We start from the raw sequence: 557,227 nt of genomic DNA, 5'->3' as shown, positions 1-557,227 counted from the left end.
CCTTATGTAACCAGAACATATATAGGTAATCCTTGACTAACAACCCTTTGTTTAATGACTATTCAAAGCAGAGGTGGTATTGTGGAAAGGGAACTTCATGAGGATAGTGGTGACACCCAAGCAGGAAAAGCCCAAAGGGAACATCAGGCCAGCCATAAAACAAACTTGCATAGGAAAAGAGATTTAATAAAAGGTATTGAAAGAAGCCCCCTAGACAAAAGCCAAGTAATTAAGAAAGCTAGGGAAACAAGAAAAAGAAATCCCTTACAAACAACAGGTCATGCCAAATCAGCGAAACAAATAGACACAAAATATATTGCAAAGGAGACAGACAGGAGATTTCCACAAAACAAATGTAAGAAAACATTAGGACGAAACTGATAATCCAATCAAACCACCCCGCGGAGTTTACCCTCCTCCAGAAATGAAGACAACCCCTGACAGGATTTAAAACATTAAGAAATACAAACACAAATACAAACACAAAGGGAGAAAAAAAGTATAAAAATCAGGGGTTTATTATACAAAGCTAGCTAGCCCCAGGAATGCAGACTTTGCAGTGATTTACTGAAGAACTGCGGCAAGAAAACATGTCAAATGAATGTTGGACGTGTAAAAATAAAGAAGGGATTTTTTAAATTGTTTATGGTGGACACGTGATCAAACAAAAACAAATGGGAGTATGATTCGTATTTTATGACAGAAAATTCTGAAAACAGAGATAAAAATGAAACCAGAATTTTTCCTTTGGGGTCTTGTGGGAAAAGAACTGGAGAACAAATTTGGAACTTTGTTACTATATATATTGACAGCAGCAAGACTACTGTATGTGCAAAAATGGAAGGACACTTCGATTCCTAACATGGAAGAATGGTTGCGGAAGTTGATGGAGTTGGCGGAAAAGGCAAAAATGACTACTTTGACTAAAGAAAAGAATGTAAATACTTTCATTTCCACATGAAAACCGCTTCTGAACTTCATGCTTGATGTGGAAAAGAATGTAACTCTTGACTTTGGGTTTTACAGATTAGATTGATATCTTTATAGAAATGACTTGTTTATACTATTGTGGAAAAGCAAAGAGCTGTGATTTGATGTTAATGCCTTATTTTACTGTAACAGAGAGAGTCGTAAGTCAATGCTTCTTTTTCTTTTCTTTTTTCCCTATCTTTCCTCACTTCATTTCCCCCTTTTCCCTCACCTCTTCTACCATTCTTCTATTTACTTTTGTATTTTGTATTTTATAATACTCTATAACTTAATAAAAAAAATTGAGAAAAAGAACTGTGGCAAGAAAGGTCATAAAATGCAGCAAAAGTCACTTAACCGCTGTCTTGCTTAGCAACTGAAAATTTGGGCTCGATTGTTGTTTGTAAGTGGAGGACTACCAATATCATGTTACTAACTGAGAAAGTGTAATGTATCAAAAAGCCTTCCTGCTGTTATGGTTTATTAGTAAAGGAGGATACAACAATGATAACAAACTCTAAAAGATCACTCACTAACTAGTGAATGTTAGGTTCTGTGATGCAATAAAGAGTATGAATCTGAACATCAAAGCTTCAAAGACCGAACTGTTGGCTTTGACAGGAAAAATGCAGCGAAAGATTTCAAGTTATGCATAAATAAGGGGGAAATAGAGTATGGAAATGAATTTGATACTAAAAATGGGGAAATGGAAACCAAACTGTTAAGTTGCACAAAGCCTGGAAGGATGTGGTATCATGTGCCTGTACGTGGAAGAACTCTTTGTCAAAAGAAGTTAAAAAGCTATACATAAGAATGTGTTTCTCAAAAATTTGTTTTATGAAAATGAAAACTAGGTATGCCAGAACAAAAACAAAAATCAGCTGAATTATGTAAAACCTACAAACAGCCTGTGATGAAGATCTAATTAAAGTCTTAGATGCACTAAAGAAAATACTTGCTGCCCAATGTGCTCTGCACAGGATCTAATGATGATGAAGGTGCACTCAAGAACAGAAATTGATCCTCTGGTACCATAACCATGTTGAAGTAAAACAGAATAGACTACAAATTATCATGATCATTATCATGATCATCATTATCACGAATATCAATGAACTACTAATAAGGGAAACTGAAAATAGTGCAGAAAATTAAATGGATCATGTAGATAGAAAACCTTTCCTCTAAGCATCCCCCCAAATCTTTACCCAGTCCTTTCAGACTTCTGTTGCTTTGGTTTTGTTTTTGCATTTTTTAAGAAAGCATCCAGTTTAAATATAATTCACTGTTAAATCTGGGAGAATGGTTCAAGAACGGAGGTAAGACTCAGATAGTAACTAAAGCTCTTTATTTGTGACTTCAGATCTGAGCAACTAACCCCAGCCGCAGCAGCCCCTTATATAGGGCTGGCTGCGGCTAGGCAGCCAATGAAGGCGATATGAGTTTGCCGCTCTTGGCAGGGCCAATCGCTGCAGCCCGTTTACTGGCCAATCGCATCAGTCTATGGCGACCAATCACGATCGGCTTTCAGCGGGCCAATCAGATTTGCAGGCTACGAGCCTGCTAGTCTGGAACACCCCTCCCCTCTCGGTTCCGTTTAAGGGGTGGAGTAATATAGTCTCGCAGGTAGGCAGGTCTTCGCACCTGTCTGCCTGACTTACGCAGTTCCGCTTGACCCTGTTCAAACCTGGGTTCAGATGGACTGCTTGCTGGATCAAACAGGAACGGTGAACCGGTGTCATGGTTAGGGCTCTCCTCTGGTGCTCCCGGGGTGATGGAGTCCTCAGCCTCGCTGTTACTGCCATGGCTCCCAGGGCTCGCTGAACCTGCCTGATTGCTGCTTCTTGGCAAAGCGTTTGACTGTCCAGTCTCAGTTGCAGCTGGTGAGTGTTGCCAACCATGATGCGGTGATCTTGGTGTTAGCTTGGAATAAACAGGTGTTGGTTCTAATTCTGAGTTCACTGCTTCCCCTCCCCCCCTAGTGTCAAAGTTAGGGTCAGGGTTGGAAGATGTGGTTAGTCTGGAGCGCAGTTGGTCAATATGGCATTTCCATGGTCTGCCATCAGTGGTGAGTAGACGGTAGGAGCGGGGACCCGTAACTTGCGTTACCTGGGCAGGAATCCAAAGGGGATCCCCAGAAAATTTTTTTGCGAAAACAAGGTCTCCTACCTTGAAAACACGGTGCTTGCTGCTGGAACCCAGGGGCTTTTCCGGGGTGTAGGCAGGGTGCAAGCGATCTAGAGGCGATCTGAGTTTCCTGGCCATCAGGAGTTCAGCTGGGCTCTTGTTGGTTGTGCTGTTTGGTGTGATGTGTTGCAGGAGCAGCATTCTAGTGACTTTGTCGTGGATGTTGCCTTGATCCATTTTCTGCAGGGTTTTCTTTGTAAACTGAACTATTCGTTCAGTCCGGCCATTCACCGCAGGATGAGCCAGCGATGTGAGTGTGTGTCGGATGCCCCGTTCCGCTAAATACTGTTCAAAGGCTAAGGCAGTAAATTGGGGCCCATTGTCAGAGACCAGGACATCTGGTAACCCGTGTGTGGTGAAGAGTCTGTTCAGTTTTTTAATGACTGCCTCAGTAGTAGTTGCTTTCATTTTATTGACCTCAAGCCAGTTTGAGTAGGCATCAACAGTTATTAAGAAGGTGTGGCCTCTCGTAGGTCCCGCAAAGTCAATATGAATGCGAGACCAAGGAACCCTGGGTGTTTCCCATTCTGTTGGTGGGGCTTTAGGTGGCGCTGAGTGGTTCTCCTGGCATTTGTTACAAGAGGCAACCCAGGTTTCAATTTGTTTATCTATACCAGGCCACCAGGCGTAACTTCTTGCCAGCGCTTTCATATGCACGATGCCCGGGTGTCCATCGTGTAGCATTTGCAAGACCCTTTTTTGTAACTTAGTTGGTACAACAACTCGGTCTCCCCACAAAACGCACACTTTTTGTGAAAAAAGTTCCGTTTGTCTGTTTTTAAACGGCTTAAACATTTCCTTAGTGTCGTAATCTGGCCATCCCCTCTCCACCCAGCCAAGAACTCGTGCCAAACAAGAGTCTCTTCTGGTTTCAAAAGCGATGTCTTGAGCCGTTAGTGGAGGCGATGGCATTGTCTCTATTTGCAGTACCGGGAGTGTGGGAGCTGGGTCTTCCTGTGGCTCGGGTAGTGGTGAGCGGCTCAAGGCATCTGCGTGAGGAATAGATTTCCCGGGGCGGTATTTTAATTGATAGTCGTAGGCGGCGAGAAATTCTGACCATCGCATCATTCTGGGAGAGAGAATGTGTGGAGTAGGTTTGTCGCCCGCCAGGATCCCAAGTAGTGGCTTATGGTCCGTTATAATAGAAAACGGTCTCCCATAAACATATTCATGAAATCGTTTTATTGCAGAGACAATAGCAAGGGCTTCCTTATCTAATTGGCTATAGTTTCTTTCTGTTTTTGATAGAGTTCGTGAAAAAAATGCAATTGGTGCTTCTGAGCCGTTTGGTAGGATGTGGCTCAGGATGGCCCCTACCCCAAATGGTGAGGCATCACATATGACAGTCAAAGGTAGCGTCTCGTTATACTGAATTAGTACTGCCTTTGAGGTAAGGGGGTCTTTTACTTGCTGGAAGGCGTGTTCCTCCCGACGTCCCCAAATCCAGGATGCCCTTTTATCAAGTAGTCTATGGAGGGGCTCAGCAAACAGTCGCCTTCTGGGTTAGGAAGATGTTATAAAAGTTAATAAGTCCCAGGAAGGCTTGGAGGTCGGTTTTGTTTTTGGGTCTTGGGGCGTTTTTGATAGCTGCCAATTTTTTTTTCTGTGGGCTGGATTCCTTGCTTGTCAAGGAGGTAGCCAAGAAACTCCACCCTTTCTGTGCAAAGCTGGCACTTTTCCTTCTTAACCTTGAGGCCAGCATTTTTGAACCTCTGTAGGACTGTTCTGAGACGTTTTTCTAATTGGTTTTTTGTGGGTGCTGCTATTAATACATCATCAAAATAGGGCACGACCCCTTTTATCCCTTGTAATAGTCTCTCCATCAGGCTTTGAAAGATGCCTGGGGCTACGCTTACACCAAACTGGAGCCTGTTGCATTTGAATGCACCACGATGTGTGACTATAGTTTGAGCTTCTGCAGTCTCGGGATCAACTGGTAGCTGTTGATATGCTTGGGCCAGATCTAATTTTGTGAATATTTTGCCACCCCCAAGTGAATGCAGGAGATGTTGAACAACTGGCACTGGGTAGGCGCTCTGCTGTAGTGCGTGATTGAGGGTGGCCTTGTAGTCACCGCAGATTCTTATGGACCCGTCAGGTTTTATGGGGGTGACAATTGGTGTCTCCCATTGGGCGTGGTCAATAGGTTCTAACACGCCTTGCGCAATTAATTTGTCCAGCTGCTCGTCAATTTTGGATTTAAGAGCAAAGGGAACTCGGCATGGCTTTAGATGAATGGGTGCTATGTCGGGGCGAAGATTAAATGAAATAGGGGACCCCTTGTACTTGCCTAGGCTTTCGTTGAACACTTCTCAGAAGTCGTGGACGAGAGCCGCCTCCCAGTCGTTGTCTTCAATATGATGAATGCCAGCTATTCCGATTCCTAATGGCGCGAACCACTGAAGACCCAATAGACTTGGCCGGTCTCGGTCTACGACGGTGAGTTGTAGAATTGCCTTATGTCCCTTGAACGAAACCTGCACATGGCGGGTACCTGCGTCTGGAATCCGGTTGTCTTGATAGTCTTTTAGTATGAGTCTCTGACTGCTGAGGTCTTGGCATCGGATGTTGGGGATTAGCTGCTTGAGTGTTCTCCAGGATACCATGGATAGAGATGACCCAGAGTCGACTTCCATGTTGCACGGTTTGTTTTCAATCGTGACCTCTACTCGGATCTTTTTAGCGTCAAGTGATGGCCAATGGTGATGGTTTGGTGAGCCTCCTCTCGTCTGGGGGTGTCGTTAAACCTTCGGGGTCTGCTGTACCGGTTCCACTGATTGCTAGGGCGGTCCCTCTGCATGGTGGCATTGCCATCGTTTCTCTTTGGGCTGCTCCCTCTACGTCTGGGGCTGGAATTTCTCTTGTTTCTGCATACCTTCGTGATGTGTCCCCGTTTCTCGCAAAAACGGCATATGGCATCTAAGAATCTGCATTCGGATTGGGGGTGGTTTTCCCCACATCCGGCGCATTGGTAGTTGGACTTGCGACCCCGCTGGTCCCGTTGCTCACATTCTGACTGGAGCCTGTGGACTTCTTCTTCCTCGCTGTCTGAGGATGACTCGATGTCTTCGTGATGGGTGGTTGATGTGTACTTGTCTGAAGGTTTCCCAGCATCGTTGGTGGGTTGGCGGTTGGTCCCGCTGGTTCGACGCATTCGTGCTGCCGATTTACGAGTGGCTTCGGCTGCTGTGGCGTCTGCTATGGCATCTGCAAGCGAGATGTCCCCCTTGGCCATGATCTTGCTCTGGACGGTGGGGTCTCTGAGACCAAGGATGATGCGATCTCTCATGGCTTCTTCGAGGTTGGCGAAGCCACACAAACCACCCAGGTTCCTCAGGTCTGCCACAAAATCCCCAACGCTCTCACCTTCACGTTGGTCCCTCTGGTAGAACTCATGCCTGCGAATGAGAGTTGGCACGGCTGGGGCGTAATGGTTGCGCAGGATGGGAGCAAGGGTGTCCCAATCCATGGTTTTAACTTCAGCTGGCTTGGCTAAGGCTTTAGCCATCTTAAAAACGGCTGGTCCACAATGGGTTAGAAAAACGGCTCGTTTCTTGCTGGGCATGGCATCTTTGAGGTTGTTGGACTCCAGGAACATTTGAAATCTGTCCATGTATGAGTCCCAATCTTCGCTAGCTGGATCGAATGGTGCGGGTGGTATAGCGCTGCTGGCCATGTCACCGTCATTGCACTCTGTCAGCCACGTGCTCCTTCGGCTAGCTCAATTTCAATAGCTTTCGTTGCCTCTGCATCCCATCCTCGTCGCCAGTGTTAAATCTGGGAGAACGGTTCAAGAACGGAGGCAAGACTCAGATAGTAACTAAAGCTCTTTATTTGTGACTTCAGATCTGAGCAACTAACCCCAGCCACAGCAGCCCCTTATATAGGGCTGGCTGCGGCTAGGCAGCCAATGAAGGCGATTTGAGTTTGCCGCTCTTGGCAGGGCCAATCGCATCAGTCTATGGCGACCAATCACGATCGGCTTTCAGCGGGCCAATCAGATTTGCAGGCTACGAGCCTGCTAGTCCGGAACATTCACCACCACAATAAAGACTAGATTCATCGTGGAAAAGCAAAAATAGAAGCCAGTTCAGTTATGCAGAACCAAATTACTTTTTTAAAATCATGTCATCTTAAAATCCTTTTCATTATCAGCCCTAACATGAGTCCAGAAACAATGCTAACATATTTTTGATGCAGCTATAAAGAAATTCAATTAATCAACTTGCCTTTCCCAAATAACATTACTGATTCCTTTAATTCTTCTTAGATTTGCTGTAATCCTTGGCTACTCTATGTCATTTTGAAAGTCAAGGGCTTATCTTCTTGGAGAAGCAAAACTAGAAAGTAGTAAAGAGTGAATATGAAATCTATTTAATTATATGTCTATTCTGTCCAATCTGAAAGTAGAATCATAAAAGTAGAAAGGACAAACAGTTTTCATTTAATTTAACATGGTTTTCCCCTTCTTCTCTAGCAGACTTTAATATCAGAGGCCAACATGTAGAACCATATTTCCAAACAGTAATCAAACCTGGAATTTGAAAAAAAAAAAGAGACTAAGAGAAATTACTAAAAAAGGAAAGAGGAAGTGTGGATTCCCATATTGTATATACTGAAAATGTAAACAAAAATAAAATTGGATGCCTTAAGTACACCAGCTCAGTATTCAAAACAGAGAAAGTTATCTACCTAGTTATCTACCTAGACAACTTTGTTAAGCTACATGCAGCTGTATAAGATACTACATTTCTAATATTTGTATTCTTAATTCAAATTGAAATCACTTATTCTGCCGTCAAGTACTGCCCTCTACAGTTCAACTGTTTATTCTGTATTATTTTCAATTTCCTGCAAAAGTACACCTTTATTAAGGATAGTTGTGTGCTGCAAATCTTTATAAATCCTCCTCCTCCTCCTCCTCCTCCTCCTCATGCATTTCTAGCTGCTTTCTGCTTTCTATCCTACCCCTGGGAGTCATTGGGAGAAAGGCTGGTAGTAATTAAGGTAACAGTGGGATAAGAATCATACATACCAATGGGATTTTTAGGGAACAAATTAATCCACAACTAATAGTAAATGGGGCATCAATTACCATTTTAGTCTGGCAGGACACCTTCCAGGAAGAATCACAGCAGGAGCTGGATGACATGGCAATGAATGTCAAGAGGTTTTAGCATCAGGAAAGCTCAGGAAGAAGGTGGTGAATAGATCATATTTGCATCAGGATGCCAAAGAAAGCTCACAGTAGGCCAACAGGCAGGCAGATGGCTAGCCATATTAGTATGTGTCACAATAGCTTCTTCCCAGGTTGGGATTCTGTAGAGTGATGGAGAAAGTTTCAGAGAAATTGGCATTGTCTGTTTTTATTGCAAGAATTGTGAATTCAAAGCCATTCATGGACACAACAGGAAGGGTTTTATCCTAATTACTTTGAAATTAATAGGAATACTGTTTTTAATCTCAGTAGGGATAGATTTGCACTCCAGCATGAAAACCTCCTTCCTTCCTGTTTGGATTCTATGAGTCCTTGATCTAAACCTTAAAACAATCAGATTGAAAATTAAACCTTGATTTACAGTATGTAAACAATTTCAAAAAATCTTCTTATGCAATGAGATTTCTGTAAATTTATCAGAAATATCATATCTCTGTGTGAAAGCACACACACACACACGCACGCACACACACACACTCATATATACACAGAGATAATTTTGCATTACAATTATTATGTAATATTTAATATTTGATTACAATAAAAAATCCAGAGTAACTATAAATCCACATAGGCACTAATTTTTTTACTTTTTAGTATTTTCTCATGAGCCACATGTAAGTAAATCATTGACCAGTATAGTGTGATAGCACCTTTAATTATACAGAATGTTGGTAACTGTGTATATTACACTATAGTCTGAATTATATGACTCTACCTGAAGCAGAGGATAATCTGCTAAAGAGAATATGACTGATTCATTGCTAGTTTTCTGAGATTATGTGATTTCATAAATATCTTATTCTATAGAACTTGTTCCTCTTTGTAACATCATTTACACACATTTTAGAATTATTTTTTCAGTTAGGATTGTTCTTTAAGTTTATGCCATCTATACAAACTGATTTAGTGAAAAAAGGAAAAACCAACTTTGAACACTATTCCCCCTATGATTTTGCTCATCATCCAATTTTGTTAGGAATTTCTTGTTTCTTTTTTTCTTTAATTTTTTAAGCTTTACACTTATGATTTTAAAGCCAGGACCATTTTTTTTTCTCTTAAATATTTTCACCCTATTTGCTGTGAATCAACAAATCACAATAAATAATTTTAATTACATCAGCTCCTATTGTCATATAGCAACAATTCTGCAAAAGTATATTTAACACTTGTGCAGGTATGCTGGTACACAGAGTGCACCCTTTCTGCTTTTCTAGATACAACTTTAATAAGTTGATATTCACACAATTCACTCACTCAGAACCTTCCTGTCAGATCTTTGTCTTGCTTCTGAAATAGTAAAAGTTTCTGAAAATTCAAGTTTCCTGAGAAACAAGGAAAGATTATCAGAATTTCAGAGAACTGCCAATGAGGACCTGGCAAACTAGATATTCTGAAGAAGCAGAGACTGTATTATAACTGAAATTGGAGGACAGAGGATGGATTTTGCTGACAAAATCTCTGTGGAGAAAGAAAAAAATTGTATGATCATACACATATACTCCAGATAGCTACTCCTCAAAAATAGAGTGTAAGAACCCATGTTTTTTGGTCAACTGTTGAGAGAAGTGGCTGGGAAGAGAGGGATTCCAACTAGGCCCACGATCATAATGTAGACTATATGTAATCATTTCTTAATCATCTTTAGAGTTACCTATTTACTACTTTTCAAATACTAAGAACCTTTGGGGTGGCAAACCTGATGGCATTCATTCGGTGATTTTCCTTTAGTCCTCAGTGAAAGAAGTCTTCAAAGAAATTTAAGGACTTGGCAATTTTAATAAGTGGCAAAAGGGAATAAATGGTCAAAGGGTGATTAGAGTATTGTTTTTGGAAAGTTTTGAAAAGTTGTAAACAGACCAACAGTCAAAATGAAGCTCAATTAATTGAAATAATCCCTCTTTGGGAAATGATCGGTGCTGGTGTTTTAATTCCAAGAAAAAACATGATGAATGCGTTTTTGAAGGCTGGACACTTAGGGAGGGAAGGAATTATAAAGATTATAATTAAAGGATAAGAGCACCTATTTGACCTGTTAACTCAGGATACAGAAAATACCTACACATTGAATGTATTGAAGAATATTTGTGAATAATGGATTCCATAATTAATATTAAGAATGTCTGTCATTACAGATTGACTTTTACAAACAGGAACAGATTTTACCATATAAGATGAAAATACATTTGAACATGAATTTTAAAATGACTGGCTACAAGAATGATCTGTAAAATATGAAATATTGGCTATACCTGATGTTGTTTTAATAATTAAAGGGGACATACAAATAATAAACCAGGAGAATGATCTGGATGGCTTTCCTATATTAGATTTACATTGAAAGATACCTGCTAAAGTTTTGAAAGACTTGGTGAGAAGGACAAAGAAAAAGGAAAGAAGTGAAATTCTAAGACAATGTTTGAAGGGATTAAAGTTCAATCTTGTTAAAAATAAAGGGAAGAAATGTAAAGTTGATTTATTTGATCAAGTTTAAAATAGATGTGTTTGTTATCACTGGTAATCCTTAATGTTCTTTTGCCGACTAGGACTCAACAATATAGTTTTAAGGATTTGTCAATAGATAAGATAATCAATAGATAAGATAATGTGATATGATAAGAAGACAGCATTTGTACTATTTTGAGAGAAAGAATGTGGTACAGAGTTGCAAGAAGGAGAGGGTCTTTCCCAAAGAGATAAGAAGCACATATATATATAGTCTGAAATCCTTGATATGCAAGTAAAAAATCTGGCCTGATGGAGGCCATTTTGAGACCAGTGCTGCTGACACAGAGTGGATTTCTCCCCCACCTCCATGCCCCACTCTTCACAGGATACATCTAATAGTTAAGCAGAGTTGTGTTTTAGTCTGGCAAGATTCCTGTCTACAGGCAAGCAACAATTTAAAAAATCTACTTTGAGTAACTCTTCGTGCCATTTTTGGTTCCCTGCACCTGACAGAAAGTGACAAGTTGTTAAAATTGTTTATAATTGTGGTGACAAAGAGGGAAGTTACTTCTTTATATTTTCTTGTCTTTCTTTGTTATATTCTTTTACCTTCATATTGTTTCTTTCTTTTCTATTCTTCCTTTTGTATTCTTTATTCTGCACTTGCAATCTTTTATTTATATTTATAGTTTGTGTTAGTTTTCATCCCTATAATTATTAAAAAATAATAAAATTATTTTTAAAGAAAGATCAGATTTTATATTCGTATTGTATATTTTGGAAGTTTTTTCAATCTCAGCATCCTCATAGATCTGGTGCCTAGGCCAGGTACCAATTCTGCCAAATGTAGAATGAGAGGAGAGGCAGGCAAGCTAGCATATGGAACCTAGCAGAGCCCTAAACTCTGACCCATCCCATTCCTACTGCCATGCTCTGACTGACTGTCTTTCCTGCTGTCTGGAAGCCATCTAAAAGGAGATGACAGCAGACCCAAGAGGGAAAACCAACTAATTTGCCTGTAATGAATGGCACCCTCATAAATCAGGACAGTCCAACTTGGCAGTGACTCAGAACAGATAGAATTGAAGTACTAGGAATTGTTAATGAAGAGCAAATGTTGTGACAGGATTGTTTGTACCAACTCAAGAATTGGGGAAAATCCCAAATAACTTCTGTAGAACTTTTAATGTTGTGAAGGTTTTGCCCTAGTTTAACCTATTAGTTTGTCTATCTTTTGCAATGACTGAAAGCTAAAGAACGCAAAACAAGTCAAAAAAAATCTTTGCAACAAATCACACAAGGCAAGACTGCCCCTTCCTCATATAAACTCCAAAGATTTATAATAGCTTGAAAAAGGCCAAAATCTTTACCTAGGGACGGCTTGAAACAAATGCTTTCACATTATGCCTTTTCTGCTCATTTGCCAATTTTACACTCATACAAATAGTTTTGTAGTCAAATGTCTTTTCCTTCTAAGTCCCTAACATTTGCTTTATTTCTTTGCCAATTTAAACACAGACATTTCCTTAACAGCCCAAACTAAAACATTTATTTGAAGTCAATAAAACCGTCCATGATTTTAATGTCTTGGACAACATATTTTCCAGCATTTTATAGGGGAAATTTTGCTCAGCTTATTAAACAAAAAGTTACAATTGATTTTCTTGTGGTATGTTATGAATGTATTTGCCAATATCCAGATATATTTTCCTAATATCACAAGACCTAGGCATAATATATTTATTTAATTTGCTGTACAAATTAATCACAGAGCTGATTGTCATGAAGTTCAAGTTAGCATTTGGTTTGATTTGTGGATGGGTGGATCTTGTTATTGCAGTTGGTGTTGCAGCCGTCTCAGATAATAAATTGGCAGAAGAATTGGGCTTCTCTTTGCTTTAACCTTTTCTGCACAAATGTTCAAGAGGGCATGAACATTAATGTTGTATGGTATACAACATATTAACAGATTTTGTTGTGATTGTTACTGGTTGAAATTGACTTTTAATTTTTTAGTTTTATACACTATGGAAGTTGCTGGATGTTATTTGATTGCAGCAGAGCAGAAATTTGATTAATAAATAAACAAACATTCCATCTTTCAATAAATGCATCCTTATTCCTTAATTTTTGCAATTAATTTTATTAAAAAAGACTATAAGAGAAACACCGAAACCATAAAGCAGCCAGATGCAGCAAAGAAAGAAAAATTTGGTACAGCTATGTAGCGATAACTTTTCTGAAAGTTTTCTTTAAGTGTCATTTCTCATCTTATTGCAGTCTGCTTGTTCTGTATTCTGTACAGTGGTATATTTTCTCTTCTGTACAGATGCAGATAGATAAACTCAACAAAACATTCATACAAAGTCTTTATTATTGGTTCATCAGGTATCTTCATAACTCACATTTGTGATGAAGTTCTTCTTAATGTCCAATCCTTTGCATATCTGTCTTGTAGATAAAAAGATGGTTATCTCCTTATCCCTTTCCTCCAATCTCAAAGCGGTAGTTACCACAAGTCCATGAGTTCAGGCAAGAGTGAAGAAAACCTCTCCCAACCCTACAAGAATCATTGAGCATTCCACTGCTAGAAGTCATGAATGAAGCTATGTTAAAGAAGATGATACCTGAAACATGGTCAGAAGCTTATATTACACTTATTCCAAAAGAAGAGGCTGATCCATTGCAAATTAAGAATTATAGACCTATTTCTTTACTAAATGCAGACTATAAAATCTTTGCTTCAATTTTGGCAGAAAGACTTAAAAAATACTTAAATAACTTTATTCATCCAGATCAAAATGGATTTCTGCCAAAGAGACAAATCAAAGACAATATGAGAGTAATCCTGGACACTTTGGAATATTATGAGGCACATCCCGAAAAGCAAATGGCTTTGATATTCTTAGATGCTCAAAAGGCATTTGATAATGTGAACTGGAGATTTATGTTACTATTATTGGAACAGATGGGTTTTGCCAGAAAATTTATCCAAGCAATAGAAACCATATACCATAAGCAAATGGCAAAGGTAATGATAGAGGGAAAATTCACCGATTCTATTAATATAAGAAAAGGTACAAGACAAGGATGCCCTCTATCACCTTTGCTATTTGTATTGACTTTGGAAGTGTTGAATAGAAATATTAGAGATGATAAAAGCATAAAAGGAATGAAAATTAAAAAGGAAGAATTTAAATTGCAAGCCTTTACGGATGATCTGGCCTTTATTTTGGAAGACCCTTTAGAAACAGCTCCAAAATTATTGGAAAAGATAGAGACATATGGTGAGGTGGCTGGTTTGAAAATAATAAAGATAAAACAAAGATTTTGACAAAGAATATGTTACTAAGACAAAGAGAAGAACTGGCAGACCTATTGAAAATTCAAGTCACGAACAAGGTCAAGTATTTGGGGATATATTTGACACCAAGATGTAGTACATTAAAAGAGAACAATTATATTAAACTTAAACAACAGATAGCATTAGACTTGAAGAAATGGGAAAATCTACAACTATCACTAATAGGAAGAATCTCAACAATCAAGATGAATATCCTACCCAGAATCTTATACTTGTTTCAAACAATACCAATCAGGCTTGAAAAAGACTATTTTGAAGAGTTAAATAAAATTGTGTTGAAGTATTATATGGCAAGGTAAGAAAGTGAGAATAAAGTTAAAACTTTTACAACATGCCAGAATTAGAGGAGGTTTTGGTTTGCCTGATTGGGAGTTGTATTATCAAGCTGCAAATTTGATGTGGGCCAAGGAATGGATAACACTAAGAAAGACTAGATTGTTGACATTAGAAGGTCATGATTTGTTGTTGGGCTGGCATGCCTTTTTATGGTATAAGGGAACTAAAACGCAGGGCTATTTTAGAAGACATTATATACGGGAGTCTTTGTGGTTAAATTGGGAGAAGATCAAAAGACAACGTTATTTGAAAATTCCAGTTTGGTTATCGACCACTGAAGCATTTTCCTATCCTATAATTTATAAGAAGGAGCAAACAGTTAGATATGGGGAAATACTGGATGAAAAGGGTGAACTTAAATCGATGCAAAACTTAGAGGAACAAGGTATAAAGATGAATTGGTTTTCATATGCGCAAATACATTCAAGGTATGATGAAGATTTTAAAACAGAAGCATTCTATGATAAATTGACTGATTTAGATAAGATTTTGACAGGTACTGATGAAAAGGCGATTAAAAAATTATATGGTTATTTATTAGAAATTAAATTAGAGGAAGAACAAGTCAAAGAAACTATGATTGCTTGGGGGAAGAATTTTGGATATGGGATTGATTTAGAGAAATGGCAAAAATTGTGGTCTCAAAATTATAAAATGACTATGTCAACAGCTTATAAAGAAAATTTGTATAAGATGTTTTACAGGTAGCACTTTCCCCTGACAAGAATAGCAAGACTGTTCAAGAATAAATCTGAAAAATACTGGAAATGTCATATTATCATATGTGGTGGACTTGCGAGGACGCTAGAAAATACTGGACTAAAATTCACATGTGGTTGGAAAAAATGACAAAGAAATACATAGACTTGAAACCAGAGATCTTTTTATTGGGAATCTTACCTGATACATATAATAAAGATTTGAAATACCTGATTGTAAATGTATTAACAGCGGCTAGGATTGTATTTGCTAAAAACTGGAAAAATGAGAAAATACCATTGCAGGAAGAAATTATTAAGAAAATATTGGAATGTGCTGAAATGAGTAGATTGACATTTGAAATTAGAGAACAAGAGGATAAATAATTCTATAAAATTTGGGACCTTTTCTATCAATGGTTGGATGATAAAATACAATAATAGAATATTTAGAATTTTAGATAATAATGAATATATAAAGAGATTTTTTTTCTTTTTTATTTGATATCACATCTATAAAATATCTTCAGGATAGATTTGGTATGATTATATGATTTGTTATAAAATAAATTAAGTAAATTATAGTTATCTCGCAAAGTATGAATGAACAAAATCATAGTCAAATGATTGTTTAATAGTGATACTAGGGTATATAATTTCTGATTGATAATATGAGTTATTATGTAATGTAACTGTAACTGAGACTACGAAATGAATGCACAAAAACTGGTAAACCAACCGACACGCTGTTTGTATATTTATGAAAGAAAGCTGGATGTTTTTATGTTTTGTTTGTTTTGTTTGTCTTAAAAACTAATAAAATTGTTTTTTTTTAAAAAAAAAAACCTCTCCCAACCCATCGAGGGTCAATTTAGTGACCAATCAAGATTACAAATGTGGTCACGTGACATGGACTACATTTCCCAGGATACATTAACTACATTTACCATGATGCATTCCCTTAAGGGGACAGCTCACAATTGCTAACTAACTATCCAATTCCCATACACTGGCTGGACAGCACACTGCTTTTGGACATGCATATTTTATTTATTTTATTTATTTTTATTTATTTATTTGATTTGTCAATTATTTACAAGATAATAAATATAAGTGTATGCATAGTTATGAATACATGAAATGGGTACATATAAGAAAAATAAAAGAAACAATAGGACAGGGACGGTAGGCACGTTGGTGCATTTATGCACTCCCCCTACAGACCTCTTAGGAAAGGGGTGAAGTCAATAGTAGACAGTCTAACGTTAAAGTTTTTGGGGTTTGGGGAAGAAACTACAGAGTCGGGTAGAGTATTCCAGACATTGATCATTCTGTTGCTGAAGTCGTATTTCTTGCAATCAAGTTTGGTGCGGTTAACCTTGAGTTTGTATCTATTGTGTGCTCTTGTGTTGTTATGGTTAAAGCTGAAGTATTCATTGACAGGTAGGACATTGCAATGTATGATTTTATATACCATGCTTAAATCAGACCGAAGACGGCGTAATTCAAGGTTTTCTAGTTCTAGAATTTCAAGTCTGGTGGCATAAGGTATTCTACAACGAGTAGAGGAGTGGAGAACTCTTCTTGTGAAATATTTTTGGACTTTCTCAATTGTCCTAATATCAGATACGCAATGTGGGTTCCAGACTGATGAGCTGTATTCAAGTATTGGTCTAGCAAATGTTTTGTAGGCTCTGGTTAGTAGTGTGATATTACCAGAAAAAAAGCTACGTAGGATTAGGTTAACAACTCTTAGTGCCTTTTTGGCTATGTAGTTGCAGTGGGCTCTAGCACTTAGATCATTAGAGGTGAGTATTCCAAGGTCCTTTACAGAGCTTGGATCATCAACAAGATCTTGACTATTCAGCTTGTATTTTATTTTCTGAGTTTTTTTGCCAATATGTAAGACAGAACATTTATTTGTTGAGATTTGAAGTTGCCATTTGTTTGACGATTCTGATACATAGTCAAGATCTTTTTGAAGGGTAGCGGTATTGTCTGTGGTATTGAACAGCTTTAAATCATTAGCAAAAAGAACGCAGTTGCTCTTAATATGATCACAGAGGTCATTTATGTAGAGTATGAAGAGAGTTGGTCCTAGAACACTGCCTTGGGGGACACCACTATTGACAGGTACAGAATTTGATAGGACGCTGCCAATTTTGACCATTTGTTGTCTGTTTGACAGGAATGCTTCTATCCAGTTATGCAGTTGTCCAGAGATACCATAGGATTTTATTTTTAGGAGTAGTTTGTCGTGTACTACTGAATCAAAGGCTTTACAGAAGTCTATGTAGATTGCGTCTATTGCTTTGCCCTGATCGAGTTGTGTCGTCCATATGTTTTTGCAGTGTAAGGGTTGTAGATTACAGGATAATTTTTTTCTGAAACCAAATTGTTTATTGGAGAGTAGGTTGTTTGACTCTAAGTGGAGAATGATGGATTGGTTAATAATTGATTCCATGACTTTACAGGTAACGCAGCATAAGGAGATTGGTCTGTAATTTTCAACTAGGCTGGGGTCTCCCTTTTTGAAGATGGGGATGACAGTGGCTTGTGACCATAGGTTAGGCAAGGAACTGGTCCTGAAAGATTTTTCAAAGATTATGCTTAGAGGTTTGGCTATGGCAGTGGGTAGCTTTTTTAAGAAGTAGGCACATATTCCATCCGGTCCAATAGATAGAGATGGTTTTAGATTGCGAAGTGCTTTTTCAACATTGTCTTCTGTAAAATCGATATGTATTAGATCATTGTAGTTATCTGTGGTTCGGCTAGGAAATACTGGGCGTGATCCATTGCTGTTTACAAATACTGAGCCGAAAAATGTGTTAAAGATGTTGGCTTTAATGGTGTCGTTGTTGCAGTCTTTACCATTAGGTCCTATCAGGGGTGGGATGGACCTTGAGTCTTTTAGTTTGTTGTTTACAAAATTGTAAAAAGCACGGGTGGAACTGGTGCTTAGAAGGTTTTCCTCTTGTTTAATGTGATAATTGGTGCATTCGGTCTTTATTTGGTGGCATAAATTTTTGTATTGGCTTTTGAAATTGGCAACGTGACCAGATTTGTTTTTCCGCCAGAGTGATCTCTTTTTGGATTGAAGTTTCCTTATTGTTATGGGTAATCTGTTTTTTTGTTTTGTTTTGGGAGTTGTTGTTGGTACATATAGTTTGATGACTCTTTTGATTTCAAATAAAAATATGTTGTAATGGTCTTCAACAGTATTGCATCCAGTAAATAGAGATTGCCAATCAAGGGATGAGAGATTGTTGTCTATAAGATCATAGTTGCCTTTTTTGAAGTTATAATTGGGGATTACGTCATTGTGGTGGTTTTTGTGTGGACGTATGTTGAGACATATTGTGGTCACTGCTGGAGAAGGGTTCTTTAGTTTGTATTCCGTAAATTAAATTCAAACTATTGCAGAAGATGAGATCGAGGCAGTTGTTTAGTCTAGTGTTGTTGGTTACTAGTTGTTCCAGTCCCAGATTTGTAACAGCATTGTAGAAGGTTGCGTGTATGGTTTCAGTTGTACATTCATTTAGGGTCCAGTCAATATGAGGTAGATTGAAATCACCAAGAAAGATAAAAGGGTATGGGCAGGATGCTGCCCATGTTAGTAGTGTATTTAGCTTGTTTACATGTTCGATGTCATAATCAGATGCTCTGTAACATAGTAAGAATCGAATTGTGATATTTAAGGATAGTTCACAGATAATGGTCTCAGGAAGAGCAAGCTCCTGGGTAACTTGGATATTTTTTAGATGTAAGGACTTTTTATAGAAGATAGCAACACCACCTCCTCTACGAATTTCATGATCTGATCGGTAAACATGATAGTCTCTTACTGTGGTAATGGAGTCAGGGAGAGATGCGTTGAGCCATGTTTCACAGACAAATATAATGTCGAATTTAGCCATATTTAGTAAAAGGAGAAATTCAGGTATTTTATTTACAAGGCTTCTTGCATTGAGTAGCTTGGATTTAAGGCCAGCAGTAGTTGGAATTGAGGTAGTTAGGGGCATGCGTGCCTAGTCTTGGGTGATGGTGGATTGGTTGAGGTATGTTTTTATGTTTTTAGTGAAGAGTTCCCTGCTGATTCAGGTCATGGACCCATATTATGTTGTCTCACTAAAGATACTCAGAGGCAGGAGGACTCAGTCTCAGAGGCAAATAGGACAATCATTCTGTTCCACAGCAGGTCCCTAGCATCTTATAAATTTGACTGTGCTTGCTTTAGTTTGATCTGTGGGTGTCTTTAGTTCTGAAAGTGAAATATAACGCCTCCTTTAATTCAAACTCTGTTTCTGGTATCTTCATGGTTATGTCCATGTAACTGGCCGCGGTGGTTTTCCAAGAGGTTTCTTGATTTTGTGGTACTCAACCTGTGGTCCATGGACCTCTGGGGGAATTGTACAATGTTGTTACAGGGGGTCCATGAAGGCTTGAAGAAAAGTAATTAATTAAATCTTGAGTTAAATCATTGGGCCCATGGCCATGGTCCTTAGGCACAAAAGGTATTTAAAGAGGGTCCATGGTGAAGAAAAGGTTCAGAACCACTGGTCCAAAACCAAATCAGTTTTGACTCTAATTAGCTTGTAGAATACAGCTGGCAGGCTGAATAGCAGTCAATAGCTCCCTCAATGGGGAGGGTCTAACTTCTTTTAAAACAATCTAAATCTGTGGCTATCACTGCCTCTGAAGGAGAAAGCCCATTGTTTATGTACTGAGTAGACTGATTATTCATACATACATATCATACTTTAATAGATCAACCTCTCAGTGTTCACCACTAAATCTCCATATCCTCTTTTAGTGGTTGTTGTCTATCCTTAAAAGTATGGTATCTTCTCATTGGGTGCTTTTGCACATTAACAATTTTGGTGGTCTTTTTTAGAAAGGTGAAAAGCTTGCTTCCTTTTGTAGGATGAATTCATACCAAAGGGTTTACAGAATTGTAGCTAAAACCTATCCCAATGGACTGAGAAATAAATCTAATTGATATGAGCAGAACTTGTTCCTCAGCAAAATGCATAGGAGATTCATGGTGTAATAGTACCTATGCGGTATTCTTAAATCCTGAGGAACTTATTCCTTAGTATGTATTTTTACTACATGCATAGGAGCTGTTTGTAAGCCGTTCTAACCATACGGGACTTAAACTTTCAGTAAAACATGCAAAGGATTATACTATCATTACGTTTCTAATATTCTGTATTTCCCATAGCAAAACCACATATATCTAGGAGGAAACAGTTATTTCTGCTGGTTTGTTTTTCATGACATATATCTGAACTAAGGAGGGATTCAAAAATATTTTATTTACATCTGAGTTTTGTATATAATGTTGCCTTCTGTGAAGGTGTCATTTTACAAACTTGCAGTCAAATTTTGTCAAACTAAGTCTTGTAGACTTAGAACCTAAATGTAGTTTTCCTTATTCTTGAGTTCCTTAAGATCTTCTAGATTTCTGCTTTTAACATTCCACTTCAAAATGTTTACAAAAGTTTAACTAATATGTTTGATTTATTTTCAATTTCATGTTATCTATGAAACAATGTTGAATACATATGGATCACATTATTAGCGCTTAGAAAATAGGAGTGATCCTAAGGGTAAAACTAAAGTAAGTGTGTCGTGCAAATCCAGAGATTGGTGGGTCTTTGTGGGAACCATAAAATCTTCATCATACTACCTGATCCTCCATAGTGAATCTCTACGGACAATAATTCACTTATCTACTATACTAGCAAAAGGAAAGAAGGCTAATTATTCATTTCACATAATGCAAGTTCTGGGATTCCTGAAGTCAGAGCCCCAAATAAATGCTGGCCATGAGTTTGTTAAGTCAAGAGCAAGCTTATTACAAGGGGGTATGCAAAGTTTTCCTATCCTTATTTATAGGAATATTAGTCTCAAGGAATTGTTTGGTTAATTGCAATCTCCTCCAGTCTGGAGTATTCAGTCAGGTCCAGTCAGTGCTGCATTCAGAAACTTTTAGTTACAGTCTTCAGAAGCTGATTGTGGACCAGTCGTTCACTCTTTGTGCTTTCTGTGTCACAAGTTTGTTAGAAAATACAAATACAAAATGGGAGAGCCACAGATACTTGGAAGAAATGATAGATAGAGATAGAGCGCTCTTATCTATCTATGGTAGAGACCTACAATATTTACTATTAAAACTCTCATATCTGTAATCTTTAATGGGGTGAAACAGTGTACCATAGGGCAAAACCTTTTCAACCAAGGTATCTCAGATGGGCTTAGAGAATGCCAGGATGCATTACTCCCACAGAAGCAAAACTTTGGCAAGTCCTTGCTGTTGCACTGCTGCTGTTTAATGCTGCCATGCTACTATGTTGCCATGTCACATGATCTCCACTGATAACGTTTCCTGACATCTTCCCACAAGTCAGTGGAGAAGCCTAGGTAGCTTGCAGGCAGGAAATCAATGGGGATCATAAGACCATAAGACCTGAGGGCGAAGCACGGTAGCAGATTTGGTCTTCACATTCTCTATTTAGCTAAGGAAATATATCTGAAAGGATGAGCCAATGAGTCACACATTGCCTAGTAGAGTGATATCGAACAATGTAAAGAGATGGCTATAGATATAGATATTTTTTTTTACCCGCTTGGGATTGGAATGAAGACCTCTAAATAACACCAATCAATGTTGAACTATTAAATCATGAATTTATGAGAGATTCACAAAAAACTTCAGTCAGGTATGTTCCAATTTGGAGGTCTATTTATTTAATTGAGGGGGGAGAGGAGAGAGGGAGAGGAGAGAGAAAGGGAGAGAGAAGAGAGATGGGGGAGAGAGAAGAGGGAGGGAGGAGAGAGAGAGAGGAGAGAGAGAGGGTCAATAACCTAAATTTTCAGGAATATTCCCATAAATAATAGACACTGGAAAGAATCACCTAGAGAAATGGTGATGGAGAAGACATAGGGCAGCTGCAAGGAGCATCTATGCTGCAAGTGTTGGTTCCTTCCTCTCTTGCCATGTGGTTTGCAACTGGACTGGATTGGATTTCAAGCCAGATCAGGGATTGTTCCTTAAATCTGCTGACCCCGAGGTCCTCTGCCTTTGCACTTACAGTTCTGCATTCCCTAAACTGAGGGGCTCAGCCATCAAAATCTTGGCCTCGACCTCACCAGCATTTTCCTTTCACGGGGGAAATAGATCAGAGGCAACACACGGCACCATATATCTCAGGAGATCTTTCCCGGACCGGACTGCTCATCGTGTTTGTGCAGCATCACTGGATAGCCGGCTGTGTGCAGAGGTCAACCCATACCTGCAGCAGGTAACTGAAACAGGAAGGCCATTGCCAAGAGCTCTGTCTAAACAGCTCTGAAGTTACCTGCTGCTGTATTTGTCCTTCTTCTCCTCTCTAAGTAGCCTCGCTAGCTAGTGGAGGTTCCGACAGAAGCTTGTTTTAGCTCCTTAACAACACAACACCATCCTTCCGATGATGTCCCAAAGGTGCTTCTTTCAAGAGGCAACTGGACTTTCTGGTTTTTCTTTGAAGAGGTTTCGCTTCTCATCCAGAAGCTGCTTCAAGCTCTGGCTGGACGTTGGGGAGTGGAAGGATTTATGCTCAAGGAAAAATCAGAGAGTACAAAGCCCACCACAGAGCCGAAGAAGCTTCTCGGATGAGAAGCGCAAGGTCTTCAAAGAAAAACCAGAAAGTACAGTTGCCTCTTGAAAGAAGCACCTTCGGGGGACAACCATCACCTGGATGACTGAGAATCTCCATAGACACCCTTCCGATGGCAGTAACTCGTGGGGAAAGGAGTAAGGAGTCTGGCCTCAGGATGAAGAGGATTTAGGTCTAAGGAAGCTGCTGGCTGCCCTTACACACACACACACACACACACACACACACACACACACAAAACCGCCCCCCTTAATGCACTCTAGTAAGCTTTCCCCAATCCAGGGTCCTCTAAAGCTGAGATCTCCAAACTTGGCAACTTGAAGACTTGTGGACTTCAACAGAATTCTCCAGCCGGCTATTCTCGACAAGTCGTCAAGTTGCCAAGTTTTGGGGGCCCTGCTCTAAAGGCATCCCGGAGTTGTAGCCCCAGCAAAAGTTGGGGAAGGCCCTCCCCTGAGATATCCCAGGCTCATTAAGAGGAAGAACTCGGGCAGAAAGATACCCTACTCAGATTTTAAACAGCAGAAATAACGTATGCCGCTTCCTAGCAATGTGCGGGACTGCGGGAGGTCCTGTTCAGGCCGGATTCTGTCTATGCGCGCCTCACCTCTCTTGGCTGAAGATTGCTATTTTTAAAAAAAAAAAGTGTGCCGGGTCACCGGATTCCTTTGTATGTGTCCTAACCGCTGTGCCAGGCGATGCTCCGGGATTTATAAAGGGCACCAGAAGCAAGTATTTTGATACCTGCAAAGAGGGAGGAGAGATCACATGCTCCTGGTCTGATCAGATTCTGTTCTCCACCTGAAATGGAGGACAGAGAGAGACCTGTTGTAATTTAGTTTCTCATGGTCGAGAAAAATAGACGCAGCTTCGGAGAAGGCGTGTGTGTGTGTGTGTCAAACAAATCAGGAGAAGGAAAGGATTCTGCCACTGGAGTCAAAGTTCTGCCCTTGCTTCTGTGCTCCTTCCTCCTCCTACTTCTCCTTCCTACTACGTGTTGCCAGGCCCTAGATAAAGTCTCACGATTTTCTAAACACACTAGAAAACCTTTTCGTTTGTACTCAGACAAGTTGCCCATCTGTGACAAGGGAACAATTAATCATATTTACCAAATAGACAGGATGAGTAGTTCTCCAAGCTCGGAGAACGAACCACCAACCTCTTCCTACACCCGACCCACTATTGCATGAATCAAACTGTTATGCCTTCTTTCTGCTTAAAAACCTTGCAAAACTATAGCATAGAACAGGAAATCTGGTGGTTGTTGCACAATATAAACTCCCCCACCCCGACATCTGGCTGGGGATAATATTAGTTGCATGGGGTGGGGGGAATAGGACACTTAAAAGTGGCACGATAAATCCTAATGTATCAGATTTAAATATACCTCACTGCCGGTCCAGATCCCAACCACACCTGTAAGCTTCCTGGCCAAGAGTGAATGAACCCCTCCCCTAAGCTGCCTTTTAGGGTTATCAGAATAAAGTTTATTCAATAAACAAAGGGATCCTTAGAGGAAAATATAGGTAACTAGACCAATAACTTCAAGATGTGTAGACTTCAACTTCCAGAATTCCTCAGCCAGCATGCTGGCTTGGGAATTCTGGGAGTTGAAGTCCACATATCTTAAGTGTTAGTCAAGGTTGAGAAACCCTCATTTGGGCATCATTCACATTGTCTCACAGCGCTAGTAAATCCTAACCAAGCGAATCATTGAGAACAGGTCCACAGCATTTGAGCAGATTTTCGGCCATACCTTCTGACCAATAGGAATTTAAAAATAGCGAATGTAGTCTATCACTTGTTACTATTTCGTCAGTGAACATGCCTGCGATTCATAATTTGACAGCGAAGACAGCTAATAAAAAAATTGAAGGAAAGCAACTTTCGTTAAAAGCAGCTTTTCCTCAATAAGTGACACTTCCCTGGGACTGCATCCCAATTTTATCCGTTCTCAGCAATATTGATTTAAGCTGCTATCCTGAAGCTATCCTGGGCACCGGAGGTCTTAAAAGTATGTTGGAGCTTGAAGCCCACCGGACTGGACTTGCCTCGTTGCAAACTCGTTAGGTGAGGCTGTGCATTTGCAAAACACATGAACCGTATCAACTATCAACGTGGAATTGCTTCCAAAATCTCAGAAGGCCTTCAAAATTCACCTGAAGAAACCTGGAGAAGTCTAATGGAAAGATCAAGCCGTTTTATTGTCTTGGTCCTGAAAGGTAAACGGAACTCAAAAATGAGCAGCAATTTTCATCTTCTGTCACCTGACCCTTAGACCACACGTCATTTCTTGTGTGTATTGGGTGTATATAGCGCATAAGAATATTGTTGGGAAATCTGTTCCATCTATACTTTATTATGTTTATTGTGAACAATTCTTCTCAACTGAATGAATGACTCCATACTGTAGCGCTCTTTTTTAAACACGCACACACACACACACACACACACACACACACACACACACGACAAAATGGAGCAATAGCTCCAGCTCCAGCTATGAAAAGAGGTGGGATTTTGATTGGGTTGCAATTGGGATTTAATGTGGGGGAGGAGAATAAACCAAGTCCAGAATGGAAGGAAAATAATGTTGGAGCCTCAAAATCAAAAAAATGATAAACAGTTGCCAGTGGCAATAAACTGGGACAGATAACTGGGACAATGTGGGGGAGACCAGAAATGCTTTGTTAAAATAGAAAGGGTGATAAGACCCGAATTAAACCACACTAGACTCTTGAAATTTGCCTTTTCAGATAATTGAACTGGTATTTGGTTACATCTGAATATGCTTGCAGGTGAATGTGTGCTAATTAAGGAAACGGCTACTGGAAGTGATGAGCTGGGCGGAGATTTTACTGAGACCAACTGACAGTTTCCGAATAAGAGCGCAGAAATTACTCAAGAGCAGTTCATCCCCAGCCCTCTTTCTCAGCCAAGTAAACCTCCAAACCGCAATTTAATTAGCCCGGGGCATAGCGATTCTGTCCTTACATTGCCTATAATCTCAATGTTGGCAAAACCTCTGGTCCTGTCCAGATTCCCTTTCTCCAAATAAAAATGCAGAGGGCGGGAAGGTTCACCTCATGAGTTTCAAGAGTTGCCTTTCTCTCTGAGTCAAGGAATATTTGGAGAGAACTGGGACAAACCGACCCTTCTAGGCATCTACTGTTATCTGCGCCATTTGATTGCCCTTTTAGGCAACTAAGAAGGACAGAAGCAAGGCTGCCCGTTGTGGGACTCGTCTGTTTCACAAGGCACAGACGCAAAATCTCAGAACTCCATTGGCAAGGTTAACTACACTCCTCTCCTACCATATACCTACCTACCAACACCTATAGGTGTAGCTACCGCTGCACTCCTAACCATCCCCTTCTCCCAAAAGGCAGAGAAAGGGCTGAACCCCTCCTGTTTTTCGGAAGAGTAGAGCTACCCTCCCACCCATTCATCTGGAACCGCTGGATTTGAATACACCTGGGCACCAGGATAGCGTGAAGGCAGCTTTACAATGTTCAAAACCAAGTCCAGGGCAAACTGAAATATTTGGAATGTAAATTATCTCCTTCCTTCCTTCCTTCCTTCCCTTCCGTGTGTCTCTCCAATCTAAAAATAACACTGGAAATCTAGCAGATCATTCACATTCTCTCGTGCTTTTCCTTTGACGAGACTTCCACTAGGTTTAGTAGGGGTTCTCCTTCTTTTCGAATACATTTGCTGTGCCAAAGGTCCGGCTTTCCACTCGTCGTTCAAGTAAAAGGGTTGATGGGACGGCGCGTTTAGCAAAGTCCCGTGTCCTCCTCAGTCCCGTGTTCTCTCAGCCGCCGCTTCCCAACATTACAGAGCAACTAAAAAGAGGGGGCTGAATTGGGCTCTTAAGAGCCCCGGAGGCAAGAGGGGGCGCTTTTCTGGCAAGAGAGAGAAAAGAGATCCCAAGGGGTGGATCAAGTTCAAGACTTGTCCCAGAAGCAGCGCTTCAGTCGCGCAAAAACCGAAGGCGCAGGATTCCCGGAACACCCCGCGGACACCTCCAGGTGGTTTTTCTTGGCTGCAACCCTGCCCTTGTTTGCCTCCCCCGCCTTTTTCAAGGGGACTTTTTCGACTTCTCGCTCAAACCTACAGTCCTGGGCTGCCCTGGATCGCCTAGCCAAGCCTTAAGCAAGCCAGCTCCGCTTAGCTCTTTTGAGGTAAGTAGTGCTTGGCTGGGAGACTGCCGGTGAGATCCCTCTGACAATGTTCAGGTCGGGTTTCCCCCCCGTCCGCCCCCACCAGCTGACCGAGTCAAGCAACCAGTCCTGCGCCGGGTACTTTTATAGCAGTGAGGAAGTTTTTAAGTTCTGGATCCCGGCGAAGACGGCTGAGTGGTGCTGCTTGGCCCAAGACAGTGCGGTTGCATGCATTTCTGGCCTCTGGAGAGCTAAATCGGCTTCTTCCAGCCAGGCCCGCATCACTTGAGCGAGGCAACCTTGTCTTGTGTTTTATTCATTTGCTTCGGCTCCAAAGCATGCTTTTCCTTCGCATTTGCTGTCGAGGGGCTCTTCCTGCCTTCCCTTTTCCTTAAAAAAAAAAAAAACCAACAACCTCCGGATTCTCCTGGAGTTCTCTCTGGCACACAGCCCTCCCCGCCACGGTCCCATCCGCAACTGTTAAATTATCCTCTGCAGGAAAGGGTAGGTAAAAGGAGGAGCCTCTCCCCCGAGAGCTGTGGATGGAGGTGGGGAGACAGCGCCGGCTCTCGAGAGCCCCCGGCACCACCCCACAGGAGCACGCCCACTCTTCGGGAAGCGCTGAGCCTGCCTTTTCCTGCTCTGCCACACGCACACACCCCCAGCACTAGCAAGCCCGCTTCTGGCTGGTCGTCTTTCTTCGCGGGCTCGTTTAAAAAGTGTGACGAGGGGCATCAGAGGCCCGCCAATCGGTCCCCCCGTGGCCAGAAGCTCGGAAGGAATGCCTCCTCCCTCATCCAGGTGGGAACACCACATCCGAGAGCTGCATCCTTTCCCTGGCCCAAGGAAATCAATGACCAAAGGGCCACTTGGCCAGGCTGGGCCGTTCTTCAGAGCCAGCCGTCGGAAAGGCGAAAAAGGCACCGTCTCTCGCTCGCCCCGTTGCCCTTGCGTGCGCGCTTGGCGCCACAGCCGAACAACAGGAGGCGCTGCGCATTTGCAGAAGCAGAGCGGCTGCCCGCCGGCCTTGTCTCCTTTCTTTTCTTCCACCGGCTCCCCCGGGGGGCTGAGGTTCCTCTCCCCCGGCTCAGAATTCCCCCCACCCCCCACTTCCCAAATGGCGAGGACCGCGGTGCCCTGGAGATGCCAAGCTTAACGCGGAAGGTTAAAATCTTTAGGAAAAGGCAGGTGCATTAACCAGAGTTGTCTTGTTTCATTGCTCAAATTGTCAGCCCATTTCTTGCCGCCTGGTGTTTTTAGTTTGCTGCGATTTCTTACCCTTTGGCCCAATATCAAAAACCTTCATGATCCCAATAGCTTTTTACTCTTATTCACGACCATCGTCCTCATCGTCATCCCTGATTATACTTTGAGCGGATGACACGGTTTTGCTGAATTAATGGGGAGAGGGAAACCAAGGCATAATCTCTTCTGTATCTGTAGTTCACACTATACACCTTCGTTCCCATCCCCACCCGGCAGGTCCCTCGTTAAATTAAGGCCCTAGGAATTCTGCAAGTGTCTTAGGAATATCCAAGTTTAGATTAGATACCAAGTCCTAATATTGGCTGATATCCAAAGGATTGCAAAGCATTCAAATTTAAATTCATGGGATTGCTCTGGATCACATTCGACTGAGATTTTTAAAATGCTGCTGGTTTCTATCACATTTGTTACCATAATGTGAGTGTTAACATTCCAATGGACTTCATTAGGCATACAAATCTTAATTACTGTAGCCTTACAGTATTTGTAATAATGCCTATTAATTTAAACATATGTTATGCCAGAGGAGGCATTTAGGATCACAAAGTTCTCTCGGTATATTATAAATGATAGTTATTGGCTGTGGTATAAAAGTTCTTCCATGGCAAAATTGTTTCCGAAGCATTTTATTCCAAAGTGTAAAAAACAAGGTACCTATGGAAGAATGTGTTTAGCTTTTTTTTTTAATAGCATTCTTTTCTTTCTTATTCTTTCCTGCTGATTTGAGACTTTCGCTTGAATCAAGGATTTAACTTCATTCTATTGCCAGATTTAAGAAGGAGGTTGGTAGCAGGGAACAAAAGAAGCTTTTTGTTAGCACGTTAAAACATATTTTTAAAATATGGATGTCACTGTCTGAAAAAACGTTTGCTTTGGTTTCGTGGATGTTTATTAATAGAACTACATTTCAGTGTGAACCAATAAGGACAAATCTTAGCTGGATGGAGAATTAGAGGAAATCTCAGGAATGCAAAAGAAACAAACAGCTAGGTTTGCCATCCCAAGTAAACCGGAAATAGTGTTCTGGAATCAAATTCTTTAACACCGCCAGGGAACATTCTCCTAAGGGGTGATCCCGTTTCCAATTGTTGCGCCTGCATTCGAACTGACCCGGAAAGCATCTTCCACACAAGGAGAATGTATTTTCCTAGTGCCGTGGTCGTGCTGCCTGTCTGCCCCATGTCGGAGGGATCCTGCTCCATACTGCTCCCATGGCATCTTTTCCTTGGCCTCCCTTGGAAAAAATGCTCAAATTAGGGAATGCCCAGAACTCTCACCTCTTTCGTAAGCACAAACACACAGTATGGATTCTGGTGAAAAGGACGCAGGTTGGAAAAATAGCATCCACTCAACCCTGGCAGCATTAAATGTTTGTCTTCCAGCCAATTTTATGCCTCTGGAAATTAACTGGCAACTTCACCCACATCCCTTGCGCCAATGGGCTCTACTGGGACCAATCCATACCTGGAGTTCTGTCCAGTGAACCTTATTTTCTCCAAGTGGCTTACGCTGTAGCATGTTGATTAGGACTGCCATTAGGTGGGGCGTTTAAAGGTATAAAGGACAAGGAGTGGGTTGACTTGGTAAGCCATCATCTTCTGTGCAGCATGTAATGCACACTTACGCCTTAATTCTGAGGAAACTGGTTTGTCAATGAGATAGATGGGCAGTTCAGAAATGAAAATAAAAGTTGATATTCCGAGGACTTGTCCACTTCATAGTACTCTACTGTGAATAGTCTGGCTTTGGATCCCGGTTAAATTATTTTATTCTACTGAAGTCAATGAGAGGTAGGGCAATTATTAAGGAGAATATACTTAAGCTTGAATTCAACCCACAAAAAAAATCAAGATCTTTAAAGACCCCCTTTTAAATCATGGGACATTGGGAAAAAAGTTCTCCTGAGTTGCTTGGTTTAATTTCTTCCCATGAAATTATTCCCCAACTTACTTACTTGCCACCAACCCTTAGGAAGAGCAAGTAAGACTGCACATTTTCGTAATTCTTTGATATTGGGAGGCCTCCATAGAGGACTCTGTGGGATGCCATGGATCACCTGATTCCAGGAGATCATAGAGATGCCCTTGCAGAACAATGTTAGACAGGTGGAGTAAATGTGCAAGAGAAAATCGCCACCCAGTCTAAAGCAATGGCAGGAGGACAGCCGAAGATTTGTGCCCCACAGCCATTTCTGGCTCAGTCACCAAATCTCCCGTGGCAATCACCTGTTATTGACTCGCCCAGGCGGTTCCTAAGGTGACGATTTCCAGGCAAGGAAGGCGCGGGGCTGGAGCGGGAGGTTGAGCTCAGGGGAAGAAAGCCATGAAAATGGTCGGAATGACTCACCTGGGCCTTTTGCCAAGCGGAGCTTTCAGGCCAAGGGATCCACCGTTCAGACCTCAATGCGCCGGGCCTGGACTGGCTGAACGTCACAGCAGTAACTCATGTATTCACCCGGTGCTTCTGCCCGAAAGGGAGAATATAATGCGGGGGGGGGGGGGGGTGCTGAAACTTTCCTCCAAGGCAGATTTTCCCTGTCACATGGAACAAACCCTATTTTATTATATTTCTGCGGGTACGGCGGGGAGAAAGAGGGGAGAGGGAGGAGAGCTATTAGGTAGGACCACGGTCCATGAAAGGTTGCATTTTCGTGTCTGGATTCTCCCCGTTGCAAGGAGGGACGCTTTATTTTACTGACTTCGACTTGGGCTGCTTTTATTCCATCATTGGGACGAGGGTGTGGGGTGCCGGGAATCAATGCTTGGCACCCAGCTTGCTACTGTTGCTGCTGTCCCTACCGCCGCCGCCGCCGCCAAAGTTCAAGCGCGACCGAGAAAGATTAACCGCTTTTGCTTAAAAGGACGGCAGCCTAACAGCACAGCCATCTGCGCCTCTAAAACTCTAAACAAGAAATCGTTCAGGGCTCTTGGCTTGGTTTTAATTGCAGCCACCCGCCCTGCTCCCCTTCTGGAAAGAAGTGTCCGAGCCGACAGGACAGCTCCTATGGCTGGGTCGTGCGCCTGCCCTCCTCGGTCTGCTCTTTGAACACAGACAGGAGTGCCGCCTTTCCCTGGAATTGCCCCCGCCCTCATCAGCGGCAGCGGGCGGAGGGCGAGGGGAGAGTTAAATCCAAAGGCTTGCCCTCCTCCTTTCCTTCCTGCCTCCCCTCCTTTTTCTGGGTTTCTCCCCCCACACACACACCGCTCTCTCCCGCCCCGATTCTTTTTTTTTTTTACCTCCAAGGCGATCGCTGTCTTTCTCTTCCACCTCCCCCCGCCGTCCCGCATAAACCAATTACACCGCTTTGCAAATAAAGAGACGCCCCAGGGGAGTTGCAAGCCGAGTGGAACTGCCTGCTTTGCAGGTGCATCTGCGGCTTGGTAGGTGCGAACGTCTTTGTGCGACGGACAAATGGGGAGAGGAGGAGGAGGAGGAGGAAGAGGAGGAGGAGAAGGAGGTGGGCGCTGCTTTGGCGGCAGCAGCGGCGGCGGCGGCGGCGGCGGCGGCTGGTGCAACGTAAGATCCACCTCAGCTCAACTCCGCTCACATCCCAGCCGGCACTTCCTCACTTTCTCGAGTGGCTCGCCGCCACCCAACGTCCCTGCTTGACTGAGCCCTCCCCGGGGGCCGGCTTCCTGCTAGACTCGGGGGGGCTCCGTTTTCCGACCTCCCTTTCGCTCGCCAAGAGGGGACTGAATGGTTACACCGCGCACGTTGACTCCAGGATGTTAGGGACTGTGAAAATGGAAGGGCACGACGCAAGCGAGTGGAACAGTTACTACGCCGAGACTCAGGAGGTGAGCGAATCCGGGGTGGCTGGGTGGGCGGTCGAGGGTGGGGTGGGGTGGGGAATCCGAGAACTGGTCCGGAGGGCTTCAGCCAAGAAGAGGTTCTTTCCACCCCCGGGAATCGCCAGTTCCTGACGGCGCCTAAACCAGCTTTCTCCAGTGTTACAGCTGGCTGCAAAGCCCGGGAAGGAATCAACATAAATTTCCGATCGTCCCACGGGGCAATGGAGGGGGCGGCGGAAATGCGGGGTTGGTGGCGGTGGTGGGGAGATCAGTGGCAATCGAGCCGATGGGGGTGGGGGTGGAAGACCTTATTGATCACCTCCTCGGATTAGGCGTCGAAACACGGCAGAGTTCTCAAATCCAGGTCCTCCCAACCGCGCCAGAGTCCCTCCATGAAGGGCCTCGATTTGTCTACGTGCCGGGAGGGAACAATCATCACGAGCTCCCCCCCCTCCCCCTTGGGCAGCAGTTTCACGTTTTGTTGGTCCCCTTCCCACGCCTCACCTGTGCCAATATTGTTCTGCAACTAGGCAAAAGAGGCATTGGTGTGTGTACTTTGCCGCACGCTTCTTTCACGGAGTTGGGGGTTGGGAGGGGAACGGGGGGTGGTAAAGATTAAAAATAAATCAGAAATTAATTCTCCCGGAGCCCGGCGGGTGGCGCTGCCGAGAATGCGATCCGACTCCGTAACCAGGAGCCTAACTTTTCATTGTCCATTCATGCCCACGCTCCTTATTTTACAATATGCTCCAAAAGGACTGAAAGAAAGGATCAAAAGCGGGCGAAGGAAGAAGAAGGGTGCAGAAATCTATGGACCCCTAACTGGGAGTGCGGGGGGGGGGGGAATAAATGGAGCCTTTTCGTAAATAAAGGCTTGGACGTAAAATTAAAAAGCGGCAACCCAGGAAACGTAGTTATATAAAGTGAAAAAGAAAGCGACGAGATGAGACCCGCAGCGCGTTGCAGGAACGAGATTGCTTTGCGCGCCTTTACCAGAATTGTGATTCGGGTTTGCTGCGCGGCAAACACGGCCAGTGGTTTAAAAAAAACAACTGGGGGCCCCTGGCTGCATTTGGTATCGCCCCTTTTGTAGAGGAGCTTCTAATTTAATGCCAGAGGTCAAAGGGGGCTCAAAAAGAGATTGAGAATCGTTGGCTGCGTCTTCCCGCCTCGCCGGTGGGGTGGGAGAGAAAATAAAACGACCATCCTAGGCGAATGTGGGGTCTTGGATCGGCGAACGAGAATTTGCCAGCTCTCCGTAAACTTAAATTCTACTTTATACGGAAGTATTTTTGAGACTGAAAGGAATTTGGCACATTCCTATTACTTCCGTATTTAGTTCAAAACGCGCGTAAGAAACTATGCATATGCTTATATGAAGAGATTCGCCCCCCTCCTCCAATTGTAGGCAGTAGACAGTACTGATTTTCTAGGCTGGATTGGGTTCCTAGAATTTGAAAATAGCAGGCATCTTCCCCTACCCACACTGGCAAGGACTATTATGGGCATAGCCTATCATTCAAATATCACCATTCCTTGACATATTTCCGCTAATACAAAACTATAATCCTAACAGTGTGGGGGCAATATCGTCCACAGAATATAGTTCAAATATAGGCAATATAGAGGAGTTTATAAGGCGTAACCTTTCCCGTATAGTTTTCAATGAGTTGATAAAGTAAATCAATGGTTTAGGCATTCGATTTTTTAGGGAAAAGCTTCAGCCTTTGCAAGGATTATTCCTTAGCCTGCTTAAAGCGCCTTACGGCAGGATCTTTGATTAAAACCGCGAAAAGCGGTGGCATTTCGACTGCCTTTTATCACTTAGTCAAAACTTCTAGGCTGCAAGGCAAAGAGAGGAACATTTCAGGATCATTTGTTTGATTTTGGACATCCCCGGTCCCCTGCCCCGAATTTACCAGTCTTCCTCCCAAGGAAAGTTTCCCGGTTTAGCAGGAACCAGCCAAGGCCCTGGGAGAAAAGCGGCTCCCAACACTGTCACCCAGGTTGTTTCCCACGCCCCCCGCCGAAGCAGAAGCTAGAGCCAGCAAAGCGAAGTCGGGAGAGGGGACGCGGGGCTGAGAAAAAGCGGGGACTTCGCTTTCTTGGTTTCGGGGGCCCGGGTCGCGCGGGTATGAAGGCCTCGGCTTCTCTTGGGCGCCCTAGGGGACGGCGAGGAGCTGGGAAGATCGGGCTTTTGTGGTTTATAGGGCGCTTGCCCTCCACCGTTTCCCTTTCCCAGGGTCTGTGGAGTGAGTGGGGGCTGGCAGAGTGGGCCGCCTCGGTGTGAAGTGGATCTGCCTAGCTCTTCTTCCAAGGCAGTTCTGAGCTGCTCAGGGGAAGCCTTGGTTTGCATTCACTGCCTTAGATTTTGTAAAAAGAACCACCACTACAAACTGGGTGGGCCTTCCATGAAGCCAAACATAGGTGGGAAACAGGTTTGGAGGTTGTGTCCCCCCCCCCCCCGCCCCCATTTGGAAACTAGATTCTGGGAGAGCTGCTGTTTGCCCAAAAAGGCAGGTGAAGATTTGGGCCTTGCAGGTTTCTTGTTTCCAGTCTGCTCCCGCCTTGAGGTTTTGGTCTGATGTTCTCCAGATCTTTAACCCTGCGCTTAATCAGAACCCCTCTTTAAAATCACAGCCGCGATTTGTGCAAGGGCCAAGCAAACAAGCTCTCCAAATTTGGCCCTGGACAAAACTTCCCTTCCTTTCTGAAAAAGGCAACCGGGGCTTGTGGATGCCTGTGAAGCCACCCACTGGTGCTGCATAAATACATGTTTATATATTTGCTCCCAAATCAACGCAGCCAATGCAGCCGAACTGTTTATATCATTATTATTATTATTATTATTATTATTATTATTATTATTATTATTATTATTATTATTATTATTATTATTATTATTATTATTATTATTATTATTATATTGGCATGTATATTTCGGATGCAAGCGGTTTGGTATGGTGAATAACACGCGTGTATGTTTTCTGCCACTATTCCCGATTTCTTTAGCATCTGACATAGTGCGGGGACAAGTCTCCGTTTGGAAAGCTTGGGGCCGAAACTGGACTCAAGGATTCCCTTTCTGCGGAATCTGGGGCTTCAGAAGGCTGCATCCGCTCCCCTCTTCTCCTTGCAATGCAAGGATGAGCCGGAAAGGCCGGCTGCAGGGGAAATGCATTCTGCAGGGGGAAATTCTGGGGCCAAGTAGGGGAACGTCACCAGGTGGGAACGCGGGGCCGTCTGGCGCGGCCGGGCGGGAGGGTCGGAAGAGCCGGTTTTAACCTGTGTGCGCTCCCTCCGCAGGGCTATTCGACGGTGCCAGTGAGCAACATGAATTCCGGCCTGGGCTCCATGAATTCCATGAACAGCTACATGAGCATGAACGCCATGACCACCAGCGGCAACATGACCTCGGGCTCCTTCAACATGTCCTATGCCAACCCGAGCCTGGGGCCCGGCTTGAGCCCCGGTGGAACCGGAGCCAGCATGAACGGTATGTCAGCCATGGGGTCGGCGCTGAGTCCCGGCGGCATGAACGCCATGGGCGGCCCGCAGGCTTCGCTGAACGGACTGGGCGCCTACGGGGCCATGGGACCCTGCATGAGCCCCATGGGGTACGCCTCCTCCAACCTGAGCCGCGGCCGCGACGCCAAGAGCTTCAAGCGCAGCTACCCGCACGCCAAGCCGCCCTACTCGTACATCTCGCTCATCACCATGGCCATCCAGCAGGCGCCCAGCAAGATGCTGACGCTGAGCGAGATCTACCAGTGGATCATGGACCTCTTTCCTTACTACCGCCAGAACCAGCAGCGCTGGCAGAACTCCATCCGGCACTCGCTCTCCTTCAACGACTGCTTCGTCAAGGTGGCCCGCTCGCCGGACAAGCCGGGCAAAGGCTCTTACTGGACGCTGCACCCGGACTCGGGCAACATGTTCGAGAACGGCTGCTACCTCCGGCGCCAGAAGCGCTTCAAGTGCGACAAGCAACCCGGGCCCAAGGGCGGATCGGGCGGAGGCGAGGGAAGGAAAGACCCCGGCGGAGCCAGCTCTCCCTTGCACCGAGGCCAAGCCAAAGGAGGGCAGCTGGAGGCCGCCCCGTCCAGCCACGGCGCCGGCAGCCCGCAAGCCCTGGACCAGAACGGGAACGGAGCCGAGCTGAAGCCCTCCGTGGTCGCGGCGGCTGCAGTGGCAGCCTCGGTCCCCTTGGCCTCCTTGAGTCACCCGGGCCACGCGCTGGGACCCCACGAGCCGCAGCTGCACCTCAAGGGCGACCCCCACTATTCTTTCAACCACCCCTTCTCCATCAACAACCTCATGTCCTCCTCTGAACAGCAGCACAAGCTGGACTTCAAAGCCTACGAGCAAGCGCTGCAATATTCCTCCTACGCGGGCGGCCTGCCTGGCGGGTTGCCCCTCAGCAGCGCTTCCATGGGCGGGAGGGGAGCCATTGAGCCCTCGGCCTTGGAGCCCTCCTACTACCAAGGTGTGTATTCCAGACCGGTGCTGAACACCTCTTAGCCGGCCGGGGGGGTCTGGAGGGTCAAGCGAGCGGAATCCTCCCTCCCTCCCTCCCTCGTCTGGGTCTCTCTCCTCAGATCTCTGCTCAAACTGACCATCCGCTTCCCTCCGCCCGCCCCCCACCTCCAGCCAGCCCGCGATCCGTGCGAGGGAAAACGGAAAGGCAAACGACCCACACGACATAAAGCGAAAGGACTGTTCCTTTATTCTCGGGGCGGCTCGGATAATTGCTCGGCCGCCAGGGCGTCCCATTTCTCTGGCTTCGGCTTGACCGGTCCAGCCCTCCTTAGAAAAGCCCTGTATAGACACTATCACCCTTGGCCATAGAAAGAAGCAAGCGAGGCTTCCATTTTGAAACTCATCATTGGTTGCCTTTCCCCGCCTTTTCCTCTTCGAAGCAATCTCGCCAAAATTGGGTGGGGGGAGATGGGTGGGGTGATTTTCAAAAGAAAAAAAAAAGGCGAAGCTCGACCCAAGGCAGCCCGCGCCGCTTTCCACCCACCGCGCCTGGGTGGCTCCTGGAATGCCTCTTGCGTTGAGGGTGGGGAGGGGTTTCCCAGATGGATTCAGTAGGTCGAAGTTGAGCCCGGACTTACTGGCCTGCGTGTGACTCTCCCCGGTAAACAGGTAAACAGACGGGGGCGGAGAGTTGACATTAGATTAGGAGCCCGACCCCTTTGAAGGATGCGGCGCAGAGAGAGGCAGAACTTGCCTCCGTTTTGAGACTTAGGGGAAAGGGCATTTGTTTCACGCCCTGCTGAACTCGCCCCTCCCCTCCCCTCCCCCGCAGGCCCATTGACCCCAGGGACCCAACCACGGGTGACAGATCCCGAACATCCCCCCACCCACCCCCGCCTTGTATAAAGGGACAGAGCACAGATGGCAAGTGGAAGAGGGAAAGGATCTCTCCTGCATTTCCAATGGGATCCGGATCGGAGACAGAACTGTACAGGTCACGCAGCCTTTTAAGGCATGTTACAATTATTTCAATTGCCCCCCGCCCCCGCCCCTTCCTTCTCACAAGCTGTTACTAAGGAGTCTCCTTCAGCATCAGGAAATCTCTTGACTACACGGATGACTTGGTTTATTTAATCTCAGAGTTCTCCCCCCCCCGCCATCCCATCCCCCCTCCGTGGGTTCCGGAACTCTAGGACTATTATTGTCGTTCGAGCCCCGCGTGTCGAGGACTATTCTGAAGTGGGAGATGCTCCCGAGGCTGCTTTCATCAGAACAGTCGCCACCTTCCTGAATTTGAGGTTTCGAGGTCGCTTAATTCTACCTTACCTTGGTTAGCACGTTCATCCAGTGTTAATGCACTTTCTTCAGTTTTTACATGGTGTTTCAGCATAGCCAGGCGGGTTACTCCCCTTCCTCTTTTCGGTTCCCTTCCTTCTCCCCCACCCTCCCCGTTTGCCTTTACAATATTCTTAATTTATTTGCACGGTTTATACTTTCTTCTTGACAGCTTGAAAGTGCTTTAAAATAAACGGTTTTAAAATGACACACCATTTTAAAGAAAATAAAAAAAAATCTTAATTTTATAATAAATGTGATTGTAATTGAAAAAAAAATGTTTTGATTCTTTTGGGTTTTTTTATGAAAATACAAGCCATGGAGCATGTTTCCCCCCCCCCCCACACCCTCCTTTTAACTTTTTTTTATCATTTCCAGTTAAGGACTTTAAATAAATCAAATATTATCAATGAGTGGATTTTGGTTATTTTCTTTTACTTTATTTCATTATTGAAAGAATATTTACTTCTAGGCCAGTTAAAAATGAACCTAGGGTTCAAAGAGGAAGACAAGGGTAAACAAAAGGAATTGTTGGCAGTTTTTTCCCCTCTCCAGGCAAGGCAATATATTAGGAGAACAATGACAGAACTGTGAATTCTGTCACCTTATTCCAAAGAGTCACCTTATTAGATGTATATTAAATATTTATTAAACTTATTGAATATCAGACCAGTTCTACTAAATATGTCACAAACTAAAATATTTGCTTTAATTAAAAAAAAAAACTGAAGAATGAGGGATTTCCGTCCTTTCTAACTTTCTTCAAGCACACCAAAGTTTATTTCAGTTTGAAGGCAAAGACTTATAGAATAAGCCAATCTTTAGCAACCTCAGGTTTAAGAGGGAAGTCTCCTTCCTAACAGATTCCTTTTTGTTATTTAGGAATGAAATTCTAGAATGAAAACTTGGCATGAAAAATACCTGCAATGATTGCCTCAATGGGAATATTTTTATTGATTTTAGTGGGAAATTAAATGTGTCGATTGAGTTCTAGAATCATAGTAACCATCTAGCATTTTTTAAAAAAAGGGGGTTGCTTTGACTTTCTCCTTCTATGGACTGAGGCTTTTTCAGCCCAGAAGTAAATTCTACAATGGGGTTCTTGGTTATTTTTACACCCCCCAATCCCCAAGAATAGAATGTTGTTTATTCTGAACCTAATCTAGTCGTATAGTCCTGAAGGCTAACACCTTAGTGGAAAATGGCTATTAACCTTACAAACAATTCTGCACAAATACAATATGTTGGATGTGACGCAAAAGATTAGGAGTACATTTCTTAGGAGGTTTACTACTAATGGAATTTAACTCGCCATGTTAGTGGGCCAACAGGAAAACACAAACAGTTTACCTCCTTTGGAATGAAGTTATAATCACCATATATTTGGGAAATTAACTCTTATGGGAGGGGGGATATTCATGTGTTTCCCAACACATGCAAGTACTTTTATTGGATCAGCTGGTTAGTATGTGGCCATGCTTTTTGTACATTTGTGGCTCAGGACTGCACATGTTTATATTCAGATTATAATGCTGAACTAAACCCTTGGACTAAAAAAAAATAAGCATTGGTGTATTTATCCTACCATGAGTGTTGATAGTCCTCTGCAGAAAGCAGGCCTCTGTTTGGTGGAGCTTAATACAAAATATGTTCAAGCTATGCTGCAATCCCATTTATTTCCATTGAAAAAAATGTATTTGCCCTTAGTAATGGGAACTCAGCACTAGGACATCTTCCTTGGCAAAAAAAAATCTGTGATTTCCATGTATCCCATGCATGCACGGGTCTACATCCTTAACTTTTAAATAATTTTTCCTTAAAACTAAAGAAAGATCAGGTCAGGTGTATCGGGACAAAGAACTGTATTTTGCCAGGTATTATGTGCACACTTGCTCATGCACATACACACATTTGTGTCTCTTGCATGCACACAATACTGCAATCCTATTCACTTTCCAGAGAAACAGTCCCATTAAGTCTGGCACAACAGTGGAGCCCATATGTCTGTTTACTTACACATAAGCCCTATTGTACACAGTAAAGTTTACGCTGCTAACCGTTATTGGGCCCAACGAGTTTTTCTCCTCTTTCTAAATCAATGGAAAACCGGATAAACCTATATTGTATTACAACTGTTGTTGCTGCAGTCCTTATCGTCGGGGTAAGCCTCCTTAGCCTACCATGCAGCCACCTCAGAGGTTCTTATTTTGTGGGGCTTGGATCCAACCGCTCTTCTCCGGTTGTCCTCAGGTTTAGGGGGGAAATTGGGGGGAAAGGAAGAATGGCGAGGGTCCACAAAGCCATCTATTTTACATTAGATCTCCCCAATTCGACAGCACAATCCCTCATCTGCATTTACTCAAACGTAAGCCCTGTTAACGTTCAGCAAAAGTTTGACCCCAAGAGAAATTCACGCAGGACACGCAAGCAAGAGGGAAAGAAATAAAGGCAGAAAACCAAAGGAGAAAGAGCGCCGGTTTTCTCCCTCTCCTCGCTCCCCCACCTTTCTTTTTCTGCCTATTTTTACTTTGACTGGCTTGGCAACCGTAGCGACAATGGGCTCTCCAATACGTGCTCCCTTTCTCCCGACCTCTCCCATCTTTGCCGGGCTGCGTGTGATCCTGCACGATCGAGGAACAGGAGATCTCAGCTGGAGATCGCGCCTCGTTTTGATCGGCCCCACTCCCGTCAAGACGCGGGCTTTCGTTCAACAACGCCTTGTTGCTCTCCCACCGACCGACCCTCCCTCCCTCCCTCCCCCAATCAGTTAGGAAAAGACCCGGAAGCTCTTCGATCCGACGCGACACGAGGGATGGGGCTGAGCCTCGGAGCAAAGAGACTTCAGGATCGGGAATGGATTTGGAAGAGACGTCTCATCTGCATCAAGACTCTTCTCTCACTCCAGCGGCGATCGACTTCCAGTGGAAAGAAGGGAACCAGTATTCAACTTATTTTTAGGGGGAAGGGGGGGGGGTGTTTCTCGGGACGCTGTCGAACCCCCTTCCGAGGCAACGGGGAATGGGCCGCAACCTGCTTTCTTTCGAGAAATACTTAGAACAGCCGCATCTCTGAGACTAACTTTGTGGGAGGCTTTCTCAAAAGTTAATTGCAAGATTCAGAAATTGTAACGGACCGATTTGGCTTCCTTTTGAGCAAAGGGTTATTTAATCAGGCCTTTTAGGCTGGATGTGGTCTTAGATCGCATCCTATAATACATTTAGAGTGAATATGTTTAAATTCAAGGCCCCTGGGTTCTCAAGGACAGTACCAACCTGGCTGGGACCTTGAAAAATAAATGGCATGGTTTTATTTCTTATAGATTTTTTAAAAATCTGCTTTGCAAAATATTGGCAAGTTAGATGCTGCAAAAGCGTCACCCACTTCAGTTCTTCTCCATCAAATGTCCTCTAGACTCCCAATAACCCCAATCTCCAGCCAGCTAAGAAAAACGAGACTTGATGATCCAGCACGTTTGAAGGGTAGCAAGTGAAAAAGAGGATTGCTCTTTAAAGATAGCCCACTCTGTGCTGATGATGAAACTCAAGTCTTTCAAAATGCCCAACCTCTCTAGATGGAGCGACCAAGAAAAACAGGCCAGGCAGCCTGATGACTTGATTCTGACCATTCACACTTTCCCCCATTCACCTTAGCTTTTTACCTTCCCTCTTTTGACAAAAATTAAGGAACTAAAAAGGTGAGTCCTGGGGTTAAGCCTTCACTCTGATGCAGCTTAGTTGGAAGACATACTCAGAGTAATAATAATAATAATAATAATAATAATAATAATAATAATAATAATAATAGTAGTAGTAGTAGTAGTAGTAGTAGTAGTAGTAACAATAGGCGGTACAACTTCATTTCTCCCTTAATATTGCAAAGCATACGAAGAAGAGCCCAAACTTATATTGGCTAATGCCTAGCCTTTCTAGAGGAGGGGAAAAAAAATCAATCCATTTATGACCTTTACTCTTAATCAAAGGAGTGGGAGAATAAATAGATGCATGCGCCTATAAGTATCTTTACAGCCACGCGCACCTGCATATTTTATGGACTACGGTTTTATTTGCTTTTTTCTAATTGCCAGGGAATGTGGTTTCTTGATTTTTAGTGGATCAATTTCCCCAGATCAGTTAAGGAGACCGATTGCCATGGGGATATATTTAAGGTAGTTTGTAAAAGATGACAAATTGTTAGAAAGCCTAAAATATAAACATTTCCGCCCTGCCCCTCAATTTAGCACAGAAATAGTGAACATGAAAAGATAAAAAAATATATCTAGATCAAAACATGGGTGTATGTTAGATCAGAGTTAATTCATTGCTGGGAATGAATTAATTCAGAGGTTTGTTTTTGTTTTTAGCGTTCACTCCTAAAGCCATTCTTGCATATATTTTTATGTCAGCTTCAAGCCAACAGAAGGAAAACAAAACTTTTTTATCTGGACAAACTCTCCTGTTGTCACTGTATCTGTCCCTCTAAAAAGAAAAAGGTGTTCTTGCATGTCCATTCCCTAAAAATTTCATTTGATCAATTTAAAGTGGGGGTCTACTTTTCCCAGCAATGTCAATCAGTTCTCCTAAGGCCAATTCCATTTTTTTGAGGGGGGATGTTGATCTACAGGGTTCCACAGGACTCCAAAAAGCTAGGTAGGTTCCAGCTTCAGGGGAGAATCTCTTCGACTTTCTTCCTGCGGATCCAGGAAATGTCTTTCCTTTTCAAATGCAATTACCTTCTTTAATAAGCCACGTGCTAGACAGCTAAAACTGTTGCCATCATTCAGGCTCATTTAACTCCATTAAACTCAAGCAGGGAGTAATTCAGCATATTACTGAAGCCTTTAAGAGAGCTAACTGGATTTTGGCTGGTGTAAAGAACCCAAACAATCAGAGGGGGTGGGGGGTGGGGGGGGCAGACCGGCGAAGGGAACGTTTATGTTCAGACCAGAAGAGAGACGTTTTGGAAGCCGTTTCCCCAGGTAATTAGTAACTTTGGAATTCTAAAATTAATCATGTGGACCAGAAAATGTCCCACTTTTTAAAATCCTTTCCAGATGTACTCATCAGGCATGTTTACAGTTTTTTCTTTAAAAAAATAAACAAGATAATTGAGTCAAACCCCAAACCTGGTTACACAGAAACATCTTTTAAAATTACAAATAAATGTATACACGAATGAATTAAATAAATGAAATATTCTTCCTTGGATGTAATAGATAATGTAATTCGTTCTGCAAGCTGTAATATTCAGATTTAATTTAAGGTGATTTGAGAAAAGAGCTGAATAATCACAAATTGCATTGGCTCACCAAATTAATATTGATGTATTTTTTAGAAATGCATCCAATGGTTTCAGGAAAGCTGCTAAAACAAGTGCATTTACAATTTTTACAAATTCTTACATTCTACCTTATTTTCTAAATCAACTGAATTTAAAGAAAAATATGGGGGGGGGGGAGGATATTTCAGGGTTTGAGGTACTGAGTTACAAGGTGATGTTTGATGTTAATTTATTAAGCACGTCCTCCAAGAATATGATCCAAAGCCACCGATTTGGAAGGAGCATAATTTAAATCAGTAGGACAAAATCTTTAATTTGGATGCCAGTATATTATGATATCTAAGCATATAAAGGCATATAACAATGTATTTTTAATATAAAAATGAGCTTGAGAATAGTTTTGAACTGAAGATTCTGAACTGAAGATTGTGACCAGTTCATCGACACCAGTTTAACTATATTTAACTATACGTGAACCTTTTTAGAGATTGCTGGGAAATCCTTTTTGCCTTCTCCCCTTCCTATATATTTTATGTAGACAGCACAACCTGCTTTTAAACATCACTCTAGCACGAGTTGTTAAAGTTGGTCTATGTGGGTTCCATCCACACCCTACAGAAGTCAGGAAAAGAACCTTTCCCAGATTTGAATTGAGTTTGCATCGCACTGAGGGAATGTGTATGCCTTTACGTTGAATAGGACTGAATTGGTTGCAGTTGAAAACAAGATCCTGTGCCAAAACGAGGACTCCTTAATACACATACAATAATGAATTGATTTTTTTTCCCCAGCCTTAACACAAAATGTAAAGTGTACAATGCGATTCCCTCAGAGCTGTGATGTTAAATCAAAGCTGAATATTGTGCAGCTTGGCTCCAGGATCTTGCCGGTGTAGCCCACGCTTTTTTTCCCCTCTCTCTCAGAAGAAAACACCGCTGATTTCGGTGGAATAGCCCTCTCGGGCAGGAGAGAGTTGAGGAAGCTTTCCTCAACTAAAGCAATGCAACCTTTGGAACTAGGTTGCCTATCAAACAGCTGCATTTAGGGCAGGGAGGCGAGGAGCTACGTTCTTCCTAGAAGATCTCGGTTTCATTGCGGTGCCCCTCTTCTTGGAAGAAAGCTGTCTTCCATTCGGTGGGACTTATTTCTAAGCAGCTATTATTTTAAGGACTGGATTTCCTTGGAGGGCAGTATCCCTTCCTCCGACCTTACGGTTGGTTTTTTTTGTTGGTTTTTTTAATTTGCTGGGTTTCCTACTGCATCACAAGCTGCTCAAGAAACCACTCGGAAGGGTAGAAAGGGCGCAACTCCTCCACTCTGGCGAGGCTACAGATCGACCACCGCTTTTTTTCCGGCAGGCCAGCAGTGGAAAGCCAAGCGAAGAAGGGTGACGAAATGGAAAGCCGCCTTTGTTCTCTCTGAAGTTTTCCCTCCGCCCTCCCTCGCCCCCTCAACATTATTCTGCAGCCAGTGATAGTTAAGGTCAGATTAGCCGGAATCAGCGCTTCTATTTCCCGGATAGTAGTGCCATTTTGGTCCCAAGCCTGCGACACGCTCGCCTCCCTTGACGCATGTGTGCGCGCTTGAGAGACCATCTGGGCGCGAATTCCAAGTGTTGAACTTTGGACAGAGCAAACTACCCAACCCTCTTGTGTTGCACATTTCAGTCGGAATAGCAAACGTCAGGTAAAGAATTTCCCCTTCCTGCTTCCTGTCACTTCCCAAGCGCGTTGGTGCGGCTGAGTTGCTCGGGTTTGCATCCCAGATTCCAGTCCCTCAGGCCCGTCGCAGATATATTCCCCAGGAGGCTGAATTTCTTCTGCATCAACTCTTTAGGGAAACGGGTTGCCCTGGGATAAAAGGGGCCAAGTACCCCCATCTCCCTCCAAATACCCCCCCCCTCTCTCTGTTCCTATCAAAGCCTGCTGCAACCTTAACCGGAAAGGAACTCCAGACTGACAAGGGACCTGAGATCCAGTGCAGGTTTTGTGTTGCGTTCAAATGTCCTTCAAAGCTCTCAGTGTTGCTCTGTCCGGGGGGAAAAACAGATCGCAGTTCCTTCCCTTTCCGCCCCATGTCTTGTTGAGTCCAGAAACACTAACTAAACACTAACCCAATTCAAGACAGGCTATCCAATGCATATCTACTCAAAAATCAAGCCATTTAAGATCACCGTTGATTATTCCTAGATAACTTTATTTAATATTAAGTTCAAGTATTTCGGCTGAACTAGTTTGGGGATGGGATTGATGGGCTGCGATTTTGAAGGTAGAAACAGTCCATTCCACTTAATAGACCAGCTGTTTCTATCCGGATTTTAAATAGGCGGAGTAGTGAGTCGAAGCGACCGGGGAGATCTCTTTTTAATTTCAGGATAAAAGACCCATTTAAGGCAAGCTCATGTCTCACATACTAGACCTAAACCGAATAATTCGGGTAGCAGTCTATTTGTTTCACGAGGATCTGCATTATCAGATACAGGAGAATGGCTCTGACAGCTATGATAGCTTTTTTTTAAAGTTCAGTTTAAAGTTCAGAACTCTAGGAATGTTGTATTATTTTCAAGTCAAAGTTCATATTCTTTGCACTGATTTGATAGAAACATCTGTTTAAAACAGGAGGCAGCAAAAATAATTACATAGTTGATTTTAGATTTTCTCATTGCGCTATTTATCTCAAGATGAAGATGTTGGCAAAAGTCCTTTCTGATCAAATTACAAACTTAAAAAAATTCTGCTCAGCCTCTCTCTTCCCTTTAGAACCAACTAGGACTGCATTTTTACTGTTAGAATAGAGGGGGAAAACTACCAAGTACAATATATTAGAACACCTTACAGTTCAAGGGTAGGAGCAAAATGCAAATAGGCAAACGCTGCATTGACTTGGAAAGAAGCCCCTCACCCCTTTTGATTAATTACCGAAGTATATTAGCAATGAAATCCTATGCATGTCTAGTCAGAAACAAAAACCCATTGAATTAAATCAAACTCACTCCCAAGGGTGTGTGTATAGGTTTGCAACCCAAAGTAAAGATCTCATTTACTGAGGCTCACTTACAGCGCATCCCAATGTAGGGTACTTTGATTTCGTTTTCATTCCCCATGGAAAGCGGTGGGGGGAGGGAGGTAGAAAAAAGAATGGCAAAGAATATATTCCAATAGCCACACGGAATGCTTTGCAACCTCTTTGGCGTTTCTACTGGAAACCAAGCAGAAGACAAACGGTGCAACAGCTGGAGACCAAGCAAAGTGCATTGCAAGTAGGGTGGGACTGAAAGCTGAGATCATAGCAATTAAGATTGTAATCTTGTGTACATTTATGTGAGAGTAAGACCTACAAATTATAGATATAGATATCTAGCAAAGGAAACTCATTTCAGGTATTGGTTGCTCCTATTGGAAAGCAAGAATGATTTCAATGTTACGCAGCCCAATTAAATGCCATTTTAAATTGTCCCTGGCATTTTAAGCTGCTTTACTTTTAAACATTACTAGGCAGGAAAGACCCACTGCCACATTCATTTTTAAGGTGGGGAGAAGGAGGGAAAGGATTTGGAAGCATTAAGCAGTCTTGATATACTATTATCCAGAAGGAAGACAGTGCACTTGTCCAATGATCAAGAACCAACTCTGGATTCTGGATTGTTTCTCACTAGTAATTTACAACATCATCCAACCATGGTTGTGCTGAGATTACAATAATGAAGATGGGCTCTATAACACCTTCATTTCTATGCTGGGTCACAGTAAGTTTGCAGTAATCCTCAAAATACTTGTTAAAAATTAAGAAATCTCAAGAAAACTTCTTAGAATTCCTTGTACGTGACATTCATCTCATCCTGTTGACTGAAATGTGCTTATTATTTGGAAGTAAATAGTGTGCCACTAAAATTGACAGATTTCTATGTAAGGGCACAGCGTTGGCCTGTTAACTTTCAAAGACCATTCAAAACCAGTTCATTACAGATGCAACATGTTCCTTAATAGGCAAATCTTTTCTTCTGCACACAATGTGACTGAGTGACCAATTATAGGTAGGTGGGGTTTACTACTTAATTTATGCTTCTGTACTTAGTGCCTGAGCACTATTCTAGGATCATTAGGGAAGATTAGGAACATGACATGCATTTCTACTTGATTTTTCCACTACAAATTTATACAACAAATCCAACTCTCTTAACTCTAAATCTGATGCTGGAATCAATTTATAGCAGGATTCTATGAAGTTACTTGGAAGTAAGTCCCACTGAACAGATTCTCCAGAAAGTGTGTACAGATCTGCTAACTTTGTAGTTAAATGAAATGAATTCAGCTGTCACCTCTTTAAGAAACTCGGCTAAGGCCAAGTATTTGAATGTCAACAAATCCACACATTCCAGCCTAAACACATCATGTGCTGCAGCTCCAATTGAAGTCTGAGGAGGGTGAAAGCACACAGCTAGGGGAAATGAACCTAACACACTCAGAGTTAACCCCATCTCAAAATCCTTTTTAGCAATGTTCTGTTTTCAGAAAAAGGTAGTGTGTCTTATATAAATTATGTAAATAGCAGCTATCCCAAATGTTATCAGCTGAATTACCCTGCCTCAGTATTTACTGCTTGATTCTTTCATATCAATGGGAATCTCTCTGTAGCATCTCTCATGACCTATAATAGCAAATGCTTATTACAATTTAATACTGGATGGGTGAATTTATGACCTTCGAGTTATTGTTGGACTACAATTCCCATCTCCCCTAACAACTGGCTGGCTGGGATTAATAGATGCTGGAGTCCAATAATATGTGGACCACAGATCTCCAACTTTAGAATATAAAATTCAAAGGACAATCAACATAATAAACACTATGCAATTGTCTTATGCCAAATTAAGATGAAAATGAACCTTGGCAACAGAAAAGGAACCATTTAAAAACGATTCAATTTTGGTTCATGTTTGTGTAGATCTGGAATTGAATAAGTGATAGGCTTGGAAAAAAGTTATATCTTTATTGTTAAAGACTACTGTGAGCAGCAAGTGAGTCTTCTAGCATAATCTGACTTGATATATGAGTAAAGCTTTTTCACATTATGAGAACAGCCTTGTACGGTGTTTTCCCAAAACAATGGGCTACCACTACCAAAACTGCCAGATGGTAGGGGCAGCTGAACAGAATAGAAAAATCTAATCATAATTGAATATTTTGATGTTCTCAGGATGACAAAAAGCCTTAAAAAATCTCCTAATACTTACCAGTAGAATTGGTCTAGTTCTTATGTATATTTAATTAAAGTTCTAAACACAAGTAAACCATTCTGCCTTGGTATTTATTCTTCCCCAATCCACAACTGACATGATTAAGTAAAAAATAAGATAATAAAACTATTCCTATTGTGTGTGCATTTAATATGGATCAATTATAGTTGTAAAAACAATGGCATTTTTAAAATTTTGTTAGCTTCCTTGAGTCAATCCAGTCAAAAGAGAACATCAGTAAAATACCCAAGGTGAATGAAAGTTACTCTGCATGGTAAGAAACAGGTGCATCATGGCCACATATGCTGAACCATGTTCAGGACTTCTGACTACAGATAGGAGAAACTAAGGGAGCTGCAGTGTGGAAGCAAGGCAGAATCTTGGTCTCTCTGAACAGCTTTTCCCTGGCTAAGATGAAGCTGTCTCATCCACTCTTCGTAAGCACAGCAAGGAATTTATGTACTGTATGTATGAAATACTTTCTTTCCTTCAACTCAGTCTTAAAAGGCAATTCAATCACTGACAGCTCCAAGTAGCAGACACTCCATATGAGTAGCAAAGGTAAAACGGTAAATAAGAAAGCAATACGTGTGCTTTCTCCTTCACATTAAAAAACACAAAGCTTCACCCGGGTTCTCTGGCAGAAAAGCAAGCTTGCCATCTGGCAGGTGGCCCCTGGACCTGTGGTCCTCCCACCTAAGTGCCAAAGACTCGCCTACACTCTGTGGCCTACTAGGCTCCTATTGACAAGTCTGGTTCTCTCTTCCAGCTCTTTGGAGTACCAGAAACATGTTCACTGGCTTGAGCCAAGATACTTTGGCTCTCTGGAATCCAAACTCAAGGATCTTGCACCTTGAAGCTGGAGTGGAATAGCATCCAAGGCTTAAGCTGACTTTCCCAGCCTCTGTTCATTGACCAGTCAGGGCTTCAAGGCGGAGGAAGATTTCCTCCTGCAGATGGAAATGTCAACAGATTGGTAACTAGGGCAGGAGGAGGGGTGGGGGGAGCTTTCATGCCTCTCTCTTCATACAGATCTTAGCATGAAAATAGGAGCCTGAGAGGTGAGAGCCTTGAGCCTGGGGAAGGGACAGATTGCTGGGGTAGGGAGAGAGGATGGGGGTGTCTAGTGAAGGTCAGGGACTGTCTTTGGGTGCTCACTCCATTTGGCTCCCTCCCACCCCCCTAGACACAATGATTCTTATTGCAAGTTAATCCATTAGAGTCTGGGGTGCAAAAACAAAAAAAAAACCATGTGCATGTTAGGGAGGAAAAAGTTGATATGGACAGCCAGGATGTCTCAAAAACCTAGTGAGCTTAAATATCAGAGGATGCCTTCATTTAATTTTCAAATGAGCAGTCCCTGTTCTTGTTTTCACCCAAACAGTGGCACCTTAAGCACCTTGGAGACCGCACTTCTATAAGACTCAGAGAGGGAGGGGGGACCTCTCTTTAGGGAGACCTCTATTGTGCCTGGTTCTGCTGAACTCCAATAAGACAAGATAATTAAGATTTTAAAGCTTTCAATGGTTGTTCTGGCAACAGAATGAACTGCACCCTAACCAGCCATCTCAGCCAAGTTATCGGTTAGCTAAGGGTTTGATGTAGCATTTAGAACTCACGCAGGGGGGAATTAGCATCTACCAATTTCAAATTTGGACTCGACTTGGAGATTCTTAAAGTGATACAGGAATTGTGTCCAGAAAAGAGTAGTAACCCCTCCGCCCCCGCCCCTTTCCCAATAGCTTGAATAGGTGCCATAAACTTGCTGAAAATATGCTAATGGAAGCAAGTGAAAGGGTCAGGGTGATCTTCCTTTGGTAAAGATAGTAGCAACTTTTAGTAATAAACTGCATGCCAATAGGAGCTTTCTATGTGGAAAGATTAAGAAAAAAAAAACATGTGTGAATTTACTCAATGGTCCTTAAATTATGAGTTTTTCCACCAAAGAGGTACCGCTGTGGCTGTCTCTCGGTATCCCACGCTGATTTCCTCTAAACACTTTGGCTTTGAAATTAGCTTATTTATGTCCAGCGTTGTTTTTAGTTTAAAGCTGTCACAACATTCCGGCTTGTTCTCTTACAACTCTGCCAACCAATTCACTTGTGCAGGTCATCGCCTGAGTTTGTCATCATTAAGAAGTAAGCCTGCCAGTGTAGCTGGCTTTAATTAACTGCGGCCCCAGATTGCTCCAGTGAAAAGAAACTACTTTAAGCGCATGTGGGAAGCGATGCTTGAACATCTCGCGCGCGTTCACAGTATCAGTGGTCCTTTGGCTTTATAGTCCTGCGGGGAAAATCTCAATCTAAGCCAGCGGCAACTCAGCCAAAAGCCGCTGATTTAACTCGTGTCACTTCCGAGGTAGTTCTCGGCTTCGCATCAAAAGCGGCTCGTCTTTCTTCAGCCAAAAAAACGTAAACTGCAACCATCGGCCCCCTTAATTTCAAAAGCCACTATCAGAGAAACTCTCCGACGAATTTCCCTGCCTGCCTTTTATTCCCCGCTTGAAGAGAGAGGGGGGGGGAGAGCCCTTACAACACGGCCAGGGCGCTGCTAATACGCTTTGATGGGGATTGAATTCATTATCTCCAATAACACAATTGTGCTTGGCCAACGAAAAGAGCAAAGTAATACTCATCTAGAATTAGAGCGAGGGGCTCAGAAGAAAAGGGACGAAGGGGCCATTTCAAAGGGGGCAGGAGCGAAAAATGAGAAAACACCTAACCGGACAAGGCGAGGCGAAGGGGGTCCCCCAGTTTAATGCCCAGAAGTGTATGAAGTGGGCCGTTGCAAGGATCAAGACACGTTGGTGGTCCCTGACTGCGCATTCCTGCCTTTGCCGGCCAAGTCGAGGTGAACAAGGCCGAGGTCTTGACATTTCCTTTTCCCGGGGCCAAGGACTTATGCCTCGCCCCCAGCTCTCTTCTATAATCACATTTACTTGGAAGAAGGGGGGGAAGAACAGAAGGGGGCCAGAAGGCTGGGCAGGGAAGACACCTGCCTGGCACAAACAAAAAGGAAATGCCTGAACCAGATCCTCTTTTCCTCTCCGAGTATTAAAGGCATGGGGGATCCCTTCTGACCCTGGAAAATTAATGTGGATGAAGGGGGTCGTTTTGAGGCTGGGTAGGCATAACACCCTGTGGTGGAAATGGGGTTTGGATGTTTTATAAGTCAGAGTATTTTAGCATCCAGTCCAAGTCTTTGTCTAAGTTTATCCATCAACCTAAGCCAGTTTGTTTTCACTATAGTTTGCTGAAAAAGCCCTGGGCTTGCATATGGTGCTAAATCATAATAGGCTTTATTTCCTTTTGTCTTAGCAAGATGTGTAAATTCAACCAACTCTCCCTAATAGGAAAAAAACACACACACATACACACACCAAGGAATGAAAGGCTTTTACTGGGTTTGGTAAACTTTCTGGATTATTCTTTAAAAGGCCGGGCACCCAAATGCTAGAAGTAGAGAAAGAGCATGGGTTTGCAAATTCTTACTTAGCCCTGATGTTTATTGACAGTGATATTTGTGGGGGTCAAAAAAGTCAAACTGGTGACCACAACTGCATGATCAAGGCTTTGTCCTTGATCACAGGGTTGTGGCCACCAGTTGCCTTTTTTTGACCCTACAGAAGTCCTAGCTGGTCTCTGACTGTAAATTCTCAGCCTAATGTCCATCATGGGATTACTGTGAAGGAACAAGCTACATCAGCCAGAGATGATATATCTAAGGAGGAGGCACAAAACATAATTCAGCAAACAAGTGAACAGTTTGATTTTCTACTAGGAACTCCTAAGGCAGTTTGAGTGTGTAGCACTATTTTGGGCTCCCAGGCCCTGTAAGGGGAAGGCTGGTATCATCTTTTGTACTGGACTAACATGTTGTGTTCTGGCATTCCAGAGTCTTGTTTATAGTTCAAGGCATCCTGCAACCTAGTTTGCTTCATGATGTAAACCATGGTCCAGTTTCTCATAGGTATGCATGTACTACAAATAATATTCTAGGTTTGCCTGAAACTGTGTTTTGTAAGCCCGGTCACAGTGGTGTGTATATTATGACAGATGCAAAGTCAACTAGTGATAGGTTATTTAATAAACCCATGTCATACAACTTGGTATGGCTCAAACTGTGTGCCAACCATGCTTCCATAAAAGCCAGCTGGAGAGAGGCTGGCTTGGAGGAAGCTGAAATTTGGTCTCTGAAGTGATTTAAGCAGCTTCAGTCTGCACTTGAGCTTATCCTAAACTTTGTGGAACAACCATCACTGCCTTGTTCTACGAGAAATTAATCATATCTAGTGAGACTCAAAAATGGAAGGACATTTTGATTCCCACACCATGGACGAATGGCTACAGAAGCTGATGGAGATGGCTGAATCGATCATTTTGATCAAAAGAAAAGAATACCGGTATAAGTACTTTTGTTGCTACGTGGAGACCAAACACTTCTGGTGCTTGAAGTGGAAAAAAAATGAAACTTTGATTTTGGGTTTTAATGACTAGATTGATTTGTTATAGAAATGGCTAGTTTATATTATTATGGAAAAATAAAAAGGTTGAGGTTCCACATTAATGCTTTATTCTACTGCAACAGAGGGAGTCTGAAGTCAATGCTTTTTAACTCCTCCTCTCTTTTCTTTCCTCTTCTCCCCCCTTATTTTCCTATTTGCTTTTGTATTTTATTCTGTAATCTAATAAAATATTTTTATAGAAACCATATCTAGTAAGGCTCTTTCCAGATATGCTGGACGGCAACTCCCATCCTCTTCCCTTAACATCTTTCCTGGCTGACCTATGGAGGAGTGGGATTACAATTCCCTTAGCTAGAATGTGGTGTAGGCACACGGAGAACTCAGGCCAAGGAGGTACTCTTCCAAATCAACTTTTAAATTACCTTATGTAGCAATGAATATATCCAGTCGGGCTTTAGCCTCGAGTTATGGCGAGGAGGAGCTGGAAGGTCGTTCTGGGGAGCGGGGGAGCAGCTGCTATCCTCGGCGTGTCCTCCACACCCAGGCCCTGCCGCCCCACTGGGTAGAAAGCGGGGAGGGGCAGCTGCCCTCTCGGATCTTGCTGCGGAGAAGGCCGACTTAGGCCTCCCCGGAAAGCCTTGGAAAAGGCGCGCTCCTCTAGCGATCACGGAGCGTTTCCAGGCGGTCCAGGAAATGGGATTGTGGGTCTGAGGGGAATCTCCAGCCTGACCTCCAACTATAAAGGGGCGTTTAAGAAGCTTTTCGCCCCCAGGAGGCGGCCAGCAACCTTGCTTAAAATTTCGGGAGTGGTCGCGTTGGGGTGCGAGCTGGGCTTAAGAGGCGGTTGTGGGAAAGGCGTCCCCATCGGCGGCGTCTTTTAGAGCCCTCGTTTGGGCTTGAAGCCTTGGGCCTGTTGGCGTGGCCTACCACGAAAATGGGGGTTTGTTTCCCCACCAGTTTTAAGGGCTCTGACAAACCCGACTGCCGTGTGGTTAGGTTTCCCCCCCTTCGGTTTTCACGAGGATAAACGTCGATGGTCAAAAGCAGTTTTGCAGTGGACTTCAGTCCTGATGGTCTTCTGGGTTTTTTGTTGCTGTGGAAAACAAGTGATTATTTAAAGTAAACATGTCTGATTTTCGAAAAGGCTTCTAGACAATTATTCAAGTGTTAGTTGCTTGTCCTCAGTCAGTTTAATAAATCAAGAGAAAATACCAACTCCTGCTCTGCTTGCAGTCTCTAAAAAGGTTTGAAGGAAAAACAAACAAAAAAGACCCCTAGAAAATATATTAGAAGAATCCTGAAGTTTTTCAGCCACCCAAATTGTGCAGACATAAAAGGCAGCCAAAGTATTTAGCAGAGAACAATTTACAATTTTTCTAACACATATTGGATTACCACACTGTCACTGTAGCCAAAGCCAGCAAGTCCATTCTGGCTGGAGAACTGTCTGAACTGCAGTTTAAAAAGTATGGTTGTAGGCCACATTGATTTCTTTTCAAAATCATTTATGACAGTTTGGAATTTTTATTTGAGTGAATGGGTGCAAATCTGCAGACAGATTATGTTTATTTGGTACATGCTTCCAAGCTAAATGCAGTGCCTGACCTGCATTTGTAGCATGGGAAAGACAAAGCAAACTATTTTGCAATAAATGACAGCTCCTTCACACACAGGCAGACGTGCAATTTTAAACAAGTGACAAATGTTTAGTAGTTAAAATTCCATATAATACTTACTTTTAAATGGAGGTGTTAGCAATGGAAGTTTTTCCTATTCTTTGATGCCTCTACTGGAAGTTTCAGGGATTTCATGTGAAGAGGAAAGACAAAAAAAATTTCAGAGAATAACCTTGAGGTGAGAAGCTTGAATGAGTGTGGAAATTGAAAGATAAGAGTAGAGTAAAGTGAAATCTAAGTGACATTTTAAGAACATTACTGTCTAGCACTGCTTTTTCACAAAATTTAGCCTTTTTTGATTTGGCATTCTCCAAAGATCTTGAACTACAATTCCCATCTCCCCTAACTGGGCATAATAGGAGTGGTACTTACTCACATCTGAGGGCACCATATAAGATAGGTTGATTTGTACCTTTTGATATTAGATAGACAGTCCCAATTCTGCTTTTTAGTTGTCCAGGCAGTGTCTGAGATTGTACCAATGCAGATCAAGTTAGCGCGACTGAAGGCAACGGAGGTGAAAGAACCACAAATGGATTTGTGGACTGGATTTTCCAAAGCTCAATATGAATGCCAAAAATATATATCACATGGTATACGCTAAATATGTGCAGAATATATTTGTTGTTGTCATCAACAAAGAACTATTGCTGTCTTCATAGCTATAACAGGATTGTGATATAAAATTCCTAAATCAAATGTGTGATCTGAGAGATGGCACTTTGCTCTTTCGGACTGTGCATTTCATGCAGTTTCTAGCATCTGTCAAGCTTTTACTGTCTTGCATGCAGTTATGATGTGCACCTCATAAAGCTAGGCTTTATCTGGAATCTTTGCACAATCCACTTCCAGGGTCTGAGACAGGAAAAATGTTTTGTTGTTGGAAATGAGATTACTCTAAGGTCAGCCAAGATTCTAAAGGCTGCTCCAAGTTGTTGAGCTCTCATGGGGGAAGGACAACTATCTGGCTCAAATGCTTCAAATGCAATGAGATTAAGATATACAAAAAGTTGTATCTGTTGAGTAGAGGAGCTACAGAAATGATAAATCTCTTAAATCTTCCCAGATTACATTTTGGGTATGCAGAAGAACCTTAGTCTGGCTCTATGCTAGGCCCTTAGTATCTTAAAAGTTAATAATTGTGCCCAATACTCTTACCTTTTGAAAATTTACATTGAAAGGAAACTCTGAAAAGGAGCTGAACACACCTAACAAATACTTTCAGAAGAACTACTTTGTTAATCTTGAGCTGGTTTGCTTGTGTGTCGGACACAGGGTTTCAAATATTTTCATTTTTATTTCAGTTAGCAGGAAACCTTAAGATAATTCATCTGAGCATAGCAGATATTAAAGTATATTTATTAGAATAAACTAATGTCCTAAAATATTGAGCAAGCTTTCTCCATTTCTAGGGGGTATCTTACAATTTAGGAAAGAATAAGAAGGAGGTGTGTGGAAGAGAAAGCTGCAGTCAGTGAACCCAGCCAGAAAAAACAATAGTGATTGTATTGGCTCATTTGAAAAAGAAAAAAACCCTATAGTAAGACAAAAGTTTTTTAGAACCAACTAAAACATTACAACTTTGGGAACAAGTATTTGACTTCTTCAGAACTTTTCCTCAGGCAGGCTGTTAAAACAAAATCAGCTGGAAGGGAGGAACTAAAATAAGGTCTCTCTCTCTCTCTCTCTCTCTCTCTCTCTCTCTCTCTCTCTCTCTCTCTGTCTCCCCAGATAATGCATGCTCCAGATAAAGTTTTTGGACTGTCAATTCTAATATCTGACCATATTTCACAAGAGACTTTTTAGCCCATCTTCCTATTGGGCAGCCAGGAGCCTGATGGGGCAGCACTTCCATCACTGCTGGGAAAAATAGGTAAATTTCCCCCTGAAATGATTACCCTTTAAATGGAAGTGTTATGTTATATTAATAAGGGTTGGTAAAATGTAACTCAAAGTAGATCTGTTTTATATTTTAAAAAGTCCAATTTCTTGGATTCTTCTGATGGAAGTTGATTGACTGTTGAAAACTTGCTCTTCCTCTGCTCTTAACTTTTCTTCCTATAAAGCAAACATTATATTGGGCTAAAGAAATTCAACAGAATACTCTTTTGTAGGTCGACTTAGAAGTAATCCTAAATTCAATATAGATTATTTCAAAATGGGTAAGGAGGTAAAATATTGCAACCTAAATCATGTCTACTGATATTCTGGTTTGGAACTTAAGTGAAATCTTTGAATTGTAGAAGTTGGCATATCACCTTCCCCAACTTGGTGCCCTTGTAGGGCCAAATAATTGGAATGCAGCAGCATGAGGAAGGCATGATCTATATCATCATTACAGTGTCTCCGATAAGCAAATACAGCACCATGTTTTTCTGATGCTGAGTAGTAGCAGTTGTTTATCAGTACCGATAACCTCAGGACATAACAATTAACAACTCCAAAACAGAAGTTGTTAATGGGCCTGATTCCTGACAGGAAACAGTTGCTGTCTTCTTTATGGGTTTTTGTGAATCCAATCAAAGATGACAGATTCCAAATGTAATTTCTAGGGTGTGCAGTCACTAGTGGTGATTTTCAGGTCATACTGCTGCTAATGTGGCAGACTCTCATTTCCTTTCAAGCAATCTCTATGGCCAGCATTGTCAAATTACATTTGTGAATGTCTCTGCAGGATGTGACACATAACTGCTACATTTTTAGCTTCAACAATTAAGCTACAGTCTTCCATATACATTCTGACATGGGTGAATCCTATTTAACTCAGTAGGATATACTTGTGAATAAATAGATATTGGACTTGACTGTTAATAAATGTGAAAATTAATTGGTTACTTTCCTTGATATATTTCTTAATAGAATAGAATAGAATTCTTTATTGGCCAAGTGTGACTAGACACACAAGGAATTTGTATAAGCTCTCAGTATATATACTTACAGGCACCGAGTAACAAATCATGATCATCATAATAAAATACAGTCATCATAAATCATATGATACAACACATGCTGACAATGCCAGTTGTTTTAGACACTGTTCATTAGTAATACAGCAGAAAGAATCAAGAGAAATAACTTCTCAATCTAAATGAAATAAAGTAAAGGTGGAGCAAAACCATTAGGCTATTATTTTAAAGTGTAGTGCAAAATCATCTATAATTATTACTGATTTCTTTTTTGTTTAACAAAACTGGTGATAAAATAAGGAGTTAAAAAGCAACTTATTTTTTCATTCTTTATTAACTCTAATCTTTAAGACAAGTCTGAAAAGAATTTAATGTAACAAGATTTAGCTAAGGCCACTTATTAGGGAGTAAACCTTTACAAACACAGATTTTCAGGGATATATACATAGATTTGCATGCACTGATTGGGTTAGAAGTAAGAATGCTATTCTTTTTTGGCAGTTTATCGTGAATGGTTAGTTCTTCCCAGATTATTCTTTTGTTTGATAATAATAAAGTGAGCAGGGGAATGGAACAGCTTTTCTTGAAAGAATATTTACTCTTTGTAATATAATTGATCACACTGGCTTTTGCTAGCATTACACAACACCCTTATGCAATATCCTGAATTGAATCAATAATTCATATACATTAATCATATTGTCTGGCATTATTATAATCCAACTACTATAATCATGAAATTTGATGGGTAGCATTACCCCAAGATGTTGTAAGGCACAAAAAGGGGTACTCAAGAGAAATCAAGAATAGGAACCTTGCCATATTGTACACATGTGATTTTAGTAGGCTAAAGAAGATGATTAGGTGAGTTGAATGTTAGCTCCGGCTTTTATCATAACCATTGCCTATCATAATCTGGCTGGCTGTCATAATCATTGCCATTCACCCCATGTTTCCTTTGAAAACTCAAGGTGGTTTACAAGGAGATCTCTTAATTTTAGTCCCGTACTATTTGCAATGTGTTTGGCTAAAAGAAAGTTATCAATTCAAATAACAATGTTCAGTCCTGAGGGTGACACTGACATTCACCTCACTTCTGTTTCCCCACCTATAATCTCAGTGGGATAAGGAGCTGTTCTTATTCCAAGAAAGCTGTTTGTATTCCAGAAATATCATGTACATTGTGAGTTAAATTAGTCATCTTATATATACAAGGATAAAATGTATGCAAAAAGGCATGGCACAGGCCACAAAAGATCAGTTAATGACTCACACCGAGCAAAAGACAAATGTACTCCATTAAAAAAAAATGGAGCGGGTCACTGAAAATTTTCTCATATGGGCATCACCTGATTTAATACCTTTCCTTGTCTCCAATTGTATCTCCAGAACAGTGATTCATGCAGTGAAGAATGAGATGAGCTTCAATGAATACAAATTACTATACAGTAGTTGTGTATGCTTTAGAAACACACAAAATATGCTATTTCAATTAAAAACAAATGTGTCAGCTATTTCATAGTGAGTAGACACTCCTAGACACTCTTAGATCATAGCTTCAGAGATCTATCTTTTATCTAAACAGAGAAAAAGAATGAGCACAGGTGGGCAAAAAAGCAGTGGAAGCAGGAGCAACTTCCAATTTCTTGCAGGTTTCCCCACTGAGTTTCTTTGCAGAAATTTAGTAGGAAATTCCTTCCTTCCTTCCTTCCTTCCTTCCTCCCTCCCTCCCTCCCTCCTTTCCTTCCCAGAAAGGTATTTATTTAGCAGAAAGGACAAGTCTACATTCAATTTCAAAGTAGGGAGTAATTGATGGGTGAATGACCAAGGACTGAAGTATGATAGCTAATGTCTTCGACTTACAACGGTTTGTTTAATGACTGCTTGAAGTTTAGTGAGCGATTGAAGTTACAACAATGCTGAAAAAAATGACCTGACAGTTTTTCACACTTAAAACTTTTGAAGCATCCCTATGGTCACAAGATCAAAATTCAGAGGCTTGGCAACGGTCTCATATTAATGACGATTGCAGCGTTTTGGAGTTAGGAGATCACCTTTTGCAACCTTCTGACAAGCAAAGCCAATGGGGAAGCTAGATTCACTTAACTACCTTCTGACTAACTTAACAACTACAATGATTCAATTAACAACTGTGGCAAAATGGAGCAAAACCCACTTAACAATTATCTTACTTAGCAATAGAAATGCTGGGCTCAGTTGTGCTTGTAGATTGAAGACTATCTGTATTTGAATGATACCAGAGAGATCCAGTTTCTACTCCATTTGCAGCCACAGCAGCTCACTTGGTAACTTTCAGCCCAACCTACCTCATAGGATTATTGTAAAGAAATATAGGAAGATGAAGTACTTTGTATATGCCCTGAACAAAGATGGGATATAGATACATGTGCATGTTTGTATGCCAGAGAAGGGGCATGTAAACCAATGACAACATGCAGGCCTTTCTTCATTTACCTTAAAATTTCTGCTTTTTAAAGGGACACTTGACAATTCATTGCTCTTGGGTGGGGGAAGGGATGGAGGATTGCGAGAGTGGCAGGGAAACCATCATAGAATGTTTAAAATGATCATCCCATGACTGCATCAGCAACCTAGCCACAGAGCAGCCTGAAGTAGTCAAAATCTGCCCAAATTTCATTTCTTGTGAGTCATGGTTCCTGGATTTCAGATGCATTGTGTACAGGTAGTCTCAACTTACAACAGTTCTTTTAGTGATTGTTCGAAGTTCCAACAACGCTGAAAAAAGTGACCTATGACAATTGTCACACTTAAGACCATTGCAGCATCCCCATGATCAAAATTCAGCTGCTTGGCAACTGGCTCATATTGAAGATGGTTGCAGTGTCTTGGGGTCATGGGCAGGGGTGGGATTCTACCAGTTCGCACCTATTTGCTAGAACTGTTTGTTAATATTTTAAGCAGTTCGGAGAATCGGTTGTTAGAAGAAATTACTGGCCTAATCCTGTAAGGAAGGCAGGAAGGAAACATTCTGGTGTTGCTTACAGAAACTGCCTCTCTGTTAACCCTTATTACATTCTTGGCAGGACTAGACTTCCTGTCTCAGGAACATCTCTGTAGTTTTTTTCCCCTCCTTTGCTGGTACTTTGCTTGTGTGGAGGTGACCATTCAAAGTTACAATGGCACTGAAAAAAGTGACTTATGACCATTTTTCACACTTATGACTGTTGCAGCATCCCCACAGTCATGAGAGGCCAGGCAAGGAGATGCATGCCTTGATGTGAGTGATATTGAGTTGGCCACGCCCACCAACTAAGCCATGCCCACAGAACCAGTTGTTAAAAAAATTGAATCCCACCCCTGGTCATGGGATCACCTTTTGTGACTTCCTAACAAGCAAAATCAACAGGGAAACCAGATCCACTTAACAACCATGTTATCAACTTAACAACTGCAGTGATTCACTTAACAATTGTAAGAAGGGAAGTAAAATGGGGCAAAACTCACTTTAACAACTGTCTTACTTAGTAACAAAAATTTTGGGCTCCATTGTGATCGTAAGTCGTAGATTGCCTGTATGTTAATCCATTTGAGGTACTTTTGTTCAAAAATGATTGCCCTATGATGTACTGTTTCACCTAGTTAACTGTAATGACAATGAGAATTATAGTAGTATACGGATGATGGTGGGGAGCCTCTAGTAGCACAGAGAAGTTAACTTTTAATTGTTCTGAGAAGAATGAAGTCCAAAAATAAGTCTGAATCATGGACAGGTCCTATATGGTGAACTTCCTCTCCTCTGGAATGGCCTCTTATCTGAGGACATTCAACAGCATTCAAGATGACGTCTGACAGTACAAGATAGTTAAACATCATAATTTTTATTCATCTGTGAATTAGGGACAAACTGATTGAAGGTTGACTGATAGATATAATGGCTGAGATAGGTCGGCCAGAGTGTGCTGAAAGAAAGCAAGGACTGAAATATTTTGGGCTAGTTATAGCAATTAAATCTATCCTTGTGTCCCTGTTATACTTTAGCACCTTTTCAACTAAGGTTGCAAGAACATAATTTTAATCAAACATGTAATAAGTTATTTTGCAATGGCTTTTCATCTCCGAGTGGTTTCAGAATGATTAATTAGTCATTATATTTTGATGTTTGGGGAACCAATGGACTAAAATGGCTTCCAAGAGAATTATTTCTCAGTCAGGATGCCCACAATGGAGAGACCACACAAGACAGACATTTATCATTTACATATTAAAACCACATAGCATCTACAATTTGTGATGCATGCTTTTCTATAGATTTGTAACTGGCTGACCAACCTCACTCAACATGCAGTCCTCAATGGAACTGCATCTACATGGAGGGAAGTATGCAGTGGGGCACCCCAAGGCTCTGGCTTAGGCCCAGTATTTTTCAATATCTTCATCAATGATTTAGATGAGGCAATAAATGGGGAACTCATCAAATTTTCAGATGACACCAAGTTGGCAGGAATAGCCACACTCCAGAAGGCTTAAGATACAGAAGGATCTTGAACATTGGGCCCTATCTAACAAAATAAAATTCAATGGTGAAAAAAGTAAGATTCTACATTTAGGCAAGAAAAACCAAATGCACAGGTATAATATAGGTGGTACCTTGTTCAATAGTAGTCATTGTGAGAGGGATCTTGGAGTGCTAGTGGACAATCACTTAAATATGAGCCAATAGTGTGCTGCAGCTGCCAAAAAAGCCAACACAATTCTAGGCTGCATAAACTGAGGGATAGAATCAAAACCATGTGAAGTGTTAATATTACTTTATAATGTCTTGGTAAGGCCACACTTGGAATACTGCATCCAGTTTTGGTCGCCATGATGTAAAAAAGATGTTGAGACTCTAGAAAGAGTTCAGAGAAGAGCAACAAAGATGATTAGGGAACCAGAGGATAAAACATATAAAGAACATTGCCGGAACTGGGTATGTGTAGTCTGATGAAAAGAAGGCCTGCGGTGACATGATAGCAGTGTTCCAATATGTCAGGCGCTGCCCCCAAGAAGATGGAATCAATCTACTGTATTCTCTAAAGTATCTGAAGGCAGGACAAGAAGCAATGGATGGAAACTAATCAAGGAGAAAAGCAACCTTGAACTAAGGAAAAATTTCTTGACAGAATAATTAATCAGTGGAACAACCTGCCTCCATAAGTTGTGGCTGCTCCATTACTGGAGGTTTTAAAGAAGAGATTGGACAACCATTTGTCTGAAATAGAGCAGAGTTTTCTGCCCGAGCAGGAGGTTGGACTAGAAGACCTCCAAGGTCCCTTCTAACCAGGGGTGGGATTCAAAATTTTTAACCGGTTCTGTGGGCATGGCTTAGGTGGTAGGCATGGTTTGGTGGTCATGTGACTGGGTGGAAGTGCCTTGGTGGTCATATTATTGGCTGGGTGTGGCCAACTCAATATCACATCTCCTTGCCTGGCCTCTCATGACTGTGGGGATGCTGCAACAGTCATAAGTGTGAAAAATGGTCATAAGTCATTTTTTTCAGTGCCTTTTTAACTTTAAATGGTCACTCCACACAAGCAAAGTACCAGCAAAGGAGGGGGAAAAAACTCCAGAGAAGTTCCTGAGACAGGAAGTCTAGTCCTGCCAAGAATGTAATAAGGGTTAACGGAGAGGCAGTTTCTGTAAGCAACACCAGAATGTTTCCTTCCTGCCTTCCTTACAGGATTAGGCCAGTAATTTATTCTAACAACCGGTTCTCCAAACTGCTTAAAATATTAACAACTGGTTCTAGCAAATAGGTGCGAACTGGTAGAATCCCACCCCTGCTTCTAACTCTGTTATTCTATTATTCTATTTAAAAGTATTATTTTCCCCTCTACATTTGTTCATGAAAATGGATGAGATGGTATTCATAAAATTTTCTTTAGATAATTTCCACAGATCTAATCAGCTTGCATATTCCTACTTTTGTGAAGCCACTGACTACTTGAAACCGATTTGAACAATGTTTTCCAGGTGGAATTAATTTTGAGATTTCTCTGTCTCTACATTTCTGTGTCATTCTAAAAACATAGGTCTTCCACACTAATACCAACAGCCCAGCTAAAAAGTTTTTGTTTGTTCCTGGTTTGGGCAGATACTCTTTCACATACATACCCACACACAAACATTATCAGGTGATCATTTTGGAAGGGCTTATGCAGATTATTGCAACTAGAATTTGCAATGTGATTTTTAGAAATAATTGTAGTTGAATTGAACAATATTTTTCAATACAATGAATTATACTATTGTTCTCTAGAAAGAGCTTGATCATTTGTTTCCAGAACTAAGAAACTAAATCTATTATCCACAGAAGGCAGGGCTAGTGTATAAGAGTTTAAGTTTTACTCTGTCAAAGTTAGAAGGCTACAGGCAGTAATGACTCCTGTTAGATAAGAGTTTGAATGGGTGGAGCAAGTGAACAATACACTGAAGTGCCTTTCTTTCAGCAACCATGGTTCAAAAAAAGGTTAAATTCCAAGAAGAGGTAAGCACCTAGCACACAAAAGAATATATTTAAAGGACTATTTTTTTTTAATTTTGAAGATCACTTAAGAAGGTGCAGGAAATCTGAATATTCTGTTAGTTTGATGCCCAGCTTCTTAAGACTTTGTATTAATGATGCACAACTTCTGCAAAGTATTAATCTGATGCTTCCTTCAGATCAACATTACAGGAACTGACCTGGTAAATATTGCTTGGATTTGTACAATGTTAGATTAGATTAAATTGGGCTTGTTGTAGTTTGTGGTTAATATAGCTGTGGGAACACAACCATTATCTTATCATATTCTGTGCACCAAGCCAACACACTAATCCATAATTAGCTTTATTTATTTGGATGGTTTATTTTATTCAATGAAGCATAAGAACTGTATTCAGTTAATCCAGGTTTAAGGTTTAGAATGACATGAACCTGGCTCCTGGGTACTTACCCCTTTGAAGAAGCAAGTCTGGCTTCAGAAGCATGGCAGATATGAAAAGATCTGATTAAGCTTGAGGCTTTGGATTGATTAAATGGATACTTGGAACCTCCAACCAAGAAATGTAGGTGGCCTCTGCAAGCTAGAATTACCCTGACACCAAGTTCTATTCTCCACCACTTTTGCAATCAGTAAAACTGGGCCAAGTATATTTGCCAAAGCAATATGTATATTTTTCTTTTCAATTCCAAGAACCATGATCCTCCTCTTCGTATCTGTCATACAAAAGAACAAGAAAGACCTAATTTGAATTTCCTCCTATCTCTCACCGGGTGACTTCAGTGGTACAGAAATGAATCAGCCATTGTAGAAATGAAATACTGGGTCTGCTTTTGAAGAAGTTTGGTTCTCCTTCCTGATATAATATTTTGGCAAAATATGTTTTTAAAGAGTATCTGGCAGAAATATGGGAGGATAAAGGAAAAAAGAAAAGAAAAGGCATTTTTTTGTGTGTGGCTGCTTTTCTGTTGCCAAATTCTTAATGTGAGTACATGCTCTCTTCCCTCAAGCAGCACTGAAAACAGCACCAAAGGCAGTCCTGGACTTGTGGTCACAATTGGGATCAGAATTCCTGTTGCTTAGCAAGGCTGTTGAGTCACAAGTGTGACTTAAGTGAATCATGTTAAGCTGATCTGGCTTCCCCATCAGAAGCCGGCTGAGAAGATTGGAAATGGTGATCACCCAACCCTGGGATGCTGCAGGAGTCACAAATACAGCTCAATTTCTAAGTGTCCACATTTTGATCACCCGGGGGGATGCTGTAACGGTCATCTGTGCAAGAACTGGTTATAAGTTACTTTTTTTCCAGTGCTGTTGTAACTTTGAACAGTTCCTAAACAAATGGTTGTAAATCAAAGATTATCTGCATGTGCCCATTTGTTCTGATGTCTTGTGCTGCTTGGTCATAAAACGGAAAGATTGTACAATAGCCTAGCTATCAATATTCTCCACAGCTTCCCTCACTTTATACCCAGAAAGCTAACTCTTGTCTTCTCTCTCATCATGCAGATTTTGATGTTCTTCTTATAGTCCAGGAACAGTTTTCCTCCCATTTGTTCTAAGGTGGCAAGCAACATCCTCCTCCCTCTGCCCCCCCCCATCAGATTTCTGCTAAGAACTCAGCTGTTCACAACTAGCATTCCACCATGAACCACCCAGCCATTGCTCTTATGGCACTTGGTAATCCTTTGATTTAGCTCATGTTACAGTATAATTAAAACCATCAGAATACAGAACTAACAAGATTAACTACTTTCCTTTTTACACAGCAGGCCTTTCAGCTTCCCTGCTTGTTCTTACACTATAAGTTCTTTGGGACAGGTAGCTAGACAGCTAGTTCTGGTAGCTTTTTAATTCCCCTTAGCATCCCACAGCCCCAAAGAAGCTCTAAGATTTGTCACCAGTGCCACCATTAGTTCAATATGAATATAGAAATAGTATGTTTATTTTATTCTCACAACAATACTCAAAAGCAGTGTTTCTCAATTGCAGCACCTTTAGGATGTATGGATTTTGGCTCCCGGAATTCCCCAGGAACCACGCCAGAATTCTGAGAGTAGAAGTCCATGCAACCGGAAGTTGTTGAATTGACAAACATTGATCTAACATACAACTCTAACCACTCCTAGAATTCATTAGAACATACCTGTGGTTGTAAGACTCAAAAGGACATTCCAGCTAGCTCAGAAACCCAACTATTTGCTGCTCGAGTACAAGAGAAAAATAAATGTATCACGTTTCCCCAAAACATTGCTTTATCGTGTGAGAGATTCATATTTTAATATCCATATGGGCACAAAGTTCATTAGCTACTTATTACAAACTGAAGCTTCCCAACAGCCTCTTTTTCTACGCGTCCTTAGAAAAAGAAAATAATTCTGCTGGGTTGACACCAGCCTGCCTCAGTGTCTTGAAACCCCAGTCTATCTAACTGGGGAGCTTTTCAGTCCATTTATATGAAATGAAAAAGCTTCCGTATGATTGTCTTTTGTGATCTTAGGAAGATATCTGGCACATATCAGTTGAATTCTGCTCTCATGGTTATAGTGTCTAGGCTTAGGGCTCATCTGCATGGCCTGCTTGTGCCAATACAAATGATAATATTTACAAAATTTCCATCTGTCAATTGCAAAAGGCTACCCTGCTTGGATCTGTTCATATACTATGCAGATATATTACAGCATCCTTTAGTCCTTTGGAAGAACTTGATGCATATGAAAGCCAACACCAGCTAAAGAACTGGCAACTGATTTCACATTGTTGTGAACAGATAAATAACAGCACCAGTAATAATTTATTAAAATTGTATGACTTTTAATGATTCTAGGCAGCTCATAACAATCAAACAAATTCCAATAAAATCAGTAAAAAAATAAATAAGGATAAAAAGCCTGGGTGAAGAGTCAGGTACTCACTGCTCTTCTAAGCAAGAGCAGAGTGAGAGATATCCAGATCTCAAGAAGAACCTTGTTCCAGAGGGCAGCCATTAATGCAGAGAAGATGCACTTCTAGTGTCCTGGGATATGACTTCAATTGCTTAATTAAAGGAACTGCCAACCCTGCAGGATGAGATTGACCAGGCAAACGTTATGGGAGACAGGTGATCCCTCAAGTAACTAGACCCTATGCCACGTAGAATTTGTAGATGCCATGCTGTTTGTTCAGGAGGTGAATGCATAACCCCTTTGGTCCACTGCAATGACAGCATTGTTCTACCTTTTCTTGATACAAAATAAAAGTGGTGGGTGGAGTTCTTGGCACTGTCTGAGCTTGCTTGTTAACTTGCAGATGCTTTGTTTTCAGAATAAGTAGCATCTTTAGTGCTAGAAGGGAATGAGGTTTGCTCTTTGTTTATGTACAGTACCTTGCCCTATCTGTATTGGTGGGGTGGGCATTGTTTTCTTCCTTGATTAGGTTGTGCAATTGTTCACCTGGTTGGTAGTTTCTCTAATTCCTCAGAAGAGAGTTCCTCAGGTAGGAACAGGTAGTTCTTTAGGAAGTACCCAAGGAACAGGAAGTACCTGAGGAACAAGTAGTTCCTCAGAAAAGTCATGTTTTCTGATTTCTGCCAGCACAAGGAAGCTACAGTATGCAATCTGTCTGTGGCATTCAGTTCATTGTAGGCAATGCTTCTACTGAAACTAGGTAAGAATCCGTAGTCTGGTAGCAACTTTTCCCACCAACATTTTTACTAAGAGACATATATTTTTGTGAGCTGCACAGAGGTGGTATTCAGCAGGTTCTGACCAGTTCTGGAGAACCAGTAGCGGAAATTTAGAGTAGTTCGGAGAACCGGCAAATACCACCTCTGGCTTCAGATTTTACAGCAAGGGTCTTCAAACTTTGCAAGTTTAAGACTTGTGGACTTCAGCTCCCAAAATTCCTGAACTAACATGACTGGAGGAGGAATTCTGGGAGTTGAAGTCCACAAGTCTTAAAGCTGTCAAGTTTGAAGACCCCTGTTTTACAGTATCCTTCCCCTGCCACAACCACCAAGCCATGCCCACAGAACTGGTAGTAAAATTTTTTGAATCCCACCACTGGAGCTGCAGCTTCCACCTTTTAATATGTGTTTGTTGACAGAGTGTTACCAGATGCCTGATTTTTTGCCACCACACACTAAGACAACTTTTTTTCTACAGTATAATGCCTTAAAATATCCAGTGTATGCAATTGTTAGCATGTTCCTCCCCTCTGATCACTGGAGCTGGTGTCCATTTCACTGTAGATCATCTTCAGAAGGCACCTTTCCATGTAAACCCTGGGCATATTTTGTTTGGGTAGGCATATCTTGGACTTCATAAGTCTCCTACAACAGCAGAAATCATTGATATTCACCAGTTTGATGTATTGCAATTCACACCAATTCACGGATGAGCAAGGCCCGTGGTACTCAGAGGTGGTATTCAGCAGGTTCTGACCAGTTCTGGAGAACCGGTAGCGGAAATTTTGAGTAGTTCACAGAGCCAGCAAATACCACCTCTGACTGGCACCGCCCCCATCTATTCTCTGCCTCCCGAGTCTCAGCTGATTGGTTGGGCCTTCTTTTGTTGTCCTGCACAGGAGAATAGGGCTGGAAAGCAGGTTGGTGGGGTGGCGTGTGAATGGAGATTTTACAGTGTCCTTTCCCTGTCATGCCCACCAAGCCACGTCCACCAAGCCACGTCCACCAAGCCATGCCCACAGAACCGGTAGTAAAAAATTTTTGAATCTCACCACTGGTGGTACTGCTCAACAGCTCAAGAATTTCAGCAACAGTGCATGGATGATGTGTCTGCTGCTTTTATCTCTGCTCCCTCTTTGTTAATGCAGCAAGGCTATACCATTTTTCCATTTTGGTGCCTCCTGGGATATTCCTGGATACTGTTTTGCACTTGCTGCCAGCATTCCTTTGCAACACTGGGGACTATAGCCTGAGCTGATGGGTGAGGGCATTTCGCAAAAGAGGACAGGTAATGATTAGCTCTTTGCCTGTTTATATTGAATCCTGCAATTTTAATTTCTTATCTTTACCACCCGGTGTCCTTCAGAATTAGAGCACATTAGACATTTTGTTAAATAAGTATCAGGGTTCTCCCAATTTCCCTTTCATTGCTTAAGTGAAAGAAAGAGCGATACATCTCTTTGTTTTCAGTATGAGTAAACATCTGTCCAAAAAGTCAATGAAGATTATCCAGGTAGAGTTGTCTAGTTTGGGTTCCGAGTTCCCCCAGAGCCTGTCAGCTCCGAATATGCCTCGCAGCATGTCAGCCGGCCATGTCACCTTATCTATGCTGCTGCCAGATCTGTATTTCTCTTGTGTGCTGGCCAATGGCTTTAGAATGACTCAGCAGAGATGAGGATGGATTCTGCAACAACTACGGGGATGGAGGATAGATTCTGAAACAACTATAGGGCTGTTGGAACTGGCTCTTTATTGATGTCATTATTGTTTTTTTTTTATAAAGATTTTTTATTGTTTTTTAACACACAAACAAACAGACAAAACATAAAAACATCAGCTCTCCCGTATTTATATACAAACAGTGAGTCGGTTGGTTCATCAGTTTTGTGCATTCATTTCGTAGTCACAATTACAATTACCTTATATAATAACTCTTATTGTCAATGCAAACTTATATATCATCATATCATTATTAAAGAAAAAGAGATTTGACTATACTTTTATTCAATCATGCCTTATGAGATAACTATATTTTAAATAATTTATTCTATAACAAATCATATAGTCGTACCAGTTCTATCCTAAATAAAAGAAAAAAAGAAAAGAAAAGCCATTATATAAATATAATATCAAATACCGAAAAAAAAGAAAAAAGAAAAGTGAAATCAGTATTATTCCTTATTGTCTAACATTCTAAATATTCTATTTTTGTATTTCATCATTCAGCCATTGATAGAAAAGATCCCAAATTATATAAAATTGTTTATCTTCTTGCTCTCTCATTTCAAAAGTCAATCTACTCATCTCAGCACATTCCAATATTTTCTTTATAACTTCTTCCTGCAATGGAATTTTCTCATTTTTCCAATTTTTTGCAAATACAATCATAGCCGCAGTTAATACATTTACAATCAAATATTTCAACTCTTTACTATAAACATCTGGTAAGATTCCCAATAAGAAAAGCTCCAGTTTCAAGTCTATATGCTTCTTTGTCATTTTTTCCAACCACATGCGGATTTTAGTCCAATATTTTCTAGCATCCTCACAAGTTCACCACATATGGTAGTATGAACCAGGTTTCTGATGACATTTCCAACATTTTTCAGATTTGTTCTTGAACATTCTTGCTATCCTTGTCGGGGAAAATGCCACCTGTAAAACATCTTATACAAGTTTTCTTTATAGGCTGTAGACATTGTCATTTTATAGTTTTGCAACCATAATTTCTGCCATTTCTCTAAGTCAATCCCATATCCAAAATTCCTCCCCAGGCAATCATAGTTTCTTTAACTTGTTCTTCCTCTAGCTTAATTTCCAATAAGTAACCATATAATTTTTTAATCACCTTTTCATCAGTACCCATCAAAATCTTATCTAAATCAGTCTGTTTATCATAAAATCCCTCTGTTTTGGAATCCTCATCATACCTTGAGTGTATTTGCAAATATGAAAACCAATTCTTCTGTATACCTTGTTCCTCTAATTTTTGTATCGATTTAAGTTCACCCTTTTCATCTAGTAATTCCCCATAGCTAACTGTTTGTTCCTTTTTAAAAGTTATAGGGTAAGAAAACGCTTCTATCGTCGATAACCAAACTGGAATTTTCAAATAACATTGTTTTTTTGTCTTCTCCCAATTTAACCACAAAGACTCCCGTATATAATGTCTTCTAAAATAACCCTGTGTTTTGGTTCCCTTATACCATAAAAAAGCATGCCAACCCAACAACAAATCATGACCTTCTAATGTCAACAATCTAGTCTTCCTTAATGTTATCCAATCTTTAACCCACATCAAATTTGCAGCTTGATAGTACAACTCCCAATTAGGCAGGCCAAACCCTCCTCTAGTTCTGGCATCCTGTAAAAGCTTTAGCTTTATCCTTGCTTTCTTGCCTTGCCATATATACTTCAAAACAATTTTATTTAAGTCCTCAAAATAGTCTTTTCCAAGCCTAATTGGTATTGTTTGAAACAAAAATAAAATTCTGGGTAGAATATTCATCTTAATTGTTGAAATCCTCCCTATTAATGACAATTGTAGGTTTTCCCATTTCTTCAGGTCTTGGGCTATCTGTTGTTTAAGTTTGTCATTATTGTAAAAGGGGGTTGGGGCACATATAGGTGGTAATTAGGACTTTGGTTAAAACATGGTGAAGGTGGCACCAGGTGGGGATCAGTTAGTGAGGGTCAGAATAGGGTAGGGATGTAGACATGTTATAGGGTTAATAGTATTTAGGGATAAGGGGTTAGGCGTGGCCAGAATTAGAACTGTGTATAGGCCTGGGTGTGATGGGGTGTGTCTCATGATAATGGTAATAAAAGGAAAGGGAGCAAACTCAAACCCAACTCTAACCTTGCCTGGCTTTTAGCCATTCTTGCCTGATTACAGTATTTGTTGTTTGATGCTATATTGAATAAACCATCATTGTCTTAAAGAGGAGCTGGAGTTTGAATTCATTGAAAGACAAATCTTCAATATTCAAGGACTGGCTGAGATCTAGAAGTTGAATCATGACAATTGGACTGTTTTTCTTTTTCTTTTGGGCTTTCTGCTTATCTGTCCAAAAATAGCCTAGCTGAGAGGTTAATAATGGAATCGAGGTGTTTATACCTCATGACTTATCTGCCCCACTGCCCTGTCCACTGGACTGTTTTTAAACAGGGAGGATTACCACTCCTACCGAAGAAGAATAGACAAGTTATCGAGCTTGCCTGGCTGGTAAGATGATGTATAGAACTGTATTCAGAAACAGACCATGTGTACCAGTTTGGAACACTTTTGCCTCTCAATTGGGCAGTTTGAAAGGTGGATAAAGCCCCCATCCTGGGATCCTGCCATTCATTCAAGCCCCTCCAAAAACCATTGGTAATGGATTTTCCTAACCCTACCTGCAGCTGATCCTGATGGAATGCGAAACAAAGCTAGAGAACCTTACTGTGGGTAGCCAGAGCAAGAAGGGGACTGGAGACTAAATGAAAAATGAAGAGAAGGACCAGGGGAGACATGAAAGCAGTGTTCCAATATTTGAGGGGCTGCTACAGAGAGGAAGGGTTCAAGCTATTTTCTAAAGCGCCTGTAGGCCAGACAAGGAATAATGGATGGAAAGTGAACAAGGAGAGATTTAACCTGGAAATAAGGAGAAACTTTCTGACAGTGAGAACAATCAACCAATGGAACAGCTTGCCCTCGGAAGTTGTGGGAGCACCATCACTTGAGACCTTCAAGAAGAGATTGGACTGCCATTTATCAGAAATGGTAGGGTCTCCCGCTTGGGGGGGTGGACTAGATGACCTATAAGGCCCCTTCCAACTCTGTTAATCTGTAATCTGAAAGAAAAGAAAGTGGACCCCAAAAGAATCATTCCTTGCTCTGCCTCTCATCTTCTCTACTTTTTGATGGACAGAATTATGAATTCTGCTTCCCTGTCAAAGTAGAAGAGGATTTGAAAGTGTGAATGGCTTTTCCTCCAGCCATCTAACTTTAAGCTGACTCACACACTCACACAAAAGACTTTCTATGTGTCAGCCCGTGCTTCCTGTTTCTAAATTACTTTTGATAGTTTGTTTTAACTGTCTTTTTAATTTGACATTTCTGTGAAAGCACATTTTAACAGTTTAGCCAGCAAAATATGAAATTATGTGGGACTAAACCCACCTTCCTAACAACCTTTGATAGATTTATAAAGTATAGAACTGTATAGTTTCCTCCAACACTCCTCCTTCATAGGATGCTGGCTTTGTATGGAAGTCCCCCCCCCCCACAGTGTCCCCCCTGTTGTATGAACTCGAATAAGAATTGCTTGAGCAATTCTATGGACAATTTCAATTTGAGAACAACAACAAATAAGTGATGGGCTGTGAGAAATTCAATCAAGGTTGTTAATGGGATCCCTCCCCCCACTCAAAAGGCAGCATAGTCTCCTCAGATCCAAGTTTGATATTGGGGAAAAATATTTGTTTTGAAGTCCTCTCCTACAAATATTTTTCCCATGAAAAAACAATCTATCTTTTTTGAAATGATATAAAATGGTGTATGTCAGAAAAATTGTATACAAACTATAAAGGGCCTTCACATTGGTAGACATGTAAAAAATAAAACCCGGAGAAAATCTTGGATTCAAATACAAACACTAATTCAGAGGATTTTAAAGCTAAACATACAATAGAGATCAGAGGATTGTCATGAGATTAATGGACAAACAGTTGAAAAAAGTTATGGGGCTTTTGTTTTGTAAATGATAATTGCAACAAGATTAGGGAATGTACAAAGGTAAAAAGATTTTGCATTAACTACAATGGGGGAATGATGAAACTTGCTAAGAAGGCTAAATTGACTTATTTGATCTGAGAAAAGACAATATCTACATTTATTATTTGCCTGAAGACCCCTTATGGACTATTTGCATAAAAGAAAAAAGTGAATTTGTGGTTTATGATTTGATAATCAGACAGAATACACTATAGAAAGAATAGAGCCATGTAACCATAGACAAAGACATAAATTTGTAATTGTAATGACTGCTGTAAAGATAGGAAGCCTATTCTTTATATTTTTCTTTCCTTTGTTTCCTTTCTTGCACTATCTGCTTTCTGATATCTGATATCTTTTTCTTTTTTTTTATTCTTATTTTACATTAGATTTAGTTTGTGCTTTTTTAAAAAAATTGAAATTTTTTCAAAACTTTAAAATATTCTTAATTTAAAAAAAAAACATTTTAAAAATCATGTAATAAAATTACATTAAAAAGTAAGTAAAACAGTAGGAAAAAACTAACCTACCTGCAGGAAGACTGAATGGAAAGGTTATATATCTGAAATGATATAGCCTTAAGGTGTGATAAGTCTGAGATGATTTCTAAATATGTACTTTGGCTTGAAGACATGGAAAATGGTGGCCTTTTCTAAACCTTGAAATGAACTTTACCAAAATTTACTTAAGAAAAGGATATAACTGAGTTAAGTAACAGGAAAATCTACCTGACCAATTTTTGGCCTGAAATATGTCACTCAGGGAGGATTTAGATAATATCTGTACAAAAACTAAAATGGCTGTGAAGAGATTTGACACTCATTAGAGAAAGGAGGGGGAGGAAAAAGAGGTTAGCTTGATGTCATACCTTATGACATTTAAAAGGAAATGAGGCTTCTATGTGTGAAGCTTTAAATGAGAAATATTCTGATGAGAACAGTTCTTTTGACAGACAGTTAATGACTGGAGCAGTGCAGACATAACATGATTATTGAAAAAGAGGAGGACCAGTCACATTGCTTGCCATTGGCTGCGTGGAGTAGGCTCAAAGCCAGCCTGTGCTTGTTCATGAAAATAAGCTCTGTAAAAGGAATAATTTAATTAGATAAGGGCTAAACTAGGCTTATGACAGGAAAGTTATGCTTTAGACCAACAACTCTCAAACTTTTCCTTTTTCATACAGATCACCTAAAAAGGCTGGTGGTCCTCGGTGCCCTCATCTCAAATGTTGATTTATTTTGTGGGACTAAGCACCAAGAAAATTTACACTGTCATATTCATACTTTTCTCTTTTGGTGTAATGGATGTGTCTGTTTTTGTAGACAAATTGTGTGAACTTGAAGACGACATCTATCATCCCACTTGTGGCATTTGTGTTTTACAACAGATAGTATACTACTAACAGCAGTTTTATTGTGTATGTTTATTTGTCAGTGCTAGATATGTTACCTCTTTTTCTAGCTAACATTTCCACTAAATATCAGGGCTGACACTTGTGAGCCAAGAACCAAGGCTGGTTTAAGGAATCTGCCAGACCGGTTTGGATTTCCCCCTGCCATACACACAGCACTAGACTAATGCTACAGGTAGTTCTCAACTTACGACTACAATACAGCTCAAAATTGTTATTGCAAAGCAAGACAGTTGTTAAGTGAGTTTTGCCCCATTTTATTTTAATTATTTTATTCTATTTATTTCATTTATTTGTCAATCGCTTACAAGATAATCGGTATAAGTATAAACATGAGTAAGAACACAGGAAATAGGTATGATTAAATGGGGACAATAGGACAGGGACAGGAGGCACAATGGTGCACTTATGCACGCCCCTTACAGACCTCTTAAGAATGGGGTGAGGTCAATAGTGGATAGTTTGAGGTTAAAGGAGTGGGGGTTAAAGGATGTAACAACAGAGTCAGGAAGTGCATTCCAGGCATTGACCACTCTGTTGCTGAAGTCGTACTTTCTGCAATCGAGTCTGAAGCGGTAAACGTTGAGTTTGTATCTGTTGTGTGCTCTTATATTGTTGTGGTTGAAGCTGAAGTAGTCATTGACTGGTAGGACATTGTAGCAGATACACTGTAGCATTTTACAACCTTTCTTGCCACAGTTGTTAAATGAAACTTTGCTGTTAAGTTAGTAACTTGGTTGTTAAGTGAATCTGGCCTCCTCATTGACTTTGCTTGTCAGAAGGTCGCTAAAGATTATCATATGACCCTGAGGCACTGCAGCCATCATAAGTATGAGTCAGTTGCCAAGTGCCTCAATTTTGATTACATGATCAAGGCGATGCTGCAACAGTTGTAAGTGTGAAAAACGGTTATAAGTCATTTTTATCACTTGTAACTTCAAATGGTCACTTAATAAACTGTTGTAAGTCAAGGACTACCCATACAACTGAGGATGTGAAAATTGTGAATTCAAAATTGAATAGCCATAAACCAAAGCACTTACTTCAGTACCCCACTCCCCTCTCTCTCATGTTATTTTTTAGAAATAATTTGTAATATCGAGCCAAGCATTATCTCCAATAATTCTTATGTGCATTTATTTGAACTTCCAGACTTAAAGGCACTTAGTGCGACCAGTTAGAAAAGACAGTGCAGCTATTTTTTCTTATTTCTCTTTACAGATATATCTGGTTTTAAAAAAAGGAGAAACTGATAGGAAAAAAAAAAGAGGGTTTGTTAACAAAAAGAAAAGCACTGATTCCTGAACTCTTAGTAAAATGGTATCAACGAAGCAGGGCAATTGCATAAAATCATAAAAGCCTAATTTTGTAGTATTTCTGGTCCTTTTGGTTCAAGATGATTTATTTTCTAATGCATAGGGTAATTACAATGCATTACTAAAAATCTTCAAAAAAATTTTAAAAAATCAACTACAGTGAACTTATTCCCACATAAACAGGCTATATTAATCTAGCCGCTGTGATTTGTCAGCCAAAGTTTATGACTCCACATGTGAGAATCTATTCAACAGAAGTACATTTACTGATTAAATCATGACTTAGCATCATATGTAAACCGTGATACTTTTTCAACTGCAAGAATTTTAAAAATTACAGTTCCTTGTTCAATTACAACTTACTTGCAAGGAAGATTTTTACTAGTGATTTACTGGGATAGAATATGAGAACTTCAAATCTCTAAAAGCAGATTGACTGGGCAATCCTAGAGTAACTGTGATCCGCTGAGTTTTCCCAGGCTGGAGAGGCCAGTTGATCCCCATTTTATTGCATTACTCTGCATTATTCATCATAGATTCACCACCTGAATGATTTCTCAGAACGCGCATGAGAACAGATAATCAAATAAACAAACCTAGGATTGATACAACCTTTCAACTTTTGGCTATGAAATTATTTGTGTGGTGTTTGAAGTTATACACAAGCAAGGCAGGCAGCTTATTTGCTAAGTGATGCCGAGCAAACTGCTCTTGCCAAGTAACCTGAATGACCCTGTTAAGAATTGCTAATTTTATTTGCAGGAGGGGGAAAAATGTGTGTGTGGGATTCTTCTAACCTATTGAAACGTCTCAAAATCCTGCTTGCTCATGGCCTCATATTTCAGAGGGTGATTTTTATAAATAGTGGAGTGAGAACACGCCCACCATGCTACAGAAAGAGCTTGAGAAACAATAAAGCAACATCTGTGAAAGTCAAATACTGGAGAACAAAGCTCTAGACCTCCAGACATACATGTTTCAGCAGTTCCCAGACAGTTTTGTATCATGTATCTTAATTTTTGGAATTCTCTTTCAGTTGTTTTGTTTTGGAAAATGTTGGTCAACACATCTCTTTTCCAACCAAATGCTCTAGAAATATGCTTTCCACTATCTGAGTTCTGTGGGTCAAAGGTTTTATTTTGTCCCGAATCCAGGAATGTGTATTTGTACATCTGTATTTTTTGATAGATGTCATTGCAAAAACAAAATGAAGCAAAAAAACCCTCAATGGAGCCGAATCAGGAATTCATCGCATTCATAATTTGCCAAACATTTATCTGATGGTATTAGTAAACGAACAAAGCACTGATGTAACTCCAGTGGCTGAAAAATGAAGAGATGAAAAAGCTGTAAATTTGAGTAACAATTTAGGAATTTTTCTAAGGACCAAAAAAGATGTATTGCACTCTTGCTGTACAGTTAGCACCAGGACCTATACCTCTGAGGGAAGATGACATATATATGCACAAAGTAAAATACAGATGCATGCATACACTACTAAAACACTCGCTGTATTTATCTTTTTGTATACTCTAATCAGCTGAAATGGTGCATTATACTGGAATAATTTTTGAATCAATATACCTCAAATCTGATAACTTAAAGAATGCATAAATTTTTTTAGGAGCCATTGTTCCTGTGGAATTCAAATTTTCATGATAATCAGACTACTGTTAGTTTGGTTGTTGTAGAATTCCTGTGGTCATGAGATCATGATATCTCACATTCCCTGCCAGTGTCCCACAAGCAAAGTAAGAGGCAAAGCTAGCAGGGATTCAGAAGTTGTTCCTGCTCAAAGCAATAGCAATACCATCCAGAAAATGTAATGTTCATTCTGGTCACATCAAAGTGCATTACCCTTCTCTCAAAGGGTGATCCAACAAGTCATAGGTTATTGAGTATTAAATGAGCAAAGTCAAGTCCATGCATAGATTTCCATATCTGCAAATAGTCCATGCAACATAGCCTCAGTAAGTAATGTTAGGGATATCTGTTTATGGCAGTATTGCCAAAGTATTGCAACGTCAGGGCTCTTTTTTTTTTGCCTCTAATAACCTAGATTTAACTTTTGATGAAAGTGAAACTTTCACTGAAGAGTAGGGACCAATACTTGGAGCCATGTTGTGTCTACCTATTTATCTACTTACCTACAAGGTTAGTTCAGCACTCAGCAACCACATAAGTAGACTTTCTCAGGATGATCTGTCCCCAACCTCTGATCCTTCAGTTCTTCCAACCCTTCACCACTGTGTCAGTTCATTTATTTTGCTGCAGATGTTCCTCCACTCTCTCTTTTTCTGCTTTTCTTGGCATTATAGACTTCTCAAAAGACATCCATCTTCATATAACATGTCCTAAATATGGTAATTTGAACCTGGTCCTTTGTGTCTTGAAGGAGGATTCTGGATTGATTTGTCCTATAATTCATCTGTTGGTGTTCTTAGCTACTCACGGTATTCAAAAGAGCATCCATGCTCTTTTGATCCTGTCTCTTCAAAGTTCAACTACACTTTCATAGAGTGTCATAGGAAAACTATTGCTTGCACTATGTTGATCTTTTTAGGTGCAGATATTATCATGGCATCTGAATATCTTTTCAAGTCCTGATGGCTGGTTTCCTTAGAATATGTTCCTAAACTACACTCTTATTGTTCATTTTAAAACGGACTGCTGTCCCTGTTGACATCAGTTTGCCTTTCTTTATTTTTAATCATTGGACTCATTTTTTTATTGTTCTGCTTCGTTACTGAAGCTTGCAGATCATTTGCATTTTCGGGTAGCAGAATCACTATGTCATTGGGATAGAACAGATTGATGTTTTTTTCTTCCAATTTAAAAAAAACACACCATCTCCTTCTAGTTGAGCCTGCAATATGTATATTCAGGATATAGGCTGAATAAATAAGGGAATAAATAAGGGAAGACTATATTGTTTTGCCTCACTTTTTCTAACCCAAAGCTATATCACTACTGTTCAACCACCTTACCAACTTTAATAGAAGGCAGCATTTTAAAAAGTCTGAGAAAATTCTTAGCATATAGGTAGGGTTACATTGGTGAAATGCCTAAAGATTTAAAGGCAACTGAAAGTGTACTAATATACATTGGATATATTATATACTCTACAGAAGGGGTCCCCAAACTTGGCAACTTTAAGACTTGTGGACTTCAACTCCCAGAATTCTGAGAGTTGAAGTCCACAAGTCTTAAAGTTGCCAAGTTTGAAGACCTCTGCTCTAGAGAAACCAAAATGTGAGGAAGTTACGATGTGTTCATGATGTAATGGTATGTTCTGTGCAATATCTTCAGTTTTCAGATCAGAACTGAGTCAAAGCTGATCTTAATAAATGTAATTCACCCTTTGTGTCATTACTGCCTCCTAAATGAATAACAGATGGTATCAGAAGTGAAGCTGAATTCCTGTGCAGAATGAAGGGATATTAAAGATCCACATTTGGCAACTAACCTCTGCTATATGTTAAAAGAAGAAAATGTGTTACTGCACTGTTAGATCATGGAAAGTCAGCACTAGGCTAGAAGGACAATTGCACCATTACTGAGCAGTTATGAGATAATTAATTGATTAATTATTTTTTAATCTATCAGTTGGAAGACTCTTGACAATCTCAATAATAAAACATCAGATTTCAAAAGGGAAGGAGTAGTATTAAGGAAAAAAAAGAAATGTTCAGATCAAACCAACACCATCTATTGGGGCACACATATAAACTTTTACTTTGCTATGATATAACAACAGATTAAACAAAAAAACTGTATGATAAAGTGGATGAAAATTGTTAAAGAAATAGTTACAACACAGCAATGGGAAGAATTACAGATTAAATCTGTAAAAATTACACCAAATTACAATATAAAGGAAAATTGGTAGAAAATATTCTACACGACTTCCATCAATAACATCCATGAAGGATAAATCATACAGTAATAAAGATTGAAAATGCCATGAAATAGAAGGAACATTTTGTCACATGTGTTGCGCATGTAAAACCCCCAAAAGTATTAGAAAGAGATACAGAAAATTTAAATCCAAAACGAAGCCACAACTTTTCTTACTAGGTTTTATCTTACACAACTCAATGAGAAACAACTTATTGAGATATATGCTTATAGCAATGAGAATAAATTTTATTCAACACTGGAAGGGAGATACAATTCTGTTAATGTCTGATTGGAAACTTCAGCTTGGAGAATGACATAAGGGCAGAGCTATATCATATATACACAATAGAAAACAACCAAATTTAAGCAAGAATGGTTCCCATGCATACAATGCATCATGGCATAGCAAATATAATATCTTACACAGTCTGGCTACAAATATTATAAATAAACAAGTGTATGAAAAGGGAAAGATTAGAACTAATAGTTCTTTTTGCTATTTTTGGTATTTTAATTCTTTTTTAAATTGCTTTAGTTATTTTTTCAATGTGTGTGCATGCATACATGCATAGAGTAATAGTACAATGAACAACTTAACAGTAAGCTTAAGTCTGAAACCTTTATCATACAACAAAGATTGGATGTATAATCTGAGTATTTGGTTTTTTTAAATGTTATACACAATTTTAGATGAAAAAGTCAAATATTTTATGCCTCTAATATTTATATTCTAAATTGTTATTAATATTGATATAAACTGTGATTCTTAAATTCTATTGTTGGCATTGAGTGGAGCCATTCAATGAAGCATCACAGATGACCACAAACTGCAGAGCCACCAAAGCAGATAAAGTTCTTAAGGAAGATTGTGAATTAGTTCAAGAAAATGTACAGAGCAGATGATACTTAGAACCTTTTAGTTTGTCTTGCCCGAGCTTTCAGAATAAAACATTATGTTTCTCAAGGTTAGGCCATTGTCATATCTCATTCAATACAACCCCAATTTAACTCATCTACATGAAGGTAATGCAAGAATTGAGAAGTCCAAAAAAAAAAACAACCCATGCCAGAGACATTCTCTACTGGCTTGCCATGAACTCTGACACTGAAGTGTGGATTGTTCATTGTAAGATTTGTCAGATATATCACTCCCACTTATCAGCAGAATTCTTCTAAGATAAGGATTTTCTTTTAGCCCTATGGGAAAAGGTAGGCATTGAATGGTTCGCCCAACAGGATAACAACTATGTTGAGATAACGGGTTGCTTTTCAAATTATCCAGAAGTAGCTGATTATTAAACACATCATTACTACAGTTTGTTAGACATGGCATACCATGAGTTGTAAATATATCATAATTTGCAAGTATTAACTTTTTTAAAAATTGCCCACAGCATACGGATTGAAACATATGACCTAGAATCCCAAACATCCAGAATCATGGATTTTTGGAAACTGTGAGGATTGTCAAGATTCTATTCAGAAATGTCACCAATTTGGAAAATACATGATAAGGATATCTTCTTTGTAATATGGAACAGTCCCCACTCGGGGGATTTTTCTTCTGGGAAAAAGTACTGATGTTGCTTTTCATTATAGTCCATAGAAGTCCAAAAGGTATTGAGCAAAATATGGTATTGAGCAAAATATTCCAAGTCACACAAACACAGAGAGACACAATAAGGGAGCTGTGTCTCTTTGTCTCTGTGCCAGAGTAGACAGTCTAAAATAATAGGGACTTTAAGTGATATTACAGGGCTTCCTGCGTTGCTATTGGTTTCAAACAGAATCAGAACAAATTCTTTGAGATAATCAAAGACATCTTCAATTTCTGTCCAGAAATGGAGTCAGAAGTATTATTAGCAGAAAGCTTAGAACAAGTATCAACTAAAAGTATCAAAATAGACACAGATTCTACTTTGTATGTTAGGTATGGATGATGAATAAGAAGCTGAACAGAGTTTTAAATACTGTATAAATTATTTATTTAGAAAGAGGGGGATATGAGAAAAAAAAGATATACTCAACAGTTTGAAGGGTGATCCAGATAAAAATAAAGAACCATAAGAAAGAAAACTTGATTTAATACCTGACTAACTGGTCATAATTTTGACCGCTGTACTGTAGAATATTTTATCTCTATTTCTATTATAGTAGTTATATTTTAGCCAACATGTATTCTTTTGTCTTCCTTGGGGGAGTATATTTCTTCTCTTTTGCTGATGTGTAAATGGTTCTAATATTTGCAGGAAGAAAGAATAGACCAGTACATTCTTAGAGAAAAAGAAATCTAGACCAGCAATATAGGATTTAAATTCCCTCATTTCTAATGTATATAGTTAATGCTGATTCTCCTTTATGCGGTGACAATCCTTTACATTGAATTGTTGTTTTAAAGCCACCTTTTCAAAGACTATTTTAATAAAAGGATTACAATCTACAAAAGGGTAAGAGACAGGTAACCCGAGATTCAATTTTGGAACGAATACTCCTGGTTCAAATGTGCAGGCTTGAACTTAACAAATGTTTAAAATATTTGAGTTTTTTAAATCCTGCCAAAATAAACCACATCTTTTCTAAAGACTACATATTTAGCTAGGCACTGGTAATGTAAATCATTCAACCATTCCAACTATTTGTTTAAAAGCCTCATAGAACACGTGCAGCTTCAAAAAAACTAAAGAATGAAAAGTCTAGACTGTTCAAAACTACAAACTGGTTTCCAAAGTAAGACAAGTCAGAAGTTTTTGAGTATTCATTAGAACATTACAAATAAAGTGTGAGTATATTTACCCATACAAATACATTTACACTGAATAGCCCTATCTTATAAATCTTTAGATCAGAAAAGTGATGTACACATATTTGTGTGTGTGTGTGTGTGTGTGTGTGTGTATGTGTGTATATGTATATATGTATGTATGTATGTATGTATGTATGTATGTATGTATATATATGTATATATTTTTCTTAAGTTTTCGCAGGTATCTATATGTATGGTATTCAGCTTTGTTCGGGTATTTTCCCACGTCATTATAGTTGTGCTTTTAAAGTTGTAGCAATGTTTCGGCAGAATCTCATCTGCTATCATCAGACTTCTGTATAGTGTTCGTCTTGAGTCAGACTTTCACAGCCGTTTCTGTTTTAAATTTGGTGCTAGCCTACGCTGTGCCAGAATGGTTTTTTCTTCATCCTGATTGGTTGGGAGTCTTGGTCTGTGTTTATTGGTCTTGGAGTTTGCTGTGCTCTGCTTGATTGGTGTTTCTAATATCTTCTGTCTGTTTTGTAGCATTTTTTGATTGGCTGGCGACATTGTGTTCCTGTATTGGAGGCTTTTAGTGTGGCTTGGCTTCGGGTAAATGGACGGCTATCATTTATTAGGAAGCTAGGTTTTATCTGGGTGCCTGGTTGGGGTATATTTGAGCTGGAGGTATCAGGGGGATCTGTTTGTGCCCAGGTGTTTGCTTGGCTTGTGGTATGGAGATTTGTTTGTTTGTGAGTGCAGGCTTCCAGATAATTGACAGTCTGGTGGAGTCATCTCTTCTATTCATGCTTTCAGGTCTTTTTTCAATCTCTATGGCTTCTCTGATAATTCTGTGGCTGGGGTTTTCTATAGCGGCTAGGGTTTTGGTGCCATTGAAGTTGATGCTATGACCTGTGGCTTTCATGTGTTGGACTAGGGAGGAAGTATGTTCCAGCTTTTTTACTGCATTTTTGTGTTCATCCAGGTGGGTACTTATTCTTCTATTGGTCTGTCTGATGTATGTGGCAGGGCATGATGCACAAGGGACTTCATATATGCCTTAGTTTTCCAGGTCAATCTTATTTTGGGGGTTTCTTAGGATGGCTGCTATTTTTCTGTCTATTTTGAAGGCAGTCTTGATGTGATGACTGTGTAGTATCTTACTGATTTTGTCTGTGGTACCTCTTATGTAGGGCAGGACAGCTGTTCCATAGTCTGTTCATCTTTTAGGTCTCCATTATGTCTCAGTGTGTTTTTGTGGATCAGGCCTGTGATTTTGCTTTTGTGGAAGCCATTGGCTGTCAGTACTTTAGTCAGGGTGCATAGTTCAGTCTTTATATGTGTCTTGTCTGCCACGCATTTGGTTCTGGCAATTAATGTTTTGGCCATGGAGTTTATTTGTGCTGGGTGGTGGTGGGATTGGGCATTGAGGTAGCGGTTGGTGTGTGTTTTCTTCTGGTATATGGTGTGTCCTAGTGTGCCATCTGTTTTTTTTTTATAGATTAATACATCTAGGAATGGTAGTTGTTTGTTTGTTTCTGTTTCCATGGTGAATTTGATTTTGGGGTGTGTGCTGTTTAGGTGTGTTAGGAAATTGTTTAGGTTTTCTTTTCCATGGGGCCAAATAACAAATGTGTCATCAATGTATCTCAGCCATAGTTTGGGTTTGTGGGTGGCATTGGCTAGGGCTCTGGATTCGAATTCTTCCATGAACAGGTTTGCAATGATGGGTGACAGTGGTGATCCCATAGGGGCTCCTTCAATTTGCTTGTATCTTTGTCCTTTGTATATGAAATATGTGTTGGTTAAGCAGTGTTCTGCCAGTTCCATGAGGTGTTTGGGTGGTTGGTATTTATTTTTGATGATTTCTAGGGTTTCTTTTATCAGGACTTGAGTGAATAGTGAAACCACATCGAAACTTACAAGCAGATCTTTTTGTTCCACGTAAAGATCTTTGATCATTTCCAAGAGGTGGTATGAGTTTTGTACATGTGAAGCTGCTGCTTCAGCATGGGGCTATAGCTGCTTTGCTAGGTATTTGGCTAGGTTTTGTAGTGATGCTCCTCTGGAGCTGACTATGTCTCTGAGAGGTATGCCTTCTTTGTGTATTTTGGGGAGACCGTATAGTTTGGGGTATCTAGAAGATTTTTCTCTTGAGATGATTGTCCGTTGGATCTCTTTGCTCATGTTGCTGGTTATGATTTTCTTCTTGGTTATTTTTTCCAGATATGTGGTTGGGTCTGTGTTTATGGGTTTGTATGTGGAGTCTTGGAGTAGGTCTGTCAATTTTGTTTCATAGTCTTTTCTGTCCATTACTACTGTGGCATTACCTTTATCTGCTGGAAGTATGATTATGCTGCTGTCGTTCCTTAGGGCTTGCAGGGCTTTTAGTTCCTCTTTGTGTAAGTTGCTTTTGGGTGATTTGCTTGTGCATAGGATGTTAGTGACTTGGTGTCTTATTCTATCAGCTTCATCTGTATTTAATTTAGTTAGGCTGGATTCCACTCCACATATGATGGATTCTGTGGGGATTTTTTGGGGTGCTATAGCATAACTGAATCCTTTGGTTAGGACATCTGTTTCTGTTTTTGTGAATTCTCTGTTGGAAAGATTGTATACTAATTGTTTCAGGTTTTGTTGTGAGTTGTTGGGGGCTTTCTTGTCATGTTCTAATTTCTTTAGTTTCTTCAGGAAATTATATATGGACTAGGTGCTAGTCTCCTAGTTTATTTTGGATCTGAACTCAAGATGTGGAGCGGATAACCGAGGAGAATTCTCTATTTGCAGATTATTGATTATTTCCCCCCCATCTCTTGGGATGATATACTTTCTTCAGTTACGTTACAAAATATTATTTTATTGGGAGTATATACTGAACTGTGGACTTCCACAATGAAGCAGATTTTGTTGTCAATTTGCCTAAAAAAAAAAACTTGGTGGCTGATCAGCCCCAATAATATAAGCATTAAGCTGATTCAGAGCCACAGTCCATATGGCTCAACTTGCATAAAATGGTGGTCTGTTCTTTCTGAGTCAATACTGAGTCAATCTTGAGCCAGGCAGAATTGAAGTACTGGCAGTTGGCAGAGTTAGAGCCTGCAATACTGCATTCCAACCACTGCGCCACCACGGCTCTAGGTGGTCATTCTCTGAGTTGAGGTTCAAAAGATCTAGGAAATAAGGAAAAAGTTGATCTAAAGGACATTCCAGATTGGGTACAGGCGTATAGTTGGTTTCATCAGAAGATAAAAGCATTTAGAATTATTAGAATGTGCCAACTTCGGAGAGAAATCCAAGACCCTGTAAATCTAGGTTGAATAAGCCATTTAATATGCTGTAGAACCAGAGCTCTCCTTGAAGATGTAAGAGGACAACAGAATCGAGAGATAGGATTTTTATTGTACAAATTATCATGGTCACATGATGATTTTGGGCTGCATAGGAAACATTGTTGGATGGGTAAAGGTCCTCAGTTGTTCTCTGTTTAAGTTAACTTGTTGCAATACAGTTAATTAGTAAGGGCTTAGGGAAGGCTTATCATGAATCTAATTACAGTGCTGAAAAGCTTTAATAATATTCTTACTCTGAAACGTGATGCTATTTACATATTTTACCATGACATGACCATGGATGGCTCACAGCCCACTGTGGAATCCCACAGAAAAATACACAATATCTCTATGTAGCACTGAAGTAATAGTAACACTACTCACAGTGGTAGTTAAATTTGTTATCTTTGCCAGTGGGATGGTGATGATAGAAAAAGTATCTGCCTTTGAACTTTGAGAAAGGGAAACTGTTTTTCAGTGCAAAATTAGAAATAGCCTCACAAACTCTGTTCAAAGCAGCCAACATAACTCACAGTTTGGGCTCACTGTCATTATGCTATAGCTATAAGAAGTAGTGAGAGAGAATGGGAAGCTAAATCAGAGTTATACATCAGAGCTGAGGAACCAGCATCACACCTATTAGAGAGTGAAGTGGTTTCCTCATGGTAGAAGTTGTAGGCAGTTGTTTGCAAGAGACCAGAAGCATGGTTTAGCTAGGATTGGAGCTTGTGACTGAAATTTTGACTGAAAATTCTTACAATAGTCACCCAGAAAATGGAATGGAACAGTAATGAATGTACCCTTCAGTTGGCCACTGGAACCTCCTGGATTTTTGCTCTGAAGTCCAACCATATCTATAATATTGCTTCCAACTTCTTTCAGTTCTTCTTTTCCTCTTAAAATAAACCAAAATGTTTAAAAATGCTATTCATTTTATATTATGGTTCATTGCAGTGTCAGCCAGATGTTTAGACTAGATTTGGCATTTTTATCCACCTATCGAGTCCTTCCCAAGGACCTGAGAGATGTAGATGTTGTTTGATGGTGTTATTACCACAGGATGTATGTTGTTCCAAATAAAGCTGCCTTTTGCAATTGACTGATAGTGATTTTGTCAATGCTGATGGTGTTTAGGTGATGCTCCAGATGCTCTATAATTGCACTTATTACTATTGGTATTATCTTTGCTTTCATTTGCCACATCATTCCACTTCTATTTGTAGGCTTTATATTTTGTGATTTTCTCTTGTTCTTTCTCTTCTTTTCTGCTGTCTCAGGTACAAACATCTCCATTATCCAGACTCTTTGCCTTTCTTATTGATAAGCTTTAAGTCTGGGGTGTTATGTGGCAGGTTCTTATCTATTTGAATTGTAAAGTTCCAAAGCACTTTTGCTTCTTCATTTCTATTAGCTATTTTATGGTTCCATTACTTTTTCTTGTAATAGTAATGGTATTTCTTACAGATATTTCAATGCTCCATTGTTGCTATTTTGTTGTGCCATCATTTGTAGTCAGACTGCACAATCTTGCAGCAGCTAACTAGGTGCTTCACTGGTGGTTTACTCAGTTTATTTGCAGAGGAGGCCGTTGCTGTCTGTGCTGTCTTCCCAATTCTGAATTTGTATGCATTTGATTTTGATCTTGTGCAGCCAGAATTAGCCTCTCTTTCTTCAATTTTCCTGCTCTTAGACATTGCCAGATCTTGTTATTATATGCCTTGCTTGCTATTTTTTAAAAAATGTACTGCCCATATAATACTTTATTTTATAATCTTCATTATTTTTATTTATTTATATTTCACATTTCGGAACCATCCATTTTCCTCATTATTTTGTCCTTTAAAACAGTATGGATTTCCAACTTAACATGTTAACTAATCAGGGAAACAAACTCCATTTTATTCCTATAATTATGTCATGATGCCACAGGAATTTAAAATATGCAGTCACACAGGCAAATTATATACAAAATGCTGAATGGGATTGGGGAAAACCATATTTTGCATAATCATGTAAGTGGTTGAGCAGGTGAGTGCATGAAGCTTCGTTTGCGCATGCGCAGGAACTAGGTTGCGTACACAAAATAATCCCCTCCCTCCCTCTTGCCACTCTGCTGCCACCAGTCCACGGAGCAAGAAAGTTTGGGGACTGCTAAAGGCAGAATCAAGGAAAAAAAGTTAGCTGGTTTTACCTCTGCTAAAATATTGAGTTCTATGCTGTAGGCAATATGGCTTACCTTCTCGAACCACCCTGTTGTAGAACCCTAATACATTGTCACTAAAGTGAAAAGAGGGGATATTATTTTGTCCCTCTGCCTCCTTTAGCAGAAATGATAGGTACATAAAAGCCAGGAAGTCCTGCTCGGGCAAGTTTTTACCCCAAGAATTGTTAGAATTCTTTCAGTTCAGGTGAGTTCAGTGCGGGGAGCAGAATTGTTTAACTCTTATAGCAAAAAGGCATCGGACTAAAGATCCCTGCTGCTATTAACTTTACCTGGGCACCAGGGCAAGGATATATTTATGAAAGTAAACAGTAAAAAAAATGTTTTTATGCAAGCAATAAGAAGCCTATATCCTTTGATTATTAGAGGGTATTTCCAAAGGCATTAGGCTCCAATAGAGCGAGAGTCTCCTTTTGGTTTTTTTCTTGCATACTTGGCCATCATATTATATTTTATATTTTGTATAAGTGGTAGTTTTGTTTCTTTTTTAATTTTTAATGTTTTTATGCTTTACACTGCCCAGAGTCACACTGTTTGAGTTGGTTAGGCTTATACATCTTAAAATATTAATAAATGTGCAGAAGATTCCATAAAGTACACTTTACAATAAAAGTGAGAGTTGAAAATGAAAACACTGGAATTTTTAACAGAGTTTTTTTCTATTTCTCCTTCAATAGTAACCATGCTAGAGTCTCTACAATGCATAGAACAGTCATGAATATCTGCTGTTTTACAACATCATGTGTTCCACATCATTTGGGGGAATAAATGTTTTATTGTACTTTTTAGAACAATTTGCATTTCTTAAGATTCATGATAGTGTCTGAAATAGTGTAGGGTACACATATATGTGTCATTGATTTTCATCCATCAGCTTTAAGTATAATTAAGTATTGGTTTAACCATTTTATTTTATTTATTTAGGCAAACAACAATCATATAAACTATTCAACATGAACACACAACCCAGCATATATGCTCCTGTCTGACAGATGAATATTCTCATTCACCAATAGGGTACTCATAAAATATCGGCACACCTTGGGAGGTAAGGTTTGACAGCATATTAGCAATGGATAATTTTCCTCTAGGTTTCCCTTTTTTCATTAGAAGCACCTTACATTTCAGCATCTTTTGCCAATCTTAAACATTTCTATTCAGTTCAGAGAATGTAAGAGTTTAGAAACACTCTATGGTATTTTGTACATTAAATTAGAAATAAAAAGCAAGAACTCCATAAAGAACAATTGACCATTAAACAGAGACTCCCACAGACAACCACACGCTTTACTAAATGTACCAAAATAGATCTGCTACAAAAGTAAATTTGACCAAATACCTTTGGATAAATCTCAGATCTCAGCAGCCAAGTGGTTAAACATTTATGATTTGATTTTATCTCAGCTTGGAATGTCGTTGGAGTGTCCCACTTCTGACAACTGTTTGCTAAGTTAAAGCTTTAATGTTTACATAGCACTGAATGAAGCAGCCTGGTCTCCAGATGTGAATGCTTCCTTAGACCGGTGCTTTCTATCAGATCACCATCCTAATGGACCCTGCTCCAATCTTCTTCCTTAGGACGTCCACCAGTCTTTGCAATCTGGAATGGAGGAAGGGGTGGGGGGAGGAAGAAAAGGAAACTAATATTAGGAATGTCCTGACTGAAAAGAGACAGTGTTTGCTCTGGACCAATACAACCCAGGGGTGGTCATAGAAGAAACAAAGCATTACTGTAACCGAGACAGGCTCCCAAGGCAGAATGCAGACAATTTGTAAGAAACTTTTAACCTACAGCCTTGTCACAGTCAGAAGAGGGTGTTAATTCATCTTCCACTCTGTGACAAACACAATATCTCAGGCTCTCATGTCTCTAGGTTTACACAGCATTTTGACAGTTTGTATGTGAAGCTTCTTGTAGAGATGCCATTACACAAGCAACAACTTCCAAATTCATGGTACATGTACGTGGAGGGAAATATACACTGCTGCCCTGGTGGTGATTCTTAAACATGGAACGTCTAATTAATAAAGCATTACGCCTTCATTTCTGCCTCAACTGCATATGAGCTTTAATTGGATGCTCCCTGAAATGTACATTTTCCTACATGTGATTATGTAAAGTTGAACCTGAAAATGTGATTATTAATTATACTTTTACACTGTTCAGTAAGAAGAATTTGGTGGAGAGTGTTGAATACTAGCACAAAAACTCTACAGGTGATGTAGTAGTTGAAGTGCAGTATTGCAGGAAAACTCTGGAATTCGATCCTGACAGGGCTCAAGGTTGATTCACTCTTCCATCCTTCTATAATACTGCTACACTGTAAATCATCCAGAGAGTGCTGTAAAATGCTATTGGGCGGTATATATAAGCCTAAACATGATTGCTATTGTTATAGGGTTACAATTTCTATCTCCTACCGTTAGTTAGCCTTCTCTAGCTTGATACTCTTTGGATGTGGCAGTATTTACCAGGCATGATGGAAGCTGAAATCCAATATCTCTGGAAGGCAACATGAGATGAATTATTATTCTACTACCATGTTTCTCAATCTTGGCCACTTTTAAGAGGTGTGGATTTTTTCTCCCAGAATTCCCCATGCTAATTGGGGAATTCTGGGAGTTGAAGTCCCCACCTCTTAAAATGGCCAAGGTTGAGAAACATTGTTCTACTGTAAGCACTGGTACTGATATATCTTGTTGCCCATTCTTACCATAGGTTTTTAATCCAATTTCCAATACTATAGGGAAAAGAGCAATTACATTTTTCTTTCAGCTTTCCTCCCAATTCTTGAGTATTTATTTATTTAGGTGCCTTTAAGTCTTCTGATAACTGACAGATCCATGCAGAAGTGGTTTGACACTGCTTTCTTCCTAGGGCTGAGAGAAAGTGATTGGTCCAAAGTTACCATCTTAGGTTGGGGATATATGACACAAAACTAGTTTCCCATCATTTGATGAAGTTATGACACATATTTCAGCATTTTTTTTCCTTGCAGATTGCCATATTCCCAAATTGCAGATTCCCATATTTCCAAATGTAGTAAAAACCAATTATTTTTAAGAACATACATGGTTTTAATTTGACTATTCAGTTCTATAGTATGTCACTGTTGCTGTCGCAGTTCCTTCACGAATCTTTTCATAATCTCTCTTGCCTGCATTATGATGTACATGAGTATTTTTGCAGTGATGAAGAATATGTAAATGATACAAGCACATGAGTCTACTAGTCCATGAAATTCTCAGTCATTCAGGGCATGGTTGTCCCAAAGGTGCTTTTTTCAAAAGATAATTGGACTTCGTTTTTCCTTGCAGATGCTTCGCTTCTCATCCAAGAAGCTTCTTCAGTTCAGAACAGAAGCTTTATTCAAGAAGCTTTTTGAATAAAAAGTGAAATGTCTTAAAGGAAAAACAAATCCAATTGCCTTTTGAAAAAAAAATCACCTTTGGGACATGAGTCAACCCTTTAGCATTTATCTACTTTCTGATGCGTCAGCAGACAATGGCCCTTCATGATCTCTGCTAAAAGGATTTTCCAACTATTTCATCTGAAATGACTGGTAACTACTTGACGTCTTTAGCAGGCATAGCAAACTATGGACAAAATAGTGATAAGAATGTTTTGCAACTCTAGATTTTTCTGCTTTATATACTGAGTATGGGGTGAAGGAAAGAGCAAAGCTGAAGCAATATACTGTCAGTTCATGCTGATATTTGCACATGTTATCCATTTTTCTATTAGTTTATGGGAAAAAAAACTGGAATGTGTTCTAATATGGATTTAAAGTGTTTTTCCCCTCTCAAAATATATAGTTTAAATGGGCACTTTGAAATATTGGATTATGGAGAACTCTGTTGTTATATTTGGAAAAAAACACAATACCAACTGGTATCTGGTTGCTGATATGTCTGAGATGAAGATTAACTAATTTTGTATATAATCCTTCTAGAAAAACCTATCAGAGCATGATTAAGAAAAGTGAAAACAATAGAGCAACATTTTAGTCCTATTTCAAATAATATATCTGATCTTTGTTAAGCTTGTTATTTCATTCTGAACAGCAATAAATTGATGGTTGATGTCAGGTTTTTATACTTTGATACTATGATAATTCGAAATGTTTGTAGGAACAAATGATGTTGGAAAACTGATCTACATCTATGAATTGAACATATTTTGGTTGATATTTTAATAATTATGAACTCCTTTATCTGTGCTGTACAACTTTTTCTGAAGATTAATTTTTATGTGGCATAAAAATACCCATGAACAAAAATGAGCATGAATCTATCGTTAGTATAGGAAATTAAATATACAACACTTTTTGTGATTTGTACAACTTCCTGGCAGTTAAGCAGAAACATTAATATAATATGAAAAGGAATTCCACTCTCATTGCACAAACAGAGAACTTTTAAGGACTAATAGATGAGAAATAGAGATCTACAACAATTATTCCTTAAAAATATACTATAGTTCTTACTACTTTTCATGATGCAAACTGAAACAGCAGAGGTATACAATATATGTGGAAACTGTAACTTTTTTTCAGGAGATACTAGCTTGCCTACAACTTTTGTAGCATTATTCAGAAAACCTCTAGCTTTTCTTACAGTTGGGTATAAATATACTAATCCAAAAAATAATTATAGAGGAAAGGCAGCGGAAAATGTAAGAGAGTTTTTCAGTAACAGAATATGATGCCAGATATGTATTTAATTATATTTTTCATATTCTCTATATTGCTGAAGATCACTGACTGGACTCAAAGAATTACAGGGGTAGAAGAAGGTCACAAAGTTGAGACTGTGCTTATAGTTATTTAATTTTGAGCATTCCTGGTGAAAGCATAGATGAGCAATATTATGCTTGTCAATGGCCACATCTATTCCTTCTACCCTCTTTTGAGGAAACAGCTAGGGTGACAGGAGCACATCACATATTTGTCTGGGTCTTTTTCCTCCCCAGGTTATTTGTTTAATTGTTCATTTTTAAAGTAATCTATTCTAAAAATAAGTTTGGTAAAAATTGTTGATATGCTATTGAAATTGGCTTCCATCACCTTGGAGCTTCCCCAAAATATTCTATGGGCCTCAGTAAGGTGAAAAACTAAACCTAAAAATGGAAATTGTGCCCCTCTCCCTATCGTTCAGATATTTCAAGGGTAAAACCTCTCTTTGCCTAATCCTATCACATGCAAACTGACTCTCCATGTCCCTGACAAAACCCCTCCTGCAACCCTACCTAAACCAAAGAATAGAAGCCCTTATCAGCTCACAGAACAGCCCAATGATAAAAAAAAAGAAATTGTAACCTAGAGAAACTCCAACCTTGCATCTTCTATCAGCTGATGAGTCCAATATTCCGTCTCCTTAACAGCTTTGGTGCCCTCTTGAAAGGCTCACTTTTGTAACTGCAGAACTCACCCTGTGCACACTGCCAAGGATCTACCTAGCTTGCCCAAACTGGTCAGCCAATCAGATGACTATGATTTCCTGCCTTATAGTCCTCAACTTCTATAAAATTTGTTGCTTTCCAGTAGTTTAGGGTGTCTCTTTCTTGTAAATCAGTCACCTAACGATCATTAGTACTTTTCCTCAGTGCTGTGATCTTACTTTGGCAAAATCTATAACACGCTAGTGCATACCAAAATTAAAGGCATCAGGTAACAATTAACAGACATCTAAGATCTGGAGGATTATCATCCAAGTCATTAATATTAGACTAAATATGTAACTATTTTGGGATTTATGTCTCACTTAATCCCTATCTTCTCATGAAGTTGGCACTCTTTATGTCCCTTGTTGTTTTTATCATTAACATATATGTACAAAACTATCTTCATTCCATCAGAAGGAAGGCCATTGATTCTACATGAAGCCCAAAAGGAACCTTTGGTAATATTTGCCAATGAATTTCAATACTATTTGAATTACACATCTATTAGAATATAAGGAATACAATAACTTAACCCAAGAACCTAGAACATAAATGGAAAGACTTGAGACAAGGCAGAATAGAGTTGTCTGTGTTTGAAAATAAATACCCACTGGATGAAAGTTGCTGTCTTCTGTTTAACTTTGAAACTGTCAGGCCTCATTGAAAATAATGAGGCTTAACAATCATGGCTCTTGCTCTTTAAATGAATGATGATGGCTATAATCAGAATAGGGTAGGCCACACCACATATAAGGAATGCAAAGCCACTTTGCTTTTTGTTTTATTTGGGAACAGGCATGTATATTTTTGAGGGCTAACTTTTTTAAAAAGTGAACCCAAATTAGAAGCAGATTATCAAAATAAGCCAAATCTCAAATACCATATACTCTCTACTACATGTAAATTCCATTTAAAGAGAAGGTAGGGATTTAAAATTCGTAGCACTGACCTATCCTGACACTATTCCTATTTCTCCCTTCCCCATTATCTGGCTCAAGGTGTCACTATAACTTTCTCCGGGGATCCCAGGCTACTCATTCTTCCATTCTTCTTTTGTTCCATAGTCTAATTCATGGTGTATTTTGCCTGTGCGAGGAAAGAGTTACAAGAGAGTATATTCCATAGCATGGCCACGGCATAGGAGAAGATTTTTGGTATATGCTTAACAAGTTATTCCCAAAGCAAATTGTAACTGTAGGAAGAAGGCATTCTTCTTCCTATCCAATTTTATACCAAACTATGGTGCTATCACAATTGTTTCTTGACTTGCATGAGGTTCATACAAAAGGAAAAAAAAACAAATATATGTAGTCACAGATGTGTGCTGCAATGATGTGCAAGGAGAATATGATTCTTCAAACATACCAAATGGTTTAACATTTGCATATTGCTCATAATACCATATTCTATCTAGACTCTACATATTCTGATCAAATATTCTATTTCATCTTAAATGAATGTTGTGTTCTTCTGTTTTGCCTCTACAATGTATGCAGTCCTTATACCAAGTATTGAGGATTTTACAAACTTCTCAAAAGAATTTAGTTGAATTAAGTCTTAGGTGCTTTTTCCACTCATTATTTTAGCAGGTATTTTTTTCTAATAAACAAACCTGTAGCTTACTAAAGAATTATAAATATTTGGAAATCAAAGTTTCATGATTATTTCTCAGTTCACCCAAAGGATGAATCTTCCATTGTTGTCACTGTAACATTGAATATATTTAAAATGACTAAAATGGATATCATAAATTTGATTTATAAAAATAAAACATAAGCACAAAAGTAATTTTATTATTGGGTCAGAATTGCCACAGATAATTTGACTACAACTAGATTTTATAGGTTGTAAAATATTAAATTATTTTCATACAGAAATTATTTTTTTGAAACAGTCATATAAATATTCCTATCCAATGGTTCAGACTAGACAGTTGGCAGAACTTCATAATTAATTCAAACACATTTTTTAAAACTTGTCATGATTTTTATCTTACTATCATATTCAAAGTGGCCTTTTTGTGTATTTTTTCAAACATTTTAACAGTTCTATTTCATTTTTAAGCCAAGTTTTCGTATTGCTATGGAATTATTTCTAAAAGGAATGAAAAATATAAAAATATTAAAATGACATGGATTTGTTATATCTGGGGAAAAAGAATTTAAGTAAACATTAATTGGCAGGAACATCTATCTCTTTTATAATGTAAAAGTTAACTCATTATACGTTGATTTCTGTAGCCATTATTCAAGTAGTTAAAACTGCTTAAGAAAAGATTATTTAATCGTGTACTATTTAACATATTATGAATTTTTAAAACAAGGCTATTATGCTTCTTAGCACTGAACAAATTATATGGCTCTAAGCTAAACTTCACATCACCATGTCTTATTTCAATTCTCCTGGATTAGTAGTTTATATCATTTAACTTTGTGATGCCAATACTTGGGACTGCTTTAAAATCTTTCACAATGAAGTATGAATTAATAAAATTATAGTTAAATGATTTCTTAGTAATGATACTAGGTTATACAATTGTTGATTGATAATATGAGTTATTATGTAATATAATTATATTAGCGTTTAGGAAATGGATGCACAAAAAAAAGGGGTAAACCAACTGATACACTGTAAATTTATGAAGAAGGATGATGTTTTTATGTTTTATGTTGTATGTTTTATGTTGTTTTGTCTGTTGTTAAAATAAAAAACTTTAAAAAAAATCTTTCACAATGGTGCAACAACAAATCTGTTTGTTTATTTTTAGTATGTTAACGATGTATAAACGTGTGTGTGTATGTGTGTAACTATATCCAGGGGTGGGATTCAAATTTTTTAACAACCGGTTCTGTGGGCATGGCTTAGGTGGTGGGCGTGGCTTAGTGGTCATGTGATTGGGTGGACATGGCTTGGTGGTCATATTATTGGCTGGGTGTGGGCAACTCAATATCACTCACATCGAGGCATGCATCTCCTTACCTGGCTTCTCATGACTGTGGGATGCTGCAACAGTCATAAGTGTGAAAAATGGTCATGTCACTTTTTTCAGTGTCATTGTAACTTTAAATGGTCACTCCACACAAGCAAAGTACCAGCAAAGGAGGGGAAAAAAACTCCAGAGAAGTTCCTGAGACAGGAAGTCTAGTCCTGCCAAGAATGTAATAAGGGTTAATGGAGAGGCAGTTTCTGTAAGCAACACCAGAATGTTTCCTTCCTGCCTTCCTTACAGGATTAGGCCAGTAATTTCTTCTAACAACTGGTTCTCCGAACTGCTTAGAATGTTAACAACTGGTTCTAGCAAATAGGTGCAAGCTGGTAGAATCCCATCCCTGTCTATATCTATGTATGTATATATCTACCCATCCATCTTCATTATAAATGAAATGAATAATAAGTACAATTTCTGTGTTATGTGGAATCTGAAAGCTACTCAGGTTTATGAGGTACACTCATTACAAACATGTCCACTATGTTATTAAAAGTTGTTTAGAACAAGAAACAAGCTTCAGTATAAAGGTTTTGTCTTCTGAATATAACTATTTAGGGATATCATATCAGTGAGGATAGAGAAATAGCATCAAGTAAAAGGATTATGCGGGACATTGAGTCAATAAAACTTTTTATTTCTACCATCCTTAGAAAATTCCAGAATGGCCTTCTACATTATTCAAAGAGGAAATAAACCATTAATCATTGGCTTAAAAGTTTGCAAATTATTTCTGTAATTCAGAACTTTCTGTTTTGAATTAGATTGCTTTCAGAAAACTCATTATAACATATTACACACATAACATTTACTAAAATAAAGTGATTAGATATTAGATAATTAATGTCAAGTTGTCATTAATAATGTTGGATTTGCTTAATTTCTTATTTTTTTGTTTCTTTCCCCTTCTGTGTATTTTCCTTCAGATACAGTGTGAAAATTCATGATAACCATAGGCCCTGATTTGATATTTTTAGCCAGTAATGTGATTAATCACTACATTTGGAAGGATCATTCTTTTTTGACCTCTTCAAGTACTTAACAGCAACTGAAAAATATTATTTAAAGAAATATGAGAGGATGCCTGCTTTGTCTTTTCATTGTTCACATAAACTGGAATACTCACCCAGATAGTTTTTAAAAAGTAATATTTTCATTACGTTGTTCATTTCTTGACATACAATGAATCTGTTTAAAACGTGAAATATTTGTGTCTGTGTGCTTTGAAAAACAAATTAAGATGAAGTTTTATAGCTTTGTTAGTAACACTTCTAGATTGTTTGATCTCTCAAAATAGGAAAGAGATAAAATAAATGGAAATCACACATACTATCTAATACATAACTAATAAAATATGAAGAATTATTGGTGCCTGGGCCTCCAATGGCTCTAGTCCAGCTCAAATAAATATTATGAAATGATTCTATCTCATGCCTAAATTTGGGGTTAACTGCTGAAGGGACAAAGCATCATAGTGTACCATTAAGAATATTTCTCTGTATGTCCATACTATTTAAACCTGATTAAATTGTTAGGTAAGGCATTGATATTTGTTGTAATATTATTCCTCATTCACAAGAGGAATGGCTTGCTCCACACACAGAACACAACTCTGTTTCAACCCCTTTCACGTGTTGGGATTCAGAGTAAGATAGTAGGTGAAGTACCTCCCTTGGATGGTATGTGGTAGCAACAGGAATTAATAAGTTGCTACCCTGAGAAAAGAAGAGAAGCAATGATATTCTATAGATTCAGAGAGCTTCTGAAAGAAGTTTGAACCTCCAGTGTTTTTCAAGCTTGGCATCTTTAAGAGATAGACTTCAACTCATAGAACTTGACCTCTTAAAGTTGTAAAGTTTGAAAATAATTGTTCTAAACTTTCATCTATAGGCTCAAGTATGCTGCTACAGGTATGTATTAGTACTTAACTTAGTAAACATTTATTACTTGCTAAATGTGTAAATATATTAGTGTGCCCTAAGCAACCAAAAGTCCTGCAGATTAAAATGAATAGTTTGAATTCTGCATGGAAAGATACTCTGGCTCTGAAAAAAAAGCAGGCTTTGGTCATACATGCCACATGAGCATTCAATAAATGACTAAGACTTATTCAGAGTATTAGTGACTCTAGAGATGGTTAATTTGTGAAGAAGAAAGCAGAAAGCTATAGAATCTCTACAAGCCCTAGTTAGGTGAAAAGAGGTATTAGAGGTTTTTGGCAAAACATTTAATCAAGTATTAGTTATGAGCAGAGGTGGTATTCAGCAGGTTCTGACCAGTTCTGGAGAACTAGTAGCGGAAATTTTGAGTAGTTTGGAGAATTAGCAAATACCACCTTTGACTGGAGATTTTACAGTATCCTCCCCCTGCCACGCCCACCAAGCCATGCCCACAGAATTGGTAGTAAAAAAAATTGAATCCCACCACTGGTTATGAGGGTATGTATCTACCTGTTAGACATTCCCCACCCCCAATAAATAGGGATAAAATAATCTCAGAAGGTTGAAATGAAGCTCTCAACATTTTTTCCCCTTCTTGTCAGTTATAACAACAAGAAAAACTAGCCAATAGTATTGAAACTGCACAACTGATAGGAGAGGAAACATAAGCAAATCAGAAAAATCCATCCTTGCACAATTTACAACTTTATCCTAAGGAATGAACACGGTGACAAAATCAACCACAGTATCTTTATATAATACAGTATATAACAGCATACAGAATAATATCTGACAATAATGAATAGGTTTGGATTTTTTTGGCACCAATCTCCTTGTGAAAAAATAAGTAGGAAATACTCAGTGGGAGATGAAAGAATGCCAGGGAACTCATGTAAAGGCGGCAATATTGCCTGGTTTTGCTGCTGTGGCCCAATAAAGTCAGAATAAGGTGACCACACAATTTATGTCGACATTTACTTTTCTACTGCTACAAGGATAATGCAGTAATCTGGCTATTTTCTCAACTATCATTCAACTTTGATTACTCCAAGCATCAGAGTCTTCTCCAATGGATCTTTCCTTTACTTTGTGTCTCTGAAATATCTAAGCTTTAAGTTTCAAATTAGTGGTCCCAGTGAGCAATATTATTTGACTTCATGTCATATCAAATGTTTTGTTCTTATTCATCCACATATTCTTAACAACTTTCTTGAGCACTACAATTCAAATGAATAATTTTTTCTTCACTTAGTCCTAATGGCGATACAATTTGGAGAAGCATTCCTGTCAAACAGACAACAAATGGTCAAAATTGGGAGTGTCCTATCAAATTCTGTACCTGTCAATAGTGGTGTCCCCCAAGGCAGTGTTCTAGGACCAACTCTCTTCATACTCTACATAAATGACCTCTGTGATCATATTAAGAGCAACTGCGTTCTTTTCGCTGATGATGTAAAGCTGTTCAATACCACAGACAATACTGCTACCCTTCAAGAAGATCTTGACTGTGTATCAGAATGGTCAAACAAATGGCAACTTCAAATCTCAACAAATAAATGCTCTGTCTTACATATTGGCAAAAAAATCCGAAAATAAAATACAAGCTGAATAGTCAAGATCTTGTTGATGATCCAAGCTCTGTAAAGGACCTTGGAATACTCACCTCTAATGATCTAAGTGCTAGTGCCCACTGCAACTACATAGCCAAAAAGGCATTAAGAGTTGTTAACCTAATCTTACGTAGCTTTTTCTCTGGTAATATCACACTACTAACTAGAGCATACAAAACATTTGCTAGACCAATACTCGAATACAGCTCATCAGTCTGGAACCCACATTACGTATCTGATATTAGCACAATTGAGAAAGTCCAGAAATATTTCACAAGAAGAGTTCTCCACTCCTCTACTCGTTGTAGAATACCTTATGCCACCAGACTTGAAATTCTAGAACTAGAAAACCTTGAATTACGCCGTCTTCGGTCTGATTTAAGCATGGTATATAAAATCATACATTGCAATGTCCTACCTGTCAATGAATACTTCAGCTTCAACCATAACAACACAAGAACACACAACAGATACAAACTCAAGGTTAACCGCACCAAGCTTGACTGCAGGAAATACGACTTTAGCAACAGAGTGGTCAATGTCTGGAATACTCTACCCGACTCTATAGTTTCTTCCCAAACCCCAAAAACTTTAACCTTAGACTGTCTACTATTGACCTCACCCCTTTCCTAAAGAGGTCTGTAGGGGGCGTGCATAAGCGCACCAACGTGCCTACCGTCCCTGTCCTATTGTTTCTTTTATTTTTCTTTTATTTTTCTTATATGTACTCATTTCATGTATTCATAATTATGTATACACTTTTACTTATCTCGTAAACAATTGACAAATAAATAAAATAAATAAAAATAAAACTACAGCCCAGCAACCGTTGTCTTCATGTTGTCTCTGTATTTCAATATTTTGCTAGATTTTTCATGGTCTTTTTTTCTCCATAATCGATGATCCTTAATTTCATGACCATATCACCATCCTGTGAATTTTTGAGCCTGAAGTTTAGGTTTTTCCTCCCAAAAATACTAATCACCAATTGGCTTTTCCACTATCTTATCTTCAACAAGAGATTACTTTGCTTGTTCACATTTATGCTGTCAAAAAGTTATCATCAGGATATCTAAGGTTATTGATTTCCCAGAAAATTCAATCCCAATTTCTATTTCTTCTGACTAAGCATTTTTATAATCCATTTCTGCATGTAAGCTAAATAAATATTGTAACAATAAATGATTTTGGTACAATTCTTTCCCAAATTTAATCTGTTGTTTCCTTGTTAATAAATTCTTCAATTGGTGGATGAGGTAGCCCAGTACATCATTGTTTTTTAGAGTTAATTTTTGTAGAAGTCTCAGAAAAGCAAGTAGCAGGAAAACATATCTCAGGGTTGTTGTTTTTTTTTGATCAGTAGAAAAGATACAACATAAATGATAATGTTGGAATTATTAAAAATGCTTCGTCTTATCCCTGCATGAGGTGAAAGAGCAACAAAACAGAAAAGAATAACACTGAACTGCATTCAATAAAGACGGAGGGAAAGAAAACACCACAAGATAGGTAGCTTTGTTAAGAAGATTAATTTCTTGAGAAGGATCAAAAATGGCTCAATGTTTATATATACAGGTGCTTGAACACTTTTAAAGGCAAATGAGATGATTTCTGGAAAAAAGTTCTTATTTTCCTCAGTGTTATTGATGGTAAAACACAGTTTATTAAAGCAGCTTAAGTGTTCCACAAAACCCCACATAATTCAGCTTTGCAAAACAAATATAACGCAGAAACATTTGACACCAAAACCATTATTGACTGCAGAATATTTCTATTTTTGAGGGAGAGTCTATGTAGTTTATATAGCTGAATTTAAAACATGTCTGAACATTGAAAACTTGGCAAAGGGTTACTGGTGCACTGGTGTGTGGAATTTTGAAATACATTTAAAAAGTCTCTTAACAGCAGAAAGTAATTGAAATCATTGTATCTAAGGTAACTGCTGTCAGAGATATTAAATAGATGCAGTAGGAGTAAAATCAAATATAAAGAAGCTTATAATAGCCTTTGGACAGATGGTACCAGTAAAAATGAACTGTGCTATCATTGTGGCAGAGTTTCATACTAACTCAACTGACAGATTTGATTTTATAATAGATTTTAATCTGTTTTTTATTATTTTATTCCAGAATTTTTAATAGTATATTTATTGAGTATTTTTATTTGTTCTAGTCTCTGATCTATGACTGTAATAAATAAAATCTGATTCTAACTCAATGGAGATTCAAAAGAGAACCATACAAATGTCTTTACTTAGTTTACTTACTTTTCAATCAAATATCACATGAAATATTAGAAATATTATTTTTGTACATCAAAGTAATAAAATCATCCTAGTAAAGCACTGTATTTAGTACTGATGGTGATTTGGGGGTTCACTAACACTTGAAGGTCCATAGACACTATGTTTTGCCTTTAAACTATTGGATTTTCTTTTTAAAATGTTTCTTTGCATATAGCCTTAGTTATTCCTGAATGGTAATTGGTTTAGTATGTGGATGATTCTCTTTCAAACCTTTAACTATACCATACATGTCAGCTGCTTCCCTGCAAATGAATGTTTCAAATAAAATAATAACTGGAAGGGTTTAAAACAACTGTGATGTCTGCAATCAATTTTAAATACCTAAACAAACTTTGTAAGTTCTCAGCTGAATCACACACAACCTCCTTTATACATTGGTATTAGTCTGAATTCTACACACACCTTAATCCTTAAAGCAGACCTAGTTTGCATACCCACTGTCATAAAATCTAGTGACTTTCCTTTATTCACTTATTCCATAATTCATATGTCAATTAAAGGGACTCTCATCATAATGTGTATTGGGAACCTGCTTTCTTCATTTTCAGACTTTCTTCTGTTCTGGTTCTAGGAAGGTTTGCACGACTTATACAATTCTTCAGATATTCTTTATACGTTTGGGAATAGAATGATGGAGGTAGATGCTATAGCGATTTTCTTAGGAAGAACTCCTTAGATGTATAAGAACCAGCAAGTGGGAACATTTGTAATCTATAAGTTATAAATAAGATTTAAAACAACAGTCACTGATAACTGCTTCTTTCCAGTCAATAATTTTGAAAAGCATTGTCTCAAATAATTGTATGCAACAATTTATTTGCATTTAAAGACAAGAATGTTAAATAAACTAATATATAGGGGAAACCCTTAATGTGCAGATCCAATGAGGGCAAACTTAAGTGTTTAGTTTATTTTGCCAATTTTCTCATTCAATAAAAAGAGGAAGCATGAAAAGAATGGAGTTGTTACAATGGAGTCTAACATGCTTTTTTAAAAATGCAGATAACTACTGTATCATTTATAGCTTTGGAAGCCCATCATAAAAGCTAGACGTGTCAAACCAGTGCTAAAGTGTGGCATGGGAGCCATGGGAAATGTGACCTTCAATAGCATCTGGGAGATCCCACAATAAAATACTAATGAAAATATTAAAAAATCAGTCCAAATCTTGCAAGATTGCAATTATATTGTGCAATGTCAGTGTTCTTACATGATATTGTATCAGACTTTGGACGAGAACCCTAATTTCTTTGTAATAACTCTGAGAAGACCAATCAGACTACTTTTATTTCTTAAATATTTTATTCAGCAAGACCACTGACATATAGCAGGGCTGTCAAACTCCTGGCCTGCAGGCTGGATGCGTTATGCGCTGGCCACACCCATGCTGAGTTTAGTGAATGGGAAAAAAAGTCCAGATATGTCATGTGATGCCACTAGGACAACATGAGTTTGACACCCCTGACATATAGGCTCTTGGTTTCTCAGATAAAGTGGGAAGACAATGCCTGGTTATTTATAGTGCTAAGTTAGTTAAATTTCTAATAAAATATGTTTTAAATATTTTTTCTCTTACTGGTAACTTGAGGGCCATTGTTTGCAGAACAAAAAAGGTGTAGAGTTTCTGCTACAATTTTGTACAGGTGCTTCAAGGTATATGCATAAATACAGCACCAGCCTACAACTCTTAAAGCAACTATGTCATTTCCTGGATGAAGCAGCAGTTGCAAAAAGCAATTACATCAGTGATTCTGGGAAAGAAACAGCTATTTTAAGGAGCTGCAGATAGATGCTATATTTGTGCCTTCATATTCTTTCAGATTCAAATACAAATGCTGCAGAGCCCTAGTACAGAAATGAACAAAATCACAAGTGATACACTCTGTTATATTGCATGTTCTCAGGGATTCTAAAGGAGATGAAACTTTCACCAACATACTGCTTGCAGCTTACTGAAATTATAGGAGAAGAGAATGAAAAAAACCCCATCTGGCTAACCGGGGCAAGAAAACAAAACCCCTTTCAGTTAGCTTTAATCTTTTCTCTTTGTCTGTGTTCCTTCAAGTCAAGCTTGACTCCTGGGGATTGCCTGGATAAGTCCCTGTAGTTTTATTGGCAGGATTTTCAGAAGTGGTTTGTCACTCCTTTTTAGGATTGAGAGTGAGTGACCAGTCCAAAGTCACCCAGATGACTTCATGCCTAAATCAGAACTAGAATTCATGTCTTCTGGTTTCTAGCCCAATGTCTTTAACTGCTACAACAAACTGGCTGATAATCATCCATTGGTTTCAAAGTGAAATAAGTTGAAAACTTCTTTAAAATAGTCCTCATTTGACAATTGTTCTTGGCATAGTTGTTAAGTAAATCACTGCAGTTGTTAAGTTAATAACATGGTTGTTAAGTGAATCCGGCTTCCCTATTGACTTTGCTTGTCAGAAAGGGATCACATGACCCCAGGACACTCCAACTGTTATAAATTTGAGGCAGTTTTCAAGCATCTGGATTTTGATCATGTAACCATGGTGATGCTGCAATGGTCGTGTGAAAAATGATCATGTGATTTTTTTCTTCAGTTCTGTTGTAATTTGAAACAGTCACTAAATGTTGTAAGTCGAGGACTACCTGCGCAACATAATACATGTTCTGTTTTATGATATAGTTAATTTTTGTCTTTTCAACATCATAGTTAATTGGTTAAGAATTTGAGGCTTTTAAAATCCTGAAAAACCACTGTCAGAGTAAATGGAGGGATGAATTTGGAAATGTGATCTTTTTGTTAAAGATCATAATTTTGCAAAACAAAAATCTATTACTATCTTAAGATGATATCAAAATGTTTCTAGGTAGAACCTCAATATGAAAAACAAAACTTCAGTGATGCATCCAGAATATTCTTTTAACTAGTTAATGAAAAACTAGGTTTAAAAACTAAATTTAAGTAAGAAAATCCCAAGAGATTCTTAATAAAATAATGTATTAAAACAAATGTTAATTGAAACTATTAAATGAGCAGAATATAATATAATTTTAAATTTTAAAAAGGAAAAAAAGTCATCAAATGCTTGGATAAAGGAAATACTCTCACCTCAAAACAAACATTACTGTATTGTTCCTACTTACCATTTTATTAACCAAGCCCATTCTGAATTTGGAAAAAAATACAGAGAGGACAAACTAAATTTACAATTTCTAAGCATTCAGATTTTCAGGAAGGATCCTTCTAAGCTCCAATTAGACCAAAAGAAGAAATGAAAGCGTATAAATATTAGCAAGTCCAGCTTTGAAGCAGTCCCCAATTTAACAGACTGTTGTGTGCTATAGACACCAATCTGTACTTTAAATGTTATGCTTGCAGTTAAAAACCTCAGACTATAGACCTAACATATAAAAGATAGTCATACAGTTCTTTTCTGAGACACTGACCTGGATCCTCATTTAAAAATGAACAAACCATCTTTATGTAATTAAATCTTTGTTTTGATCTATTAGTATTCAGCAAAGTGCTGTTTTATAAACCCTCACCCTGAATAGGCAGTGCTGGAGGTAACCATCTGCAGCTTTAGACTCCAAGCTTGAATTGATGAAAAGAGCTTTGTGTTTCCATTGCCAAGGTTGATTCTTCTAGTCATCCAGGCATTCCCTTCAGACAGAATCCGTGGAGCTGACACTTTTACACCCATGTGCTAAATTCTCCTCTCCTCATGGTTTCCTTTGCTTACTGTCCTCTGGAAAGACCCCCGAGTCTTAACCACATTCTTTTCATAGTCATGTTAGGAAAAAATGGACCTCACAATATCTTTCCCTGACCCATGGGGTAAGTGATTAGTCCCCCCATCTCACATTGTGGTGCAATTATTCAGAGAGTCATTTTTGTTCTTCTCCAGTGTGCATTGGAGAATGTCCTGGATATTGGTGTGAAATGTGTGAAATGTGAAATTGTGTGAAATGCACACAATTCCTGGGTGCAGATAGCAAAGTAACTTTTTTTTTCAGACACAAAGATTCTTACACTGAGCAATCTGTCCAGATATGATATTTTTCCCAAGAGCCATGACATAGAATTATGTTTCTTAATAGATGCGTTTAGTTCCTAACAATTCTCACCAAGAGAAATGCAACAAAGGAAACAAGGTTTTCTTAAACATAACTTGTGTAAGAACAGCATTGATCTACCATAGATGCAAAGCACACACTACCATTGAAAAAGCCCATACATATAATTTATGTTTCATTAAAAGCTATATTCTTGCTATGGTCTCAGGGATGGTTACAGGAAGTGGAACATATAAACCATTAGAAAACCAAGTGACAGGCAAAGGTTACTCCCTTTCTTTGAACAATTATGGAGGGTTGCAATGAAACTCTAAGCAAAACCAGCCTGCTGGGAAACTTTCAATACAAGGATCAGTTAATTGCTTCCAAAAAATGAACATAATTTCTCTTCCCGTCATTCCCTCTCTTAATGAAGACTATCGAACATACTTTTTCCTAAATGGCAAAATACTTGACTGTATGATGTGGCAATTCTTGTGAATTCCTGTGAATTCTTAATTTGGTTATGCTGCTGATGAGTAGGACTGTCTGCGTGGCTCTCCCAGAGGTGTCATTGAATCCTTAGCTCAAAGTAAACATACTTCCCACAAACTCAGCTGCTTAATCTGTTTGCAGGTTGAATTATAAGATAGAATGGGTGACTGTGGATGTTGGGAAGTAGCAGTGAGCATTTCCATGTTTTGTATTTTTTAACAGAAAGGGCATGCTGTTGTTGTCAAAAGATTTTGCTCAGCTGTTTAATTTTGCTACAGGCCTGGGAAGCTGATTGTAGCATTAAATGACCTGGTAGACATTTTCCCAAGTAGTTAAGCATGTCAAATTGAATTAATTTTTCTAAGAAAAGCCCAAGCTAAAGTTAGTATAATAGTTTAGATGATATCCCAAAGTCTATTAGAGCACTTTTTCTCTTTTCCAAGGAAAAGGCAATGGGAGTGTAAAAGAAATTAAAGGAGAGCTAGATAACATCTTTTGAGATAATGTATGACTACATTATGACATCAGTATATTTAATTCATTTATGTTATTTATTAAAATGTTTATGCCCATATTTTCCTTTTCAGAAAGCCTTTAGAATAATACATAATTTCAAAATATTCTCATACAAAAAGAATAAAGCCAACAACTTAAAACAGAAGGGGAAAAAGCCAGAAGACAAATTAATCCAGATTTAAAACCCAACCAGAACCCAAAAGAATAAAATAGTTTATGCCCTGCCTAATTAAAAAAATGCTTTTGAATGGATGCAGCTAGAAAGCAAGAGGCTTTTCCACAATTAATAATCCCATTTCTTCTGTTAAGACCTAGACTAACTACTTATAGTGACTGCATTCATAGCATCCTAGGGGCTAAGTCAGGAAGAGCTTGATGTATACTAAAACATGAAGTTTTAACAACAGCAGTTATTTGGATATTCAAAAGGCTTTTGATAATGTCCTTAATGAAAGGCTCTCAAGCTCCTTGCTCATGGATATGAAGAAAAAAAGGGTCCTCTTTGGATTGAAACTGGTTAAAGAAAACATAAGAAAATAAGGAATAGCAATATCTACATATTATTAGCAAAGGGAACTCTGTAAATGGGCTATCCAATAAAAGTATTTTTGTTCACAGACATACAGAGGTTAGGAATAAGCAGCTCAAACTAGTGAATGCTACCCATTTATTTAAGGTGATTAAAAAAAGAAGGGACAGGGGTCTAAAAAGCTCTCTTTAAACAGAGGAAAAGAATATAAACATGGTAAATGCCATACCACCTAAGTAGTGATGCAAACCATCGAGACAGGAATGGCTAAATTCATGTATAAACAACTAAAATGATGGCAACCGAATAGGAATGGAAGGAGTTCGCAGAGTTCAACAGAGCAGTGAACATGATTGCTGTGAAGATGGGAAATTCAGGGCCAGAAATATAAAGAAAGGAATTTAAAATAAAACAGTCAATACCATAATGTCAAAGCTTTGATCAAAATCTATGACATAACTCATTGTAATAGTTATTTATTTATTTATTTATTTATTTATTTATTTATTTATTTATTTATTTATTTGTCAATTGCTTACAAGATATAGGTACAAGTAAAAACATAGTTATGAATACATGGATACATATAAGAAAAATGAAAAATAAAAGAAACAATAGGACAGGGATGGTAGGCATGTTGGTGCGCTTATGCATGCCCCCTAAGAGGTCTCTTAGGAAAGGGGTGAGGTCAATAGTAGACAGTCTAAGGTTAAAGTTTTTGGGATTTGGGAAAGAAACCACAGAGTCAGATAGAGCATTCCAGACATTGACCACTCTGTTGCTGAAGTTGTATTTCCTGCAATCAAGTTTGGTGCGATTAACCTTGAGTTTGTATCTATTGTTTGCTCTTGTGTTGTTATGGTTGAAGCTGAAGTATTCATTGACAGGTAGGAGATTGCAATGTATGATTTTATATACTATACTTAGATCGAACCAAAGGCGGCATAGTTCTAGGTTTTCTAGGTCTAGAATTTCAAGTCTGGTGGCATAAGGTATTCTACAACGAGTAGAGGAGAACTCTCCTTGTGAAATATTTCTGGACTTTCTCAACTGTGTTAATAATAGATACGTAATGTGGGTTCCAGACTGATGAGCTGTATTCGAGTATTGATCTAGCAAATGTTTTGTATGCTCTAGTTAGTAGTATAATATTACCAGAGAAAAAGCTACGTAAGATTAGGTTAACAACTCTTAACGCCTTTTTGGCTATGTAGTTACAGTGGGCTCTAGCACTTAGATCATTAGAAATGAGTACTCCGAGATCCTTGACAGAGTTTGGATCATCAACAAAGTCTTGACTATTCAGCCTGTATTTTATTTTCTGTTGTTGTTGTTTTTTTTGCCAATATGTAGGACATAGCATTTATTTGTTGAGATTTGAAGTTGCCATTTGTTTGACCATTCTGATACATAGTCAAGGTCTTTTTGAAGGGTAGCAGTATTGTCTGTGGTGTTGAATAGCTTTACATCATCAGCAAAGAGAACGCAGTTGCTGTTAATATGATCACAGAGGTCATTTATGTAGAGTATGAAAAGAGTTGGTCCTAGGACACTGCCTTGGGGAACACTACGTTTACATAATTATCACAAAGTATTACAAATGCACTAAAATATTTTTGTAAAATGGAAAAGATTCAGCAAAGGGCATTAAGAACAATCAATTTTTGGATGAACTGTCCAAGGTAAGGGCAGTTGTGAGGTAAGGCTAAAAACATTTAAGCCTTTTTGATTTTTGATTTAGGGAAAAAGCAAGCAAGAGGATAAGAAGGCATGAGAGATGTGTAGAAAATTATGGATATGACACATCGATAAGCATTAAAGAACCTGGATAGGAAGAACAATTTCTTCCTCTTCCATAATACCAGAATCCATGATACTCCTGTTAAGAAGACTGATTTGCAGACGGAAAAGAAACTCAGCATTGTCAAACTACAGAATTCACTATTACAAGACTGACAATGATCATTAATATGATGATCTTGAAAGGGAATTACAATTTTTATTAGAGGAATAAAGAGATTGATGAACTAATACTCGTCCATTGGTCTTCTGAAAATCCAAAGCCATTTTCATTTAGCTAAAGGGAATCTGGGGGATCTGCGATGCTTTATCCTTTTTTTGAAGCATGAATTATGGAAATATACTCACAAGTACATAACATACAACTTGAGAATAGCTAAATAAACATGATGAGAACATACAAGATAATATATATTTCAACTGGAATATATGCTGAGCAAATATTCATGAAAACTTTAAAGACACTATTATATTATAAGATTAGTAAAAATGAAGAACTTAGCAATTATAAGAAAATAAAGTATTTGTACTAATTCTTCTTTCCCTGAAGTCATTTTCCTCTCATTTTTAAATTTCTGGTCTATATTCATTTTTCTGACCCAATCAAGTCCTGATTCACTCTTGACATTAGCAAATAATGGCCTGCCTTATTTGTGCTAATGCTATAGGTAACAACTCTGTTCAACTCAGTTCTTGGATCAAATCTTCCTCCTAAATTCTGCAGATTAGGGGCATATTTTGTCTCTCAACAATGAATGAATGGATGCCAGGATAGTATTTGGCCAAGCTTCTACTGATTCTGAGAACAGAATATTGCAAGCATACAATGTGACTTTTTCTACACCAGCTTATTTTTCTATGCCCTTGTCTATCTCTTGGGCACTGTATGACATTGTACCAGGCTGTTATTGCTGCCTTTGATAATTGACATGGAAAATTGCCATTAAGCTGTAGCCCTGACCTAACAAAGTCCTGGCCAGATGAAATGAACTTGCCACTGTGCCTGGCATTGTCTAGCAACTTACTAAGGATGGTAATGGGGGTGGAGGGTGGGGAAGCCCCTTGCAGGAGGAGCCAAACTTACTGACCAAGTCCACCAACCTTCCTGGCATCCTAACAAAATCCGGTAATCAGAAACAGCAAATGCCCATTACTCCTTAAGGAACAAGTTAATGGCCATTCTTTTCAGCTCTGCTCAGAAAAAGCCAAGCCTCGCTAACATGCTCTGGCCAGCTGGATAGCTCTCAAAACTAGTGATAAGAAGGCTGTTTACAGGAATGACCAAGCTTGCCAATCAGTTCTGCCAATCTTCTGGCATCCTAAAAAAACCCAGTGATCAGAGGTAGTAGAGCTCATAAGAACAAGTCAATGGGCATTCTTCAGTGTAATGCCAAGTCTGGTACCCGACAAAAACAAACAAAAGGAATGTACTTTTTAGAGTTTTGGAAAGCTTAATTTTTAAGTTGAATAAGATATTTTCTGCACTAGTTCAATTACTGCAACTTAAACTGTTTTCTGATCCCTGCCATCTCTTTTTTAAAAAAGACAGAGGTAAATTTCTAAAACATATTATGATAAAACTCTCGAAGGCATTTGGCTAAAAAGTCTACTGTTATCATCTAATCATGTCAAAACCTGAAATAGGGTATTTTTCTGATGATGTCCCAAAGAAATGTGGAGGGTAGTTCGTCCCTCTGGCACAGCTTGTTAAGTATGTGTCTTTACCTTGATGTTTCAGAAGGTGATGGAAACAATCCTCTAAGGGAGTATTTGGGATTGTTGGATGACAGCTATATGTCTATTTATAATTTGAATAATTTATTATAATTGATATTTATTTTGTGGGTGTTTCTATCTGTGTGACTCATATGTTGTAAAGATGCTTGGAATTGGGAAAAGTAGGCAACAAATACATTTAAATAAACAAACAACTGAACAGTTAATGACTATTCCCCCCCAAATTCAAATCTCAAATTGATTCAGATCAAATTGGCTATGCTAGCCACTCCAATGAAATATTCATTGACTCACTCAATTCATTCATTTAAATTGGCTTGTCCCCAGTTTCAATGTGCAAACTTGAATCAAATAACGCCTTCTTAAAATTTTCAGTTTCAAGTGGATCAGTATTGATTCATGTCAAATATGAACATGTAAGAATATTCACAAACTTGTATTGAAACTGTTGCAGTCCCTAGCCACAACAACTAATCCAATCTCTAATATGTAAAGCTATATTCAATAAAATCTTGAATATAAACTCTCTGAATTTGTGTGGTGTCTATGTGTTTCCTTTCCTTGCAAATTTTGTAACTATTCTATATTGGTTGAAAATAAACCTTTGAAGCAGATTATAAAGTGCCCAAAGCTTTAAAATAAATTGCTATTATGTCTATTAAATTGCTTAATGCATTATAAGAACGTTTAAGTATTTTTATCTTTTTATTGTCCTTTTTATGCTATGGAAAAAAAGGCACAAGAGGCCGTTTAGTTAACAAATTGCATTTTTCAAAAAGACAGGCTATATACTTACTTTTGAAGTTTTTCAGTGGTCTCTTGAAAAGCATCTGAAGCTTGCTGAAATTTTAATTCTATGCTTGTTTTCTCTGCTGCCATTTGCTGGAGCTGAGTCACCAGCTCCTCATTTTGAAGAAAGAGCATGGAGACAATATCATCTTTATTTTTCAAAGCTTTTTCATATGTTGTAAGTGTGGAGTTGAACTGATCCTTAAGATTTGCTTCTTGGGATAGAGCTTGATGCAAACTGATGAAACAAAAAACATGTACATCAGTGGTGATCAATACAATGTAATTTTAAATATATCAATCAAAAGGACATAAATATGTGCATACACATTCATTCGTTTATTAAGCATATAAAGTGACATAAGAAAACCTGCTATGTCTTTTATAATAGTTTTACAATACATTTAAATTAACATAGAACTGACGCAGCAGTTAATTCTTTAGAGCATTCTGATTATTTTTCTTTCTTTTCTTCTAAGTAGAAGCAAATATTATTCAGGAGTTTCTCTGTATTTACAGGTTCAAGTTGCTTCTGATTTGTACAATAATTCCCATATCTCTTGCTTTTGTCAACACAACAATTCTTTCTCAGGGAGAAACTTCAGCAAAATGAAACTGATTATCTTTAAGATGATAGATAGATAGATAGATAGATAGATAGATAGATAGATAGATAGATAGATAGATAGACAGACAGATAGACAGACAGATAGACGATAGGTAATTGCAGAAATTTATTTTGGAGGTTCAACCTCATAGGCTATATCTGAATGAAAAAATAAAGGCAACAACATCAGAATGAGCTGGTCATACTATAATCAGGTTCCTTGTATATGCCTACATTCTAATTTCATATTCTTACTACGTACAAAATAATCTTTACTGAGCAGAACAGTGTAGATCTAAATTTAGGGATTTCCGTTTGAAAGAGCAAGATGTGAAACTGATGCTGTATTCTATTATTTCTACCTGTCTTATTCCCAGGGGCTGTGCCAACTCAGCCCCTAAGTAGCTTTTGGTAAGCTCCTGGAGAGCATAGTTGTGTAGAAAACCTGGTAATCAATGCCTGGACAGATGACTGGAAGCCAGGAGAGACATCAGGGCAATTTGAAGGAAGATTACTGGGAGGAGCCAGGAGGCTATTTGGCTATTCCATGACTAGGTGCTCAAGCTTTCTAGGTTCCTGAGCCTTTTCCCTTTTGTCCAGGAAATCTGTTCAGCTGCTGGTATCAGATATATGACTGTGACTACACACGAGTGTCTTTCTATGTGCACACTTCAATGTGTGAAAGTTTGAGTTCAGTTTTGATCTTGATTTGTTACTATAAAAAACAAGAAATGTTTAAAACAGCTGCTGAGCATAATAAAATATGTTATATATCTCTCTATATGGAGATTCTCAGACATCCAACTCATGGTTGTTGCAGAAGTGCTTTTTCTAGTGGCAACTGGACTTTCTTTATTTTTCCTTGAAGACATTTTGCTTCTCATCCAAGAAGCTTCTTCAGTTCTGAACTTTTCAGGTTGCCTCTTGAAAAAGCACCTTATTTTATATATACTTTATTTCACCCTTCCTAAAATTTTCCCAGGGAAGTCTAGTTGGAGTTATTTCTCAGATTTTCTTTCTTGGAATATTTTTATGAAGTAGGAAACAGTGGTTTACGGATTACTTCCATTTTAATGACTGAACAGGAATCCTGTATTAACAGTACAGAAATTTTATATCTATTTTTGAAATTGTTTTTAAATTAGCCAAAATAAAAGTAAATTCATAAACAAATGTTTTCTTCAAAATGAGTGCTTTATTTTTTACCCTACACTGTTTTGTTAGAAGCTTGGGTTTTTGTTTTTTTTACAAACATTGGGTATATAGACTGAACATATCTAAATTACTGTGTAGGTATAAAATGAAATAGAAACTATATTTTTCTACTGAAAAGCAAGAAGAACAAACAAATCCTGCATTAAGTTTATTGGCAATGTCCTTTTGCTTCTGAACAAAAAAAGAAGCACAACCAGATAGCTATTTCCTATAGAAATTAAAACTCACCAGGAATGCATAAGTAAAATACAGCTGATTTAATGGGAATCTAAAAGTTAAAGGTCAAGGAATTGGCATGTCATTACACCTACTACCTGAGGTTGTTTGAAAATGATGTGAAGTATCTATTCAATTAAATAAGGACATTTTTAAATTATAAATAATGTATAAAGAAATAAAAAGTCAGTAGAAGAATAACAGATAAAATATATTAAACATGACTTTACCATAAATGAAAAAGAAGAAGCATTTCAAAGTAGTATCCTGAGCTATAAGCTGAAGAAATCAGTATACTATTTTCAAATATTAAAAAAAGAAGAATCTTGTTGGATTAGACCAAAGCCTATTTTAGTCTAGCATTCTGTGACTGAGTTCTCATAGCATATTTGTTGATAAACCATAACTGATTGGGTGAGCACAATATTTAAGGCATATAATATTTTATCAATGTAACAACACAACATGTGAATCTAATTTCCAGTCATCCAGATGTCTATGAAGTTTCTTAGTCATCCAGGTCATAGTTGTCTCATAGGTGGTTTTTTTTGGAAAAGGCAACTGGACTGACTTTTTTTTTTAGATAGTCATTTTATCTTCCATGAATTTATCATATTACATCAAAGTGGCATCACACGGAAGTCTAGAATTTAGTTTTTTATTTTTTAATGCTACATGTGGAGATTTGAATTTACAAAAGGATCCATAGGATCAAGCTATATATCCAACTATAAAAAGGCAAAGGTTTCCCCTGCCAGTTGTGTCCACCTTTAGGGAAGTGGTGCTCATCTCTGATTTATAGCTGAAAAGCTAATATTGTCCAAAGATGCTTCCGTAGTCATGTGGCCGGCATGTTAAATAGGTAGCTGCATGATGTTCACAACTAAGAAAGCTAAACATGATCATTCACATTTGATACAAAGCGTAAAAAAGTAAAATCTAAACCCTGCAAGAAACATTCAGACAACTTATCATTTGAGTCCATCCTTTAAAATATATATAAATTAGTAGCTTTTTACAGTATATGAAGAAGAACCTGGTGAAGGGCTCATTCAGTTAAATGTTATAACAGCAATATCTTAGTAAAGTCTCCAAATCTTGGAGATGTAATGGAACCATCGGCACCATTTCCATGGCACTATAATTCACTTCAAGCAGTTGAAAGGCCTCTAAAAAGGAGCTCAATTAGTTGCCATTTACCTTCATTATTATCTCCATGGAATAGGCTTACTCTGCTTTAAAATTTATACGACTCATTTTGCAAGCTGATGTTTTGAAAATAAAAAACAGTTTGAAGGAAATCATGATTCACTAGTGAGACAAAGCGGAAATCAATTCCAATTTGATATTGATAGCTTCCATGTGATGTAAAGTGTGGGTTCTTTTTAATTAAATGTAAACATGTTTAGTTCTAAAGTCCAGTAAGGATGACAAGAGCCACTAGAATGGATTGCTTAAGCATCGATCAACTGATTTTCCAAAGTCTTTTGTTTATTTCCTAGGATTCTTGAGCAATCTGTGGCAGGGTTAGTGTCAGTTCCAACTGACTTTAATTTAGGTCATTTTCAGGTAAGAGAAGAGAAAAAAAAGAGCAGTCTTGACAACAATGTTGAGTGCTCAAGTGATACCCAAAGTGATTCATTAACCATGTCCTTCTGATAGCTAATCAATACCAATGCATGGAGCCAAGCACACTGCTCTAAACTGCCCTTCTCCTGAAAGCTAAGTCTTGGTAAATATTTAATGGCAGTAAAGGTGTTTTGGTTGTTATCAAACTGATACCTTAAAGAACTCTTAAAAGAACTTTTATCTTCCTTCTCTTTTCGGAATTTGTCCAGTCATTAAATGGCCCTGATGCAAAATGCTTATTTATTTCAGTTGACTGAATAAAGGATATTCAACTGCCCTCTGTACTATATGTATTAGTGAAAAATCTCTAGATTTTTGTAAAAAAAAAAAAAAACTTCCCAAACCCGAGGTTTGTTTTGAAAACATGAGGGTATATAATGAGCCAGATTGAAGCTCAGAGTGTAGCATTTAATTGTTTTTAACTGAATTAGGGGATCAGGTGTAGGAAATTTTGTGCCACTAGGAATTTTGGACTATAACTGCAGTCTTCCTCAGATAGCTATCTGAGAAAAAGAGAGATCAGGTTGCCTATCCCTCTACTTGTTCAATCAAACAGTCCAATTACATGCTGAAAGCAGGCTGAGTTTACAAAAATAGCCCTCAGAGGCAATAGGAAACCACTTCCATATTCCTGCCAAGGAAATGGCATGAACTGAGTTCAAATCAGAGATTTCTTAGTCCACAAAACGCTTTAACTGAAGTTTTATTTGTTAACTGTCTTTTTTCTTCTCATGTATTAAAATGGTTTAATTTATTTCTTGGGTTTAATTTATTTCTTCCTGTACATGGTCATTGGATTGGACTTTTTCATCAAAATATATAAAACTTTGGAGCCAATCTACTTTGTGCAGTATACACATACCTACTGCTGCTTTTCCTCAAGCAAAGATCTTGAAATAAGGAAGTTAAAGGTGTAATTGACAAGGAAGAAACTTTGGAAGCTATATTTTTTATTGGTAATCCAGACATATAGTTAGAATAACCACACTCTTGATCAATCCTTATATTATTTGTCAAATTTATATAGCTGCCCATCTCACAAAAAAGTATTGCTTAGAAATGTGACCCATAGAAGATAATTATACTCATGCATCCACCCTATTGTAGTTTGGGCAGAATGGAAATGATCTCATTGGCATTCCAGCTCATATTGCTCAATCAGGTGTTATTGCAGGATTTTCAGTTGTATATGGAGTCTACACAAATTTAGGAGTTTTACCACTGAAGAAGGATAATTTCAAAATGCAGCAGAAATATGTGATTGGAAATGAGATGGAAACATCTGGGCCACTTACTATTCTCCCCTCTCTCTCCCATTTTATGTGTTGAAGTTACTTTATCTGCAGTTATGCTTATCTTGTAAGAACACTTTGTATTTATGTGGAATCCGACACTTTTTGTTTGAAATAAATATGTTAAAGGCTAGTTCTTTGTTTTGCAGAATGCTAGACTTTTTAAAAAAATGTTTCGAACTTTTTTAAAAAATATAATGGATTTGAAGACTGTGTCTGCCCAAGAATTCTATTTTTAATCCTAACTTTAGACAGTTTGCCATGCAACATGCATAGTTCAATTATATATTCCGTATAAATGTAGGGGTTTTAATTTATGGACAGAATTTGCCCATGTAGAATGTGATATAAACTGTTTGTGTTTTTATGCACCTCCATAATACGCTGGGTTTTTTTTTCATAATGTTTATTGTAAAGAAGCCATCCTGTTTAAATCATTTTTTTAGTAAAACAATTCTCTTAATCTTTAGTTGCCTCTTCTGCTTTTATATTAAAGAAATCTGATTACTCAATATGTGTGAATCTCTATGAGATCAAGTAATCTTTTTCTCCATTTAATCATATCCAATTCTTGGAGATTGTCTGGACAAGTCAATGCAATTTCCTTGGCAAGGTTTTTCAGAAGTGGTTTGCCATTAATTAGCCTAATAAAATTTACCCTATGAAAATAACACAGGAGACATTGTTCAGAACCCACTATTTCCAATGTAGCTTCTTTATTTCATTCCACTGTATAAAAGGATAAAAATCTTTTATTCTAGAGAAGAATAATGTTACTATTGTTCCATTTAGTATTCTGGTTTGAAAAGATTCCTGACATAATTTCTAAAGTTAAAGTGGGCTTGTGGTTCACCTTTTCCAAAATATGGATTTAAGAATGTTCATACTACTAATCGTTTTTACTGTTAACCTCATTAATTCTACTTACTAAATAATTTCAAACTTACCGAATGCGCTTAATAAAAAGATAATAAATGCAAATTGCATTAAATTTAGGGTAACCTGTGTTGCTAAGTATGTTTCACGAATTATTCCTCTGTTTAGTCAAGTGTTAAAATATTCACAGCAATTCCTTATTTTCATAATATTTCTTTTGACAAAGATAACAGCCATTAAAGAAAACCTAGTTCCCACCTGGCTAAACCTGACTTACAGGTTTTGTTGAGGAAAAAAAATGCATGACTTAATTATTGAAATAGATCTATTAGAACTGTCCCCCAATCCACCTTGCCTGCCCCACCTACAGATGAACTCTGAATGACCTGTTTTATGCAAAAAGAATTGTAATAACTTGCACTAAAATCTGTTGTAACGCTAAGTCTGTTTGGAAGACAAAAGCTTGATTCAGAAATGTGTATGATGTCCCAGAAAAACTCTACTTTTGCCAGTTAATTGTACAATGAATAAATAGCTAAGCTAATATGATGTACAATTTAACTTATTTTCTCAGAGTTAACAGAATAACAGCTAAGCAAAAGCTAATTAGGTTAGCTTTTGTTTGCCACCAACAGACAAGTGTAATCTATTGTCTACATTGATTTCATTGAAACAAAAAACAAACAATGGTGTCAACATAATTCACTCCTTTCACCAGATATTATTTTACTAAGAACAGCAATTTTATCTGTATCTCCATTTCTTTAGATGTTCTACAGTTTCATTTTTCTGAATAATGCTATGAATGAAAATGGCAATGTTCATATTTTTATATTTTACAATACAACAGTGAAAATCATGTTACAGGAAAAGTTACAAAGCTATGTAGCTAGCTATATATTTTCAGAAGTTAACTCTAATAACATACAGGTAGTTCTTGACTTATGACTACAATTGAGCCCAAAATTTGTATTGCCAAGTAAGATATTTGTTAAATGAGTTTTGTTCCATTTTATGGTCTTTCTTACCACAGTTGTTAAGTGAAATTTGTTACATTATTAAGACAGCTGGCTTCTCCATTTACTTTGCTTGTCAAAAGGTCACAAAAAGTGATCACATGACTCTGAGACACTGCAACCATCATAAACACCAATCCGTTGCCAAGCACCTGAATTTTGATCACACAACCATGAAGATGATGCAATGGTCATAGATATAAAAAACTTATGTCATTTTTTTTCAGTGCTGTTGTAACTTCAAACAGTTACTAAATAAACTGTTGTAAGTCAAGGACTACCTGTAATTTGGTTAACGCTTGGTTGGTTTTCTAGATAAGCACCCGCTTATATTGATGGGTTCTGTTCTTATTTTTAATAATCCAGAATCTATATACTTATCTATTTGTTAATGCTATAGCTATACATCTAGGTCAGTGATGGCGAACCTTTGTTGTGGTGTAACAAAAGCGCGTGTGCGTGCCAGCACCCACAATGCAATGCGCACACCTGTGCATGCATGTGCAATACCCCCACCCTGCCCCCTTACCTGTACTGTGAATGTGTGGCCTCCCAGTTGATTTTCGGCTCATTTGAGGCCGTTTTCGCCCTCCTGGAGGCTCGAGAGAAGCTTCTGGAGCCTCTGGAGGCTGAATACAGGCCCATTTCAGCACTTCCAGTACTTCCCAAAGGCCTGTCTTTTGGCCTCCCAAGGCTTCCCTCGAGCCTCAGGGCGGCTGAAAAGGCCTCAAACGGGCCGAAAATCAGCTGGGAGGAGTGCGCCTGCGCAGTGCAGGTAAGTTTGGCTGGAGCTCATGTGCCCACACAAATGGCTCTGCATGCCACCTGTGGCACCCATGCCATAGGTTTGCCATCATGAGTCTAGGTACTCAGTAAAGTTATTTTTTTTAGTTTCTATGGCTTTCTTCATTTAAAGAAGTACCTAATTAAAGAGGCTTATCCTCATATGCAAATTCACTTACATGAGTTTTGGAAAGCATCAGGGACAAAGATTCCCTTGCATTTCAGGCATGTTTTGAAGAGTGCTTTAATTTCCACTTTTTGGGCATGGCAAAATGTATTCCAAAGTTTGGGTCTATCTCTTGCATAAAACATGTCATCAAAGGGCCCCTTTCCTCATTTATAAAAGAGACAATTAAATATCTAGGTGCTCCCAGTGACAGCATATGAGTAACTGAACAGGGCATTGGTGCATATAAACACTAGTAGACACTGATGATTACAATGTGATAAGGAATGGAGCACAAGCCTAAGATGAATATTTTATAGGTCATTTGGTGAAGGAATTGCTCCTGCCTCTTACTTTTATCATTCAAATAAATTCTGCAATATATTAATGCTAATGTTAATATCTTGCAAAAAGGTGAAAATTAGCAGCCAGAGTTTGCTTAATTATAAGCGTATTTCCTTATAGCATATCTACCAATATACCAATGTAAACATACACTTTCCTAAGAAATCAGAGATACTTATTAAGTCTAGTACCTATTTTAAATTATTTGAAAAAACAGGTGTTTCCTAAGTCTAATTCAATATTTTTCCAGCAGTCACAATAACAATAGATTTACAGTAAATGTTATCAGATAATCAGTTTGATGTGGTGGTTAAGGCATCAGGCTAGAAAGTGGGAGACTGTGAGTTCTAATCCCACCTTAGGTGCAAAGACATCTGGGTAACCTTGGGTTAGTCATTGTTTCTCAGCAGTATGAAAGAGCCAATGGCAAAGCACTTACGAAATTTTGCCAAGAGAATGGCAGGAAGTTGTCCAACACAGTTATCACCAGTTGAGACTGAATTGAAGATTCTAACTAAGGCTGAGTGAGAGAGAGTATGAGTGTGTAGGTATGTATTTATTCCAATCAATGCAAATGCTAATGTAGAATGCAGTGTATTGTCTTCACAATTAGACTATAAACAAGTGTTTCAGAAAGAACCAAGACTGAGTCATGATCTTTTTACATAAGCTCTTTTGCCTATAAAATACCTACATGCTTCTGAGAATGAATCATTCTAACAAAGTTGTTCTGAAAGAAAGTTATCAAAAGTGAAGAGGCAATAAAAGCTGTCAACTATCTTTTCGGAATGAAAGGTGTTCTTTGTCCAAGCAATACAATTCACAAGAGACTTAAATATGCTGCAATCTTCTGGAACATGGAAAAGTACATTCAAAAATTAAAGCATATCACATAATTCTGTCTTAAAATGAAACCATTCTTCCTCAAATTTTGATCTGGGGCACTTTAAAGATGATCTCAGGAGCACCCAAGGAGAAAAGTTTGAACTTCTAAGAGTGAACAACTATCCAGTGGAGAAGAATTGCAGCAGCCTGCCTCATCAAGTACTGACAAATGGAATGTGAGAACTGTTCCTTAGATGAAAAGAGACAGACAGAACAATTCAACTAATGGGATCACATTGAGCTAATGGGATCACTCTGAGTTGCCTAGCTTCTGTAGGCATATGTCAAAATGCTAATGTTATTTTAAGGTCGTTTCTTTTATTTGTATATTCACTCTCAGTCGGCCATGACTGGCTTGGAGAATTTTGCCGCAGTTAAAACACATCCACATACTTTTAAAGATGTAAGGCATAAAGCAAACTCTCTTAAACACATGTTGCTGAAAATAATAGCACTGACATGCATACTGGAGCCAAGGTCCTTTATAACATTCTAAGCTAACTTTTCTAGCATGAGTTTCTTTGATGATTATTTAAGTGTAAAGTTCAATACATGTACCATGAAGATGCTACCAAAAAACCCTTTAAACCTTTTCTCAGCACACATAAACAACACTAGTACTGTTGCAGCATGTTTTGAAGAGAAATGGTTTGTAAATATAACACAGTATTGTGGAACTGTGAGTTCAGTGCAGGTTAAAAAGAAAAGGCCCATGGAATTGCAACCCTTCAGGGATTAGGGAAGCCCTGACCCTGTTAGCATTCATTAAGGCATTAAAGACCCAGTTGTTCTCCCAGGTGTTTGCTCAGTTTGATTAGGCAAATTCGGCTGGTAATGTTGGTGGATGTTGTTCCTTATGGTTTGGACTGTTTGTGGCCTTGGACATTAGGGTTTTGTTACTCAACCGTGGCAACTTTAAGATGCATGGGCTTCAAATCCCAGGATTTCCCAGCTAGCAGGGTGGTTAGGGAATTCTGGGAGTTGAAGTCTATACATCTCAAAGGTTGAGAAGTATTGCATTAAACTGTTCTTTTTTTTTAATCTTTTGCATGCTGCCCAGAGTAGTTTTTGGAATTTATAAATTGTATAAAAAACACCTTTTCCAGAATGCTGTATCTATTGATTCCCACCCATTTAAGGTGTTATTTGGGATTACTGTATATAAAGCAAGAAAGCATATATACAGAAGTACGATGCCAATGGGTTGTGGAAAAACTGTTAGAATTTTCCATTTATATTATCATTTTGATTTTCAGAAAACACAACCTACCAAACACCTTGCATGCCTGCTGTTCTAACTACCAATTGAAGATCAACAGATTCATAATTTAATGTTTCATAATCCATTTCTGCCTGTATTCATTAACACTAATATGCTGTATTTTTTTGTAGTTCTCAGGTGAAACATATCCAACTGATTTCAGGGGAAATAAAATCGTACCTTTAATTTGTTTGGAAGTTATCAGTTTTGCTGAAACAAAACTTCCAATGAAGGGAAAGTCAGACTGGGACTGAAGCACCAATGATTCCTATATGAAATAAAATGCCAGAACTGATCTTGCTCGTGATATGTGCAGGAAGGGATTGCAGGTTTGTTTCTCCACAATATTTTGGAATTAGAGGCCTCAATAATGCCATTTTCCCTCAGATCGCTTTTCTTTAGACATGAAAATTTTAAAAACAATCTGTTGGAATTAAGAATACATCGCATTGGATTGCTGTCCAATGATATCCAGCACTGGAAGAAACCAATAGGCCTCTTTTCCTGATTAGATAGCAATTTAAAAAACAACAACAAAATATGTTTTATATTTTAGTTATGATTCACAATGTGACGTAATTTTAATCCTTTTGCTTCACTAAGGAACTGAACTTCTAAAATAAGTATACATTCAGAGCTTAGTTCAGAAACAAACTAGACCACATGTGATAAAAAACTTACTGGATAAGCTAACTTAGCTGGATGTAATGCATGTACTGGTAAATCTTTAAAAATATTTCTGCTAGTTCTTCAACTGTACCATCACCGCATTTCTTCCTATTATTAAAATATAGAAACCAAATACTTTCTTCTCTTAAAAAATTATACATCTGGCTAAAGTTGTTAAAGTTGCATGTTTTTGTATGTGGGGTGGTGGAGGGAAAACTTTAGAGAAGTTATTCAGTAATAACTTAGGGTCAGAGAACTGCACCCTGGAAACCTGAAGATCTGATGACTTTTATTATCTATAACATCATTAGTTTTAATACCAGTATAGATTAGCTTTTGTGATACTATTGTTACCCTCTGTCTTGTAACAGTGGGCATACTATTGTGATTCCACACTGGTTTTCTTCTAAACCCTGCTTTTCTTTTTTACGATTATCCTCTCAAAGAATTTGCTGAATAATTTAAAGCAGCTTTTTCTGAGGCAACATAAAACCAATATGAACAAATCTGAGTTTCTTTCAATTTCACAATCTGTTAGCAAAATATTCCTCATTTACAGCAATGTAGAAACTAACATAGCTAATAATCTTTGAGAGGCAAGAGAATTCACAGAATGATCATAAGGCTTGTAACAAGATATAAGAAACAATACAAATTTAACATCAGTTAAAGATCTCAAATAAAAGTGCTGTGGTTGTCATTCAATAGTCATAGTTGATAAAAGCATCTTCAACTGAGTGTTGAATTTTTTCATATTGAATGGCCCTTGTTGGAATGAAGGGCTGTACAAACCACCCATGAGAATATCCTATGTTGCTTATATTCCTGCCTCCATTTTCATACATTCATTTGCACAAACATGGCCTTTGTGAAGTCATGCAAATCCTTTAGAGATGCTATGTATTGGCCCTTGTACATCTTCTCTCAGCTCTGACCAGAAGAAAACAATGATGCCTGGGCAATTGAGGAAAAAAGCTTGGATGGCAAGATGAAAGGATTCTCCATGATTGATAAAAGAAAAATGAAATGCAATCCTCTCCAAGTGTGCCTAAGGACTTTCAATAGTTACAATCACATTAGTTGGTGCACATTTCATAGCAGGTGGGCAATCTTCTTTTGGCCTGTGAATGGTCTTGAACTTTGAACATAAGGTTGGGGCCCAAGAATAGAATAGAATAGAATAGAATAGAATAGAATAGAATAGAATAGAATAGAATTCTTTATTGGTGTGATTGGACACACAAAGAATTTGTATTGGTGCAAATGTTCTCAGTATACATAAAAGAAAAGATACATTCATCAAGAATCATAAGGTATAACACTTAATGGTAGTTATAGGCTACAATAAGCAATCAAATCATACTAGGAAACAGTCAATAGAATATATGACCATGGGTGGGTAAAAAAAATCAATGGGAGCAGAAGCAAGTTCCTTCCTTATGTTAGCCTCTCTATTGAGTTTTGTTGTCGGAACCTGGCAATGAATATTGAAAATCTCTCCTCTCCTTCTCTGTGGCAGGCAGGTAAGTGGCTACTGCTGAGTAGGGGATGGAGTGAGGGAATGCATGAGGAACCTTGGTGGCTTAGTGGCTAAAATGCAGGCAAACTCTGCCCTCCGCTTGGAGTTCGATCCTGAGATGCTGAAGATTGACTCAGCCTTCCATCTTTCAGTAATCGGTAAAATGAGGTCCCAGATTTTTGGGGGGCAATAAACTGGCATTGTAAACCTTCCAGAGTATGCTGCAAAGCACTAGGAGGCAGTACATAAATCTAAGTGCTATTGCTATTCCGATAAATGGCTGGTGCCATGCAAACATAGAGGGACTGGATTTCTTATTGACTTTTTCCCTGCAAGCTTCTCTGAAGGAAACACTTGGGAAGGTGGCAAGGAATGTTGGCAGTCATGTCCCATCAACTTGCTGGAAGCTGTCTGGGAATGTTGGATCACATGCTGACAATAGCAGTGTAGTAGTGGTGGAAATGATAAAACTCAGTGTTCAGAGATGATAAAATGGCAAAAAGTAAAATAAAATAAATAAATCCCCAAATTTCATTTCCTCAGGAGGCCCCTGAATTCTGTAAGATAGTTCATTTGAGATATCTTTGCTGACAAAATTTTGCTCTATGATTTGCCATGATGCCCAATTGAAGATTACAAGATAGTATATGAGAGCTTTAGTAGAAGGAAAATATTTCTTAGATATTTAGTATTTTCTCCCTTTTTTAAAGTTAAGTAATCACTTTGGGAGATGTTCTGGGAGTCACACACAAGGTTTTGACAAGTTCTGGGTGTTCTGAGACCTCAGATGATCCTGGGAGAGGCATGAATCTTCTCTGATCAATATCACTGGGGTACTCTAATGTACAAGAAAATATAGGCGATGATCAGACCTTTTAAGATTTGATACTTCTTTTAGGAAGAATCAAGTCACTAGAATGGTTAGTGGCCATGAAAATATGATAAAAATCAAATTAAATGAATAAAAAAGAACGAGTCTGGGATATAACTGAAAACAAACTAACTTGATGAAGCTGAGCAGTGTTCAGATAGGTTATAAGCTTTGCGGATGCTGCTTTGAATTCCTTAATGGAGGATACAGAAGTGTACTAGATAAATAGGGATGGAGTTGGAATGTCAAGAACTGGTAGGTTTCTATGAAGACACTAAGAAAAAGTTACTTAAAGGTGGGTAAGATTTTACAATTGTACAATGAAATAGTCAAAACTGAGGAATTTCAAAGTCAATTACACCTCCTACCTTGGTAATAAGCGCTCCTGTTGAAATGCTGATAGCAAACCTCTGAGGAATTTAGGGTTTTTTTTTAAAAAGTCCCACACATTATACAATTATACATAGAATAAAATATTCCATCTCCATTTCTCTCTCTCTCTCTTTCTCTCTCTCCCTCTCTCTGTGTGTGTGAGAGAGAGAGCTAGGCATCTAACTAGTGATATCTCTATCAAGACATTATATTTCAATGATGTATAGTACTACAAGTGATCACTAATTTGGAGAAATGTGTAATACAACTAACAATTCATTCTTATCCAACATGCAAGATTTTATTCATCTCTTGAAAAGCTAAACTGAAAACATACTTTATTGATGTACAGGGGCAGACATGTGGGGAGGTCAAAAAAGTCAAGATAGTGGCTACATGAGCTCATTTTTGTGTGCTTGGCATTTAATGCATGTAAAAAAAATGGCAGAGTTTCAACTGTGTAGACATAGGTTCCAACCTAACTTTTTTGACACTGTGTCAAATACATCGGGTCACAGCCCCATGACTTGGTCATGTTGGGCAGAGTTGAAAGAAACTGACAGATCAAGTTGTCTCTTAACATTATCTTATTCATACCTACTCAGACATAAGACTCATTGAATTCATCATGAACTACTTCTAGGAAAGTGCAATTACTATTGTTACTTTTTTCTGCTTAAATACTATAATACAGTTAACAAATTAATAATTAAGAATAGTGGAAAACTGCCAGAAGAACTGCTTAATAAAGCCAATAACAAATTCACAGGCATAACATAGTCATGCAAAGATATTGGAAATTTGGGAACTTGTTGGAGAAGAAAGATGGAAAGAGGAGCTTTATAATACCTCCATGACTATTTGTTCTCTACTGAATATGCCTTCCTCCCATCTAGCATAATTCAGGAAGGCTAAACTCTGAGATTTTGGAGTCCAGCTGTTGAGGAGGAATAAAAAAAGCTATTAAAACTGTTGGGAGGCATTTGGAAGAGAAAAATCTACGGACATGGGAAGGGTTGTTCCTCTTCCTGCTGATTCTCCTCGGCAAGTCACCTCCAATCTCTGCAGTAACAATTACAAGGGAAACACAGGCTTGGGGACCCCATGTTCTTTTTGGAATTTCTATGTCTAACCTAACCAGTACAAAAACAAACACCGAAAAGCCTGTTGTAATAAAAACACTTGTCTGCAGAGGTCAGGAGGAAAGTAAGCCTTCAGTTTTTCTGTCCCTTTTTGTAGCCATACAATAGCTAGTGTCTTAGTTTAATGTGCATTTTGTGTGCCATATACCTAATCTAGAATTTAGTGCACGCAATGTTAGTAAATGAATAGAATAACTGACTGTTGAGATCTCCCCAGTCTTTTGTCAAACATGACCAGAAACTTCCTAAGATTAAAATACATAAAAAGGGCATTGTCAACACTCATTTTAAAAATTATATCGCATTAAGATATAATTTAACACCTAGCACTACCTTATTTTTTCTATGCAGCATTTCAATTGTGCTGTATCAATTTGCGCTTGGTTAAGTTCTTTCATATCAACAGAATAAATGGAGACTTATCACATTGTGTCCCACAGCAGAGAGTAGTTAAACAAAGACCTCCTTTTAATGGCAAAGGAGAAAAAGATTATTCCTTCCCAGAATTTAGCCTCCCATCTTGTATAAGTGGGAAGGGTCTTTTGTGGAGCATTCTAAAGCATAAAATGAGACTGTCAAGTCCAAATACCTTTTCTATTGTATATAATACCTTTTTTAAAATCGATGTATGTTTTTGCAGTAAATAATTTTCATCCTTATTCTATGATATACAGACATACAGATAGAGTAAAGAGAACAATACTAAATAACCACATTGACACATTAATTTCAGCGTGAGTGAATTTTCAAGTTCTGTATGTCTCCCCTCTCCACCAAGTTGGATGGCAATAGCACTTAGATTTATATATGGCTCCACAGTGCTTCTGTAAACTCTCCAAGCAGTTTGTAAACTCTCCCAACAATCTGAGTCTTCCTTGAACTGAAGGATGGAAGGCTGAGTAAGCTGGTCAGGATTGAACCTCTGGCTGGAAGAAGAGTTAGCCTGTAGTACTGCCTTCTAACGACTGTAGCACCATGGCTCCTATAGACAAAGATGGGGATATTCCTCTATCGGAGATCTGTTCTTCAAGATTTTGGCTACTTTAGCAGCTATTGTTTCCAGGCAAGGGGCTACAATAATCCTGTATGAGAGTTTGTGCTATTACACGCTTGACTCCACAAATGACTGGTATAAATTGGGCTGTGGAGACAAATTAGGGAAACTGTTGATTAATCTTGCTGCCCAGAAATATACCTTTCTGAGTTCTTGGATCTTGTAACCAGGTTAGTGTGGGATTCTCTCTGGGGAACTTCAATTTTCATGCTCTTTAGATAGTATCTGAAAAGACTCAGGAATTAATAGCTTTTTTTTAGTAACCATAGGCATGTGCCAGTAGTAGCAAATACTCATATAGGTGACTACAAGTTGATGTGGTCATTTCCTCTCAGTAAAGGGCATGTGATTTGGATATCGAAGACATTATCATCAGCTCCTTGCTATAGTTAGATCAGTTCAATAGCTCAAAGGCATATTTGGCTTCTGCTAGAATGTTCAATTTCCAAGACTATAAGCTATCCAGAGTACTGTGAACGGGGTGGATATAAACTTTGTAGTAAAAATAGATTTAGTCTGGCAAGATTCTGTCTATAGAGTGCGAACAAATAAGCGACTGAATTTTGGCTAGATTTTTCTACGTTGTTCTTGGCCTGCAAACTTATTGAATTTCAATTTGTTGTTTGCTGCTTTTAATACTTGCATGAATGTAAGCTTATTTATTTTTTCCCCAGGAGCTAGTAGCAAGGCATGACATTTTTCTTAAGCTATCACTTTGAAAATTAAGTAGTCAAGAAGTCTGTGAACAGGTATTTTCTGAGACTGCATCAATAAGTTGTAAAGAAAAGGGGCATGGCACAGAAGACTGGATAGATCCAGAGAACTGGTTGGTAAATTAAATGAGCAACTTGCTGAGACTTGTGTATGTGGTCATTTCAATTTCATTACATTATTTTTAAAGTCTAGACTGTTGAGATAATGTTCTAAAATAGCTCAAACAGACACCTCCCTAATTCACTGGACTAGGAAGCAGGGGAAAGTATAGCCAAATCAGATTCTGTTCTTACAGCCAATCTTAAAAGTAGTTTTAGCCTTCCTATGAAATTAACTACATGGCTGGACTACTTAGTGGGCCTGACATTAACAGACACAAGAATGCAAAGTCTTTGAAAAAAGAAGGACACACATAAAGCACCTATTTTCAACTTGTTAAGGCACTGGTATATTAAAACAATGAATTATTAAATCATTGTTAAAGCAAAGATGTCCTGATTTCTCACATGCACACAGAACAGCTTCCAAAGCAACTGCATGAGCCTTGTAAAAGACATGGCTGCTTTAATAATCCAAAAAGAGATGCTTCTTACGTTCTCCTGTGCATTGCAAAATACCTCTTTCAAAGGCTTTGTATAGCTGAGATAAAAATAGTAATAATTCCTATATTCTTTGGGATTAATCATTCTTTTTAAAAAGTCTACAATATATATTATTTTTGCCATATTTTTATGATTTTTTCTTCCATTTTTTGTGTTCCCTTTGACAGGAAGAAGGATTACAATTTACCTGCCTATCCAGTTTTTATTATTAGCATTAATCATTGCCAAGAAAATACAGCAGTTAGAAAATTAGAATATTTTAACTGGCAATATATAGTTTATGACAGTTATGCAAATTATTGTTTTAAGAATAGTCCTCGTAGATCAGGTTAATAAAAACTTTTCATGACTAATAATAAACAGAATACATTTCACTAAGACTCAATTTTTCACAGAATTGGGACAGCCCCATTTTTGTACTTTTCCATCCTACTTCTTTCCTTCTTAAACAAAATAGATTGTTTTAGGTTTTTTTAGAAATCTTATTTTTTAAATAATAATTGAATTTAAATTTAGAATAACATATTCTTGAGTTTTCCGTCATAAATTGTCAAAATGTTCTTCATGGTAGCAAGTTTCATTGGGTCAGTGGACAGACAGAGAAGAATATATCTATACTTTACCTTCTTCTTGTTTTCTATTGGCAATTTTGAAGTTGTTTGACAAGGGCTGGATTACAGAACAAGCAAATACTGCCTGTCTTAATTTGTGTTTTCCATAATATAATATTTGCATAATTTACTGCATTTTCCCTAAAACTGTAATCTAGCCCCATGAATCTTCATTAAATAAAATAATGAAGATAATGATAATGAAGAAAATGATATTAAAAATATACATTTGAAAAGTATTAAAAGATGATTTGTATATTTTAAGCTTTGATGTATATACTATGCTTTAACGTTTGGCAAAGTCTATCACAAAAATTTAAGTGATTAATACAATAATGATTCGAATTATTATTCTAACAGAAACAGCATTTTGTTAAGAGTTGAATGGTGTAGTACTGCCATTCTGAAATGATGAAGGGACTTCAAAGGACAGTTCACAGACCACAGCTGTATGAATATCATACACTCTTTTTGAAAAAAATCATGTTTAAAAAAATAGAGTTCCTAAGGAAGGTAGTAATGGCATTCTGTCTCTGGCAGCTGCCCCAGAATAATTCCCGCTGATGCCAAATTGGGCTGAAAAACCTGTCCCATACACCTGCATATTATGTGCAAATAGGGCTCAAAGATGTAGCTTAAGGATGTCACATACAGAAAGGCCAGGTCCTGTTATTTATTGTCCCAAAGTGTAGCACACGGAATTATAAGCTTATATTACAGGGAGGCAAATTCCAGTTGAGTCATGGAAAAGTTCATTACAACAAATAAGAACAGCTCAACATTAGAATCACTTGGAAGAGACTGAACAGCTGTCTGTCACAAGACTATAGTTTGTATTCCAGTTGAACAGAGAGTTGGACCAAATGGCTTAAGTGGGCCATTTCAAATCGATGATTTTTTTTGGATTCTTTAAACATGCCAAACATTTTAAAAAGCACTTTCTGAAATATATGAATAGATTTAAGCTAGAATAAAGAATGGTTTATGGTTATAGTTTATGTCTGTGTCCATTGCCTGTAAACCAACATATTAATTGCAAACTATTTGTAATCAAAGCAAGATGCCATCTATTTGGAAGCCTTTCTTTAATTGTAAGATACCAATGATGGTGAATTAAAATCTTAGCTGTTATTACTACACTGCTCAAAAAAATAAAGGGAACACAAAAATAAGATATCCTAGATCTGAATGAATGAAATATTCTTATTAAATACTTTGTTCATTACATAGTTGAATGTGCTGACAACAAAATCACACAAAAATTATCAATGGAAATCAAATTTAGCAACCCATGGAGGTCTGGATTTGGAGTTACACTCAAAATTAAAGTGGAAAAAAAACTACAGGCTGATCCAACTTTGATGTAATGTCCTTAAAACAAGTCAAAATGAGACTCAGTAGTGTGTGTGGCCTCCACGTGCCTTTATGACCTCCCTACAATGCCTGGGCATGCTCAACTCCTGGACAGTCTGTGCAACGTGGCATTGGTGAGATAGAGCAAGACATGATGTCCCAGATGTGCTCAATTGGATTCAGGTCTGGGGAATGGGTGGGCCAGTCCATAGCATCAATGCCTTCGTCTTGCAGGACTGCTAACACACTCCAGCCACATGAGGTCTAGCTTTCTCTTGCATTAGGAGGAACCCAGGACCAACCGCACCAGCATATGATCTCACAAGGGGTCTGAGGATCTCATCTCGGTACCTAATGGCAGTCAGGCTACCTCTGGTGAGCACATGGAGGGCTGTACGGCCCCCTAAAGAAATGCCACCCCACACCATTACTGACCCACTGCCAAACCGGTCATGCTGGAGGATGTTGCAGGCAGCAGAACATTCTCCACGGCGTCTCCAGACCCTGTCATGTCTGTCATATTTGCTCAGTGTGAACCTGCTTTCATCTGTAAAGACCACAGGGTTCCAGTGGCGAATGTGTCAATCTTGGTGTTCTCTGGAAAATGCCAAACATCCTGCACGGTGTTGGGCTGTAAGCCCAACCCCCACCTGTGGATGTCGGGCCCTCCTACCACCCTCATGGAATCTGTTTCTGACCATTTGAGCAGCCACATGCATATTTGTGGCCCACTGGAAGTCATTTTGCAGGGCTCTGGCAGTGCTTCTCATGTCCCTCCTTGCACAAAGGCGGAGGTAGCGGTCCTGATGCTGTGTTGTTGCCCTCCTATGGCCTCCTCCACATCTCCTGATGTACTGGCCTGTCTCCTGGTAGCACCTCCATGCTCTGGACACTACGTTGACAGACACAGCAAACCTTCTTGCCACAGCTTGCATTGATGTGCCATCCTGGATGAGCTGCACTACCTGAGCCACTTGTGTAGGTTGTAGACTCTGTCTCATGCTACCACTAGAGTAAAAGCGCCGCCAGCATTCAAAAGTGACCACACCATCAACCAGAAAGCATAGGAACTGAGAAGTGGTCTGTGGTCACCACCTGCAGAACCACTCCTTTATTGGGGATGTCTTGCTAACTGTCTATGCTTTCTACCTGTTGTCTATTCCATTTGCACAACAGCATGTGAAATTGATTGTCAATCAGTGTTGCCACCTAAGTGGACAGTTTGATTTCACAGAAGTGTGATTGACTTGGAGTTACATTGTGTTGTTTAAGTGTTCCCTTTATTTTTTTGAGCAGTGTATATTGCATATTACTTAGAAACATTTAAGTCAACTAGAGTCTCAGCCAATATCCCAGCAAAATAGACCAAGGTTTGAACTAGAATGGATAACAAGCCAGGCGTGTGTGTGTATGTGTGTGTGTGTGTGTGTGTGTGTGTGTGTAATAGTGAGCCTAAACAAGTTCAGCACAACTTATTAGGCTAGAAGCTAACATTCAAGAAACCCATTATTGATTTAATTAACTATATTTCAGAGGCAAGCTATATATCCCAATGTAACTGTGGGGTAAAACGTTGTAGGTTCTTTATGACTTTGCAAAAAGTTTTCTGGGTAAGAAAATGAAAATGTATTTTCTTTCTTGTTTTTCTTATGATCCTAACCTTAAGCAGTAGACATAAGCAGAGATAATTTGAATACTAAAAAGAAGAAGATATTTGAATCTGCTATATTGGTATGTAAGTAACAGCCCTGATGCCACTGACATTGGCAATCTTCAACCTAAGATCTGCAAACCAGTGGTGCCCTGAAACTAACCTCCAGTCCAAGAAATTATGTTGTATCAGAAATGCTTCCTGCTCTTTGACACTTTTTCACCGGTATTTGGAATATAATAGCAATAGAAATACCAATAGCACGTAGACTTACGCTTTACAGCCCTCTCTAAGTGGTTTACAGAGTCAGCAAATTTCCCCCAACAATCATTTTGCCGATCTCAGAAGGATGGAAGGCTGAGTCAACCTTGAGCCTGGTGAGATTTGAACTGCCAAATTGCAGGCAGGCAGCAGGCAACAGAAGTAGCCTGCCGTACTGCATTCTAACCACTGCGCCACCACGGCTCAATAGGCTGGAAACAAGCCATCCATATAGATTTCAAGCCAAAGAACAATGCATGGGACTAAATAGTGGGTACAGCTTTATCAGGCTGAAATGACATTAAAAGGAAAAATGGGTGTAGACTGGAATTCTGGAATATTAATTCATTTTTGCTTTGCATATTTGTAATTTTTAGGAATAATGTTATTCCTAAATGTGAAAATAATAATTATTTTCCCACATTTACAATTGTACTTAATTGTACTGTAAACTGCCCAGAGTCGTTTTGGATAGCAAGATGGATAGCATATACATTTAATTTTTTTTTAAAAAAATAGAAATGGCATTACCTGTAATAAATACGAAGAGTCTGCAGTTCTTCTTCTAGACTTTTATATTGATGAATAGCAGCTTCTCTCTCTTGTTGCATAGCAAGCAATTTTTCCTATGAAACAGCAGAAACAGAAAAAAGGTGTTTCATTTTAAACAATGGAAAAAAGTACCATTTTACAACAGATGGCACTATGTTTCATTTCAGCAGCACAGAGAATAGAAAAAGTTACGGAGGTTTTCTGAGAGATAAATGTAACTGTAGTAAAATGGAATCATAGGTAACAGTGCCTTGGAGTCAAATCTAAGAAGGTATGTAATACTTCAGTGTCCCGAATTCAGTAGTAAACAACCATGTACCTCTAAGGAACCTGTGAATAGGACGTGACATAACAGATCTTTCTCACTGGTTCTGTTCAACAATGTAGAGCAGGGGTGTCAAACTCAATTTCATTGAAGGCCACATCAGCATTGTGTTTGACCTTGGGGGGCCAGGGTGGGTGTGGCCAAGGTGGGTGTGACCAATTCAACATCACTTGTGTTGGGGTGCTTGTGGTGGCCTGAGCACTCTTCCAGCAAAAATGGGTTCCCGAGCTCCATTTCTGGCTGCGACGGTCTCCTACAACCCTCTGCCAGCAAAAATGGAGCTCATGCAGCCCTCCCGAGCTCTGTTTTCACTGGCAGAGGCACCATGAGCCGGTCCTTCTCTGTTTCCAGAGTGGCCTTCCAGGCCATCCTGGGGGCCAGATTAAGTCCCCGGGCCTTGAGTTTGACACCCCTGATCTAGAGGCTGTACATAGTCAAAGTCTTTCACATACATTGCTACTAGCCATTCAGAAACTCTAGCTATTCCAGAATAATTTGTTTCAATTATTCTTTTTAATATAACTTAAAAAATGAGATCTCAGAAGAATTTGAAAAACATAATCAGTCACAAGAAGTGAGTGCAGTATACTAATTAAGGTATTGGACCAGGACAAATTAAAGGAGATCCCCTCACCCCCAATATGCTGCCTTGATCTCTTGGAGCAACACCTGAGGTAAATCTAGTAAATAAACAAACAAAAGTGCATAATATTCTATAACAGGACATATAATTCTAGTGTTTTAGTAATTCTGGGCTTGTATATGTTCTTGTTTTAGAAAGTTAGAAAAGCAACACACATTGACCAGAAATCCATGTATTGTAGATCCAAATTTTTGTAGACTTCTCTAACCTGACTAAGATGGTGAGGAAGATGGCCAAGGCAGGAGTTCCATAAGAACTTGGTGTATTCTCAGGAATAACTTGGTGTTATTTCTGAGAAGATCGTATGCAACCGTCCACTATCTTTAAAATAAATTGGGCAAATCATCAGGTCCTCTGAGAAAAAGCTAAATTTACAGTTAAACACAAATGTGAAAAAGCAAACCTTCAAGTATTTGGCACTGAAATTACATAGCCTTTAAAGGCCATCTGCAGGAAATTCAGACACCAATGAACAGTCAAGGTTTAAAATTAATATAAGACCTCTGAGGAACTAATCAACTCCATCAATATCAAGGGAGCTCCGTTTTGTGTTGCTTGAAGTTTTCAATTTTTCAAAAGCAGCTGTACGTACAGTATAACTTTTTCTAGTAAGCTGCTCTGGCTGGGAACAGTATAATATTATGAATTACTAGAAAAAAAACTGATTAGAGCCAGAGCATTTTGATTCTTCCTCCCTTTAGCAGTATAATCTTTGTATTTTGTCCTGGCCCTCAATATTTATTTATAATACAGAATATATTTAGATACAGATGATTAGATACAGCTATGAAGTAGGCTTGGGAATCAGTGTATGTATGTGTAAGAAAATGTTCACTCTAAATCAGACTTGGGCATTTTATGGACTCCGGGCAGGGGTGGGGGACCAGTTCTGTCCACCTCTGTAGAACTGGTAGTTCTGAAGAGCAGCAGACAGAGAACATACATAGAACCGGTTCTATGTCTGCTGCTGTTTTGGCCCACCCGTCTGCCTGGGCTCTTACCTGACCTTTATTTCACAAAACTGGTAAAATCACCGAACCGGTCGTTATACCGGTCAGATCCCACCCCTGACTCTGGGTCACATCCATCCATCCCTTTGGCTGCTCCTGTCCAACCCATGTGAGGTCAATCAGAAATTAGAAGTCAAATATAAATAAATGTATGACATGCATGCAATACAACTGCATTGCTTTTATTTTGGAGGCAACTGCTATTTAAAAAAAAAATTACATATGTGCATGAATGTGGGCCTATGCACCTTCACAGCCCTATTGGTTTGGTCCCAGTTTTCTCATGTGACCCTTTAGGAAAATTAATTGACCACCCTAGCTCTAAATATAGTGGCTTCCTATCACAAGTTCCTTTATTGATGAGTTTCAGTGATACAATTCTTCCAGAGTTCTAACAGGCAAATCTTGATTCCTGACATTCAGCAGTTAAAATTCTGCTCATATGCTAAGCCATTTAAAGTTTGAACCTGAAGGTGCTTTTAGACTTGTAAACCAAACATACACAACATAAAAATGTTAACTAACCCAAACTATTTTCTGTAATTATACTGTACCGTTGCTAAATAACCTTCTTAAATATTGGGAAAAGCTTGCCTGAATCAAAGTGGGTGGGTTGTTCCATGAGGCCAATAATTAACTGTGCCTGATAATTTTCAGTGTACTGTGAAGTACCATTGAAAGGTAGACTGGGAGGAAATGTTTGTAGCAGACACTCCCACTCAACAAGAGATTACCAGCAAGATTCTTTAGAGAGGTATCACACCTGATACCCTTTTAGGATAAAGGTCAGGAGACATAAGTTCTGACCCTCTTTTAGTTTACAGTATACACTTACTGACCTGGCAATGCTTCAGAAGAATAGTTCCCAGATTAGAGCAACAGAAGAGAGAAAAGAATTGGGGTAAATGGATTGAGGCATAACAATAAAGAAGGGAGGGGGGAATCCTAAGCTTGCCATAATCTTCTCAACATAGAGCAAAGGAGTGAAGCATTGAGTGAAACAGAAACAGCAAGAAACTTTCCAATCTAGGAGATAGGCACATGCTATTAGTAAGAGAAGTCTAGATTATATTAAAGAGGTCAAGCTGTTCCCTTGCTTCTACCACTGCAGAATAAATATACCGAACCTAGGGAATATACAGATAATTAGATATTAGAAAACCAGACAAACTAGAACACTTCTCTTTTACATTTTTCAAGAAGAATTTTAATTCATTTTTGTGACAGCATTACTTTCAGTTTGAATTGGTAGAACTTAATACACAAATTCTTCTTAGTTTTGTCTGAGCAGCTAAGAGCGATTCAAGGACAAAATATAGTGGAACGTATCGGACAATAATTTCTGAATAATCTATATGTGAAAATATAGGAATCTGAAAAGATCATTTCAGCACCATTTTGACTTTTAGAATTTGAAGTTTTAGACTTTTAGTATTTGAAGTTTTAGACTTTTAGAATTTGAACTTTTAGAAGTTTTAGAATTTGGAATTACAGCTTTCTATGGCCTGACAAAAATGCTACACATACAGCTATTTTCTTATGTATAAATAGAAATATATTACCAGTGTAGGATCCTTATTTTAGTTTAAAAGTTAGATAAAATAAATAGTCTGGGTGAGGATCTTTACAAGGTCTCAGTTCAGACACACAAGCAATAACCACTACAAAGAATTTTTCCATCTTCCACAAAGCTAAGACATAAACATGTCACCCACTGTTTTTAAGGGAAGAACGACATTACGTTTACATTTCTTTCAAACTTACAGTATACAAAAGATATACATGTTTTTTCAGTATTCAAAAGAAGCAATAATCTTCACCCTGCATAATAAATATGTAATATATACCTTAATTATCTAATAGCAATAACCGTGAAAGTAATAACTTTCAACCAACATAAGACTGGGAAAAGGAAATGATGCTATAAAAAGACAAAAACATTAGATTAGATACTATAAATGAAATATCAAGTAATGTTATATTTATTGCTATATAATAAAAATAGGCAGAAACAGAGCAAATATATGATAAACTACACTGAGTAAATTAGGGAAAGATTTATTTACGGATAACAGATTCTGTAAAAGTATCAATGAGAAATCATTTTATTCTTCAGGATAAATTTACCTATGTCCATGATTCCTGTATCCATATCTGTATAAGCATGTGGCAGTTTTTCATCATTACAGAGGAGTTATGTATCATCTTCATAGCTTCCATAACCCTGTCAGTGTATCATCTTAAAAATAGGTCAGGGTGCCTTTGTATATTTTTTACTTTAGTCAAATACACGATCAAGTTAACCTAATTAGCAACATTAAAAATATTGCCTGATTCAGGGCCAGCTTTAGGCATTGGTATAGGGCTTCAAAACTGAGTGGGTGTCAACTCTACCTCTCCTTCTGAATCATTCTAAAAATACAAATCTTTATATCAGTGAGAAGTAGCAGCATTAATCAACATTGCCTAGAGTGCCATATGCTTCTCAAATGGCACTGCCCTTGATAGCCAAAGTGCAACACAGGCAAAAACTGCAAATCATTTCAAGTATGCAACATTCTTGCCCAAACTCAAAAGAGAACCAACAAAGCTTGCACTTAAAAAAGCAGAAGGAAGCAAAGTATATCATGCAAGCATATACAGTGGAACTTTGGGTTGCGAACGCTGCTGTTCGTGACCAAATCGGGTCATGATTCAAACATTGGGTGGCGAACAAAATTGAAAGATTCCCTTTCTGCACTGATTTCCCCTACGGCGCCATTTTTTTAACGGTTGTGCTTCCGGACACAACCAAATCGGGTTGTGACTGGAGCCCGGGAACAGAGTCGCGACCCAAGGCTCCACCGTATAGCTTTTTGCCTTGCCACAGGACCATGTATTTAAACACATTATCTTTTGCCTCTTCTCTGTGAAGTTATTCCTCTCCAATGGCCTGACCCAGTTATACATCCTTATAGGCCTTCTAGAGTATTCTCTGATTTCCCCAATCTGACCCTTCTTAGCTTTCCCTTTCTGTTCCCTTCTACCACTTCCCCTTCTCTCTCCTAAGCCTTTTTAAAAATCATTTAAAATCATTGTAGATTTTTTTTAAATGTTAAAAATGCTACAAATTTAAGGTAACTTAATTCATACAATAGTCAAATATAAGCAATAAGATAATAGTAAAAAGTACAAAAGGAATTCTGGCCCACCCATTTGGATGGCTGTGCAGACATCAACGTAATCCTCATACTGACTACAAAGTGACCGTTATACATTTCTGTCCTAGTGCTGAATGAATTAGAATGGAGACAATGAAAGGGATACAGTATTCTATCAATCTAAATGCTGTAAAAAAAAGACCTGTAAATTGTGCTTTTCTATACACCTAAGAGGTCACAGTGTAGGACAAAGAAGAAAGTTCAATAGAAACTGACATCTTTATAGAGATTGTATAGATTAAAATACCAAGTTCCAAAATAATTTGTTACTTGGGACATACCCTGACCAAAATATTTTAATCTTACATAAGAAAAAAAATCAGGAAGGCCTGCTAGGGATTTTAAAAAAAATATTTCCAATGAGAAAATTTCTATAAATCAAAGAGTTAAAAAGTAAAAATTAAGCTGGAAAGTTCAGAGAACTAAATTTTAAAAATATACTCAACAATGAATCAAAACCACCACAATTGAAAATCAACAAGAATGCATACTATGATCATGAAAGTTAACATCAAATCTATGGTTACTTGCATGATTAATGTTCCTTTTCAAAAATACTGTTACAGAATGGAACGCTCCCTTCAGGAAATGGGAATGTTTTCCAAAGAAGAAAACCCAAAGAATAATGTAAATTTTCATCCATCTGGCATGCAAAAAGAAATTTTGAGATTTGAGCTTTTGTTCAATGACACGAAAAACCAAAATGAAAAACAGTTGTTTAAAAATGATACATGCTGGGAGCTGAGTAAGGAGGTATAAGCCATTAGATAACAATAGCCCTTAGACTTATATACAGCTTCACAGTCCTCACAAAGCGGTTTACAGAGTCAGCCCCCAATAACTGGGTTCTCATTTTATTTCCATTCTTCCGAATGGAAGGCTGACTAAACCTTGAGCCATTCAGAATCAAACTGGAGTAAGTAGTGAGTTAGCCTGCAGTACTGTATTCTAACCACTGTGCCACCACAGCTCTGATGATGATGATGATGATAAGGTTAAAGGACATAAAAAAATTTCAGATGAGTCTAAATTTTCAGTTGCAGGGCCATATCAGATTCATTATACCCTTCAGAGTTCAAAATGAATTTTGGAGGGGGGGAATAGGATAGGATGCATGCTAATGTACATTCATGTGCTTTGGGCTTCCATAGGCATCAGTTTAGCCAATGTGCAACCAAATGCAAACACAGACATTATTTAGTTTGATATAGCATAGCTTATTTTGCCATGTTAAAAGCAACATGTCAGAACATTATGGAATTAAAATGATCCAAGATTACCTATATTTTAATCTAGGTTACTTTCTACTTACTAATGAGCTAATCATGAATCAGATCTTGCTTGTATCTGATCATACCAAATAGACCTGTAGTCTATTAATTAATGTCAAACAAATTAATATCAAACAAATGGCAACCTCAAATCTTGAAGTTTCTTCAAATAAATGCTTTGTCTTACATATTGGCAAAAAAAATATCAGAAAATAAAATGCAAGCTTAATAGTCAAGACCTTATTGATGACCCAAAGTCAAGGACCTTGGAGTACTCATCTCAAATGGTCTAAGTGCTAGAGCCCACTGTAACTACATAGCCAAAAAGTTTTTAAAAGTTGTAAACCTAATCCTGCGTAGCTTTTTCTCTGGTAATATCACTCTACTAACTAGAGCATACAAGACATTTGCTAGACCAATACTTGAAAACAGCTCATCAGTCTGGAACCTGCATTACATATCTGATATTAATACAATTGAGAAAGTCCAGAAATATTTCACAAGAAGAGTTCTCCACTCCTCTACCTGTAGCAGAATACCTTATGCCACCAGACTTGAAATTTTAGACCTAGACAACCTAGAACTACACTGCCTTCAGTTCGATCTAAGTATAGTACATAAAATTATATATTGCACTGTCCTACCTGTCAATGAATACTTCAGCTTCAACCACAAAAATACAACATCACACAACAGATACAAACTCAAGGTAAACCGCACCAAACTTGATTGCAGGAAATACAACTTCAGCAACAGAGTGGTCAATGTCTGGAATACTCTACCTGATTCTGTGGTTTCTTCTCCCAACCCCAAAACTTTAACCTTAGACTGTCTACTATTGACCTCACCCCTTTCCTAAGAGGTCTGTAGGGAGCATGCATAAACACACCAACGTGCCTACCGTCCCTGTCCTATTTTCTTTTTTTCCCCTTATTTGTATACCATTTCATGTATTCATAACCATGTTTATACTTATACCTGTCATCTAATAATTGTTGACAAAATAAAATAAATAAAAATAAAATAAATAGTAGATCCCAAGGTATCAATGTGCTATTTTCATACAAATATTGAATTTGAGTTGGAAAGCAAAGCCTATATTGTGGCCTGCAAGATTAGAAGTACTGTATGCATTACTCACACAATGAAAGAGTATTTGTATGGGATACACATTATATTGTTTAAACAGTAATTTTGAAGTGAGATGATGCCTGTGATAACTGAAAGAATTTTATAGTGTTAACTATATTAAGGAACAATTTAGTGAGAGATGTTTTACTGAATATGGCATTTTAGGAAAGCTAAAGGGCAGTATTGTTTACCTAGAATTGCAGTGCTGGAAAGAATCTTAAGGATTATCCAGTACAGCTCTCCTGCACTAAAACAGAAATCATTATACCTCAAAAATCCCCAACAATTGCTTATCTGTGGCCTTCTTTAAAATATCCATTGACAAGTTTCTATGACTTAATCTTTCTGTTAGAAACCTTTGTTTAATGTTTCATTTAAATTACTTACTCAAAACTCTGCTGTCTTACACTCCACTCTCGCTGCAATAAATAACTATTGCTTTCCATCTTCTTTATAGCAGTGTTTGAAAACTGCTTTGTTCACATAATCTCTTTTCTTCTAGACATCGAGAATGAAGCCTGATTTCCAGACTGAAAACAGAGACATAGGTGGATAGATGTAGTTTCTCTTTGATTCTGGGCTTATTTGGAAGAAAGAGGTGTCTACTGTGCAATTTTTCCAGCTTGATTCCACCTGTTGCTTTTATAGCCACCATTATAATGGTAATGTTATAGCCAGAAACAGGGTGGTGGTACAGCACTAGAGAACTGAGATAGGGGCTTCTGATATAAACTAAACAGGATTTTTGATTAAAGTGATATTTGAACCAGAAATAACTTTTAATTTTCCTTAGCTACGATGTCATGTTAGTTTCAGGAAGAAAATAAACAAATTTAAGTTTTAAAGAAAATTAGTGCCCCTTTTAACATTACAGTTTTTAGTGATGAAATCCGTTAGGCATTTGTAGTGGAAATTAACAATAATAACCTCATATATATTATAGTTGCCTTGAAAATGATATCCTATCTTAGACTTTTTATATATTACGCAGGGGTTCCCAATCTTTTCTACACCCCACATTCCTAGAATGCTCCTGATATATTCTCGCATCCCTTAAAAATAATTATATACATATAATTATACATATACACTATAATTTTGAAACTTCTAAACCCATGTTTTCACATCCCCTGGAATATTGTCTCACACCCCCAGTTGGTTATGTGCCTTCTAACGAGAGTTGTGTCAAAAAATAACCTTAATAATTAAAGTTATCTTTTGACACAAATCTCATTAGAAGGCACTTATCCCAGTTTTGTACATTTGGGAGCCAAAAATGACAAGGAATTCTATCCAAGTGAGTGAGTGAGAAAGTTGTGTTGCTGCTGCTGCTGCTGCTGTTGCAACAGCTTACTTGTTTTTTGGTCTTAGCCATGAAGAAAGGGAAGTGTGAATTTCCCATGCTGATCTCAGAAAAGAAGGCTTTCATATATCTTAGTCAGAAAGCCACAAAAGTAGAAAAGCTCGTTTTTGTTGGACATTTATGCATTCACATAGATATTTGTTTTTTCTGGCGAATATGATGTACAAGCAAGTTATACCAATAGCTTTTACAATCTAGTTCCAGCTTCTTGCAACAGAAGCTGTCTTGAGTTTTTTGAACGGCAAAGATGGCATTTTATATTGATGTTATTCTAACATAGAAGTTGACATGGAATTTATAAAAAACACATAAAAGCAAGCATTAAGATGAAAAAGAAAACTTCAAGGTTGAGATATAGGCAAACTCATAGTCCTGGAGACAAATTTTGCCACTTTATAGATAATGCCTGGAATATGCAGATGATGCAGTATTGGGTGCTGGAAACTTGAATGATTTGCACCTAATTTTCTGTTGATGTATGATGGCATAAGGAGTATGAATTTGAAAATGAATGTACCAAAGACCAAAGTTGTTGGATTGCCCACTGAGCAATCAGATTGCAAATGAAAAACAAATGCAAATAGAGGAATTTACATAGCTAAGGAAAATGAGTAGAGAAATGATAAAATGTACAAATGTTTCTAAAATTTAGTAGGTAGCCTGTGGTCTACAATAAAGAATGTTATTAAAATAAATAAAAATGGCTTCATAAGGTACCACTTTTCTTCCTACTTTGCTGTATGGGATTATCAAGAGAAATACAACTGTTAGATGCAGTGGGAACAGCATACTTAATTATGTCCAGTTGAGGAAGAGATGGGTCCAAAATGTATTTTTGCTGGATGAATACAAAAATTAGTAACTTCTATTAAAGAAGTAGGGTTGGTTTGGTTTTCATAAAGATAAGGAATCAGCACGGCATGGCAAGGGGTTAAAAATTATTAAGGGTTAAACAGTGTAAGTCTGTGGTTGAAGTTGATTAGATCCTAAAGAACAAAAGGCAATGTATGATATGTGGATGTGATGGACACGAGAATGGTGTACAAACATAGGAACAGAGGTGGTATTCAGCAGGTTCTGAGCAGTTCTAGAGAACCGGTAGCGGAAATTTTGAGTTTGGAGAACCGGCAAATACCACCTCTGACTGGAGATTTTACAGTAGCCTTCCCCAGCCACACCCACCAAGAAGTCACGCTCACAGAACTGATAGTAAAAAAACTTGAATCCCACCACTGCATAGGAAGATATAGAAAGATATATGTCTAGGGAGATTTTCAGTCAGCCAGGTCATGGTTATCCCAAAGCTGCTTTTTCAAAAGGCAACATTGAAGGAAGCTTCTTGGATGAGAATCAAAATGTCCTCAAGGCAAAACAAAGAAAGTCTAGTTGCCTTTTGAAAAGGCAGCTTTGGGGTAGAAAGGTATAGTGAATGCTGTTGATGTAAATCAGATATATTTAGATTTATTTTTCCCCTTCTCCCTCCCCTGCTTTTTTGTCTGCTACTCCTCACTCTTTTTCTGCATTTTGTATAATTTATCCCAAAAGGGAATAGCATGATGTATAGTACACATAATAGTACACATGTTTATAGGTTATCAAAAGGCAGTTATACTTGTTCTCAAGGATTGTGTTTATTTAGTATAACTATTTTATGCTGTATTGATTTTTCTAGCTTCTTAGAACTGGTAGTAGAAGGGTAAAATATCTGATAAATACATCAGATGAAAAATATTATTCTCTATTCTCTGCTTTAAATCATAAAATTCTATCCCATTAAAACCAACATGCATTTTCCTATAGAATTAAGAAGATATATAGTAATAGACTTTGAGAGCATTTGTTGCTAAAGGTTCTACGCGGTATATTTATATCCTTTTATAGTTTTTGTTGTCATCTTGAAAAAGATACCAATGAGCTAATTTCATTAAAAACTGTGGTGGTGCAGTGGTTAGAATGCAGTATTGCAGGCTAAATCAGCTGACTGCCAAGGGTTCGATCCTGACCGCCTCAAAGTTGATTCACCCTTCTATTCTTCCGAGATTAGTAAAATAAGGACCCAGATTGTTGGGGGCAATATGCTGACTCTGTAAACCGCTTAGAGGGGGCTGTAAAGCACTATGAAGTGGAATATAAATCTAAGTGTTATTGCTATTAACCACAGGTCAAATTACCATTTGACAGGTAGTCCTCAACTTAAAACAGTTCATTTAATGGCCATTCAAAGTTACAATGGCAGTGAAAAAAGTGAGTTATGACTTTTTCACACTTACAACCATTGCAGCATCTCTGTGATTATGTGTTGTGGTTAGCCGGCAGCAGGTGCGGACGGCTGAGGAGAGCGAGGACTCAGATGAGGGGCCAGGACCATTAGAGAGTGAACTGCTGCCTTCAGAGATTGTGGGGGTTGGCAGCAGTGATGAGGAGGTTCCTGAGGAGCCTGTGCTAAATGCGCATGCATGCAGGATTGCTCATAGGAAAGAGCAGCTACAACAGCATGGGAGACTCAGGAGTAAGGCTGCAAAGTAATGGCCCCTCCTTCAAGAAGATAAAAGCCAGCTGTGAAATGAACGTACTTTGCTGAAGGCAAAGACATTTTGAAACTTCAGCCTCATGGACATTCCAGTATCCTGAATTTGTATTTGAAGATTCTTGTATGCAAACTATTTCTTATCTTTTATCTTTTGGCAAGTCTTGTACAGTTTGGCAAGGCTTGTGCTTATCACAGCTAATTATTTTGCAAAAGCATTACAAGGTTTTTGTTCCCTTTGGATTGTGTTCGATTTGTTGGAAAATGGCGTGGGTCAGAACATTATGTGACCAAGATTCAAATGCATGGCAACTAACTGATATTTAAGATGTTGCAATGTCCCAGGATCAATATCCTTTTGAGACCTTCTGATAAGCAACCTCAATGGGAAAATGAGATTTACTTAACAACCATGTTACTAACTTAATTGCAATGGTTCATTTAATAGCAGTAAGAAAGGTAGTAAAATGGGACAAAATTCACTTAACAACAGTCTCACTTAGCAACAGAAATTTTGAGGTCAACTGTGGTCATAAGTCAAAGACTACCGATACCACATTTGTTACAGAAACATCTAACTACAGTTAGACATTTCTATAGCTCTTTGCTGCCATCTAGTTGTCACCTGGATTTTTGCAGTGCAGATGTGATAATCTCAGTATAAACCTGCCTTTTAAAACTGAACTGCAAACTTTTGTCTACTTGCCAATTCTGTTCTGTTGTTGGAGGCTTTGCCAATAATATTGCTTTTGTTTGTTCAAAGTATTTCATCTGCTGTCACTGTGACTACCTTACAGTTTAGCACCTGAACACCTGCTGAAGCGAACCTGTCATGCTAGAAACGTTTTTAAAGTTAGGCAATCACCATTCACTGAATGGCAAGCACTTGGGTACTATTTCCTCCATAGCTTTCAACATAATCAACTTTGGGAACTGACTGTACAGTAGCATTTGCCAACTGACATGTTATTGAAGAAAGTTTAATCAAATAATTTTGAATACCACAGAATGACACTATTTTTGGTAAAAGAGAACAGAAGGAAATAAGAGAAAGAAAAGAAACAATAAATACAATTTATTAGATTCAACTGCAATATTAGTAAATAGTATTATAGTATGCTGATGAAAAAAAAAACCTAACAAAATATATTATTAATTAACTTTCATTATATTCTATTAGCTGCTACAGTTGCTGAAGGAAATGATTGATAATTTGAACAAAATCAAAATATCTATTACTAAAGGTTTAAAGACATATGCTTATTTTCCTTTTAATTTTTGATAAAACCTTATAAGCATCTAAGTGAGTTACTAAATAAGAAAAATGATTAAAATACAATACCTAGAAATAAAATCATAAAGAACAATAGAACATGCAAATTAGCAATTGTGGTTAAGATTTATATCCATATCCTGTTTAAAATAATTAAAAATTAATGCAGAATACGCACACTATGTCAGCCTTCCAAGTAACTTGTCTCCTGAATAAAAATCCAAGGTATGTATCTTTCTTTTAAAAGTCTGTTTATTAGGAACATATCAAATTGGCAAGGACTTGGTATAATTCTGACTCTGGCTAGATTCCAGAATTATACCCAATCAAAAACTAAAGTTTGAAACTCCCCCCCAGAGTCATAATCTCCAATCAATTCTCAGTCCATCAGTCTGGTGAGTCCAATCTCCACCTTTCTCCAGCTGCAGGTATCTTTTCTGTTCTCACAGGAAAGAATGCCACCTAGACATAACAATCCCCCTTTAATCTCTATAACATCCTTCTCACCAGCTAAAGAGGGGCGAACATGAAATAGGATTAAATTCTTTTGCAGAAAGCCTAAAGAAGCTAAGGGGAAAAATAGACAAAAGTTGGAATAAAATATGGCTACATATAGGTCATCTTCAGGGTCGACACACTAGAGAGCTATAAGTCTGTAGAGATTCTCAGTCATCCAGGTCATGGCTGTCCCAAAGGTGCTTTTTTCACTTTCATCATGTACTTTCATTGTGTGAGTCATGTGCTGGCCATGCCCACGCCTGGTTTAGGGAAGTAGGGGGAAAGTCCTGAAATGTCACATGACGCTGGCGTGACGATGTGAGTTTGATATCCCTGTTTTAGAGGGTCTTCAACGTGCATTCCCCCTTCGCTAAACTGGGTGTGGGCGTGGCCAGCATGTAATGCATCCGGCCTGTAGGGCGGGAGTTTGATAGACCTGCTCTAAAAGGATGCAGATTACCAGCTGTCTTCAAGGAATATAAATCCTTCCATTCCCCACTATCATATCAGAGCTGAAGAAGCTTCTTGGATGAAAAGTCTTCAAAAGAAAAAACAAGAAAGTTCAATTTCCTCCTGAAAAAGCACCTTTGGGACTAGAGATACAACAAAAAAGATGTTCAAGTAAATAAAAATATCCATCACAAATTATTCAAATAATTGTTCCAGTTCACTTTTATCCAAGCTAAAATTTAGAGTAGCTGACAAAATACTCCAATAATGCAGTCTCTCATCTTGGCATTGAGCTGACCCATATATTTCTTACTAGATCTATTCCCATTGTAGAGAGATCTGGGCAAGTATAAGCTCCATAGCCTTTGTAGCCAAATTAGCTAACAGAGTTTCAGACTGGTCTGCAAAGCTCCAAGTGGAAACTAATATTCATTTTGAAGAACATTACTAAAAGAAAAGATGGCAACACACGGTTAGTTTTCTTTCTTCCATTGCATTTCCCACCCCAAATTTCTAAAGTTTATGTAAGATTTGGCTTCCCAATTCCAGTACAATGTAAGCTAAACTTGACAACCAAAAAGTCTGGCTAAAGTGCTGTCAATTCACCTTCATATGGAGTGATTTAATTTATATGAGGAATTTTTTTATTGAAACAATTAAATAGGTGCCGTGAATTGCTTGGGACAGCCAGTGAAATTATTCACATGATTATTGTTAAGGATTTTTAATTTTATTTGGGAAAAAGATACAAATATATATAAGTCACATAAGTGGCCAGCAATTTCCACTCATCATCTGACATGGGTCACAAGTGCTGCTGATTCTGGCTATTGCACAAAACTCCACAAAATATTTTAATTTACTTGCTCTTGCAATTTAGCAAAGAAATGTTGCAATAAGAAACACCAACAAAGATCTGGAAATCCTAAGCTCTGGATTACCATATTGTGTTCTCCTGCCATTCAATGCATCAGACAAAGGCTGTGGTGTTCAAAGTAAAAGGAAGAAAGAAAAGAAGGAAACGAAAAAGGAAAGTACAGAATACAAAGTCAATAATATTCCCCCTTTACTCTTTTCACAGATTGGATGTTAAAAGAGTTGTGGCAATTAAGCTTTTGTTAATTACCAGCTGTTGAAACAGATGTGTTGACTGTCCTTATTATCCCACAGCTGGGGCAGGAGAACAATTGATGCTCACTAAAATCAACAGCCAGCTGTTTTGCAGTAATTATCTCCTATTAATAATACAGGTGATAAATGTCATAATGCTTCTATCTTTGAGTTTCAGTAACTAAAATACAATTACTTTATAGGTTTTCAGTTTAAAAGACTCTCTATTTCATTCTCTCCCCCCACTTAAATATTTGTGCCAGCAGACTTTAAGAGGTTATAGCAGCAATCCAACCTCAACATTATTTGTGGTTCAGTTCAGCTAAATAGGATAAGCATGGGTTCTGTGAACCAAGGCTGTTTTAGATATTATTGTGCTAAATTTTAAAAAAAGTCTTAAATAGAAAATCAAGCTTTTTTCATGAAATAATACTGTAACAGGATTTAAATAAATCCGTTATGAAAATGTGAATGATAAATTACACATTTTTGTCACATGTCCTGAACAAAAACAAGTGATGTATGCTTGAAAGTTGAGAGGCAAAGAGTATAATTCTAGAACATTTATTTTGGAAAAGAAACAGAAAAGATTGAAAAATATTTTTTCTTTTTTTATAAGCAGTCCAATAAAGAACTACTCTAAAAGACCTCAAATTGTTCAACTAAAAAGTCCATACTGAAATACATTGTCTTATTGCAAACAAAGATTAAGCATTTATTTTCATGTTCTTTTTTAATGTCTCAGAGAATTACTATAAAAAAACCTGTTCAGACAACTTTTAAGCTTGACAATAATCACATACTTGTTAATTAAAAAAACGCAATTAGGGGAATAAGAGGAAGAGTAAAAATGAGAAATCAGACAAACACAGAGTTTAAATGCAGCATTTAATTGCTGTTTCAACATATGAATTTTGAGGTCTTTTTAAAGATGTAATATCCTAAAGCTATTTCTCTACAGTCATTGTTTTAAGAAAGTTATGCTAACATGTGTATTTAGCAATAAAATGTAACTTTACTGAATTTATCAATAAAGGCTTTATATAATTTATACAAAATAATTCTAGTTTATAAGAATAGATCCATTCAAATGGTTCTATAAGAGGTCAAAACATGTTGCTCTGCTCTAAAATAGGCTAAATTCAATTTTAAAAAATTCACACTTCTGAGCAACGTATCTTTTCAACGTAATATCATAATTATTGCAGGGTGCTGAATCAGAGAAACTTAGAAGTTGTGTTGCAAACAATTGGATCAATTAATTTACAGTTACTCTCCGTTTGAACTCTCTGTTTGCACATGAAACATAGATCATTTATTTATTTATTAAATTTACTGGCTGCTCATCTTACCACAGGACAACTCTGGAGCTGGAATATCAGTAGTTTGAGCAATAAGGATAATTTGGACCATTAATTTATAAGTAAATATAAGTAAATTTATAAGTGAACATTAGTTACTGCCTGAATAAGAGTGGAAGGTTAAATATTTTAAATACCTGGACTTCTGGCTATTAAAATAAAAACTCCAAAAGATGCAAGAACGCAAACTATACCACTCAGGCCTTTGAGATAGAGTGTATAAGGATGAAGATTACTGAGACTTATTCTTGAAATATACACTATTTTGCACTGATTGTAACTACAGTATATATAACCTAATATTTGCACTGCAGAAGTCCAGTGGGAGACTTCAAATAGTTTAAAAGGGTATGAATCTCATTAATACTGACTATCTCTCTACCTTCCTCCCTCATCTTTCCCTCTTCTCTAAAGTATACCTATTTTAAGATATATAATTCAAAATGGTACTAGGACATTTATACATATGGTATAAGAGGTTTGTAGGACATTTGAAGACTGATTTTAATAAAATCTTAGAAGTGCTGGCAACTATCCATAAGTTTGCTCTTGACAGAGCTAATGAAATACTGGCTTGTGTGTGTGTGTGTGTGTGTGTGTGTGTGTGTGTGTGCATCTGTGCACTACAATCAAGCTCACAACAAAATTCTCCTGGCAACAGTTGCATTGAAACAAAGTTACTGCAGCAACAAGCAACGTCAGAGTGTTAATAATTGACATGAAAAGAATGAAATAGTGAGCTAGGTATTAAGAGGACAAAGAACAATTTTTCTATAAACCTATCCCAGCAAATAATCAATCACAGTGATGATGAAAGGGATTTGATTAAGTGTCACGCTAATTTTTAATTTACATTTTAAATATTCCTATTGCCTACTGATCATATAGCAAAGATAACATCGGTGCTCTAATTTTGAACTTCAGGTCTAGAATATAAAAACAAAGAACTCAATAAATTTGTGTGTTACATTTCTCAAGTGATGTGAACAATACCTGCAGAATAGCATTAACTGTTAACCATGTCTAAAGAAATAAAGTAGTAACTCAGTCATAGCATACAAAAGCTTAATTCGAATATACAGTATAAGCTATAACAGTAAAATTGGATCAAATGGATACAGGTATTCTACTGCATTGTTTGTAAAACTCACAGCTTGAATGTTCAATATATTAAAACACAGAGCAAACCAAAACCAGCATTAAACTTTTCGATAAAATATGCTTTCTAAAATTGCAGTGCTTTTGTTTATAAAGCTGGATTATTTTACTCTGCATTAAAATTTTTATCATGAACATTTTGAGCCTTCATTCCACCTTTCCCAAAGGAATCTATTTTTCTCTTTGATAAAATAACTAAATGTTTAACTGATTCTGGTATCATGTTCATACTACTTAATATTAAGTTGAAGAGTAGTAACTAACACAGTACAAAGAATGCATTTTGATTTTATTCATATGATTTTTCCTTTTCCTTTTTAAATAGGTAGAATCAGAGCTCAAACTAAGTTACTCACAATATTTACTTCATTATTAAAAAAGCCCATTAAGCACCTATCTCTGATTTGAGCTGGGATTTACCAAAACTTGATATTAACAGAAAAAATGAATGGAAAAAACTTATAGGAGATAAAATAGAATTAATTGTTTAATTTAAATTTCTGATGAATATAGCATTAATATTACAAACCTATCTTCTTATAAGGTAATTTCAACCTCCTTCTGAAAAGACATTTCAAAATAAATTCTGAAGTAAAGCTAAAGGTAATTATTTATGTTTCTTTCTCAACTGCATTCAATAACATGCTATAATGAACTCTCTTTTGAATAAGTGATCAAGCCATTTCCCTTTATTTAATACCTTACATTTTTGCAAAGGATATACTGTGGAATATTTCTACAGAATTAATCTTAATGGTCAAAATCTGCTTTAATACAAATGTATTAAAGAACATCTCAGTTTCATAAATAAATGTACATCTTGCACTTTAAAGTAACATTTGTTCATTTTAATTCAATATGGAGCTTATTATTAAAACATTTCATATATTTTTATTATAATTACCAGAAGTCATAAATCTAGTAAATGGGTCCCTGCGGATTTTACTCCGCTAGTCATTGCTGACTCTAGGGGGCGGTGCTCATCTCTGTTTTAAGGCCATTGAGCCAAGGGTGTCTGAAGACATTTCCATGGTCCTGTGGCCAATGTAATGTCACAGAGTGACACTGAAGTGGTACCTATTTATCTACTCGCATTTGCATGCTTTCAAACTGCTAAGTAGACAAGAGCTGGGGCAGAGATCTAGTATAGTCTGAATATTAAAACAGTGTACAGAAAACTGTCCTTTTAAAAAAAATGCATGTGATTGAGCTGCTATTAAGAATTGCCAATAATTATTATGAGATTTTGAATTTTGCATGAATTTATTTGGGAATATATTTTAGAGCAATTGTGCTAAGGTCACAAGTGAGTTTTGCAATATTATCCTCAGCATGGTTATTCAAGACCTTTTTTCTTCAGAGTGGCTATTTGTGATTTGTAACGAAATCTATGTAGATGAGATATGAAGGTTTAAAAACCTGTTGCTGCAGGCACTGAAACCATAAGTCAGGATGAATCATAAGCTTCAGTAAGGATAGGAAAAAGAGGTTAAGGGTATGATTTCAATACCTGTAAACATTAAAAAAGGAATGAAAACTTGTATTTCATTGATTTCATGGGTTACAACTGGCAACTAAAATGGGATTTAAAGGGTTTGGGAAGTGTTTTTTTTCCCTTTACTACAGGATTATTTTTAAACCAATTGATTAAAATATATAAAATTAAAAATGGATCAGCTAAAATTTATTTGAAGTCATTTCAGAGCTTTATGAAAAGTTATTCCTTTGAAATCTTCACACAGAAACACTTCTTTAATGATGAATGCAAAACTGTAAAACTACCAAGTATTGGGGTTTGTTTGTTTTTTATTATAAAAAATCAGTGTAAAATGTTTTCCAATTCTTTTTCTGAATGTTATGTTCTTACTTCTGGTCTTTTTCTTTGTCTCCAAGGGAACTTTCAACACAACAGATGTTTCACAAAATGGATATCTTATTTAATGATTAAGATTTTATGATCAAGATAGAAATATTTGTTTGCCACACTTTTCTACATTTGCTACAGTTGATTTCTAAGTCCAATGACTGTTTAACAATCAACAGTTTCAAGATATAGCCTATTTTACATATCTATATCTCGAGCCCTTCAATTTGCTCAAGTGAGCAGCTGCTCCTTATCTCCTTATTAGAGTAATAACCCTACCACATTATTGGAGTAAAACTGTTTCCTGCCAGACAGTAAAGAAACAGGTACAGAAGTCTGCTTTTAATTCACGGCATGTAGAAAATGAAGAACATCTACCAAGTGGGAACTTAACCTGTGTGTGCTCTGGGGCCTTGCTGATTAATATATATGGAAGATATTTTTTTTATCAAGTTTCTGGTTCTCACATTAATGCAAAAATGAACAGTCAGATTGTCTTTACTGATTGGCAGGGTGTTAACAAAAACCATCTTCCCTTTGACAGAAAAGGGGATTATGCATGGCTGGAAAATAAGCAAAGCAAATGTAGCAAATGAAGGAGGGCAAAAGACAATACATACTTGTGCCATCATCCAAATAATATGACTTACTAATTAGGATCAAGTTCAGAAAATTCTACCTTAATCTTTGGAGGTTGTAGGGACTTGGATGGGGTACAATGGGCTTTGGCTTAACCAAGAAAGATATGGCTTTGTGTGCTTGGGCCTTCCAGTACCAAGGTTTTTCCATGGGGTGATGCTGCCTTAGATGAATCTGGCGCGCAATCTAGAACGGTCTTCTCCTGCTAGAATAGCGCGTAGTAGATGTGGCTAAGAGTACACCTTTGGACTGGGCACCAGTTACACCCGTTCTTGAATCAAGAAACTTTGTTCAATGTCATTCATGACTTCCCATCTGGGCTACTGTAACATGCTCTACATGGAGCTGTCCTTGAAAAGTATTCAGAAATGCCACCTGGTACAGAATGCAGCTACACAGGTTGTAAATGTTGTTAGCTATTCAGCCCATGGAACACCACTTTTCTGGGGGCTGCATTGAATTCAGTTAGTATTTGTTAGATCAGAATTGGATTGAATGTAATGCTGAATCTTTTTCAGTTCTTTGTAGGTGATTAGGAAGTACTCAACAATGTGGCAAAATGTGGAGAAAATACGAAAAGGATGATGAACTTAGTTGTAGCAGTCAAAACTAGCTCATGGACTTAGAACTCTTTAATTCTAAAGATATGTCTTTTGCAAAAGGCCCTAGTTTGTGGATCTCTGAATATTTCTAGATTTCCCTAGGATTTCCAGATAATTTGAAATCTATCATTCTTTCTGATCCTAATTATTTGTCCTATTAAAATGTTAGTTTTTGCCTCAGTGAACCAAAAAACTTGACCAATACTTCCTGATATCACCTTAATTTTGGTTTTGAGAGTACATATTCTTTCATTTTCATGTATCCCTGTAGATAATGTTTTTGTAAAACTACCTTTAATGAAATCTTCTAACTTGATCATTTTCTTCCTTGGATAAAAATATTGTCTTGCTTTCTTAGATGAATTAAACAGGTACAATGGCATATGATGATGTTTTAATAATTACTTGATTGTGACTCCTAGGTAATCTCTAAATCTGGCAACATATAGGACAATAACAAAGTGTATATTCAACAGCAGAGTTCAAACGTACATGCATAGTCATCCATCCTTTTTCTGACGAAATTAAAAAGATTGCCATTTTCTAGTATTTAGTCAGTTTAATCTTTAAATGCATACCAAGATTTGATATTCCTGGATTGCCTCGACATCAATATATTGAAACTTCTTATAAGATCCCAATATGTAGGTTTCTAATGTGTTTAAAAAACATCAGAAGGTAACATGTGTAAGAATAAAGGCACATTATGTAATTCTACTCATGCCTACTCAAAAATAAGCTCTACATCGGTATGACTTAAATTAAACTAAAACCTTGATTTTAACATAATTTGGTAATGTGAGGTTAAAAGAAAAAAAGGATCTGATCAGCTTTGCAAAGCAAAAGTAAGGAATTCTATATACACTTTTTCAAATAAATAACAGTATTTATGATAAAGCCAAGAAGTAAAACATTTAGAATCTGTCAACCCTGACACTATTACGGATTTTAGACTAAAAATAAAATCTGTGAGAAACTCCTACATAATGGTTACAGTATTTCAGTTTTGAAAGCAAACTCAACTGGAAGATTTTACACACACACGCACACCTTGTTTAAAGGCATAAAAGAGATACATTAGAAGTGCTGACCTGTATATTTTAAAAAGATGATTAAAATATTTCAACTCTAATTTTCCTTTTCAGGAATGATTCTATAGGTACTTTACCCTTGAGGGTAGCATATAATATAAAGACATGCTGTAAAGGCTCACAGTTTTTGAACTAGGGTCAAAAGGATTATTAATGATTAGCTACATTAAAGGCCTGCTATCTGTCTCTCGCTTGCTCTTTCTTTTGGATGGCAACTTCAGCCATGGTGCAGGTTTGTCTATGTCATTCTTTGGCCACTTCCAGCAGATTGAGAAAAGCTGGAAAGTAAACACAGGTGTTTTAAAACTGGAGCCGCTGTCATGGACAAGCACAAACACCCTTCCTCGACTGTAGCTATGCCTCTTTCCCGCCCTCTCTTTTTAAAAGGAGAGCTTAACAAGAAAATGTCAAATGTTTCACCTTTCAACACTTCAAAATAACTCTGAGCTTAAAGTATTGTCTAGGAAATCTCTTGCAAATAGTTCCTTTTCTAACTTTCTTTTCAGATGTAGCCAAGTTAAAATTAGTCATGATTTTTTTTTTTACTAATTACTTTATTTGGCAGATAAATTTCTTGGAAAGCACTAATGTGGTAAACAGAGAGGCCACAATCCGGGAAACTAGCTAACTAATTCCTTGTCCCCAATGGGGTCACTTCTTTTTTTTTTTTTTTCATGAACTCTGATCTCCTAGTCATTTATAACTTGGGTCAACCTGGACCGTTGATGCTCAGAATGAAACATTTATTAACATTAAAAAATGTGAACAGAATGAAGTGCTTATTTAAGCATTTTATTTATCTATCATATTTCTCCACCACCCATCTCACCTAAATGACTCTAGGTGGCCTTATGAAAATATATTCATGATAAAAAGAAAAGAGACAATATCCAGTGACATCCAGGGAAAGGGATTATGGAGCAGAAAGATAAAAGCAGGGGGCCACTGATGCAGTCCTCATTCTTTTTCTTTGTGTGTTGTGACATTGCTGTCATGTACAAACACGTTAGAGCTTACAGTGTGATGGAGCAATGCTGCTCAGTTATTTTGATGAAAGCAAAAAGATCCTACAGACAGCAACAGCTATAATAATAATATACTTGAATATAATCAACACTAACAAAAACCAGCAGTCAATTGCAAAAGGCAGTTTTATTCAGAACAGCTTACATCCTGTGATGATACCCATTACACCATCAAACATCAACATCTATCTATCCCAGATCCTTGAAAAGGATTCGATAAATGGATAAAAATGTCAAATCCAGTTTAAACATCTGGCTGACTGTGCTAGCAATCATAATAATTTATTGAACTTGTATGCTGCCCAATTTCCAACAGCTCTGGGTGGCTCCCAACAAACAAAGAAATTACAATAAAACCAATATAAGGTGAAAGATGGCAAGTGTAAAAGATCAGATGGAAGGAAGTCAGTGATCTCATTCTCTCTCACTAAAGGCCTGGGTGAAGAGGTAGATCAAGGGTCTTCAAACTTGGCAAGTTTAAGACTTGTGGACTTCAACTCCCAGAATTCCTGACCTAACATGACTGGAGGAGGAATTCTGGGATTTGAAGTCCATAAGTCTTAAAGCTGTCAAGTTTGAAGACTCCTGAGTTAGTTCTTCATATCTACTTTAAACCACAGAAGTTTCACAGTGGGGTCCATTCAAAAGACAAATCTCATTCCAGAGGGCAAAAATTGCTACAGAAAGGGGGCACGTTTAGAGTCCCAATAAATGAGATTGTTTAATCAGATCAACCTAAAGCATGCCAACTCTGCAAGATTGATTCACCTGAGCAGAAAGTATGGATAAGTGATGCTTAAAGAAGATAGCAAAAGGGTTTATTTATTTATTTAGCATATGACAAATACATGGACTTATAGTGGTTCAAATGTTAAGGTCCAGTCCACCCAGCCATTCAAGGACATGGTGATCTATGTTGAAAAAAATCAGACATTGGACTAGTATAAGCTGTTGATGGACATTAGGACACAATGTGATGGATATTTTGTCCAGGAGCACCACAGTCACACTAAGGGGTACAGACAAGACCTCATTTAAACAATGAGTCCTGGCAGACACCATGTTAGGTACAGATCCTATTCAGAGTTGACCAAAGCTGGCGAGGAAGGTCAAAACTGACACCTTTTGTGTAGGGTCATCTACGTAACTGCCTGTAACTGGGCATTCTGCAGTCCATTTGGCTTTCATTGTGTGTTGATGTCAAAGATGTTAGACAGCTGTTGAGTGAGTGCCAGAGAAGGCTTCCTAGATTTAAGTCTGCCAATTGATAGATGACAAAGATGAGTGTGCAGAGAAAGAAATGGTTTCTCATAATTTTGTTGTACTCAAACAGATAAGTAAGAAAAAAGGCAGAGCTGTTCAACTTATATTCTGGTGGTGAAAGAAAGGTCTAGGTTCTACCAGGCAGTGTGTGAAAAGTATCGAAGAAGCAGACTTCTGGCCTGAGCTTGACAGAAACAAACTAAGGAAATACCTACTGACTTTGAACAATATTGCCAGACGTTTTTCATTTTTTGATTCAGTAATTTCCTTATAAGTTTGTGAAAATTCTATGGATATGGTACCTTTTATCTTTTAACAAAGTATAGAATAGAATAGAATAGAATAGAATAGAATAGAATAGAATAGAATAGAATAGAATAGAATAGAATAGAATAGAATAGAATTCTTTATTGGCCAAGTGTGATTGGACACACAAGAAATTTGTCTTGGTGCAAATGCTCTCAGTATACAAAAAAGAAAAGATACATTTGGCAAGAGTCAAGAATCATAAGGTACAACATTTAATGATAGTCATAGGGTACAATAAGCAATCAAAAGAGTATCTCAGAGTATCTCAATAATACTCTGTGGCATTCTGATTAGGATATAAACTACTTAAATATGGGATAAATTGGTCAAAAATGCAAAAATCATACTCAAAGAATGCTCATCAATGGCTCCTCATCGAACTGGAAGGAAATAGCTAGTGGGATGCCATAGAAGCCATGGTGGCACAATGGTTAAAATGCAGTATTGCAAGCTAATTCTGTTTCCTGCTAGGAGTTCAATTCCTTTGATCCTAATCTATTCAAGGTTGACTCAGCCTTCCATCCTTCATAGGTTGATAGAACGAGGACCCAGGTTGTTGGGGGCAATATGCTGATTCTGTAAACCACTTTGAGAGGGCTGTAAAGCACTGTGAAGCAGTATATAAGTCTAAGTGCTATTACTATGCCATAGGATTTGATCCTAGGACCATTGATTTTCAATATTTTCATTAATGATTTGGTTAAAGAGATTGCACAACAAATCTGCAGACTCAAAATTGAATAGCATCATTTAAACCAGAGGTGTCAAACCTGGGTGCTTAAACCTGGCCGTCCTGGAAACAGTGAAGGACTGGCACGCGGTGCCTCTGCCAGCGAAAACAGAGCTTGGGAGGGCTGTGCGTGCCCCCGACCTCCATTTTAGCTGGCAGAGGGTTATAGGAGGCCGTCACAGCCACAAACAGAACCTGGGCAGGTCACATGTGCCCCTCCTGAGCTCTGTTTTTGCTGGCAGAGTGCTAGCAAAACAAACTACAAGCAAAAGTACATTTGATCACAAGGCAAGGAAGCATCGAGAAATTCCTCTGCTGGAGGCAATGGATCCCCACAGTCCTGCCCGGGCCACCACAGGTGCCCACAACACATGTGACTTCGAGCTGGCCATATCCATCCTGGCCATGCCCCCCCAGACCCCTGAGGTCAAACACAACCCTGAGGCGGCCCTCAATGGAGTCGATTTAAACGATAGAATACAAAAAAGAAAATTCAAAATTATCTTTACATATCACAGAAGTAAGATGAAAATAACTTTCCTGCTTCTCTCTTTGGGCTATCTGGAATTGAAAGCAACCTGTCAATAAACTAATTGAGATAGAATCCAAACTTCAATACAAAGAGGAAATTACAGATATATTTGAACTTATTCATGCACCTTTTGGCTAAGCATGAAGAGTGCTGCTCTAAAATGGTTAAGAGATGTGCCAAAACCATCACTAGTTGCTCTTACTTTATAACAAGATTTGAATATAAATATTAAAAGACACAATAGATAAGTCAACAATGCAATTAAATTTGCAAAGTTAGGTAGGAAAAACCTTAGCCCAATTCATTAAAAAGTTTATTTAAAGCTCTACTTATATTCTGTCTCTTGCCAAAATTCCTCAAATGTCATCAACTTCCCTGGAGGCGGTTGTGTTCATGCAGGACCCTGGCTACAGAAGCCTATGAACACACAGTTGTACGGGCTGGATTCTTTCCTCTTGTAAACATCACAAGATGTTGTGGTGGGTAAAATATCTGGGATGTTCAAATACCAAAACAGTGTTCATTTTGCTATAAAATTATGTGGAACCCTAATAGATCTATAAGAGCAAGTATGTAAAGGAGAACTAAAATGTTTGCATTGACACCACAAAAGTAAGATCAGTGAGATTCCCTAATTTATTTCCAATTCCAATAGATGCTAATTAGTTCCTTTCATATTAAAGAAAGTCTATCTGTGATCATGGATTTTAGCTTATTTGCATAAAAAGTTTAGAATTAAGTTTTTATTTTCTCATTATTGTATTATTTTAATGGGCTGAAAGCGCCAGAAACTAATTTAAAATATGTAATATAAGTAAAGCAGAAGCTTTCCAGATGTGCATCTCCTTTCTTAATTTTAATGGTACTTCTCTGGATGGTTAAGGATAATTATTCCAGGAACAATCTGACTTATCAAAGAGAAACAAAGTGTGGAGAAAATATTTCTCCAAACTAAAATTGTCTAATTCACAGGTGTCAAACTTGTGACATCAAGTTGCCATCACATGACATATAGCAATGTTTCCTCCTTCAAGGAGCTGGGGTGGATGTGGCCTACACATGATGCCTCTGGCTCATGGGCCACCAGTTTCACACCACTGGATTTGCCTTGCTTAGTTTGGGATGATTGCCTTTTTCTTACAGTCCCAGTGACAGTCTGTGCAGCTCAAGAGAGTTTCCTGACTTTCTGAAAAGCCTGTTCACAGCCACAAATGTGTAGGAATACTGGTGGCCTGATCTATAAGTAGCCGTACATGAAAAGAAACTTACATATCTGCTTCAACAGAATAAACTCAGTTCAGAATAAACTTCTCGACCCAGCTCATATTCTATCAAAATGGCTTAATATTGGCTTGGAGTAACAACAAAAGGTTAATCTGAATAGTCCTGAAGTTCTGAGATTCTGTGCTGTAATAATCCAATTGTACTTATTATATTTTTTCTAGAATTTTTAATTTTAGACCTTTGATTTTCTTCATTTATTAGTTAACAACTGGACTTGTACTCTCTGAGCCTTCCATCTCTTTTTTTAATATCTATTTTTAGCATGTTTTTCTGGATGTCCGTTTATAGATCTACCAATCTACATTTCATAGCCCTACGCTACTTTGTGAAAAAAAAAATCTTGGAATTACATCTGCTAAACTAGGGCCAAGATACCATTTTGTATTTTATATCTATGTATATAGGAAGTTGGAACAGTGTGATCTAAGCTGCTTCTGCTATTATTACCATGTAAATTCTACTGGGCAAGTTTTTTCAAAACATGAAAGCTGATGTCATTTTCCTTTGAATATAAACAAAACTCAGCAAGAGTGTGATCTATTTTTCTGAAGAAAAACTGAAAAAACAAAACTTTGAGAGAGCTAGACATTCCTCTACAAGGTCATAGTTAATAAAACATTTGGAAAACAACATGACACAATTTAGGTTTAAAGGTTCACTTAACTTTGTTTTAGTGTTTTGAATCTGACAAGCTCACATGTCAAAAGATGTTTAAATTGTTTTGTGTTTTGACAATTGATCTGCCAGAATAATTTTTAAGGAGCTTTCTTTTTTCCTTTTTTGTTTCAGTTAAAATTAAAATCCATGCTGACTAATCCTTGGAGTCAATCTGTAATTAAGGGGATTTCAAGAGAGACCACGCACCGTATTAATTATAAAATTCAATATCTGTTTAATACTGTAACAAAAGAATAAAATCCAGGCAACACACCAAAATATGATCACTTTTATATTTGGGTGACAATGTATTTCACTCCCATTTCTAGAAAAAACAGCCACTTGATCAGTGGTGGGATTCAATTTTTTTACTGCCCGTTCTGTGGGCATGGCTTGGTAGGCGTGGCAGGGTAAGGTTACTGTAAAATCTCCAGTCAGAGGTGATATTTGCCGGTTCTCTGAACTACTCAAAATTTCCGCTACCAATTCTCCAGAACTGGTCAGAACCTGCTGAATACCACCTCTGCACTTGATGCTTACAGTCATTGGTTTTCATATTCTGATATTTGAGCAGCCTAAGCTGGTAATCATATCGAAATCATATTTAAATTCTAAGGGACTTTAGTTCAGGGTTGTAAACTTGTGGCCCTCAAGATCGGGGTCACCAACCTTTTGGACCTCAGGGACCACCAAACTCATAATTTTAAATCCCAGGTACCACTAACCGGTTCTGTGGGTGTGGCCTAATTTGTGGGTATGGCTTGGTGGTCATGTGACTGGCTGGGCATGGCTTGTATGTAAATATTATAAATATTTATATAAATATTGAATTTTTTTATAAAACTTTTTTATAAAAAAGAGCAACTTTTACCCAAAATCAAAGCAGGCAGGCAGATTGAGTTACTCACAGAATCACAGATTCATTCAGAAATTATCTGCTATTGGCTACTTCAGTCTGTCACATAAAATTTGCTTGCAAGCAAACTCACAAAATTAACTCACAACACACCATGTATGTAAATATTGATTTTTTTATTTAAAAAAGAGTAACTTTTACCCAAAACCAGGCAAAGCAGGCAGGCAGATTGAGTTGCTCACAGAATCATCCAGTGATCTATCTATCTGCCATCAGCTAGCTCAGTCTCTCAAATTTGCTTGCCGTGAGTCTGCACTGAATAATAGAACCTTCAATTCTAAGGGAGGTTCAGCTGTGCTTAAAAGCAGAGCCGAAGGTCTAAAGACTAGCTAGAAAGCAAGAAATCCAACCATTTCCTGCTTCCTAGCTAATCTAAATCTCCCGGCACAGCAGAACAGATGATGGTCAGAAAAAGGAAAAATAGCAATTTAGCAGGCAAGTTTGCCAGGTAAGGAGTGAGTGGGCGGGGAGGGTTCCTGCAGGCCATGTGGGCTGCACAGCCTTGTGTTTCTGCGCAGCCTGGATTAATTCCTTTGGGGGGGTGCTCTGGGGGTGAGATTTCTCTGCGGCCCACCAAAATTTTCTCATGGTCCACCAGTGGGCCGCAGCCCACCGGTTGGCAACCGCTGCTCTAGATAGTACTGAACTACTACTTTAAATATAACTCACCACTGATTTTGGTGGCTGGGCGGGTAGAAGGAATTGTAGTTTAGTAACATTTGGAAGGCCTAAATTCACTGGATTGAAATTTGGATTCCTGCATACAAAGTATGCCCTGGGCTTCTAATCTCTATTTCTCAGTCATAAAAGGAAGACAATATATGTTGTATAAAAGGGGTTTGGGAAATTGTAATTTTCTTAATAAGGAAGTACAATATACACTTTTTACCAAAGAACACATCTTACCATTTGTGTATATATATTTGTGTTATGCATAAACTAGTTTTGTTTTTCTCTCTCCCAATTTTGCTTTGTGAATTGGTTCTGGCTATGCACACATACGTGCAGACACACATCTGTGCACATATATTCATATTTGTATCTATATATATGAACTGGTACGAGTATACACAGATGTGCCTATATTTCATTTTAAAGGTCAAAACTTTTTAAAATGTTATATTCAATTTACAGTTGATTTGCAAAGATTCTTCAATTTCTATTTTTTTTTATTACCAGTGGAATAAGGCTTCAATAATACATGTCCATGTATTTCATAGATGGAAATAAATCCCACTGGGACCCATGGAGCTTTATTTTTGAGCAGACATGGACCTACTTGTGCTATCAATCTACTTAGAAATCTAAACGTAGGTGCTTTGTGAATTGGAATTTTCTTAATTGTCGTTTTGGTTTTGCATGGCTAACTGACTAGGATCAAATGAAAGTGTCTTGATGGACAACAGCTTTTAGAAAAGTGGTGTTTGTTCAGTTAATTCTACTCCTAAACTGAGCTATATTAGTTTACCTTTCAGGTGAATGTTCTACGTGCTTTTTTCATTTGCATTTTTTTGCCTAATGAAGGGTAAAAGTTGAAAATGCAACTATTAGGAGAATATTCAAAGCACTGAAATTGAACTCTTTCCTCTTATAAGGATAAGAGGAAAGAACGTCTCTGAGCTTATTGCCTATTGAATAATTCATTTCTGTATAAGTACAATAAAATCAAGCACACTCAAGGACTGAACGATCAGGTTCTGCAAGGATGACACATCCTAATATAGTCTCTGCTGAGATTTCCAAGTATTTGCTCTGTTTTAATATCTCCCACACAATGGGTCTGCATTCTACTTGTCTTGCCTGGAAGTAGTCATATTTGGTATTGTGCTTAATCCCTGTGAAAAAAATCTGCAATCTGAAGAGATCTATAGTTTATACTAGGTGCCCAGTGGCCTTTCTGTTCCTTCCCTATTGTCTCTGAAATCATTGAAATCACCTGCAGTAATGGAGCACAAACCCTAAGAGATTTTATGTCTTAAGACTCTCACTTAAACAATTAAGAATAAGGGAGAAACAGGCTACTTTGATATTCATATAGCTGAAGGCAACAAAAACCTATCTCACTTATGGATTATGAAGAATATGAAGGTATATCAAGGGAACAGGATCACTGTTAGGCATGTTAATGCAATGGCTAGGTGGGGAAATGATTCTGGAAATGCCTAGAAATAGCTTCAAATACCAAGAATTATATTGAAGCAAATAATTCTGGAATGGACTCTCACTTGGCTGCCAACACTTAGCAGTCCAACAGAGCAATTATGTTGATACAAATAGCAATTGCCAGCAGTATTTATTTGTTAATAGTTTCAACACAGTTCAAAGCTACTGACAATAAAACCCAACTGATTTTGTCACTGTCTGGTATTTTTTGTCATATGGACATAGAATGATTTTGGATGTAATGGAAAAACTCATCAGATATGGACAATACACTCCTAGATGTGGCCTCCGATGGAGATCTACATGAACAGGTTAAAGTGACCAGTTGTTTTAACAAATTGTGCCAGACTGGAAATCAAGCCAACAGGGCCTTATTGCTTTAGCTGGTTCTGTCTTATTACACTGTGATGATATTCCCAAAAATTAGTTTAGGAAAGTATTTTGGCTAGAATAAAATAAATGTGTGACAGAAAATAACATTCTTTGTTTTTAAAATTTCAAAAAATGGCTACTTTAGCTTTTTCCAACTGTACATCCTTCAGATGTAACTGATGACAACACCCATACAAACCAAATCACATTTGTGCAAATATTTACTTCATCTATGCCATAACATGCTATATAAAGTCTACAATTAAAACTATTACAAATGCTCTTTGGTTAGTGGTAGTAATTGGGATCAGAATTTCTGTTGCTAAGTGACGCTATAGTAAAGTACAATTGTCATCGATTAGTGATGGCAATCCCAGCACTTGCCATTGCTAAGCATGGAGGTCATTAAGCAAGTCACAGTCAGGGAAGATGTGGTACAAGGTGTGTTGTAAACATGGTGGGTCTGGGGGTGGCTGCTGCCAGGGCAGGGGTTGCATGAGCGGCTGTTGCCGGGCAGGGGAGGGTGCATGTGGTTTACCAGAGCATCCAGTGGACTTCTCCTTTATTTATGCAAGACACTGCAGTTGTTTTGACAACCAGTTGCCAAGCACCCAGACTGTGACCAAGTGACCACAGGGATGATGGGATGGCTAGAACTTCAAGTACCATTCACTCACCACCACCGTAACTTGTGGGAAGAATGGTCATTAAATTAAGACTACCTTTACCCCTTCCTGCTATACATCCGTGTTCAAATTTGAATTTGTCAGATTCAGCCCTGCCACTTAGGCAAATGAAGAATAAATGAAAGAAAATTCCCTGGACTTTCACTCTTGCAGCAAGATGTTTGAGATTGCTCAGCATAAAGAGGTGGAGAAGGGAAAAAATATTTTGGGCCAATATTTCCGTTATTCAACAATTTAAAATCCCCAACTGCAGCGCTGTGATTGGAAAGCTGTGGTTGATGAACTTCTACTTACCACCAATTTTTAACATCACAGGAGCCCTTATAAACTGCATCCTAATTTGAATTACAGCACTCTTACTAGAACGTTAACATCTTAGAAAATACTTGCAGTGTATATTTGAACTATACCTGAAGTTTCTACATTTACAGGCAACACAGGACTTGCCTTCTTTCATTACTCATCCTCTTGTTACTTCTGCATCCATGGATAGTCATGGGGGAAGGCAAAAGACAAATTGGGAACGTGATACCACAAAGCAAAGCTCACCTCTTTTGTATGTGCATCTTGGCATTGCATGCCTTCTCGATAAGGAAAGTGACTTGCACTGTAATATCACAACAATATGTTTATCATTTTGACAAAACCTACACACACACACACACACACACACACACACTTCGAAAAAGCTGTTATAATTTGAGGGACTTTGATTAAAAGTCAGTTGTTCTAGGACTATTTGTGGTGATATCCATGATTTAGTAACGTCTGACACTTACGTTTCTTTATTTCATATTTTTTCTCTAGTATGCTAGATGATGAGCCAAAAGCATTAAAATTAACTGTTTTATCTATAATGTCTGAATTTGGAGAATTATGGTTTGTTCGGCTGTGACCTGAATCTTACTATTAAGCTAGAATGGATAGTTCCATGCCTTATGGTAATTCAAAAGCAAACAAACCACATTACTGCTTAGGTTTAGTACAATTCCAGCCCATTGATTAGTGAGAATTTCTTAAAACTTAAAACAATATTGTGATCATTTTTCCCTTTTAATCATAGTTTAATAAACCACAGATTCATGAGTTTAGTAGCAAAAATATGGTAGCTAATTTCAAAGTAAAAACATTGGCTGGACCTTGTCACATATAGAAAAAAAATAGCTTCCCATTATTCATAAACAGGACCATAAGTCAACAAGCAGGAAAGTCATTTAAATTAATCTGCCGTAACAAAGAACACACTACATGGTGAGGTCAAGCAACTTGATACCACCTGTTTAAGGTTTTAAAAGTCAAATTATATCTAAGCATAAACATCTATGAGCATTATGAATATCATTTCTGTTAAAATCCATAAAGGTTTTAATTTACAAAACCAACTTTATTTTGTAGCAAGTTATTTACTTTATACAGCTCACTCTTGTTCCATTTGTACTCTAATAGTTTTTCCAGCTTCCCAGTGGAAAACAGTTGCAAATTCTGATAAAAAACCTTAAATTATATAATTATGATAGCGTATAAGTGAAACCTATTCATGGAGAGCCACAGGGTAGGGTTTGCCTAACTAATTTTGCTTTCAGAATTTGGCGGATGAATTAGGGTTGCACGAATTAGAAGTTGGTTTGGTGATATGCAATGAAAGGAGATCTGGTAAATTTCAAATATGTGATATCTGCTGTGTCAAGGACAGTTTGAAGTCTTGGGAATACATTAAGGCCTCCCCTTTTACTGTCCCACCCTGCCTAGAAAAAAAATTCCCTCATTCATGACATTTACAAATTTCAAAGCATACAACACACAAGAGCTGAACTTTATCAGGTAGAGGGGCTCAGGTGCCATTTTTTTTAAAAAAAGACATACCTTAGAAATATTTATATAAAACTTGCCCCACCTATGTCTCCTCGGTGTCTACTGGAGACTGAAAGTAGATTCTATTAACTTGGAATGGTATTTCAGATAAGAAGGTCAGAGATCGGTCAGAAAAAGACCTTTGTTATTTAGAGCTTCCTATGTCTTACCTTTGGGGCAAAGAGTTTCGGAAATCACTTAACATCATTTTTGTACAGGACAAGCAACAATGTATTATTATGCGCTTGAGGTAAATAAAAAAATTAAATTAATTGCTATTTTATTTCAGTCATTTCTCAGTATTTCCTAACTATTATCCAACAGGAATTTTTTTTTAGTTCTGTAGCACATGAAGGGCAGTGTTTTCACTGTATTTTCCACTAAAACCAAGAAAATTTCTCTAGGGTTATCCTACACCAGGCATGTAAAACTGGCAGCCCACAGGCCGGATGTGTCACATGCAGACCAGGCCCACCCAGTTCCGCAAAGGGGAAAAATGTCACGATACATCAAGTAACGGCAACGTGACATGGCGAGTTTGACACCTGTGTCTTAAACCATTTATACTTCACCAGTATCTGCCTGAAATGAGCAGATTTCCCCTCCTTTTTCCCCTTGCATATTTAGCAATATCTTTGAATCCTCTCTATTATTCTGTTACCCCAGTCCCTGTAATTACAATAAATCCTCGGTTGCATAGGGACTACAAGCCCCAGAATTCCCTATCAGTGCTGACATATTTGTACCCTCCAGATGTATGGTATTGTAATGCCCAGCTAATATTGTCAATTACTAAGCTAGCTATGAATCATAAGTTGTAATTATAACATGTAGTTGCTTTGTGAGATGGGTAGCTATGTAATTAGAGATAGTTAAATAAGAATCAGAAAGGAATCTGACCAAATAAGGCTATGATAGGTAACATACTGATCTTATAAAGCAACTAGACTTTCCAAATTTTGCTAGTTACAGCCTCAGCTTATCTTCACTTAACTGACATACTATCTTTTGGTCATCATGAGCCCCTCCAAAAGGAAAAAATATTATTTTGGAATAAATGATAAAAAATGGGATACCAATATATATTTCGAGTTCTGTTGCTCTGATTGTCTATAGATTTAAATTAGATACATGTTTTTTTAAACATACAACCAAAGGTAATTAGGAACAATACTAGAACCTTTCTATGATACATAATTTTCTTGTCTTTATGGATAAAGAAATTAATGCTTTGTATTGTATTTCCTCTCTTCAGGCGTAATGATTTGCTAAGATTAATGCCACTCTTTTATACAATCTGTTTTGGTTTCAGAAATACATTTTTCTTGATAAAATCCTTTCCTTGACCACAAGGTCCATTCAGTAAGAAGCTAAACAGTAACTACTGTACTTTCAATCTTAAGTGAAACAGACATTTAGACATACAGTTAGAATTAATAATTCAAATGAATAAATAGTACTATTCATCAAAAGAAAGCACCACGCAAGTATCAGCTGAGTCATAATCCTACTGTGGATGGCTGCATAGGTTTTCTCCTCTTGAAAGTGAAAAAAAGACCACTTGGTTTAATAGTCTAGTCTATTGGGTAAAATGTGTGCCAGAAACACATGGTTTTCAGAAGAAAAAATAGTTTGAGCAATCAATGTAAGCAAAATCTGTTTGTTCCTATTGTAAATAATGTTCAACTTATTTATATTATGTTAAAAATTACAGTGAGAATTTTAAAATCCTAACCCAGTCTGTACTGTAATAATTATAAACATACTTATTAGACTTGCATATACCTACCATTGCTGGAAAAATGAACATGATGTCTTTCAAAGAACTATAAATCTTGTACATGGAAGAAATACTACAGAGATCAACAGTATGATGTTAATTATTTTAGTTTAGCCAGACTGCAAGTTGCCACATTTATTACAAAATGTTTTAGCACTAATGAAATACATTATTTTTCAAGTTGTAGCTTCAAATATTTTATCTTTTAAGTTGTAGAAAAAACATTTGCCCACATTGTTAAATGACTATAAATTCAAACATATTAATATATAGAGTTAAATTAAAGTTTTAAATGAAAAAACCCCAGAATTGGATAAGTTTTATTGATACCCATGCCACCATAGGTTTAAAATATCTAAATGTAGCAACATGGAAAAAGGCTAGATCAATGTAACAAATACAGTTTTATAACGTTAAAAAAGTGAGCTGTGATTTTGATAATGAAAGAATTAATGCTACAAACACATGAAACAGTTGGTGATAAGCTACAGTACATTTTATTTGACAGCTGCCTAAATTTTCCTTTCATCTAAGAGGTTTTTGAACACTCCCATGACAACCAAGCAGACAGCAGATTTATCTCTGTTGCCTCATAAAAGTTGCCTGGGCTCAACTCTTAAGAGTAAGTCAGAAGAATAAGCTCAGCTTTATGAGTTGGTACAATCCGTTTATTAATAGAGACACCTATTTCATATTTCAAAAATAAAACAGAGGTAACATTATATTTACTTCTAAAACCTAAGTCAAGTATGCTAGTCTATTGAAAACAAAGTTAAACAGTAGATATAGATAGGAACTGAGTAAAAATTATAGGCCTATTGAGAATGATTTCTCTCTTCTTGTTTTGTTTTCTTTAAACTTGTTAAGATGAATTAAGAATTCCCTCTTTCGGTCTTTTAAAAACAAAATGTAAAATATTGGCACTGAAAAAGTTCTGAAAATCTTTAGGTCCTGCTTTTCCTCCTAAGGATTTCCAAGGTTAACTACAAACTAGCAAAAAAAAAAAAAGCACACACCAACTTCCTCTACAATGTAAATTAAAAACTGGGAATAAGAATATTTTAAAATTCCAAACTGAAAGCTCTATTTAGAAACTCCATCCTAAAATTGAAGGTTTTTACCAACTTCCTTGAGAGTATTAATGAGGAAGTAAGATACATCTCTTACTCCCTTTTATCTTTTACAATAAGAGTTGTTTTTAATCTGGGACTCGGAAGAGGAAATCATTAACTGCCTGTTTGCAAACATCAGTATCAACAATGTGGTTATTAATACAATAGGTAAATAATTTTCTTAATACATCATATAATATTTGGGGCGTGGAAAGCAGATAAGACACTTTTTAAGAACACAGTCACTACCAGACAGACAAAGAGGGGTTTCTCTCCAAATATAGCAGATCTGCAATTCTGCTTGCTATAAAGAATTTGTATCAATTTAATGTTCGGTAGGACAAGATAGCTGGTCAAAATTTGAAAAAAATATTGCTTTGTCTTCTTGCGTTCACACTTGCGTTCACATTGAGAGAGAGGGAGAGAGGGACAGAGAGAGAGAAAGAGAGAGAGAGAGAACAAAATAATACCATAACAGAAGGGTGCTGTATCTGTGTTTAAAGAAGAGGTTGTTGGCAAACAGCACAGCTCACTTCTGCTGAAATGTACACAACTGATCTATGCAGCAGAGAAAGCTGGCACCCAGGGCTTACAACCTTAATTTGCCTGCTAGAAGGAATGGAGATTTACCTTCAGAGCACGTTCTTGATTGTTTTTAGCAGTCAGATGTCTAGGGTTGTTTGCAGAAGTCTGGTTCTGCTCTTTCATATGATGAAGCTCCTGCTCCAGCCGTTTGCACTGCAACGAGGAAAGAATCCCATTAAGTAAAGGAAACGGCGTGTATATGTGTGTGTACATACTCATACAGATATACACTCATTCATTCTAAAGAATATTGCACTGAAATCAGATTTCAAATGATTATTGGTCATTCTCTTGCTGGACAGTTTTGTAATCAAGGAAGGATTTATTGTATTGTAATTGTAGCGTAATGTTTACCATAGTGCAAAATGTTTAAAAAAATGACATGTAAATTAATGAGGTAATTTTTTATCTATGATAGAAGGGAGACATACTTTACAATATCAGTATATGCATTGAAAATATATCTATTGTAAAATGTAAAAAATGAGAAGACATACTATTATGCGCAGCATATTGAAATACTGAACAGATTCTAGGCATTATACAAACTGTCTCATGCCATTTAAGGTGGAACTATAATGAGTTTGCACCAAGAAATTAAACAGTCAAGAAGAAGGCTAAGAAATTGGATATATTCAGCCATCTAAATGAAATCAAATTTCTGGGTAACCTACTGAATGAAAATAATGATAGGATCTTTCAGAAAGAACTGGTGAATAGCCTGAGGACTCTCAACTCCTGCTAGAACAGCAGGTGATAACTGTGGCCCAAGTGCATCTTTTTGGCTGATGCACCAGTTGTTACAGTTTCCAAAGTAGAAGAAATACTCTACATTGGACTATCTGGAAGGTCCCCAAGAAATTATAACAACAGTAGTACAAAATTCAGCAGCCCAGAATTGTTGCAGAACACCAATAATGTGGGAACTGCATTGGTTGCCTGTTTGCTTCTAATTCAAACTGCATAATCAGATTGCTATGTAATCATCAATGATTGGATTGTGAATGAAGGAGCTGGCTTGACATGTATAAGTAAGTAAGTAAGTAAGTAAGTAAGTAAGTAAGTAAGGAAGGAAGGAAGGAAGGAAGGAAGGAAGGAAGGAAGGAAGGAGATGCACCCAATTACAAATTTAGCAATATCAGCTACAAAGTCAGGATATAGGGTGGGGTTAAAATTGTCATCTGGGAGCCCCTGATGACTGTCTGATCCTCTGCTCTGCAGATCTGGTGGTGGTATAAACAGCTACTAAGACAGAAAAGCAGAATGCTAGCAGAATACATCCATGAATACCAAGAAGACACAATGAAGACAGTTAGAAGACACAATGAAACTTCTCAATTTCACAACACGTGGTCTGACTCAACCATATTTTTAGCTGGGAAACTGTGACCAAGCTAAAACCAAAAACTACTAAAGATTTTCTGGAAGTTTGGCATTCAGACAATCAGCATCACTAGATATATAGAGATAAACTACATTTACACCATTCAAAAGAGAGAATAAAAACCTAAGAAGGAAACAAAAAGATCAGAACACATTCTCTCCAGCAACTAACCCCTAGATAAGCAGAGATTAACACCAGACAAACAATCAAGAAGTAAACAATACCCTAATCAAGGAATTACCAAGGAGAGAACCATACTCCCACAATACTGACAAGGCAGGCTATTGTACTGAATATAAACAGGGAGTGACCCACACCCATCCATTCACTAGCACTAATGCTGTTACCTACCTAGGTAATTAAACTTCTGCAAGCAAGTTTAGAGAGCACCAAAAACTTCATTGTTCAACCCTGAACAACTGCACTCACCGTTGTAAACTGCACCCAGTTTTATGTACATGTGTGCAACTTCATTCCACTCTCTTCCTAATGAATATTCTCTTTGAAAGGTTTTATATAACTCTACAAATAGCTGCTATACATGTCACTCTAAGCATTGTCCGGGATGTAATTCACTAAAAAGTTATCATAGGTTGCCCAAGAAACAGAACATAGATTATTTAGACAGTCCCTGCCTCCCCGTTATAATGCAAACAGAATTGGTAGCTTCTTCTTTTTACTGTGGTCTATTTATAGTAAACATTTCACCCAAGATGAACAGTACTTAGAATTACTGTATATATGTAGTTGGTTATTTTTGGGGGGTAGTTATAACCAGAATCAATCACATGTCCTGTATTTAGACCACATACTATGGGTAATTGGTTTAGCAGATGCACTAGTCAGGGGCGGGATAGTAAAGGTAAAACTGTGTGCCCACTAGCAAAGCTTTGTTGTTACATTCTTATGCCAACACAACCTTGTTCTGACTACTTTGCTTAAAATTATAAAACTACAGCGAGATACCACTGGGAAAGATAACAAAATACAAACTAGACCATGCTATCCTTAGATGTGTACAGAGCTGGTTGAAAAATTTTACTCAGTGAATATTTTAATTATTATTAACCACCCAGATTGTGAATAAAATAAAATAAAACAAATATATGTCAATAGTTATAGGAATCAAGAGGCATACTGGATTCCATTCTGTGTACTGTGTTCTTCAACATATTTATGAATGTCTAGAAGAAAGACTTAGAAAAGATTATTTTCAAATTTGTTGATGATACAGAGATAGTACTATTATTATAGGATGATACCAAGATTTAGGAGGATCTCAACATGCTGGGATACTGAGCCGAAATTAGCAGAATGAATTTGAAATACGCGCTACATTTGGGTTGAAAAAATCAAAGATATGAAGTAAAGAATGTGGAGATCATATAAGGCAGCAATACATAAAAAAAATTGTTTTATTTGTTATTGGTATTTCCATGCCTTCCAAGCATTTCTAAAGGGCAAGTATTTTGGTAGATCGCAAGCTGAATGCAAACCAACTATGGGAGGTAACTATACACACACACACCCAAAAAATCAACCCCTACCCGCACAAAACAAAACAAAAATAAGCAAAAAAACAAAGCAAATGCAATCCTAGGTTGCATTACCAGAAACAAATACTGTCATGATCAAGGTGTCATTATTCTTCTGTATTCTGCATTGCTCATGCTGCATTGAAAATATGGTATAAGGGAGAGAATCAAGGGAATTCTCCAAAAGAGAGAATCAAGTTAATAAGAATACTGGGAGGAAAAACAGGAAAGGAATAGTTGGATATATTGGGTTTAATGTGTTGGGAAGACTAAAGGGACAGTTCATGTAGAAGATGGAATAGAACTCCTGAGAATTCTTCCAGAAAACAGGACAGGAAACAATTATTTTAAATTACAAGAAAATAAATTTCAATTAGGCATTGCGAAAATTAAATATTAAAATCCAAAATATATGCAATTTAAGCACCTTAATATTGATATTGATCAAACTGGGAAAAAAATCCCAGAATTTCAAATAATTAAGATGCGATACTTATAGTTCTATATGCATATGGGTCAATCACTCCCTTCTTTCTTCATCTTGTAGGTCCTGTGTTTTGTGCATAGAATTTTCTATGCTGCTCACACCATTTTGCCATTGGCAGCCCTTCTGGATATGCAGCCTTTCGTGGGAAAGGGCTGTATAACCTGCTTCTAACAGTTATTTTAACGGGATCGCATGAACTATCTTTTCAACATGGCAGTAAATCCCACTGAAACCAGAGTGGTTTGGAAAGGAACCCATGCCATTAGCAAGAGAAATTAATGAAGCTAATTAACAATGATGCGGGAGTAATGCTGTGGAGATGTATTGAATGCATTGAATACTGTATCTCAAGCAGACCGTGGTTCTTAAATGGTGTTGATTTATTTTTAAAATGTCTTTCCATCCAAACTGAGAGTCAACAGACATGACAGACTACAATTCTGTGCCCAACAAAAGAGAGTCTAACAGATTTAAACTACTTTTTATTATTCTCTTCTGCTACTCTTTATTTTCTTTTGGAAGATCTGCACATTAAGATAATTCATACCTCAAAGATTCCTAAAGGAAAGCAAGTATTTTTCACTGTGATTTTTTTTTTTAAAAAAACAGTCGTCTTCTTGTCCCAAATCCACCATGATTGCCTAAAGGGCAAATATCTCACCACTTGGATGCTACACAACTCTTTCCTTTGCAGACAAAAATAATATCAAACGCTTCCAGTCAAAACACAAACCAACCTTTGGTGTCAATGTGAGTTATGTACTTTGAATAGCAGATGTTTGGAAGCACTTATATTTATCTAAATTGATTTTATTATTTTTCATGTAGAAGAAATGGATCTCCCCCCCCCCCTCTATTAAATGATGGGTCTAGATAGATTTATTTAATTAGGTCATAATTCTGAATTAAAGTTTTTTTTAAAAAAATGTAACAACTTTATAGTTCTGGCAAGCAGTCAACAAGAATGTTTAACTGATTATTTTTTCAGTGCTCAGATGTATTGAATCTCCTGGATTTCCATGAAAAAAAGAAGAAATGAAAAAGAGCTTTGGTAAAGGTCAGGCCCCAGGAACATCTGCTTTTTTAGAAATTTATATTTGATTAGGAAGACAAACATTTTGATTTAGTTTAAAAAAAAAGGATGCATTTGTAATATTTTGCCAATCAGAAGCCAGAACTAATGAAATCCTTCTTTTCATTACTCCTATCCAGTCAGAAATTGAAGCTGTCAAAAAGACCAAGAAATGTAATATATATGGTTCCTTTCTAATAAATATAAAATTATGTGAAAAGTCATATAAAAGCACATTCAAGAAAGTTAGGAATTTCTCAGGAGCAAAATTTCACAGATAATTTTATTTGCAAGAAAATGAGCAGATCTTCTCTCTCAATAAGAAATAGAGGAAAGCAATTATCACCAGTGGTATGAATGGATCATATTTGTCTTAGATACTACAAAAATTCTCAGTTCTCTTCAGATTCAGCCAATTCAGAACAGATCCAAACCCACAAGATGTGAGGTTCTGAGCTTCTCCATTGATTATCAGGGACAAACAACAAAAGGAAATAATGTTTGCATATATGATTTGAGCAATTTTGATGAAAGAAGACTCTACCTGTTTGAAATCTGTGATGGGAAGCTATGGCCAGAGGTCCCATCACTCCACTAGCTCCATAAGGGATGGGACACATGACAGATCTTTTCAATGCCTCCCCTCCCTTTGGAACACCTTATATCCAGGAATGAGGTTATCTCCTACCCTCCTGCCGTTGAAGACGCAAGTTAAATTGCATTACTTGCTGAAATTGGGTCCCTAGTTTGTCTGGTGTGCTTTGCATATTTAATATTTGTTTGTACTTTGAATTATAACTTTGGAGAGGATAGATAAAAAAAACAGATAGATAAAAATAATGTACAAGTAGTTCTCATTTACCAACCACTTGTTCAGCGAGTATTTAAAGTTGCAACGGCACTGAATAAGGAGAATTTTGACCCAGTCTTCGAAGTTGTGGCTGTCACAGCATCCTTGCAGTCAGATGATTGTGATTCAGGCACTTGGCAACTGGCATACATTCTGATGGCTACAGCATACTTTAGTCATGTGATTGTCATTTATAAACTTCATTGATTGTCATTTACAAACTTCACAGCTGGCTTCTGACAACCAAGGTCAATGAAGAAACTGGCAGGAAGTTGCAAGTTGTGGATATGTGGCATGATACAAAAAAGATGATACAAAAAAGATGCTGAGACTCTAGAAAGAGTACAGAGAAGAGCAACAAAGATGATTTAAGGGACTGGAGGCAAAAACATACGATAAATGGTTGCAGGAACGGAGTATGTCTAGTTCAGGGGTGGGCAACTATGGCCCTTTTATGAATTATGGACTTCAACTCCCAGAATTCCTGAGCAAGCCATGCTAGCTCAGGAATTTTGGGAGTTGAAGTCCACAAGTCATAAAGGGGCCATAGTTGCCCACCTCTGGTCTAGTTTGACATACCGGGAACTTCCGGTTGCAAGGCTTCGGCGGTGGCAGGAATCCGCGGCTCTGCGGGTCCCTGCTGCGCTCACCGCTGGAGTACCCCCGATCCAATTGGATTTGGGGGTTGTCGTTACCTCGGAGAGGTAACGGAAGATAGAGGAGATCCGGGCAGGGGTCTGGGGACATCGCAACCCCTCTCACCAGTTGTTCAATATTTGAGGAGCAGTCACAGAGAGGAGTGGGTCAACCTATTTTACAAAGCACCTGAGTGCAGGACAAGAAGTAACAGATTGAAACCTAAAAAAGTTAAAATCATGCCAACTGGACCAAAGTTTGTTAATTTTAGACATTTTATTACTCATTCAAGTAACTTCTTGAGTCAAAATAAAAAAGAAATAGTTAGGCAGAGAGTGCCTTATCAAGGAGAGATTCAACCCTAGAAATAAGGAGAAATTTCTTGACAGCAAGAACAATTAATCAGTGGAACAGCTAAGTTGTGTGTGCTCTATCAATGGAGGTTTTCAAGAAGAGATTGGACAGCTATTTATCTGGAATGGTATAGTCCCCAACCCCCAGGCTGCAGCCCTATTCTGGGCAGTGGCTCATTCAGAATCAGGCCACACAAGTGGCAGGTGTGCTCACTGCTTGCACAGATGAAATTGTGTGCTCTGCTGCTCATACAGAACCCTCCCCTCCTCCCTTGCTGGTCCCTCAAGACAGAAAGGTTGGGGACTGCTGGTACAGGTCTCCTACTTGAGCAAGGATTGGACTAGAATATCTCCAAAGGTCCCTTCCAACTCTGTTATTCTGTGATTCTTCCATTTGCAAGCTGTACAACGGCATAACATTCAACTAAAACACATTTCCTAAACCAGGGGTCCCCCAACTTGGCAACTTTAAAACTTGTGGACTTCAACTCTCAGAATTCTCCAGCCAACATAGCTTAGTACCATAGTACGGTGGGCTTGCGGTAGCATCCTAGAAATTAGGAACATTCCCAATAATTCCCATTACAATGCACAACAAAAGAAATCCATACAGAGTAATGGTTTGGTTATAAGGATTACTGGTGACAAAAGCCATATTCTGTTACCAATCTTTTGACATGGATGTTAGCATGTAGACTATTTTGCACATGTTATGTTTTGGTCCACTGTTTTCCCTGCCAACTTATCCAGATGCTGCCCAATTCACCCTGTAGCTGGGAACCCTTATAGTTATGAAGCTTTTCAATGACAGGCTATGTAGGGTAATGTGTGTGAATTAACACAGTCAGATATAAATTTATGCGACAAACTCACTGGACGACATTTTCTGAGCCTCACTTATCCCAACTAAAATTGATCTGATTAGACCTGTCTCTTCCCCAAACCTTTGGAAACTTACCTAGACAACAGACAGTAGACAAAGAAAGGTCTCACAGATTAAATGGCAATATATTCACCAGCAATTATGATGAGCTGGATTTTTTTTTAATATTGAGCTTTAACTCTGGAAGGCTGAAGTAATGAACAGAAAGTCACAAAAGCATATGCAAAGTGTCTTTCCCTGAAATAAGAATCGTGATATCCAGCATTAGATAAAAGAGCTTTTTGGGGGCATGTGTGTGTATGAAAGAGAGCGAGTTCAACTGAGCCCAGAAAAGGTATCCTGCTCCTTTCTAAACAATAATTTCAGTGCAAACATTTGGCTAAATCTGTTGCTTGTTCTGTGATTCCTTAGCAATGAAATAGAAGAATCCTTGATTAATGCAGGGGGAACTGATGTGAACATAAGCAGCTTTTCCATATAACTGCAATTGTTGCTCAGTTGAACACCACCAAGGTAAAATGATGGACAGGAAAATAAAGTTCTGTAAACAATCTGTCATTCTAATGAGCTGGTTTTCAAATAAGCTTCAGTGGATTTTCTTGCAATCCAGATGCAAACAAAGATATTGCCTAAATATTAAGTTGACCGTTAAACATAAGAGGACAAGAACAGTTCTCGTCCTTTGCAAAACAATTCCACGTTACTTTAGGAAATATATACCATGGCTTACTTCCTCATAGCCACCAAACCATTTACTGTTTTCTTGATAATATGCTTTTTATATATTTGCAGGTGCTCCGTAGGGTGATGAATCTTCCTCCTGCGGGTTCCTCATTAGCAGTGGGAAGCAAATCTGCCAGGATTTTTTCCCCTTACAAGCAAGGAAAAGTGGATAAGACTCTCTGGCTTGATGGGTGACACTTTTATAACCAGGTCTGCTTGCCTAGAGATGATGAATCCCTGGGCACTAAGTTGGAAATCTGTTACTTCCAATTACATATAAGCTTCCATAAAAAAAAAAAAATCTTTGAGATGTGCCAAATCTGAACAACTAACACACTAATCAATTTTGGCAGTCTGAATAGAATAAATGTATTTTAAATGGTGATACGAAGAACTGTATTTGGGGCTAATGACATGTCAAGACATGTCTTTCCACTTAAGAGTCCTTCCTGGGGTGGGGGAACCCCATAGTAGGAATTGAGACTGCAAGGGATGGAGGCATTCACTTGAAGACTCAAGTGTGGGTGTGGCTAGAAAAAAAACATGGGTAGAAGTGGGCCATTCAGCCTTATTCTCTCTCTCATCACTGCCTTACAGGCTCCTTTCTCTGTAAACAGCATTCCAGCAATTCTTTCTCTGTTTATTTGGCTACAAGGTAACTTTATAAAGCTTTTCTGTGCATTTCACTTTCGCTTTGGTGTTTTAAGTAAGCACTGTTATCCCTCAGATGTTATAAAATAAAAATAAAAAAGAGCACAGATCTGTAAATGCTATTAATTCTGAGGAATACGCCAGAAGACTAAAATACATATAATAAATGCAGTTTTTTATTTGATGCGCAAGTTAAACTGGAACTTCTATTACCTGCTGGCAGAATCTGTCCCTAAAGCTTTTGCATTTATGCCAGTAGGAATTTTCTCAAAAGCAAAGACTAGCATCAAACGAGTACTGTACTGTAATAGGTAAAAGCCAAGTCTCTTTTGAATCAAATTTGATTCCTGGTAATTATGTAATTTTCTTGGCAGCCACATAGAAGTTGTTTGCCACTGGGTTCTTCCAGGGTTTAACCTCTCTGTCTATATTACAGTCTTGGAATTTATTGGTTCTTCTATCCATGTAAAGTCAGGACTGGCTCTATTTAATTTTTCCAGATTATCTAAAGTCAGTTAAAGAGACATCATCTATCTGGATGAGGACTAGGTACATGCATACATTTTAATAGTCTTTCTAGGTAATTATACATTCAGGGAAATGATGAACTAGAAATAAATGTAACAGAGACTACAGAACTGAGGGGGACGTATAGTTGCTCTTTACCCCTGATCAGGAAGTTGTGGCTCTCTGTCAGACTGAAAATCAAATTTTCAGTGCTTAGAAAATGTTAGTGCATTACATGGGCTACATAAAAAATTAAGTCATTCTGGTTTTTGTTCTACCTCATTTACTTTTTATTTCACCATGCACTTTGCATTGCATTTATCCATAATAGGAATAGACAACTACACTTTGTAGACTTCCTGCAGCCCCCAAGGCATGCTGATATGCCTCAGTTTCCAACTACATGTTTTTGGATGTGAAAATATCAAAATGAGAGTGAAAGGTTTCCATCAAATGTCACACTCATTTCTGCTTCATAAGCACGCCAATCTCCTGGACAACGGGCCAACAGTGGGCCACCAAAATTTTAATGGAAAAGTCACTGATTCTGGGACAATGCTTTGATGTCAAAATTCCAAAATAAAATTAGAAATAATATCAGTGCAAAGCAAACATACATACATTGCCCAGTGTCCACTCTTAAAACTGTGGAAATCCCACAAAGTAGGCAAAAAGTTTCCTCACTCTAAGAACATTGGAGTCCACTAGAAATTTTACTGTAGCTGCCCAAAGGTCCCAGAGGATTTCTTTGAGGCTGAGAGGAGTTACATTAAGAATATGTTTCTTTTTGATACCCATAATAATTTTACGTTCTTGAACCATATAACTGCTCCAGACTTTTAAAGTGACCTCTCTTAATATTCTAGACCTGGGCTATCAAACTTAAGGTCCGCAGTCCAGATCCAGCCCACAGGGTGCTTAGATCTGGCCCATGGGGCTGCCCTGGAAACAGCAAAAGACTGGCCTGAAGTGCCTCTGCCAGCGAAGAGAGAGCTCGGGAGGGCCACACACAGCCCTCCCGAGCTCTGTTTTCACTGGCAGAAGGTTGCAGGTTGTCATCATAATGGAAAATACAATTAGCTCAGGAGCCGGTTTTCACTGGCAGAGCGCTCAAACTGCCACAGGCGCCTCCAACACGAGTGATGTTGAGCTGGCCATGCCCACCGTGGCTCTCCAAGGTCAACACAACCCTGATGCAGCCCTCAATGAAATTGAGTTTGACACCCCTGTTCTAGGCTACAATGTTAGTTATGTATTATCAAAAGAAAGCCTTCTCATTTCAATGGAACTTATCACTATATTAATGGGTACAAAAGACTTGAATACCACATCTGTACATACAAGAAATCCTTGTATGTGAACTTTTAGACCTCCAGCTTTTCCATTTCCTCCATGTTTCTCAGCCCAGCTCTTTTAGAGCAGTTTGGGATATGCCAGAGCGATTTTTCCTCAAGGGACATAGGAATTAAAAGCAAATATGTAAGCATGATATAACTTTATGGATACAAGCTTTTGTTCCTGTTTCGTTCTATCTTAAAGCTTAAAAGAGGAATAAACTCCTAGTATTAACAAATCACAGAGATACTTCTCATGTGTATCAGTTATTTTCATGTAATGCTCAAATCGCTAGACAAATATGAGGCTAATGTAATGAGGAATGTTTGGCCAGATTAGGGCACAGCCCAACTGAAGTCATTGAAGGCTCATTAGATATTGTTAGACCATTGACTGACTCTCATTCTGAGCCACCTTAAGGATCTGCTGTGAAGATTTAATAGATATAATTCACCAAGCCAAACTGAACTTTCTATATGGGAAAAGGATCTTTCAATTGACTCATAAGTGAAACTACATGAAAAATCCGTAGTGTGGGAGAGTCCCCACACCCTTTTTTGTCTTTCCTCATTCTCAGATTTGCACCATTCAGATATCCTTATACATTTCCTTATTGCTGAGGCTCACTGATCAAGCACTTCAATGACTGCTTTGTTTTATTACTTCAGTTTTGCTGTTTTCTACATTCTCTATAACTGAGTGACATCAGAAGAGGAAATGTATAAATGCAATTCGTAATGAGAAAATGAAGGGAAAAGATTTTATTTTTTTTACTTCCTCAAGTTCAAATAACTAAAAAGGAATTTAAGGAACCATTAAATTTTCAGTATTCAAAATAAAATATTTTTTCTTACACTGATTGAATTTTGAATCAATTTAGTGCATTTATGTCTCAATTTCCTTTCCAGAGTCTAAATCAAAGCACACAAGAATATAGCACACGGTATCCTTCAGTTTTAAAAGCAATACAGCATATAATCTTCATGCTTCTTGTGTTCAACAGAACAGATATCTCCATGTAATCTTAGGCTGGCCTCTTCCACTTCAACCAAAGGCGAGACAAGTGAGAGAACACTTATTTGTCTGTATGTACACATAGTTAGAAATCAGTACTGTAATATAAATAGAAAAGCAATGCATTTCCCCATGGTGCAGAAAGCTGCCAAATTGATCCACCGTATATGACTATTCTTTGGGTATCAACTGCTAATGACTCTTCAAAGCCCTGCTTTCCTTCTTCTGCTCTTTATCTTTGAATTATCTAAGGTAAAGGTTCCCCTCGCATATACGTGCTGGTCATTCCCAACTCTAGAGGGCAGTGCTCATCTCGGTTTCTAAGCTGAAGAGCCAGCACTGTCCGAAGATGTCTCCGTGGTCATGTGGCCAGCATGACTAAACACCAGAATGCTGTTACCTTCCTACCAAAGATGGTCCCTATTTTTCTACTTGCATTTTTTACTTGCTTTCGAACTGCTAGGTTGCCAGAAGCTGGGACAAATAATGGGAGCTCACTCAGTTACACAGCGCTAGGGATTTGAACCGCTGAACTGCCGACTTTTAGATCAATAAGCTCAGCGTCTTAGCCACTGATCCACCAGTCCTTCAAATATAACCTTGTTCTATGGTAGCCTCCCCATTTTTTTGTAAAATAGGACTTAGCTAAGGAGTCAAGTCACCACCTTGGCAAAGGATTGGTTCATATAAATAGGGTGCAATTTCTGCATATGCAAATAGTTCTATCAAAACTGAACCTCAGACTGAGCCAATCCCCTCTTCAAATGAGACCCTAAGCATGGACAAAGTTCATAGCTCATTAGTCAGGTTCCTGAAATCAGGAGCTTCTGACTTGCTCCTTTGGCATCACTCAGAGAAGGAATCCAAGAATAAAAGGATCTGTCTAGTTTACTCTTTTAAAAAAATAAAATATATTTATTTTGAGCTGTGTAATATTACTGTACTCTATTTGCAAATACATAAGAGTTCTTTCTAAAAAAAATGGCTTATATAAACTACAAGTAATACAAAATTATTTCCTGTTTCTTCCCAAGGTTCCAACATTAAATATTTGAATTATTTCCAAACTGTGGTTAGGGAGTTTGCTCTGGTGAACTTACTGCTTAACACTACTATAGAAGAGTCAAACAGCAATTAATCCAACAAGCTTTTCATGCAAATTTAGGGATATTTTCTAGAATCTTTTTTTAAAAGTTCTTAGGAATTAGAGATAAAACAAATAACTAGCATTCCAAGGCAGAATTTTGATAACATTGTGAATATAAATGGAAAAATTCAATAAAATAAGCTAATAACTTTTAAAAACTCATAATTGCATATTTAAATAGTTGGTGACACTATGTTAAAAGCTTACACAGTGTAGGCAGAGAAAAGAGAAATATTATGAGATTCCACACTGTATGTATATGTGCAAATATGTGTATATGTATATACATGTACAGACAGACACATACACACAATATCAGAATAGTGTAAGCAATATGTAATGCTGTGATGGTGCAGTGGTTAGAATGCAGTATTGCAGGTTAACTCTGCCCACAGCCAGGAGATTGATCCTGACTGGCTCAAGGTTGATTCAGCCTTCCAACCTTCTGAAGTTAGTAAAATGAGGACCCAGATTGCTGGGAGCAATATGCTTAAACTGTAAAGTGCTTAGAGAGGGTTGTAAAACACTATGGAGCGATATACACATCAAAGTGCTATTGTTCTTGCTATAGAAAGTAGAAGACACTTCTAAAGTTGTTGGAGGACAACCTTTACAAAGCACAATTTATTATTTATATTTACTGTCTCAATTATAATAACATTGAAACATCTATCACAAGCATATTTTGTATATTCCAGCTAACTTATTATTCCCATAGATGGTCTTGCTTGAAGATAAAAGACTTAATATATTCCACTTAAGATATTAATCTGATTTTCTTTCTGCCCAAATTGATCCAATTCTCTTGGTGGGACACCAGCCTTTCCATCGGCTCCCTGATAGGTGTTAATTAACTTTATTCCCTCCTCATAGTAATTTTGTCTCTAAGACTAATCCAATTTATGAGATAACTACTTATCTATCTGTTCTAGAAAGACACTTCTTGCTGAGCAGCCACAAAGAAAAAGCGCAATGTATTGTATTTATGATGGGATTTGTAAAAGATGCTCTTTGACAAGCTAAGACCACAAGGTGCATAGGATGGTGAAGCTGAATGTAATTTGTTCCCAAGCCATATAAGGCTTTGCATGTCATTTGTTGTAAATCCCATTTGTAAAATCTTACATTCAGTCCTTAGGGTTTTTAAAGGCGCCCTAGATATTAATGCTGTGAAAGGCCTTTTCTTTAGTTTTCCCTGATGGGAACTTGACCAGAAATGATCCTAATGCATGCACATAACTCTCATATATTTTCTCACATACAGCAATAAGGGAATCTACCTTGCAGTAACTCTAATGCTTGTTCTATTTCATTCTAGACTACCATGGGGTCTTGACCAGGTTTTCAGATTTTTTTTCCCACACCTACCTGGGAATGTTAGCAATTGATGCTATTCTACTTTATTAAAGTTCAGAATACTATACACATACCAGTACTGAAGTTCATAAAAAGTTCCACAAAGTCAAATTCAAAAATTATCTAATGAACCATGTTTATATATTACAGTCATTGGTTAAGATCATGCACCGCATTAAAGTAAACCACAAAGCTGTAAGTTTTGTTTTGATTTAAACACTAAAAAAACTAGGAAAACTAAAGTGGGAAACAAGAATAAATGTATTAACTGTTCAAAGAAATGGTGAAGCACTAATAGGAAATGAAGAAGAAGCTTCTCAACTGTTTTGGACCGACTCTCTAACAAGTGATTTTACCTGGAAATTGTGAAGAGCAAGATAAAGGCCAAGACCCAAACTTGAAATTGTTTACAATTTTAGATGGATTTGGACTGCAGTAAAGAAGAAAATGAGAGTGAAAACAGGCTAGCCTAGAACCTGACATTTTATGAAACGAAAATGAATACACGTATTTTTTTGCCTTGAGAAACTAGACATGGTATGATGGAACCCTTCAAATACCTTAAAGATCAAGGTATATTCTCAATCATTCCAGGGTGCAGAATAATGTCTGGAAGGCAGATTCCAACTGAATGGGAGCAATTTCCCAGGAAGTCGGCAGGCTCCCTGTCATCAGATGTTTTTAGCAAAGGATTGAACCACCATTCATCACAGATTCGTGCACTGAGCAGGGGGTTATACTTGATGGCCCAATATGGCTTCTTCCAAATCTGCGATTTCAAGTCCCTTTTTACATTTCTTTATATTTGTCAACACTTTTATTAGGAATACTTTCAACATTAAATCCTAACAAATAACCCTTTAATGTTACTGTGCATTTTCTCTTTTCACATTAGTTTACTTTACTTGCTGGAATGATTCGTGAAGTATCTGACAAAATGGGGGAAGCACCTGTGAGCTATTCGTGGCTCCCCCCACTCCCTTGAAAAAAACCCCGTGAGATTTTACTGAAGCTTTAAACCTGAAACAAACAAACTAGTTACAGAGGTCAAACTCATATTTGCTGGAGATCAGCTTTGAACTCAAATCTCTTCCACAACTCATATAATTCAAGGCACTTTCTTTTCTTTTTTAAAACCACATCTAGTTTTTCAAACCGCCTTTTTAAATGGGACAATTCCAGCCTATATCTGCTGAAGGTATTTTTTTATTAAATGTATATACTGCCAATAGGAGTTTAGAGCAATTATAAAAAAAGAAATTTGAGAGCAAATAAACTGTAATAAACCAAATCAAAATGAATAAATGCATTAAAAATAACAAAAGCTAATTAAATAAAGACAATTACAAAGAAACAATGTCCATGAAGTTTCTAAGCCTGGCATTTTCCGGATTGTAACTATGATGTGTATTCAATAATGCCTTGGCAAATGTACTCTAGAAGCTTGTAAGGCATTTTAAGGATAGATTTGCAGGTTGTAAAGCAAGGAGAAAAGGAAGTCTGGATTCGTGTCAAAGTTCCACAAAAGCATCACTTTTGATAGGAAAGAATATGGTACACTTCAAAAGGGACATTATCCTGATCTATTTGCATATTTGAAAGATGAGAGACATTCTGGGTTGTGAACTTATGTGGCTTAAATTCCTAGTTCAGACTACTTATGAAGGTTTGTTTAGAATTTCCGATTAAGGATCTGGGTACCAGCATTATAATATCTTTGTTAAGGCTTAATGCTATTTCTTAAAATTGAAGATCTAATGTGTGTAATGGTAATGAGCCTCTATACTGTTATATTCACAGATCCCTCTATATTTTAACCAGATATTTACCTCACAAATAAATGATATAATTTGTAATTTCATAATTGAATCTCCAAAGCCCCTCCGGTTCTTTACACAATTTTCTGGGGAATTTCATTTTGATGAATTTTGTATTGTTTATTATCTGCAAACAACACATAAAAAATGCTATTGATGCAACTTGATCTAGGACAGTAATGGTTAACCTTTTTGTCGTCGTGTGCCAAAAGGGTGTGGGTACTTGCCTGCACCCATAATGCAATGCATGTGTGACTCCCCACCCCCTGCGCATGCATTTGGGACTTCCACATCATACGCCTCTGCACGTGCATGCAAGACCCCCCCATGCTGTGCGCCTCTGTGCATGCACGCAAGACCCTCTGCACTGCGCCTTCCTGGCATGTACGCGCATCTCCTGTACATGCATCTTCCCCCATGAATGCACAGCAGATACCTGACAATCAGCTGGCTGGCCGGCGGTGGGGGACGACATGTGCATTAGGTCTGTTCTAGGCAACCTCTTGTGTGCCGGCAGAAATGGCTCTGCATGCCACTTCCAGCACGCCTGCCATAGATTCACCATCACGGGTCTAGGATATAGTGTACCAGTCTTGAACAACCCAAAGAAGTTGAGAGATACTTACTTGCTAAAGATCACTATTATGCAAGTTGAAAACTCAAGACACACTATATTATCGATTTCCTTGAGGATGCACGCTCTCCTTATGCACACTTTATTCCAAATCTTCCCTCAGCTGGAAAAAGAGAAGTCCAACTGGTTTAAATCCAGGAGACAGCACTTGGAAAGAAGGCTGTTGACTGAAGCTTTGAATTGTTGTCTCCTCATGAGACGACAATTAAAGGAGAATCCTCAGAAATTTGGAGAAAGTCCCAGTAAACGGAGCAGAAGAATATTGTTTTTTCAGTAAAATTAGGTGCCAGTCTAATCAGGAATGTGCATTAGGTTTTTTCCCCTTTCTTTTTTCTGTGTGGTGCTAAGTCAAGTCCAATGTTCTTATTTCTCTGGGAAATAGAGCTGGCAGAAGCACCTCAGTCTTCTACTAATTTTTCAGGTTGGGTATGTTTATTTATAATATTCTTGTAGTCTGTGACATTAAATTGCTGTATCTCCCAAATGATCCATTTGTAACAGACTAGAGGCATATATGGTCGACTAGGAGCACTGCATTTTGGGGGGGGTAAATATTCTCTTAGGTAGGCGAGTATATCACGTAATTTAAACAGCCCTATCACTTATCTTACTCACATTTATTATTTTAAAAGGAAAATGTATTTACTTTTATCTCCTTGTCTTTTTCAAATCAAACATGTTTTTTCATCTTGTGAGATTGGTCTCTTTCCAAAATTTGAGAAGGAAAAGCTGAACCATTTACTTGTGTTTTCACATTACATGATCAAGGACTTGCACTAATGGAATTAATCCACCTGTTGTATTTTTTCATCTTTTAATTGGTATAAAAGTAGCAAAAAGTATGAGAGTCCTACTTCTCTTCCATATCAGGGTCAGGATGTAAAAACCAGGTGTCTCTTAAAAATTAAAGCAGGAGGCGAGACTATGGTATGAACACACAAAAGTTCTTCTGGAAAAGATGGTTTGAAACATCTAGCCTTTACTCTCTCTCAGTTAACTGCTACAGTCAACCAATATATCCTGAACTTTCTGAATGACAGTTGGAATCTGGATATGCCCAGTCCTAATCTAACATTCTAATGCCTGGTCTGTGCTTATTCCCAGGAAAGTTCTTCTCAATATATCTTAAAATAACCTACATAATAGCATTACAGTAAACACTTGCCCTTTTCAAAGTAAAATGCAGAAATTTCTAAATCTAGATGAAAGTCCCTTTTTTAAATTCCTATTCTATTTCTTTCTTTATGATTTACCAACTTTATTTGCCACCCATCTTATGGTTCAAGGTTGATTCTGAGCGTCTTAAGGCAAGTTCTAAAAGTTTTTAATGTAGTGAGGGAATCCCTTACTGTACCTCATAGGTACAAATCTTTTATGAGAAATGCTCAATTGCCTGTAGCGAGAATGCTTGAATGCTTTGGAAGTATAAAAGAAAAAAAAAATACGGTTATGGTTTCCTTTGATAAGCTGACCCTTAGAAAAGGTTGCTTTAAAGCTAACCCACAAAGTTCTATTGATACTTATTGTTTTTTTATCAGCTGCTATCTGGGACTGATAAAGGTGGGCAGTCAGCTATGCTACTTTAAACCTTTGCTCTCAGGAGCTGCAGGCCCCTTAACAAGCATGCCAGAAGTAGAGAAAGGGACTTGAGTTCTTTTCAGATGAACTGGTTAAGTGCCAATTTTGCTCATGAACAGTCATGAGCATGTTCCTGCAAAGCAGGATGTGATCAAACTATTCAGAGCTGGAAAACCAGGTTTGCTTGCCAATTACGTTATTGCTTCAGTGCTGAGTATCAAATAGTGCCACACCAGCTATGAAAAAAACTGTTTTTCTTTTAACCACCACCACAACAAAATAAATTCAATATCTTTGGCCTTTTGGCTAGTTTGTAACACAATCACAGGTTCTGAGTATAGGAAAAAAAATCCCCAGCTGAGAATGTTGAACTGCCTGTTTTCAAAGGAAAAATAACCATTTCCCTGCCCCCAAACAAGTAAGAGAAAACTAGCAGTAGCCCTTCCTCTGTTACCAGGTTTCAGCTCCGCTGCCAAGTCGCTCATGTTAAACATTCCTGTTCAGAAGGTGTAAATGGCAGAAGGCCAGAAGCTGTTCTGAGTTATTTCATCACACTGCCCACTACTGGCAAATGTGTTTTTCAAACCAAAGCCATTGAGAGGAAGAGCTAATTAGAAATCCCCCGCTATCCCCACTACCAATATAATTGCTTTGATCATTCTGAAATGGAAAAAAAAGAAACAAGATCTATAATATTGCAGGACTGAACTGTTCACAGGTCTACCATGCCTTCCTCCAGAACAATGCAATCTATTCTCTAGAGTCCTCTTAGCTATCTAGCAATTTATCCATTTGGACTATGTAATCATGATCAGCAGAAATATAAATGCTTGGGAGGAAGGACTAGCATATATAATACATGTCAATGATATATAAATATCTCAGTCTTCTCATTTCCTTTGCAAAGAGCAAAGCCATGATAGAAATTCCACAGTATCACACAGTACTTCTTCACTAATACATACAACTTGGCAACTGAATGTCAACAGTTTTCCTCTTCTAAAAAAAACAAAGTGAATAACCAAGAGTGCTGTCAATGTTTAGTTTTGTTGTTTGCTTATAGTCACTTGAAAATATATATGAACGTGATATCAAATATTTGAATTTATGTCATTTTATTTGTTTTTGCACATAGTAAAAGTAATTTGTATGTTTGTATAGTAATCTAGTGAACTATTACTGATTATATATGCATGTATCATTAAATCCTGTGAAGAAATTATACCCTGTTATGATAATTATAGCACACATACATTTTTAAATAAGTATCTGGCCACACTCAAAACATTCAATTTCACTTTTAATTTAAGACTTCTAAGGACATATTTGCACCTTCATTATCAGTTAATTACAACTTAATTGGCATCATATAAGACAGGAATGCCAATACCCACAAGACTAGTTCTGATATCACCCAGGGCATAATTGCATGGTTACAAACAACTACGGTAGCTACTAAAGAATATTAAATTGTGTCAGCTGAACCCAAACTATAATGAAAGTGTATGATTACTGCAATGTCTTTTGTCTGATACCAAATAGCTAGAACTGAAGGCAAAGGCCCAATATTAGTCACCACAACATAATCTTTCTTAAATATCCCTCCAATCCTCAATTTACTCATCAATGGTCTTCAAGAGCCACTAGGGTTATAGCTATTACCAATATTAACAGATACCCATTCAGAAGCAATGCTGAATAGCCTACTTGCATGAATGTCAGCATGTAAGGTTCAAGTACTGCTCCTCTCTAAAGATGTTCAGTGACGACTTATTCCAGATGAGCAGTAAGATCTGGCAGTCACATTATCTATGATACATCTAGAATAGATCTAGGGCAAGTTCAGCCAGGGATACTCAAACTGGGATCATCCACACAGTGGCGGATTAAGGCTCACTGGTGCCCTAAGCACTGACAAATCTTGGTGCCCCCCTTCCTTTATACAAACTATACAAACAAAGCCATATTAAAATAGAATAGAATTCTTTATTGGCCAAGTGTGGTTGGACACACAAGGAATTTGTCTTGGTGCAAATATTCTCAGTATACATAAAAGAAAAGATACATTCATCAAGAATCATAAGGTACAACAATTAATGATAGTCATAGGGTACAATATTGTCAACTTTGTGGTGCCTCCTTTGGTCCTGGTGCCCTAAGCACCTGCTTAGTCTACTTAATAGTTAATACACCACTGCGTCCACATAGTGGGCATTACAAATTCCCACATTTCTGATGACTGTCCAGCATTTATGGAAGTTCTCATCCAAAACACCTGGAAGATATCAATTGCCAACCTCTGCATTTAGTCTTTTATATCCTGGTAGCAATATAATTTAATATCAACTGTAAAATAAATGTTATCTTGCCAATTTGATATTTGGGTTAAAACATGGAGGTGAGGGTGCATAGAGGAATCTTTTTTTGCCATTAAAGACAATAACTCACAAATTGTCCAGCTAGTTCATACTAATTTGTCTCAAGATCAGCAACACAATAAAGAATCATAGACAACTTAATCCCTTTCTTCATCAAGATAAAAATCCTTCCGTCGTTTATTTGGCAAATTAGGTGTGGGACAAAGAACAGTAGGCAACATAAATATTATACTGTGCTGTATGTCAAATTCTCTTCAGAGAAAAAATAAGGATTAAACAGAAACTAAAGGTAGTTTAAAAATGCACTTAAGAGAAAGGGACTGGCTCCGTTGGCTGTGGAGGAAACTGGGGAAGGGCAAAATTAGGCTGGGCAGAGCAGGGGAGAGGTAGAACAGGGGAGAAGGGGTTCAGAGGAAGAACGGAGAAGAGAGCAACGTGGGTTGCCTGGCTTACGAGGGAGGAAAGGACCCTGATTCCCTTCACAAGGCACACCTGGGGATGAAGTTTAAAGGAGAGGCATATGGGAGGGAACAAATGTTGAGTTTATCCTGTGTTGGCTGCGGTTATCTGAGTTCCTGGCATCCTTCCAACTGGTTTGATTTACTGCCTTGTTACTTCATTTCTGGAACTCCATATCTTGGTCTGCCAGTTCGTGGGAGAGTTTTTCTCTAGACCAGAGGGTAACCAGGTCATTGTGGGCAAAGTTGGAGCTAATAAAGGAACTCATTCTTATTCTCTGGCTGTGTTGCCTTTGTGCCATGCCCCGGGTCATCACATTGTGGTTTCCCCCGAGGTAATTCTTTGATTGAGATATAATTTTCTGCCTGGTTGCTTGGTTGCTGGTCTGGTTTTAAACCCTGTTTATCTGGGTGTTGATTGCTGGAGAGAATGTATTCTGTTCTTTTTGTTTTCTTTTCAGTTTTTTATTGTCTTTTATGAACATTATGTAAATTTGGCTTATCTCTATGTGATGACTGATGGCTGATTTTGGAATTTGGAAATGCCAAATTTCCATGAATTCCTTTAGCTATTTAATTTGATTTACGATACTCATGGTTTTCCAGTTAAAAGAGTCTATCCATAGGTTTTGAAATTACAGAGTTATCATTCTGCCTTCTGAATGATTGATCCAGTATTCAAGTGATACCTTCATCATAATAAAAAAAGGAACAAGTACAGAAGACACAGGGACGTGGTGGCTCAGTGGCTAAGATGCTGAGCTTATTGATCAGAAGGTTGGCAGTTCAGCGATTTGAATCCTTAGTGTCACATAATGGAGTGAGCTCCTATTACTTGTCCCAGCTTCTGCCAACCTAATAGTTCTAAAGCAAGTAAAAAATACAAGTAGAAAAATAGGGACCACTTTGGTGGGAAGGTAACAGTGCTCTGTATGTCTTTGGCATTTAGTCATAACGGCCACATGACCACGGAAATATCTTCAGACAACGCTGACTCTTCGGCTTAGAAATGGAGATGAGCACCACCCCTGGGGCCAGAAATGACTAGCATGCATATGTGGGGGAACCTTTACCTTTATCTAGAGAAGACACATGAATGACTAACATTTTCAAAGGAATAAAATTCATAAGGGAAAACCACATACTATTTTTCCTGGATATCTTCATCAGCAGAGAAAATGATTGCAAATTAGGAATTAACACCAGCAGACAAAAATAATATAATAACATAGCAGATAAAAATAATATAATAGCGTAGCAATAGCACTTAGACTTGTGTATCGCTTTATAGTGCTTTACAGCTCTCTCTAAGCAGTTTACAAAGTCAGCATATTGCCTCCAACAACAATCTGGCTCCTCATTTTACCGACTTTGGAAGAATGAAAGGCTGAGTCAACCTTAAGCCAATGAAAACTGAACTACCAAACTGCTGGCAGCAGTCAGTCAGCAGAAGTAGCCTGCAGTACTGCATTTTAAGTACTGCACCACCCCGGTTCATAACACCCTAATCAAAGAATTATCAAGAAAAAAACATTCCTAACAACACTGGCAGGGCAAGCTACTGTATGTAAACAGGGAGCAAACTCCACACTCATGTGCAAGATGATATTAGCTAGGTGGGTTATGAAATATCTGCAAGCAAATAACCAACTTCAAAGAACACCAAGGACTTTACTTCAACCCTGAGCTACGTATACTCTCTTCTATTGGAAGAAACTAAAAGTTAAAATTTGAAAGTTCCGATGTAATAAAATTGTTAATTGCCTGGCACTACACAACTGGGGAGTCCATAAAATACATTTAACTCTTAAATATATCAAGCAGAACAGTACTGCTCAGAATCAAATATTTAGAGTGCAGTACACTTAAGATAAAAGTGGCATTTATGGCCTGCACTATCTCCTTGAAACTCCCATATACTAGTGACAGACGTACATATCTCAAGGTGCCAAGAGCTCAGAGCCAAGAAAATGCTCAAAGAAAGGCCTTTTATAAAGACAAGCTTGGACCCGACTTTCTGATGAAGATATGCACCATTTCAAATTATAATTCTGAGTAACTTTCTAAAGGCATGTTGGAAAGTGTATTGCAAAAGAGATATTGAATACATCAAATGTGGAATTGATTGTTATAAACCTTCCTTTTTCTGCTATCTTCTCTTTTACTTTTTGTATTCTATATTTTAAAAAAATAATAGACAAACAAAATTTCCTGCTTTAGAAAAAAAAAATTCTGCTATAGAAATTTCTATAGAGGCTCCAGTTTGCAGCCCATTTCTTCAGGAAAGTAAACTTCTGGGAAGAAGGGTCAACATAAATATTCCAATTTAGACAGCTTTAATCACTTTTATTCACTATTTGTATATACAAACACATTTTAAAGATAAATATGTAGTTTCTGTTTCTTTTATTCCTGTTTTTGTTAAATGTATTTTTTTCCCTTTCTACATGTTCCCACTTTTGGTTTCCAAGGACATTTGGAATTTAGATTCAGTCTTCAGTTTAAAATTCCTGAATTTTCCACTTCTTATATAATGTAAAATTAATTCAAAAAATGACTTTGAAAAATTCAGTATTGAATTTGTGTATGTCTCTCTGTGGGTACAACTTATTTTATCGTAAAAAATTTTGTAGGGTAATCAAGAAATTTTCTAAAATCTAAAACTGCAACTCCTCCATATTTTTAGCAATGATAATGAAGTGGTATATCTGTGAATGGATGCAAATAAACCAACATAGACTTACTTGAGCCAGTGCAGCATCTCGCTCTTCTATCAATGCATTAATTTCTTCTGCTGTTATTTTCTTTTTCTGTTTCTGGGTCCTATATATGCGATCGACAATTATAGCTCCTGTCCTCCATATCGCCATACCGGTGTCTGCATTGTTTATTCTGTTCAGTAATTCCTGTAATGTCTACCAACAGCATTCTATGTTCGTCAAACAAGAAGTTTTAATATACTTTATTTAATATAGGGTTTTAATTAATAGGCACATGTGAATTGTAAATTGACTGAGAGAAGTTATTGAATTTTCATACTGGAGCAAAGATGTACATTATTAGTGTGTCAATTCTTCTTTTTCCCACATCTTAGTTTCTGAAACCCACTCAATTGAACTTAAGCCTCTAAGATATAAGACTGACATCAAGAAATCTCCTCAGAGAATGGCTTACCATGTCATTTTCTTCAGGGTTAATATTTTCTAGCCTAGAAAAAAGGACACAGAAAGCCTGATCAGTAGCATTTCCTTAGTGCAGCAAAATGAATTCGCTTTTTAAATCTTTAGAACCCTCAAGTAATTTCATTCTACTGGTCTTTAGAGTCAACCATGACACTGAACATATTAAAGTGCCACCTGCTCGATTCCATCTTTCAATAATGCTCCATATCTTCAGCACTGACTTCAGAATGTTAAGTTATTAATGTTTACTGCTATATATGACTACAAGGATCAATTGTTCATATGTGCTTAGATGAAGAAAGTTCCCCAGCGGCAGGAGCACCGAGGCACCTTTTATTTATTTAATTCTGCACCCACAGAAATACATAAATAAACCTCCAGCAGAAATTATATATTTTAATTTTATCACATCCCTCATGACAAAAAAACAAAGCAAAATAAAAATCTCTAGCTCTCCAATCCTAACACCTATGTCCGAGGCTTACTGTTTTTAATGAAATTTATCTGCAAAACGTTTGCATGGAATTGCTATCATAAGTCTGTGGAACAAAGTCTAATGATTTTTACTTCGTCACCGTAATTTAGGAATTAAACCTTCTCTAACACCCCAAACAATTATACTGAAACAATAGGATAAGAACAAAGATTTGAGCCCCATTTTTTCAGTTGACACATTTTACAGTTGTTACTAGCTCGGTCAAAATCTTTCTGCAGAACTGCACGTTATTAGCTCAAAACATTTATACTACCTCATTTCCAAACCAATTGTAACGAAGAAAGAGATGTAACATTATAAAAGGTTGTATGAAAAGCTTGTAAATATATTTTAACATTTCTGTAAAATTAAATTATACCAATCAGTAAAGCAAGTAATCAAGTTACGATATCATGCAAATCAGGGATTAGGGGGCATCTATGAAGCTGGAGTCTGCATGCGGTAGAAATACTGCATAGCATTCCTCAATTACCTATTAATATTGCAGCAAGGGATGGTGGAGTCATTCCATTTGTGCTTTTATGCAAGCTTATCTAATTTTGCATTTCAAATGAAAACTCAGTACACCTTAAAATCACAGATTTTTCAAACTTTGTCATGCCCTCATGCAAAAAAAATGAGTACAGAAATATATCTGTAACTATTGTGAACAAAATATAATAATATAAAGTACACATTAAAGAAAACTGAAAAATGTCTATATTTTGCAAAAATAGCATAAACCAAAAAAATAGAAAAAAAATAGAAAAATGCATTATTAACAGCTTAACGGATCATTTTGCAACATCTTTAAAAACTGTTTCCAGATGAAGTGAACTTAACAGAAAAAAAAATATTCTATTTCAAATTAACCAAATACTTTATTTTGTTTCACTTTATTTCTGATGGAAAAGTGGCTTCAAAAGATTTGATCGTCTTCCTATAAAGTAAGATGTCTAATTCACAATGTTGTAGTCCAAGCTCTGAACCCCTGTATGAAATGTGACATTTCCTTTAATTATCCATGCATAAATCAATACTGGTTTCCCTCTCTTACATACTCAGTCAATCATCACCTTGTCTATGTCAGGATCAAGACCGAGATCACACATGAATTAATCTAAACTGTAGCAAATAAAATCAGTGTACTGCTTAGGACCTTTTACTCATAAATGTAGCTTTTTCTAATCATTCTAATCATTCCAAGGAGGAGAACAAGAATTTAAGAGAATGTGCACACAAATTATGTTCACAAACTGGAACTTAGAAACATGTTGTATAATTGCTTAAAAAATCCACCAAGTACTTCCTACTTTTTCCCATATAGCAAACTAGCAGCTAGAAAATATATGTGTGTGTGCACGCATAGAGTTAGGCATATACAGCATACATACATGCATAATGGGCCATATGAAGAAAGTATGATAGGTACAGCCAAGCTTTCTCGCAAGACAGTGGACATTAAGCAGGCAGAATAAAGATGTGTACATACGTCTCGAGAGGTTGTTCCAGTAGCCTTACTTGTTTACACACATCACCTTTTTCCTCACTGGCCAACTTCAGTCTAGCCATGATGGCTTCATCATGGTCATGTTGTGTGGAATGAATTTCTTCTATTAGAACTGCAATATAGTAAATTAGATGTATTGTATGAGTATGATCCACAAAGGAAATTTATCTATTTTATAGTTGTTTTTAACTTTTCTAATTAATGGATATTTATTTATCCATGGGAACTAATTATAACATCTTCCATCTTAATCATTTCCAGATAGACACCCATATTAGTCAGGACCCAATTAAAATTTTCTAAATTAAATGAATGAATTGCTGAACCTAATGCAGATATGTTATTCAGATATATATTTTTGATGGTATTCCCCCCTCCCCTGGGTTTAAAATAAATAAGTAACAATGTTTTTAAAAAATGTCTGAAATGTCATGACAGCTTACATGCAAATCTCTAATTCTTGTGAGATTTTTGACACTCATAAAATTTTTGCATTTTTCTATGTTTACCTATGAAACTTTTGAGACAAAATTGCCTCAAAATTTTTAGTGAGAAGACAAGTAATATTGCAAAATTTTCACTGTTCCGTATAAAGTATAATGAGAAATGAAGAATGAAAGCGCAATAAATTCAATTAAAAAGTAAAAAAAAAACCCAATCAAAATATAGTAGGTTGTAGATAAAGACACTGTTGAGAAATTTGTTTCAGTTTTGGAGAAAATTGTATTATTAGACACACAAGCTGTGTTTTGAACAACTAACATTAGCTGAAGCTGCCTCTGCAAAAGGTATTTAAAAGGCCTTAAATAGTTAGCCTTTTGAACAATTTATATCCTGATTTTCTCATCTACAACTCATAGTGGCATACATGTTTTCCTCAAAACAAACTCCACAAAATGTTTAGGGCTGAAAAAGAGTGACAATCACAAGAACTAAAAGTTACTGGTTTCTCATGCAGTACATTAATTGCTGCACCAAACTGTCCATTTCAAACCGTTTTTAGGAAAATGTTAGTCATGTAAGTCAGTGGATACTACTCTATTTTAAATTGGACCAGTGAATAAACTACTGTGTGGAAGGAGGGGGAAGAATAATCATGCAGATAAAAGAAAAAAAGCTGGGTAATCCATTTGACTTTAGCGGAACAATGGGCAAAGATTTTCAGGTCTATTGCATCAAAGTCACCTTTGCTATTTCCTGGAACACCTAGGTTTATCTTGGCAAACTATTTCAGCCAAGCCAAGTTCGTTTAAGTATTTTTTTTAAATGACATTTTAGTTGAAATATGAAGCTTCTTGAAATAAATGTGCATATTCAATGTCATGTGGAGGGAATAAACTATCAGTCACATTGCCAAAGCAGAAGTCTATTATTTTAGATGAAAGTTGGCATAAAAGTAGACCCAACAAATCAATTGTGTATCGTATTTTAAGATGACTGGAAAAAAACGTATTTTTATTAGTAAAGTAAATTTAGCTTATCTTGCTGCAGTAGCATGCCATCAACATTTGAGTATCATACCAAGCCAAACATCTGCATTACAAAATGGCTTGCTTCCTGAAAGAATTGTATTAGATCCATCACGACTAACGCACTTGTACTTTTAAGATAGATAATAACTGTAAACAGTTAAGGTACATAGCTATTTCAAAGTTCACTTAGAAAATCAACATAGCATTTTAGTTGGAATTTGCTCATTAAATACCCATAACAGTAATGCAAATTATACGAGAATGAATAAGGCAAATACATATATTTCTTTGTTTTATTAAATGTAAAATCTGCTGTTAATCACATAGGCTGTGTTGTATAAACTTTTCTCTTTTAACTATTAAAAGAAGTCTTTACAAAAGTCATTAGAGATCCTCATTCTTTGACTTGTATAAATTTCAATATTTGTTCAGTAAAGGTTCACAGCAGTTAAATTACATTAACAAATATTATTAGCTACTATGTAAGCCAACTAAGTAAAATACTTATATTGCAGGTAAAACAAATCATTGGATGTTTACGATAATATTTGGACATGTCCACTTTTAAACAAGCTTATCAAATATTCTGTAATTCTAAGTCAAATTACAGAAACTTAGAGTAGATCTCCCCCCCTCCCCAATGCTCAAATTTGTTTAGTAAGCTAATTGTTTTCTAATATGGGATAAAGCAAATATGAAGAAGCTGAATCATTTCCAGTATAAGTTTACTGAGTCAAAGCAGTGTACATATTTTCTCAGCTAAACCCAGTTCTCTTGGCAAACCTTTTGGCCACACTTTCAGGCTACCTTTAAAATACAGTAGTAGCAAGAGAGGGTGTTAGAAATCATTCTAGTATAAACATTGGTTCATGATTCTCCAAACAACAGAAACTTGAAGGGGTGGTGGATGAGGCAAAGAGAAGAGGGCATCTATGTCTGTTTGCTGATTTCTCAGAGGTCATCTGTGTAAATATAGAAACTGAATAGTAAATGCTGGAAAAAAGGAATAGTTAGGAGTTTAGATAGTCTACTGCAAAACTCACATGATATGAAGGGAAAAAATATAACTGTAACCTTTTAGACAACAGATAAGATTTCTAAGTAAACCAGGATAATTAAGATATAGATCTACATTCTGAATTGTCCTATAACGTGCAATTCTAAATTTTGTTGTAGTTGTATACTTTGTCAAAATGCTGAAGCACTATTTTGCATTTTTTGGGAATAAAAAGACAGCATAACTGCATCTCCCTTCATGGAGTGTTTTAAAAATGCACATTGTAATGTACCAATATGTTCAGAAATTTTCCATTCTTCCCAATAATCATTCTTTATTTTGCATATTTCATGAGATTCTAGCTGCAATAGTTTCTTGTGGGTATTTTTGGTAGGTGAAAAATAAATGTACTGCCATAGCATGCAGATTGTCATAAGAGTTTTGTGATTTTGGAGTTAGTATTTAAGATTAGGGACTGTTGAACTCTGTGTGACCCAGGATTTCTCCTCACTGACTTTTAATGGCTTCACACAGATATCTTTCTTCCACAAGAGTCAATATGAAGGACTACGGAGCTACTTTTCATTTTCAGGCTATCCCTAGTAAAGATAAAACATTCCTAATCTGAAAAATATTTTCAAGGGCAACCTATACAGAGTTAATATGTAAACGAACTGAAACTGAACAAATAACATGTGCATTTTTTTTTCTCCGTTTCAAATAAACAGGGAAGAATGCAATATAAAGTTTATTTGAAATTAAATTATATGAATCACAGATTCCTATAATTGAAAAAAATTGATGGGGAAATGGGTACAGGTTTAATCAAATGTCTCCAATTCAAAAGAATGCATGCGCCTCTATGAAAGGGTTGCTAGAATATACTGCAGTATTTATCTGCTTATCAATTTACATATGTCATCATTAGCAAAATGCTGACAAACCTGGAAAATCATCTAGGTTCCAGATTGGGATCTTATGAAATAACCAAACGTCAGTAGTTTCCAGACACTATTTGATAAAACACTATATTGACATAAATTAAATCACTAAAATATGGAAGTGTTACAGAAAAAAATAAATGAAACAGAACAGTTTTAAGAGGACAAAACCAGATATTACAAACAGCTAATCATTTACATTTTAAAGTGACTCAGCAGATAAAGCAATGTGCACTGACAATGATAGAAATACCAACACCTTTATTTCCTTGTACATATTTAGTCTGAGGCATTCAATTGATCCTACATTTCTGGTGCTATAAATGCATTAATTATACCCAAACTGTTTAGCAATACCTGTAAAAACAAGTGAAAAGACTTTGCACTCTGGTGTTTTCCTGTTTACTTAGATCCTTAAGAGGGAAAACGAAAGAGAAGGCATGAAAATAGGAATGTATACATTTCCCTCCACTGTATTTACATTTCTGAGTTCTTTACTAAAACCAGTTGCCCTGCAACACTAAACTTACTGCATCTTTTAAAATGCACATTTTAGTAGACATGACGTGAAAGCCTATGTGCTATCACTTATCAACAGTAGTTAAAAATAAAAGTCATCTATGTACACATCCATAAAAATATCCACAACTAAACTCAATATATTCTATGTGAATTGTATATAAATGGATAACTCTTAAAATGATTGTTTCTCAGAGGACACCTGGATCTGTTTTTCTTTTTTACTGATAGGAAAGGTTGACACACAACATTTACTACAGTACTAAAATACTAGTCTCAATTATTCCTACAGTTAAAAAAAACAATAACAATAACCAATATAGTACATTCAATGTCTATGGAGAGACAAGTCCCTGTTTGTGGAGGTGGGAGTGGAAGAAGAAACTATAGGGCTATATTAGCAATCACTCCTTACAATCAAACTGCACTATTCAATTGGTGTGAATGTCTGTTATTCCACAAAGACATTCACATTTTCAGGATAACCTTATTTTCAAGATAAGCTTTCAGTAGAAAGAACTTTTCTCGTCCCTTATACTAGTCTTTGAAAAGTGCATTTCTGTCCTATGTACTGGTGCATTAAGTTTTGCAACTTTAGAGAACAAATTTCTTCTCCCTAAAGTCCATTAGTTAAACTCCAACTGATTTTAGTGAAATGAAACAGGACCTATAGCTTATTAAAGGTCTTGGAACTTGTCAAGACACATATAATGAAAGGTTTAGGAAATGTATTTGCATAATACAACAATCCTACAACAAAACCAGGTCTGGGTGTATTCTGCATGTAGAAAAATAAATTTAGGATAGAATTATGTGGAAAAAAACTATATATTACATACTTCAAAAATAGAATGTCATCGATATTTAGATTTACAAATACCAAGGTTGGGAACTATTGTGATCTTTTGGCTAAAGCCCAATATTGGCCTTATTTCAGTTTAATTGGAAGAAGATCTTAAATTCATCTTCTCCATGAGGTATCAGGAACCTGGATTTCTCTTTGTAGCAAAGGTTAATAAGAAATGTGTCTGCAAAAGTCAAACAGCATTAAATATCAAAAACTGATTATTATTCTGCAGCAGTTGTTCTGTCATTCATAATCTCTCCATGCTTCACCCTTCCACAGCTAATCTTTAATGGATGACATGCAAGAAGGAAAAATAAATGGCATCTAAAAAGAAATACCAAAGTGAGCTAAAAATATAGTTTTCTCTTCAGTGAAAGCAAAAGGTAAAAAGAAATATCTGTGCTAAAAGAACTTTAGCACTATTTGTTTCTTGTTTCTGCCTGGACTGAGCACAAACTTATTATTTTCTGCAATAAAATTGTTTCAATTTGATTGAGAAATATTTTGAAAACCAAACCATTTGTCCTGTTTCATAGTTTTAATGCTTTAGCTGAAGGACTGAAAAGAAGACTGGCATTGTGATGCTATAAATTTTGAACAGGACAGTAAGGAAGCATATTGAAGAGCAGATGTGAATCTTCATCACTGCCAAAATAAACCTGAAAATTCTCTCTGTATTTAGACCAATACTACCTTACAGGAAGTATCTAAGACCCCAGATAGTGAGGCCACAGTGGCCCAGTTTTCTAAATAACAATGTAAGATATTTAGGCAAATGCATAGGTATGTTTATTTAAATAAATGAAACATAAGCACTGTACAGTTTTAAAATAATAAACCACTTCCATATTGCAGCCTTTGTACAGTTTTAAAAGTTTCTCAGAATTTCATCTCATGTAAAGTAGTGGTATTATTAATAAACACATATTTAGCCTAGAATCTATTTTTCTATATTTTGAATTTGAGATAGCTTTGTTCCAGTTCTAAGATGCATGCAGCAAATTCTTTCTTCAAGTATATAAGGCACATTTATATTTGGTTCAAAGTGTCTTCTATTTCTTATCATTTAAAATTATAGACTGATATTGTGTTGCATATGCTTATAATGCTAATGATAACAATGGAAGGGTCTTAGCGAGATAAGACATTATTCCCACATATAGTGGTGGTGGCGATGGGGCGGAGTTTTGAAAGATCGTTGTTTATTATTCTCCAAATAGTAATTTCTGTTTCAAACAGTAGCAATTGTCAGACCCTTAAATCAGCCAATATCTTTTCTTAGTACAGCATGGCGAAATGCCAAGGACTTTAATGAAACAACAAATATTAACTAACTGACTTGCAGTGTTTATCTGGAACACCCTGTCTTGTTATTGCAAGTGTGGAACAAGTTAAAAAAAAGTTTTAAGGTAGTTTATAAGATTTACTGAAATGATGTACAGTTATCTTCTTGAGGAAGCTTGTAAAAATTAACTCTTGGCAAATCCTGGCCATTCGGAGCCCATGGGGCTTTCCAGATGTACACAGTTTATGTCTACTTTTCCTATGTTACATCCAGCAAGAGCTGTCCAAAGGCCATAGAAGAAAATGGGATAACCTCTGTGTCATTGGGCCCTGCACAACTCTGATTTTTCTAGATCCGGAGCTTGGGTGGAATTGGTGTCAAATTTTTGAGCCTTTTTAAAAAAACACAGGCAGAAAGAAAGTCTTACTGTCTGGCCAATGCAAATGTCTACAGCGTGCACATTGCTGAAAGAATGAAAGCCTGCATGTTACCCCCACTGCTAGCAAAGAGCAGAGATGTCAGAAGCAGGTGAGTGAGGAACAATGGAAGTGGAGCTAATGGAAAGCAAGCAGGAACAGAGTGATGGAGCTGCTGAGAGACAAGTGGCTAGAGAAACAGGGAGAACAGAGAACAATGGCATCGAGAAAAAAGAAGCTCCTAGGCCGACTAGGAGAGAAGAGCAGCCAGGTTTCATGGGGCCAGTACCAGCATAAAAACAAAGGCCACACGAGAGAGCTCAAAATGAGAAACTATGCAAAAGAAGGGAGGCAACATTATCTCCAAATACTGTCCTTCAGATAAGACTCTCCTAGCTCACTTTTGTTCCAGGGATAATTCTGAGCATGCTAGGCTCTCTCTGAGTTGGAGCGACCTTTCTAGCTGGGTGTCTGCAGGTGATGTTTGGCTACAACCATGATTATTACCGACCATTCCTGAGGTGGCCTTACAAATACAAGGGACCATAAAAAAAAAATGGGAGGCATCAATAATGCAATCAAATTAAAAGATAAATCTTGGGTGAGGTCTGCAAACCACCACACTGCAATAGCAAGCCTGCATTTTTACCCATGGTTATTCCCCAAATTGAGTTTAAATTAAGGAAAGATATGATATACTGTACAAGAGGTTTGTTTAGAGGCAATGAAGGTTTAGCCTTTAACTCAGTCATTTAAAGTCTGTAAGGAAAGGGAAGAAAAGCTTATCACAATAATTATTATGATTACCTTTATTGTCAGAGTACAACATGTGTACAATCAGATTGGCTGAGCCTCCCTTTGTGCAACTTCCCCCCCAACACAACTCACAGTGAAGACAGAAGTCCCTAACCCAGTCCCAATCTTATTATACTATGTGACCTTGTTGCACAACGCGCCGGCCCTGCAAATCTATTGTACTATAATCCAAGCATAGCAATGGCCGCTTAGACTTTCTGATTCCAAAATACATATACTAGTAATGAGTCTGCTTCACCCGTTCATCTGTTTTCAATTGTCTGTTTTAGAAAATAACTATACAGTATCAGTGCTGTTTCGGTCCCCTCTTTTTGCACCACTGCAGAAATATCTGAAAGGTTTTTTTTTTTCTTCATACGCCTTTCAGATTTTTTTCTGCTTGATTTTCCCATGTTTGTAATTTTCTAGCTTGAATTCTCTTCTTTCATCCCAAGTAATAGTAAGTTCACTTCTCACCTTAGATATATTGCTTTTTCTTCAACCACAGTTAAGCTGGGAAAGACTATGAATAGTTACCTCTAAAAATCCCACACTAAGAAGGAACAGCATCCTCTAGTGGCCAGAAAATGGAGACTGTTAAGAGAACTGACTTGTCAACCAAGTCAGAGCAATTCTAAAAAGGCAGAAAGCAGACAAAGATGCCCAAACCAAAAGTCTAACTTCACATAAAAGCATGAAAAGTATACTAATATAATAATTTTCAGCCAGCTTTTTAAATTCTTCACTTATTCTGCTTTTAAGTCATTCTTGTCATTATTTCCTTGCAGATACAAAAAACACTGAGGCCTACTTAAAACTGCCGGATTACCGGCTGCTTGGATAATGTGTGAACACCATTCCTGTGCCCAAGTATCTCATCCTGTTCACTGCATTTCCTCTGAGCTTCGGATCTATGCCTATTTACTCTGTATGATAACTACAGATGGGCATCCATATTAGTGGGATGTTTTCCTATTGCTTTGCTGTTTTTATTTCTCCATCTGCTCACTCATACTCTTTCCTCCTCCTAACCTCTTCTCAAACATCAGCATCCATCTAACAAAAGATATAAGCATATGCTCTGCAGAGCTGAGTACAAGCTGGAAATATTAACTTTCTATTGCAGGCAAGCCGTTTCTTAATTTCAGATGCAACCTCCTTCATCAGTGATGTTAGGTAAAAATCTAATTTCATTTCTTCATATCTCAGACAGCTTCTACAATAGTTTGCTTTCTTTCTCCTGTCAATTTTATATTACCAATGTCTTTCCAGCATGAAAACTTTGTGCCTTTTATTATAACGTCATCTTGTGGTGTTGTCAGAGTCTTAAATGCAGTGTATCCTAACTTCTGTGCATATATCATCTAGCTGAAACTTGGTCTCTGAAAACAACAGTGCAATGCAAATACAACACAAACATCTAATATTTTAATTACAAACATCTAATTTTTTTTGCCATGTGTAAAGAACAATAATTAACAGAAAGTAAGAGAAAATCTCAATAACATTTGCTAGATTTTTTTAAAAAAGAAAAATCAATCACTTTTGCGATGTTTTGTGACAGAGAATGACTATAAAATTTCAGCAAAACAACAAAACACATATGAAAAAGCAATTCCCATTGGGCTCAGCAGTGGTCTAGATTTGATTTTGAAAACATGATTTCTTTTTTTTGAACTAGCACCTTTGATTAATATTTGTATGTTGCTATGAATGCGGGATACTTAGAGCAGCCACATCTTTCCCAGACACTATACAGTTGCTTTAAAGTCTGCAAACTGATATTATGGGTCTATTCTCATGAGCTCCAAAGTACTTTTATGAGACTGCCTCTTTGAAATCTTGCACTAATAAGTCCTAATAACCAGGACAAACTATACAGAATTCCAATTCTGTGAATGAACTCAGCCTCTTGACACAAAACATGTGGATTTCCTATCCAGTTTGCTTCCATGGATTCACTGACAAAGAAAGAATACAAAATAAAACATTTCACCATTCTAGACACAGAGGCAAAATTCTGTGCTAATACCCTAAAAAACCAAAGTTGTTTGTGGCATTTAATTCAAACAGTTCATGTACTGTTTAGTTGATTGATAATCTAGACATAACTATTATTCAGGTGTTTTAGGATGAGAGCTTTTAAAAACAAACAAAGCAAATCCATATATTTATGCTAAATATTTTTTCTAAGGTGTACACAGTGACTAACCTATCTTTATTGATGTCATTGAAACTGAACATTGATTTTTTTTCAACTGATTAATCTTTTTTCTATCTACCTCCACTTTTCCACCATCCTTAAACAGCTGGGTTTTCATTAATCAAAAATCATATTTCTCCATCTACCAAAATAAGGGTCAGGTCTCCCATTGAGGGGATTATAAGAGTATCTCCAACAAGATGTGTGGGGGCAGCATCATTCTGAATGAGCTAAAACAATAAATGAGTTTTTGAACTGCTGGCTGGAAAGGTAGTGACCGTGGTAATCATTATTTCCCTTGTTTGCACAGGACCTTCCAACAAAACAAATAATGTTTTTGTGATTGGATTGACATGATGTTAACAATGCATTTAATGCCAAAATCAGTATGAATACAGGTAAAGCTTCCATTAATACCGGTACCAGGATGTTAAAGCCACCTATTTTCTAAGCAACTTTAAACAGCCTCAATTTAAAAAAAAGCTAGCCCTCCTTTAGTAAATATATCAAATGGGGCCCATGCCATATAGCAACCAGGTGAAATGCAAGAACCATATTGCCATCTGTTCAATGCTTGCCTACAGTACCTGCAGCCTTTTCTGCAATCTTGGCTTCTGCTACACTCTCTTGTAGCTCTAAGTCCAGCTTCAATGTCTTCAATTCCTTGTCTTTTTCAGACAGCTGATCCTGAAGCTGGATTGAACAAATATATTGTAAAATGTAAATACAAATGTAAAATGTAAAAGTACGTGGGCACATCTTAATTTACAATATACACATGTACAAATATACCAGCAGCTATATGAGAAAAGAAATTAAAGCTTCTTTCTTATGGGAAACAAGAAAAAAAGTCTGTTTTCCAAGAAAATCAATAATTACATTTTTTTGGCTCAACATTGCTCATTTTGAAAGAGTGTTTTGTGGTAGTACTATATATTGTGACCCAGATACATATGATGTCATGCTTCCTAGACATGTCTGCTGAAAAACTAGTTCTTCCAAGTTGAATGGGATGATGTCTAAGACTGCAGCCATAAACAACCAAGTAGGATTTATGAAATTGGGGTAAGGCTCATTTCACAACTGAATGAATTTTCTATTGTGGAGTAGTACGTTCAGAAAAAGCATTTCTGGGGCTGCAGAGATGGAAGCTGACAAGAACCACATAGATAACTGGGCTTTTTCACCCATCCCTTCCCAAATACAATGTTGGTGTCATAATATAAGTTGCTTCAAAAATTCAGACTTCTGAGAAGCACAGCCAAAGGTCTATGTCTCGTGTCCTTTTTGCACAATAATATTGCTGAATTACTACTATTTAAATTAATAAGCTTAATTTAGCATGGATTTCAATGGATTTCTACTCCACCAGAGGTGCTGGGACTGCAACTCTCAGCATTTATGCTCAGTATCCCTAAGGACTGTGTTGGTTTTGAATCCTGAGGTTTATAGTCCCATGGTCACTGAAGACTATTAGATAGAGAAGTCTGGTCTAAAATAAGAAAGAACTATAAACAAAACCAATTAAATGATTTCATAATAAATAATTAATTTGTGTAATATTTGTGTAATAACATAATTCAATCTGATTTTTCAACATTAAAGCCACAATGATGATTGTCACCCAATTTTTCCAATATTTTTGCTCTGCTATTCAGGAAACATTCAAGATTTCTCCAATTTGAGGAGATTCAATTGTATTTTACAACGAGATTTTGATAAGTAGGTTCTGCTAATGTATTTGAAAAATAATATGTTTCAAATCTTAATGTTATGAAGAAAATAGATTGCTATTAGTATATCAATTTTCATTTACAGCAGTGGTTCTTAACCTTTTCTTCACCATGGACCCTCTTTAAATACTTTTTGTTGCCAAAGAGCATGGCCACAGACCCCCAAGACTTAATTCAAGATTTAAATCATAACATTTCTTCAAGCCTTCATGGACTCCCTGTGACAACATCACGCCCCTCCCCCCAGGGTACATGAGACACAGCTTAAGAACCACAGATTTGGAGGATGGTTTAAGTCATGAATTCAGTTCTAAGAGTTTGTACAGACTGACTGCAATGCAGTTGAAATGTAAAATTCAGCAATGTACAATGGATCTCCTACCCATCAATGTAGATTAAACAGATAAATGTGTGTAATTATCTGTCTTGATCTACAATTAAAATTATTCTGAATGTTTAATTATATCACAGCACATCCTGAACAATTTATTTATTCTCAAATTTCTTTAAGTCGGAAACACTTGGCAAAAAGATCAAGTTCACAGTCATAAGCCCTGCACTAGAGCTGATTCCCTTACAGAAAATTAACATATCAAGGAAACAAAAGTAATATCCTAAAATCAACAAATCATGAATTGTATCATTAATAATCATTTTTCAACAACAAATCCTGAACCTTGTCAATTAGAATAAAGAATATGAATATCTGTGACTAGATGAATAGGTTGTACCTTCTTATTGTTTGCCCTTAGAACATCCAATTCATTTAAAAGGAATGCAATATTCTTTTCTTTATCTAGGTTAGCAGTCACAGAGTTGACTTTTCCTTCTTGTTTTTCAGTCGTAATACTGTGCAAAAAAATGAAAGGGAAAATGATAAATTCAAAAGTATCCTCCAATCACTCACAAATGAGTGATTCAGGGTAGGGTCATCACTGAGTACAAAACACATGGTTTATAATCTAGTCTAGAGTGAGTCCAGGTTCATTTTCTGACATCTGTCATGACATGACAGACATCTGTCCTGGACTTTGAAACAATATATGTCAGATATTGCCACAACTTCACATGGCTTTCACTGCATTTTAAGAGATGTGTTACCTTTAAAACATGTAAATGTTTTAAAATCCAGATTGACCTACTTTAACTTTACTTCTTAGAAATCTCAGTAACAAAGTTCATTAAAAAAAAACCCACATCACTTGCTACTGCTATTGAGGACATAACAAAAATAAAAAAGGGATGAAACTGAAAGGCCTAAAGTTAGAATATGCAATATATGGAATGAAAATAAAAACCAGAGAACTGTTCACACTAAAGGCCATGCTATGGAACCAGGAAGTAGACAAATGGACATTGTGGATTTTCCCAAGCCATTCACAAACAACATATATATATATATATATATATATATATGACAACTTACAATGCGGTTGCTAACTGATGTAACAACTTACAAGGAACAGAGCGTGCTTGCTTCTAAATGAAAGGACTGGAATACCACCTAATGTTATTTGAGTGGACTTTTCTTGGAACAGTATTTCATTTTTCTCTTCTTCCTCTGAGCTCCCTCTAAATGTACTAAAGATGGGTTAGATATAACCCTTGATTCTGATTCAAGATAGTAACATCAGTGGCATGCCTATTTTTTTAAAAAATGTTACTACATTGTGCTGCCATAATGGCATAGCTTCGATTTCAGTGTTCAACTGTAGGTAGTGACTGTAGCCCTTAAAATCCAGGTAGAAATTTTTTAAGGTGCTATCTAAGTCCCTGTTTTTCTTTTCTTGATTGTTGGCAGCTTAGACCATATTCAGTAACAGGGCCACCCAAGCCTGCAATTCACTTAAAGGAAAGCTAGAAATCGATAAAGTAAGTTGCCTCAGTTGGCAAAGCACCTAAGCATGGCTGATAGAGGTACCCAGTAACAGGATCAAAGACTAAATTGGAAAATAAAACACATTTCCTTAATGGTATCAAGAAAAATCCATGGATGCTGTCAAGCTCAATTCAATGATGTCTTTATGTTTACCTTTTGGTAAAAAGCTTTTGCTGAAACAGATCAACTGTGCCAATTTATCCACTGGTTAATGTGCCTAATCCAAACTCATCTTGCCAGCCATTTTGTGCGAAGACAAGGGAACACTAGGCTGCCATTTCAAAGATGCTCTTCAACCTCCCCAAAAGATTGACTCTTTATTAACATAAAAGATTGACTCTTTATTAACATAAAATATGAACATGATTGAAAAAGTATAAGTATCAGGGTATATATTTTCAAGCTATAATCAATTGAGAAAAAGCTAATCACTGTTTCAAGTTTACTGGCATCCTACTTTTATTACATCAATTTGATTCTACCTATTTGATTAACAATATGTTAATGCTTTATACACCTAATTAATATTACAAAACAATACATACTATGCAAAGTTTCACATTGAAAAAAGGGAAGGCTGGGTGTTAAATTTTGAGGAATTATGAAGCATTTTGGATGCTACTTCTCAAAAAGAAACTGGTATGTCCACAACTGTGAAACTGTTCTTTCTCTACCTCCTTAAGCATTTTTTTTAATATTGAGAGAAAAGATAAAAAAGTAATGTAAAAACATAGAAGATATTGTGTTCAATCTAGAATGAAAGCTTACCTTATCCTTTCATCATTGTCAGGCACAGTAATATTCTTTAAATGCAAAGTCTTAGCATATTCTGTTTGTATAACATTTAAGTTGGTTATGGGTTGATCTGAAGAGTTGACTAGTTCTTTGTTTGTCCAAATGGCTGAGTGTCTTCTAGGCTGCAACCTTGCTGAAGAACTTGTAAAATTCAGGCAACTAGAAAAAGAGGCATCCTTCTTTTGTTCAGAATTCTGTTCCATATTAAAGGTTCCTATTTGGAAGATAGCAACACATTATTTTTAATTAAAAATAATATAAAAACAATTAAGTACAAAATACAATCTGTACAATGCCTCTGAAAAATAAAAAGTATAACCAAGGACATTTTAATGCTGCTTTAATAAAATATCCAGTAATTCTGACTCAGAAGAAAAATCCTGCATCTATGCAACCAAACTGCAGAGACAAGGAGCTTTAGAAGAGTCTTCCCCAAACAATTTCCATAATCCACTAATAAGTTTGGCCATCCTGGTGGTGATTGTGTGAAATGTAGTTTGAACAGGATCTGGTTGTGAATGGCCATTTTAGCAGCCATGGGCCATAGCTAATTGAGGTTCAGCTTATGATCAACTTGCACTCTTTTATTCTTTTCACACATCTTATTACCAAATCAGGTATCCACACATACTCAGACTTTTTACCTGCCTGGTTTTATTTCCATTCCCTAAGTGAAGAACTTTGCATGTATCTCTTAAATTTTATTCAGTTATTTTCATCCCATGTCTCTGACCTATAAGGTGGTTCTTTGGCAGTACTGCTCCCCTCTTCTAAGTTATTAGATACCTAGCCCCTTTTTATTATGTGCAGATTTAAATGTGGGAAATATTTAAATTCCCTTGTTTTTCTCCCAGGGTTTAGAATAACTGAACAATTCTGGCCTATCTTTTACACGAAGGCCATTCTGATGTACGAAAATAATGAAAATTTCTTGCAATCTTTTCTTCTGGTTAAATATACCAATACATCCAACCATTTCTCATGTACTGTTCTTCTGGGTCTCTTTTCATTTTGATTGCTCTCCATTGAACATGCCGCAGTTTATCAACGCCTTTCCTAAAACATGGAACTAGACACAATAGTCTTATCCTGACTTATGCAGAATAGAAAATAATGTACTTTTCTTAACCTTGGTTCTTTATTTTTCTAATTAAAAAAACTAGGATGCTTTTGGCAGATGCCTTACCCTATTGGCTCTTGTTCACCATATGCTCTGCCAAAATATTCAGATTCCAATCGTGTGGTCTATTGTTCAGTGTGTTCCCCTTTAGCCTATATTCATGCCTTTGATTTTTCCTACTGAAATGTAAATCTGCACATGTGCGTCTCTGTAGAAATTCATCTTGCTGAGATTTGCCTCATACCCCATCTTTTCAAGAAATTTTTGAATCTTGACAGGGTCCTCAAAGTACTGGCAATTAATTTGTGACCCTATTTGGCACAGTGCCAGGATACATCAAGCAATACCTTGCCGGAAAAAAAAGGAAGAATCTGCTGAGGATCTGCTTTGCTTTTGCCACCTGTTATGCCTGGTGGTTTAATTACTTTAATTCCATTGCATTGTATTTGCAGCCTAAAATATATATGGAAAATAAATACCAATAAATAATTTGATATCCTTTATATCTTTAACACACCTGCACATTTGACACTTATATTTTTAACCTAGTTATATATGTTATGACAACTGTGTTCCAATATCTATGGGGCTGCCATAAAGGAGAGGGGTCAACCTATTTTTCAAAGCACCTGAAGGCAGAACAAGAAGCAACAGTTGGAAACTAATAAAGGAAAGAAGCAACCTAGAATTAAGGACAAATTTCCTGACAGATTCCAATTAATCAGTGGAACTGCTGGCCTCCGGAAGTTGTGGGTGTTTCAACACTGCAATAGATTGGACAACCATTTGTCTGAAATGGTATAGAGTTTCCTGCTTGAGCCAGGAATTGGTCTAGAGGACCCCCCCACAAGGCCCCTTCCAACTCTGTTATTCTGTTATTATTATAACTCTCCACTCCAATTACTAACAAATATGGGTGAAAAGGGCAGACCTAAAACATGCATCTGCAGTACTTGGATGTGGAACCAATCAAATTGGACAATTGTTCAAGCAATTCTGCAACCATACAGCCCAGACCAATTTCAATATTCTCTCTACTTGTCAGAATGTTTTCTTGAAATCAGGGTATATTATTATGCATTGCAGCATCATAAGCATCCTATATTCTGTTAGAAAAGGAAAGTGGGTTAGTTTAGCAAGATTTGCTCTTGGTCAATCTATGGCTGTTTCTGCCAAGAGATGCATTAGTTTCTAAATGCTTAATAACTATTTCCAAATTTTGCTTTATATTGACATTAAGTAATAAGTCTGCAAGTACGGAGCACACCTGCAAGCTCTTTCAAGACAATTGTATGTAACTGATGTGCTCTTGGAATCTTAAATTTCTCAAACATTTCTTATTTTAGGCTGGGTTGCCACAGCTTCCTTTTGTTAATTGTTCTGCTTTAGATCCTTCCGAGCTCAGTTTAGACTACTGGTATAGCCAGTAATATAGATAAAAAAAACAAAAATAAAAAATGTGATTTTACATTTTCCCTTATCTGCTTTAGCTTTTCTAACTTTCTTTCTGCAGACACTACCCTACTTTCTAAAATACCTCTTTCGTGATTACACCCATTTTCCCTCATTAATTTTTATTGAAGAATTTCTTGGCAAAAACAATACACCTTTTTAAAATAGATATCAGTGATAATGATATTTGCATGATAAGTAAATATGAAAGAAAAAAGAAAAAGATAAAATCCCTCTATCTTAGTGGTGGCTAACCTTTTTGGGCTCCTGTGCCAAAAATTGTGTGCGTGCTGGTACGCACGCGTTCACGTGCCAGCAACCAGAAGGCAATGCGCACCCCCGTGCCCCCTGCACATGAGTGTACAATCCCCTGCCTCCCCCCCCGCCGCTGCCTCTCTCCTGCCCCCTTACCTGAACTGCGCCTCACAGCTGATTTTTGGCCAGTTTGATGCCTTTTTTGGCCTCCCAGAGGTTTGGAAAAAGCCTCTGCAGGCTTTGCAGGCTGAATAGTAGGACCATTTCATCACTTTTGGTATTACCGGAAGAGATTGGACAACCATTTGTCTGACAAACATTTTTCAAACCTCTGGGAGGCCAAAAAAGGCCTCAAACCAGCTGAAAATCAGCTGTGAGGCACGCATGCACATGCGCAGTAAGGTAAATTTGCCTGCAGCTCGTGTGCTGGCACAAATGGCTCTGCATGCCACCTGTGGCACACGTGCCATAGGTTCGCCATCATGGCTCTATCTGGTCCATTTAATTTTTTTATCAATCAAATACTCATATTTCTGCACAATGATTTCCTAAGCTGCTTTCCATTTTTGCCTTATTGAAATGATGTGTAATAATACTATAGTCCCAATATCTTATTCCTTAGAAATTTTCAATTTTGGATATTTTCTGACCTTGGAATGTTATCTACAGCAGGGGTTTCCAATTCCCAGTCTGTGGACCGACAATGGGCCATAGCATGCTAGAAACTGGGCCACGCAAACAACCAAAGCCCCATCCACAGGATCAGGCAACATGTGGAGCCACCTCCAGTCTGCAAAAAAACTTTTTTCACAGAACCAGTCCCTGGTCCCCAAAAGGTTGAGGGCTACTGAACTAATCTATATGATAGTACTTCAAAAACTAACTTTACAGGCAATTGACAATCTTTGCAGCATTCTTGAGTCATTGAAAATTACTGTCAATATAGTACATTTCCTGTGTCTGACTTCTGTTCTTTTTCCCCCCTGCACTTGCTTTATAGATAAAGGGATTGCAAGAGAGTATGTTGCTTGCTCTTCTACACATTGAGATCAATGTGATTGAGAGTGCTGAAAGGCTTAGGCAAAGGAAAAAATTGCCGACAGAAATTGCTTGCCTTTTTTCTCTCCATTTCCCAGCATGGGGAGACTGGAGAAAAAGGGATTTCAAGAGAATAAGCGATTTGTGTGGTATGCCTGTGGTTACCAGTCCTGAATTATGGGGCAACTGCTTTGCTTTTAATGTGTACAAGACAGTAAGCAGGTATCTGAGCACTCCAAAGGGTGGAGGAGTGTTTACAAGGCAAACAAAAACCAAAGGTGTGAATTTGAGTAGAGTGGTCTTGTGTCTTTCCAGCTGGAAACCACAGATATAGTTTATGATTTCCTACTTAGCAACTGCTTTGCTTAGCAGTGGAGTTGCCAATCCAAATTGGGGTCATTAAGCAAGGACTCCCTATATATTCCAATTTCCCTTTCTACAGTATCGTGAACCCTAATATGATGTCTTTAACTAGATTCTCCCAATTAACATACTCTGAAGGAGGACCAATCTCTTTGTGTCTCATCTTCAGCCTTCAGGAATATGAAACAGTAAGCAAGCTTCATGAATAATTTTTGATCTTGTGGCTTTGGCTGAGTTGATTTTCCAAGAATTATCTATACAGTTAAAGCATGTCCAATCAGTAGCCTGAGGGCCCATGTGCACTTGTAATATGGTAGTTTGTTATTTATATATATCAACTATATATTTTATATATGGCCCAAGACAATTCCTCCTCACTCAATGCAGATGAGGCAAGCCAAAAGGTTGGACAAGCCTGTGTTAAAGTCTCTAATGATATGCTATATATTTCTCTTTTCTGAAAGTCCTGTAATCTGGCTAGGAAACCATTATCAACCTTTTTTTTCCAGATCTTATGAAACGAAACCCATGCTGTGACATAATCCATCAACCATACAACTAAGACCACGGCTACAGAAACCAAATCTCTCCTGCTGATCCTGTTTGTGTAGCCAGTTATTCATTTGCAATAATCTTCTTTCACTTTCCAGTCTTCTTTACCAATGGGAAGGATGGATGGGAGCAAAGCTGAGTCTCATATTTTTCAGTTTCAGTCTTCTTCCCAGAGTTTTAAAGTCCACAGATAGAGTTGCTGAAACTGCTCTTTGTCCTATCATTTGGCCCCATGTGGATTAACAAGAAAAGATAATTGTCACTGGACTTGATAAGTCTTGGAAGTTGTTCTTCTACATTCTTAATCCCTGATCTTGTCAGACAGCACACTTCAGAAGCCAATGTGTCCATTCACACATACTTATTTCAATGTCTTACAATAGTGAGTCACCTTCTACCACGAGTCTTCTCTCTCTCTCCTTCCTTCCTTTCTTTCTTTCTTTCTTTCTTTCTTTCTTTCTTTTTCTTTCTTTCTTTCTTTCTTTCTTTCTTTCTTTCTTTCTCTTTCTTTCTTTCTTTCTTTCTTTCTTTCTTTCTTTGCAGGAATATCTACTACCTCAATCAAGCATCCTCTCTTTTTATTGTGCTTTTGTTATACCGAATGCTCAGAATCTGTTTCTTTCAGATGAAATCATGTACAGTGCTTTCCCCATTGCTTTCTTCTTGTTATCACTTTTATCTACTAGGCTTACTCTTTGTTTGATTCTTTTCTTTTGGGAGAATTGGTTCCTCTGCCAACAATTCCATTTCATCTCGTAGTTCTTTTATCATCTGTTCAGGGTAGATAGTCATCACTCCAACTTTAATTTTATTCTTTTTTCTTAAAGCACCACAACAAATGTTCATTTTCTGCACATATATGTATCCAGCTAGGAATGCAAGCACGCCATTAAATGCAGAATTTTATCCATTCATAAGTCACTTCTGTTTCTTATCAGTATAAGGCTTTTATTTCTTCTTGTTTCTCAGGTTAGGCAAGTTAGACTATCCACTTAGAAAAATTGTTAAAGACTTCTTTTTAACTCTATTGGCAAATTCTTGTTTACTTTCTCTGTCCACTGGCTCAATAAGCTTGTTCCTGGAATGTGGCTTCCACATATTCCTCCCTACAGCCTCTGCTTAATCAGTAGTCACTCAATCTACAAAAAGCAATCGCCCACCTCCAGGACATACCCCTGAGCCAGCATAATTGGGTACATGGTTCTTCACTACCCAGGCTTGTTATTTGTTCTCCCCATTTTCTTCTTTGGAAAGATGCATTCTATATTTGTGAAAACTTCCATTTTACCTAACAATTCTAGAGAAACCACATAAGAAGCAAATTCCATCTTTGTAAATTATAACTCAAAGTGTGGTACACTACAGTCATCTTTAATATTCCTTAGTCTTTTTTGCTGTATCGTGAGCTCATAATTAAAACATATTTTTTATTTTATGACTAGAACTATAATTTGTAGGAGTACCAAATTTGGGGCGATCATAAATATACTAATGAGAACAAGATGGTTGGGATATAAAAAAAAATCCTCACCTAATATTGTTCCAGAATTATGTAGCTTATATGTGATATACTCTGTAAGTATAAAAGAAGTCTTTGTGGACTTCGTTAGATGTAGCCAATTATAGGGTCTCTGTTTCAAGGCCACTGAGCCAGTGCTGTCTGAAGATGTTTCCACAGTTATATGGCCAACATGACATTGCAGAGTACTGTTATCTTCCACCAAAGTGGTATCTATTTATCTATTTGCATTTGCATGCTTTCAAACTGCTAGGTTGGTAGAAAGCTGGAGTGAGAATGGGAGCTCACCTCATCGCACAATGCTTGGGTTTTGATGATTTTCCAATTGACAAGCATCTTAACTGCTGAACTACCGCACTGCCCCTATAGTATATATACAAATCCTTCCAATTATTAAAAGTACAATAAGCCAATATTTGTAATGTATGTTTACATCACAGTCCTTTTTACTCTAAAAAGAAAAAAAGATGAAGCCACTTCTACACATAATTCTGTGCTAACATTTCTCAAGGACAGAAATAAAGAATCAGTCATGCAACTTTGCTTTGCACTGGGATTTCATTGGCTCCTACCCTCCTTATTATATCCTCTTTCCTATTTGAAAAACTTTAGAGTTAGTACAGGATATGGTGCATAGCAGAGGTGGTATTCAGCAGATTGTGACCAGTTGGGGAGAACCGGTAGTGGAAATTTTGAGTAGTTTGGAGAACCAGTAGCGGAAATTTTGTGTAGTTCGGAGAACCGGTAGTGGAAATTTTGAGTAGTTTGGAATACCACCTCTGACTGACCCCGTCCCCATCTATTCTCTGCCTCCTGAGTCCCAGCTGATTAGCTGGGTCTTCTTTTGTTGCCCTGCACAGGAGAACGGAGCTGGAAAGCAAGATAGTGGGATGGGGAGAGAATGGGAATTTTACAGTATCCTTTCCCTGGAGTGGGGTGGGAATGAAGATTTTATAGTATCCTTCCCCTGCCACGCCCACTGCACCACACCCACCAGTAGAACTGGTAGTAAAAAATTTTGAATCCCACCACTGGTGCATAGGAAGAGCGGTACTGATATAAGCAAAAGACTTGCATGAATGGAGTGATGGTGGGATTCTTTGAATCTTGACCATAGGATTGTATCACAACATGGTTTCTTTAAGTACTCTGGAAACGACTACGGAGATTCTCAGTCACCCAGGTCATGGTTGTCCCAAAGATTCTTTTCCAAAGAAGCTTCTTGGATGAAAAGCGAAACGACTTCAAACAAAAACCAGAAAGTCCAGTTGCTTCTTGAAAAAGGACCTTTGGGATGCTCTGGAAATATATTTAGAGAAATACATTCAGAACAATTCTAACAAAAAATTCAGCAAGCAGCAAGCAAAATATTCAAGAATATATCTGTGTTATAAAGCTGAGTAGATTTTCTGGAACTGACAACACTTGGAGGTAGGAAAAATACTCTAAATCTGTACAACTGAAGATTGCTTTCATTTTAGTGAATCTCATCATTTTAAGTGTAATTTACTCTCACATAAGTATGCACAGACTTGCTGCTTAAGCTTAGTTAATTTTATCTTAGTTTAGATAATACAGTACTGCACAACCATTTTTTGAAGCTAAACCTAATTTTAGTACTTAATGTCAAGAGTGATCATTAAGCAGTTACTGTGTAAATATCACTGGCTTTTTCCTGTTATTTGCTATTTTTTTCCCTTTCGCAATTCATTTCCACAGTATTATTTTCCAGGATTAGATTTCTGGAAAAAATTCAATTCTCCACAGATCTTTTTGCTGTGCTTTGAAAGCATTTCTGAGATTCCACTGACACATACAATCAAAATAGCTGTATTTCTGGACAGATAATAGGACGGGAAGAGTAAATTCAATGAAACGCAATGTTAGTTCTAATGGACAGATGATTGTGTTTGGTCTTTTGAAACTTTGAAGTATAGGTAAATCTTGATCACACAAATTAATAAATCCTAAAGCTGGAGTTAACAATAACCATTACACCCAAATTCTGCAGCTTAGCCCAGGCAATTTTTCAAAAGGTCAGGTTGTGAACTGGAGAAGATCAGGGAGGTCCACCGCATAGCTTTGTTGCCAGGCATCTCCCGTCTGGATTGTTGCAGGCATTTATTAGTATTCGTCAGCAGACTCAACAAAGCAAACAAGAAATTCAAGCACGAATAATAACATGAAAATGCTGCTATATAACCCATTGTTCCTAAACCTGGGTTACTACTTTAATTTTTCTGCACAGTGCTGAGTGTGTGAGTCTGCATGTGTGTAAAATGCAAAGCTCCCTTAACAACTGCAGGACTGCCATTTAATCTGTTGGTAGATGGACCATTTCCTGTGGGAACCCCAGCTATGACTTCCAGATCCAAATAAATCTCAGATTAAGAATCCAAATGAAACCTGCCTTTAGCTGATAAAAAAAAAATGTCAAGAAGGATATAAACAGTAAAATTATCAATTATCTAGGTGTTGCACAATGACTCATATGCATGGGGCTTTATTTGTGTGTTGTTTACATTTTTCTTGCAGCACCACAACTACACAAGATATTAATCAAATGTCACACTTTCATAATATTGGAAGCATCATTAGAACTGTTTGGCTAAGGACCTTGAAGTGTTTAAGCAGTAGCTCAAAAGTATATTTGTGCAAAGTAGAAGAATAAATTTACATATCAGCAGCAGCTCATAAGGGATAAGTAAATATTCTGTTTATCTCTCTATGTAATGCAGGTTAGTTTAAACACAGAAGTTCAGGATCCCATAACAATCAATATGGATTTATTACATAATATCCAAACATAGTAGCTGCGGGATTTATTTAGGAAACCTACTATTTATGTTGTTTAAAAAACATAAAGGTGAGAAAATATTGGTGAACATATGTATCATTTACACAACACACACAATAAATATGCACACATATTTTATAAATACTTACTGAGATACTTGACAGATCACGTTCTTATTATATATGCTTTCATCAATTCACCAAATCTCAATTATCTAAATTTTTAAATGAAGCAGGGTTACATCCCTGGATACCCTTTAATTAAACAGAAATCCTTCCTTATACCCAGTATTAATGCTAATATGATAGATTTAATGTTTAAAATTAGGTAAGCATGCATTGACCCAAGAACACAAAAGGACACACTACAGAAAATTGTACTTTAAGACTTCTTAAAGATAAGGCCACTTTTGACAATAATGAGCCAATTAACTTTATTTGCAAGGAAAAAAGGCTATTGAACATGCATGCAAAATCTCTGGTACTCATCTCATCTCTGATGTATCCCTCAGGGGACATAAACTGTTTTTTAATGAAAAATTTGTTCTGCTCTTTCTCATCCTACCTGTAGTAATGCTGGAGCAATCTAAAATTAAACTTTAAAAATTAAACTGGGTAAAATGCTACCAAGCTACTGAACAGTGAGATGTTTATGTTACATAAAATAATTTTCTGAAATTTTAACTGGAGAAGTATACTGAATACAGGACAACTCCAGAAATGTACAGTGCCAATTGCTTTTGGGTTTGATCCAAGATAGCCTAACTTGGATGCACTGGCTGAGGGGTGTAAAAATGAGGTATGAATCACTTCCCTTGGCCAAGATCCCCTTCTGGCAGCTGAAAACATTTTCTGCCAGTTGACCCTGAGGTTTGCTGGCAAAAAGATCTTCCAGCAAACTGTTCTGCTTGTGAAGAATTGCTTGGACAAGAGCCAAAAGAGATGGAGAATGAGATAGGCAAAAGAGAAGACACTGTTTTGTGACACCCAACTCTCCAAACACAACACTGGCATAATGATAAGCCAGCTGAGGATAGGATTAACTTCAAACAATGGACTCTAAAGGAAGCTCAATATTCCTCAGGATTTCCAATTTCATACATCCACTCCCTATTCCCAAGCAGTGACTATCTTGAAATGACTGCAGTTTAACTACAGAATTACTTTTTAGTTTAACTATAGAATTACCAGTTGAATTCAATAGAACCAATCCTTGGCTATTTGGACTGTTTAAAATTTTGGAATAAATCCACTGAAATCAGTACAACATGCGGAGTCATGACTAACTTGATTTCAGTGGACCTCGGCCCAATCTAGGCCTGATTAGCAATGCCTAGTTCCAACAGTGTATATTAAATATAGAAATGCAGATTTAAGAAAAGCAAATCTGTCTTGACAACAAGCAATTGTATTTAATATGCATGGAATGTACGGATTATATGTAACAAACTGTATCTTAAAAGGTAGGTTGTGTGTGTGTTGCTTTACATGGGTTGAATGCTATCAGGAATAATATTTATTTATATTTATTCCTTTATATAAACAATGAACATATCTAATATTTATTCCTACTTCAATTTTCCAAGAGCAGCATTGTCCTCACAACACCTTGGCTCCAAAGTATTCAATGAATTAAACAGGACAATGAATAAAGTAAATGAATGAAAAAAAGACAAAAAATTGAATTCTTAACCAAAATCTTTTTAAAAAATTAATTAAATGTATTACAACTTGCATTTTTCCTTGTTTATTAATCTCCCCTAGGTTTTGAACAGTTCAGCATACATATATTGAATGTTCTGAGTACAAGCGAAGGGGTTACCCCCACAACACCACAATCTTAACCATGTTTGCTTAGAAGTTTTACTGAGTGCAGTGGATTGAATAGAAACAGAAGTCTATTCATGCAAAGGTATTTTCTTAACCCTTCCTTCTCCCACACACCCCCACCACAGACCCTTGCATTCCCACTTTAGGGGGGGGGGAGGAATACACAAAAGAGCTCAGACATGCTGTGAAAAATTGGTCCCAAATGGACAGAAACAGTCTCTCGTGTCTTTAGGATTCCCAAAACTTCAAGCAATCCTTTACAGAGGGAAAGAGAAAAAGGGCAGAAAAGTCCTTTAAGCTGGGCAGCCCACAAAGCACTGCAAATACTCCAGTGAGTCTTACTCTCTAATAAACCTGTTAAATATTCAGCCACCATTCTTTAAAATCTGTAAAATACTGTATCAAATAAAAGCCAGTTTGTTGTTTCCTGAACTCTGTTATTATCTTCCTTAAGCACTTTTCCCAACTCCACGTCTTCTCCTTTTTGGTAATTTCCATGTTTCCTCTTCGTTATTATATAATACTGAGAACTTAGTTTGTTCCATTTTTTAAAATTTTCCTTTACACCTCTTTGCAGTCTTTCTTGTCTTTCATTTATTTTCAATTTCTAAAAACAAATACAGGTTTCACCTAATTATAAACCCCTACAATGAAAAAACACTTTCCACAGTCATGCTTTGTAAGTGGAGCAAGGTAGGGCTCCCCATTTTCTTTTCGGTAGAAATTGGATGCAATTAAAGGAGATGTCTGATTCTAAGAGAAGATAGGTCTTTCCTTCAGGGAAAGAGGACCATTGTTATTGTGATAAGGGTTCAACAGATTTCTATTAACAGACAAATGCATCCAGGAAAGATTAATTTTGCTATTAAATTACTTATATTCTATGAAGACTTCTATAAGACATGCAGTGTAGTAGGAAAAAATAGGATGTATTAAAATGCTAAGGTTAGTTTGCATCAATAATCTGGACAAGATACTGTAAGTCTTCCCAAACTTGGGTTTGCCTTGGTATTTTCATTACAAATTTTACAAGCCGTGGGATGATGGGAATTAATCCTAAACTTCAAAAGAAAACCAAGCGGGGGGGGGAGGGGGGGAAAGCACATTGTTATAAAAAATGTTAATGGTAAAGAGAGCCAAATATTAAAATGAAAGATAGAAATTCTTATTAATATAAAGCTTAACTCAGTTCAACTAGCTGTTTGAATGAGTGTCATTATGGTAAATAAGAATGGTTTCAGAATATCTTTTTTCTCAAATTCTACCAAATAGGTATGTTATTTTTAATGAATTAAAAAAAGATAGAACAAGAATAGGCAATCCTGTATGGAGATTTTAGTATACAATTCTCATTAGCCACAACCAGTAGGGACAATTATAAAAGATTGTAAGAACAATAGGATACAATATCCAGAATGCATCAGAAAACATCCTTTTAGGTGTAACTATCTTAATTCATTCTCTGAACAAGTATCAAGATAAATTTATGCCAGGTTTTCATAACAAGTCAGCTATGCAATCCAATTTGGTTGTCGACAGAGGACAAAGTAAATTCAATGCACAGGATTATAAAACTAGGAATATTTTCTGTTTATTTTATTTTACTTATTTGATTCCTGCCTTTATTATTTTTACAAGTCCCTCAAGACAGCGAACACATCCAGTGTGCCTTCTTCCTCTTATTTTCCTCACAACAGCAACCCTATGAATTGGGACTGGTACAAAGTTACCCAAATGGCTTTGATGACTTAAGGCAGGAATTGAAGTCATGGTCTTCCACTTGCTAGCCTGGTACCTTCACTCTTAGACCAAACTGGCTCTCAAACTTTGAGACCTGATCATCATTTCAACCACTACAACCAAGAAATGCTAGTCCTCACAGTAATTAAACAGAATTTGAGAATATCTTAGAAAAGAAATAATTACATCAAATTCATTATACCATGATTCCCTTAAGATTCCTCTCACAGCTATGTTATTCAGTTATGAATAAAATCTTGTGAGGAGAATTTTTAAGGAAGTCACAGTATAAAAACGCACAGAATGTTAGCTCTTACACATATTTTTCCAACTGACCTGACTGATAAAACTTCACAAAGATTAAATTTCGGACATTAAGTATCCTATATTGTTCCTATCTTACTATGATGAAAATTTGCTGTTATCAAGTTAATTTCAAGTCTGTATTACATGACTGATTACACTCCCATATGTTTTTAACAGCAACTGATAAATTTAGGAAATTCACATTGATCAACTGATTATATGGCTCGTTACGTTCAAGTCAAAACATAATAGTGTCCTGGCAGGTATTAATTAAGGTATAAACATACAGGCGCCCAATGACCTCTTGGAAACAGTTAACCTTTTTAACCTTTCTTAGGGAATAGTGACCCCTAAAGGTACTGGAGCTGAACTGGTTGCCGAGGTTCTGAAATGTGATATAATGGATAAGTATTTATAGATGGCTAGATAAAAGAAGGAACTGAATAATATCTCTGTATTTTCTTGAACCACAGACTTCTCAAAGCAGGTTTAATGGGAGAAATTACCCTGCTATTTGTTTCTGACAAAATAATGTACTATAACACAAATACGCTTAAGTGTCCATTTATGTACTGTATCATCAGATTCCACAGCTGATCCCATGAGCTTCTGAAATAAAAATAGCTACTACATTGATCAGGCAGTAGAGAAGTAGTATATAGACAAGAGGTCTGTGTATATATTTCACATTAATAAGATTACCAAAGCATTCTCTATTATGACCAGTTTTTGAATCACTTGGGTCTCATAATTTCTAACCCATTCATTTTAATAATGTCCAATTCATAAATTATCTGCCTTAACAATAAGTTCTTGAAAAGAATTCATAATATTGAAATGAAATATTAATTATATTTAATTATGCAACACAATGTTAATGATATGCACGCATAACTATTTACTTTATTAAATATAATTAATAAAAGTGTCTCTTTCTGATTTGATAGCTGGAAATTACAGGCACTGAAATAGCTCCAGCTTCCTTGTACTTATTTTCATTTTGCTCTGCTCCATATAAATTGCTCTTCCCCACTGATACCTTCAATGTGTGCTAGACAGCTTCCAAAAGTCTCTGCTAGTGTGAAGAATGGAAAGTTTTGTTTAGAAGATACAAGTCTAAGTTCCCCAGAAGTACCAAGGTCAATAAAGCTGGATGGCAGGAGTTTTTTTTTTTAAAGAGAACACTTTACCCAATACAAAAATAAACTACTGGAAGTTATAATAACAGCCATTGAACTCAATGGATTAAAAAGGGATTATACAAATTAACAGAGGATAAACCTAATCATTTATCATGTTCACTATATATTATTTCCTTACCTCTGTCCAAACTAATTTTTCCATTGATTGAGCAGAAGGGTACCACTTCACTCCTGTCCTACATCTGACTTTCCATTGACGTCTAGGTGACCACTATAAGAATAGAACATTGGACGAGATAAACCTGGGATATGCCTAATCTAGCACAAATCTTATGTTCTGAGATTAATTAAGAAAATTTAAGCATTATTATTGTAAATGGTATTGACAAGAACAAATGTATTCAAAGCAATGCTGAACATTAGCATTATCCCTGAGGCAATGTATCAATATCTCACAAGTCATTTACCATTTTGCCGGTCCTTCACTTGTACTATATTGCTAAGCTTGTTTGATCTGGCAAAGACTCTGCGTATTGCTCCAAGACTTCAGAGCTAAACTAAAGCCAAGTTTAGGTAAATAAACTTAAAACAATATAGCGGAGCACACCTATACCTTGCCCTTATTTGTCAGAGAATTACAAGACAAATGACTAAAAAATGTTTATAGTAGGACAATAAAACTTGTTTATTTTAGCAGGTGACATTAAATTGACTTTCACAGTAAAATATTTTTTTTGTTCACACATTCAGTTAGATTGTGATTTATTCTGCTTTCCATTGCATCCAATGGTAGCATTGAGAACTAATTCTCAAAACAAAATCGTGACAACAGTTACTATAAAACAGAATGAACAGTTCCAGTGAAGCAAAGAGAGTTACTTTCCTGTTGCTTTATAACATTGGTAGTAAATAACATTTGCATTATTTGATCACATCTGATTTCTCTATGTGCTTCTGATATACGCATGACACGAAATTTTTCCCAATGGCTTCCTACCTACAGCCATACTAAGTTGTATAAACCATGCCAGTAACATACAAAGAAAACAATACTATTTTATAAGAAATAGCAGTTGTAAAACTAAACAAAAATTTCATCACTTAGATATCTGACATGATAGGAAAATGAAGTAAAATTATATCAGCATGTAGAAAGTGAGTGCATACTAAATGTTTATGAAATTTAAAAGAATTATTTTTTTCCAAACATGAAACTGTGGACTTCAGTGTTCTGGGCTTGTTTCCACCTTCAGAATACTTCAAGGAAGGCATATTATGGAGGGTCTTTTTGTCTTCTGATAGCAGAGGGGAAAAGTCCCTCATTTAGAGCACCTGAGCTCCTGAGAAAAGGCCTCAAAGGAAGCAATAACTTTGCCTTTTTCAATTTTGTACCATTGTGTTGATTTGGGATTGGCATTTTTTTTAAATTCCTCATTTATTCTTGGATTAGCTCAAAATATGAAAAGATGTTATTAATATCAAAGAAATGTGTTGAATTCAATGAAGCCATTTCTCTGCTTATTGCACAAAAAGGTCCATAATAATTACAGCATTTTAATAAAGTATTCTTACCGTAAGGGATGAAGAAACTACTGCCTTTAATAATCTCTGGAGTATTTTAAAATACATCTTAAGGCCTTAATATGCCTAGTAATATACTATTTAAAATCACCGCTTTATCCCTTCACAATATACAATCATACTTCATTACCATTTACCCAGCTAATGAATGCCAGCAATTAGTAAAATGTAATCCCACTGCACAATCAGTTTAATGCTTTTAGCACTCAGAAAAGTAAACACCAAATTAATACTGCTCAAGCCGTATCAGATCCTACTTGGAAGCAAGCAATTATAGTTCAGCTCCTCAGGTGTAATTAAATGATTGGAATGATTTAGTTCCATAAATGCAAGTTAATTCATAAGCAAGCAACAAATATACTGGGAGTAATTACAAGAAACACTGGCAGTCTAAGCAGGGCATGCTCTTTTATACACCTGGTACAGGAAAATACTGCCCTCTCCTGGATACACACTGTGAATATCCATTCAAACAGCCAGACTTAGCTAAAGAAAGGCAAAAGTAAGATGAGAGAACATGGTGGCACCTTGGAGGTTGAAAGTCATTTACTGCATGCATAAATACACTTGCCAGGTATGGTTGCTATAATCAATTGCTGGTAAGAATTACCCAGCTTACAAATAATCGATGATCACATGATTTCAAAGCAGATTTGGGGAATGGTTTTAACCCCAACGTTCTTATTTTACTGTTATATGCATTTTATCTATGCACATACACAGGTTTTGTAAATATAGCTTATATATGGTTAGAGAGGGTACAAGATTTACTTTGGCATGTCTCTGGAGATTCTCAGTCATACAGGTCAGTGGTGGGATTCAATTTTTTTTACTACCGGTTCTGTGGGCATGGCTTGGTGGGTGTGGCAGGGGAAGGACACTGTAAAATCTCCAGTCGGACGTGGTATTTGCTGGTTCTCCAAACTACTCAAAATTTCCACTACCGGTTCTCCAGAACTGGTCAAAATCTGCTGAATACCACCTCTGATCCAAGTCATAGTTGTCTCAAAGGTGCTTTTTCAGAAGGCTACTGGACTGATTTTTCCTTGAGGAAGAAGAAAATATTTTGCTTCTCATCCAAGATGCGCCATCAGTTCTGATTGGGAGGATGGAGGGAATGGAAGGATAGGTTTTAAACCCCCAAGTGTCCTCAACAACTCTCAGAAAGAGTACAATCAGATGACTGCAAAGAAATATAATCCTTCCATCCCCCCATCATCAGAACTAATGAAGCTTCTTGGATGAGAAGCAAAATGTTTCATTTTCTTCTTCTTCCTCAAGGAAAAAACAGTCTAGCCTTTTGAAAAAGCGCCTTTAAGATTTCTTTGGCATCTATAAAGATTGTGCTGCAAAATATATACCGATTCTGCTTCTACATAAAAACAACAACAACCTCTTCTAATCAAACAGGTAACATTAAATATGTTAATGTAGTTTGTCTTTAACCTATATTTTATTAACAAATATTTCATTTCTTTAAAATATATTCTATTATTTTATTTCTTTAAACAGGTATCAAAGTAATATTTGAAACAGAGTACATTGATAAAAAACATGGTGGTTTTAACAGTTTTTGACAGGTAAAACAGTCTTCTAAGTCTTAATTTTCATTAGTGTATCTATATCAATATTTTATTCATTGAAGTAATTGATAAATACTTAAAAATTTATATTGCAGGAAGTTGTTCAAATTTGAACCAGTGAAATAGGCCCAGCCATGACATGAATTAATTTTAGCTACCTATTTAAATTCATATTAAGTTTTATTCACAGATTCAGCCAATCCAATTCTAGTTGTACTTGCTATATTCATTGAACTCAACATACACATATCATTACTTATGAAAAACATTCCATCTTATTCAAGTCCACTACCTTAATTCAGTGGGATGCTCCCAGGTATAGTATTTCACTCTGCATGAATTTAGAAGTGGCTAAATAATACCTAATTTACTTTTGAGTAGCTTTTCTAAAGAATATGCTTTAATGTGGCTTCAGTGTGACTTCAGAGTGACTCATTTTGAGTTGAACCAGGTTTAAAAGTTGTCATTGTCAAATTTGTAGTTCCAAATGGATAATAATCTTCAGCACTAACTTTCTTTAGCAAAATAAAGATCAACATGTTGTTCTCAAACAACATGTATCATTTTGTGTTGGTGGCCTTATAGATTTTAAGTAAAACAAGGATATAAAGATGATAAAACATATACTCGCCAAATGCAAAGAGTTAATCAAATAATAATAATAATCATCATCATCATCATAACCGCAAAAGGCCACCTTACTGGGATCTACTCTCATAATCCGCTGATACAGCACGCAGTCCTAAACACTTGGGAAGTGTTCAACTAGTGATTTGTGATACGAAACCCAGCATGGTTATCTCGTCTGCTGTGTATACTGTCATTTTTGTGTACAATAATAATAATATCCAGTTTGAGGCACAATTCTGAATACTCTTCAGGGATATGCTTCTGGCAACAACATAAGGGCATGTAGTTAATCATTATGTGCCCTAACATAAACAAACAGATAGGATAAAAATCTATATCTGGACCACTTCCATTGAAGAGATGAATAAAATTATTTTATTAGAAGACATATTAGTAATTTTAAAATGTAGAGCACATTTGCTTTGCCCTTTAATGTCATAGTCTTATTTTCTTATTCAAATCTTGTACACTGTAAGTTAATTGCTTTTGGAAACTACTTATTATTCATATAAAAATTAATGTGCCAATGTCTTTAAATCCTTTTAAATGACCATTCATGCATCTTCCTCCTTTAAGTACTGATGAAAATCTCTCAAAAATATCAGTGCAAGTTGGTATTAAAAGAAAGTTTCTTTTAAAATATTCTTTTCCTGCTAACATAAGATTTTCATATTCACCAACTTTACTTGAATTCCATTAATTTTTTAAGCTGCTTTTAATAAATTCACGGAGTAATTTTTTAGGCTCCATAGTCTGTCATTTGTGTTCCAGCTGACTCTATGAATATTAATAGCGGTGTTATCCTGATTAAATAGGCTTCATAGGAAATCCCTATGAATCCTATAGCTCAGACATCTAATTTTTCTAACTCTTTATGAATTTGGATTCAGACATTATATTGGAAGGTTTTTTTAAATCTAGTGGTATATTAGTGTATTCTTAAGCAAAATGACTTCTCATAAATCAAACAATTAAAAGATACACACACCTATGTTTTATGGTTTCAGGATTTCTGTAAATGACAATATAATTTATTCGAATAGAGCTTCAGCACTTCCAGAACAAAGGATGGGGTAGCTATTATAAAATACTGCCGATGTTTGCCCTTAGACTCACCTTAGATCATTGAGTCTCAAATCAAAGGGAATTTTTTTAAGCAATTAAAAACATGTCTATAAGTAGACAGGGTATGCTTAAATACAAATATCCCCACTTTATAATTACAGGAATCCTTGACTTATGACCATAACTGAGCTCAAAATTTCCGTGCTAAGCGATATAGTTGTTAAGTGAATTCTGCCCTATTTTATTACCTCTCTTACCACATTTGTTAAGTGAATCACTGCAGTTGTTAAATTAACTTGGTTGTTAAGTGAATCTGTCTTCCACATTGACTTTGTTTGCCAGAAGGTCACAAAAGGTGATCATGTGATCCAGGGACACTGCAACTGTCATAAATATGAGTCAGTTGCCAAGAGTCTGGATTTTGATTCCATGACCATGGGGATGCTGCAATGGTTATATAAATGTGAAAAACGGTCTTGAGTCCCTTTTTTTTCCAGTGATGTTGTAACTTCTAAGGATCAGTAAATGAACTGTTGTAAATAGAGGACTACCTGTATATCAGTTATCAAATTATTCTACTGTATCAAATTATCAAACTATTATTTTAAAAGCATGAGCTTAAATAGACAGAGTATGCTTAAACATAACACAAGTATCTCCACTTTACAATTATATCAGTTATCAAATTATTTCACAGTCGTGCCATTTAACAAATTAGAGACAGTTGCCAGTGTATGGCATTTATCAGACTATAAGCCTTGTTCAGCAATCCTTCTGAACAAAAGCAAGGCTTATTGCTATTATTTCTGTAACATTTGGAGCCCATAAGCTTGAGGAAAACTGTACCTTTGAAGGTATTCCGGCATCTAAGCTCTATGATATGCCCTATCAAGTCTTAAATCTCCTTTTGAAAGGCAAACTAGTCATTGCAATGGAGATGGTTCTCCTAGACATATTTATTTTTATTTATTTATTAAATTTAGTTGCCTCCCACCCAGTGATGAAACATATGAAATAATGGAAACGCATATTGACATTTTGTAAATAAGTGTACCACCAGGGCTCTATGATTCACAGAGAACAGGTCTGGGTCTTGAGAGGACTGCTTTTCAATGACCTAATCTTCCTACTGATCTATTTCCACAAGATGGTGCTCATCACATAAAAAGGTAGCTCTGTGCTCTTCCTAAGGGCTCTCTCTTATCCTCTGGTTAATTAATATTTATGCAAACTGCAAGGCAGGGTGGGAGAATCACATAAAGGTGATAGTATGATTAAAGGTCTGAAGATGATATTAGAATGTTGACTTTATTATTTATTAAATAGATTTATATGGCTGCCCAATTCACATATGGTCATTGAAAAATCAATAATCTAAATACTCCAGAAACCTCCACCCCTCCACCTCCCAATTGATTATACCAAGCTCCACTTGTTTTGGCATCTAACTCCAAGAAAGCAATTGAGAACTTGATTGTGCTAGGGATAAGTTAGGCAGCTGAGCTAGCGCTCTAGAGGTGATTCAGGCTTGATTTGGAGATAGCAACTGGGATGAGTTTGATTCTGTTAGCCTTGAGGGTGGTTGGTTCTGTGGGTATAGCAATCTGTGTTTTAGATCCATGCACCTCCTAGTTGGTTGAGCTCTCTAGGTAGAGGGTTGTGAACGCATCCATGCCATAGCATGTGCATCCCTGTGAGAAGGGGCAGTTCCATCAGCTCTGATAGAGGGGGCAGAACTTTCTGCCTCTTCAACAAACCCTCCCTGACTTACAGCTTCAAGAGTCCTGGGCTTATTTAGACAGCTTCTAGTCAGGTTTTAGGCTGAATACAGTACTGAAGACATTAGCCACTTTGTGAATGACCTGTGGCATCCATCCCTGCTCTCCTTGACCTGACATACCTACCGGTTCATACCTTCAACCATGGTATGAACTAATTTACTAGGTTGTGGGGGGGCGGGTGCTGTTTTTTAGTGATTCTCCCTCTTCCTCCAAGGCTGGTTTCAGATGGTATTGAGGTGCCACACAGGTTTGTTTGTTTGTTTAGTGAATTTATACTGCTGTATATTTGCCCATGGTGACTCAAGGCGGCTTACAGAATATAAAACCACATTTAAAACAATAAAAACTAACACAAAGAATCAAATAAATTAATATAGTACAATATAACAAAATCAAAATCACTCCCTCAAGTCCCACACCCCACCCCGATGACAGCAGATCACGCAAGCCATTTAATGGGCTCCATCCCATTCTGGGTTACCCAGGTCCACTGGCAGAACCAGGTCTTCAGTGCCTTCCAGAAGAGTATTAGAGTGGGGGCCATTCTAATCTCTGGAGGAATGATGTTTCAGATAGAAGGATCCACCACGGAAAAGGCCCTTCTTCTTCTTCCAGGTATATCTCCTTCAGGGATGGGACCCGCAACATTCTCTAACCTTCCACTCTGATGGGTCAGGTAGATGTGACTGGCAAGAGACGGTCCCTCAGATAATTTTTACCAACTTTCTTCTTCTTTTTTAACGTAGGCATGAAGGGATCAACCATCAGCATAGCGTGCAGTAGCTTGACTATACTGATGGTACCTAATTGTACATCTGTCAAGTTTTAGACTCACTGTCTGGAGACTAGAGAGGCTGGTTGGGAGGACCATGCTTAGGATCAACACTTGCAAGACTGAGTGGCTGTGGGTTTGGGGCCTGAAGGATCTAGGAATTGGAGAATGTCCATCTTTGTCTCTGAGTGGAGCAGCACAGATCAATTTGGATTTAGTGTGCAACTTAGGAGTCTTCATGGATTCATAGCTCCTGCTGGAAGAACATGTAACATTTCTGCTTTGCATAACTTCATCGGCTGTACCAACAGCACCTGTTCCTAGGCAGGAATGGGGTGACTCATGGTCACTTATGCTTTAATTACCTCCCAATGCCATGGATTACTGCAACATCAACAGCATGAGACTGTCCTTGAACACTATACAAAAGCTTCAATTAGAGATGCAGATAGTTATGGGCATTCCTCATTATCCTTGTGAACCTCTACTTTACAGCTGCAGTGATCCCTCACAGGCTGATTAGCATGCAATTCAATGTGATAATAATAAGAATTTCAGCTGGCGGGATCCAAGAGAAGGGCCTTTTCTGCTGTGGCACCCGCCCTTTGGAAAATCCTGCCTGAGGTGAGATCCGCATCTACTCTTCTGACTTTTGAAAGGGCTTGAAGACCTAGCTCTGCCAGCTGGCCTGGGACCCCAATGGGGGGAATGGCATCTTGGAGGTGGTAATTGGATTAATCAGAGCCCCATCTCCTCCCCATGCACACTTTGTTCCTTTCTGTTCCACTGCAGTTAATCAATTTTTATCTGAACTTGTCACTGTATGGTTTTTATTATTTTAACATTTTAATGTTTCATATGGCATTTTAATTATGTGATTATGTCATCTACTTGCTTTAGCAAAATGGGTGGCATAGAAATTTAATAATAAATAAATATGGCATGGAACTGGGTTTTTTGCAGAACTATCTGCTCCCTAGGATATCTGCCTATCCCCCCAATATGGGTACTCCAGGTCTACTCATTGAAAAAAAGTGTCACTGTATAGGACCTCATTCATGCCTTCTCAGTGGCCCTCTTTTGGGAATAATGATGCTGTTTCTGCATCAGCATCATTTCTTTCAACAAAAGCCACAGTTAGATCTTATCACATCAGAAATGAATAGGACGTGCATGATCATTCTCCCTATTATATTTTCAGTGATTTGTATAAACCAACAATTTGTTGAAATTCAAGACAAAACAATTCTAGAATAGCGAAAATTAGCTGTCAAAATTAAGCATCACCATGAGAGACAGAAAAGTGTGTGTGTGTGTGTGTGTGTGTGTGTATGCATGTATACATATACATGCATACACACACACACACACACACACAATCACACAATCAAGATTTGGGTCTCCTCTATAGATTATGTATATATGAATAGTGTTTTATTTTAAATGTGCAAGGTACAATGGAAATAGCTAAGGCAACGGATAAGAAAGGCAAAACGGCAAAATCCACCCCGTATTTTCCTAAGGTTATGTCAGAAACCAGGATCTTTGAAATTATCCTGAAACGTTCTGCCTAAGGCCAAACTAAACTAAATCACTTAATCTACCAGGCAACTGCATATAAAAGTATAGCTACCTTATAGAATAGTTTCTCTAGGGAACAATTTGTTTTCTTAACACCCATATTTGTGCCAAGTTTTGATGTCATGACAAAATCCTTCACAAAAGGATTTGCATTTCCCCAGAATTTTTTTTTAAAATGCTGGCAGAATCAAAAGGTCAATCATGAAATCAACAAAAGTTCAACAAATCTATAAAAGACAGCATGATAAATTCCTATTACATTAAGAATAAAAATAAAAGGTAAGTAATTTATCACTCCTTTAAAACAAATATTTCATATTTCAACGACATTAATATCATCTCTACCTCTAACTTATACCGTGTTTCTCATATAATAAGGCCGGGTCTTTTTTTTTTTTAAGCCCCGAAAAAATGGCTAGGCCATCTTTTCGGGGGTGACTTAATTCCTCCCCTTGCATCTTCGGGCGGGTGGCGATGGCTTGGATGTTGACCTCGGCGTTGGTGGGGCACTTCGTATCAGGGTCAACGTAGGCAGCACCATATCCGGGTGTGCAACAAAAGTACTTCCTAACGGCAAGCCCCCCCACCATTCCCCCCATTTCGCATGTTTTAATATAGGCTTTAATTTGGGGGGAGGGGCTTAATTTCATTTCATGCGTATAAAACATGCTGGGACTTCCTCTTGGGGGAGGCCATATCGTTGGGGAAACAGGGTATTATTACCTTTATTGTCAGAGGATAACATGTGTACAATGAGATTGGTTGAGCCTCCCTTTGTGCACCCCCACCCCAACACAACTCACAGTGAGGACAGAAGTCCCTAACCCAGTCCCAATCTTATTACACTAGGTGACGTTGTTGCACAATGTGTCAGCCCCACCAGTCTATCATACAATGTTGACATTAAGTTATTTTCTGTTCAGAAGTCTGACAGCCCACGGGTAGAAACTGTTCTTCAGCCTGTTGGTGTGGCTGGCTATGCTTCTATATCTCCTACCCAATGGTAGGAGAGTGAAGAAGTGCTGACTGGGATGTGGGTCATCCCATTATAACAGGCTTAGGCACAGGATCCCATTAAAAAAATGATAATTGTTAGATTTTTTCCCTTCATATTCCTCTCAATTCTAAATGCTTACCTCAAATGCCAACAAAAAAATTCAACTTTCTTTTGTTATTGTTGTTGTTAATTGCATTTCCATTCTTGGTTTCTCCTTGTCCAAAACTCATATTACAGAATGACTTGTCTTTATTTGCATAGTATTGGCTTGCATACCAACAGTTTCTTTTCATGGAGGCAGGTAATATGATCATTATCACAAATTCCTTTTTCCCCTCACAGATTGCACAGGCTGCTACTGAGAAGTATTCAAAACCTTAAAGCACTGTAAAGTATTATAGTTGGCTATCAGCTTTGGCATGTCCCAGAGATAATGTTAAATTTTCATTAGCAGGTAGGTAGCTTCATTCAAAGGGCTTGCAATTTCCTTTGAATATCCTGGTTCTATACTTCTAGTCTAGGCTCTAAATACTATCATTTCACACATAATTCTATTTAACTGCATAGAATTTTTATTCATAATCTGCTTCCGAAATCAGAAGTAGATGGTGGGGATGTATTGTCCCTTCTTTTGCAAATCTGTATAGGTAGTCCTTCACTTACAATAGTTTATTTAGTGACTGTTCAAAGTTACAATGGTACTTGAAAAAGTGACTTATGAGTTAACACCATTGGTTATCCCTATGGTCACATGGTCAAAATTAGTATAATCATAATATATGTGCTACCGTGCAGATTTACAGCTGGAGGCAATCAGAATTTATTTTGTGAAAATATTTAAATGTAAGAATACATTAAAATAGAATAAAGAATAGTTTAAATAGTTTTTAATAGTTTGTCAATTTTTTAAATTACATTAATTGTACACTTTTAAAAATGAATTAAAGCTTACTTATATTAGCTATTTTAATAGGGCCATACAACTTTTAAAAGCTTAAATTAAAAGGCAATTTGATTTTATATTTTAAACGAAGTTGGTTTTCCAAACCAAATCAGTAAGTCAAATTAAGTCATCTGATTAAATTGGATTGAACAGAATTGTTTTGGGCTATTTACATACTTCACACATAGACATTAATACTTTTTTAATCAATGAATTTATACAACTATATTAAAATGGATCAAAATAGGGGTGTGAACAGAATTAGAAGATAAATTTCTTCATATTGACTTAATAATGTGTATAGCAGTGGCCCCCAACCTTTTGGGTATCAGAGACCAGTTCCGGGGAGAGGTGTTTCTGTAGGGGGCACCTGTATCCCGTGGATGGTGCATCACTTGTTTGTGTGGCTGGTTTCTGGCATGCTGCACACGGGGACCCCTGGTGTATAGGATCTTGCCAGATTTTTCCATCCTTTTTATTTTGTACATTACATTGATGAAAGCCTATCTGGTCATGCAGTTAAAGTACCAGCTTAGAAACCAGGAGACTGTGAGTTTTAGTCCTACCATAGGGATGAAAATTGCCTGGTTGACTTGGTCAATCATTTTTTTCTCTCCAGCCCACTATATCAGGCTTAGATGACAAACTGATCATTCAGCTCCTGTTGCAACCAAAAGACTAGCAAGAAAAAAAAAATCAATTATGAGCTCACAGTGTTTTTTTTTTTTTGAATTTTAAAAAGCACAAATATTTAGAAAGACCTTAAGAGGGCTGGGATTATAGATAGCCTTTAACTTACTATAGGCAGTCAAACGTACTATAGTGCTATAGGTAGTTAAAAAGTTAGATTAGAAATATCTTTCTAGCATGGTTTCACTGAAAACTATAGAGAGCATAAACACAGAGAAAATCTATATCAAAAATCTCAACCAACTGCAGGATGAGCAGATATTGATGTAAAAAGTAAGGCACCTCACAAATGTGCTTGCATCTTTCAACTCTCCATTTGAAGTTTAGGAAAAGGGGTTTAGTTCAGTAATGGTGAAAGTGTGTTGAATCACAGGTGTTTCCAGTTTTAGCTTTTAGACAAATCCAAATACACCTTTTCTAAATGCAGGGTAGAACCACCTTCCTCCATGAGAATGGTCAGTGCAGGCTGGATCAAAAATCTAAAAAGACCAGCTATAAACTGCAGGTTTGAGAAACTTCTTTCTGCATAAATTTGCTTTCAGTATTCAAAGGACAATGGGTTAAATAACAGCTCATCCCCACTACTCAGAAGAATCCTCCAAAAAGAGGCTAAAGACACATGAAACACAGGCACACCATAGATGACATAATTTCTGTTTCTGATACATGAAAGAATTCCAGTTGGGTGGCAAGATTGGGATATTGGGGTTAATCAACAGACTGCTTTGCAGCCCTTGACATTTAGAGACATATGAGAAGGAAAGGCAAACACACAAAAGGTGTATTCATACCTGCTGAAAGACAAATGAAAATGGCTGAAAGACTAGATGAGCCATCTTTTCATTATTATCTTGAATAGGAGACCTTAAGATTCCAGTAGTAATTGAAAGGACAAGCAAACCCTAAACCGTTAAAATGTAGTATTACTAAGGAAAAAATAGCAAAAAAAAAGATCAAGTATCAAGGAGAATTATGATGGCTTTCTCACAATAGAAATATTAACGATTCTTGAAGTGCCTTTCTCTAACATCACTGCTCGCCCAAGGTCTATTACCTGTTATAAAATTTCGCACAAGAAAATAGAATACTTGTCACTGTATGCAAAATATCCTTTTCAGCATATGAAACAGATAAATGGGGCAGGAGAGAGGAGAATAGAGTCATAATTCTACTATTTAGTAACCTTCAGAGATGATAGTATCACTTCAAATCCCTAAAAACAGGCTAGAGACAAATATTAGCCTTATCAGAACAGCAAAGGAATGGATCAAATTACATTTCAAGGAGAAAACTGTATTTTAATTAGTACTCTGTGGTGCCTTTACACAGCAGTCACCTTCAATGCAGCTAGGGAGTATCAGACATTTCCACAATCATTTTTACTTTTTAACCACACTATCTAGAAAAGAAAATCTTTCCTGATGGGACCAAGTGTTATAAGGCTCACAGACATTGGTTGTCTTGACCTCACCTCAGAACTCACTGAATATACTTGAAGTGACTATAACTGACCTTGGAAAAACTTCCAAAAAAATAGCAATATTCAAATCTTGATGTTTAAGAAAATGTGAAAGATACTAGATTGCCAAATCAAAGGAATCATAAATTGGAACCTTTGAATCACCCAAATTTCCTGAGCAACTAGGCTGGAAGGAAGGAGTTTTTGCCATAGCTTGTAAACTTTTAGGCATTATACAAAGAGCAGAATGGACCAATAAATTAAGGACAGGATAAATAGATTAAAAATAGAATTATTATTTTTTTGCAATCAAGTGATGTGAACAATGAAAGTTTCCAAGAATATGAATAGAAAACTGTGTTTTGTTTAGCCTATCCATAAATAAACTGAATTTTATATTCTTATTGTTTCCCCCCAGGTAGAAAGCTTTCATGGATCATTGTCCCTCTGCAAAATAAGACAATGGTTCTTCCCCATCATATATTTTTAGAGGAGGGACCCCAAACCTCTGGGAAGTACTGGGCTGTGGCTTGTTAGGAACTGGCCTGTGCCCAAGCTGGACGAGCAAGTGAAGTTTCATCTGTGAATGCACGGGGTCCAGGTTGTGTGTGAAATGATTCCCCGCCCCACCCAGGTCCGTGGAAAAATTGTATTCCACAAAACCGGTCCCAGGTGCTAGAAAGGTTGGGGACTGTTGTTTAACGAGAATCTAAAACAAATTTTTCAACATGCATTACAGAAGTTGTATTACACAAGATGCAATTTAGGGCAACATTCGGGCTTGGGGACCACAGAAGAATATCATCGAAAGGATGCAACAATGAAAAAATACGTTGGCCAATTTTAATGGCAGAAATAGGTGTGGGGAGCAAATTGTTCCCTTCTTCTAACCCTGGCAGCCTGAAATGTCACCATGATCAAATTGATTCAGGGGTTCTGAAAAACAACAGATGAAGCAAGGTGGGGGTTCCCCCATTATACAGAGTTTAGGTATTTTATTTACTCTGGACAGAATTTCTGCTTCTTTCCTCTTTTCACACTCAACATGATTCAAACAAAGCAAATCAATAGCTTCAATGTCAGCATTTATATTACCAGGGCTTATTATATAGTCTAGAATAAAGCTCCCCTCTATCAAATATGGGAATACATTCAATAGATTTACTACATACATCTCTTGGCTAATGTTTATGAAATATATATATATAGGACACCCAATACCATATATATAAATAGGACACCCACTCAATAAATATAACCCACACATTCAGACCTTGGCATCCATGCATAAATCATGGTTTTCTGATTTATATGGAGAGCACCACGTTCTTATTTATTCAATACATAAAGCAATTACATTATAATATAATGTCTTCTCTCTGTAATCAGTCTTGTTGTATGCTTTAAATTTAAAACAAATTCAAAATTAATATAATTTATTATTTATTTTTTGAGTTTTGAATCTAAGGATTCAATATCACATTGCTAATTTTTAGCAAAGCACAAGGCTCCTTCTTGGAATTTCTATTAAAGGGGTAGCCTTGTTAACAAATGCATTTTCCAAGTTTCCCATTTTTTTCAAACAAGATATTTAAAAATATATTTATTGCAATGTGAAGAAAGATTAAAGTTTGATTTGGAGTTGTTCCCTATTGTGCATAGGTTACGTTGTATACCTATGCTATGAAGGAGTTGATTTGTAAACATAGGTTGCAGATGGCTGCAGATGGGCCAATGTGCACACCTTCCAAATCCCAATGGTGTACTGTGCAGAGGTGTGTATGTTGTGAGTGCCCCCGAAACAGAACAATACATTTGCAGGAACATAAATGCAACACTTATGCAACTATCCCTGGATGACAGACGCATACGTTTCCTGATGTGCAGTGAAGGAACAGTGTAATTCAGGCTTTAGGAGCAATTCATTATGGGGCATGCCAGTGATCCAATATTTCCAATGCTTTGGAAATAAGGCATCACAACACAATATTTTGTTGATGCTCTGCATTTTTTTTTAAAAAATAGCAAACTTATATTTTATATTGATATGATATGATTACTCTTGTACATAACCTAATATTTTTTTGAATCATACAATATAAAAAGGTTGGAAATTAATATAGATTCTTGGCATAGGTTATAATAATAAAAAGTATCTCTAGTCAAATGTACACAAACTGAATGTTTTATTTTCATAATTATGCTTAAAAAGTGAAAAAGTTTCCAGCTGGTATATCATTTTTCAGGAAATTTTTCAAGGCAGTCTTCCAAATATAGTAAATTACACCTCTTATATTTATGTATTACTTTACTAATACCACTCAATTTAACAATGACTCTTTGCTTACAAAAATCAAAAACAAAAGTACAGCACAACAAATACAAACAGACAAGGAAAGATGAAAAAACTATAAACCCCTCATGTAGGGAGTCTATACCCTATCTGAGCCCACAAGCTGTTAAAAAAATGGTGTTCAAGGTGCATTTATAGAAAAATGCTATTGGGGATATTTGAAACTCTAGGGGAATTCTGTTCCATAACATACCTTCTACATCCCATTCAGATGACACTACTTAATGGATGGGGCCCAGAGTTTATGCCAGAGATACATAAGGAGAGAAATAGTCCCTCAAACATCCAAGCCTTGTGCTATGTAGGTCTTTCTAGGAGACAACCAATATCTTGAACTGCGCCCATCAACCTGCTGGTAATCTGGGAAGCTCACATAGCAAAGAAAGGAAGCACACCATTACATGCCCATAACTACTGATGCTGCCTTTATTTTTGCAGCCTAACTACTTTCTGTACATGATGGTTGGAAGAAAATGACAGCTTGTAGTTTAATGCTTCTGAAAGGCCCAAGTTAGTTAAGGCTGCCAATATAACAACTGTACCGTATCAATGACCCATAACTGATTTCATGCTCTGGGAATTTTTTTTTTTTTTTTGAGGTATAGTCACTGACATCTATTCACATCACGTTTAACTGAAGGAACTCTACACATGTCTTTAACTGAAGAAATTCTAAAAATGAATAGGCAGATAAACAGGTGGTGTAATTCTACCCTCGATGGCAACATTATGAAGTTCTTGGTGGTTTGACAAGGCAAAGCGCAAGTTTGAATGAAACTGTTAGGCTTGAAGAAATAAAATGAAGATGATGATAGATAGGTTACTGAACATGACGGGATGCCATTGGTTTCAAACAGGATCTCTGCAAGGATGCACTAAAAGCAACTTTTCTATTATCCTCAATCCATTAAAGCTTTCATCAGTAAAATTTTAACAGAGCTAGTTTAACAAGGCTAGTTTCAATTGTTGCCATTTAAATATACTAAAAAGAGGCACCATAATCTCTCAATAGGGGCAAAATATCAGATCCATTGGTGAGAAAATACTGCAATCCCCAAAATAGAATAGAATACTTTATTGGCCAAGTGTGATTGGATACACAAGGAATTTGTCTTGGTGTAAATATCTCAGTATACATAAAAGAAAAGATATATTCGTTAAGAATCAAGAATCATAACGTACAACACTTAATGAAAGTCATAGGGTACAATTAGCAATCATATCATACTAGGAAACAGTCAAGATAAGGATACAAGCGACAAAGTTACAGTCCTACAATCATTAGTGGGAGGGGATGGGTGATAAGGAGTGATGAGAAGATTAACAGTAATAGTAGTGCAGACTTTGTAATAGTTGAACAGTGTTGACAGAATTATTTGTTTAGCAAAGTGATGGCATTTGGGAAAAAATGTTCTTGTGTTTAGTTGTTCTGGTGTGCAGTGCTCTATAGCATCGTTGTGAGGGAAGGAGTTGAAACAGTTTATGTCCGGGATGTGAGGGGTCTGTAAATATTTTCACAGCCCTCTTTTTGACTTGTGCAATATAAAGGTCCTCAATAGAAGGCAAGTGGGTAGTAATTGTTTTTTCTGCAGTCCTAATTATCCTCTGAAGTCTGTGTCTGTCCTGTTGGGTTGCAGAACCAAACCAGGGAGTTATAGAGGTGCAGATGACAGACTCAATAATTCCTCTGTAGAACTGTATCAGCAGCTCCTTGGGCAGTTGGAGCTTTCTGAGTTGGCACAGAAAGAACATTCTTTGTTGTGCTTTTTTGATGTTAGGTGTCCATTTTAGGTCATGTGATATAGTAGAACCTAGAAATTTGAAGGTCTCTACTGTTGATACTGTGTTGTCTAGTATCGTAAGAGGTAGTAGTATGGGAGGGTTTCTTCTAAAGTCTACCACCATTTCCACGGTTGTGAGTATGTTTAGTTCCAGATTGTTCCATTACACCAAGAGGCAAGTTATATAACGTCCTGTCTGTATGCAGATTCGTCACTGTCTTGAATGAGACCAATCACTATTGTGTCATCAACAAACTTCAATAGTTTAACAGATGGATCATTTGAGATGCAGTCATTGGTATATAGGGAGAAAAGAGTGAAGAAAGCACGCGGCCTTGCGGGGCCCTGTGCTGATTGTACAGGTATCAGATGTGATTCTTCCTAGCTTCACCTGCTGCTTCCTGTCTGTTAGGAAAGGGGCGTTGGTTCTTACCTGATACGCTTCTTTTCGTAGAGCTGTTGAGAGTGTCCAGGTTGGGAGGAGCTCCAGTCTCGGCTCTCACAGGCTGAGCTTGAGATTGAGGCACGCCTCTCACCATCACATGGTCCTCCGGGCGCGCCCAGTTTTGCGAAGACGAGAAGGAAGGTCCTGTTCTCATCTTACTCAGGAAAAAAAAATATTAGTTTGCTCGGTCGAACAGCAGGGTTTCCCACCAGACGGCCTACGGGTGGGGCTGGACACTCTCAACAGCTCTACGAAAGAAGCGTATCAGGTAAGAACCAACGCCCTTTTCCATAGAGCTGTCTCGAGTGTCCAGGTTGGGACATACCAAAGCTATGGCTAGTCCTGCGGGCGGGCTCCCGTCTGGAATGGGACCTCTCCTGGAACCCTGATGACCCGCTGGAGGGCACGCCCAACAGGAGAACCCTCGGAGGTTGGAATGCCTCAACGAGAGGGCCTGATGAAGGAGACGGGGCTGTCTAAAGGTAGCCCTGCCGGGATGCCACGGATGCTTACTGAGACCGTGGGGCAAGGAGACTAGGTAGAGCGGCCAAAACCTTGTTAGGGACCCGGCACGAGGAGCCGGGCAGAGCGAGGATGGAGTTCCCTGAAAAGACCTAGCCAGAGTGAGAGGAGGCGCCTCAATAACCGGAGGGTCACCGTTGCGAGGTGGCAATGGGACGCCCTAGGTGTTATGGGATAGACCCTGTTGGGAACCCCCTGAGAGAACTCCAGGTCAGAGTGATGGAGGGGAGGCGTAGGGAGTTCCCAAACTGTGACCTGTGCTAGTGGGGACCAAGTTTGGTTCCGCCCAGAAGCGAGGCGGTCGGCCCTGCTCAAGAGCCAACTGACCGAGGACCGCCCAGAGGGAACTAAGGATAGTAGTGAGGACCAGGGCAAGGGGTCCGTGTATCTGGATTATGAGGCTGTGGGCAGGGGGCCCAGAGAAGGAACCCCAGCTAACATGGGGTGGGGATAAATGTGTTGCCGGCCAGATGCCCTGGGGCAAGGTGAGGAGGACAAGGGTGCTCCAGACTATGAGCCTGCGTCCGGGAGCCGTATGGTCTACCGGGAGTCTTGGTATGGAGAGGTAAGGCAGATATGAGGATTAGGCTTCCCAACAGTTTGGGCAAGGCTGAAGAGAAAGAGATTTTGCAGGAGTTAAGAGTGTCAGAGTGGAGCCAGACTAGGCGAGAAGCCTGAAGAGGATTGGCTTTCTCGCTCTCCTTCTCCTCGTCTTTATACTTGTTTCTTTCTTTCTTTCTTTTTTTATTTTGGGGAGGGGCAGCCACCTGGGGGCGACTGCATTATCGGGACAACGGAGCGAACCTCTCCCGGATCCCCGGGAGGGCTTCCTGGGCGAGGTGCCTCCGGACCTGTCTGTTTCCGATCGGTCGGGAGGCCTGTAGGGAGGTGATTGGTAGTACCTGGGGAAGGAGGAAGAGCGGGAAGAACCTTGGCGAGAAGAGGGAGAGGAACCTCTGAAATCAGACCTCCTAGCAAGAGAAGGGAGATATTTGCGCTTGTTGCGGGTCTCGGCCAGGAATGGGTCGAGAACCGGTCCAAATAGCTTCCCCCAGAGATGGGGGCTGATGCTAGCTTAGCCTTGTTTTTCGTCCGCCTGCCAGTGGCGGAGCCAGAGAAGGCGACGGGCAGTGACCTGGGACGAGATGGCCTGGTGGAGAATTTTGCAGCCTGGAAGGTGGCGTCTGCAGAGAACTTCCGGCTGCGGCCAGGATCTTGGCAATATCCTGGTGCGCTCTGAGATTAGCTGCGGGACGTGCTGCTTGAGCTGCTGGAGCCACTTGATGGAGGTTCTGGTGAAAAAGCGCGGCCGTGGAGGCCCTGACCGCCCAGGCATCAGAGAGATGAGCGCGGCGCAGGGCCAGTTCAGCTCGTTTGTCCTCGGGCTGGAGAGCTTCGAGGACTCGCTGGGAGTTGAGCGGGAGACCAGACCTACTACGGGCCTCGTCCACGGGGGGATCGAGCAAGGTAGAGAACTGCGGTTCAAGATTGAAAAACCGCTTGTCCTGGGCGTTGGGAGGGGAGGAGGCCCCGAGGAGGCTAGCTGCCTTGATACCATGTCAGAGAATATGGGTGGGACAGGAATCACTTCGGTTTCCACCACAGGCTGGGAGAAAATGGAGTGGGAGGAACCCCGATGCCGCTGGGTTGGGTGGGGGAGGGTTCAGGCCCGAGGTATTCCTGGCCTTGAACAGGAGGGACCTAAATAGATGTGGTTTAAACAGCCCCAGAAACGCGGGCTGGCCTGGAGAGAGGCCCTCGTCCTCCGACATGTCCCCTTCTGGGGGCCTGCTCCCGAGAGGAGTTCACTGTCTACTGACAGACCCCAATTCGAGATCCTCCTCGTCCCCAAAGAGGGTAGGGTCCCCGAGTTCCTGGGCCTCCACTCTCCTAGGGCAGGGTCAAGTTCCCGTGGAGAGCTACCTGACCATGCGGGTTGCTGATCCTCGAGCCTCGGGGGTCTCAGGCCTAGGGGCCAGACCGGTCAGCTGCTGAAACTGTTGTGCTATCCCGTGCCGGATGGCCAGCTCCATCGCCCGTTTGAGATTTTCGGGGATTTCCACCGTGGGGTGGGTGAGGCTCCTCCGGGGCGCAGACCTGCAGCAGCGGGGGAAGGTGGCCTCAGGGGCCTGTCCAGGCTGCGATGAAGAGGCAGAAGCAGGGGAGGAGGGAGGATGGGTGGAGGTAGAGGAGTGGGATTGGAAGGGTCCAGAGGCACAGAGCTTGACTCCTTAGAGCGTCTGTCAATCTCCTTTTCAAGGGCCCTGTGTCACCTAAGGGCATCCCTTTGAGAGGCTTTGGATGTTTCCTGTGCTTGTTTGTGCAGGTGGTGAGACTTAGCCTTGGCCTTCAGGGAAGTGCCACGAGATGCATTGTCGTCTGCCATCTGGAGAGGAGAAAGGAGGAAAAGTTCTTGATTAACGTGGAGGTGATTAACAAGGCTGGACACAGCCTAAGCAGGGGCCGGGAAACCCAGTACTGCGTTTCGCACCCCCTAGGTCAAGGGCAACAGAGGTGCTTTGCACGTTGTTGAGAAGTAGGGCCTAGCCCAGAAGCCAATTGCCAAAGATGGACGTAAAAACCGTCCCTGCCGGGCGGACCGGGAAGGGGATGGCGGAGCTGCTACCTCCCTTGCTGGGGAGAGACTGTGTAGCCAGTAGACTCCTATATCTAGAGGAGTACCAAGGCAGGATTGCAAGGTACCAGCAGGGATTTGGACATTCCAAGGATCTGCCCAGGAATCAAACACAATGCGGCCTGCAGGTAGGCCTCGAGCAGTGGCAGGCGTCCCTGGGGCTACCAACCAAAAATTTTAAAGTAAAGTGCCATCACGGGTCCTCGGACAGTTGCACGTTTGGATGCGGCCTACGTAGAGGCCGGGATCCTAGCGCACGTTCACACCCCCTTTTGATCAAAAAAATTTTTTTTTTTTTTTTTTTGTATTTAAAATAGGAGGCTGTTGCACAGCAGGGCCTAGCCCAGAAGCCAATTAGCCAAAGTTGAACGCCAGGCAGCTACCCCTACCGGACGGACCGGGAAGGGGATGGCAGAGCTGCTAACTCGCCTGCTGGGGAAGGGCTACAGAGCCAACTAACCCTGGTTAGCCTGATAGAAACTAAGCGCAAAACAGGCAAGGATATAGGCAGTCCGGAGTCTGCCTATAAAACATTAAAAAGAACCCTGTTATAGGCCTCTGAAAAATGGCGCCCGGCCATGCGGCCACACACAAGATGGCGGCGACTCCTGCCATTCCCAAGATGGCTGACGCCACAGGGAGCCCAAAATGGAGGGCGTAATGACGAGGCAATCCCAGCGGCGGCTATCACCCAGGAGAAGTTAAAAGGCCCGGAGGCCACAAAGAAGTACCTGGGAGAGGCAGGAAGCATCTCCCTGGGTTAGAGGGCGTTCGTGGGGGAAACGGCCAAAGAACAAAACCAGGCAGGAAAAACGATGCAGCTTCGCACGGAGCGAAAAGGCAGCAATCGGAGGGGGGCAGCGCTCAAGCGCTGGATTCTCCTTAAAAGGATAGTGAAACAATTCCCCTTAGAAGAAAAAGGCTCCCTAGGGAGCTCAAACCTCAGTTTCCTGCGCTGTCTGAGAGTCCAAGTTGATCAAAAAAAAAAAAAAAAAAGAAAACACGAGGTGCTAGAACGACCAGGAGCAAAAGGAAAACCAGCCTGACTGCCACGAGGCTGAGCAAAAAACTGGGGCGCGCCCGGAGGACCATGTGATGGTGAGAGGCGTGCCTCAATCTCAAGCTCAGCCTGTGAGAGCCGAGACTGGAGCTCCTCCCAACCTGGACACTCGAGACAGCTCTATGGAAAACTTATGATCCACTTACAAGTGTGTTCAAGTACCACTAGTTGGTTTAATTTACTTAGAAGAATGTCTGGAATGATGATATTTTGAATGTTGAACTGAAGTCTACAAAGAGGACCCTTGCGTAGGTATTTGGAAATTCAAGGTGTTGTAGGATGTAATGCAGAGCCATGTTAACAGCATCATCTGTGGATCTATTTGCTCAGTATGCAAACTGCATGGGATCTAACAGCGGATCCGTGATGGTTTTCAGGTGGGACAACACAAGCCTTTCAAAGATTTTCATAACTACAGAAGTTAGAGCAACTGGTCTGTAGTCATTCAGTTCCTTGATGGAGGGCTTCTTTGACGCAGGAAGGAACATAGCACATCTCTAGTGATCTATTGAAGATTCAGGTGAAGATGGGAGCCAATTGGTCAGCACAGACTTTTAAGCAAGAAGGAATTATCTTGTCTGGCCCTGGTGCTTTTCCTGGCTTTTGTCTGTGTAATAGATCTTGCACTTCATTTTCTGTGATCACCAGAGGTTGTGTACCCAATGGATTGGGGCCAGTTGTAGGAGGCTTGGCTGTTGTTGGTGTGTTTGAGATGTGGGTTGTGAAGAAGGAAATCTCTAAATTAAAATGATCCTCCCACTCCAAAAATAAATATTGACATAAACAAGAAATGCACTTGAAAATCTGATGCAATGCACACTTGATATTTGGCCCAATGCCCAAAAGATAAGAAAAGTGGGCAAAGATAAGAAAAGTGGACATTGCATCATATTTTTGAGTACATTTTTTTAAAATTCTCAATCAATTTCCAGTTAAAAACATCCTGGAGTTTCCACACACACACCCAATAAAAATGTCTTTTATTACACTTAATTGCATATATGTATTTCCCAAAAGCCACACGGAGGCCAGTTTCTTGAAAAATAAATGTACCCAGTTTATTAAATTAAATGGTCTTTATCTTAATTGTTTCTAACCATTGCTTCTAAATACAGACGTTGACAAGATGGAGTAAGAAAAAAGCTGTGTTCTGAAGGGAAGAAAACACTAAGCTAGAGAGAACAAAACTGGTGAAGAAGGAAATGAATGCAGGAAGACTATTTAGGACAAATGTGTGCAACCCAAGGCCCATGAGCTGCATGTGGCCCTAGACACCCAGTAAGACAGCCCCACAAGATTATAAACTTTTAACATTATTATGTGATTTATATACACTGTTATATATTTTATATGCAGACTAAAACAATTCCTGCTCACTCAATGTGGCCCAGGCAAGCTAAACCTTTCCATGATTTAGGAATTCTATTAAAGGTTAAGTAAACCAGGTAAACATCCTTTCTCAAATTACTAAACTTCAAGCTGAGCCTTGAGGAAATCCAGATTTTTCTATGGTAACATTCAGCAACATGCATGCAAAAAGTTTTCATTGTAATGCTGTGAGGAACAGCTTGCCTCTTTTGACCCTGCATGTGGATACCACCATAAATAATCTTAGCATTGTTTTTCTATTATGATTTCGCCAAAAGGAAGACCTAAAGCTCAAACTTTAGTTATAGTGTAACTAAGCAGCACAACATTGCTACATATGTTGACTTAGTTCTTAGTTCCACAGAATTCAACAGGACTTAGGTATATAAACAAAGCAAAACCATATTTCAAAAGAATATCTTTTGGGAGAGACACATCAACTCTTAAAGACTCTCAAGGAAAATTGATAATATTTATGATCCTTAAACTAAATATCCTATGCTGAGAAAAGTGTTAATTGATATGCCTCTCAGAAACTGGCATGGCTCATATTTCCAGTGGTTCCAGTCTGAAATATCCATTTAAAGAGCCTCCTAAACAAGGTCTGGTTGGCATGAGTGGTACAGGCTTTGGACATAACATGTGATCAACCACTCAATCTTCCGATTCAGATTAGTGGTGCTATTTTAATTTCCAAATGATACAAATGGTTTCCAAATGGTCTATAGAGCAACACATTCAGTGCAGGATGGACATGATAGACAGCCCTGCTAATTACCGTGTTTCTCATACAATAAGGCCGGGACTTTTTTTTTTTTTTTTGAGCCCCGAAAAAATGGCTAGGCCGTCTTTTCGGGGGTGACTTAATTCCCCTCCCCTTGCATATTTGGGCAGGCAGGCGGCGACGGCTTGGATGGTGATCTCGGCGTTGGTGGGGCACTTTGTATCAGGGTCAATGCAGGCAGCACCATATCCAGGTGTGCAACAAAAGTACTTCCTAACAGCAAGCCCCGCCTCCATTTCCCCCCCCCCATTTCGCATGTTTTAATATAGGCCTTAATTTGGGGGGGGGGGCTTAATTTCATTTCATGCCTATAAAACATGCTGGGACTTCCTATTGGGGGAGGCCGTATTGTTGGAGAAACAGGGTAGCATTAATTCTTGACATCTTGTGAAATGAGTATTATTTTAGAAGTATAAAGAAACACATCTCTGTTTAATTTATAATAGTAAATATATGAATCAACTTCTCAACCATATACCATCCAGATTAGAAATTATATATCGCAAATTCCAAAAGGTTAACTGGAAAAAGCTGATCTGAAATACAGTACTTTCATAATCATCACACACATTGGGATGAACTTAATATTAAGAAATGTATTATGGCTAGAGTTAAGGAAGTTGCAAACCACTGAAATTCAAAAAAAAAAAAAACCCAGATGTTACAAATATTAAATAATATCTTTCCTGTTCAAACATGTTCAAAAACACAACTGAAAAAGCAAAGAAACCAAGAATTAAAAAAAATAGAAAAGAGAGTTGCAAGCTATATAAACTGAATATGAATTTTCAAAATAATGTTAGATTAGTACTGCATATAAAAATGGTCCTATATGGATTGAGCACTTTAAAATCTTTACAATGCCAAATTCTGGGCATCAAACAATTTTGGAAAACAGTAGACAATAAAGCTAACAGCCTTCGCACTCTGAAGTCTCTGATTTTATGTCTTGCTACATCTCATGCCATTCCAACCAACAGAAAGGGGTGATTCTACGTCCAGTAAGGGCAGTGGTCCCCAAACGTGGCAACTTTAAGACTTGTGGACGTCAACTCCCAGAATTCTCCAGCCAGCTGAGTCTTAAAGTTGCCAAGTTTGGGGACCCCTGAGTAAAGAGAGATGCAGATAAATTCTATTCTGAAAATGAAATTGCCATCACATAATGATTTCTACTTAATAATATTTGGCAGCATGTCATCAAATACATCAAGTTCAGCTGTTTACTTTCTGAGGAAAGTTTACACTGAAGAAAAAATAGCTTCCGCTACAATGTTTTTTTTTATAAAAATTTTTATTTTTTAAAACAAACATATACAGACAAAAAATAGCTTATGCTACAATGTTGAACTCATTATAACTTTGTCATGAATGAAAAAGAAGTAGCATGTCAGGGTAACTTCATTTAATTAGTAAACTAGCTTTACTAATTTCTCCCTGTAGATTGGAAACAGAGGTAGTAGAGGAAATAGAAGCAGGAATTTACAACCTCTTATAAGCTTATAACAAGGGTCTTCAAACTTGGCAAGTTTAAGATGTGTGGACTTCAACTCCCAGAATTCCTGAGCTAACATGACTGGAGGAGGAATTCTGGGAGTTGAAGTCCACAAGTCTTAAAGCTGTCAAGTTTGAAGACCCCTAGCTTATAGAAACAAAAACATCAAACATCCATCCACTGAGATTGACAACTCATTTGTTGTGAGAGTAAAGTTTTAATACTTTTCTTTCATGGGGTGGGAGAGAAACAGGAGGAGCCCTATTCTCTAAGGACAGCAGCCCCAGGAGGTGAAGGTGCTCATTTTTCCTCTTCAAGCTGTGGTACAGTTGGAACCCCTTTTGCATTTTTTAAAAATTCAGTTCTAAAAACCTGCCTTTAAAACTGTTGTGCAATACCACAAAGTTCAAATGTGAAAGAAAATCCATATGGCTAATCTTTGCAAGCGAGTAATATCCAACTAAGAAGCTCAAATTTATTTTATCCATCAAAGACAAACAAAACAAGGAAAAGGTACAATTTCAATAGACTTCTGAGTTGTTTTGTTCAATCACTTTGACAAATGTCAAAACATTACCTTTGCCTGCCTTATGCTTAACATTGTTCCTTAAAGCTTGAATGTGTTCGTTTATACTTGCATAAATATCAGCGAAAGAGTTCTGTAGATTCCTGTTCTGTATGCCGCACAATGACATCACTCAACCAAATCCATAACCTTTGCAAATAAACTTTACACATTTCTTTTGGGATATCAGGTATAGCCCAGGAGGATAATTACATTACAATGCTGCTAGTCAAATCCAGGTCACCTATTTTTTGTGTGACATGCAAATTACTTAAGTGTCAGGGCAAAGATATTTTCTTTGGAATGATTTAGAAGTTTCTTTACTAGCCTCTCTTAAAAAACAGTCACTAAAGTTGTATTACATTTGGGCCATTTCGTGATGCTTAATGTAATAGGTTTATCATATGCAGAAACAAATATTCAGGCAGAAATCCAAGGGTAACTTTTTCTGAGAATTACTCTACCTGCCTTTCAGGAAATGCTTCTGGCCCTATTCATTCCAAGAAATGTTGAAATCCACTGAAGCAGACTTTAAGAAAAGGCGGCGGAGGGGGGGGGGACGGACCTCAATCTCGGTAACTTTTCTGGAGGTTGAAGTCCACACATCTTAAAACTTTCTGAGATTGAGAAACACTGTAACAAAGTGTTTTATTGTATTCCACCAATGTTCAGTGTATCTACCAAATGAAAATAAAAATTCCTGAAAACAGCACTAATTGTATATGTCCAAAAAAATACATTGATTGTATGTTTTCAAGTGAAAGTGCAAGATGTGAAAGTGTAAGAAACACAATCCTCTACTTAATTCGTGTGTCAGATACACTGTCAAATTATGCATGTTCCTCCACACTATTTGGGACTGCATGTACTGAACTATTTTGCAAAGTAGGACTTTTCTTGTTGATGCTGTAGCTTTTCTTGTTTCCCTGCATCTTTGTTGTATCTTTGTTTACAGTAACTTTTCAACCAATAATACACATGAATATTCTCAAATAAATAATTTTTGTAATATATTTACACTCTGATCCATGATTTCCCCCCCCAAAAGTCCCCCCCCCCTGTTATGTGATTCGAAAGCAGGACTAGTACAGTACATACATACAAACTGTTATATCCACTGCCAAACCTCTAAGCATAATCTTTGAAAAATCTTTCAGGACCAACTCCTTGCCAAAACTATGGTCACAAGCCACAGTCATCCCCATTTTCAAAAAGACCCCAGCCTAGTTGAAAATTAGAGACCAATCTCCTTATGCTGCATCACCTGTAAAGTCATGGAATCAATTATTAACCAATCGATTATCCTCCACTTAGAGACAAACAACCTACTCTCTAATAAACAATTTGGTTTCAGAAAAAAACTATCCTGTAATCTGCAATTCTTACACTGCAAAAACACATGGACTACACAACTTGGTCAGGGCAAAACAATAGACGCAATCTACAAAGACTTCTGTAAAGCCTTTGATTCAGTGGTACACGACAAACTACTCCTAAAACTAAAATCTTATGGTATCTCTGGACATCTAAATAACTGGATAGAAGCATTCCTGTCAAACAGACAACAAATGGTCAAAATTGGGAGCGTCCTATCAAATTCTGTACCTGTTAACAGTGGTGTCCCCCAAGGCAGTGTTCTAGGACCAACTCTTTTCATACTCTACATAAATAACCTCTGTGATCATATGAAGAGCAACTGCATTCCCTTCACTGATGATGTAAAGCTATTCAACACCACAGACAATACTGCTACCCTTCAAAAAGACCTCGACTATGTATCAGAATGGTCAAGCAAATGGCAACTTCAAATCTCAACAAATAAATGCTCTGTCCTACATATTGGCAAAAGAAAATCAGAAAATAAAATACAGTAAAATAAAATAAAATAAAATATAGTCAAGACCTTGATGATCCAAACTCTGTCAAGGATCTTGGAGTACTCATCTCTAATGATCTAAGTGCTAGAGCCCACTGTAACTACATAGCCAAAAAGGCGTTAAAAGTTGTTAACCTAATCTTACGTAGCTTTTTCTCTGGTAATATTACACTAATAACTAGAGCATACAAAACATTTGCTAGACCAATACTTGAATACAGTTCATCAGTCTGGAACCCATAACATGTATCTGATATTAACATATTTCACAAGAAGAGTTCTCCGCTCCTCTACTCATTGCAGAATACCTTATGCCACTAGACTTGAAACTCTAGACCTAGAAAACCTAGAACTATGCTGCCTCCGGTCTGATCTAAATATAATATATAAAATCATACATTGCAATGTCCTACCTGCAAATGAATACTTCAGCTTTAATCATAATAATACAAGAGCACACAATAGATACAAACTCAAGGTTAACCGCACCAAACTTGACTGCAGAAAATACAACTTCAGCAATAGAGTGGTCAATGTTTGGAATACTCTACCTGACTCTGTGGTTTCTTCCTCAAACCCCCAAAACTTTAACCTTAGACTGTCTACTATTGACCTCACCCCCTTCCTAAGAGGCCTGTAGGGGGCGTGCATAAGCGCACCAATCGTGCCCTGTCCTATTGTTTTTTATTTTTCTTATAAGTATCTATCTCATGTATTCAAAACTATATTTATTCTTATACCTGTATCTTGTAAGCAATTGACAAATCAAATAAATACTAAAAGTACTAGATCAGAAAGTAGGACTAGTACAGTACATACATACAAACTGTTAGCAGATCGCTCCCTCTAGTGGTATGTAATATTAATTTGGAGACAAACTGCCTTGTTTTTATCTCTTCCTTTTCTTACTAGTTATAAACCTCCACTCAGTATTATTTAAAGAAAACTCAAAGATTAATAGATAATTAATGTAATTTGTTTTGTTCATATCAATCGTATTTTCAGAACAAGAGACAAATCATATTCACATCACAGTGTTTGTTTAATAAGATATTATTGTTCATTGATTGTTTCTTTAGTTCACCTTTGGATAGAAAGATACTACCATACTTATACTTTTTTCTTGCTAATTCTGCAGGTGTAAGCATCAAAGGATTTCTTAGTAGTCTGTTCTAATAAACATTGCTCTTTTCAGCATCATTTCTGACATAAGATTTTTTTTTTGTTTAACAGAAAAACAGTAACAACAATAACACAAAAGGGATAGGGAGAAAGTAATTTGTAAGGAGAAAAAATTTACAAAACAATACTAAAACAAGCTGCTGCTATACTACTTTTAAAATTCTAATTTACTGTAATCACAATACGTCTACCCAAATATTTGAATAAGCCCCTGTTCAGACTTTTGCCTCAAACATGTGCAAAGAGTCTTTGGAGAATATTTCAGTTCTTATTGAGCTATAGATGGATGTAAAGTAATGTTGGTATAGAGTCATTTAAAAAAAAAAATAAACTAGAGGTAGAACCAGGAATTATGCATTCACATTTATTAATATTTATTGTATGCACCCTATTTTTTGGGTTGGACACAGTACACTGCTCAAAAAAATAAAGGGAACACTTAAACAACACAATGTAACTCCAAGTCAATCACACTTCTGTGAAATCAAATTGTCTACTTAGGTAGCAACACTGATTGACAGTCAATTTCACATGCTGTTGTGCAAATGGAATAGACAACAGGTGGAAAGCATAGGCAGTTAGCAAGACATCCCCAGTAAAGGAGTGGTTCTGCAGGTGGTGACCACAGACCACTTCTCAGTTCCTATGCTTTCTGGCTGATGGTGTGGTCACTTTTGAATGCTGGTGGTGCTTTCACTCTAGTGGTAGCATGAGACGGAGTCTACAACCCACACAAGTGGCTCAGGTAGTGCAGCTCATCCAGGATGGCACATCAATGCGAGCTGTGGCAAGAGGGTTTGCTGTATCTGTCAGTGTAGTGTCCACAGCATGGAGGCGCTATCAGGAGACAGGCCAGTACATCAGGAGACGTGGAAGAGGCTGTAGGAGGGCAACAACCCAGCATCAGGACCACTACCTCTGCCTTTGTGCAAGGAGGGACAGGAGGAGCACTGCCAGAGTCCTGCCAAATGAGCTCCAGCGAGCCACAAATGTGCATGTGGCTGCTCAAATGATCAGAAACAGACTCTATGAGGGTGATACAAGGGTGCGACGTCCACAGATGGGGGTTGTGCTTACAGCCCAACACCGTGCAGGACGTTTGGCATTTGCCAGAGAACACCAAGATTGGCACATTTGCCACTGGCGCCCTGTGATCTTCACAGATGAAAGCAGGTTCACACTGAGCACATGTGACAGAAGTGACAGGGTCTGGAGACGTTGTGGAGAACATTGTGCTGCCTGCAACATCCTCCAGCATGACCAGTTTGGCAGTGGGTCAGTAATGGTGTGGGGTGGCATTTCTTTAGGGGGCCGCACAGCCCTCCATGTGCTCGCCAGAGGTAGCCTGACTGCCATTAGGTACTGAGATGAGATCCTCAGACACCTTGTGAGACCATATGCTGGTGCGGCTGGCCCTGGGTTCCTCCTAATGCAAGACAATGCTAGACCTCATGTGGCTAGAGTGTGTCAGCACTCCTGCAAGATGAAGGCATTGATGCTATGGACTGGCCCGCCCGTTCCCCAGATCTGAATCCAATTGAGCACATCTGGGACATTATGTCTTGCTCCATCTCACCAACGCCACGTTGCACCACAGACTGTCCAGGAGTTGGGGGATGCTTTAGTCCAGGTGTGGGAGGAGATCCCTTAGGAGACCATCCACCACCTCATCAGGAGCATGCCCAGGAGTTGTAGGGAGGTCATACAGGCCCATGGAGGCCACACACACTACTGAGCCTCATTTTGACTTGTTTTAAGGACATTACATCAAAGTTGGATCAGCCTGTAGTGTTTTTTTCCACTTTAATTTTGAATGTAACTCATATCCCAGGAATATTCCCAAGTCCGCTTTACAAAGGTGCATCAATGGATGGATGCTAGTGAATACAATCCAATGAGTATCTGCTTTATAACCAGCGGAGTCAATTGACACAATCTGATTCCCAAAAAATAAAAAAATACAAGCGGAGAGCAGGTAATAATGAATAAAAGGCACTTTATTTTAGTGTGAAAATTTATATAGCCACCCAACTCATTCATAGTGACTCGAGGCAACTTACAAAGTTAAAACCCTAGAACAAAAACACACACACAACCACAACAACAACCAGCAATTATTCATTGCCAGAAAAAAAAACAGGACAGCAGCAGCATATTGCAGATAATCTCCCTTCTTCTGGTAATTGGTTGGGCTCGTTAGGCTGGTTTTGTTTTGTTTTGTTGCCAGTAAGCAATGAACAAAATATATCTTCCAACATCTGAGTATATCAGTGATATCACTAACCAAACCTGACTGCACAGCATCACAATATAAGCATCCAAAAGAAGAGCCTGCACAACCTTGATGGCCTCTCATCCACTGAACATCAGAATTTCTATTTATAGAAACAACATTGGTGCACCCATAACATTTTAGATTCATGACAATATAAATCTATTCATGACAATATGTGGAGCAGGGGTGTCAAACTTACATCATCATCAAGTGATGTGGGGACTTTATTCCCCTTTGCTAAAATGGGGATGGGTGTGGCCAGTGCATGATGCATCCGGCCCACGGACCAGGAGTTTGACAGCCCTGCTGTAGGGCGATGCTGTTAGGAATCCAACCTTGCTGTTCCCCCCAATAATTTATTCTTCCCTCCCAGGTTTCTTCCTACCAAAAATAGGGGCTTGCTATTTCCTTAGGAATCTACCGTGTTTCTCATATAATAAGGCCGGGTCTTATTTTTTTTTTGAGTTCCGAAAAAACGGCTAGGCTGTCTTTTCGGGGGTGACTTAATTCCCCCCCCCCCTGCATCTTAGGGCAGGCGGCAAAGCTTGGATGTTGACCTCAGCATTGGTGGGGCACTTTGTATCAGGGTCAACGCAGGCAGCACCATATCCAGGTGTGCAACAAAAGTACTTCCTAACAGCAAGCCCCCCCCCGCCATTCCCCCCCCATTTCACATGCTTTAATATAGGCCTTACTTTGGGGGGGAGGGGCTTAATTTCATTTCATGCCTATAAAACATGCTGGGACTTCCTATTGGGGGAGGCCATATTGTTGGAGAAACAGGGTATCTGGCTATCTGAATCATTGTCAGATTATTACTTACAATTTAAATATTAATAATTTATTTATCCTTTTACAATGAACAGAAGGTTATCTGATATTATTGAAGGAGTCCTATTAAGTTTTTTTTAATTGAAAGATTATATTTGTCTGCCTTCCACAATTCTGGCCCTAATATCTATTATAGAGACTATAGGCAAATATACAAGGTAAATGTTTCTCATACAGCCATTTTATATACTTCTTCTCAGGTAAAGAGGTAGCATCAGTCATCGATGTATTGATATATTGCCCACTGTACCACCCATAGGGCCTGGCACTTACACGTCCAATTATCAAAAAGTTTAGTTTTTTCTTTTTTACAGAAGCCAGGTGAAAATATCTTCCCACTGTTACTTGTCTCAAGAGGTTTTCGTTATTGTTGTTCTGGATTTTAAATTTTATATTTATCATGTTTTTGAATTTTAATTTCTGCATATGTGTGTTTTGTTGATTCCTTCTATTATTTAGATAAAGATTTCTGAAGGTCAAATAAGAGGAAAGGAGCAATGAAAATAAAATCTCAGAAGAGAGACATTTGCACTTGTAATGTACTAAGTACAAGTATAGAGCACTAAGGTATAAAATGATAAATTTTCAGCTCTTATTCTTTATTTAATAACTTGGAAGTTTTAATAACTGGAACATTTTCATCATATTAGTAAAAATAACTTAAAATGCAAATTCTGTTTGCTAGCAGCTAAATGAGTTTGTTAGTTTTCCTGATATTCATCTTAGAAAACAGAAGCAAAACTCTGGATTACTCTGACTGGAGAGATGTAAAAAATGAAACATCGAATCTTGAAAACAAGCCATTTTAAAGAAGGTAATGGGAGATGCCAGAGAAACTGGCATCTAATTTAAAAAAAATTACCCTGAAGCAGAAAATAAAAGAAAGCATGCTAAACCACCACAAGACTAGTGGCTGTGCCATCCAACAACTATTTGTATAATGTGATTCTAGAGGCAAACCCTTCCCCTTTCTCTCCTCACCAAAGAGACCAACATATTTGACCTTAGCACAAATTATCTGAGAATACTGACCATTGTTACAGCAGGTGGCAGTCAGCTGGTTGATAAAATATTTAATCAGACCTGGTTGTTACTTGGATGGGAGACAATGAGGAATTCTTAGGACTTGGGATAGGAGAATTGAAAGATCTTATAGGAATACTGCCAAGAAAGCCACACAGCATATCCATGAATTCATTGGAAGGAAATTTCATTTGTGGCTTTAAAATTTCATACCCATGGGAAGGAAAACAAACCATTATTCCATCATACATAATTAAACTGACACCAAAAGTATTATACATCAGCTCCCATTAATTCCCTACTAAGATGATTAGAGTTTGTGCAAGCTGAAGTTCAACACCAGGTTGGGAAAGACTATATTAAATAATTGTTCCACAGTAATTCCTGTAATTAGAATAGAAGAATAGAATAAAACTTTATTGTCAATTTAAATGTACACTAATTAGCATACATTAACATGAAATTTCATTGCATTCAGCTCTCAAAAGATAACCATTATGCATATACCTACACGCACACATATGACACAGAGAAATATCACAGTCTAGTTCGAATGTATACATATACAGGGGAAAAAAGAATACTGCAAATTTACAAGGCAGATGGCACAAGTGTTGAGGTAATTCCCCATTAGGAGAATGAGCACATACGTATTTGAGAGTAGTGTTTGAATAATACACACACAGCACACAGATACACTGTACAGTAAATGTAGCTTTTTACTTCCAGAAAGGTTTAAGCAAAATTCAAAACAAGCAGTCCAAAGTCATTCACAGGTAAAATCGGTCAGTTTTTCAATCCAGGGATAATCCAATAACAAAGTCCAGGGCCAAAAACAGTTCAGTATCAGACTTACATCAAATCCAGGAATATCAGTCAATTATGAGGAACAGCAAAACTCTCCAACAGAAGGAAACAGAGACTCACTCAGACACACTCTCTTCTGAGACTAAGACTAAACCACCCAGGTTTCTCGCTCCATCTTATGGCTGTTTGAGAAACCACACCCAATTACCATTTTTTTTTCATTTTCTTAAAGATACAGTATTAAAATGTCTATCCTGGTTTATATATTTCCAACCCAAATAGCTGTTAGGTGACTTACATTCCTAACAACAAGGAACAAAGCTGTTACAGAATCTAATAGTTCTGCTATGGAAACCTCCTCCCAAAGGGGAGCAACAGAAACAGACCATGAAGTGAGTGTTTGAGGGTCTCTGACAATACTTCAAGCTTTAAGCACAGTGTGCTTATCAGCAGTAACCTGAATAATAGGAAACGAGCATCCTATAATCTTCTCAGCTGTCCTTACCACTCTTTGTATGGACCTTCTATCTGAGGCAACGATGCAGTTTGTTAAAACACTCTCAATCAAGCCTCTGTAAAAATTGGCCAGGACAGAAGGAGGAAGATGTGCTATCCACATCTCCTCCTGAATCCTGAATGATTAAGGGATGGATAGATGATCCTAACAAGTTCTGTATAAACTAAATTAATGGAAACACAAACTTTATTCTGGCAATACATGTTCTCTCAAAGGCTTCAGGGAACCTATGATTTCAATCTCTTTTTGTGATACGTTAACAATAAAAAAATTTTTTTTTTAAAAAAGGGCTTTGTCTTCTGTTTATTCTTCCCTTCTACTGAAATACAGTTACTCTGAGTTAATCAAACACAAAACATGTACAACTAGAGAAATGTGTAGAAGATTGTAGTCTTAGAGGCTAATTGGATCAAAATAACTTCTACCATCTGGAAGAGGGCTAGGGTATATTTACAGACGCAAATATTTTTTTTAAAAAATGATTAAAATTACAGATCCTGGTAATTTCAGGAAACATGATATCTTATTACATGCTAATTGCCACCCTCTGTAAGGTCATTTTACATAGTGATTTGTTGCCAAATGTCAAAATATCTACATTTAGATTCTTCAGCCTCCAGGATAACAAATGTATCAGTGAAGAAGAATATATAGACCAGTTTTTTTACACTTGGCCACTTTAAGATGCGTGGTGTTCAACTCCCAGAATTCTCCAGCCAGCATGGGAATTGAAGCCCACACATCTTAAAAGTTGTCAGGTTTAAAAAAACAGTAATCTGGACAAATGTAACTTATAAGGTTATTTTTCCAACATAAAAATTACGTGTAACATGACTTCTTCTCCTGGCTGCTACTGAGAACTGTTGAGATGATATAGAGGTTTTTGAATTTGTAACATCCTCAAATGGCTCTCTTTTGCAACAGATATAAAACAATGAAAACAGCAAACAGAATAAATGTTGCCAAATCACAATTGTCAAAGTGGAATTCATCATTTTCAGACCACAACATGTTCTATAGCAAGCGATCCCCAACCTTTCTGTCTCCATGGACTGGTGGCAGCAGCAGTGGCAATGGTGAGGGGGAAGGGATAGTTTAATGCACACAACCTAGTTTCTGTGCATGAGCAAATGAAGCTTTGCCCACTTGCCTGCTGCTTGCCTGGCCTGGTTCCAGGGGTGGGATTCTATCGGTTTGAAGCGTGCAATCACCGAACAGGTTGTTATACCGGTGGAATTCCACCCCTGCCTGGTTCCCAATGGGCTGCAAATCAGTACCCACCCATGACCCGGGATTTGGAGACCCTTGCTGTAGACCTAGCCCAATAGTACTGGACAAAAACCAAATAAATACTATTTGCATAGGCAAAGTTGCCTAAGGAAATCACATATTGTTGATATGTGAAGCTGGGAAAAGAGCAATTTTCATTGTAAGACAATGAGGGAACAGGGATACAGATAGTCCTTAACTTACAACCATGTAGTTAGGGGCCAAAATTACAGTGGCACTGAAAAAGTGACATATGGCTGCTTTTCACACTACTGTTGCAGCATCCCCTGGTTACCTGATCAAAATTCAGGTGCTGGGCCACTGGCATTTATTTATGAAAGTTGCAGTGTCCAGAGGTCATATTATCACAATTTTGTAAAACTTGCCAGCCGGCTTCCGACAAGCAAAGTCAACTGGGAAGCCAGATTTACTTAACAACTGCGTAATTCACTTAGCAACTGCAATGATTCACTTATCAGCCGGGCCCCCAAAATCATAAAATGGGGCAAAATACATTTAACTGCTTTGGCTTGGCAACGGAAATACATTTTGGGCTCAAAATGTATGTGCTTATGCAATTCTTTAACCATGCTGATTATGCAGTTAAGCTCCTATCACAGAGGTCTCCAAACTTGGCAACTTTAAGACTTGTGGACTTCAACTCCCAGGATTCTCCAGCCTTCTGGGAGTTGAAGTCCACAAGTCTTAAAGTTGCCAAGTTTGGGGACTCCTGTTCTATCACAACCGCTGAAACAAGAACGGTCTTCTTCCACTGGAGCTCCTGAAGGGAGAAGGGAATACATTTTAGCAATACATCATGTTTGAGCGCCGCACTGCAATTCCCGTCATTCCTCCCTGCGCCAGCAGGGAATGCTGGGATGGAATGACCAAAAAGTTGAGGGGGCGTGCGCTAAAGTAACTTAAGTTGCCGCCCCCCAACCCCCCACTTAATGTTGTCTCAGAAGACAGGCCTCAAGGGAGATTAAAAGGAGATATGCGGAATGGACGAGAAGCACCTATTGCAAACCCGCCTTTATTAGCCAGGTGCTTGTTGCGCTCCTCCTCCTCCTCCTCCAACGTACCCGCCCCGTTATGCTCTGCAAAGGGCTCACATCCCCCCCGAAGAAGCACGAGACGTTGCCCCGGCAGCCAAAAGACCGGCGACGTTCGAAACCGGGCGCGTGACGCAGCCGCGTCCAAAGGAGCTCGCTTTACCTGTTGGGTTTTCGCCCGGAACTGGCCCAAGCGCGCAAAGCAAAAAACAAAAAAACAAAAACAACAAAGAGGAGGAGGAAGGAGAGGGTTCCCTTCTCTGCCGGCTCAGTGCAGCCGACTCATAATCGATAGATTCACTCAAACCATCGACTTCCGGAATCGTTGAGCTTTAAATTTCTTTCCACCCAACTTAGGGCGGAAATGAGCTCTTGCCGGGAAGGAAAAGCCGCTGGAGAAATAAAGCGTTGCGCTCCTCTCTTTTACTCACGCTCGGGGCTCGCCTTCTTTCCCTTCTCCCGCCCTGCTCTTTTTTTTGTGCTTGCTAAGCGGCTTGTTCCGCGTGGGAAACTTTGATAAATTCTGAAGACTTTCCTCACGTGCTTTTTAAAAAATATACCGCAACATCCTAGCAACCCAATATTGAAACCCCTGGAAACACAGTCTTAGCACTCCTGAGACTGAAACAGTCTCGGTGCTTCTCAGCGTGTTAACTTTATTCCCTGTGGAACTTAATGCTAATATTGTATACCAAACTAGCTGTGTTCAGTCGCTGATGCATTTCCAGGGTTAAGGTGAGGGGCGGAAAAAACATGCCATTGTCTAACCAGCAACCAATTAACATCTTAAAGCGTTGTCCCACAATCTATAATAGAAAGTTCGCTAGCCTTTTTGAGCCTGTGCTTTTTCTTTGGTTTGTCAATTGCTTACAAGATAATAGGTATAAGTAAAAACATAGTTGTAAATACATGGATACATATAAGAAAAATAAAAGAAACAATAGGACAGGGACGGTAGGCACGTTGGTGCGCTTATGCACGCCCCCTACAGACCTCTGAGGAAAGAGGTGAGGTCAATAGTAGACAGTCTTAAGGTTAAAGTTTGGGGAGTTTGGGGAAGAAACTACAGAGTCGGGTAGAGTATTCCAAACATTGACCGCTTGTTGCTGAAGTCGTATTTCCTGCAATCAAGTTTGGTGCGATTAACCTTGAGTTTGTATCTATTGTTTGCTCTTGTGTTGTTATGGTTGAAGCTGAAGTATCCATTGACAGGTAGGACATTGCAATGTATGAGTTTATATACTATACTTAGATTGAACTGAAGGCAGCATAATTCAAGGTTTTCTAGGTCTAGAATTTCGAGTCTGGTGGCATAAAGGTATTCTGCAACAAGTAGAGGAGTGGAGAACTCTTCTTGTGAAATATTTCTGGACTTTCTCAACTGTGTTAATAATAGATACATAATGTGGGTTCTAGACTGATGAGCTGTATTTGAGTATTGGTCTAGCAAATGTTTTGTATGCTCTAGTTATAGTGTGATATTACCAGAGAAAAAGCTACATAAGATTAGATTAACAACTCTTAATGCCTTTTTGGCTGTGTAGTTACAGTGGGCTCTAGCACTTAGATCATTTGAGATGAGTACTCCAAGATCCTTGAAAGAGTTTGGATCATCAACAAGGTCTTCACTACTCAGCCTGTATTTTATTTTCTGATTTTTTTTTGCCAATATGTAAGACAGAGCATTTATTTGTTGAGATTTGAAGTTGCCATTTGTTTGACCATTCTGATACAGTCAAGCTCTTTTTGAAGGGTAGCAGTATTGTCTGTGGTGTTGAATAGCTTTACATCATCAGCGAAGAGAATGCAGTTGCTCTTAATATGATCACAGAGGTCATTTATGTAGAGTATGAAGAGAGTTGGTCCTAGAACACTGCCTTGGGGGACACCACTGTTGACAGGTACAGAATTTGATAGGACGCTCTCAATTTTGACCATTTGTTGTCTGTTGGACCAGACTCTTGTTAGCCAGAATCTGGCTGTTTTGCACATTGCAGAGTATGGCAACCTCGCCTTCCTAAGGCATGGCCAACTGTGTGAGCATCACAATAGTTTGGCAGCTTATTTAAGGTATACTTTTTTCTTCATAAAAAAATATTTCCTGAGTTAAGAGTTATCAGCTTCCATCTGTCCTGTGCTCTTAATTAAAATTTGAGTTTTCTCTGTCATAATCACTGGTCAGTTCTCATTTATTTTTGTAGGGAAAAGGAAAAAAAATAAGTTTTCAACTCCAAATAGAATTACAGAATAAGAATTGGAAGGGATTTTGTAGATCTAGTCAGGGGTGTCAAACTCATGTCATCACAGAGGCATCACGTGACATAACTGGACTTTCCCCCCCTTTGCTAAACTGGGCATGGCCAGCCTATGATGCCTCTGGCCCACGGGATGGGAGTTTGATAGCCCTGATCTAGTCCAACCCCCCTGATCAAGTAGAAGACCCTAATCCATTTCTGGCAAGTGACTGTCTAGTTTCTTCTTAAAAGCCACTAGCGATGAAGCACTCACAACTTCTGAAGGCAAGCCGTTCCATTGGTTGATTGTTCTTGCTGTCTCATTTCTAGGTTGACTCTCTCCTTGAACACTTTCAATCCATCCATTGTTCCTTGTCTTGCCTTCAGGTGCTTTGGAAAATAGGTTGCTTTAGAAAATAGATTGCTCATTTTCTGCCTGTGCTTAGGCTGGTACATTTAGGTCCAAAGGAGATATATCAGCCAAGAATCAGTCTTGAAAAGAAAAGCACAGGACTTCTGCAGAGTGATTGGTTCTAATGGTATGGATGAATTAGGATGAAAGTTTAACATGGAAGGAGGAATTTCTGTTCTATCAGTCCTAAAAGATGATTGGCCTGTAGAAGTTCTACTGCTGCAAATCTACTTAGCATCTGATTAAAGAACACCCATTAATACATAATTCCTGGAAAGCATAGCTATAAAAGGGAATGTAGTCACAGAAAGCAGTTAATTTGAGGCGTTTTCCACCACACAATTTTGTAATTGGAGTTTTATTGCATGGAAGCATCTGCGGTGGTTAGAAACAGCATTCAAAGGCATCTTCCTATTGATGTTCCAAATGACTTGCTTCTTGGAGCAACTATTTTTGTATAGCTGTTCATGAAAGAAGTAATCAAAATACAACCATTTGCAGTTATTAATGACAGAACTGAGATCTTATGGCTCTACTCAAAGAGTAAAGTATCCCTCCTGTAGATATGTCAGTTTTCTTTTTCTGCAGGTGATGGAATTAGTCATATTCCTAAGAAAAAGTTCAATAAACTTAACTATTATGATAGTTTGTAGTAATAGCTATAACTATCACTATTGCAAGCATATTACTTTTTCTGCAGGAGCAAGAGGCAAATGACATAAGAGTCAGCTTTATTTCAATTCCCGTTGCAATAATGCTGTCAAGTAAATTGCAGAGTGTGTGTCACTGAGTCAGTTACTCGGGGTGTTTCTAAGGTGAGAATAGATTGAAACAAGACTTTGCCAGGCTTTATCCAATATTCTTAATGACTGCATAAACTAGTAGTGAACCTTTGGCACAGAGTAAGCCAAGTTATATTGTGATATTTAACCCCTGCTTCATTAGCTGTTAAGAGTGAGGTGAAGCAATCAGACAGGGTACTTGTGAAACATGCCTGTATGAGCAAAGCATTTGTCTCTGAAAGTTAAAGCAGCTGCTATGTTACGTGAAAATCTCAACAAAACTGCTTGGAAAAGTAGTAACATATTTTACTGCTGCTAAAGAGTGTTGGGAAAGAAGGCCGCAAAGTCTTAGTACAGGTAGTCCTTGATTTGGCCTAAGATTTATGTTGCTAAGTTGTTAAGTGAATTTTGTCCCATTTTACGACCTTTCTCGCCAAGTTGTTAAATGAATCACTGCAGTTGTTAAGTTAGTAACATAGTTAAGTGAATCTGACTTTCCCATTGATTTTGCTTGTCAGAAGGCTGCAAAAGGTGATCACATGATCCCAGAACATTGCAACTGTCATAAATATGTGTTAATTGCCAAATGTCTAAATTTTGATCACATGACATGGGGGAATGCTACAATGGTACTAAGTGTGAAAAATGTTCATAAGTTATGTTTTTAGTGTTTGTGTGTCACAGTTTTTGCTGGATATTGCAAGACAAAAAATGATTCATACTCTGGGCCAAAATGGCTATAAGGCAGATCCTGCCTTGCAGCCCCTAATTACAGGCTAAAATCTCTGCACAAAAACGGCTGTGTAGGTGAAACAGTATCTTCCACCTTGGAAAAATCTGATAGTGATAGTGCCAGATGCGTCTTGAAAAGTTTTATTCCATGGAAAAAGTAATCTACCTATGAAAAGGCAATTGAAGGCAACTAAGGTATGAATTATTGTAATTCTCAGTGATACAAGTTTCTCTCATTTTGGTACTATTGTAAGATCTGGCAGCATGGTTAAGCCAAAAATAAACCAAAACAAAGACTTAAACAGAGGCTTACAAAATCAAAGAAAGCAGACTTTTGTTCTTTGATCAAAGATCTGGAAAGAAGTTCCTAGCACATCATGAGACACAGGAGGAAAATTCTACAAAATACAGAAAGATGCCCTGTCCTTCTTATACTAGTAACTGCATTGTAAAAACTCTTAGATTTACATCTTTCCTGCAAAAGACAAATCTCTCTCCAGCAATGTTTACCTTTCACTATCTCTTCTCCTATTGTCCATCTAATTGATCACAACTGACCACTTAAGGAGGCTATTAACAGCATACTTCAAAGGTGTGGATTCCAGGAGGTATGTTTCATTCCCGGGGGGTGATGCTGGAATGAAATGTATCAATCCAGGACAACAGATGGATTCAGATTTATTTAGATGGGGCAATCTTGTGTCGTAACAGGAGAGGGATGTAACTGATTGCAGGCATGTGTTTATAATTGTTTTACAACAAGTGAAAGGTTAAGGAAATCTTTTTTAACAACAGCAAGATAAATGCCTATAGAGTAACTCTCTACTTAATGCTATAATATATTTTACTACATTTCTTTATTATTACTATTCCCTTCATTATCTTTTAATTGCAAGTCACCCAGTAGCAAACTGCTATTGGGATCAATATGGTTTACAATGTTTCTAAGTTAGTGGGCACAACTGGAATTTTGAAAATGTGCTTTTGCTCTTTCTACTAAGTTTGATTCTTTCTTGGCAGCTGGTCAGATTTCTGAACCGCTATTTTAATCTAACAGAGGGGTCAATGGAAGCTCAGAAACATTGCAAACACTGTAAAGATGTTTTTGAAGGCAGGCGTTATGTATGTCATCAGCACCTATTTTTTTAAAAATAAATCTTAAAAAACAAACAGGTACCTGGAATAGAGAATTTGCTAAGCAGCAAGGTGTGTGTACACAGGCACATTCAGTGGGGTAAGAAAGTACTTGGTTACCTGTAGAAGTTAGTTATTTAGAGCTGCTAGTGTCCCAAGCAGTTTCATAAGATGTGAGGACTTTCATCACCAATTTAGTGGAAGCCACCTTAACCTGCCACCTTAACCCTCATTTTTAAACCACGATTTCCAAAATTCTCATCCAACAATTATGATGGCTGAAGTAGTGGGAACTGAATTTTGGCACAAATCGATGTGGGTGCTGGATTAGTTTAAAAAGAAAGAAAATTATAGTGACATGGTTCACTTATCTAATCTCCCCCTACCAAAACAGAAAGCAGCCTTGTCCAGAAGCATTGCTCCAAATCAGCCCTGGTAAGTGTTACTTCGAGATTTGTCGGAGGAAGGATAAAAAAGGAAAAGCAATATAACGGGTCGGGACGGAAATGAGGCATTTAATCGGGCAGCAGCCTGGTACTCTTGATCCGGGATGTGGGAAAGAGCTTCATCCGTCTCTCCGTCGTTTCCCAGGGCAGAAGTTCAGCCACCGGGCTCGTGGTGGTGGCACAATGCCCAGCAGTTCAGTATAAAGGTTATAGGCCGTTGCGGGGGCTTTGGAATAAGGGAAGCCGCGGTCGCATCTTGCCGAGAGTGCAGGAGGGCACTTGGCTCTGCTAAGGCTGCTGTTCCCCTCCCCGTTGCTCCCAGTTACTATTTCCGTGCTTGGGGGACGCCTCGCTCGCGCGTTAAAGGAGGCGCTCCTGGCTCGCCAGCTTTCGAGTCACAGCCCCGCTAACTGCTCCTCCTCCAACCCCAGCGGCGCGGACGCTTTCACGCGGCTTTGCCTCCTTTCCTTCCACACGACCATGACGGCGAAACCCAGGAAATTCTGGCACGAGGCGTCACAGCAAATCGTCGCTGGCGGCTCCGCAGGTAAGCAGCCTCCTTAGCTCGACCCACGCGCGCCCTCCGCGCCTCCCACGCTGTAGCCTGAAGTGCCGCGGCTTCTCCCGGGGCCGCGAGGTCTCCCTCCCTGCGGCGCGGCGCTCAGCTAGGCCCGCCTCCTCAAAGCAACGAGTGCCCTTCCGGAGCTTTTCCGGCCCGCCCTTCCCTTTTGAGCGCGTCTACTACTGCGCGGTAGCTGGGCTTGGATGAGCGTAGCGGTCGGTCCTGTTGCTCCGTTCGGAGGAGCTGATCCGTGTTACCCCACGCTAAACTCCGTGGAGGTAGATGGAGCTTTTCCCTAAACGTGGCTTGTCGAGAAAACTTTAAAAACTTTTTTTTTTTAAAAAAGGTGGGGGGACTTGTAGCGTGATGCATTGCTGACGACTACTGCACCCAAAGGAATTAGTTGCTTCTTGTAGGTAGTTGAAAGCGAATCGATATTAACGATTACCTTAAGTCATCGGGGCTGGGATTTACATACTGTATTTCATTTTGTGATGGCTGAAGGCGCCAGATGTGGACTGTGGAAAGTCAGCCTGTCAGTTGTATAGTAATTCTGCGATCTAGTAATTGCCCTGAGTTTTGGAACTCGGATCCTTTAAACCTGCTATATCTAATTTATGTACCTATGTTATAAATTAGTAGAATGCCTGTTGCTCCGCGCTATAATGGTATGTATTATGCTTTGGAAGATTTTGCTGTGGAAGGTGGGCCACAAATGCTGTAAGTCGGAAGAGCAGAGGAGGAGGAAGCGGGTGGTGCACTGGGATTAGCAGGTAGGAAGAAGTTAGGCACCCTTGACAAACAGTTTTAGAACTGTCAGATAGATTAAAGGGGGGATTGAATAGAAGGAAAGGTCAAACAGCCCATAATTGGTGAAGGTCGTGGCATGGGTCTTCTGTGTACCACACAGGGGCTCTCTTAGCCCTACTTGTATGTGAGAGGTTTCTTATGTACAAAGTGTGTGCACTTTATTAATAAATGCTATATTTATTAATACAGCATTATGTCTGTTCTGGTTCCTTTATGTGATTTAGAATGCAAGCCTTGCTCTATATTGTCTGATATTTGGGGTTAGGATTTGGCAAAGAGGATTGAAGGAAGTGGTCTATCTCTAGGGCATAAAACTGCTATTTTCCTAATTTGGGCCTTATAGCTAGGTCAGCTGCAAGGTTAAGTGAAGTGGGGGCTGATAACTATCTAAGGTGGATTCATAAACATATGTATCACCTGCCCTTTTCAGCGAGAGCCAGCTGGGCCTGATATTATAGGAGATCCACCACTGTGATGTTCCCTAAACCTGCTTTTATAAAGTATCTTACTTTATATTATATTTAAAAAGTGGTAGACAGCAATGTGGCTCCATGAAAATTTGAAAATAATTTTCAGTAGTCCATAGGTTAGGAGTATATAACTTCTGTCAAGTTAAGAGTAGCATTAGGCTTTGTATGACAGAAGACTTGCCCTCCACAAAGTAGATGAGGGCAGAGCCTATCTGGGGAGGACATCTTAAAATAGGGAATAGATGCCCTAAATATCCGTCCTTTAAGCCATCTCCATATTTCATTTCATTCCATTCATCAAATTTATATAACTTTTTATTTCACACAAAGTTACTCTAGGCATTGCATAATAAAATTTATTTATTTATATTTCACACTTCTGAATTGCCCATCTCCCTCAAAGAGGCCACTATTATAAAACCATTTAAAACATAATTAAATAAGGACAAGATCATGAGGGCTAAAATCAAAGGGTTTAAATCACCATGTTATAAGCTGCCAAGGGATCTCCATGTCTGATGGAAAAAATGGTTAAATGCACAAAAAAGGACCCACCTGTATTTTTGGTCTAACTCTCAGTGAGCTCTTGGTTTGGGTTATTCACAAAACAGATGGTAACTAACTCATTACAGTTAGACCATTATGTACAGACCATGTGATAGGAAGTTAACTTAATAAATTATTGTTTATTTCTAGGTCCCATCTGTAACTGAATAGACATTGACAATATTGGAACTTCTTAAATAGATTAAAATATTTGTAGTTGCTGGGTGACATTGTTCCCCAACTCTGTAGAAGAATGAGAACCAAGTCAGAATTATGTTCTTCCAAACCCCGTTCTTGTTTGGAAAATATATTTCTTTGATGTTTTAAATTTTTCCATAGTTACATTGCCATTCTTTGGGTGAAAGTATCCATATATTATGATTGGTGGTTGATAGAGAAATAATGCTGATACAGTGAGACCTGAGAATTGAGACTGAAGGATAGTTTTTCATAAATCAGGTTTGCACAACTTGTAGAGGGAAAAGACAACATTGATAAATTAAAATAATTGCAGGTCACAAAAGAATACTTTTATGTGCCAGTCAGTAGTTTGGTGGTTAGGAGAGCAGCAGCTGCATTGGAGATAACAGTGGCAGTTGTTATCTCCAATGCAGCCTGGAGGTGCTTGGCTACATGTCTTTTGGAATGGTGGCAATTAATTTATCAACTTTTTAAAAAGTTTGCAAGAAGCCACACAAGGCTACATGTTGGTTTTGTGTTGGTAGGCCTGATATAGATAAATGCAACATCTCTAGGTTGCAGGCAAGGGCTGGAGCTATTTAAGATGGAAAGATAATGGCTTATAATAACTGTCTTGTCCTTTTCCATCTAAACCAACTTCCACATGCCCGCAGCAACATTATAGCCAGACACACACACACACAAAATTATTACTTAGGTTTACTAAGTAGCCAAGAAGATCTCTTTTGGACATTCTTTCATGATATCCCATTAGACACAAGGAGATGAAGAATGCTGTGTTTGTGGGCAACTACTTGTTGATTGTCCCCACTGTATGGCCTGAACATACTAAAAAGGGAACATTTGAATTAAGGGTATTGCTGTATGTAGATTGGTTTCTAGCTTGGACATTCTCCTTTTAATGCATGGCTGGCAACAGAGCCAGGACACCGCAAAGGGAATAGTTGAGTCAAGGTGTTTGGCCTGCTGCCCCTCAGAAATATTTGGAGACCTGTGATGGATAATGACTACATGCAACTAAATATGTTCCAATCTTTATTTTTCAACAGTATATTAATATTGCAATAAATATTTAGAATCAGATTCTTGATTCTTTTGAACATGGGTTTGAAAAAATACATTTGAATATTTTTAGTTACACTGTTCTGTAGACATTAAAGCTTTGAAAATTATCTTTTTTATATTGGTGCCCAATTAAAATGTGTTGTGCTAGTTCAATACAATCATAATTCAGTTGCTTTGTTAATTTTGTTTTTAATAAATACTTATCTCAGTATCGTACTTTTTGATTTCTATAGCCTGTAAATAGATTTCTATTGTCTGGTTGAAGTTTTTAAATAAGCAGTATATTTTGCGATTGCAAATTGTCAAGCAAGAAACTAGAAAGGAGGTTGCAGATATGTCAAAATTGAGAAACAATTGGCGCATTGTGATAAGATAGCCCATATAAGGTGAACGTGTAAACACATTCAGGATTCATTCAGGAAAATTATAATTTAAGCATATCAGAATAAACATTTTTGTACTTCCAGTTGCGCTGCTTTCATTTTGCCACATGTCAGACTGGCAAAACTCTTTAATAAATTTTCCATCTGATTTAATTTATAGCAAAATTGGTAATATAATAAAGATGGAGTGGTGTTGGTGTTGTTTGGGCAAGGACCAAAAGAATACCCAGGTCAACTCTATCCACTTTGCATTTCATGAAAGAAAAACAAGCAGAAAATGATAAAAAGTAATTTCCATCTACAGTATTGGATGGATTGCCAACATGATTGCCAACATCTGATGATGGGTATGGCACAAGAAGAAGATCTACTGTGTTAAGTATGAATTAATTTTTTGCAAGGACATTATAAGCATTTTTTTCCAGCTTCTTAAGTCTTTTCTAATGTAAGTGTGATTGTTCATCATATCTCTGTACCTATGCGGGATTTTTTTAATAGAGTAAATTGATTAAATAATCATATCTATGACCACTAGGAAAGGTCATCTACTGCTTTGTGTCTTCTTAACTATGGTCCTCTTTGTCTCATGTTTTCCTCTTTTCAAAATGTAGTTTATTTATTTATTGAATTTATATTGCTGCCTATTCACCCATGGCAACTCAAGGCAGCTTACAAAATATAAAACCACATTTAAAACAATAAAACTAATACAAAGAATAACAAAATTAATATAATATAATAAAATCAGATTAAATAGAAGGAGTCTGATATATTTCTTAACAAGCTTAGTTTTAATTCAAATAAGATGAATATTTGTTACTACTCATTGATAGATGGGTTAAGCCTACCTAATCTAAAACAACCAAATATATTATTTTTAAATAGGATCTGGTGCTATCTAATTACTAGATATTCTTTTAAAGTTCCAAATGCTCAGAAACACTTTTTGGATGAATTCAAGTCTCGAACATTTGTGTTAAACTGGAGCCATGAAGTCCCAGTTTAAATTAATCATAGTAGGTCATGATCTGGGACTAGTCATCAGAACCAAATGCCTGGCAGACAAGGCACACATAAAGACTGAACTATGCACCCTGACTATGCATATGTGTTAAAGCTGTTATTTGACAGCATTCTTTGCTGCCAGTCCAATTGGGGTGAAATGCTTAAAAAACCAGTGCAAGCTTAGACCATCCCTTGAAACCAGATGCAATGTGCTGATTTGGAGCAGGACTGCAAGGTCTTTCCACTAATCTCTCCAAGAAGGAGAAAAAGGAGGACAATCACCATCCGCTGATTATCGGCATTTCCCCATTGTTCTTATGAACTGACTTCGGTGTAAAGGCTAGAGATGGAAATAATCTTTTTGTTTATTATTCTTCTGCCTGTACAAGGTTACTCTCTCATTATCATGATTTCTAATGTGTATCTAAAGAGTCCCAAGAGAAAAAGATTTCACCACTTCCTTTTCAGGCGCTTTTACAGCCCATAGATTTTACTGCCAGGAAGCTGTTGTTGAGATTTAACTTGCTCCCTCAGCTTCAAGTTGTCCTTTTATCATTTTCCTGCTGTTGAGTGGATTGTTATCCCAAAAAAACCCTGAATGCTGGTTGTCAGACATAAAGATTTTTTCTAATTTGGAAGTGAGGAAAGAATGATTAACAATAATTTTATTGAACTTCTGAAATGATGGGATAACCGTATTGCTGATATTAAATTAAAACAAGGATGAGTGTATAATGTTGGATTTGTTGGGTTCATTGCTCTCATTTCATGAGGGAATGACTTGTGTTTTTTGAGATAAAAGAAATTCTTGAAATCATCAAAAATAAATACCAACCAGCTAAACACCTCATGGAACTAGCAGAACACTGCTTAACCAACACATATTTCATATACAAAGGACAAAGATACAAGCAAATTGAAGGAGTCCCTATGGGATCACCACTGTCACCCATCATTGCAAACCTGTTCATGGAAGAATTCAAATCCAGAGCCCTAGCTAATGCCACCCACAAACCCAAACTATGGTTAAGATACATCGATGACACATTTGTGATTTGGCCCCATGGAAAAGAAAACTCAAACAATTTCCTAACACACCGAAACAGCACACACCCCAAAATCAAGTTCACCATGGAAACGGAAACAAACAACTACCATTCCTAGATGTACTAATCTACAAAAAAAAAAAAAAAGAAACAGATGGCACACTAGGACATACCATATACCAGAAGAAAACACACACCAACCGCTATCTCAACGCCCAATCCCACCACCACCCAGCACAGATAAACTCCATGGCCAAAACACTAATCGCCAGAACCAAATGCCTGGCAGACAAGACACACATAAAGACTGAACTATGCACCCTGACTAAAGTACTGACAGCTAACGGCTTCCACAAAAGCAAAATAACTGGCTTGATCCACAAAAACACACTGAGACATAATGGAGACCTAGAAGATGAACAGACCTATGGAACAGCTGTCCTGCCCTACATAAGAGGTACTACAGACAAAATCAGCAAGATACTACACAGGCATCACATCAAGACTGCCTTCAAAACAGACAGAAAAATAGCAGCCATCCTAAGAAACCCCAAAGATAAAACTGACCTGGAAAACCAAGGCATATATGAAGTCCCCTGCGCATCATGCCCTGCCGCATACATTGGACAGACCAATAGAAGAATAAGTACCCACCTGGATGAACACAAAAATGCAGTCAAAAAGCTGGAACGCACTTCCTCACTAGTCCAACACATGAAAGCCACAGGTCATAGCATTGACTTCAATGGCACCAAAACCCTAGCCACTATAGAAAACTCCAGCTACAGAATTATCAGAGAAGCCATAGAGATTGAAAAAAGACCTGAAAGCATGAATAGATGACGCCACCAGACTGTCAATTATCTGGAAGACTGCACTCACAAACAAAAAAATCTCCACACCACAAGCCAAGCAAACATCTCGGCACAAACAGACACCCCCCCCCCGATACCTCCAGCTCAAACACACCCCAACCAGGCACCCAGATGAAACCTAGCTTCCTAATAAATGATAGCCATCCATTTACCAGAAGCCAAGCTGCACTAAAAGCCTGCAATACAGGAAACACAATGTTGCCAGCCAATCAAGACCAAAAAAACACTACAAAACAGACATAACATATTAGACACACCAATCAAGCAGTACACAGCAAACTCCAAGACCAATAAACACAGACCAAGACTCCCAACCAATCAGGATTAAGAAAAAACCGTTCTGGCACAGCAGTAGGCTAGCCCCAAATTTAAAACTGAAACAGCTATGAAAGTCTGACTCACAGACGAACACAATACAGAAGCCTGATGATGGTAGATGAGATTCTGCCGAAACGTTGCTGCAACTTTAAAAGCACAACTATAATGATGTGAGAAAATACCTGAACAAAGCTGAATACCATATATATAGATATAGATGTCCAGAACTCCTGAAACAAAGACAGACTATCAATCTAACCTAAACATTTAAGTCATCTGAAATAGAACAGAATAGAAATATTATTAAATAATAACAATTAAAATGACATGTGTGGTGGGCGGGGGGAGTGTACACATGTGCGGGGGGGTCATACACACAGGCACGGGGCGGGAGTCAGGCATGCATTGTGCAAATGCGCACTTTTGGCACATGACAAAAAGGTTAGCCATCACTGCCCTATACCATTTCAGACAAATAGTTGTTCCACATTAATAACCCCTATATCTGGCCAGATATCAAAATCCTATCCTTACTCAGCCAACCTTAATCAGCCATTGCAGGTTTACTTCTTTACTTGTCTTGCTGAGAATTGAGCCAACAATTGAGTTAACAACACCATATATTCTTCATCGTAACATTATTTTAAATGTCTTTATTTCATTCTAAGATTTCATAGAGCTCTTGGAATTTGATTTTTCTACAGCATTGTATTTATTTACCTATATCATAACATGATGTGTGAATTTTGTGTGGTATTTTTCTTTATAATTCAGTGGATATATTGTTCAATATATCCACTGAATTGTAAAGAAAATACCACACAGAATATGATTTTGATTTATTCAGAAATGTGTAGTTAAACAAAGCCTCGCTTAACAGAGAAACATATCTACTATATTTTCTGCAAATATACCTTTGCCTTTTTCAATATTAATTCGTCGAGGAAGTTTAATAAAGTGTTTATATAAAGCTAGACTTTCTCATATCGATCTCGTACCTTAGAAAACAACTAACCGCCTTTTCCCATGTTTGATCTCTTCCTCTGCTGTACAGTGCCCACCGTTTAGTAGCCTCTTGCATTGCCTTTCCACAAATGCATTCATTAGTGACAACCAGATATATCTTCCTCCTCAAAAGTCATGTTCTCACATTAATTTAGGAACAGAACAGAGAGCAATCAGGACAACACTACTTTTAGAACTGTTGGAGACTTCGTTTGTTGTTGTGTTTTTAACAGGCCCAGCTGAAGCATAGAAGGAGTAGTGTTGGAGGATAGAAGGGCTGAAGTTCTCAACCTCTATATGGTATTGCTGCCCTTGGGCCACTTTAAACTAGATAGCAAAGCACTTAGGCTTATATACCACTACACAGTGCTTTACAACACCCCGTGAGTGGGTTACAATGTCAGCATATTGCTACTAACAATGTGGGTCCTCATTTTACTAACAGCGGAAGCATCTTGAACAGGTCAGGATCAAATTCCTGGCAGTGGGTGGCATGCGATACTGCATTCTAACCACTGTGCCACCACGGTTCCTAAAGAGTACCAGCAGTACATCAATATTGAACACAACTTGTGGTTTGAGTAAATAATCATTTATTATGAACAGCATTGTACCTTTTCATTCTAACAACATTACTGTGTATCATTTGTGCAAATGGCTAATGTTATCAACAGCGACACTGGATTTTGTTTGCTTATCTAAAATAATATGCTAGGGAAAGACTTCCTTAATATGTATTTAATTAGCTTGAATCACATGTATCTGAGGCATTTCTTTGGCTTTAAATGTTATTTTCATTATATAAAACTGTATTTTGCTGTTGCTTCACTCAAAGTAGAGGATTTTGTTTATTACAGTTATATTCATAAGCCACAACTGAACACCCAATACTTAGTGCTTACCTGAGAATGAGTCATATTCACTTGCTTCTGAATAGACTTGCATATAATTGTTAGTTGCTATGTATTCCAGCAGAGATCTACTCATTAAAATGGTTTTGTACTCATCCACTAAACTGGCCACTAGATGGCAGTATAATGCTATTTTAATACTTTTAGTAAACTCAGAAATTGAAAATAATATTCATTTTCTTCTGTGATGGCAGGTGAATAGGAAATATCATTTTTATTTAATTTGATGTAAAAGTAGACTACTGGAAAATTAGATATTAAAATTGCATTTTTATGAGAACTGGGTATTAATGGAAACATTAAAAAAGCCATTAGCAATAAATTTTGAGTAAAATTATTAGGGATTTGATGGATAAAAGAGGAGAGCTTATATAGTTACCTAAAAAGTTATATTTGGGACAGTTATGCTGGACTTGCTCTGAAAAATGAATTAGCTGAAGAACTGCAGACATTAGACTAACAGATTATACCGTGAAGAGAATAGACTGAGAGTTAAAGAAGAATAAGGATAAATGGCCCCTTTTAAAGCCACAGAATAAACCTACCTCTCTCCGTTCCTTCCTCCAACACATTCTATTAGAAGAGTGAGACACCAGCAGTAGAACATTTATTCCTTATTTGATCGGATTAATAGGATTTGGGAAGTGATAAAACTCACTGGCTGGCTACTTGTGTCAGTATCAGAATTCCCATTGTCAATCAGTTTGTTCATTACTGAAAGTCTGAGACACTCTAAGGCCATAAAGTAATCAAATACTTCAGTTGTCTTCAAATCTCTTCTTAATGATTCAAAGGAACATGATTTGATTCAGTGCTTTAAACTGCCTCATAATTGATTTGAAGGAGTGATTCAATGAAGTCTTTAGATTGCCTGCTACATTACCAATCAATTATTTACAGAGCATTACAGAGGTTAGCTTCATTTTCTTCTAGCAGCAAATGGTCAAACATCACTTGCCAACTCCAGTTTGAGAAGTGTAAAATAAAGGTGTCTTCAATTAAAACAACGTTAATATCTTGATATGAGCCTGCAGCCCTAAGTGCTTCAAAACTGTAATACAGGACCTTTTAACATCTCTTTATAATTCTTTACATCTCTTTATAACAAGCCCATAAAATAATTTAGAATAGAATCTTGTAGATGTACAAGAATATGCAGAATTTACTATGTTCAAATCTATTCAGAAGAAGGTAGATGTGTTCAATATATTTTATTAAGCCATTTCTGTGGCTTCCCAGTTCAGATAAGGTGATTCAGCATAGCTTACAAAAAAAAGAGAAACCTTAATCAATTAATACAAAAGAGCATGTCTCATTTAAAGTTACTCCAACAATAGGATGAAATAGTGATCAAAATTGAAATCTTTAACTGATTAATCAAATAAGACTCAGTTCATCACTGCCTTTCCAAGGGCCTACAGAGTTGGGGCTAACTGTAAGCTGGTGGAAAGATTATTCCAAAGGGCAGGAGTCACCACTGAGAAATTGGAGAGTGGGGCTTAAAATACACAGCATTTCATGCAACAGAGTCTTGTGTGGTAGTTGTCGGTTTTTGGACAGAAGTTATTTAATATATTAAATTCAATTTGGAAATTTATTAGTGAATTTATTAGATGCCTGTATTATTTTGAAGACAATGATTATAGATATTCTCCACTTGCAATAAGATCTCAGTGCAAAATAGGAAGGATACCCATTCCCCATCAGTTACACTACAGTCAGAAGAATTCACCTCTATTTCTATATTCCAGTACAGTTTTCCTGTCAGGACTTTTTTAAAAAATTGGATTGTGTATATTAATTTATATATTTAATTTCCCATTTGTTTCTTATTGTTAAGTAAATTGATTTAAATGAATAATAGAAGAAGACATAGTTAGCCGTTTTAGCACATGTGAGAGTATGCTTTTATCCTTTTATTCTCTTTTCTCCTTTTTATTGTTTTCTTTTTTCAACAAAGAAACGAGTAAAAAAGAAACAATATAATGAAAATATAAACCAGCGTAAAATAAACAGATTTTGAAACAGGAGGCAATATAACTCAGGAGCAGCAATAATCATGGCAGGCATAATAAGCAATAAGCAGGCATAATTCATAATGATGAAATAAGAATAAAATTCTGAAGTTCTAAAATGCAAAATGTTGCTTAAAATCCTGAGAGCCTAAGATTTTCCTAAGTACTAAAAAAGATCATAATGTAAGTTGTGTGGAAATCTTTGTGAAGAGTGTTTCACAACTCTGGACTTACCACCAAAAGAATGTTTTTTATGTCAAGTATGTTAAATAGCTTTGTGGTCCACCAAGAGAACTGAAGTTATTAGTGAACTAAAATTTAATAAGTATATGTCTCTAAGGCCACACAATTTAGCAAAGATGAAGGTGCCTGCTCACTTCCTGATGGTCTGCACTATTTTAGTTATGTAAGGACTGTGGCTTCTTAAGAGTCTGTCTTTTCCCATCTTTTACATTAGATTAGTAATGAATTCCTATAAATAGAACAGAAAAGGTCTGACTAAATTCTATATGGGATCAATAATTTGACATGGAACTTCACTGCCACTCAAATATCACTTTTCTTTCTTTTATTGTACATGCCACTAATTTGGTAGGAGAGTTAAATAAAATTGCAGTTCATTGTGGAATTAGGAAGTGCATAGAGGATAACGCTGCATGTTATACTAAAGTGAGGATGAGAGAGAAGTCATAAAAGAGATACGAGAGATCCATTCAGAGCTATAGTGAACTTCTAGCTTACAGGTGGCCACAGCTAGGGATAAGAAAAAGCCATTTTGAAGCTGTTTTTTGATTTCTGAATCAGTATTTCTAATTTTTTCTTAAACTTTTAGCTTACATTGAAATGAGTGAAAAATAAAATATTAAGGCACTAACCTTAATTGCTGGCTTGTTTGTGGCATTATGAAGATCATAGGAGCATTGAATCCAGGGGTTTTGCAATAGATGAAATTGTGGTGTTGGAAGTGGAGCTGCTATTCTACCTTTGGTCTGCATGGGTCAAAAGGCATTTCTGCCTGATCTTGTCTCTTTGCCAGAGGGATGACCATCTTTCCAAATTAGGTGCCCTTTGGATAACCAGAGCAGAGTTGTCCAACGTTGTAACTTTAAGACTTGTGGACTTCAGCCCCCAGAATTCCCAGTCATGTGGAATTCTAGGAATTGAAGTCCACAAGTATTAATGTTGCCACAGTTGGACATCCCCTGTATAAGACCACCCTTTCTGCCTGGGAATTGCAAAAATTGCAATCCAGATTGCACACATATAAAAAAAATCTGAGATTTAAAGCTATTCTTACATTTGCTTTGCAAAGATAAATATTTTGGTGATCACCCAGTTCTTCTTTTATAATATTAGCAGAGTCCTAAGGTACTAAAATTGTCAAAGCACAGGCCTGTTTCTCAAGTATTGAATCGTGGATATTATTCAGGATTAGAGTAAATATAAATCAATGTCATATTCTTGGAAAGAAACTATTTTACTTTAATGTCAATAAACTTTAAATTCAGACTTTTCTTATTAGAATAAATGTTTCCTCTTAAAATGCATGATAATCATAATCAAGAGAAAATTTGTTCTGTTATTTATTTTCTAAATGATTGTACATGTTTAGCAGACTTTTGATTTAAATCCCTATGGATATATTGGAGACAGATGTTTAGATGACCTCATGTTTAAAGTAATGTTATATTTGGACACTAGATTAAATTTTCCTTAAAATCTTTCCTTATAAGTGAGACTGTTTGAATGCAGAAACTAATCAATGTTTTATCTTCAAAGCACACCACTTTATTAAATAGTATTTTTAACATTTTGATTTTTTTTCCATCAGTCTGTATTTTAGAAAAGTTCTGATTATGCAACAGTTGTTTACATATGAAAATAAAGTTTCTGACTGGAAAATTTAAATGAGAAACAGATTTTTGAAGTCACTTGAATTTGAATGCAAGTTTGCCATGTCATATATATTTCTTCCCTTCCCAAAATGGTATAAGTTTGCAGTGAGCATTTTATAATACTGACAGTAGAAGGCCCTCTAATCTGAATGTTAAATATTTTATAATTTAATTCCATGAATAAACAGAAGACTTCTAACTATGTTTACATAGAAGCAGGTCCAACTGATTTTAATAAAACTTTTAAACAAAGTGTTTAGAATTTCTGTAATTTACTGTTTAAAGTCAAAAAGTAGCAGATATGTACTGTATGTTGGATTTTAAAAAATTTAAATATAGAACAATTGCAATAATTATCCCATGAAATATATCTTTTAATTTGAAACTTTCAGAAGTGTGCAAGATTGAAATGTCTTATTTTCATAAATACAGCAGACTTTTTGGAGGAAAAATTAATAAATACAGTATGTTAAATGTTTTTGTGCATACAGTTCATTTAAATACACAGAAACCCTTTCTGCTATGGGGGTACATAAGGATTTAGAAGAAAACAGTAAATGAGCAAAATAAAATATAAAAATTATAAGCTTGCCATGTTCTGTTTAATCATGGTTTATTGAAGTGATAACGGCTGATTTGCACATCATGCTAAGCCAGGTACAAGCAGGCACAGAACTTCATAATCACAATCTTGAGTGTGGTAGTTTATAATATAGTTGGTCAATTATATTGTCTTTAAGAGCTGAAACTGCTGCCAGACACATATATAATATTTGACCTTTAAAAAATAAAACACAACAATAAACAATGGTTAATTTATTTCTAGACAAGTATATATATTTATCATTAAATTACTAGCATTCATTAGACCTACTTTATTTATTTATTATTTTAGAAAACATTTATTTGACATACATTTAAAACAGACAAATCAATACACACACACACACACACACACACACATAAACATTTTACAGAATATATTGAGCAATGGTTAATTTTTTTTCCTTTATCTTTATCATTGACGTGATCTGCCTTGTTACAATAACTCCTTCGTTCTTTTAATCTTTTAATTTCTCTATATAGTTTATAATTAAATGCACGTCTTCTGTCATTTCCATAACTTATCCAAATATCAAATATTACCTTTTCTTTAGCCAATCATACCAAATGTTCCATATTTCATAATAGTTACTGTCTTCTTTATTTTTTAACAATTTGGTTAGGCTATCCATCTCAGCACATTCATGTATTTTTTTAATTACCATATCCTCTGAAGGAATGAAAGAAAGTTTCCAGTTTTGTGCGTAGGTTATTCTGGCTGCAGTTATGATGTGCAAAATTAAATATTGATATTTTTTCTCCATGTTTAAATCTATCATACTTAGGGGAAAGGTTTCGGGTTCAAGTTTTAAATTTTGTTTTGTTATATTTAAAATCCAATTTCTAATATTTCTCCAAAACTTCAGAGCACATGGGCAAGTCCACCACATGTGAAAATATGTTCCTTGTGCGTAGTTACATTTCCAACAGTTGGGTGGTAGGTTGGGGAACATCTTAGCCAGCCTCGCAGGAGGTAGGTGCCAGCGATGAACCATTTTGTGGTTAATTTGTAATTTGTTTGCCAGATGTGTTCCCACTTATCTAATTCAATACTATGACCCACGTTTTTAGCCCAAATTATCATAGATTCTGTGACTATTTCTTCTTTTAATTTGTAATCCAAAAGATATTTATGTTTTACTAATCGTTTTCTTTTCCTTTCCTAGCCATATTTTATCTAATTCTTGTGGGGTTGTATTAAAACCAAATTGTTCTCTATTTTTTTTATAATGGGTTTGTATTTGTGCAAAGTGCCACCATGCTATCTCCTTTCCTTGAATTTGTATTTGGTTCCTATTTTTAAGCTCTCCAGTATCGTATAGTAAATCTTTATACCTGACAATAATCCAATAGATTTGGATATGTGACTGCTTCCAATGTAGATAGCTACAGTGGAACCTTTGGGTAGTGTTTTTTTTAATCAGATATTGAACAACACATTTCTTACATGGTGCCTTTGGAAATATGAATGTTGTTTAGATTTTCCATCCCACATGAAGGCGTGCCAGCCAAGTTGGAGATCAAAACCTTCTAATACTAATAACCTTCTATTTTCTAATTTAACCCAATCCTTAAGCCAGTTTACTATAGCAGCATCATAATATAATTCAAAATCTGGAAGGCCAAATCCTCCTTTTTTCTTGGGATCCTGAAATAATTTATATTTCACTCTGGGTTTTTTCCTCTGCCATATAAATTTAGATATACATTTGTTTAATTCTACAAAAAAATTCTTTTCCGACTTGACTGGCACTGTCTGAAACAGGAACAACAGTTTTGGCAAAATATTCATTTTTACCATCGAAATATGTCCCAATAGCGATAACTGCAATTTGGCCCAATTATCTAAATCTTTAACTATTTGAGTTATTAACATATCATAGTTATCTTTTTTAATCGACAAACATCTAGCAGTCAACCAGATCCCTAAGTATTTTACTTTATTTACCACCTGCATACCTAATTTATTTGCTAGTTCTTCCTTCTGCTCCTTTGTACAGTTTTTTGTTAACACTTTTGTTTTTTCTTTGTTAATTTTTAACCCTGCCACCTTTCCATGTTCTTCTATTTCTGTTAGTAGTATAGAGCTCGTTTCTAAGGGTTCTTCTAATATAAATGCCATATCATCGGCGAATGCCTGGAGTTTATATTCCTCTTTTTAAATTTTTAGTCCTCTCATCTCTTGATTTTTCCTAATTTGTACTAAGAGAGTCTCTTCTGCCAATATATACAGTAGAGGAGCTAGGGGGCAGCCTTGCCTTACTCCCTTATTTATCTTTATGGTATCTGTATTTTCCCCATTTATTAATATTTTTGCGGTTTGCATGTTATAAATTGTCTTAATAAATCCTATAAAATTTTCACCAAATTCCATGCCTATCAGTTGTTTAATAAGGAAGTTCCAATTCAGGTTGTCAAAAGCCTTCTGGGTGTCTAAAATATCAATGCCATTGTCTTGGTTGAGTATACTTCATAATATTCTAATATATCCATAATGGTCCTTGTATTTGTTTTTATTTGCCTATGGGGGAGGAAGCCATTCTGATCAGTGTGGATAATTCTACTTAATACTCTCTTTAATCTTTCCGCCAATATTAGACCTACTTTATTCAACTTCATTTCATTCTCTTTTTTTTGCCCTCCATTTATTTACATGCACCAATTGAGTACATTCACTAATTTCATCTGTCTTGTCTTCTTTTCCCCAGCCAAAATAATGGATTAAAGTTATATAGGTTGATGGTTGACGGTTACAGAACCACTGCAAATTTATGTTCCCACTCCATAATCATAAGGAGGATATGGTACAGGTGATTATGTCCACGATGGGTAAAACTTTTTAGATGTGAGATTTTAACACTAATGGTGGGTGAAAGAGAAAAGGAGACTTCATTTTAAATAGTGCCAAGTATTAGCCTGTCGTCTGAAAATTAAAGCAGATCACATTTTAATAAAAGTGTTTGCATTTCCATTGAGCTGGTGTCTTTTATCATATATATCGTTACTGCATTGTGAAACTGGCTAGGGAATCTGCCTCCCTGACTATCTTCCAGCATTTATATTTGCTTTGTAGCCAGTTGCCTGAGAAATTAAGCAGATTTTCTGCTCAACTGCCTGGAAAGTGTGATGAGATACAAAGTCAGAGAGAATAATGTTTTGCAGCTAGAAGAGATTACTTTCTGTTCTTTTTCTGCTAGATGTGGCAGCAATCGCATAAGAAAGAATTCAAATTGCTATGGTAGCTAGTATCTAATGATTCCCTTCTTGTCCCACTTCTTCCTGTTCCTCAGTTTGAGTTGAGGCAGATCAAATAAAGTGAGCATACACTGGTAACTCTTCTCCAAAGAGTCACCGTAGAGATATGCCTGAAGTGGTGTATCAGGCAGTACAAATTCAAATAGGTAAGGCTGTATGATCAGACTTAACTGGAAGGAGATCAGTTCATGTCTTAATAGGCTCCTTTTTCTGCAAGGTGAAAATGGTAGTTCATATGGTTGATTGTGTTAGGGGGGGAAATCAGTTTGCTTATATTGCATTGGAATGAGAAGAAATTGGCACTTTTAGAACAGATATCCTTTCAAGCATAGAATTGTGGAACTTGATTCATTTATTAAATTTGTATGCCACCCATCTCACTTTCAAGAGAATCTGAGTAGTTTGCAACGTCTAAAAGCAGACTTGAAATCATTGAACCACTTAATCTTTGTGGATTTTAATATTTAATAAGTTAAAAACCAGAATACAATATTGTGGCGATGGTATTTTCCTAATACACTAACCACCTCCCTTCCTTACACACAACTTCTTTCCGGCATTCCCAGTTGAAAAAATAAACCTGAAGTTTCTCGTATCTTCCCTCCTGAGACGAAGTCCCTGAAACTATTAGAGAAGCCAGGAAGTAATACATTCTTCTGTTTTTCTTCCTTTTGTTGCCGCTCTAATTGTACCAAATATTTCCTTTTTGCATCAAAGGCACTTTTATTTATTGGTTTCCACCACTTAATTTCTTTTGTGCGTTGAGTTTGCTGAATGTGAGGTGAGGGTTAATACAGACCATGTGGCATGGGACTATTACTTAATTTTTTAACAAGCAAAACATTTCTAAGCCGTTCTAAAGGAAAATGTTTTGTAGCATTTTGAATATGTTATTATGCAACTGTTATTTAGGTGAACTGAATTGCATGTGCCTTTTTCTCTCTTCCGTTTGCATTTCAGCTGTCTGAAGCTGACACTTCTAAAACCTCCTCTTGGGCTTGTCCCAACTTCATCATTTAGATAGAAAGAGCCTTCAGCTTCATTTGTAGTGAAAGGAATAGTTTTACTAAAGCCAGATGGTTTCACGGTAGAAAAAGGCAGATCTAAGTTTTGAGTGCAAAAGCTGCCTATTTATTTTCCCCTTACTAAGCTCCTCCCTCCAACTATCTCCCTTGTGTCCAATTGAATTCTAAAAAAATGTTTTGGTAACAGTTCTGAGGTTTGGGGGGCTCGGTCATGGTCCCTTCCACTCCCATGGTTGTGACCTTGGGGTTGGTTGGCTGATATTTCTGGCAGGCACTCAAAGTGGTTTTGGTTTCTTTGACTTCCCTCCCTACTTGCTAACTCCCCCCCCCCCCCAAGGATTCATGGCAGTCTGGCATCAGCAAAGCAGTGATGGGGCAAAGGGGGATGGCAGCACTGACACCTTCAGTGATTGGTATTTATCACCCATTTTTATTTTTATTTTATTTTGCATCATTTTATCCCTGCCTTTATTATGTTTATAAATAACTCAAACTGGCAAACAAAACTAATTCTCCTTCCTCCTACAATTTCCCCCCATAATAACAATCCTGTGAGGTGATTCAAATACTTTGTTTTCCCTTAATCCAAATCATACTGTCCTGTCCTTTTCTTTCTCATACTTTACATAGTATTATGATGTCAGTTTGCAGGAACAATTCTGATTATAGGGATTTGATCAAAATGTAATGTTTCGATTCAGATAAAATGTTGCATTATATTTTATTAAAAAAAAATACTGCGTTAATTCTAATTTCCAGGGGTGAGGAAGAATTGGACCCATTTGGATAATTCACTATTTTATTATTCAATATTATTATTCCAATAACGAGTGCCTAAGATTTTGCTCTCAAGTGTACAGAATTATTGCTCAGTGATAAGACCAGGGCCAGCTCTAGGCTAAGGATGAGTAGACACTAGCCTAGGGTTATCAAAGTTTAGGGCCTGGCAGTGCTGCCCTTCCTTCTGACATTCTAAAAATGCAAAACTTCAAAGGGAGGTGACACCACCAGGCAGCATGGCTTAAGTGTGCCATATACCCTTAAATTGGCACTAGATAAGACACATGTTTTTTATGCAGAAGGTGCTTTGGTTCAGCTATTGGCCTTTCTGGCTAAAAGAGTCAGGATGATTTTCGTGATTGAAGAATAACTAGGACTGTGGAAGCCATGGTTAAGTCCACCACAGAAGATCACTGGTGACTTTGACCCAATAATTCTTAGCCCAACTTACCTATCCCAGAGGTCTGGTGGGATAAAATGAAAAGTGATTTTCATGTAAGCTTTCTTGAATTTTTGGAGGAAAGACAGGATAAAAGTGAAGTAGATGAATCAAATAAATCAGAACTAAACAGCAGATAGGAGAAAACTGCTCAGCATTCTGAGTGTGCTCCCAGTCATGGTGTACGTAAGAATATAATCTTGCTTAATATAATGCAACTTCCTAGTTCCTACACACAATATGTACATTTGCACATTTCATGGTGTGGTAGAGCATTATTAAAATAAATGCTGGTTTTTATACATACATTTTGAGTAAAATATACTGAGCTGTCCCCGCCAGAATGGCAGTGAGAGAGATTGCCCTATAGCAACATTCTGCTAACAGTTTGCAAGCGATTCAAGCATTTGAGAACCACATTGAGTTATTTAGTACGGAAAAGCCCAAGGATTATGGTAACAACTTTCATGCAAGTCTTAACTTTTATGTTTAGAGTTATAAGTGATCGAAAGGCTGCAAACCAAACATATAGTACATTTTCAAAATATAGATTTTGATGGAGATTTGGGAATGTGCCTTTTTACAATTTTCTGTTTGTTTGTTTGCTTCCTTGGTAAATAGTAATGAATTTCAATCTAGCTGAAATTCAAGATGATCTCCAGATATTCTTTCTGGCTGTTGTCAATGCCGTTCAGTTCATTATTTTATTTCAGATTAAAAGTTGGTGCTTTGATTTGGTTAGTCTGCATTGTAAAAGTTACTTCCTAACCGAACTATAATCAAATTTGTCTATTCTAAATAGTTGCAAATGTAAGCATTGTTGGTTTGTACAGTGCTAAAGATATGTTTACAAAGGAAGTATATTTTGCTGAAATGTGCTTTATTTCCCCATAATCACATTGATGATCATCTTAAATGGGATTTGCATATCCAGCAACCTCCTCTTGGTTTTGCCTTCTTCACCCCCTCCCCTTCTGCTCAGCTTTCTTCATTCTGAAAACACTTATTGATTAAACATCGAGTAAATTCAATCCTCATTATGGTACTTTTTGGAATACCTTCCTCCACACTTAATCTCCCCACCCCTTTAATCATTTATGAAAATCTTAGGATTTTCCCAAGGCTTTGGAAATGTTCTCTTTTGTTCTTGGGTGGTGCCATTTTGGCTACAAAAGTCTAAACATAAAAATCAAGGAGACGATGTATTCAGAATAGCTACCAGTACTATCCATTATAGGGTGGATACAAATAAATAAATAAAATAAAAATATGCTTTTAAAAGAAGAAATTTGGCTTTTAAAGACATGATACTTTTTAAAAACTTAAAGCTAGGTCTGTACTGCCACTAAAAGTAATGCCTCATAGTTTTGAATACATATTAAATAAATTCATTGCTGAAAAAAAAATCATGTGAATATTTTGCATGCTAAAACCCAGCCAGGTTTGGAAGTGATGAATACATGTTTTATAAATACATAACCCTCATAGAAAAAAATATATTTTACATTGAAATTGGTTTTGTTCCATCTTCTGCTGGCTGAACTCTCTGCCTCCCTAACCAAATGGAGCAAAATAAAGAGTGGCATCTCATAAAAATAGCTACATATTTGCCTAGTGTCTGCAGGTATTTCCCTTCAATTCTGTTTACTATACACCGATTTTAGTAGAATAAGCAGAAATAATAAGTATATTTCAGACTGCTGATTGATTATATACTTTATCAAAATTTCCTCGGAAAAGAAAAGAAGAAAAAGATGCTCTGAATTTTGTTGAAGCTGAGTAATACGTAATATGAGTATTTAAACTGGAAGATGATTCATATCTAGTTTAAATGTAGGCTTTGTAATTCAGAACCATAATTCAATCTGAATTAGTTTTTTGTCAGTAATTTTGCAACATGATTTAAAATAATAACCAGTTCTTCTAACACTCTGAAACACAGTGAGTTGCCACATTAAGTGAAGGAATAGAGAACAATATAATTGAATATCATTATTTTCTCTTCAGCCATATAAAGGACACAGATTGGCACAACTGAGAAAGGAGATTCTCACCTTGAATGGTACAGGTTGGTGGTACCTGTCACTGAAGCTGTGGCAAAGAAAGGCTCACCTTTCCTTCAAGAGCTCACAGCAGTGTGCTTTTGTATTATAAGGTATGGTGGATCAGTGACTTGAAGATGCTGGATTTGTCGGCCAGAGAAAGTCGACTCTGCACTCTAACAGTTCCAGCCCTAGCATCGCATGATGGACTGAGTTCCCACCACCTGATAATCTACCAGTTCGAAAGCATGCAAATGCAAGTAGATAAATAGGTACCACTCTGGTGGGATTAATGATGGAAATAAAAAAACCTACCAGTGCCAAATTGGCCCTAATGCATGATGAAAACCAATGGAGAAAAAGCCCTGGATCACACTCACACTCTCGCAGAATACCATTAGCTGCTCTGCATGCAGTTATTTCGCCTCCTGGGGTGCACCCCTGGATAGCATGCGAGTGTGAATTGAATGAACTAGCAATCTTAGGCAGCCATACTACTACTCTGTAGTAACACTGTAGACTCCTGGCTTTTGTGTACCAATGCTGTATGCCAAATAAATAAATACTAATCCCCACAATGACAACCCTGTGTGATAGATTGGGCTGAGAAAGAGTAGCTCTGAATCACCTAGTGAACCTCCATGGCTGAGATAGACTTCAGCCTGCCTCTTCCCACTGACTGCCCACAGTGAGAGCAGATGTCCATTTGCACAGAACATTGGATTTTCCTGTTACTTCTTTCATTTCCTTTGCCAAGTTTTGCATTGAAACAGTACATTCACACACTGGAAAGCTGTTGGCTTATTTAGAATTTCTCAGTTTATACTTATTACAGAAGTTGCTTTTTGACTACTGCTGAGCTGGTGCTATTTCCATTTAGAAATGCAAACATATTCAAGTGTTGATTCAACTAAAAGTTATGTATATTTTGTATCTTTTCATTCAAGTCTAGCCAAGGATAGTTACATCTAGTGTGGTTGATCTTTTGGTGAATCATGTCTGACAAACTTTGATTTTGCATTGTTCTGGAATAAATTTAATGTGTTTTTTTTAAAGAAAATTATTCATAGCTATAAAGAAAATTATTCGTAGCTATAAAGAAAATTATTCGTAGCTATAACTTCTAGTTGGACATATTAATTCTTAACTTTGAAAATGGGAACATGCTTTTTTTTAAATTGGAAGGATATGTTCTTACAACTTTGAAATATATAAATTGAAAGTTTGCAGTAATGAGAGCATAATGAGAGCATGACTGAAAGCCATGTCAGATCATGAATAAGATTACTTATAGGCTGACTATTTTAGAAACATCTTATGATGCCAGCAGTGTGCACTGCATGACATACATTTTAGAGTAAGGCAGTTTTTGGAATCTTCCAGTGGTGTCCAAAGGAGTTATGAGATCAGACAACTATTATGTGAGGAGTTTATGTTATTGCACCATTTTGCTTATTTTTTCTTGAAATGATATCTTTGACACTTTCAGCATTTTGAAATATATATAACCATAAAATAACATGCTAGGATATGTTTTTGCACATTTTATACTATCTATTTGTTTCTTTGGCAGCCAAGCCTGTATTTATGACTTCAGGTGCTTCTTTGAATAACATTAAATTGCAACTTAACAGGTGATTCTTTCTCTTCTGCTGTTTCCTTCATCTCATAGTTCTTTTTCTTTGAAGCTGCAATGGCCTGACCTATCGTGTTAATATGCAAGGAAAAACTGGCCACAATAATCAATCTGAAACAATGTTTTCATAATTTTTGATTCAGTTTAGCTTTACCTTGTGTTAATAAGACAGGTGAAGCTGCTTTTGGATTTCTTTTTCACTTTTTTAACCTTGTGCACATAGAGAAGTTCTGAAATATGCCAGGTACTGCATGTATATTTTTGTAACTTATGTATAGTTGGCCACATGTGTGAGGCAGATGTCTTTCAAGTATTTGAAAAGTTAATCTACCAAATGAACACCTTCAATTGTCAGCACTCATATGTTTATGGAAATTTTCCAACTTGTGTCCTTAGCTTGAAAACAACCTCCTGCATACTTTGTTTCCGTTTTTTCCTATGAAAGAGTTCCTGAGCTACATATATTATCATTCATTCATTCATTCATTCATTTTCTCTCTCTCTCCCTCCCTCCCACTCCCCTCCTCTCTCTCACACACACATTCTCACACACACACTCTCTCACACATACACACATGTTCAATGGATATATCAAGTACGGTTTCTGAATCATTAAGTTTAAAGATTGTGTCATAAGAATTTTTATTTTGATCTCAATTTACGATGTCTTGATTATGATATAACTTTTCTTGAATATTTTCCTTGTAAAATAATTTCTCCTCTGAAAAATTCTACCAGACTAATTAACAAACATTACTAAACATTAACATCTTTTTAAAAAATGATAATATAAATAAGTGACAAAAGCCACTAAAAGCAGGATCAGGTCAACAAGAAAAGCTACATGAATGATATACTTTTATACTGAATGACTAACTTCCTAATGAATTGGAGCTACAAAGCCTGGTTGTAAAAGTCCACCCAACCACTAGATAGAAACAATGATACACTAGATAGCAGCTGTCATTTGGCAGGTGTCTGGAATTTGCAACTAAACATGCCAAGAACCAAACTTCCACAAGAAGTAACACCCATTTAAGTACTGCAAGGGCGTAGTTTTACATCCCATGTCATCTGTGTCATACAGAGTAGGAAATACATTCTTATCAATGATTTCAACATGTGGAAAGTTGCAGGGCAGGAAGATACAGTTTTAAAGGTATTTTAAACATATGTGAATCTATGACACTGAAATAAAATTTAAAAAAAAACCAGAACAAAAAACACAAAAGGACATTTTGAATTGGACCTAGGGGCAATATAGATTAGGAATGATGGTTCAATTAAACTTACATTAGACCTCAGGGAAGGGTAGTCCCATTTCTGTTGAACTAAGCTTGATTTCTTTGTGGATTATCTTGATATAGTATGTAAATTAGGCCTCAACTTAATGGATACTTTATAAGGACACTTTCAGTTCTAATTGATTACCTTTTTTCAATTATTTTATTGAACAACTGATAGTATAACAAATTAATACATGTCTTATGTGTCTCTGTGTGTATGTATGTGTATAAATCTTCAACTTTCCATATTAATTAGCAAAAGTACAGTAAGGATTGTTAGAAATAAATACAGATGGTTCTCAACTTACAACAGTTCGAATGGCCGTTCAAAGTTACATCACTGAAAAAAGTGACTTATGACCATTTTCCACACTTACGGCTGCTGCAGCATCCCCAGTAACGTAATCAAAATTCAGATGCTTGGCAACTGGTTCATATTTATGATGGTTGCAGTGTCCCAGGGGGTCACATGATCAGCTTTTGCCACCTTCTTGAAAGCAAAGTCAATGGGGAAGCCAGATTCACTTAACAACCATGTTGCTAACTTAATTGCAATGATTCACTTAACAACTGGGGCCAGAAAGGTTGTAAAATGGGGCAAAACTCACTGAACAAATGTCTCACTTAACAACATAATTTTGGAGTAAGTCAAGGACTACCTGTATTTATATCTCCAAATAAATTCCCCCTAAACCCTCTCTTCCACTAATCGAAGTCCAATCTCATTTTTTAAAAAAAGGAAACAATTAAATGTTACTAAAAATAGCCATCATTGTCAATTCTAACTGATTATTGTAGAATATTCTATTAACTGTAGGAGATTCCATTTATTCAGATTCATGTCTTTATGTTTAACCAATATTTCTTAGCACTGAATGTTGACTGTGATAAGAAAAGAGCAGCGACTATGATTGTGTGTCTGTGCTTGAAGTCCTGAAAACAAGGGTCTTATTGTTACATTATAGTTCGCCTTGGAATGAACCTTGGCAATGACACGGTCTGTCAGAATCATTGCATAGAACTAGGTAAGTGCAAATATTTGATTCAGCTTGAAAGCACTGAATCAGGTTTCCCAGTCAAAACAACATTTAATCTGACAACTCCACATCAATTTGGCTTGACAATCTGAATCAATTATTCAGATTGGAATCAAATCTGATTTGCATAATCCTTACAGAAATTCTACAGATGAATTGGGAATGCTCTCTGATCCATTCACAAACATGAGATGAAATAAAAGTGCATGGAAAACTTAACTGTTAGCTGCATCTGGTGACCATCAACCCAGATCCTTGTAGCACAAATCTGACCAACCTTTATTGATTCTCTCTAAAGAATATTTGTAGCTTTGCTAAGCTCTGAGACCAGAATACCCATCTAAAACAGGTTGAACACGTTTTCTCAGATCTGTTTCTCAGCTTTTCATCTTGTCTGGATTAAGTATCTATTTCTTAGCTCATAGTTTAACTATTTATCAGTCTTAGGAATTGATTTACAATAACCATGCAGTCAAATGGAAAGAGGGAAAAGAATAGTAGATGTTATACCAAACCATGAAGTAGTGTGCTTGGTTTTGGCCCTTCCAGTCACCATTGCTAAGCGAATCCCAGGCCATTTTTAAGTATGATATTGTGTAGTTGCCATTTGTGACTTTCTACTAATCACTGCATTGACTTTACCAACAAAGAAGGCTGTGACAGCTGGAACTTCAAGGACCAGTTATAAATACCACTCATTGTAAGTTTGAAAGAGGGGTCATTAAATGAAGACCTCCTGTATTAAAATGCAATAGTATCAAAATATATAAAATGTAAAACAACATTAGAAACCCAGGGTGATATAGTAAGCTATTGGAATGGAGAGACACAGCTTCTAGTTCATTCCCATCCACCTATGGGTATATTTATATTTATATTTGTATTTGTGGTTGGATGTAGGAGGGTTGGATGATTTATGAGAGTCCAGTGTGCTTTTTAAACCTTGAAGGTACCAACTTTACTCCATAGAAATTCTCTTACATAGACGCCTCAAAAGTAGATTGATTTTTCTCATTGGAAGGACTTTTAACAATTTTAAAAATCTTCCAAATCTCCTAGAATGTAAAGCTCTAGACTCAAAATTGACCTGTTCTAGTAAAGTGATAAAATCACCACTAACCCTCTACAATTCCCATATATATAGCTGGATATAGGATGTGTGTGTGAGAACATGTATATTCACATATTTTCAGGCTGTAAATTCTTTCATCAGCAGGAATTCTCATTGCCTTTGGGATAGTAGTACCCATGTTAATTTGGGGAATTTGTGTTTTTCTTCCTCTGTTCTCCTGTGAATAAGAAATTCTAAGGTCGGTATTTCTTGAGAGAAGATACTATCTAGGAGAGCACACAACTTTTCTCTCAAATTACAAGTCCTTCTTCAGCCTTTACAAGCTTGGTCTCTCTAGAGAAGGTCTGGATCAGCAGCTCATTATTCAGAATGCTGATTGTTCTGCTTGAACAACTACGTCCAACTGTCTCCAGCAAATTTCACAAGATTTGGACCTCAGATGCATAGCTACCAGGAAATGTTTCTATAAATATCCTTAAACATGATCTAATATTTAGTTTCAATTTTTGCCCTCTCATGGAAATGAAGTTGCCGCCTCTGCTAACATCTCTGGGACCTGATTATCCAAAGTAAATTGTTTTTTGTTTTTGTTTTTGCTTTTTCTCTTTTTTATTTTTATTTCTCAAATGGAAAGTTTGATTTAGTTGCACTCCCTCCACTCTCAGATTCAAAATGCTTAATGTGGTTTGAACATGTTTTCCCATCGTATCCCTGAAGATCTTTTTGCATTAAGGTTTTTGATTACATTTGTCTTTTAAAAGAAAATGATAAATACCAATATAATCAGAAGCATACAATCCCTGGGAACATTTGTCATCACAGTGTTATTATAGTTTATTTCATTATTGTGTAGCAAGAAAAGCAAACAATGGGATTTTTTTTCAAGGGTATGAGAACTGTACTGTTAAGACATGAATAAAATTCTTATTGCATTACATATATCAACAATATTTGGATTTTTCTTTAACACATTGTTGCCTGCATTGTATATTGTGAAACACTAAAGCTACATTCACATGTATAGATACATAGCATCAACTCATAGTTTGTATGTTGAAGGACATAGAAGGAGACTGAGGCTGAAATTCACTTAGTTATAAAGTAACCTTGGACCCATTATTGCCTCTTCAATGCCCTATAGCAGGGGTGTCAAACTTGCGGCCCATGGGCCGGATGCATCACGTGCTGGCCCCACCCCCACCTGGTTTAACTAAGGGGGGAAAAGTCCTGACATGTCACATGATGATGCCATGATAACACGAGTTTAACACCCCTGCCCTATAGTGTCAGAGTTGAAAAGTCTAGGAATCACACTGAGGAAGTAGCTTAAGTCTGAGCTTAATCTTGTTCACAGAGTTGTTGTGAGGATAAAATGTCCAATCATTGTGTTGGAAAGGGTCCTGCTTAGGTGTGACATACTTTAAAATACTTGGATTGTTATCAAACCGCGGGGGGGCACACCTAAATCTTCTGAAGATTAAACATTCTCAGTTCTCCATAGGATACAGCAAATTTAAATGATTTTTCCCACCTTTTATAGACTGGGTGAAATAGCAGTGATAGCAGTAACTGTGAGAGGCTAAATATGAGCCAGCAGTGTGCAGCAGCAGCTAAAAAAGCTAATGCAATACTAAATTGCATTAACAGAGGGATACAACAGAGATCAAGTGAGGCAATAATACCACTCTATAAAGCCTTAGTAAGACCACACCTACAGTACTGCATTCAGTTTTGGTTACCACATTATAAAAAAGATGTTGAGACTCCAGAAAAAGTACAGAGAAGAGCAACCAAGATGATTAGGGGACTGGAGACTAAAACATATGAAGATTGGTTAAAGGAACTGGGCATGGCTGGTCTAATTAAGAGAAGGACCAGGAGAGACATGATAGCAGTCTCCCAATATTTGAGTGGCTGCCACAGAGCGGAAAGGGTCAAGCTATTTTCTAAAGCACCCAAAAACCAGGCAAGGAATAATAGATGGAAACTGAACAAGGAGACATTTAACCTGGAAATAAGGAGAAACTTTCTGACAGTGAGAACAATCAACCAATGGAACAGCTTGCCTTTGGAAGTTGTGGGAGCGCCATCACTTGAGACTTTCAAGAAGAGATTGGACTCCCATCTGTCAGAAATGGTGTAGGGTCTCCCGCTTGGGTGGGGCGGGGGTTGAACTAGATGACCTACAAGGTCCCTTCCAACACTGATTATCTGTTATCTGTTATCTTTTCATCCAAATCTTTAATAAAAATGGCTTGAATGAGAAGAGTAGGATTCAGTATTGAACCTTGTCAAACCTCAGTAAGTTCCTCCATTTAGCTGAAAAATCTGAAATGGGCACACTTTTCAGTATTTTTTTTTACCCATCTCTTATCCAATTGTAATGCTATGCAGCCAACATGTTATTAGCTCATAACCAGAATACCATGGACTATGTTTTTCAGATGCTTTATTGAGATTAGGGCATATATTCACCAACACCGCTGTCTCTAAAGAATATACCAAAACGTGGTGTCAAACAGTGATTGCTTTCTAGTAATCCCTAAATTGCTCTTTCAAATTGCTCTGAAAAATAATCTGCTTTAGAATCTTACCTGATATTCATGTACAATGTCAGCCCGCCTAGGTAAATTGACTAGATGACCTAATTCTACTTTATTGGAGGGTTCCTTAATAGAGACTTGCAAGTTTGAAGGAATGTGGTGGAATACAGCTATGCCAGAGTTGCAGGAGGGTGGGGCTTCTTTCCAGGGAGAAAGAGGCAAAGTATTTTGGAATTTTTGGTATGCAGAAAAAGGGCAAAGGCAACACACACACACACACAAGCACACACAGAGCAGTACATAGGACATATGTAGTAGTTATGCAGATTTGTGTTTTAGTCTGGCAAGATAGGTGAGCAAAATAAATAAAACACTTTGTAGTAACTCTTGTTCTTGATTCCTTGGACTTCACAAAGTACAAACTTCCAGCCACCACTTTTAACAATTAGAGTGGATCCTTCCTAAGTTTCTTTCTTTGATTGTTAAGGCACTGGAAACTCCTGTCTCTCTTATCTTGCTTCCTAGGCATCATTTCTTCCCCTTGGTCCCTAAGTTCACCCATACAGGTTGAGCAGGGGTGGGCTGCTGAGGGTTCGCAGGGGTCCCCATGCGGTCCATTTTGGATGCAGGTAAGTACAAAGTGCACGGGGAGGCTCAGGGAAGGGTGAAAAACGGGCCTCCCTGCCATGGTGCAGGAGGTCAACTAGGCCACGCCCACCATGGCCACACCCAGCCAGCAACTTTGCTAACCTTTTCCTGAAGTTTTTCACCTTTTTCTCTTATCTTTGTCTCTTTCTTTTTATCCATTTGTCTGGTAATTCTCCATTTTCCAGTACTTTTGAAAAATAATAAATTTTGGGCAGATCATCTGCAATCTCTTCAACACCCAGGATGCAGTACATTTGATCGTGGAGCTTTAAATTAGTTCAGAGTAAAACTGTTTTTCCTGACCATGTTTTTATTAGTCTTAAGCTTCAATTCTGCTCTGTCGTCTTGCTCTTCACAACTGGCTGGCAGAACATACAATATATTTCCCTTCTCAAAGAAGAATGAGGCAACATAAGAGTTGCTTGAGCCATTTCACATGTTCCTTGTTACAGCTAAACATTGGATGTTTTGATGTATACTATCCTGCTTTTTTTTTTAAATCAAGAGAGGAAAAAAATCCTGCAAGCTTAAATAAAAGCTCAGATTTCCAGTTAAAACTGGGGGTATCTCAAAATGTTTCAAGTTCTTTTATTCTTTTCTGTGATTATATCATTTGGCCCAAAATGAAGAAATAAATGTAATGTGTAGGCATGACAGAACTAAGGTGTACTGTGTAACCACCTGACAATTAGGATGATTAAGCAGTCAGTCAAATTTCAGGTACTCTTAATAATTGATTACCACAATCTTTCTCACAGGAGGAAAAAAGGGGGTGTAGTTCCTTAGCCATTTACTTTGCCTGTTGCACATTTCAATTTATTTTTACCTCTAAAACAATATTTCTGCTTTCACTATAGCAAACTTGGCTTTAAAAGTTTAAATGAACAAATAAATCCTATGGCTTTCTCAGTGTATGAAAAACAAAAATTATTGTTTACTTTTTTAGGTCAGATACTTCACATCCAAAGAGTCTGTTTTAGTCCTCACTTGCACCCAGGGATACTACTCATTCATTTACTTATCTCAGCTTTAAGGAGCATTAGCAGTAAATATCAAAGTCTAATTGATGGCCAAACAAAGGAATAACTACTGTGACATTGGATTTCGCCCATCACGATGTAATCTTCCATGGACATGATCCAAAGTACTACATTGTACTTCTGCACACATACACGTTCCTCAGTTCTCCTTGTATATGTGGCATGGTAGTACTCTTCCCTGTGCAGAGGGGACAGGAATTTCAAGCAAATGTAAGTTGAGCAACCCATTTTAAAAGTAAGTCATTCGTGGGAAAACCTAGTCATCCCATCAGATGCATTCAGTAGCTAACACCAAACCACAAAACTCTTGTGAGATCTTGTATTCTGATATTAGAAAAAACGTGCAGGAAGTACAGCTGACGTGGTGATATTGGCACTAGGTCTTAATGCAGAAGGCCGATTCCACAGGAAACTCTCCTCTACTATTTGACTTGTATCTTACAGCTACATCTATTAACCCCTTTCCCACTAAGCCTATGACTGGGCTAGTGCAATATATCAACTTCAGTTACTAGGCACCTGGGAACTCTCCTATTTCCCTCCATTGTATCAATAAAGAAGATGATTTGTAGCTCACAGTTGAAATGAGGCTTCCATGGTGCTCCCAGAGCTCAGCTGTTTCTTGCAGATGTTTCATTACCAAACATCATCAGTGTTGGAAGGAGTGGGGTTTACTCTTAGATTATATTTCTAGTGGCTTGCCCTGATAGTATTGGTGGGGGTGGTCTTAACTAAAAAAAAGAGCTATGTAATATAGCAAAGGACCAGTGTAGTCTATTAGACAAATTACAGCCATACCTCTCTTGGCTAAAAGTTTCATAAGAAAGACCATGGATAACCTAACGACCTTTCAGTATTTTGTTTGAATTAAATGGAATGAAGAGAGGAAAAACTACTTAAAGCAACTTCTTGAAAGAAATGAAGCATAGCAGTGAAATATTTTTTATTTGTCAATTGCTTACAAGATAATAGGTATAAGTATAAACATAAGTAAGAATACAGGAAATAGTACAAATAAATGGGGACAATAGGACAGGGATGGGAGGCACGATGGTGCACTTATGCACTCCCCTTACAGACCTCTTAGGAATGGGGTGAGGTCAATAATGGATAGTTTGAGGTTAAAGGAGTGGGGTTAGAGGATGTAACAACAGAGTTGGGTGGTGCATTCCAGCCATTGACCACTCTGTTGCTGAAGTTGTACTTTCTGGAATCAAGTTTGAAGCGGTTTACATTGAGTTTGTATCTGTTGTGTGCTCTTGTATTGTTGTGGTTGAAGCTGAAGTATTCATTGACTGGTGGGACATTGTAGCAGATAATTTTGTGTGCTACGTTTAAGTCTAACCGTAGGCGGCATAGTTCAAGGTTGCCCAAGCCCCAAATCTCAAGCCTGGTGATATAGGGTATTCTGTTGCGAGCAGAGGGGTGTAGTACTCTTCTAGTGAAATACTTCTGGACTCACTCAATTGTATTAATGTCTGATATACAGTGTGGATTCCAGACTGAAGAGCAATTCTATATTGTGCTAGATACTTTCTGATGTGTAATGATGAGTATCAAAACATATATAGAAATCACTACATTGCACATTTACTATATTTGCTTCATATTTCATCTTCTTCTGCACGATTCATATTCATTACTATTTCATATTATCAGAGGGCTAAATTAATAAAGATCCTCTCCTTTCCTTTACCACTTCTAATTCAAATAAGGGCACCCTTTATCCAAATCAGTTGTGTGGATTAGGGTGCATGAAGACGTGGGACTTAGCTGATTCTGAATATGAACTAAAGATGCATAAGTTGTGTGTATGCAAATTCTTTCAAGAGATCACAATTTTTTTTCCTGTAAGAATCCTCTATTGAGTATATACAGGGGAATTGTAGTACATATTGTACATATCAGGTCCAGAATCCCACACAGATGTGAAGAGACAAGGGCCAGCAGGCACTAGTGCTTTCCCTCCACCAGACACTCATATCCTGACATATGTTGCATGATTATAAATTGGTATGTGTAATGCAAATGGACCTTCTGGCTATACAAATGTTATATTCTTATTACACAGAACCCACTGAGGCAAGAACTACTTTAATCTTTATGCTTGACAATGCATATGTGTTAAAGCTGTTATTTGACAGCATTCTTTGCTGCCAGTCCAATTGGGGTAAAATGCTTTAAAAACCAGTGCAAGCTTAGACCATCCCTTGAAACCAGATGCAATGTGCTGAGTTGGAGCAGGACTGCAAGGTCTTTCCACTAATCTCTCCAAGAAGGAGAAAAAGGAGGACAATCACCATCCGCTGATTATCGGCATTTCCCCATTGTTCTTATGAACTGACTTCAGTGTAAAGGCTAGAGATGGAAATAATCTTTTTGTTTATTATTCTTCTGCCTGTACAAGGTTACTCTCTCATTATCATGATTTCTAATGTGTATCTAAAGAGTCCCAAGAGAAAAAGATTTCACCACTTCCTTTTCAGATGCTTTTACAGCCCATAGATTTTACTGCCAGGAAGCTGTTGTTGAGATTTAACTTGCTCCCTCAGCTTCAAGTTGTCCTTTTATCATTTTCCTGCTGTTGAGTGGATTGTTATCCCAAAAAAACCCTGAATGCTGGTTGTCAGACATAAAGATTTTTTCTAATTTGGAAGTGAGGAAAGAATGATTAACAATAATTTTATTGAACTTCTGAAATGATGGGATAACGGTATTGCTGATATTAAATTAAAACAAGGATGAGTGTATAATGTTGGGTTTGTTGGGTTCATTGCTCTCATTTCATGAGGGAATGACTTGTGTTTTTTGAGATAAAAGAAATTCTTGAAATCATCAAAAATAAATACCAACCAGCTAAACACCTCATGGAACTAGCAGAACACTGCTTAACCAACACATATTTCATATACAAAGATACAAGCAAATTGAAAGAGCTCCTATGGGATCACCACTGTCACCCATCATTGCAAACCTGACCCCAAAGATAAAACTGACCTGGAAAACCAAGGCATATATGAAGTCCCCTGCGCATCATGCCCTGCCACATACATTGGACAGACCAATAGAAGAATAAGTATCCACCTGGATGAACACAAAAATGCAGTAAAAAAGCTGGAACACACTTCCTCACCAGTCCAACACATGAAAGTCACAGGTCATAGCATTGACTTCAATGGCATCAAAACCCTAGCCACTATAGAAAACCCCAGCCACAGAATTATCAGAGAAGCCATAGAGATTGAAAAAAAGACCTGAAAGCATGAATAGAAGAGATGATTCCACCAGACTGTCAATTATTTGGAAGCCTGCAGTCATAAACAAAAAACTCTCCACACCACAAGCCAGGCAAACACCTGGGCACAAACAGATCCCCCCCCCCCCGATACCTCCAGCTCATACACACCCCAACCAGACACCCAGATAAAACCTAGCTTCCTAATAAAAGATAGCCATCCATTTACCCGAAGCCAAGCTGCACTAAAAGCCTCCAATACAGGTAACACAATGTTGCCAGCCAATCAAGACAAAAAAAGCCACAAAACAGACAGAAGATATTAGAAACACCAATCAAGCAGAGCACAGCAAACTCCAAGACCAATAAACACAGACCAAGACTCCCAACCAATCAGGATTAAGAAAAAACTGTTCTGGCACAGCAGTAGGCTAGCCACAAATTTAAAACAGAAATGGCTGTGAAAGCCTGACTCACAGACGAACCCAATACAGAAGCCTGATGATGGCAGATGAGATTCTGCCGAAATGTTGCTACAACTTTAAAAGCACAACTATAAGGACGTGGGAAAATACCCGAAGAAAGCTGAATACCATACATGTAAGTACCCACGAAAACTTAATATATATATATATATATATATATATATATATATATATATGTGGATCTTTGGTTGTTCGGGTTTTCTCCCGCGTAAGATTCGAAGTATCTAGGCAAGCGTTTCGATGAAGTCTCATTCATCATCTTCAGGCTTCTGTCTCCGCTCTGTGCTTCTCAGAGTAATGTGAGATTGCAGCTGCTTCCTCCTTTTAACTGCCAGTGGGGTGGGACTTGATTGGGTGGGGGCTTGGCTGTGTTCTGATTGGGTGGGGTGTGTTCTCATTGGTAGGGGTTTGGCTGTGTTCTGATTGGTTGGGGGTTAGCCGTGTTCTGATTGGTTGGAGCGTGTTCTGTTCAGGTGGGGGCTTGGTTGTGCTCAGGTTAGTCTTAGTTGCTGGGGGATTTGAGCTGGTGAGCTGTGATCTTGCTGTTTGGCTTCTAGAACGTGGCCCTGCTGCATCTTCATAGTGGGTGTCGGTTTGCTTCATGTATGGCTCAGAGGGGTTTGAAGTGGATAGTGATGCAGCTGCAGTGCAGCTTCTGGTCCATGGTCGTGTCTCATTTTCTGAATGGGTGGGAGTCTGTTTTCTATATGGAAGTGTGGTGGTGGCATCTTGTGTGGCTCTCATGGGTGTGGGTCTGGTGTCCTTCTTCATGTTAGGTACTCGTCTGTTCATGAGGGCGGGTTTCCAAATGGCTGGAAGGCGGGAGGTGTCATCTCGTTTGTTCATGCTGTGTGGGCGTTTTTCTATCTCTATGGCTTCTCTGATTATTCTGCTGTTGAAGTGTTCGGTTTTGGCGATAGTTCTGGTATTTTTAAAATCAATTTCATGTCCTGTGGCTTTGAGGTGTTGGACCAGGAAGAGGTCGTTTCTTCTTTTTGATTGAGTTCTTATGTTCTTCAATGCGTGCACTTATTCTTCTGTTAGTTTGTCCAATGTATGTGGTAGGGCAGGCAGTGCAGGGATTTTAGTATACTCCTTGGTTTTCTAATTCGATTTTGTCTTTGGGGTTTCTTAGGATGGTGGATATTTTTCTGTTTGTGCAGAATGCTGTTTTGATGTTGTGTTTTTGGAGGATCTTGCTAATTTTGTCTGTAGTGCCTTTTATATATGGGAGGAGGGCTTTGCCGTTTTCTTGTTCTCTGTCTTGGATTTTGGTTGGGGTTTCTTTTTGGATTAGGTGGGTAATCTTCTTTCTTTGGAATCCATTGGCTGTAAGTACGTTGGTGAGAGTGTGTAGTTCGGTTTTTGGTGTTGTTCATCGGCTAAGCATTTTGTTCTGGAGATGAGTGTCTTGGCTACGGAATTGATCTGTGCTGGGTGGTGGTGTGAGAGTGCATGTAGATAGCGGTTAGTATGTGTTTTCTTCTGGTAGATGGTGTGTCCTAGGGAGCCATTGGATCTTTTGTATACCAAGACATCTAGGAAGGGAAGTTGATTGTTGGCTTCTGTTTCCATGGTGAATTGTATTTTGGGGTGTAGGCTGTTGAGGTATGTGAGGAAGTTGTTCAGTTTTTCTTTCCCGTGTGGCCAGATTATGAAGGTGTCATCTACGTATCTGAGCCAGAGTTTGGGTTTGTGGTCGTATTTTTCTAGAGCTTGTGTTTCAAAGTGTTCCATGTAGAGGTTTGCGATGACAGGTGAGAGGGTGATCCCATGGGTGCTCCTTCTATTTGTTTGTATTTTTGTCCATTGTAGGTGAAGTATGTATTGGATAGGCAGTGGTTGGTTAGATCTAGGATGTGCTTGGGGGGTTGTATTTGTTTTGGATGGCTGTCAAGGCTTCTTTTATTGGCACTTGGGTGAAGAGGATATGACATCGAAGCTTACTAGTAGGTCGCTAGGTTGTAAGTTTTGTTTCTTTATGATCTCTATGAACTGGAATGAGTTTCTTACGTGTGAGTTGATGGATTCTGCATAGGGTTGTAGTTGTTTGGCGAGGAATTTGGCCAGGTTTTGTAGAGGTGAGCCTATGGAGCTGACTATTGGTCTGAGTGGGGTTCCTTCTTTGTGTATTTTGGGGAGACCATAAAGCTTGGGGCATCTGGATGATTTTTCTCTGGGTATGATTCCTTGCTGGATTTCTTCACTGATGGGGAGGCTTTTATTTTGGATTTGGTAGTTTTTTCTAGGTAGGTGGTGGGGTCTGTCTTTAGGGGTTTGTATGTGGGGTCTTGGAGTAGGTTGGTTAGCTTGGTTTGGTAGTCAGATGTGTTCATAACCACTGTCGCGTTGCCCTTGTCTGCTGGTAGGATTATTATGCTGGTGTCTTCTTTCAGGTTAAGTAGTGCAGTTTGTTCTTCTTTGGATAAGTTGCTTTTGGGTGGTTTGCTAGTGCAGAGGATGTTGGTGATTTCGAGTCTGATTTTGTTAGCATCATCAGGGTTGGTTTTGGTCAGGCTGGTTTCAACTCCGCATATGATGGTTTCTGTGGGGATGTGTTTGGGAGCGACAGCAAAGTTGAATCCTTTTGAAAGGACCTTGGTTTCAGCTTCAGTGAGGATCTTGTCTGAGATGTTGTGCAATGTTTGTTTCATGTGTGGCTGTGGGGAGGGGAGTTGGTTTCTGGCATTGTTGTAGTTTCCTGAGTTTGTTGGTGTGTGTGTCTGTCTTGAGGGTGGTCTGTGTTTCGGCTCTCCAGACAGCGAGTTGTTTGATTTGTCCCAAAGTAGAGGGTGAATCTTGTTGCTGAGTCTGAGGTGGAGTGTGAGGAGATCTTTGTTGATTTGGTCTAGGAGAAACCTTTTCGTGTGAAGTTCATTTCTAATTAGGGCCAGTTCTGTTCTTTTAAGGATGCGTTTGGTGGCTGCTGTGTTGGTGTGGAATTTCAATTGGAAGCTTGTGGGAATTAAATTTTGATCTCGGCAGTTGCATAGGAATGCAAGGTCACATAAAATGGAGGCTCTTTGGACTTCAAGTTTTCATAAGTCCTGGTCAGATGGTGGGTTTCCTCCCGTAGAGGTGCAATATTTGTTTTCTGAGGTTCTGGGTATTTGTATGTGGATCTTTGGTTGTTGGGTTTTCTCCGCGTAAGATTCGAAGTATCTAGGCAACGTTTCGATGAAGTCTCATTCATCATCTTCAGGCTTCTGTCTCCGGCTCTGTGCTTCTCAGAGTAATGTGAGATTGCAGCTGCTTCCTCCTTTTAACTGCCAGTGGGGTGGGACTCAAATCCCCAGCAACTAAGACTAACCTGAGCACAACCAAGCCCCCACCTGAACAGAACACGCCTCCAACCAATCAGAACACGGCTAACCCCCAACCAATCAGAACACAGCCAAACCCCTACCAATGAGAACACACCCCACCCAATCAGAACACAGCCAAGCCCCCACCCAATCAAGTCCCACCCCCACTGGCAGTTAAAAGGAGGAAGCAGCTGCAATCTCACATTACTCTGAGAAGCACAGAGCCGGAGACAGAAGCCTGAAGATGATGAATGAGACTTCATCGAAACGTTGCCTAGATACTTGAATCTTACGCGGGAGAAAACCCGAACAACCAAAGATCCACATACAAATACCATGAGAACCTCAGAAAACATATATATATATATATATATATATATATATATATATATATATATATATATATATGTAGATCTTTGGTTGTTGGGTTTCTCCGCGTAAGATTTGAAGTGTCTAGGCAACGTTTCGATGAAGTCTCATTCATCATCTTCAGGCTTGTGTCTTTGGCTCTGTGCTTCTCACTCTGAGCCTGAAGATGATGAATGAGACTTCATCGAAACGTTGCCTAGATACTTCCAATCTTACGCGGGAGAAAACCCGAATAACCAAAGATCTACATATAAATACCCGCGAGAACGGGTATTCATCATCTTCAGGCTCAGAGTGAGAAGCACAGAGCCAAAGACACAAGCCTGAAGATGATGAATGAGACTTCATCGAAACGTTGCCTAGATACTTCAAATCTTACGCGGGAGAAAACCCGAACAACCAAAGATCTACATATAAATACCCGCGAGAACCTCAGAAAACAAATATATATATATATATATATATATATATATACACATACATACATATACATATACATATACATATACATATACATATATATATATATATATATATATATACACACACACATACATACACACACACACACACACACACACACACACACATGAGATATAGCATAAATAAAATTATTCTTCATGCAATGTAACATTCTACAGAATAGGTAGTTTAGGTTATATCAGAAGGCCTCTTTCTCTCCTAGATCCATGGTTCTCAACCTTTTCTTCACCACAGAACCACATTTCCCTATAACTTGTTAGATACACTATAATTTACTGAAATAATAGAACACACCACATTGTAACTGCTATGGTTTAGGCTTAATGTGCAGCGTGAATGCAACTTGAACCTATTTTAGGTGGGTGGGCAGGCTATCAAAGCTGCTATTATTAAATTAGACTTTGCTAGATACTAAATGTAAAGATTAAAATTCAAATGTGGGAGAAAAATCATACACAGGATTACAGTACATGATTGTGTATGATTTTGGTCCGTTTCCAGCTTTTACTTTTGCAGGTTCTTTAGAAAAGAGATTTGGTCAATTCAGGAACTTAGCATTTAACTAATTAGGTTTTTAAAGGATAGATATGCAGATGTTAAGATTATTAGTGTATTTCAGGTCTCTGCCATTTTAGTCAGGTGCAATATGGCTTTCCTTACATAAGACAAATCTATTTGAAGATGCCTCCTAACTGTACCTATCTGAGGTAACGAGCCATAAGGAAAAATTCTCCCCAATTATTAGTTCCTATTTCTTGTATTTAAACTTATGTTTATTCTTTTTTCTGTTATATTGTAAGCTTTTGACAAATAAATAAAAATAAAATAGAATAAAAGCTTTAATCAAAAATGAACTGATATACAGGTTGCATGTTCACAGTCTTTCCCATTGTGATGTGTTATATTTCTGTTCAAGTTATTTAATTATGATTCAATTCTATACATATACCATTGCTATGTAAATCTATGTTCTTTTGTGAGTATGACCTTTTGGAGATAAATACATCACCCAGTTGCTGATTTTGAATCTCTGTAGCATACAACTGTCCTTTATATACTGGATGAATATTCTTTTTGCCTAAGCAACTTTAAAATTTTAATTCTTTCTTCCATGAAATGCATAGCATCTTCATCAAATGATGAAGATTTTATCAGTGCACAAGTAGTCAGGCAATCATCTTGCTATGGAAGAAGGGTACAAAAAAATAAGACGGTGTTCATATGTGTGAAATGTGGCAAAAATGAGACATTTAATATGAGCATTAATATCACAGAAAATCAAAATGCAATATTATCTTTACGTTATCCAAAGTCCAAATAAATTTTGAAGAAAAAAAATATGGTTAAGGATAAAATACTACAATTCCCCTTTCAGAAGTTATAATGAATAAGAATAACTATGTCAACCAGGAAAAAAAAACCTCAAATGAAATGATGAAAAACTGTGTTCTTAATACAGGTAGTCTTCAACTTACAACCATAATTGATCCCCAAATTTGTGTTGCTAAGTGAAATTTTTTTAAAGTGGGTTTTTGCCCCATTTTACAACTTATCTGGCCACAATTGTTAAGTGAATAACTGCAGTTGTTAAATTAGTAATAAGCTTGTTAAATAAATCTGGTTTTCCCCTTGATGTTGCTTGTTAGAAAGTTGCAAAAGGGGATCCCATGACTTTGGGACACTGCAACCATCATAAATATGAGTCAGTTGCCAAGTGACTGAATTTTGATCACATGACCATGGGGATGCTACCGTGGTCATAAGTGAAAAATGATCATAAGTCACTATTTTCAGTGCCATTGTAACTTTAAATGGTCACTAAATGAACTATTGTAAGTCAAAGGCTTCCTGTAATATAATCAGATATTGCACAATTCTGTTTCATTTGCATTTTAACAGCAGAAAATAGCTAAATTCCTGAAAGATCTTCCTTCCTTCCTTCCTTCCTTCCTTCCTTCCTTCCTTCCTTCCTTCCTTCCTTCCTTCCTGATTTAGCCATCCAGTAGATTCTGGGAAGCTTACAAATATATACATAGTTAAAATATGCAACAACACACCCAGCCAGAATTAAAACAACCATAACAATAAGAACCACACCAATTCCCCCACAAACACATTAATCTCAGGGCTGAGATCACACCCACATCTCATACCTACCTTCAGTACTGTCAAAAACATATTCAGTAGTATTGCAAAACCAGAAAAAATTGGTTGAAAATTATCCAAACCAGTAACATTTTTATGCATGAATATAGAAAAGTACTCATGCTGCCAATTCGATAGATAGATAGATAGATAGATAGATAGATAGATAGATAGATAGATAATGAATTATGTTGTAAAAGGAATATATACCACATGATCTAGTAGTTCACTTTAAACACAAAATGGATCATTCAAGTGTTGGGAGTTAAAATTCACCTCCCTTTTTAAATTTTCCTTCCTACCTGTACAGTAACTGTTTTTTCAATTACCACCCCAAAAGTCAATATGCAGCCATGCAAGTATTATCAGAATTTCTACCACTCTTTTATGTCTGCCACACATAGAAAACTGATGGGAGCCACAATTTTGGCTGCCAACTTAATTTTTTTGACCATATTTTGTGGATGGGAGCAAAAAATAGTCTGCCTGTCTTTGAATGCTTGAAATATCCACCCAAAATGTATAGCCAAGAGAGTATGCACATATTTCATAAACACAGAAGCATCTCATGTGGCCTTAGAAAATTCACTATCTTGCTGGCAGGTTTGCCAAAATACTAATTCTGGGAATTTGAGATTATGTCTGCTAAAGTAAACAAGACAGGAATGGGAAAAAAGGTATCAGTCAATCAATAAGTGAACATTGTACCTTTTATTTTGTGGCTCTAAGTAAAACAAATAAAGTCAGGGCCTGGAAATTCTCCAGGGCAAACTCCATAGAGATTTTGCTCTTCTTTGTTTCCCTTCATTTTAGAAGAAAACACGCAACAGATTGTGCTCACAGGTCCCAGGTTCACTTGAAGCTTGAGTTTGCAAACAAGCTTAACGGGTAGAAATCATTCACTCATTCATTCATATGCCCATTTCAAGAAAATAGGTGGTTGAGTGGTTCACAATAATTTACATAATTTACATAAATGACCTTTGCAATCATATTATAAGCAACTGGGTCCTCTTCGCTGATGACGTAAAACTATTTAACACCACTGACGATACTGCTACCCTACAAAGCAACCTTGACTATGTGTCGGAATGGTCAAACAATTGGCAACTTCAAATTTCAACCAACAAATGCTCTGTCTTACACATTGACAGCAAAAATCAGAACTCTAAATACAAACTAGGCAGATACAACTTTGTAGAGATCATCACTCTGTAAAGGACTTAGGAGTACTCAGTTCAAAAAAAAAATCTAAGCCCCAGAGTTCACTATAACAGCATTGCCAAAAAAGCATTAAGAATGGTTAACCTAATTTTGCGAAGCTTCTTCTCTGGTAACACTGTACTGCAAACCAGGGCATACAAAACCTTCCCCAGACCAATTCTCAAATACAGCTCATCTGCCTGGAATCCACCCTGTATAACGGACATTAATACAATTGAGCGAGTCCAGAGGTATTTCACGAGAAGAGTACTCCACTCCTCTGCTCACAATAGAATATCTTAGGCTACCAGGCTTGAAATTTTGGACCTGGACAACCTAGAACTATGCTGCCTATGGTCTGATCTAAACTTAGTACACAAAATTGCCTGCTACAGTGTCCTACCTGTCAATGACTACTTCAGCTTCAGCCGCAATAATGCACGGACAAACAATAGATACAAACTCAAAGTAAACTGCTCCAAACTTAATTGCAGAAAATATGACTTCAGCAACAGAGTGGTCAATGCCTGGAACTCACTACCTGACTCTGTTGTTTCATCCTCAAGCCCCCAAAACATTAAACTTAAACTGTCTACTGTGGACCTCACTCCATTCCTAAGAGATATGTAAGGGGGCATGTATAAGCGCACCAGTGTGCCTACCGTCCCTGTCCTACTGTTCCCATTTATCCATTTATTTGAATTCATTTATTATGTTTATACACTGCTCAAAAAAAATAAAGGGAACACTTAAACAACACAATGTAACTCCAAGTCAATCACACTTCTGTGAAATCAAACTGTCCACTTAGGTAGCAACACTGATTGACAATCAATTTCACATGCTGTTGTGGAAATGGAATAGACAACAGGTGGAAAGCATAGGCAGTTAGCAAGACATCCCCAATAAAGGAGTGGTTCTGCAGGTGATGACCACAGACCACTTCTCAGTTCCTATGCTTTCTGGCTGATGGTGTGGTCACTTTTGAATGCTGGCGGCACTTTCACTCTAGTGGTAGCATGAGACAGAGTTTACAACCCATACAAGTGGCACAGGTAGTGCAGCTCATCCAGGATGGCACATCAATGCAAGCTGTGGCAAGAAGGTTTGCTGTGTCTGTCAGCGTAGTGTCCAGAGCATGGAGGTGCTACCAGGAGACAGGCCAGTACATCAGGAGACATGGAGGAGGCCGTAGGAGGGCAACAACCCAGCATCAGGACCACTACCTCTGCCTTTGTGCAAAGAGGGACAGGAGGAGCACTGCCAGAGCCCTGCAAAATTACCTCCAGCGGGCTACAAATGTGCATGTGGCTGCTCAAACGGTCAGAAACAGACTCCATGAGGGTGATATGAGGGCCCGACATTCACAGGTGGGGGTTGTGCTTACAGCCCAACACTGTGCAGGACGTTTGGCATTTGCCAGAGAACACCAAGATTTGCACATTCGCCACTGGTGCCCTGTGCTCTTCACAGATGAAAGCAGGTTCACACTGAGCACATGTGACAGACATGACAGGGTCTGGAGATGCTGTGGAGAACGTTGTGCTGCCTGCAACATCCTCCAGCATGACCGGTTTGGCAGTGGGTCAGTAATGGTGTGGGGTGGCATTTCTTTAGGGGGCCGCACAGCCCTCCATGTGCTCGCCAGAGGTAGCCTGACTGCCATTAGATACTGAGATGAGATCTTCAGACCCCTTGTGAGATCAAATGCTGGTAGGGTTGGCCCTGGGTTCCTCCTAATGCACGATAATGCTAGACCTCATGTGGCTGGAGTGTGTGAGCACTCCTGCAAGACGAAGGCATTGATGCTATGGACTGGCCCACCCGTTCCCCAGACCTGAATCCAATTGAGCACATCTGGGACATTATGTCTCGCTCCATCCACCAATGTCACGTTGCACCACAGACTGTCCAGGAGTTGGGGGATGCTTTAGTCCAGGTGTGGGAGGAGATCCCTCAGGAGACCATCCACCACCTCATTAGGAGCATGCCCAGGCGTTGTAGGGAGGTCATACAGCCCATGGAGGCCACACACACTACTGAGCCTCATTTTGACTTGCTTTAAGGACATTACATCAAAGTTGGATCAGCCTGTAGTGTTTTTTTCCACTTTAATTTTGAGTGTAACTCCAAATCCAGACCTCCATGGGTTGCTAAATTTCCATCGATAATTTTTGTGTGGCTTTGTTGTCAACACATTCAACTATGTAATGAACTAAGCATTTAATAAGAATCTTTCATTCTTTCAGATCTAGGATGTCTTATTTTTGTGTTCCCTTTATTTTTTTGAGCAGTGTATTTATACCTGTTATATGTTATATGTTTATATGTTATGTTCATACTTATACTTGTTTTCTCATACATGCGTGACAAAATAAATAAATAAAAACAAAATAAAAATAAACAATACATAAAAACATGCCAACAATATACACAAAAATAAAAAACAACTATAACCCTCCAAAACAATAGTTAAATACACATAGCATGCTTATCTTGTTAGATCTGGCAGGATAAGCAAATAGAATATTGGTAGTATACCAACCTACCTGAACAAACCATGGATCAACATGGCAAGATCATGGGCATTGCTTTCTTTTGTTGGGGTTGGATAAAATCTTTCTCTGCTTTGGTTCTTGACATATTCTGGTCATTTCTCAAATGCAGGTTGAAAAATTATTTGCATGTAACAGCAAATGAAAGAAACCATTTATAAATCTGAAACATGATAAATGAGAACTTGAAATTCAGTGTGATAATTAACCTTGTTTAATACAGTACTAAAAAAACAGGCCTCATTTAGCTCTATTGTTTCATCATTTTGTTTTAAGTGTGTAACATCCTGCCTGCAATTGGTACGCTGACGGAAAACTGTCACAACAGTGATCATTACAATCTAGAAGTTAAGTTTGACTGAAACATATGTCTTCAATTTTAATAGCTCAGCTTCCCAGATGCCCTAGAGGAGAATATTGCCTGAGAAGGAGCTTTTCATGTAAGAATAATTTGTGTTAAGTAGCTCAGTGATCTGTTTGTTAGGTTAGAGCTGACAGTTTGTTTATATTTCTAAAGGGCTATGATGAATGGGGGAGAAGTTGATGCTAATTAGCCTAAATTGTTCCTAAGAATGCAGAACACTTTGCCAGTTCCATTGTTTCTGTTTCTTTGCACTTTTTCAATAATTGAATGGAGCTCAGATCATTCATCATAATCTCAGGCAAGCTGGAAATAAGTGAATATAGCACGGGCCTGCCCATGCAATGGAAGATGTCACAGTAGAGGTCAATTAGGTAAGACAACCTGGGACTCTTGTGTAGATGCAGGAGAGTTGAATGTTGTCTTCAAAGAAATTAATGCTGTCATTAAACACTTGGCTACAGTTCTGGCTACTTAAAAGGCTGCTCAGCCCAGTAAACATACTTATTTTTTTGTCCTTAGATCTTAACCCCAAGATCTAGGTTGGTGACATCCGATACTTAAAAACATATTACCTCTCCAGCGCTGTATAAATTGTGATGGCCGCAGAAAACCTGAAGGGAGCTTGAGGTCTCTTGGTGGCAGAGGGAAGGTATGCTATTCAGAGGTATTATGGATGTTAAGGAATGGAAATAATCAGCTGTACAAGAAAATGAGCCCAGAGCCACTGGGTGTAATGAATAAAACTATAGGACAGAACCAGCCTTTATCTATTTGATGTGTATCAAATAATGTGGGATAATAATTCTCAGAATTGCAAGTTGACATGATGAAAGAAATTCAGGGTGTTGTGGACAACACATATGAAGAGCACCAAAACTTGATTAGACAGAATAGCTTGCACGACATATCTAGGAAAATCCTTTAATTGTCAAAACCAAGTGAGGATTTAAATCCAAATCTTCCTAGTCTTGCACTCTATCAGATACATATATATGATGTGATATATTTTACTATTTTAATTATGCTTTATTTTTCTAGGTAGTGTTATAACTTGCAGGGAGTGCTTTCTAAATAGCCCCCCCCCTCTCTCTCACACACACACTTTATACAGAAATTTATAAAATCCATGTTTAGTGCAAGAAAAAAACTCTACACATGTCAAATTCAAGCCTTAGCATTCTTTTTTAATTTATGCACATATAGTATCACAGGAAGAGATGGAATAAATTTGTGGACTGTGGCAAATGAGAGAACATTTTTGAATCAGGATCTTTAAAAGGGGTGAAATTTGAGTATGATTAAGTTAAGAAAAAGACTCATATACAGCGGAAGTCAGAGACACTGTATACATTATAGGCATGTCATCCCCTCCCCAATTCCCTTTTATAGCTTGTTTAGGCTTTTATACAAATTGTGAAGGAATTTGCAGTTCTGAGAATAAAATTCTCTGTTTCTCTAAACTTTATAGAAGTGCAAAGCACAACAAAATACAAAGACAAATAGCAATTAGTACTTAGTATTCCGATCAGGAGCAACCCTTGCTGTAGGGCAGACTGGTAGTTTATACTGCCTGGGAGTTTTGTTCAGCACTAATTTTCTCGGAAGGAAATGATCCCATGGCTTATGCTATCCACGTTTTGTGCATATTTGCCCTATAATTGGCATTTATTAAAGAGACTCTTGGTTTGATGGATGACTGTCAGGATACGAGCCGCCAGCTTTCATTCAAATTACTTCTCTTTTACATTAACTCATTAGAATTCTGCTCTGTTTAAACATAATCTTATTTATTGTATAATTATAATTTTTTAAAAAACTTAAATGTTGAGCAGAATTAGTAAAGTTTTATTAAAGTGTTTATATTTGTAATGTTGAGAAAGAAAAATGAGAAAGTTGGGCATTTTGAGATTGGAAACAGCTTAAAACCTTGTAGTATATTGATTAGTTTAATTACTTCCTAGCTTCACAAGATGATCCTGCACTAATAAGCCATGTTCTGAGGGGGGGGGGGCATGGATAAGTGGGGGAAGACTGCTACCAAGTTACATTTCTCATATCTGAGCCATCTTAAATATATAAATAAGCAATATTCTAATTGAAATGTTCTGTAAAATATTCTACTGACCTAATTAGACTTACTCTAGGGAAATACCTATTATAAATGATTTCATTATATAAACTGATCTAGATGGACAATGTTTAAAGTTTGGTATTTATTAGAAATTCATCACCCATACCTTGGTTGGTTGTATAGTTGTTTTTTTATAGGAAACTTCAATTACTAATTTTCAGGATAGCACTAAATATTGTCAAACATTCCAATAACTAGTTTTAGCATATAAAGCTAAATATGTTTAAGATCTAGTCTAACATACTATAAAGCCATTATAGGATCCCTATATTTGTTTACTGCAAGGGCCCCCCAGCCTCTTCCAACTCATCAACTCTTCATGAAGTTTGAGACTCTTTTTTTTTGTAAATTTTATTTGAGTTTTCACAAAGAGAAAGAAAATGCAAATAAAACATCTCTTTTGAAAGTAGCGTAATCCCAGGTTACATTTCTTCGTACAGACACAAATTCAGGTTCATGCTCATTTTTATATTCTATTCCATATCTTATTACTATTTTACATTTTCTGCATAGCTTCTCCCCTCTTTTAATTTTCTCAATTTTATTTTAATTATCTCATCTCAATTCAAATCATTGTATTTATATTTTTTGTCTGTCCTGTTTCAATTATCTATTATCTTTTCTCATTAAACAAAATTTCTCCTGTAGTTACTGATTGGAGTATGACGCCTTTATATCTTTTCCCTAAAGTTATAACATTCAATATAATACATAACTTCCATTCAGATTCTGCTTGGTACATTCTTAAAATACACACTGTATTCTTAAAAAAAGAAAACAAATTATAAATTTATATAATTAAAACAACATTCCATTCCAATTCAATTCAATTCTATCATTAATATTAATATTCATTAAAGTCTTAACATCTTTAACATTACTTTTCAATTAAATATCATACTTCTATTATAAGCTTTCCATAGTTTATTCCCCCCCCACTTATATTTTATAAAACATTAACTAATTAAAATGTTCTCATTCCTTCGTAATTCAATTTTCTCATTTATTTTATTTCACTTATTTTATTCACAAACATTTTACTAAATTACACTAACTATTTTATCCCTCATTTTAATCATACGTTGTTTCCAATTTTCTAGAAAGTTATTTCTATTACTAATATAACAATACAATCTTATGTACCTTTACAGAATCCCCTTTTCAGTTAGATTTTCACCCATTATCTCTAAATAGGTCCTGTTTCTCTATATCTTGCTCCAGTCCTTTGTCACTTCTTTTCCTTTCCTTCTTCCCTCTCTTCTTCTCTCTCCCCTTTTTGCCCCCTTGTCTCTCTACCTCTCTTTCTCTCTTCTGTATTCCGCTTTTCTGTTGCTTTCCAATATTATACTTATTTTTCGAATTGTTTTTCTTTTCTTTGGTTGTTTTTTTAAGTCTTAAATTCTCCATTCTCTTCCCCCACTTTCCTTTTTCTTCCCCACATAAAATTGCTTCTTCATTAAAGATGGCTTCTTTTTTGTCCCAGTCTTCTTGTTTTGCAGTCTTTTCTTGTTGTTTCTCATAGTTCCAAATCTCCATTTCTAAGAATTGAAAAACGAAGCCAAAAGAGCCCTTCCCTTCTTGTGCATCTTCTTTGTACTTTTTAAGTTCCATTTTCAATTCATCCAGAAGGGGTGCCATTGTATATATTTTTAAACAACCACCCGATTGATTTTAGTCATTCAAATATAATAACCAAGAATCCAAAGATCACCAAATAATCCAAATACACGTAAGCTGTTTCTTTTTTGCTCTTTTTTTTCACTTTCTCCTCTTGGGGTTACTATTTAGTTGCAAAGTTTCAGTTAAAATGTATCTTTTAGAAGTCTTGTTGAAGTTTTACTGTAGATTCTTTTTAATTCCAGGCAGTCTCCTCCCTCCAGATCCTGCCCTTATTCTTTTTCTCTCCCTTCCTGCTTATGAAAAAGAAAATTTTTAATGTCCAGAAATCTTTATTATCCCTTTGGCATTTTGTTTTATTTTCAGCTTAATTGCCTATTGATGTCAAAGCGGATTTTTCCAATTTCTTATTTAAGTCTCTTAGTTGTCAGTATAGGGAAGGAGAGAGAAGGTAAAAAAAAGCCAAACCTTTCCCTTTTCACTTTCCTTCGCTGCTTCCGACTCTTTTTTGGGAGCGATGTTATTTTTTGTAAGTTTAAATTCCAGGGTACCTTGGTTGTTGCTTTTACAATTTAACCTGGTCAGCCAAAACTTTCACTTCTTATCTTCCTCCTGCACATTCTTTTCCGGTCGAGTTCTTCTTTGTGGTGGCCATTTCTGACCACCGCTGCAACCGCCTTCGGGAAAGGGAGTAATGGCCAGCTGAGGAGGAGAGATGCGGCTCTCCTTGACCCTTCTGGCGATCTCCCCCCTCTTCACCACCTCTACGGGGTGGCTTAGCCCCGAAACCAGCCGGCTTGGGGCACTCCAGTGGCGAGCCCAGACAGAAACCACGCAGGATCGCGGATTTCTGTCTGTCACCGAAGCCCTTCAAACTGGAAGTCCATGAAGTTTGAGACTTCATCAACCCCCAAACATTTATTATAACTGAGAATAATTTAATGAATACTAGTATTACAATAGTACTACAAATAACAACAACGGATATAGTCCTTGACTCTTAAGGGTTGATATTGACTACTTTGGTGAACACTGGTTTACTTAGTAATAAACTCAAAATTGTCAATGGAGCTAAGTCCCAATGAAATGTTTCTATCATTACATATTAAGATTTACAGGCATTTGATACAATCCTTATTAACTCTATTTGACTGTGAACTTTTAATCAGGAGTCCAAAAGAACCACACCTCCCCCCCCCCCGCTCCCAATAGTGAACAAAATAGTAAATAGTTCAATCAAATATTTTGGAAGGAGTATCTTCCCATTGTTATAAAATAAGCTAAAAGCTTATCATATGTGGCAGGAGAATTTATAATAAATTGCAATGATGCCAAAATGATAACACATGTGCCACAATGACACCACTATGCATGTATTGTCATTGGCTCCCTTATAATTCCGTTAAGGATCCGTGTGTTGTAAGACATCTGGGGCAATTATAATTTGTTAGTTTTCTTCCACACCTGACTTACTGCATCTAAAGCTGAACGTGAACTGCTAAATGCAATTTAGTTCACTTCAGTAGAAGTATTGCTTTCAGATAATAGACTGTAATACTTCAACTCCATTCTGCAACATTAGACTCCATCTTAAATACTAGTATTTAAGTTTAGGACATCACATTTTAGAAAGGATTGAGTCAATCTATATGGGTTCAGAAAAGAATAACAAAAATGATTACAAGACTAGAAACTAAATCCTGAAAAGACAGACTGGATGGGTTACCATATGTTGAAACTTCAGAGGAGAAGCTGAGGTAGAAAGAACATGATAACACCATTGAAGTACCTGGAGGTTATTGCCCCTCAAAAGGCCATAATTTGTTTACTGTTGTTCCTAATGTTCAGAATAGTTTGACAATGAAACCAAATGCCTAGAAATGTGGTGAGCCCTGGATGTATTCAAGTGAAGTTGGGGCAGCTGCTTGTCAAAATTATTTCAAATTGAATTCTTACACTGAGCAGGAGGTTGGACAAGCCTAAAATCGCCCATTTTGACTCAGATTCTGTGATTACTCCAGTAATTAAGCCTGCAGTTATCCATGTAATTCTAACATGGGTTCTACTCAGATATCAGAGTGTTGGTGAAATATTATCATAAAAACTGGCTTTCTGTAGAAAGGGCCATCTTAGCATATAAACTTGTCTTCAAGTGTATATGAACCTTTGGCTTCATTACATATTTCCATTTGTATGATTTCACACTTCTTTTGGAACTTAAATATTTCCTGATGGAAAAGAAGTGCTCTTCAAAACTCCAGGAAGGTGAATAAACCTTCTACAAGGCCTAACTCAAATATTATATACATACATACATACATACATACATACATGTATATGTATATATATGTGTGTGTGTGTGTGTGTGTGTGTGTGTGTGTGTATATATATATATATATATATATATATATATATATATATATATATATATCTTGTCAAAGTCTGCCAGAGCAACCCCCTTATTATGTTTATATTATTTAAATTAAGCAATGTAATGTTGATTGGGTTGAGGAAAAATGTAATTGGAGTGGCTAGATGGTATGCTTAGATAGACTTTCACCCCTGGGAACATTAATTTAAATTCCACATTGAGCCTGAAAAGAGGGTATATTTGGTGGTCTCGTCTTCAGTCACTGTTGAGGCCCATTATGAACCCACCAAATAATTTAGCATGACTGCCAGCCTCTCATCAAGTGAATCAAGGAAAACTGAAACCCTGTAACTGTTTTTGCATGGAAGAGGCAATTCTGTGGGTTAGTCCCATGTCTAAAGCAAAAGATAATGTCTAATGATCATCCAACATGTATCTTTCCCTCTTCAATATAAGAGATTGTTACAACTGGTGTAGTATTTAAATGCTTTATATAATGAACCAGCTTTAAGGAGAAAATCCTTTCAGTATAGCGTTCTATAATCACTACAATGTGAATATTGTAAAAGTCCAAAAAGACAAATATGAAATCTGCAGATCTGTATGAAACAGCCAGCTTGATATATATAACCAATTAGACTTACAACTAATATTATTTTTATTCAACATTTCAATTAAGTAAGCCAAAATAACAGGACTAATTTTTAGTAAATAAAATTGATACTGTTACACATTATTTGAACTAAAAATACTAATGTGTTTTCAACATTGCCTGTCATGTTTTAATTATCTGCTTATATTTATATTTAAGTGAAAAAACATATGTAATTATGTATTAGAAAAATGATGGGAAGTACAATGATGTGGTGTAAAGTTGCTCCATGGTTTTTCCTGCCTTAAAATGATTTTTACTTTATGTTTCTCATAAAAAGGGAGTGCTTGAAAACTAATAATCATTATCTTAAAGGGAACAACTACTTTATTCTGCTAATGGCAAGATGCCTATTAATGGAGGTTATCAGAGCCAACTGCTCAAAGGGATTGATGAGAAGGGTATGCTAATACAGATTAAGCAAGAATTAACATAGCTGAAAAGGGTTCTATATAATTCTATGCTATATAATTTTATATAGCATAATTCTATGCTATATAATTTTCATATTAAAGTTGCACTGATGTTGTAGGAAAAAATAAAATAATTAAGAAACATTGCCATTAGTAGTAATTCCAATTACATTTTAAGATTTTATTGCTTGTAGTAATGAGGGGAAAAGTAGTGTATTGTCCAGTTTTTGCAAATGGGCTGGAAAGATTTTTTTAAATTTCAGAAGTGTCATTGGCAATCAATGCAACTTCATCAAAAAAAGTGCCTGATAACTCAACCCAGTGCAGCATAAACAATCCAAGTTGTGAAAAGGATAACATTGCTATACATCAAAAACTTCTCAAAAACCACCAACAGACTATTGCATCCACATGGCACAACCATAGCACACAAACCAACTAAAGCCCTTAAAAACAACCTAAGTAAACCAGGAGTCCCAGAAGAAAAATAAGAAATTGTCTACAACATATAATTTAAGGACTGCAACAACCACTACATAGGACAACCGGCAGAAGACTAACAAAACGCAACTGTGCATACCAACTAGCAGTTAGAAGATATGATGAGAATCTTTAATTTCATATCACATGTACAGACTTGCTCATGTTTCCCTGTTGAAACGGTGGTTATCTTAGACCAAGCCAAGTCCAAAAATGCTAGAATGCCAAAAGTCTGGCATTCAGACAGATTGGCCATCAACAGGCACATAGAGAAATGTAGATTCATAAAGTAGCCCAAATGGAAACAAAAAGACCAAAACAGTCCTCATCCGCAATCAACACCCATATGAGCAGAGATTAACACCAAGAATAACATGAGGCCAACCATAAAGAAGCAAACAATACCCAATCAATTATTGCCAAATAAGCTCACAGTAAACAACAGTCCAATCAAGAAACCCCCAAGACCACTCCCCTCAACACTGACAGTGCAAGCTACTAGTATATAAAATGAGAGAAAACCCTACTTCATAATAATACTGATGATGTTTCCTAGTTTGGTAATGAAATGTCTACAAGAAAACAACCAAATACTGACCCGAAAATTTCGTTGCCATGTACTCCTTGTCTTGTTTTTAACAAAACATTTCTTGAATATTTTGTTTTCCCCGAAATATCAAAGATGCAGCACCATAGAAGGATATGTGAAAGAATATTGGCTTGTTAATCATGGTTTTCTAACAGAGAGTGGCTCTATCATGCAAAATGCAGCCTTTTATTTCTCAACACATTTGGGCTGTCTCAACTCCAGTGGCATTTATTTCACAGTTGAAGCCAAACTTTTATTACTATCCCTCATGATCCAGCTCCACCACTGAATCTGTTTTTACTGTATACAAACCTAATTTAAAAAGGCCAAAAAATGGATTATATTTTATGTTTACTTAAAATGTAAGCTATAGTTGAGATGGAAAGGAACAGAAATTAAAATAAAAACAAAATAAATATTAATTAACTGCAGGAATAAAAGGCCCTAGATCTATTATTTATTACTTATTTGTTAGCAAAGGCAATGCTTGTAAAAATGATGAATACTCAAAAATAAGAACATAGTAAGTATAATCTTGTCTATTTCTACCCACCCATCTTATTGTGACAGGGACTACTGGACTCTACCAGGTTTGTATTGGCCTTGCTGTTCAATCCAAGGGCTTTTGGTTTCCTTTTGTGCGCTGTTCTTGACGGTCGCTTTTTTGCAGCACCACAGTGCCAACTAATAGAGCATCCCAAGAGGGAAAAATCTTCCATCTTTTCTTGTGGACCTTTAGGAGTCTTTGAGTGATCACTTGATATTTGGCTAGTTGGATAATTGCTTTAATGATTCAGTAACTATACTTGTTTTAGAAGTCTCTTTTCCCACCTATTTTAAGGAATAATAGATATTAATAAAGATATATCACCAGTCTCCCTTATTGTCCACCTTCCTGGAAAAAACCCCAAAAGTTTCATCATTGGTTGAAAAGTGGAATATCTAACTATATGAATGCATAAGTCAAGTATATTTGCAAGGAATAAATTCATGACATACCTGTAAATGAGTTCAGAAAGTGAAATAAAACATAGCTGTCTTAAGACTTCTTTTTAAAGTAAATAGTTTCCATTGTGCTTAATAAATACACTCTGCTAAAATGCCATTTCTATTTAATAATTTGCAACATCCTATTTAAAACTTTAAAAAGAATGTTTTTCATTCACGAGTGGAAAATTGGAATATGTCTGTGTACAATTTAACATGAAGATAGATTAACAAGGTATGAGAGAGAGGGAAAGAAAGAAAGAGTGAATGAAAGAAAGAATGAAAGAAAGAATGAAAGAACCCACATCCAGTTGAAATCCAGAGACCTTTACAATGCTACAAGTAAGTAAAAGCAGATGTTGTAAAGTTTAGAAAATCAAGACATTATTTTCCTGTTTCCATTGAATTTTTCTAAACACATTATAAATAAGCTTTGAAGTAATACAAAATACCCTGTTTGTTTTGCTGATACCATCTTTTTGTAAAAAACTTTATCGATGCTTGTTTAAGTTATAGACCAAATGATACCTTCATCCTCGGTTAAACAATTAACTTTATCCCTTACAAATACAATGCAAAAAGGCTGGCGAGGTCTAAGATGCTAACTTGCAAAAGCCTATCAGAATTGTTTCAAATTTGAACTTTGAGCAGCAAGAATATATTCCCTGCTTTAAATGTAAAAAAAAAAAAAAGCCTCAAAATAGCTTTGTGCCTATTTATGCTTCTCCCCCACCTCAATATTTATGGTTTTGAATGACTAGCAGTGGATGAAGGTGGGGAGAATGGGTGCTTAATTTGCTCCCCTCTGGCTATTTTCTGTTTTCAAATTTGCTCCATTAAACTGGATTTTCCTTTCAAGAGAAAAGGGGTAGGTTCCTATATATTTTCCATACGGTGGAAAAAGAGTTTTGATTGGGGCAATGTGGAGTGAAAAGGCTGCTATAAAGAAAGGTGATGCGCTCGTTCCAGTGACTCTTTTTTTGTTTAAGAAACCGATTGGGACCCTCAACTCCCTTATTCTAGTTACAATGGTTGTTTATTAATCCAATAGACCCTTATGATTAATCTATTAATCTAATCAAAGTTGTCCCTTTTTAATTAATCTATTACCTTTAGACTGATTAACATACCGATTTCAATACATTCAAAACGAGTATTTCATTTGTCATGGAACAGTCTCTTTTGTAAAAAGGATCTTTTATTGCCGCTCTAACCTCGAGATCCACCCTGATTCAATGACAAGAACCGGGGGGACACCTTCTGCTGCCACTGTGGAAAAGTTTCCCATCAGCAGAAGTGAAGCATGACTAGTGAAATGCATTGATCTCTTCCTATAAGTATCAGTGTTGTCTAGACATTTTATGATATGCTTTTCATTAGTAAAATCTGGGCCTCATCGAACAATAAACAAAATTAACAAAAAACATACAGAAACTTGCCCGCTCTGTCCTTTAACTATAAAGCAATGAGAAATATATGTCTCTAAATAAATCTTTTCATTTCCACAATTAGTAATTACTCACGGGAACAGAATAATTTGCAGCTTTGAATCAAGACTGTTTTAAATCTTACAGCACTATTCCAAAAACATTTTAATACAGGGAGATTTTCAACATACGAAAATGTTTCTTTTTCTATGCTAGATATTATAATTGACCTTGGGTGTGGTATATAGGCACAGACTGGAAAGAAACCTCCCGTGGCAGATTTATTGTACAATTAATGGTAGCGTATTTGATCTGCATTTTAAAATTATTTTTTTAAAATACATTTTGTGCAAAAAAATAGAATATAGGCCAGTGGATTACTTCAAAATATTGGCAGTCTTGTTTATTGCTGTCAGCCTCCTGAAGAGAATAAGCCATGATTATGTCATCTGAACTAAAGCAGCACTATTTTAAGAAAAGTATGAATATCCTGAATAACTTTTGAGAAGGCTTCCATGTGTGTGTGTGTGAAAGCAAGTGGTTAACTGCAGTGGAGATGGGAAAAAACCCAAATTTGGTTGTTATTTCACTTATCAAACAAAACATTCTGGTATTTTATTTATTTTAAACATTTATTTAATCACCCACCTTATATCGAACTATGAGTGACTTTCATAGCTTTTAATCATTTTTTAAATTTTTCCTGCAAATATTTCATGTGAGTGCACAAAACAAAACAAATAATATATTATTTTGCATATTGACAATTCTATAGTAGTAATTTGGATTTCATGGTGTTATATTCCAGTAAGGGAAAGGGGGTTTGGCATTTTAGTGATCTTACAGAAGTGATAGCATTGTTTATCACTTTTGTTTAGATTTTTCTTAATTGGCTTGTTCTGGTTCAGTTTGGAGGCACAATAAACTTTTCTAAAATTGACTCACAGAATGTACCTCTGGTCAGTGGTGGGATTCAAATTTTTTTACTACCGGTTCTGGGGCGTGGCTTGGTGGGCATGGCAGGGGAAGGATACTGTAAAATCTCCAGTCAAAGGTGGTATTTTCCGGTTCTCCAAACTATCCAAAATGTCCGCTACCAGTTCTCCAGAACTGGTCAGAACTTGCTGAATACCATCTCTGCCTCTGGTTTTGGAGAAGACGATTATTAAATAGTTCTACTAAGATCTATGAAATTTATGGCAAATATCTCAATTATTAAAAAGAAGTTTGTAAAATTGATGATGGGTGGCTGTGGTGGGATTCAACTGGTGTTACTACCGGTTCAATGATTACGTTTTGCTATGTGCGCATGTAAGAAAACCTTCGGCTATGCCACTGGGACAGCTAAAAAGTGTGCAGCATTTGGAAAGCCACTTTTTCCCTGCTTTTTCAGCCTCAGCTGTGCCACGCAAAGCAGCTGAGGTTGAAAAAGCAGGAAATAAAGCTCAGGTACGAGCCCGGGCGGGTGAGTGGGCGAAACAGCAGCAGACACAGAACCGGTTTGGTGTCTGCTGCTCTTCAGAGCTACCGATTCTACAGAGTCAGGAAGAAATGGCAGCATCCCACCCCTGGCTGTAAGTACATCTTTCACTGGATATGGATATTTAAATTTATATATTTTAGAAATTATAACATCTTAACATGTAGCTTGGGTAAAGGTTCCATGGATGGAAATGCTTATTTCATTAAAAAAGAAAAAAGAAACCTTGCAGCCTCTAGTATAGATTCTCCATTGATGGAAGGTCAAGGTGATTTTTATCAATCAAGCCTCTAGAGAGAAAATTATTAAAGATTAACTTCCCCGTAAATGCCTTTCCTCCTCCTGCTCTTCCTCCTTCACTGCCATTACTTCCACCAGTGTTACTTCTTTTTGGCAGAATGAAAATTATGCCACACAAGAAAATATTTCTTCCAATGAAAAGGTTTTGAGTGGAGTTTCATTCAGGTTATTGCCAGTAAAGGCAAATCCTTAAATTAAATCACTATTTTTTAAAAATAATACATATTTCTAATTGAGGAAGAGAAGACAACCTTGAGTTAGACAGGTACTTGCATCTATTTTTATATTTAAAATATATATATATATTTGGGGATTATCTAAGGATCAGAGAAGCAGAACAAAGCTGGTCCTGTGTTGATGGTTAGTATTGGGAGAAATCAGAAGTTATTTGGGGGTGGAAATTGGAACTTGAAAAAGGCTTGTGCGCATGTTTTCCCTTCCTCCTCTTCCCTGTTGAAAAACAGGAAATGCCTGTTTGTTGGTACTTGTTACTAAATATTTGTATGGTACAATTTCTTTAGGTTCTTCAGGACAGTGTTCTGCTAGGTCACATATGGTTTACAAGATAGCTCCTGTGGTAGCAAACCAATGCTAGACCTTTGTTTGTCTCAAAAGAGAAAACAATATTTTTACAGTATAAACACAAACATTACAAAATTGTAGCAGATGGCGACACCCTAACAGAAATATCCTATTCAATCAATATTCTGGTATCATATTTTGCAATCTTTTTGACCACATTTTCTAATCTAAAGCCCTTGTTACGCTTCCCTCCAGATCGCTGGAGAATTGGAGGAGCATGAAACAAGTGACTCTAGGGAGCAGAAAGTGCAGCTGTACTTGAAAAATAAGTTTTATGGCTTGTTTGCATACTGCTACTGAGGGGACCTGCTGAATGCATTATTTTGATTATGAAAAAAATGAAAGTGGCAGTAAACATTGCAACGCTTTGGGAAGGAAGCCTGACATCTGCTCTGTGAAGAGCTGGCTGGGGAATATTCTGCAATAATATGAGCTTTACAGGCTGCGGTACTTTTGGCACAACACACCTTATTTGACAGTGCAAATTAAGTATGTCATATACTTAATCCATAGCTGACATTACTTCTCAGATCTAGTTGTGAGCCAAAAATACTTCATGGTAACTAATAAATTAATAATAAATTTATTATAACTAATAAATACTAATAAATTATTCTAATAATGTATAGGAGGGTAGATGGATATGAACTCTTAAAGAGTAATTAGCACTACACTTCAGATTTTTACATGGTCACACCCAAAATGTTTAAGCTTCCCCTCCTACATGGCCTCCAGCTGTTATGTAAGTTCCTTCCCAGATGTGTACATTCCCTCTGATGTCACTGGAGATACTTGGATCAGAAAGTAGTAAACATAAGTGAATCCAAATTTAACTTCAGAAGCACATGGAAACATATGGCAAGCTGGCTAAATTGTTGTGATTGCAATGACAGATGGTATGCAAAGTATGATTTATTAAAAAATAAAAAAGTTAGCACTAAAGTGTTTCCTGAATTCGCGCAGCTGAAAATGTTTTCTTTCTCTGCTTTTCTCAATAAATAGTGAACATATGAAGATGACTTACTTGTTCAGTATTGTCTATTCTGATCAGCAGCAGCTCCAAAACCTTTCTGTTTTTAACTTAACTTCCTGAAATCTACAGTATATAAAACTGTTGGCATGGAAACTAAGCCCTCTGCATGTAAAATATTATTGCACTGCAGAGTTATAATTAGGCCCTAAGGAAAGGGGTGAAATGGATGGATATGGTCACAAACCAAATTTGTTGTCATGTGCTGTAAAATATTTGCTCAAATTTATGCAGACTATGTAATATCCATAATGCATTCATATCATTAATATACCAAGAAAGAAAGTGACAATGAAATAAGAAATTCAATGCCCCAAAGGTGCTTTTTCAAGAGATAACTGGACTTTCTGGGTTTTGGGGTTTGTTTGGTTTTTTTAAGATGTTTCACATCTCATCCAGTTGCATCTTGAAAAAGCACCTTTGGGACATTGATCTTGATGACTAAGAATCTCCAAAAAAATTCAAAGATATAGAACAGGTAACATTTAGAGAATTATCTTTAAAATCCAGAAATTGATGTAGAATCCTTGCTTATCCTAATTACATTAAAAGGATAAAGTAATTTGGTCTATATTAAAGATATAGAACATTAACATTTAGAAAATTGTCTTCAAAATCCAGAATTGTTGTAGAATTCTTGCTTATCATAATTACATTAAAAAAGATAAAGTCACTTGGTCTCAGTTAAAGAGAATATCCAAACTCTAGGACAGATTGAGCCACAGATCTATGGCATAGGCATTAGGCAGGTGTAAGTTAGATTCATTTTTGCAATTAATACTAGTTTTATTAGGATCAATGTTATCTTTGGCACAATGAGGCAATGTCACAGGTAGCAGATAGTAAAAGATGGTTGTACAGTTTTGGGAGAGAAAATTGTATGCCATATAACTGAGCTAGCCTACTATCTTCAGACTTTTGCCTCATCATCAATATGGCAAAATGGCAGCTTTGAGTGATGATGAAAAAGTGGCAAAATAATTGTACTATTGGGGTTTATTTGGTCTAGAACCTTCACTATGTATTGCATATCTGTTCTTAATTCATAATGAGGCATTCCTCAGCTGCTCAGCTAAAACCTATGAGGACAGTACTTTCAGAAATTAGAGCCCTGTATTTTCAGTTGTAGTTGCACTGGATAATGAGTTGTTAGAATTATAATTTAGAAAACCTTCCGGATAATGGATGTTCTCAGATTAGGACTGACCTTGTTGATCCATGTTGGACAAAAAATCCATAAGAGGCTTCCTGTTTGAGATCTAGTCAAAGCAACAAATCTATCGTGGCTGTAATCTTTGGCTTTGCTTCATAGATTGTTCTGTTGACTCTTATCCTCTTGGGCAAGTTCTGGCTAACCTCTGACAGCTGCCTATGGTTTAACCGTAACATGTCAACATAGTTGGCTCTTATTCAAAACTTGATCTCATTAAGTCCTTCCTTGCTTTCTTAGACCCAGGAAGCTGAATTTTTGGCATATGTATAGTTCAAAGCATTTATGATTTCTGGAAAAGTCCAAATCATAGAAATTTCTATCTCTCCCAAAAGGGGAAAGGAGAATGAAATGTATCCCTCAAACCGTAAGGTACTTTTAAGTAGTTTATCAGAGTGAATTTTAGTGGTTACATGGCCTGGGAGATTCTGATTACTAGGCAAACTGACAGTGGAGGGAGGGAGGGAGGGGGAGAGAGAAAAAAAAAAGAGAGAGAGAGAGATCTGGAACCGAACAGGAGACTGTTAGAAATTGGCTGTCTTTTCATATTGCTGAGCAAGATTTACACTGAGGGAAGCAGGAACTTCCAGCAGTGACTAAAATGACATTGCTGAATGCAGTGTTCAATGCAAGCTTCATTAACTTCTGTGTGTTGTATCTTTGCTTGCAGTGAATTTCAAAATATGATCTCTGAAAATTTGATCTTTAATGAGTCCCTCATGATTTTAGTACTCTTACCCATCATTTTTATATTAGCAAAACTGCTAATCTCACAATAGAACACTATAGAATATTTTAGTAGCATAAAATGTTCCCTTCAACTTTACATAAAACAGAAACCATTCTCAGGGAGCAGGGAGTTGAAAAGATAATGTAAAATAGTTTTAAGTTAAATTCCAGTACTATTAGTCACTTGGATTTTATCAACTAAGAAATTATTTCTACAACCAAAAATCTATTGTAAATAAGAAAAGGCTGACAATGGCTAATTTTGTTACTATTTTTTTTTTCAACCATACTTGCTAAGGAAAAATGGTTGATTGCAACACATAGAAAATAAATCCATAGTCATGTACTGTACAGAACTTTCTTTTTGTTTTTCACCACCAATAGTTGGACAATGTCCTGATGACAAGGTCAGGAGTGAAATACACCTGCCCCTTTTTATCTTTTGCCAGGAACTTAAAACCCATTGTTCTAAATAACTTTGCTTTGCATTGCCTGATTCTGTTTCTTAAGCGCTCTTCTTCTCTTCACTAGTAATTGTTTTATTTTGGTTTATATGAAATATAATTACCTCAACCATTATAAATAGAAAAAATGCCTTTACTTCTCAGTTCTAAAAAAGCCTCTACAATGCAACATATGTCTTAAAATATAAAACTAAAATACATTAAAATTCAAGAACATAACATGACTACAATAATTTGTGAACATGTCTAATTTGCAATTCCAAAACCAATAGATGAGCTAAAGTATGGCTGTATTTGTAAGTCTGCACTTTTCAAATAAAACATACAGTAATTTTTCAGATTTCTAAAAGACACCTAGGTATGAATGGGAAAAGACTATATATAAAATCCAGATAAGATTAAATGAATATGAACTGTTCATATTCATGCAGATTATTTACAAATATTTACTGATGTGAACATGGACTAGAAAAATAGAGAAAGTTAGTAATACTGAAATTGTTAGATAGACCATCCCTACTTTCAGATCCTTGGATAAAAAATAACAAATTTAAAATCTAATTCATATTTATGATTGGGAAGAAGGTATCTAGAATACAGTTGGAGAAAGTGTTGCTAATTCATGTTGGATTTATATTTGCCTATTGAATTGTTTGGTTTTTGTATAAATGTTAAAGTCAACTTTGCAGGAATAGCTTACTCTGCACTGCTTGCTTTGTATGGATAAAAAATGATGAGACACTTTTAAAAAACAAAGTTCTTAGAAATAATCAAAATCAATGGACATCAGGCTAATCCACAAGCAAGTTTCTTATCTGTGTTTTTCATTTGCCTTGTGTCAGGATAGACATTTTACATTCTGCTTTCTGCTTACTTGTTTCAAAACTCACCGGCATGTACCAGGTATCAAATTTACATGTCTGTTTTTCCAGGGCACATCAGGGTTACCCAGAGAGTATTATGAAAGGAAAAGCAAGCAGGAAGAACACTGTTTTGAAAAGCAGTTCCTTAGTACCAACGCTGCTGTGAATATTTTTTTAAACACATTGCTTACTGCTGTGGGTTATGTGGACGCAGGCTTAGTAATCTTGGTGAAGTACTTCAGAGTTAATTTAACTTCATTATACTTCATCGGCTGCCTCTTTCTCTTAAGCCTTTTTCAGCCTAGATTAGTTAAACGTAGTATATAGTAGTCCATCATCATCATGCAAGACATCGATATGTCCCTTGGTGAAGACAGGGGCATCTATTCTATTTTACTAAATCTTTTTTTTGAACCTCCTTACTAAATATGTGCAAATAGGTTGCTCAGAATACAGCAAGATATGCTACTTTTGGGCTACAATCAAAATTAAGTCCATTATACCACAACAGCAAGTTTATTTAAGACATTTATATGTAGGGGGCATCCATAAGCGCACCAATGTGCCTACCGTCCCTGTCATATTGTTTCTTTTATTTTTCTTATATGTACCCATTTCATGTATTCATAGTTATGTATATACTTATACCTATTATCTTGTAAGCGATTGACAAATCAAAATAAATAAATAAATAAATAAAATTTATATATTGGTTCTCATGAAAATTCTCAGAGTTTAAAATGATGGAAAAATAAATCAAATCTATGTGGATTTTCCCAATAACTATTTTTTCACCACAATTTGTAAAATGGAGTTGTTGACAACTCTTATCTCAAAGGAGCTTTTTTTTCAATTGCTTCAGAACTGAAGAAGCTTCTTGGATGATAAGCGAAATGTTTTTAAGGAAAAAAACCCAAGAAAGTCCAGCTGCCTTTTGAAAAAGACAACTATGATGTGGACATCTGAGAATCTCCGTAGATATGACAATTCCTACTAAAAAAAAAATACAATGATCATATCATTTATGATATAAAAAGGTTATAAAATAAGGGGTGATTAACAGAATTAAAACAATTTTGCCTGTCTGGAATTACCATTTATAAATATTGAATCTGAATCTTTATTAAATATTAAATGACATTACTTTGTCCCATGTTTGAATCATTATTTGGTGAATTTGCGAGAACTGATATTTGATAGCTTTGATATTACTAAGTGCATTTTCTAGTGTTTGAGAGCATATTGGCATTTAAGAGTAGTTGGCATTTGACACCGATAGAAAGCAAGCTAGCCAGTCAGCCAGTCCAACAGGAGAAAAATCTTTCATTCAACTAACATAGTTTCTGTCTAACTTTGCATTTGCTACACTACAAATCTTAATTCCAATCCAGAAAAAGCATGGTTGTGCTAAGAATACAATTGTATATGTGTTTACTTATACAATGAAAATAAGTAAACACATAAGTACACAGTACAGTAAGTCCTACTGATTTCATTAAAACTTGCTGACCAGAACATTTGTTGACTCAGAGTAGGAACACTGTAGTTCTTCATATGATACTCATTTCACAATGTCCTTTGATTTTAGGCAGCCCACCACTTCATCTGGGATTTTTTTTAAGGAACTGTAGATTTAATTTTATTCCTCCTGAGAGTCAGATAAAGGGACTGAAGAAGATAATTAAGAAAGCTGGAACAGAGAACAATAGATTGAAACAAGCAATCTATATGCTGCTGGAAATTTGTCTCTGGACAGATTTGTCTCTGGACCTCCTCCCCCCCCCACCCAAAAAAAAATATCTTGGTTTAACAATCTATAGTTGCCTCCCTATAGTTTTTCTAAGTCAATGACTCTTCATGGGTAGAAAAGGAGAGATCCCACATCTCTCTACACAGTATTGCATTGATTCAAATCAAACTTTGGGGAATCTTTTTCTAGACTTTGGGTATTATGTGTACTTTTGTTATGCAGTTAATTAGTATACACTTAAAGATAATCTAAAGTTTGCAGGTAAACAGCTAATATGGCAGGAGGAATCAGGAAAGACTTGCTTATAAATTGTTTCCCTTTACTGGAAAAAAATGTTGCATACTATTTTATCATATTATGATAAATGATGTTGCCCACCGAGCAATATAAGTTGATAGACATATAATCCATGTTCCTTGAAGGCCTGTCAGGAGGTGATATGTGAATGAACAGATTAGTGGTGAATTCAGGCTGGACTACTCTAATGAAAGTTAGTCTGCTCCCTTCTTAAGAAGTCAATGCTGGACCAAGTGATTTTGACAATTTCTGACCTTGTCTCGAAGATGAAAGATTGTTGAAACTGGTTGCAGTTTAAGAAATCTTTGTAGGAAATGGATTATCTGGATTCTTTTCAATTAGATTTCAGGCCTAGGTATTAAAACATCATTGATCCTGCTCTGGATATGCAGCTCCTGCTTGAAGAGGTAGCGGCCATGTCTTGGATCTTTAAACAAATCCATATTTTGTCCCACTTGTACCTATTCCCCAGTTGGGAATGCCTACTGACATTCATGCCTTGGTCACTTATATGGATTACAACAACATGCTATATATGAGACTGTCCTTGGTCCAAAACTGACAACTGGTCCAAAATGCAGCAGCACAAATAATTAGGAGTTTGCCTTGGTGGGCAATTATGTAACATTGGTGGGGGAAAAGGTTATTCTTCTCGTTTCCTAATTCCATCAGGCTTAAATTAACCCAGCCTTCAGATAAAGCCACCTGCAATGCCATCTGAAACCAAAAATTAGAAGATTCGCTCACCCACATACAGAACAATTTGGGCAGCCCTAACTAGGGAAGAAGCCTCAACATTCCGTCCTCATTCAGGGACACTCCCTGGATTACCCCAACATTCCATCTTCTTAATGGGAGATGGGTTTCCCCAGCTCTGCTACTGCTCTGGAAAGGGCTACTTTGCCCAACAGTTCAAATAACCCCAAATACACAGACAAGGACCTGTGTAGCACCCCCAAAATTTGCCATGTGAAAACCTCAAAATTTCCCATCTTGTAACCCTGAACTTCTATAAAAAAATTTGCTCTCTCATTATTTGAGGTTCCTCTTTCTTATAAAGTTGGGGCATAGTGATGTGGTTGGTTATTTCTCCTCAGTGTTATGCTACATTCTTGTAAATTTTCAGAAGCACCACTGTTTCATATGTTGAGAATGCTCCAGGTTCTAAATCCAGAGGACATAACCTTCTTTGTTGCTTTGCCCGTGAAAGGCTACAAAACCTTGATTTTTTTCCCCCTCTGAACTCTGGGGTCACCAGTCCTGAATTTTTATTTTTGGGGGGTAAGGTTTACAGTCGCCTTTGGTGCAATAGGTTTTATTATACTCAAGTGCCTTTTGATTATTTGTCTTTAACTCTGTATACTGGCTGAATTGCACATCTATTGGGCAAGTATATCAATGGACAAAATAAATAAATGACAAATGGTAGAATTATCAAGTGGGAGGTACAAAGAGCAAGATTAAAAATTCAACTGAAATTTTTGTGATAGTGAATGTTATATTGGGAACATTCTTTAAGACAGACCTTCAGTATATCCGTTTACTGTTGTTTAAAATTTCTCAGTATTAGTAGTACATGTGATACATTGACACTTTTATAATAGGTGAAGTGGAATAAAATTTAAACTTTTGTGCTCTATTTTCTTAAATTTTGGAGAGGAAGATAGTAATTATCTTGCTGTGTCATTAATGGTATCTACCTAGGTTGTTTGGGGTACAGAAGTAAAAAAAAAAGTCCATTTATGATTTTCTAACATTTAAAATGTAGATTTCATCATCTTCAGAATATTTTATGCAATCTTTTTTTTAACATTATTGAAACAATATAGCAATTGATAAGACAAAGTACTTTGAGAAAATACACTGCTGCAAATGTTACTGGTGAGATGATTGCACAATTTATAAAGTTCTCACTTTACTTTTAAAAAATTTGGCTGAGAGGTTTGAGGGCAGAAGAGCTAGAGTTTTTAAACCTCTCCCAACATCTGGGTATTGCAATGTATTTTTATTCCAAGCACAATAAAACAATCCTACTTGCTGGTGGTATATGACATAATGACCCAAATATGTTTTTAAAAAATCATTTATTGCTGTACATAAACAGCTAAGTTAGCACTAGGGATGATAAAATAACAGTGGTAATTCTTTCTTAAGCTGAGAACCATTGGTGGCCCATTAGGATTCCAGATGTGGCCATGTGTTCTTTTCCATTTGTTTTCCAAAGACTAGTGCCTGGACCTTTGGTATCTTGGTTGTGGTTGTCAGGCATGTTGGCTTTTCAGCTTGAGGTCTTCCTGGAGAAACATATTGACTTAACTAATAGCTATAATGCAGCTTATTGTCTTGGCCCTAGTTTGTTAGGAAAAGCCAGAGTAAGGGCAGACTTTTGTCAAAGGTCAAACACCAGCTTGACCATGTTTTCTGCCTAGTTTAAAGAAAAAGGCTTCTGTAAGACGAAGATAGTATTTGAGCAGAGTCAGAATGAAAGCTGAACATTGAAAAGCCTTTAAAATGATAAATTCCAAGTTCTCTAACAGTGTTTACTTGAAATTAAGTGTGTAGGGATGACTCCCTTGTAAATCTGTTTATGGCTGCAACTAAACTTCCATAAGCATTATTCCCTATTCTATGACAGTGGTTTTTTTGCTAAGAAATTATTGAATTTTAATATAAATCAGAAGAGGAAGAGAAATAGCTAGTATAGGAATACACTGCCTCATTTGCCATTCTGAAAAGAAAATCAAACTGTTCTGATCTTGTTTGTTTTTGGAAAACTGATAAAAATTGCAGATGTTTATTCCTACATAATGTTAAAAAAAAATGAGCATACACGAACAGTTCATGAAACAAATATGACAAATGGAATTTCTGAAATTCACCATTTCTAATACTTTGGGGAGCCATTTCTCATTTAAATATTCCCGGGGATGCCACTGGGCCCACCCACTCAGGATGAACACATCCACATGCAATGCAGTTTGGTGGAGCATATTTTAGTGCTGCCACTCAGAATGAATAATGATCTCAGGAAACTAGCATGGCACAAGAAACCGAAACAATTATTCAATCATGTTTTCCTTTGTGAGTTGGACATAACCAAATGAGTGTTTTAACAAGTCTGAAGCATGATAATGTTGAATTTCTATTTTGAAGTTTATGAATATTTTTTTTTCCAATCAAATGACTCCCTCCAGAGATACCACCTGGGTTGTCATCTCTGCCCCTCCCCCCACTTTTTGTGGAAGGGGTATTGATGTGTTTTAATGCCACGGGGACCCTCTTTTGCATCACTAGGCTTCCTGTTCACTTTATTTGATTTTAATTTTTTAAAGATTACATTCAAAACCGGCATAGAGGAGTTTTGCATGCATCTGTTCTGTGAACAGCTTACCTCAGTGCTGTGTATCCGTGAACTCACTCCATACTCACCTTTAGAAACCTTCAACCTATGCAGTAAAGGAACAGGAACAGAAACAAGATGAATAAAATATTCTTCTGAGTGGTTGGAGCAGGTTTTCCACTCCCTGGCCAAAGGTTTTCCAAAAGCCTTCATCAGTCTTTGGACTCTGAAAATTAGCTGGGTGGGTAATACAATTGCTGATAACTGTAAATTAAGCCAGATGACTACTCTGCACAGTTCAAGTCAGTGAACAGCGGAGATAGTAATTGGAATGAAAATCTGCACCCCGGCAAGATCTGATATTAAAGCACAAAGTATACAAGTGTTCCTTATTTAGCAATCATAATTGGAACCAGCAACTCAGCCATTAAACGAAATAGTCACTAAGACACCACACCTTTCTTACAATCGTATTTCACTTTTCATTTTCTTCACAGACTAAATAAGGTTATAAATGCAAGGATTGATCACAAACTTATCTCAACACTTTCTAACTGTGAACAGTCACTAAATGAGGCAGTTGCTAAATGAGGATGACCTATAGTCCTAATGACTGAGAGTAAATTATTCCTTGCTTTCTTTATCATGCTAAGTGGAACTGTTTGGATTTATCAAATGTTTATTACATCACAGACTGGTGACATTGAGACACCCAGCAACAAAGTATCTACAGGCAAGTAAGGCAGTTGTTGCAGATTAAAACAGCACCTACAACCTGGATGCTAAACCTAAATAAAAAGAAAAGCTGATTAAAATCTTACAGATCTTGTACCTGGTTGCAAATCTATGCAACTTCTTATGAGATTTTGGGGTGCAGTTAGTGTATTGTGAGACAGTACCTGGGTCCATAATAAACTTGTAGATTTTCTAATTGCACCATTCAATTTAAAGGCAGTTACTGTGAACTTTTATTAAAGACGCTCCCCTTAGAATTAGATATGTTCGTGTAGGTAATTTCCAGCCAATATATAACTCAGGTCCAAATGCTTAAATACTTTGGTTGAGGTAATTATTGCTGCGGTTTCAAGTTGATAGGTGGGAGTTTGATAGTGTCACTTTTGGATATTTGAGATGATGATAGTGATATCCTTCTGTAGTTCCTGGTGAAGATGCACTTCAGAGGTACTATTATATGATAGCTAATTTTCTCTCAGGGTTACTTTCTCTGAGAGATATGGCAGGAATTTTATTCAGTCACCTGAGTACCAATGAATGACATTCTTCATTATTGTTTCCTACAGCTTTTTATATCTATGTGTAACTCTAGATGTGAAAATATCAATGACATAAGCTTTTTTCTCCATTTTAATCCACTATGCAGAAGCAGTTGAATGTCATTATGAATCAGTGCCCATTAATAATGGGCTGCATGAAGTAATGGAGATGTGATACTGTCAAAACTACAATTATTGATTGGAAGATTACCAGTATCAATAGATACAGTTTTTCATTTTTTAGGTAAGTGGATATATAGACAGAAGTGTCTTGGTTCAGTTTTGATGAGATCAGATCTGACCACAATGACATTTACCTTAGGCACATTTAAATTGGATTAATGAATTGAGCTCTCCACGGATTATCTTTGGAAATTATAGTCTGTCTGTCTTTCTCTGTGTCTCTTTCTCACTCTATTAAACTTGTATGCCACCCATCTCACCAAAGGCAACTCTAAGCGGCTTATAGATATTGAGTAAAAATGTCTGTAAGCCGCTTAGAGTTGCCTTTGGTGAGAATAAAATACAGAATAAAACATTAAAACAATAAATAAAAATCTTAAATTTAAAAATTAAATTGAACAAATAAACTAAGCAGGATGGAGAGAGAGAGAGAGAGCAAAATGCACACATAGAGGAGGTGGGGTGTCCTCTATTCTAGTAGCCCCCTGCAATACGTCACACCCCAACAAAGGCTTGAGTGAATTTAACCTGTACTAAGAATGTGATGGATGCTATTTGTTAGGTCTTCTGAAGCTGCCTTATATTGGTTACCAAACTGTTCCTAGGCACAAGTATTAGTGATGATTTTGAAAACTCTAAATAGTTTAGAATTAAGATGACTTTAACCTCCTGTACTAAATTTTCTGTACCCTGTGTTCTGATAGAGGGCCATTTTTTATAATGACATAAACCTTTGGAAGTTTATTTGGCATTTTCCAATATGACTTCTCACTTTATGTCAATTTTTTTTTCTTTTTTAGGCAGAACTTCGCTTTTCAGATAAAAAACAGATGCGTAGTCTCAGTCTTACATGCTGCATTGCTTTTTATTATTATTTTATTTTCAATTATAATAGCTTTCCTCCATTATACTAAGACACCAGAAGGACAGGATATGCAATGTTTATAATTTTTTATGATTTTTTATTTATGATTTTTATTTTGTATATATTTCAAATATTTATAAAGAGGGATTTAAAAAAAAATATTTGTCATGTTTATTACTTTTCAGCTGTGTTGCAGATCTGGTATCGATGAAGATCTAGATTTAAAAAATCAGAATTAATTTAAAAAATAGGTAATATCTTATAATGTTCTTACGATCATTCTTTGTCTGCCTGAAAGATGTGTGGTTTTGTCCAATTATATCTCTTAGAAGTTCTAAATAGTCCTCATTTTCTCTTGTAGGAAAAAAAAAACTTGTGTCATCATATGTAATTGAGCGAGTGAAAGATCTGAATTAAATATTTTGAGCTTCAAGCACCAACAGGTGTTATGTACTAGAATTTGATGCTCCCAAGTTATCTGATGTCAGTCAAGCATATCAGCTATGAATTGTTTATGGAGATTTAAGAGCTGAATATACTAGATCAAAGCAAAAAAACTGTGCACTCCAGGATGGTTTTCATTAGTAGAGTTATTTCTTTAAAATACTATTAAACTATTTTATATGTATTATTAATAAACTAAGCCAAAATATCTTTTCCAGCAGAAAACTGTTGGTTTCCAAGAAGAAAGGTAAAATCTTTAAGCCAAGTTTAATGATTCTTTAGAAAAATAGCAGGATAGTATTGTATAAAAAATATTTGAAAGCATCCTTGACAGCATTTTTTTTCAGTATAACATTAATCATACAGTCTCTAAATTATACTTGTATCTGATTTACACTTTGGGGATGAACAGTAATTAAATTTATAACAGGGTGTACTCTTTCAGTGTCTGGATGAATTACAGTTTGAGAAGTATATATGCTTGCCATTTTTGTTCTATTTTTATTCAGCCTGTACAGAATTTAGAAATTAATTTTAATTGAGCTTCAGCAAGTTTCACAGCGAAGAGAGGTACTCTGCTGCTTGTGATACTGAGCAGGGTTGAGAGGAAGAATGATTTGACCACATTGATTGAAGTGTGCTTTCTGAGTTCAATTTGGCCATAATGATGAACAGCAAAACCTCTATGGATATACTATAGAATCTGTCCTTGATAAACATAAAATTCAACCAAAAATAGGTGAAGATAATTCATTCATTCCTTTAATTCTTCCCTTTTGTGACTCTGTTTTGGTCCTGTTCTTACTTGAAACACGTTTCCAAGGATGGTGGAAGAGAGCGAAACAGTTCTTTATTCGTACATGACAGTTCCACATGTTGGTAAACTTCACCCATTGTCAGAGATCTTACTATGGCTTACTTTCCATGACCACGTAGAGGCATATACTGTCAGTGTAATCTGTTTTACTGAGTGCTTGAAGGGCAGGAGAACGAGCCAGTGATCTTCTCTTTCCTCTAGCCATTCAGGTGCATGCATTGAAACGGTGAGAAACGAGTAAGAGTCCTGTGGCATCAACCAAGATGCTATTGCTGTGACTGATACAAATGCACCAGGCTTGGCATGAGAAGGGACTGTAAACATTTTTCAAAAATGTTAAAGGAAAATGTGATTTGAATAGAGCCTTACGCAAGGGCTACCTGTACTGCCTTACCCTATTCTTCCTTTCCCTTTTATCCAATGAATGCCAAGATCAAGAAGCGTTAGGGTGCTGCGCTTGACACAATGAAGCTTGACTCCATACGGGGATGTAGTTCTGAATGCTAGAAGGGGCCCTCTAAATGCTGTTTCCCTTCCTCAGCTGCACAAGAGTTTCTGGGATGTTTGGCTGAGAGCTTTAATCCATGACAATTGATAGTGAGAGCATCATTTTTGCCCTTTCCCCTTGATGTTTTTAAATAGCATGGATCTGGGAATCATTCCCACATTGAGATTCATGCAGAGAGGGGTTCAGATTAAGTTTCCATTTCAAAACAGTAGAATGTAGCCCTGTATATATTTAACAGTACGATTATGATTCATTTCAAGAGAATTTGAGTACGAGTTAATGTCTGATCCTTTTAATAACCTACAGCGCACTGGAATCTTTTTCTTTCTTTCCATGAAACACTTAATTGCATTATAGGAATCTAAAACATACATGCTAATTCACCACACAGTTAGAAGGCACATTTCTAAAGGATTATGTTGAAGGAAAAAATCAGCCCTTTTTCCTGGTGTTTTGTCTGAGTAGGGATTATTTGAATTTATCAGAGAAAGGGAGAATGCACAACACTAGAAAGGAAAAAAAATGTGTTTTGGAGCAGCATTCTCCTGGACCATTTAATCTTTAATTTATTCTATAGTTTGAAATGGGTTTGTAGTTTCCTGATTATCTTAGTGTATTTTAGCAGCTAATCATTCAAATTATGAATAAGGCATGGCTTTAGGGAAGTTACTGACCTGGTTCAGTAATGGTGTTAAGCCATTATTTACTTTATCAGGGTTAAAAGGGCTGTCACATTTCAAAAAGAATTTTTAAAAAGTGTTTTGGACCTCACACAAGCACGTACTTTTCTGCTAGTCATTAAAGCAGCCCAACTTTTTTCCAGGATTCTACTTAAGCCTGAAAGAAATAAACAAGATGTTGCTACTTTTAAGAGTCTCATAATCTTTTATTACTGGATTTCTTAAAATAGCAGGAAATCTTTTTAAGGCTCTCATGGAAGCTGGAAAAAAAGTTAGGCTACTTGGATGAATCACAGAAAAATACTGCACTCATAAGAAAAGCAATGTTTCTAAATCATTTTGGAAGAGTACACATTCAGAACTGATTTGGTTTATACATTTACTCACACTAGTATCTGTGGTTGATAGATCACTGAGACACACATACACACACACACAGTGACTTAGTGTAGCATAGACTCAGCTGCACTGCCTATCCCATTAGAGAAAGTGGATATATTGGTATTGATGCACTTGACAGAGTTTCTGTAAAATAAGACATAGCAAGAATACAGAACATTTTCCATACTTTTTTTGATGAAGACTCACCCCATTTTTAAAATAAATTCTCTGAGTACTTAAATCTAACTCTCAGTGTAAAGTTTCATTATTTAGATTATAGTCTCTGATGCTTTAAAGAACTTCATATATCACTTCAGGGTGACCCAAGGAAATGCTATGCCTAAACTGGATTTCTTTTAATTTATTAGAAATTTAAAAATGTAATAGTGACTGGAATACCATGAAACTGTTTTATGCAAAAGCTCAGTTTCTCTATGTTGAATACTTTTATAGCCTCAAATGTCAGTTCATCTTTGCATGTTAAACTTTAAAACATTTTTTTTTACTCTAGAGGCCAATGTTGTTTTTAATGCAGAATTAATATTGAAAGTAAATATTTAACCATTAGTTTTCAAACTCCAGTTAATGTATTTTTTTAAAAAAAGAATTGCCCATATGTAAGGCATAATATCTACATGTAATATAAAAGACAGCTCCCTCTCTGAACAACTGGAATGGCTTAGCGTTTTAAACTTAAATTATCATTTCCTTAGAACAGATATTCTACCTTAGTATGACATAAGTAAGTGTTGTGTAATTGTGTCTTGAAAGGCAAAATAAATTGGCATTGTATTTCTAGATATTTTTATATGTGTACAGTGGAATTTCTGATGCTACAGTAAATTAAGGAGTTGGATGCTTTTCATATGCTATCCTATTTCAGTAACACAGAACAACCTTGAACCACACCAGAGCAATAATTACCTAACCTAAATCAGAGACAAGCTCAGCCAAACAGCTGTTTTCATTTTGTTAGGAGATCCATTTGATTTACTCTCTTGGTCAGCTTTCATTACTGTATAAGACAAAACTTCAGTTTAGTTTTTAACCCTGAATTCCCAGGCTTGTTTGCAGGCTGCTATAAAATTGCATGCTTGAACTATCAGAGCCACTCAGCGTGCTCGAGAGCTACTGTTGTGTTTTGTATGTGTTCTACTTTCTAGGACAGAGGCCAATTGTACAGGCTAAACAATTGACCCACCTGTTGTCATCAAAAGCAAACTCCAGTAAAGTAAGCTTTAGACATTCTTATTTATTTATATGCTGATTGGTATACAAGATTGGCTTGTCTTTAACAGTCCACTGTACAAGGAAATTTACATGTACAGTCACCAAAGAATGGATAAATAATAAATGGTTTTGTAATTACATCCCCTTTTCCTCTCTTTCTCTACTAATCAAAGGAAGGCTTTTATCAAAAAGCTACACAAAGCTTCATAAAATGTGCCTCTTAGATTTACTTCTGTTCAATAATTCATACTTCAAACTTAAGTTCCAAGGAGAACATCAAAAGTTATGAGTGGTGTGTACTTGTTACTAGGGCACCATCAGGATAGGTCCTTAGTGGCTTTTATCAACTATCTCCAGAAATCTTTCATTTCATTTATTTATTGATCACATATTTGAACCACCCATATTTCTCACAGAGGGAATAAAACGCATTATGTGGCTAAGCCTCGTTTGCATAGAAATGAAGTTGTGAGGTAGCATGCTGTGCTCATTTATATTAGACCTTTGAAAAAATACTTTTAAAATATAAAAAAAGTGTTCTGTTAATACGTTCTCTCCTTGAAATGATGAGTGAAAATTATGTGTAATACTTGTTTCCACTAATGACAATGGTGCTAAAGTTATTAATTAGGAACCTTAAGCAAATTCTAGGAATCTTATGATGAAAATCTGTTCTTAATCTGCTAGTGCAGCAATGCATGGAAGTATGCCTTTTTTATTACTACATGGGCTAGATTCTACTTCATCAGATTCATAATGAAATGGACCAGTAAATGAGCCAAATTTGACCCGAGAATTCGACCTAAATAAGATAGCTGTTGTTCATTTACATTTCTTATCTAGATGATACTTGCAGTATTTAGATTCTAACAAAAGTTTCTTCATGATATTACTATGAGCTACATTCGGAATAATGTTATAGAATTTCCTTTTCTTGTCTCCACTCCATGCCCCCCAACCTATTCCAGATGGTTCCTCCAACTTTCTGAAGCAGATTGTCTGTCTGTCTGTCTGCCTATCTATTCTTCTTGGCAAAGAGGTTGATAGATGTTTTTCAGAAACATATATTTTGTAGCATATATACAGAATGAATATCAGATATAGTTCCTTATGCATGCCTTTTACTAGATGTTATGCTGGAACCATGGGGAAACTTAGATTTACAGAATTTATTTTCTTTATTGATCTGTAGATTCATATCTTATAATTGTTCAAGGAGCTCAATATATTTTATGTAAAATCTCCTTCATTTCATCTCCAAACTGTCCCTATGGGATAGGTTGGGCTGAGAAAAACTTAGTAGTCAAAAATCATCCAGTGAACTTTCATGGTTGAGGATAGACTTGAATCTGGGCACATTCATTCTAATATTCTAATCATGTTGTTTCTATAAAATTTACATGCTCCTTTGCATGGAGAGAGAGAATTTTAACATCAACAAAGAATTGGTTTAAAATATAGTAGAGTTAAATATTTCAGTGAACACTACTGTTTTTGCAATGTGTACTTAACATTTGATAATTCTCTGTAGTTCTTCATTAAAAACATTAGAATAACAATATAGATCATGTTATTTAATTAATACAAAAGCTACAATGCAAAGTTCAGTAAAATCACATAGGTTTTGTACAGAGAGATTTGATAGCTCAGCAACATATCTGTAATGCCAGGTACACTTTTACATTTGACACTCTGTCTGAAATTAAAAGCACAATGAACATTACAGCCATATTTCAATCCATGAATTTTTGAGTTGGCAGTCATGAAAAACAACAATAACTTTACTTACCACGTAGGGTATATTCAGAGTTTTGCAGTGTTAATTCAGTGCCAGAAAAATAAACACAGATGGCTGATGCATCATTTAACATCTTTATAAACATAATAAGTAAATTTTACAAACCAGTTGTATATTTGTCCAACATGGAGCAAATTCAGACAGAAACATGTTGCAAGTAATTTCAGTAGCACACAAAAACAGACATCAGTTTCACTTTAGTTCAGCAGGCAAGCCAAGGAGAGAAGCAGTTTCATTTTCAACAGACAGACACAGAGCTTAACCTAGCTTCAGAGTTGCAGAGCTTAACACAGCTGCCACACTAAGCTACTTCAGTTTCCAGCCTAGGCTAATTCTAGTTTCAGTTTCCAAAACAGTTTCCTCATTGGCTGACTTAGTTGCTATGCCTATTCATTGGCTGACCTTGTTACCAAGCTCTATTCCAGTTCATGAATATACTCTGGACAGGGTTTTTCCCCCCTTTTATTCAAACAAGTTGTCAGTCTTTTTGTCTAATTTAACCAATTCTTCTTCATCTCTGCCTTATTCCTCCTTTATTCAGCTATTTAGTGGAAGCAAAAGTTTCACTGATTAATGCATTCAAATCTCCCTAGTTTGGCAGATTTAAAACAAACAAACTTTAGCCAAAGGCCTAAAACAACATACATAACTTTAGCTATTTTGACCTCAGAAGTGTTCAAGCTCAGGATGTTTTGTCCAACCCCAAGTTTCAAGACACCTGGATTGATTATCCCTACCTGTTATCTCAACCAAATCCTTTCCTCTGTTGCAGTTGAAGCCAATTCAAAGAGTGCTCCTACAAAGGAATGTTCTTTATGTCTGTTCTTATGCAATAATAATAACCAACATAAAAATGTGATCTTAAAAAATAAATTTGGTTTTACAAATGAATATCCTTAAATTGAAAATCCAATTATTTGCCTTCAGTTTGTACTTAGGGGTTTAGTACCAGACCATGTTAAATAATCATATTACATTGTATCCCCCCCCACCTTAACTAACAGAGTTATACTAAGTCAATCTGTTTTATATCCTCAATCAACAGATGATTGTATTTGGTAATAATTTATCAAGAATAAAATCTGTTTTTGAAACTAATCACCTCATGTTAGGTCTGCCCTTTTTCAAATCCACCATCTGATATTCATTTTGTCTGTAAGACAAACATACTGATGAAAATGCAAATGCCACAGGATGTGGACTGTGGAAAGAAGCTGTTCTGTTACTCTCTTTAAAACTTGTATTGGCTTAGGAAATTCTGTGTTTTTCCCAAGAAAGGCCATATTTTCATATCAAAGTAGAATTTATAAAATTAGAACCATCTAATTCTAATGAGTTTTTAATGATTAAATCATTTAATTCAGCTGAATTCAAGAAGGCAGAAATTAAAAAATGCCTTGACTGCCTTAGTGGCTTCAGGTACAGATACACTTTTTTAAAGGAAAAATAGAAGAAAATATAGGGTTACTTGTTTGTCATAAACTTTGCTATCATGATGGATCACTGACTGAATTTTTCTTTCTTTAAAAAAAATCTTTATACATTCTCTTTTGGATTCCATAGCAGTATAACCTGTATACATTCCACATGCATTTCTCATTTCCCTTCAGTATTTTCTGTGAACTATCAGACTGACCTTTGAATACTCCTGAATTGAGAAGACATGTGAATTTCCAAAAGGAGAAATGCTGACACTGCATGTGGAAAAAAAAAAGTGTAGCAATCTATGAGCTCTTGAGTTTTCCTCATTGGAATCCAGTGCCATGCTTTTCCTTGCAGATGGGTCATCTGTATTGTAAATTCATCTCTTAAAAGACCAAGATGGATGCCTAAAATTCTGTCCCCTTCAGCATTATCACTGCTGCTGAAACTATTCCTGAGATGCTGCTGCCAACAGCGCTGCCATTAACATGATTGCCCCAGACTTATTGGTAGCCATTCTGACAGCAATTTCGAAAAGATTTATCAGGCATACAGGTTAACTGTTGTTGTTACATTTGTGAATGGAACAGCTGTGCAAGAGAGTTATTACATTTTAAAAGAGAGTTATTACATTACATTCTGAAAGAATTTGGTTCCAGGACAGAAAAACGTGGCACATGAACCATTGGTTGACCTAACAAAGATATTTTTGCCTCCACTTCACTTAAAACATGGACTGATGAACAAGGAAGGTGAAGGTTTTCATTATTTGACACAGTTGTTTCTGAGTAAAACTGAGGCCAAGATTAAGGAAGGCAGTTTTGTTGTTCCACAGATAAGATACGTCATCAGTGACAAGAAGTTCAAATATCTGTTAGTGGGGTCAGAAAAAATCACCTGGAAAATATTCAAGGATGTCGTTGAGTGTTTTCTTGGCAACTATAGTGCACCAAACTGCATTCAGCTGGTTGACAAACTTCTTAGCATAAAAATTCATAAAGTGCAACATGTCACTGAAGAATCATTTTCTGCATTCATATTTGGATTTCTTTCCTGAAAATCTAGGTACAGTCATGGCAAACATTTTCATCAAAACATTGTTACAATGGAAAAAGCATATCAGGGCAACTGGAATCCTGATCAATGCTGGATGTTTATTATTGGACACCGCATCATGATGCATTCATACAAGTGAAAAACAGAGCTAAACACTTTTGGCACTGTTGAATTCATGCAGCATGTCAGAAACATTATGCAATTAAATACATTATACTCATTAAAAGTTAATTTCATATTTCTCAAGATTTTTACATGCTTCAGTCACTCTGAAATTATATTTGTATTCAGTTTGAAGAGATCTATCATAATCACCAAATGCTTTTCAGGAAGCAACATTTCTGGAGGGGGGAACTTATCCAGTCTTATAAGGAGTCTCCACTTAACTACCAACTGTGAGACTGGACTCTTCATCTTTGAGCAAAGCAATCATTAAGTGAGATGTCCTCATGACCACTTTGTTCGGGGACTGCAATCCCAATCCTCATTAAGCAATTTCACAAGTTGTTAAGTGAACAATTTAAGAGGATTTCCCTGTGCCTGTGGAGCTGCAGAGAGGGAGGAATTTTTAGCTGCATAATGGTAACAGGCATGGATCTTAAAATCCTTTTCTCCCTGCCTCTATAGGGCTCCCCCTGGAGGTGGGGAGGAATGGATTTGGGGATCCATGCATGCTTGGATTTCAGCTGCCGAGGATCAAATAGGCCCCAAACTTGGGGTTTTCTTCTTGCCTCTGCAGAGAATTCCATAAGGACCCCAAGCTCCAGGCATACCTATATGGAATCAGTTCATTCCTGATCATATTTTGGTAGGGAGAGAAGGACTGCAAGATTCGGCTGCCAAAATCCAGGCAGGCACAGAGCTTAAAGTCCTCTCGTTAACCCTGTGGAACAGTTTCTGCAGAGGCAGTGAGAGAGGGATTTTGAGCTCTATTCCTGCTGAATTTTGACAGCTGAGTTTCAGGCATGCATGGAGCGTTGAAACCTTCTTTTCCCTCCTCTGTAGAGACCTCTGTGGAGGCAGGGAGAGAAGGATTTTAAGCTCCATGCCTGCTTGGATTTTGACTGCAGTGAATTCTTTCAGTCATCCCTCAGAGATGAGACTGAGTCCTCTTGGCAGGCAGCAGCAGCTTACAACCTTCCCTGCTAGATTCCCCCATTGATTTCTCTCCAGGAGAGAAGAGTAGAAATGATGATTACATGATTGTGGGGCTTTTGGCAACACATCGTAAGTGCTGCAGGGGTGTGTGTGTGTGACATTTTGTGAGAGTCAGAAGTGCTTTGCAGGCTGTAAAGCCCCCTTTCTGAAGCCATCTTAATTTCAAACAATGGTTAAATGACTGGTCATTAAGCGAGGACTTTCTATAACTTAGAGGCAGGGGAACAAGAATTAGTCTAATATTGCAGATTAGTGTTTTTCAAACTTGCCAATTTTAAGATGAATTCAGGGAGTTGAAGGCCACATATCTTAAAGTTGCCTACTTGAAAAACACTGCTGTAAACAATACTCAACTTCCCAAAACCAACGAGAGGAGGAAAGATATAGCTCAAAAGGAAAGCCCCTTTCCTGCAAATTGGCATGATGGGCAAGGAAGTGCTTTGACTAATCAGTACGAACAATGCTAATTTAAGGAGAATCAGTGATTGAACTTAGGATAAGAACAGCTTAGAAAAGTTTGTGAAGAAAGTTGTGAAGTAACTAGTGAGGTCTTCTAAGAAATAATTATTTTAATCTTCCAGTTACAGCCTTCAGGCTATGCATGGCCTTACCCAGCTTTAAATGTTTAGAAACCGGAAATTCTTTGGGGAGCAATGAATTCCTGTGAAACATAAAATGATCTCTCAACTTGAATATTTAGGGAAGGAAATTCTTAAGTGTTAATTTGAAGCAATTGTCTAGGCAGCAGCATGATATTCAATAGTGATATGATGATGTAGTAATATTTATTTTTGAAAATCTTAGAGGAGTCTAGAAAGCTCAACTGTTTCATGCCACTAGTATCTTCAGTGGAAGTATGGAAGTGAAAAATTTCCCACCTCAAAGCTTTGTTAACAATAGAGACAAAGCAGGCCATCTGGAACTGATTAGTGTGCCTTAAGCAGGTGATTGGCATTTCCAGCACAGACAGTGACAAACAGATATGCATATGCAGAACTGTACTTCCATGCATATTTTTCTTAAAAACTGTCATGGTATTTAGTGGAGGTTTGTGAGATAAATCACTGGTAGAACTTTTGACCACCTGATGATAGCATGTACTGATGTTGGAAGTTGGATTGTGCAAGAAGCACCGGGTACCATTCAATGGCTACAGATACTAACCAGGGAATCTAAGCCACTAGCAAGCCATATTTTTGAGTAGTGATTAAACTACAGTTTTCTACTGGTCTCAAATAAGTATGAAAATCCTGCCCAGTCACTCCAAGAATTTTGCAGAGATGAGAGGGATGGAGAGATTCACAGTATGTACATATTATATGAATCTTCTCTCTATATATATATGGGCACATTTGCACACATACACAAACAATACATCTACATACTTTTTACTAATTTTGCTAATGTACTAGCTACCTGGCCCTAAAGCATTTTTTGGGCAGAAAGAATCCTGAAAAACTGTTTTGGAAAACAAAATCATGGGGAAAAAATGAAATACAGCTGCTTTCAGAAAGACAAAATAGCACAAAGCTTAAACTCCTTTCTACTGATTGGCTGGATTATATGCAGTGTGGGTCACTGCTTTATAATAATTGCCAGTTATTTTCCCCCATTAAAATAAGCACCAACTAAATATTAGAAACAGTCTTAAACTGAATTGGAAATGTGGATATGCCTAGAGCTTTTATTTTTATTGCCTGAATAATATGAGGACCTAAGAAGACAACACTTCATATGCTATAGTATATTCGATGTAGTAAAATCTAACTTAATTTTCCAGCATAGCAAAACCTAGAATCAAAAATAAGAAATCCTAAAATTCAATATTCTCAGGAAAGATTGCTACGAAGGTACAGTAGATGCCGATGTTTCCAATGTCTCCTTATGTATAACAATGGCTCTACTAAATTTAATGTTATAATACAATTAAAATCCAATTATAAAATGGAAAATCAATAACATAACAAATTAACCAGTATCCAAATATAAAATTTCCAGAAATTTAAGACAGAAAGTTACAATAAAATTCATGAGGCAGCTTCAAATTTTCCTTTAATCTCTATGAAGAATAATGAGTATAGATGTTTATCCCCCCAAAATAGTGCCAAATCTCAAAAAGCTTAAGGATGGGGACACTTTGGAAGATTTAGAGATCTGGATATATTCAGCATACACACACCTGAAGAGGGATAAGATATGAGCCTGTAAATATGAAATGGCTATGATATACAACAGGGACAAATCTTTCTCTATCGAAAGCAAGGATAATGCAATTATCAATAGACAGAAATAAAAAAGGGATTCTGGCTGATTATTAGGAGGAATTTCCTGAAGTTATGAGTTGTTAATCAGTGAATGATTTGTGATAGATTTTCCCCAGCTACAGGTTTCAAACCTAGTTCTCTGTCTACCTATATAGGATGGTTTAATGGATTCTGGACTGTGTAACTGACTAGAATAGAAGACCTATTAGAACTCTTTCAACTCATTCAATTGATCATTCTATAATTCTGATAAATAGAGTGATTAAGAAGCCCAGAACATGATGATAACCTGATCAATAATAGCTAATGAAGGACCCTATACTATTTACCAAAAAAAAATAAAAAACCCAGAAGGCCTGCATACTCTAGCTTCTAGTCTAAAACTAAAGGACAGAAGAAAGGCAAAGAAAGCATTACCATAATCAAGAACTTACTTTTATCCACATACAACATCAAATTGTGTGAATATCATAATTAGATGCCTGCAAGTCATTACAAAATAGAGGTCCAATTCAGAAATTTTGAGGATACAGAATACTATAAAATAAAAATTATATCAAACCATTACATAATACAGGCACCAATGACTCTTATGGTCAGTTCTCAAAGGCTTCCTGACAAAGCCATGATTTTATCACCTCTAGGAGACATGAGAGGAAGAGTCATCCTTTCCTTGGAAAGCAGGCTATTCCATAGTGGGGTGAATCTAGAATGAATGTGTGCCATTGGTCCCTCTCCAGGTGAATGGGGGTGGGGAGGGATTTGTAGTATCCATATGTAATAGGATACAGGATGAGATATTAAATACATTAAACCACTTCTGCCTGTGTATTGTAGGAAAGAGAATGGCAGAGATAAGGGGACAAGTTAAATGAGTAATCATTGTAGAGTCTGCACACAGTCACAAGAGGACAAGGTCAATCCCACCCTTGAATGCCATTAAACCTAATCTAGTGTTACCCAGATACAAACTTAATTGAAAAGCTTCTTGTGTGTAGGCTTGAGCAAAAAACCAATAAATTTCAACCCTTCGTGTTTGGACCTGGTTCTGTATACCTGACAGGTACAGACTGTATAGACTTGATGAACTGCAGGTGCATTTGGGTGGAAAAAAGAGATGCCACTACCCTCTTTAGCTCCATTCTCCCTTTCCACCCACTCATCAGAAGCTTTGGATGTCCAATCCATAGTGCACAATCTGGTAAAAAAAGAAACACACACATGCAGCCACATGTGTTAATTAACTGGATCCAAGGCAGCTGAAGTTCCTCATGAATATTAGTTCCTTTCTGTTCCTTTCTGTGGTATTCAGCAGGTTCTGACCAGTTCTGGAGAACCGGTAGCAGAAATTTTAAATAGTTCAGAGAACTGGTAGCGGAAATTTTGAGTAGTTTGGAATACCACCTCTGACTGGTCCCGCCTCCATCTATTCTCTGCCTCCCAAGTCCCAGCTGATTGGCTGGGTCTTCTTTTGTTGCCCTGCACAGGAGAACGGAGCTGGAAAGCAGGTTAGTGGGGTGGGGAGGGAATGGAGATTTTATAGTATCCTTCCCCTGCCACGCCCACCAAGTCACACCACGCCCACCAAGCCACGCCCACCAGGCCATGCCCACAGAACCGGTAGTAAAAAATTTTGAATCCCACCACTGCATCACATAGTTAATAGACTTCTCTTGTAGCAACCAGAACTACCCAAATTTAATCCAGAGAATAAACCTCTGATTAGCAATACATATGAGAAAATTTACAACACAAGAGTTCCAGTGATACAGTGATTGTTTTCAAATAAGAAACCCTCACGCATGCAATTTAAGATGGTAATATTTTGGTAAGTTTTCTCTTTATATTTTTGCTGTACAAGAAAGGAGACTTGTGAAGGAAAGGTACATTGTAGCTGTTGATTGCTTGGGAAATGACTAGTCTTCTTATTAATGTGACAATCTGCTCTCATATTGGCCGGCCAATACTATTGCCAGCCCCGGTGGATCCTGATGCTAGGTAATTTACTACACTGTAACTGTGTGCCTAAAGGAGAACCTGCTATCCGTTCCAATTTTCATCTCTCTGTCTCTGTCTCTGTCTCTATCTCTATCTCTATCTCTCTGTCTCTCTCTCCCTCCCTCCCCCTCTCTAACTATATATGAGAAACGTGTGTGTGTGTGTGTGTGTGTGTGTGTGTGTATTTATATATCTATATTTATATACATATATGTGTATGTATGTATGTATGTATGTATGTATGTATATTGAACTTCAGTTGAATCTATAATTGGAATCACATAATGCTGTAGTTTGCATGGATATTGAACTGCCTTTAACACTTATGAACAGTTTAAATATATAGTGAGCAATTTTGGCCTGCCTTGAACTACTGTCTTCAAATGACTTATGAATTATATTTTTCCAGAATATGTTGGCAAGCATTTTGATAGTTTAATAGGCTGAATCAAGAGGCCATTCAAAAGTGGCACCATCTCCTCAAAAGAATTTTACTGTCAGCCAAATTCTTAACTGTTCACAGTAAACAATTACAATATTCTGTAATTGTTGCGGACCTCTCACAAACTCACAGCCATATCCAATGGCACAATTGCTTTTCACTTTCACGTTTGTATCTCTTACATTCCTACTCAGGAAACAAGCAACTTGATTTTCTCTCACAGAAGCCTGATTATTTCATTTCCAATTAATCTCCCCTCTTTCTTCCTGTGGCCTGAAAACTTTGCCTAGCCAGGCATCAGTCTACTCTATGAGGACCTGGGGCCAGAAGGGAGATGCCTGATCTACTGATCAAATTTGCACCTACAAGAAATGGAACCCATATATGGATATAGGTTTATTATATGATTACCTTCAGGAATAAACTTCCATTTTGCCCTCCCCCTTTTCTTGGGGATAGGGAGAACTGAACCAAAATGATCAAGTTTATGTACAGAATCCCCCTTTTTTGAGGGAGAGAATGTTGCAATTCTGCTGAAACAGTCGGCCAATTGGACATTTTGGTGTAAGTAAAACTATCTGTCTCTTGCGTTCTGACTTTTAGTGGTCTCAAGTTAGAGTAGATGTCAAAGCTTGTATTTCTTCCTGACACATCAGTGTCCATGCCAAACCTTTTACCACCAAGACAGCCAAATTGCTCATACTTCATACTTACTGGCAGAAATCTTACAACACAATTTTCTTGGGCATTATTACTGATCTACCATATTCAGACCTGAATTTATTTATTGTTTCATCAGATTTATTATGGCCACTCATTCTAGTAGCCTCTGGATGAACTTGAATACCATCTTTAATTTTGTTGACCATTTTTCCTTTCATCTTCTGTCATGGCCTTTTCTATGTTTCCAAAGTGGCCTGTCAATTTGTTCTCTATGTTTTTCAGCCCCAAGTTATACCAAATTTATTTAATTAATTAATAGACTTAATTCATAGTCTATTCCTGGAAATCCCTTCCTCCCCCCCCTCTCTCTTTCCCCTGTACACCAGAGGACCATTGCCACCCAGTTTCCCAGTTCTCTCCCATGTCAGTGATCTCCTGCTTTCTCTAGGAATTTCAGATAGCCAGATAACTTCTCATGAAACAACTGGCTCTCCCCAAGATTTCCTGAAAGCATGCCATTAACTGTCATTGCTTGCTTCTGTCAATTTAAGGCAGAAAGCCTCTTTGCCATTTAGAACTATTAACATTTTAATTGCATTGGAATCTATACTGATTGAGTTCACAATTGATAATCTGAGCTAGCAGGACCAAATAGCAGGCCTTAAGTGTAAAATTGTCTTCTACTATGAAGTTTTTCATATATACGTATTCTGTTACAATTAACAGAAAGCTAAAACAAAAAGTCCTAAATCTTCCATGGAAAGTAAAATATTGTTTTTTATTATATAAAATTATGATTTATTTAATGTATTTGACAATTTTATTCTTTAAGATAGTATGACATTTGATATCTCAATGTGACCAAAATAAGTTCAGTGATTTCAAAATCTCCAATAAAGGACATGTATCTTTAGAGAGAGAAAAACACCATGACAGTTGGACAACCAAGGGATGAATTTCTAAGTATCTAATGTATAGTTGTGGGTATTCTTTTGGCGTGAGGAATAATGTAGCATAACTAATCAGAATCATGTTAAAGATAATAGAGCTGCTTGCAGCCAGTTAACTTTCTTAGATATCATAAATAGCTAATGGCAAACTAATACTGTAATTTAGTTATCCAGTTGTGGGATTGACTAGACAACTGTTCCTCTGGGAGTAATTTAAACCTTAATTTTAAGGAATGTGTCCTGTTACAGGTTAAACATCTATATACAGAGGTTGTATCTTTGTGGTTTGTGCTGGGCCTAGGCAGTGCCTCTTTCCATATACATTTTAAATTAAATCTGTGTTCTATGAAATGCACATATTGCCTTCAGAGACCACCTACATCAAAACACTGACATCATGTTTTCTTTGAGATTCATTGTGGTAAATTGTACAGATTAGGCTTGCCAGCCCTTTACTATTGTTACAAGTGAACGGTTTTGCTAATCATGCAGAAGAGAGGTAACTGCAGTAATGCTGGCTGAATGCACATTTGTTTATACTTTTTAGAGGAAAGGAATAATTAATCTAATCTGCTATCACATACCCCCTGTATGCATTGGTGTCCCTCAGCTTCACCAATATCAGTCTCCTGCAGTTTAAAATTGACTGTATTTAAGCACTTGAACCATCTATATCCTTGCATTATAACATAGGTCATCATCATCATCCAGACTAAATTCAGCTTTATGCTTTCTAACTACACTAGTCAGACACTTCTCCAAGAAAGTCTATCAAAAATTTTTTATCATGTTCTTAAAATGCTCAGAGTCTTGTTTTGCTACATGAGACCAGATGAGTTCCCTTTCCCTTCTAACACCAATTTGTTTCATATATTATTTCCATGACTGTATATTTTCAAGTTTTTTACCCTGATCTCTACAATTTTCTTGTCCCAAGCTTAGAAGCAGAAATTCAAAGGGTTAAAAAATTAAAAGGGAGAGAGAAAAATAATTTTGTTTTTAAAATGGCAGCTGCCCAAATCTGCTCATGGTATTGGAATGTTAAAACAACTCCTGGTGAGGTGTATTAATGGGCAAGTGGTGTAGTCATAGGTATCACATGCCTTTCCAGTTTATCACAAGGAAAGGAAAGGAAAGGAAAGGAAAGGAAAGGAAAGGAAAGGAAAGGAAAGGAAAGGAAAGGAAAGTTTGCATATATTCATCCTCCACTCTCTAAAATACATTTGTATACATACAGGACGACTACATTTCTGTGGAGATACATAGCAAAGTTTTTAAATATTCTGTGGTATATGATAGGGTACAATGCAAACTTTGAAATATATATTATATTTTGCTAAACAACCCCCCCCCCAACCTAAGGAACTTCACAAATAGATGATTATTGAAATGGGGCCATTTTCTGGATTCATATGATACAATATGCTGGTTCTTTTAGCCTACTGTAGATGCAATTTCTTCTTGTGGTTTATTAACCATGCTTTAACTATTATTTACCATTATATTAATTAGTCATATTATGGTTTACTATGTCATGTGAATGGTTCTAGAGTAAAATAATACCTAGCTGAGTAGACCCATTATACTATTCAACTTCTGATGTTCATCAATACTTTGTTTTGAATTATTAGGAAAACGTACTTGTGAATCTGGGATGCTTATATCCTTACTGTTTGCATTTGGGAGGCATATACTGATTATAACCGATCATTCACTCTTAATATGTCATTGTTTTTAGGGATATATACTGTATTTTCTGAATAACTTCAGTGCATAGTGATTTTGCCACTTGGTTTTATATGAGAAAACTCTTGAAAATGCTGCAAAAAAGACTGGTAAAAACATTAATTCTTCCGTTTAAAAAATGGACATGTAAAAACTACAATGCCATTCTAATATATTTGCTTGGGCAATTTTTTGGATGGAAAAGCATAAGTGAGTAATTAGATAATTGCTGCCTTGATTGGACTTAATAGGAAACATTTCAATTAGGCTAAAGCTACATTTGAGAGGAAGTTGGGGGGGTTACAAAGGGAAACATTCCTTGTCATGCAACTGTCAGCTTTTCCCCACACGAAGAGATGGAATTAAAAGGATTTACTCTATGGAAACAGAAAGAAAAGAAAAGAAAAGAAAAGAAAGAAAGAAAGAAAGAAAGAAAGAAAGAAAGAAAGAAAGAAAGAAAGAAAGAAAGAAAGAAAGAAAGAAAGAAAGAAAGAAGATTGCAGCAATTAAACATACTTGAAAAGTCAAAAATTAGACTTATGGTCAAACTGATATAACTTATTGATGATCCTTACTATCATTAGTTTTATATAGATCGTGTCTGCAAGAAATTAAGGTGTCAAATCTATGGAGGAAATTAGGTTTTCTTCCCAATGAGAGAGGAAAGGAAGATGATAAAACAAAACTGAATATTCATATTTTTTGAACTGTAATTTTTGTTTAGTCTGAGCTTCTCCATTGAGAGGTGTCCAAAGAGGAATAGAGACAGTTTCATAATGAAGATGGTGACCATTTGTTTCAAAAGGCTCTGGAAGTCATTTTAACTGAGGAAGATGGGCTTCTTTTTCCCCTTTGCAAGTCAACAATGTTTGAAAATGTTTATATCTAGCAGCTTGTTCTTTCGCACTGAACATCTTCCTTGTTTGCATGCTCAACTGAACTATGGGACCTGCACTGCATAAGGACTGAAGTAGGGATGGAAGGGAATGCATTTATCTCATTTTCATATTTGATATTTGAAAAAAGAATGTAGCTATTCTTCAAAGGTTCTCTGAATTTTTCTCTGAATTTTTCAGTGCAATTCTTATATACTGTATATGAGAAAATACAGTCACAAAAATTATATATTCATGAAAAAGTATAAAAGTCAATGAAAAAATTGGCTTGCAAAATGTAGATGAAACTGGACATAACAATGTATACAAAGTACTATCAAATTAAAATAAAATATTTTAAAAATGATCAGACTAGTATAGGTATGGGTGAAACGTATGATGTGAAAACAACAGAAACCCAACCTCTGGGAGTTGAAGTCCACAAGTCTTAAAGCGGCCAAGGTTGGAGACTCTTGACCTAGACTATGAAAATCACTCCTCTATCCTCTTAATTAGAGATTTAGGAAGGGATGCTGTGAGATATATGCAAGTGATAGTCATATAAGATTGTATATGACCAGACATGCTGCCTTATAAACATAGTCCTCGACTTACAACAGTTCATTTAGTGACTATTCAAATTTGCAATGGCACTGAAAACAGTGACTTATGACCTTTGTTTCCACTTATGACTGCTGTAGCATACCCATGGTCATGTGATCAAAATTCAGATGCTTAGCAACTGCTTCATACTTATGATGGTTGCAGGGTCCTAGTCCTAGTTAGTAACCCAGTTATTAACTTAACAATTGCAGCAGTGGTGGGATTCAAATTTTTTTACTACCGATTCTGTGGGCATGGCTTGGTGGGCATTGTATGGTGTGGCTTGGTGGGCATGTCAGGGGAAGGATACTGCAAAATCCCCATTCCCTCCCCACTCCAGGGGAAGGTTACTGCAAATCCCATTCCCGCCCTACTCCACTAGCCTGCTTTCCAGCTCTGTTCTCCTGTACAGGGCAACAAAAGAAGACCCAGCCAATCAGCTGGGACTTGGGAGGTGGAGAATAGATGGGGACGGGGCCAATCAGAGATGGTATTTGCCAGTTCTCTGAACTACTACCAGTTCTCCAGACCTGGTCAGAACCTGCTGAATACCACCTCTGAATTGCAGGAACTCACTTAATAAGGGTGGCAAGAAAGATTATAAAATGGAGCAAAATTCACTTAACAAATGTCTGACTTAGCAACATAAAGTTGGGGCTCAATGGTGGTCATAAGTCGAGGACTACCTGTACTACATAGTCCAGCACTACTGTTTTGACTGATAGTTGCTCTTTGGAGATTCAGAGGAATTGCCCAGCCTTCATCCTTTTTGACAGCCTTCTAAGTCAGTGCAATGAAGCCTGCCTGAACCTTTGACTTTATGTAATCAATACTTTTGGTGCTCCATAGAACAGCTGCCTTTCTCAAAGGAAACTTTAGTTGAAATCTTATTTACAATTCATTTTTATTGTATCTCAACTAATTTTAAAAATCAGAAGTAAAAATTCTCTGCCTAGCCCCATTTTTTTCTTTTACTTGAAAAGAAATAATAGATATTATGTTATTGAATATTTTCTGTCAAAGAACTTCGGAGTATGGACAGAGACACTAGGGAAGGCACAGCCAAAATTGCAAGTACATTGAGCATGAAATTGAAGAACTCAAGGGAGGGTTTCATTTTCTCATCTTAAAATCAGAAAGAGACCTCCTGGCTCTTGATTATAATTTCCCTCACAAAAAGCCAGACTGACAATTGATTCCCATTGTGTTATTTTTCTTCCTCAGTATGCTGTTTAAAACCAGGGGAACCTTTTGCCTGGTGTTTATTGAAAACTAGATTATTTGTGCACGAGAATGGGTTTGTTCATATAGATTTATAATGTGTAGCCAGTGAGCCTCTTTTGAGACCTTCTTCAACCTTGGCCTGGAGTCTGTTTAGCTTAGAAATACTTGGCCTGAAGTAAAGGACTATTGGGGGCTTGCATATCTGCACTTATAATTTAATTGTTGGTGTTCAGATGATATATGACAAACTGATTAGTGTCTGCCCTGAAGAAGAATGTCCAACTGCCTATATTTTGGATACAGTATTCTCCCATCATACTCAGGTGTGCTAAAGAAAAGGATTTAATCTACTGGTCTCTGACACTTTGTATTTTGCTCAACTTGAATTCAACTTGTCTATTCTTCAGGAGCTGGATTTAGATGAAATTCTGTTTTCTGACAGAACCTTGGCATCCTGCCATAAAAACTGGAAATGGAGGCAACTTAAAGTAAATACTGATAATATTTCTCTCTCCCTTCCTTTTACTTGTGAGCCCTTTTTTAATAAAAAGAAAAAGCATATGTTCATAGGCTAACTTGTCCCAACAGAGGGTCAATTACAACCATTTGGCTGCAAATCCAATCCAAGAAAAATACCAAGTAAAGAAACAGCAACAGCAGGTACCAAGGGCCCCCACTACAGTCAGATGTTCTCAGTATATGTCAAATGTGAACATAAAGCCTATGGGTAAGATATTTTTCATCTTTCACTTTCCCATGAAAATCCAAAATGAATCAATAAGCTAGCGAGACATTTTTTCATAGTTAGGTATTTTCCTAGATAGTCCTATAAATGTCAAAAAGAAGAAAAAAGAAGAAATTATTTCAATAACAATCAGCAGAAGAATAAATTAATATCCAAATCTAAATATATTGCCTGGTCAAGTATTCATATATAGATATAAATAACTGTTTGCCCAGTTAATACATACTCACAGGAATAAAGTTCAAACCAGGCAATCCCTTCATTTATATACGATTGATTCCCTAGAATAATTGGGGTGTACCTGACATGCTTCCTTCAGTGAAACATAAAGAGGTTACTTTGGAATCCTCATTCCTGATTGCTGTTTTACAGACCTAGCATATTGGAAAAGATACAGATGTGGATATAATATATTCTAACAACAATAAAACATTTGACAATAGTGCTTAAGGAATGCTGATTAACATGACAATTAAGTACAGTCTGGATTGTGTGACAAGTAGATGAGTAACTTACACAAAGTACTCAAAGAGTATCAGTCAGTTTGTGAGAAAAGTATGAAGTGGGAGGCTACAAGGATCAGTCCTGGTCCTCTTCTCTTTAATTTTTTTTATTTTAATTTTTTTTATTATTTTTTTTCTTTTTCTTTTTTTATTTTTTTTTCCTCTTTAATTTTTTTAATGACTTGGATAAAGTTGTAGAAATACTTATCACATTTGCAGATGACACAATTTTGAGTGCACAGGAGATATCTTAAAAGACAGAATAAAAGCCAATATGAAATGTTATAAAATATGTGTGATATTTGACTTGGTAGTAATAGTTATGAATATGATCTTGGAATCATAGCTGATTGCAAAGGGAATGAACCAGCAGTATGATGTATTTGCAAAAAAAAAAAAAAAGGCAGCTATAGTTTTGGGCTATTTCAGCAAAGTAAAGTTTCCAAAATGTGGAAATAAGGGTTCCACATTATTCTGCAATGATCAAATCACACAGCAAGATACTACTCAAATGAATTACTGAATGGTTGAAGTGGTAGTGGGGTGCTCATTCATTCATTCCCAGTTCCTTATAGCATTTGATCAATGTGCAGCCAAACAATGTGGCCTTCTCTATAGAGTGTTTCTTTCTGTTGCCAAAATTTCAATGGTGAATAAAACCATCATTTCTTATTTTTCACATTAACGTCCCTTGCAATGAATTATAGGCCCGCATTTGTAACGTAGGGTTATTACCAGGCAAGGCTTCAGATCCATACATGAAATAAACTGAGCCTCTCACCAACTCATTGATGGTGAGGCTATAAACCTTCCATTGCATGAATTAAATTTCACCATCTCAGTAGAGAGAAGCTTGGGATATGAGAGGAAAGGGTTTAATTTGCATCCCATGCAGAAATGGTAATGCATATAAGCACCAGGAATTCTTCTACAAATAAAAAATAGGCATACTCAGCCAGAATGTAAAAAAATGGGACTTTTATAAGAGATGGTTTGTTTTCTTTATATCTCCCTCTTTCTTTAAAAAGACAATTTAGTTTAAGTATGTAATATTAAGGGAGAGAGACATTTAGGTCTAGTAGTTGGGGCACTAGTCTAGAAACCAGGAGACTTTGAGTTCTAGTCCCAGCTTAGACTTGAAAGCCAGCTGGAAGACTTTGGGCCTATCACTTTCAGCCCACAACATCAGGCCTTGGGTAATAGGCCAATTTGACAATTCCTGTCACCATCAATGGATCAACACTCAGTTGATCTGAAAAAAGTATATCCTGTACTTGTGGCAAAACACTTGTAAGATTTAAAAATATGTAAAGTTAGGAGAGAAAAATAAAAACATCATCTAAACTTTTCAGGGTTTTTTTTTAAATCAAATTGGATTCACTTCCAGATTTGATTTGGCTTGATCTAGCGACTGCATATTTCTATTCCTTGATATTTCAGCAATTAAAACTGTTTCACAAAGAGTGCATTTTTAACTTTAACTTTGTTTTGGACTCTTTTTCAATAAATAGGATAGATGCAGGGGTGGGATTCAGGTTTTTTAGCAACTGGTTCTGTTGGTGTGGCTTAGTTGGTGGGTGTGGCTTGGTGGTCTTGTGACTGGGTGGGCGTGGCCAACTCAACATTACTCATGTCAAGGGGCGCTTCTCCTCACCTAGCCTCTCATGACGGTGGGGATGCTACAATGGTCATAAGTGTGAAAAATGGTCATAAGTCACTTTTTTCAGTGCCACTGTAACTTTGAATGGTCACTAAATGAACTGTTGTAAGTCAAGGATTACCTGTACAAAAATACAAAAAGCTTCTTTGCTTGCAAAAAGCTGCCCTAAATACCAATCATTAGATTTAAAAATACCTGCAAGCCAGAATTACAAATCAGGCAGGGTGCCAGAGCACCTTGAGGAATGAAAATATTTAAAATGCAGTGATAACTATCAAACAGCCAACTCTTTCTCATAAAGTGAAACCCTTTAGCAGAGAGGTCATTTAAGCTCTCCAGAAAAAGCAGACCCAGGAAAAGCAATCCTTAGATCCATTTGCACCACTTAAAAATACCAGCTGGTCTCACTCACCTCACAAGATATCCTAAGGAAATCACCCAGATTTAAGGAAAGGTCACATGCCCCCCAGAAAGGCAGTAAAAAAAAATCAGTGCCAAGCTTGCATCCTGCCTCTTGGAAGTATACCCCAAAACGACAGTGCCAGGTAGTATTAAAGCAGTGAAGGAAGACCCGCTCCCCAAATAGAAAAAAAAACTATGAGGCAAGAAAAAATTCAAACACAATACAAATGATTAAATCACAACAGAAGCTGTTGCTTGTTGAAACTGAACAGGGAAAATTATCCCATCAATAAACACAGGATTAAATTTCACCAAGCACAGAATTAACCTTCACCAAAAACCAGTTTTAGACCAAAACTCAGAAAGATTATGTAAACAAACGTTTGAATGTCAATCCTTCTAGCTAGCCAAGAAACCTTTCTGAATGTCACTCATCTTGGTTCCCTGTCACTAAAAGCTTTGCTTCATTATTCGATTATTTCTTCAAAGAGCTGATTGTCCAGGGAAGTATTTCCTCCCAACAGCAGTGTAAAAATCTTAAAACAACCCTTCCCCTTTAAGAAAGCCAAGCCTCAGAAGCTCCGGAGACAGGAAGTCTAGACTGTCTGCCAAGAATGTAATAAGGGTGGGAAAAAACAAAGGGAGATTGCTTCTAACTACCAGTTCTCCGAACTACTTAGAAAGTTCACAAGGGGTTCTATAGAACCGAATAGAATCGGTAGAATTCCACCCCTGGATAGATGATAAGGTAGTACATGCTTTGAAAATTATTTTGAAGAAGGACCTAAGACTTTTTGTGAGTGTAACACTTCTCTGATATTCATGAATGCACCCCAACTTCTCTGAAAAAAGTGTTGTTGCTTTAAAACTCCTATTAATCTCAATGAATAGATAATAATATATGTTGATATGTTAATATAAAATTGCACCAAGCTATTCATGCCTTGGTAAAAGAGCGGTTTTCACGATAAATGATTTTGTGTTCTGGAGTTGCTTATGATAATACCTTTGGATTGATTTTGGTAATTTTAATTTGTATTTCTTGATATTTTCGTTTAAAAAAAACCTTCATACACACTACAGTGCAATGTTAATTTTCAAAAGTATATGCTATTTTAGAGGAAAATGTTGTTGCTCATACTCAGCTCTTCAAGTTTATGTCCAAAGTTTCAAAGTAGCTTAGAAAACTACAAAGTGGCTTAGAAAATTAGAGGGCTCTATGATTTTAAAAAGTTTGCAGGCATGAGTTCTGGTATGTGACAGAGATTATATTTTATAAAATTAATGAGAAGACACAATATAGCTGAATCAGAAAAGAAATTTGGAAGATAACTACCAGTACGAAATGAGTTGATAAAAAAAGTTCCACCCTCTGATGTAAATTATTTATCAAAAAAGAAGCAGACCACTGATCAGATTACTTATTTGTTTTACTGATTTTTTAGATGTAGACCTTGTCTAACCTCCAGGAACTCATGGTCCCCCTATTTTCCCCACAGTTATAACAGTGGGAGAATGATGGCCCCAAAGTCACTTGTACTAACTTTACCATAGCTGAAGATAAATTTGAACCTCGGATGGTTCCTACTGCCTGTTTGCTAGATGTTTTTTCTAATCATCTGCTTCTTCCAGTAGATAGAATACTTGTGGAACCTTTTTACAAAGGATTAAGCTGAAAATGTCTCCCCAGAGAGTCAATAATGGTGCAGGCAATCACAGTAATATCACTGAAGTCTGTTTATATCAGTGTTTCTCTTCTCAGCAACTGCAAAGTGCATGGACTCCCAACTCCTGGAATTCTTCAGCCAACATGTCATAATTCTGAGAGCTGAACATCTTAATGTTGCTGTGCTTGAAAAACACTGATCTACTCTCCTGCTGACTATTATATATAATTATATAACCCATGTGTTGTTGGATCACAGTTTCATTTTTTTTTTTACCCAAACAGAGAAATAGAATGACCAAGAGTGGGCAAAAAAGCAGTGGGAGCATGAATGAGTTCCAACTTCCTGCCAGTTTCCCCATTGAATTTCCTTGTGTGAATCTGACAGAGAACATTGGAAAAATTCTCCTCTCGTCTCCTTGCCCCTCCCCTCTCCTCTCCTCCCCTCCCTTTACCATAGGTTAATGCCTGCTGCTGGGTGGGAGAGGGAGCAAGGGATGCAAGACTGGCTGGGAAACTGTCATGGAACATTAAAAATGAAGATCACATGACTACAGCACCAGCTCAGCAGTGCAGCAGCAGCTGATAGCACAAAGCAGTCACAACTTTCCCAAACCTTATTCTCTCAGGAGTCATGGGTCCCAGATTTTGGACACATTCTGTAAATTAATCCATTTGCGGTACTTGCTTCAAAAATCATTGCCATATGATTCACTGTTTCACTCAGTTAAAGGTCATGACAACAAGAGTTTTAGTAGTATATAGATATAGTGTATACAAGTGTATTTAAATCAGCACTCAGGCTTAGGCTGCAATTAAGAAAAGCTGCATATACATAGTGATGATGAAAGAAAAGGAATATACATTGCTTAGCTCCTTAAATTTTGGCAGTGGGACCAGAAAATTCAAGGAAAAGTTCTGGTAGTAAAAGAGGTGCATTTTGCTACGTGCATATAGTTTAATCTTTCCATAACAAAAGTGGGAAGGCTCTCTTCTTTAAAGGGGAATTTTGATGTAAAATTATGATTGCCACAGACACCCACAGTCTATCCAAAAGTAAGAATTAGGTCGTAATCCTTTCCATGAACTTATTCAGAGATTCAACTCACTCTGCTTTTCCCCAAATTGTTCAAGCAAATTATCTTGCCACCTTCTGCAACTTGAACGGGCCCGGAGGGCACTCAAGCAATCATCCTGAAGTGTAATGAAAGGGAAAGACAACTAGTGAGTGACTATCCACATGTATATACACTGAGGTTATGTCACTCACTGGGGTGTCTGTCCCAAACCTAGTTTTGGACATGCCTGAATGGTTGTGTTCCTTTCCCTCCCCCTCCTCCTCCTCTTGATTTTCCTTTTACTGCACTACTGGTGGTCTGCTGGACTCTGTGCAGATGTTTCTCCCATGCTATGTCATGCTTACTTTAAAATGGCTGTTTAGGAGAGGAATGGAGAATCAACACGTGGAAGACCATCTGCTCCGGTGGTGTTTCTAAGCAAACAGCAGATAGCACTGCTGTTGCCTTTGATCCCATATCACTGGTTTTGGCTTAAGTTTCAGACTGCTGGCAAAGGTGCCTGAGAGTTTGTGCCTTCTGCCCTTTCCTCCCCAGTAGCAGGACTTACAGATGCTTGTTCTGGGACTTTGGATTTTTTTTTCCTCCTGTCATTCTTGATGATTCCTGGATGACTTGGACTTACTTTTCTTTTGACTTGAGTCCTCTTCCTCTTCCTCCTCCTCTATGTCTCTTGCGTGCATTTTCTGTTCTGTAAGGCTGCTACCAAGATGCTTTCAATTCAGGGGCCAGTTTTCATTGTTTCTATTTGATTCATAGCTGCTAAGTACAAAAGGAGGGGGAAAGAGAATCAGGCACCACCAAAATTTCCCCATCTTGAAAGAAAAGTCTGAAGATAAGCAACAGTTGCACCTGGTTTTAGTATTGCACATAATCAGGAATGCTGCATAATCAGACTTTAGGAGGAAAGTAAGCAATCTTCTTCCCAAATCTTTGGGCTGTGTCCAGTTATACGAGAAGAAATGGCATTTTTGTTTTTAAATGTAAACACATTTGTGCTTCTCACACTGATAGTGGCTAGTAACCCTTATGCAAATGACATCCAGATTCAGAATGATCCACCTCCTCAGAAGAGATTGGCATCTTCCCAATTGCACCAACACTGTAAGAGGATGAATGGCTTTGAATTGCCTATATGTAGGGTTTACTTTTGAAAGGAAAGTTACTTTCAGAAGTCTTGTATTCTCATTTCTCCAAAATATTTTTAACTGTTCTTCAGTTCTAAACATTGTAAGGGAGAACTGACAGAATAGTTATGAAACTGATTATGCAGTTGAACATTGATTGTTGAATATATTAAGAGCAGAATGTGAAAATAAAGCAATGAAATTGAATTTATAAGTGGAGTCTTGCATTGAGCAGAGTGTAAGAGAGCAGTGTTTGATATTCCTTTAGTGGTTTGTTTATATACTGCATATATTTATAATTATCTCTCTGCCAAATCTAATGGGGTGACCTGTTGTAATCATGATGAGGTGGTCCCTCAGATAACATGATCCCAGGCCATGAAGGGATTTAAAGGTTAACTGGCAACCTGAATTAGACACACAAAAACATACTAGCAAACAGTGCATCTCACAGAGCACAGGTGTAACATGTTCTACAAGCGCGCACAATTGCTGACCACTGCATTCAGGATTCCAAATTTGAGATACTCTTCAAGGGCAGCTCAATATAGAGCCCATTATAGCAGCCCAATCTGGAGGTGATTAAGGCTTGAGTCACTGTGTGTGATGAAACAGATGCAATTGGCACACAGCACGGATGTGTACAAAGGCCCTCCTAGCCATAATTGACCCCTGTTTGAGGAGGAACCATGAGTCAAGGGGGACTCTCCAGATTGGGCACTGGGTCTGTCTGGTGCAGTGCAACCCCATTCACCACTAAAGAAAACATACTCTTAGCATCCAATAGACCCCAAAACCCAAAGTCACTCAGGCAGGATTCAGTTGTTCAGTTGTTCAGATCCTGAAGCCTCCAGGTACTTTGATAGATAGTCACAGCGTTACAAGACCTCTCGCCCCGACTGTAATTGATGGAAAAAGAAGGTGAATTAGCACGTCATCATGCTGCCCACCCTCAACCCTCAGAGCCTATCCAGAAGGATACTGTAGTAAATGGTGTCAAAAGCTGCTGAGGGTTCAAATATTGGGTGCACAACCCCCATCTTGCCAGTGCCAGAAGTTATCCAAAAGCCAAACCCTTTCCATCCATATCTGGATCAGTCCTGACTGAAAAAAATCCAGACCAGGTCCTCTGAAGCTGTCATGCAACCACCTTCTCAACCACTTTCCCCCAAAAGGCAATTTAGATACTAGATAAAAAATAGTTCAATATGGTGGGGCATAGCAATGGCTTGAAGTGCTTGGTTGGTTAAAGACTTGTTCTCACATCATGGGACTTATCAGGTTATCATAATTACCTATCTTAAGATATAATTATTTTGAACATAGTTTTGGCAGATATGAAGCTGTAAATATTGCTGCAGGACTCCATTGCAATTTCCAAAATATTTTAAATCTTGAACAGAAGCCCTGAAATATCTGATATGGCACATTTTGTGCAAAAGTATTTGTGCACCTGCCACAGAAGAAATGGAAGTTCAGGCAATTTAACCATGGGGCACCTGATATCCATCCTTTATTTGCTATTGCAAGAAGATGTAATATGGAAGGACCAATACACTGTTTATTTTTCAAAGAAATTAACTCAGTGGAATCACTGAATATGAGAAATGCAAATAAGAACAGCATGAAAAAGAACAAGACATTCAAAACAAAAGGGAATAAGAATAAAAGTAAGAGCAAATCAAACAATGCAGAAAAAGTTCCAAATCACAGAAGGATAATAAAGAGTCTAAGCAATCCATGATAGAATGGATGTTGTGCAACATAATGACATCCACTATTGGTGTGAAAAATGGCCAATTGCTGCCTCTATGAAGTGAGTAGGTAAACACAGTTGCTCACATAGCTCCATAGAATTCTATTAACTTCTGTAGTCACTAGATAAACATATAGGTACTAATACTGTTTTCATGGCAATATTTTCTTTGAATCCTCTTGCTAAAGCTAATTATACCATGCTTCTAATGTTATTTAACTACGTATCATTTGTCTTTTTATTCCATATTTACAACTTTTAGTAAATAAAACTTCTGTTTAAACATATAAATTTCTGTTTGTCTATATATTTATTTTTCTTTACATTAGTTATGGCATCATAATTATATATTACTTTTACTGATGAATTTTTAGTTTTTGTTTGTGCTGGTTTTGTTCCTTATGTAAGATTGTGGTACAACCTTTTACAAGTAATATGAGCTCTATAATTGGAAGTAATTATAATTATAATCAGCAAGATGTACTTCTGAATAAACATATTTTCATTCTGAGGATATTAAATGAGTTCATTCTGGAATTCTATATAAAAAACATTCTTAGATGAAAAAAATTCTGCATTCCGTCTCAGTATCTTTTGGAGGAAGTTAATAGAAAGTCTGGTGTTTCTTTTTTCTTACAGACAATTGTAAATTATTGTGCTGCTGTTCTACTTTCCAGATGTGGAAAACAGCTTGTCTTTCTTCTTTTAAAGAGAAGACTAGTCTAGCTGAATTTGTCTCAGATGGCAATGAAATTAGAAGCACACATAAAACTGATCATTTCTGCATTGCCCCATTAATTAAAAGGAGTGATGAAAAATCACTTCAAAAGTTTTCAACACCTAATGTTCAGTAGACTTTTTAAACCTGGAAACAAAGTGACTTGAATCACTTTGAGACCATCTTCATTTGCATGTCAATTTAAATCAGAGTGAATTCTCTCTTTCTCTCTCTCTCTGTGTGTGTGTGTGTGTGTGTGTGTGTGTGTGAAACTGGGTCATTAACAATGAATACATGAAAGTTCACTTTCCTGAATGATGAATCCTGTCAAGAAGGGCAATGATGCTGAACTCCAAATCATATTAACACAGGTCTGTGCAGTCAATTCCCAGGGATGGTGGGAGGTGGATCCAGCTGCAGAGTGTCTGTATAAGCAAGTTGAACCCACACTAAAAAACTCAAGCAGTTTAATTTCATTTAACGTTTAAGAGGCTGAAACAAGCTTTTAAACTCTGCTAAAACACATAAGAGACCAGATCAAGCCAGGCTTGGGAGCACCTAGATAAAAGTATAGCGGTACCTTGGTACCCAACTGCTCTGAAACTCATCAAATTTGGCACTCAATGCATTTTGACGTGAAAGTTTTGTCCCGGTACTCATTGTTTGTTTGGTACTCAATGCACAAGCTATAACTTTTCAGTATTGGCTACCTTGTGGCTCACTACATTACTTCTTACAGGGAAGATTCATTTGATACTCATTGTTTAGGGCACTTGTCGCACCTCCTGGAACCAATTAACAATGAGTACCAAGCTACCACTGTTTTGTATTGTAAATATAGCCACCTCAAAAGCAACATTCTTCAGCTCCTCAGAGTAGCTAAACATACTGAATATAAAACTGCTAAATGGCCACAAAGCCAATACAGTATTTTAACTTCCCAGATCCAATTGGCAGCAGGCCACTGCAGGTTTCACTGACACTCTTTGAAACCAGCCAGTGCGTTCTCTCATCTTGCACTACGAGGTTTTCATTATGAGAAGAATAAAATAATCCATCACTGTGAGGGAGGAGGTTCCACAGAGGAGAGCTCTCTACTCATTTTAAAGAGGCAGATAAAGAGTACTGAGGTACCACGACATCTTTACCCCTCTTAACTTTTTGCTATTTATCTTTAATATTAATTCTTTTGGGTTCAGGACTGGCAAATAAACAGAATCCGCCTAATAAGCTGCCTAATAAACAGAATCTTTGTATGCAGATGATGCAGAGCTTTGTGTGATGAAACTAAATACAGCAGCGAGGAAGTTCTTAAAACCAGTTACATTAAAAGCAAGATCCTTATTTTTTTGCCAAGTACCCCAGAGTTCACACCTGGCAGCTAGAAGAGCAAGTTAAAACCTTAAAATCTTTGGGTGCCATGTTTTATAACTCTGCTCAGGGATCAACAACAGCTACACAATATTGTTACTATTGCAGAGGTGCATTGTTTACAATATATCAACAGTCGTAAATATATTTTCAGCAAACATCCTACACAGATTTTATTTGGAGTCCAACTAGGGTCATACACTGGCAGTTCTTGACTTACAACCATAATTGAGCCCCAAATTTCTGTGAAGTGAGACATTTGTTAAGTGAATTTTGCACCATTTTACCACTTTCCTTGCCTCCATTAAGTTCATCACTGCACTTGATAAATTAATAACCTGGTTATTAAGTGAATCTGGCTTCCCCATTGACTTTGTCGGAAGGTCGTAAAAGGTGATCACATGATCTTGGGATGCAGCAACAGTCATAAATACAAATCAGTTGCCAAACATCTGAATTTTGATCACATGATCACAGAGATGCTGAAAAGGTCATAACTGTGAAAAGCAATCATAAGTAATTTTTTTCAGGGCTGTTGCAACTTTGAACGGTCACTAAACAAACTGTTGTAAGTTGAGGACTACCTGTAGCTACTTTGCTTCATTTAGAGACAGGTAGTTAACCTGTCCTGAACCCTGGTCCAAGCAGCCTAAGAAACAGGCAGTGGCTTTCAACTCAAGTGAGAGTTTCTGCAAGCATATACGTAGAGTTCTCCTCCTCCCCTTCCCCGTTTGAAGGAGCAGCTGAAAGCAAAGGGAACCCCAGTGAAAAAATTGTTCTTAATATTTGTTTTGCAAATTGTTTTTAATTATTTTGGATTGTTGACTTTAGTTTAATTTACTGTTCACTGCTGAGAGTTCCTGCAGTGAGATGGTGAGTCACGTAAACTGTTTAAAATAGAGGAGGAGAAGGGGAAAATAATATATGTCAAGTGGCATAATGTGTCTCTAATATAGTTCTGTATTGGGAGGCTGAAATAAACAAAACAGAGACCAATGTATGCAGATGTATTTTCTCTCATTGTTATTTTCCTTATTATTTTCTTACTACTATTTTCCCCTATGGCTTAGGCTTTTTTATTTTATTGCTAATTTTGTAATATCCTAAGAAAGGAACACTGCAACAGAAATAGGATTATTACAGGAGCTTAAGCAGTGGGTGAATCCAAATTTCTTAACAACCGGTTCTCTGTTCAGCCAGTCTGGATTCCAAAAAGAAGAAATGAAAGAAGTAGCGAAGAGCACCAAGGACAGCTTGCTGTCTTGGCCCAGCCATGGCTTTGAGAGAGGGGGGGAAGAGAGAGGGGAAGATAAGGACTTCGCCGCTTCGCTATCCCCCACCGTTGCCCTTACCTTCTCAGGCCAGGCAAGGAAGGGGAGGGTGAGGGGCAGGACCAGCCACTTCAGGCAAGGTGAAGAGGTGGAGACCAGCCATAGGCCAGTAGAAGCCTGGGAACAGTGGTCCCCAGCTCAGACAGCCTGAGGGGCTTTGTGCTCAGATGGCCTGGAGTAGCCAAGATCTGAGTGAGCATTGCACCATGGCATCTGCCCGAGAGTTCACCTGAACGCCCACTTCTTTGGTGTTAGCTTTACGGAGCCATGGGGTGAGGCCTGGGCTGACGTGTGACAGCAGCACCTTTTAGCTGTGCTCTCTTGTAGTGTCCAAATAATCCAGCAAAGACACCAGAGGGCTTGCTCAGGTAGACCTCCCCCTCCACAGTCCTCGTCCTGCAGAAAATGGCCATTCCCTTATCTAAGAAGGCAAGGAGCTGAAGCTCGGCTCACCTAATTCCTAGGACTACCCCGAATGGTCCCAATTCGGCAGAGAGGGCGGCTTCCCCTGGCCAATCTCTTTCCCTCCGTACTCTGACTTCCTGTGGCCCGCCGGCCTGAACGCCAGGTTGGATCACTAGAAAGCGACTTCCCTGCTTCGCAGCAGCATCCTGTGCCGGCCACTGCAGGACCCTCCATCTTCTTCCCCAACTTTTTCCTCAACTTTGAAATGACGCCTGATGCCGACATGGGTGCGACCGGGTAGGCATGGCAGGACTGACCAGGGGTTATTGTTCTAGGTCCAACAAAGGGGCTGCGGGTGGGAGAGGGAAGGGGTAGCAGGCAAAGGGGTCATCCGGGAGGCAAAGTGGTCACCCAGGTTAGGGCGGTGGGCAGCAGTAGCAAAAGGCAAGTGATGGGGGAAGGCAGCCGGCAGTGGCAGGTAAGTGACTGGGCCCCAGAGTTTACAGAGCAACACTCACCCAGGGAGATCAGGCAGAGCCACAGCGGAAGGCAGGCAGCAATAGCCGGCCTGGTGGGTGGGCAAAAGCAGGCTGCAGGCGATGTCATGCATGCGCGACAAGGACTGGGTGGGGAGGGGAGGCGTGGGTGGAGAGGAGTGAGGCCAACCAGTGGTGCGATTTGCCAGTTCTCTGAACTGCACACAATCCTAACAACCGGTTCTATAGAACTGGACAGAACCAGTAGAATCCCATCCCTGAGCTTAAGCAATGTTTGATGGATGTTTCAGGGCAACCTGACTTCCCAGAGACCTATATAAGTGTAATCTTCTTAGGTCCAAATCAAGTAATTATGTCCAAATTTAGGAGACTTCTAACTTTAATATGCTGTAATGTACTTCCAAAAGCTGTTCTTGATGGAACATTTTGAAATGTCCTATTATGCATTAAAATTGCCCTTGTGGTGAAAGGGGCAGTGAAATTATGTTCCTTTTAGAAACATGCACAGTTATGCTTTAGAACTCTTTTCTTGTTAATTTAGACATTTAGAACTTTTTTATATACAGTTGCTGCTGTCTCATTTGAACAATTTTGTTTCTTTGATTCCCAAAGAAATCTCTATACTCTATTGTTTGTTGACCTGCCATGATTTAATCATCTTGACAATATGGCTGTACCTACTTTTATTTTCATTTCTATTTACTGTTCACTCTGTTATGCATTTGTGGAATTCTGGTTGTTGACCGCAATAAAGTTTTGTTTGTTTCTTGAATTGGCTTCGCTCTCAGATACTTTCCCAGCTCTGGGCACATAATGAGAAATTCTTTTTGGTAAATTCCTCTCTCAGTGCCTGCTCAGTTTCCTCTTTCTCTGCTGTGCATGGAGACCATCTTTCTCAATCTTTTCTGTCTTTATGCAGGCCTCCTTCACATGGAGAGTATGGTTTTACTTGGGAAACTAATTTGCTTGCCTAAGTAGGACAGTCCCCACTGATATATAATTTTATAAGGTTTTCCCTTAATTTTAGCACATACTCGATGTATTAGCGATATCTGTATTTCTTTCAGTCTACTGTTTTCCCAAGACACTGTATCTACAGGTTTTTGACCCACTTTTTGTAGAAAGATATATAAAATAGTAAATGTAGACATTTTATTTGGAAAAACTTAATAAATCATAATTCTAAAAATTTAGTAGAGCCAATGCTTAGTTCAGTTGCAGCACAGCTCTAGTTCTTTATTTGCCCTAGATAAATCTAGGTAGCCAAAACTTGTACCTGTCAACTCGTGAAGCATTCCTGGCCTGCTCTTGAGTTGCCATAGGCAGGAGGGGGGAGAACTGATGGAGAAGCTCGGTTGCTATTGGGAAAGTGCTGACATGTTGCTCCTAATGAATAATTGGATTTCTTTTGAAACTTTGGCTCAAGGCTTATGAATTAATTAGGGCATTCGTTGGAACCCAGACAGTACTGATCCCAGTTTTGTGGCCTTTGAAAATAGTTCTTCACCATCTTTGCTGTAATACAGTTTCATATATCTGAACACTGCAAGATAAATAATAATTGTGGTTAATTCTTCAGTGAGTAAGGGGGTTGTCCTTTTATTTCTTAAAGAGGCCTTGATTCTCCCGCTCCTCAAAAAGTCAATGCTGGATCTCACCATACTGGATGGTTTTTTATCTAGTAACTTACCACCCTTTCTTGGGAAAGGTTGTAGAGAAAGTAATTGTGCAACAGCTTCAGAGGGCTTTGGGGGGGAAGAAGATTGTGTGACTCCTCTTCAGTTAGGATTCAAATGTGGATATGGGAGAAAAACAGCTTTGGTCGTGCTTTTGGATGACCTTTGGCATGGGTGAGATGGAATTGAGCATCCTTGCCCTTCTTGACCTCCTGGTGTCTTTCGATACCATCGACCATGGAATCCTTCTAGTTTAGCTCCAGACTGGGGGTGGGTGGCAAGATGTTGTGCTGGCTTGCCTCCTTTCTTCAAGGCCAATTTCAGTTGGTGTTGATCAGAGGGGAGAGTTCCATCCTCAGCCCCTACTATGTGGGATTCCACATGTTCAGTGCTGTCTCCTCTCCTTTTTAACTTCTATGTGAGTCCACTGGGTGAGCGCATCTGCCACTATAAGGTGAGGTGTCATCATCATGCTGACGATACTCAATAATTTATATCTACCTCTGTCAATTTAAGTGATGCTGTGAATGTCTTATCCCAATGTCTGGAGCAGCGACGGGATTTAAATTATTTTTGCAAACGGCTCTGTGGGCATGGCTTGGTGGACGTAGCAGGGGAAGGATACTGTAAAATCTCCAGTCAGAGGTGGTATTTGCCGGTTCTCCGAACTACTCAAAATTTCCACTACCGGTTCTCCAGAACTGGTTAGAACCTGCTGAATACCATCTCTGGTCTGGAGTCTATAAGGGTCTGGATGGGGCATAATAGCCTTCAACTAAACCAGGGCTGTCAAACTCACAGCCTGCGGGCCGGATGCGTCACATGCTGGGCACGCCCATGCTCAATTTAGAAAAGGAGAGGTTTAGGACCACTAACTGAAAAAAAATGCCTTTTCCTATATATTTCTACCTGATCCTAAGATCACCTGCAGAAATCAAATGAGTTCTTATGCTGATAACCTGTTTCATCTCCTCTCTTTGGGATGCCTTTTGCAGCAAATGCCCAAAATTCACCTTACCAACTTTTCAATATCAGCAAATACGCTTTCATACCTCCTATTTTTAGTCAATTACTGCCTTGTTTTTTTTTGTTTTTAGAAGCTATTTGAGCTGCAGCATTCATTATTTGGTTTTCTTTATTGTATATCATCATTGTTTTAAAATTTAATCTTATGATTTCAATCTCTGTGCTGTCTTGGGAAATTTAATTTTAGCACCTTAAACAATAACTAAATATTTGTGCAATGTGTGTTAAATGAAATCTAGAGATTGAAATGCCAGGTATACATAAAATAGCGTTTCTCTTGAAGGGTAAAATACCAATTTTAGCAGGGCACTAAGGAAATTCCTTAACGGCAGGATGACCTACTGTGTATGTATCTGCATAACTTGGCAAATATACAAGTACTCCTCAACTTACAACAGTTCATTTAGTGACCGTTCAGCGGCACTGAAAAAAGGTGATTTAGGACCATTTCCCAAACTTACGACCATTGCGGCATCTCCAGGGTCACGCATTCAAAATTCAGATGCTTCGCAAGTGTCTCATATTTATGACAGTTACAATGTTCTAGGGTCATTGGTTATTTTTGCAACCTTCTGACAAGCAAAGTCAATGGGAAAGCTAGATTCACTTAACAACCATATGACTAACTTAACAACTGCAGTGATTCACTTAACAACTGTGGCAAGAAAGGATATAAAATGGGACAAAACTCACTTAATAAATGTCTCACTTAGCAACAGAAACTTTGGGCTCAATTGTGGACTATCTCTATTCCCTGAGATGGTTCCTTCTCTTTTTTTGAGTTCATGGGTCCGATTTCTGCTTGCCAGTGTATCAGTGGCTCAATTGAGTCCGTTCCTGTACAGATATCTCATAAACAAAAAGTTCTCCATTTGCACACTCTCTTCCATGTTGGAAATGAAAGGGAACATATACATTCCAGCAAAGCCAGGGTATAGATTTCTCCGTCTTTACAGATAAAGGGGGAGTGGGAGTCACTTGGTTTTCCATCAAAAGCATGTTCAGTTGATAATAGCAAATGTATTGGTATCAGGCTTCTTCGGTAGCATAGTTTGAAAAAGAACATCACAAAAAGCTTTGCAGTCTCATATTGTTGTGGCTTTTTCGTTTTGTCAGGTGTTATTATTTGATCTTAATAAAAAGTTTGGGGGGAACAAAGAATTGGAAGCCTGGAGAATGACACTACGGGTCAGTGAGATTTACTATGGGCAGCTGCTCCTTCAAAGTTGCTCTCTGTGCAGAAGCCTATTAAGAAGTGGTAGATTACATTCCTGCAGTTTTCTGTCATATGATGGATGGTGTTCTGAAAAGTGGAAAGACTTCCTGGCCAGAGAAGCCATTCGCTTCTACGTACAATGTTCTCAATCCTTAATGCCACAATTCTGTTAAATACTGACAGTACTTCCAGCTTTATTCTGGTTGCTTTTGCCTCATATCCCTGAACACAGTTCTGCCATTAAGGCCTTTGCATTAAATTAGGACACCAGCATCAGGCATTGCCTCACCTCCATCACAGAGGGGCCCTAACAGCCTTCAGACAAATTTTACTTTATAGTTTTATTTAAATATCAACTTTCCAGGCTACAAATCTGGATTTTTATTTTATTTGCACCATTTTCCTCTAAGAGTTATGTACGTGTGCTTTCTTAAATTTCATTGAGGAAATCTAGGACAAGGTCCACAATAAGGCACTGCTTTCCAGGGTTTTTGAGCAATTTGAATTAATTAAATATATACCAGTATTGTGAATCCCTGAATACAGAGACAATCTCTTTCTAGAGTTTATGTTAGCATTCATGTCTTTTGCATTTCTTGATTAGATAATTTCAGTGATTTTTAAAAGTTACATCACGATACAGTATTTATATCTTTAAAAATAATTTCAAATTAATTATTAAATAATTTGAAGTCTTACAAAGTATAACATTAGAAGCAGAAAGGAGATAACTTGATGTTGAGATTAATGAAAAATATAGCTAACAAAATTGACAGTCCTAAATTCCACTTAACCTGTTTTTTTAAATCCTAAACTGATATCTAAGGTGCTTTGAGTATGAAGAGTTAAACCTGGTCCTTATTTATTTCTATGTAAATAATTTAATATTCCTATGTATCATTTACTTAATTAATTATTAAATTCATACTGGACTTTTTTGCTCAGAATCCTAGCTGACAGTGTATTATACTCAATATGGAATATTATTATAATTAAATTAGAGGGCTAAAATTCTTAAAACTAAAAATTTGTCTTCAGAAAGACTTAAGTATTTTAAAATCAATATTACAAGTATCAATTCAATTTTAAACCCAAGCCTAAAAACTTTAGATCTAAAAATCAGTATCAGCTTTCCCTATCTGATATTCTACAAAAATATTGACTTAGAAGTCCTATATTTTCCAAAGAAGAAGTTCTATTTATCAAAATATCATGCACAAAAATGTTTTAAACATCTAGCAAGTATTTAAAACCCAGATATATTGTGACAACGGAATGGATTTAGAGACAGGTAAAGGAATATCAAGAATGTTTAACATATGAAAAGATCATATGAAAAGAAATTGGGATGTTTTGCTTTACAAAAACAAAGCAGCTAAGGGAAGGTTTGATAGCACCTTTACCAATATATAAAAGGTTATTGGTAAGAAGAACAAAATTTGTTCTGCCTGGTTTCAGAATGCAGGCTACCAAGTAAATGTTTAGATTCTAGGAAGAAAAGTTTTACAATAGTTATAATTTTTTTAGGAAATAAATCCTAACAGTAAGAGCAGTTTAATAGTGAAAACACTCACCCATAGAGGTGGTAACTTATTTTTTACTAGATGTGCTTGTGTTAAAATTAGCCATCCATTCTAATGGAAATTAGTTAATTTGGATTCCTGCACTGAGTTGGAAATTTTACAAATTACTTTTTCAATTCTAAGACTCTTGAGATTTAATATCATGGGCACCAAATGATATTTGATAATGATAATTTTCCTGCAAAATTCCTCTCAAATGATAATTTTCCCGCAAAATTCCTCTCAAATGATAATTTTCCTGCAAAATTCCCCTCATGGTTGGAATGTGGAGCTTCCATCAGAAAGGCCCTGTTTTGCACGACTATCTCCATATTTCAGATTGAGATTGAGATTTAGATTCAGGAAAGATTTGTCATCAACTTCATTGTCGTGGCACATAAATCAGAGAATGTAACTACAGTATCTGTCACAGCTTTTTGCCTCAAGTATTTACAGAAGTAGAATCTTCAACATTTTATTCCTTGAGACTATATCAAGGATATAGTTAAGTAACTGGACACCATGTGTAAAAACTAAAGTTCCAGCTGTGCAGGATGTGCATGAAGGAAACCCTGCCTCCTCTCATCCTCTGGCAGCCTACCCCACCACAAATGCACATTTTTCCTCCACCCACATAAGCTAGGGTAGCATCCGGTCCTTCAGTGAAGAAATACTAACACAGTGCAGAGCTATAGTACAATTTTCCTCTTAGCTTAAGAAAATAGCAATGACACTGACAGATTTTGAGGGATCCCAAATTATTTATTTGGTCCTGCAGGTGCTTTGCAGTTATTATGTGTAGAAATCATCTGATAGTTAGATAGGATCGCTTTTAGGCCTGTCATCACTGTAAATTAATAAGTTTTGTGGTGGTATGAGCCTGTGCTTTTCATATGTGGGTTCATTAACTTGCGGAATATAAAAGGAAAACTCTACTTTCAATACCTACCATAATTCCATTAAGTCCAGTAGCTTGCATTGTACTTGTGTCAGAAGCACAGAGGCACTTCTAGGTTGAAAGGATTAGCAGGTGACATCACTGTTGCCCAGGGAATGCAAAGTTGTATTTCTTTCATGTCCCCAGCAGAAGCTGGAGTAAAAGACGGGAGCTCACCCCATCCCACAGCAGCACTCGGGTCTTGAACACAGGCTTGCTAACCTCTAACACAGCATCCTGGGTTAGAGGTTAGCATATTGTCCCCATTTATTTGTACCTATTTCCTGTATTCTTACTCATGTTTATACTCATACCTATTATCTTGTAAGCGATTGACAAATAAAATAAAATAAATAAATCCTAACCATGGGAACCACCATGGTCCTTAGTCCAGTAGCTTGATGGATTTAAATCGAGGACCTCATCTATGATAACAGAGTTATAGTCCAGTGGTGACAATCATTGCAACTTCCCATTTGTCCCTGAACCAAGAAGGCAACCTTCTACATTGCTCAGAAAGAAATATTACTGGAGTTGCTTCTTCCATTATGAAAGTCATGAGCCTCGGTGGTGCAGTCGTTAGAGTGCAATACTGCAAGCTACTTCTGCTGCAGGCAGCTACCTGCAATTTGGCAGTTCAAAGCCCACTAGGCTCAAGGTTGACTCAAATTTCCATCCTTCCGAGGTGGGTAAAATGAGGACCCAAATTGTTGGGCGCAATATGCTGACTCTAAACCGCTTAGAGATGGCTGTAAAGCGCTATAGAGTGGGATATAAGTCTAAGTGGTATTGCTATTGCTATTATGAGCCAGATGTTCTTGTGCACATATAATCACATACTTACATCCACTGTGAAGCATCCCTTCTGCAAAACTGATTCACCAGCTCCAAAATACAAGCTGTAGATGTCAAACCACACGGAGTATATGAATATTTCAGCAACAGATTTCTGGCCCCTTGAACAGCAAAACAGGGGCTTTTTCTTCTTCTTTACAGTTCACTGTAAGATATTTTGTCCTTCCACTTTCTTTGTCTTTATGTGCTTTTTTGTTTTCCTGCTCTCTGAAGCAAATCAAGCAGTAACTTTGGGGTTTCTTTCCATGTTATTTTCAGTTGAGTGAATTGCAAGAAATGTATATGCTAGAGTTATAAAGTATAGTAGCATCCACCCATTCTCTTTTCCTGTTTTAATATATTGAGAACAAGGGAAGGAAAAGAAAAGCCTTGTTTCATTGCCAAAAAGGAGGAACAGATTAAACTCTAAGAAAGCTACCAGGGATTCCACATTTTACTTTAAAAACTTGACCTCCCTCCTTTGCAGCAACACGAGGGAAAGAGGATAAGCCTTACAAGCTGTAAATCATTTCTCATCACATTAAGTAAAAGTCTCATCCCTAAAACCCTGCTGGGAAGGTGAGAAGAGCAGAGGAGAGGGCAAATAGCAGGAGCCTGTTTTTTATTTGGTATTCTCACTGGCTCCGAGAAAGGAGATGAAAATGGCACGGACAATGAAGAGACTGTCACAGTCAATTTTGCTCATCTGCTAAGTCCCTGGCTGATATTGGCACAACAATGACTTATAGCTAAAGAAAGGGTCAGATGGGTAGATCTGAAGAGAGATGCTCAAGGGAACATTCTGTGTGTGGAAAGAGCTAGGAACAGCTCAGCTGCTACGAAGCTCTGTGCTCTGCATCAGCGACATTTGGGAAATTTCCAAAGTAGCTTTGCACTAAGATCCTGCTACGGTATTGTTTCTTCCTTGGGATACAATCCTGGCAGCTCACAGACAAAAAACTACTGAGTTTTTTTTTTTACTGTCGCGTGTATAAAGCTCTAGGTTCATTCTCATCATGGGTAGTATGTCACCACCATTTCAGCAGTGAGATGTCCCAGGGCTGGTATTATTCCATGGGAATCCATTTAAGCATTACCGATGGAGCCTCATGTGAATGGCTGCATCTCCTCCCACATTCTTCTTTGTTAATTTGGGGTTTTGTCACCCTGATTCTCAAACCTGTTTTTTTATGGTATTTTGCTGCAACTTTTCTGGAAATTTCAAAAGCTAAAACAATTTGTTATTGTTAGTTGCGAAGTCGTGTCCAACCCATCACAACACCATGGACAATGTGTTCCTCCAAGCCTTCCGGTCCTCTAGCATCCTCTGGAGTCCATTTAAGCTCACACTGACTGCTTCAGTGACTCCATCCAGCCACCTCATTCTCTGCCATTCCCTTCTTCTTTTGTCCTCAACTGTTCCTGGCATTCTCCAGTGAGTCCTTTCTTCTCATTAGGGGAGCAAAGTATTTGAGTTTCATGCTAAAACAATTGCAGCCCCCCAAATGAACTTTGAACTTGTATTTGCTTTTCTGTAGAGTGAGGCAATAAGGTTCAGTGTTGGGTTTTTTTATTGCCATTCAAATTTGATGAATCAGCAATTGAACTAGTCTGTTGCCTGTTATCCTTTACTTACTATCTATCCTACCTTATCATGAATGAACAAATGAATGAATTAATTAATTCTTTATTGGCCAAGTATGATTAGATACACAGGAATTTGTCTTGGTGCATATGCTCTCATTTGTCTTGGTACATATGTTCTCAGTGTACATAAAAAGAAAAGATTATAGGCAGAATTTCTTTACTTAATCCTTTTTTCAACAGAAAATCAGAAAATCCTGATTTTATTCCATGCTATATAGTAGAGATGTACAGATTCTCCAGATCTTTATCAAAAAGAAAATAAATTGGCAGATTTTATTTTCTTTCCATCTCTTTCACAGCTGAAAAAGCACGCTTTTGCAGCTGAAAATTCTTCTGAATTTAGCTAAGATGGCCAAAATCTGCAGTCTAAAATCTCTATTTTACATGATATACAAGTGTGTTTATTTGTTTCCTCTTCTGTAAGACAGAAATGGAAAAATTTGTGCACTTTATTTGGAATATAACCATTGAAAATACCTCTGAAGCTAGAAAGAATTGTCAAAAATATCTGGAATGTAGCAAGTTATCTTGCTGTAGTTACTCCATTTTTTTAAAGCAAAAGATCTCCCAGAATTGATACTCTTTTTTTACGGAGATATGAATGACTCTCTTTGTTTTTATTCTTAGGAGAACTCTAAATAAAATTTCTTCTATTAATACTTTGGTACTGCTTTTGGATGATGCTAGAATTTGCTTTACAAATATTTTATCTGTTAATAAACCTATGACTTAAACTATCAAGAAGGGTATTTGATAGAAATTGGAGAATATATATAAAGTTCTCCTACATAATTTCTCAATGTATTCAAAGCCAATCAAATATTTCCATATTAATTCGAACTAAAAAGAGTGAAGTTGTACTATATCGAAGAAATGAATTCAAGCAATGAATTGATGAATGAGATATGGTTTCAAATAGCAAACATGTATTAAAAGTAAGATAACTTCAGGAAAAGCATAAGGGACTAAATGTCCTTCAAAATTTATTTATTACCATATTGATAATACGTTGAAGGAGAAATAATAAATAATATTGGCTTTTATTTGAGACATCAGTTCACATAGGAGCAGTCACTTAGACATTTTTTCCATATACTCGAGAAGAAATATTATTATGATAGGTCAGCCAAATGTTTAGGCTGGATTGGTCATTTTTATACACCTATCAAGTCCTTCCTAAGGACATGAGATAGGCAATGCTATTGTTTGATGTTGTTAAAGGTATTGTTATTGGATGTAAGCTGTTTAAGTACAGCTGCCTTTTCCAATTTTACTGATGTGATTTTGTCAATGCCAATGGTGTTCAAATGGTGCTCCAGTTGTTTGGAACTGCATACAAGACACTATCCCTATTGGTACTATCTTTGCTTTCTTTTACTACAGTTGTTCTATTTCTATTTGCAGGTTTGTGATTTTGCCCAGTTCTTTCCTTCTCCCCCCTGCTGTTTCACATCCAATATTAGGCAATTTTGTCTTTCTTATTGACAATTGTTAAGTCTCAGAATGTTATATGTGACAGGTTCTCGTTTGTTTGAATTCTAAAATCCCCGAGCACTTTAGTTTCTTTATTTTCTATTACTTTGTCCATTTTATGGTCCCACCAGTTCTTGCTTTCAGACAAATGGTATTTCTTGCAGCTATTTCAGTGCTCCATTGTTGCCACTTTGTCATGCCATTGTTTGTAGTCAATTTGTACAATCTTGCAGCAGCTAACTAGGTGGTCCACTGTTTCTTCAACTGCTTTTCAAAGATGGCCTTTTCTATCTGTTGCTGTCTTCTCAGTTCTGGCTTTGTATGCATTTGTCCTTAAGGCTTGTGTGTGTGTGTTTGTGTGTGTGTGTGTGTGAGAGAGAGAGGGGGGGAGGGAGAGAGGGAGGGAGAGGGGGAGAGAGATGCATTCTTTGGAAAATTAGGGTATGACAAAATAATTCATGAATAAATAGAAAAAAGTTTTCTATCCCTTTAAAACATTTTATTGTATCAGTGCACAGCACTCAGCATACATAAAACTCATCATACTATTGGCAGAAGCCTTATCAAAAATATTTCTTCCATCTTAAATATATTATATTGCCTTATGATATTTAATGCATTACAACTAATATTATTATAATCTGACCTATGACACAATGAACTTTAAATGATGTAATTATTAAACTTATTAAATAACGACCATCAATTAAAGTTATCCTGAAAAAGAGTAAAACTTTTAACTATTTCACTTGTTTCTGATTAAACCTGAAATTTAAATTTCTAGAAGGAAAATGAAATTAGCTTTTAATTGATTGTTTGACCACTTTTAAAACATCAAGCTAAAAATTGCAAGTATTTGCCCAGGCTGTAAAAATTCTGCTATTTCCATTTATGTACTGAGCCCATACAAGCCAAAAATATTGCAGCACAGGCATTCTAGAATATTTCTCCCTTGGAATACTTCTGCAAGTAACTTGCAAGAACTACTTACAGTTGGCACTCTAGTTGTAAATGCTTTAATTTTATACATTTGCAAATGAAACATGCAATTCTTGAAGAGTACAGTTGATAACTTGAATTAAGCCATTGAAATGTTTACAAATTAAATTGGGAATTATATTTCCCTCAGACCTCTGGTGACTGAAACTGGAAAACTGGAACACAAAATAGTGTTTCTCAAGCACATTTTGTTTACCAAAACTTATTTTTAAACTGCTATTTTATTTCAATGTTTAGTTCCATATTTATCCTCCTAGTTGTATTCTTGTCACTTTATTTTTTTTCCCCTGAAACACAAGGAATGTGTTTCAAGCTAATTATCTCAATCTTTTAACTCAAATGTTTGCATGTTATCCTCTTTTAAAGTGTTAAAAGATACTTATATGATACTGTTCTATCTTGAAGGGAACCGCTGTCTTTATTAGCCATTGCTGGAACATTAAGGAGTCAATATTCTAGGCAGAAAGTGTTACTAAGAAATCAAGATGTAGTCTTTGCTTGCATGTGCTAGCGGCCACAGAAAGATTGGTTTGCCTCCAAACTCTGTGAATCAAGCCACAGGGGCCTGTTTTGTGAAGTGAGCACTGCAGGATTCACACAGCTGTCAAGAGTAGGCAAGTACCAAATCCAGCTGAAACAATTCTAAAACCTGGTCAAGACACATAGCCAATTGTGTGTGCGTGCGTGTGTGCGTGTGACGTGTCTGTTTTTCAAATTATTGAATTATACTGAAAAGAAGAAAAACGTTTCTTTCCCCTGCCTTCTCTTAGCTTGAGAAACAATTGTTATAGTCATAAAGCATAACTAGATGATAACCAAAAACGCTTGATGTAGTATAGGGGTGTCAAATTGGTGGCCCAACAGGCCAGATGTGTCACATGCAGGCCATGCCCATCCCAGCTCCATGAATGGGGAAAACATTGCAAAACATCACGTAACGGCAACATGATGCAGCGAGTTTGACACCCATGATGTAGTATTTCCTTTGAAAAAAAAAAAGAAAGAATAATGAAAGCGGTCCTATCACTCCCAGTAGCTATAGACGTTGGTGATCAAGACTTCACTGATCTGACTTCAGTTTTGTATTTGACTTCTGTTTTTTATGCCTTGCTAACAACAAGAATAGTTTGTAGAAAGTATTGCACATGGGATTATTCATGTAGATCTCAAAGTTGAACTTGCCCAGCAATGAGTGGTGGCCTCAAGGAACAGAATTTTTATCGGGGAACCCTTCATAGCCCATTGAAACTGGCTTTGTTCTCCGACTTTTCTTGTACTATGAGCCTGCACTAAATAAGGATACTTCCTAGCTATTATTGCTCTCTTGGGGCAGGAGACAAGCATTCTGGCTGTAGGAGCAGAAAAGTAGAAGAAAAGAAGCCTTCAGTCTCATTGTGCAATTGCCTTGGAGAGTTTTCTCTTGTTTTATTTGCACTGCCTTGGTTTTGCTTCATCATTTTGTGTAAGGAAAGTTTTAGTCTCTGTGTTCAAACAATTAAACAGCTCACGTATTGTGAAACCCTGCCAGAGTTCGAGCAGAATTGGAAAAGATTTACATGGGTCTGAACTGAAAGAGAGAAGCACATAGTAATTCTCATAACACTCATGCTTGGCATGAGTCTAATTCAGTTTTGTGACACTGGAAAACTTTTAGTAATATTAATGCTTGATCGTTAGAGGTGGGGGCAGGTTATTCTGACAGACGTGCTGTTGATATAAAAACTTGAAAGAATGCTCAGCAGATTTTACAGGTGCAGAGAACATACATCTGTAATGACTAACCGACCTTTTTTCTTAAAGGCTGACATAATGTTGAAAGGAATGTTTTATTTATATATTGTACTGTAGTTTATTGACCAGTACCAAAATGTATGACCAAAGGGTGATTTTGTATGACCAGTTTTTATTTTTTCTGGAATCATTCTCTTTATTCCCTAGACCACCAGCAGATTGATTTGTGTTATTATATCATTATTTCAAAGAAAGTGGCATTGCTTAAAATAAAGAATAAAGCAGGACTTGGTATTTGTACAAAAGCAAACATGCATCAAATAGATATAGAGTTGCTTTCTAAAATGAATGGAAATGCACTTGCTGTCATCATCCATGTCATATGTCTCTAGGTCTCTATCCGGATAGTCTTTATTTACTTTGTGTCAAGGAATGCTGGATGCCAGATGGAATGGCAAGCAACAGGGGGAGGGTGTCAGCTGGAGTGCACAGCTGGAGTGATGTCATCACTCAGCACCAAATGCACAGCTGGCTATAAATTGGGCATGAAGGGTTCAGAGGAAGAAGGAAAGGCTAGCCTGAGCTGTAGCACTAGTAATGGCCCCACTAGCTTTTGTGTTGTCTCAAGGATGGTCACCTTAATTTCTGCCATTAGGCAATTTTGAAATCAATGCAGTGAGGCGGTAAAAACTTGTCAGTCCTTCTTGGCAATAAATACTTCCAATAACATCGAACCAGTAACACCATAATAAATATGTAGTTTGAATTCCTGTGACTTATTAACAATCAAGCATTATTTATGCTGTCATCCAAGCTATAAAAGAAACAAAAAATAAGCAAAAATAAGTAGTGAACCAACTTTAAAAGGAACTTCCTAGATTTGTCTTGTATTAGCTTTTGTATGCCCAAATTCTCCCATGAGCTGTTCAGAGCATCCAGAAGTGGGAGGTGCTTCAGTCTCTTCTGGAAAGGCTGGGCTTAAAACTCTGGGACGCTCCTCCTCCTCCATGGGACACCTCCCCAGCGTCCCCCAGTTTTAGCTCAGCCTTCATGGTAAGAAGTTGTGCACTCCCTGACTGGAACAGTTTTCTGATTCAGGTTTGCTCTTGGGTTGACCCACTAGAACGGGGAATGTCGGACGACGAAGGCCTCATTCCGGACCAACCTACCATTTCTGGCCTTTTTCGCCCGCACCTCTTTAAATCCTTACTGTTCAAGGCAAAGAACACCGCTAAACTAGGCACATCAAACCCTCATCCATTGTCAACAGGGTCTCAGGACGAATCCAAGGATCTAATATTCTCACAACCGGATAATGAGGTGGAAACTATTCCTGTCCCTTGTATGTTTGCTGAATTAGTACAAAATCAATGGGCATCAGCAGCATCATACCCAGTCCCAACAGGGTACTATAAACGATATTATAATTTGGCACCAGAGTTTTCAAATTTTCTCAAAACACCAGAGGTGGATGAGCCCATTGTGGCACTGGCCTCTTCTTCAACCTTTCCCAATGAGGCCGAGAAGCCCTGAGACCGGAAGAAAAGAGAGTAGAGTTGGCACTCTGTAGGGCGCATGTTTCTGATGCCTGGGCCATTAGGGCAGCTACAGCGGTGTCCTTTTTTACACGGTTCTCCCTACGATGGCTCTTCCACTTGAGGGATATATTGCCGGCGTCAAATGTCAGAGCCCACCGGGACATTGCTAAAATTATTGCAGCAGCAGAATTGTCTGCTGACGCCACATTTAATGCAGTCAAATTCTCATCTAGGGCCATAGCATCTCATGTATCAGCACAGAGACTGCTATGGCTCAGGCATTGGCAGGCGGATACCAAGCATAAATGCAGGTTGGCATCAGCCCCAATATCGGGGGATAAATTATTTGGCTTGGAACCCCTCCTTATAGAGAATAGAAACAAGAAAAAAGTGCTTCCCCCTCTTTTTCGGAGGTCTGAAAACAGAATGCCCCAGTCATTTTGAAGGGGTTCCTTTTGGCCCTACTATCAAGGCCCATATGTTCCCAGATCTCAGAGAACATCAGGCTACAGGCCCAGTTTTAGACAAGATAGATCTGAATCTTCCGATAGAGGTCAGCGGGGAGGCCAAAACAGAAGAAACCCCAAAGGCACCGGAGGCCGTTTTTTTCTTTGCCCCAAGTGAGTCCTTGATAGCAGTTCCCATTGGAGGGTGGCTAAAATTGTTTGCTGATCAATGGGACAGCTCCACCTCTGATGCGTGGGTCAAGGACACTATTAGGTTTGGTTTGGCGCTAGAGTTTCAATCCTCCCCCCCAAACTTTTTCATTAGAGCCCTAGGTCCACGGACCCCATTAAGAGGGCATTGATGCAGGAGGCTATCAATCATCTTCTACATAGTCAGGCCATTAGAGAGGTCCCATCTGAACAGCGGGGTCAAGGCTGTTACTCTCTATTGTTTGTGGTCCCAAAGAGTTCGGGGGGCTGGAGGGCAGTTCTGGACCTCAAACGTCTGAACAGATCATTGGTTTATCAAAAATTCAGGATGACTATTCTCCAGTCCATTCTGCTCAGCATCAGAGAGAATGATGTCCTGACCTCTATAGATCTCACAGAGGCTTATCTACATATACCAATTAGACCTGCTCACTACAAATACCTTAGATTTTGCTATTGTGATCAGCACTACGAATATATCATTCTACCATTCGGTCTGGCTTCGGCCCCTAGGACTTTTAACAAGGTCCTCACAGCTTTGGCTGCTTCACTCAGGATCAAATCTATTCGCTTACAATGTTATCTGGATGATATTTTAATTTTGTCATCTTCCAGACATCAAGCAAAATTGGATACCAAGATTACTCTGGAGACCCTTCAGGGTCATGGCTTTTCCATAAATTGGGATAAAAGTCAATTGATCCCCTCAACTAGGTTAGTTCATTTAGGGGCAGTGATAGATACCATGGAAGGCAAGGTCTTTCTCTCTCAGGACAGGTTAAACAGTATCCAGACTTTGGCCAGAAAGATCAGAGCCTTAAAGAGGGTTCCCCTGGCTATGCAGTCTCAAATGTTAGGGAAACTGATTTCTTGTATTTCCATTGTGCCTTGGGCTCGATTCCATTCTAGAGAGCTGCAATGGTTCCTGCTACCTTTCCAGGGATCCAGAAGAGCCACTTCCAATGTCCGGATAAAGGTACCACACAATGTTCTCCGATCACTCCGCTGGTGGTCGGAAAAAATGATAAACAAGGGGTGTCCTTTCAAGGAACCTTATAGGGCAATGATCACAACCGATGCCAGCCTGGTAGGATGGGGAGCTCACTTCCAATCCCACACTGTGCAGGGAATTTGGACTATTTCCGAACAATCACAAAGCATCAACCTGTTGGAGCTGTGAGCAGTTCACCTGGCCTCACGCAGTTTTCTACCCCTTTTCCAATCATGCCATGTTCTGGTCTTGACAGACAATATCACAACCAAGGCCCACATAAACAGACAGGGGGGTACCCATTCCACACTGCTGATGCTGGAGATGGCCAAGTTGTTCAAGTGGGCCAAGGCCAATCTGTCTTCGCTCAAGGCAGAACACATAGCAGGGGCCTTAAAGACACAAGGGGACTGGCCACGATAGATCAGGCAGAGTGGTGCCTACACCCGTCTGTCTTCCAGGAAGCAGTGCGGAGGTTTGGGCAACTGGTGATCGATTTATTTGCCTCTCCTCTCAACGCCCAATTGCCCCGGTATATTTCAAGGTACCCAACTCAGGGGGTGGAGGCCGTCAACGCTCTGCGATGTCAGTGGCCTCCCGGACTTCTATATGCGTTTCCTCCACTCCCGGTAATACCCAGGTTGATCCAGAAGTTATTGGAGGAACAAGCGGAATTGATATTGGTCATCCCTTACTGACCCAGGTGAATGTGGTTCGCAGACTTACAGGACCTGTTGAGAGAACAACCTTGGAAAATTCCATCATTGAAGGTGTCCCTCTCCCAAGGGCCGATACTTCACCTGAACCCACAATGGCTCAGTCTAGCCGTATGGAGGTTGAGCGGAGCCATTTAAGGGCCCAACAGATTTCAGAGGATGCTATTGCCACTATTCAAGCATCCAGACAGTCCTCAACAAATCGTATATACGAGGCCACGTGGTCCGCTTTCTGTCACTGGTGCCTGGGGTCTAAGATCGACCCAACTGCCTCATCAATAGGACAATTATTGGACTTTTTACAGGAGGGGTTGACCAAGGGCCTATCTCCAAATACTTTACGCAGACAGGTGACGGCTTTAGCCTCGGTGATAGCCTGGGGTGACCTTCGTTCCATAGCACACCATCCACATGTCCGCAGCTTTCTTAAGGGTGCTGCAAACTTACGACCTCCTGTAATTCACCGCTATCCCATCTGGGACTTCAATAAGATGTTAACCACACTTACAACTGGCCCGTTCGAGCCTTTAAGAACCGCTAGTCTTAAATTCCTGACATATAAGGTGGCCTTCCTAATTGCAATCACATCAGCAAGGAGGATTTCCGAATTGGTGGCATTGTCAATGAGAAAGGACCTGTGCGTGTTTCATGCGGACAGAGTGATTCTCTGATTGGATCCATCGTTCACTCCTAAAGTAAATTCAGCCTTCCACAGAGCACAGGAGTTGGTGCTTCCAAATTTTTGTCCGAAACCATCTCATAGACTGGAGCATCAATGGCATTGACTTGACGTTTGAAGGGCCTTAAGCATCTATCTAGACTGCACGGCAGCATTTTGAAAATCTGAGGCTCTATTCCTATCCTTCAACCCATCTACTTTAGGACAAAAGGTGTTGTCAATGACCATCAGTAGATGGTTGAGAGCCCCCTAGCTAAAAGTTACGAATGCCAGTCCATCTCAGTTCCTAAGGGCATTACAGCCCACTCAACAAGGAGTGCAGCAACATCAGCAGCATGGGCCACACGGGCTTCCATAGATGAAATTTGCAGAGCGGCAACTTGGGCTTCACCATCTCCCTTTGTCAGAAATTATAAAATTGATGTCTATGCCTCAGCAGACGCTTCATTTGGCAGAAGAGTCCTGCAGAGGGTCCACAGAGTTTAGGAGTGGATTTCAATCCAGACAGAGTCCCTCCCTAAGGACAGGCCAAGCTTTGGTATGTCCCACTTCTGGATGCTCTGAACAGCTCATGGGAGAAAGGGCGTTGGTACTTACCTGATACGCCCGTTCTCTGTGAGCTGTGAAGAGCATTCAGCCCTACCCATTTCTTTCCATCTGGAGGGTTCCGTTCCAGTCAGGGATCCAGATTAGGTGATGAGTTCCGGACTTTGGCACTCAGTCTTCACAAAACTGGGGGACGCTGGGGAGGTGTCCCATGGAGGAGGAGGAGCGTCCCGGAGTTTTAAGCCCAGCCTTTCCAGAAGAGACTGAAGCACCTCCACTTCTGGATGCTCTTCGCAGCTCACAGAGAACGGGCGTATTAGGTAAGTACCAATGCCCTTTTTCCCAGTTTGGTCTGTTTCTTACCCTACCTTCTTCATAACATCTTTTCACCCTGTTTCCTTTTCTTCTGAATTCCTTCCTAGTCTCTCTTTGTCAGAAGCCAGCCTGCTCTGGTCTCTTTGGCCCACATCTTATTAGAATAATAAGAAATGATTAGAATTATTTCTTCAGAAAAATTGATACAAAACAGGTATATTATTATGGCACCCTTGAGGTTATCTTTTACACCGCCTGCTTAAGTTAAAGGTATGTCAGCTCATCTCTCGTTTGTGGAATTAATGGTTCCATCAGGACAAGCACCATATTTTGTACAAATCATTCTGAGTTTGTGTAACAAATTGGAGAGAAAAGAAATGATAAACACTGCATGGCTTGACACTGCATGGCACATACATTATAAATATCATCAGGTATGAGTGCTAGGAGAAGCTGAGAGGCTTTTAGGAAAACTCTATGTCATCATGCATTTTAAAGGAGACATGGTAAATCTATTCATCATAAAATGAAGACCACCACAGTGTTTGCAGAGTAGAAAGCCAGCCTTTCTCTCTCTCTTTCTCTCCTTTTTTTTTTTTTGGATAATAAATGATCGTGGTGCTGGAAGTGAGTCAGACTGGCCAAGAGACAAACTATCTTTCATTCGTTTTTGGATTCACCTGTACATATTCAGGTGCTCAGCAGAAATTGTTTTGTCTTCAAGGCTGAAAGACCCCTTAGTTTAAATTAGGGGCATTTCATTGGACTTCCCTGAGAAAGTAAAATAAATTTGCTAGTGGTTACAAGTTGTAAAAAGCTGTTAAAATACACAGGTTCTGCCTCATTTCCAATGAAATGCTGTGACTTAAGAACACTCGTTTATTGTTACATATGATGTTGCCAGACAGTCCAGGTAGATGAAACTAGATAATCTTTCTTTAAGCATTTAATTATTATTAATGCTTTGTTTCAAAGGAGGAGGGCTATAAAGAAGAAAGAAAGAAAGAAAGAAAGAAAGAAAGAAAGAAAGAAAGAAAGAAAGAAAGAAAGAAAGAAAGAAAGAAAGAAAGAAAGAAAGAAAGAAAGAAAGAAGATAGATTTTATTACCTTTGTCCCATAACAGTCTTAGTTTTCTATTACTATGGAAATACATTTTCTCAATCATAGTGCCAACAAAGCTGAGATGAATAAAATAAGATATTAAATAATGAAATATGAAGAGACATACATGAAACTTTAAAAACCTTACTGGGGAAATCAGCTTATGTCAATAGTGCATTAAAAACATCTATCCAACTTGAACATTTATATACATACTGTGAGACCATGACTGCACATAAGGTATGTGGTAAGAGTAAAGTTGAACTTTTCATCAGTTAACTGTTATACAGTATGAATTACAAATGTGTGTGTAGAGAAGGTGCCTTTGGTTGGACCAAGAACTCTGGACTATGATGAGATCAATGACAGGTTAAAAAAGTTGATACCTAGAGATAAACTTTATGACATTTGGCAGTGTAAATAATGCCTTTGAGAGAATGATCATCTATTTTTTTCTTTATATATAACTGATTTAATTGTGAATCTTCTATTTCATATTATAGAAGGTTCTTAGCATCACTGAAACATTTAGCATGCAATAGATTGGATCCACAGTTTGTATATTCAAAAACATGAATTCATTTGATAGGGTTAATATTTGAAAAAAAAAAACCCTACAAAGAAACCAATTTGACTTTTTTATTTTTTAAAATCTTTTAACTGACATTTTTCATTTCTTTTATGAATTTGTGTAAGAGAATAGGGCAACAAAAAGTAGGACAAGAAGCATTTGGGTATCAACCAATGTAGAATCTCTTGTCATATATAATGGTATACATCGAGAGAAGGCTAGATTCTTTCTTTCTTTCTTTCTTTCTTTCTTTCTTTCTTTCTTTCTTTCTTTCTTTCTTTCTTTCTTTCTTTCTTTCTTTCTTTCTTTCTTTCCTTCCTTCCTTCCTTCCTTCCTTCCTTCCTTCCTTCCTTCCTTCCTTCCTTTTCTGCTTTTCTTAGCATAACAATAAACCAAGCTGTAAGATTAATATCAAGCTCCATAACTTGGCAGCACTTATGACTTCAATATACTATTAAAATTTTCCCCAAAAAGTCTCATGTGTAGCTCAGGATTGGAGTCTGGAGTCCTTGGTGCTTTCTAAAGTTCCTTGCTTACTTGCAGATGCTTCATTACTTGAGTAAATAACATAATTAGTTCGATATGCAGTAGCTTGCCCAATCAGTGTTGTAGATGTGTTTTTTTTCATTGGTAGTTTCTTGATTAGAGTATCTGCTCTGCTTGATTATTTGTCTGGTATTAATCTCTGCTTATCTGTATGTGAGTTATGGAGAGATGTGTTCTAGCTTTTTTTTTGTAGTAGTAGAATCATTCTTTACTAGGAGTAGAAATTGATGATAACAATGAACAGCAAAGGATATCATGGACCCGTCTTTGGTATTCTTGTATATAGCTAATCTGCAAGTTCAATTTTTGTAGGGATATGTGAGAATGCCTAGTTTTACTTTTAGGGGATTCCCAAATAAAGATGCAGGTTTTGACAGGAGATGTATATCTTGGAGATCCAATGATAGAGCAGCAGGGAATTTGCCATTCCAAGTGCCTATCAAGACCATATATGCTGAGGGAAAGTAGCCAAACATCCCGCAGTCAGATACCTTGTTCTTTTGAAAACCCAGATAATGGAAACACAAACAAGCACTCCAAGTTTGGAGATTTAGAGAAAAGTAAAGAGCAAATGTGTCTTTTACTGCTGGGTGTGAGTTCAAGGGAAGCATCTGGCAAAATACTGGATGAATAAGAAATTAGGAACTATTTCTTCAAAGTGAAAGTGAAAGGAAGCCGAAAATAGTATTCAAACAAGTGTGCAGAATACAATTTAGTCGAATTTAATAAAATAATTTCTTTCAAACATGCATTAATACAACTTCCATCTGACAGGATAGGAAACAAAAATGTTGCCTAAACAGTTATAAAGTACAGTCTGGATGGAAATAAACCCTAGGTACCATTTTTAGTACCTCGTATTTACTTCATGTTATTCTAGACAGGAAATGTATTTTTCATGTTTTATCATAAAGAATTAATAATTTAAATCTATACCGAAGAACCCCTGAATAACACTATAATATCAGTGCTAGCATTATGTTATCTCAGACCTTTTGCCTTTCAGTTTAACCGTTACAATAGCAACAGTAGTTTGACTTGCCATATATTTTGAACTTCTGAAAAAACTCTAACTTGCAGGACTAAAATACTAGGTAGATACTTCTACTACCTTTATCCACTAGGTGACAGTACAACCCTTTCACCTTTCTATTATTAGACAAAGGTAATGAAAATAAAAAGAAAAGTTAATTTAAACAAAAGAATGCTGAATGTGTACTGCCCAGTTAAGTAAATGTTATGTATTATGGACTTGTCTCTGGCTTTCATATTATTGTGAAGACATGCCTTTTTTTTTTTGAGATTGCTTTTTTCAGAAAGAGATTTTATTAGGGGACTGTACTAATGATTAGTAGCAAAAGAATAAATAATGGAGTTGAGGAAAATGAGCCATTCTTAAGGTAAGAAATGAAGAACATTTGAACATTATCACATCAGAACATTTGTATAAATAAAATCTTTTAAATATAAACATAATGCAATATTTGTACTGTTTTATTCTTCATGCTAGGCCAAATAGTCTTGATCAAATGTAACTTATTTTCACTGAATAGAAATTAAGATTTCTTTATTAAATTTCGTAAGAAAATGTACTGAAAAGTAATCAACACCACTGAAGTCAGTAGAATGCACTTCATAATGTTTAAGACTGTAAATTCAGATCCTCAAAGTGGTTTTAAATACTATATTTTAAATAAATTATGAACTAACTTCATAAGGTTACAATAACACTATTTAAATTGAACTGTTAACTTCTGAAATCTGAATATTATATATTACAAAGCTATTCATGTTTATTCAAAAGTAAGTACTTTAGTGTCAAACAGTCTTACTCCCCAATGTTTAAATTGTAATTTAATTGTTACTATTCATAAAGGTTTTTATATTAAAATAAAAAGTTAATTTTATTTATTTATTTAATTCAATTTCTATTTAACTTTCTGTAGCTGCTATATGATCATATTTTATAAACTGAATGATAGTATCTAAGCAGCACATGGTGTGAGAATGTTATCTAGAATTTAATTTGCAATAAAACTATCAATAATGTTTTGGTATGATAAACTGATATATAAAGCATATAATTTCCATTTAAGGGAAAAGTTTAACAGCTACATTAAACATAAAATACAAATTAAAGCACCTTTTCAAACAAAGTAGGATAGTTCTATAAATTTATGAAAACAAAATAAACATTGTTACTCCTTATAGCAGAAAGTGGTATTTCACAGCATTTATTAGATTTATTTAGAAATCACTTGTGGATTCATGAAATGGCAGGAAAAAATTCCATATTTTTTGTGATTCTGGAGTATACAACAAGATGTTGTGAAATATCTATGTCCTATTACAGAGTTCTAAACTTGGATTTCTCATGTTTCTTAAGCTGGTGCTGCAACAACAATTTTTAGATTAAGCTTCCTTTTATCCAGGATTTGCTTATGTAGGAGGATGCTGACCCTTAATCTACATATGTGGATCTAGTATAGCTAGCAGTTGGAATGTAGTTAGAATGTTCATAGACTCCGTCTACTGCACTGAGGATCCCGTTTCAGTTAATTTTACAAAGCTATAAAAAGTTTATAATAAAAGTGGAAGCTTTCATGTGATCAATTCAGGAATAAGAATACTGTATTTTATAATCAGTACACCTTTATGGACTATAAAACTGCTTTTAGGTTTTTCTACCTAAAATCATTAGTTTTAGGTTAGAGCAAGAACCAAGATTGATTTTTTAAAATGTAGAGTCATTTTGGCAATAATAATGACTTGTTCAAAATACTTTTGCACTTATAAAATTGTGACAGAGAAATGGCCAATGCCTATAAATTTAGCACGCTACATTATAAAATGAAGTTTGCCTTACTTGTTGCATAGAGTAGTTGCTTACACTAAGTAACATTTTAATAGACTAACAGTCCGTATTGTATTTCAAAAGTATGTAGATGGCAACCCTGTAGATTATATATAGGAGTGAGTCCTATTAAAATCAATGTAGCTTCGTTCTAAATAGTCTTGTGCTAGACTTCAGTTTTAGTGAAGTAGTCATACTGTTTCTGTAGAATTTCTATAGTTCATCTCCTAAATTAGAAGAAAGTATTTTTAAAAAATAGCAGAGCAGAGTGTATGTTTTTCTGGTTTTCTTATTTTCAGTTGAGTTTGGTTCTAATTATTGATCTATGAACATTTAGGTTGCTATCTTTTTATAGATTCATATTAAACATTGCATCATGATTAAACATTTTTAATATATATCTGAAAGTTTCACAAATGATCCCAATCTATTCCAGTTTGGGTTGGTGGGGAGGGGGGAATTAAAAGTCTAATTCCTTCATATTTAAAGTTTTTTTTCTGCAAATATTTCTTATTCCATATGCTTCAAATTTGTGTTGTGCAGTTTAAAAAACAAAACTCCTTGGTATGTTACTAATGGCATTACATAATTCATTGTATTAATCATATATGTGTGTGTATGTGTGCATCCCATTTATATAAAAATACTTTATGTTAATATGTAGCAAATGCTGACTTTTTCTATTGATATCCTAGATCTAATGTACAAGATAGAAATAGTTTAATCTTGAATGGTAGAAATAATGGGGACAAGATTACTGCTACCATCATTGCATGAAAATGGTGTTTAAACCAAATACTATAGACACAAGTTTGCAGATAAAAATACATCTTTTTATTGAAATGCTCCATCTTGGAGAAAGTGTTTTTGTATACATTTAGAAATTATGAAAGTTGAAAATGTAATAAATGTTGCTTCCTTTTGTCCCAACTGTTTCCTAAGCTGCAAACATTTGGAGACACATACTTTTCATATGTATGCTTCATAGAATATATAAAATTATCTTTAAATATCAATATCACATAAGCACGTGATATGTTTTATTTTCCTGAATTTTGAAAAGTTATGAAAATTTAAATGTGATATACAAGTGTTTATTAAAATTATAAGGAAGATCTACTTAAGAAATTGTTGCCTGCTTGCTCAAGAGATATACATACTCAACTGGTTTGGATGTAAAATATTCTTCCTTAATAGATTTTTTTTTTTTTTACTCAGAAGTTAAGTATGATCAGTTATATGTTGTGTTTTCAGGCCTTGAAGCTGTTGAACCCAGTCTGTCTTTCATACCTACCCAACTAGAAGAAGCTCTTTTGAAAATATCATTCTGTCATATCAAAGGAGAATAGTGAAGTTGTGAAAAACTGTTGTCCTGTAAACATAGCCTCTCTTTGCAGATGTGATTAACAAATGAATCAAATATGAGAGAAGCATAGAAGCCAGTGAGTAAAAAATGTTTACTTTACTGCAAAAGTAACTGCATATTTTGGCTAGACAATGAAACAGCTACAAGTTTTCAAAAAGCCACTACAAATAGCTGCTAATTAAATCTATAAAAAAGAAAATGGTTAATAGCATAGCATGAACCTCATTGCCGCTGGTCTTGCCAGAATATTGTTTTTGTGACTCTACATCCAAAGCTTGTTTTATTCATGTGCAGCATTGACTCCATTTTATAGCTACCATTCTTGACCACAAATCGTATTCATTTGCTGAGTGAATGAGCTGTGTTCTGGAAATGCCCAGCTTGCCTCCAACATACTCCATATTTAATTTAAAGAGGACAGGTCTTTCTGGCAGTGAGTGACAATTATTCTCTTCCGCCTTCTAGAAAGGAGAAATGAATTTACAGATGAAAGTTCAGGTAGATACAATTCCTATAAGCCAGACAAGCTGAAATAGATTGCATCAAAAACATTTTTTCTATTAAATATGTTTTAACAATGTCTCATTTAGCCATGAAAAACAGTATCTATTTTCCCATGGTTTTATTTTACCCTGCAGTGGGATTTTTTAAAAAAAATTTTCATACAGGGCCAACTTCCAATGACCTCAGGAAAACAGAACCATCTTAGGAGTGCAATCACTTTGAGGTTGCTTTTCAATCATTGAGGTAAAGTAAAATAACAGTTGTAGAATCCCAAATGATAGATTTGTTGCTTTCCATTAGCAGTTTTCTTCTTCATTGTGCCAGCAAGAAAGTAATAGCGTGAAAGTAAACAGTAAAGAGAAAGGACTGAATTCTACCTTTTGGGAGACTACTTTCAAAGGATCATGTGGGAAAAATAGAGGGTTGTTTTTTTTTGTCATGTTTCTTCCAGAAAAGGGATGACAGGTTTGCAAATGCAAAACTCATATTCATTCTGTTGCCATTTGCTTTATACCTTTTACAGTCACAAATCATTAGCAAAAATTAATGATCAATCCCATGCCAAGGGAAATACAGTAAAAATAATTAAAACAGATTTTAATGTAGAAAAAAAATTCTGTAACAAGTGAGGCTTCTTTCTATCCCCTTAGAATTGTAGATGAATTCCCCTCCCCCTTTAATTTGACCATGTATAGCTTTACTTGGATTATTAATTATCATAGTTCTGGTGAAAATTTAAAACTATATTTGATGAATGTATTGATGGATTTTTTTTACCCATAGAATATCATATAAGTATATGTACATATTATTATTTCACTCATTCATTTTACTGTTTATTGTTTATTTGTTATACTGTATACTGTTTATTTATAATCACTGTTTATTGATATATTTTGTTGGAGAAATCACCACTATATACCAGACTGCTTCATTACAATAAAATAAATGCCTGATATTGGATATTACTATTATTCCACGACTTATGGCATAATTTCTTGAAGCTCAGGGATGACCAGGGTTAAAAAAAAAATTGGTGGCCACAATGGTGTTATCAAAGCTTAATTCATTTTTTTAATTTGCAAAACACATAAAACAGTTTCAGTTGTACCATCATGGCCACCAGCCTCACATTTTTTTTACCACACTCCACAGGTGATTCTGTTCAAAGCAATGTACCTATTGTACATGCAGGATTCAATGCTTGTGTTTCTGCTTGTGTAGTCTGACTGCATTTACTTCTGTTCCCCCTGCAGTGTCTCCATGCATTCCAAATCTACTCAAAAAGATTCTCTAGAGCAGAAGGAAAGCATGGAAAAATATCCAGTAGAAGTTAAAGTCATTTTCCCAGCAGATGCCATTCTATTAGAACACAATAGTACACAATAGTACACACTCCAAAGTAACTAAAATGGCAGCACAAAACATGTACATTCATGTTACATGTTACATTACATCACCATACATTACTGAAAAGTTTTTCCCCAAAATTCTATTTTTGCCCACTTATTCAAAACATTTCCCCCCAAATATTTTATTAAGAATAATTCTGAAAAAAATGTAGGGTTCTAGTTAAGACAATTAAACTGTTTAGCATATGCATCTTTCCATTCCTCAGGAAAAGTAATAATGGATAATTTTTTAAAAGTTCAAAGGAACAAAGAATCTGTAATAGTAGATTAATGTTTGCATTTAAAAATGTTTTATTTTAGTTATGTCCACATAAGATACTCATCCGTATGTCTGCAGATAGCATTTTTGTTTTCTAAACAAAAGTGAAATCTTAATATATTCAGGAAGAGTATCAAGGATTGTCATTTCCTAAGATTAACTACATCTGTTACAAATCATAAAACCTCAGGCTAGTTTTCAAGTAACCATCTCTGATTTTATTGAATGATTAATTAGTAGTCAAAGTCAAATGTTTATTACAGTCAAAGACCAGTACAATTAAGAATACAAAAGAGTATCCAGTTAAAAATTCTAGAATAAAATAATAAGAAATAACAAATACAATCTATGTTAAAATAAAAATTTGGCATCCTATCCATCAGTTGCACATATACAAGGACACAGCCTAAGCTATAATATAATATTAGTTCTTAAATTGTGATGGCCTACAGTCATTGGATACTAATATGCAACATGGTGATAATACTATTAATTTTGTAACATTTATAGTGGATCATTCATCAGATTCTGTTGCTGCATAGAATCTAGCTACCTGTGCTGACTATGATCCATTTGTCTTTAAGCAGTCACTGAAAGTAGATGGTATTGGAATGGCCAGGATACCTATTAATTGTCGGGAAAATAAATTTTATTTGAGTGTCTCTATAAAAAGAGCAGCAAAGAAGGATATGCCCAGAGGTTTCCGCTCTCCAGAATCAAGGGACAGAGCCTTTCAGTCAGTGGTACCCCTTTGCCACCCAGAATGGCTGATGGAATTGCATGCCACTGTGCAAGCAAAAAAGCTTTCTGATGAGTTGCGGTCTCTAATGGGCAAAGATAACTGGCAGGGGTGACAGTATATTTGATAGAATCTGCAACCAGAAACAATGGAGCTTTCTCCGAGCCCGCTTGCCTCTCTATGTCCTCTACTGTTTGTCTCATGGTTTGTTTTGCCTGATCTTACAGGTAGTCCTCAACGCATGACCACAATGGAACCCAAGATTTAGGTTGCTAAGTGGGAAGTTTGTTAAGTGAGTTTTGCCCCATTTTATGACTTTTCTTGCCACAGTTGTTAAGTGAATCACTGGAGTTCTTAAATTAGTAACATGGTTGCTAAGTGAGCCTGGCTTCCCCATTGTCTTTGCTTGTCAGAAGGTCCCAAAAGGGAATCACGTGACCACAGGACACTGCAACTGTCATAAATGTGACTCAGTTGTCGAGCATCTGAATGTAAATCATGTGACCATGGAGATGCTGTAATGGTAATAAATGTGAAAAATGGTCATAAGTCAGTTTTTTTCAGTGTCACTGTAACTTTGAACAGTCACTAAATGAACTGTTGCAAGTCGAGGACTACCTATAGTCCAGAGGTGGTATTCAGCAGGTTCTGATCAGTTCTGGAGAACCGGTAGCAGAAATTTTGAGTAGTTCAGAGAACCAGCAAATACCACCTCTGACTGGCCCCACCCACATGCATTCTCTGCCACCCAAGTCCCAGCTGATTAGCTGGGTCTTCTTTTGTTGCCCTGCACAGGACAAAGGAGCTGGAAAGCAGGTTAATGGGGTGGGGAGGGAATGGAATTTTGCAGTAACCTTCCCCTGCCACGCCCATCCATGCCATGCCACGCCTATCAAGCCTTGGCCACAGAACCAGTAGTAAAAATGTTTGAATCCCATCACTGCTATAGTCTATTTCTAGTACTGAGGTTGGAGAAAAACCTAGTTTAACAAGGTTGGACTCAACGGGCTAGATCCATGAAGAAGATAATTTATCTTGGAGAATTAATGGTGCAAGATCTTATGGATTGAAATTAAGTTTTAGTCAAAGATTTAAGGAAGCTGTGCAGATTCTTGCTTTAACTTTTATCAGTCCTTTCTCCAGTGCATTTGGAACACTAATGACTTGGCCTGAAAAAACTAAATTGCAGCAGGAACATAGTATCCTTTCTCTGTGCAGAAAAAAATGAGAATAGATCTTTGGCCAGAGATTTACAGTGCACTTTTCCTGAGCCCATGGCATGTTTGACTATACCTAGATACTTAAAGGTGGTCACTTGCTGTGTGTTATGTCCATTAAGATACCATGAGTGGAGTTTTCTCCTTTTAGCAAAGGCCATAATGTTCGTTTTCTGGTAGTTTATGTCCAGTTTGTCATTATACTGGACGAGGTTTACATGGCTCTTTTAAGACCTAACAGGTGTCCTGGACACAGCTTCATCTGCACAGAGCAACAGAACAACGCTTCGATCCCCTATTTTGTGGAGGTTAGTGATTTGGTTTATTTAGCCATTTTACCATATCATTAATGTAGAAGTTAGGTGGAAATGAGCACCTCACTATGCTTCAGATGTTTCTAGGCTGAAAAGATTAGCCAATTATAAGCTGTTGCCCAGGGGACACCCGGATTTGTTTCTGGGCAAGGTATGTTTAATTTGTACAAATTTTAATCTTGTATTTTAAATTTTATGTTATATAGTAAGCCTTATTTTAATTGTGATGCTTCTGATATGAATAAATGAACAACATAGAAATTGAAGAGCAGGATGCCAGAATGCATCCCTGATTAACTAGTATCCTACCTGTCTTCGCAAAGGATGATAGAACAATCTGAGTTTATAGTCATGGAATATTTTCTGTATTCGCACGAAGCACAACTTCATAATATGCACATTTAGCAGGTTAGGCTTCAAGTTGCCTTTTTGTTTTCTAGGCTTTAGAAGACACAAGAGATTTGGTGAAATCCAGATCAGTACAAGATAGGCAGAAAGAGGAGGGAAAGCATTGTTAAAAGAAGCATTCTAACTCATTTGGCAGTTTCACGGGTCTTAATGAGAAGATAACTCACCAGCTCATTTATTGTTTTCAGGAAGTGCACCCCACGTAAATGAAGGGATTGTTTGAAGAAGGATCACAAGAAGGGAGGGAACTGTTTGCGATTCAGCTTGGTAAAGGCAGACACCAATTTACTTAGGAGTTCTGTAACTCACAGGTTTTGTTCCCCCACCCCCACCCCATCTTATTGTCTGGTCTTTTATCTGGTGTGATTCATGGCTTGGGAACTGAGAAGATGGAAAACATTTCAGAAACTGATACCTTTGTTTCACCAGATAAGCACAGTGTATGAGATTTACCTTTAGGAAACAAGACGCACCAGGAAGCATTCTGAGCCAGAAGTTAAAATTTGAAATATTTAATTCATTTCCTAGATTACTTTGGAGCAAAACTGTGTAAAAAGAATAAGAGCTTTAAAGAACGTGTAGCAGATTGCGTGTTATCATTTCTATTATCTTCCTACCAAATAGCATAGAGAAAATGATTGAATGCAGAAAATGATTGTCTATTTTATCAGCAAAGTCACTCTGTGAGCTAAAACCCAAGCTTATTCATGGAACAAAAAGTGTCCTGGCAACAGGATTTAAGTTAGAGAAATAATTTGTTTCTTTGATTTTCTAAAGAACTGCACAGAATACATCAAATAGAAAGCAAAGCTGTGTCTAGTTTGACTTTTAATGAATGCAGAAAATGATGCGTAAACAAAAGCTCCATTATTGCAGTTCCGATCACCTTACATGTCAGATGCAAGATAACCAATGCTGTATGCAGGTGTATGAGGGCAAAAAGCATGCATTTCCTCACCTCCACCATCCTTTTAGCCCTCATGTGAGCAGTCAGAATGCCTGCATAGGGCAGTCAGTGGCAGAGATTTCACTCTCAGACTTCTGCTGGTGGAAAAATTCTTTCTCTTCCTGCTAACAGAAGAGAAGGCATAATATTCTGTTATTCCTTATGTGGTTCTGAGGTCCCTGCGGACTGCAGAAAAGCTTCTGCTGAATTGAAATCCCTGTTCTCAAACGTTGATGTATTAAAAACTATTGAATCCCCATTGCTCCTTATGCTTTCCTTCCTGATTTGCACTTTTCCTTTTCTGGAAACTGTTACCACCATACAAGTCTATAAGAGTTGACTCATTATACTTCTGTCAAATTGCAGGGAATTTCTCCTTTGGTAAAATCTGTAATGGTGGTTTCTTTTCAATGGACCAGACAAACTCAGAGGACTTTCTAAGGCCTTTTTTAAATATACCATGGGAAGACAGTCAGTTGCCCAGTTAGTGCTACAAGCACAGAAAAATTTTTTGTATTCCTTCACCAGCTGCACAAATCTTAAACGCTGTGTATTAGATACCAAAATAAATATTAAACAAATGATACAGCACAGTTCTTTCAACCCATCTTATTAAATTATAAAATGTCAGCAAGCAGAAGAAAAAGAAAACCCAATGAACCATTGAAACATTGTTTAGAAAATTCTATTGTACTACCAGCTGATAATAAATCTTAGTACTCAGAAAAAATAGGAAGGATAGAAATTTTAAAAAAACAACTTCTGAGCAAATAAAATTATTCTCCCTTTTACCATGAAATGGTTTCTTTTTTTCAAAACTAGGTTGTTAGCAGTTAATTAATTATTGACTTGATTCCTGTCTGGGCAAAATGCCAAAGGATCTTTTTCATCAATCATTTTTGTTTCCTGCAGAAAAGTTCTTGTTTGGGCAGCTTAGAATATTGTTCCAATTTCTTTCCAGCATGATTTTTTTTACCAGAAAAAAGGGTACTTTGCAAAACAGGCATTTTATTTGCACAAGGTACAGTTTGACGGATTAGTCTCATAGAAAGACATTGGCACTTTAATTAATTAAGCAGCTCACCATTCTTAACATGAAGAGATCAAATAAAATAACAGTTGTGAGTACTGTGCAGCAAATTCATAGACAGAGTGCTTAAATAACATCCTTTAGTTTAATCTTCATCTGCCAGCATGGTGATTCCAATACCCATAGCAAGGGATGAAAGGAGTTGTTTTAATCTAACAAATCAGAATGGCACTGAATTGTGGGAACTTGCCTTAGATATTTGCTTTCTCTTGGAGCAGGGACAATCTGTGTTTCAGGAGACATAGATTTATTATTTATTGTATTGAATTTGATGCTTCCAAACTTCAAACTACGCTGGATGGTTCATGATACACTAGGCAGTATAAAAACAATATGCAGAAATAAGAATAGAAAACCAAATTAGAATGAATGAAAAAGAAGGAACAAGGTGACAAACTTGTCAGATACCTCTCCATACATCCCATCAATATGTCCCATCAACTTGTGTAGGGAGCTCCAGCCACTTTAGACCAAGGCCTGGGAGAACAGCTAGTTCTTTTTAGACCTCTGAGCAGGGTGAGAGGCATCCAGGTTTCAGAGGAAACCTCATTCCAGAAGGCAAATACCTTTATAGATTGTAGTTGAGGCCTGCAGTGGGTAGGGTGTCCCAGTGACATCTTATTTGTATCCATGTATTCATAACTATGTTTTTACTTACACCTATTATCTTGTAAGCAATTGACAAAAATAAGTAAATAAATAAAGTGTTCTGCATTTTCTGCAGTGGCTGAAGCTGAGGAAGGGAAAATACATTCTATATCTAACAGGACTCTCTATCTAGTAAGCAAAGTCATGAAAAATTTCCTACCCAAATTAACTTCACAAACTCCCAAAAGCTGCAGCATTGCTCTAATTTAAAAAATAAAATAAAAAAACAAAAGCCAGCCCACAAACAATTCCCCAAACCTTATAGTGGAGAATTTGGCATGTGGTACAAACCACAGTTGCAACAAAGTGATGAAACAAATTATGACCCAAACCGTAGGCTTTTGTTTTTGAGTCCTAACATTGGACACAAGTATGTAAATCGTGTGGTTTGTACCACAAAATCCCAATGCACAGATCATCAATTGGCTCCCCTTGTTCTTCCACTCCACATGCACTTACAAATGAAGCAAGGAAAAAATAATTCTCTGAACAAGCTAATTGCCAATGTCTGGAGTTAGTTCTGATGGGCTCAAAGCCTTCTGATACAGATGTTGGCTAGTTTTAAAATCTTGACAGCCCATTCTGTCTACCCTACTAATATTCAAGGCACATGGATCAGGGGGAAGCTCAAAGAGAGGATATTTTCTCCATTTCAGGCTACAATGTTTTGTTGTTGGATCCTGTTATTAAAATCTTAAGAGAACTTTATCTGCACATTTTTAGTTTAATAGCCTTTAGCCTAATTGCATACAAGTAAATTTTTTGAAACTTTTTAAAAATGTGTATTACACTGTCTGGATGTTATTATTGCTGTTCCTGTTTTTTTAAAAAAACTTTTTTTGTTTTTGCATGTTATTATAATTATTATTAATCACAGTAAAACATCATTGGAGAAAGGCAGAACACAAATTTAAATAATAAATTTATAACTAAATGATATTCTCCAAGCAGGCTTTTGAAACTCTTGTGTTATGCTTTATATCTACATGGACTTGAACATAACCTATGCTTATTTTCTTTATGATTAAAACATATACCGTACAATACCTCTTTCTTGCACAATCAGTTTAGAAATACAAATTTTATTATTACTCTTATTATGTACTACTTTTAGTGAAATAATATTTCAGTTTTTCTGCTATCTTCCCACACTGATTATACATATTAAAAGCTATTAAGCTGAAACTTTGTTGTTTAAAATTTATCAATAAAAGTGTACAATACAGTACTTGTCTGGCCTTCCAATCCCATATTAGTGTCTCAGATTATTAGTGAATTGATGTATCTTTAAAGTGGCCCTATTTGGGAATTACAGAACTAACCTACTGCCTTATTCCTTCTATCATGTTTGACTACAGATGGGCTTCATTAGTTCATTCTGCCAGCCTCCCCAGGCCACTTTTGATAAATAGCTGCTCTTCCTCACGTCAAGGAAGGAAAGCTCTTTCAAAAGCCTCCATGTTGTTCTACACTTAAAAGCCAAATCTGCAAAAGAGAACTTTTTACAATTTAACTCACAGAGATTTTTAAAGTGTGTTTTCCATTAGTTTATTTAAGAAGAGAGTTAAAGGCATGTGGCAAAGTATTAGGTTGTTTTCACAACTGTTTTTATACATGGTTCCTTAAAATGGTGGACTATAAATTCTTTTTTAACAACTGGCATTCAGTTGTCCTGGATGCTATAAAGTTACATGCTGTGAACACCTCCCTTGATTTTTCCCCCCTTAAAGCTCTAGTACTTATTTGGTTTTTTACTAAACAAAATACCGTTATGTATTAATTTTCACTGAACAATTTATGACAATACTGATACATTTGTTTCAAAGAAAGCCACAAATATGTAATAATTATAATCTTATCATGAAAACAACAGAAATTTTAATAATGTTTATATATCTGCAGAAGCCCAAATTGGTCTCCCTCAAAACTGGGACACTCTTCACAATTCTCATGTTGCTTTAATAAATAATTCTAAGATGCCACAATGCTAAGTTTACAGATCATAAGTGTTGTGGGTATGAGGTATTTAAATAAAAAAAATTTGTCTTGCTGGTTTCAAATGTTTCATCCTGCATTAGGCATGGTGTAGTTTTTGGAAAGCGTATCATACTTTAAAAAAATATTATGGTTAGGAGAGAAAGGGAGATTTACTATCGCCAAGTCAGTAGCAAGCACAATATCCAAATTACTGAAGTATGCAATTTGCATTGATCACCATGGATTATGATTATATAATTCTTGTTGTTTGCGTACTAAAAGAATGCTGTGCATGATATTGCCAGGACTTCTGTTAAATAATTATGGCAATAAATTCACTTGGAAACCAAATAGATTTTTGTCCCTTTTACTTCCACCACAAATGTTAGAAATAATTTTCTGTGATAAAATGTATTTACCAACATTTTTAATGGTCAAAAAATTTTGGGCAGTAGTAAACAATATAATTTTCATTTTGAATGCGTATTTAAATTGTGGCTAACACATAGATAGGGTTGAGGCTTCCAGTTTCTGGTATTATATTACATTAGGTTTTTGTGTCAAAAGTTGTTGTTCCTCCCTTACTATCACATACACGAAAGTACAGACGCACACAAAACATGACAGAACTGAGAAACACAGGATTTATGATCACAGAACAACATGGTGATGTAGGTTTGAGGTTCATATTACTTAACCTCATCCATCATAGAAAACCTTCACATGATTTGTTTGACTTCAGCTAGTCTATTGTTTGAAACCAGCTATTGTAATTTTAGTCAATTTACCATGGCTTAGTCCTTAAACATTTTTTTTGGCCAATATGCATATTTGACATTTTGACAGTATACTATTGTATATGCATTTGATATTAAACCCTATATTGTTGTGATTTCTGTTAATGATTACTATAATCTTCATGCAGGTAGGCATGCAGTTTGCAGTAATGACATTCTGGTGGTTTGGTACCAGCAGCTGTGGGAAAGTGTGTCCCATATCTTCTACACCAATTTCACTAGAAATACCTACACATGCTCCATAATCTTCTACTTCCATCAATAGTCAGTGTGTCCCAAGATGAAGAAAATTGTGTTTCCGGACAAGACAGATTCTCCAGTACTAGTTTGTAATAGAAAAGGTGGAGGGTCCAGTTTCCAACTGTCCTGGTGTGGCAAGATTTGCTTGTTGACTTTGGGAAACTGCTAAGTAGGGATGGAGGTGGGTGGGATGAATTATAGAAGTTTCTAATAGTATAATATGCCTGGGATGTATTTACCTGAAGGGCAGGTTGATTTTGATAAGAGGTGGTATAAAGGGAGACAGAGGTAATGTTGGAAAAGGAAGAGCCATTAAAGGAAGAGCCTTACAAGACTCTAAGCAAAATCTCATCCCTGAAAATATAGTAAATGTAAGAAAACAACTTAAACCTACTGTGATTTTTCATGATTTCTGCAAGAAAGGGATCTGGTGCAGGGATGTCAAACTTGCGTTGTCATGGTGGCGTCACGTGATGTATCGGGATTTTTTTCCCCCTTCGCTAAACTGGGCGGGGACGGAATCAGCACATGACACATCTGGCCCACGGGCCGTGAGTTTGACACCCCTGTTCTAGTGGGTGTTCGAAGTTTTGTTATACCTCACAACATTAAAATTATAGCAGACCAGAGGTGGTATTCAGCTGTGTTCTGACCAATTCTGGAGAACTGGTAGCGGAAATTTTGAGTAGTTCGGAGAACCGGCAAATACCACCTCTGACTGGAGATTTTACAGTATCCTTCCCCTGCCACGCTCACCAAGCCACAGAATGGTAGTAAAAAAAATTGAATCCCACCACTGTAGCAGACCTTGTGGTTTTGTTTCCTGGTTTGATTTACATCATAGGGCTCGTACTTGCTCAGAAAAATACTTTGCTGTGCAGTGTCTAACAAGGTAGAAAAAGTTACCTCAAAAAATTCTCACCCACACTGAAACAATTGCACACCAGTTTGCAAGATATTGAGTCTGAAATACATATTATCATGTCTTCCCAGTGGACAGTGCTGTGAAGTGTACTGAGCCCTCCTACCATTTTCCTCCAGGAAAGTGATTGCTAATATATTCCTTTTTACACACACCCATACAGATACATTTATGTACAGCATACAAAGTTCAACTGAAACCATGCACAAAACATCAAAAGGCAAAAACCTGCAGGTACACTAAGCAATTTCTAAAAACTGCATTCTATTCTATTCCCCTATTCCATTTACTCCTATTGCTGGAGAAGGTTACTGCTGGGAAACCCAAGATATAATGATAATTGTTGTTATTCCGATCATCATCATTATTCTGAAAAGCAATTTTTCCCCTGGAGTTTTTGTTTTGTTTTTGTTTTGTTTTAAGAATTGGAGAGTTACCATTACTCTAGTGTCACCCTTTATATTTACACTGACCTGAATATAACCATATAAACATTTACTATCTGTATCTCATGGGTAGAACTGGACCATGGGTGCAGAATATTTAGACAAGCTCCTGGCATCCATGTAACAGAACTACAGTAAGAGTATAAAAAGGAATAGGGGATGAACATTGAAACATAAAGTCTGTTTCATGTGTACTTGCATGTGTGCAAGTACAAAAACATGGAGCTTGCATTATGATATCACACACATATTTTGTCACTGTGGTGTCATCATGATTAGGCATAGATGCATATAAAGAATTGCACAGGGGAAATATAAGAATGAGAGAATCTGGCACTGACAAAACACAGAGTACAGACATTGCAAAGTTCTACAGAAGTTAAATTAGTATAAAAAATCCAGTTGTTCAATTTAAACTGGTCTGGGCTTTATTTTTTTTAATTGAAAACATATTCCACTTGAAAACAAAGAGACTGTAGAATACTATATATTTTGTTTAAATTTGGAAAGTGCATAGTTCATAAAGTAGGATATCTAATTTGAGATAAGAATCACTACTGAAAAAATGGAATTTCATTCAATTAGAGTATTTAAGAGTATTTGATTCCTGAAAGTAATTATGGAGATTTTTTTTTAACCTTGCACCTGACCAAAATCAAGGGTGCAACTGTATAGCAGCTACAAGTAGCTCTTTATTTAATAACAATTTGTTTAGTGATCCTCTGAAGTTCAATGGCACTGAAAAAAGTGGCTTATGACTGGTTTTTACACTTACAACCATTGCAGCATCTCCATGGTCACATGATCAAGATTCAAGGGCTTGGCAACTGGTGTGCATTTATGACAACTGCACTATCCTGAGGTTATGTTGTCACCATCACCACTTTCCCAGGCAGATTTTGACAAGCAAACTCAATGTTGGGAGGAGATTAAGTAGATTTGCTTAATGACTACACAATTCATTTAACAACTGCAGTGATTCACTTAACAATGGTGGCAAAAAGCTCATAAAATGAGACAAAACTCACTAAACAACTGACTTGCTTAACATGGAAAGTTTGGGCTCTATTTTGCTCATAAGTCCGGTACTGCTTATACTTCCAGCTCTTTGGACAAGTGAACATGTTTTCAAATGCCTGCTTAAAACATTTTTTTTTTAAATGTGCAGATCCCAAACAGTAGGCACTTTTCTGGCAGAAATTAAAGCCCCTGTTGCTATAGTTTAGGTGGTTTTCCTGATTTCACTGGAGTGGCAATACTTCAGTTTCCTTAGGAAATGCTAAACCTGATTCTAGGTATGACTTTAAAAATGATATTTCCCAGTCATCACACAACCTAGGGTAGATTTCTGTTGAAATTCTGCCATGGTATACTGCCAGCAGTTGAGGGCGGTGAAAAATGTTTGGAAGAGTAATGAAGGCTAAAATAACACAAAATAATAATGCTGTCATCGCTTGTTTCCTAGGGTATATCCAATGTGAAGATTGTTAAATATCCTAAATTATTGCCAATCATTTTCAAGTGCTAGTCTTTTGCATTCTGTACACACACACACACACACACACACACACACACACACACACACACACAGGCTGCTGGATTGATGACAGACTTCACTCTTTCATCTTTTTGGTTATCATATTGATGTATTCTCGTTGTGTTCTTTTTCATTGTTTATGTTATGATTCTATTATTTTACTTCTGTTTACACTCCTTTCATTTTCTTCCTCTTTATTTTTGTAAGCTGCCTAGAGCAGCCACATGGTGAGTTAGGCGGCAAATAAATTTAATAAATTTAAATATATTATACTTAATACTGTTAATGAAAACTAATGATGCCAGTATTTTCTCCCTGCCTTCATATGATACATAACATGTCACATACATATGAAATTCTGTATATTTGTAAGCATGTAGACCCTGAGACTAAAATTACCGTTGCTAAGTGAAATGGTTATAAAGTGTGACGTTGCATATGTCACTTAGCAAAGGCAATTCCAGCTGTGCCAGTTGCCATTGTTAAATAAGGACTGCACAGATCAAGTATCATTGATTTTGCTTGTGACAAGCCAGCAGGGAGCATTGTAAATTGTGATGATGATACTACAGCTCATTGTGACATTCTAATTGTGAGTCAGGTGCCAAGTTCCCAGATCACAATCATGTGACTGTAGGGATGCTGCAAGAGCCAGAACTATGAGGTCACATCATAAGTATCATTCATTCATCACCATTGTAACTATTCAACCACTAAACAAATGGTCATAACTGGAAGAAATGCTCAAAAGTTCTGTGAGCTTTTAAATGCAGTTGTGTGTCAAAGAAGACATGAAGTAGTTATGCATCTGTATAGAAAACCCAATACTTATCAGCAAATATGTAGATCTGGGTTTAAATTAATGCCCCTAAAATATTTTTATGAATCCTAAGGACTTTTGTGTAATATTAGATAGCTAATAACCTCAAATGTGTACAACACTGTGTGTACACACATGTTTAAAAACGGGCACAGCCATTCAATAAGCAAATCACATGTATTGTTAACATTTCTCCAATCACATCTTTCAACATTTTCACAGCGTTTATGACTATTTTTCTTGAAATATAGCATTTGTTTCAGTTCCACATTGGGCTATATCACCATTGTCATCTAGACCTCCAAAATACAAGTAGTTAACCACAGTAATTGGGACCAGAATTTCTGTCATCAGTCATAAACCACAATATCATGTGACTGCATTGCTTAACAATGGCAATCCCAGCAGGCCCCATTGCTATCATTAAGCAAAATTGACAGGTTATTAAGCAAAGAGCTCCATGCAACTTCCTACCAGCTTCCAATAATCGAAGTCAGCGGGGAAAGCTGGGCAGAAGTTGTAAATCCCAGCTAATTCACAAGTAGGCTGGCAGGCAGGTAAGTGACTCTGCCAGGTGGGGAGAAGGGCATGCAAGGGGCGAGGGTGATGCAAGCACAACAAGCCCTCCCCTCCCCCCCAGGTGGAAAAACTAACCTGAACAACTTGCAATCTTTTCTGCTGGCTTCCCCATTTGCTTATGGGAAGTGAGTAGAGAAGGTCTCAGATGATGATCATGTGACCATGGGTTGTGGCAACAATTGTAAGTGAGAACTGGTGACCAGTGCCCAGATTGCAATCACATCACTGCAGGGGTGCTGTGATGTCAGAACTTTGAGGACCAGCCTAAAGTAGTATTCATTCAGCACTGTCATCCATTTGAATGGTTGCTGAATGAGTGGTCATTAACTGAGGACTAGCTATATTCTTTCTAGCATTCCCATTGTTTTAACTTTATCTAAAATCAATTCATCCCTAGGATACCTCAGGATAACATCCACAAAGAACCATACTGTAAAATACATTTGACATGTTTGGGCAAACAGTGCCACAAATTTGTAACAATAAAGCATGCTAACCCCGGCAATTTTTAAATCCATGTCTTTAAAATGAACTGCAGATGCGGGCCTTCACAGTCTATAGATTTGAAACACTGATTGCAGTCTTCTGAATTTCTGCATCATAAGCATGTCTGCTTATTTGCTGAATAAAATGATTTGCCCTTTGTTCTGCATTAGGAATTTTAGAATTGATTCTTTCAGGAATTTTGTTTCCTTGGGCATATAGTATTTCACCAAGCCAGATTGGGGTTTCCCCATTTTCAAACAGATGTTTGAGAGAGTAGGAAAAACAGAGGGGTTTCCCTTCCCTTTGGAAAAAGAAGATATTGTAGAATGTTGAAGAAAAACATTTAAGAAAAATGTTCCTGCTTTCTTTGCTGATGTGCTTATGAAACATTCATAGTCAAGCAGCTGTAAATGGAGCAGACCCAGGCACTGAAAGAACCTTGTGCTGTCCAGCCAGTGTATGGGAATTGGATAGTTAGGGAGCAATTGTGAGCTGTCCCCTTAAGGGAATGCATCATGGTAAATGTAGTTGAGTTATCCTGGGAAATGTAGTCCACATCACGTGACCACATCTGTAATCCTGATTGGTCACTAAATTGACCCTCAAGGGGTTGTGGGAGGTTTGACTCATTCTTGCCTCAACTCACAGACTCGTGGTAACTGTTTTACTTCTATCGCTACAACATGGGGGGAAAAGGATAGAAGATAAATCATCTTTTTACCTACAAGGCAGATATGCAAAGAATTGGTCATTAAAGAAGAACTTCATCACAAATGTGAGTTATGAGTATATCTGATGAACCAATAAATGTACTTTGTTATGGACATCTTGTTGAGGTATCTATCTGCATCTGCACAGCTTAAAAATCCACTACAGAAAAGTAAAAAGATGATTTATCTTGACAATTGCACTATTATATATATATATATATATATATATATATATATATATATATATGTATGTATGTATGTATGTATGTATGTATGTATGTATGTATGGATGGATCTTTGGTTGTTCGGGTTTTCTCCCGCGTAAGATTCGAAGTATCTAGGCACGTTTGAGCCGAAGACAGAAGCCTGAAGATGATGAATGAGACTTCATCGAACGTTGCCTAGATACTTCGAATCTTCGCGGGAGAAAACCAACAACCAAAGATCCACATATAAATACCTGCGAGAACCTCAGAAAACAATATATATATATATATATATATATATATATATATATATATATATATATATGGATCTTTGGTTGTTCGGTTTTCTCCGCGTAAGATTCAAGTATCTAGGCAACGTTTCGATGAAGTCTCATTCATCATCTTCAGGCTTCTGTCTCCGGCTCTGTGCTTCTCAGAGTAATGGAGATTGCAGCTGCTTCCTCCTTTTAACTGCCAGTGGGGTGGGACTTGATTGGGTGGGGGCTTGGCTGTGTTCTGATTGGGTGGGGGTGTGTTCTCATTAGTAGGGGGTTTGGCTGTGTTCTGATTGGTTGGGGGGGTTAGCCGTGTTCTGATTGGTTGGAGGCGTGTTCTGTTCAGGTGGGGGCTTGGTTGTGCTCAGGTTAGTCTTAGTTGCTGGGGGATTTGAGCTGGAGAGTTGTGATCTTGCTGTTTGGCTTCTAGTTCGTGGTCCTGCTGCATCTTCATAGATATATATAAAAGCACAACTACTTTAAAAGCACAACTACTATGACGTGGGAAAATACCCGAGCAAAGCCAAATGCCATACATGTAAGTACCCGCGAAAACTTAAGAAGAAAACATATATATATATATATATATATATATATATATATATATATATATATATGTATGTATGTATATGTATATGTATATGTATATGTATATATATATAATACATATATTACAAATACATATTATAAATCACACACACACACATGCACACACACACACTTTTATAAAATGTACCATAAAAATGAATACTAGATTTTTTAAAAATATAATAAAAGATCAGAAACCCACATCAGATACTATATGTTTATTAAAAGCTGGTTAAGACAATATGCTAAGGTTACAAATTTAAATGAGCTTAGAGACTGAACTAAATTTCCATTTAAAAACAGAGAGAATAGGTATTTTTTCTTGGGAGACTCTTCTCTGGTGTGGATGCTGTCTCCCTCATCAGCCTTTCCTTTTTTGGTGAAGGACAAGGAAACACTGAGGTGGTAGACACAAACCTCAAGCACCATTGGACAGAAGAGGAAGGAGATGTTTATGGCTTAAGGTAAAAGAGTAAATGGCACAAACCATGATGCATAAAATCCATATAGCTGGTTATATTTTGGCATCTGAGGTGGAAAATCTCACAAGTATCTTTTTCTGTTTCTATAAGATTTTTTTTTAAAGCATAATCTGTTACTAATAATATGGTACATTTTTGCACCCTGACTCAAAAGTCAACTGCCTGGGCTTCTACTCAACTCTAAAGAAGAGGAGCTGTGGGAAATAATTTGTGAGATTCAGAATGTTCTAGATTAGCTTTCAATCATCTTGCCTAAATGGCAAGGTGTTTAGTTTGTAAATGAAGCTGAAAGGTCATTAGTAAGTAAGATACATCTCTATAAATTAACTTCTATATTAAAACTATGGTTGGGGGAAGGTCCTAGTAAATGGATCATTTACAAAACCAGAAAAATAAAATAGATTTAAAATAGATTGTGAAATCTGAAAAATTCACACTTTTTAATAATATTATGTTTTAAGTAGTAATGTTTGAACAGCTTTTTGGGCACTCAGAGCAGCATAAAGAATTTGATGATTTGTGGGATAATATTTTTTGCTGCCAGATAGAAAACCTACACTGAGGATGTATCACCCATAGCATGAGTGTAATATGCAGCTTGTAGTAGGCCATGGCTTTCAATTAATATATTCAATTTTTTTATTATTTAATCTATTAGTAACAATTAATTAAAAGGTTTAGAACATATATCCAAACCAATAAATACTTAGCTATGCTATGTATTCTGGGTAACAGATACATTTTGAATTCCATCTTAGGGGTACCTTAAATCAGGAATGGAGCCGCCTGCCACCCCAGAGAACATATGTGCTCTTTTCTATGCAACCCAGAGACTTCTGAGCATACTAGTGAAATTCATGAAAACAATAGCCAGATAATGGTGTAAAACTTCTCTCATTTAAAGATCCTGTGTTCAAAAATAGGCTTTATAGAATTTTTAAGGAAAAAAGGGAAATTAATGTTCTTCTCTAAAAGCCCATGAAAACAATTTCTTCCCACATGTGTGACCCCACTCATTCCACTTCATTAGCCTGTCCTTTGTAAGTGTTGGTCTGCCCTAAAAAATTAAATTGCAATTCATAATCACCCCTATCTTAAATCTTTTTTGTTGCATAATGTTAGAAAGAAGTTTGACAAAAAGAACAGATGTGATCCCCTTTAAAGCTGAAAACATCAAGCACAGTTGTAGTTTCAATTTGTCCTCCTAAGTCATTTTAAAATTTATTTATTTTTACAATGTTCACTGCCTCAAGCAAATTGAAATTTGTTCTGCATGTTTAAGCTCTGTCTTTATGAACAAATGCAATGTATGTTTATCCTTGAGGAGAGAAGACTTAAGGGGTAGGAGGGTATGGTAGCACTCTTCAAATAGTTGAAAGGATGCCACAAAGAAGGTCAAAACCTGTCCTATCTCATTCCAGAGCACTGGACTTAGAAGAATGGATTTAAGTTGATGGGGTCCACTTTATTGTTCAAGGGAAAGCTAGACAGCCACCCCTTTGGAATGCTTTCATTTGGATTCTTTCTGGGCAAGAAATTGGACTCAGTGGCCGAATTGGTCTGTTCCAATTACATCACTGTATGATTTGATACATTGGATGTGTGCTAAGCTAAAGTTCATTATATGGTGAATTGTTTTCAATTAGCAAGTCTTAGCTTAAACAATTATGCAGCATTTCCTTCAAAATCAATGTATCTTTACAGTAAGTGGATTGCTGTCAACGGTCTGGGTCCAACCACATGTGATTGCTCTCATTTTAGATCAGTGAAGGGCAGTAGAAAGTTAATTTTCTTTTCTCTCAGCAACCATTACATACCAAATCTGCTTCAGAAGTTTAGAAGACCCTCTAGTGCAGGGGTGTCCAACTCAAGGCCCGTGGGCTGGATCCGGCCCATGTGGTGCTTAGATCTGGCCTGCAGGATAGCCTGGAAACAGCACAGGACAGGCCTGTAGTGCCTTTGCCAGTGAAAATGAAGCTTGGGGGCACGTGCATGCATCCCCTCGCACCCTGTTTTCAGCCATGATGGCCTCCTGTGGCCCTTTGCCAGCGTGCAGCCCCACCTGAACTCCATTTTCGCTGGCAGGAGACAGTTGTTGCTGAAAACAGGGTACAGGAGGGCTATGCAAAGCCCCCCTGAGTTCCATTTTCACTGGCAGAGGTCTATCAAAACAAACTAAAAACTAAACAAAAGGAGAAATGTTTCCCCTTTTGCATTTCAGCATGCAAGAAGGGACAGGAAAGGAGAAAGGGAAAGAGGAAAGACAAAGAAAGAAAGATGGGAAGAGAGCAAGGAAGGAAAAATAAGGAAAGAGAGGAAGGAAGAAGAAAGGAGAATGAAGAGGGAAGGAAAATAAGAGAAGGAAGGAAAGAAGGAAGATTATGAGAGTGTTGTAGGGTCTTAAGGAAGTCCTGCCTTAGAACTTGGCCACCACAGGTGCCCCTGACATGAGTGATGTTGAGCTGGCCATGCCCAACCCCAGCCATATGCCTCTCCCTGGCCATCTAAGGTCAAATACAACCCTGATGCGGCCCCCAATGAAATCGAGTTTGACACTCCTGCTCTAGTGCATTGAGAAATATAGAAAAAGGAATTATTTGTGCAAATTGAATGTGATGACCCAGAGTATCTCAGAAGTATAACAAAACCCAAAACATAACTAAAAGTCCTTTAATGCCTTCAACTTGGCTTCACTGTTTAATTGTTCACAGTGGAGGAGTAAACTATTTTCAAAATAACATTTCAAAGGAAAGAAACACAGTTCAAATTCAAAGAGCCGATAATGAAGCAAAAAACAAAAACAAACTGCACTGAATAAAGTTCCATGACAGACCAGGATGGATAATTGCCAACTTCAGGAAGATAACCAGGTACAGTCTGTTGGAAGAACGCCAACCAAGATGAACCTTCTTTAGGAATAAAACATTAAATTGTCTCCAGTGTCTGTTAGCACCAGGGGTGGGATTCAAATTTTTTATGGCCATCTAAGGTCAAATACAACCCTGATGCGGCCCCCAATGAAATCGAGTTTGACACTCCTGAGATTGTTGGCAGCTGCCGTGAATCCCATTGTTCAATAAACCAAAGAAATATACATTTCCTATGAAAACAGAAAAAATGATTCTGTGTGTCTGTACAGTACATTTATACCCGATTCTCATGAAGAGTACTACCTGTAGGCTACACTCAATATACCCCATCGAATAGAGCATCCACCATTCTGGAATGATTATAGCATTCCAAGGTGTCTTCAATCCCTATATGCCATGAGTCTAGGAGTGCTAAATATCTTAATGCCATACTTTAGCAGAAAGATTGCTGAAGCTTATTGGTTCTACTGCATCTACCTTGAAGACAAGACTTCTCCTTGAGTTAGTTTAACAAAGCTTCAGATATTTTTGTTGAAATCTGTACAATGATACAGAATTTTGGAGCAGGTCATAGGGCATATACATTTGAACTTGTGCCAAGGGTCTGGACAGATGAAGTTAATTAAGAGCAAATGAAAGACAGCTGCCTTTTATGTTTCTACACCTCTTTGATCTGACCTACTGTTCAAACCTCTATAGACAAGGCAGTTAAATGCAAAGACATCATGGCCCTCAAGGGTGATAGTCCATGCAGCCACGAGCTGTTAGCTTTGTTCATTAGAGAACTTTAAACCTGCTGAAATCAGACAGACACACAAAGAACTATCCCAGTCAGTTCAGTTTCAGCATAGGAGGATTAAAACAGCTTTGGAATATATGCTTCAGCAAATGTCTAAAAAAGGTTTGCTCTATCAACAAAAAATACTATATTGTTTATTAATACAGATTTATATATATTAGGACTCAGTTCAATGTTTGGATTTTTCAAATTTTTAAAGAGTGCCACACATAGAAAGCATTTTGAAGGGGGTGAGTTTCCACCTGTACCCTGAGTTTCTTAATATGCTGCTGGTCAGGATTTCTTCTTACCATGGAGTATTTGGTGCTCACCGAGCTCAGTTGTTTGCTTGAGACATTCCTTTATCTGAATAGTGCCTGGTAAGATAGTAACTTCTTCACTGCCTGGTTAGAGAGTTATTGGAGGAAGGCCTTTTTCATTGACAGGGCCACCACTCTGTAATTTGTTACAAAAAGTGTCTTGCTTGCCTATCTCCATCAATAACATTTACTTTCACAATATTCTTTTATTTTTAACCTCAAATCTGGTTTTTTAATATTGCTTCTTGATTCTCTTATAATTTTAACAGGCATAAATCACCCATTTTAATATACTTGAATACTTTTTAGGTTTTGCACAACTGCATAAATTGTCATCAAGCCTAATTATATTTTGCTCTCCATAACAACACCAACTTTCTTTTTAGTTCCTAAATCTTCAAGTATAAAGTAAATTTAACATGTATTTAAGTGCTATGTTATCATATAGTTGCCACATTACTGATTAACAATGAGAAATATAAATTCTAGTCTTCAAATTAGCTTGACCTCCTTATATTCTTGTAAGGAATATTAAATATTTTTTCACCCATTATTTTTTGAGATACTAATATTTCCACATGTTGGTTTTTTTCCTCGGTTGTTTTGGCTTTAAGCCTGTTTCTCAAGAATGTGCATATATAGTGTCATATTCTCATCTTATAGATACAGACATTTTTTAAGAAAGACTATAATCAAAAAATTTATCATAGTTGGATTGTCAACAAAAGAGAGTACTAGATTTATTGCAAATTTGAAAACAAAACTGCAACACAGCAATTCTGTTGTTTGAACACTATATTTAAATGTGATACCCTCTCTTTCATGGAGGATTTTGTTCCTTTATATACCCCTCACATCCCGGATATAAACTGTTTCAACTCCTTCCCTCAAAACGATGCTATAGAGCACTGCATCACCAGAACAACTAGACAAAAGGACAGTTTTTCCCCGAAAGCCATCACTCTGCTAAACAAATAATTCCCTCAACACTGTTCAACTATTTACAAAGTCTGCACTACTATTACTATTAATCTTCTCATCACTCCTTACCACCCATCTCCTTCCACTTGTGACTGTAAGACTGTAACTTTATCCACTTGAATCCTTACGATTTATATTGACTGTTTCCTAGTGTGATTTGATTGCTTATTGTACCCTATGACTGTCATTAAGTGTTGCACCTTATGATTCTTCACTCTTGATGAATGTATCTTTTCTTTTATGTATACTGATATGCTGGCTCTGTAAACCGCTTAGAGAGGGCTGTAAAGGATTATAAAGCGGTATATAAATCTAAGTGCTATTGCTATTGCTATGGTGCATCTGGCCACAGGCTGGGAGTTTGACAGCCCTGATCTAGATGATACCAATTTATACCTTCCAATAAATATCTAGTTCTTTTATTCTTCTTGGGGAGGGGGGAGAATTCCTTATTTTTACACAGTGTATATTGTGCGCATTACCATTGTACTTCTTACATTCCAAGTCACTATCTTCTATCTGTCAAAATCATCACTTTGGTAGGAAATAGAGATGGAAACAGACCAGAACATATTCTCCCCAACAACCAACATCCAGATAAAAAGGGATTAATATCAGATAATCAAGCAGAAAACAATATCCTAATCAATATCAAGGGAAAAACTAAACACCCCCCCCAACCCTGGCAGGGCAAATTACCATATATAAACAGGGAACAAACCTCCTACTCACTAGCACTGATTATGTTACCATACCTGGTTGGGTAATGAAACATCTGCCAGGAAACAATCAATCTCTAAGAACATCAAGGATTCCACAATTCAACTCTGAGCTACATATGTTATCTTCTATTGAAAGTCATAGATATTCTTCCACTCTGGTCAATCAAAGCTATTGCATAATAGGTTTGGTAAGAGGACGAATGAAGAAATTAAGAGTATCAGCCTTAGCTCTATCTCTGCCACATGCTGTATTCAGTGCTAATAGTAAGATTTTAACCAATATGATATGAGTCCTACCAGTTTCACCCAAAGTTATGGTATTCATGCTACTACATGGAATATCTTGCAAATCTAATGGTTGATTTATATTTGATTTATATGTTATTAACCAGGAGGAGGTGTATGCAAATACTAGCATTAGAAAAAAAAATCTGTTAATTAATTATGGAAAGCTTATAATTGTCCTCATAGAAGTATGATATTTAATTGAAAAGTAATGTTAAAGAAGTTAAGATCTTAATGAATATTAATATTAATGATAGAATTGAATTAGAATGGAATGTGTTGTTTTAATTACATATATTTATAATTTTTTCTTTTTTAAAGAATATAGTGTGTATTTTAAGAATGTACCAAGCAGAATCTGAATGGAAATTATGTATTATATTGAATGTTATAACTTTAGGGTATATATTGAAGCCTAAATAAGAGTTAAATGGATAACCTTAAAAGATATAAAGGCGTCATACTCCAATCAGTAACTATAGGAGAAACTTTGTTTAATGAGAAAAGATAATAGATAATTGAAACAGGACAGGCAAAAAATATAAATATAATGATCTGAATTGAGACGAGATAATTAAAATAAAACTGAGAAAATTAAAAGAGGGGAGAAGCTATGCAGAAAATGTAAAACAGTAAGAAGATATGGAATAGAACATAAAAATGAGCATGAAATTGAATTTGTATCTGTACGAAGAAATGTAACCCAGGATTACGCTACTTTCAAAAAAGATGTTTTATTTGTATTTTTTTGTGAAAACTTAAATAAAATTATATATATATATATATATATATATATATATATATATATATATATATATTCTTAAGTTTTCGTGGGTACTTACATGTATGGCATTCAGCTTTGTTCGGTATTTTCCCATGTCATTGTAGTTGTGCTTTTAAAGTTGTAGCAACGTTTCGGCAGAATCTCATCTGCCATCATCATCAGCATATATATATATATATATATATATATATATATATATATATGTGTGTGTGTGTGTGTGTGTGTGTGTGTGTGTGTGTGTGTGTATGTATGTATGTATGTATGTATGTATGTATGTATGTTGTGGCTCTGGGCTTGGATTCAGCTCCTGTGATTGATATGAGTTCAAGTGAAGAGGTTATGGCAGAACAATATGAACCGGCCTGGCTTACTGATTGGACTGATAACCAGGATGAGGAGATGGATGTGACAAAGGACGACAGACCTGATGTATTAGAATTGTCAGGACCTTTGACCTCCTCTGGTTCCTTATCTGATCAACAGCCGGGAATGGCTGACAGGGAAGTTTTGAGAGAGTCTTCTAGTGGAGATGAGAACTTGGAAAATTTGTGGTTAAATGTAAAAAATAGAAGACAGTTGAAAAGGCAAAATCAGCTGGAGCGAATGAGAAGGGCAAGTCAGTAAATTAGCACGTTGCCTTAATGAGTATAAAAGGACACAGCTGGGCTGGTACATTTCGCCAGGAACAAAATAACTATTTGAGTGAAGACGTTACAGCAAAGAGCTCTGAGGTTGAAGATTTATTGCCAGGACTGGTTTGCCGGACAGAGTAAAGATTTATGCTGTGGTTTCTGCCAGCCATTATCTTGTAAGACTTCTTTCCGTTTGATTTAATTGTGAAATGGCTGCTTTCTGTTTTGTTCGTTTGAATTTCGAAGGGGAGTCATAACATTATATATATATATATATTACTTGTTTTAATTCCCAACTTTCAGTTCATTTGATACCTGCTATATTCTTAACTTCTTCTGCTCTTATTGTTGTTAAAAAAAACCACTTGGTATACTTTATTTATAACACACTCACTCACACACACACACACACACACACACACACACAGACCTACTTTTCCAATCCATTCAAAGGTTTCTGCAGGATGGGAGGGGTAGCTGGATGCGAGGAGGAGGAATAAGGTAGAGCCAAAAGACAAGTACAGATAGTCCTTGGCTTACAATTGGGCTCAATTACAATTAAAATGGAGCCCAAAATTTCTGCTGCTAAGTTAAACATTTGCTAAGTGAACTTTGCCCTATTTTACAACTTTCCTTACCACGGTTGTTAAGTGAATAACTGCAGTTGTTAGGTTAGCAACATGATAGTTAAGTAAATCTGGCTCCCCAAATTGACTTTGCTTGTCAGGTGGTAGCAAAAGGTGATCACATCACACACACACACACACACACACACACACCCCAGGACACTGCAACTATCACAAATATAAGTCAGTTCAATTTTGATCACATGACCTTGGGGATGCCACAAAGGCTGTAAGCGTGAAAAAATTGTAATAAGTCACTTTTTTCAGTGCTGCTGTAATTTCGAACAGTCATTAAGTTAACTATTGTATGATGGGGACCACCTGTATGTGCTTTTGGCTGCATCTTTAAGTTTAAAATAGAGATGAGAATAGATTTTTTAAAATACTGTTATACTATTTTTATACTAAAGTTTTTTAAAAAAAAACAGGCAAAATGTGCTATTCAGAAGGTCTAATGCTGCTGTAGAATTAAATCTCATTACCATGAAAAAGAAAAGTTTTAGGTTTACTAGCATGCATTTGAACCGATTGGGCTCTTTAATGTTGCAGAAACTATAAAGTAGAAATAATCATTTAATCTATTTTATTTCATATTTGGATTGTGAACAATTTTTTTAATAACAGCAGAAACATTTACAGGATTTCAACCATTCATCAAGCAACATAGCATTCTTTTGGCAGCAAAGGTGTTGATTTTGACAGAACATTCTTTTTTTTAAGGTTTTATTTTTCATAAATCAAGGCCTAATAATTAATACTTAGTTCATATGTAGCAGTTTAACAATCAGGTGTATTTTTACAAGGCAAGGCAAGGCACATATTTCAATATTTATTATTATTTTGTATATTCTGACATTATGCATTCAAATGCCAAAACAAATATGTACAGTTCCAGCTATGTAATATACAGTGCCTGACATGTGTTTCTCTCTATGAGCAAATTTCCATTGTGTTCTGTTTCCTCTGTGGCTATCTTATTCCAGGAAAATAAGAAAAGCACACCGAGAAGGGTGAATAATGTTTTCCGTACTAAGGGAGTCAGGGGGAGAGGGATCACAATAAATTCAATGCCTCATTCTTCTCAGCACCCAGGACCTGATCCGACCAACGCATAAAAGGTAAAGACTGAAAACTGAACGGATATCATTCCTGAAGGCATTGGAAAATGTGCAGAATCTGTCTGTCTGTCTATCTATCTATCTATCTATCTATCTATCTATCTATCTATCTATCTATCTATCTATCTATCGTCTACTGTATCTATCATCTATCTTAACAGTTTCTCTTGCAAAGGATATTATTTTAAGTTTTTGGCTGGAAATATTTTTTTCTAAGCAGTTTCTCTGCAACCTGGCACACAACCCTGAGAAACTCAGCGGTTACTAGAGTCTCTGCTGAGCTAACACACACTGGCCCATCTTGCCTCAGCCTGGTAGAATAACTAGTAATGGATGTTATGTGAGCCACAAACTCACACCCACAAAACTAGAAGTAGAAAATTAATATGGCAGAGAAAATACTATTCTAGAAGCACAAATGATTCTTTTGGCAAGCACAGATGTAAATTGTAATAGTAGAGAGTATATATAGCTCTGGGTTGATTTGTTGGGTTCTTGATGTTCTCCAAGTTTGGTTTTCATCCCCCCTGCTCCCCATGAGTTATTTTTATCGGTCTGTTGAAATAATTTCTGATTTCATTCTGAATTGAATCCTATTAATGAATCTTTTAGAAAGAACAACCAAAAGTCAAAGAAAGTAGCAAACAAGCCTGACCATATTCTCTCTTGTCACACACCTATTAACCAACAGCCAAGTAAGCAGGAACCAGCATTTAATATTTGCTGTAAGCAATTAAAAAAATATCATGCCAATTATCTCTAATCAATACATACTACTCAAACCAGCACCAGATCCTCTATATAAAAGAACCAACAAAGCCCATTTCTTCACATCAGAATACTGATGATAGTTCCCAGACAGGTAAGAAAATGTTTGCTAGAAGAAAATCAAGCTTGGAGAATATAGGAAACCCAATAGGTATAACTTAATTGAATTGTGTTAAATGTTTGCAGGTTGAGATCTATAGCTAACAATTGCAGGGAAGAAATTTCCCTGTTCCCGAGAACATTTATTACTGATATCCAAAGCCCTTTGTACAGGTTCTAATGATTCACTGAAATCTGCCTTATGATACTTTTGCCTTATGATACTTTTTAACTTTTTCTCAGAATTGTTGAGAATTTCATTCAAATTTCTCTTAGTGATTATTTTATTGTTGCAGGTTGTAGAGATTGCTGCTGTTAGGCATTCAGTGGTTGTCACAATAATGACAATGGTTGTTATGCAAATGATGAAGATTATGTGATTTGCATCGTTTGTAATGATGGCATGTCATTACTTTTTTTTCTACCCCTCCTTACTACTCATAGTGTTGTTTTCGTTACACATTTTCTGTCATTTTGGACTCTTTCTGGTTGGCCATATTTCCCACAATCAACAAAGGCAAGGGCTAGGTTTTAAGAAACAAATGGGATGACAGAGAAACCATAGCTTGATGAAAATAACATCTACGCACATCCCTGAAATACTTCATAAGTTATACATGCAAAAGTACTGTAGTTCACCCATGCAAATTTCACTTGCATTTTCTTTATTTTTGAAAGCAGTTTTAAACACAAATTCTATTTCAGACATTTGACCGAGATCTAGATGGGAAAAAATGCAGACTTTTCCCTTGTTTTAATGGTCATGCATAATTTAGGCCCTGGATCTGAGTTTCTCCTCTCAATCTGCTACCACTTTTTTTTTTACTACTATTGCTTATGATTGTACAGCAATGCTTAAGTTTCAAGTTCTGTGTATTCTATTCACAGAAGATTGGTATCAAATATTTAATGGGCAGTCACAAAGGAGAGAGGGTCAACCTTTTCTCCAAAGCAGCTGAAAGCAGGACAAGAAATAATGGATGGAAATTTATCAAGGAGAGATTCAATCTAGAACCAAGAAAAAATTCCTAACTAATTAATTAATCAGTGGCACAGTTTGCCTCCAGAAGTTGTCACTGGAAGGTATTAAGAAGAGATTAGACTACTATTTATCTGGAATAGTATACGGTCTCTTGCTTAAACAGGGAGTTGAACTATAAGACTTCCAAGGTCCCTTCCAATTCTGTTATTCTCTTGTGCTGGTCATGATCATATCTTAAAAAGCGCCTCCAAAGCTAACAGGTCCAGTATTATGTAAGAGAATAGCACACCTTTAAAGTCCTGGACTATTTTTCAAATTGTCAGAAATGCAGCGAACCCATCATATTTTCTGGGCAAGTATTATTCAAATAGTAATAATATAGTAATATAGATTATTATTATTATTATTATTATTATTATTATTATTATTATTATTATTATTATTATTCACAAAAAGCAAGCACACAGCAAACGAGATAACTATGCTGGATTTTGTATCACAAATCACTAGTCAAACATTTCCCAAGCGTTTAGGACTGCGTGATGTATCAGCGGATTATGTGAGCAGATCCCAGTAAAGTGGCCTTCTGCAGCTGACCAATGGTGACTTTGTCAGTGCCAATTGTTTTTAAGTGCTTGCCTAGGTCTTTAGGCACAGCACCCAGTGTGCTGAGTACCACTGGAACCAGCTGCACTGGTTTATGCCAGAATATCTGCAGTTCGATTCTCAAGTCCTGATATTTGGTGATTTTTTTCAAGTTGTTTCTCATTGATTCTGCTGTCACCAGGTATGGCAATGTCGATGATCCACACTTTCTTCTTCTCCATAATCATGATATCCAGGGTGTTGTGTTGCAAAACTTTTATCAGTCTGTATTCAGAAGTCCCATGGTAGTTTTGCACGCTCATTTTCGACCACTTTTTCAGGCTTATGATCCCACCAGTTCTTTGCTAGTCAGATGATAGTTATGACACAAATTCCAGTGGAGCATCTGAGCGATTGTGTTGTGACATTGTTTATAGTCAGTCTGAGCAATTGTCTTACAACAGCTCAGTATGTGATCAATGGTTTCATCCGCTTCTTTGCAGAGTCTGCATTAGAGGTCATCAGCAGTTTTTTCTATTCTGGCTTTGATTGCATTTGTTCTGATGGCTTGTTCTTGGGCTGCAAGAAACAGGCCTTCTGTCTCTTTCTTCAGTGTTCCGTTGATCAGCCATAACCAGGTCGCTTCCTTATCTATTTTCCCTTGGATCTTTTCAAGGAACTGTCCATGTAGTGCTTTGTTACACCAGCTGTCAGCCTGAGTTTGCATTGCTGTTTTCCTGTATTGATCCTTGGTTTGCTGCACTTTGAGCAGCTTCCTCTTGTTGACCTCCATCAAAGCTGGTTCAACACTGTCTTTCACATAATCTGCCAGAGCATGTTTCTATTCTTCGACTGTCTGTATTACTATTATTATTATTGTTGTTGTTATTGTTGTTGTTATTGTTGTTATTGTTATTGTTATTGTTATTGTTGATAAGGAATGTATATCAAGTTTTATCAGTTTAATTATAACACTTGCAGTTGCTGTGGTTATTGTTCTTTTTACTCCCTTCTTGCCTCTCCCATTCCTCCCTCTTTCCACCCATCCTTCCTTGTTCCATATCTGCATACAATATTCTTGGCTATTATGCAGAGAATGCTGCCTTGGGAAATGAACTAACTAGACAAAACTACTGTATAATTAAATGATGAGAACAAAGAAGAGATTTTTATTCTTTAAGAAACACAAAAGCAGATAAAATGTTGAAGTTACCAAAATATATTTGCTGCCAATGGAAGTGGAATTAATCTGATTTATTTGCTGGAAAAATGCCTGCAAGAAAAGGAGAGGAGAGGAAGCTAAGAAAATTATAATGAATGTTATAGCAAATGTTCATGAGATGTTATATTTATTATTAAAGTAGACTTTGGGAAATTCCAAATACCCTCTTACAAAAGAGATTTGGACTGAACAAACTGCTGGTAGAAACACCCTTGTGGCTAAGAGCAAGAATTAATAAATACCATATAGTTGGACCCAGTTCAGAAGCCTGGCACTATGTAAGGCAAAGAAGAATCAAGGGAATGAAGCAGAAATCCTGGACACAGATGAGATTGTGAGGAGGATCACGTTGCAAAGTAGGTGCTCCATTACTGGTCAATGCAATATATTGGTCAGGTTAAGAAAATCTATGTGGAGGGACTATTAAATACTCTAGTCCATCCACCTAGTTAATCTTATATCAAATACAATTCACTTGACTTAACCAGGTTTTTTAGCATCAGACCAAAGAGAAATCGATTATAAATAGTAACAGATTATGTAACAATGGTGAAATACATCTCATAATTTCTAGGTGTGCGGTTAACAAGTAGGCTGGCTTGGTTGCTCAACAGCGAGACACTGGTGAAGCGGGCAAGCAGAGGCTGCAATTTCTGCATCGCATGAGAAAAGTACATCTTCCTTCCCCTGTCCTTTCTATAGAGGGACGTTCTATAGAGGGACAATCGAGAGCATCCTGTCATGTGGAGCAAGTGGCCAGTTTTAAGTTTCTGGGTATTACCATAAAAGAGGACCTGATCTGGAGTGCTCACATTGCAGCCCTGGTCAAAAGGGCCCAGCAGATATTACACTACCTGAGACTTCTCAGAAAACAACAACTGAATGAAAAACTGCTGGTGATCTTCTACCACTGCACCACAGAGAGTATCTTAACTTACTGCACTTGGTTTGCCAATTGCACAGTGGCAAATAGGAAAGCACTCCAGAGGGTTAACATCATTGCCCAGAAGATCATTGGTTGCCCTCTCCCCTCTTTGGAGGAGCTCTATAGCTCCCGCTGCCTTAAGAAAGGTCAAAACACTCTCAAAGATACATCTCATCCTGGGCACCCTTTTTATGAATTATTACTATCTGGCAGATGGTATGGGATAATAAAAACAAGGGCAAATAGGCTGAAAAACAGCTTCTTTCCAAGGCAGAAACTCTTATCGAATTCTACTGTATAGTGCTATATTAATGCAATATCAGGGGTTTTCAATTCAATATATAGAATGTGAAAGGGGTGTGTTTGTGTTTATTTTCATAGTCATGGTGTATTTAATGGTATTTAATTTCATTGTATGAGGTGCAATGACAATAAAGTAAAGTAAACTAGTGATACTGCATTACTTTCTGGTTTGGAAGCATCGCTGCTTCTGATAAGAAGGTGATGCAGAGAGTGGTGAGGAGATTATTGGCAGTTCACTTCCATCTATCCAGGACATAGCATGTAAGCGATGCTTCACCAGGGTCCATAGTATTGTCTGGGACACTACACATCCTCTCCATGATCTACTTTCCTTGTTACTTTCTGGGAGGAGGCTTCGTGATATCTATATATGTGTGTTATGTATATGAACACTTTTGAGAGCAGGCAACAGAACTTCATTTTTAATGTGTGCCAGTGTATCCACAGTAAAAAATGATAATGAAGGTTATCTATCTATAATGTCATAACAGAAACTCAGCCTTTTGTACTTGCATTCTGACATTGCATGCAGGTAAATAAATCTCATAGCAGGTATTGTGTTATTGCAATGTAAGTTTCATCATTTGCCCCCTTCATGTGAACCACACGATTCTAACACTTAGCATTAGTATTCCAAGATTCCCAAACTGCAAATGTGGCACTGCTGCAGAGAAATAATATATGGGTAAAATTGCAGATTGAATTAGTGAGATATCTTTAATTTCAGACTATAATGTCTTGGCTCAAGTTTAACACTTCAATACAGTTTTTAATCAAGGCTTAATTCCCTCCCCCCAAACTTGACTGTCTCAAAAGAAGACACTGGGCTAATTTGAAAAGAACAAGCTTTTGTGTTATCCGTGTTTCCCATGCTAAACATGCTTAGCACTAGAACATTTGATACTTCAATAGTTGTGGAGATCAAATATATTTACCAGGCTTCTCTCTTCTATCATCTTACAGGTCTTGTAGAAATTTGCCTGATGCATCCCCTCGATGTGGTGAAAACCAGGTAAGGTTCTGCTTGAACAAGTTTTATTGACATTGGAAGGCATCCAAATTGGAAGCTGTCAGAATTCAAAACGCTCAAACTTGTCCAACTAAGATAACTTCTCCCTTTAATGGCATTTATATTTACTTAATCTTTTTCATAGCGTTTGACAGGCAGAATTTAAATGGCATGATGCATTTCATCTGGAGGTCATCTGGAGGTGCTAAATACCTCTTTATAAAATGTACTCTTCCTGTGACAGCCTGAGATCCTTTTTGTTAAAAATAAAAAAAAACAGAGGAGTGATCCATAGAAAGGTGATTGTATGTGTGTTCCTCTGTATTGTATATATCATCTGATACTGTTTTGACTTGAAGCTGGAAATGACATATTGCTTTAGAAATAAAATAATATTGATCAAAGATGTGGCCTGACACAGCCAGTCATGTTCTAAAAAGTATAAAAAGGATCATCCAAAAGTATTCTTTCAACTTGTGTTTGCATATGGCAATTGGGTAGTTTCATAGTAGCCACCTTCAGGCAAATTCAGAAATGTATGGATGGCAAGTACCACTTGTTCAAATGCTTTTAAAAATACTAACATGTTTAGTGCTAGCATTGTGGTTATCATAGTATCATCATCATCATCATCATCATCATCATCATCATCATCAAAATGCTTGTCATGGTAAATGTTTCTAAATTCTAGATTCTGTTTCCAAAAATCACATCCAATCAGTATAAGAAACACTGCACCTGCCTCATTTTGGGAACGCTGTTGTGGGTTTTTTCTGCCTTTTGCATTTCAAAATAAAAGTTAGACTATGTTAAGATTTTGATTTATTTACTTGTTAGACTTACATCATACTTTACTTTGCAAGCTCAAGGCAACATATATAGTGCTTAGTGTAGTTAGTGTAGCTTCTGTGACTAATGATAGACTTGAACCTGGATGTCCCTAGAGCTAGTCTAGTCCTTTAACTCCTATCCCACAGTGGCCATCAAAAATTCTGCATCCTGAATAAATTAAAAATATGGAGAAATTTAAACCATTATATCTTTGCATGTTTGCATGGATCTCTTTGCAGCAAGCTATAAGTTGTTTTAACATTTTATAGAAGCCGCAGTGGTGCTGTGGTTAGAATGCAGCATTGCAAGCCAACTCTGCCACTGACAGGAGTTTAATTCTGATCGGCGCAAGATTGACTCAGCCTTCAATTCTTCTGAGGTTGGTAAAATGAAGACCCAAATTGTTGGGGGCAAAATGTTGACTCTAAACCACTTAGATAGTGCTGTAAGCACTATGAAGCAGTATATAAGTCTAAGTGTTATTGCTATATGTTTAAAAATGAATATTAGCTTGGTTCAATTTTGTGCTAAGTCCAAAGTAAACAATGCACATCATGGTTGGTTATTTATTTATTTGATTTCTATAGCCATCCATATCAGCAAGTGACTGCTACATTACATTTATAAAATTAAAACAGTACAAAATAAATATATATGGCACATCTCTGCATGTAATTCAGCCAGTCACTTCCCTGTGACTGTGTCTAGAACTATTTGTGCAGTTGAGATTAAGTGTCATGAAGTTTCCTGTAGAAAAAAGTACAGGAAATTTCCATGCGCTTTATCTTAAACCAAACAAATGAAGCATTTGTGAGGATTGATATAAACGCAATCAATAACTAAAGAAAAAATAAGTAACTTTCCAACAGATCTCTCTTATCCATAATTAGGAATTTATATTTGCCATATAGAATTCCCAATTTAATTATCTGTTACTTTGTGCAATGCATCTGAAAATTGCATCACTGACATTTAATTTGACCCATTTGTTGAGCAAAGGCAGAGTCAACTATAATTAAGAAAATCTGTTTACAGGGAAAGGAGGTCCAAGATTTGTAGAAGAGATGGGAGGATTGACATAGGAGCATTGTTGTCAACAAGTTTGAAGGAAACAAGTGTAGCATATATTTGACAACAGTGTTTGTGAGCCGAGTTGATTCTCTTTTCCTCAGAAGAATGTGTAGATGGGTGCAGAGTTAGCTATCTTGATGATTTTTCAAAATATTGTGATACATTCAAAGATCTATGCTAAATACAAAGTTAGAAATTTCTCCTTCATCAAAGAATGCATTTATTGTTCTGAAAGCATTTTATTTAGTAATATGTAAGAGCGTACATTTAAAAGTATGAATTTTTAAAACATATTTCCCCATGAGTAGATTTTAACATGCAGATTAATTAATTAATTAATGAAGAAAAGCAGTGAAAAAAAAACACAATACTGTTCTGTCCATCCTTGTTTGGGAATGTTCTATTTTAATCAGTTTACAGTTCTGAGTATTCCTGGAATTATGACCTGGAAATGGAAAATATGGCAGCAATCAGAAAATTTCCCCAGTTCTAGCATCTATTCCTGCATATGTGGAAGAGGAGTGTCAGGAAGACAGGATCCTAGATTTCCAAATCTTCAATTAGATATGCCAATGTTTGGGCCATAGCTTAGTGTGTTTTATACCAAATAGTTCTATTGTTACAGTCAAGAATGAAGCCTTTCCCAAAACTGATGTCAGAATTTTTTTCAGTGTTCTAATTTTTTAAACTTTAGACTTCATTCTGCTGCTTTGAATTAATGGCTACTTGGCACAGTGCTTGGTGGCCTTGAACTGATGTAGTTTTGACTAGCCTTCTTAATAGCTATCACTGATTCCCACTAGGCACCTTTTATCTTTACATGCATTAAAGATATGGGCTTTGCTCTGTTTAAATATTAGAGCCTTGATACATTCAGTTCTCCAATCTGAATTAGAAATAAGAAATAGATGTTTCCAGGAAGAATTTCACATGATTTTGTTATCTGAGTAGCTTGACTCATACAGCAGATGAGACATGTTTTGAGCTGAAAGATGTCATAAGTATTAAAAATTACAGAGTATGAAAAGATATAATTATTGAGTAACATCAGCCGGACGGTATAGTATCCTTCTCAATATACTCCAACCCCATCATAGAGATGCAGCAAACATTCCTGAATTTAGGAGAACTGTTGATGTCTCACATTAGATCACACACCTTGCTATTATCTATTGGTTAAAACAACATTTTAAATCAAACATTTCTTTGATTTATGAAACGCAAGCATGAAATTCCATGGTAAGGGCCATTTCTAGTGAAAAATTAATTTCACATTTCTCTATTAGCTATTCTTTTCCAATTAATGTTTGTGACTAATTTTTGATGGTTTGGAATTATTAGAACAGCTCTGCATATGTTTCTGATAGCTTTCCAGCTGTTGTTTTTTAAAGTGTGTTTTCCTTTTATTTTATTATTTTTTATTTAGGTAAGCACTGTTGAAATCTATTCTGAAATATTCAATTTGAAGATCATGCTTACTGTTTGAGGTCCGTGTTTCTGTATCTGACTTCACAATTTAATGCAATTTTTCTATTGAATTTTTGTAAATTTTATTTATTTTTTGTTTGCTTATTGTATTGCATCTACAGAAGTCATGCAATCATGCTGCCTCTGTGGTTTTTGACATGAAGGATGCAATATTCAGTTTAGTTGCCAGGTGTATGGACTTTTGTTCTGCTGCTCTGTTAAGACAGAATGTTGCCTGGGGTATACCATTGTGGAAGTGTAATCTACACTTCATACTGCAACTTTTGTAAAGAGGATGATTGATAAATCCTGTGAGTAATCTGAAAATGTCTTTAAAAATTGATACTGGTCATTATTGAATGCCTTTGCTTCCTTCATGGGATTCTAAAGATAACCTATTATTTTTAAAAATTGAAATATGATGCTTGACAATGTAATTTTATTGCGTCTATCTGGAACATTCACATCATCAAGACTCACTTTCAGATAAATGTGCATGGGGCTTCAGCCTAAATAAGTTGCATGCACTTTTACAGATCTTTTGGTTCAACATCAACAAGAGACATTTGGAATTATATTTGGAATTACCTCAGAGACTGAGTGAATAGACACTGCCTAGGGAACAGTCAGATAACAGGGAATATAGGCCACAGCTGTATAATGGATTGAGCAAGAAACTCTGGAGAAACCTTCCCTAAGTTATTGGACTGTAAAACAGGAGCATTGATGGCAGATGTACTGTACTTTCAGGCTTGAATGATTCTGTTAACATTGCATTACACTGAAGTAGAATTAACTTATCAGGCCAGGTTTCAGCCCCAGTTGGGTACTGGCTAAGTCTTGCAGACAAACAATGTTACTCACAAGCATTTTGGTGAATATTGAAGTTTATTGCAGCACTTCCAATCCTGATAGGGAAAAATGGAGATCCTGAACAAAGTTAGTGTTGAGAACAACTGCCTCTCAGCACTTTTTATGCTGTTTTCCTAACCCCTCCAGCTAACCTACATCTGCTCATTAACCCCATATCCCCTGTGCCTCCTCCCTGTGTCTAATTGCATCCCCTAGCCCTGGCTTTTTCTTGTTATGCCATCACTGTTTCAGTCCAGTCTGTCACACCACCCCGTGGCTTCCTTGTTTGCATCTCTCCTCTCTGTCTTTATCCCCTATGTATTCCCCCATCCCCTGTCTCCCTGTGCCTTTCCAATGTCCGTGAATCTCTGACTCCCTGCAAAACAGCTGATTGGCACAACCCTGATGTGCAGTTCCGCATCGCGGCTCGTGCTAGTGTGACATCATCCAGGAATCCACTCCAGCCTGTAAAATGCTTGCAGCCGGTGCGCCAAGAGCATTGCGGTCATCAGCTCTACCAACGGCATGGAGCAGTAGGCATCCCATCCGAGCTGAGACGTGTCAGTGAAGTGTTGGGCTCTGGGCACGCTCCTAGCAGCGAGTAAGCTCCCTGAGCCCAACATGGCTCTGCCTGTAAAATAAAAGACAGTGTTAGAAGACACACTGTGGATATTATCATCCCTCCTACCCACCTTTGTGGGATGTTTGTGGTGGTAGAGCCATTGCAGCCGTGGAGTTGCTACATCCATATGTTGTATCCACGAGGCTTCTGCTATAGGGTACCCCTTCCACCACACCAGATATTGCAGAACCCCCCTTTGCCTATGGGAAACCAGGATCTCCTCTATTTCATAATGATCATCTCTCTCACAGTCCTGGTGCTTTAAGTCATGGTTCCAGCCTTGTCATATTGGTGGGTTTGAGGAGGCTGCTGTGAAATACAGGATGTATTCGCTTGAATCGCTAGGGCAATTGGAGGTGGACAGTGACAGGATTGATTACCTGGATTACTTGGAATGGTCCAATATATTTTGGTCCTAATTTTTTACATGGCAGACCTAAATTGATATATTTGGTTGATAGATATACCCAAGCCCCAATTGTGTAAGGAGTATGATGGGCCTGTTTCTTGTCTGCTTGTCTTTTATATGTTTCTGCTGCTTTGGTCAAAGCTGCTTGTACTGTTTTCTAACTACTCTGCATGTTCTCAGTCCATTTGGTGACTGTTGTACATTCATGAGACGTATGGGGCCACTCAGGTATACGAACAAATTCTACTCCATATACCATTTGAAAAGAAGTGTACCCAGTGCTGCTGTGTACAGTATTGTTGTATGTTACTTCAGCGAATGGTAACAGTTCCACCCAATTAGTCTGTTGATGTGATATATAACAGCATAAATATCGTTCAATAGCTGCATTGGTTCATTCTGCTACTCTCTTCGTACAAGGATGATATGTGGTACTTAATCCCTGAGACAATTCAATTAAGTGTACAAATTCTCTCCAAAACCGTGCAGTAAATTGTACTCCTCTATCCAATATAATACATCTGGGAATGCCATGTACCCTATATATGTTTTTGATAAATCGGTCATCTAACTGTTGAGCTGATAAAAGACCAATACAGCTATAAAATGGGCCTGCTTTAAGAACAAGTCAATCACTGTCCAAATGACAGTATACCCATGATTGTTTGGCAGGTCTACAATGAAATCTATGCCTATATCTTGCCATGGCCATGTGGGATCAGCAATTGTAGTAAACCAAATGGTTTTCCAGTATGTGTCTTCGTGGTCACACATATGGGACATTCTTTTATATATCTTTCTACTTCTGATCTCATTGAGGGCCACCAAAACTGTCTTTTCACTAGATGTAAGGTTTTCAGCCATGCTAGCTCAAAAATTCTGCGAGTTGAAGTTTACAGGCAGTGGTGGGACTCAGCTTGTTTGCATCTATTTAGGAGAATGATTGGTTAACTTTCTGAGCAGTTCAAAGAACCAGTTGTCGGAATAAATCTCCTTCCAACAGCCTTTTGTTTTTTTTTTTTAACATTATAGGGCTAATTCTTTCAGGAAGGCAGGAAGGAAACATTCTGGTGTTGTTTGTAGCTTAATCCTTTTCTTTATTTTCCTGCTTACGGAAACTCCCTCTCCAATTAAGCCTTATTACATTGTAACAGCAAAAGGTTCTTGGCAGTATGCCCAGGCTTTCTGTTGCCTGAGCTTCTCCAGTTTTTTTTTCTTCATTGCTGGTACTTTGCTTTGTTTTATTAGATGCTTGACTTTCTAAAAGGGGAAGGGTTGTTTTAAGCTTTTTACACTGCTTTAGTGGTTCCTAGTACTGTCCTTTTGGGGTATACCTTCAAGAGGCAGGATTCAAGCTTGGCACTGATGTTTTTTTACTGCCTTTCTGGGGGAATGTGATCTTTCTTTAAATCTGGATGGTTTCCTTAGGATACCTTGTGAGGTGAGTGAGACCAGCTGGTATCTTTAAGTGGTGCAAATGGATCTAAGGATTGCTTCTCCTGGATGGGAAAGGGTGCTTTGTCAGTTCACTGAGCACAGGAGTCTCTTGTCTATGGGGATTCTTCAGTCATCCAGGTCATGGCTGTTCTAAAGGTGGTTTTTTCAAGAGGACTTTCTTGGTTTCCAGAAAGTCCAGTTGCCTCTTGAAAAATCACCTTTGGTGCTTTTGCACTGCTTTGGAGTAGCCAAGGAACATGATTGCTTACTGATAGGAAGATTTTTTAAAAAAAATAGGAAGTAGGGGTGTGGATTCTCCAATCATTTTATTTTCTCTCATGATAATAAGGCTTAGTCATATGGCACCAGGCTTGAAGTTTATTTAGATATCTATAGCATGTACTAATTTTATTGTGATTCTGACAAGATTGGGAGGCTTGAACCTAGGTCCCCTATATAATTGGTTAATCTGTCTCTTTAGCTCAGCATTTTGTAGCACAAATATGCCCACCTACTTTCTGGAGAACTTAAATGACCTCTCTGTTAAAGTTTTTCACTTTGTGAGAAAGAGTTGGTATTGCATTTTAACTATTTTCATTCCTCAAGGTGCTCTGGCACCCTACCCGATTTGTAACTCCGGCTTGCAGGTATTTCTAATCTAATGATTGGCATTTAGGGCAACTTTTTGCAAGCAAAGAAGCTTTTTGTATTTTTGTACAGGTAATCCTTGACTTACAACAGTTCATTTAGTGACCATTCAAAATTACAATGGCACTGAAAAAAGTGATTTAGGACAGTTTTTCACACTTACAATTGTTGCATTATCCTCATGGTCACAAGAAGCTGGGCTAGGCGAAGTGCCCCTCAGTGTGAGTAATGTCGAGTTGGCCATGCTGGTCATTAGGGCAGAGAACCAGTTATTAAATTATTTGAATCTCACCACAGCTCATAAAGGAGCCAGAGTTAAACTGACATATTTCCAGTAGTAAATGGGGTTCTCTAAATAATTTATTAGCAGCATAAAGGATTCCCTTGCTACTACACACTTGCAGTATTACTCCTTATTGAAATAAAATAACATACTGGCATAGCACACGTTCATGTATCATCATGTATAATTTCTCTGTAGCTAAAGCAGAAAACAAAGTTGCTTGAAATATGAAATATATTTGCTTGCCCTGGAAAAAGCTGCAGCTGATTAACACTATTCTCGTGCCAGATAGGACAGTGGCAGACTTTATTATGGAAAGTTGCTTCTTAAGATACTTTTTTAAATATTATCTTTCATAATAAGGCAACAGACTGCATTTTCGGTTATATATTTGGTGGGAAAACAAATTCACCTGCAGATAGCCATCATATAAAAGGGGTGAGAAGCCTTCTAATATATTACTGCCCTACACGTACATGTAAGTTTATTCTACAAAAAAAATTGGTCATGGGAATGAGGTTCTCATTCTCTGGAATGGGATCCTGTGGCTATGAAATTGCCAAAAAGGCCTAAGCACAACTACCTTCTTTCTTTTCCCTTCTTAATAAAATACTATTGTCTGTGTCCTTATATTTAATCAGATAAGCATAGACTGAGCATTGTGTTCAGAGACCAGGTAAAAGACATTGCAATAATTATTTTTTGTTTGTACAAAATCCAGTTTGATCTTTGCTTGTACAAATTCTTAGCCTTGCCTACTGTTGTCTGTCAAAAATCTATCATTTTCCTACCTATTTGATATTTATCTGCCTCTTTGCAAAGTTTTGGGGGAAGTTTTCCTAAAATTTATAGAGGTATGCCTCCATGAATAAGTATTGTAGAGTTATGCTGTTGTTATTGTTTATGCTATTATCACTCTTCAATATTTTATTTGTTTCAGCCCCACAAGTTTAGATAATTGTTACATAGGACAATTATTATGTTAGAATTACAATATCTGCTACATAGGAAAAGAATTCCCTCAGCCTAACCTAAACAATTATGAAGGACTAGATGATTCTACCTTTTAAATCTGATGTGTGATATCAGTTTAGATTCTAGGAACTCGTATTTCCAACAACCTTACTTGGCCGGTCCACACTGTGACCACTGCAAAGAAGGCCCACCAGCACCTGCACTTTCTGAGGCTGCTGAAAAAGGGTGGTCTGGGTGAAAAGTTGCTGGTTGCTTTTTACTGTTTTACCATCGAGAGCATTTTGGCATACTGTATAACGGTGTGGTATGCTGGATGCTCTGTAGCGGATAAGAAGATGCTCCAGAGAGTTATAAACACAGCACAAAAAATCATCGGTTTCTCTCTTTCTTCTTTGGAAGAGATTGTGAAGACCAGACTCCTCTCTAGAGCACTAAAAATCTCCACAGACGATTCTCATCCTGGACATTCATATTTTGAACTGTTACCATCAGGGAGGCGTTATAGGTGTCTTAAAATGAGGACTAATAGACTGAGAAACAGTTTCTTTTCCAAGGCAATAATTGTCTTGAATCAAACGGTACATTTGTGATTTAATTCTATATATAAAGTGGCATTTTTAAACTATCTAATTTAATATATGTTTTAAATAGGTTTTAGACTAGGTTTTTAATTATTATTATTACTTTAATTATTTTACTTTTTAAATAATGTGTAGTGTGATTGTGATGTGGTGTTTGGGGCACTGTGCTGGAGTAGCTTTCAAATTTCATTGTATTTTGAATGCAATGACAATAAAGGTATTCTATTCTATTCTATGTGAAATCAATTACTGTATGGAGCACAAGTTGAACTATTCCTTTGCCATCAAAATGTGTTTCCTCCTCCCTAAGAGGAATTCAGAATTTGTTATATGAGCATCTCATTCCTATCCAAATAATTTTTAAATGTTTTTTCCTCCTGTTCTGCATTTCCAGATATTTTTCTTCCAAGCAAATTTATGAGATAAGAAAAGTAGTTGAAATGGGTTTGATAGCAGGGATAAAATCTACTGCGATGTGCATATGACATAGTTAAATACTTTGCATATTACAAAATCATAAGAATATATTTGGAAAGTATACTCGATTATGTTTACAAGAAAAGCATACGCTTAAAATGGATTTTGGGGGGAAAGCAGATGTTGGAACTAGAGAAGGAAAGCCACAGCATGAATTAAAAAGAGGGGGATTTCTTTTTTGTGTGTGTACATTTTAAAAAGGGATATTTAATCGAGCAACTGGGAAAGTTTAAATGGGATGACTCTGGAGACATTCATGGTACACATAAGATATTTCAAAACATTTCAACAGAGTGGGTGGGTTATTAACAGATGTTAATGATTTGTTGGTGGCATGAGACATTAAATCACAATCAGGGTAGATTGTGGTCATGCCTAGTTTCTTACCCACAGATGAAAATTCAGAGTTAGACCACTGTTATGGCTGATTTCTAAGCAGTGATGGACCATGTGTGCATTAAATAACCACTTTGTTTTAAAGATAATATCAGGTCCCATATATTTAACTATTTTTCATGTCACTGAGCTAACATTAGATAATTTATGAGTACAGTCTCTTTAACATAACCTTTTGGTTATGTGAGTCTGTGAATTTTCTCAGGCATGTGTATGTCTGTGTGTTTCAATTCACTGACAACTAGAAATTGCAGATACAAAAGACAGAAATGCAAATGGTTAAAGTACTGCATAACCATATCATCATCATCAATTGTTCCCCCCAAAACCTGACCATTTAAATAAAGCTCTAAAAACAACAGCATTATGTTTTAGGTTGCCAAATCCACCCTATAAATGAATAAAACCAAGATAATATCTTGCATTTTGTGCTTTCGGTATGTTTTTGTTAGTAGATGTAGCAGTGTGTATTCTAAGTCTAGAGGGATGGTTTTTAGAAACAAGAATTCTCTTATTGAGCAGTTTATGGATAAAAAAATATATATTTCAATATGTCTTTGGAAAAATAAGAGTCTAATTTTATTGTTCATTTCTCAAGGGGATGCAAAGAAGCAGTTACAATGTTTTAATTGTTGCTCATTATAAAAGGGCAGTTCCTGAAGCTGGTAAAAGGCATGAAAAATAATTTTCTCAAAAGTGTTTTGGAAACAGAACTTTCAAAATTTGAACACATTTGGGACATACCAGATTTGAAAAGGTGAGCCAGGTTGGGAAAAAAAACTGTGTGATTGTTTAGTGTAGTGTTGTACTTTAAAATACTGAATAGAATATAATACTTTTTATTGGCCAAGTGTGATTGGACACACAAGGAATTTGTCTTGGTGTAAATACTCTCAATATACATAAAGAAAAGTTACATTCGTTAAGAATCAAGAATCATAACATACAACACTTATTATTATATTGAATACAATTCATATTAGAATTATAATTAGAGAAATTTCCCACCATGTTTTCTATACTTTCTTTTTGTCTAGTTTGATGAAAAGAAGTGCTAAGGGTGATATGATAGCAGTGTTCCAATATCTTAGGGGCTGCCACAAAGAGGAGGGAGTCAAACTATTCTCCAAAGCACTTGAGGGTAGGACAAGAAGCAAAGAGTGGAAACTAAACAAGGAGAGAAGCAACCTAGAACAATTAATCAATGGAAAAAATCTCTCCAGAAGTTGTAAATGCTCCAACACGGGAAGTTTTAAAAAAGAGATTGGGTAACCATTTGTCTGAAATGCTACAGGGTTTCCTTCTTAAGCAGGGGATTAGTTAGAAGACCTCCAAAGTCCCTTCCAACTCTGTAATTCTATTTTATTTTTCCTAGGAAGTATCACATATTTTGAATTATGTAGCTAGGTTGCATGGTGTCATTATTAATGTTAAACAAAGCCAGTTTGGAGAACAACGACATGAATTCCTGATCAAATGTTGTCATTACTCTAGTGAATAGTTCTATTCCTTTGCAGAGCAATGCTCCAACAACCACCAGAATAACATTTGTTTATATTGCATTTTGTGTTCACATGCCCATTTTTAGTTATATTTATTTTCATTGCCTGGAAATTCGTTTGATGAAAAGGAATTGCACATATCCACATAAATGTATAAATAAAACCAAATTTCCAAAAAATGCCTTTGCCATTTCTCATATCTTGAAAGACTGTGTGCAAATCTACAAGTTATATTATGTTTTGAAAAGTATAAAACAGAATAAAATATATTGTTCCTTAGAACAGCCCTCCCTCAAATTCATACCGTTACCAAAATAATTTTCTGCATTCATTTTTATTATTATTTCGACAAACGACATGATGCTAGAAAGCCGTGTGTTTTCTTTACTGTTTCATGTTGATTTACGATTTGAGGGATTTCCTGAGGTAATATGGAAGTGCTAGAAATGCTTTCAGTTATATATAAGCAAGAACCTTCTTTTTATCTGAAAAGCTTTAAAAGGATTATTATATTCTGCGTATTTAATTCCACATGTACTTATTTTCATGTTAGATTTATAAATATAATATAAAAATGTTTTCATAGTTTCTCTTTAGGAAACTGCATGAAAGATGACAGCACAGAAACAAAGTGTTCACTTAAGTCCCTGGACTTACAATGGACTAAAACTAGTTGCTTATGATCTGTCCTCAAAGTTATGACTGCTGCACTTCCCCTTGTGGTCACATAACTGCATTTCTGGCACTTGGCAACCAGCTTGCATTTATAACTGGTTGTAGCATCCCATGGTCAGGACTACAATTTCCAGCAAAAATGGCAAAAAAAAGCCCCCAAACCCAGCCATTGGATATACTAGATTCACTTAAGAACCATGGTGTCTTACTTTACAACCATTGTATAAACAGTTGTAAAATTGAGTCAGGCCATGGAGATCCAGTTAACAACTGCAATGGATCCAATTATAGTAATAAAGAACAACCTGCATTTGATGGGTCTAATTCCTAGTTTGTTCTTTGGAAACTGATAAATTGTGAAATATGCATAGAACTAAGGCAGGTAATTTGATAGTGAAGCATGTTAGCAGGAGCTTTAGAAGGTGTGATTTTCTTTTATTTTCTTTTACATTCCAGTAAAAACACATAAGAATGCATAATGGGGGAAGGGCAATTAAGTTTTGAATTCAGTTTCTGTTTTTAATGGAATTACTTTCAGATTTTAGCTGACTGTTTTTACAAAAGTAATGGCAGAAAAGGTGAGAGGAAATTTTATTTAAGTACTATTTAAGCATCTCTTTTTCTTTTACCTGATGGTTTCTAGGATGAATGCAGAAAAAAAAAATTACATTAGTACTTCAAAAGGATTTCTCTAGGGAATTTGATTGTGGTTCTTCTTCTTCTACTACTATTATTGGTTAAAGAGAAATTGAACAAGGACCCCACTTTTAAAACTAATGACTTTAGACATGAACATATCTTTAGAATTGGGATATATTGTGTTTACTTGTTCTTTGGTAGTATGCATAGTATGCATTTTATATATGTATGTTGATTTCAATAAAGGAGAATATTTGTAGCTCAGGGTTGAAATGAGGGGTCCTTGGTGCTCTCTGAGTTACTTGTTTTCTTGCAGACGTTTCATGACCCAACTAGATAACATCATCAGTGGTACTAAGGAGTGCTGTTTGCTGTCAGTTTATATTCTTGCTTGTCTGTGTCTTAGAGTTTCTTTATTAGGACTGTTTATTGATGGCTCTTTGGCAGTTTCTTGATTGGGGTATTGTTTACTTGATTGTTGGTCTGAAGTTAACCTTTGAGTTAATCTATGTTGATCTGGTTGCTGATTACTGGTGGAGAGGTGCTGGAGCCTTTTTTGTTTTCTTTTGGGCTGGTTGATAGTCTCTTTTGCATAGTCTATAGATCAGTGGTGGGATTCAAAAAATTTTACTACCGGTTTTGTGGGCGTGGCTTGGTGGGCATGGCAGGGCAAGGATACTATAAAATCTCCAGTCAGAGATGGTATTTGCTGATTCTCTGAACTACTCAAAATTTCCGCTACTGGTTCTCCAGTACTGATCAGAACCTGCTGAATAGCACCTCTGCTACAGATGATTTTAATGTCTATGTGTCTATTGATGGCTGATTTGTCAAAGGACCAGGCTACTAGAAAGTCCCTGGCATTTTTGGATTTGGCCTGGTCTAGAATTGAAACTATGGTTAAATCTATCAATATGCTGTAAAATTAAAGAATTTTCATCATGTCTTCTGACTGCCAGTTGGCATTCTGCTGGTTTTCTGCCTGTTTGTCCTACATAATGGTTGTTGCAGTTCTTACATTGTATGTTGTAGATATGTTAGTTTATATGTCATTATTTCAGGATGTAATTGTGCTGAATACAGAATAAATGGCACCTTTGTGTATACGTTTATAATAGGTTCACCTCAATCCTGAAAGTATACATATTTATTTTAAGAAGCTATTAATATCATCATAGTCTTTTAACAACCCCATAATCCCTTGCGGGGGTAGAGTCTGGGCGACTGAATGGAGCTAGCAGAGTGTTTTAATGGCCAGATGCCCTTCCTATTGCCAATATGGCGTTTTGTTCAGCAATATATTCTCAATATCACTCCTTTAAAAAGCTATTACTATACCCATGCCAAATCAGGCAGAGAAGCAAATTTTTAAAGCTCTTAGAGACAGTGTTGCATACCCGTGTCATTTTTGCCCATCAGCTAAGACAGGACAAGAAAAGAAGGGTTTAAAGAATAGGGGAGGTTTTTCTTTTTCTAGAAAAGAAGTTGAACATCCAAAAACTTGTTCAATGGAGGGAAAAAGAAAGGGTCCCCGTCCCCCCCCCAGTCCTGCTTTTCAGAAGAGGAAGAGGAACAAGCCATATCTTGGAAAACAAATAGCTTCCCAATGATATCAATAGAATACTTCTGCAAAGTGCAGTCAGAACACTGAAAATTGCTCAGTGGGATAACATTTAGGAATGTTTAACAAGAACTGTATGTGATAACCTGTAGTCTCTCAAAATAACCCAAAACCCAAAACATATATTAAAGTCCGGTAAGGCCTTCAACTTAATTTCACTGTTTTATTAGGCACAGTTTAAAGTCACAAAAGTAAATAAGGAGGCACACAGAAAACCAAAAACAAACTGCATTGATGAGAGTTCCGAAGCAAGCCAAGATAACTAATCATAAACTCCAGGAAAATAACCGAGAAAAGTCCATGGGAAGAACGCCAGCAAAGATAAACCTCTTTTAAGGTGAACACTAAATTGACTCCTGCAAATTCTAACTGCGCAGTTGCAAACTTATATACATAGCTCCCACCTGCAAGCCATGAGGAGGATCGTGGCAATCTCCTCTTGAGTAGACCTCGCTTTTCCCTGATCCTCTCCTCCCTGCGTGACCTGGGATGGATAGAGGATGGGCCTGGATCCTCCTCTGACTGCTCAGCCGGCCTCTGCCCTTCCCCAGCCTCCTCCACCACCTCTGGAGCCACACTCCCACTCCCTGTTGGCTGTTCCTCCTCTTCCTCAGAGTCAGTCTCCATCAGGGGCATGACACTGTACAGTTTAAGGGACTGCAAGACAGTGTATTAAAATGAATTGAAATATGACACACCATTAATATGCTGTATAGAAAGGTTCTAAATTGATAATTGAGTGATCATATCTGATAGCTCTCTGGACAGCTCATAGGATCTCAGAATGACCAGCAACATAAATCATTCATTAGTCATTTACTGTGGGTACCTCTCTCTCTCCTTCTAAAATCTAAAGAATTACTTCAGACTGATAGTAAGGGATCTTGAATAATAAGACTAAGAAAGAGGAAAGGATTGCTTGTATTCAAGCACCTGTGTCCAAATATTGAATGCTAATTGAAGTCCATGAATTTTAAAAATGTAATCAGATTTGTTACCCAGGTAGTCCTCAACTTATGATCACAATTAAGCCCACAATTTCTGTTGCTGAGACATTTGTAAAGTGAGTTTTGCCCCATTTTATGACTTTTTCTTGCCACACTTAAAAGAATTGCTGCAGTGGTTAAGTTAATAACACAAGTGAATCTGGTTTCTCCATTAACGTTCCTGGTCAGAAGTCACAAAAAGTGATCACATGACCCTGGGATACTGCAACCGTCATAAATCAGCCAAGCATCTGAATTTTTATCACATGACCATGGGGATGCTGCAACAGTCTTAAGTATGAAAAATGGTCATAAGTCAACTTTTTTCAGTGCTGTTGCAACTTTGCACTGTTGCAAGTTGAGAACTACCTGCATTACTACAGAGCTGGTCTTATTTTTTTACCTAATCCTTACAAAAATAAACATCATATACAAATACATCCAACTCCCAAGCACACCTTTGAATTAAGTTGTTTACAAACTGACCATACTAGCAGCGTGATTTCCCAGTATAAAAATACTGGTTTCACTCAAACAAAGGCTTTAGAATAGTGGTGTCAAGCTCATGACGTCACATTGTCACGTGATGTATCATGACTTTTTACCCACTTTGCTAAAATCGGGATGGGCGTCGCCAACGTGTGACGCATCCGGCCTGTGAGTTTGACATCCCTGCTTTAGAAGGATTAAAGCTAGCATACAACTCTTATAGTCAGATATTTGCAATTCATGATGTATAATGACTTAGATTTATGAAGACGATTTGTGCTGTTCATTACCCAGTTTTTCATGTATTTCAGTGATTAGAAATTTGACTATAAAAAGTAGCAAATTGTTATTTGACCATGTTTAAACCTTTGTGTTTTCTTTGTTTTGTTTTTCTTTCTCTATAAAAAGCAATAAAATGTTATCATAGCAGTTGAATCATAATCAGCATGATATTTCATAGTGTATTTCAGCTAACAGCAACAGTCAAAAGGAAACTTTTTCTTTAAAAAAATGAACAGCAACAATTACAACAAAATAGTGTAAAACATAACACATTTTCCTTTAATTCCATAAGGGATTAAAACAGTGAGTGATTCTTAAAATGTCTTCTCATCATTTGACGATAATACAGTGCTGGATAAACTGATTAGGAGCTGAACATCCTTGACAGAAAGCTAATAAAATAAAGTGTGGCATTACGCAAGATACTTTTTCAGCCTACATGTTGGAAAGAAGTCTGTTAAAAATTCAATTTCAGCTCTTAAGGGATTATAAAATGCCACTGAATAGATGATGATGACGACAATGATGATGATCAGAGCAATAACAATACATCAATCTTTCTGTTTGTCAGCATATAGCAGCATTCCTTAAATTTTATTATAGTTGAACTTCAGGAATGTTTCTGTAGATTAAGAAGACATAACTTTTTAGCCCAGCTTCTGAAATGGTGTTGCAGTTTTTCATTAACCTAGAAACCTCTCCTTACATGGTTCACAGCCTGGTCTCAGCTCACTTGGAGGTAACAAAGGGTGTCAGGGACAAGAATACAGCAGGGGGTTTGCTCCACGAGGGCTGCCATCTGACTTTCATCAGGTCAACTGTTTTAACTCCTGCCTCATTAAGTAAAATAAAATGGAGATTACGGGGTGTGGAAGGATCAGATTGCTTGGAGCTAGCTTTGCCTCTTGACAGTTGCTGTTGACTCTGTATTTGGACAAGACTGGGCTCCCTGTGTTTTCCATTTAGCATGGCAGCAGGCTTTAAATTACCTTGAAGACAAGACCATTTGCAAGGCATCCCCTTTGACATTTCAGAGATTAGGTGTGGAGAGGATATTGTAGGACAGGAGGACACCTCAGCCTCAAAGTTAGTTTACCCACTTCAGAGATGTCAGGGTTTGGTATGGGTTTAACTGTGATCAAGGCGATCTTTCATATCAGGTCACAGCTACCCCTTCACTTTCAAAGAAGGCTCTAAAATAGTTTTTAAATTAATACAGAAAGTTTGGCAAAGTGTATGAACTGCCTGTGCTACTGACATGATATCCTTATTTCATAGAACATTTTGATCAGACAGTTTGAACTGAAGTTCAGGAGATGTTATTACAGATTTTTATTTTGTTTATTATATTTAGAGACCACCTATTTCCCTCATAGAGCAACATAATCAAAGAATAGGCATAAAAAGTGGAAAGATCTGGCTAGTTCTTACAGGGAAGTATGGAAACAATCTCTGTTACAACCAGGGCATTGTAACATGTTCATACAGGTAAGGATAAAGGTTCAGTAGCTATTGACCCAAAATTATTTTATTGAACAAGTTAATAGAGAGAGGAACTGCAGTTTGCCACATAATTCAGAAGGATGAAGAAACAAAAAGGACCAGAGAAATTGGTGTTCTGGTGTAATGTTTGCTCAGCTGTGAAAAGTAAAGTCATCTCCTGAATGTCATCTGCTGACTATGAGGGGTGTGTCCTGACAGCTGCTGATTGCTAGTGGGATAATTGAGTGCCTGCTTCTTGTTCAGTAAGCAGAGACTGTAAGGCAAACAGGCTCTCTCTGCAAGTATCATTTGCAAATTAACAAGAATAATAATCATCATACCTGTAATCTACACAGATATGTTTGAAAGTCTCTACTTCTCAAGCAAAATAGATGGACAATGGCCATGGTATGTTGCAAGTATACAAGACCGTTGAAGAAATAAAGGCATTGGCAGAAAATCTGAAGGACAATGAAGAAGCACTGAAGCTAATTTACCATGAAGGCTTACTGAACACTGGAGAGACTAAACTACCTTACAAGAAAGACCAAATGAAGACTAGAAAAGAGACATGACAAGACATGTACAGGTTCAAAGAAGGGCAAAAAGGGTCTGGAAACTCCGTTCTATGAACAGAGATAGAAGATCCCGTCTATGCTTAGCTTCGAGAAACTATTAGTGAACTTGAAAATGTGTCACACAGCAGATCAAGAAGTATTTATTATTGTTCCAGCATTCTGTAAAATGAATGTGAAAAAAATTCAAACAGAGCCCTACTCATAATGCAAGTATATATAACTTTTGCAGGATGCAACTATAATTTCGGTTGGCTTTGTACAAAGGTAATAGAAAGAAAAATACCCTCTCTCTCCCTACAAGAACTTAGGGTCATCCAGTGAAATTAAAGAGGAAAGATCCAGGATAAACAAAAGCAAGTACCTCTTAATCCAAGATATAGTGGTTGCTGCCTGTTTGTTCAGTAATTGGACAAGTTCAAAGAGGATAAGGTTATCAGTATTTGTTAGTTGTCTGTATTACATCATGTCCAGGGAACAGTTTTCTTCTGCATATCAGGGTGTCAGCTTTGGAATCCTTACTCATTGCTGCCACATAGCTTGAGAAAGTGGGAGGGGGTGATTTTAACTGAGTAGCTCTTAATAGACAAAATAGAATTATTTTGTTAGTTCAAGGTCAAAGAGTATGGTGCAGGAAGAAAAGGAACTTACTTTGGGATTGGTTCATGTGATGTGATGATGAGAAAAAAGGGGATGGTTTGTGGTTTCGGACATTGTGGGAAGTCCAGGAAACTTTTAGTTTCAAAATTCCACAGATGTGCCAGGTGCTATTCTAATAAAGGTACTTTATGCTTGTCTTGGAGTTACTGATCGGAATGGAGGTTCCCTGGAAAGCTGACTTATCTCAGCATTCCAGGAAACCTCCATTCCGATCAGTAACTGCCAAACACCAGTAGGAAGATGCTACTGAACTTATCCAGACCCATACAGGAACAAAATGTTGAACCAGATACATTTTTGAACTTATTCACAAAACTAAAATTTATTTTGATCTTTATTTAAAAGCTTGAAATGAAAAAAAAATGAAATGAATTAAACTTTCAATGCAATAGATATATTAACAAATTAGGTAATCAGAGCTGGTAATACATTATCACATGTAATGCATATTAAAAATAGGAGAACTTCCTGGAAATGTATATGTTAAGCACAACAACTCAAGAACATAAAGTCATTTCCATCACTGTTTCCACCTCATCCCAACTTCCACCAAGTATGTGGTTATCTCCACAATTGTTAGCATAATTTGAAGTGCAGGGGAAAGACACACACTGAAGCTCAGGAAGATTTCTCCTACATTCACAGCTCAGATTTTGGGAAGTCAATTGGAGCACTTTCTTTATGCACAGAAAATTGTGGGAGAGGATTGCTGTTGAGAGATTTATAGTAGTGCAGCCAGTTTAGACTTCGATTGAGTTATGATTTGGTGCTCTGCTGTTGTTTGGCTTGTGCTGAGCACCAGCTGCTCTCAGGGTTTCAAGCAATAAAGATATCTGCTTGAACATTTCCAAGTAGTTTGTGGAAGTCTGGGGAATGGGAATGTAACTGTGCCATGAGTAAGGACTCTCCTTTACAATATGGGAGAGATTGGCTTTTGGAAGAATCTTTTTATTTCAACCCAGGGGTGGCCTGCTGGGGGTTCGGGAGAGCCCCTAGCTAAGATTCTGTGCAGTTCAGAGAACCCCCAAATCCCACTCCTGGCTGGCCCCATCCACCCCACCCTGCCCCTCCCAGTAGTCCCCACACGGCCCCTTTTGGATACAGCTAAGTGCTGGGCGTGCACGGAGGCTCGGGAAGAGTGAAAAACGGGCCTCCGAAAAGTTCAAGAAGGCTGGAAATGGGCCCGTTTCTGGCTTCCAGAGAGCCTCCAGGACCCTGGGAGGCCGTTTTTGCCCTCCTGGAGGCTCGAGGAAAGCGTCCAGAGCCTAATGGGGACAAAAATGCTCCTCCCCTGCCATGGTGCAGAAGGCTGACTAGGCCACACCCACCATTGCCACACCCACTCAGCAACTGGGCAGAAAACTCTTGGCCAACATTTTTGAAGCCCACCCCTGCTTCAACCCCTCCTCCCCGCATAAATCTTAGCCATCATATCAACAGTTAAGGGATTTTAGTCCACAATATCTATCCTAGTAGATTGGAAGGTCATGGGCTGTGAAAGCTGTCATCAGATTCTTAGCGGAAAGATGCTGCCATGAGAATGTATAGCACTGCTTTCTTGTCTGAAGCAGCTGTTAGAGATAATTTGTGCCCCTAGATTTCAGTCTGGGTGTCCCATATGGGTAAATTCAGGTCAGCTCATACTGAGCTTTCACCTACATCTACAGGCAGCTTCCTTGGCAACAATACAGAAATGTTGTCGTCTTCTTTTCTTTCAGGAAGGTTTGTTATTGATGTTTATCTCACAGTTTAGTTGCTTGAGAGATCCTATCAAAGGATTTCCATATCCATTCAAGGTCAGCCACAGGCTGCCATCTGCTGAGGGCACGGAAGTATTATACTGATTGCCTGTTTATGATTCAAAAGTATTTTTAAGATATATCTTGCAGGGGAATAAAGAAGGGCCTTTCCAAAAACATTGGAATTAATATACTCTTTTCAATACTTTTGAGAGTTAGTTATCGCCTATTATTACACAGAATTATTTAGCCTTTATAATCCCACTTTAATAATTCATATGCAAGAGCAGACACAGAGGTGGGATTCAATTTTTTTTACTACCGGTTCTGTGGGCGTGGCTTGGTGGGCATGGCAGGGGAAGGATACTGTAAAATCTCTAGTCAGAGGTGGTATTTGCCGGTTCTCCGAACTACTCAAAATTTCCACTACTGGTTCTCCAGAACTGGTCAGAACCTGCTGAATACCACCTCTGAGCAGATAGAGTGGTTAAGACATCAGCCCTAGAAACCAGAGACCATGAGTGCTATGTATAAAGTCAGCAGGATGAGTTTGGGCCAATTATTCTTCCACATCCTAGGAAGAAGACATTGGGTTAAGCCACTTCTGAAAATACAGCCAGGAAAATGTCAGTCTCCAAGAGTCAAAACTGATCTGAAGGCCCATACATACAAAGAAGAATCCATACGTGCAAAGGGGAGTTCTGTTTTCCTCCTAAGCTAAAAATAAAATCCATGTGAATGATGCTTCTATGTTATGATGAACAAATTTGTTTGTGTGTGTATGTGGTTTCAAGTCAGGGACTATATATTTCCCTGGTAACATTTTCAAAAGTGGTTTGCCATTGCATTCTTCCTAGGGCTGAGAGAAAATGATTGGCCTAAAGTCACCCAACAGCTGCTATCCGTGTTTAAGGCAGATCTAGAACTCGGGACGATCTGTTTTGTATTTCTGACACCTTAACCACTGGCTGTTGATTAAAATCTTAACACTTTAGAAATGAATGCATACACGGTAGCACTGTTTTCTTGGCAATCTATTAATATTTGCACTATAAAATATTATTGAATATTTCTTTTGTTTGTGCCAAAATTCACTCACTCTGTGTGTGTGTGTGTGTATATACACACACACACACACACAATACATGTATATATACACAATACAGAAGCCTGATAATGGCAGATGAGATTCTGCCGAAACGTTGCTACAACTTTAAAAGCACAACTACAATGACGTGGGAAAATGCCCGAACAAAGCTGAATAACACACACACACACACACACACACACACACACACACACACATATGCATAGAAAGTGTATTTGTAATTAAAGTCAATGCGTTTACTCATGGTAAATCAATAGAAAAGGCAGTTAAAAGGCATTACACATAACCTGTGTCAAATGATTTGAAAGAAAGACAATTGTGATTCCTCCCTCCCGCCCGAAGTCTTGCATGTTAAAGCACGCTTTGGTCAATAAGAGATATGATTCAGAAAGCACCTGGATCTGTTGCTATTTTATTAGTTACTCTATCATGAACTTGTACTAACTTGCACTGATAGGTATTAATAATAAACTACTTGTTTACTAAGGTATCGATATGTAGGCTAGCTTATGTTTGTCTCATATTTAACTATAAATTTGGAGTTTTAAAAATCAATCTTTATGGAGAAATACAAAAAAATCAGACAGGATAAGCTCAATATTTTTCATGTTGGCAACTTATCTGGGCTAGTAGAACCAGCCGTTAGGTTATCTTCCTTCCTTTACTTCAAAGGTAGCCTGCAGCTCCATCACCACTAAGTCAGTTTTGAATTATACAGTGGATGCCTCTTTTGGCCTGTCCCTGACTGATATAAAAGTCGGGTTTTGCAGATTTTTCAGATAATAATATCAGCATTGGGCAACAAAGAGTTTTTTTAAAGAGTGAGAAAGAGAAGAGGGTACCAGGGACAGGTCTAAGACAACTCACCACAGCCAACTCGCCACGGGACAACTCACCATGGCAGGACACCTCTCCACAGAACAAGAGCTACACTAATATCAAGAAATGGTAGAATAGAATCATTAAAGAAAGGATACCCAAGGAGGGACAAAATGAAAACTGAATTACAAAAATAGAATAATTGTTTAGATTATTTTAAATAATTAAATAGAATTTTTGAATTGTCACACAACATGTCCTGTGGTGAGTTGGCCATGGCAAGTTGTCCTGTGGTGAGTTGTCCCATTCCACCAGGGACAAAAAAGGGGAACGTTTAGAGAAAGATGATGAAAATTTCTATTCATTGCTTGCTTCAGCCCCGCCTACTTATGTGTTCTCCAACAGATGACACCTAAGAGGATGTGAAACAGAAAAAAAGGTTGCGTGCTTCTCCTGATGAATCAAGTAAAGACTTCCGAGAGTCAAGGCTGACTCTCCTCACAATTTCAAGAAAATCTTTACGCAGCTTACGTGACAACACTATGGAAGTAGTTTGCCCTTGGCGTTTACCAGGATTATGTTTAATTGCACAGTCTGTAAAAGGTGACCAGATGCCAAGAAAAAGGAGGACATGTTTTCTTGTTTGTCCTCATGTCCATTGTCCCGGAGCCATAGCCTTAAAATCAAATACTCTCTAGTTTTTTTAATGCCTTCGATTTTTAAAAATTATTTTGGACAGCTTTCTCAATAATAGTCATTGAAATGTTTGTGTATTATGACCTTGTAAATTGACTGCTTCATACTTTCTTTAATATGAATCTTCATATGAATATTTCTATATTTATGTACTTACTTATGTCTTTGTACTTCACTTGATTTATTATATGAAGTGTCTATAATGACTCAATTTTAGTATAGTAGCAGTAGGAATATTTGGCTTATGTCAATCATGGCCTCTTTATTGCCTATATATTGAATGATTTATTTCCTTTGATCCACAGTGGGCGGATAGCCTATATTCTTTGAATGACACTTGGGGATTCTTATGCAAATGCTAACATGAATTTGGAGTTTACTATAAAAAAGATCATTCAGTAGGCCCTTTTTATAGTAAACCCCAAATCCATGGTAGCATTTGCATTCAGTAGGCCCTTATATGGACTGGTGCGGTGGCCTAGAGGTGGAGCTCTCACCTCACAATCAGGAGGCTGTGAGTTCGATCCTAGGTAGAGGCAGATATTTCTCTCTCTGCGCACACTGGGCATATATCTGCTGAACAAAACTCCACATTGGTAACAGGAAGGGCATCCAGCCATTAAAACACTCTGCTAGCTCCATTCAGTTGCCAAGACTCCACCCTGCAAAGGATTATAGGATCATCAGCTTTAGTTGCTGCTTCTACTGTCTTATGTCTGTTGATGTATTGTGAGCACATCTGCATCTAAGATATTTGTGGCTCATTATACAACCTTGAAAAAAATAAGTATTGTCTATTCCCTATATTATCTTTTAGCCATATTTAATAGTTCTTGGTGCTTGATGCAAAGATCTTGTCTCAAGCCCTGTTTGTTCTGGGTTATTCCTCAGCTCCGATTTTACTAAAAGGTGGAAGAGAAAGAGCAAGTACATTGTTAGTCATACAGTATGCACTTGGTTAAAAAGGCAAGTGTACATGCTTTATAATAACACACGCATTTTCTAGCTAATCCCTTGGCAGGTTCATTATCCACATTGCCTGAGGCAACAGTGGCCCTATCGTGAGAGAGAAGTTTAACTTAGAGCACGAAATTAATCCTTAAAGACTTGTGCCTACCCATTCTTAAAAAACTAAATCCATGATGAATTTAGAATTTCACTCTAACTTTATGCTCTTCTATGGCACACCTGTACAATGTGCTGTGTAAGAGCAATAAACATGCCAGATTTGCATTTAGTTAAGGTGAGAAATGTATAATTGAATCAATGAAGCATAACTATAATATTTAGTATTTAAATATTTTTATATCATATTTGTATAGCCACCTATCTTACATGAAGGCAACTCTGGGTGGCATACAACACTTAAATTTAAAACAATGCATAAAACAGTCACAATTAAAAATAACTGTAAAATGCATGTGTGTAAAGTGATGGTAGTTATAGTTTGTTACATGATATGCTATGTGCTACAGTCATCAAATTCAGCACAAAGATACCATATGTTTTGAATTTTGTTTAACTTTTTAAGAAAAATTGTCAACGCCTGAGCAAGATTATACTTACGGGATTAGTATATTTTCTATCAGAAGCTAATGAATTTTGTTGCTATAGGTTTTTTTATTTTGTCAGTATGAAGATCATTTAAAAATGATTTATTTTTAATCTTTTTGATAACTTTTTTCAGCATTTTCTTGTTTTCTTATGATATATTTAATTTCAGTTCTTAATCTCGATTTGTATACTGTGCCTAATATAAGGATTGATGCTGCTTGTATATTGTGTGTATACAAATATAAACAATTTGCACGCAGTGTTTCACCTGGATAATATGTCTTTAGCTCTTGGGTACAACCTCTGAATTGGCACCAGTTAAGACTACTGTGTCAGCAGAATTCAAGTTGGCTTTATTTTTTAAAGAAGTCAGGCATAGAAAAACATTTGATCTAATAAGAACAACTGACTACTTCATATTATCTAAGCATCTAAGGTAATAAAATCAAGATTTGGAATCAATCTCCCTAAATTGACCAAATCTTGGAATCCAAGATTTCTCTTAACCATATGTGAAAGTGAAATTCATGAGTGCAAGATGCATCTGTACTTCAGTTAAAATGATCCAGTATGCAGAAGCTTTTTTTTTTTTAAACAAATGTGACTTGGCTTAATTGTCCACTAATTAAATCACTCATGAATTCTAGGGTAACATTTGGACACTGTGAGAGTATATTAAATACTCTATGTTATTAATAGTATGAGGAGGAATGGAAACACATTCTGACTAGGAATTAAGAAACAGTAAGCTCAACATATCTAGAAAACCCACAGTTAGGGTGCAACCATGAATAAGGTACAACCACAAACATGAATTCATGGAAATCCACTCTTAACTTCATGGAAGGGAATAACGGAATAGACAGAAGAATAGATGAATATCATTGAGCAGTATTTTCAATACTTTTAATGTCTTGTGATTCTGAAAAAGGAAAAAACACAAAGCTGTTGTGTTTGGTAGCTAAAATAATATGCAAAGAAATATTAAATATTGTAAACAATGCCTTGAGATTTTGTTTGATCTTATTTTTTTTTAATATAAAAATCAGTTCTTTAGTTAGTTTGCTCCTCGCACAAAACAGATAGTAAATCTGTTTACCTTTGCAAAACAGATCTTTCATACATTATTGACTGTGTGATGATTTGGCTAGAATATTTTTCCCTTCCACAAAAATCGTGTAGTCTTACCATTTTAAAATATCAGCAGAAAGCATTGCGCAGTTTTATTCAACCTCAAAACTGTTTCCCTTTAAATTTAAACAGCAATTTGGATGGTAATGAAACAAAAGGGGGGGAAAGCTTCTTTTTTCTCTTGCACCCAGTAAGAAATGTAATGGAAAATTGTGTTAACTCTTGCAAATCCCACTACAACTATAAACGTAAAAATGAGATTGCGCCTGCTGTTTTAGTCAGGTCTGTGAACCTCAGAGCACTACAATATTTATAAGAAAATTCCAGACATAGCAGTGGAGCCATGATCCATATCACTCAAACTTTCCAGTCTTTGTCCTCCTGTCTTTAAGGAAAAACAGAAGGACATAAAATAAAAACTTGGAAGAGCGCAAATCATTGTTATGACTCGTTACAATGGATGATTTACATATTGCTTTATACACCAGTTAAATTCAGCTTTTTAAAAAAAAAATCATTATTATTATTTCTTTACCATCTCATGCTCATAGTTAAGGCAGCAGCTTTCTTTTTGCAACACTATCTTTCCACCTTTAGCTTCCCTCAACAGAGACGGTATGCGGTTTCATTAAGGTGCCAGTTAACACATTTCTTGTTATGGGTCTCCTGGTGCTTACATTTTAAAATTAAGCCTGTTTTCATGTTTATAACTTAGTGGTAAAAAAAAAAGAAGCCAAATGTTACTAGATTTCACAAACTAATCTTTGTACTGTATGTATGTGTGTGTCTGGGGTGGGGTGGAATAGGCAGAAGAGGAGTGGCATGAAGATCCAGATTTCAATAAATATTTAGAAGTTCTGGTAAACATCTAATGTGCATGTTTCCATATGTTTTTCTATTCTTCAATTTATAACGAGTAGTAATTTTTGCAATTATTTGGCTAGTGAGTTCATGAAAAGAATTGCAGGATGGCTTGACAACATCCTTGTAAATGGCACATTATTCTTAAATAGAATTTTAATCTCAGTACATTTAAATACATGTTGTATTTTTGGGACTGTATTCTTAGAACAGATACATACTGGATTGCTCATAAGGCTACATGTAAAGTTGTACAACCAGATTTCTGCTTGCATAATGTAGTATTTTGTTTTAACTTTTCCTTTCTTTCCAGTGCATTCTCCCAATCTGCCTTAGAAGATACCCCAATCCTCCTGAGCAGATCACCAGGGCTGCTGGAAAGTAATCCATTCCTCACTTTAAATAAGCTCTTTTTATTTCTACTTTTCTGAAGGCAAGCCTTTAAAAGGTCTCTCTTCCAAAAAGAAAAAAGAAAGAAAGCCATACACGTATAGTTTTGGAGCATGGCTGATAGATTAGAATAGGTTTTTAACAATTATTTTATTTTACACTTTACTAGAGCTTAATAGAGCTGTTTGTAGTTTGACTGAATATATTGGAGCTAGACATATCAATTTTATTTTTTCAATACAATTATTCAAAATGCTAACAAACAAAAGATATGATATGGTATTTTATGGATCTGATCTGAATACATCTAAAGGAAAAAATTATGTATGGACCCAGTGTCATAAAATTTTATTTTAAAAATATTAAAATGTTATTTTAAAACTATTAAAATGTTATTTTAAAACAGATATTAGCAAAAAAATAAATTGCTGTATGTACTCCTGCTAATTCAGAAATGGATGCTTGTAATATTATTGGAATATCTTCTGGATAGCGGGCAAGATCTGCTGGAGCCAGTTTCCCAGTTTAGGAGTTACAGCTCCAAGTGCTCCTACTACCACTGGGACCACATTGCTCTTTACTTGTTATGTTCCTCTTTCAGGTCCTGGTACTTCTGCAGTTTCTCATATTCCTTCTTCCTGACATTGTTATCACTTGGCACCACTACATCCATTATCTTTGTTATCTTCTGGTCCATGTCTACTACCACAATGTTTGGTTCATTCACCAGTACCTACCTGTCCGCCTGGATTTGAAATTCCACAGGAACTTAACTCTGTTATTCTCTACAATTTTCTGTGAAATCTCCCTTCTGGATTTATTCTAGTCCAGGGGTGTCAAACTTGCAGTGTCATGTAGCATATTGGGACTTCTTTCCCTTTGGCTAAACTGGGCAGGGGCGGGGCCAGCACATGACGTATCCGGCCTGTGGGCCGCAAGTTTGACACCCCTGCTCAAGTCCATGCACAATGCAGCTACTGGTTGTGCTGTTCCTGCCTGCATCTTATACCCTGCCACCTTATGTTGTTCTACAGTATCTCTGAGGTTCCTGTGCACAATCTGCACATTGGGTCCTGTCTACTGTGGCAGAACACTGCTTCTATGGATCTGGTGCTTAGAATCTGTTCTGCTGCTATGATCAGTGCCTCAATGCTGTCTTTTAGTCCAGACCTTTCCAGCCACTGGTAGAATTTCCCAGTGTTAGCCACCTCAGCTATAGCATCCCATTCTTTTTCTTGGATACTTCCTCTGCTTGATCTTCCTCCTATGTCACCTGCTTGCTGCCTCAGGCAATCTCTCAGCAGCTCACCTTTGAGTGCCATCTTACTGATGTATTCTAGGATGTTCTAGTTTTGTCCAGGACAGTGGCTCTGACCACTCACCAGACCCTGCCAGCCTTCTTTCCATCTTGTATGCTGTCTTTGGTTGTTGGACTTGAGATGGAAACCTCTGTATATTGTAATTACATTGTAACTAGCTGCTTCTCAATTGCACCATCGTGCCTCCTGCCCCTGTCCTATTGTCCCCATTTATTTGTACCTATTTCCTGTATTCTTACTCATGTTTATACTTATACCTACTATCTTGTAAGCAATTGAGAAACCAAACAAACAAACAAACAAACAAATAAATAAATAGTTTCCTCATAGATTTCATATACCACCTCTCATTAGATCTACCATTGTAATAGCATTCCATCCATTCCAGGTTCTCTTGTCTCGTGTATATATGGTTTGTTAAAATCTGCTGCTTAGTTTGTAATATTAAGTTTATTGCTTTTGCTTTCTGCCTGGTGTGTGAGTAGATAGATAGATAGATGATAGATAGATAGTTAGACAGACTGACAGACAGACAAAAAAGTGTGTGTGTAAGAGACAGAGAGAAAGACAGACAGAGAGACAGACAGAGAGTTGCCCATTTGAAATAAATGACTCAGGAGAAATGTACATATTGGCTAGTCACTCCATCTTAGCACACTTCACTGTCATCCTGTATGACAAGTCCTTGTCACTTTATAGTTCAAAATGGTTTGCCTATTTAAAAAGGAAATACTATGGCATAGAGAAAATAAAAGTCTTTTGTAAAAATGATGTAGTACTAGATATATTGGTGTAAGAAAAATCAGAAAAGTAGGACTAAGGCTTGATTCGGCTTAATGTTTTGTATTTCAAAGTATTAGAAATTAGTTATGCCTAATAATAATTAGGCACACAGTTATGCCTAATAATAATTAATTTGTCAAGGATTTCTGTATTGGAACTAACTTTATGCACAAATAAAACTATATGGAAACATTAGAACTGATTTGAAATGCAGGCTCACATCTTTTGCTTACATTGCGATATATCTAGTTCTCGGGAGTGACAGGAGCAACAGGGCCTTTTCAGTGATTTACGAAGTGCTGTTTAATGGTAGCAACATTTGACATTTTCACTATCCTTGGCATCCGCCCCACCCCACCCAATCCCAGTTTCTGAAAGATTAGAGTTCTCACAACCTCTGCTGCTGTCAGTCCTTTGAGGTAACGCAGGTAGGGAAACAGGAATTCAGGAATACAATTTTATTGTTATATGGTATAATAAAGACTCCTGGCAGCCCATCAGAGTTTTCCTCTGCTCAATCTTATTTCAAACAGAATCAAGTTTTGAGTTTCTTTCTCACATGTCTCAGACTGAGTTGTCGTTTCACTTCCTTTAACAGTACTTCCACTCCATTATTTCTACACTTCTTTCTAGCTAGTTTTCTAGCTAGAAAAAGCTAGAAAAGCTCAAAATACAAAACTTGAAATAATTTATCTAACATTGTACCTCTTCCAGTCATATAGTATAGAGCTATTTGGCTAGAGGATTTCACTCTTTCTCCATGTCCTCTCCTTGTGTAAGCTCAGAAGAGATAAGAAAAACCCAACTTCATTTCAGATGTAAAAACATTTTTGAAAATGTAAGATACTAAGTAAGCAATGTTCAATATTGAAGAAAATAAATACAAAGCTGTTTAAATCACAGTGTAAGATGGTTGCAAATTAATTAAAAATCAAAAAGAAAATACAGTGTTCTGGTTACATCACAAGATGGAGCTAGTATGCATTTAAAAAATCTCCATAAAGACGTTCAGTAGGATTGTTAGGGTTAGGGTTTGGGTTACAAATCACAAAAAAATGCTAAATAAAATAATATCTTCATTCCCAATCTGAGATATAAAAATAAGAAAGCTGACTACCTAATTTTTTTAAACTTGTATTGAGAAATAAAACTATAGCACAATGAAATTATAAGACAGCATCACAGAAATAATAATGTTGGTTTTGTTTTTAATTTAGATGTAGCATCTACATGAAACAACTGTTCCTCTACTTCCACTTTCCAAGACTTCCTAGTTTCTTGGAAATTCCTGCCTAAGGTGGAAAGTAATCAAAGGCTTTAAGGAATTATGTTAATCCGTAGCTTTTACCAGCTGTAGCTCATGGCTTCTCCCTGCAGCTATGTTTTGAAAGGAACCCATGTTTTCTATCTGCAGCAAAGTTGGGTATCTGTGAGTATATGATAAAAAGTATCTCCTCTTATAGAAATGTGTATTCCATGCCTTGCTATCAATCTGAAACATTGTGAAGTCTGGCAATTCTTGAAAACTTTCTTAAAGGAGGAAAGAACATCCCTAACGCAGTGGTGAAATGCTACTGGTTCTGCCTGGTTCAGCCGAACCGCTAGTAAGAAAAAAGCTCCAAAGATCAGCTGAGAGGAAAAAGAAAAGCACAAAATCGGCCCTCCCACCTGTCCCTACGCTTTTCTGTTCTTTTTCCTCCCAGCTGACTGGCACGGCAGAGCTTCAGCTGGTGTTTGGAAAGCTGCGCATGCATTAGGTGCGTGCACATGCACGCGTGAAGTGCGCAATCACCAAACCGGGAGGGAAACTGGTAGAATTCCACCACTGCCTTAACGGCATTCACAGCCTATTTGATCACCAAACCAAGCCTGAATTCAGACTGATACGAGTCTGGAAAATGTACATTCATCAAGACAGTCTGGGGTTTTCAGGTTTTCTCCAAGAATAAATGCAAACAATTGACTTATAGTTCTCTAATAAACATATAGGTGCAGAAAATTTTATTCAGAAGATATACTTAATTGCCTTCAGAATCATTCCCCTCAGGCAATCATATGTTTATCATAGAGTTCTCTACTAATCCCGCTAACTTTAATTAGTTATGATGTACATGAGTTAAGTGTAAGTGGTCAGCCTTTCTATTTTGAACTGTATGAGAGAATAAGAAGATTTAAAAGAATAGCTTTTATCAAGGCAGTACGTTATAAGTTATAAGGTGGTATTGTTTAAAAGCTTGATCCTACATCATTCACACCACTGTGATGTGTCAGAACCAACCCTTTAATTAAGGGTAAAATTGGTGAACAGCATTCTAATTTTCTCATTAAAAAAGCAACTTGATGGTTGTTTTAAATTTAGATTAAAATAGTGGTAATGATCACCCTATGGATGACATGTGAAAAATATTATCTATCATTTAGAATATCAACAAAATTTATGCTAGAACTTTGCTGTAAGTTTTTTTTTTTGAAACCGATGTTAAAGTATGTTTCATGCTACAACGAGACACCTAAAATGAGGGTGGTTTTTTTTTTTCCCAATCAATTATTGAAGTATATTAACAGGCAGGTTTAATTTATGTGTCTGAGGTTGCCAAGAATTATAAGTGTCTTAATTATTTTCTAGTATACAGCTTAATCCCCTCTTTGAAAGTTATTGTAACTGAAGAACGCTTTCTAATAGGTTAGGGTTAGGAACTAAAATGTCTGAAGCCCAAGATGGATTCTTGTAGTTTAATTTAGTGGCTAAGGAACGTTGATTTGGTTTTGGTTTTGTGTGTCATATTATACACTACTTTCTGGAGGTTCTTCAGCCTCTTTGGCTCTTTTTGCTCTTTTTGTGGGTGCCTTTGAGTCATTGTGGATGCCTGGTGACTACTTGGACAAGCCCCTGTAGTTTTCTTGGCAGGATACTTTGGAAGTGGTTTGGCCTTATTTATTTCCTAAGGCTCAGAAAGATTAACTGGCCCAAGATCACCTAGCGCCTAAGGTAGAACTAGAACTCACAGTCTCCCAGCTTCTAGACCAATAGCTTAATCACTACATCAAACTAACTCTCTTTTTGCATCTTAGTGACATCTAAAGGGGAGCCACCACGAGGGAACTTCTCTCATTTGAATTGTTTTTGTGATTGCAAAATATGACCACTGATGAAGGTTCAATGCAATAGAACTGCAACAAAAAGCATTTTTAGCCACCTCAAGCAATACAGTAATCTCAAAAATATAGCTGAGAGAAATTCAGAATCAATACTGTTATACTTTCAGATTAAAATAGAAAAAGAAAAACTTCTAACATAGATCAGAAAACCAGGATATATTTTGGCATGATACCAGAGTGAGATTTTGAACTTGACTTTGCTTTAGAAGATTAGCCCAATGCATCACTATAGCAAAACAATCCTTAGCAGTGTCTTGTTTCTTACTCTGGTGCCACCAAATGAATTAGGCTTCAAACTACTCTAAATCCCAATCAGCATAGCTATAAACCAAAAAAGATCCAAATAAAAAGAGTTGCACATAACTTTCTTTTATTACATGACCCGGCATTTCTGAGAATTCTATGATAAATTTTCTAAATAGAAATGACTCTCCACACCAAGCGTGCATAATATAAAGCAAAATAACACTTCTGTATATAGAAAACTGATATATCTAGGCAAAGTCTAAACTTAAACCTATTTCTGACACATGCAGTTTTTTGTGTGTGTGCAAAAGTATACAAGAATGCGTACAATCATACAGGTTCCCAAAGCAACATAAAATAGTTTAATCCAAATTCTGTACTGTGGCCAGTCATTCTTTCTCAGCCCTAGGAAGAAAGCAATGGCAAGCCACTTTTGAGAAACCTTGCCAAGAAAATTGCAGGGACCTGTCCAGGCAGTTGCCAAGAATCAAATCACTGACTCAAAGGCCCAATAAAATAAATCACTGCAGTACCACAGCTAAGATAGAACCCTCCATATTGGCAGAATTTATAGCTCTGGGGCTTAACATAATTAGCCATTTGTTTTGAATTTGAACATTCATATTGTCAAGGGTAAATCTTTCAGCGAACTGAAAGATTCATTCTTCAAATAAACGGCAGAAATATATTCTCAATTTACATATTATCCTAGGTAAGTTAAATAAACAATCTACAAATTCTGTTCCAGATGTTGAAGTAAGTTAACAGTTTTTATTTTTATCATCTGGATCCTCAAGATATCACAACTCCCATCTCATCATCAACCTAAGCCGACTTAAAGGTCCACTTGCTCTTATTCAAAAAACATACCACACAGGACATGCAATACATACCAATATACTTCCAGCTTTCATCCAGAATACACCATTAAATCCATACCTTTTGTTCCGATCAATTAGAAAGAAATGCTCAACTGATTCATTCAGGAAACTAAATGACTCAAACGTCAAAAACAATATACAAATCAATACAGCCAAATGGATTCCCAGGAAGGATTTAAACTCAGATCAGATAGAACAAGCAAACATTACTAGTTGTTACTTCTGCTCCTGTTCTGAACATCAATTCAGAGCAGAAGGAGTCAAATGCTTTACTAATAAATGCAGTGATTCACTTAACAATTGTGAGAAGAAAAGTCATAAAATGGGTCAAAATGCACTTAAAAACTGTCTCATTTAGCAACTCATGGGCTGTTCCCTGATACCACTCGATGACATTGCTAGGGCTCGCTGCCTTAGAAGAGTGAGGAAAATTCTCATGAAAGACTCACACCCCGGTCAGCACTTCTTCACTCTCCTCCTATCGGATAGGAGATATAGGAGCATAGCCAGCTGCACAAACAGGTTGAAGAACAGTTTCTACCCGTGGGCTGTCAGACTTCTGAATGGAAAATAACTTCATGTCGACATTGTATGATAGACTTGCGGGGCCAGCACATTGTGCAACAAGGTCACATAATGTAATAAGATTGGGACTGGGTTAGGGACTTCTGTCCTCACTGTGTTGTGGGGTGCACAAAGGGAGGCTCAGCCAATCTCATTGTACACATGTTGTACTCTGACAATAAAGATAATAATAATAAACTGAAATGTTGGGCTCAATTGTGGTCGTAAGTTGAGGACTGCCTGTATTATCAGGAGTGAAAGTGTTTTTCCGGTGAGACCCATCTATTAGGGCAACCTGGTCTCCTAAAATATGGGACGGAGTACACTACTACTGCTTTTACCTTTCAGCTCCAATCCAGGAGCATGACTTTCCGTGACAAACTATTTTGTGTTGAATTTTAATTTACCGACAAATTTATCAGGAATGAAGTTATGATCTCAGTTCAAACCCTGAATCTGGTGCCACTGTCTTGCTCTCTCTCCTGATCTGCATCCTGGACTATTATAATAAAATTACTCCTTTTTTTATTACCCTTCACTGGATGTTTTTACCCATCATTATCTAGCTTCTGCTTCCTTCCTCAGGGAAGAAAACCAAGCTAAATTAAAATATCAAAGAGTATGTCGGTTTCTCATAGCTTCCTTTTTATTTTTCATATAGTTATATTTCTACTTGTAGAACAGAACTATGATTTTAAACAAAATAATCAATTTCTGGCTAAGAAAAGTAAGCATCTGCCTTTATAGATATTTTTTAAAACACCTCCTTTGTTCGTCTTAAAATGTACTAGCAACTGTTGCAGATTTGGGGTGCCATAAACTTTCTGGTAAGTAATGTTGATTTAAGACATTTTTTTAGTCTGAATTGCCAAAAATTTGTTTTTAGGCATATTTACTTTGCACAGGGTGATGGGGAATGGAAAAAATGATTACAAGGTAGATAAAGTATGATAAGCTGTACCTTCTGTGCTACCAGAAATGCCATTTACTAATTCGGTGATATATGGGACTTCTCAGGAATAAGCGTGTGTTTCCAGATAAAAAGATAAATAATTGCAGAATAAAGATTTAAATACATATTTAAATATGTTCTCGCTTAATCATAAACTTGTGCATCTCAGGAAAAAGTTCTCAGAGGATGCTTACTGAGTTTCTTTCCTTTTCCCATCTTAGTCTCATATCTTGTGCCCTGATTTATATGCTATGTAAAACATGCTTTAGTCAAATAACCAAGTGAGTGTACACTGTCAGATTTTCCTGTATCTGAATCCCTTAAGTGCCCTGCTGGGAAACAGCAGTTTAGCAGGAATATTTGCATCATATTTGCTAACGAAATGGCATTTTAGAAGCAACTGCCCAGAGTGAAAATGAACAAAGCTGCTGGAACACTGGGTTAGCTTTTCACTTTTTAAATATAAAATCATATTCTCTACAGGCAGTCCTTGACTTATGACCACAACTGAGCCCAAAATTTCTGTTGTTGAGACATTTGTTAAGTGAGTTTTGTCCCATTTTATGACTTTTCTTGTCACAGTTGTTAAGTGAATCACTGCAGTGGATAAGTTAGCAACTTGGTTGTTAAGTGAATCTAGCTTCCCCACTGACTTTGCTTATCAGAAGGTTGCAATAGATGATTGCATACGACCCTGGGACCCAGCAAAGGTCATAAGTATGAACCAGTTACCAAGCAGTTGAAGTTTGATCACATGATCCTGGCATGCTGCGAAGGTCATAACTATGATAAACAGTCATTAGTCAAATTTTTCAGTGCCGTTGTAATTTTGAACCAACTGTTGTAAGTTGAGGACTACTTGTAATTCAACACATCCTGTGTAGGTTCACAGATTCCACAAAATCATAAAGTCCATAAAATCATTGGATTTTGGTATCAGCAGTGTGAGAATCCAGCCATTACATTCCATAGACCACAAATCGTGACAAAGCATGTTGTATAAATCCAGCCAAGTGTAGATCATTCAGAAAGTGTGAAAGGCATCCTCAGCCAATGAAAGCCTGGATATTTGGTGACAGCTTGCACATCCCTCAAGTGTATTCAGTGCTTGATATTACCAAATGCCTGCAAAGAATGTATGATGAAAAAATATGTCCCTTTGCTATGTTATTTTACACATGTATATTGCATTGTATATCAATATTTCATATGAGTCGCATCAATCCACTTTCTGTTCTACACATCTCCCAGATGCATTTGAAGTAATTTTTCAGTTATCTTACCTGATCAGCTTCTTCTTTTTTGGGAAAGGGGGGAATCATCAATAATAATCCTTATATGACTTTTGGCTTATCAAATACACACACACACACACACACACACACACACATTTCTAAATGATTAACATTCTTGTATTTAGTGCAATGCCACTGGAGGTTGTGAATTTTTCTAATCCTCTCAAGAGCTCTTTGAAAAAAAAAGAAAGTCATGCAACAAATTCTTACTGGAGTGTAAAGCTGCTGAAGAGTGTTTGCTGCCTTGCCAACTTGGCAACAGTTTTTTTTCTTTAATAAAAGAAGTTACCATAGACAAAGATTCCAGATGTGCCAGAACTATTTTTATTAGGGGCCCAACTGAAAATGCATTCAAGTGAAGTATGCATTTGCTTTCATAATTGCCAAATGTATTTTATTATGTCTCAGGAAAAAGGGCACAAGAAATAAGCATCATTAGTATATTTTTATGACTCATTAATTTTAATGCATCTCTCTTTCATTAAAATTATTGTAATTAAAAGTCATTTATATCAATCTTCCCCTGATCTGGATTGTTCCAGATGTTCTGAATTATAACTACGTAATCGTTGACTGTTGTCCATCGTGACTAGGAAGGATGAAAATAGTAGTCCAAAACACAAGGCTGGATCTGTATATACACTGAGAAATGGTTTAGATAGATCATACCATTTAATTTATTTATGTTGATTTTATTTTAATAATAAGAAAACCAAAAGGGTAAAACTCTGTAAATCTGGTTGAATTTTGAACGCTAGAAAAAAAGCTAATAAGCCTTCTACATATTCTTATTGAATTGTCATAAATCAAATCTATATTACTGACCAGTAATATAGGAGGTTACAATACAAAAAGGGCAATTTAATGTGGCAATTTTTGATTACAAGAAAAAAAACAATGACACTATAAAAAGCATATCTAATTAAAAATGTTCTCTGAGTTTGGTGGTCTCTGAGCTTGGTTGTTTTCTTGCAGATGTTTCATAACCAAACTAGGTAAAATGTTAAGCCCGTAGCTACAAATATGCTGTAATTTAAATTTTTGCACAATTGTATGACTTGGTGAACATTTCTGGCCACCTAGTATGTGAGTGCAGAGTCAGCCCCTCTTAAAAAGTAATGAACATATAATATTAACAGTTTGACCCCCAAATTTAGAGATGATTGGGAAGGTAAGAGCACATGTTGGGGCAATATAAAAATATGATCAAGATTTTCTCCCTCACTGGAGCCACAAGGGCAAAGTCTCTGTAAATAAGGAATCCTATGAAATCTTCCCACCAAAAGTGCTGGTGGAAGGGTATCAAAGCAGGCTCTGTAAAAGCCCCATTTCTATTTGCTTAAATTTTTTTCTGGTTGTTTGTTTAGTTTTAGATTGCATCAATATCCTGCACTAAAAGTCTTGTGGTTATCTTCTTCTTCTTTTTCTTAACTTTTTCTCTTAAGTCTCTGACTAATATTTGATGTTCAGAATATTGCAGCGTAAATTCAGCACCAGAAAAGTAAAGACAAGATGGCTGAGGCGTCATTTAACTTCTTTATAAACACATAAAGTAAATTTTTCAATTTACACATAAAGTAAATATACAATACCAGTTGTACATTTCTCCAACGTGGAGCAAACTCAAACAGAAGCAGACATGTTACAGGTTCAGAGTAGAACAGCAACTCCGGAGCTCAAAAAACAGACATCAGTTTCACTTTAGTTCAGCAGGCAAGCAAGACACACAGCAGAGGGGAGAAGCAGTTTCATTTTCAATAGACAGGCTTAGCGCTTAACAGAGCTGCAGAGCTTAATATGTAGAGCCACAACTAGGCTACTTCTAGTTTCAGTTTCTTTTAGTTTCAGTTTCCAAACAGTCCTCATTGGGTGACTTAGTTGCTATGCCTATTCATTGGCTGACCTTGTTACCATGCTTTATTCCAGTTCATGAATATACTCTGACATTTGATACTTCCAGTGAAAATACATTAAAATTGTACTTTTCATGACACAGAAGAGTATAACATACCTTCTTTACAGAGTTCAGTGTGTGCCCTAAAATATGATATGGAGCTGGAAGTAATAGGAAAATCAACCATTATAAAAATTTGCTTCAGGCTTGATTTTAGGAGATTGGAATTTCAAATTTTATAACCGCTGCTTATCAACAACAAAAGTACAGAATTCTCTAATTCTTTGCATCCATCTAGCAATCAACTACTATAGATTTTTACAGACCAGATTTGGTGGCTCTATCAAAGCAAAATCTTGGAAACACATTTATCAACAGGTGAAATATACAAATGGCTTTACATTTTTACTGTTTTAACAAAATGGGACAGAATTTTCAGGCACAGAAACCTGTTTGAATAGATAAAGGTTGTCCAGTTTCAGAGATATAGGTGCCATAATTTAGATTTTTTTTTTTTCAGAAAAGAATGCCTACGACTTTTTTATTCTGAGACATAATTAGATGACACAGTAAAAGGCAAAATTTAGCCCTCATAAAATGTGGTTATAGAAGAGCTTCTGATGAAACACTCTTTGAGCTTTGAAGGTAAAGTTGATATTCATGACACTATTCTCTCCACCATTTACATATCCCTTTGCACAGCATTTTGTAGGCAATAAAATCTATAGTATATGTCAGCTTTGTGTACAGACATATCTGTTTTTCTGAAGGATTTCAAACTACAGATTCATATCTTGGGATTCTTGTCTCTGCCTCAACCCACAGTGTGGCTGAATTGAGCCAAATCAATTTGATTCAATATTCATTATCCATACATGATGCACTAAGGGATCTCAATGAATTGATATTTGGTAAAATCATATTGATCAATAGCTTTTTAAAAATGCTGTTCATTTTGAATATTCAGCCTCTTTTTCCTTACCCAGTTAGGTTACCAAAAATATAGAAAATTGAGTATAATATTGGAAAGAAAGAAACTGAACCATTTTAACTTTGAGATGATTGCTAAGCTTTAAAGTTTTTATTATATAATTGCTTTGTGTGTGTGTGTGTGTGTGTGTGTGTGTATACATGCACTTTGGTGTAGTGGTTAAGACATGAGGCTAGAAACTGGGAGACTGGCAGTTCTAGTACTGCCTTAGGCACAAAGCCAGCTGGATGATCTTGGTTAATCTTTTTTTTTTAATCCTAGAAAAGAGATAATGGCAAACCACCTCTGAAAAACCTCACCAAGAAAACATGTCCAGGCAGTTTCTGACAATTGGACATGATTGAATCAGAGGTGGTATTCAGCAGGTTCTGACCAGTTCTGGAGAACCAGTAGCAGAACTTTTGAGTAGTTCAGAGAACCAGGAAATACCTCTGACTAGAGATTTTACAGTATCCTTCCCCTGCCATGCCCACCGAGCCACACCTACAGAACAGGTAGTCAAAAAATTTGAATCCCACCACTGGACTGAATAGAAAGGAAAAAATGTCTATATAGGAAAAAATAGATCAGCGAAATGAATTTACCAAAAATTAAATCACAAAAAAATATTTAAAAGGAATACCAATTTAAAAGATATTCCTATTTTCTATTTTTCCCAGTGGAAGACATTTAAGCCTACTTAGAAGCTGAACTTTAAGTGGTTATATTTGCCTTGATATGTGATATATTGTATATGTGGGAGCCATTATTTTTTTAAATTTGATTAAACTTTTATTGTTTACTGTTAGCTTTGTCATTGGTTCATATTCTCCAAGTCTAAGTTCTCAGCCAGATATTTTCTTCCAATATTGAGCAACATTTATTCTCACTGCTGTAAACATATATCACTTTCTCATGATATTGATATCATAAATTGTAATTAATAGATAATTCGAATTGTAATTAGTGTATAAACAATATATTTCTTCGTCTTTTTTATTTTCAATATCCCAAGTCATATAAACAATAGAATGTTAATAAATTAATACTGCTCAAATATCATTGTACTGAAACAATATAATATATCAAAATGTATAATAGAATTAAAGGGAGGAATGAATATAAACCAGGGCTGTCAATCTCCCAGCCTGTGGGCTGGATGCATCACGTACTGGCCATGCCCACCCCCGGTTTTACCAAGGGGAAAAATGTCCAATATGTCACATGATTCAGCTGTGACAACGTGAGTTTGACACCCCTGATATAGACCATCCCGATTTAGAGCTAGTAAAAGGATTTAGAGCTAGTAAAAGGACTGCATATTTGAAGTGTTGAAGTTTATGTTTTAGCAAAACTGGAATACAGAAAAAGTTCACTGCCTTAAGACTTCTGCTTCATGTAAAATCTGTTGTTATCTAGTAATATTGTAGTACTGTACAAACTTGAAAGAGCCAACGTAAGAGATGTTTAAATATTGTGAGACTATGATGCGATCGAAAATTTAAGCTGTATTTCAGTTTAATTCTGTGAACATAATGTACTATCATATTCTTTACAAATTGTAAAGTGATCTTGGAAACTTCATGTTGAATTGGACTACAGGTTCTTCATGGACTGATTGTGCTCTTTGGCCAAAATAATATGTATTTATTTAGCAATAGCAATAGCACTTCAATTTATATACCACTTTATATTGCTTTACAGCCCTCTCTAAGCAGTTTATAGAATCAGCATATTGCCCCCAACAATCTGGCTCCTCATTTTACCGACCTTGGAAGGATGAAAGACTAAGTCAACCTTGAGCCAGTGAGACTCAAACTGCCCAATTGCTGTCAGTGGCAGTCTGCTGAAGTAGCCTGTAGTACTGCATTCTAACCACTGCATCACCAAGGCTCTATTTAGTATAATTTACATGGCCACATACATTTGTATACCACTGTTCCCCATAGAGAGTGTTTGTTCAGGGTTTTTTTTAGATGTATCCTTCCGTATCAGGGTTTGTTGGTTTGTCACTGCCCCAATATAGATACTTTAAGGAAATATTTTAAGGAAGTATTTAGGAAATACTTTAGACAGTATTCAAGGCAATAATTTGTGTGTTCTATAAGGTCTGTTCCTGTTTATGCTGTAATAGAGCCTGTGTTGGTAGATTATGTTATTTCACTTGAAAGAAATTCATGGCAGATCTCTTTTACATCCCTAAAACTTATCTGAAACAATGTATAATTTAACATTCAAGAAGGAAGTAAGAGATAAAATATGAGCATAACATTCAGAAAACTCTTGTAAAATGTATATTTATAAAACCTTTTATAGCTTCTAACTTTTCATTCACTGCTTTCATAGGTTCCAAATTCAAAGAGGAAAATCTGATCCCTCTGGGTACAAGAGCCTTGGAGACAGTTTTAAAACTATATTCCGGACGGAAGGGTAGGAATACCACCATACATTACAACTTTATGATTTTACTTGTTTAAAAATGTGATTGCACTGCATTTCATTCATTTCACATCTGTACCTTTTTTCATTCTGAACTAGAGTTCTAAGGTAAAGAAAACATACTGGGTTGTTCATTGCAGTTAGAATATTTTTAACCAATTGGTATATTAAAGATGCTTCTGGTATATTAAACTTTATGATGTGTAAAGGCTTACATGACTGGGGCTGAAGTGTTTACAATATTTCTTTATTAAACTGAAAAGAGTATGGTTTTATTAATTATTACTGAATGGCAACCTTTATATATTACAAATACTCCTTGAGGTAATGCTAAGGAACTAAGAAAGTGGGCCAGAGGTGGTATTCAGCAGGTTCTGACCAGTTCTGGAGAACCAGTAGCGGAAATTTTGAGTAGTTCGGAGAACCGGCAAATACTACCTCTGACTGGCCCCGCCCCCATCTATTCTCTTCCTCCCAAGTCCCAGCTGATTGGCTGGGTCTTCTTTTGTTGCCCTTCACAGGAGAATGGAGCTGGAAAGCAGGTTAGTGGGATGTGGAGAGAATGGGATTTTTGCAGTAACCTTCCCCCTGGAGTGGGGTGGGAATGGAGATTTTACAGTATTCCCCTGCCACACCCACCAAGCCATGCCCACCAAGCCACACCCACAGAACCGGTAGTAAAAATTTTTGAATCCCACCACTGAAGTGGGCATATGTAGGACGGTGAAACCATCTTTTGTATTTTAATTGTGAGAAAGACTGTGATAATTTGACATTTTACTGACATCAAAGAGATGAAGAAAAATAGGAAAAGATTCCTTGAAATTTACGCTTAATTTAGAGGTCAGTTCCCCTATTGTTTCGAGAGTAGTAACAGATGCTTCCAGGCAATTAACAACAACTTTTTTTGGATTATTAGGACATTATTTCTCATGACTGGAAACAGCCTTATCATATCATAAGGAGAAAAGTATGTGCAGTTCCAAAGTGACACCAATTATCTGGAGCAGGAGGGAAGCAATCTGCAGGCTCCCATTTTTGCAGTCTCTAAAGCTCCCACCCCAAAAAATACACTGTCAAACTTTGCAGCATGATCCCCTCTTTCTTACTTCCCACCCCCGCTTTTCATAGATTGAAACTTAAAATAGCTGTGTTCAATCTCTAGAGTAATAAAATATATGTTCTGTGTAAAAGAAAAAAAAATGAACCGCTTCCAAAATCAAGAAAAAGGGGCCTAAAATCGCAACCCCACACAGTCTAGTACAGTGGTGGCTAACCTTTTGGGGCTCCTGTGCCAAAAATTGCAAGTACACCAGTGCGCCCGGACTCACATGCCAGCACCCAGAATGCAATGTGCCCCCCTACTCCCCCTGCACATGCACGCACAATTCCCCCACCTCCACCCCCTTACCTGCAGAGTGCCTCACAGCTGATTTTTCGACTGATTTGAGGCCTTTTTTGGCCTCATAGAGGCTTGGAAAAAGTCTCTGCAAGGCTTTTCAGGATGAATTATAGGCCTGGTATTACAGTAAGTGACAAAATGGCCCTATAATTTGGCCTGAGAAGCCTTGCAAAGGCTTTTTTCAAACCTCTGGGAGGCCAAAAAAGGTCTCAAACCAACAACAAAAATAATCAGCTATGGGGTGTGCGCAGTGAGGTAAGTTTACCTGCGGCTCGTGTGCCAGCACAAATGGCTCTGCGTGCCACTTATGGCACACGTACCATAGGTTCGCCATCACAGGTCTAGTAGTATCATTCCATCATCAGCAGTGGAACTCAGAAGCCAAAACACATTTAAGAATAAAATGAAACTGCAATTTCTGGAGGAAAACTATTTCCTATTCCTGACCTAGAGAGTAAGAGATTTCTTTACTGAAAATGTTTAGGCATTTCTTACTGATATTCTAGCTCTTTCTTTATGACACTAATTGAGATTTTGATCAAATCCACAATTCTAGGTTGTATCAAGATTGTGATGGACTCTTGCTTAATGTATCACAAACTAGGTCAGTGTTTTTCAAACTTGGAACTTTAAGTGGTGTGGACTTCAAGAGTCGTGGCCCTCCTGAGCTCCGTTTTCACTAGCAGAAGCACCATGGACCGGTCCTTCACTGTTTCCAGGGCGGCCTCGTGGGCAAGATCTAAGCAACCTACGGGCCGGATCCAGCCCGCGAGCCTTGAGTTTGACATCCCTGATCTAGGTTGAGCAGATTTGATAGGGTTGCAGCTACTGGTGCTAATTCTCTGAATTGTTTAATATCGGAACTGGCAGTGTTATAAGCAATAGCATAGTTCACAAATAATGAGAAATCAGGATGTTCCTCTATAGACCCTATGATAAGTGTTATGTCCTGAGAACTCTAGGAGTTCTCACTCAGGTCCACTCACTTTGTGTGGGTATAAAAGCAGGCTGCGGGGTCCAACCAGTTGCTGATTGCTGCGAGCCAGTTTCAGGCGTGGCAAGCACGGTCAGCCCTTTGTTGTTATAATAAAGTATTGTTGCACTCATGCTCTGGTTCAGCCTCTCATTGCTCAAACTTAACACTGGCGACGAGGATGGGATGGCTACCAGAAGCACCATGCAACCGCTGAGTCACTAGCCGCCGATCCGCAGCCCAGAGAGAGCGATCGGCCGGCGATAAGAGAAACGCTGATCCACAGCCAGAGAGAGCGGTCAGCAAACAAAAGAGCAAACAAAAAGAGCAAACGCTGATCCGCTGACAGAGAAAGCGGCCAGCAAGCGATAAGAAGCAAACGCTGATCCGCAGCCAGAGAGAGCGGTCAAAATCGAAAGTTAGAAGCGTCTGTAGCCGCTTGTTAGCCCAGCTACAGGGAAAGTGAAGCGCTGCGAGCCGCAGCCGCTCAGTATCAGGCGCGAAATTCAAACGGTTGTCATTTGAATTTCAAACCTAAAAGGTACAGCACAGCACTGTAGCCAGTCACTGACGCCACACAGGCGCGAATCAAACGCCATCAACGGCTAACAGCCAAACGTGGTTAACCCAGAGAGAAAGAGAGGATTGCAAACAGCCTCTCCTGAGCTGAAATCACTTGCCCACCACGGGCACTAAAACCTTGTCTGCTGCCCCAGAGAGATTTTTCCACAGGTTGTTCAACCGGTCCCAGCACCATGAGTTCCAATCCAGTCTTCCCGGCGTTCAAACCAGACGAGGAGAAGTGGGAATCGTATAAGAACCGCTTTAATCATTATATCGATGCAGTTGGCCTGGTGGATGCGGGAGAGCATCGGAAAAATCGTATTTCCTAATCTACTGTGGAGCCACCGTCTACGATACTGCCGCGGCGCTCGTGGCTCCTCGTGAGTTGAAAAACGTTCCGTGGTCTGAGTTACTTGAAATTCTCACTAACCACTATTTCCCCAGGCCCTCACAGATTGCCAGGAGATTCACCTTCCGTATGAGGAAGCAATCGAGCAAGGAGACCATCAATCAATATATGGCCGCTCTCAGAACAGCAGCACTGCATTGTGGGTTTGGAACCTACCTGGAGGACATGCTCCTCGATCAATTAGTCTGCGGGGTCAAGGACCTCCACCTGCAAAGGCGCCTTCTGCAAAAAGACCTCAACCTCGCACAAGCAGTCGAGGAGGCCTTGGCAGCTGAGCTGGCAACAAACTCAGCCACCGAAATCCAGGGCCCAAGTGCCAAGCTGACATCACTTCCAGTCCACTCCGAGGAGGTGGTAGCAGAGGAAACCATCAGTGATGAAAACGAAGTCCACCGCCTATTCAACGACAGATGGCTGCAGGTAGGAGCCAAACAAGAAAACATAGGCCCACCCAAGCACATCACCCTGTGCCTAGCCTGTGGGGATCTCATCAGAGGGCCACCTGCAAGTTTAAAGGAGCCACCTGCAATAACTGCCATAAAGGGGACACATCGCGAGAGTCTGCCAAGCCCCCAAAGCGCAGCACAAAGGCACCCTCCTCGCACTCGGGACCACAGAGGCAAGTATTGAACTGTCGCACGCATCACCTTGCCAAGCACACTTGCCACACTGTTAGTAAAATTTCTCTCTCCGTTTCCCTAGAAGGTAAACCGTGCCGCATGGAGGTTGACACGGGGTCAGTGCTCTCCATTATCTCGTGGAACACCCTTAAGAGGCTCCAACCAAGCCTATCCACTAGCCGGCTCCAGAGATGCCAGTTTGGCCTGAAGGACTACCAGGGGAAGACCATTCCTGTAATCGGCAGAGGCAAGTTTCTTGTCAGTTTTAAAGCTTTTAAAGGTCACCTACCTCTAGTGGTAGTTAACGGCAATCTACCCACCTTATTGGGGCTCGATTGGTTTCCCCATCTCGGCCTAGGGTTAACAGGAGTCCATGCTGTCTCAACCTCAGACACTGACTCCTTATTCGCTGATTACTCAGATGTATTCAGCGAAGAGCTGGGGTGTTATAACGGTACCCCATCTCATTCTCAGTTGACCCCAAGCAGTCCCAATCAGGCTAAAACCGCGTAGGGTCCCATTTGCTATTCGGCCAAAACTAGATGCAGAATTGGATAAACTATTAAAACAAGGGGTCATTGAGCCAACAGATTTCGCCAAGTGGGAGACGCCCATTGTCACACCCCTCAAAAAAGACGGTAGCCTGAGAATTTGCTCGGACTACAAGACGACAATCAATAAATTTCTACAAGTTAGCGCTTATCCTGTGCCCGTCATCCAGCACTTATTACACACATTCGAACCAGGTAGCATTTTTGCTAAATTGGACATGTCTCAAGCATATCAGCAGTTCCCTGTAGATAACCAAACAGTGGAACTCCAGACAATTGTCACTCACAGGGGTGCCTTCGATGCAAGCGTCTCCAATTTGGCGTAAGTGTTGCCCCTGGTATTTTTCAATCCCTCATGGAGCGGATTTTGCAGGGCCTCCCTGGTGTAGTACCCTACTTCGACGACATCTTAGTCTTGGCCAGGGACAGACCCCAACTCTTCCAAAGAGTTCGAGCTGTGTTAGAGAGGTTCAGACAGCATGGCCTCAAGTTGAAAAAAGAAAAATGTGCCATTGCCACTAGACAGATGGACTTTCTGGGTTATAAAATTGACGCCTCTGGCATTCACCCCCTGGAGTCCAAGGTTAAGGCAATCCACGAGGCACCCACTCCAACCTCCAAAACTGAACTACAGGCGTTCTTGGGGCTATTGAACTTTTACGCATCCTTTTTGCCCCATAAAGCATCAGTAGCTGAACCCCTACACAGATTACTGGATAAAAAGTCACCATGGCACTGGGGGCACAAAGAAGACCATGCCTTTCACGCCGTCAAATCACTACTCACGTCAGAGGCGGTACTTATTCAATTCGACCCTAACCTCCCTTTAGTACTGGCAGCAGACGCCTCCCTTTTGGAATTGGGGCGGTACTAAGTCACAGGCTTCCCAATGGCGCCGAGGCTCCCATCGCCTTTTTCTCAAGGACGCTCTCTGCTACGGAGCGCAATTACAGCCAGATCGATAAGGAAGCCCTAGCAGCTGTTGCAGCCGTGAAAAAATTTCACGAATTCCTTTTTGGCCATTTTTTCGAGCTGGTCACGGACCACAAACCCCTCCTGGGCCTACTAGCCGGGGACAAGCAGACCCCTCAAGTCCTCTCCCCTAGGATGACAAGGTGGACTCTCTTCCTAGCAGCCTACTCCTACAGACTTATACACCGCCCGGGTAAAACACTGTCCCACGCTGACGCACTCAGTCGCTGCCCCTTGCCTGCCCCGGCTGAAGACCCTGCTCCTGTCCACGCTATTTTCGAGATCACCCAGTTGGACCTACCCATCACTGCCCTGGACATTGCTGCTAAAACCAAGGCAGACCAAACACTCGCCCAGGTGCTCGACTGGGTGAGGAGGGGGTGGCCGGGTGGCAATGTTGATAACAAATTCACACCTTTTAAGACTCGCATGCAGGAGTTGTCAAGTCTGCAGGGCTGTCTGCTATGGGGCACTCGAGTGGTCATCCCGGCCTCACTGCGTACCCGAGTTCTGGAAGCATTGCACGAGGGACATCCTGGCATCGTGAGAATGAAGGCGTTAGCATGCAGCTACATGTGGTGGCCGGGTCTAGACGAGGACATTGTCAATTGGATAAGTTCCTGCAGCATTTGCCAGGAATCCCGTCCTGCTCCCCCCATTGCCACCCCTACTAGATGGGAAAGTGCCAGCGCTCCTTGGTCCAGAATTCACATCGACCTGGCCGGCCCTCTGCATGGGAAGATGTTCCTAGTGGTCGTGGACGCCTATTCCAAATGGATTGACGTAGCACAGCTATCCACGACCACCACACTAGCAATCACCAACGTGTTAACACGCCTGTTGTACGCACGGGCTACCCGACTCCATTGTCTCCAATAATGGCCCACAGTTCGCATCGACTGAGTTCAGCCGTTTCGCTGCCAACCTGGGTATCCGCCACATTTTCACAGCCCCATTTCATCCTGCCAGTAACGGATTGGCTGAAAGGGCCGTCAGGACCACTAAAGAAGCCCTGGCAAGGTTCAACAAGGATTACTGGCACCACAAACTCTCGCGGTTCCTGATGAGCCAGCACTCAACTCCTTGTTCAGTCACCAATAAGTCCCCAGCTGAGCTCCTGATGGGCAGGCGTCTGAGGACTGTATTGGACAGACTACACCCACAGTACTGCCCTGACTCTCCCCTCGCTTCCACATCGGGGGTTAGACATTTTATCTTACAGGAGCCAGTTTTCGCGAGGAACTTCGCTGGAGACCCCCTGTGGATCCCGGGCGAGATCGTAGCCATCACCGGGCCGCGGTCGTATCGGGTCAGACTGGAGGATGGCCGCGTCTGGAGAAGGCACATAGACCAACTGCGTAGACGCCTCAGCACCATCGCCAGCAGGGACCCAGAGGCACAAGACGAGGGGAGGCTTCATCCTCAGCCTCACATCCACATCACGCCCGGCGATCAGCTCACACCTACAGCCGGTTCCGAAAGCCCGAACACAGACAGCGGCGCCCAGACAGTTGACCAGCCCGATCCAGTCTACAGGAGCACACCCCCAGTGATCAACCCTACGAGCCCCGGGCAGGCCCAAGCCGAGGGGCACACTGGTGACACTTTGCCGACTCTGCCTTCCCAGGCAGACCCCGGACGGACAGACGATGTTCCAGAGCTACGCCGTTCCGGGCGCCAACATAAACCTCCTGCCTACCTCAAAGACTATGCATGTTCGCATCTGGGGGAAGGGGTGTTATGTCCTGAGAACTCTAGGAGTTCTCACTCAGGTCCACTCACTTTGTGTGGGCGTTCTTCCCCCTTTCCTCATTGGTTGGTTCTCCCCAGCAGCCAGCTATAAAAGCAGGCTGCGGGGTCCAACCAGTTGCTGATTGCTGCGAGCCAGTTTCAGGCGTGGCAAGCACGGTCAGCCCTTTATTGTTATAATAAAGTATTGTTGCACTCATGCTCTGGTTCAGCCTCTCATTGCTCAAACTTAACAATAAGCCTCTCACATGGATCCTTCTCCCCCTTTATTTTAATTCCTTGTGTATTGTGTTGATGTTATAAACTTTTTAAAACATGTTTAAGACATTCAATAGAAACTAAGATAGAAAAATTAAAATGTAACCAACTAAATTACAGCAAAATTTAATGCTGGCAGAACTGACTAGCTCTTAAGCTGGAAAGGCATGCTGTCTCGCTGAGGTCTCCTAAAAACTTCTGAAATTAGTCCCATGGGTGGTAGGCAATTGGCATTCAGAGGGAAAGGAAGTTAGGGAGTTTCTTCCTTTTCAGTCAATCAGTCTTGGCTGGATGCCTGCAGAATACCAGAACTTGAAGATTAAAACAGATTTAATGTGACAGAGCCTCAGAATTCATACCCAAGGCCTGTAGAAACTGGAAGGTAGAGATAAAGCTGCTAGGGATAGTTACATGAGGGATGATTTATTTCTTTTAAGCACTATTTGCTCCAATTTTTGGATTCTCTGGGCATATTATCACACACCCCTTAACGTGTCCTTAACATGTCCTTATAGCCATGTTTATATGAATCTCCTTATGATATTATATTTGTCTCTTCCCCAGCCCACAGATAAAACAGCTTAACATTGTCCAGAAGTTTCCCTTTCTCCAGGTATAATGTTGGTCCTAGGTATAATCTAATATCCTTCACTGACAATGTAGCTGTTGACATGATTTAAGATGGAAGCTGCTCAGTTCCTATTAGTGATGTTACACTGCTATGAGGCCGGTACCCTCCATCCATTTGGGGGGAAATGCCCTCCATGGCCATGTTAGATTGAACAACAGGGAAGACCAGACACCTGGCTACATCTATCTATCTAATCCCTGACTTTGGGTTTCTGAAGTGCATCTAAGACCTTACAAAATCTCTTGTAGAAATAGGTTTATTGTTTTTTTGAAACAACACTAAATCTCTTGTTAACAGATTGAGAATGTGCTGCCATGAAGGTTAATTTTAACCTGGAAATAGAACTGGGGTTTGTTAATTTCATAAACAATTGTAGAACAATCTTTCAAAGATTTTACATGGCTATTCTGTTTATTACTTTGATTATCCAGAGTCCATTTTTCTTATTTCATTCCAGCTACATGAGTCTCCATAGGCTACTTCCAGAGTACCATGAGATCAGAATTAGGCTTATTCCCATCATTGCTATTTCTTTGCACTTCTAACTCACTCATTATCTTGTTCCTTCCTGTTTTATGTCCAATCTCTGTACCTGTTTCATGTGAATCAGATTATTTTTGGACAGAGGTCCAATTCTTTCAGAAGAGCTTACATTTCAATCCATATCCTCCTCCAGGATTATAACTGGACAGCTGGGCTATTTTTGATAGGAGTTTGGGTAAGATTTCCTTCCTTCCTTCCTTCCTTCCTTCCTTCCTTCCTTCCTTCCTTCCTTCCTTCCTTCCTTCCTTCCTTCCTTCCTTGACTGCTCAGAAATACTCTAAATGAAGGTCACAAGCAGAGAATATCTCCCATTATTTGTTATTGTGGGCCTTAACCCTTAAGTAAATATGCCATGCTAAGCACCTGCCTATACTTGCCTAAAGCCACCCAATATTAAAATTTCCCCCCCACAGGTAAGGAATATTAGGAGACTAAAACCATCCCTTTTCTTATAGCCTAAAATTTCTAAGGACAACATTATTTTCTGGCCTTATTATTGAAGCAGAAGAGGACTTTTCAAATTTTATGCTGAGATCATTTTCTACTGGCTCAATAACTTTATTGTGTTTGCCTGTTTGTACCCTTTATTTCATTGTCCAATTGTTCATACTTTGATCAGTCATGGAGTGCTAGCAATATTTTTTTTAAAAAAGCATATTCTGGGGAATGGGGATTTCCTCTTTTCTTTCACCTAGGCTCTTAAAAGATGTATTTTCCCGAATCAAGAATAAGTAGAGGCAGTGTAACTTCCTATCCCGGGGGAACTCTTTCACCTGTGGGAATAACCATAAACTCAAGTACAGGGCATATGAGAATGCCACATCATACATACAATAGAGGAGCAGTCTAAAACTATCAAAGTAAGTACGGTAAGCAGAATATTACTCTTTTGTCTCCTTCTTAGAGGAGATGATCCATAAAGCATCCAGAATTGATTCTGTTTAAAATCAAGTCTGAACTCAGACTGAAAAGTAAAGATAATTGGTATCCTCCAATACCAACTGGAAGAGCATAGATATCCCTCCTCTCAACCTTATCCGCCAAAGAGATTTGTTGCTTGGCAGTATAATGTTCCAGCCATTTCAGTAATGGCATGTTACTATTTCCTTCAAGGCTAGTGACATTGTACCAAAATGTCTATATGCAACCTTCTCTCTCTGATGTCTCATGAATCCTTGGATAAAACAAAGAAACAGGGATGGAGAACAGATGCTTCTAGTTCCATTTTTGAACAAACCATGATGTTCTAAACTTCTGAACTTATCTAAATCAGACATTCAGGAGGTCTGATACTGCCTTTCAATTCTCAATCTTTTTCAACAACCTGTCTCAATTGCTTGCATGCATTTATTCAAGACATCAAATATTATTCTTTCTGCTGCTGTGATCTGCTAATCTGAAAAAAAAAATTTTTTTTTAGGCAGGCATGGTCTTTTTCATACTGGCAATAGCAGGTAGTTCTTAAAACAATAAAAAAAACAACTTACTAAATCTTGGTATGGAAGAAGAGGACAATAGCCATTTGAATAGCATCTGCTTCTAGACTTTGCTCTGTCATCACCAAAGATTAGTGACTGTAACACTTACATTTTTTAACACAAGCAGACATGGGCCTTTCTAATGAGTCTCTCTGCAAGTCCTTTCGCAGGCTTAGCCACTGCCAAATAATAAATGAAAACGTTTGTGCTGATGTTAGCCTGTATGGGAGCTGCTTAGAAATCTCACAATCAATGACTGGCGGGCCATAATGTTGACAGGAAAAAAGCATGAAGAATTTTGTTTTTGTTTTTTCAGATTCTCATCTTCTTCAGTTTAGGGAAAGAAAGAACACTGGGTTATTTTCTCTACAGAAAAGGAAATAGTTTCCTTTAAAAAAAATGCTGAGCAATTCAAGGATTGCAGCCTTTTTGCCTGGATTTAGAGTACAAAATTGTTCTTTTTCTGTATTTCTGCTATTGTAAAAACTTGCCATATCTGAAAATTTTAAACTCAGAAAAATAAGTGGCTGTGGTAGCAGGATATTTTCTGTGGAATTAATTGCTTTTGGAAGCCTGTTTAGCTAGTTTATTGGAGGCATTTAAGAAATGTAAATATGTTGTTCAATGACAAACAACAGTCAATAATTTAAACATGGTGAATAGCTATCTTTCATATTGAGTTACTTTATCTGAAACAGGATTTCAACATTAGCCGCATGTAGAAAGAAGTCTCTGTTTTATTTAATTTTGTTGAGTTGAAATTGTAGGATATGATAAGGAGAGCACAGAATCATGGGCTAGGAATGTATAGCAGAATCTGTAATAACATTTATTTCTGCTTTAGACTGATAGATTAAGAAGAGATTGGTCAGAAAAATACTTTTGGGACTCGAGAATGTCCCTTGGCTTACCTACTGGTCTTCAGAGCCATTGAAGTATGTTCAAAAGCAGCTTATTTTTTTTTCCTTTTTCAAAAATAAAATAAAAGCATTTTTTCCTCCCGTGATAATTTGTCATGCCAGAATGCATTGGGAAAAAAATGAAACAGCCGTGTGATCTTGCCTTTGTTATGTCAGACAGGTACAAAAACACTATTAAAAATACATCCAGACCTTTCCCACAAGTGAGCTATGCATGTTTTGAAGAAAAAAAGTGGCCATTTCTACACAGATGTGCACTTCAAAGCTGACTTACTATGTACCCAATATTATATTTGGCTAACTTTATCCGAGTACAAAATGTAAAGTAATAAGCAACCCTTTGCCATTTAAGAGAAATATCAACATTTTTGTTTCATAGAAAGAGACAATTAAGGCAAGAAATCCAGACAACTGCTAACACATGCCACTATCTTGACCATGCTCCACAGGATTCCCATAATGTGAGGTGATTTTCCTTCATAGCTAACCTGCTTTTAGTCATACAGACCAGCACAAAAGGTCACAGATGTGGCATGCCCCATTGCAACAAGCAGGCGGGCACCCGCCTTCAGAGAAGAAAAAGAAACAGTGGGATGATGTTGTTGTTAAAATAAAAGCATTTCAGTTGCAGAAACATTTACCATTTGGATGGGGTGCACAAACAGGACCATTAAAATAGCTCTGAAGTCCTTTAAATGGGTTCTAATTAATTGATATCATCGAGTCAAAGCTAACCAAAAAGGATGAGCATTAGTGGAAAAATAATCCAGCAATAGATAGTGATTTCCAGCACTGAGTGAATATTGCTTTGTAATATATTACAATATGTTGAATATCCTGTTTGTGGCTCCTCTTTAGTTCAGGCATTGGCAAACCGAGAGCCAGGGGCTTTACTGAATTCCTCTCACCATCATTGCTATGCCCCCTGGGAGACACACATTGGGCATCCAAATTGGAATGGCTGATTTTTAAATACGTAACACTTTTTGTTTCTTGGTATTTTTATTACTAGCAACATTTGAAGGTATGTATCCTTCCACATGTCATTTGCTTTATATTATTGGTTCACTTTTAAATCATAGTTTTCAATAATTGTATTAGCTACCAAAGAAATAAAAAGTGCTAAAAATTTGCTGCCTCTTCTTTAGTCAAATGTATACCCTTGCAACACAGGAAAAAGTCCATTTCTTCTAAATCAAACAATATATGTAGGGCCACCAGTTATGTATTTGCAGTAATTATTTGATTGTTTGTTCAGAAGCTCAAACGAAGTACGTGGTGTTTGTCCTATTTTTCCTCACAACAACAATACTGTGGGAATCCTGCAGTGAGAGAAAATGACTAAGAGAGATGAATGAGCATGGCTGAGAATGAATTAGAACATGAGCCTCCCTAATTCCTAATCCATAATTTTTAACTACATATTGCATTGGCGTTTAAGCGGAGACCAGGTGGCAGGAGAATTTTACACTAGAAGAATATTAAGCTATAGCAAAGGGACAAGCTAAATATGAGAAATATCAGGTTGGTATCATAGAACCAAAGAGAACGAAGTTTGGTAATGCAGAAATGCAAGAACCAGGGGAAGGAATGAGCTGGGCAAAAGCCCTCTAAGCAATTGCTGAATCCCAAGAAACATCACTCTCATGTATCTAATAGTGTCCAGTTTGTTGCTCTGGCTGTGTAAGTAAAAATCATGGGAGAAAGAATAGAATAATATCTTTTACTCCAGTGGAATTCTTAATGCACTATTCATATGTCTAGCACACATATGTATTTTCCCCTATCTTAACTTTCATAAAATTATCTATCATTTCAAAAAACTACCAAATAGTTCTTTTGACATCTCTTAGCCAAGGCAGATTTGGTACACAAATACCTCAACATTCAGTACCGTATTGTGGCTTCTGAATGCCCAAATGGCTTGGGTAAATTAAAGGAATTTAAAGAATTCTGGAGATCTTGAAAGCGGGACATAAACAAGTTAAAAAGCCTGAGTCAGGGGAAAAAAGTAGTTAGGCTTGCAAATAATGTTCTCTAGGTGTTTTGCACTACAATTCCCAATGTTTCCACTAACGCACCTACCCTGGATAGATGAAGCAGCCTGAAATATCTATCATAGAAAATGGGGACATTAGTGCCATAATTAAATGTCTAAAATCTTCAGGGAAAAAGTGGGGGGGGGGAGTTTAGAAAATACAAAAATCTTACTCTGAGTTTGCAAAGACTTTTTCTCCTCAACTTGTGCTGACCAGTTCAAAAACAAAACCTCCAAAGAGTAAGTAAAAGTAAATTCTCTCATTAGGGAATTTAAATCTTCAAAGTAGGAGTCGTCCCTTGAACTTTGTCCATGTATTACAAGAAAATGGGAGTCACAAAACATAAAGTTTAATTGAGGCTTACTAGAGTCAGGCTGTGCCTAACAGCGTACTAAAGGTCACATTAGCTTTCTGTTAAAGTGAGGCAGACAATTTGTAAAATTCCTTTAGAACTTTTCAGTAGATGCTGATGACATAATATCCATCCTCAGTAGCAAAGCTAAGTGTTGGTTGAGTTGCTCCAAATAGGACTTTTATAGCTGAACCACTCTGGATTCGATAGCATTTAATTTAAGAGCTGGTGTACACTTTGGCAGTTCTTTGACAGCAAAGCTAGCCAGTGGGGTACATCTGTTTATTGAGGGCTGACAAGTTTATAGCAAACATAAACAAAATCTGATGTTTATTATAGTCAAAGTTTGAAACTGAGAATTAGTCAAAGTATTGAACAAAGAAAACCTTTTTAACATGGTCAGATGCTATAAATAATTGTTGAGATCATTTTGATGTATTTTTCAGATAATCATTTATAAAAAGTAAAGAATGATTAAAACTGGGGAAAGCTAAATTCATGCATGTTTTACCTATTATGTTCATAAACATGGTTTCAAGTAGCAAATGCTAACCGGCTTAACTAAAGTTTCGCCAACTTTTTTTTTTTTTTTAGTTTTCAGCAATATTACCATGATTTTAAAAGTAAAGACCGATCAACTGCTTTCAGAGCAATGAGCCTGTGGCATTCAACCCAGCAAATCCTTCTGCTTTTGGGAAAGTACCCTGAAAAATCTGGTCATGCAGGTTTGAAGTAGAATATTATATGCCATCCATAACAAAGAAGAAAGTCATCAAAATGACAATAAGCTCATGATGATGTCTTCCTGCAAATGTCACGGTTACATATATATACATTGTTATTGGCAACTCTTCCTTCCGCTCTGTGAATGTCCATGCTAAGTTCCAGGCTCATTCTTAATAATGTCTCCAACAAATTCCCAGTTCATCCTCCAAGTGGATTTTCAGGCTTAGAAATAGTTTACTTTGTTGTTGTTTTATTTGCAATGGAAGGGAATAGTTAAGGCATTGAACCATTGATCATAGTGGCAGAAAATTCCAGGAACTGAAGTCCAACTTCTAAGATTCACTAGTGTGAGAAAAACAGGTTAGGAATATTGGACTTGAGAAAATCAGGTTCAATTTCTTATTCAATCCTGAATGCCTCTGGGTGACAAGCCTAGTAGATCTTCCAAATTTATTGCTGTGATTTAAAATGGGAGAAAAAAATCATTTACAAGAGACCAGAGATCTAAATCAAATATAATCCATAAGGTAAGCGAAATGGGAAATTCATACAGTACTTTTCAGAAGAAAAATAGGAGATAAGATTTTATTTATTCACTTTTCATATTTCTGAAGCACCCATCTCTCTCAGAGGGACTCCAGGCAGTGTACAATAAAACTAGATGCCTGAAGAATTGGGAAAATAAAGAATTCAAGAAATACCCTTATTTCCTTTTCCATGTTGTTCATCAGTGTCATCCTTTTTAAAGGGCCCTCTTTCCATGTTGATAAACAAACCTTTTCTAATGTATACTTTTGGAGGAGTGGGGAAGAAAGATGTTCAAAAAATGTGAGGAAATGTAGCTAGGAAAAATAAAGTTGCACGCTGGTCTATCTGAGGCAGTGGCACCCCATTGAAAACTAAAGATGTTGGTGTTCCAGATCTCAAAGCTCCATATACCCAAAGCCATTCAGTCTTGCCAGGATTCAGCCTCCCATCCAGCCCCCATAACCGGCAGGCACTGCAAGAGGGCAGTGTCAGCACCATTTGAGTTACCAGGGATGGGAATGTTGCATATATGTAATACACATGTCTATATCTATATGCACATGTATGTGCGCATATATTGGGCAGCTGAGTTGAAATCAGTAATGGCCTGGTAATATCAAAATTAATAGAGCTGGATTTTTCTGGTTTTGTTGTTATTTATTTTTTGATTTGTGGATTTAATTTTCCTTTCTGTTGAATTAAACAAAACATATAACCTTTCCTAGTTGGGTTTTTATTTTTATTTTTTTTGCTAAAGATGAGAAAATGCACATTTTTAGCAGTTTATTGCCAAAATTTGTCAGTTCAATTTCTGGGCACCACATGCAACTTTGGGTCCATATGTTGCCCACTTTTTAAGCCAAAGATTGAAAGTCAAGTAGAATCTCTGTCAAAATGGCATATACAGTTCACCTTTCCATAAGCTTGCAAAAGAGAAAGATGCAAATATTACAGCTGTATGGAGTTTATACAGGGGTGGGATTCTACCAGTTCGCATCTATTCACTAGAACCGGTTGTTAACATTCTAAACAGTTCGGAAAACTGGTTGTTAGAAGAAATCACTGGTCTAATCCTGTAAGGAAGGCAGGAAGGAAACATTCTGGCGTTGCTTACAGAAACTGGCTGGCCGTTTACCCTTATTACATTCTTGGCAGGACAAGACTTCCTGTCTCAGGAACTTCTCTGGAGTTTTTTTCCCCTCCTTTGTTGGTACTTTGCTTGTATGGAGTGACCATTCAAAGTTACAATGGCACTGAAAAAAGTGACTTATGACCATTTTTCACACTTATGACTGTTGCAGCATCCCCACAGTCATGAGAGGCCAGGCGAGGAGATGTGTGCCTCAATGTGAGTGATAGTGTGTTGGCCACGCCCAGCCAATAACATGACCACCAAGCCATGTCCACCCAGACACATGACCACCAAGCCACGCCCACCCACAGAACTGGATTCTTCTGTTTTTTTATATGATGTATATTCTGTTTGTTTTGATGTATTGAGGCATACCCTCCCCCAAAAGGAGCAATTAAAGTTAAGCTGAGATTATCGAATGAATAGTACTTCCCACAAAGGAAAATCTAGAATGTATAAAATATTCTAACTTCCAAGATAAGTGTGCCAGCTAAAAATAGAAATACTGTAACTTCCAAAATAAGTGTCCCAACTTAAATTAGTTTTCAGTAGAACGAAAGAATCAGAAATTTCCCCTTGCCTCCCTAAAGTCTGGATGCCCAATAGATATTTGTGAAGTGAGTGGAGCTTTGCAAGAGAGCTATTTTCAAAGAAAGGTTAGAACCAGCAAAGTTGGTGTCATGCCCCTGGTGGAATCTGATTCTGAGGAGAGGTCGAACAGCTGACAGGGGGTGGGAGTGTGGCTCCAGTGGCTGTGTAAGAAACTGGGGAAGGGCACAGTTCAGCTGGGTGTTCAGAAGAAGACCCAGGGCCACCCCCTCTTCATCCTAGGGCATGCAAGGAGGAATGGAGAAAGGAACAATGTGAGTTACGTGATTTATGTGGGAGGAAAGGGCCCTGATCCCCTTCATTAGCTGCATAACTGTTTAAAAAGGCAAACTACGCAGAGCAAAGTTGCTGGAAGCAAAGCGTGCATTATCTCTGTTTGTCAAAGCTTATCTGGGTTCTGGCGTCCTCCTAACTGTGTGTGTTTCATTATCTTTTGGAAGTCTGCAGTTCCTTATCCTGCCCTATCTCGTTAATTGCTGCAGAGTGGTTTGTGTTGGTTTTTATTTATAATCTATATTTACTTTAGGTTTGGACTGAATTTCTTCCCTTTAAAGACTGTTCTTGGGAGAGTTTTTTCTCCAGCCAATGATAACTGGACTTTGGGGGCCAAGTTGGAGGTATTAAAGGGACAATACCTACTTTTGTGGCTTTGTTGCTTTTGCTCCAAGCCCCGGGTCATCACAGTTGGTATTTGTTTTCAACAAGCAGTAGCCAGAGATGCCATTGGGCAGTATGATGATGACTATATTGTGCATCATTCCAGGAACATTCACAGGAGCTGTGATTAAAACAGCTGTAAAGGCCAGGGGTATCTGGATTTCAGCAATCTGGATGACCACTAGATGGAAGCCAAGTGACAGTGAAATCTGTTTTTATCATCTACTGGTTGCACTTAGGTCTAGATTCATATGTTACATGTAAGATCCTACCTGCAGATATTGGGTGAATGGGAAGAAACTTCCAGCTTTCGTACACAAAGTGCTTTTATTTGTTTTCTTTGGCTAAATTAAACAGTGATATGTCCGGGAGGTTGTGTACATATGTTACTAATTTGTTTCCCCATCTCAGTCCACATATACCTCACCATCATTTTTTTTCCTAGGTACCTCTTGCCTGCTGTGAATAAACTCTTGGGTTACAATGTACACACATTGCCCTCCCAGTATTAGTTTGGTATTTTCTTGGTTTTTAAAGTTACCTATTCTCCCAGATGTTTCTTTCATGATTTAAATTGCAGCAATCGGAAGATGGACTTGTATTTATTTATTTTAATATAAAAGCATGTATTTCTCAATTTTCTAACAGAGGCTCTCAACTTACCAAACTGAAGAAGGGCTTTTTACAAACTAGCAGAAACAGGCAAAAAGTGTAGGGATAACAAACTTAAACACAAATTTTTCCTTTAAAGGTCACTGTAGATCAGGGCTGTCAAACTCCTAGCCTGCGGGCCGGAGGCATCACATGCTGGCCACACCCATGCCTGGTTTAGCCAAGGGGGGGGAACCCAATATGTCACATGACGCCACCATGACCACATGAGTTTGACACCCTTGCTGTAGATCAATCATCTAAGCTGGCGTTTTACAATGTTGTGACTCCCATTTTGCTGATGAAGTTGGTAATTGTAGTCTAAGAAGCTCACTGAGTTGAGAAAGGCTGGTTTAAATCAGAATGAGTTTCTCTCCTTGAAAGTCGCAATCACTTCTAAAACATTTCACCTTCTGTTACAGAGGAGCAAGCAAACCACTACTTACCTGCTCTTTTTCAGATCTTTGATGCTAAATTTGGCTGGTCCTGGCAGAAAAAAAGGAAGACAGGACTTGGCTATAGTCCTGAGAAGAATGCAGCATGGTGTAATATTTTCCCAAGGAATTGGCAAATGTAGTGTTTTCATTTCATGCAGTATTAGTATTGATACTGCTCCCGTTGTTACTGATTAAAAGATACCTTTCCGCCAAAGCTGTCACACTGCCTTCCAACCCTGCCATGCCAAGAAACACTTTATTATTAACTATCTGAAACTAAAAAGGCCTAATGGGACAGAGCACAATTCCCCAAAAGAGCAAGGGCCAGGAGCTCCTGAGCAATAGAATTATTTTGACATAAATATTTAGTTATTTGTTAGGGTTTTTTTTTAAAAAAAAAATATTATACCTCAACCAAGAACAAATATTAAACAATATTTCAACAAGAGTATTCAAAGGAAAATTAAACATAATTGGGGTATTTGGAAGGGAAAGAGCTAACCTAAGGAGGCCTGGTGGCTCAGTGCTTAGAATGCAGTACAGCAGGCAAACTCTGCTCACAAACTGGAGTTTGATCCTGTCCAGCTCAGGGTTGACTCAGCCTTCCATCCTTCTGATGTTGGTACAATAATAACTCAGATTATTAGATGAGAAGCAAAACGTCTTCAAAAGAAAAAACAAGAAAGTCCAGTTGCCTCCTGAAAAAGCACCTTGGGACAACCGTGACCTGGATGACTGAAAATCTGTAGAGACGAATGACTCAGATGGTTGGGGGCAATATGCAAATAATGCTTGTACATTGTAAACTGCCCAAAAGGTAAAGCACTCTGAGGAAGTATATAAGCCTAAATACTATTGCTATTGCTATTGCTTTTCCTAGGTGTACCAGATATCTGACCAGGCATAGGAGGATAGGGTTAATTGGAAAGGAGGACAAATGGGGCACAAGGAAGAAAAGGACACTGTTTAATTCTCTCAGCATCCACAACAAAAATTACAGTGAAAAATTCAACCAGCCCACCCCCACAAGAAACTCAAAAAGCTAGACAATATTTGATTTTAAGGCTGACAGAATATAAAGTTGGTATATTTAATCTATTAAAACAGATATATTGTTGTCTCTGGTAACCTATAATAAGCATTTGCCGATCAGGATTAGAAAAATTAGGGGGTTTTAAGAATTTGTTTATAGATGAGAGATGAGTTATAAGAATATACTTATTGTGATGAAGGGGAAAATCATATATATTCTTTTCTATTTTTCTATTTTTTTCTGTACCTTCTGTACCATTCTTTTTATTCTTTTCTTATTTGTTTACATTATTTTTATTGTTATAATTGTAATTTTTAATAAAATTACTATTAAAATGTGAATAAAATAGAAATTGTTCTAATGGTACTATCTAATGGTAATGTATTCTAATGATATTAATGGAGCTATCAACCAGCATAATCATTTGTGATTGATGGAGTTAGATTCATAGGCTGCTATGTCTTACCAAGTAAGCCAAAAAGTTAAATATTGATTAATCCTTTGCCACTTTATCAAGTCACTAGCATTGATGAAGTTACCTAGTTTGGTAATGAAACATCTGCAAGAAAACAACCAAGTTCAGAGAACATCAAAGACTCCACAGTTAATTCCTGAGCAGCAAATATGTTCTTCTATCAGTACTTTACCAAGTTAGTTCACACAAAATTTGAGTGGAAAGTAAAGAGAAAATGGTTCAGCTTTTAGGAATTTCAGGCATATTAAATGGATGGATGGATGGATAAATAAATAAATAATCACAATCAGCTGAAAAAAATCCATCTGAACAGAATGGTAGTTCTATTACTACTGTAGATGTATTTTTCTATAAACCTTGGGAAGTGCAATTTTTGCAGACCTTGCAGCATTTTCATTGAAAGGGAAAATATGTTTCTGTCTCTTGGGGTTATGGATGAACAGAAGATTTTGAACTGAAGCCAAAACATTCTAAATTTTGTACTTTGCAGCTAAAAATATAATTTTCAGAGTCGTGCATTTGCATTTCAAGGAATTGATAATGCTGACACCTAAAATGAAGTCACTGGCTAAATGTTTGGCAGAAATGGACATATATACAATCTAGTCAAATAGGTATGTTTTTCCACACTTCATTCAAACAAAACACTATAGGCTAGAATCTGTGTCAACTGTGATAGTGATATTGTTTTTCAAAATAAACAATGTATTTGTATGTTCCCATAAATTGTACTTCTGATTGCTGTTCATAATTAGCTTCTTCTATAAAAGAAAACTTCAAAAAAAGCATCACTAAACATAGTACATATCTCATAAATCGTTTTTATGTCTTCAAAACAGCTGACTTTACATTTTATTACATTATATGAAAAAGTATCATTTCATCTGGAAAGAATCAGTGTAAAATGTGATTGTCAATGCAGCTAAAGCATTTTTTAAAAGAAAGAAAGAAAGAAAATGGCTGCATATGAAGCTAAGAACTATAATTATGACAGGATTTTCTTCACCAGACATTTGTTACAAGAACCAGGGGATTCAGCTGGGATGTGCACAGGAAATACCTGGCAGAGAATGTGAAATGCTCTTGAATGCAAAGCTAAGCTGTTCCTTTCAAAATACGAAAATCAAATATGCAATATGAACTGCAATTTAAGCGTTTAAAGGTGGATTGACTTTTCTGAAAGTTGTGAAAAGATGTTTGGCAGCATCTTTTATAATTCAAATAATACCACATGTGTGTGCTTGTAAATTATTTTTGTTGGGAGAAATCATAGTTTGTCTCATATTTAATCAGCATTTCATGCATAATGAACAAACAGCTCCACTTTTTGTTTCAAGTACAGTCTTTACATCTTCATCCCTGATTTCCACTTCTACTAATTTTTGCTTACAGTACTGTCAGGATGTAGGTACTATATTCTTTCTGCAGAATAACATACAAAATATTTAGAGTTGAGTTACAAATAATTGCAAAAAAAAGCAAAATAAAGAAATAGCACTGAATTGCAAAGCTAGGTTTTGTTTATCTAACTGCAAAAGTCTGATGGACACATGGTTGTCCTATATAATGAAACTAATATAATAGGAATACTACTAGCATCCTTGGTAGAACACATATCTCTACAGAAAGCTCTCTGTAATGTATACAATTATAACCCACAGTTAATGCCCTTATAGTAAATCAACTATTGATAAAAGGCATCTACTAATAAGTGTAGATAAAAAATTATGCCATTTTGAGCAAAGAGAGAATGTGAACAAGAAAGAGAGCCCTTTCATAGAGAAGAAGGATGTTCCAGAAGACAAGGACCACAGCTTCCTATATCACCACTATATGATAATATCTGATGACAATAGTAAAATTTCCCTTGATAATTGTAACAAATCTCTTGAGATAAATATCTGGAAATAATCATGGATGCCAATCCTACTGTCTTAATCTACTTGACACTTTATTATGATTTCTGAAAGAGCTTCACTTTCTTGTGGTGTGTTTCCACACAAGTATGAGCTTTGTCCTTCCTACTACACTCCACAGTCTTTTTCTGCTGATGCTTGAAGGGCCTCATTGTTGCCCTCTGTAGTCCATTGTTCTACTTAGTTGATCAGAGCCAGTTGGCCAATGGGACAACATGCAAAATGGAGCCAGTCAACTCTCTGCCTCCAATCTGACTTCTCCCTTACTGTATTTGCTTTTTGCAGAGAGGGACACAATAGACAAACACAACTAGATCCTGGGCAGGGAGAATTGCAAAGCTGCCTTTCAGAACATTCGGGAAGGCACGAAGGGAAGAGGATACAGCAGGGATTCCACTAAAAGAAGCTGTTGAGTCAGAAAGTAATTGTGAAGACCAACACAGCACTTCAAGGCCAAAATCAATTCAGGGATGCAGTAACTGATCTTAGACCAAGGTAGCTCTTATGTGCAGAAGGCTTTCTGCCTCTATATTTAGCTGCCTATCAGCCATTGATTTGTTAATTTTTTTTTCTGAAATTGGATACTTTAAAAAAAAACATCTAAAGTAGTGTTTTGGAAGAGGCAATTTTTCCATACTTTTTTCTTAAAAGCTTGAAAGTTCCTTTTCTCTTCCCTTTTCGTTAAAAGTAAGATCATCCACTATGATTGTGTCTGCATCTGTTAATCTTTCAACTTTGCCTGGATTCCCCAAATGATGTCTCTGTTTGCAATTTTCTGTTTTCTTCATTTAAATGGTAGAGCGTTTGAAATAAATCTGGTCTCTCATTTCACACAGGTAAAGATGAAAATCAGCATTGTTGATCACTATTTTTCTAAATGCAAAGAAATTAACAGCCCTTTCTGTTTCTGAATGTGGATCCAATTAGACATAAATCCTTGACAGTCATGTAACTTTCCTGCAGATTTTAGTTTGAATAAGCCAGGCTAGAATGAACCATTTCTATTTTATATGTTCTTCCTCATATTTTCACAAACATTGTTTAGGAATATTTTTTCCCAGATGTACATGTTTCCATGAGCTAAAAAACTTTTGCAAACAAATATAATTAGCAAGATTATGGTTGTGGTTCAAATCAAATCAAACCTTTATTATGGTCATAGCCCAGCATATGGCAATTGTTTTCTTTCTTACTATTTAAAGGATAAATTGTTTGGCCTATTGTTTTTAAATTTCTTTTTATATGGCAAGATGAACTAGAAGTTTAAAATAATTTGTGTCATATTGCTTTCAGGGAAAAAGAGTGAGGAAAAAATAGAGTTAGCACCCCTATAAAATATTGGGGTACAAAAGAGCTTATGCAGAGGTGTCTGGAAAGAGATTAAAAGGAAGAAAATGGTTAAATAGTGTTTAACTATTGTGATCTAAACATCACCATTTTTTATAAATGTTATGAAAGGGGGAAGATAATATATTATAATGGCTCTTTTTTATTTGATAAAGCAAAATACCACCTTGTGATGAATAGGTCATGAGATGCTGAAGAGACAATTCCATTGGATTGAATTTCCAATATTTCCAATGAAAAATAAGCAGTTTTTCAATTGGATGCTCAAGCTGGATTTGGTATGTGTATGTGTGTATAGATAGATGATAGATAGGTAGATAGATAGATAGATAGATAGATAGATAGATAGATAGATAGATAGATATAGATATAGATATAGATATAGATATAGATATATAGATATATAGATATGTATATCAGTATTTCATGGCAGTGATTCTCGACTATATTTACCTTGGCCCACTTTATATTTGAAATAAAAGAAATCACAATAATACTATTGGCAACTATATAACATTGAGAACTAACCTGCCCAAAATTATGTTTGCCACTATAGGAACATCATCCTCTAAATCCAAACTAAAAGCTACAACCAGATAATGCAATAACGTTTCCTAGTATATAAATGCAACCTCATCTGTATCAGACCCTTTAGAAGCTGCTCCAATTGTAGACTTCAAGAAACATCTTCCAAGATACTTAGTTCCTTTGTTTTACCTTCCTTGACTGGAGACTGATGGGTTCTGCCTTTCTTCTTGACTTTCTCCTCTCTTCCCAGTTTGGGAAAGGGAACTGTGTCCTACCAGGACCAATTCTTCATGTCAGGAGTGGTACATGCGTGTAATGGTATGTGAGAAAGATCTTGGAAAACTGGACAAGAGACAATGCCAAGGGAACAGTCAGATAAGAGGCTGTGTAACCTGCAACTAACTGGTTAGTGAGTGGGATGAGATGCTCAAGAAAGACCTTCCCTAGTTTTGGGGGCTGCAAAGTAGACAGAGGAAACGATTGTACTTTCACACTTTTCAAAATTCTGTCAATATAGACACCACAAAGTAGACTTAGTTCACCTGGTTGTGATTCCTGTCTGATTTACCATGTGAAGATGATAATGCATCATTAAATGAGAAACACTTCTCGGAAGAATTTGCTTATTAGGACTTGAGCAGTTGTCTTAAATGTTGGAGGAAATTGTACTTATGCAACAGGTCAAATGGGGCTATGATTCACTACTCAAGCATGCATGATTTCATGTTCGTTTTGTCAGAGTCAGATTTCAATTTGAATTTTGAATTTCAAAATGTAATTTTGAATAGTCATTTTCTTAAGAAATGTATCTCTTTCTATATTAATTCTGACAATTTGTGCTACTTCTATAAACTACTGAAAGGTATTTGGGGTTATGGTAGTTATGAATCAAAGATCAGTTGTTATTAAGCAAAAATGTGGGTTTTGTAAAAGCTTGCTATTTGTCATATAATACTGATTTGTTGTTATGGGAATAGCAATAGCACTTAGACTTATATACCACTTCACAGCGCTTTACAAACCTCTCTAAGCAGTTTACAGAGTTAGCATATTGCCCCCAACAATCTGGATTCTCATTTTACCAACCTTGGAAGGATGGAAGGCTGAGTCAAGTTTGAGCTTGATGAGATTTGAACTGCCAAATTGCAGCAGTTGGCAGTCAGCAGAAGTAGCCTGCAGTACTGCATTCTAATCAGCGGTGGGATTCAGCTGCTTCGCACCGGTTCAGGAGAACCGTTAGCTAACTTTCTGAGCAGTTCGGCAAACCTGCTATTGGAAGAAACAACCTTTTGTTTTCCCCATCTTACATGGTTAATCCTGTCAGGAAGGCAGGAAGGAGACATTCTGATGTGCCTGTGTGTGTGTTGTTTCTAACCTGATCCTTATCTTTACTGACCTGCTTAAGTGTTTTCAGAAACTGCCTCTGCAGTTAAGCCTTGTTACATTGTAACAGCTAATGGTTTTTGACAGTATACCCAGACTTTCTGTAGCCTGAGCTTCTCTGTTTTTTTGTTTTGTTTTGTTTTTGCTGGTACTTTTCTTTTCTTTGCTTTGTTAGGAGCTTTCTTAAAGAGTAAGTGTTGTTTTAAGCTTTTTACACTGCTTTACTGGTTCCTGGCACTGTCCTTTTGGGGTGTACTTCCAAGAGGCAGGATGGAAGCTTGACACTGACTTTTTTTTACTGCCTTTTGGGGGACATGTGACCTTTCCTTAAATCTGGATGATTTCCTTAGGATATCTTGTGAGGTGAGTGAGATCAGCTGGTATCTTTAAGTATGCAAATGGATCTAAGGGTTGCTTCTCCTAGGTGGGAAAGGGTGCTTTCTTAGTTCACTGAGCACAGGAGTCTCTTGTCTATGGGGATTCTTCAGTCATCCAGGTCATAGTTGTCCCAAAGGTGCTCTTTTCAAGAGGCAGCTGGACTTTTTTGGTTTCTAAAAAGTCCATTGGCTTTTTGAAAAAGCACCTTTGGAACAGGAGTCTCTTGCATTGCTTTGGAGTGGCCAAGGCACATGATTGCTCACTGATAGTAAAAAATTTTTTAAAAATAGACGTATGGATCCTCCCTCCAATTAATTTTAGTTTTATCTCATGATCCTAAGACGTAGTAACATGGCACCAGGCTTGAAGTTTATTTAGATATCTGTGGCATATACTAATTTTATTGTGATCCTCACAAGCTTGGGAGACCAGAGACTTGAATCTGGGTCCCTTTATACTTAGTTAATTTGTCTCTTTAGCTCGGCCTTTTGTAGCACAAGTGTGCCCACCCACTTTCTGGAGAGCTTAAATGAACTCTCTGCTAAAGGCTTTCACTTGATGAGCAAGAGGTGACTGCTGATAGTTATTGTTGCACCTGTAACTCTGGGTTGCAAGTATTGCTGATGGAAGGGAAGGTATTCAGACAGAATGGCTTATGTTTCCATGATGGCTGTGACTGTCATTGATCTTCAGTGTGTATTTCTCCATTTCTAATCTAATGGTTGGTATTTAGAGCAGCTTTTTGCAAGCAAAGAAGCTTTTTGGATTTTTGTACAGGTAATTCTTGACTGACAACAGTTCATACAGTGACCATTCAAAGTTACAATAGCACTGAAAAAGGTGACTTCTGACTGTTTTTCACAATTATGACTGTTGCAGCATCCCCATAGTCACGAGAAGCCAGGTGAAATGAAGCACCCCTCAATGTAAGTGATGTCAAGTTGGCCACACCCACCCAGTCGCATGACCAGCCACACCTACCCAGCCGGTTATAAGGGCAGAGAACCGGTTTTAATTATTTGAATCTCACCACTTATTCTAACCACTGCACCATCGCTGCTTTTCTATTGATTAATAATTATTATTAATGGATATACTTAAGATACTTAAAAAATTAAGCTATTTGGGGGAATTTAAACAATATTCTCTGGTAGTTTAATATTTGGCAAGGCAAAATATAGTAGCCTGATGCTTCATATCAGAAAACATTTCCTTCAGCTTCAGTGGGAATATTGTAAGTAAATATTGAAATGTTTTCAGGATTGCAGCACTTATTATAATTACTGTTTTCCTGGAGCAGAATCTAATCCTTACTGCTCACATTGGATACTATTTGCTACTGACAGGAAGAATTAGGATTTGTCTTCAGAGTAAATAAAGCAAGGTGAAAGGAACAGCTATGTTTTTACTGCTGCTGATTCTTCCCCTTTTTATGCTAGCCTACATTTATTTTATATTCACAGTAACAGAAATCAAAATATTCTGTATTCTTTTTATTGCAAAATGAATAAAAAGAGTACATACCCACATATAATGCAATGTATGCATTTATAGTCTGTCCTTCCTTCCTTCCTTTCTCATATTTTATTTGGTTGCCTGTGTACCAGCTCTTAGTTCCCTGAGTGGCAACAAGACCAAAATGAAACCATTTTCATCATCTATTATAGAAGAAATAGGTCAAAAAATCTTAATGGCAGCATAACCACCTGAACCCCCTTATGAAGGACATGGGTAGTTAATAAATTAGAAAGAAAGAAAGAAAGAAAGAAAGAAAGAAAGAAAGAAAGAAAGAAAGAAAGAAAGGAAGGAAGGAAGGAAGGAAGGAAGGAAGGAAGGAAGGAAGAAAGAAAGAAAGAAAGAAAGAAAGAAAGAAAGAAAGAAAGAAAGAAAGAAATAACATAACCTTGTCAGAGTTCCATTAACATCCTGAACGCAGTGCCTGAGGGAAAAACCAGGTTTTCATGGACTCCCAGAAGACCAACAGTGTTCCATCTTCAGGGGTGGGAGGCTACTCCACTGGACAGGTGCTATGACAGAGAAAACAGCCGTCCTAGGATCCATCAAGAGGATAAGACATATGTTTGCCCTTCTCTACTTCTTGCTGCAAATAGTAAAGATGGTTAAATGGAAGTTTGGTTTGCATGCTTCCTTTAAATGCAGTTTATAAAGGTGTGAACACAGAGAAATACACGTACACTTGTTTACAATGGGTACATGTGCATGTGTAGGACTGTATGTGTGTGATTCCCCCCTCCTGTGATTCACAAGGAAATTGATGTCAGTGCTTTTCATTCAACTATGTAGCTATTAAAGGACCAGTTTTCTGCTGTTAATGGTGGGCCTGAGCTGCTGTTCATCTCTTGAAGCTTGGTGTCAGGTGATCAGGAAAAAAGGAATGAAGTCCTAGGAGTCAAAGCATCACCTGCCAAGCTCAGGGTATCACCCTTCTTTGACAGAAGTTCTTTGTTTAGGATTGTTGGCAATTGCAGCCGTTTCCAACAAAAGATAAGAACCAGCCTTCTCAGGTAATGTCCTCGATCACACCCGATGACAGACTCTTCTTGCATGCAAGTTTTTTCAGGTGTTCTGTTTGTTCAGTAATCCTTCAATGCCAAACTTTTCTAAATAGTGAGCAGGTCCCATTGGTAATGGACATCAGCCATTAAGCTGTTAATATTTGTCATATATCCGATTACGGCTTTGTTATTCCAGCATGATGAATGCTTGTTCTGCTATGAAAAAGATAAAGAGCAATACATTTAGCAGGATTGCAGAGTTGTTGCAGCTTTAACCCTGGATTCCAAGTAAAATGAAACGAATAGGTGGATCTGCATTGGCGATACCAGTTCTTCCTCAACATGCCCTCTTTTGTTTTATAAGCTCTTTTATAAACAAGTTGCCAGCATGAGATTATTTCATTCAGAAAGAGAGTCCATAGTTATGTCAGAATTGTAATAATAATACTATCATTTTCTGGCACTAGTTTATTTTAATGAATTCTGCTGATGTCACCATGTAATATGAAGTCTGGCTCTTTGCCAATATAATATATAATAATTTCATCAGAATGATGGCCCTCATTAACAGCATAGTTTTAGCCATCATGCTTGCAATCAAGAGGCTAAAAATATGGTGGCAGAGGGAGTCGGTATGGTATTATAAATTAATAAGGGCTGGAGACTTTCAGACCCCGAACAGAGTTTAAATTCCCTTTAGCTTCTTAAATATGTCCTATTTTATTGAGGGTGTATGTGTTATCCGTGGAATTTTTATTCTGGCTATGATCCAGTGTGATTCCAGGAAGCTAGTTATATACAGTAATGACTAGTTCCAGATGTATATATCATCCCCACCCATAATGAAAGTTTGTCCAGGTGGCACTTATGTGAGCATAGCCATCAGAGGGGAATATGACTTATGCACATGGATAAGTATAACGTATGTATGTATGTATGTATGTATGTATGTATGTATGGCATTCAGCTTTGTTCGGGTATTTTCCCACGTCATTGTAGTTGTGCTTTTAAAGTCGTAGCAACGTTTAGGCAGAATCTCATCTGCCATCATCAGGCTTGGAAGGCTTCTGTATTGTGTTTGTGAGTCAGACTTTCACAGCCGTTTCAATTTTTTTTTAAAAAAAACTGAAACGCTTTAAAACTGAAACGGCTGTGAAAGCCTGACTCACAGACGAACACAATACAGAAGCCTGATGATGGCAGATGAGATTCTGCCGAAACGTTGCTACAACTTTAAAAGCACAACTATAATGACGTGGGAAAATACCTGAACAAAGCTGAATACCATATCTATATATCTATATCTATCTATCATCTATCTATCTATAATATATAAAAATAATATAACTTATATATTATAATATATATTATACTTATATATTGTATTATATGTAAGTTATATAGAATATAACTTATGCACATGAACCTTGCTGACTCAAGGTCCTAGTACCTTTGAACAAGTAAGGAAGATCAACAAAATATTTGTTGCATCACAAATACTGATTTTTAGAAAAATCCCAAATTTTAAATTATGCATTGCTGTTATTCACAAGCAACACCTTGCACAAGCACACTTGCACCTAATTGTGTGCATGAGTGTATGCATTTTATATAATTTTGCACAGATATTGTGATAAATCTCTGCATATTCTAAGGAGATAAATGGATTTATTTATGTTTAAAGCAAAAGTTAATGTAAACATAAAAGACCTGAGAAGGGGTTTCTTCATTCATTTTACTTTAAATTTTAAATTTTGGGCACAATGTGGGACATATCCTATAGTTATTTAATATATAAAGTCCAACAATATTTCTAACAAATTTTCTCTGTACAGCTAAGAAATTATAAGAGAAAAAGGCCCTATTGCATATAGAGGAGACCATTTATAGCAGGGGTCGCCAACCTTTTGGACCTCAGGGACCACAAAACTCATAATTTTAAATCTTGCAGACCAGAGACCCTGGGAAAATCCCCAAAAAAAATCTGCAGGAAAATTTCCCACCCCATTTTCCTACCAATCAATCATTCTTTATTTGGGATCGCAAGATACCGTCTCCAGCTCTGTTCTCATGGCAAGAGAGAGAGAGAGACAGACAGAGAGACTTTTGGCTTCATGCAAAGAAAGCAGCAGAAGCAACAGAAGTCTTTCTTTCTCCCCCCAAACTCCACCAGAAATGAGTCTTTGTGAGACTTGTCGTGCCAGCACAGCCTCTTGGAGCAAGAGGCAGGGTCCCAAAGACTCATTTTTGGCAGAGTATGGGGGAGAGAAAGAAAGACTTGCTGCTTTCCTTGCGTGCAGCCAAAAGCGGAAGAAGAAAGAAGTGGAAAGAAGCAACCCAGTGGCCAGGCAAGACGCATGGGGCGAGTAGGACAAGTTCCCCCCTCCGCTCTTTCCCCCCTCCCCTCACTTCCTTGTGTTGTTCTCAATGCAAGCGAGGTAAGCCTTGTGTTCCCGCGGGCCATGTGGGTGACACAGCCTTGTGTTCCCACGCAGCCTGGATTAATTGCTTTGGGGGGGCTTTGGGGGTGACATTTCTCTGTGGACCACCAAAATTTTCTCACAGACCACCAGTGGTCCCCGGCCCACTGGTTGGCAACCACCAATTTATATGATACTAAATAGAATCTTCCATTATGACTAATTACAACAACAATTTCTGAGTCAAATTAATCTAAGATAATAACATGAAATCAGGGGTGGGATTCTACCAGTTTGCACCTATTCACTAGAACTGGTTGTTAACATTCTAAGCAATTTGGAGAACCGGTTGTTAGAAGAAATTACTGGCCTAATCGTGTAAGGAAGGCAGGAAGGAAACATTCTGGCGTTGCTTACAGAAACTGCCTGTCCGTTTACCCTTATTACATTTTTGGCAGGACTAGACTTCCTGTCTCAGGAATGTCTCTGGAGTTTTTTCTGTTCCTTTGCTGGTACTTTGCTTGTATGGAGTGACCATTTAAAGTTACAATGGCACTGACAAAAGTGACTTATGACCATTTTTCACATTTACGACTGTTGCAGCACCCCCACAGTCATGAGAGGCAAGGTGAGGAGATGCGTGCCTCGATGTGAGTGATATTGAGTTGGCCACACCCAGCCAATAACATGGCCACCAAGCCATGTCCACCCAGTCACATGACCACCAAGCCACGCCCACCACCTAAGCCATGCCCACAGAACTGGTTGTTAAAAATTTTGAATCCCACCCCTGCATAAAACCTTATTTCCTTAACCCTCAGAACAAATTAGTTGCTGTGTCCAAATATTATAATTATATTTATTTAACCATAGTCCCAATCTTCCACCAAGCATTTAAATATCAAGAGAAAGTATTAGGTAAATTCTGTATCATCAGTTTCTTATTTTTTTATTACTACTGGAGAAAACCAGCATAGGGTCAAAATGCATTTGGTGTTGGATATATATGAGTTTTTTCATGTTTATTTGTTCTGGAGATGCATTAAATACTTGCTTTTAATTTTTGTGGTTGTAGCATTTGTTGGATGTATTTTTATAAAGTGATTCTGGAATTCATATATTTATTCAGTTCATATTATGTATCCCAACTTAATGAATATTTTTTGTTCTCTTTGCTGGATTTTAATTCCAATTATGTTTTTCCTTTGGTTTAGAGGACAAGAACAAGGCACGCTAAATTGTTCCACAAATACCAGAATTATCAAATCCCTGTGTCTCAAAAATAAACTCTATACAAGAAGTACTTTCTTAAGACACTGAATGTTATTTCAAGCAACCATTGCGAACAGTTTGTATCTGTTCATTTATTTTTAAATTTAGTTTGCTGTCTATCCATGTTCATTGATCAAGTTGGATTTGTAAGTTTCAGTAGAAGTTTGAAGACTTTCTGGAAATTCTGAATCTTGAATTTAACAATGTCACCTGTTTGGTAATGCATATTTTGGAGGGACTCCTGTGCACGGTGCTGAAGTTCCTAAAACAAGCTAGGGCTTGCAGAAAAATGCCTTTCCATACTGAAGAAGATTGATTGATTTCTCTTTTTCCAGTGTTCAAATGTTTCTGGTTGCCAAATATACTTACTGTATGGCAGCCTTAAGGGCTCTTAGTTTATTCAGAAAAACCTGTTTGGACCAAGGCTTTGTGCTAGCAATTTGCAAGGATTGAGTCCAGACTGAAGGCTAATGTGGCTCCCCATTGGAAGATTCCTATGCTGCTGTGCCTTCCCAATTTCCATTGCAGAAAAGCATAGGAAATGCCAGGTCTTAGGAAGGAGGGAGAGAGAGGGAGGGGTGAAGCTGGGGATGAAAATATTCTATCCCAAGTGACTGTAAAAATAATGCAATACTGTACCGGAAGATCTTTTTCTAAAAACAACAACAAGTGGAAAAGGGGATAATCCAAAAAAAGAAAAGAAAAACAGTTGTATTTGTTTGTTCGTTTATTGGATTTAAATGGCCACCCACTCACTCAGTGGATGGCTTACAAACAATAAAAAGCCCAATATAAAAAGGGTAAAAACAATAACCCCCACCCCCATTTTTTAAAAAGTACATTCCTGTCAGATTTTAAACTGGGAATATACTGCACATCAAGCAAGTATCATTAAGTCAGAGAAAAATCCAACAGAGAAGCCACAGCAGAAGAACTGCTGGCAATGTGAGGGCAGAGAGTGTCCTTGGCTATGTACTCTAGCCAATCAAATGGTCAGGATACACCTAGAAATACTAACAAAGTGCAGCAGGAAAAGAGCAATTCCCCTGTTGGCAAAGTCCAGAAAGCTACATTCAATTCAGAGGAGAAAGACACATGCAGATTTCACATTCATTGATGGGCTGAAGATAAATAGAAGATGATGTTCCTCCTCTCTTAAACTGTTGGTGATTTGTACTTATGACAGGGCAATCTGTTAGTATAGATGTGGCCTAAATCTCACCATCCATCCAAATAATGGATATGTAATGGGATACCTTAGTGAATAAGCAAACAATTTAATAAACCTATTTGCCTGTAGGGAAGATCCACAAATGGAATCTAATTCCATTTTTTCTCAAACCATTTCCTTTGTCATTAAACTATTAATGCTGAATCAAAGCTAGAATCACAAAGGAATACTCACTGCTATTCAGAAATTATAATCTGTGTGCAGAGATTATTACCACACATTGAATTACAGATATGGGATAATTCACAGATGATAGATTTACACACTTCCATTTTGCCATATAGCAAAAGCAAAAAAGGTGCTTCTAAGCGCTAGATAGTAATAATCAATGAAAAGAAAGACCAGCACTTTCACTTTTCCACATGTACAGTAAATGTCGTGGGGGCATTTTTACTTGCCAAATGCAGACTGTCAGAAGTCATGGTATCAACTGAACAGGGAAGGCATGATCGACTCAAGACATTGGGAGCTAGGGCAAGTAGAGGAGACCCACTGCGTCAATTAAATTTATTGACACCTTATTGAGATTTTACCTTGGAGTTCATTAATATATGTTTTTTAGTTTCAAAGGGATTAGCATGCTGTGCGGTTTCAATAACAGGATGGAAAGGAATGGGGATGGTTCCTTAGTTAATTTTTGTTTCCTGTTTTGTCATGTAAGACTTAATGTATTCACAAAAAGATAAATTAAAACCAGAAAGAATTATCAATATAAAGAAGGGTTGTTTTTCGTATCAGTTTTGTCTTTCTTGTATACTAATTTCCCATGATATTTTCTTTGATATGAAGCCAGTTTATTAAAAAATAAATAAAGGGCAAGAATGAAGAAATACATGGGAATAGAACTTAATCTTTAATGTTTTGATCTTTAATCCACCCACTAAATTAATGGAATGCAGTGAAACAAAGGAATGTTGGAGCATTCCTATAGTCTGCATATTTATGTATTTGCCTCCTTTACAAATATTTTATGTAAAAACTATATTTACTTGGCCATACAATCTTCCTGAACATGACATAATTAAAAGACTTCTGGGTTTTATTTTATTGTTTTTAAGAAGGTAGAGCTGCATTGGTCAGAAAAGAACATCTGCTAGGGAAAGTTAGAGCAGTGTTCTTCATACTTGGCAACTTCTAAGAGCTATGGACTTCAACTCCCATTATTCCCATATAATAATAATTCCTATTATTTTTATAATTCTGGGAGATGCACATCTCTTAAAGTTGACAGGTTTGAAAAAAATTGATTTAGGGGGTCCCTTTTAGTCAGTTGACTGTACATTATACAAGGTAAATGGAGGGCACAAATGGAGAAGCCCCCTATGGAAAAGGGGAGGATACTTCTCACCCTTATTTCTGTATGTTCTCCTAAAAATCAGGTTTTTTAAATTAAGAATACAAGCGTGTTTATGCTTAGCCTCTTCTATCCAGCCTGGCATTTTGAACTGATAAACTTTTAGCTTGCTTTAAGTTCCCTCATTCATTGCTTTGTTTTCAGACCGAACTGAAGTTGACTACAACTTTGGACATGGCTCTATTATTTATTTTGGATTTTGACTTATTTTACTTTGGATGCTTTGTGGGAAATGAATGATGTGTTTGTGGTATACCAAAAGGAAAACAAGGGCTTTGCTTATGCATGTGCTGCTTTAATGGCTATTCAGCTTTGACCTGGGTAAGCAGAGTGACTTCTGAAAAGACAGTACTAATGTACCATTTGTCAGATCCAAATTTCAAAAATTAGCAATGTTACATGCTAATCCTAACCATATGAGCCAACTCCATTTATCTTAGGAAATTTATTTCAGTGGAATCATATTTAAGATTAAGGTAATTTACAGCTCTAGGGTCTCAAAACATACAGGAAAAAAGAGAGTTTGTCATCTTATATTTTTGTCCTAGGTTTATTATTACCACTAAAAATAAACCTTGCAAATTCTGAAACCCTGAAATAGTGAAAAATCTGAGGTCATACCTGAACCAGAGATGCTTATTGCTAGAGTCACACAAGCACCAGCTATATTTGACTGTCTCAATCTATTCCAAGTTAGTAATCTTTGCTCTAGTAACTATGAAGTGTTCTTTTCTTAGCATTCATCAATAACGCTGAAATAAAATATATACCCATCATTTAGCTACTATCAAAAACGGCATAAAATTTAAACATATTTACTTACTCAAATCCTATACATAGGACATAAAACCACGGTATAAAGAAACTCAGAGTAATGATAACAGGTAACAACAACCAGACACAGAACTGACATTGAAGATATTGAACTGATAAATATTGTCTCTTTTTTTAGGACTGAATATCAACAGTAAATGAAACAACCATCAAGAAACACACCATACACTACCATTTGGCAGGAAAGCAAAAAAGGCATTGGAAAAAAAATGCTGTGATGTCTATACTTATAAATATCAGAATCATGCAGGCAGTGGTTTTCCAGACTGACTTTGAAGTTGTAGGATAAAAAGAGTATTGATGCTTTTAAATTTTGGTTTTGGAGAAGATTCATGAGAATCCCATGGTTAGCCAAGAAAGTAAACATATATATCATAGAATAAATCAATCTACAATTCTCAGTCTAAGCACAAATCACCAAACTCAGGCTATTACATTTTGAACGCATTATATAATGACTAGATCTCTTGATTCTGGGAAGGGTGGAAGGAAAGGGAAGAAGATGGACTCAATTATAGCAGTGATGGGTGCACAATTGGAAGACCCGGTGGGCCAAATTAGCCAAGGATCATCCTGGACAAGACCTAAATATGGTCCCTAAAAGTTGATACTGACTTGAGGGCACGTAGTCAGCCAATGAGTAAATCAGAAGAATATGTAAGCAATATGTTAAGTAAAGAGTTATGAGAAAGCATTTTCACAGTTTGCAGAAAAATATGTTTGTTTTGTATACTGGGTGTGGATCTACTGTTTAAAGACAACCAGTCATTTATCCATTATACCCTGATGAGTATAATAAAATTAAGACTAGAATTCACAACTCTGGTTTCCTAGTGTCATCTACTTTGAAGAGCTGACATGTATACATGGTTTAATGTATTGTGCAAATTCAGCCAGTTGTAGGTTACTCAGAGTTACATAAATCATACTTAATATGATGTGTGATATGATAGGTTATCAGATGTTCTCAAAAGGAGGACGTATCTTCCTTTTTGTCTTCTTGTCCTCCATTTGGCAGGCAAGCCTTAAATTCAAATATTGTCCAGCTTATAGAGTTTCTCCAGATGAGCTATTCAGAGCATCCATTGTTTGGGATGATGCTTCTGTCGCTCGTTTGATAGGCTGGGCTTTAATTGAGAGGATGCTCCTCCTCCTCCACGGGACTCCTCCCTAGCGTCCCCAGTTTTTGCTCAGCCTTCGTGGATATAGGCAGCTTAATTTCCTTTCCCTTGGCTGGAATAGCAAAGGCTTCAAAAGGAGACAACAAAAAGGTTTGCTTTTAAACTCTAAACAACTCCTTTAAGGCTTTTAGTTTCAATGAGTCAAGCAGCTCCCTACGGTATATAACTCGAGCCGAGGGAGCTCACCGTAGCTTCAAATAATGATCTCTCGCCCCCAGGACGATTGGAGGTGATAACACCTCAGCCGCATGGCTAAAATTTCACATTTCTTAGCCCGTACCATTACAATCTTTTCAAGCTGAGCCGTTATGATCACCGCCGCCCGCACCCAAAGGGAGAGGCTCCATTTTAAAAGGGTCCGAGGCTTTTTTCTCTCCCCTAGGAACACCGTCTGGGGTAGGGGCATCAGCGCCCATCTGCCCCACTGCTCCTTTTTATTCAAGGGGAAACTCTGCAGTATCGACTCCCCACAAGGTGTGGAAGTGCTGCTGAGCTGATTTACCTCATTACGCGCCTAAAGAGATAACGGCTGGCGCCATTGCAGACTCACTAACCATGCAGTAGTGATCTGCATTTTATTTCTGGAACTGTGAGACTTTTCTTTCCCCAAGCAGGGGTCTCCTTCCTGGCACCTGAGGGAAATCACCCTAATACATATGTGCGTGTATCTATATACGTGTATATATGTATATATGTGTACATATATGTGTGTGTGTGTGTATATGTATATGTATATAGATATTCATAAATAATTATTCTATTTTGGACCCTTATTTATTAAGGAAGAAACTGTTGGCTTATGCCCTCACAGAATTAAACAGCAGCACCACAGCGAGCACCAAGGCCTGTGTCCACCTGTGCAGGAAGCTGTCGTAGGCCTACATCTTATTTCAACAATTCCTCCTTTCTAGGCCTATGAGGTGTTCCAAATTTGGCTAATTCGGAAATAATATATTAATAACAAAATAATAATAATAATAATAATAATAATAATAATAATAATAATAATAATAATAATAATAATAATAATAGGAACAAGAATAAGAATTCGATATTCTTACATAAGATTATACAAAACTGGGGAGCATTGTTTTAGGGTTCCCTGGCCATTGCTGGTTCAGGGCCCTGAGCGTGCCAACCACCCAATATTTCAGCCTCATTAACAGTAAAATTTAATAAGCGGTCACAATGGCAAGTGGCAGTAGCTCAAGAGCCATGTCAAATTCTCAAAACAAATTGAAGCATTCTAAGTGTACCTCCTAAGCAACAGAAAAAGATGCTAACATGAGCCATAAGGTACTAGAAAAACACATGAAGAAGTTCATGTGGGAGGATGAAGAAAATTCTCAAACCTCATCTCCTCCAGGCCTACTTTGGCTCCAGTCCCCCTCTGCAACCACCCCTGGATCTGTCTATGTAATCCAGATGCAGAGCATCTCAGGTTACTCCTCGCCTACTGCTATGGCTCAGACATTGGCAAGCAGATATCACACAACTAATGGAAGCTTGCTTCCTCCCCAATATATGGAGATAATTTGGTTGGTGGTACCCCTGACTTATCTCTGATAGAGACTAGAAGCAGAAAATAAGTTCCTCTCTTTTCATAGAACCCAACGTAGTCCTTCCCAGCTTTTTGGAGGTTCCTTCGTTCCCTCTACCAGGGACTTTTTCTCTCCAGACTCCAGGGACCATCTGGACACATGAATCACCAACAGTCAGATAGTTTCCGATCTGGAGATACTGAAGGGGGAGGGCAGAGCAAGAGAATCTCTTCAGGAACATGAAATAGAGGTCTCCAAGGCACAACATAGGCCTCACAACTGTGCCCCTATTGGTGGAAGGCTCAAGCCTTTCACGGACAGATGGGATGCCTCTGCCTCTGTTTCCTGGGTTAGAGGTATCAGAAGATTAGGCCTGGCTATAGAATTTCTATCCTCTCCCCGGAACCTTTGCATTACTTGCCCTCTCTCTGGGAATCCTGTTAAAGGGAGCATGATGGAGACAGCTATTTTTCATTTATTAGAGATCCAGGCAACTGACCTGTGGCACCGGATCAGCAGGGGCAATTTTAGTTTTAAAATGACTTAATCGATCCATAGTTCATAGGAGGCTTAATATGAGCATACTGAACTCCATACTTCTGAGCTTCAGAAGGGGCGATTTTCTAACCTCCATTGACTTAATGGAGGCCCATCTCCACATTCCAATTAGATTCTCACATAGCAAACCTCTTAGTTTTTGTTATAATACTCAACGTTTTGAATACATTGCACTGTCCTTTGGGTTGTCATCTGCCCAAGGTTCTTACGAAGGTTCTGATGGCTCTGGCTGTCCATCTCAGGGGAACACCTGTTAGATGGCAGGGTTATTTAAATGACATTTCATTATTATCTTGTTCATATAAACAGGCAAAGGGGAGGCCTTAGCATCAGTCATAACTAGGAGAGACTTGCAGTCCATCTCTCATCACCCACGCATATGCAAGTTTCTTGCATGGGGCTACAATCTTACGGCCTCCTGTAGTGCATTGATATCACACATGGGACCTCAACAAGGTCCTTACCGCACTCAGGAAAACTCCCTTTGAGCGCATGTAGACCATGCGTCTCCACTCCTAATGTACAAGGTGGTTCTCTTGGTTGCCATTACATCGGCCAGTTACATCTTGGATCTAGTAGCCTTGTCAATTAGACAGGGGCTCTGTATTTTTCACACAGACAAAGTGGTCCTTAGTCCAGATCCATCTTTCACCCATAGATAAATTTTGGTTTCCACAGAGCATAGGAACTGATACTCTCACACATTTGTCTGAAACCGTCATAAAATCTGGCACAACAATGCCACAATCTAGATGTAAGGCGAGCTTTCTGCATATATTTCAACCACACAATGTGTATTAGGAAACAAAGGTTCTCTTCGTTTCTTTTCAATCACCCACCATTGGGTGCAAGACCTCTTCCTCAATGACCAGTAAGTGGCTGAGAGCACAATTCCCAAGTCCTATGAGACACAGTCTCTTCCTGTACCCAGGGGCATCACTGCTCATTCAACCTGGAGCGCTGCGATGTTGACAACATGGGCCACAAGCACCAATAGAGAAAATTTACAAGGCGACAACATGGGCCTCACCATCGCCTTTTATTTAGAAACTATTAGAATGATGTCTTCGCCTCTACGGAGGCTGCCTTTGACAGGAGAGTGTTATAAAGGGTCCATAGGGACCAAGAAAAAGGGGAATCCGAACCAGACGGAAGCCCTCCCGTAGGACACGCCAAGCTTTGGTATGTCCCAAACAATGGATGCTCTGAACAGCTCATCTGGAGAAGGGGCGTTCGTACTTATCTGACACGCCCTTTCTCTGTGAGCTGTGAAGAGCATCCATCCACACCCTTATTCGTCTGGTGGGATGCTATTCCGGCCAAGTATTAGGGTGAAGGAGAAGAAATATTTCATCACTTCGACTTCACCAAAACTGGGGACGCTAGGGAGGAGTCTCGTGGAGGAGGAGGAGCGTCCTCTCAATTAAAGCCCAGCCTATCAAACGAGCGACAGAAGCATCATCCCAAACAATGGATGCTCTTCACAGCTCACAGAGAAAAGGCATGTCATGTAAGTACCAACGCCCCATCTCTTCCTGAGCAGATTCTCTCAGAAGTCCAGTGCTTTCCTAATAAATGCTAATCACAAGTTAACAAGCTGTATGCTGTGGCCTTAATTAGTTGATTAGTAGTACCCTGTAGAGCCTTAAGCCCTTAATTGATAAGAGCTTAATCAGTTACATACTGATTTTTTTTTTTTGCCTCCCAATGGTCTCAATTACATATTCCTGTAATTGAAAAATCAGTCATTCTGATGTTGGAAAAGATAATTTCATATACATTAAGTCAAGTAATTTTTTTGTTTTAATTTTTGTCATGGGTCCAGGAAAGTTAAACAGTGTGTCCTTTTTTCTAATCATTGTGTGTCCTCATTTGCTGTTTAGATATCTGATAACCCTGCATATGCTGCCTGTTCCTTTGTTCCTTTTTCCAACCCTAATTGGATCCCGTGAAGTTGACTGTGTGGTCTTTGCAAGCTTGTTGCAAAATAGTTTTCCTGTATGTATTCTGCTCATGAGTATTAGATACAGGTAGTCCTCAACTTACAACAGTTCATTTAGTGATAGTTAGAAGTTACAATGGTGCTGAAAAAAGAGACTTATGACCGTTTTACACACTTACAACATTGCAGCATCCTTGTAGCCATGTGATCAAAATTCAGATGCTTGACAGGTTTCCATTTACGACAGTTGCAGTGTTCTGGGGTCATATGATCCCCTTTTGTGACCTTCTCACCAGCAAAGTCCATAAAGAAACCAGATTCACTTAACAACCGTGTTACTAAATTAACAATTGCAGAATAACTCTAGAATATTCTATTTCCCTTTGTGGAACGGGCTGCTCTGGAAGCAGTTTAACAGGAAATGAAAGTTTCATATGTTTCGAACACGTTGAGCAGCTTCTAGTTTAGACAATTTACTTCTGCAAAAACTACAAAATGATATTAGAATGAGATTGGGGGAGTGTAAACATTCAGAAATATTGCAGAATTTTCCATTCTTGAGTTGAATGGTCTATATCCCTAAATTTTATGCTTTTTCTAGGGAGATATTCTAGTACTTGTTCCAAAGATATACTTGAAATGTGAACAGGATCAAGATTTAACTGGTGTGGTCAGTACTGATTGATCTGACCATGTAATTCTAAATTGTGAACAAGCAAATATATTTCCTCACAAGAGTTTCATGATTGCAGTGGGTATAAAGTTCTTAAATTAATACAATGTAAGTGATACATGCATTCGTAAACAAGAAACATGCAAAATATTGTGTGCACAAATGTTTATCATATGTGTTTCAAAGTTCAAATAGCTGCAGACAAAATCACTCACCTGTACTTATAGCCCTCTACATATCAATTATTAAGACAGAAATTTGGAACTTTTAAATAATTTTGAGTGCAAACAAGACTTGTAGAAATACACATTTAATGTTAAGTTACATGTTTGATGTAACTTCAAAATTAATTTTTAAAAAATTCAGCACATTTTGCTATCTTAATTTTTTTTTACTATCTTAAATTCTTGATTTAAGAGGCAGCTAGTTACCATTAGTTTCACATAGTGAATGTATGTGGATATACAGATCCAAAAGATGATAAATATTCTATGCAAATGCTATTAACATGTAATGAAAAAGATGTCATTCTTAATCCAAGCTTTGTAACCATATTAAAGACTGTAATTCAATATTGTTCCCATTAACATATGTTCATCTAAATTGTCTGCAGACTCAGCATGGGCTTGTAAAGGTTTGCCTTTTCGGACATCAGAAGTAAGACAAAATATTGCCATATCTTTTTACATGAGAAAAGTTTGATAGACATTTTTTTACATTCTTCAAATCAATAGACATAGGTGTGGTACAATATTTAAGCAGTGGCTGCTTCCTGCTGTACCTGTTATGCAAAGGGCAGTTTTGTTAGCAAAGCCAAAAAGAATCCTACTCTATTTTTTGTTGTTGTTATAGTGTTTGGACAGCCAAAAATGCATACTGAGCACTCAGCCAATTCTGACAATCTGAGATTTAAAGAGGTATTTTTCCATCAAAGAACTTTAGGTAAAGTTTTTCTTGGCATGTCTTCATTTTCCTCCAGTAAATAGACAGTCAGCTATGGAAAAGCAAGGGAAGTTTATGTGCTGGGGAATGTACATTTGAGAAAATGGCAGAGTACAATTGACACCCAGTGAATATATGTCTCAGCTGTTTTTAATGGATATAAATCATAAATTTTAATTCATTTATACTGATGAGTTTTTAATTGCTGGCTTAAAACAGCAATTGGGAGACCATTTGGAGGGGCAGTCTTTTTTCTTATTTGCAGTCATTCACACACACACACACACACACCCCAAATTAGAGCTTATTTGCAGGCTGCAGGTTATTTGCATCAGGTTGCAAAAGCACTGTAGCAACTGGTAATTTTTTTTGCCATTACCATTTTGAATCATTCCTTCCCAATTCAGTTTACTTGCTGTCCTGTCCTATTTTTAAGTAGTTCCTTGATGCCTCTATAACTATTGCACTGGATTTCTGCATTATTATAAGAAGGCATTGGGGAAGCAGAATAGCCCTAATTGGCCATTAGTGCTACTTCTGCTGTCAATAAATGTCAGCACATTTTTGGAAAAGGGAAGGAGAGGCTTCTGTCCACCACGAAACCTTAATTTCCTCAAAGCTAGCACATTATTTTTGCTCTTGTCCTTTTTATGTCCACCAAATGTTTTTGCCTGCCAGCACGTTTCCCACACCAATCAATTATGTTCAATTATTTTGGCTATATCCCACTCTTTGCCTGCCAAATGAATTAGTACTAAAATTATTGATTGATGGTTGCCAGTTGCTTCTGCAAACATACACACCCATGCCATAATCACAACAAGGATATTACACCAATTAATAATGTTTGCAGTGCATTTTTTGGACATGAAATGTTAACATTAGCGGCAGGTAAAAAGAGAACCCGAACCATCATTTTAACTCATTTCTCTGCACAGAAATTGGAACCTCTTAGACCAAAAGCCATTTCTATCATGTCTCAGATTGCAGTAATACAACTGTCATAGAAAACACTCCCAATAGAAATCCACAGCGGATGGACAGAAAAAAAAAACCACAGAAAAAAGTTCCACATCATATTAACCCTTCTTATCCTTGGCTATTCCATCCCAGATCTAAATAAGAAATCTTTGTTCTACCAGGTATCTGCTGAAAAATGTACTGAAAAATGAATATTATGATTTATGTCTATCTTCAGGCCTTACCTTCAACTGTTAATCAAGCTTTTCATTAACGTGATGTTGTTATTGTTCAACTCCTGAACTCAGACACTTCCACTTGAGTTGTCAGGATCTTTTCGGATATTCTCCAAACAGCACTGCAAAGCTTCCTATTACCACCACTTTACTGGAACGTTTCTATAGATCTACAGTGGAATGTAGAAATGATGGACAATCCGTTCTCTTTGCTTTAATGGTTACAACATCGAAACAATGACATTACAATAAAGTAGCAAAAAGGAGAAAGTTTCCATTAGGGTTAGAGGAGAGACCTTGGGATGGGCATGTAAAGGCTTCCATGTTTACGTACATGAAGGGAAGGAAGGGAAGGGAAGGGAGTTGAAGGAGCAAGGAAAAAAGGAAACAATTCCTAAAAGGAAAGGGCAGGTACTGGACACCCACATGAATGGAGGCAATGAGGGCTGCTTCCTTTCATGTTTGAGAAAAACAGAAGCAGGGGAACAACAAATCAGGGCCTGTAGAGATTAAAGCCCAAAGTAAGCACCAGTTTAGCCCTGTTACCAAACAATTGTAATCTGGACTGGAATGTTTAAAGTTGGCTTCAGAAACGGCCAGGAACAGCACAACACAATTTAGACTGCTGTACAGAATTGCCCTAGGTAAAGTTGTTCACTAATTCAGAGTGGAAATCCTAGGAATATCACAAATGCAGTACACTACCTTGACTGCAACTATAATTTTTTTAAAGTTAAAGGAACAAGAAAATCTGGAGAGAAAAAATATAAAATCCAGAACAAGGTGTAAATTTTTGAACCACTAATGAATACTCCAGTTTTTCAGCAAATTACACAGCTGAGATCATAAGAAACATCTTCCTTATATATACGTGTTTATCTCTATACTCTTCCTATACTTTTCATATGTTTGATATGTTTATGGGTGACATAAATTTGTGCATATGTTTCAACATAAAATGTCATTGCAAATTGCATAAAGAAAGATGAGATTTGGGTTGTATGTTTAAAAAATGAAAAGTTCATTATTTCCAGTTTCTGGTGCTAAAGAAATTGAATGTTTCTTTCCTATCTTTCTTCCTCTAGAATATTTCTTCCTTTCTAGAATATATTTTAAGGTGTGCCTAATATGGAAAAGGCAGCTAGAAGTTCACACAAGTCTGTCTGGGATGTTTTGAGCAAGAGACAGCAAAGTCTCTTAATACCTGTAGAAGGAAATCTCAGTCATATGAATGATGTTGCTAAATTTGGTGATTATTCTCATTCCAAATTTACACTGATTTTGGGTGCCATACATGTTTAATAACATATAATGATTGCTACTTTCATCTGGTTTTGGGGCCAACCTACTGGATCTTGTATAAAATAATGAAATAACGATGAAATATTATTTATATTAGCTATTAAATAGGATGAAATACTGAGTTCAACTACAAGTCTAGAATTGAAGGCTATCAAACTTAGCATGTGGAACTGTTGTGGCTCCGGGCTTGGATTCAGCTCCTGTGACTGATATGAGTTCAAGTGAGGAGGACATGGCAGAAAAATATGAGCCGGCATGGCTCAGTGATTGGACTGGTAACCAGGATGAGGAGATGGATGTGACAAAGGAAGACAGACCTGATGTATTAGAATTGTCAGGACCTTTGACCTCCTCTGGTTCCTTATCTGATCAACAGCCAGGAATGGCTGACAGGGAAGTTTTGAGAGAGTCTTCTAGTGGAGATGAGAACTTGGAAAATTTGTGGTTAAATGTAAGGAACAGAAGATGGTTGAGAAGGCAAAATCAGCTGGAGCGAAGGAGGAGGGCGAGTCAGTAAATTATCACGTTGCCTCAATGAGTATAAAAGGACACAGCTGGGCTGGTACAATTTGCCAGGAACAAAGGGACTTATTGAGTGAGGACGTTACAGCAAGAAGCTCTGAGACTTGAGATTTATTGCCAGGACTGGTTTGCCGGACAGAGTAAAGATTTATGCTGTGGATTGAGATTTCTGCCAGCCGTTATCTTGTAAGACTTCTTTCTGTTTGATTTAATTGTGAAACGGCTGCTTTCTGTTTTGTTCATTTGAATTTTGAAGGGGAGTCATAACATGGAACTATATATTTAGATACTGTAGAAAATAGATGAACTCAAAAGCAATTTAGGGGATTCATTAGGAATTTAATCCTAATAAAGAGGTTTGGCTCTAGCCAAACAGACTTCATTATTAGGGTATGCAGTTAGCCCATGCAGTATTATATTATATGATTTATCATATAATTTGATTTATCATATAATAGCATAATAATTAATTGTTAAATGACCACTAATTTACTGATTCATTGAACTGATAGAGATTTAATACTGTATCATTGACTATCTAGTCTACTGATTGATTGATTCTTAGTAATAAGTTGATTGATTGATTTTTAGTAATAAGTAACCTTAATTTTGATTTGTTCTCTAACTTATCAATTAACATTTATTAATTACCAATATTCATTAAGTAACTGTCTACCTATCACATTAATTAGCTATTGTAATTGTTTGGTGTACTATTGTCATTGGCCATGCCAGCCAGAAACTCCAGAAACTCCAAATCCTCCACTACCAAACAACAACAACAAAAATATCTCTACCAATGACCTCCCAGACTCCTGTACATGCTTCAGATGTCTTAAAACCATCAATGAAAGCAAAAATAACATCAAATGCTACCTATGTGACATTCAAGCCCACCTTGCCTGCTTATACTTAAACAAAGATGTAGTTGATCTCCTAAAAGCATTAGATACATTCCCTTGTCTATGTCCATCATGTTTTCCTAAGCTAAACAAACCAAGTACCCTGCCTGTCAGAGTTGATAGCATAGAAAAATAGAAAAATGCTTAGCAACTCGTTTTGAAACAATTATACAAGAAAGCCTAATGTCTCTTGGGAAAAAAAATACAGCAATGATAAGCGATTACCTATCAGCTCAAAATCAAATCCCAACCCAACAACCACTACAACTACTACCTCAACTACAATCACAACTACAACCAAAAATAACCACCAAACCACAACCACAAATAATTACTATCCCATCAAATAATTCCACAAATGATATCTCCTTACTCATCAGAGACACCATGGAATGTGATCAGAAATGTCCAAATGCCATCTTATTTGGTCTTGAAGACACCAATGAATCAGATGACATCACCAAAATTCATAATATCATAAACAACTCAAATACAACAAACATCTCTCCTGAAGATATCATTGAAATAACCACAGATGGCCCTGGGCACAAATAAAATGACGGCTCTGTGGCCCCAAAATTTTGTTGAGATGTTTGCAAAAATGAGTCCAGCAAACTCATATTCATTCATACAATAAACGCCATTGCAAAAATCAGTCCCAACCACAAAAAACTTCCCTCGAGACCGGACTTATCCATACTGCAAAGAATCTGCTCCCGTGAACTCTGCAATGAACTCAAAAGATGTCTAGACAATGGAGAGAAGGATCTCTGCATTGATTACCACGCAGATTGTATCAAAAGTAAGTCACACAACCCACAACTCCACATCCAACCCTACCTCATCCAACCCACCATCACTCAAAACTAGGCATGCATGCCCCTAACTACCTCAATTCCAACTTCAACTGGCCTTAAATGCAAGAAGCCTTGTGAATAAAATACCTGAATTTCTCCTCTTACTAAATATGGCTAAATTCAACATCATATTTGTCTGTGAAACATGGCTCAATGCATCTCTCCCTGAATCCATTACCACAGTAAGAGACTATCATGTTTATTGATCAGATCATGAAATCCATAGAGGAGGTGGTCTTGCTAACTTCTATAAAAAGTCCTCACATCTAAAAAACATCCATTAACTGGACCCTAAATGAATGTAAAACTGAACCCATACATGCAACCCTCTACAATGCTGTAACAAACCTGAGACTGGAACAACTAGTAACCAACAATACTAGAGTTAAACAACTACCTCGATCTCATCTTCTGCAATAGTTTGAATTCAATTTATGGAATACAAATTAAAGAACCCTTTTCCAACAGTGACCACAGCATGACTGACTTTTGTCTCAACATACGTCCACACAAAAATCAACACAACGACAAAATCCCCAATTATAACTTCAAAAAAGGCAACTATGATCTTATAGACAACGATCTCTCATCCCTTGATTGGCAATTTCTATTCACTGGATGCAATACCGTTGAAGACCATTACAACATATTTTTACTTGAAGTCAAAAGAGTAATCAAATTATATGTACAATAGCAACTCCAAAAACCAGAAAAAAACCCATAACAATAAGGAAGCTTCAATCCAAAAAGAGATCACCTTGGCAGAAAAACAAATCTGATCACGTTGCCAACTTCAAAAGCCAATACAAAAATTTATGCCACCAGATAAAGACTGGATGCGCCAATTATCACATTAAACAAAAGGAAAACCTTCTACGCACCAATTCCACCCATGCTTTCTACAATTTTGTAAACAACAAACTAAAAGACTCAATGTCCATCCAACCCCTGAAAGGACCTAATGGTAAAGACTGCAATGATGACACCATTAAAGCCAACCTCTTTAACACATTCTATGGCTCAGTATTTGTAAACAGCAATGGATCATGTCCAGTATTTCCTAGGCAAACCACAGACAAGTACAATGATCTAATACATATCGATTTTACCGAAGACAATGTTGAAAAAGTACTACACAATCTAAAACCATCTATTGGACCAGACGGAATATGTGCCTACTTCTGAAAAAAGCTACCCACTGCCATAGCTGAACCTCTAAGCATAATCTTTGAAAAATCTTTCAGGACCAGCTCCTTGCCAAAACTATGGTCACAAGCCATGGTCATCCCCATCTTCAAAAAGGGAGACCCCAGCCTAGTTGAAAATTACAGACCAATCTCTTTATGCTGCATCACCTTTAAAGTCATGGAATCAATTATTAACCAATCTATTATCCTCCACTTAGAGACAAACAGCCTACTATCGATTAAACAATTTGGTTTCAGAAAAAAAATCTATCCTGCAATCTGCAACTTTTACACTGCAAAAGTATATGGACTACACAACTTGATCAGGGCAAAGCAATAGACGCAATCTACATAGACTTCTGTAAAGCCTTTGATTCAGTGGTACATGACAAACTACTCCTAAAACTAAAATCCTATGGTATCTCTGGACACCTGAATAACTGGATAGAAGCATTCCTGTCAAACAGACAACAAATGGTCAAAATTGGGAGTGTCCTATCAAATTTTGTACCTGTCAACAGTGGTGTTCCCCAAGGCAGTGTTCTAGGACCAACTTTCTTCATACTATACATAAATGACTTCTGTGATCATATTAAGAGCAACTGCATTCTCTTCGCTGACAATGTAAAGCTATTCAACACACAATATTCAACAGACAATACTGCTTCCCTTCAGAAAGAGCTCAACTATGTATCAGAATGGTCAAACAAATGGCAATTTCAAATCTCAACAAATAAATGCTCTGTCTTACATATTGGCAAAAAAACAAAAAAACAGAAAATAAAATACAGGCTGAATAGTCAAGACCTTGTTGATGATCCAAACTGTCAATCTTGGAGTACTCATTTCTAATGATCTAGGTGCTAGAGCCCACTGTAACTACATAGCCAAAAAGGCATTAAGAATTGTTAATGTAGCTTTTTCTCTGGTAATATTACACTACTAACTAGAGCATACAAAACATTTGCTAGACCTATACTTGAATATAGCTCATCAATCTGGAACCCACATTATGTATCTGATATTAACACAGTTGAGAAAGTCCAGAAATATTTCACAATATTTTATTTTTCAATATTCCACTCCTCTACTTGTTGCAGAATACCTTACGCCACCCGACTTGAAATTCTACACTGAGAAAACCTAGAACTACGCCACTTTCAGTCTGATCTAAGAATAGTATATAAAATCATACATTGCAATGTCCTATCTGTCAATGAATACTTCAGCTTCAGCCATAACAATACAAGAGCAAACAGTAGATACAAACTCAAGGTTAACCGCACCAAACTTGATTGCAGGGAATACAACTTCAGCAACAGAGTGGTCAATGTCTGGAATACTCTACCTGACTCTGTGGTTTCTTCCCCAAACCCCAAAAACTTTAACCTTAGACTTTCTACTATTGACTTCACCCCTTTCCTAAGAGGTCTGTAGGGGGCATGTATAAGCGCACCAACATGCCTACCACCCCTGTCCTACTGTTGCTTTCTTTTTTAAAAAAAATTTCTTATATGTATCCATGTATTCATAACCATGATTTTACTTATACCTATTATCTTGTAAGCAATTGACAAACCAAATAAAATAATAAAAAAAGAATAAGTAAATATTTACTATCCTTGCAAAGATGCAGTTTGTATGTGGTGGAGCTGCCCATTTCACTTCAAAACAGTCACTATAAATAACAAGACAAACTTTATAGTAGGTACCATGTACCATTATTATGATACATGTGTGCAAACAAAAACATTCTTGCTTAGAAATATGAAGGTGACTAAATATGGATTAGCTAATGGTTTTGTGCTGTTTGAAATCCCGTAGGTGAAACTGATTATATAAGATTGCTTGTATGTGTTATTGGGGTCTTTCATTAATTAGCATATCCATGCCTATCTATCCAAGATGCTGCAGACTCTCAATAAGAATAAGTTTTCAAAAAAATTTCATCTGTGTCCTGACAGAGCAGAGGAAGAAACCCAAACCAGATGACAAAAGGGAGAAGAGCACTGCAGCACTTTTTCTCAGCACTTTTTCTCAGGATATTTCTCCAATAATATCAAAATAATCACAGTTTTGAGCAAAATGTCTCCAATTTTGGGCAAAATGTCTCCAACTCCAATTGGTTATATGTTTTAATCTATAGCTTGTAAATTGCCTATAGCTGCAAAATGAGAATATATGGCACATATATTTTTAAAGAGTTTTTATAAAACAAACATCAGAGGATGATCACTTTAAATAATGTCTCTGAATAAATTTTAATAAATTTTAAATTTCCCCGGATTGAAGTAGGATATTTTCACATCTGACTATCCTGAATGCCTTTGGTGTATGAAATCTGGAGGTACTAATACAACCAAATTGCAAAATATGTGGTCCTTAAAACATTAGGTCTGTGTTCAACTGCATTGGATTAACTATTGAATATGCATTTTATATGCTTATTTCAATTTTTACAGATATATTTCATCCATACTATAGAGTTGTATTCACAATGTAAAAGTTATACATATTATCATTAAAACTTTTTTGCTTATACAATTCTAAAATGAATATATGCAAATGCATACATACTTGAATAATGCATCCAGATAATAATGATTGAAATTAAAGTAAAAGAAAAACCAGCAAATGAGATGAATTTCACCACAAATAATAAAATATTTATATAGGTTGCAATTTAGATGTGACAAATAAAACAAGAAATAATATTATTCCTAGGTTTATCAACATCCTCTATCTGACCACCAAAGAAAACAACTGGAAACACTAGTAATTGTTTTAATAGTAGTAGTTGTAAGTTATCTATAAATATGATTTATTTGTAAGATTTATATACCACTTCAATCTATTTTTATTGATAGAAATGGTAGTCCAAAGTAATATATCTTTCTTTCATTCATTTTTTTAAATGTTACTATGTATCTAATGAAAAAGACACACTATAGTGTTTTTAAATTTAAAAAGAATGATAATTATAAGAATAATTATATTTCATTTCAGGTTACTGATATACCATAAAACATTAATTGATAAACAGATGGAGATTTTAATTTTATTTTGTTACTGGGAGCCTAACTCCTACAGATTTATTCCTCATGCACCATAATTATAAAAACAAAAAGGAAAGAATATGAAGCAAGCATCATAAGCTTTCAGGTTTTGGTTTCTTTTGAATAAAAATTGGGCTGACTGTATTCAGGTTTCAGTGGAAATATGAGTTGCACAATACAAGGAATGCAATTTTTTTTAAAAAAAACCACCCCAAACCCTTATCTCCAATTTGCCTGACTGAAAAGATCCTCTGAATTCCAGTAATGTACATTTAACACACTGATCATTCTGTACATCTACACTGCCAAGCTCTGTAATTCATCTAAATTATGTGAACCCCTGATTCATGCAAGGCAAGTGAATATGGCCCTAAAGGTACTTTCTGTCATTGTTTCAATTACAGAGCTATGTGGGTAACAGGCTTGGATTTGACAGCAACTGAAGAAAGAGGATATTATATGCATGCCTTCAATCAGCTTTGTATTTGATCCTTAAAGGGAAAATTATGTGAGAGACAGGGGAGGAAAACAACAAACTAAGCAAGATCCCAATTTCAATATAATTTGGAGAAAATAACTGATTTGGGTTGGACATTTTGCCAAAATGGATGACTCAAGGCTTCCAAACAAGAAATGGAAACCAGAAGGATGCCTAAAGCCTTAAAGAAGAACAAATTGGGAAGATATGATTGACTGTAATGTTTCAAAATCAACTATAGCAAAGACGAATTTGGGTGGTTGCCCAGAATACAATTGAATGGTGATGTTCATTTAGATGCTTAATGTTGAAACAAAATAATGTGTTTTAACTGAGCTTCACTTTAGCATGTAACTGTTAACTCTTTCAAATTCAAAAATATGGTCTTGGGGGCTGGAATTGTGCTCGTCCTAGGGTAGCAACAAAAGCATAAAAACAGTCTAAACAAAGACAGAACAGGCAGAAAAAAAAGTATTAAGTATAGTATAAAACAGAAAACATTTCAGGTTTGTAAAAACCCTTAGAACCGTCTGTGTATCAATCATCAGTCATCAGCAGAACACCTGATTAAATCTAACTCCCACAACTATAAAAGTAATGAGGTATCTGTTGTAAAGTTAAGGATATATTTTCATTAACACTTGGGTAGCAGACCTACCTGCATTTTTAAAATTCTCAGTAGCCATTTCCTTCACTCTGAGACTATAAAATAACTATTCCTGACATCTGGATGCATTTTCTTTATGTACTATTTATAATTTCTATATACAGTGAGTTTATCTGTCCTTTGGGACACACTGGCTGTCTTTAAATTAAGCCATTCTCAGTGCAACAGTGGCACACAATGCATGCATATCTGAAGTGAAAACTAGGTCATATATGTGTCAGGCAGGCTTCTGTCTATTGCTGAAAGTCATGTGAAAATTACAAAATATTAGAAGCTTTAACAGAAAAATAATAGTGTGGTAGCTGTAACTGATAACATGGAAAGCATAGAAAAGACACAGTTCCAGTATAAAGCAAGGTCCATCCTCAGTTTGAATACAGAACCCAAAAATACTTGAGAGGAGAGAAATGTCTTTCTCTGGCATTGAACCATCATTCAAACTGGGCTTCAGTCATGTTTCTCTGGGAAGGGTATCCCATAAGCCAACTAGAAGCTCTGCCAACTAGAAGCTCCCGTTCATTGCTCCCTGGCAAAGGCAGACCAAAATATTCACCCAAGTACTTAATGGGAAGAGGCATCTCTAAATATACCAGCTGTCCAGAGCTTTAGAAATCAATAGCGCACCTTGGAAATGGATTGGCAACAATTGCAGCTACCAACACCTTGGTATGATTTTTGTTCATTCTTAATCCTGCCTCTTGAAAATCATCTAAGGTTGGATAGGAGCTGTAGGAGGAAAGGAGGGAAAGGGCGGTGCAGGGCATATTTCTTTCCTCTGTATGAGCCACCCCGCAGAATTTGCTATAGACTGCCTTGTAATAAAGCAAGCACTGAGATGCATTTGTTGTGTCTTAGAAAGCAGCACTGCTTTTTAGAATCTGCTTTCACTAAAGGAAATCCAGTTATAAAATGGTAACAAAGGGCCACAGGAGGACACTATAATGCTATTCAGAATCAACACAAAAACTCAGATTCAGTTGACTTGACATAAGTAATTGAACTGGACTGGTTTAAGGAAAATATGCTCAAATCTAATAATAAAATTAAATTGCCAAGTAGTCAGCTTGCACATTGAATCACATTTCCAAAGAGCCAAACTGTGTTCTCCATGCCTTCTTTTCACTTTTTGTAATCATTTTCCTTTATTAAAAATGATGTTGCCAGCCTGAAGCCTGACTACTTACAGAGTCAACAGTAAATAAATCTTTCCTACCCTCCACCTTGTTTTCTCTTTCGCAGAAAAAGTTGCTTCCTATTTACAAAAAAAAAAAGTAATCTAATCTGCACAGGTTCTATGGGTTGCACTTGTGTTTTGTTGCAATTATGCTTCTTGTTCCAGTGTAAACTAAAATTTGGACTTCAGTCCTCAAATGTATTCCAGTTTAATCCTGTTGAAGTCAGTGGTATTATCTCAGGAGAAGTAATTTTAGGACTGCAGCAATAGTTACACAATATGTACAAAACCAGAACTCAATTGTTGACAATAAGGGCTGTTCTGAATAATTAAGAAAGCCTTGAGATTAGTTGTTTTATTCTGAAATGAAAACAGAATTACCACTTGGCTAATGTTCATACATACCTGGGTATTTTTTTAATGTTCTTTTTTTGTCTTTCTTTATTCAATAGCTTGTTTGGTTTCTACAAAGGTATCCTCCCTCCAATCTTGGCTGAAACACCCAAAAGAGCAGTAAAGGTAAGTCCATCTCCATCCTCCACAAAGTGAAAAACTACCACACTGGGATTACTATGGGATCCTTGGTACTCTCTCTGTGTGGTTGCTTAGTTGCAGACGTTTCATTATCCAACTAGGTACCATCGTTAGTGTTCCACAGTTCAACCCTGAGCTGCAAATATTCTCTTCTAACTGGGATTACTATAAGTAAGAAAGCCATTTTACTTCCCTTCCACGATATCTGACCAGAGGACATTAGGAGGGAGTGGAGAAGCCTCTCCAGCTGTGGATGCAGAGGAACTGTACCGCTGCTAACTAGCAGGCAGGTCTCCCTACATTGTCTCAGGGAAGCTTTGCATCTTAAATTTATTGCATGGGCTCCCAAGATGCTTTTCTTGATTGGGATAGGTAACTGCAAGGTGTTCATAAGACATGGTCAAAATAGTCAGTGATAACCACTAATTCTTCTATTTCTGGCATGGACATTTTCAGTGATTTGTCACTTAAACAGAAAGCAGAGATTCCACAGCAAATTAAGGGAAGTGTTGAATCCATTGAAAACAAAGCCCTTCCATTTCCATAGCTAGAATAAGAATAAAATGAAGTCAGCCCTGAAACTGGCCGCCTCCTCTTGCCTCCAGCATGACCCCCCACAGTTTCTGCCCAGTTTATTCATTTATTTTAGAAAACATTTAGGACTTGCTTTCTCTCTGCTTATACGGAATCATACTTAGGCAATATATAAATGATACAATCCAGATTATTTTTTAAAAAAATAAATAAACAGCGCATCAGGGAAGTGTTACACTGGGGCTAGATAAATGCAAGGCTGTGTCCACAAATATTGGAACCTGTTGGAAAATAAATGAAGAGTTAAGCAACTTTCAATGGAGCTTCGCAGCAAACTGCAATGGTGTTGATTGTCTTTGTTTAGAGTTCTGCCTTTCCATTTCAATTCTTCCTCTTTTTTTTCTCCTCTGCATTTCTTTTAGGTTTTTTTTCTTCCTGTGAGTTAGCATTTTATACATATGAAGTCATAACTGGAGTATTTTTTTCAGAAGGTTTCCATTTTGCTTTTGAGGGGTGGAAATACATTATTGTAGATACATTATAAGATACATTATTGTAAATCTTCAAGCTAGTTTATCTTTCTTCCTTGGGGGAAAAATACTATTAGGAAAAGCACTATCCAAAAGGAACACCAAACATTTTCTCCTCATATTTAACTCAGAGCTAGACTACAGTATTGAGTAGTTTAACGCTGAATTAACACTTTATGCCATTGATTAGCTATAATAACATTCATCCCCCTTAAGACTTTCCCTTTATGTTAGAGGCAGCTACAAATGTTGCAAGTCTTTTGAGGTCTTCCTGATGGTGCCCTTTCGATGATGGCTCTGTAAACACGAGAAGATTTGAACTAGAAATATAAGAGATTATGATGCCTTTAATAATGTACACTAAACTGCTTAAACCACTTTAAAAGTTATAGAAAGCTGAGTGTCTTGCAGATGTCACACTATGTTATTGACAGTAGCAGCATGATTTTACCTCTTAGAAGAGATGGAACTCAATACCTGGAAGCTTCATTACATTTCCAGTACAACTGTTGTTGTCGTTTTGCTATGCATAGTTTGAAAAAAGAAAAAGAAAACAATGTGGAATGCTTGCTTTGGATAATTTGCATGCATGTGTGCACAAACATCTCACACATTGACAAATAAAATATGCTTACAAATAAAATATTCTTACACAGCAACTCGCACATTAAGCTGATACAAACATTTTGTTAAATATGGACTTCAATTATTGTAGATTTTAGAAAGAAACTTGCTCTGGAAAAATATTTTCATAGTTTTTTTTCAGTGTCAAATAGTGGCTTGATCATTGGGAAATTTTAGATAGTTCTATTTTATTAGAAGTTAGTTATTCATGGAAATGAAAGTCAGGATTTTCTGATCATAGAATTTCACATTTGCAGGCTCGGGGAGCGTAGCAGATATTCCTTGGAATCGCTTCCACATTTGATACTGTAATTTAAGTTCTATTGTGGTAATTTTGCACAGCTGCATCTCTACCTGCCATTTTCATCTTGGTTACTTTCAGAGAAAAGCTGCCTTGAATTATAGAACTGCTGGGCTGATAAAAGATCATTCAGATAAACAAACAAGGCTGAGTTCCTGTTGAGAAGAAAAATATAATTGTCTATTCCTTTCGTAAATCCATTTGCATGTAAAAATAAAGCCATTATAATTAAGGTAGTATGTCACTTGGACGCCATGTGTCAAAGACAATTTCATTTTGAAGAGTTCAGATCCTTTCTCAATGTGTTTGTGCCTCTTTCTCTCTTTCTTCCTTCACCCTCCTCAAAGAAAGCTGGTAACTCTGAAGGATGAAAAGCCAAACTTTATAGCCCAGATTTAGTCTGGACTTGAAGAAAAGACATGAAGAGTGCCAGTACAATGCTTAACAGATGATCTTGTTGGGCAAATACATCTTTTGCATCTGTTCCCAGACTTTTTTATATTAAGGTTATTGGGACATATGGTAAATACCGGATTTCCCCCGCACCCCTACCCCCACGGAACTTAAGATTTATAAGTGTCTTTGCCAGATGAACAGCATCTTTCTTTGAATTTTGTGATGAAAGCATTTTTTTAACTTAATGGAACTTTTAGAATTCTTAAGCAATAAAAATATTTAGAGATGTTCAATAAAGTAAACCATAGTAAGCCATGCAAGGAAAAATTACTAGGGTTTGTTTGTTTGTTTGTTTTGGGGATTTTTGGACAAATTAAATTTGCACTCGGTTGTTTTCTGCAGCTCAACTGGATATTTGCTTTGGTTTTGTTCAGCTACAGAAATGTAATAAAAACCAAAATGTCTACATAACTTATTTTTATATGCATTTGGAAAAAAACTGATATTTTGAATGCAAATTTTTAATAAAAATATAATGGAAACATGAGAAATATAAAGATTCCATGAAATGTATTTCATGAAAATATAAGTGATTTCTTGTGCCAAGGACTTATAGTTATGCTTTCTTAATTTTTACAAACTTTCTCATCAACCAATTAATTTTTGCAGGGTTTTTTTTCAAATCCCTTCAACTATTTACTTTTCCTGTATAACGAAACAAATTTTACACCCACTTTCACAGGAATAAGACCCACTGGACTTCAGTGGGTTCTTTCAAAATAAACTAGGAAAGTGGGTGAGCAAATATATTATTGAGGTTTCTAGACTTCATACACTACAATTAAATTAATTAATAGTAATAAATCAATTAGTTGTGATGCACAATGCTTGTAAGATTGTTTTAATACTGGTGAAAAATGCTGTGGAGCATTTTCTTAATACCTGTATTGTATCTCATTCTATAAATATTTTAAAATTTAATTAATGTATTTATTTATTTAGCACAAGAAGTTGCTTGAGCTTCAGACGTTTCTGGTTTGTTCATTGAAGTATCAATATTGTTATGAGGCTTCTGAACAAAATAAAATAATTTGCATTCCTCTACAAATGAATTGTTATAACTGTTATAGCAAATTGAAATAAATAAAAATACACCCCAGGTGTTCTTCTCAATAACTTGTTGGTTGGTTACCTCTCTCTTCCCTATGCCTTATTTTCTTTGTCCTTAAATTTTAAAAATATTGGCTAGCAAGCAAATCTTTATCTGGATCTGTGTTGTGGGTTTACATATAAAGTGCTAACTCTGGAGCCAGGCTGCCGATAGCATTTGGAAAAGATCTGGGATTTATTTTTATGATTAGTAGTTTTTTTATGATTAGTCTGAAATTCAGTGGGAAGGCAAACAGGTATAATATGTGCAGTACTAATGTAGCAGTAGCCATCTCAAACCTGGAAGTCTTGGCTACAAATAGGTGAAGAGAGTAACTCAAGGGTGTCAAACTCATGGCCCATGGGCCAAATGCATCATGCACTGGCCATGCCCACCCCCATTTTAGCGAAGGGGGGAAAGTTGCAATACATCACATGATGACGTGTCATCACGAGTTTGACACGCCTGGAGTAAGTAATTTAAAACAAATCAGCAATTAAGAATCAGTGCAAGATAAATATTCCTGCTATGTCCAGTTTTTGCCACTTTTCCCTTCTTTTCCATCCCATTCTTTGAAAGACTTAGGGTCTACCCTATTATAGATAAACAGGAAAAGAACGTTGCATTGTATGATTAGCTTTAACTTCCTATACCTCTAATCCAGTACATTTTATTTCATTTTAAAAACCAATTGTGTTACTGTCAAATTAAAATTTGGTATTCTGCTTGATACCAGAATATCCTTGTATAAAAATCTAGAATGATTTTGAATTGTATTACTTGCTACAGCAGTGATTATATGATAGAATTAATTTTACTATCAACAGATTTTGCTGGTATATTTTTGTTCATACTAAACAGTAAAAATAAAGGAAAAAGTCATGTTATATTCACTAACTGGAATAAACAGAAAAGATTTCCATACCTTAGTAAAAGGAATATTGTTTTTGGAATAAGAAACTAAACACATGAGAGAAGATATGATGAAAGGAGTATAAAGTTTCAAGAGGACAATGCTGAGATGTGAAACTACTATAAATTTGACTGGATTATACAGTTGTATAATACCTCTCTCTCTCTCTCTCCCCCTCTCCCCTTCTCCCCCTCTCCCTCTCCCTCTCCCTCTCTCTTCCTCTATCTCTCTCTCTCCCTCCCTCCTTCCCTCCCTCCTTCCCTCTCTCCTGTATCTTTCCAATAAACGTTTTAAATGATCTGAGAACAACATTTGTTTGATTCAGTTTAACCAAAACCATGTGTGCAACACTAATCATTCAACAATGTACAACCAAATCAAATCATTCTTTGTCTTTTCTTAGTCTAATAAAGGTAAACAGTTTTCTGCGATAAAAATCTCTATTCTTAAGTTTTACATTTCTCCTTATTTATTTTTCAGTTCTTCACCTTTGAACAGTACAAAAAAATACTTGGAAATGTTTCTCTATCACCAGCTTTGGTAAGTGTTAGTTTGCCATTCAGAATATATAAATGCATTTACTATAATGCATTACATAGTACGGTATGTTGTCTTCAGATTAGGTAAGACAGTGGAGATAGGAAGAAAGTCAGAGTTAAACTGGATGGGATACCAATGCTCTGGATACTAATAACGAATTATTTTATTCATATATAAACAGATTTCTTTGTGCATGTGTATGACTCTAGCAGGCAGAGCTTGCATTGCAAAGATGCAATGCTTTTTTGTGTCATTTTGATAGACACTTCCAATCCTTCCTATGCCCTGGCAATGAAAAAAGAGCAGATATTTTCTCTGTTGGCAGCGCCTTCAGTTTTGGGAGGAGACTTTTAAGATGGCTTCCAGTTGTAGAGGAACCTCTAAAACATTATATACTGTACAGATGGACCTTTGCTCTTGCTAGCCTGGATTTCAGTATAATTATTTATGTGAACAAGAAAGATAAACCACAGCGCATGGGAAACATGCAGCCTCCTGCATCTCCAAAACCTCCTGAAATTATTCTGCTGAAATTTTGCAGAAAAGTTCATATGAAGAAGAAAAGGAGGGAGGAAGAGAAGAGAAAGGAAAGGAAAGGAAAGGAAAGGAAAGGAAAGGAAAGGAAAGGAAAGGAAAGGAAAGGAAAGGAAAGGAAAGGAAAGGCAATCAAGCCACAGCTATTCTGGTAATCCTGCTTTAAAATGTCATGAAATTATTTCCTTTCTCTCTGTTAACCTTGCTTGGGCAATGGGAGTAAATCTGCTTTAAGATTTTTAGTATGAATGTTAAGAAATTCTAGGAAGTTGACTGCCCAGCCATCAATCCATATTAATGACTTAAATTGTTAGCAAAATGCAATTGGAAGGGACAATTAATAAATCCTGATCATCTGGAAAATAATTTTTAGTTGAGTTTTTGGCTCTTTAAGTGGAAATTTTGTGACAAGCTTAAGAAGCATGTCATATACCTGCCTATCATATAAACTGGAAAACTATTAAAATGTACATTAACAGGCAATAGAAATGAAGGTTTTTACAAAATGGGCATGATCCCTTTTTTAAACATATTGTGTTTAACTACCATATTACTATTACATCACTGTAATTGTCTCCAACTCATGAAAGATCTCCTCGCATGCTCCTTTTATTGGACTTCCATATTTTCCAAAGAACGCAAAGTAAATTATTAAAGATTCTGCATATCTTTTTAACAGAGAAAATGGTAATTCATCTTGCAGATGTATGTACTAGGATAAAATTTTCAGTATACTCTGAATAAATAATACAGGGGGTCATTAAATTTAATAGAGTATAACACATTTATAAAGCCATAGCAGAAGGAAATAGCAAGAGGTGTTCTGTATGAAGAGTCTGGAAGAAAATAAAAGATATACGTCCACGTCAGGGGGAATCTCTACAAATCTCTTGATTGCTAACCAGAGTAAAGAAGGGATATATGGCGTGTAATACCCATCAATGAATGGTTTCAGTACAACAGACAGTTACTGGATTAAGAATGCTTAATGCAAGGCATGTTCAACCTTTAATCCACATGCTGGATTTTCATATCTGAATGATCAGATTGCACAGAGAGTTCCAAAACCACTGCAGCATAAGCTTGGCCAATTTGCAATTATCATGTCTTATAAATTGGCTATGATACTGTAACTGGGCAAAGGAAAAGTACACTTGTTTGGGTTCTGGGAAGCATGGAAAATTGAAAAATATACTATTGTCAATGTAAATGACATCATCATTTTCAACAGCACTTGGCAAGAACATCTAGCACACCTGCATAAAGTATTTAAGTGTTTGCAAAGAAGATAACTGACTGTAGCAGGGCCCAACTCCTCATGAGCCCAACTGAAAATAAGATATCGCAATTTGAAAGTAGCTCAAGGAATCTTTAGAACACAAACTGACAAGATGGAAGCCATTCACAAATCAGTTCAACCCAAAAACAAAACAATAGTCTGAAAGGATAAGTTCCTTGGCCCAAGGAACTTGAGAAAATATTTCAAATTTTTAAATTAACTGTGGGACTCCAATGTTCAACAAGTTGAATTTTTCTCATGGGTGTCAACTTGATGTGCCTGAAGTAACCATTAAAAGAACACCTCAGGAAAAAAAGGCCTCATTCCATACTTTAGAGGAGAACTAATTCTGCACATGGTATAATATTTAGCCAAACACCAAGCATGTTATTTTCATCAAATAGTCCTCAAAATTCTTCCTTCTGATGTATTCACCAATTACCATTCTTTTTTTAAAAAAAACAATTTTATTGATTTTCAAAGACAATACACAAACAAACAAAACATAAAACATAAAAACATAAAACATCTTTTCTGAAAGCTGCTTGATCCCGGGCTGCAACTCTTCGTACAGACACAAATTCAAATTCATATTCATTTTACATACCATTCCATATCTTATTACCATTTTCAATTTTCTATATAGCTTCTCCCCTTTTAACTTTCTTAATTTTATTTTATTTATCTCATCTCAGTTCAAATCATAATACTTATTATTCTTTCTCTGTTCTGTTTCCAGCTATCCATTTATCTTTTCTCTTTAAACAAAACTTCTCCTGTACACAGATTGGAGTATGACGCCTTTAACTCTTTCCCCTAAATTTATAATACTTAATATAATACATAACTTGCATTGGGATTCTGTTTAGTACATTCTAAAATTACACAATGTATTTTATAAGAAAAAAAAAAAGAAAAAAGAAAAAAATTATAGGTATATGATGTAATTAAAACAACTATCAATGCCAATACAAATCTAATCATAAATATTAATATTCATTTATATCTTAAACATTTTACACGTTACTTTTCAATTAAATATCATACTTTTATGGGAAAACTTATACTTTCTATAGTTATTTCCCCCCCACATCACATATTTTAAATCATTATATCATTAAAATGTTCCCATTTCTCCTACTTCAATTCTCTCATTTATTTCATTACCTTCTTTTTCTTCACAAGGATTTCACTAAATTACACTAAATGTTCTATCCCATTTTTGGTTACATGTTGTTTCCAATTTTCTAACATTATTTCTAAATACAAATATAAAGATACAATCTTATGTATCTTTACAGAATCCCTTTTTCAATTAAATTTACCCATTGTCTCTAAATGAATTTTGTTTCTTTACATCTTGCTCCCCACCATTGAGGCTTCTCATCCCTTCCTTTCTCCCTTGCTTATTCTTCTCCTTGCCGTTTTTACCCCCTTGTCTCTCCACCTCCCTTTTGCTCTTCTGCTTTCCCCCTTTCTGTTGTTTTCTAACATTGTATCCACTTTTTACCTTATTTTTCTCTTTTTTGGTTGTTTTTTCAAATCTTAAAGTCCCCTTTTTCTTTTCCTCTTTCTCCTTTCCTTCCCCAAATAGAGTCACTTGTTCATCAAAGATGGCTTCTTCTTTATCCCAGTCATCCTGCTGCGCAGTCAGTTTTTCAAGTACAAACCGCCATTTCTAGAAATTGAAAAAGAGTGCCCAAAGAATCTTTCCCTTCTTGTTCTTCTTTTTAGTATTTTTGGTATTCAATTTTCAATTCATCCACAAGTGATGCCATTGTAGAGAGAAAAAGTTTTTCCAAGACAACCACCCAAGTGCTTTTAATCAAAAATAATTCCCAAAAGTTCCAAAGTCACCAAACAATCCAAATAAGCTGTTTCTTTTAGTACTTTTGTCTTTCTTCCGTTTCTCTTTCTGGGGTTGCTGTTTAGTCACAAAGTTCCAATTAAGGCATATCTTTTAGAAGTCTTATTAATATTTAATAGCTCTTTAGAATTCTAGGCAATCTCCTCCATATTTTCAAATTCTGCATTTTTTTCCCCTCTCCCTTCCCACTTACAGCAAAAAAGATTTTTTTTTAAGTATTCAGAAATCCTTATCCCTTTAGCATTTAATTACCTCCAATGCGGATTTTCCGATTTCTCTTGCAGTTCCATTCATTGTCACGTTAGGAAGGAGAGTGAAAAGAAGGAAAAAAAACTTTTCCTTTTAATTTCCATTCGCTGCTTGTAAAGCTCTGGAAACGATGTATCTTTAGCAAATATTAAGTTCCAGGGTACATTCGTTACTTTATCCCAGTCAGCAAAAAACACTTTCACTTCTTCACAGCTCCTCCTGCACTTTCTTTTTCCGGCTGAGCTCTTCTATGTGGTGGCCATTTCTGACCGCCACTCTGCTGCCTTCAGAAAAGGGGGTTTAGCCAGCTAGGGAAGAGAGGTGTGATATCTCTCGACCCTGCCAGGTCCCCCCTGTCTTCGCCACCTTCTACGGAGGTGGCTAGCCCCGAAGCCAGATGGCTCGGAGCACTTGGGCAGCGAGCGCAGGCAGAAACCGCACACGGTCGCAGATTCCTGCCTGCCCCGAAGTGAGTGTGTCTTGGAGGAGCCTACCTTATGCTGCTTGTTCTATATTAGACGAACCATAAGTCTGAATCATGGCAGTTCAGATAAAATATAAATCAAATACAATTTCATATTCAATATGCAGAAGACTATTGTGAGATTATTCTGAGGAATTTATAAATTACAAAGATCCAGATGTTCCATTCCACTGATACTAATGCAAATTTGCTCAAAGTATGATTGTTCTTAAAAGTAGTAGGGTGTATCCCAGGTAAGTATTTTAGATTTGATCCAAATTTACATTTAATTATTTTCACCTAAACATTGTTATTTTCCCATTTTTCTCCCTCTGACTCATTTAAAAAGTCTCAGGCATTTCCTGAAATGATCCTCATTTCAGGCTTCAACTTATTCTAGAAGATACAAGAATTATAAAAGTCTTGCTGTGTTCTGACCCAAACCTGTTTCCAGGAGAGCAAATACAAGACAAAGGCAGCAGCCCAAACTTTTAATGTTTCATCTATGAATTTTGTTTCTTCACAGACAAAAGGCTGCTTCCAACTAATTAACTCTGACAAGAAAGAGCCTTGCCAAGTTTTTGCAAGGCTGCCAAAAAACAACACATAAGAAATAGTTTACAATACAAGTCTTCAAATAACAACTGTAATGCCCATGAGGCTGAGTTTCAAAAGGTCTTTGCTTCCTACAAAGAATGTTCGCTGCACAGTTGCCTTTTATCTTCTTGAAGGAGGGGCCATTACCTTGCAGCCTTACTTCCAAGTCACCCGTACTGTTGTAGCTGCTCTTTCCTGTGAGCAATTCTGCATGCACGTGCACTTGGCACAGGCTCCTCGGAACCTCCTCATTGCTGAAGGCAGCCTTCCACCCCTTAATGGTCCTGGCCCCTCATCTGAGTCCTCGCTCTCCTCAACCATCCGCACCTGCTGCCAGCTAACCACAACATGCTGCTGCTTTATAAGTTTTAAGCACCATTTCAATCTGTGCTGGATTTTTGTCAAGTATGGTGAATATTATTTGTTCGTATTGGTAAATGTATTTTGGGAATGTTCATGTGTGTTCCAGAAATCCTAAGTGGAGTGGATGGAGAATGTGTATCTTGAAGCAACAATTACATCAAACTTTCAGTATTTTGCAGCTGCTGAATCCAAATAAATGTTTCTTGTGTGTGTGTGTGTGTGTGTGAATACAGGTAGTACTGGACTTACAACCATAATTGGGGCCAGTTCCAGTTTCCATTGCTAAGCAAAGCAGTTGTTAAGTAAGTTGCACCCAATTTTATGACCTTTTTGCCATGTTATTAAGCAAATTACTGCAGTTGTCAACTGAATCATGAGGTCATTGACTTTGCTTGATGGCAGCCTGCTGGGAAATGGTGGTCACATGACCCCAGAACACTGCAACTACCCTAAATACATGCTAGTTGGCAAGCACCCAAATTCTGATCACAGGATTGTGGGGAATGCTACAATGGTCATAAGTGCAAGGACCAGTTGTAAGTCACTTTTTCCAGTGATGTTGTAAGGTTAAAACAGTTACTAAACAAAATGATTGTAAGTCAAGGATTACCTATATATCAGTAAAGATAAGCGTTCTTGAAAACTGTTGTACAATGTTTTCTGGTAGGCTTTTAGATGTTTTCAGTGCATTGTATTCTTTTTTTTAGATATCATAGCATTAGTTCTGGGCATGGTCTATTTCTTCCGCCATATTGCTCTCCCACCAACAAGTTATAGAACAAAATATATAATGTTTGTGAACTCTAAACTCATCTCAGCCAGTCCTTGAGTGTTGAAGATTTGGCCTGAAATGAATACAAACTCCAGCTCCTTTGTAGTGTAGTTTGTAGTTATTCATTAGCTCAGCAAACAACAAACACTCTTCTCTGACAAGAAAGGCTAAAAGCCAGGCAAGGTTAGAGTTGGGTTTGGTAGAGGGGGCCGCCTGTCGGGCTCTGAATTCACTCGGACCCCGTCAGCTCTGAATATGCCTCACAGCAAATCAGTGGGCCATTTCACCTTATCTCTACTGCTGTTGGATCTGTATTTCTGCTTGTGTGCTGGCCAATGGCTCTGGAATGACTCAGCAGAGCTGAGGATGGATTCTGCAACAACTACAGGGATGGAGGATGGATTCTGAAACAACTGCACTGCTGGAAATGGCTCTTTTCATGTATTGATGTGGTGCATATTGTTAAAGGGGGTTGGGGCACATATAGGTGGTAATTAAGCTTTAGGTTAAAACATGGTGCAGGTGGCACCAGGTGGGGATCAGTTAGTGAGGGTCGGAATAGGGTAGGGATGTAAACATGTTATAGGGTTAATAGCATTTAGGGATAATGGGTTAGGCGTGGCCAGAATTAGAACTGCGCATAGGCCTGGGTGTGATGGGGTGTGTCTCATGATAATGGTAATAAAAGGAAAGGGAGCAAACTCAAACCCAACTTTAACTTTGCCTGTTTTTTAGCCTTTCTTGTCAGAGAAGAGTATTTGTTGTTTGCTGAGCTAATGAATAAACCACCATCGCACTACAAAGGAGCTGGAGTTTGTATCCATTTCAGGACAAATCTTCAATACTCAAGGACTGGCTGAGAATTAGCTGATTTCTTAAATGGAACATTTGACTCAGTGCTACCAAGTCAATTATGTCTTTGGTTGTGAAGTTTATCATGGAGAATTTACTTAAATGAATTGTTTCATTTAATTGGGAATATAGCAACATTATACTGTATATTATTGGCATTAGAATTATTGAGTTATCTCTTTGTTTTATATGCTTCTTGTAAGTGATGTAAATAATTGTTTCTGTGAATACACACTGTACATAACAATGGGTAAATTATTCCTGATGCAGCAGTGCTTTCTTCCTAAATAGGAAGTGGATGATATGCTTTTCCCCATATGTATTTCTTAAAACAGTCATAAACTTTCTTTCCAGCTAAAGGAAATGCATTGTTGATAGGACTTTGACATTTTATTTTGAATATTTGGAATGCGGTTTGTGGCTTTTGTGATTTTTTTCAGCATGAATTGTCAACATCTAATCAAGGATGAAAGCTGTTTAGGAATGGCATGCTACTGCAGAAGAATTGGTCTCTCCACTTTCATCATATTAGTCATCATATTATGCTCAGTTTTACAATGTGATATACGGAGATGTTTTACCATAGCACATGAAAACTGATTGATTTAACTCTTTTAGACATTTGCAGTTGCGGGCTTGGGATCCGGGCTAACAGAAGCAGTTGTGGTTAACCCTTTTGAAGTAGTCAAGGTTAGCCTCCAGGCGAATCGGGATGCTTTCAAAGAGGTAGAGTAACTGGGATGTTTTTTTTTTCAATATGTTGGGGAATTGTATGTATATATCTTCATTAAGCTCTGGGGGGAGATTTCTTGAGTTGGTTAAAAATAAGTGGTGATTCCAGTGTAAGTGTTGTCCCATCAAAATACCTGACAAATCAAATCAAATCAAATATATGATAAAATACACTGGAGCGGGGAAGAGAGAAGAGGTTTTAGGAATGAATCCCAAATAATTTATTATCTTATGCTATAATTAAAAAAATGAATTTCAGGTTCTATCAGAAGAGGGGACAGAAGGAAAACATGGAAAATGGAAAAAAATCTTTTTTCCTCCTAACTTATTTTGCTAAGTCCTATACTCTAGTGAAGCGCTGCTTCAAAATTTTGTGATTGAGTTTCCCAAGCATTCTCAGTAGAGTAAAAAATGATTAATTGGAGAGAAGCATTAGAAATTTAAATGTCGTAGCCTGAGTAAACTACCATATTTCTTGGTGCAGGACAATAGATGATTCTAACTCTGTCATGTAACCCATTAGTGGATATGAGTGTGTGAATTCATCAAAGGGATCACTACTGCTGGCCAGTTTCCCTGATTCATTAATAACTGTAGATATAGTGCGGAGCAAATGTACATCCGGAGTGGGATTCAAATTTGAATCAAATCCCACAGGGGTGGGATTCAAATTTTTTAACAACTGGTTCTGAGGACATGGCTTAGTTGGTGGGTGTGGCTTGGTGGTCATGTGACTGGCTGGGCATGGCCAACTCAATATCACTCACATCGAGGCACACATCTCCTTGCCTGGCCTCTCAAGACTGTAGGGATGCTGCAACAGTTGTAAGTGTGAAAAACGGCCATAAGTCACTTTTTTCAGTGCCACTGTAACTTTGAATGGTCACTCCACACAAGCAAAGTACCAGCAAAGGAAGGAAAAATAACTTCAGAGAAGTTCCTAAGACAGGAAGTCTAGTCCTGCCAAGAATGTAATAAGGGTTAACAGAGAGGCAGTTTCTGTAAGCAACACCAGAATGTTTCCTTCCTGCCTTCCTTACAGGATTAGATTTATCCAACAAACAATCAATGAATAAATTTCTACATATTGAAAAAACCCTCCCTTTTTACAACCCTGTATTCCTGATCACACATAATAACCATCTAGTAATTATATATTTAAGCACTGGACTAGACAAGCAGTTTGGTGTAGCTATTAAGGCACCAGGCTAGAAACTAGGAGACTCTATGGGTTCTAATCCTGCTTAGGAACAAAAAACCAGTTGGATGACCTGGAACCAGTCACTCTCATTCTCTCAACCCTAGGAAGCTGGCAATGGCAAACCACTTCTGAAATCTTGCGAACAAAACTGCAGGGACTTGTCTAGGCTGTTGCCAGGAGTCAATGATGATTATGATTTTTTTTTAAAGACTAAATGAATTAAACAGGTTCAAAATGCACTTTCTATATGTACTTAAAAGCTTAGGAATTCTCAGCTGAGATTATAGTTAGTTAGTTAGTTAATTAGTTAGTTGGTCAGTCTCTTTGAGTAATAAATATGCCTTCTCACAAACTACTTTTAAGTTTCCTGAATTTTAAATATAAAGCTATGTGACACAGTAAGGAGGGTGAAAACTGTGTCCCATCCTCTTGTGTGTACAATTCTTATTTAGCCTTCTGAAATAAAAATTTTAATGATTGCTTTTGTCCAACAATGTTTTCCTCATCTAAATCGCATCAAAATATTTTTATTTTATTTTTTCAGATACTGTTCTAATTTCCCCTGTGTTTGAAGGTCAAGCTTGCTATATCTATGAGTAATACTCACTTTGGGATGAAATGCTCCTTTGGCACTACTACCTTCATAAATGAGATTTCTCTCCTTATTCTTACCCACAGAGGAGGTAATTAAGTGCCCTCTCTAGTCCATTTTCACTCTTGCAGATAGATTAACAGCAGCTGCATTTTCAAAACTATTCAGAAGTATTCCCAGCATAAGTCCCACAGTTTTCTACCAGATTTAATTATTAAAAATCTACTGTATTTGGGGTTGTAGATTTAAGCTGCAATCTGATAAGGTGACGTTTGCCAAACTGACGTGATTAAATAGTTGCAAAGCAACTCTGGCTTAGGAAACAACTTTCCAAAGTAGAACCTTTCCACCTCAGAAGGTCTGAGTACATATAGCAAGTGCATTTATAATTTAGGAACATTCAGGAACTGACAGGGGAACTTCACAACCCCCTTCTGAAACTTAATAATTCTGCTGTTCTTCATGATTTCTCTACAGGGTTCTTAAGTAAATAAACATGGTGTTTGACTTCAAATGCAATAGAAACGAATCTCTCTGTGAACAATACGGTTTGACATGTTTGAATATGTTCAAGAATTTTCTAAAGAAAAGGAAAGAGAGAAAAGTGGTAGAAAATCCTTTCCTAATTTTTTTTAATTTAAAAAAAATGCTAGCAAAGCTTATAGAAGGTCATGGTGATTGGCAAGGCAGATTTGCTGGCTTAATTTTTAGGGTAACTACAAAATTCACTTAATAAGAATATATAATTTAATAACAGGTTATCCACAAATTTACTGACAAGCAAAATGATGAATATACAAAGGGGCTTTTCTTCTCTTGCTGAAGTCAGAAAAATGAATAGAAAAATCCAGACAAGATTAAAATGTGTCAGTACAGTCCTCCTGTAAGTCCATAATTAACTAGTACCAAAAACTCATATTTATTATTTTCTGATCCATATGTTTCAAGGTAGAAATAGCAATAGCACCTAGACTTATATACCGTTTCAAAGTGCTTTACAGCCCTCTCTAAGTAGTTTACAGAGTCAGCATATTGCCCCCAACAATGTGGCTGCTCATTTTACCGATCTTGGAAGGATGGAAAGCTGAGTCAATCTTGAGCCGGTGAGACCTGAACTGCCCAACTGCTGGCAGCCAGTGATCAGCAAAAGTAGCCTGCAGTACTGCATTCTAACCACTGTGCCACCACAGCTAATAATTGCTATAATGGGACTGTGTTAATTCCTTTAGGAGTTCAAAATAATATACTACAAATGGGGGTTCCCTCTTTCAAATGGATAAGGTAGAGTCTCCTTCAAACTTACTTTGACTCCTGGTAACTACATAAAGACAACCTTGTAGTTCTCCTGACAGTAGTAAAGATGTGGCCTTCCATGACTACCTTCTGGGGTGCATTTTTTACTTCTCAATTTGATCTAAACCTTAGTATTCACTGGTCATCTTCCATCCAGTAGAAAGAAACTGATAGATTTTTCAAGATCAGTCAAAATTAGCAGGATGCTGCCAGCTGCTGTTACTCTTCCAAACAGAGATAGCTTGAATTGAGAGTGTCTGGATTAATTCATGGCTCAACTAATGGTGAGTTTCCATAACTAAGTCAAAGTCTCCTCTCTCTGAGCCTAATCAACAGGATATTCACTTCTTTACGCTGTTTTTTACCAGACCAAGTTATGGCAAGCATATGTAAATAAAAATGAAGCAATATATTAAAAGAATATCCAGCCAGACTGTCACCTGAATAAGCAGAAACCAGATGACTTTGATATGGCAAGATTCGTTTGGGTGATTTACTTCAATGATATTTTGTCATTAAACAAATGAATACAAGATGACATAAACATCATTTAAAGAGTTGTAGTCAAAATGGTCTTAATTTCCCTATATAAGCATCCTTGTGACAATCATGTTTTGCCTTTCTAATTAAACATTTGATTACACAAATATAACTTTAGTGAATAACAAAACTAAACAAATAAAACCTTGATAGAAAAAAACCATATTTAATTTGGCACTAGACAATTATATATTAAAAAAAACTTCCACACCAATTGGCTTGGATTGGAATTTTGAAAGCTTAAGGACCTAGATGTTCTATGTATGTATATATGCATAAACCTCCTAGCTGGGGAAATGCAGGAAACAATATGCAGGCAGCCATATGTGGATTTGCAAAGTAGTCTCTAGATTAGAGGTCCCAGGTTGCACAGCAATATATGCCCACTTGGAGTAAACCTGGGCTTTGGCCATGCATGAGGCATTAGCCAAAATATACCCAAACTGAGCTTTATTGTTTTTATTGTTAGCAGGAATGCTATATGGAGCACAAGTGCAACTGGCCTTGAATGCATGGTGAACCTTGTTCCAAAGGTACTTTTTCCAAAAGGCAACTGGACTTTTTTTTTTTGTTATTTTCCTTTGCAAACGTTTTCATTTCTCATCCAAGAAGCTTCTTCAGTACTTGGATGAGAAACAAAAACATTTTCAAAGGGAAAAAACAAAGTCCAGTTGCTTTTGCCACTTGGAACATAAATGGTAAATAGGATAGGTTAAAGCAGTGGCAGATTAAGGCTTACTGGTGCCCTAAACACTGACAAATCTTGGTGCCTAACCTCCTTTGTACATACTGTACAAACGAAGCCAAGCTTCATTGGGTTTTCTTTCTTTCTCAACTTTGTGGTACCCCCTTTGGGCCTGGTGCCCTAAGCACATGCTTAGTCTGCTTAATGGTTAACATACCACTGGCAGAGGGGGTATTCAGCAGGTTCTGACCAGTTCTGGAGAACCAGTAGCAGAAATTTTGAGTAGTTCAGAGAACCAGAAAATATCACCTCTGACTGGAGATTTTACAGTATCCTTCCCCTGCCTGCCCACAGAACTGGTAGTAAAAAAATTTTGAATCCCACCACTGACCACTGGGTTAAAGAAGGAAATGAATAAAAGTCACATAGATAATTTGCCTGTCTGTGAAATTTAAGAGAAAGGGGAAGTATCTAAATGAAAGTGGTTTTGCTTTGCCAAATATGCAGGGAAGTGAAGATATAGGTTTAATGAAAAGGTAAAGTGCACATGAAAAAATATGGATTGGTTTGTCTAGATTAGTTTGGATATATATGAAATCAGAATCCATTGACTCATAATATTCAATGTTACAATCCACTAAATGTTACTAAAAGAACAAAATATGATTCAGTTGGTGAAAAACTGCAAGGTCTGGATAAATTATATCAAGGAAGAAAAACATTAGGAATTCAAAATTAAAAATTAAAAAATAGAAAGTAAGAAAAAAAACCTGATGGAACCATTCCGATATCCAAAAAGGAATGAGGATAGGATAGTTGAAAAAGTTATCTTTGTTTTACATACATAGTGTGAGCATCAATCTATTTATATGTACACATGGGAAAAGAATGAATAAAAAACATAATTGATTTTATTGTTCATGATGAAAAATTAAAAATAATGAGTGAAAGATACAAGGCTCTACTAAGACTGGAGATATCCAAGTTCAAGTCTGTTCCCAGACAAGGAAACCCAGTTTCCTAAGCCAGTTATGTACACTACTGAAATATTTATAGAGAAGTTTTGTCTTTTGCTTTATTTGTATAGCAACCATCCACCTTTGCTAAAGCTCACCAAATTATTCAGGCCAATGGGTGGGGTCTGAGTGGACTCAACAAAGGGCTGTCTGCTACTTTGGGACGTCATGGAGTTTTTAATATGGTCTATTTTGGATTCTACTTCAATGTGAAAAACATCATTCCTGCCAATAAGGTATGTACATTATTTTAAACTCTTTCACTGACCCATCTGAGATAAGGAATATTGTTCCAACTTTTTTCAAACAGTTGAAAAAACTGAGTACTACAGGTGAGACCCAAATATTTCCATAACTTCCATTTTTCCAAAGCTGGTCCTATGGACCTTCCAAAGGGAGTAATAGTGCTCTCACATCTTGCATCTAAACCCAAGATCCCTGTGACTCTTACCCTACTTCCTTTAAGAAAACCTGAAGGTTTGACTCTTCCCCCAAGGCACTGGACCAAAAAGTGATTTGAATCCATCATTTGAACTGATTTTTTTCTCCCAACATGATCATTTATTACGTATTCTTGTTCTGGCTGTTATTATTTCTTTTAACCTCCTGTAAGCCTTACAAGGCCATCAGCAAGAGAGCAGCCTTGAAAATTAAAATTATAATGATAGCTAACATAAACAAACATGTTCAAGACATTTAGTTGGCTCTCCTTGGAAGTACAGTGTTGATCTAAAAGGGCAAATGGCTTGTCTTAAGGCTACAGAGTGCATATGTGACAGAGGTGGACTTTTTAAAATCTGCAGTATAGTATTACATAAGATAAGTTAATGTACCTGTGAACAAATGGATTTCATCGGAGCCACAAATGAATACACCAAACAAATGTTAGTGTTTGAACTCCAAACACCCTTTAACTTGTACTTGCCCTTTAACCTATTGTGTTATATCTACTAAAAGAGTAAGTCTATCAGAATAATGAAGCTGTTGCTACGCTCACAAAGGAACATAAACAGGAGGACCTCCACAGTACGATTGGAAAGTAGGCAGTATATTTGATTCTTGAAAACTAGATTTGCAGTGAAACTATTGTCCCCATAGGATAAGGTATTAAAACTTGAGTCCTGGAAATACAAATTCCAATACTAATAGATCCAATAGTATGTGTCTTTTAGACGTTAACTGGGACATTTCTAAGCCCAAACAGAACTAATATTGTATGAACAATGTACAGTATTTGGTTTGAACTTCAAGGATTGTCCATATTTGTTCAGCTTTTGAGAATTGAGGAGCACACCAAATATGGCATCCTCCTCTATGAAGCTGCTCTAAGAATTTTTCTTTATATAGTGCCCTGCAGTTACTATGGATTACAACTGTCATCAGCTCCAACTAATATGGACAATGTGAGGGCAATGTGAAGGCAATATGACTTGGAACTCAATCCATCTAGAAAGGGACCAGGTTGGGAAAGATTGCATTGAAGGACCTTCATTCAGCAAATTACCCCATACATTCAAAAGACCTTTTCGGTACTTGCATGGCACAAAATGGCAAAAGAACTTTTTTAGGTTGTACAGTATAAACAGGCTCCACAGGAAACTTAGCATAACAGAATTCACTCGCAGTTTGCAGTATTCACACACGTGAGATTAAAACTTTATTGAGGAAATTTTACTCTCACTAAACTAATGTCCTGGGTAGGAAGGCCATCTGAGAAAGCATGAACTGCTGGATTGTGTCAGCACATGTAGAAAGCTGTTGTTTTAAGGATGGCTTTATCGATAGCTAGTTAATGAATTTTTCAAAGCCAGGCGAAATTGTAGGCTTTGGACAAAATGTTTTGTACATTCTTCAGCCAATCTGCTTCATTGAGTTACTACTGTTCCTGATACAGAAAGGCATAGAAATCTGCTCTGCAATTCTAACGTTGCTGGATTGTTAATAGCAGGAAGCCAGGCCCCCTTGGTACAGTGCATCAGCTACACGCAAAGCTTAAATGTAAAAAAAAAAAAAAAGCTGGAGGAGGAAGGCAGCAGACTGAGATTAGCCTTTATTTAATTTAACATTTGGGGGTCCAATGCACAAATGAGCATTTTAGTAGGCTTCATGGTGGAAGTTGCTGTCATTTGTAAAATATTCTGGCCAATTAGCTAATAGTGTGCTTAGATTTCTCCCGTTTTGATACAGTAATACTAAGTACATTGTGAAGCCCAATTATACAAATCATCCCCATATGCCGAACTGGTCTTGCTTTTATGAACTGTGTTTATAAATCCTGTGTGAGGAAATGTGTACTTCAGCAATTTAGACCATGTGTAAAAACATAGCCAATCGGATTGTCAAGAAATGGAGCCCTGGCATTGGAAGTCCTAATGCATTCCACTAGAATAGCAGGAGTGTATTGTATCATGCAAGCTTTCTGATTAAATGCATATTATTTCATAGTCTTTAACCAATTGAGGTGCTTCTATTCCTATTTTAATTTTATCTTTCTTTTCCTCCTCTTCTCTCAGCTGTTTTTTTTTCCCCAAAATGTTATTACATTTTCAATAAACAAACATACACAAACAAAACACAAAACATGAAAACATAAAACTTCTTTTTGGAAAGCGGCTTAGTCCCGGGTTACATCTTTTTGTACAGACATAAATTCAAATTTATGCTCACTTTTATATACCATTTCATATCTTATTTACCATTCTACATTTTCTATATAGCTTCTCCCCTCTTTTTACTCTTTTTACTCTCTTAATTCTATTTTATTTATTTCATCTCAATTTAAATCATTATACTTATATCTTTTGTCTGTTCTGTTTCAACTATCTATTATCTTTTCTCATTAACACAAAATTTCTCCTGTAATCACTGATTAGAGTATGACGCCTTTATATCTTTCCCCTAAATTTAACACTTAAAGTAATACATAATTTTCATTCAGATTCTGCTTAGTACGTTCTAAAGCTACATACTATATTTTAAAATAAGAAAAAATAATGTTTATAATATAATTAAAACAATAATCCATAGCAATTAAACTCTATCATTAAAATTAATATTCATTAATTGGTAATATTCATTACTTGGTTCATTTTATGACAGTCATTCTCTTTCCCCAATCCATCGTCTTTCTTTTCCTCCTCTTCTCTCAGCTGTTTTGTTGGTTTGCTTATTTTGTTTATCCAGGATCCAACATTGGAGTTTCTGAGAAAGTTCGGAATTGGGCTAGCCTCAGGAACAATTGCCTCAATTATTAACATCCCTTTCGATGTTGCAAAGAGTAGGATTCAAGGACCACAGCCTGTGCCCGGAGAAATCAAGTACAGGACCTGTTTTAAAACGATGGCAACCATTTATAAAGAAGAAGGGTGAAGTATTCACTTCAGTAAAATCGCATTGCAGATTTTCAATATGTAACACTGTAGATTTCATCAGGTCCCTAAAAATCTCTCTGTATAGTATTTATATATCAAACCTTTTCAAAGCTTCACAATTCAAAATATACACATGAAATTAAAAGAAGATTCTTCTTTAGCCTGAGTTTTCTGAATTTTTATTTAACAAATTTCTTATTATATTATTCTGAAAAGACTCTAGTGTTCTACAGCAGACCATTCAGTTTATACACCTTAGTATCAATGGGTGCATTGGGGCAAGGGTGGCCATTTTTCCCCCAACACCAAGATAGTCTATATTTAATTGTTTCAACTGTAAATACTAAAAACATGCTGTTTGCCCAAATTGAGATTGAGGAAAGACAGCTTGTCAACATCTCTGCAAAGGGGGTTAGTGGAAGCAAGAATGTTTGGTTTTAAGCAGATCTAGAGGTCACAATGAAAACTGTAGGTTGAAAAGGCCCTGATTATGTCTGGATGCAAATTATACAGAAAAGGCTGTTTCATATATCAAAAAGGGTTTTGCACCTGAAGAATCAAAGTCATCCTAAGAGCTACTTCAGAGAATGCCACTCATCCTCCCACATTTCTAACTTTCTGCCATTTCTTTAGTCAGCGTTCTACCCTAGTCTATAGAGGAATGAGAATGCAACATCTGCTTGTTTAATGAGCTGGCACACAATTGATCTGGAACATGACTTTAGTGTATTCATGGAATCAATATAGTACTAGGATTTCAAACTTCATGCATGCAAATAGTCTAAAGCAGGGGTTGCCAACCTTTTGGACCTCAGGGACCACCAAACTTATTTTAAATCCCAGGGACCACTACCCAGTTCTGTGGGCATGGCCTAATTTGTGGGTGTGGCTTGGTCATGTGACTGGCTGGGCATGGCTTGTATGTACATATTATAAATATTTATATAAATTTTGATTTCTTTATCAAAAAAGAGCAACTTTTACCCAAAATCAGGCAAAGCAGGCAGGCAGATTAAGTTGCTCACAGAATCACAGATTCATTCAGAGATCTATCTATCTGCCATTGGCTAGCTCAATCTGTCACATAAAATTTGCTTGCAAGCAAACTCATAAAATTAACTCACAACACACCATGTATGTAAACATTGAATTTTTTATTTTAAAAAGAGCAACTTTTACCCAAAATCAGGCAAAGCAGGCAGGCAGATTGAGTTGCTCACAGAATCATTCAGTGATTTATCTATCTGCCATCGGCAGCTCAGTCTGTCACATAAAATTTGCTTGCCGTGAGTCTGCACTGAATAATAGAACCTTCAGTTCTAAGAGAGATTCGACTGTGCTTAAAAGCAGAGCCAAAGATCTAAAGACTAGCTAGAAAGCAAGAAATCCAACCATTTCCTGCTTCCTAGCTAATATAAAACTCCCAGCACAGCAGAACAGCTAATGGTCAGAAAAAGGAAAAATAGCAATTTAGCAGGCAAGTTTGCTGGGTAAGGAGTGAGTGGGCGGGGAGGGTTCCCATGGGCCATGTGGGCGGTGCAGCCTTGTGTTTCTGCGCAGCCTGGATTAACTGCTTTGTGAGGGTGCTCTTAGGGTGAGATTTCTCTGCGGTCCACCAAAATTTTCTTGTGGGCCACCAGTAGACCGCGGCCCACTGGTCTAAAATAAGAACTCAATCACAACATAGTTAAAGTAGAGCCATTAGAATGGTGCATGTTTCAGAAAGGATAGAATATAATGCTTTCAACCTTGCATAAGGACAACACTTCTCTACTATTCACTAAAATATTCTGTCAGAAATTAAGTATCCGTTTTCATTCCAGGAAGCTCATAATCCAGCTAAGTCCAAGTTTTGTTGTAAGCAGACTGATGAGCTATTAAGAAACCCCGATCAATGTAACTGACGTTTTTCATTGTTTTTCTACAGATTTCTAGCTTTATACAAAGGCTTGGTTCCCAAGATCATGCGGCTAGGACCAGGTAATTCTTTTCTCATTCACTATTAATGCTATCATAATTTTATTTATATACAGTGGTACCTTGGTACTCAACTGCTTTGAAACTCATCAAATTTGGTACTCAATGCATTTTGACATGAACGTTATGTCCCAGTACTCATCATTCGTTTGGTACTCAATGCACAAGCTAGAACTTGTCAGTGTCAGCTGCCTTGTTGACTCACTACAGTATTCCTTATGGGAAAAATGTGTTTGATATTCATCATTTTTTGTACTCATTGTGTCTCCTAGAACCAATTAACGATGAGTACCAAGGTACCATTGTAGTTTATTTTGATTCAGTAACTTCAAACTCCAAATATGTAGTCTGATTTGTATTATGTCTCTTATTATATACTATGTTATTACTGTTCTTGGTTTCTTTTTCTCCCTCATACATGCTCACTGCTCAATCAATGGTACAGTAAATAAAAGCAAGAAAAAAATCTGGTAAAAGGACATACCCAAACCTAAATCTCTACCCTATTTGCCAGATGTTGAAGCAGACTTTAGTTTTAACTTATCTTCTTTCCATTATAACTGACCTGTAAATTCAAACTGATACCTTTTGTCAGGTGGTGTCATTAGCCTATTATTTTATTCCAGCTATTGCATAGGCCAGTGGTGGCTAACCTTTTGGGGCTCTTGTGCCGATAATTGTGTGTGCGTGGGGGGTCCGCCCCATGCACATGCACGTGTGCCCCCCGTGCATGCCTTGCATCTCTGCGCATGCATGTGTGACCCTCCCGTACACCGTGCATCTCTGCACATGCATGAATGACCCCCTGCGTGCGCCGCACATCTCTGTGCATGCTGACATGTCTGCTGCGTATCCCTGCCCCTTGTGCATGTGCACCAGATACCTGACAATCAGCTGTCAGGTGCAGTAGACCTGCTCTGGGCAAGGGCTCTTGTGCCAGCAGTAATGGCTCTGCGTGCCACTTCCAGCATGTGTGCCATAAGTTCGCCATCATGGGCATAGGCCTTTAATTGTATATACAAAAGTTAATGAGTAGAAATGAACACATTTAAGGAATAGTGAGAAGTTGGGTGCTGGGATATTTCCACCCCAGCCCTTTGGAACATATACCCAAGATTGGGTTCCTGAATACATCTTTCCAGAATATGGACCTTCCTCCAAATAGGTGTATTTCCAGGACTCTCTAGCTAACATGGCCATTGATAAAGGTTCAAATCCACACATTTGGAAAGGCACATAGTTGGAGGAGATTGTCTTAGTAAAAATATTATCAAGGATATATTTGACCCTGGATTTTAAAAATTTGTTCAGATGTTATTTATTTACTCATTTTGTATACAGGTAGTCCTTCATTAGGACCAGAAACTGCATCATTGGGTGATGTGGTCATAAGTTAAAACAAAAAACAAAAGACACATGACTACCACTTATCAACAGCAGTTCCAGAAGTCCATGATGCTGATAAGTGAGAACCATTAACAAGGCCCTTGTGTGAGTGTTACTAGCAATTTCCTACCAGCTTCCCGATTGACTTTGCTAGTCAGAAGCCATCAAGGAAGGTTGCAAATCACAATCATGTCACTGAGGGATTCTGCAACAGCCTTAACTACAAGGAACTGTTATAACCACCACTCACTCAGTGCCACCGTAAATTCAAACAGACAGCTGCTATATGAATGGTCATTAAACAAGGACCACCTGTGCTCCCCAGGTTATGCATGTATTATTAGTGTGTGAAGTTTAAAACCAGAACCATCAAAATTAATTTCATTTATTCTCTCATATGAATATTCCTATGTTGGTTGGCCACTATGGTCACTAGATTAGATCAGATTACATAATGGGAATTGGAATTATGCTCCAAGGATAATAAACTTCCAGTTCACTTTGTCTTTGATCAGCTATGATGAAGACCACAAGAAAACTATTACCACCTTCTAAATAAACACAGAATGTTTTTCTCTTTGTGTTGGCTTACTCAGCAGCTAATGAAGGCGTAATCTCAAAAAGATCTGTCAGATTGTTTCATTTGAAATACCTATTAGATGTGAAGTATACAAAATAGTTTCTCCTAATATTTTTACAATGGAGATTCCCTTCATAAAAAGTTTATTTTGTCCAGGAAATAACCAATAGACATAGCTATTTTTTCCCATGAGCGAAATTCACCCAGTTATTTGGCTTTAGACCAGTGAAGACATTTATGCTGTGGATTTAAGAAAGCTTTGCTGCATTTTGATGGTTTCTCCCCCATAATACACACACATTGTGTGTATAATACATATTGTGTGTACAAAGTTCTACACCAAAATATAAAATGCAAGATCCAAACATTTCTTTATTTCCAAATAATTTCAACTGATTGGTATAGAAAAGTCAGAATTCCTTCCATGATGAGTTACTTCTTAAATGTTGTACTTCAAAAAATTCTTTCTTTTCTAGGTGGTGCAGTGATGCTGCTGGTTTATGAATATGTTTATGGGTGGCTTCAAGAAAACTGGTGACCAAAAGTACTAATTTCAGACTGAAAATAATGTAAAACAATCCCTATCAAATAAAAAAGTATGGGCATCAGCATTTATAGGCTTAAAAATGAAAAGGAGAATTGTACAATGGTGGAAAATAAATGGCCTTGGTTACTGAAGGCCAATAGTAGTAAATATTCTTCAGTTGATATATTTCAACCCAGATACAAATACTATCCCACTAAGTATTTAAAAGAATATAATGTATGTCTGTCAAGCAAATTAAAAGTGTTCATTTGATCTATCTCTTGTTGACTCGTTGACTGAACAAATCTATTGTTTAAGATACCTGCCTAAAATCCAAGAGGCTGTAAGTTCCAGTCTCACCTTAGGCATGAAAGCCGGCTGGGTGACTTTAGGCCAGTTGCTGTCTCTCAGCCAATTCACTTCACAGGGTTATTGTTACAGAGAAAAATAGGAGAAAGGAGCATGTTAGCCATCCTGACTTATTTATAAAAATATCAAAGGCAGAGTATAAATAAATAAACATTATAAAGTTGTTATAAACTGAGATCTTGATTTTAGAATCCAGTCTTATATTCAGATTCCTGAGTGGTGATGAGGAGAGATAAACTCAGAGCTGAGTACTTCTAAATTTAATTGGAGTTGCTGTCATGTTTGATGAAGTAAACAAATCATGATCAACTCTGGGCTATCATATCTGGGTTTCAAAAATTCAGATGACCACTAAATAGCACCAAATAGTTGGATGGAGTTGTACTTCTCTCAAGTATCTGTAACTCTATTACTGATTGTAATATTAAGTATGCCCCCCCCCATAGATGATTGCATTACATGCTGCTTGAAGCTGATATTAAAAATTACTCCGACAATTCTGCCAATAAAATAAATTAATGATTCTCATCCTTCTTGAAGCTGGATAATCAAATGATGTATCCGTTCATTCTGCATCAACTGTGCTCCTTGTCAGTTTATGTTTTACTCAATTTGAAATACTTCAGGGCTTTAAAATTCTAAACAACATTATCACTTGATATTTTTAACAGGCATTAGAGACAGGTCCTTCTTAGTGGTAGCCTCTACCTTTCAAATTTCCTCTGTACAGAGAACAGTCTGGCTATGAAAACCATTCTATTTTTTTATGGCTTCTGGTTTTAACATTTTTAATATTTGCTCTCATCAAATATTTGAAACTGCATTTTATTTTCCATGTAAGATACTTACTTCTATCATTCGATATTTCATATTACTAGTTTATAATACAAACTGCATTCAAAAGACTATAATGCTGAAAGATGGCTATGAAATATAGATTTAAAAAACTATTTCTCAAAACTTCAAAGAAAAGTGAGATAATTGAATTCTTTTTTTAAAAAAATAGTATTTTTATAATGATGTTTGAGGCATATTATCTGTAAGACAGATAGAAATATCTTACATTTGTAAAGATATTTGTGTTGACATAACCATGTAGAAAAATTGCCTAGATTATATTATACTGGCTTTTTAAAAATGTTCGTAAGTAGTTGATGTCAACAAAATGTTTTGTTATGAATGTGTTTCCAATACATGAATTAAAAGTCTTCAGAGGAAATATGATATTTCTCTATTTTGTTGTTGTTGTTAATTTAGCATGTTCAAAATTCAAAAATAGCATACATTTACATAGATGGCTTTTGGCTGTACTTCCAACATGACTTTAAGTATATTTTCAACCTTATCTTTCAGTAAAATAAAATTATTTGATAGTATCCTCAACCACAAACAAATGATACTTTTAATGACTAGAAAGACTTGTTTTTCTGCCTGAGCCTATAAAGTTTGCAGAATGTGATAGAAAAACATGATTAGGATTAATCATGCTGTTTAGATATAAATCTAACTTCTTTCAGTAGGATGACTTTTTAATATAGTAATTTTATTAGAAATTACAATTAAAAATAAAAAATGCAAACTAAAAGAAATAAAAAATAAAATAAAAATACTGCAGAAAATAAAAATAAAAAATAAGGAAATAGTAAAGTAAAAGAAATATCTTCATCTCAACTAGTATAACATTCTAGTAACTTATCATCTCTTAAAATACAATAAATGATCTTGTCTTCCAATTTTAGATCTCTTATCTATACAAGTAGTCTTTGAGTTATAACAGTTCATTTAGTGACCGTTCAAAGTTACAATGGTACTAAAAAAAGTGACATGACCATTTTTCACACTTATGACTATTGCAGTAAAAAAAAACCCGGTCACATGATTTAGATTCGGCTACTTGACAACTGATTCATGTTTATGACGATTGGAGAGTCCTGGAATTGTGTGACCCGCTTTTGCGACCTCCTGACAAGCAAACTCAGTGGGGAAACCTAATAACCGTTATTTGTCACCTAATAACCATGTTACTAATTTAAGAACTGAAGTGATTCACTTAACAAATGTGGTGAGAAAAGTCGTAAAATGGAGCAAACTCACAACAAATTTCTCACTTAACCACATAAATGTTGGGCTCAATTGTGGTCATAAGTTTAGGACTACCTGTAAACAAATCCTTAAAACCTCATTCTTCAGTGCTGGTCAGCAAATATACATTAAGGATTACCAGAGAGAATAACATATCTATCCACATATCCTTGATCGACTAAAACAACTATTCATTCCTTTTGCTTTTATCAAACTTTATATTTAATCATTTCAAATATTGTTTTAATGTTCCAGAACTTGATTTCTTTTCATTTTTTCTTTATTCTTTCTCACAAAATTCTTCAAAGCTTTAACAAGCCTTTTTTGTATATCCAATACAGGAAAATTATCCAGGTCACTCTCTGGGTTTGTTATTTGTATATCCCTTTAATTACTGGCTTTTTTAATATCTAGCATGACATCTTTTTTCCACATTATTCTTGTAGCTTATCATTTTTAAATCCACTTTCAGATCAGTTTCACTCTTGTCCAGTAAAGCTTATTCCTGTTCCATTCCATCTTTAAACTGTAAAGGCAAACACTCTTAAAATTATCTTCATTATATCCAGTGTTAAGATATTTTTCCATTCGGTATCAATAAGCCAATTTAAGTATTCTTCTCCTTTAATAGTAATCTTTAACTCCTTTTGGTTTCCTCTAATATCCAATCTTTGTCCTATTATGTTTTTAAAGAGAAGTCAAAACAAAAACATTTTTCCTCAAAACTTTAGTCTGGGACTCTAGAAAGAGTGCAGAGAAGAGCAACCAAGATGATTAGGGGACTGGAGGCTAAAACACATGAAGAACGGTTGCTGGAATTGGGTATGTCTAGTTTGATGAAAAGGAGGACTAGGAGTGACATGACAGCAGTGTTCCAATATCTCAGGGGTTGCCACAAAGAAGAGGGAGTCAAGCTATTCTCCAAAACACCTGAAGGCAGGCCAAGAAGCAACAGGTGGAAACTAATCAAGGAGAGAAGCAACCTAGAACTAAGGAGAAATTTCCTTACAGTTAGAACTGTGTCTGAAATAGTATAGGGTTTCCTGCCTAAGCAGGGAGTTGGACTAAAAGATTTCCAAGGTTCCTTCCAAATCTGTTATGTTATTCTGTTCTAAGAAGGATTCTTATAATTAATTCCAAATTCTTATCTCAAATCTATCTGGACCCTTTGTCCATTTGTATCTTTCCAAAATCAAACTTCTAGCTATTCTTTTGCTGTTTATTCCAAAATGTTTAAGTTCTTAAACTGGTAATTAAAGTTTATTTTGCTAATGATTGAAGGAAACTTACCTGGGCCTATAAAAGCTGTCAATTCAAAGATCCCTATAGGCAGGGGTGGGATTCAACTGGCATTACTACCAGTTCGGTATTTGCATTTTGCGTGCATGTACTATACCATTAGCCGAGCCACCGGGACAGCTAATAAGCGCTGCACACGGGTGCACAACATTTCAAAAAGCACTTTTTTATTGCTTTTCAACCTCAGCTGTGCCGTGCAAAGCAGCTGAGGTTGAAAAAGCAGGAAATAAAGGTCAGGTAGGAGCCCGGGCAGGCGGGTGGGCATGAAGAACGGGTTCTGTGTCTGCTGCTCTTCAGAGCTACCAAGTCTATAGAGCCGGGCAGAACTGGTAGCATCCCACCCCTGCCTATAGGGTCTGTAGTTTGAGCAAAGACAATTTTCCCTCATCTTCCACAGTTCCAAATTGCAATCTTCTTGCAAGAAGCAACTGTATGGAACACTTGTGGGCAATTTTAAATCCACTCCTTGTCCTAAAAGGGATTACAAAGAGCCAATCTATTTGCCGGCTTTTTATTCTGTCAAGGTCATTGAATCCAGTTTCAATGGAATCATCTTCAGTTCACCATTTCTTCCCCTGAAGTCCTTTTCCATAGGATTTCCAGGTGAACATCCCAATCAAAGTCATATATTTTGTAAATGGAAAAACAACTGTTCTAAAATCAGTTAGGTGGCAAGACAACCTATCAGCAGTGGTTCTTTTAAACCAACTATCGATGTAGCATTTCATCATATTCTTTACTGAAGGCAGAAGATACAAGATTTTAGGAATTATTAATAAATTAGGGTATATTCAAGAGAGTTTATGTAGCTCTCCTCATTTCCATTCTCAAGTAGGAAGGAAGAACATGTAGATAAGTTCTATTTCTTTTGTGGCTAGCATGACTGTGAGAAAGGGCTGAAGCATGTATCAGAAAGTGTAAATTGGTTCATCTAGTTTGTTTTAGTTATGTATGAAATCAGAATCCATTGACATTCTATATTACATTCCACTAAATGTTGCTAATAAAAAAACAAGATATGAATTTATGGGAAAATGTGCAAACTCAGGATAAATGCTACCAAGGAGAGAAACTATGTTAGGTGGCATGAATGGATGGATAGGAATCAAAATGAGAAAAAATGATTGGGGGATTCAGACACCTAAAAATGAATGCAATAATACTAAGTTTTCTATGGTTAGATACTGGGAAGGTGATATGTGAGAAGTAGTATTAAGACTCAGGGACACATACTGTACGCTACACACATTTCCATGTCAACCTGATCTGTCTTGCTGAAGTTGGAGAAAACAAGTGGTCCAAGTAAAGAGATGTGTAGCTCCAGCTGAAAAAGCATGTTCCCTGCTTATTCAACAAGATTTAAATACATGCCCACATTTTTCTACATCATCATCTTGTGCCAAATTTAAAAGGAGAGTATGTCATTCACATAGCAATGTTCACCTTTCACCTCCTTTGAAATTACAACTTATATGTAGTCCACTTTTCTGTTTATTTTTCAAACCAGCATCAAGTCCCAAGTGACTTTGAAAGCCAAGTGATTTGTGCCTAAGCCCCAAATCCTAGGTTGCGATTCTATCCTATACTTATTTGGCCTACAAAAATTCAGCGAGGTTTACTTCTGTGTGTAGGCACAGGTTAAATCACTTTTTTCAATCATGCAAAATGTGCAGGTGCATGTGTCTGCCCCATGAATCACTTCCCTTTATGCTTGACTATGAAACTAGATTTAATGTTTTCAATTATAACAAAAGAAAGAGAGCTCAGTGGTCTAATACTTGCATAGACTGTAGAATTCTCCAGGTCCAATCTCTGGAGTCTGCAGCAAGTAATAGACATGAACATTGGCTACAGAAGGCCTCGAAAAAGTTTTTGCTAGCCAAAGAAAATAGTGTTGGAGCAGAGGAAGAAATATTTTAAAATCTCAGTTCTGGCTAGTACTTAACCCTGATATCTGAAAGTTTCCAGCTGAACATCTGCCTTCTCCTATAGTCAACAGGGAGAACTTCAGGCTCAAGATGATTGATACTATAAAGCAGTACTCACTCAACACCATGGGTTACTTGTACATGTCTCATCTTGTTGAGATGAAGAAAACGGACCATTATGACATAATAGCTACAGCATGAATTGTTTACATTTGAAGAGAACAAATGAATTCTTGAGAGATCATTTGAGAGGCCTCCTCTCAAATGATCCCTCAGCTGCTTTGCCCCACTTGTGAGGCAAGCTTTGCCCCACTTGTGAGAAATTCATGGATTTGTAGCACTGACATTTTGATGCATGGGCAAGAATTGCCCCAAGAGGAGCTTTGTTGGTTATGTTTACTTGGAAGCAGGAATTATTTTAGTTCAAGAAAACTCACTTCCAAGTGGGTTGCAAATGGCTGTAGCCCAACTCCAGAGTAGTCCCAAAGGTTCTTTTTCAAGAGGCAACTGGACTTTCTGGTTTTTCTTTGAAGCTCTTGAAGACGAGGCTGAAGAAGCTTCTTGGATGACAAGCAAAACATTTTCAAACAAAAACCAGAAAGTCCAGTTGCCTCTTGAAAAAAGCACCTTTGAGACAACCATGACCTGGATGACTGAGAATCTCCACAGACATTCAACTTCAGAGTACTAAATGAAAACTAGTATTCTTCTGAATGAAGTCTGTAGCTGAAGGGATTGGTGAACCTCAGGGGAACAGTGCTTTTATTTGATTAAGGATTCCACAAAAAGGCACCATGTATTACAAGCATGGGCCTTTGAGCCTTTGGGCCTTTGGGCCTTACAAATAAGTACAAATATGTTCTTACTTTCTGGTCAGCTGGTTCTAGCAGTACTTAAAAATAAAATAGGAGTCTGAAAAAAGTCTACTGATACCAATTACAGTTTGTGAATATTCTCTTTTCAATCTATGATTGAATAATTGCAAAATGAACATATTTTGGAACATTTTCCAGGAAGCCTCCATATGAGATCACACATGATTTCCCCTGAATTGCCTTAGAGATTGACCTTTGTTGACCTTTTAAAATAATAACATGACATTTTCAGAAAAGAGACAAGATCTTATCTTATTCTCCCAGCAGTATGCTTAGGCGTAATATGGCTAGGAAGAAATGTAGATAATTTTATTAAGCAGTCTTTCAAAATCTGTATTGAGCGACGTGTTTTTACATTATTGCACTAGACTTACAAAAGTACATAATATATTAATATTTAATCATGCTAGGAGATATGTCAATTTTCAAATCTTTCCTCCTCATGGTTATCTTCAACACACAATGGCAAGCTTGAGCAGGTTTCCAAAACTATATTCACAACTTTATTATTGCCCAAGGAGAACAGACCATCTTGAAAAGATTATACTGGAAAAAAATAGAGAGCAATTGGAATCCAAGTGACCATGAGAAGATGCTTGATAAAGGATACAGAAATGAAAAAGATGAATATTGTTAACATTATAAATAATATCTGTAGTACCACCACCAATATGTCTATGAATGAAACATGCTTATGTACAATAATGTAAACTTTACCAAAAGCCTATTTTTGTTTTACATTCAATAAAACAGGAATTGTAGACATTTTTTCTTCTTTAACTTTTTAAAATGGCAACCGTAATTTGGGAGGCTGGGGCTGGAATTACTGAACTCAGCTAAGCAAAGAAATTACAGTACAATTTGCTTTCACAGTGGTTACTTGCATCATAATTCACCCACTTTCTTCCCAAGCCCCCCTCCCCCCCCAAAAAAAAGGAATTGGAGGTAAAACTCTTATTATGGATTGGCTTATTGGCTTATTAAAAATCTCTGCCCACGATTTCACATTAAAGAGACAGGATAACTTTCCATTTTATTTCATTTTTTCCCCATCCGTGCCTCTTTCATGTCAGTGATGCTACAGTATTATGAATGTAAGTGATTAAATACCAT

General features: G+C 37.5%; 3 protein-coding genes and 1 long non-coding RNA gene across 12 annotated transcripts; 2 read left to right on the top strand and 2 right to left on the bottom strand.

Moving 5' to 3' along the window:
• Nucleotides 1-29,176: 29,176 nt before the first annotated feature.
• Nucleotides 29,177-32,686, bottom strand: LOC113443247 (uncharacterized). 2 transcript variants are annotated; one of them, XR_015741085.1, is made up of 3 exons: nucleotides 32,606-32,686; nucleotides 30,657-30,844; nucleotides 29,177-29,544 (listed from the first exon to the last, which is right to left on the bottom strand). It is a non-coding gene; the product is annotated as an uncharacterized LOC113443247 (long non-coding RNA). The 2 variants fall into 2 exon arrangements; XR_015741086.1 differs by lacking the exon at nucleotides 32,606-32,686 and adding an exon at nucleotides 31,547-31,679.
• FOXA1 (forkhead box A1) lies at nucleotides 31,689-38,328 on the top strand. Its single transcript, XM_026711313.2, has 2 exons — nucleotides 31,689-32,107; nucleotides 35,408-38,328. The coding sequence occupies exons 1-2, from the start codon at nucleotides 32,036-32,038 to the stop codon at nucleotides 36,620-36,622; spliced, it is 1,287 nt and encodes a 428-aa protein (XP_026567098.1). The 5' UTR covers nucleotides 31,689-32,035; the 3' UTR covers nucleotides 36,623-38,328.
• Nucleotides 38,329-89,208: 50,880 nt separating this feature from the next.
• MIPOL1 (mirror-image polydactyly 1) lies at nucleotides 89,209-279,789 on the bottom strand. 4 transcript variants are annotated; one of them, XM_087921915.1, is made up of 12 exons: nucleotides 261,985-262,208; nucleotides 225,081-225,173; nucleotides 210,763-211,003; nucleotides 208,847-208,964; nucleotides 206,970-207,075; nucleotides 196,890-197,019; nucleotides 194,915-194,948; nucleotides 194,485-194,655; nucleotides 170,988-171,095; nucleotides 134,141-134,235; nucleotides 112,507-112,737; nucleotides 89,209-89,917 (listed from the first exon to the last, which is right to left on the bottom strand). In XM_087921915.1, the coding sequence occupies exons 3-12, from the start codon at nucleotides 210,990-210,992 to the stop codon at nucleotides 89,851-89,853; spliced, it is 1,290 nt and encodes a 429-aa protein (XP_087778041.1). In that variant the 5' UTR covers nucleotides 210,993-211,003; nucleotides 225,081-225,173; nucleotides 261,985-262,208; the 3' UTR covers nucleotides 89,209-89,850. The 4 variants fall into 4 exon arrangements, with proteins under 4 accessions (XP_087778041.1, XP_026567044.1, XP_026567049.1 ...); XM_026711259.2 differs by lacking the exons at nucleotides 225,081-225,173; nucleotides 261,985-262,208 and adding an exon at nucleotides 279,649-279,789; XM_026711264.2 differs by lacking the exon at nucleotides 225,081-225,173.
• On the top strand, nucleotides 266,114-549,838 carry SLC25A21 (solute carrier family 25 member 21). 5 transcript variants are annotated; one of them, XM_087921917.1, is made up of 10 exons: nucleotides 266,114-268,108; nucleotides 428,293-428,341; nucleotides 470,006-470,089; nucleotides 523,617-523,683; nucleotides 528,627-528,686; nucleotides 536,281-536,352; nucleotides 541,793-541,957; nucleotides 544,905-545,086; nucleotides 547,020-547,072; nucleotides 549,512-549,838. In XM_087921917.1, exons 1-10 carry the CDS (start codon nucleotides 268,042-268,044, stop codon nucleotides 549,571-549,573), a joined length of 861 nt encoding a protein of 286 aa, XP_087778043.1. In that variant the 5' UTR covers nucleotides 266,114-268,041; the 3' UTR covers nucleotides 549,574-549,838. The 5 variants fall into 5 exon arrangements, with proteins under 5 accessions (XP_087778043.1, XP_026567061.1, XP_087778044.1 ...); XM_026711276.2 differs by having other exon boundaries at nucleotides 536,281-536,388; XM_087921920.1 differs by lacking the exon at nucleotides 266,114-268,108 and adding an exon at nucleotides 392,888-392,907 and having other exon boundaries at nucleotides 536,281-536,388.
• The last annotated feature ends 7,389 nt before the right edge of the window (nucleotides 549,839-557,227 follow it).

The sequence above is a fragment of the Pseudonaja textilis genome, chromosome 1, assembly GCF_049901715.1.
Source record: "Pseudonaja textilis isolate UNSWEBS1 chromosome 1, rPseTex1.2, whole genome shotgun sequence".
NCBI lineage: Eukaryota > Metazoa > Chordata > Lepidosauria > Squamata > Elapidae > Pseudonaja > Pseudonaja textilis.
Note: the sequence above shows the minus strand (reverse complement) of the source record. Positions and strands in the feature narration are given on the sequence as shown.

What these genes read in the sequence shown, in the direction of transcription:
- FOXA1 (XM_026711313.2), top strand. Translation starts at nt 32,036, where the DNA reads ATGTTAGGGACTGTGAAAATGGAAGGGCACGACGCAAGCGAGTGGAAC. An exon ending in ACTACGCCGAGACTCAGGAG is followed by an intron (nt 32,108 to 35,407) that starts GTGAGCGAATCC and finishes CTCCCTCCGCAG; the next exon opens with GGCTATTCGACGGTGCCAGT.
- MIPOL1 (XM_026711259.2), bottom strand. Translation starts at nt 210,992, where the DNA reads ATGGAACAGAATTCTGAACAAAAGAAGGATGCCTCTTTTTCTAGTTGC. An exon ending in TAAGGGCAAACAATAAGAAG is followed by an intron (nt 207,076 to 208,846) that starts GTACAACCTATT and finishes TGTTCAATCCAG; the next exon opens with CTTCAGGATCAGCTGTCTGA. An exon ending in CTGGAACAACCTCTCGAGAC is followed by an intron (nt 194,949 to 196,889) that starts GTATGTACACAT and finishes CCTTTTTTCTAG; the next exon opens with GCTAGAAAATATTAACCCTG.
- SLC25A21 (XM_026711276.2), top strand. Translation starts at nt 268,042, where the DNA reads ATGACGGCGAAACCCAGGAAATTCTGGCACGAGGCGTCACAGCAAATC. An exon ending in CTCGATGTGGTGAAAACCAG is followed by an intron (nt 428,342 to 470,005) that starts GTAAGGTTCTGC and finishes CTGCTTTCATAG; the next exon opens with GTTCCAAATTCAAAGAGGAA. An exon ending in GATCATGCGGCTAGGACCAG is followed by an intron (nt 547,073 to 549,511) that starts GTAATTCTTTTC and finishes TTTCTTTTCTAG; the next exon opens with GTGGTGCAGTGATGCTGCTG.